The sequence below is a fragment of the Mchenga conophoros genome, linkage group LG6 (genome assembly GCF_057382185.1).
Source record: "Mchenga conophoros isolate Kocher_MC1m ecotype Shallow Benthic linkage group LG6, M_conophoros_male_GT1.1, whole genome shotgun sequence".
Classification (NCBI taxonomy): domain Eukaryota; kingdom Metazoa; phylum Chordata; class Actinopteri; order Cichliformes; family Cichlidae; genus Mchenga; species Mchenga conophoros.
In genome coordinates this window covers 18,828,844-19,317,857 of record NC_140531.1, presented here as the reverse complement: position 1 = coordinate 19,317,857, position 489,014 = coordinate 18,828,844, and the positions used below count along the sequence as shown (strand labels likewise).

General features: G+C 40.9%; 17 protein-coding genes and 1 long non-coding RNA gene across 41 annotated transcripts; 7 read left to right on the top strand and 11 right to left on the bottom strand.

Annotated features, from left to right (window-relative positions):
• Positions 1-7,217: 7,217 nt before the first annotated feature.
• On the top strand, positions 7,218-99,772 carry cntln (centlein, centrosomal protein). Of its 3 annotated transcripts, XM_085276648.1 has the most exons (27): positions 7,218-7,530; positions 7,827-7,915; positions 11,363-11,451; positions 13,394-13,478; positions 17,064-17,195; positions 18,147-18,326; positions 19,975-20,108; positions 21,103-21,265; positions 21,714-21,953; positions 30,199-30,333; positions 35,665-35,784; positions 38,414-38,535; positions 42,614-42,730; positions 51,982-52,082; positions 58,943-59,040; positions 59,946-60,475; positions 64,100-64,181; positions 66,157-66,238; positions 66,584-66,852; positions 70,177-70,398; positions 71,784-71,881; positions 74,624-74,750; positions 75,034-75,171; positions 75,841-76,026; positions 81,762-81,959; positions 87,409-87,483; positions 98,945-99,772. In XM_085276648.1, the coding sequence occupies exons 2-27, from the start codon at positions 7,835-7,837 to the stop codon at positions 99,053-99,055; spliced, it is 3,915 nt and encodes a 1,304-aa protein (XP_085132774.1). In that variant the 5' UTR covers positions 7,218-7,530; positions 7,827-7,834; the 3' UTR covers positions 99,056-99,772. The 3 variants fall into 3 exon arrangements, with proteins under 3 accessions (XP_085132774.1, XP_085132776.1, XP_085132775.1); XM_085276650.1 differs by lacking the exon at positions 11,363-11,451; XM_085276649.1 differs by lacking the exon at positions 30,199-30,333.
• Positions 99,773-111,613: 11,841 nt separating this feature from the next.
• On the top strand, positions 111,614-149,536 carry sh3gl2a (SH3 domain containing GRB2 like 2a, endophilin A1). Of its 3 annotated transcripts, XM_085276646.1 has the most exons (10): positions 111,614-111,812; positions 140,282-140,350; positions 140,803-140,875; positions 141,178-141,321; positions 141,674-141,807; positions 141,903-142,061; positions 142,370-142,473; positions 142,597-142,712; positions 144,341-144,355; positions 145,287-145,923. In XM_085276646.1, exons 1-10 carry the CDS (start codon positions 111,768-111,770, stop codon positions 145,310-145,312), a joined length of 885 nt encoding a protein of 294 aa, XP_085132772.1. In that variant the 5' UTR covers positions 111,614-111,767; the 3' UTR covers positions 145,313-145,923. The 3 variants fall into 3 exon arrangements, with proteins under 3 accessions (XP_085132772.1, XP_085132771.1, XP_085132773.1); XM_085276645.1 differs by lacking the exons at positions 144,341-144,355; positions 145,287-145,923 and adding an exon at positions 146,700-149,536; XM_085276647.1 differs by having other exon boundaries at positions 144,341-145,923.
• A 26,636-nt stretch (positions 149,537-176,172) lies between these two features.
• foxe1 (forkhead box E1) lies at positions 176,173-178,357 on the top strand. Its single transcript, XM_085278635.1, has one exon. It carries the CDS (start codon positions 176,523-176,525, stop codon positions 177,627-177,629), a length of 1,107 nt encoding a protein of 368 aa, XP_085134761.1. The 5' UTR covers positions 176,173-176,522; the 3' UTR covers positions 177,630-178,357.
• A 789-nt stretch (positions 178,358-179,146) lies between these two features.
• Positions 179,147-193,233, bottom strand: spag5 (sperm associated antigen 5). Its single transcript, XM_085276644.1, has 25 exons — positions 193,095-193,233; positions 192,208-192,279; positions 191,990-192,118; positions 189,614-191,898; positions 189,305-189,497; positions 188,984-189,100; positions 188,685-188,777; positions 188,394-188,528; positions 187,515-187,634; positions 187,324-187,416; positions 186,032-186,166; positions 185,841-185,934; positions 185,583-185,730; positions 185,366-185,416; positions 185,066-185,240; positions 184,796-184,929; positions 184,226-184,394; positions 182,519-182,624; positions 180,836-181,082; positions 180,493-180,625; positions 180,273-180,353; positions 180,034-180,183; positions 179,629-179,703; positions 179,417-179,497; positions 179,147-179,319 (listed from the first exon to the last, which is right to left on the bottom strand). The coding sequence occupies exons 2-25, from the start codon at positions 192,244-192,246 to the stop codon at positions 179,248-179,250; spliced, it is 5,055 nt and encodes a 1,684-aa protein (XP_085132770.1). The 5' UTR covers positions 192,247-192,279; positions 193,095-193,233; the 3' UTR covers positions 179,147-179,247.
• Positions 193,234-194,217: 984 nt separating this feature from the next.
• trmo (tRNA methyltransferase O) lies at positions 194,218-200,846 on the bottom strand. 2 transcript variants are annotated; one of them, XM_085276643.1, is made up of 7 exons: positions 200,458-200,846; positions 200,150-200,286; positions 198,274-198,448; positions 197,968-198,125; positions 197,149-197,733; positions 195,756-195,955; positions 194,218-194,436 (listed from the first exon to the last, which is right to left on the bottom strand). In XM_085276643.1, exons 1-7 carry the CDS (start codon positions 200,544-200,546, stop codon positions 194,353-194,355), a joined length of 1,428 nt encoding a protein of 475 aa, XP_085132769.1. In that variant the 5' UTR covers positions 200,547-200,846; the 3' UTR covers positions 194,218-194,352. The 2 variants fall into 2 exon arrangements, with proteins under 2 accessions (XP_085132769.1, XP_085132768.1); XM_085276642.1 differs by having other exon boundaries at positions 194,218-195,955; positions 200,458-200,844.
• A 2,053-nt stretch (positions 200,847-202,899) lies between these two features.
• Positions 202,900-206,906, bottom strand: hemgn (hemogen). Of its 2 annotated transcripts, XM_085276638.1 has the most exons (5): positions 206,612-206,906; positions 204,808-204,882; positions 204,405-204,495; positions 203,487-204,028; positions 202,900-203,378 (listed from the first exon to the last, which is right to left on the bottom strand). In XM_085276638.1, exons 2-5 carry the CDS (start codon positions 204,869-204,871, stop codon positions 203,272-203,274), a joined length of 804 nt encoding a protein of 267 aa, XP_085132764.1. In that variant the 5' UTR covers positions 204,872-204,882; positions 206,612-206,906; the 3' UTR covers positions 202,900-203,271. The 2 variants fall into 2 exon arrangements, with proteins under 2 accessions (XP_085132764.1, XP_085132765.1); XM_085276639.1 differs by having other exon boundaries at positions 204,417-204,495; positions 204,808-206,906.
• Positions 206,907-207,058: 152 nt separating this feature from the next.
• Positions 207,059-212,229, top strand: anp32b (acidic (leucine-rich) nuclear phosphoprotein 32 family, member B). Its single transcript, XM_085276641.1, has 7 exons — positions 207,059-207,198; positions 209,587-209,736; positions 209,855-209,977; positions 210,295-210,487; positions 210,842-210,966; positions 211,059-211,125; positions 211,996-212,229. Exons 1-7 carry the CDS (start codon positions 207,145-207,147, stop codon positions 212,076-212,078), a joined length of 795 nt encoding a protein of 264 aa, XP_085132767.1. The 5' UTR covers positions 207,059-207,144; the 3' UTR covers positions 212,079-212,229.
• Positions 212,230-214,462: 2,233 nt separating this feature from the next.
• coro2aa (coronin 2Aa) lies at positions 214,463-262,973 on the bottom strand. Of its 2 annotated transcripts, none has more exons than XM_085276636.1 (12): positions 262,472-262,973; positions 232,341-232,541; positions 228,051-228,167; positions 227,577-227,726; positions 226,798-226,977; positions 226,067-226,183; positions 224,596-224,700; positions 224,377-224,473; positions 223,705-223,817; positions 223,493-223,583; positions 222,926-223,194; positions 214,463-222,094 (listed from the first exon to the last, which is right to left on the bottom strand). In XM_085276636.1, the coding sequence occupies exons 1-12, from the start codon at positions 262,484-262,486 to the stop codon at positions 221,957-221,959; spliced, it is 1,593 nt and encodes a 530-aa protein (XP_085132762.1). In that variant the 5' UTR covers positions 262,487-262,973; the 3' UTR covers positions 214,463-221,956. The 2 variants fall into 2 exon arrangements, with proteins under 2 accessions (XP_085132762.1, XP_085132763.1); XM_085276637.1 differs by lacking the exon at positions 262,472-262,973 and adding an exon at positions 241,584-241,996.
• A 2,595-nt stretch (positions 262,974-265,568) lies between these two features.
• Positions 265,569-284,952, bottom strand: uso1 (USO1 vesicle transport factor). Of its 6 annotated transcripts, XM_085276635.1 has the most exons (27): positions 284,716-284,952; positions 283,008-283,094; positions 282,369-282,433; positions 282,212-282,288; positions 281,900-281,911; positions 281,589-281,642; positions 280,137-280,237; positions 279,948-280,050; positions 279,798-279,853; positions 279,569-279,689; positions 279,255-279,433; positions 279,011-279,151; positions 277,079-277,167; positions 276,837-276,991; positions 276,525-276,730; positions 276,376-276,396; positions 272,828-272,938; positions 272,532-272,650; positions 272,022-272,203; positions 271,798-271,919; positions 271,563-271,701; positions 270,197-270,363; positions 269,620-269,685; positions 269,061-269,159; positions 268,874-268,978; positions 268,525-268,740; positions 265,569-266,815 (listed from the first exon to the last, which is right to left on the bottom strand). In XM_085276635.1, the coding sequence occupies exons 1-27, from the start codon at positions 284,779-284,781 to the stop codon at positions 266,741-266,743; spliced, it is 2,934 nt and encodes a 977-aa protein (XP_085132761.1). In that variant the 5' UTR covers positions 284,782-284,952; the 3' UTR covers positions 265,569-266,740. The 6 variants fall into 6 exon arrangements, with proteins under 6 accessions (XP_085132761.1, XP_085132760.1, XP_085132755.1 ...); XM_085276634.1 differs by lacking the exon at positions 281,589-281,642 and having other exon boundaries at positions 265,569-266,840; XM_085276629.1 differs by lacking the exon at positions 281,589-281,642.
• Positions 284,953-292,611: 7,659 nt separating this feature from the next.
• g3bp2a (G3BP stress granule assembly factor 2a) lies at positions 292,612-302,492 on the bottom strand. Of its 2 annotated transcripts, none has more exons than XM_085276627.1 (13): positions 302,306-302,492; positions 300,475-300,593; positions 300,312-300,393; positions 299,784-299,957; positions 299,301-299,391; positions 299,076-299,181; positions 298,778-298,958; positions 298,379-298,480; positions 297,749-297,851; positions 297,586-297,645; positions 297,344-297,475; positions 297,084-297,211; positions 292,612-295,924 (listed from the first exon to the last, which is right to left on the bottom strand). In XM_085276627.1, the coding sequence occupies exons 2-13, from the start codon at positions 300,567-300,569 to the stop codon at positions 295,652-295,654; spliced, it is 1,527 nt and encodes a 508-aa protein (XP_085132753.1). In that variant the 5' UTR covers positions 300,570-300,593; positions 302,306-302,492; the 3' UTR covers positions 292,612-295,651. The 2 variants fall into 2 exon arrangements, with proteins under 2 accessions (XP_085132753.1, XP_085132754.1); XM_085276628.1 differs by having other exon boundaries at positions 297,093-297,211.
• A 5,067-nt stretch (positions 302,493-307,559) lies between these two features.
• On the top strand, positions 307,560-318,959 carry pkd2 (polycystic kidney disease 2). 2 transcript variants are annotated; one of them, XM_085276624.1, is made up of 15 exons: positions 307,560-308,480; positions 308,911-309,024; positions 309,708-309,841; positions 310,629-310,879; positions 310,981-311,205; positions 311,965-312,193; positions 312,278-312,448; positions 312,570-312,751; positions 312,851-312,971; positions 313,079-313,177; positions 315,198-315,319; positions 315,431-315,548; positions 315,698-315,858; positions 317,217-317,364; positions 317,758-318,959. In XM_085276624.1, the coding sequence occupies exons 1-15, from the start codon at positions 308,060-308,062 to the stop codon at positions 317,965-317,967; spliced, it is 2,706 nt and encodes a 901-aa protein (XP_085132750.1). In that variant the 5' UTR covers positions 307,560-308,059; the 3' UTR covers positions 317,968-318,959. The 2 variants fall into 2 exon arrangements, with proteins under 2 accessions (XP_085132750.1, XP_085132749.1); XM_085276623.1 differs by having other exon boundaries at positions 315,695-315,858.
• Positions 318,960-319,010: 51 nt separating this feature from the next.
• abcg2d (ATP binding cassette subfamily G member 2 (JR blood group)) lies at positions 319,011-337,457 on the bottom strand. 2 transcript variants are annotated; one of them, XM_085276626.1, is made up of 16 exons: positions 337,445-337,457; positions 336,208-336,428; positions 335,137-335,196; positions 334,001-334,115; positions 332,690-332,842; positions 332,411-332,568; positions 332,007-332,158; positions 331,734-331,835; positions 330,876-331,126; positions 328,661-328,743; positions 325,248-325,337; positions 325,044-325,165; positions 324,791-324,945; positions 323,821-323,910; positions 321,446-321,558; positions 319,011-321,354 (listed from the first exon to the last, which is right to left on the bottom strand). In XM_085276626.1, exons 2-16 carry the CDS (start codon positions 336,420-336,422, stop codon positions 321,207-321,209), a joined length of 2,007 nt encoding a protein of 668 aa, XP_085132752.1. In that variant the 5' UTR covers positions 336,423-336,428; positions 337,445-337,457; the 3' UTR covers positions 319,011-321,206. The 2 variants fall into 2 exon arrangements, with proteins under 2 accessions (XP_085132752.1, XP_085132751.1); XM_085276625.1 differs by lacking the exon at positions 337,445-337,457 and having other exon boundaries at positions 336,208-336,458.
• LOC146572449 (uncharacterized) lies at positions 325,628-327,850 on the top strand. The gene is made up of 3 exons (XR_014892716.1): positions 325,628-325,899; positions 327,142-327,238; positions 327,321-327,850. It is a non-coding gene; the product is annotated as an uncharacterized LOC146572449 (long non-coding RNA).
• A 2,392-nt stretch (positions 337,458-339,849) lies between the features above and the next one.
• ppm1kb (protein phosphatase, Mg2+/Mn2+ dependent 1Kb) lies at positions 339,850-349,045 on the bottom strand. Of its 2 annotated transcripts, XM_085276620.1 has the most exons (8): positions 348,743-349,045; positions 347,044-347,129; positions 345,526-346,052; positions 345,316-345,416; positions 343,314-343,479; positions 343,037-343,181; positions 342,016-342,150; positions 339,850-341,729 (listed from the first exon to the last, which is right to left on the bottom strand). In XM_085276620.1, exons 3-8 carry the CDS (start codon positions 345,990-345,992, stop codon positions 341,598-341,600), a joined length of 1,146 nt encoding a protein of 381 aa, XP_085132746.1. In that variant the 5' UTR covers positions 345,993-346,052; positions 347,044-347,129; positions 348,743-349,045; the 3' UTR covers positions 339,850-341,597. The 2 variants fall into 2 exon arrangements, with proteins under 2 accessions (XP_085132746.1, XP_085132747.1); XM_085276621.1 differs by lacking the exon at positions 347,044-347,129 and having other exon boundaries at positions 348,743-349,044.
• A 292-nt stretch (positions 349,046-349,337) lies between these two features.
• herc3 (HECT and RLD domain containing E3 ubiquitin protein ligase 3) lies at positions 349,338-388,256 on the top strand. 4 transcript variants are annotated; one of them, XM_085276617.1, is made up of 25 exons: positions 349,338-349,463; positions 352,371-352,721; positions 354,298-354,457; positions 357,147-357,223; positions 357,998-358,219; positions 359,394-359,485; positions 359,839-359,969; positions 360,548-360,699; positions 361,506-361,579; positions 362,198-362,322; positions 362,489-362,548; positions 364,998-365,109; positions 366,316-366,505; positions 370,418-370,581; positions 370,744-370,857; positions 371,064-371,087; positions 371,192-371,290; positions 371,399-371,569; positions 371,654-371,797; positions 374,336-374,502; positions 376,919-376,985; positions 378,292-378,374; positions 384,691-384,874; positions 386,575-386,677; positions 387,580-388,256. In XM_085276617.1, the coding sequence occupies exons 2-25, from the start codon at positions 352,499-352,501 to the stop codon at positions 387,786-387,788; spliced, it is 3,147 nt and encodes a 1,048-aa protein (XP_085132743.1). In that variant the 5' UTR covers positions 349,338-349,463; positions 352,371-352,498; the 3' UTR covers positions 387,789-388,256. The 4 variants fall into 4 exon arrangements, with proteins under 4 accessions (XP_085132743.1, XP_085132742.1, XP_085132744.1 ...); XM_085276616.1 differs by lacking the exon at positions 349,338-349,463 and adding an exon at positions 351,097-351,191; XM_085276618.1 differs by lacking the exons at positions 349,338-349,463; positions 354,298-354,457; positions 357,147-357,223 and adding an exon at positions 351,097-351,191.
• A 3,646-nt stretch (positions 388,257-391,902) lies between these two features.
• On the bottom strand, positions 391,903-441,431 carry fam13a (family with sequence similarity 13 member A). 5 transcript variants are annotated; one of them, XM_085276610.1, is made up of 24 exons: positions 441,110-441,431; positions 437,427-437,622; positions 434,325-434,534; positions 432,243-432,423; positions 429,357-429,504; positions 426,850-426,942; positions 426,063-426,149; positions 421,025-421,269; positions 415,381-415,422; positions 410,635-410,676; positions 410,331-410,525; positions 409,284-409,482; positions 400,984-401,143; positions 398,924-398,989; positions 396,918-397,131; positions 396,702-396,843; positions 396,350-396,431; positions 395,990-396,195; positions 395,714-395,797; positions 395,314-395,409; positions 394,603-394,686; positions 393,766-393,962; positions 393,127-393,228; positions 391,903-393,013 (listed from the first exon to the last, which is right to left on the bottom strand). In XM_085276610.1, exons 1-24 carry the CDS (start codon positions 441,134-441,136, stop codon positions 392,890-392,892), a joined length of 3,222 nt encoding a protein of 1,073 aa, XP_085132736.1. In that variant the 5' UTR covers positions 441,137-441,431; the 3' UTR covers positions 391,903-392,889. The 5 variants fall into 5 exon arrangements, with proteins under 5 accessions (XP_085132736.1, XP_085132737.1, XP_085132740.1 ...); XM_085276611.1 differs by having other exon boundaries at positions 426,859-426,942; XM_085276614.1 differs by lacking the exon at positions 394,603-394,686.
• Positions 441,432-441,969: 538 nt separating this feature from the next.
• On the bottom strand, positions 441,970-471,500 carry LOC146572444 (ovochymase-2). Its single transcript, XM_085276609.1, has 25 exons — positions 471,277-471,500; positions 468,150-468,280; positions 467,099-467,192; positions 465,718-465,858; positions 465,391-465,488; positions 463,264-463,390; positions 462,671-462,868; positions 462,352-462,567; positions 458,912-459,052; positions 457,409-457,654; positions 457,069-457,254; positions 455,605-455,714; positions 455,248-455,348; positions 454,446-454,723; positions 454,045-454,208; positions 453,346-453,529; positions 453,024-453,242; positions 452,299-452,433; positions 451,936-452,157; positions 451,655-451,837; positions 450,117-450,229; positions 449,940-450,034; positions 449,251-449,540; positions 443,012-443,172; positions 441,970-442,457 (listed from the first exon to the last, which is right to left on the bottom strand). Exons 1-25 carry the CDS (start codon positions 471,419-471,421, stop codon positions 442,248-442,250), a joined length of 4,188 nt encoding a protein of 1,395 aa, XP_085132735.1. The 5' UTR covers positions 471,422-471,500; the 3' UTR covers positions 441,970-442,247.
• A 9,120-nt stretch (positions 471,501-480,620) lies between these two features.
• Positions 480,621-485,990, bottom strand: gprin3b (GPRIN family member 3b). Its single transcript, XM_085276608.1, has 2 exons — positions 485,578-485,990; positions 480,621-483,577 (listed from the first exon to the last, which is right to left on the bottom strand). Exon 2 carries the CDS (start codon positions 483,483-483,485, stop codon positions 481,353-481,355), a length of 2,133 nt encoding a protein of 710 aa, XP_085132734.1. The 5' UTR covers positions 483,486-483,577; positions 485,578-485,990; the 3' UTR covers positions 480,621-481,352.
• Between the last annotated feature and the right edge of the window lie 3,024 nt (positions 485,991-489,014).

Sequence of the window (489,014 nt, the reverse complement as noted above, 5' to 3'; positions counted from 1 at the left end):
AGCAAATTCATTTTTCAACTCATTAACATGTCCTGGGACGTAAATAGTGTAATCATATTTATTTTTAGAACAAATATAATGCATCTTTTAAAAAAAAAAAAAAAGATACGGACATACAATGTTTGCTGCAGGAGGCTTGATAGGGAGGAAAAGTATATGTTTATCTGTCGCTGTGACAGGATCCCACTGTTCATTAATTACCCAGCGGGACTGCCGATAATGAGCTATTGAACCTGCTGCTGAAGTGTTCCACCTCCTGGGATGGCCATCAGCTGCTGCATCACATTTTGTGGATCCATCAAATCCACAGAGGTGCTCCTGTTCATTAAGTTCCAGTCACTAGTAAAGCACAAAAAGGTCCAGAAAGGTCAATTCAACCATCCCCAAGAAAACCCAAGAGTTTTCAGAGGACTGGCTCTCACTGTAAGTTTTCTTCAACAGTCTGGAGGCAGTTAATGACCTGAAGAGCTTTTTTCTTTTTTAGCTGCTTCTTGTCATATGATGTTTCTGATGCCAGATCGATACCCCATTCAATGAACATTTTATTTGGATGTCATAAGTCCGTTGAATGGCTGTTATCAGTAGCCTCATACATCTGGTTGGTGGGTGCCTTCCTATACCTACTAGTAGGCTCAGATAGCAATTTTTATTTCTACTAATCAATGATAAGCTGCCTGCTGCATAATCTAATGTAGCATAATCAGATTACATAGAAGTCCTCTAGTGGTCATGTGAAGAAATGAAAGTTTAACTCACATTTTGCAGTTCCAAGTCATTTAAATTATGAACATTTGAAATATCTGCCTGCTAGTAGACATACTTTGTCTGATAACAAGTAGTCATTTAAATGTCTAATGGCTGTTATTCTCTACCAGACATTGTGTGTTACAATGAAATGGCATCAAATTTATCTATGAACTTCAATTAACAGATTTGCCTTTGTAGGACTTCACACATGCATGACCTGCTGCCTTTCAAAACTCAATCTGAGTGAACCTGAAGTCTTAAGCTTGAACAGAAAAAGGCGTCAAGACAGTTTCAGGTGCTGGAGGTTGATCAAAAGAGAATTAAAGGATTCGATGAGCATCACTGAAGTAAAATCGTGCCTTTATACTGAGATGACTTGGTATATCAGTCTCTGAGTTTGAGCCCTTCTAATTCACTGAGAGCGAAGCACGGGTGTTGGAAATAAGACAAATACTTTTCTCATCTAAAAGCTGTTTTCCAACTGGACAACATTTACTCAGGGCGATCAATGTCCCATGTCCTAGTCTCTTCTCTCATACTCAAGGGAAATATGAACTTAATTTACCCTTTCACCAAGCAAAGGACAAGCTCTCCGGCAGCAGCCCAAGGGAAATAGTCTGACTCCTTGTTCCCACACATCCTGAGGGGTCTAACTGTGGGTGGAATGGCACTTTAGTTGGGTGAGTTGTTAGTGAGTGTGGCCCTGCAGTTCATGGCACCGTGGACGCACAGAAGCTCACACATACACATATACGACGCTGCCTCTGAGAGGTGTGTCTTGCAGATCAATTCATCCTTTATGAGTGCTCCAGTTTGTTAAGGGTAGGACCAGAAGGTCATCAGATGGGAGTCAAACAGACGTCCGCGTCATCTCTTTGGGGCTGGCGTTAGACATGAACAAGGGGGTTTGTGCATACAGTATGTGGGGAGATGGGTGCTAATGGGGAGGGGAGGGCATCTAAATCACATGCAAACAGGAATGCACATAATAGGAAAAAACAAAGTGTAAGGTTTATGGCGAGGGAAGGTTTTGAGCTTGAGTGGTCTGATTTAGGTGCACAGATATTGTCAGTCTAACGGCTGAAACAGGGGGGAAAGAAATGGTAATCAATGGTTTCTCTGTCCTGGGGTTTTGTAAGGCAGTCCAAGGTCTCACAGGATTCAGCATGAGGATGGCTCATGCTTGGGGTCAAAAGTGGCTGACAATTCTCCCACAGACTCCACTGAGAGAAATAATATCCCTCCTCAGGGCATCACTCGAACAGAAATGCGTACAAACAAGTCTTAAAATGTCAGCAAGTGGACATGAACTTAGTTTGCGATTTAAAAGATTTGTGACTTTGGTTTCAAAAGACACTTGGTGTGATAGCAGCTTATTGTTATCTTACTCAACAAATAGAGTCATCAGCCGTATTGCATAGTGACTGTGTTTCAAAGCCTTTACTGTAAACGCTCACATGTTGGAGCCTGTCTCATTTGTACACAGTGGGAGTGATGTACTAAACACTGCGCAGGTTTGACATCCCAACTGGCATTTGTACGATTGATGTTCCTTTAAAGTGGAGGACTTGTGACTCTTTAGTATCTTTTGTCATCTTCTGCAGTTCTCAGGTTCTTTCTTCCCTCAGCATCAAAGCTAGGCCACATTAATGCAGACAATATCCCACTTACCGGAGGCGGCAGGCGGAGACTGTGCTTTCACAATTCTCCATGGAGTGTCATGTTTTTCCCCGGGATGTGCCTCTCTTCCTTCCTCTGTCAGCGCTGGCACACCAGGGCTTGTCATTTGGTTCTTGAATTTTTCATGCAGGTGCATTTGCATGATCACAATCCTGTGTCACTTCTTCCCCTGGTAGATTAAATGCTGCCTGGCACTTGAACTTCCCCGTGACTCAGCTGAGGCAGAACAGAAGTAAGACAAGCGTGCTTGCTGGGACTGTCAGTGCAAGAGCCATCTTGTTTCAAAGGGTGGCACCTTACGGTTTGGCAATTGGCTCGCAAAGACAACTTCAACAAGAGTCAGTTTACATTTGCTACTGCAGTGCTTACATTTGTTGAGTCATACTCTGTAGTGTTAAGATGGTATTGCGCTTTGGTTTGGTTTGGTACATGATCTCAGGAACCCAACTATTTAATTTTGCTGTATGCGCTGACTGACACATGAATAGCTGCCTTTTCTTCCATCAGAGCACCGAGTTTAATCATTCAATTAACTCTCTACAAACACCCCAGAGATCATGAATAGTAAGAAGTATCCTTTGAGAGACACATCTGCAGGTCAATTTTAGAGTTCTCTGTTAAACTTAGAATTAATATTTTGAGGTGATTCATTTTCATCCATGCTTTATTTGCATTAAACAGCACTGAGGTTATTATGTATGTAATCAAAAGTAGACTTATTTTTGACTTTTTTTTCTGGCTTTATTGGATTGATATAGTGAAGACTGACGGAAAGGTGGAAGGAGAGAGAGAGGGTAGGACATGCAGCAAAGGGCAGGGGGTCGGACTCGAACCCGGGCTGGCCGGCTGCTCATCCCACTGAGCTCAACTAGCGCCCATCAAACATAGTCTATGCTGAACATTCTCTACATGTATTATTCTTGGATGGATCATTGCAATTCTATGAGCAAACTGTGCTTTCAGTATCTACAAGCAATAGTATGTGCTTTTTTTCGGAAAAAAAAAAAAGGATCCCGTTATTCCTACCACCCATGTACGTCCACTGACTTTATGGTAATTTATTATTTATCCACAGTTAGCTTTGAAAAAGTTGAAAGTTACAATGTGAACCCAAAAAGAATACTCACAAAAACATGAATATTACAGTGTTTCATATAAATTTTACCTAAGAAACTCATAAAATTTGCAAGCTTATCTTTGGATCGTGTAGATCCTGATCTGTATGAGGACACACATTTAGATAGTGGAATAGGACTAAACTGCATTTATATATGCTTCACCTCTTGCAGTACACTTTGCATACAGTTTTATGCATAAAGAATACATCTTTTATGTATTTATGCATAGGTTAAGGAAGTAAAATCAAGAAAAGGCTGCAGCGAGTGTGGGATTTTTTTTTATAAATGTAAATGCACAAATCACATAATTGGTTATTGTGAAACTGTGCTTGGCTTAGATCTGCTTTATATACCTGAGACAGTCTCAAACTCTGGATCTGGATTAATCTGTCTTTAGCAGTACAAACACCAAATAAAGGGAGATACTGGCTGCTTCACATACAGGAGAGAGCAGCAAGAGACGCTGCCAAAACATGGTGGAACATGCCTGTGTACGCAACTGTAAGTGTCTCTAGCTAAATAATTTGATGATGAAAGAAGGGATAAGTTAGAAGGTAATCTTCCACTCTTCACTTCTTCTCTTAAATGTTCTTAAAACAGCCTTCTTTTTCATAATTTGACCGTAGAGTAACCAAATCGGTTTCAGGTTTTCTCATAAGAGACGCTTTATCTAACATTTTTCAAGTGCTCGGTTTCGCCTTAAAGATTTTGACCTGCAGAAGAAGAAGTCAGATTCAAACTCTGCTGGTCACATGTCGTCATGATGACAGTGAGAAAGGGGCTTATTCACAGATACCATGTGTCAGTTTGTGTCTCTGAACAAGAAACAGGGGGCAGGCAGATGTTGCACATTATGTACCAGTCTACTGCCTCTAAAATTGTTCTGCAAATGAGGATCTTAATGAGAGGCAGTGTTTGTGGGTCAAGGAACAGCCTAATCATACTAAGTCAATTGCATCTTTTCTCTTTGTGTCTGTGTGTATGCAAGTGTGTGTGGTTGTGCGTGTGCATGCATGCATGGGTGTGAGTGTGGAGCAGTGAGCAGATGAACCAACATTTGTCTGACTCAAGAGGAGAGCCAGTCATCATATTTCTTCATTTCCCTCTCTCACCCTGTGCTCCAAATCTGGCTGGACACTTAAGTACATTAGCCACACAATATGGAGTTGTCTTGTCTCACCAGCAAAAAACAGATGTCAAACACGTGTCTTTGTTCATTTTCCTTTACCCTCCCTTTGCTTATGTTCAGCTCTCAAAACCCAAGCTATAGAGTCGAGAATCATTGGGCACACTGTCTCTAACCTTACAGCGACTCATTAAAACTGAAGACATGGATAAATATCAACAGGAGTAAGTACCTATTTTAAAAGGAAAACAGTAATTCTATCTGCCAAATACACATAAAGATCAATATCAAATTTCCATGTCATTTTTCTTTGCCATCGTGTGTGGTTGCTCAGGTTGTTCAAACTGGGGATTTATAACTGAACAAAGCAGTGATTACAGACACAGAGGAACCTTTATTTTATATAGAATACATGTGTGTGTGTCTGTGTAAGGGTAGTATCAAGAGACACCCATCTGTACTTTAAAACTATGTTTGAAGAGTCCTGTGTGCTTAAAAATAATATTAATATGAACGTCACTACATCATGTCGACATGGTTTTTTACCTTCATTCCTTTCTTTCTAAAAAGTAAACCTAGGACTTAACAAGTGTCCACTTATTTTTAACAAGTGTCCACTTATTTTTATTTGTTCTCTGAATAGTGTTAGCTTTCATACATACACAGCTAACCTTGTTAGCAAATTTGAACTTTTTTCTTTAAATATGCTGTTATATATTGCACATTACCAAACAAGGAGCTGATGCACTTTTTTTTAGTTTGTTAAAGATTTGTGTTCCTATTCTGGTCAAATTTGGCTTTATTGTTTGTTTATAGTACAGCTTCAGTTCCAGCTGACATCAGGTCAAAAGGCTGTTATGTGTCACTGGATAAGCATCAGTTTATGGCTTTTTTTTAGGTTGTAAATTGTGTTTCACTGTTACATTTAAGTTTTTGTTAGCAGCGCAAAGACAGAGAATAAGATAGAGAGGAAGAGAAAGGGAGAGAGCAGGATGAAGGCTTAAAAAGAAACAAGAGTGGACATTTAGTCAAAGTTAACACAAAATTGTGGTGTAGCTCCTGTTTTGACCACATTCATTGATGATGACTTCACATAACTAAGGAGTGATATAACCAGGTGAGTAAATAGGCAGATATTGAAGTAAGATGGAAAAATAATAATTGTGTTTCACAAAATATTTTTACATGCAATTCATAGATGCTTCGTACGCTTTTTCAGTAGCACGCATAAAAATGCCGGTGGACATTCTAGACAGAACTTATTTATGTGAATGATAGCTTTTTAAGGGATTCATTCCACTCTAAACTTGGCTCAACAGAATGAAATTGATGTGACAGACTACAAATCTATTTGTCTGCACAATAAAAGGAGGGTTTTGTATGAATTAAAAAACTATATTGTAAAAGCAGCTCTTACATGTTTGCTTCATATCCATGTGTATGGACAGGGAGGGTGATTTTCTGCCATCTTTATTGAATAAATACAGCGGTTTATGATTCAGATGACTGCACGTGGTTAAGAGACTGAAACAAAGTTGTGCATTTTTATCCTTTCTCTTTGCAAATAGTTACTTCTTACTTTGGAGAATTCTGGTCTAAACCTATGCCCAAAGTTTGATAAGTAAATTGACCACCTTAAAACAAGTGTATAATATTGAAAGGTGTGATTATTCACTTTGAATTACTCTTAAACACTAACCCAGGGGTGTCAAACTCAAATACACAGTGGGCCAAAATTCAAAACTGGAACAGCGTCGCAGGCTAACATTAATATTTATTGAAAAAAAAAATATCTTCCTCTAGATATAAGAATGAATCTTTTCTTATGGACTCAAACAAGTTTTGCTGAAAAACTGAATATGGAACAAGCAAAGCTTAATACTAAACAATATATATATATTAGCTGTACAATACCAGTAGGCCAGCTCTAATAGTAATTTGGTATGGCTTTGTGGGCCAAATGTAATTAGGCTGTGGGCCAAATTTGGCCCGCGGGCCAGAGTTTGACACCTATGCACTAGCCCATTTAACTAATTCAGTTGCTTTTGAAGGTAAGATTGTAACATGCACCCAGTTAAAATTGCATTGAGTGCATTTGCAGGCAGCATATTCTTTTAATATTAATTATGTGGCACTGTGCACATAACATGATGACTGGGGGTTGAGCCCCCCTAGAACTCTGAACCTAGATTCGCCCCTGAATCTCAATGAAAGTGACCTAAATTGAAAACAAAAATTCAAAGTGAAAAAGAAAATATATATATATATCAGAAAATACAAAACTATGAAACTATTCCTTTTCATAAATAGGGGAAAAACTTCTTAAAATCACAGTTCAGGAGGCTATCAGTGTGCAACACTTCATTTTGGAAAACAAAAGAAAAACAGCAACAAACAACTGTTTTAACAAATCCCAAAAAAGCCAATCAAAACTGACCCGCGCGTTCCCCTTGCCGATCCCGATCATACTGCCATCTATGAACTGCTACTGTCGTGAAGTGACGTGACGGCTGTGACGCGGAGGGACAGAAGCGGAAAACAGCGGGCTTGTTTGAAAAGAGGAAACCGTCTCCCTGGTTACTGACAGCCGTGTTATCCACACAGAAGTTTCATCTGGCGTTGTACAAAACAATATAACGGATGTACACGGGTGAACCCTTCAATTTCTCACAGTTCGAAGTATGTCGTGACGTTTTTTTTTCTAGCGCTCTGACTTCAGAAAGCTGTCAACACCAGAAAGAGTGTAACTCTTTATGCTTTACGTGGCTAACGCTAGCTAAGTACCGGTAATCTCAGTGTTGGTCTTCCTGGTGCTGCTGCGGGGTTGATATCTGCCTGGTTAGCAAGCGATCGAAATAGGTAAGAACTTATCAGTCCTCTGGACGCTTGCTTATTTCTTCCTCAGCTCGCGGTAGAAACCTGGAACCCCAATATGCTAACATCACATAAATAAATTCAAAGTCCCTGTCGATATGGTTTCAGTCAGCTAAAATCCTTTCCAAGTAGTTTTGTCAATCCGATGCAAAGCAGTCTAATCACATGTTGTTTAAATAGCTGAGCTGTGCCATGTTTGTTTTGATCCACTGCTGCAAGTTACTGAGATTTTTCTTTTAATATTTCATCACTACAACCCTTTTTCTTTTGCATTCTTGCAGGTCTGAAAATGAGCTCAAAAGACGATGCTCGCACCCTGGTATTGGAGGAGCAGGTGAAGACTTTATCAGATGAGCTTTTGCAATGCCAGGTGTGTGAATGCATTTTGTTTTGGGTTTTTGTTTTAAAGCCATGTGCACACACTTCTGTACTTTATCACTGCTCATTGTACAATGTTGGATTTAGTTAAAAGTAGGAGAAAAAAACCCATTTGATTTCCCTAAAATAGGGATTTGTCCAGATTACTTGAGTATAACATCGTTACAACCCTTATCACTACATCACTGTTACAAACAAAGCGTTCATTTGGCTGTGATTTCTACATAACTCTTGTCAGTGTTAAAAAGTGTAACTCACTATATTTATCTTTACTTTATTTATCACTATGACTATGACTTTTTTTCAGACTACATATGTATCACACAGTTGTCAGCACCTTTTACTCTCCAGGCTGAGCATTCTTTTTTTTTCAATTCTCACTCACTGCTATAAATTGTGGGCCTTCATTAATTTCAAAATTAAGTAATTACTGTTAATTTGATCTCTGTGTGTTGCATACCAGCCATGTCACCAGACTTTATTTAATATAAAATGAGGATTGATGAAAGATAAGCATGAGAATAGAATTTCGAGGTCTGTGAATGACTAGCAGGAAAACCACCCCTTTACATGATGCTACTTGTGATTTTAAAATAAAGCACATTTGACTGACTAGATAAAGCATATTTATCTCCCTCATACATATGTAAATGTCCTGATTATACCCTTAATGAATGTCTAGCACAGACAGGAAAAAGTGTGGAGGGCCCCCGTCAGATAATACACACACAGGCACGACATGCTCATGAGCAGATTTCCAAAGGCTTTCATGTTCACTTTGTGAGTCAGTGATTGAGGGAGTCCTTGCATACTCACCACCAGGTGGTGTCTAATAACATGAGTGAATTGATCCCAGCATTTCTCACTTTGTGTATCCACACCACCTTGCTACACAGGTAGGCAGACAGCTGTGGGGTTCAGCAGATGAGGTGTTACATTTGAGTTTTGTAATAGAAGTAGAAATATAAACCACCTAACATGTTGGGCACAAACATTCGTTGTGCTGCTGTTTGTGTGTAACCACATGTGCGCCTGTTACCTTATTTATCCTCTGCATAAACTTTGGTTTGACTTCGGGAGCCAATTTTCAAGTGTTTATTCAGTGAGAGAACACAAAGGCATCAGAGTGGAGTGAATCCATGTATTGGTGTATGTGATTAAATAAACAAAAGAAACATATTGTGTCTTCTGCAAATGCACCGGTAGTCAGTGTGAGTAAGTGACAGCTGAAATAACTTTGCCGGAGACAAGAGGGGAAAAAATCCCCACGACTGTAATAAAAATGTTTATGTAACTGGTTTTGTTAACCTGGGGTTTATTTACTAGAGCTGTTTGTCGAATGATAGAGATGACAGGAAAGTGGAGAGATTTCTGTCAAAGGAAACAAACTTTTCTTGTTCACTGCATGCAGACTGATTATGGTTGTGGGTAATCATTCTCCAGAGGCCCATTCTTAGTCTTGCCTTGACACACCTTAAAAAAAAGAAAGAAAAAGAATTATGTATGAGTGATGAAACAGTATGAAAGTCATTGAATAAAAAGTGAGACAATTATTTGGCGAGTAAATTTATTTTTAAGACAAAGTCGTGTCATCTGATAATGTTAGTTTTGCAAATTTTCTCCATGAATTTTGCCCCAAGAAAATATTAGCCAAGCAAAACCCTCTCTGACATCTAATTTTTGTAATACCGTGATTAGATTGTTTCTCTCAGGGTATTCCGGCTTCCTCCCACGGTTCAAAGACATGTGCGTTAGGTTAACTGGTGATCCTAAATCGGCCGTAGATGTGTGTCTCTGTGTCATCCCTGAGAAAGACTGGCAACCTGCCCTGGAATAGCCTCCAACCCAACAACCTTGAAATGGATAAGAGTAGGCCTTTTGCCTGCAAACTTTAACATTTGATTGCACCTTTAAACTTAAAAACCATTATAAAAAATGTTATTCTCACTTGTATTTAGGACTACGCGCTGTATATTTTGTTCACTTCAGACTCACTTATATTGAGCTGACACGAAAGCCATCTTTGGTGGTCTTATCTGGAGTAGATCACTGATTCTGCATATCTGAGGACGTTAAGTTCTACCGTGCACAATTTAAATTGTGGCATTTGAATACTACTGATGTCTTAAGTCTCTTGCATGATTACTTCAGGACAGCCATTAACTACAAAGACACTCATCTGTCAGCCAGCAAATGTTCCTGCTAGACCATGCTAATTTTACTAATATGTGCTGAATTCCAGTGGCTCTCGCTCTCTCTCTGGTATGTTTAGCTCGTGGTGTTTCAGTTTCTAGATTCCAAATGAATAATTCAGCCATCATCAAACACATATTCAGTGCATCTTTAAGTACGCATACGGCCGAGGAGAGCTCTTGATGAGGGTCCTGACTGAACATTTGTCCATGGAAGGGCTAATGGCAGCCAAAGGCCAGGCAGAGGGAGACCATGTATTTCAAGTAAACCATGCTGCCTAATTTAATCGTTAGCTGCATTCCAGGGTTGATTTGGTGAGATCTCTATCCCCGCTTCACCCCGCTCCCGATCTGTGTATCCACACACCAAAACACACAGATGCGCATCGAGACAGAGATCTACAGTCCTTCCACTTTATATGTTCAGCTCATGGTCTTATCAAGGTCTGCTTCTGCCACTTCAGTAAATAATTGATTAGACACTTTTGAGAAGGGGGTTAAAATTCATGTGCTAATTGGAGACCAGTAGATTCCAGTGGGAGGGATGACTTTTATCTTATGATGATGTGAACATAATTTATCAGATAATTTTATATTAAGTCGATTTGGTATAATTCTGTCTTTTAATGTCAGAAAATGTAGTTTTTAGATGTCCCTCATTAAATGTAATGTAGCTTAAAAATGTTTGAAAAACCAGCGAGACAATTTGAATTGGAAATGTGTCAGGGGCTGGCTGGGTTTTTCTGCTTGAAGATGACTCTCTCTGTCATCAGTTTTGAGTTTCTTTGGGGCTAGTTACTTTGGAGCTGTAGTGGAAAACATATCCGGAGAGCAATTGATTAATAAAGAAAAATGCAAGCTCGACTGCTGTGTTTTGATTTGGATCCCTGCTCTCCCCAGTCATAAATAGTGCATAATGACAAGTGTCAACGCTCGCTCCCCTTGAGTCGAAGGTCACATCTCAGCGATGGAGATTGCCGCTAGAGAGAGGTTCATGATTAGAGAGGGCAGGACAGATGAAAAAAATGTTATATATTTATATTTTTACAAGTTCTTTAAATTATTGATTGACTTCCCCCAGTTGTCATATGCTAATGTCACTGAGCATCCAAATTTTTTGTTTCTCACTGAAAAAGGGCTGTAATGTGTTGCTGCTTTTCCTTTTAGGGGCTTATCAAATGCAAATTTTATCATCGCATTTCTCAAAAATAATTTCTCTTCACTTGCTGAATCCTTTACTCTCACAGGCAGACAAGGAGTTTGTGTGGTCTCTGTGGAAAAGGCTGCAAGTGGCAAATCCAGACTTGACCCAGGCTGTCAGTTTGGTGGTTGAGCGGTGAGTGGATTCATCTTTCACATTGCTACCTGAGAGGCTCAGCAGATGAACCTTCCCCTTATCTCGCAAGTGAAGAGAAGCAAGTGTGTGTGTGTGTGTGAAAGTCGTTCAAGGGGTGTTTAAAGCACCTTGGCCGTTCTACTGGGGTTATGACGGAATCTGGTGCAGATGCTGATTTAAGCCCTCTTATCCCTGGTCTAGCAGTTCAAACAGTGGAAACCCTTTTAATGAAAACACTCTTCCACTGCTGCTCACATGCTGGACAGTTGAAACAGTCCTGCCAAATACTTGTCTTTACTGGATAAATTGCGAGATTGAATATGACCTCTTTTGCAGGATGGCTAAGCTCCATTGAGAACAGTGGCATGGGAACTTGTAGGAAAAGACACATCTGGAGAAATGAATTGCGTTCCTCTTATGATTAAAAAAAAAAAACACCCAAAAAACATAACGAGACTCTGATTTATCGCTGAAGTTTGAAAGCTGTTTATTCACGCGTTCCAGCTGCCATTAAATTTTGTGTAAAGCTTTATTTAGTACTTAGGTTTTACTGACTTTTTTCTTTAGGGGATACATTAAATCATATTTTCTTCCTCACTGGTGCACATCGCATACTTTGAGGTCTGTCAGTTGTTAGTAGACCCTTAATAGAGGTAAAAACACAGTGCAGCAGCAGAGTGCTCCTCAGTACCTGTGCCTCTCATTTCTACTCCACACCCACTTGAGTTCTTTATAGCCCCTTAGGAAACCCATCAAAGTGGGTTAGTCCGCTGAGACAGGTGGGGCAACATGCACCCAGAGAGTGTATGTGTATTGTATCACCTGATGCGCAAGAGGATATTGACATGGTAATTGTGTCGACTCCAGTCAAGCGCTGTCGTCCACTGGGAGCCGCCATTCATCCCTCCCTCCCCTTCCTGTGTGGATCTTGTAGAGTGATTGGTTGGATGCTCAGGACATGGTGAACATAGTCCAATATATGAGGAGATGCAGCTAGGCCTGCCTGCGTTCCTGCCCCCTCCAGGGACACCAGATACTTATTTCAGTGTGTACCAGGGGAGAGGGCTGATCAGAAGAGGCAAAGAGACGATAGAGAAGGCCTCAAAGACCTGAGGTGTAGAAGAAGCAGCTGATGAGCGGAGGGAACAGATGGTCCCCGGTGGTTCGGAGTAGTTGAAACAAGCAGGTCCCCAATTGCAGACTTGTTTGTGTCTCCGCAAAAGTTCATTATGATAAAAGAGGTAGTAGTGGGCTTGAGAGGTTTAAACTTTGCTGTATTGTTGCTCTGTAATTCTGCTTAAGTAGCCAGTGAGTAAAAAAAGTTTTTCTTTTCATTTTCTTACAGTTTAGCATTATTAAATATTAAAATAATGATGAGAACACTGGCGACATGTTAAGGCAAAATAATCTTTTTTTGATGAGTGCAGCAGGTGATCAATAATTAAACATTTGGAGTTGAAACCGATAAACTTTTGTCCAAGAACTTGCCCTCTGGGGCAAAATTCAGTGTTTTGACCTTTCCAGAGTAGCCAGCAGATATTTGGAAAAGGGATTGTTGATATCTGGGCCAAGAATTTCCTTTTCCGTGTGTTCACAGTCGAACTATGAATGTAGATGAATTTTTGAAAAAAGTGAAATCACTATCAGATGATAGCTCATGGTTTTCACCTGCATGCAGCCAATGCTCACTCATAAACCAGAGAACTTCCTATACTGAAAATCTCATTTGTAATGAAATCAATGAGTTCTTCATGCTTATTTTTATATGTAGCATCTGTTTATAGAGAAAAGTTAGAAATCGATGTGTTTCAAGCCAGTAAGATTGGACAGAATCTTGAGTGTAAGCTAAATAGTTAAAGCTATTCTTCTGTACGCTCTCAAGTCCTTAATCGTTGCTGACTATTTACACATGTATATTCTGTGTATTTACTCTTCCTTCTAGTGAGAAGCACAAAGCTGAGATTAAGGACAGGAAAGTGTTGGAGATCCTTCAGTCGAAAGACTACAAGATTCAAGAGTTGGAACAGGTATCATAATGTTTTCCTTAACCGGCTTTAACTTTCTAATGCAAACAACTTTTCTTTATGAACATCAGCAAGTCAGTTTCTTTTTTCGCTGCTGGCCTGCTGTCAGATCTGATCACAGGAATTCAAATTGTCACGACGCAGTTTAAATATGTTGAAAATGTTCAAAAAGTGCTGATGCACAAAACAAATTTACAGAGTTTTATGCAAAAACAAAAATCATCACACTTCTGCACACTCACAGAAGTGTGTGGCTGCTGTGATTTACATATCAAAGTAGTCTCTTTCTCCATTTTTCTCACACATCATTATGTTTCCTTGCGTCATATGATTATTATAATTAGGAAAAAAATATTCAAAAGGCGCCACTTTAATGAGTAAGGATGTCCTCACACTAAGCACGGTTACTTTGTACCCTGCCTGAGCACAATCACCTTCCCTGCCCACTTCCCACTGGCCTGTGCTGACACTGCCCTTAATGATCCGACCCAAGTTCACATCAGTTTGTCTCGGAGTGTCAACTCGTCTCTCTTTCTTGAAAAAGCGCTCTGGTAGTACACAATGGGCTCATGAGTGCTTGTGAATGAGCTTTTTATGAATATTGTGGCTACAATGGGGTTGTGGTGACACACTGCGCTCTCACGTGTTTATTAATGAGTTGGCAGAATGATTTCTAATGGAGACAGCTGCTACTCCGGAGTGTGCGTACATAGCAATCATGCTACATGCATACTGTGCTCAAGTCCAAATGAACTATGCCTGGGTTCTCCTCTAAGTGGGCCAGGGTACCGGCACATTACACACCACTTACACTAGTCAAGCAAACTTCACCTTAGGGGTCAAACTCGCTTGGCCACAGAAAGGATCAGTTAATGTGAGTGCCCCCTCAATCCTAGCACAAGACTTGAGGAACACATCCAGTACATATAAACCTAAAAATTTAGGTTTGGGTTTTTTTCTACTTTTTCCCCCCAATAAGCATTGCAATAAGCCCATACCCTGTGTACATATTGTACACACACGTACATGTACAGCTTCAGTTTCCACGATTAACAAACTGCTCCCAAGTTCCTGCATCGTGTACTGAGCTAAAAGTTAGCTTACCCGGTGGTTGCAAACCAATTTTCCTTTCGAATGTAGAAGCACCACCAACCCTGACTTCACAACAATGAAACTGTAAAACCTGTAGTACTACCACAGTTATGTATTTGTGACTGACTAAATAAGCCATACACGAAACAGTGACCAGGCTCTGTCCTTGAGCATGCTGCTGGCATCTTTGTTGTTCTGCCAGCGATTGATGAATGGCTTTACCTTGGTAGGGAACAAAATAAAGCTTGTTTTCCCTTGTTTTTCCAACTGCTACTGGAATGCGCTCAACTTGGAAGTGACGTTGCTCCCAGCTCTGACATCCGACTTCTGCTGTAAAAGGAATGCAGCATTTATCTTCAGGCTGAGCTTGTGGTCATATGCCTTCATAGTTGACATTTAAGTTGCAGCCATTTCTAGTGGCTCTTAGTGAGTCTTTCACAGAAAGACAAATCAATCCTTGGGCTTTTTATTTCATTTTCACGGTCATTTTATTACAAACAAGCATTTTTGTCTTGCTTGTTTAACTGTCTGCTGAAACTTTCATTCATAAATGCCATAAAAATACAAATGAATACAAAATTATTATGCAGCTTTAATATTTCCCTTTAGATCTTTATCTTTCTCTCATACCTACTTTTTTTGCTCTAACCCCTGAGTTATAGTTCTTGGTGGTATGATGGCTAATGATAATGACATCACTAATGTAATTTACTCCAAATCATCATCTCTTCACCGAAGCATCTGTCAGTCTCATTCATTAGTGTCCCTCACCCAGAATGGTGCTCATTCTTAATGAGACTGGCTGTAATGGAGTCATCATCTTGCCAGTGCTTTTTGACATTACCCTCCTCAGCAATCATAATAGTTGCTCACTGGACCAAAAAGGTATATGATTATGGTGGACTTTTTTGTGTAACATTTGTACCTTTAAGGTATAAGTCATCATAGGTGACGACTCCATTGCTGTGTTTGCAAGCTTGGCACTTACAAGCAAAAACAAATACTACTTACGGCCTTCTGAATTATCCACGTGACAGTGTGACACAAGTTTCACACTGTTGAAATGCTTTACCCTAATATACAGACATTTGATGGATATCTAGATATCTATCAAATCTGATGGATACTTTTCGGTTATTTTTTAATAGACTGAATTGATGAGGTGGTAGATAGCTGCAAATCCATCCTGTGGGGGTGGGACTTAACTGTGCTCTGTGTCTTTCAACTGCTTTTTAAGAGCTATTTAATGAACTCATTCATTTATTACTCTCATTCAGTGTAACGCCCATGTCTCAGTTTATATGAGTTTTATAGGAGGAATCCCTTTGTTTCTAAAGCCTGTTTTGCTGTACTTCTTCTGAAAAGTTCCTTGATAGCGCCGCACTCTGTGCTGTGTCATCCAGCCCTCTGACAGTCATCGTCTCATCTGCAATCTTAAGCCATACCCTCAGAGTGATTAATAGGTTTTCCTTCTTTTTTCAAGGATGTGATGGTCTGCTGAGTCCACATAGCATCTCAGATTTTTTTTCTTAATGTATCAGTTCTCCCACTTTGATTATGTTTTTTTTTGTTCTTGCTGGTTTTCTTTTTTTTTCTTTCACCTCTTTCTCTCTCTCTGCTTTTGTAACATAATTAGCGTTCATTTTTGAACTGTACTGGGAATTTTCAGACGCTAATCTTTCTGTCCTAGACCTCTTAACTTGGCGCAACCCGCTTCCCCTCCACCCTACTATTCTATCACTTGAGTGCTACTGGGGTTCAAATTGTTCTTCCCTATCTCATTATCAGCGTTTGAATTTATTTTCCGCTCTCCAGTATAAATCTATTAAAGCCCCACTGTTCTTAGCACGGCAAGCTAGGAGTTGCAAGGAACGCTAAATCCACTATCTGGATATATCTGAGCGATTTCCCTCAACATGGCAATTAATTGCATCCCAGAGCACGGTGTTATTTGAGAGAGGGGGGTGTACCCACAGAAGACTGTGGATTACCAGCCAATGCCAAACCCCAGCTGATACAGTGTTAAGAAGCCAGCCTCCTCCCACTAAGGCCATAAAGGCTGCCAAAAAACATGAAGTAAACATATAAAAAGTGGGTGGTCATTACTTTACACTATTGCTTGTTTTAAGAGCTGAAGCATTTAGTCTATTCATTGATTGTCAGGTTAGAAAATTAATGCTGATAATGTTTTTCAGCCTTTCTTTTGTCTGCACACTTAATACTTTGGGGTTTTGGACTGCTGCAAAAATATGACGCTGAATGGCATGACCTTAAGCTCCAGGAAATTCCAACAAGCATTCACTCATGCTTTGTAGATCTCATGAATAGCTCATTAATCAAGGCCAATTGATTATGAAAGCAAATATAAAAGTGATAGTCTTGTTGTTTTGTTACAACATTTTTAAAAAAATGATGGTTAAAAAAATGATATGCCTAATGTAACCTGTAGTTTTTTGGGTTTTTTTTGTTCTTTCTGTGTCACCCTGATTGCCACAGAGAGTAACCGGGCAGCAGCAGGAGATTAACGGCTTGTTACAAAGGAGGACGGCGGAAGAGGAGAGTGATTTAATGAAGAAGGAGCTGACAGCTCTGCGTGAACAACTGGTCAATAAGAGTCAGGAACTTGAGGTTGGTGGAACAAATTTTCTGTGGCAGTCGGGGCTTCTGCTTTCAAAAGTCTCTCTTCTGCGTGGCACGACAAGTCCCCCGTGGCCTTAGCCTCGGGGGTATGAATCATTTAGAAGAGAAAGAGGATTGTTCAGCCCTCTTGAACGCAATCTCAGTGTCTTTGTGTCTTCTTCTCCTGTCTCCACCCTCGCTCTGTCTCACCCTTTCTTGCTTTCAGCTTACTTTCCCGCTACGGACAACAGAGAATACTTAACAGCTGGAAAGTCTGCATGTGAGAAAGAAAGCGCGAGCCAGAGAAAAGCAGGTTGTTAACTTGCAGATAAATACTTAATGCCTCCTTCAGTGGGGGGAAAGTGAATAATGTGCATGCGATGGTGTGGCTTCTGCCTAATTATGCTTAGATGGGACATGGCTATGATTAATTGATAAAGGGATGGTCCTTACACAGTCTTGGTGGGGTCTCGTGGTGAGAAATCGTGGGGGACAGCATCAAAGGAGACCTAGGTTGAGTCTAATGGGTTTTGTAGCTAGCACCATTCTCATTAGGAGCCTGTCATTAAGGCTGGCAGACTGGCCCCTGTACCTACGTGAGCCCAGTTCTTGCAGCACGGCTCGGCCAACACCAACCAAACGCTGGCCGCGTGGGTCCAGTCATACAGCACAGGTGACCTTGGCCAATCAGCGACCCATGCAGTGGGCTCCCGCAGAAAAAGCCGTCCACTGTTTACATATTCATTTCAGCCTCAACCCCGTGGGCTGCTTCTCTTTTTGGATCTTTGCAGTTTTCTTTTTTCATTTTCTCAGTTTGAAATGCTTCTTTTTCTTTTTCTCTTCTTTCGTCGCCATTGTTTATTTGGCCCTATTGACCCCCTCCCCATTCTACTCCTCACACACACACACACACACACACACACACACACACACACACACACACACGCCTTCCTTATTCAGGAAATGAAGACAAAATGTAGGAGGAAAGAGGAGGAGGAGCGGCAGGTGGTGCAGGCTCTAGAGGAGGAGAAAGAAGGATTAGCTTCCCGCTGCGCCGCCCTGCAAGCTGACCTGGAGGAGAATCAGAGGCAGGCCAACAGCCAACGAGACCAGAGGGATACTGCCCAGACCAGAATAAAGGTATGAATGTGGGGACAGGTCCACACAAATACAAAGGCACTCACACACACCTTGAACTTTCTGATCCCTCACACCCTATCCTCTTCAGCTTGTGAATATAAAAAGATCTCTGTAGCAAAGCACAGAATTAAATAAACAGGGACTGCACTCAAAGGAAGGACAAAGTTATGATTTAACGTAGGGCAGACAGATCTTCCTGAGTTGTGGTTTAAAAAAGAAAGAAAGAAAAAGAAAAACAAGAATTAAGCAGACCAAACCGAAAGTAGCTTCCATTAAGTCATTGGCCTGTTGGTTCAAGAGTTTGTGGTCAGGTGTGTTTCATTATCCAAATGCAAGCAAGTAAATTTCAGAATCTGTTGCTCTGATCATCATTATGGATCAGTGCTTCTTCTCTCTGTGAACATGAAAATTCGAGAAGACATCAACTGTGCTATTGTTTAAACATTCAACCAATCAAATTGCAGTTCTTGAAAATTGTATTTATTTATTTATTTTTTTACATTTCAAATTTTATTTCCTAGATTCTCAGGAAGTAAAAGCTACAGAAGAACCTCACATTCCTCCCCTTCCTTATCGACTAATCATATTGAAACATATTGCTCCCCTAGTCAAATGGAATCAGACAGAGAGTCTTGAATAAGTTAGAGCTGCAGAGTAATTACTCTTGGATGGGATGAGCCCAGTGACTAGTGTATGCACATCCATCACAGCCTAAGACACTCCACTTGTTTTATGATTTTTTATTATTTTTTGTGTCATACATTGATTTGAAACTTGGTGATGGAAAATATCAGATGCGCAGGGGATACATCATGCCAATTTGTTTGACATGGCAAAGATTTATTCGGGAATTTATCATTTAATGTAGACCTGTGTGTACTGTTAAGATACACCTGCATAGTTTTAGTATTTTCTTAACTTGAACAGCAGTGGAGGAATATTCTGCAAATACAGAGCCGCAAAGATGTGTTATACGTAAAAAAAATGTGACCGATATAATTATATAATAATTTATAATAATTTCTTATAGCATTCGTCACATAATTTGCTTGATATTAATTAGCGTCGGATGAATTCAGGGTTTGGTGACCTGTACATGTTTGATGTTGTTTAATCTGCTGCAATTAAATGGTTTTTTTAAATTAAAGCAAAGCTAACTAACGCCTTGTCTGCACCTCCTATATACAAAGAAACAGCACAAAAGCACAATAAAAACATTTTCAGATCGACTGTCATGTTAGAACTAAATCTAAATTTTGCTATTCGATTACTTCACAGCAACTAGTATGGCTAGTTGCTGTGAAGTAACAAATTGTGGCCGACTTATTACAAGTGTTAAAGAAGGCATCGTAATTCAGGGCTAAGAAGTGAGACCTAGTTTCCTTGCTTTTCTGTCACTTTTTAAATTTCAGAATCATTTATTTGTTTATTTGTAGACAGACAGTCAAAGTAATGTGACAAGTGAATTATTTTAAATTTCATTGCAGAGTCAGTAAATGAAACGATGCTGGTCTGCGTTGGTTTGAGGATTTTGCCATAGAAAATAAACACTGACAAAGTTGACGTAATAATTCTAATACTTAAAGCATTTCATTTAAGGATAGCCTCTAAATTTGACAAAATCATTGTTATTACTCTTCTACACCAGGATCTAGAGGAGAAACTGCACAACACCTGTCAGGAGCTGACTGCCTTGCAGAGCCACAGTAGCAGCCTAGAAGCTCTGCTTTCCTCCAAAGACACAGAGTTGGCAACTAAACATGAACAACTTGATCACCTTTGGTAAGTTGTACCAGCTGAGATAGTGTCTCTGTTCTTGCAACATCCAAACCCTAATAGGTGATATTTATGGCTAATTTCATTAGTTAAAGTATAATTCTGTCCGCTATAGACGTACTATATGTGTATACCTCGATTTACATGGGTTACTGCATGGAGGAGTGGGTATATTGCTTCCTTCGCTGTGAGGCTTGGGGGTGACACAGATTTCTTCCACTCTGGCCCACCTAAAGCCACTTGATAAGCCCTGCATAGTGGATATGCTTTAAAAGAGAGAGAAGAGGGAACAGGGCAGGCTTTGGCTAAGCTTTAGTCGATATGATAAAAACTGTGAGAACTGTAGGAGCCTTAGTGGTAATCTCAACCTTTTTTAACTACTTTTCTGTTTTAATGCCAGAGGCAGTCTGACATGTCAGTCACACCAGGGCTATAGACTATTCTTGTGGATTTAGCAGGGTGATTAAAGATTTCCTTACAAGTTTGAGAAGCGCTTTGTGGTAATTCCACTGGTGGATACTAAACAAGATGGAAATGACCTTTTGGTGCTGATGAATTTTGGTATGTTGAGAAATGTAGCTGCTGTTGACGAAAGAATGAAATCTGCTGTCATAAATACATTACAATAATGTAATGTGCATACAACTTTATGATTGTTATTGCTCTATAGTTTTGTTGTGCATTTAGGCATTGATGATGATAAAGGCTTATGAATTTGAGTTGCATATTTATCAAAAGTTAGACTTTTACAGCTGTAACACATGTGCTATTATCTTAAAACCCAAAAGGATTAAAACTGAGTTAATTCAGGTTCTCTGGCATACTTGTTTAAATAGTTATTTTAATATCAGTACACGACCTTTATGTTTCTCACCTTGAATACGTAGTTATAGTTATATAAAAAAATATAACTAAATCCACAATATTTAATGTAAGCAGCACATTATTGTTGTGTACTGTATGACTTTGCATAACGTGTAATGCGAGTGCCTGTGTGTAGTCGTGATTTTGCGGAAGTGCAGACGCTGTACAGACGGAGCACAGAGCATGCAGCGGAGCAGAGCCACCTGATTAAGCAACTGGAAGGACTCAACCTCGACACACAGCGAGTTCTGCGGAACCAAGAAGAGGCTCACTCTGCTGACGCTACCTCCTATCAGCAGGTACTCACAAGTACACACACACACCCAACCTCAAACTCAACAGTGTTATAACCTCTTCATCGCGCTTCACTCAGGCCTCACCAACTGTGGTGATTTATTTCCAAGCTAGCTGTAACCTACAATTATTTTTGTGTCTGCCAGAAAATCATTTTTTCTCGAAGTCTCCTGTTACTGTGACTGGGTTTGCAGCATACTACTTTGCCATGCACGTGGAGGAATCATAGAGAAAGACATTTTGCAAACATAAATCATTTGGGACATGTGTTGTTAACAACTTCTTTTCCCTATTTAGATTATTTAGCTTATCCTAATTTTTCTATTACTGAATATAACAGTCTTAATGTCACCTAATGAGTGGTTTTTGTCATTTTTCTCCCATCGATCTGACCCTTCCATTCCCTCTTGCTTGGATTTTAAACCTCTCTGGCTTATATATATTTGTTGACAGCTATACAAAGAGTTGAGTCAGTGCTACCAGGCTCTCGTGTCTAGTGAGGCCAAGCTCCGCCAGAGTCACCAGGAGCTGAGCAGCCAGCTGGCGCAGAAAGACCAACAGATTTTAGAACTCCAAGCTGGCCTACAACAGCAGCAGCAGGAACAAATACAACTTCAACAGGAGCTGCAGCTGCAACAACAGCCTCAGCTAACAGCCATTTACCCCTCTCCTCAAAAACAAACCAACTTTAAGGTAAGGACTATTCTCATTCTTCACTATGTCTTCCAAAAAGGCCTTAATGATCAAATGCATAAAAACATCTTAGTATAGCAAGTATGCCAATCTATGATATGCATTTGTTTCACAACAAACACATTATAGTTTGATAATTCTGTCAATTGCTTGCCTGGACTTAATATCTAATTGTCCCAAGGTACAGAGATGTCAATGTGTAGGTGGACCTGCAGGCACAGTAATAACTGACTGGCCCCAGCATGGCCTGTGGTGGTGGTCTTTAACTCAGAATCATTCGTTTGATATTGCTCTAGTTCACCCTTGATCTATCCATCTCTCTGAGCACCAGTGTCTTTTATGTCCGCTATCTGATCTTCTCTCAGCGCCAGTCCTAGGCATACGCGCACTCTCTGAATAACATACTTTAGATATCGCCTTTCTCCCCTCCTACCCAAGTAACTGGAAGTCCTTTTAACACACGCGGGTCAGACAGCAAAGCCACGTAAGAGGTGGAGAGAGGTGATTTAATTGGACCTCCATAATGTTTTTGAAGATGATGTTAGAGTTACAATTCTACATCTGTCAGTCAGCGGGACTTTGGCTTTAGCGTTGTGCCTTTTGAACCAATCGCCCCCAAGGCAATAGAGGCCTTTAGTAACTGCTAACGATATGACGATAGGTGGTAGACCACACAGTGTCAGACACTTGGTTGGGGAAAAAATTAAAATCTTGAGACACTTTATTCCATCAGCAGTTCTCTGGCACACCACTTGACATTTTAAGGAGCCTCTCGGTCTCTTCTGCTCTACGACTTACCATTCCAGTTTCCTCCTTCAGATAACTCCATTTGATGCAGCACAAGACAATATTTTTGCAGCAGCGAAGAAATGTTTTTCTGCCTCCGCAGCGTTTAATTCGTTAATTTGATTGGCTGATTTTCTGAAAGTGCTGCTCCCAGACTGTGCAAGTTAGAAGATATCAGTTCAAATGTTAAGTGAGTTACAATGAACCTGTCTCACTTAACCCTCTTAATTTAACCAGCGGTAAAATATAAATGGATCATTTAGTCAGTAATTAAATACAGTACTGTAGTGTTCCCACAGTAATTAATACTACATTTAGAGTAGATGCAGTTAGTGCTCTGTGTGTGTAGTGTGGGCACATACACTGACTGGCCACAACATTAAAACCACTGACCGGTGAAGTGAATAACATCGATCATCTCGTTACAATGCAGTGTGCTGCTGGGAAATTCTGGGTATTTATGCAGATGTTTTTGGGGGCTTTTAATTTTTTGTGTGTCATGCACCATTTTAAGGCAGGTAGTTTTATTGTGACTTACTGATATATGTGTGCATGTTTTCTTGTCTCTTACAGTGAAAAGTCAGCTCACACAATTCTCAGGGCTGGGACATAATTAGAAAAAAATCATATATATAACCAAAGCTAAGAATAAATGATAACTTTTGTTTACCGAACACATGTAGCTGCTGTCTGGCTGATTTGTTTTTTGTAACTTTCTTACCCGCCGACATCAAAGTGAACAGATCAGGTATCCCAAGGTATAGCGCTCAGTCAGGAGGGTTTTCTATTTCCCACTCTCTAATTTCACTGACAGGTTATGCGTACGTGTGGGTACGTCTGTCTTCATAGTTGTGTGTTTGACTGAAGGTGTGTGTGTGTGTATCCGAGCACATAATCGCGAATTCTGTAACAACTTCCTCCCGAACACCTGTTAAATTCAAATGCTCGGGTTGTTAAGGCAGATTTGATTTTAATTTTAAATGTTTTGGTGGAAGTTACTATTGGAGGTGATCAAAGTACTGATCGCAACAGGAGCACAGGGGGGGAGACACAGTGCTCATTTGAATATGGACCGGAGCGACGGCTTTGAACACCCCACCTGCAGTGGTTTTTGGTGGGGGCGGGGATAAAGGAGGGGTTGGGGTGAGAGGAATAACACCTATTGTGTGTTACATTTCCATGCCGCACACCAGGATTGTGCGTTCTCGCTTGTCTTATGCAAAGTTAACTCTTTACAGGAAGCTGAACAAGACTTTACAAAGGCTCAAATGTGGGCAGTGTGTGGCGTGACCACACAGCTCAACTCATTTTAATCAGGCTGGTTTCTACTTGAATAATGTAAATCTATTATCTGTTAAATCTATTTTTGTTATTTATCCACAAATTAAAATATAAATACTACATCTATCAGTCTGTCTCTCTAAGATCTATATTTGTATGTAGATAGATTGTCACCATTTTTTAGTACATCAAAAGTCAGCTAATTGCTCCTGTGCTTAGGTAGTTGTCCAGTGTGTGGGTATTTGCCTGTGTTTGAGTTTATAAAGTGGTGCAAACATCTCCATGTCAGGCTGTAGATGGCCCGATGCCCTGATCTTCTAGCTTTAGGGCCTGGCTGATCATCAGGCACCTGGATGACCTCCATGCACAACGAGCTGCTGTGAAATTGCCAGGTTAGGGAGGCTTGGGTTGCCAGGTTGGGTGGTCACCATCGCAATCTAGATGCAAAGCAGGCTCCCTCATTAGCGGACAGAAAACTAGCTAGTCTGAACATTTCATTATTCAGAAGCGTTTAACTGCATCGTTTGTATTTACTGTAGTTTAGTTAGAGTTTGGCTACTATCAGAGCCGAGCTGTGATTAAAGACCAACATTAGAATCCACAGCAGACCTCAGGCTTTCTGGAATCATCACCGCAGTAAATGAGTGGTAAGTTGTTAATTATGTGGGCAGTCATTCAAAGCAGTGGTTACTCTCTCATCAACATTGGAAAGAGAAAATTAGGCATTCACATTCAATCCAGAAAAGTTTGGTCTAAATATAATGGGAAGAAGCACCTGTGTCTTTTGAAATGTTTACTGAAACTTTTTTTAATGGCCTATTTAAAAAAAAAAAAACAAAAAAAAAAACATTTATACAAGGTTTGTGTTTTTTTTTTCTTTTTGTTTGCTTTGGTTTGTCTCATTATCTCAATAGGACAACAATAATGTTAACATAACACCTGTGTTTTTTCTTTAAACTATGTCTATAGACATTTGAATGCCGCTTTAATATAATGATACATGAAATGCAGTAAGGTCTCATACTAAGCCTGAAGCACAGAAATAACATTTAGAGACATGACCGAGCCTTCCCCCCCCTGTTTTTTTTTTAATATACTGAATGAACCCCACACGTTGCATCTCCCTTATCTTGCTGAGATCATTTTTTAACATCTGCTCCTGGGTTTTTATTAATGTTGGCTAATTTAAACGCTTTTAGATGTGTAATTAAAGTGCTAGTGAGACGCTCACACGTGCATAAATTTATACACCCACCGTTTTTGTCAGGTCACCTTTGGCTTTGGTGAGGCATTTCTTTTGATCATCATCATCATTAATGGCAGTCATCGGCTGAAAAGGGTGAAAACATAATGCCACGAAGAAATATGAAATCAGCTTTCAGCTAGAAGTTGAATAGACACTCAAAAAGGCATGAGGATGAGTTTAGTATGTTGTCCAGCTTGTCTCAGTATTGTAATTTTTATTTCTGTATTTTTAAGCACTTTGCAGACCTTGGATTTTTAATTTCTTAGATTTTGTAGTTCTCTGTAAAATAACACAAGGATTAAGGAATGCCAAATGTTAACTATGTTGCACCACATAAGAAGTGTTTTGCAATATATTGTCAATATTTAAGTCAATTAAATATTGACAATATATTGAATTTCCCAAATGAAAGATGGTAAACTGAACTAAAGGTAACTGAATTGTGGTGATGTGAAAAATGGCTGACAGCAGGGTAAAGCAAATCAAAAAGCAGGTTTATAAAGTGGTGCAAACATCTCCATGTCAGGCTGTAGATGGCATGACGTCCTGATCTTCTAGCTTTACATTGCATTTTAAAATTAACGCAATAAAGAAATGTGTAAGTGAGTATCAAAACTACTGTATAATGATAGCATTGCTATTGTGGGGAAGGTATCACGGTAGTACCAAATTGCTACGATATTGCTAACCCTAATAAGCATGAAATTAAGTTCAATTAAAATAAGGAGAGAGGAAATAAGTTCATATATGAATTTAGCTTTGAATGTTCATCATTGTACTTTGTGAAAATGTGATTGAAGGCACAGGCCTTGTTTTCATTCATGCTACAGTCACAATGAGGAAAACGGTGACTGGAGACCATATTGCAACCAAAGTTATTGCAACCAAAGTTATTGCAACCATGTGCAATGAACTTGCAATCTTGTTGCCTTCGAAATGGTTGCTTCGAGGCAGACACTAGGTCTATCACCACTTGCAGTCAGTTGGAGTCTTCAAAGCGATTTTGGTGCAAGAGACAATGAGACAGAATCAGCCTGCTAAACGGAGTCAAGTGGGCAATTATATGCAATCTGTGACAAAATAGTGATTAATTGGGATTAAATCTGTGAATATATGTCTACTTTATTACTTTACTTTAACTACTTAGAACAGCCTCAGCTTATGGGCAACCAGTTGGTCACCGCAACAACTTTCAATCAGTCTAAGACAGCAAAAACAATTCACTGCTTTCACCGAGCAACCACCGATTTTTTCCTAGGCGCAAGGAGTCTCTGTCCTATTTTTGCTCTAGTGTGACTGAGCCATTAAGACGAATGCCCTTCCTTTAACTAAACTCGCAGGACCTACTTTAAAGTATATTAATCTTTATTGTAAACACGTGGCTGTATTCACACGTTTCTTTTTTCATTTGAATTCCATTAATGCTTAAAATGCATTTTTTTGTCAGTGACTAATGTTATGTGTGCTGATTGTATTATCACTAAATAGTATTACCTACATGAGTTTGAGTTTTGGGTGTGTATTAGTAGTAAATATTGTTGTCAACATGTGTGTGTGTGTGCGTGTGAGTGGGTGGGTGAGTGTTTGGAGCTGGCCCACGTCCAGGGCCAGAGACATACTAATGACATAGATGCCAGTGGTGTGTTTTACAAGCTCAACTGCTCTCATTAGATGAGAAACTCTGTGTAGCACAGCTCGCCTCATTAATGAAGCACAGCCATGTGCCGCTGCAGAGACATACACTCACTCGTTCTAGCACATACACCCGGGTCAAACAGACTGTGTGGGAGGACTCAGGGCTGGGTACACACTCCGAAAACATACACGCACCTACTTCCTACTCACTGTGTGCCGTCCTTCTATTAAGTCCCCCTCCACTGCGCTGCCAGTTAAAACACACACTCATCCATCTATGCACAAAGACACATGCTCTTTGAAGACTCACCATCTTGAATACAAAGTGCACCAGGCCTGAGAGTGCACTGCTTAAAGTCCTCACTTCTCAGGCCTATCCAATCACTTTCACATATGCTGTCGTTCCATTCATTCTATTCGAATGCGATTGTGTGAGCATGCGTTTGTGTATCCATGCAGTGAGTGGCTTTGGGTGTGTGCGTGTGGGTGGGGAGCCCCTCCTGATTATAGCTACTCCATAATTAACAGTGATCAGATTTGTTTTGTGGCATAAATGGTGCATGTGTAGAACATTAGGCCTGGCAAGTCTCATTTCACATTCAGCTCAAGGGCTCGGCAGCAGACGGGTCACGAGCTTCAGGGAGCACAATCACAAGCCTCGCTCCATATGGTCCTGCCTGCCGCATCCTCACATGTGAGGGCCGCCAGTGCCAGACAAGTTCCCCCAAGAACCTAATCGTGTTCAGTAATTACCAAGACCGGCTTTTCTCTCTCTTTTTTTCCTCCTCCCCTCCCTCCCTCAGCCTCCTCCCAATCTCTTGCTCTTTTTATTTATTTTTTTCACCACACCTGCATGCTCTCTTCTCCTCTGTCAATCTCATGCTCCCGTGCCGTCTCTTGGTTTACTCTAAGCTACGTGTAATCTGTTTGTCTTTTTTTTTCCGTTTATATATATATTGTTGCTCTTTTAACGGCTTCCCGGCTTTCCTGTTTTCCGCTGGATGAAAATCAGGAGGGCGATGAGAGAGAATTCGCGAGGAAGAAAAGTCAGACGCTCCCGCATCAGTTAATTTCTAAATTGCTTTATGTGGCTGATGCCGAAAAACGCACTCCATCCTCCTGCCTGCCTGGAAATTATAAATAATTGTAACAGATGCGCCAATATGGCCGGCCTCCAATAAACGAGGCCCCAGATAATTTGACCAACCCCCTTTGACAGGCCAATTTAATAAAACATGAACAAAATCTTCCTCACTAATAATTTATCATCCCCTCTCCTCCCCTTTGGTTAAAGTTGATTACCCTGGCAGTTAACAAGGTCACGCCCAGATGCCAGGTTTCTGATAATGCAATCAGGACTTGTTGGAAAAAAGGTGATGACATCCTGTGTGGTTTTCTTCACAACTTGGCCTCCCAGTACAACATGGTGGTGAAGGCCTTTGTTTGTCAAAGAGCTTCAATTTGATGTGTTGAGTCAAAGTGTTGTTGATAGCAGCAGGTGAAGCTTTTCTTTTCTCTTTAGTTTCACACTTTTTCTTATTAGCGATTTAAGAAAAGGCGTGAATATGTGCAGGTGATACAGTCAAGAGGTATGTGGATGAGTTTTTGAACTATAAAAGGGCTTGTCTGACTTGATAAAAACTGCCTATACAGCACGTGGCCTTTTGGCAGTGGATTAAAAGTCATGCTGTCCTTAAAGCTATAATATCTTTGCACAAAAACGCACACTCAGCATAACAACACAACAGTAGCTTAAGCGTAGAGATTAAAGTTTGAGTGACATGGGCAGTTTGAAGGTGACAGTTGTTGCCCTGTACATACAGAAACCCCCTCTGGTTAGTCTTGATTGTGTTAGTATTTTGTCCCAAAGTGTCTCATTATACACTTTTTTCCGAAATAGTGGAGCTGCTGGTTAATTATCTCTTGACTAGATGAGATATCTGGGTGTTGACTGCAGTGAGCTAAAGTTGCCATTCTTTTTAACTACATGGTGGACAAACTGTTATCACATTTGTAACGCAATGCAGTACATGACTGCTGCAAGTACACAAAGAAGATTAAAGATTTAAAACATTATTTTAAAAAAGTATTTTTTACAGTGGAAAGAATTAAAGGCAGACTGTATTCTGCTTTGGTTAAGCTTAAGCAAACTTTAAACTGAATTAAGCAATAAAAAAATACATTAGCCTGATATTGGTTCATTAATAGCTTGCTGTTAATTTAAAGAGAACATATCCATTTTATTAGGTACACCTTGCTAGTATGTGTTAGATCCTCTTTATCCTTCAGAACTGCCTTAATTCTTTATGGCATTAATTGTATAAGGTGCTGATATTTTGATATTTGTCTGAAACTTTGGTCCATATTGACATGGGAGCATCACACAGTTGCTGCACATCTTTGATGTGAATCTCCCGTTCCACCACATCCCACTACTAGCCTGAAACATTGATACAAGGCAGGATGGATCGATGCTTTGATGTTACTTATGCGGAGGTCTGGCCCTACCATCCCAGTGTCACAGTAGAAATCAAGACCCATCAGACCAGACAATGTTTTTCCAATCTTCTATTGACAGTTTTGCGGAGCCCGTGCGAGTGGTAATCTGAGTTTTCTGTTCTCAGCTGACACAAGTTGAGAACAGAAAGTGTGGACCCAGTGTGGTATCCCATTTCCTTCAAGGTTTGTCATGTTGTACATTCAGAGCTGCTCTTCTGTATACCTTGGTTGTAATCCAATCGATAAGGTGGTTAATTAATTTGCCTTCTTATAAACTTGAAGTAGTCTTTCTGTTCTTCTCTAGTGTTTTTGCCCAGATAACTCCTGCGTAGTGGATATGTTCTCATTTTTGGATGGTTTTCTCTAAGACCTAGAGATGGTTGAGCAGCCAAATCCCCATAGATCATCAGATTCTGAAATACTCAAACTAGCATGTCTGCCACCTTGTGACATTCAAAGTCACTTATATCACCTTTCTTCTTCATTCTGATGTTCGGTTAGAACTTCAGCATGTTGTCTTGAGTACGTCTACATGCCTGATTGAATTGAGCTGCTACCATGTAATGGGCTGATTAGATATTTGCATTGACAAGCAAATATGGTTAAGTGGGTGTGTTTGTTACAGCTGAAATACTCAACTTTGAGGAATAACATGGATAATATTTTTAAATTTCCGGACATAAGCATGACAAAATAACAGCTGTCACCAAACCAAGGCTCTGTTTTCCATCAGCCTATCTTAGTCGTCTCTTTTCAGCCTTTCAAGCACCAACATATGCGCCATCTCTTTTCTCACAGGCGTTGGCGTCAGAGCAGGTTGATGCGGTAGCCCAGAAGTCTAGCCCTGACCAGGCCTCTACTCGAGGTTCATGTCCCAGGCCAGAGGGTAGTACTTTCCATCAGAGATCTGCCAGTTCCATTAGAAGACAACAGGTAGGTCAGAACATGCTTCTGGTAATTATGTCAAAGCCAACACGTGGATGAGCAGCTAACATACCCTCACTTATCCATTACTGTTTTGTTCAGATTAGATCAAAGCCACAGAGAAGGGATATAAAGGAAACTGTCTTTCTAGAATCATATGATTTATCAGACCCAGCCCCTGCCAACCTTTGTCCTGAACTTCCCAACACACACACACAGATGCCCCTCCTACTGTGACCAAGCCGGCGTGTGCTGCTGGTTTCACGCATGCCTTGGGCTCAGGCACTGGCTAATTTACCGCTTCAGCAGTACATTATGAACAAGAAAGAAGCTTTTGATCTTCTCAGTATCCAACTCATAAGTTTGGCAGGACATGTTTCTAGATGGCCTCACTCACTCTAAAGCTGGCCTGAAGACACGTTGTTTGATTTAAGCCGCTGTCCTCATTGTATCTTAAATCGAAGCGCTTCTGTTCTGGCAGTCTATTTGTGTAATGTAATTATACCGTGCAAAATAAATAAATAGTATTGACATTTGATGAGCTTCCTTTATGCTTGCCTTAGGGCACACAACTCACAAACACATAATTGGTGTACTATCCACCTATAATTCATTATCAAAAACATGGGCCAATGTTGATCCTGCTGCTGATATCCAAAATCAGTGTGTAAATACTTTTTTTTTGATATTCTATTATACTGACTAATAACGTGAATCATAATGAGATCTACTGAATGGAAATCGGGGCATTTGTCATCAGTTTCAGTAAACGTCAGCTTGGCTTTTCATTTATTATAAATGCAATCCTGCCTGTCACTGCCTCTGACCACACATTTACTGTGTGTTATACATACGTTTACAAATGAGATTTTAATGCAGGCACATGATCATATTAGAGCTGCCGCGCCAACATTTACAGAAACAGATGTCAGATGAAAGATGGAGAGCTTTGAATTGAACTAACTCCTTTAAATGAAATAAAGTTATTATTTAACTGAATGAAATTTAAGATTGATGCGTTTTATTTTCTGAGTGGCGACTACAAAGTGGCATCTTTAAAGTGGCATTCTTTCACATAGCACAGTGGCACGTTCACGTCTCTCAGCTAGTAGCTATAAGAACTCCGGTTATTACTTTAAAACATGTAAACTTCATAAAACATGTCCAGCCTTTCTGTAAATCTTGAATAATTTCTAGAAGCACGATGATGGTCCAAAAAAACTATAAACTTTTTATGCCTCATTACGATTCATACCACTCCATTTAAACTGGAATAACAAACTGGAAGGTCAGCAGCTGATGAGACGAGTCTTCTGTTCAGCATACTGTTTCCCCCTTGGAATCAGATTTCTGCTATTTTACTCAATGCCCACAGTGAAGTGGGATTATTGGCTGCGTCTATAAACAGTGCAGAGTGGTGCATGTCCGACTGTGTTGGGTGCATGCAGTAAGTGTTATAATGATGTTAGCCATTAAAAAACAAACAAACAAAAAAACTATGTCTCAAGGAACTTGAGAGACTTGGTGTGTGTGTGTGTGTGTGTGTGTGTGTGTGTGTGTGTGTGTGTGTGTGTCACATGATTTGAGTGAAGAAAGTTTACTTTGATGTGGAAAATTAGATTTGAAAGACCTCATGAAAAATTGTATTTTCAAGTTCCAGACTGTTTAGAGTTTTTATTAGAAACAACACTGTGAATTGCTAACATTATACAGAGTGGACCATTTTTCAGCATGATTTACTTCAAGTTTGAGCTCAAACTTGAGCATTTGTTTTTAAAGTTTGCTTAGTAACAGTGCTCATTTGTATGTATAGTCATCAGGGAACGTGAACACATTTAATTACTCTCCAGATGCACTCATAACAGGCTAGTGCAATCATAAAGAAACCCATTGATGACAGTGACTCAGTGTCTCTGTCAGATAGAAAGTGGAGGAGAGGTGAAGGGAGGCGGGCACTCAGTGAAATGATTCTTTCCTCTGCTGATTCCTCAGTAAATCCGGTTTTTAAGTTACAGACCTTTTCCCTCATTTCCTTCTTACTATGTGCCCTCTGTCCCTCCTTCTGCATTGCACTCTCATGTTTACAAAGCCATTACAGGGTGTTATACACAGGTCAGGCCATGACCACCAGACAGCTGCCGAGCTGAGGTAAATGTCGAGGACAGCCTTCTGTGTCTCGTGTTCTCTGCTTTTTATCCTTCAGGCCTGTCTTGTGGAACATTAACATCAATGCCGCAACACAGAGCTTCCCACACAAATAAAGGGCATTCATGCGTCTTCGGGTCCAGCAGCAGTCAGGCGTCCAACTGGACCAGAGAGAACATCTGCACCAAAATGTCAGTCATTAGTCAGTGTCACCATTTTATTAATTTACCGTGGACTTTAGACAAGCACGCAGTTTGTCTCACGTGGTTCTCACCTTCATTAATAATTACTGTGATCAGGTTAAGTAGTAAATATCATTCACAATTTATATTTCTACCTGAAACCCAGTTTAGAGTTTGTCTGCAGTATGTCATGCACTTTATAATTGCTCATCTTTACTTTTAGGTTTAGGACTTCGAGTTGGTTTGGATTCCCCTTTTGGAATCTGTGTTTCCCCCTTGTACAGACAAACTAAGCCAGTTGGCCTGCCACTCATCAGGAATATGCAGATCAATCTGCTAATTAGTTGCATAGAGTCATTAAGGCTGAGTTAGAACACATGGTTGGCACCCATGCAGGCATGTTAGCAAAACCTGGCCGCCAGGTCACTGGAGTCAACTGTAGCCTCAGAGCACATTTCCCAGCACACGTACATCGTGTATATATTAATGTCACAAGCAGATGTTCTGTTTTAAATACACATTCTGTGATGTTAAAACTAAAGGAAATGTGTTATACAGTAACTAATTAAGTGACAAATGCGTTTTTTAAGTTACAATAAAAAAAAGTCTTAATGTCTAATCCCTTTCTTTTAAACATGTCAATTAGCATTTTGCAGCAGTTGCTATTCACTGAACAATATCTGCTGTCTGTTAGTGTCCTTCTAAATAGGTGAAGTTCGCCCTCATGTGAATGATTTGAGTTGCAGACCCATACACAAGGGATTCATGAGGAGCAATGCAAAGAAAGCAGAGTCCATTGTTTTCATGTATTCCATGTTGCCATGTAACAACATTAGTATTAGTATTTAGTATTTATTTATTTATTGTCATTGTCAAGAACAATGAAATTGCGTTTGGGGCTTCCATACAACCCAAAAAAAAGAAGAAAATAATAAATACCCCTTAAAACCCAAGTGTACATATTTAACCCAGTGTGACTCCAATGCAATAAGACAATCCTTAGCAATAATGTTCGTAGAAATTCAGACAAAGACCTGAGAAACATGACAAAATACAACAATGCAACCCATTCAATATTATTGTACTGTGAGATATGATATCAGATATGATAGTTATCTATTTAAGAAAGAGGGGGGGGGGAAGAGAATAAAGATATGATGCACCAATGCAGACCAGTTCATTGCTATTAAGAAGTTGGATATGGTTATTGTCCGTGAGAGGGGGGCAGAGAGTTCAGGAGCCTCACAGCCTGTGGATACAGGCTGTTGGCCAGTCTGGATGTTCTGGCCTGTATAGACCTGTACCTTCTCCCTGAGGGCAGCAGATGGAAAAGGTGGCGCGCAGGGTGATGTTGGTCCCGCAGGATACTGTGCACCCTCCTCAGACAGCGAGTGGGGAAGATATTACTGATGTGTTATGAATTATCATGCAAAAATATTTTTTTCACTCACTTTTGAGAGTGGAGAGTTTTCAGGCAATGTTATTTTAAAGTTTGCCAAGCTGCTTTGTGAGCACATGTACAAGTTGCGCTATTTGTTGTGCTGACAGAGTAAGGTGTGATTTGGCTTCTGCAGGGAATCTTTGACATATCCTACGTAAATGACTGACGTTGTTGCCTGCATTTATGTTTGAAACAAATAAAATGTCAGGACTTTTTAAAAACAGCCGTCAGAATGTACCATGTCCCTCCTGGAATTTGCTGACATTTTTGAGTCCTTATATTGATGCTATGTTTATTATTCCTCAGACTGAGACGATTGTTGATCTCTTGCTGATATATTCAAAAACTGCTGCGATAAAGTAGTCAGGAATGCACAGGAGGAATCAATGGTACGGAACAGGCCAATCACAGTAGCTGCGCGCTGCGTCAAGATGACTTGTAGTTACAATTCTAAGGAGGTTACACCAGGAGGGTGTGGGTTTCAGCGGGAGTTTGCAGTTTCCCACTGAAGCATAAATCCCCACCGGTCAAGCACCAAGATGTGTTTGGTTCCCCCAGTGCTTGATTAGTGTATGATTTTGCTTAGGACACTAGGGCATGAGATATTTTCTTGTTTCAGCCGTAACAACAGGTGTTGCAATATCAGAAAAGGCTGAAATCTTAATGACTTTAATAGGCAAGAGAGCTTGTCAACAGCAATCAAAATACATATTTTTTGGATGGTGGGGGGTTAGGCTTAACTGATCTGCTATCCTCTCATTAACCTCACCACTTTAGCACCACCTCCTCCTCCTGTACTGCTCATCTTTCTCTACCCAAGGACTGTTGTGCATTTAGTCGCATTGCATATTTTAGCCTGCCATCTGGTCAGCCCTGCCCGGCGCTACAGGAGGGCCTCCTATCCTTTCATATTCATATTCCACTAGCATATTGTTCCCACCGCTTTTCTACAGCGCAGCCCCAGCAATTCTCCATTTCTTTATTTATTTCTACAGAAGAGGCTGGCAAGCAAACTGCACCCCCCCTCCTAATCGGCGGCTCTTCCAGTTGTCCTATCAAGTGTAACCTGGAGGCCCCTAGCAGAGCAATTAGAGCGGCCTCCCTGACCACCTCTTGTAATGAAGCCCAGCACATTCTGGAATCTATAGCCCCTTTAGTCTCCCCTAATGGGACATCATTATTGTCAAAGAAACAATGTAAATGGAAATGAACATACTCATTAGCCAGTCGCAGGGAGAAACCTTTGCTGCTCTCAGCTTGCAACTCCTGCTTCCAAACACACACACACACAAGAGTGAACCTCCTCCCTTCAGCTTCTGTGGACTGCTGCTTGAGCTTGCTTTATTCCTCTGGCAGCGTGTTTGTTTTTGTCTGCATATGTGTGTACCAAGAAAGACAATGCTCATGTTTTACTCAAGGTGAGAGGGGAGTGGAGTGAACATAGATAATTCCATTATTGGCATTCACTCAGTGTTTCTACAGATGTTAATTGCTGCATGTGTTTGTGCCTGTCTGTGTAAGTGAAGTCTGTTCAAGCTCCCACCCCAGTGCTTCTTTGCTTACCCTTCCCAGGGTGCACCAGTGCAGCGGTCCAGGTCCCTGTCTCCAGCTGGCAGCGTCGGGTTCGGAAGTGAGAGGAGAAAAGAGGCAGAAGAGAGGATTCGAGACCTCGAGGAGCTGCTGCAATTGAAGGTAATTACTTGCCAATGTATACAAATAAATATAATGTCTTAATCGTTTCCACCCCTCTTAGAACAGTTTATTTATCCCCAAGTTTAGAGTACAGTTCTCACTCTGATTCCTTATGGTCGAATTTTATTTTATTAGTCTTTTTTTGCATCTTTTGTCTGTGTATCCCTGCATGACAGTGTTTCTCAAAGTGACATTGAACTACCCGAAGGAGTGGTTTGCTTCAAAAAGCACATTTGTTGTTGCTATATTTTGGTGACATCTGTTAGTATCAGTTTGAAGGAGCTGCTTGTTGCTGTGGCCACTAGCTTAGATATGATTGCTGCTATCAGCTACTGGTTTATATAGAGGTCTGCAAGAGAGTAACAGTGGTTCAATTGCAGTACTGCTGCCACTGCCTCCTCCGTGACCTTCTCTTACGGTGTCTTTCACACATACATACGTACATGGGCGCACACACAAGCAGAGTGTGCGTAGGCAGTGAAGCAGCAGGAGAGAAGCCGCTCTGGTGAAAGCGGATGCAGCCATTTTTCTTTCTTTTTTTTTTTATCCTTAAACGAATCAGCTTTATTGGTCTTTTAACCTTCACGTGCTCTGTGATGTTCTTCTCAGACTATTCTTCGTCCTCGTGTTGTTTTCAGTGTCTCCAACTGGCTGCAAGCAAAAGAAAAAAAGTTAATTTTCACCCCCGTGTTGCACTTTCCCCTAAAACTCACTGCCTTTAAAAAACAAATCTCTCTATCTTCGCAGCTGACCAACGAGTGAGTGATTATCCAAAGGTCATCTCCCTTTGAACACAATCCCAGGAACGCATTAGGCACCATTTCCTTGTCAGATCTGAAGTGTCTGAATTACATCACTGGCAGACACCTCGACAGTAATGCTCAACATAGATTCAGACAACACGCATGACTGTCTTAGTTAATGGTGCCATTTACTTGTCTGCTGTTTGAGGGGCATTTAGCAAAGGTATGCACAGAAAAACGTGACTACATTAATGAGGGCATTTGTTCAAGGCATGATTTAGTGGTTTTTGTCCTTTGCTTGTTTCTGGAAATAAGCAAAATGCCCTCTATCAGTTGCACTTGAGACCTTACCTTCAGCCTCTTACTGTGCAGTACTTTGCTTGGTTCAGTTCGCTGCTGTGCAGTTTTCCAGTCCTTTCCAACAGAATGCTTTTCAAATTGGGTACGGCAGCCATACCATTGACATGTTGACCTTAGCTGCGAACAAACAAACAATTCTTTTAATAACGCCCTCCTTTTTTTCTACTTCACACTTTGAAGTAAAAAGTAGCTGTTGCTGTGTAATTATTTTTCAGCTTGAGAACGTCCACACATGTGTTCACTGACTGAGTGGGGGTGTATTGATCGGTGGGCAAGGGTCTGTGGCCTGATGACCAGAGCTGGTCTGCCCAGGGGGAAGCTCTATAAGGAGCCTGGGAAGCCATGATGTGGCTAATGCCCTGCCACTTGCACCATCCCACCCCCCCGCCGCCCCTCCATCAGTCAGCCACAACTCCTCTGTGTCCCCCCTCAGCCTCTAGTTCCACCAGTTAACACTGCTCTGGTCTGGCCCCTTTCATTAAAGCCCTGTTTTTGAGAGGTCGGGGGCTGCTCGAAAGGGCTGACGATGTCTTGCAGATGTCCTCAGTGAATAATCCACACTAGGGAAAATCCATACTTGTCACATCGGCAGTGTGGATGTGCAGTGCGCGTGTGTGCACACACATTGTGTGTCCAGCGCATATTTGTGTGCGCTCTCTCTCTGTTCTCTTTGTCCTTGTTAATAATAACAGGGCCGAGGGCTCGCATTTCCCTCTCTGCAGGGTAGCCGTGTCATATCAGCAGTAAACAAGCTCCTTCCCTTCAGAAAGCACTCGACAACTCTCCCTAGCCTTGGCCACTCAAGCAGAAACCTGTCCTGCACCCTTCCTTTCACTTTTCCTTTTCCTCCCCTCTCTCTCTCTCTCTCTCTCTCTCTCTCTCGCTCTCTCTCTCTCTCGTACTAATTTCTCAGTTCTCTTTCTCTTTTTCCTTACCCTCTTTCCACCTCTGTTTGTCCTGCCTGTTGAAAGAATTTTTTCCATTGCTCTCCCTGTTAAGGTCAATGTGATGAGGGATGCCCCTGACAAGAAAAATCTATATGTTGTCTTCTCTTAACTCCTTCTTTAAAGCAGGAGCCCAATCTCGTTCTGTTTTAATAGCTGTCAACAGCAACAAACCCACCACTACAACCCCATATCACAACACACGGTTGTCATCAGTTGGTAACTCCAGTGAGTTTGTTTCTTTGCTGGTTAACGTGAGCGTGTGTGAGTGTGCAGGCCTGTTTAGTGTACAGTGGCACCAGCGACTTGTCATGTAAACGCCTCATTTTAATGATGCCTCAGTTGACCAGAAGGAGTGGAAGCATTTGTTTGGGAGAAACAAGGAAAGTGGAATGAATCTTGACCAGCTGCTTTCTGTTAGGCTGAGATGTTTCAGCTGCAAAGCAGCTTAAATATGTTGGTTTCTTATATTTCATGCCCAGTATGGGCTGTATCAGTGCAATTGCGGCAAATTCCCTTCTTCTGTTAACTTTGATTTGAGTTACCCAACTCACGACGGAATGTTGCCATTGTGCTTTACAGATGGAGGAAAATGAAGAGCTGAGGAGAGCTCACGATAAACGTCGTGAACGCCTGCGTTTGATTCAGACCAACTACAAGGCAGTCAGAGATCAGCTGAAAGAGATGGAGAAATCAAATGGCATGTGAGTACACACTTTACTGTCTAACATTTCATAATAAACTCTTATCTCACAGGAAATTATGACTGCAAATGAATGGTGAAAGATCAAAATATACAGAACCCACATCTTCATAAAATAAAACCTGTGCATATACAAAGCAACTGGGATAACCTCCAGTTTCACTACGCAGCAGTGAGTGAGAGACACTTCAAAGCATATAACTCGCCTTGCCTTATGTTAAAAGCCCTGTGAAACACTATAACCCCCTGAAACCACTCACAAATAGTCTTAGGGCCCCATTGCGCTCCACATGTTGTCTGACAAGACCTGAGTTCTGGATTTCCGCTTTTTTCATCTTTGAAAAGCTCAGAGGTTTTAAGCCCAGTCAAATTGGCCCGTTTTGTGCCAAGTGTATGTGCTCTTCGTCTCTTCTCCCTCAGCGTTCATTAAGATGTGAGAGCCAGAGGCTGGAGGTGTCTGGTCCTGGGGGTGCAAGGTGTTTGAGAAGGCCTGTGGAGGAAGGCTGCAAGAGGGAGGAGGGATGAGAGCCATTTCCTGTTTTGAGCTGCTATCTTCAGCAAAAACCACGGGATTTTTTACACAAAGTGGAAAATGTGCTGGAAAATGTCATTAACATACGGGTTTTTTCTTTGTGTTGTCTCCACTAGTCGTTTCCTACTTTGCTGTCTATTTCTTTTCTCCACCAGCGTCATTAAGACCGCTCAGAGAGTAGCTAAAGGTGCGTATATGTGGTGGCCGTGCGGGAGCGAGGTGTTGACCCCGTCAGCTGTTTTCTCTCTGGGTTAATTAAAGAAAACAGCAGTGCAATGTGAGCCCGTGTGAAAGTGGAGTGAGTGCGAGAGCGTGTTCAGCCCTAGGCTCGACTCGGCTCATGTTAGCTCAGCGCGGCTCAGCAGCATGTGTCTGAGACAGTGGGAACAAAGACGGCCATGTAGAGAGAGCCTCGGCAACGTTTCGCTGTTACGAATGAAACGCTCTGAATGGTAACATTGATTTTTGTTAAAAGAAAGCATGCATGTTCCTTTAATAATACAAACAGGGATTTAGTTCAGTATAGAAAGCCTAATGTTAGATTTCAGTCTATCAGTGTCAGTGTATCTGTGTTTCATGAGTGATTTGACATGAAATTGATGCAATAGGCAGCTTTGCCCTTTTCAGTCTTCCTTGGCACCAACCAGTCACTCAATGTTATGATCTTGGCATTCATTTGGCATTAGGCCACATCCTTAAATAGCTGTTAAGCCCACTGGGGTAATGCCCGCCTGAATGAGAGACAATAGAAAATGACTTAAATACTCCCATTAGTGCTAGGAAATCAGGGGCCTAACAAGTCAGCGGGGATAGGCGTTGACTCTCATTGCATTTCGAGCTTGTTAGGGATGTCCCAACAGCTTCCATGCTGCGTTGTTGTAGATGCAGGGGGGTCCGTTTGATCCCCTTTGTGTTCCTGACCAAACGATAAATGGGTAAGTGCGTCTCTCTTCACCTGCCTGTACGAATGCATTTACTTATTTGCCGTGTCTGTCAGGTTTAGAAATGTTTAGACAGTGTCACAATTTTTTTATTATATTTCGTTTTTCAAAATGACCCTCTGGTAAAGGTACTTTCAAAAGTGCTGTGTTGAGTAGTGATCCAGCATGTTTCAGATATTCTTTAGCAAAGTCTATTCCTATTCTAGCATTTTATCCTTGGGGCTGATGAGTGTTTTGCACCTTGTGGTGAACCCTTTGTATTTGCTCTTGTGAAGTTTTCTCTTAATGTTAAATTTTTCAAGAATATGCTCACCTGCTTTAGAGTGTTTCTCATGTGGCTGAATGCTGTGAAGGGTTTTCTTTAGTATAGAAAGGAATCCTGTACTCGTAGTTTTTTTTTAAAGATATACCAAAGTGTCGATGTAGCAACAACTAATGTTTTTGCTATCTCTCCAATGTATATCTAATAAACTTCCAGCCTAATGGCATATTTCATTTACTTCAAGGGCGTCGTCCACATGTTTTATGTCCACCAAAAACGGCATCCTAATACAAATGCCACACATTAAATCAGCTCTAGACTATTTAGCTGCTTTACTGATGAAGCAAGAATAAAGGAATGTCCCATAGCTATCTATGACAAAACTACACAGGCAAGAAAAATTTGTAAACTCACTGGAATTACCAGAATTTTTCAATTTTTCCCTGAAAATGTGGTATGATCTTTATCAAAATTCCAGTTATGTTCAAAAGTTTTTCTTTTGTCAGTCTCCAGCATTGCCCAGCAAATTATTGATTAGATGATTGGTTTGTGTGCAATCAGCTGCCAAAAGATGTCAGCAATGTGTCTGTTAGCCAGTCCCGCCCAGAATAGAACTGCCAACCAATCGCAAATCAGAAGAACAGTCCATCGGCTGATCGGTATGCAGGCAATGTGCAGTTGGCCAGTCCCAGTGAAATCACCCTGCCATTCACCATTACTGCACCACCATATTTTCCCAAAATGGTGTGAAGAAGAGAGAGAGAAAAACCCAACTTCTTATTTATATTAGAGAAGGGAAAACATTTTTTAATCAGACTGGGGATGATGGGGGTGAGCAAATAAAATTAAAGGTTATTAAAGCATCCGTACTCTGATCAAAGTTGCGCCCATAAACAGATTCCCCCTGATTCAGAGCAATTAGCCGCAGCAGCGTGGAAAAGTTCTCTCTGTTTCCTCCTGCTTAATAATGGAAACAAGGATACCATAAGGGAGGATGCACTGAGGCCTGAAGAAGATGGCTCTCTCATGGCTCCATGTTCAACAGCTTTTAGGCCCACTGTAAACAAATTAAAATGTATAAAGCTTTACCATGACTTAATAAAGCTTCTTGCACATTTCTTAAGTAATGCAGATGATACACTGCAAACCGGAAATTGCACAGGGAGAATTGAAACAGCTGTGGGTAAAAGATCTTGTACTTACTCCAGGCACTTTTAATGTAGGTTTGGCTTCATTCATTGTGTGCTTTCAGAGAAATGTCAGTCTCTGTGCCTATAGAGTACAGTAAGGTTATGTATTAAATAGCTTTAGACTCTGGGAAACTAACACACTACTCCCATAGCACGCATGTACGGCCACACAACTACACTCTAAAGAAGTTCAAGGGCTTCAAATTGCTCACGGGGGCATTAGCAGTATTAAATGAAAACATTTGCCATTCCTCAGTAGCTTCTAACTCCCAGTCACCAGGGTTTAACTAGTATTAGCATAGCACGGCGGCATCTAGATAGCCAATAATGACCATGGGAAAAGGACCCCTCCGCAACAGCGACCCTCACAATCCATTTCCACACCCCTGCCACATTGATCGAGTGAAAATGAGAAGTCGGTGTGTCTGTGTGCGTGACAAAAACGGTATTCTCTTCTCATCTGCTTCTTTTGCAATCTGTGGATTTCTCACTAAAACCTGTTTTAGTTTGCAAATGAAAGGCTAATTGGAATTGAATGTGTTGGGCTCTGGCTGATTGATGAGTTGGATGTGTGCAGGGATGCAGTTGGGGGCAGTGGCGATGGTGTGTGTGTGTGTGTGTGTGTGTGTGTGTGTGTGTGTGTGTGTGTGTGTGTGTGTGTGTGTGTGTGTGTGTGTGTGATTTGAAATGGGAAGTTCAATGGAGGCGGCAGCTACTGAGCACAAAGTGTCATTAAGTATTCATAAGTGAGGTGTAGACATTTGAATGACCTCGTTTGCGAGTGTGTTTTTGCCATTATTTACATTTGCATGGCACACAGGGAATGCTCCACTGCCCTGCCACACGGGCAGTGCCCTGGGCTTTAACAAACATGCATACGTCGGTACATGATTTGCCACTGAAATGTCAAAGTCAAGGCTGCTCATTTGAATACTGCTAAAGATGGCTGAATAATAAAAACACAGCAACACTAAGGGGCCTTGTTACCCAGAGTGAATTGGCCAGAGGCAGCAAGTTGATGTATAGTACCAACAATTTTCCCTTGTTAGTAGGTTTACTTTCCTTATGTCCGTATGTGTGCCAAGTGAGCCTGTGTTTTTCAGTTTCGCTTGTCTATGCATCTACACTTTGGTCTTCTTTTGTTGTGTGTCTAGGCCAGGTGGAAGGATACAGCGTGCAGCGCCGTGGCAGCTGCGGCAAGAGGACAGTGATGCTGTATGGAATGAGCTGGCCTACTTGAAAAACCTCACCAGAAAACTCTCTATTGAAAAGTAAGTTGCCTGCATTAAAAATTCCCTGCCTGAAAACTTCCAATCTTTAAGTTGCAGTAGACTTGTTAGCTCACATGTGCACCTAGAGTTTAGCAACAGTGCTGACACTCCCAGCTTGAAGTTACTTGAGAGATGCTTTTCATTTCATGTTACTTCTTTGTTACTTCTTCTCTTTGCTCCTTCTTTTGTCTTTAGTCTGTCTCTGGATGTAGTGTAGCCATTGTCTTGTTTGATCTAGAGAAGCCCCCTGTAACCGTACCACTAACACTGACCCTCTGCAGTGCTACACAAAGCTTGGCCTAAAGCCATGGTCTACCTCTCTCCAGTCTTCCCTAGCCTTCACCTCTGCTCACCTCTTCCCTTCTCTATCTCGTGCCTCTGTAACCTCCCCTTACCCTCTTCCTACTTGTCTTCCCAGTTGTCTCCCTCCGGCCTTCTGTGATGCTGCAGTAGGCTGAGGCCAGAATTCTAGTACTTCCCCACCACCACCCCCTTCATTGCTTTCCCCTCTGCTCACCCCCCTGCCCTGTCCTCCTAATCCCAGCTGAGCTCATTATGATATAGCCCGGCTGGCTCTCTCCAAGCCTGAGCTGTCCGAGCTAATTACAGGCTAGCAGCCCTAGTGCCGCTGATGCTGCCTGTTAAGGGATGTCCGTCCGCCTGCCTGCCTGCCTGGCCACGACTAGAACTGAGCAGACCCGAGCACAATATGATATAGAGGCGGGGCGTGTGGGAGTGAACAGACCGCAGTGAACATGCAGGTTCCTTGGAACTGACCTGCAAGGAAAACCACAAGGGATGGAGAGCTGCTGGCCTCCTTCCTAGCTGTGCAACTGCCTCATCCTTAGGGGTTGGTGTTGATCCCCCTCATGTGCCCCTGACCAGCACTCCACCTCATTTCCTCCTTTCCCGGCCCTCACATGCGACCTCACGACGGTCGCTTGTGGAAAGTAAACTTGGCTGAGATGTTTTTAACTTGCACTTTAGAAACAAAACCTCTCAATTCCAGGGCAAGCATCTTCACACACGTACAGCTCAGCAGGTTCCCTGTCACTTTTCCCATCTTTATTCTGCTCCTCCTTTCATACCTGTTGTGAGAATTAGCAGGAGTGAAAATAGTTTGGGACTGTGAACAAAGCCAGCTTAACCAAAAAGCTTTACTTTCCCGCAACTCACAATGCAAATTTCAGTTGAATGAGTCCATCCTAGTGCAAATAATCAAAGACGGTCCTGTTACCCTAAAGCAAATGCCAGGAAAGACTTGGGGCATGGAGGGAAAAATTTGCTTTTCACTGACTAGTATAATAATAAATGTGTTCATAACAGTTCTGTCAGATAAGTGTAATTGTTGTCTCATAACAGCTAAAATAAAGGCCCTTATTAAGCTTTAAATAGCTAGTGGTTGGTTTAGAGGAGAGTCTCTGTATAAACTCTATTTGTCTTTCATTTGGTTTCCTCATTGTCATGATATCATTCACAGATGCCTTCTTTCACCTTCTCCAAAAACAGCACATTTAAAGCACTGTCTTGAGGCCCAAATGACCATTTCCCACAATGAATATTGCTCTGATAACTTGTGTACAGTGGGTCCCTAAAGCACTAAGAGAGGGTTATCAAAACCAGCCCCCTGTAATCTAAGCACTTGAATAGCAGGGTGAGGAGGAAGGTGAAACAGGTCTGTTCTGTTTGTTCGCTGATTTGTCGGCTCCCTGTGGTTTAATTTAAGGATGAATTAGGCAACAAATTACTTATTATTTGACAACTTTTTACTTGAAAATCATAGCAAACACCTATTGCGTGAACTTGCAGGAAGGATGACTTTTCATGTAACATTAATAAAGGTCTCTTTGGGCAGCACACGCAGCTAATACTAATTTGTTGAGTTTTGAAATGCTTTTGAATGAGTATTATTTTAGGCTCAAGTCTGTATGAATATGAATCAGGTCTGTAAACTGGCAGCACTTTATAATAATGTCACACTATTATGCATTAGTAAGGTCTTAGTTCCTTATTAAGAAGTGCTTAATTAATCATTTATACAGCATTGCTCTTTAGTATGTCATTTATAAATTCAAATATATTTATCCATCGTTTACTGTTATCCCATATACAGCTATCACTACTGTATCGCTATTATTGCTGCTATATTAATGTTAGTAATAATCATAATCATAGACATAGAAATAGAAATAGTAGTATATTTGTATTTATAAATGGCATACTACAGAGAAGTAATGCTATATAAATGATGAATGCACTTGCTAATACCTTTGCTTCTGCACGGACAAAACATTAGTGCTGTTGGTCACTGATGTTAGGTCATAAAGGTGCATTCCAAGCTTTAAAATTTTACAATTCCTACCTCCAACTTGGAAAAAGTCTGTTTCCAAAACAATTGCCTAGAAAACAGGATAAACAGGATGCAATAATTTACAAAATATTAGAACGTATCACCAAGTCAACATATTAAATGCTGACTTACAGTATTTAATGCACGTCTCCACGCTTAAATTTCTCAAAGGTGGCGTGCCAGATTTGGTGACCCCACTTTTAATGTAGCATTAAAAGACTAACAAAAGTTGTGTATTTCCTGTTTCCTGAGAAGTGCAAATTGTTTTATGTGGGACTAAGTTTAGATCATAGGCATATGGTGGGGGAAAAAAGGAGGGAAAGCATATCCCTGGGGGAAATAAAATGTGGTGGTCCATTTTTCTAATTGTAATTTTCTAAAGGCCATTTCCTCTTTAGTGATTTGATATGCCATGTTGCATTTGGCACAGCTCAGCTTATGCAGTTCCTTACAGCTGGCAGTGTTGCCAGCACTGGGAGGACGCAGAGCATCTTGATCTCCTCTTTATTTTGTCTCCCCTAATCACTTATCTCAAAACACGAACAGATTTTTTTAGCTGCTCTTTCTGTTTAATGCCTCTCAGTATTAGGCTATATTCCTGCTGAGCTCTGCTCTATCATGGTTATTTTGCATTTCATCACAACCCATCTCTCCAGTTGTACCATTAGCCTTCCAATATTAGCTGCTAGTTTTTACAGATACTGCTTTAACAGCCACTAGAGTCACACAGTGAATTTCTTTAGTTTTCCACTTTTCTGTAGTGATCGGTGATGCGGGCTCAAAATTATGTCACAATATTTAAAGATAATTTACTGACAATTTAAAAAAAGAAAAGAAAAATAACTGAGTGTTTTGTTGATGCTTGAAAGCAGCATTTATAAATCTTTTCAAATGCACCACAGTCTTCGATAATGCACTTCCTAATTGGAACTCTAAATATATTGAAACAAGATGCCAACAGCAGCATTATAGTAGTGGCCCAGTATCATATCCAGTCCTACAGCATAAGTCAAATATCAACATAAAAGCTTTAAATTTAAAATAAAATTATAGTATAGCCACTGGTCTAAACCTTGGTTTTCCATCCACTGTTTGCTTTCCCTGTCATATGGAGTGCATCTAGCCAGTGCTCCATCAACACCCATTTGAGCCATTTGTTCACATTTGGGTCACACATCACCAGGTAGTTGTTCCTCCTCCTTCATAACCTGATTTTACTCAATGGTCTGTTTTTTTTTTTTTTGCCTCAAGTGGTAAAACACATGTTGTTTCCACCTTTAGTGGGAACAGTTTACTTGCATATTTTGCAGAGTGCTGTGCTTTGCCAGAGGTTGCTAAAGTAGCTTCCTTTTTAGGCACCAAATGGTCATCAGAGGCTGACATCTGACTCTTGCTCTTAGACATGCCTGGGCTTGTGTCCTTGTTGTACACACTAGGGAACATAAAGGCACGCTGTTGCGAGCAATAATAGCATGATAAGATATTTTTATATAACATAAAAACATTTATATTGGTGTTATCACAGCCAGTATGATGTGACATAGCCCTTCTTGCATCTCAATAACATTTCTGAATTGATGCTAGATCACAGCTGTGTTTTTTTTTTTTTTTTTTCTGAAACAGTTGTTTGGGCAGCGTGGTGGTGTAGTGTCACATTACAACAAGAAGATCCTGGGTTCTAGCTCCCCACAATCATGATAAATGGATGAAGAGATGGATAAATTGATTTTTTTTTTAATGGGAAACATTGAGTGTGTGTTAAAAATAGCAGTTTTGGAGGAGACAGTTGACCTAATGTTGTCCTCTTCCCCTCACCCCAAACTGGTCCAGGCAGATGGCCGGGCTCAGGGAGGGCCGTCTGGGGCTCTTGAGGTTTCTTCCTGATAAAAGGGAGTTTTTCCTTCCCACTGTCACAAAAACACTTGCTGATACGGTGTCATGACTATTTTCTCTGTACTAGTGTAAGCACTTTGAAGCAGCTGTTGTTGTGAGTTGTTGCTATATAAATAAAACTGAACTAAAAAAAATGTATATACTGGAAGTTAAAGAACGAGTTTAAATATTTCCATAAGGTTTATGTTAACCCATGCTTTGAACGGTTCATCATTAGGGCCCACTTTGATGGTTTTTGCTGTTCATCGATACAAGGTTTCATACAAAATCCTTTATGTAATAATGTCATCATAACCAGATCAGTATAAAGGGCAATGTAAACATTCAGCATTTAAACCTGTTTAGAGTATCTCTTAGCTTTCTCTATGTTTTTTAAACAAAAATAACATAATAAGACAAAAAATAATAAGACAAATAAACTAACTGACACCAAGGACTATTTCCTACTGGTGTTGGTACGTAGCTGAAAAGCAACTGTGGGCATGGTATGCTAGAAAATTCGCATTGGGATCATTTTATCTGCCTCATTATGCATCTGTCTGCGGCGCTCCATGTCCGTGCTTGTTAATTGTTGTTAAAGGTCTGTTGGTAAAAAGAGGCAGGATTATTTAGGCTCCATAAACAGAATAAACACATGCAGTGCACCCTCAGACTTAAGATGCTATACTCAGACGACATCAAAGCATAAATTAGCTAGCGATTACTGGGGAAAAAGCCTTTGAGATCATTTGCAGTGCTCCTCTGTAGAGAGTGACCATTATGGACGTGAACCTCCCCAATAAGCGACGTTGACTCTAATTAAGTTTAATAAAGTTTACCCTCATATTCCTCTATTTTTTTTTCGTTTCATCTTGATTTGCTAAAAGGTATTAGAAGTAATGAGAGTCTTTTGCCTCCCGGACCAGGGCTTAGTTGGAGGAGGGACACATTTGTTCACACAAACAGACACACAAACAGAATGTTACATGCATTTTCCTAAATCAGACAACTAAGGTTTTCCCTCATTAATTATTTGGAAAGTCAGTTACTATGCTAAAAAAAAGCCATCTTTACACTTAGCTGGTAATTATGTTGCAGGCTTTAGTGGGTCATCTTATCCCAGCGGTCCCCAACCTTTTTTGCGCCACGGACCGGTTTATGCCTGACAATATTTTCACGGACCGGCCTTTAAGGTGTCGCGGATAAATACAACAAAATAAAACTAGTACCGGTACTGAAAAAAAGAAGATTTATTCATAACACACGTGAAAAGACCCAGGAAAACCAAGTTAACGTTAAAAACGATAACAAAATAACGCTGAAAACTGATAAAAACCCTGAAAACCATACATTTCACACCTGAGCCTCAACTCTCGCGGCCCGGTACCAAACGACTCACGGACCGGTACCGAGGCCCGGGGGTTGGGGACCGCTGTCTTATCCGATCTTATCGAGACAACATTACAACTCTCACAAACACTATTCATACTTGCAGTAGAAAACAGTATGTCTTTTTTTTTGGTCAAATTTAAAAAGTTTTTAATGGACAGGCCTTCTCATTCCCATGTTAAAAAAAATACACCATTATGATATTGTTTGATTTCATTTTAGGATACCTAACGGCATCAACAAGCCTCTTTAACCATGAGTAAAGTGGACATCCTAGGTTGTGGTTGTAACACAAATCCCCATTTACTTCTCAGATGATTGGCCTATGGCAGGAGTACCAACCTCTTCGAGATCCACTGCTGCCGCTGCCGCTGCATTGCCCACGGCTAAAAGTAGATCACAGAGGAACGTGAACTCCACCAGTCACTGTTTCTGCTGACAGCAGTGGCTTATCCGCTGAAACTCCCTCCATGAACAAACAGCCTCCTAGTCCGAGTTTAACCATGGGGGAAATCTCCCCACACACCCCAAAAACAGGAATCTTTCCCCAGTGATGAAAATGCCAGTGGTGTTTTCACTTTCTCACCCTGTTCCCCGCTCTGTGCCGAGAGAGAAACCAAGAGGAGGCTGGCGTGTGAAATCACAATGGCTGCGAATGATGCGTTGCGTTGTACACAATTGTGAAGGAAAACACTGGCAGTTTGTGCTCTAAGCTGTTTTCGGCGCAGCACATGTAGAGCTGAGATCAAATGACATGGAGTGGATAGCTTGTGGCTGAAGTACCAGCACAGCATGAGCGCGAAAATGTTTTTTAAAACGGGGCCAAAAGAGCGGCGTGAGACATAGACTTACATTGTAGACCACATCATTAGCAAACATAACACCTGTCTGTTGCCTTTAGTTTAGTTTCTGCCAAGAAACTTCTTTTGCTTTTATGCCTGCTGAGTGTTTTTTTTTTTTCTCTTTTACCTTAGGTGAAGCGGCAAGTTGAGAGGGAATTGAAAATTGTCCAGCTAGCTTCATTTGATTTATCATCCTGATTAAAAAAAAAAGAAAAGAAAAAAAAAGACTCAAAGAACTCTGTAGGAGTTGAAGCTTTAGAGAACATTTTCTCCTTAGCAATATGTAGTATATGACAGGAAATCATGGCTTCATTTCAAATAAATTTCACGTTACTGGAGGTAGTGCAACATAGGGAAAAGATGGGGAAGGTAATTTGTTTCAGGTGCAGGTTGGTGTAGTTTGATGCACATCTAATTTGAAATCACATTTTTGACATTTTTATTTCACTAAGAAAAGAGAGAGGTTGTAAAAACTGGAAAGTAAGAAAACAGAAAACTTGTGGGACTTGTTAAGGTTCAAAAAATATTGGGGATGGACACCAGAGGAAAAACCCACAATAACAACACTGGTCCGGTCGGGTTGAGTCAAACGATGATTTAATGATCACACACATGGGAGATGAAAGATAAAGATAATTTAACATTTAACTTTAAAACTGAAACAAATGGAACAAATAGCATAGCAGTCAATTCTAAAATGCAAATTCACCAGTGAACCAAAGGTGTTTAAATGTTTTGGGTGGGTTGCACGGTTGCCGTACATTTTCTTCTGGAAAATCTCTTATAGATATGAGCAGAGTCTGCCACAACTGTTACTGAGTACAAGTTGCAGTAGTCTTCCATCTACAGGATGTTATGCTGTGAAACTGCAGTCCCCTGGCCAATGAACTCCATTTGCAATCCAATTTCTTCTTCATCTAAGAAACTATGCTTATCCTTCAGCAAAACTGAAAGTTTTACATATGAGCTTTGGTTGAGCATCAATACCATCAGCATCCAAACAGGCATAAAAAAGAAACATGAGATGGAGCAGGCTCCTTTCACACACTGCATATTTCAGCTCATTTGTCCCATTAACAGCCTGGACACATAAGGCAGTGCCTCTGCTTCATCGACTGGAGTTCATTTATGGAGGAAAATCTATAGAAGAGCGACACATATCCATCTGCTTCCTCACTCCCTTTGGGAGAGTCATTTGTGTACTTATTTAGGCTGTGGTCAGCCATTAGACTATGCCTCTCTGCTGGACTGTGTGGACTAAAATGCTAATTACTTCCCATCCCTTTGCTATGCTGATAACTTCTTCCATGTAATTTTCTTGCCATATGTCTGGAAGAATCTCTTGGTTGGTGTAGCAAAATTAGATTGGTTGAAACAGGTGCCGAGTTTGTGTTAATTGGCATTATGCACATCATAATTCACCCTTACCACAAATGCCCTTTTACTACTCAAATGCTTCATAATGGAACATGCTTGCTCAGCTTACCACAAGCTTTAAGAATCAGCCAGGAGGAAGACCTGCCTTTGTAATGAGGTTAACTGAGGGAAGAATGCCACTATAGTAGGAGCTTGTTTCTAGTGTTTCTCTTTGACTCCGTGGAGCAAAGGGGAGGGAAATTAGGTGTGTGTTTCAGGTGTGGTTGTCTCAGTGGGTTTGTGTGTATCCTCAGTAGACTTCAGTTGGGGTCCTAATAATAACTTGAAAGTGCAAAGTCTAGAGCATGGCTCCACATAATTAGCCTTTAGCAGGAATCAAGCTAATTGCAGAGAGGTAATTGGGCACACTTTACAGTCTGTTTGTCTGCCGTGATACACACAAACACCCACAGTTACACACTGTACTTTCCCACCTTGGCGTTTCATGTTGCTTGTCACTTTGATTTCCAGATGAATTAAAAAGCATTTTAATTAGTTGATTTCTTCGCCGTGTCATCTTTTTTTTTTCCTTGGGAACAGAAGCCAGCAGATAAGATTCGAGTTAAAAAGTCCATTAAAAGTTTCTACATTAATGGCTTCCACAGTGGAATTGAGAGTAAAAGATTCTCATCACACAGTTCTTGTGTTGATTGTTTTTTTGCGTTTCTTTGTTACTCCTTTCATATTTTACTGTTCTACAGCCACAAACCTTTGGAAATAAATGTTGTGCAACTTTACTCATTTTGGGAAACTGAAAATGATGTTCAAAATTGTTGGTTGGTTCTAGTTTTTATGATTATGCTACTAAGTAAAGAAGAAATGCAATTGTCAAATTTCAAATTCTATGATATTATCGCTGTGTGACCTTTTGACATGTGCACTGACCTTGAATTTGACCTTCCTAGTAGCAGGAGATCTGTAATACTGCAAAGTGAACTTAGAATTTTTTAAAGCAAATTGAAATATCCCAGCAGTTTTCATTTTCTTTCACAATATGCTGTTGAAAATACGAGTGGGCGATATAGGAAAAAAAATTCTGAATAACGTATCGGTGATTCCAGCTGGCAATTTATTAATGCAAACACAGCATTATACACAATTTAAACTCAACTAAACAATAAACATAGGTGTAATACATATATATATATTTTTTTTTTTATTTTTTTTTTATTTAAAAAAATATTAAATATCTCACAAACAGTAGCCAATCAGCTATTTCATACGTCATATCTGGACTCAGTACATCAAAATCTATCAAAAAGAAATAAAACATTTTATCTCTGAAGCACACGTCTGAAAAATGATTAACCAGTGTTTCAAAAAACATAGATTTGACTTAGCAAACTTTGTTTGAAGGAAATTTGATGTTGTGTTTAATGCAGAGCTGGCTTGGAAGAAGAGCTTGACATGCTGCGAGTCCAGGCTGCTATGGACCGGGCCACAGTAAAGGAACTCCACCTCTGTCTTGCAAACAAACACCAAGGTGAGCATTTTCCTTCACACTAGTTCTTCTTTTTGTCAGGGAGTGCCTTAAAAATTACAAAATAATGTTTTTCTCTTTGGTCTTTATTAATTTGAATGCATGTTTTAATTTGTCTGAAAATAATGAAACTAAACTGAATTCTACGCAGTTATTCTGTTTTTAATTTTAAGCTCATTTTGTTTGCAATGCTACTTCTTCTTCTTCTTCTTCTTTTTTTTTTTTTAATTAAGCACTGGTCTGGTCAGGGCCATGTGCATTACTGCGCGGATTTAATAAGACTACTCCCAGGAGAATTCATAGGACAACTCAATTAAGACTTGATCAACTCCTGGTAAATTGATTAGGACATCAAGTGTGGTGTCCATCTTGTCTGCATGTATTATTCCTGGTGTTAAAAATTACATCCCTTTTAATCCAATCTGCTGCTTTGTCAGATGCTGACCACTGCAACCAGTGACCTTAATTAACTAGTTCAATAACAGATCTGTTCTATATCACTTTAATTTTCTTCACAGCCAATGATGGTGTCTGGTGAAGATGCAAGCATGTGATTTAAAGGATTGCACTAATTAAAATAGTGGCTTGACTTCTGTTGACAGTCTAGTTAGGAATATGAGAAAGCAGCCTCTGTTGAAAGGACATGCTTGGCTTTACATTTTGTCAGGGAAGAATCCCTTAACTTTGAAGGAGTGTGGTCTCAGCAATAGATAGGCATCTGTGTTTTCTGATTTGGTATAGTTTTAATACAGATTATGAACATGTCTGCTGTTTTGCAGTTCAAATAAGGTTACACCATTGTGGCAACATTCAGAATATTTCATATTAAATCTAGACTGAACTGAGTATATTTGGAGTCAGTTGGACATAAAGTCAAGACTCTTAAGAGGAAATTATGGATGGCCATAAGATTTACTCCTGAGGAACCGCTTTGACCCGATCAAAAAGATGCAAGGTTCAGTCGCTCACACCAGGATCACACTAACGAAAGACAGCAGATGAAAGGAACGGAGTCTTTGTGCTGCTTCCTATGAGGAGACACGGGAGGGATGTTAATGTATGCTGCAGTGCCAGAACCTCCTTCAACAGTGGGTGACTAGGGAGCCACCACGTCTTCTTATCAAGGTAGTGCTGAGGTGCCAACTCCCATGCCACCAGTGCTGGAGCTGGATAATTGTCTCCCAACCTGGTTATGTACCCAGCGAACACAGCAGCCCTCCTGTCCTATTTGGTGCTCTGTCTGATTGAATGTGACATGTAGGGAAGACAAAAGGGCAGGCTAATTCAAAGTAACAAACTTCCCTGGGCAAAGCATCAATGCAAAGCAAGGGAGCAGCAGCTCTTTACAACATGACCCTCTCTCTTTTTCCTCTCTGCTTCTGTGGCCGCTTTTTTCCCCTCAACTCGTTCTCCAAAAGATCAAGTGACCTAAAAAGTCAAGGTCCTGAATATTTAATGTTTCCAGCCTCATTGTACAAATTATTTTGGTCATCCCGTCAGGAATGTTTAAATAGGAAAGAAAGAAAAGCAGAATGTTTTGTATTGTTCTCTTTCAAACATTCGTTTCGGTGTCTCACTATGGGGAACACTCTCTCAGCGTTGTCCTCAGAAGCCTCTATATCATTACTCCAGCCAGCATTGGCTGGCAGTCGTGACGCTTGCGTCAGGGAGGGGCCACCCTCCTCCCTATAAAAGGGTGTGACGCAGCATCACCCATCATTCAATTTCCTCTTCTCGCTTCTTAGAAACCTCATCTCTCCTGACTGTGAACGTGAGTCCTAGCTTAACTGTCCATGCGAGCAAGCTAACACCTTGGTCACCGGGCGCTAGCACGGTTCGCGTTTCGAGTCGCTTGCTCATCACCACAGAGCCAGGTCGGAGAGTGTGTTACCTGCCACCACGCACCTAGCACAACAGCTAGCTGACCAAGCTAACAGTTTTTTGCTACACACGGTCACCAAGCCAGGTAGCACAAGCGCTAGCCACCACACTAGCTAGGTCATACTAGCTCACCATAGCTATCCGACCGAGAGAAAAGAAAGAAAAAAAAAAAAAAGATCAGCGTTAGCCGTCCAGCCAATTCCAAGCTAGCTCCACCAAGCTTCCTTAATATGGCAGACTGCAAACCACTGACCAGAATTTGCCCCTGCGGTTGCAAAATCTCAGGTTCAGATACACATGACGCGTGTGTGATGTGCCTCGGGCTGCAACATGCCCAAACGGCTATTTCCACACCGGGTTCATGTGAACACTGCGCTTGCTTCACCCTAAAAAGTCTTCGCCGAAGGCTAGCCCGCCAGGCTAGCCTGTCAAAGAAGGACCCAATGCTGTCTCCAATCGGCCCACCGATGGAGCACACTGAGTCAGCCACACCAGGCACCAGCTGGGGCGACGAGATGGATATCGTCCTCCCACTGGCGGATGATGCCGAGGTCAGCTGCGAAGCTATGTTGTCTGATTCCCTCGAGGCTAATGATGAGCTACTCAGCGAATCCTCTGAGGGAGCGTCGGAACATCTTGTCTCGGACGAGCATGACAACGTTTTCTTTGCCCCCTCTTCTGCGACACAAGGGGCCGATTGTGATAACCCCGGCACACAGTCCCGCGGCATGGAGCTATTTGACGTTGCGAAATGGGCAGCTGAAAAGCTGGCGATCCCATGGCCCGCGGTGACAACGGAGACCTCCACCTCACGATACGAGGGTAAAAGGCTCCCCAAAGTGAAGTGCACTACTAAGCAGATACTGCCGCTTTTCCCCGAATGCGTGGACGAGGTTTCCATGTCATCTGGTCCGTCCCTGCCCTCCAAGGCCAAACGCCTGCAGTCCTCCCTGGCTGACAAGGCGTGTAAATCAGTTGCCACCACCGTGAGGGCATTGAACGCCTCATCGCTCCTGCTAGCCTACTCGGCGGAGCTCCAGGACCAGACTGCTGCGAACCTGGATGCTAGCAAGCTGTGGGAAGAGCTGGGCATTGTTACGGACCAGTGTCTCCACCTCACTAGAGCAGCAGTACAAGCGGCGGGCAGAGCTCTCAGCATCATCGTCCTACAGGAGAGGGCCAGATGGCTGAACTTGTCGGAGCTTTCAGATGGAGAAAAACGTGACATTCTGGATGAAAGCATCGACCCCGCTGGCCTTTTCGGGACCGCCGCTGCCACCATGCAAAGACAGTTCGAGAAGAAAAAGAACAAGGGAGAGGCCCTGCAGCTGTGTCTCCCTCGGAAGACCCCCCTCCTCCCAGTTGCCGAATGTTCGCTCAGGTCACCAGCCGGCGTGCCGATGTTTAGAATCCCTCGCCGCCCAGCCCCACAGGTTGCAGCCCAGGGTCCCCTAGGATCGCAGAACCCTAAGACCCACTGGCCCAGGAAACATGTCCCGCCTGCTGCCGCTCAGGGTGCCCCACCACCAGCCAAGAAGTCGGACCGCAAGAAGAAGCGGACTGCCTAACATCCCCCACGGGGAGATCGGAGCCGGACCAGCCCGGGCTCCAAGTCCATTCGGAGAAGTGTGTTCTGCCTCCACCTTTCAGCGCCTGGGACTCGAGTTGGATCCCACAGAGCGCATTTCAACAAAGAGACGACGAGACACTGTTCAGCTGAATCAAGCATGTCACACAAAAACACACTGTTTATTAAAAATTTACCCATTGCATCCAGGCATGTTGCCAAGGGCACGGGAAAAATGTGTGAAAAACACAGAGTATGTTGAAAAACATAATGCCCCCACGCACCCAGACACCACCGGGGTCGATTCCCTCAGTGGTGTCCGGCCCCACGAGCGCTGGTCAAGCGCAGGCCGCCCGCGCATGCGCAGTCGGGTCTGGCCCACAGGACCAGTTTCCGCCACAAGAGGGAGCCAAAGCTCCGTCTACTGTGGAGTGCCTGTCTTTGGGGCCGCTGTCAGCAAGAATAGAGAGATGGCGAGCTCTCGCTGCGCCAGAATGGGTTGTGAGGACATTAGGGTGAGGCTATCGTTTACAATTCGCAACCACCCCTCCCAGATTTCACAGAGTGATTTTCTCTCTTGCAAAAGGCGAATCAGCCAGGATCCTGCAAGAAGAAATAACTACCTTGCTATCAAAGGGAGCAGTACGAGAAATACCCCAGGAGCAGAGCCAATGCGGCTTTTACTCAAAGTATTTTCCCGTAGGCCCAAGAAGGGAGGGGGACTGCGTCCGATACTGGACCTACGGGCTCTGAATCAGCATCTGAGGTCATACAAATTCAGGATGTTGACGACCACCACTCTGCTGCATGTAGTGCGCCCAGGCGATTGGTTTACATCAATAGACCTGAAGGACGCATATTTTCACATCCCTATTTACCCGCCTCACAGAAAATTCCTGCGCTTTGCGGGCGGGTTACGGTCCCGTCCTTTGCACATGCTGGCTCGCAGACTGATAATGTGGATCAGCATCAATCTGTTGTCACTGAGAGCTACTCACATTCCAGGAGCTCTGAACTTGGGAGCAGACTTAATGTCCAGGGGAAACCCGCAGTACGGGGACTGGACCGTGCACCCACATGTGGTGACCCAAATCTGGACCCGCTTTGGCCACCCACAGGTCGATCTGTTTGCCTCGAGGGAGAACGCTCAGTGTCCACTGTATTTCTCCCAGAGGGACCAGGAGGCTCCACTAGGGGTAGCTCACAACTGGCCACAAGCTCTGCTTTATGCGTTCCCTCCACTGGCCTTAATTTTTCCCACTCTAACCAGAGTGAGAGAGAGAGGGCTAACAATGATATTGATCGCCCCAAGGTGGACGAGGTCCCATTGGTTAGCGGAGATTATGCCCGTCTTGTGGAGCGAACCTTGGGCTCTCCCTCTCCGACGAGAACTAGTCTCCCAAGCCAGGGGGGAGATTTTTCACCCTCACCCCGAGCTCCTCGCCCTGTGGGCTTGGCCCGTGAGAGGTTGAATCTGAGTACAGTAGGACTCCCCAGGGGTGTTATAGCCACTATACAGAGTGTTAGAGCCCTCTCCACAAGATCATAGTATGAGAACAAGTGGAGGGTATTTGAGGAATGGTGTGGAAAGTCTCTCCTTTCTCCAAGAACTGTTAGATAAAGGAAAGGCCTTTTCCACAATTAAAGTATATCTAGCAGCCATTTAAGCCTGCCATGTGGGCTTCGTGGATGGCCCAGTGAGCCATCACCCGCTAGTCTGCCGTTTCATGAAAGGGGCACAACGGCTCCACCCAGTGTCTAAACCTCTCGTTCCCACGTGGGATTTATCCCTGGTGCTGGGGGCAGTTTCACAGCCACCATTTGAACCACTAAACCAGGTGGAAATAAAAATCCTGTCTTTGAAAACTGCATTGCTCCTGGCTCTCGCATCTGCGAAACGTGTCAGTGATATTCATGCGCTGTCAGTACACAAAGAGTGCACCTGATTCACGCGGGATAACTCTAGAGTCACACTCAGGCCAAATCCGGCCTTTGTGCCCAAAAATCCTTATCTCCAATGCATCCCATTGGAGCTGGAAATTTTTTGCCCTCCTCCTTTCTCGTCCCCTGAACAGGAGCGCCTACATGCTCTCTGTCCAGTTAGGGCTTTATGTACCTATAGAGAGAGAACGAAGGCTTTCAGGAGGTCGGATCAGCTGTTTGTTTCCTGGGCTAAACCACATCTTGGCAAGCCCGTTAGCAAACAACGCATTTCCCACTGGATTGTTGAGGCGATCCAATTGGCTTATTCCAGCTTCTTCTCCCCCCCGACTAGAGGGATGGCAACCTCTTGGGCCCTTTTTAGGGGCGTCTCTATAGAAGAGATATGTGCAGTGGCGAGCTGGGCTTCACCTTTGACCTTTGCAAGGTTTTACAGGTTGGATGTCACTGCACCAACTCTAGCCCACACTGTGGGGCCCCACGAGACCTCCTAAGTGGGCAGTCAGTCGTTCAGATGGGCTTATCTGGCAATACGGGAGTCTGCATATCCCATAGTGAGACACCGAAACTAATGTTTGAAAGAGAACTTGAGGTTACTCTACTCCGTAACCCCCGTTCTCTGATAACATGAGTGAGGTGTCTCACCAGATCACCAGTAATGATATAGAGGCTTCTGAGGACAACGCTGAGAGAGCGTTCCCCATAGTGAGACACCTCACTCATGTTATCAGAGAACGGGGGTTACGGAATAGAGTAACCTCAAGTTTTGTGTTGCCCTTCGCATATACGTAGGCAGGGAAGTTGTTTGTACTTCAGCAGGTAGATACTGGGTAGGTAGCAGTGACAGAGGTCTGTTAGATTGTGTTAGATGTGTTCATGAATACACATGCATCAAATGCCTAAGCACTTGCACTCTTGCATGCTTTCTGTTGTTATCATAAAGTCTAAATCATATGTTTGCCAGGGCCACTATTGAATTTCCCAGAATAAAGCTGCATGTTTGTCTGTGGAGATTAGAAGTCCTTTGGGGAAACACAGTGGACTACAAAGCAGTGCAGCCTGGGGCTGTGTATTCACAAGGGATTCAAGCACTTCTCTTCGTTTGTTTTAGGTCCCCAGAGAGAGGTTGCATATAGTATACACCCGCCTGCACTTCTGAGCCCTGTTTTCCTATTTCCCGGTGGACTATTAAATAAAACACCTTTCTATTAATCTGAAGTTAAAGGGCTGTGTAAGATTTTTGAAACCAAAGGTGTTTTTTGCAGTGAAAATTCCAAGTCCACATGAAAACAGCGTTAGGGATTTTTCAGATTTGATTGACAAAAAGGAAAAAAGACACTGAACCTCAGGAAGGAAATTAGACCTTACTAATGCTAATTGATTTAAATGTACCCTTTTTATAATTATTCTATTGATTGAGCAGCTTGAATTTGACACAAAGTGTCACAATAGCGAGCTTTGTTCTTCTTTGCAGAATTACTTCACAAAATGGTTGAGGAGCACCAGGTCAAAAGCAGCACTCCGAAAAAGCCTTCTCTTCTTTCAGGTCGAATGGAGCAGTTATTGAAAAAGGTACAGCACTATGCCGTCATGGGGTGTTCTTTGTCACTGCCTATAAAGGAAATCCAACACAGCCATAAGTTCAGCATGGCAGCTCTCAGAAATTTTTGATTTTGCTCTTTCAAGGATAGTTTAACGGTGTTCGTATGCATTGGAGAAGGGTCATGTAGTAATTTCCAAGCACAGTATCAACTAGACAGTCTATAAATTGCCAAATATAATTTGTGTATCCCAGAAAATACTAGTTGATTTAACGTAGATTTCATAGGTTTGGAGGCATGTTTTACGCTCACACTCACACACACATTTAAAACCCTGCTTGCATGAGCTTATATGTTCCCCCACCCCTTCAGCTTTCATGGCAGTAAATCATCAGGAGTGGGGATAGCCGTCTAATTTTGTTTGAAGGGTACCAGGCTTCACCAGCAGGCAGAGAGAGAACCAAATAAAAGGGAAAAATTGCCTGGAGGCACAAACCCAGCAGGCATCCACTGTTCTCTTAAACAGTCTCCACCAAAGATCTAACAAATAGACTAAGTGCTCATGGTTGCAGCGTAGTTAAAGGTGATCAGGGTAACGGGGTGCAAGTCAGATGTCCATAACCGTGTTTGACTGGGGACGACGGTATTGCTCCCCTCTCCGCCCCCCACCCACACAGCAAACTGTAATTACGCACTTGGGAAAATATCAGTGGAGAGGAAAACTAGTAAATCACGATATGGTCTTTCTCATTGAATCTTACTAATATTAATACTATAGAGCAGGTTGTTATTTTGTCACTAGCAGTCCAAGAATAAGTATTTCTGGGGGGTTTTAAAAACGAAAAAAAAAAAAAAAAAAAAAAAACTACAGATATATAAGCCAAAATTGATTATTTTGTAGCACAGAAGCCCCATGTATGTTTTTTTTCTTTTCAGATTGATCAACTGGAGCAAAGAATGATAAGCATGGAGGAGCAGACAGAAAGGCTGAAAGATGAAAAAGAGCAGCTACTCGAAGTCAACGAAGACTTGGCCCACAACTGCCGCAAACTCCAAGCCTCTTTGGATCATCAAAGAACTCAAGAAGCTGCTCGTGAAAAGGCAGCCCATGCGCAGGCCGTGGCTCAGGAGGAGCAGCACTGTAGTGAGGTCAAGGCTCTAGAAGTACAGCTGGCCTCATCTCAGAAAGAGGCTACAAAGCTTCATCAGCAGTTGCTGAAGCTGAGACAGGAGCTGGGGATTCTCAGAGCAGCTAAGGACTTCTATAGAAATCGTGCTGCAGGACCGATGCGGGCAGGTGGGATCGCTAACAGCATTAGCAGCAAGGTCAAATTCAAAACAACCAGGCACAGAGGTCTGCTACGGCAGCGCAGCCACCAAAGAGTCAGCGCCAATCAAGCCATCAGCTGGCAAGGGCCAAGCTCCAGTGCCGCTAAAGACGAGTGGGAGGACATGAGCGTAGAAAGGTAATGATACACATGCACGCGCACTGACGCACATATTCTCACACACCCCCTCTCATTATTTTTAGGTGTTTGGGCAGAGAGGATGGGCTGGCTGAATAGTTGGGGGGGGGGGGGTAGCAGCGGCAGCATCGAGGGGACAACGTGCATTTGCAAAGCGTAAGCAAATGGGTGATTGAATTTCATTGTCTGTCTAGTTGGTATTCAGGAGCCAAAAGAAGAATGTGAGCAAGAATGATAGAGAGAAGGAGAGAGGAGGGGGGGAAACTACTGTCAGATCCTTTGAAATATCATGGGACGCCTCGCTTGGAGCTTATTGACTGAAATTTGCATGCAAAATTAGCCACCTCTCTACACAAAGTTGAACCGATGCCAGAAAAGCCCAGGGATAAGGGGCCGCCAAAGCCTTGATACCTTCCAGTGATGCCATTTTCATGCACTAGTCACGCTACCCCGAAATTGACAGTTTGGCAGTTTGATTTAATTTACTCGTTCTTTGCATATTTACTACCCCCCATCGACAGCACTAAGGATCCCCCTGCAAGGACCCAGTCCACCCCCTCCTCCCAAACACACACACACAGACACACTCCTATATGAAGCCCACCTTGCGTCTAGTTATGTTAGTTATCTTGTGGCATGTCGGTTCACAAATGTATGTGTGTGTGTGTGCTGCTCTTTTTTTCCTCCAGCCACCCCATTGCCCCCTCCCAACACACACACATAGACATACACACATACGCTTCCTTTCCATCCCACACTCCTCTCCTTAGCTCCTCGCCTTAATTTGGTTAGATGAATTTTGAATGACCCTACTCGGATCAGTACCAGATGTCTACAAGCTGTTTAACACCCTCTAAATTAAGAACCATCGACAGTAATTATTTCATGTATGTTTTATGCAAAAAAGCCACTGAGCCAACATCTATTGAGTGATGGCTGAAATGATTTGATTTCAAACACTCACTGATATTTATTTCCCTTCTCTTTCTCTCCCGGTATGCCTTGCTCTACACGCTCTCTAGCTCAGCCCTCCTAACTCACTACCTCTTCACCGACTAATTCATCAGACTCTAATCCACCCCAGCTCTATCCGCATGAGGCCGTTTAACGGGGACTGGGTGCAGCTATGCCCTGCTTTCCTAATACCACTCCATGTGGCTAATAAGCAGCAGTCTAATAAACGCTTTACCTGAGAGGAGGATCTAAGTGGATTTTTGAAGAAGGGGCCTAAACTGAGATGTTGTCTTATTTAAGGCACCTGTCAACTGATTTGCTACTGTAAAGCCTTCTGTGCCTCGTATCTTCTAGGGGTCCTCTTCACAAATGCTGTCTATGTCTGGTTGACATTCCTGGAAGGTACAGTATTTCTGCCTAAGGAGCTTTGGCCTAAATAGCACCAAATAAAGATGTCAGACTCGTTAAGGCTACTGACAAGTCTTTGTTTTTTTTTCCCCCCACCTTATTTTTCTCGCTGCCTCTGGCACCTGCTCTCAAGTTTTGAACTGCTAGAGGCAGCTGACCAATTTAAGCAGATCAGCAGTTTTGCTGCTAAGCAGGAAAGAAAAAGAGCAAGCAGGTATCAGACTCAATCATTCAGTTATGCTAGAAGGAATAAAGGATATGTATTTTCATGTTATATAAACTCTTGATCAGGGCTGCAGGACAGTACATTTCGGATGATTGGGCCACAAATTATGGATAAGGATAATATCAAAGATGGCAAACATTAATTTTCTCTCAAGGTACCAGAGTTTAAAAACGCTACTGGAGGGATTTGCTGTGATTGAGAACATAAGAGAACATTCCTTTAAATAAAACAGTAGCATAAGAGTAGATCAGGGATGTCAAACATAAGGCTCGGAGGCCAGAATTGGTCCGGCATATAATGTGGCCCACCGGACGGCTTTGAAGAATGTGAAGAGGAGGATCAATTTTGCCTTTTTTTTTTACTGTATTTTCAGACGTTTTACAGCTTTTCATCCTGACAAAGAAATCACCCATAGCCATTCACACAACACCAAAATAATTCATTAATAGTCCCTGTTCTTTCACTACCTGCTAAATAATCATTTTAAAGACAATTTTAAAGAACAGTAGTAATTATTATTAAAAGAGCATTTTCTGTGAATTAACAAAAACTTTGTTTTATAATAACAGGATATTCTGGGCATGGGCTACATATTTATTTAAGCCCAAAGAGTAGTGCTTACAGATTTATTTTAATACTGTTGAGATTGCACTTCTTTTTCTTATATTAAAATATTACCTGGATTAAATGTGTAGTTGAATATGCTTACTGTGACAGAAAGGGGAATTTCACTAGTTTGGCCTACTTAAGATCACAGCCTGTATGTGGCTCACAATGTAAAATGAATTTGACATCCTTGGAGTAGACAAAGCTAATCTTGGGTCTTAAAAACGTACAAGTGCCTTAGAAAATACATTATTCCTAAAGGCCAGCAGGAGGCGACTGCTCTGATTGCAAAAAGAAGTCCAATTGTCTCTCTGGATTCATGAGCACAGTAAATTTTTTATGGTTCACATCCAAAATTAACATGATGGTCATTTTGTAAAATACAGCCCCATGTAGAGTAAGACAGACCAGCAGAGTATGCTTTAGGCTGTGCCTACCTGCCTGTGATTGACAGGTTACTACTGTAGGGGCATGCATACTGTATCTGCTCAGTTCTCGGTGAGATCCACCCCTTACACCCCTTGGATGCTCTCATTTCCTCAGTGTAAGCATCTGCTGTCATTATGTTTCTACATAACAGGTTATCTGTATTTGCTCCACACAGGTTTGGACTCAGCATGTAAAAGCTTAGACATGTCCTCACATATAGAGTGGAAGCACCATGTACTGTAAATATATATATGGTGTGTCTTAAAGAGGAACTAGGGAACAACTAGTTAGACTGCAGACACAATTAAGAACTCCATTAATAATACTAAATTTAAGTTGGATCTATTTGCTGTCATCACCAAGTCGATGCACGCAACCCTGGTGTTAGTGTTGGTGATTCGTAATCTTTAGCAAAGTCCCTGTGCCCCTTCCAGGCTGGTTTTAACCCTAACTAGCCCCCAGGCTTGTCACGTTCCAGTTAGATCCTCTCTCTGTGGTCTTTACCTCCACTGCTTCTCCCAGACCCCACCTTAATAAACCCGCCAGCGTAAATGTCACTGGCTTCCACCTTCACGTCAAAGGTCACTGTCAATAAACCTGTGTGCATGTGTGTGTGTGTCTCTCAGGAAGCCCTTACCGTGCGTCCATCAGATGCAACTTTGCTTGGCTCCGCTCAGCCGTGCCTCTCACACATGTCTGTCACACACAGAGGGCTAATGAAGGCCACAGCCGCTCTCATACATGTTGATGCATTCACAAACAGCACCAGACACTGCAGCTTTTCACTTAATTTACACACACATTTACACTTCCAGCTCAGAAATTGGATGGGACATTGATTTTCTGTTTGAAGGAGGGGGCCGAGATGCACATATTTTTGCTTGATGTCAACTAAATCAACCATAAAAGGTAAATTGGATTTTTGTCCAAGGGTGGTACTTTCAGAACCAGGGTTGTCGGTTCAACTTCTAGTCTGTAATAGACTTCACCTTTCTCTACAGTGACAGTGCAGAGGAGTACTCGGACAGTCTCAACAGCCTGCCCTCGGGGACGGTGCCTCACAGACAGCACACTAATAGACAGGTTGGTCTGCCCTTGTCTTTTAATTGTTTTTGGACTTAAAAAAGGAATAAAGATACAGTTAGAAGTAAGCGTCAGCTGTTTCCTGCTCACTGCTTTTTTGTACAGATTAACATTTTACTTGGGTTTGTGTGAATATTCAGCCTTTAAATGAAACTGCCTACAAGTGAATTCAATTAATGAAGGTCTTAGTATACAATGTCTCCTTGGTCCTAAATATGAGTGTAAATTTCAGCATATTTTTAATAATTCTCTCAGACAAGCTTGTCATTTCTTTACGTAGTCTTCAGGAATAGTTCTCCAGGCCTCTTGAAGGAGCTCTTTTTTGGACGTTTGCTGTTTAATGTGCATTTCCTGGCTCTGAGGACGACAAACCATGAAAGAGCCTCTACCATGTTTTGCACGTCTTTGGACACCCACTGTTGTACCTCTCTCCTGAGCTCCTCTGTAAATACTGATTAGAGTTTGAACCAACATTTTCAAATTTGTATGTTTTTCGATGGAAAAAAGTAATACTTATCAAATAATATGTAGACGGTGTAGGTAACACTATAGGTAATTCAGAAGTGATCGAAAACTGCAATTCTTCAAATGCCCACTCAAGGGATGTTTTACAAAAGGCTTACAGCCTGATACAAAAAAAGAGTTTTAGTCTATTTCCTCTGTCTGTGACAACAAAGATAGGTATCACCAACATTTAGTTGTACTAAAAAAAACAAAAACAAACTGTGTATCAGCTAGCTGTTTTTTGTTCTTTTGTTTTGTTTTTGCTAGCCAAAGTTATCATCACTCTTTATTAAATTATTGTTGCATCCTACTTACAAAACTGGCCCTGCAGTTCTAACATTATGTAATAACTTTGTAACTCCATCCTGAAATAGTAGCCTGCAAAGCAGTGGAGTGACGTCTCAGTGGCTATCCATCCATCTTTTATATACAGTTTAATGTCTGCATAAATAATTCTTAGGGCCTCTGTAACTACTTTTTGTGTTGTTTGAGCCGTGCTGTACTATTCATTTTTAACTGGCTATCGCTTTATGTCTACATTCACAAAGACTTTCCTAGTCTTGTGACTGAGGAAGCCTTTGTGAATGCACACCACGAAATCATTAGGCCTGGACCCTTGCACTTGTCCACATCAAACCTCTTCACAGTGCTACATGGCAGATCCAAACCCTTGAGAGAAAAGTCCGTCAAGAGGAGAGACGAAGAGAGAAAGAGAGGGGCCTTAAAGATGTGCTGCCTCTTCTCTTCTCCTCTTTTTCTCGTTTCAGCAGCACCGAAGCAAAGTAGAAAGTAGAGAAGAGATGGTTGTTGTGAATATAACCTGGGAGCTGTCAGGGCCCTTATCTCAGATCCCCTTTAGTTTCCCCAGTCCTGATCCTCTAAATGTGCCCATCAGCTCCTTCTGGGTTCATCGCTTTGACAGCCCAAGCCCCGCGCAACGTAGTATGTCACAAACCAAAGGGTTCATCTACCCTTTCCTCTCTGCATGCATGATCAAAACTGGCACTGATCAAATCCTACCTGTCCCCCATACAAAGAATGTAGGCAGAGAGCAAGGAGTGAGGTAGGGGGGCCCTTTCTTTGATGTCACTACAAATGATGGTGCAGTTGGGAGTTGTCACGAACACACATGCGTACACACTTTTGCGTACAAACGACTACACTCTCACACACACCCGTCACACCGTAGGAGTGAATCAGGGCTTTCAGTTGGTGATTGAACAAAGGCGGCATTTGCAAGCATCTGTCAGAAGTAATATCTGTGCTGAGAGGTGTTCAAGTTGGAGTCGGTTGAACATGCTCAGGTGAATTATTAAAGCACTGGGTGATTTGTCTCGTTGCGTTAAGCTGCGCACACTCTGTGATCATGGTGTCGTTATGAGCTGCATCTTAGGAAGAGCAGCATGTCAACTGTTGTGTTACATTAAACGGCTGCTTTTCTTCATTGTCACTGGGTTTTCTGTTCTTTCAGTCCTACAGGTGGTCGCCGATCTCAAACACAGAAGCACCAGCGGCAGAATCTCACAGAAAACAACCCGACGTTCTGGCCCGAGGTAGCACAAGTTTTCCTTTTGTGAACCCATGCTGGATTACAGAAATCTAATCAACTTTTAATTGAAGCAGATAGAACACTCAGTGTATTTACATGCTGTCGATAAGAAACAAGTATCCGAGAAGTTAACAAGCTTCGTTTTTTCCCCCCATAACTCGGCACATCTGAATTGGTTAAAAATGGAAAATGTTAATTATTCAGGTTGTTAAATCCATCACAGCTTCCACTTTTGCATACACAAAGATGCACGCCTGTTAAATCTCAGCAGTAGCTTCTAAATTGGGATTTTGAGGTTTTCTGTGCACTTGTCAACTCTGAGGCGGCTGCGTGTACTTCCTCCTGTTAGACGATAAACAGCGTGAGCCGTGGGACCGCGGGACAAGAGGAGAGAAAAGTCGGCAGAGGAGGAAGAGGATGCTTGTGAAGACCCAGCGCTGCTCCTCCTCTTCTCTGCAGCAGCGCATCGAGTCTCTACAGCGTCACGTTGACATACTGCGAAGTGCCAGGAAAGATGCTATGCTTTCAGCCAGAGATCTACAAAGGGCCAATGAGATGATCACAGCACAGCTCAACTCCCTCACTGAGAAGCTGTGCAGCAGCAAGCAGCTCACGCAGGTAACTTGGGAAAAGCTGGGAGACGAGTTAAGGGAGACGAGCCAGTTGTAAGTGTTAGGAAGTTTCTCTTTTTTTCCCCCATCTTTGTCTTTCTTTTGTATTTTCTTGGGGCTGAGAGTGAAGCAGTAGCATGCCCTTATCATGCTTAATAAGTGTGGCTGACAGGCCTACCCTTGTCTGTGGAGGTCAGAACCACAGGGCAGTAGAGAGGAGGAGAATCTCACACGCTCTTTCTCTCTCTGACTCTGCCATTGTCTCCTCCTGCTGAATGTTTCAGCGAGCCAGTTCTCCACAACAATCTTTGTCACCAGCAGTTACTTTTCTCCAAATATGAGCAGTCGTGTTCGCAGACGCACACACACATACACTCAAGGTGACTACATCCAGTGCCACACACCTTTTAGTTATTTAGTACGTGCCTCCAGGTAAAAAACTCTTAGACTTGGTAAAGAGTGTAAATAAAACACCAAGAGCTTTGGCCCCTAAACAGTATCTTTCCTGCCAGGTGCTCCTTGTACACATCAACTTATGTACATACACAGACACACAAACACACAGACAGACACACACAGCAACACCTTGACAGACAGAGTCGTTAATCTGGCAGGCAGAAACTTCTTTTGGTGGATTCAGACACAGCAGCAGCCAGCAAAGGCCCACTGGACTCTTGATTAGGTGTATGTGTTCTTGTCTGTATGTCCGTATATTTACTTTTCACTTACTGTGGAATAGTACCGATGGAGTATATTGCACTTGCACACACGGGCCAGAGTGCAGCCTTCATAGTGTTGCTACCTGGGAAGTGGCCCTTCTGCACCCACCGAGGCATCTGATTGCTGAAGTCCAACGAGACCTTAGACTCAGGCACAGCAGTAAAGGCACACATGTACACACACTGTTGTGTGAATGAGTGGACAGAGAGGGAATTGTTGTCTTCCTGTTTGTTTCCTCTTTCCTCCTGCAGTATTAATGCCACTCCACCTGAGAAAGTTGGAGCCGACTGACTGGCCAAAGCTAGGTCTTGTTGCCCTCTCTGCAAAGGCCAAGAGGTGATGGACTTTGGGCTTGTTCCAACCGGTCCTGGCCAACTCTCTAACTAAAACTCTCTGCTTGTAATTGGCTTAGGACAGCCTCCACAGGGGCCATCATGTGAGAAGTAGCATGGCAGTTTCACAGAAACTTGTTTGTGTTGCTCTGTCTCCTGATCCTTCGCCATTCTGTCCTTCTCTTGTTGCTCCTTTCCTTCCCTCCTTCCATTATTAAGTCATATCTTCTCGTTTTTTTTCCATTCTTGCTTCCCCTCTCCACTTCTGTGTGTTTGGTTGCACCTGAACTCTGGGATGTAAATGTATTCTTAACTGTATTTGTATTTCCTTTCAACAACTACTCAGATTCATGCAATGTATATGATATTTCAGCCTAACTGGAACACGTGGTTTGGTTAAAACTTTTCTTTTTTAGGTTTTCAGTATGATTTCCAGCTGTGAAAATAACATTACATTCAATTGCTGATAATGCATCTGGTTATAATGCAATAATGTGCCCAGAGAAACAGGCAGTCAGCTAGATTACAAGAAAAAATTGACGCAGTGTGTAAAAACCTTAAAGTCGCCCTTCAACGTGGCATAACGTAACTTAAAAACTCACAGTGCATCCTACTACAGGCAAGTCTAACTTTTATTGAAATCCTTGAGTATTGCATAGCATCCAACTACAGAATCATTTTGTTGCTTGGATAAGCCTTCCTTAGTCTGTCATCAATTCCACAGATGCTTTACTTTGTGGCACACTGTGTCATCCCCACTCAAAGTGTGGAGTTGCCTTCCCTCCTTTAATGTTTTTGGGGCAGGGATTATCACAGGATTATCTCTACAAATTTAATGAACTAAGAAAGCAAAGCTCCAAACTTTATTTAAATTAATAATTAATAAAACCTATTGCACAAGAAGTCTGGCCAGAAGAATGATTGCGTAATTAAGAAATTGATGCAGTAAGACAATCTTAGTGTTTCAGTGGTTTATTCATGTTTAAAAATTCCTTTTAGCTACTAAAGGAACAGCATCAGTGAGACCACTGCTCACAGGAAAGAGAGACCGGCGTCCTCTCTCCTGGCCTAATGGAGCTACCAGTATATCACGCCTGCCTCAGTGTCATCTCTCACCAGGGCTGAAAATGGCCTGTGAAATCAAAGCTTGTCTTACTGGAAGCCTCATCAATGCCTCTCTTAATTCCTGCACTATTGCCACTGGGGCCACAGCCCCGCTTTTATTTTGTGCTCGTCCTGCTCTCCTCCCACCCTCCCTGTGGATGTGGCATGTGCATCTTCAACAGAGAGAAGGAAACCTAAAACAGGAGGGATTCTATTAAAAGGTGTCAGCCAGCAACCAGATATCAATAACCTCCGTGTATGCGGAGCAGAGAGCAAACCCATGGGATTCTGTGGTTTCACTTGGGTGTGTGCGCACGCCTCGGTGTGTGCTCCAACATTTACCCTATGTGTGGAGCGCATATCTTCATGTATCACGTCTCCTGTTTGTGCCATTAACCATTCATGTTTGATATGATACCAAATCAGCTAATTGTGACAGCACTGATTCAAACTCACAGCAATAGGTTTGTGGTCCATACTTTCTTATAAGAAACAACCGGATTTTTGCTTTTCTCCGGCACATGCATGTGGTTTAAAGTTTTTAATCTCACATAGCATTCTGAATCACAGAGTCACTGTAAATTGTATGCATTCAGTTAGTTGCGTTATTCTTCATCAATCCAGACTCAACTACTGACTAAATACTTGATCTACCTCTTTTCCAAAGTGTGCTGCATGATGGCTATATTATGCATGCCAATTACAGTGAGAATTAGGCTCTATTGACCAGGCAACAGCATCATTTGTCTCCTAATTAGCATAAAAAAGACGTTTTATCGCAGACAAGATATTAAAGGAGAGCTTGCAGCTCACCCGTGGATAACACATACAGTATTTTAAACAAATTTTGTTTATTCTGTCTTTGCATTTATTATATTTGTGAGGAGTGGATTTAATATAAAGATCTATGTTAGTCAGAGGAACTCTGCCTTCTTACAGCAGTAAATTAGGTTTGCATTATAAGGGAGAAAAAAAAAGGCTTTTGGTTTGATATAAAGCTTATCAGCTCATGTAGCAGTATATCAGTCGCCTGTTACTTTTTCGCCCTCACCATCCAATAACACAAATCTGTGTTTCTTTGTTTTTTTTAATAGCAGTGCACCAAACTTTTGCTTCCAGTTGCGGCATCATCACCAGCCTAGCTAACCAATTCTGTCTGTCGGTCAAACCCGCAGAAGCTGACCTCTGACCTGGCTGGTGTGCAGCAGCAGAAAAAGGTTTTGGAGATGGAGTTGAAGCAGTGGAAGCAGATCAAATTCCCCCCGCAAACTACAATACCACCAACAGCACCAGCGAACGTAGAGTGCTCCTGCCAGTGCAGAACCATACCTGCCCCGGCTAACCCTGCCCTCCAAGCCCTGGAGGCTGAGGTCAAACAACTTCAAGCCAAACTTAAGGTTAGCAGTTCTAGAGTTAATGAATTGCCCTCACGGTTGTGTTTTTTCATTGTGCATGCCTTATGAGGTAAATCTGCTAATAGGAGGATGGTATTAAAGATGTTGTTCTCTTCCAATTTTGTGCACTAAGAAGCTTGAGTGCTCGAGAATACCACGAATAACAAGGAAAACTTTGGGAGTATCAGTGGTAAAGGACTGAAAAAATGTATCTAGAGAAAGACTACTTCCACTTTCTACTGTGCTGTGGTAAATCAGGCAATATGAAAATTTCTTAATTCTTTTGCACTTTTTAGTTGGAATTTTCTGTCTTTCATTCTGTTACTTACCATGTTAACAGTACTGAATTTCACATATATTTACATCACTATTTCTGAGTCACTTTAACATTTCACTGGTTTGAAGCACTTGCCCTCCTCGAGGAGTTTAAAAACTCTCAACAGAAACTCTGTCAAGGTTTTACTTTCAAGTTGTGCTTGATTCTCAAAAAAACAACAAATTCTGGTGCCTTTCAGCTTACACTTAACATCACTTGATATTACGTTTGATTTCAGCGTGAATTAGCATTTCCTGTCATTTGATCTTATTTCGGAGTGCCTGTCAGAAAGATGAGAAATGGGGAATAACAGCAGAGACATGCCCTACATCAGAGGGAATGAGGTGTGAGTGGTACCACAGTATTATCACCCTCTCAGCAGCCTGCTCGTCAGTGTCACCACGCAGATTGCCGCTGTCGTCACACACGCCTGAGAAAGTCATGTCAGGTGACAGCGAAAGGGAGAGGCGAGGGATGCTCCGTGGGGGTGCGTGCGCTGAGCGAGTACGTTGTCAAGTGTTTCTACTGGGAGCAGTTCCCACAAGAGACAAGGGCCCTTTAAACCAAAGTGAACTTGCAGGTTCAGATATCCATCATGCTTATAATCAGAAGCCGACCTGTCACCGTGAGCCTTACATCTTTGTTACTCATAAAGAAAAGAGTAAAACACAAAAGGTTATTATTTACAGTTTAATATTCTAGGTTACAGGATGTTTGATCATTAGCAGGTCAATTTATTTATTTTTATTGTTAGTATTCAGTTCTTTTCCCCTTGTTGTACTTGTCTGTTGGTCTTTTTCTTTATTCACATTCCTGACTGAAATAAATTCACCCCTCCAGGTCTATAAATTGTTATTTTTTACTAATTACTCCCCTTATCCACTTTAAATAACACAGTTTTCCTCTTAACCTCTTTTAGCACCTTCCACCCTCCCACTGTAACTATAATGAGGAGGCATGCTGTGTTTGACCTGTCATCAGCTGTGTCGTGAAAACCTTCCCTACCCCCCAGTCACATGCACATTCAGACACATTAACAAACACACACACACACTGTGTGCCCTTCCCCCAGAGTGCAAGTGCGGAGGTCACGAGGCAGGTGGCGGCTAACAAAGCCCTGCGAGGCCAGCTCCAGGAGAAGGAGGACAAACTCTGCCAGCTGCAGGATAAGTTAGTTTCCCACCTTTTGTCTTCATTAGTGCTACTTCCTCCTTTTTGTGTTTCTTACTGTTGTCTGCAGTCCAGCTCGTATTTTTCCTACTTTTCTTTTTTTTTTTTTTTTTTATACCTGCAGACCTCTCTGTCTGTCTGTCTCTCAATCTCTCCTTGTCTGCATGTTTGCACATCCTCTGCAGCTCTCATCTGTAGTGTTTGATTCCACCATGTGGCAGCTCTGTTGTCTGCCTCACTTCCCTTATACTGTACATGCTCCTGTGTCTGTGAATCATTTGTGAAATTATGCATGTTATATTGAGCGTGTGTGTGTGTGTTGTTTGCGCGTGTGCATGTGAGTGGTTTTTGTGTCATGCGGTGTGGTGTTGCTTACGTGGGTAGCCGATGTGGAATGCTGATCAAAGCAGCGTATTGATTGTTTGCGTGCCGCAGGAGGGACCATTTTGGCCCATGACACTAAAACCCACACAGCATCACTCTGGCCTGTGGGCCACAAGCCCCAGTGAGTTGCATGGTTCACCTACTGTAGCGCCCCGCATGCATTACATAGTCATAATGCATATGGCTATAAACAATTCACTTAGGGAAACAGTCATGGTTTGAACTTACAAGGCACATATCATCACTCTGCATTACGGATCCCATATTTGAACTGAGAAAAACGTACAAAGAACAACTTGGCTTTCCTCCCTCTTGTTCTCTTTGTCTGGTATGCCGTGTCCTCTGCCTGCCATTCTCAATAATGCATCCAGGGCATGTGTACAATCACAGCGGATATGTGTTTGTGTGTGTGACCAAAGCAGCGAGGATCACAGCCAGGCAGAGCAAACATCCCTCAGCTGCGTTTCTGCGACAGCCTCCTCCAGCTCTTGTCACACACTCACTCACGCATACGCACACATAACTTGCCGTATCTTCTAGCCTACCACTCCATTTGCCTCCATGGAGGGACCCCTTCTCAGAATGAAAGACATGTCTAGACGTCTCTGAAATATACATTTCAGCACACACACAGGGAGCAAGGCTGCTTCGCCTAAAAGAAGAGAAGGGGGGGGGTAAAAAAAAGAAATGAATTTCAAAGTACACCGGCATGTCCTCAGTCAATATCCGGCACTATGGCCCTGCCTTATTTATGAAGCTGCTTCTTTCATCTTTAGCCCTGTTGTCTATCAGCCACATGAAACGTCCACCCGCACTTTATTCTTAACAACATACACAGAAATGTGCGCTCGCGCTCACTCTTACGAACACGTACTTCAGACCACTGACTGTTATCATTACAATACACGCATGTTTGATGAACAATATTGCCAACAAGCACAGAACAAAGGGAACAAACGTGTGAGTGATCGGGATATAGTTTGAGGCTCTCTTTCTCTCTTTCCACTAACACTCATAAATAGAGATCACACGCTCCAGCAGAAGCTCTATATATCCTTCATTCTTTTTTATCCTCTATTCTTTTTGGGGTGTAGAAGAAGAACATCTAAAATAAATGTTGTCGATCTAATTGCCATTAGCATTGGGGCAGAGGGAGCTGGTGGGGCTCTTATTGCTGCTCTCACTCTTTAAGTCAACACCAGACAGTCATCTGAAAGGTTCAATATGGGTTTTCTCATTAATGGCCAAATCCATGGGGTAACCAGCTAGCGCTACTCGCCCCCCCCCAACAAAGTCCCCAGGCTAGACTCCTCTCTCATTTAATTTAATGTCACTCCAATAGGACAAGCTCACATTTATTTAACCAGTCTGCCCTCAGGCACTCATCCACCTAGGGAGGCAGGGACATTTACTTACACGAAAGCATTTGCTCTTGCATTGCGTCATCTGTTTATTTAAAACACACAAGCCATGATGCATGTGGGAGCTAAGAGATCTACTACATCTTTGATATAGAAAAATACAGCAAAAACCATTTAATTAACTGCATCCTTATGATCTTTATTCTATTTGTTCCAATTCCCCAAGGTGCAGACAACCATGAAAATAGCTTTTATTTGCCTCTTATGAAAACAGAATAAAACATGCTAACGTACTGAGACCATTTAAACCGGGGTGTCGCTGCAGAATGTGGGAATATTAATCATGTCAGTATTGCAGGTTATTGAAATAGGAAGTGACAAGTCGCGTGTGTTTTGTTACAGTTAAGACGCTAACTGCTTACAGTACGTACACGCTACTTCTCTTTAGGGAAGTATCGCCGGCACAGCACACGAACAAACAACATTTCTTAGAGCGTATTCCCTTCATAATACGTCTTTCTCAAGCCAAGCTCCCCCCGGCCAATGTGTTTTTATATGATTGGTGCAACGCTGAGCTGAAAATAATAAACATTTAAGTGCTTGATTAGGCTTTCAAGTAGTGTCGCTGCTGATTCAAAATGCCGTTTGTCAAAGAGGACTCCCCTGTCACGCTTAGTGCGGCATTCCCTGCCAGAGCACTTGTTCTAATATATGCCAGTTAGAATTATATATGCATCCCTATTTCACCCCCCTCTCCACTTACCCAAGCAGCATGCCAGTGTATTTAGTTGTCATAATGAGCTGTCATGCCTGATGTACTGCACGGGGACACTGTGCCTGCCAGCTTTGCGTGTGTGTTCTTTGTATCTGTCTCCGTGCGTATGTGTGTCTGTGTTTGTCTGCGATGCAGAGGCTGTGCCTGTGTAGCTATCTGTGAAGAGTAATTTAGGCGTTATGCCATATGTTGGTATTTGCCTTCATTTGTGTATGTTTTTAGGCTGAGCCACACAGAGCGAGATGTGAACATGAAAAGGCAGCTGGTGGAGGACCTGAAGACACGACTCAAGTTCCTGCAGGAAATGGAGAAAAGTTACCGGGGACAGGTGGAGGAGCTAGAAAAGAAGGTGCTCATCACGGCTCATCATTGCATTATTTTGAGGCTCTTCAGCAGAGTGACAGGGGAAAAATGGGCATTGTCATACTCAGCATTTCCCATAGTCCAAAGATTTGTCTCCTGGAAGACTAACGGGAAAATATTTCAGTGCCGTTAAGTGTAGTTACAGAAAACATGGTTGCTAAGGTGATTTGAATGGAACTTTAGGTGAATATATGATGTGATTATCTCCTTTAAAAGAGAAATGCAGTTGCACTACGTCCTTGTTCAGCTTCTTTTTTTTTTTTAAACAGGTGAAGACTTTATCAGAGGAGGCCAGCAACAGAAAGGCCCTAATCGAATCCCTGAAGAGAAGGCTGAATGTGGCAACAACAGAGAAAAGCCAGTACGAGGCCTCCTGTGCAAAACTGAAAGAGGACTTGGAAAAAAAGGTTGGAAGCTGACACGCACTCAGTTTTCACAAAAATTGTGTTTTATGTAACATTTGCAAAGTTGGACTACAGTACAGTTCGGATAATCTTTTTTTTCCTAAGCAGCCCTGTAAACAATCACAGATGAATTCTCTTCAAAAGCAGGGTATAGAATATGATATTGGATCATGTTTTTAAGTTATGCAATTGTTAGTCAAAAGAAAAGTTTTAGAATTTGTGAAAATGCCACTTCTATCCACGTACATCATATCCAGCTATAAAGTTTAAGCCCTTTTCTTACATAACATCAAAAAAGGTTAATATTTTATGTTTTTACTTTAACAGCCTATTATCACTGGATTTCTGACAGTGAACGACATCACATTAAACATTAAAATTCAAAAGTGAAAAAACAGAGTTGGAGTTTATTGTCTTAGATGGCATTTATAGTTCTGGTAATATTAGATAGTCTTATTATATATTTAATTGTGGTAATACCAACTTGAAAATCAGTAAGTCACAAGGAGACACCAAAGTCATAAATGTCAAAATCCTACACACAGGGGCTTGAAAGCAATTTCCACAAATGTCTCATAGACCAGTGTGGACTTTCTGCTTTTTTTTCCCCTATAACAAAAAAAGATTGTTTGCTTTCAGCTGACCACTTCTGCATGCTCTTTTTCTTCACAGGAACAGCGCATGCATGCCCTACAGGCTCGTGTGGGAGCTGGTGAACAGGCTTTGGCTGCACTGGAACAGACAGCCACTGAGCAAATGGAGGGGTTGACCCAGCAGAGCTCCCATGCCTTGGAAAGGGTTCAGAGGCAGCTAGGCCAGGCCTACTCCCAACTGGAGCAGCTACATTCTTTTATCAAGGTACTGTGTAAAAGAATAAGGGATTAAAACCCAAAAGTCCAGAGTTTGTATACTCAAAACATCTTTCTCATCTTAAATCAGTAGCCTATGCTTTGGTGTGTTTGCAAGTTCTCTTTCTATAACTTGAATTGGAAAACTGTTGCATTTTTATTTTTCAAAAGTTTAATTTTGAGGATATGGTACAAGGATCCATGTAAATTTTTAAAAGAACTGCATCAGTGTCGCCTCTTTGTTAAAACATAGACCCGCTGGAAGCAGATGACATGAGTGTGTGCCAAATGTTGATTGGTTGACCATTGTTGCCAGTATAGAGCAGGGAGCGGTGGCGGACATCAACGGGAGCAGAATAACTGTTTTAAAAACACAGCATGGAAAGCACAGAACGTGGCTGCAGTGGACACTTTTCATTGTTTTTAACACCTGACTTCACTTCAGCTCTTCTCTGTTATGATTTTGATGTCTCTGTGGCTGGCTGGCGGACCAGCGACAGCACAAACAAGAGTGGCCCACAGACCCATTGTACCACATGTTTTGTACACAGCTTCCATCTGGCAACAGATGGTTTCTGCAGGCAGACATGCCTTCCCCGGGCTGCCAGCTGACAGTGATTGCACTACTGCTGGGCCATAAATTCCAATTCATCACCTGTATGCACAGCACCTGCAAAGGGGTCTCAACTGTGTCGCAATACTTACATTTTCTCAAAAATAAGGACTTAGGCAACAACATGAACAGAGGGGGCGATGTCTATGTCAAAACGACTGACTGAACAATTTCCCTGCATTAGTTAGGCAGAATCTCTATACAGGACAGGTCATCCACTTACTGAGCTTGGCTATTCATGTGACAAGATAACTATTTCGCATGTCTACCCTGGGATCCTATTTGATATTTAACACACTTTTCTAGTCTCTAGCACCTGCAGACTAACAAATGTTTTATGCTAGGCCAGTCATTAGCACTTCTGAGAAACAACAGAGAACAATATATCAACATAAACTGTTGATAACGTACAAATGAGTGTGCTGGATGCACACAAGGAGGAAAATATGATGGGGACCTTTTGCTTAAATATGACTAGCAAATGCATCATAATTACAAGAGAAGATTTGGTTATTAAAATCTCTTGATTATAAGAAAAGAATGAAGATAAATCTGAAGCCTTCCAGTTTTTTGCCCTTGTACATGCGTACAGTGAATAACACTGTATGCGAGTGGATTGAGTCACACTTTTATTTCTTCTGCACTGGCAACAGTCATGGCTGGGGGCATTGTGTTTTCTCAGTGTCTGTCCATCCCGCCCGTTCTCGTGAGCTCGATATATCTCTTCACTTTCACTTGGAATCGAGGATGAACCGATTACATGTTGGACGTCCAAGGTCGAGGTGTATGCAGCTGGAAAAATGTCTGCAATTATTACAGTAAACAGGATGAAGTTTCACACAGATGTTTGAAAGGATGAAAACATGACTTGATGACATTTATTATTCAAAGGTCAACGGTCACCTGCTTTCTGGAGAAACCGTTTTCTGGCCATTATTCAATTCAGTATTAACTCAGGAACAGAGGAGGAGATTGCATCAGTACACAAGTCTCGGTCAGATGCTAAATTGGTGACAATCTATGTATTTAGTTGGATTTTAAAACCTTCAACACACCAACTTAGCTGTTAATAGAACAGAATAGAATAATCCTTTAATTGTCCCACAAAGGGAAATTTGGGTGTAACAGCAGCGAGAAAGACACATATACAAACAAACAGTAAACAAGACACAGAACAGATACATACACAATTTTTACATATTTACATCAAGGACAATGGTTACCAAAAACAGAGTACTGTACCCTTATTAAATTAAATAAAATGAAATTCAGATAAGAGGATGACATGTTAACATTAACAATAGATTAATGGTGTAGGAAGAAAATCCTTCAGCACTTATTTATATAGTAATATTTATTGATCCCAGATTCAAAGATTTCAGGGCAGAGTCTGGGATCTCCATGGACTACCCCTGGTGTAATGCTTTGCTTGTGGGGAAAGATGCTTATTGTTTGTATTCAGAAGAACACCTGTCAAGGATTCAACCCAAGAACTAACTAAAACTGGTGAGCTGATTAGCAGAGCATCGTGGTATAAAACTCATACTTGTTGAAAATAAAACAAGCCACTCGAGATAGTTGAGGTTTCTATTGGACCCCTCTCTGTTCAGTTATTCTGGGCATTTTCAGCTGGAAGAATACCCACAATACCCTGCTGGAATTGGAGACCCCACTTGGCCCACAAAGGCCTCGCAAAGTTCCAAGACCAGAAAGACCGTTAACACTACCTTACTTGGCCTGACATCACCACACCCAGCTCTCCATAAGTGTCAGAAGATGGATGAATAAAACTGGAACATTGCGTCAGTGCAGGCCACCACTCTAAGAATACTGCATGCCCACTGGGAACAGGCGCCATTGTCTTTGTCTAGACCTAATCCATCACCTTGAGGTGTGTTTCAGTGTTTGTGTCAGTCTATGTGTGTGTCTGCCAGAGACTGATAAAGACTACCCATCAGTTCTGTTCAGCTGACGCCTGTCTGTCAAAGGAAGAAAGGGCTTGCCAGAGATTGATAGAGGTGCAGTATTTTTGCACACACATAAATCTCGTGCAAGATTATTGCCACAGTTCAGTTGCAATTTTGTATCGTTTTTGTCCTTACAAGCAAGAAAAACAGAATTTTTAACTTTTTCTTCCCATTTTTGCAAACTGTGATTTCTTTTACGCAGCTAAGCCTTCATCCTTTCCTCTTGTGTAAATTTACTGCCTACACACACATACACATTCGTGTAGTGCAGAAGACCTGCCTGCATGCAAAGAGAAGTTGCATCACATGCAAACGCTTGCACATATAGATGTGCATAAAAACACAGTTCATGCTTGTGTTACTGGTCTCCTCCATTCCCATAACCCTGAGCTGTTGGGGCCATTGTGGTGTTGTTGAGGATTCACATCATTGTTTGTCTCCCCCTGGCTCTTGTGATCCCCTATAAGAACACCAAGCCCTTTGATTGGACTGCCTGACGTCCGGAGGAGATTTACTCTTGTCATGTATTGATCAGGACCGGAGGGCTGCACATGTGTGTGAGAGTGTGTGTGTGTGTGTGTGTATAGATGTGTCTGTTTGTGCCTTTATGAGCTTGTTTTTTTTTTTGTTCTTTGTACCTGTGCGATTTGTGTGTGTCTGCGTGTGCCTGAGAGTGTGTGTGTGTGTGTGTGTGTGTGTGTGTGTGTGTGTGTGTGTGTGTGTGTGTATTTCTTTATTGTGTGCCAGCAAACCCTTTTGGCCCCTGTGCACGCCCCAGGCTGTAAGCACTGCTCTTGAACTGCTAAACAGTGGCCCTGCATGTAGTGACTGCTCCACAATACACAAACACAGAGGAGTTTTTTCTCTTGCAGAGTACAAAAAGTACAATTTTTGGCCAGTCATCCCTACATCCCCTATTTTTTTTTTATATAGATGTGTGTTTTTTAATTACTTTAAAATGCTGTCAGGCTCAGACATGCAGGACATCAAAACTATTCATAACAAGAGATGTGAGAGCCACATATGACTTTCATATTCTGTGAAACAGACTTCCGCAACCTCATTCAGGCTCATAGGGTATGCAATAAACTGCTAAACAGCAGTTGCTATTATCAGTGGGTAGATGATCCAACAAAATTAGAGCATTTCTCCTCTTGCTCTGTTCTTTTTATTTATAAAGGGCCCATTGTGTACTCATGTGTGTAAATGCTAATTCAGTGGTAGTTTATTATCAAAGAGGATATCTTTTAGCTGCTCATTTGATCCACATCTCCATGCCCTGATCCTCGTCCTGTCTAAATTGGCCCTCTGGCCATACTGTTTGTGGTACTCGCCAGGCTAAGACCTCTTAATAAACACACACACACACACATTTTTCCATCTGTGTATTTCAAAAGCTTGTATGTGTGAACGCTTGCATTCGCCAGTCCCAGCCATCTCTCCCAGAGTCAAAATGAGTGATAAAGTCACCCCTTAATCTCCTTCTGGATGATTCCACACACAATATTTACGGCAATTGAATTTAACCCTTGACTAATGAGTGAATGTCTATTGGGCTGTAAATATAAGAATAGGATGTCCAACTGTTAGTTAATGAGCTGCATATTCCCTAAGGCTGAATAGAGCTAAGATGACCTAAATGAACTGAAGCTGGCTTCCTTAATAACTAGTGTTTATGTCTTCTGTTCATCATCTTGAATATTTATATCCATATGAAAGTAGAAGCAATTGTGACGGCACAGAGGTACAGGGGTTAACACGGTGTTGAGACCTGCGATGTACTGGCAGCCTATCCAGTATATCACAGAGCTACTCCGCCTCTCTCCGTGTGACAGCTGGGATAGGCTCCAGCCTCCGAGCGACCCTAAATTGGATAAGCAATTAAGAGGATGGATGGATGCTTGTGAAAATAATTCACTAATGCTGCATTTTGAAGTTTAATCAAGACTTTGTCACACTGTTTTCTAGAAGTGCAACTGGTGAATCTGTACTGACACCTCACACTTTCACTTTTTAACTTTTCCCCGAAACATTTAAACTTAATTTTTTTCATTTGAATGAATTTACTACATTATGATCTTCCTTAAAGACATTCCCTTTGTATTTCTGAATGTTCAGTGTTTTGCTAATAGACCAGAAGCATTATGTCAACTGCAAGCCTTTAACTACTCTCTCAGCAGTCTCCAGCAGGGACCACTTCTAGTTTTGTAAACTGCACCTGGTGCACCTGTGTAAAATGAAAACGGAAAAGTGGAGATTTTTTGCGCAATTCAGCGCTGCTCATGTGTGATTACCAGTGTTACTTTAAAGCCCTTGAGTGCTTTCTGTGTTTGTACTTAGGTTTGTGTCGGTGTACGTGCCCCGCGCTTCTTGTTTGCCTGCTTGTGTTTTCTGCCGTCCAAGAGGAAGTTGTACTTTGTGTTTCTTTTTTATTTTGTTTTGTGTACTGCAAGTTCTCCTGTCTCTAGCTTTCCCTCATCTGACCATCTATTCCAAGGTCAGCTTTTCAGCGGGCTTACAAGGGAATGATACAGAAGATTATTGCCTCGATCAATAAGCTCAAAATGAAGCAAAGGGGAGTTTACTTTATTGACTTTCTCGTGTACAGTGGCAGTTTTAACATTTAATTGTCTCTCTGTATTTAGAGCAAACTCCCATTTAGTGCCCGACAACTGTGCCATCGCAGGCCTTCCTCGTCTCGCTTGCCTTTCACTTGGGCACCATTTGAAACAGCCCTTCGTAGCTTAATTATTAACAGTGTTATGCTGCCCTGTTGTACTGTGAGACATTCAGAAAGCAAATAAATAAATGAATGGCTGTATTTTCAGTAGCTCCCTGTCTTTCTCTCTCTGATGCATGATTCTCTGTCTGTGGAGAATTTAGCAAAACTTGGGGTGCGTTTGATATCAAAGCTCTGTTCCCTCAGCTTTCAATCGACAGGGCAACAAACCCTCAGGTCCACATTCCTACAGGGGAGCGTGAGGCGAAACCGAAGAGAATCTGAGTGTGTCAAACTCAATATTCCTCCATAATGTACTAGGCCTCTCTGGCGCATGCTTGATCAATTTCATTTATTCATCTGCCAGGCAGAGCTATCCTCTTGTTTTTCTACATCCATTTCATCATCCTCTTCTTTTTTTATTCCTTTTTCTCCTCCCCCTTCAGGCCCTGGCCAGTGAAATACTTTTAGACGTTCAAGAGGTCAAGCAGCAGTTGATGAAGAGGAGGAGGTTGAGGCAGGCCAACTCTGTGGCAGCAAAGGGCGGCCTCTCAGCCAAGTCTATGATCAAAGCCAAGTCCATTGCTGCCTCCATCCTCAATATGTCAGAGAATGATCTCGCAGACATAATGGAAACTGATCAGGTAAGCCCAGGAGACTGTGTTCACGATTATATAGAAATTCTAAGTTAAAGAATTATATCAAGTTTAGGATTGATTAAGCCCAGGGCATTCAGCATACCTGTGATAGATTTTTTTTAATGCTGTAAAATTTTGAAACATCCTCAAAGTTTTTTTTGTTTCTGTGCATGTGCACTATGGATTGGCAAGGACAGTATGGCATTAATATTGGCTTTGGCTTTGGGTATCTTCTTTGTCAAGTAAAGCAAAATTAGTGTCAAAGAGCTACTTTGCTCTGTCTGCTGGGAACAGAAACTATAGATTGGCATCAGTCTGGAAAGAAGGAAAGAGGAGAGAAGTAGGTGCCATCTCATTTCATTTCATTGTCCAACAGTGTTTAACCTTCCTGGAAATGTCTGCTTGTGTCTGACCTCCTCTCATTGATGCGTAGATAGAGCAAGTAAGCAATCCTGGAGAACTTTTTAAAAAATGCGCAGAGGCATGTCACTAATAAGTTGGGAAGTAACAGTGCCAAAGCGAAGACTCCATGTTTAAAGTGAGTGTTCAATCCAGGCAAGATCAAAAACCTGTCAACTCCTGCAGCACATATCAACTTGATATAAGATTTAATAATGGCACAAGCTGAGTGCGTACAACTTTTTACCCCTCCTTTCAGGTAAAAGCAGTCATTGAACAGAAAATTCCTTGTTATTGAGTGTTGTCGGTTTTCAGAAGTCTTCCAGACTCTTTTACAACTTGGTGGGCCATCGCTCCACCATAGATCACACCCAGCCATGTCATCAATTAGCAGCCCTATGTTACAATCAGCCTCACATCCCTGGGGACTTCCTCCCATCTATCACAAGATGAGAGAGGGCGCAGCAGACACTTACTCACACTTGAAACCAATTTTAGCCCTTTGCTGCACAGCTCCACCCAAGAGATGAAAGGGAACAGTTTCTCACTTGACAAACAGTCCCTTTCACCAAAGCTTTAACCTCTGTTGGTAAAATCACTCTTTTTCTCTTCACCACCTGTTTTCTTCCACTGCATTTTATTAGTGATGGTTTATTAGAATCTACTTGGTGCCTTAACACTGGTTTGTTTACCCCTTGTGTCTGTGTTTATTAAAGGATGTAAAAGGTTAAAACTTTTTTACTGTTAAAATTCAAAAGAAAGACTACAGTATAATGTAGTCTGTTGTTCACTTGGGATAGCAGGTACGGTTGCTGGAAAAAAGTTTGTGAACCCTTTCTGTTTAAATATGGCCCAAATAACCATCCAGTCTCATTCCCTTTTAACTCATAAAACTAGACAAAGACAGCCCCATTAAAGAGATGAAAAGAAACTATTAGACTCAGGAAAAAGGTGCCCAATATTATATTTGAAAAATTACACAGATCTCAGGAATTTGTAGGCTGTAATGATAATCGGGTGTTTCTATTTAAAGAACAGGGAGTTGTTGTTTATGTTTATCATGCTACAAAATGATCTTTAAATAGGGACATAAGAAATCCATAACCGGGCTGCCTTTGTGCAAATGAATTCAACACCACCAGGAGTGGTTGACCAACAAATCATTCCAAGAGGAAGCCTTGTAACAGTCTAGGAGGTCACAAAGGACCCCAGGGTAACTTCTAAGCAACTAAATGCCTCATTAGTTCAACATTGGTTCATAAAAGAGTTCATGAGTGTACCGCCAAGAGAACTCTAAACAGTAATGATGTGCATGACAGGGCTTCAAGGAAAAGGTAACCATTCTCAGTCTAAATATTTTGTTCGCCTGCCAGAAAGCTGGTTTCCCAATGTTTTCTAGAAAGATGAGGCCAAAATAGAAGTTATTTAAATGCGAATGATGTTCAGAGAGAAGAAAATGCAGAATTCCAATGTAACCTCTGAAATGTGGCGATTGTGGTTTGGACCTGCTTCACTGCATCTGGGCCAGGATGGCAGAACATCATTTATGGAGCGATGAGTTTTGAAATAAATCAGCAAATTTTAAAGGAAAATGTCAGGACATCTAAATCTCAAGAGAAAGTGGGTCATGCAGGAAGACAGCAGCCGCTCGGCACACAAGTCATCCCAGCAAAGAATAGCCAAAAAAGAATAAATATGATTTTTGGATTGAACATGTCAAAGTTCCGTCTTTTATTGAACAGAACCTCATGTAGAAAGTTCATTTGGGCAAACGTGAGCGAGGCAATGAGCAAAAGTTCCTCCAAGCTATTGTTCAAGAATGATCAGGATTTTTGTTTCTGTTTTTCCACTTCTTGGAAAATTGGACTCGGTTATACAGAAAATCAGAAACTAGCAAAGTGTTCACAAACCTTTTCCTTCAGCTGTAAGCAAAATATATGCAGAAGATTCCTAACAGCTTGTGGTTATTAAAAAAAAATCACTCTATCTCATTATCCACAATCTGGACTCACTTATATATGTGACAAAGTACTGACTCATGATTTTTTCTTTAGCATTTTGTACAAGCAAATGTTATTTGTTTCTGAAATATGCCCCTCACTCAGTAAACTCTGAGCAGCGTGTCCACAATCTTTTTCGATTGTGAGTTACTCATTGAGCTTGAGGACTGACACGATGTTACTGTATCAGGATGTCCCAGCAGTGTTCAACAAGTCCAACACATAGCAAGTTTATTCATTTATTCATTTAGTTTTGCGATACCAGTGAGCTGAATGAAAGTTCAGGCTCTGTGGGATTGTTTTTACTTCTCTTTTTTTACTTTTAAATGAGAACGCTGCATTGCCAACAGTTACTTTCTTTTAGTTTGATGTCTCTTGTCAACAATATTTCTAGAAGTTTTCAGCTTTGGAGGGCACTAGTACTTGGTTTTGAAATCGATACATTTTTGAATTTCAAGTGTTTCAAATTGTTTAAGTGAATTATTCCTGGTTCTATTTACAATTTCAGGGGATTTGGGGAATAGATGGCCTTCTTGTAATGACCATCATCTTTTCCTATTCTTAGTCATTTTCTGTTCTCTAGAGAAATAATCTTTGTTCACTTGTTTCTGCCTTAAAATTGTCAGTGAGCGCATTCGTCACTGTATACACAAATGCGAGTTTTAACTCGGCTGTGCAAAGAAGACACATAAATAACGAAGATGGAGAAATGCTCAGTTCAGATGGACTAAGGTGAGCTGAAAAAAACTCTCAAAATCTAAATCTGAGCTAAAAACCGTCTGGCTTGTTATCACTACAAAAGCCAGCACCTTTGATTGTATGGGAGCACATTAGTGCCAATGGAATGGGGGGACTTGCACGTCTGCAAAGAACCCATTATTACTAAACATTATCTACAAGTTTTGGAGTGCATATAACTGCTCTTGAATGAAGACTTTGCATGTTTTCAATGAGAAAATGCCAATCTAGTCAGTGATAAACCTGTCACCCATACAAAGCATTTAGCTCATTATGTATCAAGGAATTCCCTGAGCTTTAAACATCAATTTTAAAATCAGCATATCAGCAAAATGTCTAGGTGTTATTGTACTGATTCTGTTATATAATATGTAGGGCTTGAGTAACGTGCAAATCATACAGTTTATACAGCATCCCATCTTTAGGAATGTTGTTTTTCATTTATTAATTAATATCAATATTCACTGCTTTGCTTCTTTGCTACACATAATTAAATGAAACACACTTATTCCACGCATATTTACACACTGCTGTCATCCTCAACACTCTTACTGTCCACTATCCAGTTCATGTGTGCAACAGAGCCGCAGAAAGGCCCGAGCAGCTCCACGCTCCCTTGGCAACTTGTTGTGGAGTTAATGATCCAGATGTAATAAAGCTATAATTGCCAGGCCAGTTTGTTTTGCACCTGATATTGGATGGAGGGTCAGTGCTTTGTTATGTATTTATCAAGGGCCAGCAAGCGCCCACACATTTACACGCAAACACTTTCACACAGTGCATACATGCGTTTTACACACAGTGTTCACCTATTTTGTGAGATGTTTTAAGACAGCACTCACAAAAGGCTTTCTTTTTTTCTCAGTAATATAAACACACAAACACACACACTTGTTATGACCTTGCTTTCGATGTAGGTCTCTGTTTCCCAAGCATCATTCACTAATTAGGCAAAACAAGCACTATCACCAGAGACCTTATATAGGGTACCAAACAGCTGGGGATCAACAGGAAGAGATACAGACTTGCAGACTGTTGTCATACATCCTGTGGTATGTGAATGCTCCCAGCCATCATGTCAAGGTTAGTGGGATAAAGTGTGCAGTGAAATGAAACATGTCCAGTACTAAAATATATCCTTCCAGTGCTTCCAGTAAGACAAAAACAAGGCAAGCTGCTTTGTTAAAGGAAAGCCTTGATTATCGTGAATACATAATTAAACAAAGGGCCAGCAAATACAACAGTGAAAACATCCTTTAATATACAGATAGATTTTCTGTTATCTTCCATGGTTCAGGATTTTTGTATTTATTTGTCTAAATTTAGAGGATATTTGTAATTTAATTGTCTATAGCAATGATGTCAAATGTAAGACCCAGGGGCCTTAATTGGCCCAGCCTCCTTGATGGCTTTGGAAAATATAGAGGACATACATTTTTTTAGATTTTCCTGTTGATAAAGACCTCTCCCATAGCCCTTCATACTACACCAAAGTAGTTAAGTAATAAATAAAAAAATACATGATTTAAAAAGTATAAATACAGAAAAGCAGCCAGCTAGCAGAACTTCTGTAATTTGACACATTTATCAAGTAGAAAAACTGAAAAACGATTGAAATTGCATGGATTCCCTTTAGTCTTTGTATAATGTAATGTGCTTTATTAGTACACAGTACATAAAGCTGAATTTATGAAAGCTTTATTTAATTAATACTGTAATTACATTGAAAGAAGAAGTAAAAAGTGGACACATAGAATTAAGATAACTCCAACTCACATGAAACGGTTTTGTACCTGTTAGAGCCATTGTGTCACTGCAGGGACGTTTTCAAACCCACACACACACGCACTCAGACTTTTCTCCTCCTGCTCTTCCTCTTGTATCCCTGCGAGCCAACACAAGTCGCGTCACATCTTGTCCAGTGCCACTTTGGATTTGAAGTGAAGAGGAAGCATAGGTAGCTCAGGAGTACGTGCTCATGGCCATGTAGTTCCGTTTCACCATGTTCATTAGCACTGCCACTCTCTTAGGTCTTTACACATGAGTAGTATGCAGAGGCATTCTGGGATACCTTGCAATAGTCTCCACAATGCTTCTTAAAGGTCCTAACTGGTGCAACTGGTGCTACATTTCTGTCCTTTGGCAACAAATGTGTTTCTTTGTAGAAACATTATACCTCAATAATGTCTGACGTGACATTTTATACAAAATGTAAATATTCCTACAATTTAATGAAGGTTGTCGCTCAACACTTTTGATTCCTTGTCCTATGATCTCTAAAAGAAAACACTGCTGAGAATCTCCTTTTGTGTTTACAGGGGACGGCAGATTGCTCAGAGTATCCCAGAGATCAGCAGTGGCTAGCCCATGTAAACCACATTCTCCAGCAGAAGGTCAGTCTCACCTACTTGCAGTAATGATCACATAACTTGTTCCTGCTTAGGCAGTGCAATAGTCACAAAATAATATATTTTTGTTTTAATGTGCAAAAACACAAACGCTTGCTTTAGTCCCACTAAGATTTTAATTACCAGTCACACTTTAATCTGTTTACTTTATATAAGTAATTCGTGGTTACTGCACAGTTACTACTGTGTTCGAATAAGTCATTACCTGCAGTCCAGGTAGGCCTATTTTCAGTATTGGTTGCACAGGGAATTAAAAAGACATTGCAGAAATGTACTTGCTAATATGGTCTAACATAACAAACAAGTGCATGATTTATTTCAACAGAAAGGCAATTATGTATTTTCCCAACCAAAGCAAGTTTGTTTTCCAGCCAGCTATCAATCCATTTCCTTAACCCCTTATCTAATTCATGATCACTAAGGGGCTGTATCCCAGCTGACACTGGGCAACAGGTAGTACTAGTAGTAATTATTTAGTTATTATTTGCAAGAGCTTGTTTTATCAGTGGGGTTAGGTTAACTAGTGATTCAAAATTGTGCATAGGTGTGAATGTGAGTGTGAATGGGTGTGTGTGTGCGTTGGCAGTGTGATAAATTGGTGGCCTGTCCAGATGTACCCTGCCCCTCGTCCTATGGTGGTTCCAGCCCCCCGCCACCCTGAATTGGATGGCTGGCTGGATGGACTGCGTCTCCATGTTCATGAGTTTCATGGATGGATCGGATTGGATGAGATAACAGAGAACCTAAAAAAAAACATGCATTCATGCTGTAAGTTGCTGTTGACCTACAGTAAGTTGAGCTTTCTTTGCCATACTGAAGCAGGAAATTCTATCAAATATATGTAATATCTGGTCCTAGCTTACTTTGTTACTATGTAGTTGTTTGGGATAAATCAGCAGCAGCAGCAGTGAGAGGAAAAGGAAACAACAAATGCTCGTTTAAAGACACCCAAAGAGTGAGCAGGATGATTTCGCTGTAAAAATTCCTCTCTTCCAAACATCACAGATGTTCTGTTTAGAATTTTTGAGTTTTGATAAAAACTTAGGGTATTTTTTTAAACATGTAATATGTTCACTGTGTAAGAGATTCAAAGAGTTTCATTTCATTTGTGCGTCATAGATGTTGCTTCATTTTTGTTTGTTTTTAATAAAAGCTGTGTCAGATAATTAGAGATATCCAGGCCCTCAGGTGTGTCCAAACCTTTGGCTGGCACTGTATATGTTTTTGAACAATGAAGAAATCTATTTATTTATTGACTAAGGCATTTTATTTATTTATCTATGATTAAGTGGATGTTTTGGTGTCTACGTTACAGTTTGGTTTAGCCAAATGTGGCTTTGTTACTTGTCAGTCTTCAATGCTTGAAAAACAAAAATTGGCCACCAAATACAGTAAGTGGAGGATTTTTTTCCCACCCCAACGATCCTGCTCAGCCTCTGAAAAAAAAAGACAATAATGCAAAAGATAAACAAAGAAAAGCAACTAGATTGTGGCTGTGTTGGAGTCTTTGTGTGCACACAGCCAGTCATCTGTGAGTGCTCTGCTGGAGCTTTGCTCGAGTGCTGTCAACGTCTGCTCGCTGTGATATGTGTATGATTGAGAGTGTCGAGTATGTGTGTGTGTCTTGTCTGTGTTCTTGTCAGCGGCTGCCGCAGGCACTCATGCGTCGCCTCCGCACCACGACACACACCAGACACTGTTCTCTTGTTCCCCAGATCTTCTTCTGACCTTTCCACCTTCCTCTCCCCCTCCCACACTAACACACACACAACACTCTACTGAATCCATGTTTTTCCCTTCTAGCTGGACAGCTCTCAGTCCCTGCTCTCTCTCTGCCATCCTCCACTGTCCCGCATTCTTCACTCTCTCTCTCTCTCTCTCTCTCTCTCTGGCTCAGACCCCGAGGCAGCTTGTTAGTGGGGAACTAAATATTGATTTGGCGGGCCTGTCGATGCCGGGAGAATGAGCTAGTGTCCACCAGAGACCTCGGCACCGGCAGCCTGCTATCGACGTTTTCCGTGGGCAGAACAGGGATGGTGGGGGGGGGCTGGAGTTGGTGTGCAGAGTGGAGGAGGAGAAAAGCGGAGTATGACAAGGCTGAGACTCGCCCCCAGGTCCCTGTGGGGACCACTGGGACCACCGCAGTCATCCCCCTTCACTGAAACAGACTTTTTCTATCCCCTTTCAAGTCCATCTTGTTCTGTTTTTTTTTTTTTTTTTGGTTTTTTTGCTGTTTGTTTATTTTATTTTTCTTCTCGGCTCGATCATGCAGTTTCTTCTCGCTGTCTGGTTTTTAAAAGCGTATTGTCATATTAAGTGGACACCAGGCTCTGTCTTTGCCTTTCTCTTTCATATTTCTATATTTTTTGGGGCAGCTGGTGGGACATCTTGCATGCCAAAAGATCAGGTTTTTTCATAAGCTTAATTTATGTGTTTAAGACCGCTGTGATATCGGACCTACACTAAGTGAAAGCTGCTGCAGAGAAGCCAACATTTTCTAGTGAGTGCATACACTTCAAGAACTCCAGTAAAGTACCCGCTTGGTTTTTCGACTCTCTGTCATAGCTTATGAAAGGCTCACCAAGCAGAACATCTGTGAAGTGGAATGGCCTGGGCTGTCACCCTGTCTGTGACACTAATAACACACTCCCCTAATAGCGATATGATCTTACCCGGAGCAGTACTCATACACACTTCCTCGAATAAAAAGACACAGAGACAGAAATAGACCCAGTGAAAGGAAAGATGAGAGAGATCCATGTCCTTAACTGGCTGGCTGTCACCAGAAGAGGATGAGGATATGTCCATCTGTGTGTGTGTGTGTGTGTGTGTGTGTGTGTGTGTGTGTGTGTGTGTGTGTGTGTGTGTGTGTGTGTGTGTGTGTGTGTGCACCACACTCACGACAGCCTCATCTTGTCACTGTCAGTGCTTAATGGAGCTGCCAGTGGGACAGCACTTTATTATCTCAGTGGCCCTGTCAATGGCAAACCCATCACTCATTCTGTGTGTGTGTGTGTGTGTGTGTGTGTGTGGATACGACGATAGGTACCTATGTGTGCGTCTTTGTCTGTGTGTGGGCCATTGTTTACAATCACTGTCATGCACTGCCACATGTCAACATAACAAGAAAGAGAGGTGTTGGCAGTACGCTAACAAACTCTGTGTTGCTGACCTGATGATATGTGATGGTGTATGTGTTGAGGTAACTGCTCCCTTCATGCCATAGAAGTGCCATAGATTTCTGGAGCCCCCTCACCCCTGCCCCACATGTCCACTCAAAACAAAATGAAACATTGCGTTCATTTTCTCGTCTCTCACCTCCACTGGTGAGTTAATGAAATCAAACCCTGCGCCTCTCAGTAGAGAGCCACCGTAAGCGGCGCTCCATAGCCAGAATCAAGGGACGATGCTGTCTAATAATCATGAGCAGGCCAGGGGGTGTGCTATATGGCTCCAGCTCAACCTACCATGAATAAGGCCAGCGGTGAAGATGGAGTGTCCATGTGGGCCATGGGGTCCAGGTACCGACCCGGGGAAGCATTGATTTAATTGCCTTTGGTTTATTTGTGGAGTCCTAATTATTGACTGGAGGTAGAATTTAATGGACCAAGTCTTTATGAAGACAGGGAAATGACTGCCTTCTGCTGCTGGCCAATAATGAACAGGAGCAGCATGTGCATGCAAGCGTGTGCACATGCACGCAAGCACACACGTTCCCTCCAGATCATTTTTCAGACTCATTTTGTATACACACACACCTATCTGAAGCCTCATGACAGCATAATAACATTTAAAAAGTCATTGACTCTGTTGATTTCTTTATGAGAGGACAGTGGTTTGGTTTACTGGTATGGGGTGGCGCTGAGGGCCTGCTAATATTTACCTCACAATCACACCCAAGGGAGACGTACAAGCATCACTTCTTATCAGCCTCCGAGCTATAACAAGCAGGTGAACATTACATTAAGACAGTGGTAGAGACAAGCCAGACCAATCAGGACTGGACTTGTTATAAAACATCAAAGGCGTTTATGGGTGGTCTCTAAGGCTGAAATAATTCCTGTAATTTCAAACCTGTATCAAACTTTCGGGAGGGTTTCCTGTAGCCCATTTCTACAGTGGTAAATAGCATTAAATAGCACTTTTTTCATGTCACTTCTTATAAAGGCTTCACACTATATTGGTATTTCTATGAGGTGTTACATCATTAACCCTTGGTTTTAAAAATATCTATGGCTCTGTTTCCATGCACTCTGAAACTTTTCTGTTGTTGGTGGTGCTGTGAGAGTGAGGAGCAGTGTGTTGTGTTGTGTGGCTCATTATGCCTCTGTAATGACAAGGAACAGCCCTTAGTCCCACACTTCTCTCTGAAGGAAAGTGGCTCTAATTAAGCTCCAATTAATGACTGAGCTAATTAAATCAGACACTCTTTTTGGTCCCTGTAAGTATGTTTGTATGTGTGTGGAGGGGACTTGAGTTGAGACTTTGTACTGTAAATGTGTCACTGAAACAGTGAAGGGTTCCCAGGAGGAGACTAATATTATTGTTGTTAGTATCAGAGTGCTCTGTGAGTTTTCTGGCCTATTCAGCCTGCGTTTCAGATAAAAAGAAACTGCAGATGCAGCTTCTTGCTGATGTTCCTTAGCCATTAATGGGTTGGGTGATTAAAGCTGTTGAATTTGCACTACATGAACAACAAGTATTGGGCCACATCTCTTAATCTTTGAGTTCACGTGTTACCGAGCAAGTAGCCATACAGTCACGAAACATTTGTGGAAAGAATGGGTCATTTTCAATAACATCTCAATCTCATTCAGTAACTGCACAGTTCCATAATTCATCCGGCATTAACATCAGCACAAAACTGCGTGCCGGGAATTTTGTGGCATGGGATTCCATCATCATCATCATCATCATTTATTTATTTATATAGCACTTTAAAAACACAAGTGGTAGACCAAAGTGCTGTACAATACTAATATGCACATAGTAATAAAACCAGACATAGCAATAAAATAAAAATATCAGTTACCCACAGAGTTAAAAGCCAGGGAATAAAAATAGGTTTTTAATAAAGACTTAAAAACTGGCACTGATGTAGCCTGTCTAATATGAAGAGGAAGGTTATTCCAAAGCATCGGCGCAGCAACAGAGAACGCTCGGTCTCCTCTAAGTTTCAGCCGTGACTTTGGGACCGAAAGCAGCAACTGCTCAGCTGACCGAAGGGAACGAGTGGGGACGTGGGGCTTCAACAAGTCAGACAAATAAAGAGGTGCCAGACCATTTAGAGATTTTAAAACCAATAAAAGGGCTTTAAAACTGATCCTGTATTCAATTGGAAGCCAGTGTAAAGAGGGCGTCCTCTAGGTCTAATTTGCAGATGGCTACCACTTTTGTCCAGATAACAGAGCAGGGGTGTTGAACAGAAGGCCAGAATCTGCCTGGGTAAAGACTCCCATCTTGCCCCATGATGACTCAACAAAGAGTACATAGATGTAGAACTTTTAAATGCATTTTCATAACTTTTACAGTGGGTTCGTGGAAAAAATGAACTTTTCTTTGAATTAATAAAAATGTTTTATAATTGTGGGACAGTCTGGGCAATGAAATGCCAGAACGCTTTCTGTAAGTTTGCATGTCTGTCATGTAGTTTCACTGGTCCAGCCCACTTAAGTACTCAATTTTAGTTAAAGTTGAGGGGCAAGGTGAAAAAAGATTTCTTGAAGCCTCTTTGGTGCTTTAAATGTTACTGATTGTATCCAAGGGCGATTTAGTCTGCTGATGGGCACAGTAGACTAACGGGGCAGTTGTTCTGCTCATTTCTAACTGTACCCCAGTAGCTTGCATTATTTACAGTTTATCCTCTGTCTGAAAGAAGGTATTTTAGTTCTTCTCCTATTAGGACAATTCTCCTTTAAGCCGGCTCTGTTTGACTGCCGCTGGTAATCTCAGGTACACACCAGAGCTGTGTACCTGAGATGACCATATTAAAGATATACGCTCTCAGTGACATCACACAAAGCCAATAGTAGAAATAATCTCTTTAGATAAGGATTCACAGCGATTATTCTGTCTCATTATTGAATAATAATGAGTCCACAATCGGTAGTGGTGTATGTATGAAAGAAAATAAGTAAAAGCGTAATCAGGAACTTTTAAGTTAATATAGAAAAATTATCTACACTGAACTGATGGCTTGATGCATTGCCTTCCCTCTGAACCCACACTAGAAGCTGGTAAGTCTTAGCAGCTTTTTATTTTGTGACAGCTTGCTGCCAGCACAGCCACTTTTCCTGACTGCAACTCCTTCCCAGTGCATTACCTTGACCGATGAGCCATAACTGTTACATAGCCATGTTCTGGGTTCCTGAATTCCACCTAAAGGTTGCATCTGTTTTGTATGGATATCACCTTTCTATATTTATACCCCAATCATGCCTGAATCACCTCATTTTCACACCTAATGAGTATGAACCTGAAACAAAGACCGGGTGCTTTCCTATGTTTAATCTAGGGTGTATTTAGGTCAGATCCCTAACAAATGCATGTTGCGCTCTGAAATGATGTTTGCAAACAACGTATCAAGAAAAGGAGAGATTTTTAATTACAGTATTTGTGGCCCCAAGTGTCCAATTCCCTTTCATATCAGTCTCCAGTGGCCTAAAGGGGAGAAAAGCGAGGGATCTGCTATGCTGCTGGGGTAGGTAATTACGAAGGAGAGCAAGAGAATAGGCTCGTCGGTGCTTTAGTGATTTTCTTACCTGAGCCCCTCTTTGCAAATGTGACATATTCATTATTGGAGATAATCAAATGCAAGTACGGTGCCTTTGTGCTTTTTTTAATCTATTTATCATGTTGTTGTTGTTGTTATTCCCCCGTTTGATAAATTTGATTTTCAAACAAAAGTGAGAAGATCAGAGATCAAAGAGCTGTTTCCACCCTCCCTCTGCTATAAAACTACTGTAACTACTTCTCCCTTACCTTGACTAGTGGCCTAGATTGGAGATGACTCACTAGCCAGAGACAAAGATGTACAGCAGGTTTCCCTTCACACCCCAAGAAAGCCTATCATAGCACTCACTTCTTCATTTATTTATTTATTTAACACTCAGCTCATATCAGTAGTGCACACTGGCTTTATTATGTATAAACGTACAAACTGTATGAAAGTTTTGGGTTTTACAGCTGCCGATATGCACACTCCTTGAAGATTTTTCAAGGACCTAAATGTTGTTTGTATAGCAGAGTACTGGAGTTCAGTGGCAACATCTACATTATTAAATATACATGACTATTGCAGTTACATTGACAATAGCTCGTGAATAACTAAGAATCCTCCTTGCTAAGGTCCTCTTGTATTTCTTTTTAGGCTCTGCAAGCCTCTCCTCCCTCCACATTTCTATTCATTTAGATATCCAGCCATCTGACACAATCTCTGAAACCAAATTGGGCCCTTGGAAATAATTGTGTTAACCCATTCCGAGGGAGAAGACAAAAGAGGTGGAATGATTGATCTTTTATTTTTAAAAAAAAGTTGTGTGTAATGCCACTACCAGACCAGCGTCGCTGGAGTGCGGAAACTTTGAGCTGCTTGTTGCCTTGAGGTGTGCCCCAGGCTATAGCATAGCAGTGTCGTTTAATTGGCTCATAAAAACACCTCTTGCTTGCAGCCCCTGTCCTTGTCCACACACACTCACACACGTATACCCACACAAACTTGTCAGTGTCAGTGGCTTTGCACGTCAGTTCACTCCTGAAACATGTTCATGAAATCATACATAGACAAAAGGTCGGCTCTGCAGGGCCTGTTGAATAGTAATGGATGCGAGTTAGCATGGCTTAATGCTACAGTAGCTATTTTAGTGTTGCCAAAGGGGACAGGGCCTCTTGCAAAACAGCCGTTGTGTTGCTGGTGCTTGCTAGCTCCGCCAAAGGGGACAGGGGCCCAGCTAAATCAACTGTAGCATAACATTAGTGCCAGTTCTTAACACCGCCTTAAGCAGCCCAGGGGATCCAGCCAGAGCAGCTGCATCACAGCTTACCTCCAACCATCCTGCAGGGTATCAGTCCCGAGCTAATGTGGCAGTCAGATGAAAGAGAATGATAGTGCTGCTTGTCCCATTTGTGAGCACTTGTGTTTTCTTGTGTCAGAATCTGCTAGTGTAAGAAACAATCAAAATTAAGGCATTTTCATTGAAATTGAATATCAGCCAAGAGACAAATTTGCACAATATACACACACACACACACACACACACACACACACACACACACTTCATTACATCAACACTCAAAAAGCTTTATAATCCTGTTGATGGTTTTTGTATACCTACTCGTGTTTATACAGAATCTGTTCCTTGAATTTCTCATGACTTCAAATGGGTAATGCCTTGTTTTAAGGGATGATACCTGTGATGAGTGGCAGAAAGGTTCATGGTGTCCTTTGTTTTTTCTTTTTGTTCCTGTCTGAGAAAAGGACTGCCAAAAATAAGTTTTTAAAATGAAGGAATTGAAAGCACATTGAGTTTGTTGCATACATTCAGCATCTTTTTTTAGGCCTAAATCTCACTTAATGTTAGGTTTATCTAGATCATGTTTACCTGTTAGTGTTGTTTACTCATATTCCCACATCGGGACTTTTAATGATCCAGTCTCCCACTTTGCTATCCCACAGAGCCCCGTGTTGTGGCTGTGTCTCTATTTTAGTGCGTTTGTTTGCATAGTTAGTGGCTCTAAGTGCAATTAGCTTATTAAGAAATGTGAGTGTGTGTGTGTGAAACAGAGAGAGTGAGCTCTCTCTGGAGGACAGAGGCAGAGGGAGATGTCTCAGCAGTTACTTCAGTGTAGTGGTTCTCTGAGGAGTTATGCTGTGTGTTTGAAGCATCCAGTGCTGCTGGAACTGACTCCCCAGTGCACGCGTGCACAAGTGCACACTCACACACACTTTCTCACATACTTCCTGGCACATACGGCCTTGTGTTCCCTGATTCTTTTACCTTTAATGAAGAAGAGAAGGTGTCAAGGGGCAGGAGAACTGCGTGTGTGTGTATATTTGAGTTTCTAATGCGCACTCTCCAGCTGTATTTGAAACTGAGTACTAAAAGTTTTAAACTAGGTTTTAGTACCATTTTGGATCCAAGCATTATCTACAAACTGTCACCATCTTGGTGACAGTTTGGATCAGTGGGTGGGAGCTATCAGCTAATACTGACAGGCTTGGCTAGCAAATTCTATCCTTATACTGTATACTTGCAACACAGACACCTGAACATTAGTCCAAAGTAACATACAAATAAAGTACTAGACTTTAACTCAAAACTGAAGCACAGATATTGCTATTAAATTTGTTGTATAATTACTTTAAAATGCTCCAAAAAGCACAACACTGCAAGCACAGTGGCATGGCACAACATAGAGCCACCTTGACAGGACAAGACTCAGCTGTACATCTGCACATAATGGATAAAGGTCGCTGTTAGGATGCCTGTATTCACATTTTGGACAGAGAAGACAGAGTTTGAAAGCAAAAGAGGCCATCGATGTCGGTGATGTAATGATGTAATCGATGTAATGAACATCATTCAACAGAGGTGGTGACTTACAACACCAGCTGTCAGCCACCTACAATGCAGTCTTGACATCCCTAACCAGACAGCTAGCAACTACAACTACCTATGTCAACACTCACACACATTATAAGGAGTCTGAGTGCTGACATACCATCCATAGGGTTGTAACCAAGAGAAAAAATAAACAAATAAGGGTTTAACATGGAAATCAATGGAGCTGCACTTTGGCACCAGCCTCAAGTGGTGCTCAGAACAACCTCAACTTCATTTTTCAAACCTGGAGGTTTCTCTGTTACTGTTTGCTTAATCAAGATCATATTTTACAATTTTTTCTTCTTTCTGCTTCTGTGTGTAGTTCGAGGGCTCTTGTTTTCACACTCTCTTTTATGAAATAATCACATCTGTCCTGTCCCCTTCTCACTTCATGCTATGGGACTTGGTAAATTGGTCAGGGAAATATCATGCTTCCCTTGCTTACAAAATGTGCCTATAAAAAGCATTGCATAACTTAAGGGGAATATGTATGGGTGAGTCGGTGCACATTCAAATCAAATCCTCCTGTCGATGAGGAAGAAAAACAAAATTACCCAGTACTCTGAGGAGGAACCTGCCAATTCTTTGTTTTCACATTTATGAATTAATCAGTATCAGCTCTCATCCTTTCCTCTTCCTGGTATAGATTCAATCCAGTGACGCACACAAAAAGCAATACTTTAAGTTTTTACCATTGGTGCTAATTATGCCTAGAGGCACAATAAGGAAAAAATGGATAAAGCTTCTGGGAAAATGTATTGTCTCTTTAGACTCATGAAAACAAGATTGTGGGTGGCGTTTTTTTTTGTGTTTTTTTTTTTACAGTTACAGGATAAAATTACTCTTTTAGAGCTGTTTCACAGCACTACTCACAAGAAACATTAATTCAGTTCATTTTTTTATGTAGCACCAAATCACAACAACAGTCACCTCCAGGGGCTTTATATTGTTAGGTAACGATCCTACTGTAATACAGAGAGAACCTCAACAATCATACAATCAGACCCCCTTTGAGCAAGCGATTGGCAACAGTGGGTTGGAAAAACTCTTTTAACAGAAAGAAACCTCCGGCAGAACCAGGCTCAGGGAGGAGCGGCCATCTGCCCTGACTGTTCGAGGAAAAATGACATTCCAAAAATCAAACCAATACCGGTTCGTCTCACAATTAGGGACTTTCTGTCACTCAGACGTGTAGATATACTGATTTTTAACGTGTGGTTTTATTGTTTGTTTATTGTTTATTGTAGTATTATGTTAAAAAAAATTATATTTCCATAGAGTTTTTCCTGTCCACAGTGGACAGGCATGTATTGGGGAAAATGTTCAGGATCAATGTTGGGATACCATACCTCTGCTGGTGTGGACGGGAAAAAACAGCAGACCTGTTTAAGTTAACATGTGAATGTTTTTTACAGCTGGCTTGAAAAAAAAAACATGAACTGCATTCTCACTGGTCAAAAATGGAAGTTTAATAAAAGTGAGCTGTGGAGTTGGGCTACTGCTGTGTAGGCTGCTTTGTGATTTACTTTATCTCAAAGTGGCTGTTCCCTGAGAAATTTCACAAATCCTGAGGCCCTGCTTGGGCTTCTCTTATTTCATAAAACAGCAAACAGGCTGCCAGGTGTAAAAAAAAAAATATATATATATATATATATATATATATATATAAGTGTGTGTGTGTGTGTGTGTGTGTGTGTGTATATATATATATAGCTGGATAGATATATAAAAAAATCTGATTTTATTTTTTAATACTTGTGCTTTTGTGCGTGTTTTCCTCATTTTCTCTTCCCCTTCTACCGCCACCCCCACACCCTTTTTTCTGTGCTTCCCCTCCCCTGCAGATCCCCTCTGCCGGCCAGCTAATGGAGGCTGTGCGCGTGAAGATGAAGGAGAGGAAAGTGCTGACAGAAGAGCTGGCCACGCTCGCAACACCAGTCAGCGAAAAAGCCTGACTCCCTGGGCTGAGGCTGGGAAAACTGTCATCCTCTTCTTTTCCTCCCTCCCTTCTTCTCTCCCTCCCCAGCTCCTACTCGGTGGGAGCCGGGCTGAGCCAAGCTGGGCCGGGGCAGCAGAACCAATATTTGTGAGAAAAGCGCTGTCGACTCACTCTGGGCCACTGGCTCAACGCAGCACCCCAGCTTTTGTAAATGAGCCCTCGACATCTGTGTTAGCACTCACTGCACTATGTCTATCAGACAGGGCCCTTTAGTGCCAAGCTAATTTACAGTGCAGCCACTCTCCTCCGCTCTCAACGCAGACCTGGGGTGATAAGGCAAATGCTTACTCTAATGTTTAAATTACACTTTTTGAAACTTTCTTTTACCCCTTTCCCTCTAATTTATTTGGCACCTCAAGAACTTTTAGGTTGCAGGGACTTGACCTACGCATGCCTAGTCGACACTTTAGGAAAGTCCAAAGCAAGAGAGAGCAGAATATTCACTGCAAGGAGCTCCAGAGTGTATTACCCTCAGATCCAGTTCAGTGATTGAAGCCTCATCTGTTCCATTTATGAAATGCACTGCAAGTATTTATTTCTGAAGGAGATTGTTAAAGCTTCTAATCTTTTATTTTGTTATGTAATTATATTAAGTATTGCTTGATTTTTTTTACCATTTTGTTTAATAAACATTTACTTAATTTCCAAAATAAAAGCCCTTTTAACTTCTAAAGACTGCCTTTTTGTGATGGTCGCTGTCGTTTGCTTTGCTGTGCTCTCGTACTTTGCTTGTTCTGGCAGTTCAAAGGAGTGTCAGTCAGAGTGGGATGGTGACTGAGGATGCTCTGCTGGACTGCGGGGTTCTCGCACCTCTCTTATGATTGACAGCTGCCTGTTGGCATGGTTCCTGTCTGTAACAAGTGGCCCCTGCTGCTGACATCATTAGTAAGGGTCAGGATGAGCACACACACACACACACACACACACACACACAGAGCCGTGGTGCACAAGAGGAGTGGTTCCATCCTTGACACAGCTACCTCCACTTCCTTTTATCTGTTTCCCTTGTCCTCCCTCTCTTATTATTCATTTTGAATATTAAACCACAATCCAGGTCTCTGTCCTTGAGTTTGCATCCCACTCAGGAGACCCACACGCCTCCTTTGAAATTGCTTCTTCTTTTCCCTTTTTTTTGAATAACCACTTTCCTCCTTTCTTTTTATTATGTGTAATAAACAGTGGCACGAAGGATCCTCCGTTCAAGAATTAAAAAATAATTCCACTTTTTAATCCCCCCCACCAACCCCCCACCTCCTTCTCAAATATATGCTAATGATGTCGTTTTCCTTTATCTTTTTATAATAAAGGATTAGGCCAGGACTGTCTCTAGCTGCAACTCGGGGACCAATTTAGCTGGGATCCAGGAGAGACAAACCCTAGTGGTTAATTACCATTCATTAACATAGTTTGCATCTTTTCTTCTTCTCCAATACCCATGGGCGAGCTATTGTCAATATTTGTCCCATATAAATTTCTTCACTCTCTTTTCCTGTCACTGTCCTCCAGCGTAATGGAGCTAATGACAAACATTAATAACTCAGAGAAATACGGTGGCACCGTGGGTAAAGAAAAGCAAAACATCACAGAGACCCTCCTGCATGGCCCCGCCCTACCCCTCCGCTGTCTGTCTCTATTTCTCCCTCTTCCTCGTAGCGTGTAATGCACAGTCAACATATTTGCTCACCGAAACCCGCCATCCGGCCTCGGCTGACGCGCTCGCTCTATTTCTGTGACATATTCAAATGCGGGGCCCCTCAGCTGGTACTCCCTTGGGTTTAATTAACCTGGCCTTGCCTCTGACGCTCCCTCAGTGAAGATGTTAAAATGATCTTGAAAACACCCTTCAAATAACCACCACCACCCCCATCCAATGCGCACACACACGCTCATTTCTTCCACTAGGCGCTGTGTATGATTCATCTCCCCTTTTCTTTCTCCCTCCTCTGTGTAGGAATGGCATGCCATACTCTTCTTCTCTTTCACTCCTTGTCTTCCACCCTTCTTTTCTTGTACAGCTCTCATTAAGAGAGGTTTCCTGTGGGAATTACTTTGATCAGTAGTTCCAAATGCAAAGTTTTTCTCCCTTCCCCTTTTATTCATTCCAACACAATCGCGGTGTCATTTTCACTCTATCTTTATCTCTTTCCCTCCCTGCTCTTTTTAAATCCAACTTTCATGTATATTTTCTTTCCACTGATTTCCTACAGGAGATTGTTCCTGGAGGGATAGAAGAGGGTTAGGGTTACAGGTTGGCTTTGGGGTTCATCGAGGATTTCTGTGCATGTGTGTTGTTTGTCCCAGGGCTGTCTTTCTGGTACTTTTAAGTTCCCTTTGTCTGGTGAGTCTGTGCCACTTGGGTGGGAAGGCGGGTAGACCTAAGTACAAAGAAAAGTAACGCGCAAACTGAGAATTTCTTCTGCCTCCATCTGATACACAATTAGTCCTTGCCGATCTCGTCAGCCAGCTGTGGAGCGAACAGAAAATAGCCTCTGGTGATTTCCTTTACTTCGCTGACACAGTTTCACACCCCAGCTATTGCTGCCAATACATCAGACTGCTTTGATTTTTGCCGGCACAGGCACTTGGCACAGTCTAAAATAACAAGGTGCTTGTGACATACAGCCAAATGTGTTTTCAACAAATGTATAATGCAGCATGTTTACAGTTGTTCATTGTGTTAGTCCTCCGTGTTTGATCCACAGAGAGATGGTTCAGTAATAAAAAGGTAGATGGGGTTTACAGGGCGTATGACACAAATCGCGCCACATCTCAGCCTAATAGTAATTTCTGTTAAAACTCTCATACTCGTCTTGTCAGTGTATCCATATATAATGTTCTTTTAATGTTGCATCATATGGCACTTTACAAAGAAGAAGAAGGAAAACATTCTCAGTGTGTCCTGATGCACGTGTGCTGTGTGTACAGCCTCATTGATCTTCACTTGAACAAGTCCCTTATCCTTCTCTTCTGTGCTCCAGACATGAAACAGCAGCAGATTATGGGTGGATGCGGCCCGCCGTGGGAAGCTAGGGAGCAGATAAAAAGGCAAGCCACTCCTGGGAATAAAGCTATGTTTTGATGCTGTGTGATGAAGCAGAGCCACAGGGTGAGAGGAAGGGGAAAGTTACAGAATCCATCTATCTAATATGTAGTGTATATACTGTATATCCTGTATTTTCTGTGGTTTTTCTCCCTCCCCGTCGTTTGGCTGCTCCACCGTAGCCGAGCTCTTCCAGCACTTTTATTGTTCTTTGACACTCGCACTTTCTCTGTCCCCAGTGGACTGTCCTGAGCTTTGTTCACGGCAGCTGTCTCTCTAAAGCCATGGCCAAAGCTTCTGCCGTGAAAAAAGAGAGAGGAAAAAGGGGGGGAATGAGACAGGGGTTGATCCCATCTCTAATCCACCTACTCTTACAGCACAGGACCGAAGCCGCTGTCCTCGACAATACCTCAGAGAGAAGTGGCTCTTCAGTGAGATTCCCTGAACCCTCTGGTGTCCTTTTGATTAGTGTGGGATGTTGCCTCAAATGACGTTGAAAATATTCTTGATATTTCACATCAAAGTGTACACTTTGATCAAAATTTCACACTTTGATGTGAAATTTGTCAGACATTTCAACCTTTAAACGTGCCAGTGTTTTGTCCTGAGGTTTCAACCTCATCAGTCGGCCCACTGTTTTCCACATGTATCAAAACATTACCAGTCTTCATTTATCCTCTGTTACAAAATAGGCATCCATTCTTTGTTTTCTGCTCCGGCATATATAATAACACCTTAGTCTAAGGTGCACAGCCCCTCAAAGCACCTCTCCACCTTGACTAACTTTTCCAAGCGCTCATTAGCGGACTGGCTGAAGTTTGGAGGGTATGAAGCAGGCAGGCAGATTACCCCCTGTAAAGTAGCACACCTCAGGTAATCACACTAATGAATTCTAGCACCACCACCACCCCTACTCATACACCCCTTGTTCCTTTCTCTATTTCCCTTTACTTACTTTCTCCCTTTCTTCCACAGTGGCGGGTCGGTGCACGAAGTGCCAAACAACAAAGTGTTTGTTTGCATAATATTAGCTCTGCGCACTCGCATGCAGTGGCGGGGGCCTGACTGCAGGACTGACTGGAGGCTTCCCATGAACACAGGTGGAGCAGGGCGAGCATCACTGGGACCAATTAGAGCAGAGCACAGGTACATTAGCATGTTTGAGTGGAGCGAGATGACGTGGGGATTGGTGGACCTTATGAGACCCACAAACACATGACTACAGCCTGGCTTATGTTAGCTGTTTGTCTCTGGTGGCATGACTGGCATATGTGTGACAAATGACCCCTGGTCTGCTGTAGAAGTCAGTCCATTTTTTGTTTTTCTTATTAACACCTGCACACACACACAAACACATACAGGTTCATAAAGGATACATTGAATCTTTCTTAAGGGCTTTATTTATGATGAAATATAAACACAACCATTTGCTAATGTTTTAACGATTAATATAAAAAAAAAGTTTCTTGTGGTTCATTGCCTCAGAGGTAAAAAGAAACAATCTGGGGAATGTGATTCACAGTCTGCTTAGTTTTACAGATGCAGACAATGAATATAAAGCAGCACATTCCTGAGCACTAAAATGCATTTTTCTTAGTAAAAGACCGTGGTAAGTAAATATTAAGTAAATTTTAAAGATCCCAAGGAAGTCAGTTCAGATGGTCTTGGATATTACCACAGAAAGGTTTCCTGATCAGATGGTAGAGGCACCCTTCTCTTGATCAAAGCAAAGGAACAAATCTTCCTCTCCAAGATTTTGATGATCTTCATCTACTTCATAGACTATCTGGTCTGTGAGCACAGGCGCTGAGCAAAAGCCCCTTGTGCCTGTGATTTCACTTTTCAGTCACCACACAGAGGCGATAGGTGGTGATAAGTGAGGCCTGCTATTTGGCTTTAAAGAGGTTCTGACAAACCATCTGGTGAGGGAAGTAGGACTTTGCTCAGAGGAGAACTGATAGTCTCAGCCAGGTATGTTATGATGATGGAATACTATCCACACTGAGTCTTTTAAAACTAGAACTAAAACTTATTTTTACACATTGGCACCTGAGTCTGTCTGGTTTGCTTACTTTGTCTCCTGTGCCTTTTGATGATTGTATATGTTTAGCACCTACTAGCATGTGTCTATTTATTTTGTACCTATATATGTGTGTTTTTTCCTATTCTGCCTTTAAATATGCTTCGAGAACTCTTCTGTGGAGTTTAAAGACTTTTATTAACCCATTCCCATTTCTAACCCAGAACTCACAAAGATCGTTACACGTTATGGCAGATAGGATTAGCCCTATTTTTAAAACGCTGGTGCTACGTTGGATCAACTCTACTGCATTAACTAAACTACCCTAAACACCAATCACGACATAGCTCTGTCAGTTCTCCCTCTGATTGAGCCAACATAGCGTCAGCCCTCCTGAAAAGTCAAACTGCGGCGCTTGTTCTGCTTGGTTTATTGCTCAAGCATTTCAAGGCGTGTTATAGCACAGTGCGCTGGACGATAGCCAACTATATGCAAATTCTTTCCAAGTCATGGAAAGGTGAATCAGTTCTTCAGCTCATGCAAAGTGACGCTCGTGGAAGTTTAATCATCCAGGGTGCAGGCTGTATGTTATGAGCATATACCTGGTTTATGAGCTACAGCGATCATTGTAAAAAACACATTCTTCTTGGTTTTCCCCTAAACTATTTGGTTTTCTTAATAAAGTCATTAATAAGGAAACTAGAATCTCCTCGAAATGCTGTATTTACATTCATAAGCTTGTCATATATGCTAAAGAACACACGTCGTTTTTTAAGCAGAGCAGCTGATTTTCAATGCAATGAAGCAAAGTTGTTTCCTTTTACAGACTGCTTATCACAAATGACTTTTCATTTAAATCAAATCTGTCTTTGACTCACATGAGGAATGAAGAGTATCCAGTTGGTGAGCTTGGGATTGCATCTCTGCCTGTGATGAAAGACATGGCCTGTTGATTTCATTATACTTGGACCTTTAGGTTTAAGTTTTAGGCTGTTTTAGAGTGGAAGGTTTTCGCTTTAATTTCATAAGTTAGCATCATAACTGAAAGAACTGTGTTGCACATTTAACACATAATGTGCTGATCGCAAAGTTATCAAGAGTCTGACGCTACTGTATGTTTTTGGGCAGCTGTTTATTTTTTTTATAAGCTTTCTCAGCGTTTCTCCAAAACATCCAAAAAGAAGCCCACAGACTTCTGGTACACAGTTCTAAGGACAGATGAAACAAAAGTCAAAGCAGGTAGCTCCATGCCCTCCTGGGTTTTAAAGGCACCTTAGAACACACATGCATCAACACTACATATGAGCGGGCGGAGGGAGGTTTGGAGTCATCACACACCCCCGTTCTCTGCGGCCTGCTGGAGCAGGGGGGACTAGGAGGAGAAGTTGGCCGTCCGACTGGGGTCTGGAGTGTGAGGCTGCTGCCTGCTGCTGCGGAGTCGGGGCGGTCTGCTTCTCCCCGCACCAGGGAAAAGGGTAACACTACCTGGGTCTGGGTGCAGTTTCCCCCTCCAGGGGCAAGGATATCTAGACCTGGGGCTTAGAGTACGCTTGGGGAGTGTGATTGTGTGTACAGTGTCCCTCTATGTCTGTCTCCCCGTTGGGTGAGTGTTGAGTAATTGCACATGAGAGCATGAGGGTGGGAATGGATGTTTGTATATGTGTGTGCCTGTATTTCTGTGTCTATATGTCAGGCTGGGTATCAGGCGCCACCTCTCTGGGGACATCTCAGGCCCTCCAAGGTTTGGAGGCCTATCTCCCCCTACCACCACTTCCCCTTTCAGTGGCGGACTCCCTCAGACATCGGTGCGTTAATGGTTCTTTGTGTCCGGGGATGGGCGTCCAGGTACACACCGGCTCACTCCTTGGTGGCTGCTTGTCGAGGCCTGGAGCCTGGGGCTCACTCGGGCCACTTCGGGGGTGGGGTGCCCCCGGCCTCTCGGCCTGGGGCTTGGTCACTCAGGCACGGCTGACTGCCGGCGGAGCTCACAGGCGCGTCACTGCAACCCCCCCTGGCTTCTGCTCCGCGGCTGCTGAGTGACCCCTCATCTGGGGCTCTCGCCAGCTCTTTCTGGGACAGTGGCGCGGCTGCCCCTCTGTTGGTCTTCCTTGGTCTCTTGTGTTCTGAGGGCCTCTGGATGTCTGGAGTTTTGATCTCCTCCATACCTGCTTCATGCCCTGGTGGACGGGGCTGTGGCCCCCCCACACCCTCTAACAGATCATTACATGAAGGAACCTTTTAAAAACAAGCGCGTTCATGCTCACAGGTGTACACACGGGTGATCACATACACAAACTACACCCTTTTTGGCTCCTACCTCAAAGCACACTGTGCGCTGTCGATCTTACGTGCTGCACAATAATGTTTAATATTTAGTATTTACTGTTATATTCCCATAGATCATCGTGATGTTGTTTATTCTATTGCTCTCGTTTTCTTCTGCTTGTTTTCTTTTTTCTTTCTCAACAGGTGACCCAGGTGATTGATATATGTTTTTTTTGTCTGCTTATTTAGTTGGTTTTTGTTTTTTGCCCTTTATCCCCGTGCCTCTTCCCCGCTGTTTTTCTTTCCCTCTTCCTTTCTCCCTTTTCTTTTCCCCAGTCAAATCTGTCCCGTATCTAGCAAGTGAAAATAAAAAATAAAATAAACAATAAAAGGTGAATCAAATGGACCATTATGGCAAGGCTGGGATGGTCCATTTGGTAAAGTAAATCCGTTGGGCATCTTTCTTCGCCTTTAGACAATAATTCTGATGGCAAAAGAGCCAAACGGGACAGGCAAAAAGAAAGAAAAAGAAAAGAAAAGAAACAAAAGTCAAACTCTACAAATTGATGGAGAAATGTGGAGAGAAAAAGCTCATGGCCCAGAGCACCACCCCATCTATCAAACAGGTTGCTTCAGTTATGGCTGCCAGTGAAACTGGCACGCTGGCATTTATTGATGATTTCACTGTAGATGGAAGCAACAGGCTTTATGCAGTACTGTAGAGGAGCTTACTGTGTGCTCAGATTCAGCCAAATGTGTCAAAACTCACTGGATTCATTATTTAGGAGGACAACAATCCCAAACAGAACCTTAAAAAATAATTTTTAAGGGTAAAGAGGTAGAATATCCTTGACTGCCCGAGTCAAACGCCAGCACAGTCAACGTAGTTATAACTGAGCTGCATCCCATTTGTTGTAGAACAAACTAAAAGCTGCGAGACTCTACAAGCAACGATTGAAGCCAGCTGCAGAGGTGGCCTGAGTGAGCACTGCTTATGGTGTAAAAAAGCCTAGAGCAAACCAAATATGTGATTTGTATTATATTTTCTACAGAACATGTGTCATTTTTATTCTTTTTACAGTATCACTCATTGTTACACTAAGCGTGATGGGTTAAAGTTGGGGTAGTATCAGCATGTGGAGCTGTTTTGCAGCTTCTGGGCATATCCTGCTCACCATCAGTGACAAGGTAATAACTGGGTTAGTGTTCGCTAGCTGAAGCTCAGAAGAGGTTGAATGATGTAGCATGAAAAGGATCCCAAACACTGAAGAAAATCTCATATAATGTGGCTGAGCTGAAGTTGAAAGTAAAAACTGTCAAAAATTCTTCCTGAATCAGTGAATGTGCGGATCTGATACCAGCTACAGCTCATTTAAGGCTTTCTCTGCCAAAACTCATTCTCGTGTGTGTGTGTGTTTATGTGATCACAGGTTATGATCACTTGATGTAGAAATTTCTAAAGAGTCCGTATACTCTTGCCCACCACTGTATATTAATTTTTTTACTAGTGTGCAGTCATTGTAAAGAAGAAACTACACCATCTTTCAAATCAAAGTTTTTTGTGCATCAAGACATTAAAAAAATCATCTGCAAAATACATGACGTAATATATCGTTTCAATATTTATTCAACAATAACCAAGCCAAAATTAGAAGCAATAAATAGATAAATAAGTACGCGCTTATTGCTTCAATAGGAATTGAAATGGTAAGTTGCAGCCAGCTACTGTTAACCATATGCATCTGATTAACTGATCATAAGCAAGTGTGAGCACCTCTATAAGATGTGTTGACAGGTGTTTGGTCTGGAGCAATCTGATGTGTGTTAAAATCTTCCCAGGATGTGGACGTCTAAGCAAATTCACTTCTAGATCAGACCGAGCAGTGCTCAGAGAAACTGCGAAAAATTCCAAGAGTGACATCTCAGACGCTTCAGGCCCCAGTAAGCATGTTAAATATTAAAGTTCATGACAGTGCAATCAGGAGAAGACCAAACAAGTATGGCACAAGCACATACTTGCACCTGAACAAATCGCAACACTTGTGGAACGATGTCCTTTGGATAGATGAGACCAAAGTGGAGATGCCATTAAGTACACCGCCACATTTAATGAAAAGCAAACACAGCTTATTTAAACCAAAAGAAATGCGGTGATGGGACCTTAAGACAGACGTGCATAAACAAATGCCCGCAAACCTCAATTGATGCAACGCTGTAAAGAAAAGGGAAAACAATTACTCAAAGTTATTGCTACTAAAGGTGATTCTGCAAACTTTTGAATAATGTGGTGTACTTAGTTTTTCCACACACCTGCTTCTGCAGTTTGGATTAGTTTTGGTTAAATAACTATAGATACGGTGTAATGGGCCATGTGTAGTTGTTCGTGTGAGGTATTTAAATAAATCCAGAGGCTGTTTTATTACGTTTTCATTTGTAAAATCTTAGAATTGAAAGGGTGTGTGATTTATTTTTATGACGGCTGTAGATGAGACAAACATCTGAGTTCAGCTCAGCATCTGTGTGAAAAGTACAGCTGAGACTTAATGTCTCATGAGGTAAGACAGACGGTCACCTGAAGCAGCTGAGGAACCAAGCATTTCATAAGAGCTGCCTGCAGAAGGCCAGCGAGCAGGAAAACTGAGGATAGCACAACATTCACATCATTTATTCTACTGCAGCAGACAGACGGCACAAATCTCTGAGGCCACAATCATTTATTGTAATAATATGTGGCCTATTGCAAGGTCTGTGTTTCTCATGCGGTTCAGCGGTGCTGCATCATCTCTTACCGCTAGGTGGAAGCAGAGCAGTTTTATAATCTGGACTGTGGACAAACAAAACCGACTCCCCCCCCCCCCCCCCCCCCCCAACCACAAAAAAAAAGTTAGTATCAACTTTTAAATTATAACATTCAAGAAATTCTCGTGACAGGCCCATTGTCACTGTTCTTTTGTGAGCTTGGCCTTGGCCTTCCATTTCAGTGGCTGTTCACAGTGACACCCTTTCAAGATTAAGTTATGTCACTAAATTAAAATCACTACTTTTTTGGGCTTTTGTTTCTTTGCTATTTTAGTAACAGAAACAGAAATAATAAACATAAATGAATAAACCCGCTTCTAAACCCGTGTTCGGGGATTCACCACATGGTGGCGCCACTAACACAGCAAATGCTCCTCATTTAACCAGTTCTGATGTTCTGTGGTGTAATGCCTGGTTATTACTAGAGTATACACAAAGAAAAAATAATAATAAAGAAACTGGTGAAGATTACAGTTTGTAATTTAGCCAGAATACTTAAAAGTCCTCTCCGTTTACTACATTCGCATTAAAGCGCAAATGCGTCCACTGTGTGAGGTGTTCGTATTTTACATAAGAAAATAGAAATATTGCTCTTTACTCTAAAATGTAAAGCGGCCTATGAACATATTGCGTGGTCTCCCTGCACATACTGTGGTCTGATCGTAGAGACCTTCGGTTGTTACTTTGGTGCTGCCAGCGCTTCTGCACTTCTTACACCCACTATGCGCCCTGCTGCTGAGAAGCACTCCTCCCACCACAGACAAATGGACACAGTATAACTTTTACCACCTGTCGTTTACATTTCGCCGGTTGTGCTTTGTTTTCCGAAACAAGTTATACATTTGAATGCTTGCGTTTATCTAGTTTGTAAGATGATTGCGCCTTTTAGAGTTAATTTTCTCGACTGCGCGCTTAGGATTCGTTTCATTTAAGTATGTCACGGCCGCAGATATGGCCACATTTACGATTTCATGGCCAATTTTGTGATCGTCGCTCCGAGCCTAATTCAAATACTCTAACCTCGGCCATGTGGGATGCGTCTCTGACTGTCTGCACAAGTGGCCAGCAGACAGTAGACTAGCCATCTGGCGCCGTAGGGGGTGCCGCTGCTGACAAATGTGTGCAGGTGACTTGTTTGTTTGAATTCAGACCCGCTGCTCGCATTGGTCCTGCATTTTTGAGCAGACTTTTCATTGTTTTAATGGATGCAATGATTAATGGATCTGAGAGGTGATGGACTCACGCGTAAGCGCGCGCGCGCGCGCGCGCGCGCGCGCGCGTGTGTGTGTGTGTGTGTGTGTGTGTGTGTGTGTGAAAACTTCTGATATTTTTTTTTACACCATAACACTGAGTGTGCGCAAGTTACTAGCTAAGTCTTATAGGTGTGATGGAACGTGACAGTGAATTTCTGCACTTCATTTAATTTTCTGTGTGAGTCGATGCCAAAACAGTTTTTGCACCATGACGCACGAGTAGGCTGCATTTAATACACTGAGTAAGAAGTACAGAAGTGATATGATTTGGATAGTCGGGAACTGACATTTTTTCTGAGTTCTGGGTTTTTTCCCCAGAATTTATGTTATAAAATACCTTAAAAATAAAAACAAGACAAATATAAACACACAAAATGACTTTAAAAGTCTAACATTGTCTGTTCTACGAGTGGTTAATAAAATAGAGTTCTGCTAAATGTTGTATAGGTAAGATGGTTTTAATGTTGCTTTTTTAATTTCTTTCTCATGTTTGCCTCACTGCTATAGTCTCCTCTGCGCTCTGAAAGCTTGTGTAGGTACACGCATATTTAGTATGGTACATTGCTTTTTTTCAATTAATAGTCAGTATTGCAGCCGAACCTGCAGTGTAACCATTCATTATGGCTCTGTGACACTTAGAGACTTTCTTAAGGGAGATAATAGTAATTATTGGTTTGCTGTAGTCTGGTTGTCCGGGGTGGCACGGCTCTCTCCCTTGAGAGATGGGCGCTGTCCAGGGTGCTGGAGATGCTGAAACGCAGAGGTGTAAAGGTCATATTTCTTTCTTTCTTTCTTTCTTTCTTTCTTTCTTTCCTGTCTCCCACGGGAACCGTTCACACATCACATTTGGGCACAGTGCCCCTCACCAACACATGTAGCTCTACCACCTAGATCCTCTCCAATCACTGAGACATGAAGAGCAATGTCATCCTTTTTCTTGGTATCGCATCACGTTAGTCTCGCGTCCTTTCTGCTAAACGAGCTTAGATTAGAAATACCTCAGCCCCCTTTTTAGAGTTCAGCTGTAGTGAGGTGGCGGCCGCTTTAAACTGAGCAGGCTTCGACGTCAGAGCCGTTTAAGACATGTGGTTTTGACATCCAATAGCCTGATAAGGGCTTTAGCACCCCCCCCCCTCCCCCCCTTTCTCGCAGGAGATCCCTCTGGTGAAGACCAGTGTAGACGGGAGTTAGCCACGGCTGCAAGATCACCAGATTCAATTAGGAGCGAGATTCCCTGCTCACACCTGCAGCAGCACTTCGTATTCCCAGCTAGAACCTCGATTTAGCGAACATGTCTGTAGCGGGGCTGAAAAAGCAATTCCACAAAGCCACTCAGGTAAGAAGATGCGGCGTACGGTGCTCCGGCTCTCACTAGATCTTCCACTTACAGTGTCACGTTGTCTGGGGGAGGAGGAGTGGCGTAAGGTTTGGAAAAGCAGAGATTCATCCCCAACACAGTGATGATTAATTCACGCTAAATGTCGCTGCATTAACACGCAGTGTTGTTGCGAGTCGTGCTCCATTTATCACCTACAACCTCTGGTGTTTTTGTGGTTCTGGGGTGCACTCCGCTGAAAACACTGGCGTGCTGCAGCACTGCACCAACGGGAGAATGCATCAGTCGTGTTTGACTCCGGTGGTTATTCAGTGCGTGACGGGGAAAACACGATAATTATTCAGTGCCACGCTTTTTGCGTGTCCATCTGGGAGCCAGATGGCACAACACTGTGATGACAGTGATGTCGGGAACGTCGGTTCTTCTCCGTACCCTTCAGATGACATTCCGCGCTGACAAGCATCGGAGCTGCAGCTCATGCTTGTCGCTCACTCTTGCAATGCGCAAGTTGTGGCCCTGAAATGAAGGACGAGTTAAGTACAGGAGACACTCCGAGGCGCACCTCGTTATGCAATCGTTAAGTGCGCCTTGGCGGAAATCCGCTCCTACCAGCATCGGCACGCCATGACCTCTGCGCCCTCTAAATGCACTTATCGCCTTTTGCGGGACACCAGGTGATAAATTGAATTAAGCATTCCCCATCCATCACTGAATCATCGGTTATTATTATTATTATTATTATTATTATTGTAAGGCGCAAGCCCACCGCAAAGGTATTCTGTTCAAGGTTACCCAAAGCGCTTTCTCAACCCTCTCATTTTAGGCTAGTCGTGTATTATTATGTTATTTCAGGTCAAAGTGCACAACCTGAAGGTTTAATCACCTTTAACTCGGGAGCCAATCAGAGTGCTCTTAAGTGAGACCTTGAATGTATGGGCTCATCAGCAGCTCAAAGGCCTTGAGTGAGTTTTATTTCCTCTAGCTTGGAAACTTCGGGAGGTTTTCCATTTATAGGGCTGAGTCACAATGACACTGTCCATTAGCTTCAGGGCCCTCACTGCAAGACACACAGAGCCTGTGTGAGTCACACACACACACATGTGTGCCCTCCCCCTCATTGTTCAGCAGTTTATTCAATCTCAGAATGGCCTTAGTGACAAGTCTCACTTTGCATTGTTCTTCAACTTTATGAGCAGCTGTCTCTGAGATGGAGGGGAATAGTGCGTTGAATGTGACAGTAATAATCACATGTCTATTCAAGGTCTCTGCCTGGAGATACTGAACACTCTTAATTGCAGGTTGAAACTGACTAACTGAGAATTAAGTAGCAGCTCGTGAGGAGAGGAGTTTACTGAAACAATTGGCAGCTCGAGATCCAATATCGACATGCAGTAGACTCTGTTATTGTTTTTTCATTTGTTTTTCACATCTCCCAACATGAGTCATTTATATTAGTGCTAATGTCACACTGACATTTGTAAGGCCTGTGTTGATAATGAATCATACATTCTGACTGCATGTTCCCAAAGAGCAGTGCTTGCAGATCACCGCTAGGTGCGTTATGTTTGGAAGACTGGATCGGGTTCGAGTGTTAAATAAAAGACAAAGTGAAGTAATTGGGAACAATCTCAAATTGCTGTTAACACATTTCTCAGTTTTAATCAAGAGCTCATTTTATCTGATTTGAAATAGACAGCAGCCCACACAGGGCATTGGATGGCTGCACTGATTGTGTTAATTCTGTGTGATGAGTCTATTGTCACCCATTAGCACGCCCTCCCTCTCCTTGCAGATGTTCCTTTCTCGTCATCAGATGAATCTGTGTGTGTGTGTGTGCGTGTGTGTGTGTGTGGGTGTGTGTGTGTGTGTGCGTGCAGGCGCAAGAGAGTAAAAGAGAGGTGGGGATACACATAAGCATTTGTAAATATGCATAGATTTATGTGGATCTGTGCATGCATAAAGAGGTGTTGTTGACTGTCTAAATATGCAGTAACTGTATCTGAACTTGAAGATTTTTACTTGGTGCTGTCTTCAATAATCTGTTTTATTCCCAGTGTGATTTAATCAGCTTTAGGCTCACAGTGTGTCGTCTCTGTGGTCTCCTGCTGTCTGTTCCTCAACATTACACACACACACACACACACACACACACACACACACACACACACAGTCCTCTTCCACAGAATCCCAGTGGCAGAAGGTTCCCCTCAACCCCTCTGTTCCTGTGCCACAGCCTTGTAATCCAAGCCCAGACTTATGTGGGAAGCAACCCAGCAAGCTGGCTAGTTGTACACAGATGACAAATGTTGCTCAACCATACTTTAAGAAGACAGTCACACAACATGAGAAGACGTCGTCAATGCATGAAGTGTTAGAATCGGAGATTCATAATGGTCAGAAAGCAGTAATAAACAATCTATATCCATACCTGCTTTGTTTTTTTACTTCAATTGTTTTATCATTGCCACGTCTCAGTGCAGGCTAGAGGCAATAAGCCACAGCATTAAAATCATATGCCTGATATTGTGTAAGTCCCCGTAGTGCCACTAAAACACCTCTGACCTATCAGGACACGGATGCAGAACCTGTAGTGTTGTCCTGTGGCGTCTGGCACGGGGCTGCAGGAGGAGATGATTTGAGTCCTGTGAGTTGCAGGTCAGTGCTTGGTCCGTGATGCATGTTAAAGTGAAGTCAGGAAGCCTGAACTGATTACCTGTGTTATTCACAATTGATTGATTTTCCATACTCTGGCTAATCAGTGAATAAAAGTTCCCAGATCAACTTTAGACCATTTTTAAGCAAATATGCCCCCAAAAATTCTCTGGTTGGGGTGTCCCAGTAACATTTACTGGTTCTTGTGGTGTTATATGACTGGAAAATAAATTTGGGGATTTGATGGATGTTCCCTCCACTGTGGTCAAGTGCTCGTTTACAGGGGGTCGTTTGATTGTTGGGGTTTTCTCTCTATGATTTGAGGGTCTGTAACTAACAACGTAAAGCACCTTGAGGCCTCGAGCACCTTATTATTCAGTTTATTGAAAAATAAGATCAAAATGACAGATTAACAATTCATATCAAATAGTTGATTTTTTTCAGCAATGATATACTATAACAGATGTTACTGCATATTAAGTTATATAAAAATTAAGTTCAGGAACATCAAATAGATGATATACCCACACAAGCAGGCCTGTATACATCACTTATGGAGTGATTGTTTGAAAATCCAAAACCACACTAACATCAAAATGTTTTAGATGTGAACTGGAATTTTTTTTTTATCCTAAAATGCTGCATCGACCTTTTAGCCCAATGTGTCTCTAATTGCTAATTATCTGTGCAGCTTCAGTCTGGAGTTGAGGACTATGGCGCCTGCTGTATGAGCAACAGCAAATCCTCGTTTTAGTGGAGGAGGAAGATGCATTTCTTTATTGTAGACACTGCTGAGAAAAACGGCTCATGAAAGGCAGAATACCCTGAAGTTAACTGCGACTTCAGTGCGAAGTACACACACGCAAACTCAGTTTCACCTTTTCACATGCATCACAGAGTAATTTATTTCACACAAGCATAATCACACTTTTCTCTGACAGAATACATCTCTCTCCCTCGCTCAAGGACATCGATGCCCTGTGTGCTGCATTAATAATGGGGGCCATTTTAAAAAGAAGTGAAGCACGGGGGCATGAAGGGTAAAACCCAGCAGGGTCCCTAGGAATAGCTTTTTTTAAAAACTTTCTTCATTTAATCTGCAATCCATTAGTCATTCTCACTATGTGATGTAACTCAGCACATGCTATAATAGGTTATAATACCTCGAAAGTGTTTGTATTTCATTTAAACCTGCTATAACGACAGCACAGTGTATTCTTCCCCTTTTGTGTTTAAGCTCACAAGCAGCGTTTCCAACCATCTTATTTTTAAAGGTGATGATCTCTGGCTTAATACGTCACAAGTCAACTCCACCTCGGAGTCAAATGAGTCACGCTTAGAGCAGATTCTACTCTCACGATGCCACCGTCGCTTTCAGGTGAGCACATTTTTATCTCGGTCCTGCAAGCAGGAAGACGAAAATCTGTTCATCAAATAGAAGCTGCAAGAGAGAGGAGGGAGGGAGGATGAGCAGGAAAGCTTGAGAACGTGTGGCAGAACCAGTGAGAGATGAAAAAATAAAGCGAGTCTTTGGGGGGTTTCACTCTTGCAGGCTTTTCAGATAAAATGGTTTCTTTGCTTCTCGTCAGTGTCAGAAAGAAGCTGACGAGTTTCCAAGTTTGGCTCCCTTCGTATGAGTCACGCTTGCATCTAAAACATAGTGAGTCTAAAGAGGTTTAATCCAGTTTGTTTCATGCCATGTTGGAATATTTAGCTTCTTGTTGCATAAAATGTATTCTGAAAATGACTGAAATTACGCATGTGTGTAGAGCTCGCTCCTGTCTGCATTACATGTGCATCTCAACCGTACCTCACACACTGCAGAGACCGTTATCTCGATCCAGACTCGTGGCTGTTCTGCATATGCACTACCCACGTTTTCAGCCTGTTCTTGGGTAATGATCAACACAATGTTGCAATACAGTTTATTAACTATAGTATAGCACACATCAATGTGAGTAAAAATGTGCGCATTGACATGATAACAGTATAATTTGGAATCAACCTGCACTACTTTTTAAATCTATGCACTGGTATATTTGGGTAATAACGCCACCTTTTATGTTTCCGTGGATGCCAAAAGATGGAAATCAGTGGTGAGGATGCAGTTGAGGAACAGAAATACAAGCAGCCTTGATCTGTTTGCAAATGAAATTGTCTGTGAAGATAGTTTAGCTACATGTCGATGAGTGATTGTTGGATTCTATGGCTGTCTGCGAGCCGTTACGAGTTGTAAAATCAAGAGGCAGTTATTAGATTTGAACGTCGTATATTTCTTGCAGTGGGTAATGGGAGTCGTGATCCTTTATTTAGCAGTCAGGCCTGGTTCTACTGGAGATTTCCCAGCGTGTGTGCTGAATGCTAATATAACAGCTACACACGTGCCACTCTGATTTATGCTTCTTGAAAAACTGGGCGGTTCATTGTAGTTTGTGGGTGAAAGGCAAATTCTTTAGCATGTAACACTGTGTGTGTATATCTTTCCAGTATCATCTCTTGGTTCTGGAAAAGTATGCAGTGACAAAATGTGAACGCCCGTGGACGGACACCCATGCGAGCCTGGGGATAGCAGCAGGGTCTGTGGATGTGATTGACGCCTGCAGGGCTTTAGGGCAGCAGATTGCAAGTGGGTGACTCATTCAGCCTGGATCCTCGCTATAGGCCTACTGCAGTGCAGCGTAAAACAGATCCAGCTGGGAGATAACAGATGGGGCGGGAGGAACAACAAGAGTGAAGCAAGGATAAGAGATAAGAAAAGCAATGAAGAGGAGGATAGCAAGCATCCTTGTGCTGATAGGGAGTGGCACAGAGGCAGAGGGAGAATTCAGCCAAGAGATGCTGAAGGCTGCAGCAGAAGGACAAACTCTCCGAAGTCAAGAGAGAGTGTGGAGGACAGAAAAGCTCTGCAGGGATTTACTCACATGCAGGCTGTAGGGAAAAAATGCAGCTCAATGCTGAATTTTGACAATTGACAGGATCCTTTTTTTACTTCTAAATTCTGGGTGAGGCTGCAGCTTACATTTTCTCAGTTATTTGATGGATTATTTCTATTAAGTGGCCAAAATATTTTTTTCTAAATATCAGAAATTTCTCACAGTGTAAAACAGAGATGGCATGGGAAACAGCCTGTTCTTGCTTTTGAAAGGGTTAGAAAAACAGCACCACTTTGATGGCAGAGCTTAAATTGTAGTCAAATGGTGCCTCTCATGCTGTAATCACATATAAGTCACATGCAGCACACTTCTAAAGTGGGCCGGACCAGTAAAACTTCCCCTTCTTTCAGTGAAAAGATGTTTAACCACACATTTAATCCACGAGAAGATATCTTAATATAAGAACTGCAAATCCAACATTGCTGTTTTTCTCAGTTTTTCCATACGATAAAGAGACACTGCTCCAGTTAATGAAAGAAATCTTTAACCTAAGGAATAAAGGTGTCGTTCATTGCCTAGACTGGACTGTAATTATACAATTAAAAGTTTCTGTAAAAAATTTTTGACCCATTGTTTAAAAACATCCTATAGTCAGGAGTGAAAAACAGGAACGTTGACACTGCTCTAGGCTCTGTATGATGTCATTGAGAGCATAAATCCTCAACATGCTCTCACACAGCTCTGGCTGTGAGCCCAGAAGTCCCTCTCACTTGACAGGTTCAACCTGAAAACCATCTGTTTGCGAAGAGCAGCCAATCATAAGACACTGTGAGGAGGAGGGAGGGGAGGGGCTTAACATGAGATGATGAGATCAATAAGAGCTGTAATTGAACTGAATCATTCCAGGCTAATAGAGTCCAAAATAGCAAGATTGAGCTGCAGTACCATGTTGCATAAAATATCCCATTTAAGGTTATAGAACAAACCCAAGGTGGCACTTATGGGAATCTTTACTGTTAATAAATACTTGATTTCTGGTCTGTGACAGAAAAGACATGCAGGAGACTACAAACAGGTGCTGTACTCTTCCCACCTTCCTGCTTCGTGTCATATGTGGCACGCTTCTTCCTGCACGTACATCATGAGGTGAAATGTCCTCCAAAGGCCTGGAAGCTCTCTCTTTAAGTCAACACAGTGAATCCAGGTTTGGCCGGCAGTGGATCAGCAATGCAGTAAAAGCAGTGCTGCACTGGATCCAGTCCAGCAGCAGTACCTGCATTAATATCCCTCTCATCTTTTTATCTCCTTTATTTCTCCCCTTCATTGGTGCTTCTAATTATCTGCACTTGCTTGTCATTTTCCTCCCAGCTAAATATCAAACTTTTCTGCAGTGCCCTTCTACCTTTTGTGTAAAGTTCCAAGATATATAATGTTTGATTTTTGTCTTCAAACTGGAAGATTTTTCACTGGTTCTAACACAGTTTTGCCGTATATTGCACAGCACACGTGCAAACTCTTGTTTTCTTATTAGGCGTGCTTCAGAAAGAAATTTAGACCTTCACATAGATATATCAAAGTAACCGTGACAGGTTTTCGTCCAGTGTGAAAGTCAAACGCCACCTCCATCACCACACCTCAAACAAATCATTAATTTCCCTGACACTGCATTAATCCTAAAGATAGTATTACGACAAGTTTTTATTGACCTTTGAGCGTGTGACCAGCTTTCTCCAGAGCTGCTGCCACACATTTCAGGGAAAGGGTGTCTCCAAAAACAACACAGTAACAGATCTGACACGCTGTATATCTAACTAAATCCTGTATGTTTACTTAAATTATTTAATCAGGTTTAAGCCGCTGAAAACCACCAGCAGCAGCCCACGGAGAGCTTGTGGACTGAGCACTGGCCTTTGGAGTTGCCATTGTTCTGACGTCAGGTTTTTGTTCTGTGGGTTAAAGACAGTCACGACCTGCAGCGTTCCCCATATTCCCTATTATTAGCTCGTCCAGTGACTGGGTGCTGTCGGCACATTGGACATTTTAAATATGCAGAGCAAACGTGAATGAACATTGTTTAGCCAGCTAGATATCTGTCAGAGAAGAAGGTGTGCGGAGTGAAAACATTGGTGCCCGGTGTTCTGCTATTTCAGTCATTCTTATTTTGACAGCAGCAGTCGCTAGAGGTTCCTTTTTTCTTTTTTCTTTCTTCCTGCAGTTTCTTTACCGTCCGTGGTTTCTCCTTTCACTCCTTCCTCATCCTCTTTCTCTCGCTCAGCATCAGTATTCAGGCCATGGTGGATGTTTTATTCATATTATGTATTCCTGGCATCAGCCACTGCAAGAGACACTAGCTTAGACTTGGGGCCGGTAAAAAGGAACTCTCAGTACCTGTTACTAAGAATTAGGAGAAGGTTATCCTCACCACACTTAATTAATAAGAAAAATGAGCATTTTCCCATTTTAAATATGTTTTTATAAGATTTTCCTGTGTGAGGATTGTGAAGCAAAGTGTTTTATTCTTGCAGACAGAGATAGGACTGACGTCTACTTCAGGAGCATTCAGGTCACATCATTATTACCTGCATTTTTAACCCTGAAGAATGCAGAAGATTTCCCTGTAAACCTGCTTATCCCACTGATTGTTGAGCTGCCTACATGCTTGGACATGTTGAAGAGGCACTGCAACATAATTTAGGGACACGTATGCTTTTATTGTGCATTCACTTGGAATTAGAGGTCATGTTTAAGTCACATAAAAGCACCTTGTTTTAGATTTAAGCAGAAAAAAAGGTGTTAATTATACTTTTACAGCATTACTGAGAACACATCTGACAGGCAGTGATAGTTCGTAGCCAAGTACTCCACTTATATTAAATTATTAGATCCATTTCCAGTTTTTATTCCTACTTTTTCATTTATTTATTTTCATTTTATTTATCTTTATTTTATATTATTTTATATTTTCCGATAGGCTGAACAGCGTTACAGATTAAAGCTGTTACCCCCGATCACTGTGACCACTTCCTCTGGGGCATCAACTAAGCAGCGAGCAGTTCTTCTAAACAGATTTTTCTCTATTCAGATGTTTCATTATGTCAAATATTTAATAAAGAAAGAAAAATTACAAAAAATATCAGATAATACAGTTATTGTTGCACAAATTTGTTTTTCATGTGTAATATTGGTAAAGGAATTTTCTGTGGTTGATTTTTATTTTTCAGTTGTTGTATTTCTGTTTGAATGAAGAAGCTCTTCTTGTCCATTATACCGGATGGGTTTCATTCCCTGACTGCAGATGGTGTGTGTGTGTGTGTGTGTGTGTGTGTGTGTGTGTGTGTGTGTGTGTGTGTGTGTGTGTGTGTGTGTGTGTGTGTGTGTGTGTGTGTGTGTGAAAGCAATTGAAAAATAAAGAAAATCTAGGAAAAGTGGGTTATTTTGTGAAGAGAGAGCAGGAAGAGATGAGAGGAGGAAGTAATGGAGTTAAATGGAGAGAAGTGGAGGATGCTGGGAACAGAGCTGATGAGGAGGCAGCGCTTTGTGTCCCCAGTTTAATGCCTAATTTGGCTCATGAAGGGGCAGTAATGAGGATCGGGAACAGAACACGCTTTATTGTACTTACATGTCTGATAAAGCAGCTCTCCGGGTGTTTTGAGAGGGGGGTATGTCAGGACGTGACAAGGTGGGGTCCTTCTGTTTTTTATTTGTTTGTTTCTTTAAAACAACACCAACAACCTCAGCATCCCCCACCCCCTCCCCCAAACAGAAAATGCATGTTTCCATCCTAGACGTGGACACACAAAAAACACTCACTCGCCTCGTGCCCAGACAACAGCCTCGCACCAGCTGTGGGGGTAAGACCGAATGGCTTGTCAGGGATTATGCTCAGATTAATCGGAGCACAGTGACTTTGCATCATATTTGAGCTGTGTGCGAGCCAAAATCAGGGCGCTGCATGGTAATCTGCGAAACGTGCAGCATGTGCCGGACAAGACCGCAAAATAGACCATGTGACAGAGGTTCACGACTCTGCCATCAGGCTGTTTTGGGGGTTTATTTTTTGTGGATTCATTTAGCAATTTAAGTGCTGATGCCCTACATGATTAACAACCTTTTTTTTTTTTTTTATCAAGCTATATGTTAAGATTATTACAAATGATGTGAGAATAGAGATAAAACATCTGTTTTACTATAATCCTATTATAAATATGGCCTCAAAATGTTCATTTTATTAGTAATAAATCATTCTAATTAAACATTCACTATAATGTCCTATAATTGCCTTCATGTTATTCTTTGCTGTGCGGTGGGGTAATTATTTATTTGGCTCAATGCGCTGTATAAACAATCCTCTTCATCACCTTCCAGATTTATAAAAATGTGCCACAGGCTTGGCGGTAAATTGTTATTTTTCTGATGCTCAGACTCAATATGGCAAACACCACCCACAGACAAAGCTGTAGATGAGGCACCTTGAATTAAAAGCCAATATAAGATGGCTTTTTAATCAGAAAGAGGCTGTAGACTTGTGTGTCTCTGCAGTCATGAAACAAGGTGTTTGCCGAAGACATTTAAATAAATTATTACAGGATGATGATCATGTGCATTTTGCAGGAAGCGAGTCAAGAAGGTATGGCAGTTCTAGAAGAATCGTAATGTGGGGAACACTTCAGTTTTAATCAATCCTAAGTGCATTTAATAGTTTACAACACAATATGATGTAGTACTGAACATTCAGCCTCCCACCAGGTGACCAGTGCAATCGCCTTGTGACCTGATGTCGTCACCCAGAAGTTGAAGGTGCAAGTACTTTCAGTCAGTCACCAAATGCAAAAAAAAGTAGCAAAATTAAGTTGCAGCTTATTTTTTTTTTTTTTTAGGTATCTTTTGCTGCAGTGGAACACAAATAGAAAAATTAGCCTCAACACTCAAAACCTCAAAGGATGTGCAGTTCTGAGCATCACCTCATAAATTATTGATTTAACCTGCTGAGTTTGCATGAGCACAAACAGGAACTGCAGACCACCTCCTGCCTTTTAAGCTTGAACAAAAACTAAACCTTCAAAATTGTTCTGAAAGGCTGCAGTTTTACTGAAGCGAGCTTAATAAACTGGCGACTGAGTGCGTAATGACCTTCAACGAGGAGTTTTTAGCATGTCATTGCATGCTGTTTATGTCAGTATCCATTTTTAAATCTTTGAATTTACGTGCCTGCAGCATCCTTCCTGTTTATTTTCTCAATGCTGATTTTAATCAGCTGTCACTAACAAAACAGTCTCAAATTCCCACTTGGCAGAAATCTGAAATAAAAATAACTAATTATGTTAAAATAGGACGACGACCAGAAAATTATTCTATACTTATCCTTTCATCTTGAGATGTTTTTATATGTTTTGCTATATTTTATGGTCGTCAGAATTCAGTTGCTTTTACATAAATGTGAAGGTGAAGCAGAAGTCCTCGTTGTTCTGTTGCATTTCTGTTTTTCTCTTCTCTCCTGTCATGACCTCCTTTTTGGGCAGGAAATCTAATCAAACCAGACCGGCCTTGAAAGGCAGACAGTCAATATCAAATATACAAAACGCCGGACTGGCGAGGCTTTTCAATTTCCTCAGCTTTTATTAGGTACGGATTGATGACATCGTGTAATTTGTGAGTTATTTCTGCAGTGAGATTGAAAATTTGTGTCTCGGAGAAGGAATCGGGTTTGTTTGTTTCTTTATTTATTTGTTTATTTTGAGGGTTTTTTGGATATTGGCATAAATGCATCACTGCTTGTTTTTACCCAACGCTGCTCCTAAATCATGGTTTAGCTTGATGGTAGCCTCATCAGCAATGTTAATCAACTGGGTTTAAAACAAAACAAAACAACAACATCATATTGGAGTCATGAAAGAAGAAGAAGAAGCAGAAGTAGAAAAAACATGGCAGGAAGTTCTTTTCATTAATAGCGTTTTTCAGTGGACACTGTCACAGCACACACACTCAGACACACTTGTTTCCACCTATTTGTTCTCCTGCTTTTCTTATCATCGTCATCACCATCACATGTCCTCACCTGTCACACTGTCACACACAGAGCTCTGCTTGATTCTGTTGCAGCTTTCTGTTATGCTGCATTACAATGCAATGCATTCAGATGGTAATTATTGTAGATTTTTAACAGAACTCAAACTCTGTGTATAGTTCATCTATAGTGCTGCCAGGAAGTATTTTCTTTTATATTAATCAGAAAATACAGAAGTCCCAAACACCATGTAGCTACAGCAATCTATGGCATCACTTCCTTTTGTCTTATGTAAACAGATAAGACCTGGAGTCATATCATCGAGCTAATTAATTATACTGACACACTATTAAAATTGAAGAGTAATGATAATACACTCTGTGACACCACAAGGCCGATTAATAAGCCAATATTTCTGCTTTTTTCTTTTTCCTGCAATATTTCATCTTTACTTAAAAAGTGGCAATGTCTCCGGTGTTGTGTGATATCATCGTTTATTCATAATCATTAATCACTCTGTGTTTCAGACTTGATGATCTTTTAATTACTTGTTTATTCCAACCAGCAGCCAAAACCCTGAACATGCTTTATTCTCTTCATCATCACATACATGAATCCTTATATTTGAGAGGCTGTGATTGTGTGAAACCTTTGATATTTTTTTTAAATAAATATCCGCCTTTTATCAAAGCTGTTCTCTCGAGATTGTCTGCTTAATTGATTAATCCTTACAGAAACGGTACAAACAGTACTGTTGTTTTGCACTGAGCCTCATTGTTAATGGTCATGTTTTCTGTGGGAGGACTGCTCTCTGTCAGTGACTGATAGCGTGGAGGGCAGTGAGGAGTTTTGCTTAGTTTTTAAATGAAGAATAAAGATCCAGGCCATTGAGTGCATGACTGCGTATATATGTGTGAGGCTGATTTTTGGTACAAGGTCAAACATTTTCTCAGCAGACGAGCCAGATTCATCGTTCCTGACGCGGAACTGTTTCCTCTGAGACGAACGATAACACACACACAACACAAAGAAATCAGAAGACACACAAAATGGCTGCTGTGTCTCTTTCACTGGTTTTAACAACTCCGACCGCCAAAATCTACAAGTCAGCTGGATCACATGTTCTCATAGGGAATGATGGGTTCTTAATATACCTGGATGACACTACTCACCAGCCACTTTATTAGGCACACCTTCCTTGTACCACTTTGAACTCCTTTTGCCTCAACTGCCTTAATAATTAATGACACAGATTCAAGAAGGTGCTGGAAACACTCCTCACTCCTCAGGTTTTCTGCTCTTAGCTCTGACAGGAGTGCCACCTGGTGTGGTCTTCTGCTTGCTTGACATTTTGTTCCTTCAGAGATATTCTAAATAACGTGGTTATTTGAGTTTGTGTTGCTGGATATTTTCTTTTTGTCAGACCATTCTCTGCAAACACTGGAGATGGTTGTTCAGGGAAGTGTCAGTACAGATGAGCAGTTTCTGAAATACTCAGACCAGCCCGTCTGACACCAACAACCACGGCAGATTCAGAGTCACTTGCTGCAGTGTGATTGGTGAGTAGATATTTGCATTAACAAGCAGGTGTATCTAACAAAGTGGCCTGTGAGTGTCTAATATTCTGTTTCATATTCCGACACTTGCTATCTTCTCGGATGTTATGTTATGTTATTCAAACTGACATCACAACTTTAGCAGCAGTCGTAGTTACTATAGTTCATACATGGCACTGATAAGTCTAGTTGTTGAGACGACTTCTTCTTCTTTGTGTTTAGTAAACTGACAGTCAAGCGGAACTTTATACTCACAAGCAGGATAATTGATGTGGTCACAGAAGTGTGGATTACAGATGCGTGCCCACGCACACGGCACACTGCACACAGCACACAGCAGGTTGCAACTGAGCGCTTTAATAACGATCATTAATACGGATATTCAGCGTCCACTTCCTAGACAGCACCATCATTACACCCACACAGATATAACTCGCAGCACTGCTGTGTAAACAGAAAAATTATATCACTGTGAATCTATTGCACACACAGAAGGTGCCTTTCTGTTTGCTTATGTTTTAGAAAAAGTCAAGTCCTCAAAGCTTTGTCATTATCTCTACTGACAGACAAGCGAACGTGAAATGGAAATTGCGGTCTGGCAATCAAGTACAGCAAAACAGAACACCGACATGCTGCGATGTGCCATTAAACTTGTATTTGCATATTATGCAGGGCGTGTGTCTAAATAAAGGGTGAGTCGCTCTATCTGAAGATGTAAAATATTTTTTTAGGGTCATGTTCCTCAGTGTCTGTTGGTGATAAATAAAAAGGAATGCCTCTACAATCTTACCTGTTTGCTGATTAAGGCCCCAGTTACACAGGCTTAGAGACCACTCAGTGACACCCCCACCCCACTGGCAACCGCTGGTTGCTAGGGAACAGTGTGTAATCCCTGACCATTTGGCAAGTGGTTGCTGGGGGTTGCTAGAGGTATCTTGGTGAAACTGGTTGCAAAGAGGTATATAGTGTCACATCAAAAACCTTCTTGGAATTGCTTTGGTCACTAGCAGATTGCCACAGTCTTGTCTGCAAACACTCGCCAACTACTCGCTGAGCAGTAGTGACAGAGACCGCCTGCCCTCAAAATAAAGCTAGCTCCTTTCGAAATGTGTTAGCTGCAGCAAATGGGTACGACCTTTACTTTGAAGGAGGACATTCTTAGTTTACTGTTTGTGTTGCACGTTTTACTAGCATTCAGCTAGCAGTTAACACATTTGTAGATAGTATGACGTCTCCCATACAATCTGTTAGCGACCAAAGCAATCACAAGGAGGTTTTTTTGTGCCACAGCCTCAGTTTTATCCTAGCAACTGCAAGCAATCTTGAGGAACCATTCATATATTAAGCATGCTAATGGTTTGTTTTCTAAATAACAAGCTAATGACATATTAAAACAGACCTTTAAGGATGCTCCAAAAGCCATAAACCACAACCCCAGTGAAGAGCCCCCTCAGTAATCTTCTCCTATACGTCTTTGCTAAATCGATTGCTCTTTGCTTTTTTGTTGTTGTTGTGAAACCAACTTGGCCATCTCAGCCGCCACAGAAGCCTTTGTGTCGACTAGATTACCTTAATACTGAATGATAAGGACAGAAAAAGGGTCCATTTACGCTCATTCAGAATTATTCTGTAAGACATGCTGTTCAGCTATATAGTTAGTCAAAAGGTGTTTATTGTTGTTCAGTAAAAACTGCCCATCAAACACAATGAGTGATTTAAAAACAGGATAATTGTAAATGTTTTCTTACAAAGAAGCTAATCGACCATCTGACAAGCACTTTAGTAGAACTGACCTCTCAAAACACTCTTCCTGCAAGAAATCTTTAAACATTAACAGGCTGAATGAATCAAGTGAAACAAATGGACAATTGAATGATTCAGTTTAATCATTGATTGATTGATTGGTTGGTAATTTTATTTCAACATGTGAACAATATACAAGTACATTTAGAAAAGAAATAAGAGAGAAAAAAAATACTATACAAATTACATACAAAAAAACATTCTGATTAATTTACATGTTGAAAGGGAGTAGGAAGAAGTATACACTTATTTAATCCCACCCCTGTCCCATAAATTATCAGTGAATATTTAGTCAGCTTCCTTACTGATATAATTTGTAATAAAAATAGTGAACAGATTTCTGATATACTATATACTATAATATCACATCATGAATTTTTTGTTTGTTTGTTTTTAAATAGAGACATTCACTTAATTTAAATATTTTCCTTTTCTTTATAGATCGAGAAGATCATATTTTTATAACTCTTTTTGAACAGTTTTATGTTTGGACATTGCTTTAATTCCATATTCAGTTTGTTCCATAGTTTCACTCCATGAACAGAAACACAAAAGCCTTTTCTTGTAGTACGTACCTTCATTGTTTTGAAGTTACAAAAACCCCTTAAATTATAACTTCCTTCTTTCAAAAAAAACATACTCTGAATATTACCTGGCAGTTCTTTATTTTTTGCTTTGAATAGAATTTGTGCTGTTTGGAATTTCACTAGATCAGCAATTTTCAATATTTCAGACTGCAAAAATAGTGAGTTTGTATGTTCCCTATAACCTGCATTGTGGATGATTCGAATTGCTTTCTTTTGAAGAGTAAAAAGTGAATGTAATGTGGTTTTATAGTTATTGCCCCAGACCTCTGCACAATAGCTTAAGTATGGTGAAACCAGTGAACAGTATAGAATATGAAGTGATGTTCTGTCGAATACCTGTTTTGCCTTGTTTAGTACTGCAATGCTTTGTGATACTTTGGAATGGATATATCTTACGTGAGCTCTCCAGTTAAGTTTTTCATCTATTATTACCCCCAGAAATTTATTTTCACTGACTCTTTCAATATCAACACCATTTATTTGAATCTTTGCATTTGTATTTAAACTACTATTTCCAAATAACATCAGTTTAGATTTATTCAAATTTAATGATAATTTGTTTTTATCAAGCCAGAACTTCACTTTACTTATTTCATTAGTCATATCCTCCAATAAATTCTGCAGATCATCACCAGAGCAAAAAATGTTTGTATCGTCAGCAAAGAGAACCATTTTTAATACTTTGGACACTTTACAGATGTCGTTAATGTACAAGTTGAAGAATTTTGGACCCAAACCTGACCCTTGGGGTACACCACAAGCAATGTCCATACATAAGGAGCAACCACCATTTATTTTCACAAACTGCTTTCTGTCACTTAAATAACTCCGGACCCAATCTAAAACTACCCCTCTGACACCATAACGTTCCAGTTTTCTTATTAATATATCATGATCTATAGTGTCAAATGCCTTTGTCAAGTCTATGAATAACCCAGCCACATATTGCTTTTTGTCTATGGAATTTGTGATGTATTCTATTGAATCTAATTGAGCTTATCTATCAGTTGAGGTTCTCAGTCGTCAGCGTTTGAAATAACGACAGATGCACTTTTTCTTTTTGGTTCATGAAGACGTTTCAGCTTTCATCCAGGAGGTTTCGTCACTTCTAAAAGCCAATGGACCCCAGTGGGATTGTCCAGTTTGGGGGGGGTCCTGAGAGTTGTTGATCCACCCTGAAATCATGTGAGTAAAGGTGGGTTGAGAGAGGAGTGAAGGAGGGCCTACAGCACCAATTATCAGCCATCTGTATCTCAGCCTTGAGAGCTCCTCCCAGGCATTTCAACCCTCACACACACCTTGACTCATGTGACCTTATAACGCATATGATGGCAGGCAATGTTTCTCAGAGGAGTCACAACTTCGCCTCAGGAATGACATATGCCTTAATTGACACCTTGCCTCAACTGACTATTAACAACTTAAATGATTACAGCTGGGCTTTCAAGACCCCCTCCAAGGGGACAACTCCACCAGAGGTGGGGACTCTCCATCAGCTTAACTGAAGAAGCCTCTTGGATGAGAGATGAAACGTCTTAACCAACTAGAACGAACAGAAGTCCTGTTTCCTTTATTTTGGGGTCTGTTGTGCCAACTAACACTGGCAAATTGACACGTAAACGAGAATGATCAGCTTGCAGAACTGAGGGAACCTATATAGATGACAGCTGGAAGGAGCGTGTTTGGAGGCGTGGTCCTGCTCCTGAAATTCTGATACATAATCTCCAATTAAATATGTAAAAGTGCAGTGGGCAGTTTTCAGGGCCCTTTCTGTACATTTAGTAAATATTTTTCTTTTAGGTTTAAACAGTGAGTGACTGACAAAAAGACTTCATTAAACAGGTGAAATTAACAACTGAGTCAAAAGTGCACTGAGTGGATGGAAGAGGAACATGGTGAGTTTTTCACACGTTCATCTGCATCCAAGGCAGACCTACTGAGAATTTCATACTTTATGACCGAATCAGTCATATTTTTAACAGATGAAGGATTACTCTCCTGCATCACTGGGCCTGCCTTGCCTGAAATATGCTCATCAGCATAACTGCCGTAATTTGCAAAAATAAAACGGCACATTTTTAATATAATAGCCCGAGAATAACTCGTTACTATAAATAACTTTCAGTATGACAAATTTTGTCGCGTGTGCAGTTGCTCATCCTCCGCCGTTGTCATGTCGTCATCATCACGAGTCCCACTGCTTGCAAACTCTGGCACGTTTTCACCACACAGACACACAGAGCCAGCTGGTTCTCACCCACCATCACTACCCCCCACCGCCACCCATCCCTCTTCTCTTTCCTCCCTCTCTTCCCCCAGTTACTGAGCAATACATGGAAGGATGTGTGCACAGCTATCTCCCCAGCTACAGACTCATCCCTGCTGTTACATAAGTGCCACGCAGAGGCTTACAAATCAGATTATAATAGCCATGGGCCACACTCTTAGAAAGGATGGAGGTTAGTGAAGCAACATGGCGGACCTATGGACTGCTGCTGGCAGTTTTGGAGAGAGATATGGCTGGCACCCTGTCGTGTCTGGGTGTTAGTCTACACTTGGTGTCTTACAGCTATTAAAAAAGGCCTCATGAGCCCTGCTTTTGTGTCCCGGTAGGTTGAGTGAGATTGTAGTCATCATTAGAACCAACAGTATTGCTGAATTTTGTCCCCACTAATACCTCACAAGGTCCTTGATGTTTAGCAGGATTACTATCATCCTAAAACGGCTGTGTCTGGAACAGCTAGCCCACCCACACGTCGTTTCTGAGTACTGCGATTTAAGAATAACGGAGGGATTTTCCTTGATTCCACGACAGCACAGGTCTACTAAATTGGGCGACATTACGCACTCACAGCTTCCTGGTGTTATGTCCTTAGAGATCCTGGTCAGCTGAGGTCAAAGTTTAGCAGCGTACTGCAGATTTCAGTTAAGGTGAATTCAGACAAATTGGTGAGTCAGAGCCCAAACTCGGAGCGTGGTGTTGCACGAGTTGCAAGACGATGAGAACATTGAGGCCTTGAGGGTATTTAGAGGTGAGAGAAAAAGCAGAACACGAGAGAGAAAAGGACGTGAGAGAAAAAAAGAAAAACCTCCTGGGCATTTTTATGTAGTTTTTTAAAAACATTTTTCTTTTTAATATTTTGTGAAGATTTGACAGTTCACTGTCGTATTCTCAGCTGACCTGAACATAGCCTTACCTCAGTGCTGTTTTTCACAACATAAAAGGAGGTAACGGACGAGGGAAAAAAGGTGATAAATGTACCAATTTAACCTTTGTACACACAAAATAAGAGTCGTGTGATGACTGTGTTGTTTTTACTCTGTAAAAATGTCTCCCACTATGGTGGGAAAAGGACAGCTCGGCGGCAGGTAACTGGATCAGGAGGGGAGGGATGTTTTAATTCTGACAGGAAGTGTATTGTCCAGCAGCAGGGGCTGTCCTGCTAATGGCTTCACTAATCACTCTTGTCATTTTTAATCTCCCTCTTCCACCCTGGGTGTATTTAAAGCAGGGGCCTCCGTGTGCCCAGCCTGGATTAGAATAGTGAGCAGGAAAGGAGGGGGGGAGGCATGGGAGGCAGCGGGGAGGAGAGTGGCATCAGCAGCACGCTCCTTGTGTGCCTCACATTATGTGCCATGTGACTAATGCTAATGCTAACAGCACTGTTTTAATACTGAATATACAAGTATGAAGAGGACAGGAGGATGGATGCACTTGGATTTACATTCATTTAGTCTAACAAGCAGGTACAAATGTAGATCTGCATCATAGACAAAGAGAACCTATAGGTCATTTAAATCAAATCTAAATTTATATCTTTTTATGTTAAACCATGATCTCTGCAAGGCTTGTGGGATGTCAGCATTAAAAACCTCCGTCTATCCCATGGGTTTCTGTGTAATCGTATCCATACATGAAATCATTTGAAAAAAACAAACCTTTTTTGTAACAAAATATCGATTTCTGCTGTCCCTGTATCGATACATTATTAGCAAACAAAATATCACGATACTACACAGTATCGATTTTTTCCCCCACCCCTATTACATGCAGTCATATAGCTGTGTAAGCCATGTTAAATCTATTTATTGGTTTGTTTAATTTAGACCTGATATCAGGTAACATTCATTCGTGCCTCAGCGGCGCTTTCGGTTCAGTGGCACTTTGTAAATATTAGCATGCTGACAAACATAACTGAAATATGAAACATAGCATCAGTAACAGTGAATTTAGCTCTGTAGGTTTTTTTATAAAAGCAGAATTAAAATACCTTTAAAACATAAATGAAGCAAAATAAGTCTTAATAGGATTGTCCTTGCCCATAAAGTGCTTTGAATTGTGATGTTGTTTTTCAGGACTTCCATAAGATCTCTTCAGTTTTGCTTTGGTGGTGGTGGTAGTGGTGGTGGTGTTTGGGGGGGGGGTCTTTACTTTACTAATATAAAACTTTGTATTTAGCATGCAGACAACAAAAAAAAGCCATGTTTATTTCCACCCACTCTTTCTATTTATAGCATTTACAGTGAAAGGTAGAAGATAAAATAAATATAAAAGACTACTGACTTGTTTTTAAATGTCTTCTGTATTAAACTGCACTTTTCTTAATGGTAATATTTTGATATAATAAGCTGAACCACCTCAGAAGCAGATTTCCAAACTGTGAATCATAAAAACACAAATGCATGTGTAGAAATATGAAAATAACAGCCTGACTGTTTGCGCCGGTGCAGCTATGATGATATAGAATTGATCACAGTGTGCTCTGCAGTTAGCGAAGTAATCTAATCCTGGACTTCCTTTTAAAAGCAACAGCAGACACTTTCTGTGTCAGCGTCAGCTCAGTTTCATTGCAGCCTTTTAAGAGTATTAACTGAGCCTGTCCTACACAGGTGTGAAAGCCTGCTCTTTAAAGTCTCCTGTTGTATTTGCCTACTGGGTTTTTAGTAATCCCTGTGGGCAGGTCTCTTAATCAAAAAGCAAGCAGTGATGGCCTGCTGGTGAATCATTGTTGGCAAATAAATATATAAATGTGAGATTCAGCACCTGGTAAAGGTTTTATTCTGGCAACGGTGTTGAATAAATCCTTTTAAAGTCAGGAGAAAGGCGCTGTGGTTCTTGCTGCAAGCTTGACTGCAGGATCAATACAACTCTCATATCCTTCACTAAAAGCCAAGCTGAAGCCACCGGCCAGGTAGCCAAGCCCAGCGAGAGCCTGTGTGGGAGAAACACTTGTGCTTGTTTAGCTGAAAAGATAGAAAACATACATCCTACTAGCACTCGTCTTACAAGTCAGAGTTTGCATAAAGTAATGTGATATAATTTGTCATTAAAAGTAGCTGCTTTCCAGATTGTGTTACAGTAGAGGACGTTAACCTGCCAGGAGAGAAGGCGGACGGTGCTAGCACTGCTAAAATTGGTGACATACTGGGTATCTGCTACACCCCAACCTTCTTCCATACTGGAGGAGCCGATGATACCTGCAACAGGGGAATATCAGCACATTTGTATAGTTATTTCTAAAACTAGTGTTTTGAAACGGATGCAAGACATTTTTATTTTTTACTAGTTTACTGTTTTTTGGGTGGGGGGGTTGCTGTCATCACAGCAACATGGCAGTGCAGCCATTGGCATTGTTGCCCAATAGCGCAAACATGTGAATCTCCGGGTTTTGTTTTGACATTTCTCTGTGGAGCTGGCATGTCCTTTCCTCCAGCTACTCTGGCTTCCTCCCACAGTCCAGACGTGCAAGTTAGGTTAATTAAGGATTTTAAAGTTGGCAAACTCCTGGCAACCACCGATCGCTGGCAAGACCTCCTTGTGACTGAATATAACAAACGCTCACCAGCTAATCCTCGCGCTGTAGTGGAAAGAGTGCGACGTAAAGTAGAAATAGAACGTTCACCTTATAAGAAAAACTGCATCTTTGCTGCAAGCAAAACATTTCAACTGCATCTTTGCTGCAAGCAAAACATTTCAAAATGGCCTCTGTGAGTAAGGCCTAAATTGGCCTTACTCACAGAGTAAGTTAGATAAAGTGCGTGCGGGCATAGAATAACGTGGGAAACAGAGAATGTTTATAATCAGAATACCAGTTTGTTCCATTCAGTTGCCGTATTTCACAGCTCACTGAGCTTATCTACCAATTTCTTCAGTACATGCTTTCCTCTGGTGGCAAATGCTCTGCAGTATAGGCTACTGCAATACATTCAATGCAAAATCTCCATAATAACAAATCTCATAAGCTACCACTTGCAAATACCACAGAATAGTGACCCCGGGCACCTTATAACAGCTGCAGGAGAAAACTTAAGATATAAGATAGCAACTGAAGAACCAATATGTTACTTATTACTTATTACTTGTTACTTATTTTTTTATTTATTTGGTAGTGTCCCCACAAGAAAGAAAAGGCATAAATAATTGTGAGTGTTAGTGCATTGCATGGCTAATGTGGCTAACATAATCATTAGCTTGATTGTAGATCAAAGCAGCCGATCAGAGGAGCTGCCTCTTATGATCTGTAAGCTAACAGCGGTTTTTCCATGATGAATCCATTCTCATCTCTGGAAATACTCTAGTTAGGTGAAAGGTGACACATGGGTAGAGTGTGCAGGTGGAAAGACATATGATCACTCGCTGTGACTGCTAGAAGGCCGTTAGTTTGAACTTTAGAAGCTGGGAGGGTAAAGTCCACTTTACGCCCAATCAAACTGGCATTTGTATCCTCACATACAGCTCTGTCTGGTAATGTCTTAAAAAGTTCAGGGGGTGGTGCATCTGTGAAATTGGCTCCTGAAAAGGGCAGAAACTCACTTGGATTTGAGCCTAAAGGAACTGAAACAATCGGTTTGAAACACAGACGTTGTAGAATGTAAGATTTTGAGCTGAAGCTTTTAAGATTTCATATTTCAGTGACTGGAATAAATTCCGTTTAAACCTGAGCAGGGTTTTAAATATGTTTTTACTGCTGATGTGAAGTGAAGTCATTGCCCCTGTCTGTCTAGAAAATCCTCCTCATCTGACAATATCACTCGTATCCCTGCCTTTTCTTTTAAAATCTGTACCTTCAATTTAAATTACACCTTAACTGACAGGGCAGGTTAGCTTGTGCAAAAAGACTTGTCACAATCTTAGCTGCGGATCTTATTCGCCTTGCACCGGTAATTTGTCTTGCAGCATGAAAAACAGACATCACACTTTAAAAAGAAAGTAATTTGGTAAAAATGATGATTAGCATGAACATAATTTAAAACACATAAATGCAAAAGCAAAAGAAAGAGCATGAGACGGTGGGTCCCGATGATTGGATTTACTTAATTACTTTTCATCAGAGTAAAATCTAGAACCTGAGAACTGAATCGATCTTATGAGTAAGGTGACCCGTTACATCATCATGCTCGGTTTTACTTTACTAAATCCTGTTATTTCCGCCAAAGTCTCTAAGAACGTAGACGCACTGTTAAAACATCCATATGGGAGCGTGTCAGGACATGCTGTCTGACCGTAGCGGTGACGTAACGGATCTTGAGACAGGGGAAGAAGAGCCTTTGGCAAGACCTCTGGGCTACTTTTCTCTCCCTATTTAGCATATTTAATCTAGTCTGATTTGCATTGTGTGGATGGCAGCCAGAGGAGAAAGAAATGGAGGGGGAGCATCTTTTTTTCTGGTTGGAGTCGGTGTTTTTTATTTTACCTCTTGTTCTGTGTGGTCTGCTGCTTTTGTGATGTCACTCCACCAATTTTAAATAATCCAACTATTATGGAGCGGATAACATTTTGTACAGACAGACAGTCCCTAGAAGATTAATCCTAGTAACTTTGATCCGTTGATCTTTGCTCTACACCACCATGAGAAAGAAATCTTCTGTTCAAAGTGAAAGGTCGTAAGGTTCAAATGACCTTTGGAGCATCATCAGGTCATAATTTTAATCTCTCAAAAAGAAATTATTGGAGTGATTACTGCAAGGTTGTGTCAGTTCTGCCCTGAAAAACCAAAACAGGCTTTTTACTGCTTGTTAGCGAATTTATGTAGCATATTCATGCTAGCATAGTAATTATAATTTTGTTAATGTGTTGAGACTGTGCCAGACACGACTGGACAGTCTTCATAAATTTTACCTCCTTTCCATTTGTTTGATCATTCTGATGTTTATTTTACTGCTTAACCATACTGCCATTTTTTAAGTAACAGGAAGAAATTTATTGATAATTGTGGTAGATCTATTTCTTTGTTTTTACCATCACCTGTTAAAAATACGTAGGGCCTTAGTCATAAAGGCCCGGAGACCAATCATGGGGGGGAAATGAGTATTCCTCAGCTGGGTGCGAGTGGTTCCTGGAGGTTGCTGGCTAAAGCTCCTGGTCAGTGCCCCTGTTAACCACCAGTTGCTAAGGAGAAGTGTTTATTCTGTGACCAGTTGGTGAGTGGTTACTGGCAGCTGCTAGTGTGAAGTTGACTGGATACAGTGCTGCCCAGAAAAACCTCCTTATGATTGGCACTAGCAGGTTGCCACAGTCTCCAGTAGTTGGCATGGAAAAAAGACTCACAGAAAGTTGTTTATTACTGCTGCAACCAGCGCATTTCTAAAAGTACAACATTTATTTTTTAATTAAACTCCCCCCGTTTCCAGATTGTGTCACACTTTATCAAGTTTCACTGCAGTTCGGAGAGTAAAAAGCGAGTCGGCATCTTCCATGCAAACTACTGGCAAGTGTAGAAATTTGCTGGAAACCAAAGCAAACACAAGGAGGTTTCTGGTGCGGCAGCCTCTTTGCAATCTCACCAACTGATTAGGTAATACCCATTTTTCCCTAGCAACCAGGCACGCTAGGGGGTCACCAATAGGTCTCTAGGTCTAATCACAAGGTCTTTGGGTCTCATCTTGTATCTTGAAGTTGAATGAGTGTATATATGAGCAGGATCTCAGGTCATGTTTTAAAACATGTTTATGGTCCTATGTGAAGCTTAATCACGTGCTATGTAGACAGTAAACGCAGACTGAGAAATGACTTTTCATTGAAGCTGGAGGCGGCTTGTGTCTCATATTGTTGAAAAAGAAACATTGTTTGCATATTAATAGATTATTTTCAATCAGGGTCAAGGCAAAAATTATCACACAGTACAGTATATTTATTTATTTATTTAAATTTGAAGTAGTCTATAGAATAAGGCTCTGCAGTGTGGTAAAACAAAAAAAAACCTGGCAAAAGATATGCAGTGGAAACTGTATCTGTGCTTTGCTTCTCCATCTGTTGGGACCACAAAGCAGCCTCGTGTCCGTGTGCTTGCGTAAATCAGCACTGCGTCTCTCTGACGTCACAGGTTGCGTGTCACCTACTACGACACTACTGTTATTACCCAGCAGCCAACCGTGCATTTTACAGTTCTGTGAATGGGTCACGTCACACTGCCACCACTGCTGCTCAGTTCCCCTTGGTGTCTCCTTTCCCTGCAGGGAGGGTGGAAGAGAAGAGTAGGAGGGCTGAGAGACAGTGATGGGTGGAGGAAAAGCGTAGGGTTAGTTGTTGGATGAGTGACTGATTGGAGGGATAAAAAGAAAGTGACATCGCCGTTTACCCCGGGGAGGTTTTAGATTGTCGGTTTCCTGACCATTAGGTGAGGTCGTTGGCATGCGACACATTTACTTAATGTGTAGTAAGTCACTGGGAGTAGCTGGATCAATCTTCACTCCCTGTCTCGTGACTGGCTGTGACTTTCTATATATAGTCTCTAACATGAGGGAAAGCTTGCGCACATCTTCCCTCCATCAATGCACTTAAGTGCCGTCTCCTCGTCTTGCAGCCATCAAAGCACAATAGTGACTGACTTTGCTCTCCACTTTCAAAGTGTCTGGGGGGGATTCATCGTACACTGACAGCAGCCAATGCTGTACTGGGCAGCAGCAAGCACAGCAACGCTGCTCCACTTACTCAAAACAGCCACCAAGAGCTCATTCTTATTCCGTCAGTTTCTCATGCAGATCCCCAGACGCTGCTTCACTTTGTTGTTATTCATCCATTTCTGTTGGCTCTTACTTTCTAGCCTCCCTTAATCTTTAAGTCAAATAAGTCAATAGTTATTGGATACATGCAGGTTCATAGGGAGAAAATTACATAGGGCTGAAATTACATCTAGTTTGCCCAACCCAAAGTCACAAGGCTTGTTCTGTCCTGATGGGCAAATAGTGTTTAAATTCTCACGTAATTTTACAGGTGATGATCTGGTTAAAGGGATTTTTAAAGGACACTGCACATTTCTTTCTTTAACACCAACACAAATAACAGTTTTCATGTTGAATTGATGGGAACAAATTGAAGTGAATGAATTATATAGGTTTTATATTTAATGTGACAAGGCTCTTCTACATTGCAAGTCATTCCTTGTAGTTGTGTACATTATTAAGCTTTATGGGTCACATCCGCATCCAGAAAAGCAGTTGTGTAAGAGAGCATGTATACTTTGCTGTATAGTGTAAAGCTGTTTATTATATTCACTGTCTTTACTTGTGTATGAATCCTGAGTGTTAAACAGAATACTGCTTTCTGCTTAATCTCCCACAATTTGCAGTGTTTTGCTACAGTTCATAATAACACCCTCCGCATTGTAGTGAAAAATCGAGCGTCAGTTCTGTAGACAGCAGGTGAGAAACGCGAAAGAGACATTTCAGCCTGTAAATGCAAGATTATGGAAAACCCAGCAAAACTTTCCTCGCTCATGCCAAACCTGGGGCGGATGGGAAGAGTAATAATCATCTAATTCTCTCTGTGGTGAAAGAATAATGGGCAAAATCCTGTAGAGGCACCAAACCTGTGACTGGACCATTATGCACAGCTGTTATTCTGTGCTAATTATTTTTGAGCTGACACACCAACTAGATCTTGATTAAAAATGAAAAAGAAAACTCTTTGATTTTGTCCCAATCTTTGTCAGTTTTATCAGCTGAGACACGTCAGCATGTGCTCAGAGTCAAGCACATGTAGATGTGGGCTCGTATTTTTTTAAATAATTCTACATAAAACACGGCCTGTCTTTGTTTTCCTTTTGTAATCGGTCAGCTCGCTGCATTCGTGCGTCTGGGAACGCGCAGCAATCACATGCACTTGCCTATATATAACACCCCAGGTGTAAAGTAGTTCCGGATGTAATTAGCCGGCCTGTTTGATCGGCAGCAGTGCCACTACAGCTGTGACTCATGAGCGAATGCACGAACCACATATAAATTACTCCAGCTTCTTTTTTTCCCCACATTTGAAAAACACACTCATCCATTTTATTGGATTGTTTTGTTCCTGATCCCTTTCAGTCTTTGATCCTGAGGTCTGGCAGGAGAAAGAATTTGTTGCGTGATTAAGAACAGGAAGTTACACACACCTGATAAGCCAGGCATGGGCAGGTACCTGTCACCAGCTGAAGGAGAATTTCATGCTGAGGGAAAATTAATGACAGGAAATGTATCTGGCTGCTGGATTTCATATGCGTCTGTGTGTGTATGTAGCTGTCAGAATATTGAGCTCTTTCACTAGTGAGATCATAAAAGACTTTGCTACGATGACTCATAAAGCACCAATCTTCAGAAAGTCTTACACTGCATAAACTGCTGCCACAGGCTTAGCCTTATAAACCTGCCGGCTCTGTCTGTCACAGATCATCCCTCTGCATCACTCCCCACCACCAGCAGGGAAAAACAGGTCTCACTTTTGCTCGCATAATAAGAGATAATTCAGCTCCTCGCAGTCCACATCACTAAAGATGTGATCAGCACAGGATACGCAAGCGTGGTGGGGTACAGCGTTGTTCCCGCTCAAGGAAAGATTTCATCGACTGACCTTAGCTTTCATGACATTCCCTGAAAGCATTTTTCCTCCCTCAGTCCATCCTCTGAGGGCTGTGTCTGGCCTCGTTGTGTCAGACTGCTGCCCCCTCAAGGCGCCCGGACGCATCACAGATCGGTCCCGATGGTGGCAGAGCTGGAAATGTTAGAGCGAGGGGACGGGAGTTATTTCTGTATTTATAGCTCGTGCCATGTCTGAGGCTATAAATGCAAACGCTTGCAGCTTGTTGGGCACCCGTACTTATTTTATCTCTATCAGCAGACATAATGAGACATGATGGTGAATTTCGTCAACACTAAACCTGAACTTTAAAAGCAGGAGCTAACCAGAAGCCTTTTTATTCTAATCAGACTTGAAGGCTTTTACATGCTCTAAACTATCCACGGGTATGAGTTTACCTGGGGGACTCCGATATAACCCAAAAGATGTTTTCCCTCAAATTTAGCTAATTTGCTTCTTCTTTTTTTTCATGAAGAACACTTTGCGTCTTGAAATATCAGGAATAAATGCATTGTATCTTGCTGCAAGTTATATTGCTGTTTGGCAGCAGTCTCTGGAATACCAGATTCATTTCACTGATGATCACTGAGACTGATATTGCACTCATCGTTGACACCCTGTTTTATGTCTTCAGGGTGACAACTTGTGTTTAGATTTCGTGTCATTTCCACCTGAGGAGGGTCAGAGGGCTGGATCTGTTTAGCATGGGCTAGCAAAGAAATCAAAATGTTTGAAGAGCTTATATCCACATACAGGATGCTCCAGCTGCTGAGAGTGGCAGAACGAAGTCATCTACTGAAACAGATGCAGAACAAGATGAAAAAGGGACGACCGTGTCACCCACTGCGGACAAATTTTCCTCTTTTGTCATTGTCTCATATTAGCAATAAGAGTGCAATCTCAATTATTAATCAGAGTCAAAATAAAAACAAAATAAAATGATGAATCTTCATTTTAAGCTTGCACTTATGAGAAACCTTTTATTATCTGTGCCTGTACTTTGCTCAGGGCTTTTTTCATATTGTTCAGATTCAGTTATTTAACGTCATCACTGAGAATCACAGAAATTTCTTCGACCTCTTGCACTTGCAGCATTTCACCTTTTCATGATTTGCCGGCCTGATAATTCTTTTTTTTTTTTTTGGTTTGTTTGTTTTGCAGAGAGTGAGCGAGAAGGTCGGAGGAGCAGAAGGAACAAAGCTTGATGATGACTTCACTGAAATGGAAAAGGCACGACTGCACTCACACGTTCACATTATCACCTTGTTGTTCAATAATTTCCAGAAATTATTGCACTTATTATCAAAACTTTGTTGGACTAACATGGACCATTTAAAGAGAACGTTGGTCAAGAATCCACTGATTTCGTTTTCGTACGCTGACGTTACTGTAAAAACTCTAAAGTTGTGGAGACATGTTTCACACATATTTGCACCAACGCTGAATTTAAACTAAAAAGCTGCAAGAGAAGTGTGCTTGAAAAGGTCTAATACCTTTGGGATGTTGCACCCACTTTACAGCTCCATGTTACACCTATGAGCAGAGCATGGATGTGTGTTAGTACTTGTTTGCGATGTGAGCTATCTGATATCCTCGTGTAATAATGTTGTTGCAGCTTGTCATTTCTTACCTGTAATTTCTTTCTTTGCCTTGTGTATCTCCTTCCACGTTGTGGTGTGCAGAGGGTGGACACCACAGCTCGAGCGGTGATGGACATCATCACAAAGACCACTGAGTATCTGCAGCCTAACCCAGGTAACATGATGGTTATCCCACAAACTTCAGGATTGGTTTTTGGTGTTGCTGGCTGACCTTTACCTGTGTTACCACTTTTCCAGTGTTATTTCATTCACTAATGGTTAATCCAAAATGCTTATTAGCCTTAATTTCTTCTTGTATTTTGCAACATTAATCTGCAAATTAAACTTCCTGTAAACAATAAACTCATTTTAGCCATTTTAATTACATTTTAGGCTTGTGGATCATGACTGCAGATTTAATTCCTTCAAACGTGAATCCCAGAAGCATTGGATTTCATTAGTTTTCTGTCTCTTTAGCCACAAGAGCAAAGATGAGCATGATGAACTCCATGTCACGCATCCGAGGCCAAGAGAAGGGGCCGGGCTATACCCAGACTGAGGTCATCCTGGGGGAGGCCATGCAGAAGTTTGGCAGGGAGCTCGGAGAGGAGTCAAACTTTGGTGAGCTGCAGCACATTAAAAGCTGGTCACAGAAAGTCTGACAAACACTTTTCTTACAGACTCTGCAAGAACAAAGCAGAACGATTTTATTCCTTCAAGTACGCAGGAAAGAAATATCATGAAAAATGTATGAGTCTGTTTTCCAGCCAAGATCCACAGCAGAGTGCCTTTTTCATGACTGAACATTAAGATGTTTTTCAAAGAGAAGCACCTGTTTTGAAAATCTGCTGTAGGCTCTAACGAGAGAGTTACACTTAAAATCCCCACATTTTTCTGCATCATACACTGAAATCAAAACACGTGTTCACATGTTATGTGGCGACTAAATACAAAATGTGTGTTGTTTTTGTAGGTCTTGCGCTGATTGATGTTGGAGAAGCCATGCGTGAGCTTGGAGAGGTTAAGGATGCTCTGGACATGGAGGTGAAGCAGAACTTTGTGGATCCTCTGCAGAACCTTCACGACAAAGATCTCAGGGAGATCCAGGTACTCTGACACTGCGGCATGGTGGGGGTGGGGACTAATGAAAATCATCTCTGGGTCGGGAATTCATATCACCTGTCTGGTTTTTCTCGTTTCAGCACCACCTGAAGAAACTGGAAGGTCGACGTCTAGACTTTGATTATAAAAAGAAACGTCAGGGCAAATTGACGGATGACGAACTCAAACAAGCGCTTGAGAAATTCGATGATTCCAAGGAGGTCGCTGAGCAGAGCATGTTCCACCTGTTGGAGAGTGATGTAAGCACTATGCACTTCCCCAAATTCATCAGCACACATGACATATGTGAACCTCTGAACATGTCTGAGAGTGAATCCCGGTTAGATTTTAGATTTTACCTGGTGGGCTTCACATTAAGTCCTCAATCGTTTTGGCCTAAAGAAAAAATATAAAAAGATTCCTGAAAGATGAGTTTTACAGTCAAAAATACAAAATAAGTTCATTGGATTTGTATGAAACTTTGGTGATAAAGGTTTAAAGTAGAAACACATCAGCCTGTTGTATGGATGTGTAGCAGATCTTGTGCTTCTTCTCTGTGCATCAACAGATTGAACAGGTGAGCCAGCTGGCTGCATTGGTTCACGCTCAGGTGGAGTATCACACCCGAGCTGCCGAGATCCTCACACAGCTGACCAGTAAGATCGATGAACGGTCAGTACTGACATTTCACTTTCCCGCTGGGTCTTCTCATGATTTACATGTTTGAAGTGTTATTTAGTGATGCAGCAAAGCCAGAGAAACAGAATCTCTGAGGGATTATTTGGCTTTTTCTAGGATAAAGGATACTTCCACCAAACCAAGGAAAGAGTTTGTCCCAAAACCGCGCACATCTATGGACTTCTCCATCAATTTGAGCCAAAATGGAGGTGTCCACAGTGCTCGCTCTCCAGGTGAGAACTAGAATACAAACTTACTGTTCAGGAAGATGCCCAGAAACTAGTCCTTGTACTATATGTATACTTTCATCTCAATTTTGAGAATCTCGTGAGTCTAATTTTGTTTTCAAGGATAGTTTCTGGGCTACTTTCAAAACTTATTTTTTTCCCTTCATTTAACCTTTCTCCGTTTTTCATTTTCACTATAAATTCTCAAATAAAAAACAACACTAACACAGATGTAACAGATTAACTGATAAAACCTTACTCATACCTTTCGCTGATGAATATTTGACTTTGTTCAAATTTTAGGCCACTTACAATCATGTGGAAAACAGAGTTTCACAGGACTGCAGCATCATAAGCAAAAAACTATATACATCATCAACCCACCTTTATTCACAGCTCTCTGAAAGTCCCACAACAGCATTTCAGTCAGGTTCAGGTCTGGACTGGGCCATTGCAACACTATGCCGCTATTTTTTTTCCTTTCTTCTGGAAACCCTTACAAGCAAGCCAGACTTTAGTCCAGTCTTCAGTTGTTCAGTTTTGGGGCCTGCAGAGTCTGAGATGTAGCTCTTGGGGTTTTTGCAGTTTCTCTGAGCATCGGCATGAATTCTCTGGGATGTCCACTCCTGGAAAGATTGTGGCATTGTGTTAACAAACACCCAAATGCTCCAGATCAGCAAACTGCCAGAACTTCTGCTTTTATAGTGGTGGTGGTCCCACTTGGTGACGATCGGTTAAGGAAGTACATTTGATTAGCGTCTGACTGCTACTTATCCTCCTAATTCCTATGGAAGCAGTATGTCTGCACTGTATCTCTGCACAGAGTCCTGTGCAAACGTTCTTTTTGCTGCAGTCAGGTCTGATTGTAGACCCTTAAATGTACTTGGCAGCATCGCTCTATATTGGCACCCACCTGCCCTTTCACATGCATGTGTGTAAAAAAGCCTGGGGTGTGTGGAGAGCAAATGTCTCTGCCCTTTCGTGCGCATACATGGAAATTCAAAGGAGGGAGAGCAACAGCAGGCCTTCATCCCCAGGGTACAGATCAAACCAGACATCAGTGTCAAGAATTATGAAATTGATAAGTCAGACAGGAACTGTTCTTGGATTGTGGGCAGAGCTTGACTTTATGACCTGCTTGCAGTAACGCTCTGCTCGATATATTTCACAATAAAAGGCTCCCGGAAAAGAATACATCTTCATCGCTCCCATTTAAGCTATTTACTATGAAATATAATATACGCAGGATTCTGCTTTTAACAGCAAAGAGGCACAGTAACAACATCAAAGAACGCATGAAAAATGGAGTAGATCTGCTATCAAGATAAAAGAAAATATGCACAATACACAAACAGTTCCATATTTTGTAACTATTTAAACCAGCAGTTCAAACAGCAGAAGAACTATATGATATTTTTTTTGCTTTTAAATGGCAGCAGCCAATAAAGGAAGTGAAATATATTTGAGAATTTACAGTGCATCTTTTGGTTTCCTAATTTTATCTTTTCCCCTACTGTTTATTTACAGTTTTTAACATGAACTGATCAGAATATTCATCAACAAATGAGAACCAATGAATCCAACTCTGCACTCTTCTCTTTCCCATTATGATTTTTTTTTTTAAATTCTTGTAGGTTCGAGGTCTCCAGGTGAGCCAGGTTAAACTTGTGCTTTTTTTTCTACCTTTGTGTGATCATCAGTTCATCATCACCCGTCTTCATTTACACTGGAAACTCAGAACTACTACTTCTTATTTCCTGCACCCCTTCCTTATGTTGTTTCCCTTTTCCATCTCTGCAGCAAGGTCTCCAGGTGAGACAACAGTGAATCCAGGAGAGATACCACAGTATCTCTTCTTCTTTTTTTGCTTTGTTATACATCTTTTGTTTTTAATTAATATTTTTTTGTGTGGGAGAAACTTGTCAGTTTTAAGTGGATGAAACAAACAGCAGAAAATCACGTGCCGTCCACTTGCCTAACAAAGATTTCTCAACAATGACTTAAAGAACCGCATCGACAGACGAGCATTTGCTGTGTCTGTTTCGTTCTTTTGTGAATTTTCTGACTTATTTTATTTCCCCCACTCTTTCTTTGTCTGTCTGCTTCTCTCATAGCCTGTAGATAAAAGATGGACACAGTTTTAGGGTTTCATACTTGCATTTCTTTCCCTCTAATGGCCAGCAGGGGGCAACTCTTCGGTTTGCTAAAAGGAGCCCAGTTTTGTAAAATGTATTTCTCACTTCAACCATTTTTCTAATGGCTTTATAGTCAAAGCCTTTAGTTTAAAGTCACTAGCAGGGTATACTGGGATCGCGTCCTGGTTCTCTTGCTTGTTATGTTTTTCAAAACACAGATGTTGCACAGAGGTTGATGTTGTAAGGGGTTATGTCCATCTTTTGTCTACAGTCTATGGCCTTTCCACCTCTTTTCAAATTGTTGTTTTTCTTCCTGCTCTCTTGTCTACTGACTCGTCATCGCTGTGATCACTGTAATTCCATCAGTTCATCATTTCTCCATCTGAAGATTTGAGTGATAAAATTCTCATCGCACACCCTTCTTCTTTTTCTTTCTCCTTTGCAGCAAGATCTCCAGGTGAGCAAGAGTGACTTGGGAAGAGATGCCACATCTCGCTATCACTCTTATTTTTATCCTTCCATAAATGGACTTTTGAATAAGTGTATTCTTGTTTTTTCATTAATTTTTTTGTTTTTGTTTGTTTGATTGCAGTGCTAACCCCCGTTTGTTCTCTTTTTTTGAGCTCTTTTTTTCTTTAAAGAGTAATCTGACATTTTTGGAAATGTTCTTGATTGAGTATTTGCTTAGCCTTACATAAGAACATCCCTGTCTGGACACTAAATATAAAGCTATAGCCAACCAACTGACAGACCTGGGTAGCAGCTCATCTTAACAAATTTCACCTGCTGGCACCTGTAAACCTCACTAATATTCTTTTACGAGAGTTAATATTAACTTTTTGGAGGTCCTTGTAAACTGCTCAGAGCCAGATAAAACAGATTAAATAATAACACCTTCAACAAATGATGTATTCAGATTCAGAAGACTTTATTTATCCCCAAGGGGCAATCTAGAGACTGACCTTGCCGACCATACATACAATACACAAACATCACATTGGGGAGACAGGTCAGGCTAGGTAGCTGGTCGGTCAGGCGCACGACCAGCGACCCGGAACCGAACAACAATGGAAAATGCACAACATGGGAAAGACGAGGAGAAAAAAAGAACTCCCCCCAGACTGAGCTCCAACAGGGAGATCAGTTTGAGAACAGCACATAACACATGAATCATCACATCTCGCAACACAGAAGACATAAGCTTCAAAGGCGTTTAGAGGGGGTGGGGGGGGTGAGTGTAAATATATCAGGAAAGTGTTTACAGAGGTCAAGCCAGAAACCTGTTTTCCCATAAACCTCAATAGGGCTTTTCGCAACCACAGCTATCGCCATCTGGTGGCCTTGCAATAGAATGCAGATAAAAAGGACTTCCTGGCTTCGTTCTTCCAACCCTCTGTGGGCCAACTCTTCTTTTAATGTGCTGTTGTCAGATTTTAGTGAGCTCATTACTGTCCCCCTGAGGTTGGAGGCTCAAGGCTGTATAACACTCACTTGTATGTTGCACCTGCACAGGGAAACGATGAGCCAGTTACACGGTCAAAAACAGATGTTAAGAAATGCCACACAGGCTATAACACAACAACTCTGAACGCTACGCCATAAGGACATTTCCTAAAATATTAAACTGCTCTTTGAAACGCTAATTATATTCGCGGCTACTGATGCTTTGTGTCTCTTTTGCTTTGTCTCCTGCTCTCTTTCCCTCTTTTAGCCAGGTCTCCAGGTGAGCCTTTCACAAGCTTTTCTTGTGGTTATTCTGCTTGTAATCAATGTGTGGAGTCTCATCTCCTTCGCCTGCCTCTCCTAACTCTACTTTTATTTGTTTATCTCTCCGAACCGCTCTCTTCCTCTTCTCCAGCCCCCATGGACCAGCCCTGCTGTCGTGCGCTGTACGATTTTGACCCTGAGAACGAAGGTGAGCTAGGCTTCAAGGAGGGCGATATCATCACCCTTACCAATAAGATTGATGACAACTGGTACGAGGGGATGCTGCAGGGCAACTCGGGCTTCTTTCCCATCAACTACGTGGATATCCTGGTGCCGCTGCCCCACTAGGATGTCTCGGCAGTGTCCGAAGCTGCGACACGATAAATCCTGGCCTCCAGTTCCTCCTCCAAGTATTCCCAGTAACCTTTTCCTAAACATTCCTACTTATCCACCTGCACTCCACTTTAAAGGAGTCAAAACGGCAACGAAACAATAACCAATGAAGATGTGAGTGAGAGTGATGATAACTTAAAGGAAGCACTCTTAAAGAAAGCGAGGGGAGGGGAAAAAAAGAAAACAGCATTTATAGTCTTGTTTCCCCCTTATCCCACGAGTCACCTTCAGGCTTCCGTAGTCATTTTATCCGTTTCCATCCCAGCTTTTGTCTCGCTTTAGGTTGGCTGTCAGTCCGTCACAAGCTTCTCAGCGCAGGCTTGCAAAATCACACTCTGTATCTCTGTGTTTCGTGAAAACCTTTGCAGTAGATAGAAACTCTTTTTTTCCTCAAACTACCACTACAAAATAATCTGTAGTTCCAGCATGTTTTCAACTGGTTTCATGTTTTTTAAAAAAAATGTTTAACTAACTGAATATTTTTGTTTTCAATTTTCCTTTTTTCGACAGTCGTTGCCTCTTTTGACAGTTCTGGGTGAAACTATGTTCCTGTCATGTCCTAAAAAGAATCAGTTTAAATGAGTTTAGACAAAACTAAAGAGATTCATCAAGTAACACAGTATTTTAATGGGTTTTTTTTGTGCATGTGTTGTAACATATTGGTCATATGTTATACCAAAGTTACTTGTAAAACCTGAATGAAAATGAAACTCCAGCAGGAAGGTATCAGAAAGTCTGTTTGATGGGAACAGGTTTAAGCTTGCAACCTGGAGTTCTTTGGTATTCTATTAGGAGGTGACGCTTTATTAAGTATGTGACACATACCCGAGCCAGTGATTAGTGAAGTGATGACATGATTTTCTAAAAACAGTGAAGTTTAAATTGTTTTGAAGTGATGTAAAGAAAAACTCCGGTGCGCAGGTCTCAGTCCACCGACATGTATTTTATCAGCAGTGTGAAACATGGTTGATGTGTTGTGATATAATGATGTATAAATCTTAACACTTGAGGAAACCATATAATTGTGCAGCTGAAGAAGGCGTAGCTCTTCTTCCTGCATCCCTTACTAGTCCAAGTAGTGTTCTGTAGTTTAGCTTCTGTAAGCCACTGATGATACTAGGCAGGAGTGTTTTAAGGAAAGAGTCCAATGATAGCTTGTTCCTCTTTTTTTTTGTCTTGGTGGAAATTTTATATATCGGTTAAAATTATGCAAACACAAATAGCTTTTTCTTCACGGTTATACAACCGTATAAACCATACCCCTCTCCCCCCTTTTCCACGTCATGCCCGAGCTTAGAAAAACTAGATGTTGTTGTAGATGTCCAATTTTTTCCAACCTGCGATATGCTCGTATGCAGTATTATGTGAGATCGTTTCCCCATCTTTTGGTGATCTACCGATAACCAAGAACTCATATCGACCCAGTCGGGAGCTGTAGTGCACGTTTTATCACTGAGGTTTTCTTTTCTGCAGAACAGCCTGTGCAGCAGCACTGACTGTTTTTATTCAATTATTTATTTATTTTCACCCATCTTGTAGAAATGTTGCGCGTGTATTTTGGGGGCGGGCGGTTTATTTGGGTTTGCATACTCTTCAAGTAATGCACAGGGATGGGGCTGCAGAGAACCTCTGATGCTGAGGTTTTAACATCTACTGTCTCTGACAGTGTTCAACGTTAAAACAAACATGGACCAATTCACTATGTTCAGCAGATCTATATGGAAAAGAAAACCTATAAGAATGTTTAACGTATTCGTCTTATAAGACATACTATGCTTATGACAGTGGACCTTTCACACGTTTCTCATACAAAATGTTTGCTTGAATTATATTTATTTATTTCAGTTAATCTATGCTTGTATGAGAAACATGCACTGGGGGCGGGGGGGACTAAGAGTAAGAAACAGCGTAAGACATCTTTATGAGACACAGGATAAATGTAAAACATAAACATTTACTATTTTTTTCTTTGTGTGGAAAATTACAATAAATGATGCAAAATCAGCCGATAACCCATATTTAGTGTATTCTTTTCTTCCAAAGGGAAGCACAATGTTAACAGATGGTATATTTTGTTGGCTGGAGTCTAGCGATACAGTTTTAAAGAGGTATTTATTCTTTTTTTTTTTTAAGACGTAACAAATTCTTCCTTCTTTTTGTCGTTCACGTTTTTAACAATCGTGTGTATCTTTGCCCTCAATGAGGACTGTACAGCTTTTTGTGTTTTGTTTTCACCTCGTGTGTGCGTGTGTGTGTGTGTGTAGTCGTGCATCTACAGTAACGTATCTTATTTTTGTAATTGTGACAGAAGTATACACATACTCTATAGATGTATATATAGTATCTAACCCAGAAGCAATGTGACAGGAGGGATTATGTGCTGCACATGATTGTCTTTGGATTGTTTTTTTGTTTTTTGTTGTTTTGGGTTTTTTTTTTGGGGGGGGGGGGGTCTGTTTTTTTTTTTCTTCTTCTGTTCTTGTTTTGTTTTTTTCCTGCACTGGATTCTAAAACTGTACGCTTGATGTAAAGAAAAAAAATGTGTAATTCAGTTCAAATCAGTGTAATTTATTCAAATAAATGCCAAGAAATGGTTATTGGCCTGATGATTTTCCCTTCACAAAACAATCTTTTTGTCCACATCTACACTAAGCCTAAGCTCAGTGTGGGCTCATGTAACACGAGCTATTTTACCTCGCTACACCTCTCTGTTATTGTCAGTACACAAGGAAGCGGGGTGGCAACTTAGCTCTGCAAATACAAGAAGGTTGATGCATTATTCATTTTCCTGCTGGATTCTTTCATGATGCGCTGTGAGAAGCGGGGGGTGAAATGGGTCAGGTATGAGAATCTTCTTTTGTGTTTTCAAGACGGCTGAAATATTTAAATAACCCTGTTGGTGTAAGGTCATCAAAAGCATGACTGCAGCTTCAAGCATCTTAAAGGCTCCAAAAGATATTAAACACACTGCAAGCATGTGTAAGCTGGGATATACAAAGCAAACTTTTTTAACCCATACAAACAAGGAATTATGTTGTAGAGCAGCCGCTATCAGCAGTACTGGAAAGTAAGTAAATTTGTTCAAGCTTTCAACTTAACTAAATACTTCAACATCGCACTCTCGTAATAATGCTTTTCTCCTGTAATTTAAGTGGATATAAATAAATTTATTTAATTTATTTCAGTTTTTTACCTATTAAAAACACATAACTGGAGTGTAAATTATACAATATTACACATTAAAAAGCCAGCAGTATATTAAGTGGTTAGAAATAGCACTTAGTCCATTTACCATTTCAAATGCTTACATACACAGTAATGTAAGCATTACTGGAGCACACACTAGAACTACAACTGTTTATTCATTAAAGCAAATACCTAATCAGCCAATCACAAGCAAGCAATCCAATGCATGTAAACATGGTCAAGATGACCTGCTGAAATTCAAACTGAGGATCAAGAAAGGGGATTTAAGTGACTTCAGCTGCTGCAGTGTTCTGGGTTAAAAATCTTTGTTGATGAAGAAAGGCCAGACTGCTTCGAGTTGACAGGAACTCAAGCCAGGTATGCAGAAGAGCATCTCTGAATGCATACCAAGCTGATTCTTGAAGCAGATGGGCTACAGCAGCAGAGGATCACACAGGTTGCTACTCCTGTCAACTAAGAAGAGGAAACTGAGGGTACAGTTCACGTGGGATCCCCCAAAACTGACAACAGAAGATTGGGTAAAAAAAACTCTCTGGTCTGATGCAAACAACATGACAGCATGGATCAGTGCTTCGGGCTGCTGGTGATGTGATGATGGGGGGCATTTTCTCAGCACACTTTGAGCCCGTTTGTACCAACTGAACATCCTCCAAAGGCCAACCTGGCTGTTTTTGCTGACCATGCCAGTCTTCTAATGGGTGTCATTATCATTAAATCGAGCAAGATAGCAGACCATATCACAAAGCCCAATCATTTCAAACTGGTGTCCTGAACATGACAGTGAACTCAAAGATGGCTGCCCTTCCTTGAGCCGGTTTCTTCCTGTTAAAAAGAGGTTTTCTTTCCCATAGTCAGTAGCGGTTTTAGATACGGGCGACACGTATCTAAAACCGCTGTGATCCATCACAGCTGATTTAAATGGATAAATTACCTTCTCAACATGTCTTCAGTTCTCCAGAGGCCTGGTAATGAACTAATCATGTGATTCAGGTGTGTTGACCCAGGCTGAGATCTAAACCCTGCAGGGACACCGGCCCTCGTGGACTGGGATTGGGGACCCCTGATATAGAGAGACGAGACGACAAGGCTCCAGTTACAGCAGTGCAAGCAAACAAAAAATATATATAAGAAGAGTAAGAAAATAAATATACACTTTAGGACCAGGGGTAAAGGGATCAATAACAATTTAAAATTTACAGTTTGATGATTTAAAGTCTCACACACAAGCCGTCGAAAGGGGAGGGGGGGCTTGCTGCTTCCTAATAGAGCACATTTCATTTATAATGTTGTAAATCCAAGCCCATTATGTATTCATGATTTGAATCCTGGGTTGTTTGAAATCTCAGAAATGCACCCTAGACAAAGTGAATCTGTGAACTAAGGTGTAGGTGTGTTAGATCATGTTGTGGTGATCCTTGGGTTGAGATGGGTGTTCATACTGGAGTGCAAAATTAAAACCAATGGAAGATGGACAAGGAAAGTTCAAAGCCATCAGGTCCTCAGTTTAGAAAAAGAGAAAAAAAGAGGAGGAGAAACGAGAAAAAGATGCAGGTAAGCAGATGTGTCATTGGATAATGGCAGGTCATCCTGAAACAATCAGAATCAGAATACTTTATTAATCCCTAAGGAAATAATGTGAGTTACAGAATAAATGGTAAAAATAGCAACAGGAACAGACTAAACTCCAAACAATACATTATGTTACATATTTTAACATTAATTAGTCATTGTCAGTTGTTGATTCGTACTGTTCTCATTGTATGACGAATTATGATGGCTGTTTGGTAGCCGTTTGCATACTATGCATACTCTCTCTTCATGTGTGTGTGTACAACAATTTTATGTTAATGTACAATCCTTAATATGTTTTGTGTGTGTGTGTGTGGGGGGGGGCAGAGGGAGTGTTCGCCCAGGGCGCCAAACTGGCTAGGACCGCCACTGCCCATAGTCACCGAAGTTCTTGCTCATATAGGCAATCATGTGATTGTTGGGGTTTACTCTGTTGTTGAGTTTTTGCCATGAAGAATTAAGTTAATTCAGCTCTGCAGGCAAAAGGGGGTCCGACCCAGTACTAGCAAAGGTGCACCTAATAAAGCGTCTGGTGTAAAGATTTCTTCGACGGAGACCACCGAGTACTTGTTTAAGCACATTTTGCACAGGCTTTTAGGTTTGTAAGGCCTCAATCTATCATGTATTATGACACTGAACAAATAAAAATTGTAGAAAATTGAGTAACAGAAACACAAATGAGATACCAGATGTGCAACTCCATAAAAAAACACCAGCAGATCAACTACAAAGAAAGGAGCTGTTACCATTTTATTAGTATTATTGTCATGCTGATATATTGTAAGTGCTGATGTTAGTGCTGAATGTTCCTTTATAGCATTCACGTGATTTTTGCTGCAGAGCTTCAAAGACAGAACGTGATTTGTCAAAACTGGAGGAAAAAGCAGATTTTCTTCACAGGAAACAAATATTTTATCTTCTTCAATCTCATCAGTGCCACAACAAAAAACATTTTCTCTGCATTAACATGAGCCAAAATAATCACATCAAACAAAATATGCAATTTGTGGGATTTTTTAATCACCATCAATGTGTGTTGTGGTTTAGTGTTCTGTCTGCTTTGAAGCTGTTTCTACAGAATAAACTTTGATGTGCTGCATAAAAGCAAACTTTGTGGTAGATGGAGGGCAATTTAGTTACCCTCTGATGACTGATATCTTTGTAAGAATGAACGACACATATAACCAGTACCTGTCTCCACTTCAACATGTGCTTATTTGTGTTTATTTTTTGAGAAATTACCAAAAGTTTTCAAACTTTAAAGTTCTTTCTATGTTCAGATTCACTGTTTGTATAATGTTTCAGGAAATTACCACTGCACAGTGACTGAAACCATATCCTTCATTAACTGCTTGTCAGACTATTATCTTCATTTCCTCAGACTGTATTAGATGTCTGTCTGTACTTGCTAAAGCTGAAGGCACTGTCCTCTGGTTTATTTATTCTTTATTCAGTTTTCGTTAACAATCCAAAACCTTCATTTTACTTACACATGAAAACAGATACCAGATATAGAAAGCTGGCGCTGTTACCTGAAAAATGACCCTCAATGGTGATTTAGGGTCATCTGCTGGGAGAAAGCATTTTTTCTGTTTATTTCTGTGAACAGGGAAGCAAGTTACAGCATATTTTTTATTTATTGGGACGATCTGGTTCTGCTGCCTGCTCCACGTGTGAAAGAAGGAAGCTGAATATGCAAAACAATCAGATAGGTTGTCTCAGGTTATAACTACACACCAGATAACTCCAGTAAAAACTTTAGGTATTCAACTGTTGTCTCTTACCATGAGTCACTTTGGCTACACCCTCTTTTCAAGCACACAACTTTACCTCTACACCTCGACATGCATGCATATATTAACACACACTGGTCTGCTGGACTCGCTTCAGGGACACCTACAGTACAGTACTGTTTCCTGTCAGCTGTCTTTTGAGCAGCATTAGTGCATGTCGTTTTCAGTGTCACACACCCTGTGGCCTGTCGCTCTGCTGATCACAGCAAATATAGACACAGCCTTTTCTTTGTTTGACATTGTGCAGGACAGATAATTCCACAATACACAAACCAAAACATACAGTAATGAGCATTGTCGTATGAGTACAGTTGGATATTGTGGATACAGGGCGTATCCTCTTAAATATTGAACCTTGCCAGTTATCTGTCTGACTCCCACTGACTCCGCTGGACTGTCAGACTCACTAGAAGCAAAGCATCCTCTAGTGGTGATAAACCTAAGGTGCTCTGTGAGGAAAGTTTCTTAGAGGGGAACTGAAGCTTGCTATCTGGTTCAGTTGTATTTGTTATTTTATATCTGAAGTTTAAAACCAAAAAAAAGAAAGGGACAGAGTGGTATGATGTTTATTTGTACTACCTTATAATTTAGGTTTATGGCATGCTTGTGACATTTATGCAACAGCATGAGTTCCTTTCCATGAAACATATTCAGCATATCATACATTTAAAGCAACTCTTCAATCCATTCAACTTTCTGAAAGTATTCTTATTAGCTCCATTTCATATGTATGATAACAATGTGGCAAAGAAGCGAATATAACCTGCCAACCAGGATTATTATAATTTATAATCATTATTATAATCTGTAGTTTAATAAGCACCAGATCCCAGCATTCAAAACTAAAAAGCACCAAATTTCCAACTAGGCCTGGAAGGACAGACCAGCCATTTCCCATGAACTGAAGAAAGTAAAATACCAAGATCTAGTTGATGAGGCCCTTGATTTAGGATGGCACGCAGTGTCACTGGAAGCTTTCTGTAGGTGAAGACTAAACTTTGCTGTAAGCGCCAAAATACTGGTGACCCTGAGATATCTGCAGAAGATAAGATCAAAGTGACTAACACTAGCGGGCCACTACATCCAGATGCTTCAGCAATTTCACCTTGTACCAAAACAATGCTACTGTTTACTTTACCTTAGTTACAGTTAGGTGTATAAATATTTGGACAGGGACAACTATCCAAATTTTGGTTCTGTACATTACCACAATGAACTTGAAATGCATCAACATGCAGCTGAAGTGCAGCTTTAATTCACCGGGTTGAAGAAAAAACAAAAAACAAAACAAGGAACAAAAGCATTTTTTAACACAATCCCTTCAGGGACTCAAAAGTAATTAGACAATACCTAATACCTGAAGTCTTGAACTCATGGACATCACCAGATGCTGGCTTTCCTCCTTTGTAATCCTCTGCCAGGCCTTAACTGCAGCGGCTTCCAGTTGCGGTTTGTTTGTGGGCTTTCTGTCCAAAGTTTAGTCTTCAAACAATGAAATGCATGCTTAAATGCTCTAAGATCAGGTGACTGACTTGGCTGTTCAAGAATATTCCACTTCTTTGCTTTATATATATATAATAAACTCCTGGGGTGCCTGGGCTGTATGTTTTGGGTCCATCTGAATTATGAAACAATTAAGTTGACTGCATTCTGCTGATGAGACTGAACACAGGGGTCACATAATAAAATAGTTCTTTATACTGCAGATGTTGCTGGAGCTTGGGCCTCTTCAGATGGTGTATGGAGAAGAACGGTAGAAGAAGAAGTTGCGCCAGAAACGTCCACTCTATCTTTAATCAGTTTAACATCAAAAACACAGCTCTCTTTAATACTGAAGTGGACGTCTGGACAGGATGTACTTTGTAAGACAGCTGAGCGAGGTTTGCTTAATAACTGTTTTTCATTATTGATTGATCTAACAAATTTCCTTCTTTTTTCTTTCTCTCTCTCTGTATTTATTTATTTATTTATTTTCTTAAGTCACGGAATCTGTTATTATAACATATTTAGTTTGCAATTTGAGAAGATGGCAAACATTCCCACGTGAGAAGCTGAAAGCCAAGGGCAGTCGATTGATTTCAGAAATAGGAGGAGGTCAAAAGGTCAAAGGGTTAAAAAAAAGAAAGAAACCCAACTGCCTGGAGACCAACTGCTGAACCTACAGCTGAAAAACATATTCTACCAGCACCAGTGCAAAAAGATTAAACACACATTCTGATTTGACATGTCCTCAAAAGTAGACTGTATATAAAAGATGGATGTGATACGATGTGCTGGTTTTGGACTCAGTGCTGTGTTGGGATTTTTTTTGCTTATTTTTGTTTTTTGTTGCAATATTGAGTTTGTGTTTTTTTACAATATTACATTGTTGAATAGAGTATGAAGTGATCAGCTAAACGGAGCTAAACCACAATTCATAAAGATAAACCGCATAAAAGATTCTAAAAGCTTTCTGCATCTGAAAAATGAAGCCAGCGTAGAGGTGCTGTAAATCTGCATTTTTTAGTAGCCACTTGAGGTCATGTGTAGGTCTCTCACCTGACTTCATGCGCACACTGCTCAAGAGCTGTCCACCACTGCCACAACAATTGGTTGCTAGAGAATCGCATATTTCCTAATAGGCTGGCAGAGGTTCCCGGAGATTGTTGGATTTTTAACTGCAACAAAGGTGCTGCACCAAGTTTAAAAAGAATGATGCAAACTGGAAATGAAGGTTTGCCTGTGCTCCAGTGCCGGAGCCAACACGTTTCAAAATGCAAAACTTTTACTTAAAGGCATGGGAGTGTGGCGTTCTGACACAACTTCTTTAAACATTTTCCTGAAGAGTTTATGGGCTCATTTGCTCATTTTGGGTCATATTTGGATAAATATTAATGTAAGACCAGTTTCTTAATCTTGGTCATGCTACATTTCAGAAAGGAGGAATAAATGGGCTGATAACCATAAGTTGTTAGCCAGTGAGCATGTGGTTTCACAGTCAGACCTGGGCCACTAATCACATCCAATAACAAAGCATCAAGATTGCAATGGTAGAAACTCTCATATCAAAGCTTCAGAATGGGACTTTCTAAACCATTGCTGATGGTGTTTGGGTCTGTGTTTTATACTGTCTGTCATCATAATCTGTGCAGGTGCAATCTGCTAATTAGTGCTACTAAAACTACTAAAATACTAGAATTAAACTCACAAGAAACTAAAGCACAAAGTTCTTGAATGAGCTCTATCACTGAGTAAGCTATAGTAGTCGTCAGACCGCTCCATAAAAATACGCTTAAAATGCTCCAACAACACAAACATGGCTGAGAAATCCATTTCAGTTACTTTATTTACTGAGGCCTTCAAGACAGCTGTCTGTGTCAAAACATAGCAAAGTCAAAGGCAACCATGTACCTAACTCTGATGACTTATAAAATAAGTCATTATTAAAGAAAATCAGTGCCAGGCTGCAAACATGCTTTTTAATGCTGTAAAAGAGGGCATTTAAATACTGGGATCTATAGGGATTAACTTACTTTTAGAGCAATCCTCAAATGCCCACTAAGGAAATTAGTTCTTGTGCAGTGGTTCTCTTTATCCTCTGTGGAGTTTCCCCATAAACAAAGGTAAAGATTATCAAAATTGTTGCCACATAATTTCCGGTCTAAATTGCTCATGTGTAAAAAAACATTTTTTTAAAAATTAAAAAAAAAACAACTTCCCATCCTTTTCTCTACCATTTCCCTGAATAATCTGTCAATAAATTAAAACAAAGCCACTCTGAAGCCACAACACTGGTGGTCACAGTACGCATGGAAAATCCACCTCCAGACAAACAAAAACACAGAGAGTACGCGAGCACGCACTCGTCTTGTCCGGGTAATATATGTGATGACGCTTCTGTCTCACGCCCACACACACACACACACACACACACACTCAAGGTCTGAGGAAAGTGAGTAAGGGGGTGGGGGGGGCCGGGGGCAAGCAATCCAGTAAAAAGCATTCCTTTAGACCCTCGCTCATGGTGGGTGGCCTGCTTGGATGCTGTACCACCAAAACGACAGCTTCATTTTGAAAAAAAAAGAATAGAAATAATCCTTCACAGCCATCGTGTCTCCAGATGTCGTCCTGTGTTACAGACCCTGACACACTTAAGAGGCTCCTGAAAATTTCTAACAACTGATCAAGCTGCTTAAATCCAAATGATCCTTGACCACAGCTGCTTTTAGACCTTTCCCAGCTGTTTCTTCTACTACTACAATACATTTATCTGCCTTGATTTGTTGTTTTTAATCAAAGAAGCTATTTTGATCAAAGTTCACAAAGTTATTCTTTTAAAATCAAGCTGAACAGGCCCGTCTGCACGAGTCAGAATCAATGATTCATTTAGTGTGCGTGTAAAGAGAAGGGTTGCTGCGCACTCTGTCAGTCGCTCGCTTAGCCAGCCATGGCAAGCTTAAACTGGCAGGACAGCCAACCACTCCATCATTTTTGACACCTGAATCCGCCGCAGCTCTTAATGCATGAATGGCAGGCTGCATCTCTGTTCTGGCCAACCCCAAACCGCAGCAGACCACAAAGAACCCACACCAATCACAGACGTGTTCCTCACATTCAGTGAAGGTGAGGGAACAACAAGTATCAAATCCTGCTACCACCCACAGGCTGTGGGGCATTAACGCCGGTTCTGCTGTCTACGCTCATCTGTAACAAGTCTTACTGTGCAGAGACACCAGCAACACCACGCAGGACGAAGCAGTCTGCTCCCACGGCTAAATCAACATCTCGAGGTTTCCACACACGGCAAACAAAACGAGCGACCAATTTATCAAGTACACGTAGATAAAACTGATGCGGTCTAACACAACTGTGCACTGAAAACAAATTTAATATTTTATACTGTCATGCTGTCGTGCTGTGTGACTGATTTGGATGTCTCTAATAGTTAGTCTGTTTTAATTCATATCATTTACTTCACCCTTTACTTAATTTAATCATATTAATCATCGTTTGTTTTTCAAACATATACATTTAATAAATGTCACTGCTTTCTTTAAAAAAAACCCGATACCATAGAGATGACTTTAGCCGTTTAAGAGTAAATACACTGAAATTAAAGTGCATCATCTGCACTACATACGTGTTTGTAATAAAGCCATTTAAAAAAGCTAAATTTTAGTCATGTGTAGCTAAAAACAACTAAGAATCATGTTAAAGAAATTATATTTGCTTCCTAAAATTAAGGCCCTCTACTGTGTGACTATCAAAGAAATTTGATCATATAAACCTATAAATTCAACTGAATATCGACATAAACAAACAAAACAAACAAAGAAGTATTCTCATTACTACGCACTGATTCAACAGCGATTTACTCCGATAGCAGTTTTATTGTATTATAGGCACATGAAAAGGTGCTGTAAAATTCAGCAATCTGATCTTAAGTGGGTCAGCCAAGTGAAAGTCCTCTTTCTAGCAGTGTAAATGTAATCCCTGACATATCTTAATATAAGCAAATAATAACAATAAATTTGTGTTAAGTGTTCGCTTAGGTATTAATGTCTCAGTGTACCTTAGTGTTTTCTATCACTGCTTCCACTACATTGTTAAATATAATGAAAAACATGCTTTCTTTACTTTGAAACTAATGAAGGTAACAGTAGTTCAGGATTAGTATTTCTGTGCCATGCAAACACAAAGGCATTGTCCTCCTCGCTCTGTGTTTACCTGTGGTCAAAAATAATACAGTAATCGTTGTGTTTGAGTATATATTGACTCCTGTGCAGTTTTCCACTACAGTTTGAGGAGAAATTTTGTACTTTTTAAACCACAGCACGATAAGCTTTTAAAATACCAGCACAATAGTGTGTTAAACACAGTAACGCACAGTAAATGCATTTAAGGAATGAATTGACTTGTGTTAATAATCTGATTAAAAGTCAGATATCAGATGATCTGATTGCTCTTTTCTAATTTTCTGTCCCTCATCACGCACTTAAATAACACTAACAAGAGACAAACACTTAACAAAAATAAAGGAGTTTTTACATAAAAAGCCAAAAACTAATAAAAGAGTTAAATCTGCAGAGCAGTAACACACACACATACACTGTGAGAAGCAGCTGTTACTGGGAGTGTGCCATTGTGTGTCGCTACATGTTTTCCTGTGGTGTTCATACATAGTTTCTCTATTCAGCAGGGAAGCCCAGCTCTCAACACTAGACTGAGGTAGCTAATACCCCTGTCTGTCATAGCCGCTCAAAGAGCAAGTGATTGCAGATGACAAACAAGGTAGTAAGACAGGTCAGGTAGCTATGGCAGGAGCAGAGAAAGAAGAGAAGAGGCAGGGACTAAAAGAAGTATGTAGGTACTACCAAGCAACAGTATTTTACGCAGGTGCGTGGGTGTGTTATTGAAAATTTGTTAGTCACACCATGAGGGTCTCTGAGGGTCTGACGCCACAGTCGGCTGTCAGGTCTGAGATTGTTTCCGGCCCTGGAGTGACTTCCAGAGGCGAGTAGGTCTGTCACCCGGGACTCCTCGTTGAAATTTAGAGTGAAAAACGTGAGAAAATGAAGCCGTAAAATACCACATCTTTCCTAAAGAGTTTCAGACTTCCAGCTTTAAGGGGGCAATCTTGGGGTGGATTTTGAATCAAACAGGAGGAGAGACAGTGGCACTGCTAACAACATTATGTACCATTTTGGGAGACTTAATTCAAAGTTAAATAAAGCTAATAAGGATCAGTTGGAGAAAAGTAGTGTTGCCAAAGCATATCCCACAGTGTCATCACTTTATTTACTGAGTGCTAGTTTTCTCAAGGTGAATCACAGAGTCGCTTCAGTCAGCTCTTTGTGTTCTGCTGCTGATGTGAGTAGTTTGAAATTAGTTAGTACAAATGAGCAAATCAGTCAAATACACAAATATAACTACAGTAATACAGGATCACTGCAGCTGCCAAACAATGGTTCTCAAGGCACAATCAAAACTGTAGAAAGCAACATTTTTCTACTTTTTTTTCTCCACATTTTTCTATTAAACCCAAGAAAACCTTCTATGTGCCTTTTATTTCGTTTCAGATTTACAGTGAAATTTGTGATTACAGGACTGATGTGTGTATAAACCGAATCCTGTAGCTGCCCTGCCAGCCAATCCTGTGTATCCAGTCCCCCGTACACGGCTTCTCAGGTACAATTACTCTTAGATTAGATTAGATTAATTCAGCAGTGATGTTGCTCTAACAGAAATATTGTGTAACCACAGAAAAGAAAGCAACATCACCCTTCATGGATGATGAGTACAACTCAACTTGATTTCCTCACCCACACACATCCCGTTTTGTAATAAAAGAAATGTCTTCCTTGCCTTTCTTTGGAGCACTTTGCAGACTTTCACAAAGAAAAATGCAAAAGGAAACCACTTTCATGAGTAGAAACAAAGTAGTTTCTTACATAAAGGCTTGTTACTGGAAAAATTTGGAAACTAGTCACTAAAGTTTGCAGCGTCAGAGCAGAAATCGAAATATGTGCAAATATGAACAAATGTCCCAAAAAAAAGAAAAAAAATGACACACTCCAATAAAACATATGGAAAGTAGCCAAAAAGAGATCAATTGCGAGATAAAAATTAAAAGAGTGACTCCAAAAGAAATATTTATATAAGCGTGTATCAAAGCAGTTGATGTTTGAGTCTCTTACTACTGTAAAACTATAATAAATGGGGTCATTAAGTTGTATTTACAGTGCGGGGTGTAAAATCATTATTCAGAAAGGTTTTGTTCCGACACCTGTACACAGAATGAATCTGTGAATCAGGTAAGGAGTCAATGGAAACTTCCTTCATATTTAACACAGAACAATAAGCTTGCTGCATCTGGCTTTTTACGAAGAATAGGGTTGTTTGGCAGTGCTGAGCACATTAAATTCCATGTAGCTTATTCCTGTTCTCCACAGTGGTTTAGCCTATAAAGGCTTTGTAAGTGTGAGCCAACAGTAGAGCAGGGAGAAGGGCTCTCATGACAAGTGGTGCCAGGTTAAGGGCCAGCCGCGCAGCATGCAAAACAGTGCAATGGGACAACATTTGGTGTGCAAATCCGTCAGTCCATTCAAATGGTCTGCCAAACAAAAAGTTGATACACAAACAAATCAATTAACCTGGGAGGGCGAGGGGGGGGTCGGAATAGGTAGGGGAATAAAAGTGTTTCATTAGTTCACATTTACAAAAGGGGCTCAAGGCTGACAACCTCAAAAGAAAGGCTTGACATTTAAGATCAGATCACACACAATAAGATTACTTGTAATGCTCCAGATACCGTGACATTAAAGAGCGTCAGGATTTCCCCCGCTCAGCGTTAAGGAGGAGTCTCGGCGAGCAGGCGGTAGAACCTGTCTGTTTCTGGATCTATTCTCCTACTTTAATCCCAGAGACAGTCACACCCATCACACTGCTATTGTGCAGCTGAAACTTCTCTATGCATGACAGCGCGTGGGTGCTCAAGATTATTTGCGTGTAAGCACGGCGTGAATCTCACACACACACACACACACAACTCAACAGCATGCACGCACACGATTTACAGTGGTTTGTTCTTTTTAATTTCTTCCTTTTTTTTCTTACTCCTGCAGATGCAGGGTCTCAGTCAGGATTCAGGCGTGGAGTGATCGAACGATTTCTTTGTTAGTAGGGGAATAGTAGGGGAAAAGGCTTAACACAAAAAGAAAACAAAAAACAAAAACAAAATGCATGAGCTAAACCAGCTAAACCAACCAATGACATTAAACACTATTAATTTAAGATGTGATGGAATTATTTTCAATCAAATGCTGCAAAGGAATAAGACTTGATCTTCACTGGGCAGTTAAGTGCCTAAGATGTAAAAATAAAGTCTGTCATTTGCTAGAAGAATCCAGAATAACTCGTCAGGCAACAAAACTTAATCCTATTGGGTAAAACTGATTCAGAATAGCCTTACGCACTCTCAGAATATAGAGTCGCAGAGTTATTTTAACCGAGTCTTTAACCTTTTGTGTTATCTCCTATGCGCACTTTCTGTCTCATCCCGAGGTTCAGGAAAGAGGCAGCTCTTTATCTCCAAATGGTTGACTTCATTTTATCAAAACTTTAGCTTCACTGTCCCTTTCTTTAGTTTTCACTGTCTGTCATCTGACATTTTAATCACCTGGGTAACTTCTGAGATCTGTGGCGAGAAAGGGGAGCACTCAGATGAACGCACAGATGATAATTTAGCCAGATTACACAGCATAAACCCTTTTATTATGATAGCTTTCCACCATGGATGAAAATTTACAAAGACAAAAAGCAAACCGCTCCCCATAAATTACATCTGTTTTTCGGTTGTATCAGCTTTATGTATTAGGACTGTTGATATTTGGATTATAATGGAGGCCTTTAATCTATGAACCTCTGATGACCTCCTTCTCCGTGTTTTTTTATGGATTAGAGCAGACACACAGTACATTATGCAAGTTCGTATAAACCCCCTGATGGCACAAACGGTGAATAGAGCAGGACAAGAACCTGTGGAAGCTAAACAAAGAAAATGAAAGTTACTTTGCTTCAAGGCAAACTTCCACCTGCACCGACACAGACAGAAATCCAGGTTTTTGATGAGAGAGATTATCCTTATTGTTCAATAGTATTTTCTCATCCTTTTGTCTCACTCAGTAGCTTGTAATGTCTCCTCAGCAGCTGACCCAGCATTAACCTGTATTTGTATCCATGTTTGACATTATTTGCCAGGCACAAGTCCAGAGCACCTCATGACAAAAACCACAAACATCACCAATCATCCTGCCAGCCGAGTGCCAGGAGGATAAATCTGCAGTTATGTCACACACGCTGTTTGAAAGCTTTTAAACAGTCCTGCCCCAGGGTGGCTCAGTCTGATTTCATAAATGTAATAAATTTACAAATGCAAAAAGTTACACTGAAATAACATTGTTGTCCAAGTAATTACAGCAATTATACTGGTAGCAGCTCTTCAGAAGATTCAGTCCACAAAGGGAAAGATATGTTGTGTTTGAGTGCCTGATTGCTTGCACACAAGATGTGGCTTGCATTGGCTTTTTGCCTTAAGTACAGATAATCCACATGTGTCAGTGATTGAGGAGATACAAATCCCACAGTAACAGACACACAGGTGGCACTTGAAATAAACAGCATACCAGTCTAGATTTCTCCCTCTGTCTTACTTGGCAGTTACCATGCAAGGCTGAGTCAGAAGGCCAGCCTCCTTCTGCACAGCCCAGCTACAGGTATGCGTGAGACTTGCAACACCCAACATACTAGTGGCTCTCTCCTTTTAACACACACACATGCGCGAGGACTGTTCTGAACCACATCCTGTTTGAGTGGCCATGCTCAAGTTGGTGAATGCATGCACGGAGATCATCTCACATCGCAAATACCAAGTAACGGGATGGTGTAATCTAAAACCCACAGAGCAGAAAATGTTGTGCCTGGTCTACACACTTTCACTTCAACTCAGAATAAAACTGAACAATCACTTAGCAAAGTGATGAAGGGATGAATGTACAGACGCTTTGGTCGCTGACCTCTTTGAAAAGACTCAAGGAGTCGTAGGATGAATAGAAGAAGCATTTTGTGTCATGATTTCATTGGATGAGTAACATTCACTTGTCTGGAAAGTAAACGCATTCATATTATGATGACCGGTAGTGAAATAGATATCCTGACTCTGTCTAACGATAGCAAAAGCCAGTTTTAGCAATTTCAACAGATCTCATCTGCACCACATTTAGCAACACTGAAATCAGTTCCAGTGAGTCATAAATTGTTTGGATACAATATTATAATGATCTCTTGAGGTAGTGGATGGATTTTAAACGTCATAGCCGCAAGGATAAGTTGGTTTTTGTATCAAATCGGTAACATTTTAATGGTTCATGGTGACTGAAGGTAAGTCAGGTTTTATTTAAATGCCACTTGAAGTGCATTGTTTCTTAGCTTCTATGGAGATTTAAGCATTTCTTCTGCATAATGTTTCTGTTGTGTTTTAGTCTATATTATTGTTTTATCAACAGGAAGAGAACACATGTGAACTCTTTGAACATGTTTTTATTTCCAGAAAAATAGGACCTGGAATTTATACTTATCTAAAAGAATAACAACAGAATCAGTTGTGGGAAATTAGTTGATATTAAACGTACTATGTGGACAAAAGTAAGTCACCTACAAGAGCTGCTCAGTCAAGGAAACCTGTGAACAGTGTTGTGAGGTTTAAAACTCTGCAGCTTTTATGCACTCAGCACTCAGCGACCCCACTCTGTAACTTTACATGGCCCCCACTATGTGGTCAGCCACGAAGTAGCAGACTCATTGCAGTAATCCTTAATGGCTTATTCACATCAGAGTAAAAGTAGGATGGCAATCTCTTTGTGACTAAGACAAACTGTCAATTGTGGTTGACACCCACAACCTGTGGATAACCACTTTTGATAACAGGCTGTCTCCAAACAATGGCAGTCCAACTCAGACTGACTGCAGTGATGCTCAGACAGACTGAGGAGTGTTTTTACTGTATGCCAGTGTGAGAAACTCATCTTATCCTTTAAACATGGTGTTTGGGCTGCAGTTTTGGCATGTTATGCTGCAATGGTTTGAAATAATTGATGAAACAAGGTTTACAGGATAATAAGAGCTCTCCATAAATTAAATGTGATTAAATTGGGTCATATAGAGCATGGTATTTTTACTTTTAGGGTTTGTGGGAAGATCTGATAATCTTTGAAAGTATATTTACACAGAAATAGAATAACTTCCAAATGATTAATAAACTTTTCTTACACTTATACCTTATGTTTATGTGTGCACTGTGTGGTCCAATTAGATGTGGGACAAGCTAAAAGGTATTTTCCTTTATATAAAAATCTATCATCTCTTCACATATAAAAAAAAAAATCAACTGGTCTAACATCATATAATGACAAACATGCATTTTCGGAGCCAAGGCCCTGTCCACAAGTGCTTTATCTGCCGAGCTTAAAAGATATGTCAGGTGTTTGACAGCTGGGAAAACACAACTCTGTGCTCAGGGATATCAGTGGAAGCAGGATGAATACCTGTACCTTCCTGCTTAGGAATCAGAGGATTTAGGCGGTGGTGAAAAGTTGTCAGCAATGCCACACAAAAGCCTTGTTGTGCACCACTGAATGAGCAACGTTAAGATATGAGATGTAAAAAGTGAACTGCCCATTATTGTTGCAGTAACAGAGATAAGGTTGAGGCGTGGCGCTCTCACAGACAAAAGGGACAGTTGAGGCCAAGTCAAGTCATAAATTAAGTTAAATGTTAGGCCTTTCTGGAACCTGATTCCACTTATCACAATATTTACTGTATCCTCATGTTCACGTATCTGCTTTCATGCTGCAAGTAAAATTAATAGGTTGATACCTAAAAAGTTTTTATATTAAGTTTAATTCTACAGTGAACTTACATAAAATAAATTAATTAAAATGTTCCCATATTAACTGTACGGAGAGTCATTTTTATAATCAGTATAAACTAATGCCGACACAAGCGGCTGTAAGTGCTATTGAGGCTTTTGCAGATTTTGGTAGTTTTGCCAACTTGTCCATGATTGTGTGTATGTTCTGCAACAATCTGGCAACCAATAGCAACTATGGGGGAAAAAAGTGTACTTCTCGACAGTTTGATGACAACTACTTGTGATGCTAGCAGACACGATAGTTAGCATGGCGGTACTGAAACGTGATAAAGTGGGTCGCACACCAGAAACAGAGACGGTTCACCTTCAAAGTTAAAGTTGAATCTTTTGAAAAGTAGCTTTTACTTTGAAGGTGAACGGTCTTGGGCTCTATCAAACTTTACGATTGCTCGGCTACTACTTTGTGTGTTTGCACAAGTCGCTATCTACTATGCAAAATATCCGGTTGTTCAGTGATGACGCGACGAATCCTACTTCCGGGTCTAAAGTAGTCTGCGTTTAATATGGCTTTTGTGTTGTTAACATGTTTAATGTTATGTATTTTCTTCTATTTGATCTCAAAAAGCTCCTAAAACAGTCAGTGATCACTGTTGACCTCCCTCGGCTTTTATTACCGCTAATCATTTATTTAAGCTCAGTTTTTAAAACCTTAGGATGTAACTACAGCCCAGCCCATGCAGCAGTATAGGAATGACTAACCTCGTATTGTGGATGGATTATCTCAGTTGTTCTCCTGGCTGAAGTTTGGTCCTTTTACAGCATCCTGCCATGCGATTACATTTGTTCCTGACCACCGAGAACACTCACGGTAACTTTTATCGAGTGGAAAAAAAGTTAGCTTGTTTATATTATGCTAACATAGCTGTGTCGCTAGCGGTCACGTAGCACATCATTATATACCAGGTAGCTCAACTTCAGTAACCCTACAAACGTCACTGCTGTTTAGTTTTCTGTCTTCATTTATGCTGGAAGTGATAACAGAGCTGTACGTTTTAATTTGTTTCCAAAACCCCGCAGTCAGGACATGCTATATTGTATTTAGATAGAAGCTAGCGAGCTAACTCCCTGCTACTTCTAACTCCGTTAAATGTCATAAATTCCGTTTTCATGGATGCCTGAATGTTAAACTCAATTGTTACACCTGGTAGAGCAGATCGCTGATCATTTTATTAAAGATGAAAGACTTTAGACAGTTTTTCAACTCTCAGTAATGCCATAGTGATCGTTTGATATATGGACCTGCAGCGGAGTTTAGACCCAGACACGGCTAGTGACGTCAGACTGAACAACCGGATAGGTGACTCTCTGTAGCAGCAACCAGCAACCACTCACCAACAAGTTGGGGAATACACATTCTTCCCTAGTGATCAGAGATCGCATTCAATATGGTGGACAACTCTTGAGCAACGCGTGCACGACATCGTTTGAGAAACTTCTATACATCTGTTAGGGTTAGACGTCACCTTAGCTAGTTTAGGTAGCATAGCTGGGACGGTATATACTATGGATGGCTTTTGTTGCTTTCGGTGCCATTATCTGACAAATTATACAGCCTGTTGTGCAATTAACTGTATTGGCACCATATCCAAGAAGTCTGTGTAAAATTCTAGTAATTCTTTTGTATTTTACTGAGCACTAATTAGCAGGTGGCTGTGTCAGTACGTCACACTGACGCGGTAAGGGTATGCCTTCATCTCTAGGTAGTATGTTTTCTGGCTTAAGTTAACTCTGCACGCCATCCCATGATGAGTCACTTCCAGCTAAAATACAAAAAAGAAAGAAAAAGATGTAGATGGCTCTGAGGCTTCAAAGGGTGATATCACAGTTGTTAGGCTAATCCAACCAATACTAGTGGCAGTAGTTCTGTATGTACCCTAATGATGTGAGCATTATCCTTTTCAAACTCTCAGCAAAATATCATATTTTATTACAAAAACCGGTCCTTTTAAATGAAGCTTAAAATAAGCTGATTTTCATGTGGCATTTCTTTGTAGGTTGCATTGCGTGCCATTCTTTGCAAACACACAGAGTGAGATGTACCGCATAACTCAAGAGACAAGACAGCAAAAGCCTTACTTCATGGGAAATACTTTAGCAAAGCCACAAAACTGTTGTGGCAACAACAGAGCTCTCGATCGCTCTTTTTTTGCGCTTCTTCTCTGCCTCGGTGTCAGGCAGCAGACACACACGCAGAAAAATGAATCCACGTTAATGAAGTAGAACAAAATAAGGACGGCGCTCAACTTCTATAACCAGCCTAACGTGCAATCCTATTGTGCAATGGAGGTTTCTTTCAGGTGCAGGCATGGGTAAAAATGCTCATGTGCGGCTGCCTGGGCTGTGTGCAGGCTGAGACATCTATGAGGTGTTGACACACAGATCCTAACAGAGCCCAACTGACATAGATGCACTGACATTTGCAACCAGGCATGACTTTAATTGTGCACACTGTTATAGTGAAGGAGTGAGATACTGTATCAGGTAAGAGGTGAGTCAGAGAGTCTGAGTCATATAAACGAAAAACCTGATCCATAACTGACTGATGAAGAGTGGAAAAAAAAAAGGTGATTCTAATACAACAAACATATAAATAAACAGTTAGCAAATTAGTGGCTTATTCTTAATTTTGTGTTGGAAGTGTTTATCTGTCAGAACCTTTTCTCTGAGTGAGGTCACTCCAGTCATCTTGCAGCAGTAATGAGCATTGCTTTACACTGAAGGGAATGCGTTTGCATGGCTTTTGAGGCTGAAATGATTACAACTTGTTCTTTTGTGTATGAAGATTGATTGGATTTTTTTTTTCAACTATAATCGAAGATCTAACACTTCTTAGTGTTAGTAATCTAACACTTCTGTGAAAGAGAGATGTGAAACACCAATGTGAGTTTTGTTTGAAGGATGAGGTTCGTATTCCTTAACATTTCTTATTTTTCCAAAGAAAAAGAGCAAAACGTGCAACCTTTTCTTCCTAAAATCTGTCCAAACATTTATCTTTTTCCTGTGTGTTGCAGACATTATTTACTGAACTAACAGTTAAACTGATCAATGAACTGTATTTGAACAACTCTGTTTAAGGGAATTATTTTGCCATATGTGTGGCCTTTTTTTAGAGGACCATCTTGATGAGGCTTGGGTCTGAGCATTACAGGCAGGGTTAGGAAGGTGAAAACTTAAGAAAGATGAACAAACACTCTAATAACCCCATATTTATATAGCACTTACTGACCGCCCAAAGCACTTTGCACTAAAGCCATATTCACAGAGCACTGTTTATTCTTATCAGATATATACATACACGCATGATATATGTGGTGCAGTTTGGATTTCAGCATTTTAAACCAAGGACACTTTACATGTGGAATGGCGTAGCCAGGGTCAAATAACCTTTCTGATTTGTGGATGATCTGGTCTATCAATCTACTGGCAAGCCATTGCCAATATCTGGTAACACAGATAAACACAGCGTCGTTTAATGTCATGTAGAAATTAATTTTGCCCCTGAACTCTAGGTTTGCAAGCTGTAATATGTTCAAATGAGGCAGAATTAAAGTCAGAGAATTTACATGACATTTATCACTTTATCAAGCAGGTAAGTTTTAAGCCTAATCTAAAAAGTAGAGAGAGCGTCTGTCTCCTGAGTCCAAACTGAAGCAGAAGTAAACCAGCAGTCTGAGAGTGAAGTTCTCTATTGGAGTAAGATGGTACTATGAGGTCTTTAAGATAAGATGGGGCCTGATTATTCAAGACGTTGCATGTGATGAGAAGGATTTTAAATTCAATTCTGGATTTAACAGGGAGCCAGTGAAGGGAAGCCAAAATAGGAGAAATATGCTCTCTCTAGAAAGTCCCTATCAGTACTCTTGCTACAGCATTTTGGATCAACTGAAGATGTATGTTATTTTGTGTATGTTATGGTGTATGTTATCTCGCTTCATGGATAGATGAAGTTGATTAGTATCTGTATATCAGTGAAAATGTTTGCTATGCCTAAGGGAAGCATGTATAATATAAACAGAACTGGTCCTAGCACAGAACCCTGTGGAACTCCCAATTTATATGAATAAACTGGAGTCAATTAGATAGATATGGATCAAGCCACTGCAGGGAGTACATTTAATTTGTCTCTGTAATAAAATACTATGATCAGTGATATCAAATGTTGCACTGAGGTCTACCAGGGAAGCACAGAGAGGACTCCACTGTCAGAGCCCATAAGAAGATCCTTTGTAACCTTCGCTAATGCTGCTTCTGTACTGTGATGAACTCTGAAAGCTGACTGAAACAAATCATTCTGCATATGATCAGGTAGCTGTTTTACAAATAATTGTTGAAATAAAAGATATAAAGACAGAGTTTTACAAAAAGGAGACAATCAGAACATTTAGATAAGGACAACAGAGCACATTTTAAATGGTCCTGGAAGCTTTTCGAAGTGTTACAGGTGAGAGGGGCAGAAGAAGGCAAGGCCTGACAGCACAGATGTTACAGGAATTTATCACTGCCGCACATTTAATCAGCAACAACCTGAAATAAGCTGATTATCAGGATTTCTGCAATTAGATCTTCAAATCATTTTTAAATGTAAACTAAATACATTATTGTTACTCTATTTTGTTTTGCTCTCTTATGTGCTGTCATGCATTGGGATTCATTTTCAGGAGTAGTGTGTGCAACTCTACTCCTCGCTACAATTCATAGCATAAATGTTTTGGGATGGTTAGCGCCTCCCATCCTGGCACCATTTACCAAGCAGTTTCTGTGAGTTACAGAAGATACTTTAACTTTGAGGACTTGAAATTGTAGTCATGTGACAACCAAAAGATAAAATATCATGTATTTGCCACAGGTCTGTGAAACTGATGAAGCGTCTTACATCTTTATTTATATAGCACCAAAACACTCACCCCAAGGCACTTGACATTGTAAAGTAAGGACCCTACAATGATACAAAGAAAACCCCAACAATCAGACCATCCCCCAATATGAGTAAGCACTTGGCAACAGTGGGAAGGAAAAACTCCCTTTTAACAGGAAGGAACCTTCAGCTGAAGATTGAACCCCCGTACTAGGGGTGAGGGGAGGGAGAAAGGACCAAAAAAAAGAAAAAGAGCAATCAAAGATCTTCTCTTCTACAACAAAAGTCCACAGTTTCATTTATGAGTAACAATGCACCTTTTCTTACAATGTTGAGTGTCTATGAATGCTTGAGTATGTTTTTGAGTATGTTTTTGACAGCCACGCACAAACATACTTACACTCTCACACAGTGATTTAACGGCAGGTACCCCTGCCAGTGCAATGCTTCAGTTATGTAAACTGGCCCGAGTTTGGAGCAAGTCAACCGTCAGGACTTTGCATCCCCACCAAGCCCCTGCTGCTGCTAATGCAAACAAGTTGCTTTCAATTTCTCAACAGTGACCTGAATAATTCAGAACACGCACGCCACACACACACCGCACACACACAGCTGTAAAAGACAAATAAAAAGCTTAATCTGACAAGAAACATTTTAAATAACTTATATAATCTTTCTCAACGAGTCTTATGGGGATGTGTTTAGTATATTTTAATATACTTAATATATTCTTAAATATTTTTAAATTATTTAACGACCACAATATTATTATGTTTCCCAAGAAGACTTAAATGGTGCACAACTCACGAAGAATGCAGGTCACTTCCCATTAGTGCCTAAAAGATAGTCTCACAATACGCCTGAGGTCAAAGTCATCGTATGTGCTAAACCCTAATCCTACCACACACTTTTAGGAGAGCATCACCAACCGGTGCTGTCAAATAGAGCCTTGCAATATCAAACCAAAACAAATACATGGATCACAAATATCTCCTGAGATGAGCTAAAATAAGAAACTAAATGTGATTCAGAACATTTTTGTTTTTGTACGTATTTATTTTATCATTAAACATCATAAAATATCTAAAAAGCTTCTGTGTTATTTACAATAAGATTTTTCCACAACATAGACCACATAAGCATGATTATATTGTTGTTGCCCATAATCTAGTTTTGTGGTGTAGGACTTATATACATCAAACTGTCAATAGCATTCACATAACTGCACTGTTAGAATTAAAAACTGGTATATATTTTATCTGCACTTTTGGCACAAGTTGAAACGGAGACTCGGCGAGGTTGCATCGTGCTCCTAGGTCATCCTAAATCAGTCATGTGATTTGGATGTGCCGGCATGTCTGTTGACTTTAGAGGATTAAAGGAAGCGATCTTTTAAAAAGGATCTGCAAATTCGGTAGTTTCACACATACTAATACTAAATATCATACATTTTAATACAAAAAATTAAATAAGGTAACAAACCAGAACATTTTTTTAAACCTAAAAGTAGCTTTATTTGCGTTTTTAATGAAAACAATTATCTTTTTAATTAAAAATATATATATACTATATTCACCTCCTACCACATCACCTGTTAAAGTTTTCCATTATTCCTTATCCTGTTCTCTGTTCCTGTATGAATGTAGAAAGCCACCTGTATACAGCCACTCAATGGTTAAAGTCAAGTGTTCAAATTCAAATGTCTAATTTGTTTGTCTTTGTTTGGATAGAGCCGTTTCTCACAGGCACAGCGAGAAGTATAGGGGAGACACAAATTGAAGAGATGTTCATTTGCCTTGGCTGCAGCTCTGCTCTCGCGTGCAGCTGTCGCAGCCACCAGCTGCCATTTGCGTCTTTACTCTGCGCTGTGATGGACAGGTCGAGGCCTCTCACAGCAGCATTGGCGCATGGCTCCAGGGCCCTTAGCTGTGGACAAGAGGCTCTAAGGGTTACTCAGTGATGCCAACCCTAAGTACACTTCACAGGGGATTAGGGGCTCTGTTTGCAGCAGAAGCTGCAGGAGACTGTTGCAAAATGCCCTGCAGAGCTCAGGGGAAGTGCAGAGTGAGGGGATAATTGGACAGTTTTGCAGTTTTAAAGTGAAATAAACTATAAAAATATTTTCTTAAAGATTGGAATATATTTTTAACCAAAGTACTGTTTTTGAAAAAAGCGAAACCTTGTTGCGTTGGCAAAGTAATTTAAGACACTGAAGCGCATAAATATGTCAGAAACGTTCTTGAACACAAATGTTGACAGTGGTGTAAGTTTTCAGCAGTATATTAATCCACCAGCACAAACACCGAGATAAAAGGCTCATGAACAAATATTGAACAGTAAATGCTGTATGAGAGCCAAATCAAGATGCATCGGCAAACTATGGGAACTATGATCCTGAGCTCCAGCAACAACGGATACCTGAGAACTTACTCACCTCTAATTGTTCATGACCGTCAAGCATAAATACGTGTCTTAGGTAAAGGGTGAGGTCTTCTGCACATTACATTGCACCTCCATCAAATCTGTCAGATGGAAAAACCATCAATCAAACACAGCATGCTGGTTCTTTGGATAGGAATGCATGACTTATTTCATTGTTCCCTGCAGTTACAGTGTCGTTTAAAAAAAAGTTATTTATCATTGGTACGGAAATCATTGCAACACCTTTTTTTTTTTACTTTTACTCGTCATCATAATCATCATATTAGGCCATTGTGACTAAGATGATCTGAGCTTTCTGGCATCTTAAAAATACCCCAGGATAGCTGAAGTGTTTAAATGATGCTCACTTGGTATTAAGGGGTCTAAAGTGTGCCACGAAGATATACCCCACACCAGTGCATCACCAGCAGCAGCCTGAACCTTTTATATAAGGCAGGATGGATCCATGCTTTCATGATTGTTATGCCAAATTCTGACCGCACCATGCATACGTTGCAGCAGGAATAAGACTCATCAGACCAGGAAACCTTTTTTTAATCTGCTTTTATATTTATTGAGCTCATTTGGTAAAATTATAGCCTCGGTTTCCTGTTCTCAGCTTACAGGAGTGGTCTTCTGCTGCTGTAGCACAGAGAGATGCTCTTCTTGACTGCCTTGATTGTAACTAGTGGTTACTTAAGTTACTGTTGGCTTTGTTACCCAGAAAACTGTTCCTCATTGGATATTTTCTCCGTTTTCAGACCATTCTCTGTAAACCGCTGATGTGTGGGAAAATCCCAGCAGACCACCAGTTTCTGAAATACTCAGGCCAGACCATCTGGCACTAACAACCATCCCTCAAAGTTACCTAAATCATCTTTTTTGTCATTCTGATTTTCAGAATGTGTTAGCAGACAGCTGAACCACTGTACCTAACAAAGCAGCCGGTGCATATCTAAATCCATTTGTATTTACATGAACATAGTAAATGAACAATGATAAAGACCAGATAAAAAGTATATTGTACTATACTGAACAAGATGTTTTTCGGCAAATGTGAGACGACTTATCGTGTTGCTTTCGGCCAGCAGTGGTTTTCTTCTTGGAACTCCAATGAAAGCCATTTTTGCCCAGTCTCAATGCACTCTTAGAGTAAATTTTGTAGGCCGACTCCTAGGAAGGTTCACCACTGTGTCTATCACCGTGGTTCTTTGGAGTCCAAAGCCTTAGAAATGGCTTGTTTAACCCTTTCCAGACCGATAGATTAAGTGACTCAATGGTTCAATTCTCATATGTATTTGAGTTTCTTTTGATTGTGGGCTGATTGTTTTCAAGATCTTTCCCTTTGTGAGGCAGGTTCCATTTAAGTGATTGCTTGACTCAACAGGACCGGCAGTAATCAGGCCCGAGTGCGGCTGCTGAAACTGAACTCTACTTTCCAAAATAAAAATGTGGCTAATCACAGTTAATTCATGATTTAACAATTGGGGCAAAAACACAGGGCTAAGTAGGTTTGCATAGTTTTTTCCCCTCAAATAAAATCATCATTTAAAAACTGCATTTTGCAGTGACTGGTTTTCTTTGTCTAATAACACAATTTGTTTGATGGCCTGAAATATCTAAGTGTGACAAATCTGCATTTAAAACAGGAAAGAAAGAAATCAGAAACGGGGCAAATGCTTTTTCAAGGCGCTACACATAGAGTAGATTCTCATGTTAATCTAAAAAACTTTAAAAAGTACCTCATATCATGACATGCCACACCCACCTCCTCATATAACAGGGTGCTGCAGCTGCAGACCAGGACAGCACATCTGCGGCCCTCCCCACAGGCCTAAACTTTTCATCGGGCTGTTTGCGCTCTCTCTCTCCTTGCTCAGACTGACACATGTTAACCCTGCCTAGCTTTATGCAAGGGAGTGTGCTGTGTTTTCCTTTCAGTTTGTTTAAGAGATTAAGCTGGTGAACCCTAACCCAGGGAGTCCCCAGAGTTCATACCAGCAGTAGCAGAATACTCTCCACCCTTTGATGACAATGAAATTTATTTTTCACAATATTCATGTAAATCAACACATGACAGTTTGTGCACCACAGAAACGTAGGGAAACAAACGCCTTTATAAAGGTGGCTTTAAAACTATTCCAAGTATTGCTACCAATTTCAGTGAACGATCTCTATGTAAAGAGTTGGTTATTCCCGTCTCTCGGGTTGTGCCCAGGCTTTATGATGATAGCTTATATTTTGCATGCTGAAATCACAGGAGGGCCTTTGTCTGGACAACATTTACATCTCTTAACACAGCTGGCACGGCCAACCACTGGCACAAAACAAACAAGGAAGCAAGATAGAAAAACAACTCATAGGTTAAGTTACCACTAAAGAGGTCTTTTAGTGTTAAACATCAAAACAACATGGACCATTTTGGACTTTTTAAAATAAACTGAGGTCGGCTTTAAAGTAAACTTTGAATATAAAGAGGAAAAAATATCTGTTTTGACAGTTTTGGTTACTGAAAATAAATACAGGCCAATTATAGAACAACAACAAGATAACTGTGAGTAATGTATATTGATACACTCATGTTACTGTTTTTTAATAGTTGTAATGATATTAGTTAAAATATTTGAAACAATGTCATTTAAAAGTATAAATATTTTGTGCAGCAGATTTTTTTTCCTGCCATTTCAGGATAGCTCACCAAATTTAAAATAATATGTATTTGAAAACAAAAATAATAAAATGAAATCAGAATTCACTCCACAAAGTATGCAGACTTTGACAGAGGGGAACAATAGAGCAGTAGAGAAGTTAGGTATGTTAGAGCATGTGATGTTTAAGGGGGCGTGGCCCTTCAGGTTGTCTCTGCAGGTAATACACTCTTCAGGTAAAGCTAAGTGACTCATTCGCACACACACCTTAAGCACAACAATTGGCACTTCAACTCTTCACCTTAAACCGACTACACTTTACGGGAATAAACTGAGTAAAGACCCGCATTTAACGAAAGAGGACTTCACAGAAGAGCCGTTACTTCCACTGCTTTTGAAGAACTGCTGAACTGTTTGGACCCAGGACCCTGAGCATTTACAATCGAATGCAAACTTGGAGCAGGACTGCATATCAGACAGATCTCCTGTTTTGATTTGCACTGTCAGGGTACTGCCTACTAATTTGCTTTCTCTGACAGAGGGAACAACGTCAAAGCTGTGCCACTACTTCTGCCGTGCAGCTTTTCCAGTAAGTAATCTATCTCTTTCTTTTGAACTGTCCATGACAATGCCAGTGGTCAAAGTAGAGAAAGACTCTCCAGCAGATACCACCTTGCTTGCCTCCAATCCTCCACCGCAGACAGAGGAGCAGCCGCGGGGTCGGAGGAGGAAGAGACCTCTCCAGCGCGGGAAACCACCATACAGCTATATTGCCCTCATCTCCATGGCTATTGCCAACTCCCCTGACCGCAAACTAACACTGGGGGGTATCTACAAATTCATCACAGAGCGCTTCCCCTTCTACAGAGACAATTCAAAGAAATGGCAAAACTCCATCCGCCATAATCTGACTCTGAATGATTGTTTTATCAAGATCCCTCGAGAGCCAGGACGACCTGGGAAAGGCAACTACTGGGCACTGGACCCAAACGCTGAGGACATGTTTGAGAGTGGCAGCTTTCTGAGACGCAGGAAGAGGTTTAAGCGCTGCGACCTGAGCACATACACTTCATATGTGCATGAAACACCAGTTTTTCCCCCCGTTCAGATTACCAGACCAGCTGCGTACACCAACTCAGTCTATCCCAACATGACACTCAGTCCCACATATGGACAGCAGCTGCCCTCTGCCTACTATCCCTCTTCGTCGCCTCCGGGGTTTGGGCACAGTCAGACCCGCATGTTCAGCATCAACAACATCATAGGACACCCGACTCCAGCCAGCATGCTGGCAGGTCAAGGACCAGAGGTGATGCAGCAGCAAAGCCGGAGCTTCAGTCCCGAAGGGCTTCCGAATGGATCCAGTCCCTGCAGCTTGGGAGCTCCGGGTTTCCAGAGTCAACCGTGCGGGGGATCTGTGCCACCCCGCTCCTCTACACATCCGGCGTTCACCTACTCTGGACAAAACAGCCATTCGCACCAACATGCACACCAGGGCTCGTACGGACAGGGTCACACCCAGGGCATGGGGTACGCTGCAGGAGGACGGATCCACCCCTCAGCTCACGGCCCTGCAGAAACAGTGGATCATTACGGCAGGGTCTCCCCAGTGCAGCTGGGGTCTTTCTCCCAGTATAACAGCGCTGCAGGTCCTATTGGAAACACTGGGGGATACCTCAGACACCCCACCTACCCGGGGAATATGGACCGTTTTGTTTCTGCTATCTAAGCTACTGAGAATGTAAAGCCCAGCTTCTCACTACCTTTTATTTTTTGTTAGGTTTTTTTTTTTTAAACAGAGACTCGTGACGGCACCAAATGAGCCAGACATTTCTGTGCACAAAATCCAACTGCTTTATCTTTGTTTGTGATGTTTATCAAGGACAAAACTGAGCAGACTGACCTCTCTTAACACCACTGTGATTTTCTGAATAATTGTAGAAACCAGTTTCACTGCTGATAACTTACTTTAGATATCCATTAAGCTGTTTTGTTTTAATGTCTAGGCCTTTTTAACAGCAAGTATGTGACTGTAACATACATATAATTTTGTGTGCTGATATTTTTTTTTTTTTTGTTAAAACTGGAATGTGCCAGTTGAATATTTTACACTTCCGTTGAGTTTAAATGAATTGTTTGTATAAATTATTGTGCTTCGTGGTCATAGGCTTTGCAGCAAAGTGGCTTGTGTGAAAAATAAATATCAGCTTGTATTTTGTTGCCAAGTAAATATGCATTTTTAGTTTACTGTTCTTGGAAATAAACAATGATAAAGCACCTTTGTTCTATAAGAATAAAAGATTTTAAATTTGTGATGAGTGATTGCAGTTGAAGTAGTTGTGAAAGAAGAAATTTACACCATATGAGTTATATTTGTATCAGCTATAAGTGAATTCTAATTTTAAGTCTTATAAAGTAACGAGGGCCAAAAGGTCCAGACAAAATTAAAGCAGGAACACACACACACAAAAATAAGTCCAACCCTCTTTCTTTTGTGCTTCTAATGCTTTCTGGGTCAGCTCAGCTGGTTTGAAGTGCCGTCTGGAGCCACACCAGTAACCGTGACCGGTCTCAGCCGCATGTCGAGACACCAGTGCAGCACTGGGCCACATGCAAATCCACTAATCAAGAAAATGAATAGACTTGCCACTCGATGCTTCATGCCTTTGCGTTAAGACCACATAATACCAGAAACCTCTTCCACACAAACCCTGCAAATCGGACGAGATGAGACACAAAGAAAACAATTAGAGCTAAGACAATTGATTTTTTTTTAAATAAGAAAACAAAAGGAAACCTTTGGTGATTGATGCAGCTTGCTTTTATCTCCAGTTTAAAAAGTTTTCTTTTACCGCTTCATGCTGTGAAAACCCTTGGAATAAATAGAAAAGTTTTTTTCATGGCCTTGTAAAAACAACAAAAAATGGAATACCACTTTATTTCAACTCTGCCGCTTACTTTGTTGCACCTGGGATGATGGCACACACCTCCTTAAAAAGCAGAAGACGTGGCAGTAACGTGGCATTTACACCCACTCGCACTGTAGTTTAATATGAATGAGACATGGGGCTCCATCTTTTTCAACTTTTGATGTTAAGTGAAAAAGCAAGATTCTCTCTTTTAAAACTGCAAATCTTTGTACACCAAAGAACTATCACTAGACCCAAGATGCTATAAGAGAAAAAAAACATTTACATGTTCAGCATGTGTGTTCAGTGTCCATAAAAGATATGGTTAATATCAGCATTATTTTATTCTCAAATAATTATTTTATTCTCAAAAATACAAACATTTAGAAGGCAGACAAGCTAAAACATGAATAAACACACACGAGGGAAATAAACACATCAGCCAATGTATTCAACGAGCTGCCGGAGCTGTTCACAGTTCTTCACAACTGCCGGCAACGACAGCAAGGTCTGTGAGGCAAAAAGGAAAAAGCAGCACATTATGGCAAACATCCAAACAGACGCTGCGGTTTACAGAATATGTTCCATGGTATGAAACATTTCTCACCTCCCGAACTCTGTTGATCATGTTGTTTAATATCTGAAGCTCGTTCTCACTTTTCTGCTGGTTGCTCTGATAGATGATTTGCTGTAAGAGATGAACATCCTCATGAACGCTCACAAGAAGACCATCTAATGTTCCTCTAAGTCAATAAATACTGTGTGAATGCTGATATGTAGTCAGGAACGTGATTGATACCGGGTACGGTCAGGACTTACATGTCTCTTTGCCCTTTCAAGAATTTTTACTTTGGCCTGCTCGGCTTCCTGAAGACTGGCCTTCAGTCTCTCCACCTGGGGATCAAATGGAAGTTTATGAGAAAAGAGGAGGAGGGGGGGGGGGGGGGGGGGGGGGGAGTCCCTTTAAGCTGCAGTGTTTCCTCAACAACAGGCTGAAAAGTCAAGTTTACTTATAAGCACATTTAAAAACAGCTGCTGTTGACCAAAGTGCTGTACAACTTAAGTAACATAATAAAACCATAAAACTGATCTAACAAGAAAACATGAGTTTAAAATACATAAATAAATAAATAAATAAATAAATAAATAAATCCAAACTCGGTCAATTTTAAAACTTGAAAACTATGGAAATACGTAATAAATAATGCTTCTGATAAATCATACCTCTTTCAATGACTTGATGTTCTCTTCCATGAAATGTTCCGGCTTAGTCGACTGGCCGCCAGCTTTCCTCAATTCATCCCGAAGGAATTCAGACTCCACCTTCGACTGCTGGAGAGCGCGACGAAGCTCAGTGATTTCCCTTCTCAATTCCTGGAGAAAACGTTCATTTGCATTTAAACAATAACTACAAGAATACGTAGTAGCTTAGAAACACCGGCAGTATTATTTTGGTGCCTTACATTATTGTCAGTCTTCTGTTTATTTAGGATTTCCTGTGTGTCTTGCACTTCAACTATCAACTTAGCCAGCATTTTCTCATCCTGAAAAGAAAAAAAAACAAAAAAAAAGAAACTTCAGAGTTTTTCTCTTTCATCGGTCAGCCGTCCTCCGCACCCATCCTGATCTTTCTTATCACAGATGAATAGAGGACAAAAGATGTCCAGCAAAAGTCATCCTTACCTGAGTTTTCTGCTGCAGAGCCTGATTTGCCTTCTCGACCAGCAGACTCAGACGGCTGAGTTGATGCTTGAGCTCAAAAACCTCAGCTTCATGTCCGTTCTTTGCAGCACGCTGCTCCACCTGCAGGCCACAGCTGGAATAACACATCAGATAACAGTTGGGGGGGGGGGGGGGGGGGGTTTAAAAAGAAAAAAGCAACAAGATAATTGGATTACATTTGATGTTAATGTACAAAACAACAACTTTCGAAAAAATCATTTATTTCACTTTGTTTTTAAAAATAAATAAATAAAATGAAATAAAATAATAATTAAAAAAATAATAATTTTACATTACAGCTTACATTTGGCCATGCAGCTCCTCCAGCTGAGCGTCTCTGCGCTGCTGCACCAGCTTCAGAGTGCTGACGAGCTCGGTGACGGTGCTGCCCAGGCCAGTAAGCAGCTCCGCCAGGTGGCTTTGCTCCTCTTCCTCTGGTTGAATCTCGACTGTGCTCATATTCTTTTTAGGAGTGATGGCTGCGATGCGGGTGAAGGCGCTCATCTCGCTGAACAAAGCTTCACGCTGTGGCTCGAGAGTGTCTGAAGGGACTGAAGAGAAAGTAAAACTTAGTTGTTTCTTATTATTATAATTACATTTTAGACTTTTATTATCTGTTCCATTTTTTATTACAGTCCCTGGTGGCTGTGCAGATATATTCCCACCTGAAAATGATTCCTATAAGAAAAACGTTGCCCACTACCTCCTTTATCCAAGGGAAAAACAGGATGAATTGAAGTGCATGTGTAGCTCATATAGAAAAGTTGGTAAGAAAAGGACCATTGAAGAAAGAATTTTTATATTATGCAATCATATTATTGATGCCTCCTTGAGAAAAAAAGAAGAAAAAAAAAGACCCAGTTCTTTTGTTTTTTGGTAACGCACCACTAAGCCTTCAAACAATGAAATTAATACCTCCTTTTCATAAAGGAGACACATACGTCATGCTGAGCACGTATTCAAATCATGTTTGAGACATTCAAATCACACTGCTCTCTGAGGGAATCTCAGCGTGACTATTTAAAGAGACTTGCTTGCAGCTGGCTTAACAACATAATTACGCTGGACCACATTACAAGTGAACTAAAAACTTTTTGAATTTGAAATTTGAATAGTTTGATCTTCATCAAACTACAGACAGCGTAATCTGTATAAACAAACAGCTGTACTTTCCATGTGAAAACACTATTCATAGGCCTAAAAAAGAAAGTGAACCTCCGTGCTAACAACTTTCATAGAAGTCAAGTGTTTGTGCATTGTGATTTGCAGGAGGTGACTCACTAACACGACTATGTAAAGTCTGGTTACTGAGAAAGCCTGTTCTTCTTAATGAGGAGTCGCAGCACCGTAGATGAAGCGTTACAAGCTAGAAAAGGTGCTCATCACTCCACAAGTGGATGCAAAGATCCCCATGGCAACTTGTAAGGCTAAAGAAAACCCCAAAAGTAGGAGCATATGCATGAAATCTCATGTGTCGACTTTAAGGAAGATACAGCAAAGGAATGTGCTGTTATCCAAAAAGACAGGTCACTATGGGACGATGTTATGTGGACAAATGAAATGACAAGTCTGGAGGAAACATGCCATCACACACCACCAGGAGGGATCAGCCCGGGTGCAACACCGGGGTCTGACAGTTCAGGTATTGGCTCAGAGTCCTGACCTTAACCCAGGTGAGATGTAGTAACCTGATCAACTGAAAGAGTGGAAGCTTCATTAGCAGTTACAATAACATCTGATGGAGCTTGTTGCTACTAAAATGAGATTCTATAAGTGACTAAATTCAACCAGCTCGACCATGTTTTCCAGCTTCAACTCTGTGTTTGAGTGAGTGATGTGATCAGAATCACAGTGCCTCCTGTTGTGTTTAGGATGAAAAACAAATGCTGACACGTTATATTTTTTTAATAATCAATTTAAAAGAGAAAAAGAAAAACTAGCATCTTACTTATGAGTGAACTGACACACATGGGGTGAACAACAGTACCTGTTTCAGCAGGAGTGTCTGTTTTGACCTCTTCCTCTCTCTCAGCAGTTGAGGCACAACGCTCCACGCTGTGGACTGACTGAGACTCTTCACACATCTGTGGTTTCTGAAAAGTAAGACATTTAAATCCAAGTGGGAAAAGACATGCAGTACTGCATCTATAGCATAAGTTCAATAGTAAATGATGTTACAACATGATTTATAAATGCTGTAAACAGTTGCTTCTGATGTCCAAATTACAACTGCAAATGTCAAGAGCTCACAGCCACAACGACGCATTCTTTTAATTTAATTTCAAAATTAAGCTTTGCATACTCTATGCATTTGCATTACTTGTCGCAGATCATCTGCACATACAGTGGAGTCCATATCAGGGCCCAATTAAACTAACATCTGTGAAATTGAGCTTCCAGCTGCATCATTTCACCATTATCAAAACTAGTAAGTTTAGACAGGCAGTCACAAAGCACTGTACACGAAGGTTAAAATAAAACAGAACATTAAAATAAAACATAGAACATTAAGTAATAAAATAGACAATATAAAAAATACAAAGGATAAATTGTAACTATGCTTTTAATGGGCTGTACAAAGCAAACAGAAAGGGGAAAGAAGCCTGTAACAAATACTGATATTCAATGAGCTCCATCCACATCCAAACAACTAAAACAGCAAAAGATTAAAGACCAAGAAAAACAGGCTCCGCAAAAGGATATAAAAGCTAAAAGCCGGCAACTCAGATTCTGAAACTGACCAAAATTCACTGAACCAGCACCTAAAGATCAAAACTACACTTCACGTACAACTGTTTTGCTTCCACCACGATTTAAAAAAAATAAAATTAATAAAATTTAAAAAAAAAAAAAAGAAAAAAAAAAGAAAAATCTCTCTCTCTCTCTCTGTGCTCGAGACCAGTTTCCAATCAAAAGTGTTTATTTTCTACTTTATTCCCTTGCATATTACGCACCGGTCTCCTGTTGTGGACAGTGTTGTCTGCCTCTCATTTTTTTTGTTGTTTGTTTTTCCCCTCCAAATAAATAACTGACAAGAAACTCTCATTTCTGCTGTTCAATACTGAAGAAATTTCAACTTTTACAAATTATGCCAAATTTCAAACGCTTAACTATGCCTCTAATAAAGCGTCTGAAACTTTGCTCTGCAGCATCAGGTAATGTTGATATGCTGTTTCATGGTTTTCTTCAGTTCTCGATCTACTGCAGAATATTTTCAAGGGATTTATCTGCTATAACAGACCAGGCTTAGAAAAACTCCTTCATATTTTCTGTTTTATCCTCAGTAACTTTGACACGATGGCATCTGCTGTGGTGCTTACACCTCTGATTAAGTGTCAGCTTTATTTTTATACCTAGAAAGTTTACACTGAGTTTATAATTCCAGAGAATCAGTCAAGTCGCTTTGGGCGTGTCATTTTCAAGCAGAAACCTCAGAAAAGCTCCTGGGGCTCAACAGGTTAAATAAAAAGTGCAATATTGTAACTGCTTTAGATTCTGTTCTTAACTTCCAAAAAGTATGTATCGAATTTAGAGGGTTCTTTCGACAGTACATACCCAAGATAAATGATCTTAGATGATAATATTTCTGACCAAGTCAAAATCTAACTGAATGGAATCAAACCTTGTGAATCAGAATTGAATCGGTTGTAGGAATCAGTGACAAAACCCGGGCCTAGTTCTGATATTGTTTTACCTTTTCATCAAGTTCTTCATGGAGCTTGTTGGTCAGTCCCCTCAGTGTGTGATGCAGCAAAGTGATTTCTGTGACCGCCTGAGCCATCTTCTCTTCAAGCTCCAGGTTTGCTGTCCTGGCTCTGGACCTTGTGGCTTTAAGTTCTTCCTGCAAATTCCCGTTCTCAAGCCTCCATCACACAAACACACAGAGGCAAGTTATCATTCAGTGTGCCAACAAAATGTTAAACATCATGAGAACAATTTGCACTAAGATTTATTATTACAAACATAAGGCCATAAGGCAAAAGACTCCAGTCCAGAAAATATGTATGTGAGTATTAATCCTTGAACATTTTACAGTTTTTCCTGTTGATATAGACCTGCCCCCACAGCCATTCATACTACCCCATCATAGTTAAGAACTAGAAAAGTGGGCTGTATGTAGCCCTCGATGTAAAATGAGTTTGACATCCCTGATCTAAGAAACTGAGCACAGACAGACAATTTTGTTCTATTTAATCCGAAAGTTTTTTCAGGCTCAGTTTGGGCTTTTCAAGCACATCACCCTCAATGGCTTATTTATACTTACTTAAGTTGACAAACTTCTTTCTTCAGGTCCTCACACTGGATGTTCCTCTCCCGAAGGCTCTGCAGGTTTTCCCTTAGCATACGCTCACTTTCTGCCATCTGCTCCCTCGCCAACTCGTTCTCCATCTGTAGGAACTGATGCACACAGACAGCAGGAAAATTAAACCTAACATCCTCCCCTCAAGGTTAAGTCGCATATTATTCCTGTAATAACCAAACGCCTCATGCTTCTCTGGTGTTAAATGAGACAGATACCCTCTCTAATGCTCACCTCGTTCATTTCCCGCACACCACTGAGCTGTGTACAGACATCCTGGAGCTGCTGGATCTGCCGACTCTGAGACTGTGAGAGGGACTGCAGCTGACTGAGCTGCTCCTCACTCTGAGCCAGAGCCCGACTCAACTCGCACACCCGCTGCTCCGACTGACCCAGTGATGCCTCCAAGCTGGACAAGGTCAAAAAGAAAAAAAAACACAGCAGTATTCGGATATATACTGCAACATTTATGTTGCAATTTTTTTTTTCTTCAATTTTTTTTTTTTTTATCCTTTACTATTAACCAACACTTACTCATTTGCTCGATCTTTAGCCTCTTGTTTGTCTTTCCACGACTCCTGCAACCTTGAATAAAAACAAAATAAGGCCTATTTTAAAGCACATGCTGCAATTCAGGGCTTTTTTTTGCCTTTCAAAGTTTACCCTGTTAACAAGTAACCACCAACCCAGTGTTCACTTCCATTTTTAAATTTCTATGCTTGATTTCTTTCATCAATAAGGAGCATCATACTTTGTAGTCTCAGCAGCCAGGGCCTGCTCCAAGAAAGTGTAGGATGCCAGCGTGGAGGAAACTGTAGCAGACAGCTCCGTCACCTTCCTCTCTAGCTGACCCGTCTCTTCTTCTTTTTCAGTCAACTTCTCTCGCAGTACACACATCTCTGGATTTATTTATTTTAAAAAAAAAAAGTTTAAGTCCATAGGTTGTCAAGAAAGAAAGCATTTTGAAAAAGAGGGAGCGAAATAGCCAGAGAGTTATTTCAGTTTTTACCTGATGTCAGAATTGTCACCTGCAGATTTAAATCTCCAATCTGCTCCCTGGCAGCTTGGAAATTCGAATGAGTTTCATTCAGTTCTGCTTCAATCTGATGAGGTTTTTTTTAAGCATATGAATAATTTTAATCAGACATGTTGACTACAGGTACAAGGCTGTAAATATCCTGAATATAACAGATGCCTTACCTGCTCTCGCTCTTCAACAGCTTGGTCTCTTACAGACATGTGCTCATCTCTCTCTCTCAAAGCAGCGGCAGCTTTCTCGTTCAGCTTCAGGAGCATGGGAGCAGTTTTGTGCAGAAGGCTCCTGACCATGAAGAGCTATAAACAGATGGCATTAGCATCAACGCATTATCACATTTTAACAGAGCAGTAAATGCTCTAATAGTGAAGGCTGTATTAAAGCACCTAAAGTTTCAACTAAACAACATTAGAACACATTAAATGGAATTTCAAACCGAATTTTAGAAAAAGGTACACTGCAAGAAGATGATAATATTATTATTAATAATAATAATAATAATAATAATAATAATAATAATAATAATAATAATCTCACCACTAGATGGCAGTAGATTACAGCCAACTGAATTCTGTTTTCTTACACCACCTAATTCAAGTGCATAATCGTAGCTACAGTGGCCACTATAGGATATACATGTTTATAAAATAAACATAAAAAGACAAAATATTGAGCAGAACCCCAGTGACTTCTGTGTCACCTTCATAATCTCCCTTTCTGCAATTCCTTTAATCTACTCTTGTTTTATCCAGAGGCCGGTCACAGTCTCTTTCGTTCACATTTTCACTCCTTTAGTGAAGGAAACCACTTCTCAGATGATAAAACATAGGTGTGATCTTTTATATCTTGAGTCTGAGGGTGCAGACAGAAAATGCAACTTGCCTCCATGGCACAAGACACGAACGGCAACAAACCGATATGGAGCTTGTCTGAGTCTTTGGCGTGCTACGTATGCAGCCGGTCTGCAGCCGCATACATAAAACATGATTAGCTGATGTCCATCTCGGCCACTGTATTCAACATGGCCAGGCAACACAGGGGCTTCCACAAACCAGCACATGCTCCTATGTATTTTATTTCCAGTTTTACGAGAGCGTATCAATTTGTAGGAAGACATAATTATACACTTCAATGTATACTTATGAGTACTGAGAATATCCTCAACCAAAAAATGACTGACTGTACCTTTAAACAGCACTATTATGTACAGGATGCTCATGTGGTGGATTTTACACCAAAGCCTCGTGTTTTTAGAAACCCACAAACTACAACAGCAGTAAACACCATTCAAACGGAGCCACTGTGCTGCTATCAATGTCACTCAGATTAAACTAAAAATGAAAACATAAGAACTGGAACCAAAACACTGGTTCTTTGTTTCTTTGCCATCATATAGAAACTGCTGTGATACATGTTCATTGACTGTCATAGTTCAAGGTTTTTAGTATGAGCGTACCTCTTTCATCAAAGCGGACTGTTCATCCATGGTTTCAGACAAAAGATCTGAAGCAGAGTCCAGGGTTGCATTATAAGCCTTGTTTAACACAACCTGCATTAGTAAAGACAAAAAGAAACAAAGAAATGACACTCACATATTACTTTAAATACAATTATTGAGCTGTTTATTTTTTGGCTTGTAATCTGTACCAGTTCTGGATAGCTCTGGTTTAGGGTGGCCAGCAGCTCTTGCTGAGACCCCACACTCTTCTCCAGAAGTGAAATTTCTGTGGCACAGTGTGTCCTCAGCTGTTCCATCGCACTGAAAGCCTGACAACACACAACCACACACACATTTAATACCCCTGGAACAAATAATCCTCTTAAACACACAGCCAGCATAACTTCTGCAGATATTTTTATATGCTCCAGAAAAACTGTTGGTCAGCTAAAGCAGAGGTGTTTACACAGTGAGCTATGTTTAACAGACAGAGAGGTTTTTTGTGTCACAAAGGTGGCTCTCTTTTTAACCTGGCTAGATCACCACAGTAACTTATGCTAAACACATTACCTGGAAACGCAACCTTTGAACTGATTCTAGTATGCTTTAACTGCTACTTTTTGCTTAAATTGAAATAAACAGCAGCACTGAGCAGTAACATAAACACAATTTAACAAATTTATCACATTAATGATTCTCGGCAGCATTACTCTGTTATCTTATTTTTCACACTAATGTCCATTTTACTGATATATTTTTCAATAACGTTTATAGATCTCCATTACCCAATGCTCTGAGCACAACCTGCTCCAATCAGACATTCTCAATAGACTTATGCAGAAGAAGAAAGGCAGATAAATGCTCCCTTTAATGTGATTGTGAACAGAGCCTGAAGCAGGAAGCCTGGATTAACAAAGAAAGCTGAGAACCAGCTTCATCTCTCACTGGGGTTTTAGGTTTTGTCAAGCCAGCTAACGCAAAGAACGGCTGGCTGTATTGAACGTGCTTCATAGTACACCCTTCTCCTCAGGAGGTTGCCGTTCCTCTACATTTAGACTAAACAACTAAAACACCCCAAAAGGACTTACTGCCTCCTTTGCTGTGAAGGCTTCTTCCATTTGAGTCCTCATGTCATTTCTCTGATGAAGAGCTTCTTTGACCTTCTGCATCATTCTGCTCTGTATGTCCTTTGATTTCTCAAGTAGAGACTTCATGTGCCCATACTAAAAACAACATGAGAAAAATATACCTCAACTCAGTTGTAGCACATAATCATGTTACACTAACACCTTAAGCCATAAATAACTGATGAATAATTACAAAAACAAGCATACTGTTTAACTTGTATGAGACAGAATGAGGTAACATGCTGTACGTACATGTGAAATGAGGCTTTGATGGTCCTCTCTGACTATGTCACCAATTTCATTCATGTTAGAGAGAGCAGCGTCTGTGTCACTTCTGACAGAAGTCTGTTGGGACAAATACACACACTTTACTCTTAGTAAAGAAAATATTGACTGTCTCAATACACACACACACACACACACACACACACACACACACACACACACACACACACACACACACACACACACACAAAAAAAGCCAGTGAGACGTGTTTGAGCATTATATCCCAGTTTAAACAACATGAGCTGTGTGGTTGTTTGTGACTTACCATGGTGATCTTCATGTCTTGCAGACTCTGGATAACGTTTTGTAGAGAACTCCCATCAAGCTCCAACTCCCCAATCCGACTCAAAGCTTCCACATACAGGTCTCTATACATTGTGGTCTAGATATAAAATATAAACAACTGACTACTTAAGCAGTAATCCTTTGTTATATAATGAGATCAGAGTTGAAAGCTTCCGTTTGAGGAATATTTTAAGCTGTGACATATGCGAAACTACTCTAATAGAGTCCAAAAATCTAAATATAGAGTAGAAAATGAGCATAACAGGTCCCCTTTAAACAAAATGTAGATGTCAACAGATACCTGACTGAGTTCGGTGTGGTCTGTCTGCACGAGTTTCTCCCGGAGGTCTGAAGGAGCAGGGCCTGCAAGCGGACGTCCTTGTGCCCTCGCTGCAGTCAGCTGTTGCACCAGGGCCTCAACCATCGTCATGCTAGACATTAACCTCTGTTCCAGCTCCTGTCTTGGGAGGGACTCCAAGCTGCCTGGAGGTAAACTGGAAAACCAATGAAAGAATACTGAGAGGCAAACAAAGAAAATACTAAAAGCAGATTTAGCTTCATCTATACTCACAACTGTTGAATAAATGGCCAATTTACAATGGGCACTTACTTCCAGAGGAGCGGGTCAGTCATAGTGCAGGAATCAGCCACAGAGAATTCCCTCTTCCTCTCAAACAGGCCAGAAGTATTGAGGCTGTGGTCAACCAGTTTCACAGGACTACTGCCCACACAGACACTGTGAGACTTTACAGGAGCAGCTTTGGCTGGAGGGGCAGGAGGTGGAGCAGGAGCAGAGACAGCAGCAGGGCCCATCTTTCCAGACGCCATCATGAGGAACTCTGCCATTTGTCGAAGCTGCTGCTGAAACGGACCATCGGAAATCAGTGGGAAATTCAGCAGTGGTTTCTCAGCTTCAGTCTGAGGCTCTGCAGAGACTTTCTGTCCCAAATCCTTAACTGGCTCCCATAGTGGGCTCAGACCAGGATTCTGACCCAGGGCGGTGGAGTTTAACAGAGGATGAGGCATTGGGCTTTCCAGTTGCTCCGCCCACAACCCAGCACGGTCAGCATTAAGAAGAGCAAACAAGGTTTTCTCACCCTCAATAGCAGAGTCATCAGCTGCAAACTTGCCTTGAGCAGGATCCCCAAAAGTCTTTAAAAAAGACAGAGAAGCTCTCCTAACGGGACTAAACATTCCCAACCCCAAAGCTGAGGTAACCGAGGGACACTCCGACAGCGCTTTCAGTACATCAGTAAGGTTCTCTGCATGAGATTTTTCTGCAGAGTTACAAAGAGCAGGTGCATTTCCAGATGAGCCAATGGCACTGTCTTTTTCCCCACTGGATTCAGCGGGTCCTCTGGTGGAGTTCACTTCAGAGACATGCTCCTCTTGGTCTTGCTGTTGCACTTCCACAGCTGAAGGGCTCTCTGCTGAACCTGCAAGTTGACTGCAGTCAGAAATCTGAGTAGTCTGAACCACGAGAGACAATGCACTGTCAGCAGGATTCACGGTACAGTTAAGCATTTCTTGCCCTTTGCATTTTACAGTTTCAGTATCCAAAGCTTTTAAAGATCCATTAGCCACCAGAGATCTGCTAACAGCTGATGGGTCAGTAGCTACCACAGCTTCACCATTGTTCTGTTGGCTGTTAGCATCTTCAAAGGCATCTTGACAATAATCATGTGTGATGGAAGTGAACAGATAGTTTTCACTGAGGGGACAGATTACAATCTGGTCCTCATGCAGAAGGGATGTCTTCTTCTTGGGAAATTGGGCCTCATCTAATTTTTCATCTTCAGCTGGAATACAACAATCAGCTGTGACACCACCTTGGCTCCCAGCCTGGCTATCAGATACCACTGGGCTACCACTGTAGTGTCTGACCATTACATCCTCAGTGCTGTCTGCCAATGCTTCCTGGGTAGTCAAAAGGCTGTCACATGGAGCTGATGAATGAGTCTGAACATTACAGTATGGATGATCAAAGTGACCAACTGTATTATCATTTTGTAAATCACAGTCACCAGCTATTTCAGTTGAATCTATGGCATAGCCATGTGTCTCACTGCTGCTAACAGTATGGTCGGCTGGTAGAACAACGGACTCTTCTCTTGGAATTTCAATCTCTCCTCCAGTGCAGTCCAGTGATTTAAAGGACAGTCCATTAGCACGTTTTTCTGAACCACGTGTTGTCTCAGATAAAGCCTTAATGACAGGATCAACACCACCATCATGGCTACAGTATGGATGATCAGCATGTTCCTCTTGACACTGCTGGTCAAAGTCACCGAAGCAGTTGGTCAAATTTATACTGTCATACTCTAGAGGAGCACCAAGCTCTTCCTTGGGCAGAGGAATGGTTTCGTTGTGTAATCTGGTGGCATCTGAAACTTCCACCTCACCTCCATCACGAAGGAAGGATTTCCAAGTGAGATCTGCCTTTCCACTGCAGTCACTCTGAAAAGCTGTTGATTCTTCTGTGGCTTGTTTGTTATCCAGATCACAAGAAGCCGGTGTAGTGCTGTCAGTTTCACAGGGAAGTGCTGCGCTGATGTTAACAGAGTAAGTGTCACTCTTCTCAAGAACATGATAGGGATGTTCGATGTGATCAGAGCATGACTCCATTACCACACTGTCAGAGATGATGCCATCTTCAGATTCAGTGTTAGATGTACCCTGGTCCGTAGATAAAATAATACTCTCCTCTGCATGCAGTAAAGAGCCTAATATCTCAACTTCACCACCAGCACAAGTGAAGGATTTAAATGTTATATCTGAAAGTCCACAAGCAATCTGAGTAGTTGTTGTATCAGTTTTTGGAAGATTTGTTTGTATCATTTTGGTGGATGGAGAAGAGTACAGCTGGGGTTCTTGTTCACTCAGTGGAAGATCACCCTATTAATGAAAATAAGTAGCGGTTAAAAAACAGCACCACAAAAAGAGAAAAAAAGACAAATTATATTTGTAAGTATTAGTGTATACCCACCATTGTCATTTTGCCAGCATCACTACTGATCTGTGATTTTGATCTGAACTTTGATGAGGGAGTCGACAAGTGCAGAATCTCATTGTCCAGACTTCTCAGAGGGGTACGCTCGCTGGATCGGCTGGAGAGCTACCATCAACAAAGGTTGAATTATCCATTAACTAATATGCTCAGAGATAACACTGTACAGTATGCACAACAGAATACAAAAGTCTTACCAAGCCTTCCCCTGTGGAACTTGAACTCCTGGAAGCCATTACTCTGAAGTTCTCAGAAAACTACGTTTACAACTGGAGGACAAAATCAGGAAGACAAAAGATTTCATATTTTACCAGTTTGATTTAAATGCGGATTAATCTATTTGGCTGTAAAACCAATAGCTCCGAATTAAAATAGTTGGTTTTCCATGCGAGTGCTAAAACAGGGTCTTGCTCCTCATACTAAAGAATTATGTGATTTCAAGGCAAGTTACGAAAGACAAACCCCAGTTCTCCTTGACTGCAAAAACTTTCCGGAATTTAATCACGATCACGAGTCTTCAACAGTTTGTATAAGACAAGTTAGTCGGAACTTTTTAAACATTTCGTTTGTGCAGAGAGAGTCTGTTAAGTTCAAATTAGCCCCATCATGACCCCTTGTGTGGATGTTGTCTTCTTGTTATGAAGGTTTCTTCCGGGGCAGAAACAAAAGGAAAGACGATTACAGCAAACAACCATGTTGCAGAGTTTAACTGTTGTTTTACGATAGACAATGTGAGAATGTTCTTTAAAATCCTGCACAGAGATCTGCTTGTCGTGTCAAACTAGCTGAGAAGCTCACATACTGACATGGCGTTACGTATTGGCCTAGTTGACAAGAATAGGCCATTTCAAGCATTAATTTAATAACTTCGAAAATCAATGTGAGAATTCACAGAATTCTAAAATTCACAGAAAGTGTTGCAAAGAGTGAATATTGCAAGGGCGTAAACTACAGTTTAAGAGACCGGTACCAGTCGATAGCTAACCGTAAATTGCACTCACTCTAGTTACTTCTAACAAAGGCACTTAATTAATAGCTTAGCTGTCCGAGGCAAACGCCCTTAAATCATGTAAAAGTATTTTACCTTTTAAATTTTACCAGCTAACGTCAACCAGCGTTTTAACAGAGACGAGGACAGGGTAAACAAATCTTGTATTGAACTACCATCCACCGCGTTTGATTCAAAAACACGAATAGCAGCGCTGTTATTGGTCCATTTCTCTTCTTCGTTGGTTGAGAGAAGCACTAGATGGTTGAGATCTGTACCTTTACTCACTGCTGCCTCCTTCGGGAAAATAATGTAATTGCTACAGCATGTTCCTGTTACTGACAGAAAATTTACACTTTTATGTTGGCTCTTAAGTATATTTGTTTTTTGTATTGTTTTGTTTTATGTCAGCGTTTTATTAAAACTTCGTGTCTGCATAAAAAAATAATATCTGACTCTTCAGTTATTTCCACTGCCTTCTTATATATTGCTTTACAAGCTGGAAGCCATGTAGTTACATGGAAAAATGACCCATAAATCACTCTTTTTTGGGAAACAAGTGTAGGAGCAGAGAGTGATACGTATGCTCCATGAGTCTGGACAATGACGCAGTTTTGTTTAGCTTTGGTGTCTACCAAACCAGCCATCCACCCAAACAATATTTCAGTTCTTCTTTTAGCTGCATCCCACCATCTGCCTAGCATCGTCTTCTGTGTCATCAACAATGACCGCTCTGCAGTCAGAGTCAAAATAAGCTTTATTGTCAAAGACCATATGTACAGTCATACAAAGGAATCTGAAACTGCAATGTTCCCATGGCCCTCAGTGTACACTAAAACAATATAAAGATAAAAATAAAATAGCAGTCTTATGTACAACACAATGCAATACAATACAATCTTATATAAACAGCAGTGTGCAACACAATCATAGTGATTGTGGGTAAGTTTCGGGGGGCTGGGGGGCGCAGTCAGTGAAAAGGCAATGACGGTGGTTTGGGGGTGGAGGGTTCAGAGGGAAGAGGTGAATGCAGGTCTGGAGTTCGTGTATGTGAGAGCATGGAGTGAATTCAGCATCCTGACAGCCCGATGGACGAAGCTGTGTCGCAGCCCGGAGGCTCTTCAGTCTCCTTCCTGATGGCAGCAAGCTGAAGAAGTTATTGGAGGGATGAGTGGAGTCACCTGTAATGCAGTGAAAATGACGGCCCCAACACCAACAGCGTTTTATAGGTTTTTTTATTTGCGCTGGTTTTTCACTTGGCAACTTTCCAGCTGCCCTGCTTGTAGCACACACAACCATACACCTCAGGTCCTGGCACATCTTTTACAGGGGAGACGTGATCAGTTGATGGAGCTCAGGTGTGTGTCAGCCTCCTCTGACACGGCACCCTGAACCCCCTTCTCCACCCCTCCCCTGCAGCTGAGCCACAAACCACACCCTGCCACAATAACATTTTTGCTTTAAATACAGTTAATAACATGCATCAAGCAGACAAATGTTTTTAAAGCCTTATTTTGGGATAAAGTCACATTTTAAGTGTCTTTCTCATATTTGATTGGTGATGTTATACATGCAACTTTTATGATGTGGTGACTGCAGAAAATAAATATGATAATTGTTCCAGTAGTGTTTGAATGCACCACATGGCCTGGGCATTTCTGTGTGGAGTTTGCATCTTCTCCCTACAACTGCCTGATGGATGGCCTAGATTTTCAGTGTTTCACATTTTTCGGCTGAAGTCATTCCACCATGAACTCAAGTGCCCTCACACAGCTCTGCATAAAACACCACAAATCACTTTCATGCAGTGTGTTTTTTTCCTCTCTTATATCTGTATTATACAATATTGGAAAAGTCTGTCAAAATGGCACTGAAAGATCAGAAGTGTCTTGAGATTATTGTGTGAATCTACAATGTAAAATACACACTTTTATAAATACTTAGCAAGAAGCTAAGGGGATAATAAAGTACAGAGAAGCAGGAACAGATCAATTAGGGGGGAGGTAATAGAAGCCTGATGAAAGGGAGGAACAAATAAATCATGACATTACAAGATGTCAGTGGTCAGACTAAAGTGGGGTCCCTCCACATCATCTAAAGAGCCATGGACCCTTTTTCCTACTGTGCTTCTACTGTCCTTGCTCACTGATTAAGTCATGAATCTTTCTGTTGAATCATTTGTTGACTCTTCCTGTCCCACGAGGGCCTTCTTGAGAGTGTTTATGAATCTTATGAGGCTCTGTGGCCCGTTTCATTGCCCAAAGACAATTATAAAACAACACAGCCTCCTTTCCACTGATGTATCCTAATAACACATAAATTAAAGGACTGTCTCTCGAGAAAACAAGAAGAGCTAGCAGCTAACCCACTCCAAGGCTAACCGTTTGCAAAAAGAAGAAAGAAAAGAAATTAAACTCTGTTTGTGCAACTACTTACATTTTTTTCCAAATTTGTAAATACTTTTTAAAGACAAACAGAAAAAAAGGGGCATTTGTTTTTTAAATAAATACCTTATTTAATTATCCAATACAACTTTGAATATACAATGCCTCATTATTCTTCTGTCTGATTTTAAGTAAGCCAATATGATTTACAAATAAAAGTTTGCCAGCAAAGAATTTAGATTGTTCCTTTCTTTTTGGTATTTCAAACAAGAGGGTGTTTTTGTGTCACATGAAAGGCTCCTCTCTTCAGCTCAAAATCCATCAATGAAAAAGTTTCTCATACTGAAGCAATGTGCGGCTCTACAGGTTTTACCTGCAGCACCTCTGCAAAGCCTTGTCCAAACCAGCAGGTAATGTCAGCCGTGTCAAGGGTGAAGAAAAAGAGTCTGTCCTTGCAGCGAGTCCTCCTGTAGACGGATCGGGGGTCTGCTGACAGGACCCCTCTGATGGCAGCGACTGCCTCCTCTGTACTGCGCAGAAACTTAAACTGGGGTCTGTGGCTTTCAGACAGTCCTGTGTGTTACACAAGTTTGTTTTTCAGTCTCTCTGCTCACATATGAATGAAGGCTTTCACATTAATTACTGATACAACAGTGCCCCCTTATGGAGACAAACATACAGTGCATCTGGAAAGTATTCACAGCGCTTCACTTGTTCCACATTGTGTCATCTTACAGGCTTATTCCAAAATGGATTAAATTCATTTCCAACTCAAAATTCTACACACAAACCACCATGATGACCAAGTGAAACAAAATGCTTGAAAAGTAAAAAACAAATATATAGCATGTACATAAGTTATCACAGCCTTTGCCATGAAACTCAAAATTAACCTCAGATTCCACTGATCATCTGTCAGATGTTTCTACAGCTTGACTGGATATGATTTAGAAAGGCACACACCTGTCCACATGCCGTAAGGTACTATAGTTGTTGGTGGATGTCAGAGCACAAACCAAGCCACAGAAAGATTTCTGCAGCATTAAAAGGTTCCAGTGAGCACAGTGAGCTCATTATGCGTAAATGGAAGAAGTGTGGAACCACCCTTCCTACAGCTGACCGCACGGCCTTCCTGGGTAATCAGAGCAGAAGGGCCTTAGTCAGGGAGGTGTCCAAGAACCTGACTGTCACTCCTACAGAGCTCCAGTGTTGCTCTGTGGAGAGAGGAGAACTTTCCAAAAGGACAGACATTTCTGCAGCATGAGACTTATATGGTGGAGTGTCCAAAGGGAAGCCAGTCTTCAAAGGCTGATGACAGCCCACATGGAGTTGCCCAAAGATGCCTAAAAGACTCTCAGACCTTGTGCACCGTCACTCTCCATTCAACCTGACAGAGCTTGTGGGGCACTGCAAAGAAGAACTGGAAGAAACTGTCCCCAAATAGTTGTACCAATCATGTAGCATCATACTCAAAAAGACCCGAAGCTGCCAAAGGTGCTTCGACAAAGTATTGAGTAAAGGCTATGAATACTTATGAACACTTTTGTTTTTTATTTTTAATAAATGTAGTTAATTTCTGAATTAATTTAATGAATTGCAAGCCAACGTTTATCCCTTTGTCATCACAGGGTATTGTGTGTACAATTTTCAGGTGAAAACTGAATTGAATCAATTTTATAATAAGTCTGTAACAAAATATGAAAACAGTGAAGCGCTGCGAATACTTTCCAGGTGCGCTGCATCTCCCATGATCTCAGTCATCTTACCTGACAGGTGTGCAGGGATGAATTCTGCCAGCTCCCTCTCCGCGTGAAGGCTGAATCGCACATCCAGACTTGCGACAGGAGGCTCTCTGATCCAGCCTGCGATCGTAGTGTAGGCTTCCTCTCCGTAGCAGGGATGGTCTACTTCCAACAAAGGTGGTTTAGTTTTAGGAGAGTCTGAACCTCGGTTCTTACTCTCAGAACTTAAGAAAACGTCTTGGTTCACAAAAGCCTTGACCTCCTCCAGCACATTACTGAGGTCTTTGGACAGAGAAAACTGAGCACTGATATGAGATGAACCTGTTGCGTTAGTATTCGTTTTTTCTTCTGGGAGGAGATTCCCCACATAATCACTCGCTGCTCCTCGATCTTCTGTGTTTAACTGCACATCTATGTCTGATCCTTCAGGGAGGTTAGTGCGGTTTCTCTTGTCGTCATTCATTTGGTCAGTGTTTGAATTACAGGGCTCTGAGTCCTCCTCATAGCTCCTCCGGGTGTCGGGGGAGTCATACTCTGGGATATAGGGTTTGATGTCCAGGACTGGGGTGCCTGCAATCATATCAATGTCTGACAGGTGTAGAGTATCACCTAGAAAATAAAGAAATGCATTCATATTTATATACAGCTAAAACATCAACAAAACTAGGTCAGAGTTTAACCAGAGTCTGCTTAAAATAGTGAGATTTAACAAGTGTAACTATTAGTACAAGTGGAAAATTACCCTGTGCTTCAGACAGGGTTCAAGCAACAAATCAGTGCAGCTCCCTCAGAGAAATAACTCAGCTCAGATCAGTACACACACACGTGTTTAGTGACACTGACCGTGTATTTTGTCGAGCTTTGCCAGTGTTAGGCCCAACGCATTCGGTCGATGAGGACTGCGTGTCGAGTACACACCGACTCTCTGCCCGTTCAGCCTGGGCGGCCTCACTTTGGCTTTGTAGCTCAGGTGGCCGTTTTTGTGGAAGAGAAAAATTATCCTGCAGAGGCCAGATGACAAAGAAAGGCAGATGATGGGAAATAGTGTTTACGTGTACATGCTTAGTTAAAATGAGTAAAAAAATATCTTGCGAGTTGGGTAACAATATTTGGTAACGTGTTGTACACAAACACACACACGAAACCTACCAAACATGGGAGTATTGCTCCAGGCCCACCAGAGCGTGCTCCGGGTTGTTGAAGACACTCGGCTGAATTCGAAGTTCTGCCCTTGAAGGGCCACAAATAGTGGGCTGCCGGGGAGTCCCGTTCTTCACAGAAAAACAGGAACTAATGTAACCAATTGGGACCGTTTGGATGTCCCCTGCAAATGATAAGAATATTAGGGTCAGGTTTTGTAACACAGACACTGTGTCTAACTTGGCCTCCAATTTATCCTTTGCACTCACTTTTATTCCACAAGTGTGTTTTGTTATTTATTTAAAAAAAAAAAAAATAATATATATATATATATATATATGATTAAATTAGTTACGGACTTGATGACAGACAATTCAAGTCTTTGGCTTTAGAGCAAAACAAATACTCTGAAGATGTCAACATGGTTTCCTTCTTTCTATTTTGGTCACATTTTAGAGGATACATGACCAACCCTGTTAGCAAAACGACACTGAAACAATGCTGACTTTTCATCTGAGTCATCATCACGGTTAAAACTTAAATTTTAAGGCTAAATTAATGTTGGAGCAAATTTAAATTCCTGATGAAACCTGACAGTGTGGTGATAATCAGTCACAGTGAAAATCAGTGCCCCCGTCTCCAAACCATTCACTCTTGCTGGTATTATTCTGCCTTTGTTCACGATTTCAGCTTTATTACAATATTAACCAATGGTGCAAAACCGATCAAGAATCACTATTCAATGCAGGGTCAGTGAAATTTAAGTTTACAGCACAGGCTTAATCACATAGTTTCAAGTATTGGTTGCTGTGTGGGAAATGATTACCCAAATACATAAGCCAATAAAAAGAAAAAGTGCCATGAGTTTCACTCATTAGCTGACTCTGCACGCTGAACATCTCTGAGCCAAAAGTGTTATTTTGGTAGGTATAATTGACGTATTGTTATAAACAGAAATTTAAAGCAAAATAAAGCCTTCCTGAGTAGTGCTCTTTGTTTTAGGGTTTATTTTTTTCTTCCTCTTTTGGTCACACTTTATAGCACAGCACATCACTAAAGGCGTAATTCTTCTGTGGTTAAATGAAACTTTTAGGTATTTTATTTGACATTACAGTGTAATTATATTTACCTACAAATACTTAAAGGTAAGCACACAAAAACAAGTGGGTAACAAGTCAGTGGTTTGGGGGGGTTTAATAGAAAACAAAGAAATATTTATAATGTAAGTAAATGTTAGAAATGCGTAAGTACAGGCTGTACAATGGAGTGGCTTAACCTTACCCAGCAAGAGTATTTTATAGCAAAGGAGACACATATTATATTGCAAGTTTGTACAGCACAAAGTAAAAAAGGACAATTAAATAATAGAAAAACCATCATGCACATCAACATGATGAATATTAAATAACAACATAAACAATAAAGATGTAAAAATTACAATGTAAAGTGGAAAAATATCGGCTAGCTACAAAATTAAAAGGTAATGACACACTAAAAATAGTTATGTCATAATTATAACTGATTACAGTATAACTTGCATCTTCTTTCCTGTAAAATACCTGGAAGTTAAGCAAGTTTTAATCACTCCACAATACAGCCTGCAACACAAAAGGTACAGCATACATATATATATATATTAAATATTTATTTATAATATAAATCACTGTTTTCCTGTAAAAACATCTCAGTCTCTTATTCTAGTGTACTACCTTTAAGTATTTGTAGGTAAATATATTTAGATTGTAATTTCAAGTAAAATACACTGAAATTCCATTTAATTGCAGGGAAATTGCGCCCTTAGTTGCGGGCTGTGTTACTTTTTTTTTGGTGGAGGGAGGGCTTAGTTTTTGTAATTACAAATGTTTGTGACGCTGGTGGTAGCTACCTCGCTCTAATCCTGCTGGCGACGGTGGTGTAGGTGCTGGAGCTTTAACTTCTTCGCTGAGTCCAATCTTCGACACAGCAGCCTGAACCGCCAGCAGCTGTTTGCGATGAGCTCTAATTGCACTGTCTAGCGTCTGCCTGTTAGACAAGATGTTGAGAATGAGCGTGTAATAATAATGGGAACCCTGAAAAATACTAAAAATAAAAAAGGCCAATGCAAAACAGCACACGGCGTTTAATTTGTTTAGTTCTTGAAATAGCAAGAAGTCTCTCGTGAGAAAAACACGTGGCGGTGCAAAACCTACATACCTCAGGTTCTTGATTTCTTTTCGCATCACAGAAACCTGCTGGTTCAGTTTATCCATGTGCTCGGAGCAGCACTCACACAGCGGACTCATCTTACTAACACAAAGACAAAAGACAGCTCTGAAACGGTGAGCTTTTAGCGGCTGTTGTTGCTCCTGAGACCGGAGAGACTTTGTCAACGCGGAAGTGCATGCTAGACTTTATTGTTGGCCAACCAAGAGTGCTGCACGCGTTAAACTGAAACAGGTCGGCTCCTCTGAATCCCCTCTGTAAGTCTGTCATTGCTGTGGGTTCGTTGGTTTGGGATTATTTTTGCTGCCGTTTCGCTTAAATTACCCGTCCATCATTTAAAAATAATGTGTAGTTACATGTGCTGCACAAAACACGCCATGATGAAGGAATGTTTTCTACCAACAGGGGGCAGCAAAGACACGTTTACAGCCTGCTTTTTAAATAAATAAATATTGGCAAACCATAGCACAAACGAAATCAATGTAATGTCGTATATACTCAGTTGTGTTGTCTTTATTGGTACATGTGCATATCCTGCATTTGTCTAGCCCTGAATGGACTAGTTGTTCAACAGGTTTGGCTGTACACAATAAAAAAAAACAACATAATGTATTGTAATTTTAGGTATTTGAAGTTAACCTCCCCTCAACACCTACAGGGGATCATTGCAGCTTAAGCACTAATGAATCTTTCGAAATCACTAACTAAAGGCTTGTACATTAATATTACACTAACATATGTACAGTCACTGATCACTTTCTTAGATATACTTGTTCAACTTGGCAGCAACTCAGTCCATTGGGCATGCAGATGTGAATAAGATGACCTGCTGAAGTTCAAACTAAGCATAAGAATTAGAAAGAAAGTTGATCTAAGAGTGACTTTTGGTGCCAGACGATTTGGTGTTTTAAAGAGAATGGTCCAAATGAGTGGTAGTTTAAACAAAACTAGCTTTATTGGTCGCATACACAATCATACAGAGTACAGGGAAATGTGTCGTGTCCGAGCTGTGGACAGGCTGGAGACATAGCCGCGCCATTCCAGGGCTTGGTGTTTGACATGGGGGGCCTAGCAAGGACCCTTACTAGACACTGGGAGGGAATCAAACTTGCGACCTCAGCTCCAAAGATGTGTGGTCTTACCACCACACTATCCAGTGTAGGATATGCCTTATTGATGGCAGAATGTCCAGAGGAGCATATAGGAAGTCAACAAGGCAACAAATAACCACTGGTTACAAACAAGATATGCAGAAAAGCATTTCTTGAACCTTGAACTATAGGCTACAGCAGCGGAAGACCACATGTAAGTTAAGAACAAATGGCTGAGGCTACAATTTGCAACAAATAAGGCGATAGTTAATCATTAGTGAAAATGTCTTGATGCATGCTCAATCATCCAGGAAGAGAAATCCCAACAAGTTGATTCTGTTCATCTGGACGTCGTGTTTTCAGTGGGAGAAGTTTTCAGAGACTGAAGAAGTCACTTGGATGAGAGACAAAACATTTCTCCAACTGAAAACACGACGTCCAGATGAACAGAATCAACCTGTCAATTTTTTTATTTTTTTTGTTGCATCCTTAAATCAGCTGATTTACAAAAGTAAATCATACCAGGTCACAAAGCTCAGATCATCTCAACCTGGATTGTTGAACACTGTTGTCGAATATTAAAACTCTTCACTACATACACTCATTCAGCACTATGAAAAATTGGGGAAAATGTTGCCTGATCTGATGAGTCTCAATTACTTCTGCAACATTTAGATGTTAGGGCCAGAATTTGGATCCATCCTACCTTGTATCAGTGATTCAGGATGTTTGTGGTTTAATGGTGTGGAGGATATTTTTCATACAATTTGGTCAACTGAGCATCATCTATACAGCCTACCCAACTACTGCTGCTGACCATGTCGACCCCTTTATGACTACACTGTACCCATCTTCTGTTGGCTACCTCCAGTAGGATATCATAATCTCACAAAGCTCAGATCATCTCAACCTGGTTTATTGAACAACACAGTGAGTTCCATTTACTCAAATGGCCTCCATAGTCATTCAATCCAGTAGCGCATCTTTCGACCTTTTCTGTCATTTTTCTAATTAATCAATTATTACAGCTTTTACGAGTACCTTTTCCATCTCTTTATGTAGTACAAATGAGTAAATTATAAGCACTACCAGTAGCCACTTGCAGATAGGGCTAAATGTTTCACTACACGTGTCTCAACAGATAAGCCACAGATTAAATCTACAGATATGCTGTTCAAACTGTAGACCAAACATCATTTAATTTCACTCACCAGAGAGGAGAGATGTCATATGTGAACAAAATGGTACATAATTATTTCATTTAATGAAAATCGAGTTAATTCTAACTGCATGTGGATGTCTTTCTCAGTCGATGACTCCTATAATAACGACTACTGTTAAATGATGCAGAAATGACTTTTATTAGATGAATAGTAACTTTTACAAAATTCTGTAAAAATAAATCCACAATTAAGAATACATAATTACCAGCGATTTATACCATTAACTTTTAAATAAAGGCCAGTGAAACTGGTTGCATACTAAATTGAAAGTATATAAAAAAAAAGATCATAAGCTTTGCAGTGAAGCACAACCAAAATAAATAAGCATACAGCTTTGGTTTGAATTCATACATCTTTCAAATAAGCAATGACTTGCCTCATCCTGTGTGTGCACACTACACAGAAAAAGAAGAAAACAGAAACCAACTGTGACGAGGCTTTGTATATATAAAGCAATATCTTAACAGTGCATTTCAGAAAAAAAGTTGCAGTTAATTTCCTGGAAAATATTCCTGAGCCATAGGCTGAGCAGAGACAGTTGGAACTGAGTACACGTTATTTTGTTCAGGCACGTTGATCGAAAGTGTTTCACTCAAATCTAAAAAAAAAAAAAAAAAAAAAGACAGATAATTTAATAATTATTAAACCTTTCGAACCAGACAATGTTTCAAAGTATTGTTTTAGTGTATTTTTACAACATACAAACCTTCATTAGCGCGTTTGTTGCCTTGTGATGGAGAGACGTCCTCCTCCTCATCTGGGTCCTCAATCAGGACCTGGCCTGGGGCCTCCTTGCCTTGTGACTCTGTATAGAGGGTCTCCACTTGGGGAGGAGCTGAGGGAGGAGCAGGAGTTACAGCTGGAACAGAGTCTAGGGACTGAGCTGGGACTAAGACGGCATCTGGAGCAGGAGCTGAATCTTGGACGGGAACTGGAGCAGCAAAAGCCAGAGTCGAAGCAGGAGCAGAATTCTGCACAAACTCGAACACTGCTGCAGGAGCAGGAGCAGCAAGGATTGAAGCTGGTTGTGATTCCAGCCCAAACAGCGGAGGCAGAGAGCCGGTTATTTGGTCCTGAATGACCACAGCGGGTTCAGGTACCACCACGACTGCAGGAGTTTCCTGAAGTGCTTCAACTTCTTCCTGAACAGCAGACAGCTGCGGTGTGGGTTCAGTCTTCCTGGGCCTCCCTCTCTTCTTTGCACCACTCTTGTCCTCAGCTCTTGATCTTTTCCGTTGGCTCTCCACCCTGAGAGAGCACCGCAATTAACTTAAACAACAGTGGACATTGAAACAGGTCTTTGTGACAGTTTTGCAAAGCTAATAGTACAAAGTCCTTGACCCAGATCTGTGGCGTCAATAGAAAAAGCAGAGCAACCTTTGCTTTCCTCTTGCTCCATATTCAATATAAACCAGAGGAGTGATAAGCAGCCGGAGTGCTGATAGTGTTTTCAGCATGTACTGTACTGTACAGTGTTTCAACGCGGGCTACTAAACTTTTCTGGCTAGGACCACCACTTTCTTCTACTGCACTTAAGTGCTGAAATTTGTAGATTTCTCCAAGAGCATAGAGGTAAACATAGGCAGCAGCGCTAACACTGTCTGTGCTTTTACTACAAATTTACCCAAAAACCCACTGGTTAGTTTCCTTCTCTTCTGCTTCGGCCTTTCTCTTCCTGAGAAGGTCCCTGTCTCGCAATCGGCGACGGATCCCACCTTTGAAACAAAGAGCCGTGCACAGAAATCATTTTCATATGGTGCATTAGAAATTCAAAGACAAACTGCATGACTGGGTAATGTGCTTGACTCGTGACAATGTAGACTTTCTTCTCCTAGCTACACACTGGCAAACTTTGAAAACAGACAGATTTGTGATATTACCTAAATGTTGATCAAAGGTCTGTATCTGAGTTAACCAATAGGATTGCAGTGTATGCAAAGACATAACCAGCTCCTTCAGCATTTTGGTGTGGAAATGCTCGAGCAGCCAATTTCCAAAGTAGAGATTAATCTTTAAAGAAATCCTACCTTCCTCCTCATTTGGATTTTTATATTCCAACTCTTGTTTCTCTTGTTGCGACGTGTCCTCCATTCTGAGTCCTGCTATGAATGAATTCAACTCATTGAAGGCGGGCAAGCGCAAAAAAGACGACAGAATAACTTCTGACAGTTTTCTATTCCCACCCCTAGACGAATTATCTGGTTAACCATTACCACAGTGCAGGGAGAGTTCTTGCAACTTTGGTCTTATCATATTTGTAAAGCTGGAGGAGTTGGCACAAAACTGACAGACAGAGCGGGGAAGACAACAGCAGGTTGTGTGTGTGTGTGTGTGTGTGTGTGTGTGTGTGTGTGTGTGTGTGTGTGTGTGTGTGTGTGTGTGTGATAGGGTAACAAATATATATGTTGTACTAGAGCTCTTCAGCAGCTGATCTAAAGGCACTGCTGTAGCTTAACAAGAGCAAGACTTTTTTGGACAGTTTCTCAATTAGGGGTCCAATACATGTGAAGTTATTAAGTTTTGAATATGATATCAAGAAAAAACACAAAAGCTCAAAATATTTCTGTAGAAAATTCATAATATTAATCCACAAATCATAAGAAATATGCCTTTTTGGTAGGTAAACCACACTACGGACCAAACAAAATTCCTGTCTTCGTCCACAGTTGGGGCATATACCCATCTTATCGCTCAGATGGCAAGTTGCTCGGTTGGGTTGCGTTCGTAATCTTCTAACAACACATTGAGCCCTGATGTATGTGTGTGTGTGTGTGTGTGTGTTTGAGACACTCAGAGAGAGAGAGAGGGAGAAAAGAGCTATCCAGTAGAGTAAATAACACTCAACTGCCAATTGCTCCCAGCACTGTGGAGGGAAATGTTGAAAGCTCTCTTTCTAAATGTACTGATTTCTGCATGAAGGTGCTCGTAATGCACTCACTTTTCAACGTCATATGAAGAGAATCTATACAGACATTCTGCACTGGTGGAAGCTATGAGTGCTAAGAAGTGAGTGAAAACATATATGTTTAAGTATTGGTTTTCACACACTCGAATTAAAATCACAAAACACAATCATCCAAACCTTCCAGCATAGTTCCAGCAGTTCAAAAGATCCCAAACTGCACATAGTTAGCTCCTCAGCTAATAAAACTCCAACTGACACATTAATAAACCCCCTCCAGCATTACTGTTACAGCCAAAAGCAGACAGGGCTGTCATTCACACACAGCCCCACTGTTGCACAATGAAATGTGAGGAATGTCAGTGTAGATATTACAGTGCCATCTTCTGGCATTGCTTCTCAACTACCAAACACTGATTTAAAAACAGTGTCTGTGTGTATATATACACTGTGCCTTTAACAAGCATGTGGCCAGAGTTAGGGTATTTGCATTGGTTCCCCTCAGCACACTATGCAAACACATCTTGCTAACATTTATACATTTGTTATATTTACTAGACTTAAAACAGGCTATAATTTGATATGCATTTATAGTATTAAAGCTTATTCACTGATTAATTTAGAATAAAACAGAAAAAACTACAACCATAGTAGATTTTCTACTTCAACGCTGGAGAGTGTCAGGAAGTAAAGAGGAGGGGTTGTGTGGGGTACCCTACCCGTCCATATGTGTATATACAATGCTCTCTTTAAGGCAAACCACATATAGCCCTACTTTTTAGCGGTTGGGGGTAGGAATGAGCCATTTAGTAGCCAAGAAACAACACAATTATTTTTTGTTTTATTACAATGTAAAAAAGTATCGAACATTCACAAGACCCAACACACACATATACATTTTTTAAACAGGCATACGTTATGATAGTTACCTCATAATTACACTGCTTGTCTGTTGACTATAAAGCAGTAATGCATTCGAGATTTCCTGTGACACTTTTAAATGAAGAATAACAAAGTTCACCATGTGACCTACTTTATCGCCGTTTAATTGCTTATTTGTTTTGCATACGCTACACGCGTCTGTTCGTGCACATCCTTCGCTGAATAAAACCGACTTCTCAAAGAAAAACCCCGCCGTCTTCACTGAACGACACAGTACAGTAATTTCCTTGCACAAAATAAATTGCACCATAGCACCGTTTCGGGGCAGCGTCATGTTTTGTGACTGCAATGCCTTTTTTTTTAGAGGCGATGGGCGTTTCTGGACGCAGATGGCGCTGTTGAGCATATATTTTGTTTCAGTCCCGTTTCCCTCCATGGTTTCCCCTCTCTCCGACTAACTTAGCGTTTGGCTCAGTTCATTATACAGTCCTATATTCTCCCTCCATTAGGGCATCTCTGCCTTTGGACTGAAGATCCCAGCAAAACCCCGAGGAGAAAAGTTTAACTTTCATAGGGCAAAATGGACATGAAAAAGAGGATCCACTTGGAGCTAAGAAACAGGACACCGTCTGATGTGAGTCGTGCTTTTTTTTAAAACCAACCCTTAGTTTTCAGGCTAGCCCCTGCTAGCCTAGCTTGCTACTTTTTTTGCTTTGCGAGTGACCCTGTGTGGCTAACGTAATGGTGACCACATGGGCTTTAGATTGTGTTTCTCATTTATAACGGGGCGGAAAACAGTCGCATAACAAGCCAGAGCCTTTATGCTGGTTAGGATTGGGCGTATAGGGGCAACGAGACGAGAAAAGCTATATTCAGTCGTTACTTTGAAACGGCGATTCCCCCCAGCTTGCTGGCATTATTGCAGTGCTTTAACCGTTTCGCAGCCTCCCTGGTCAATGGTGCACACACACGATTCAGCTCCACTCCACCGTTGTAGCACAATTAGTAAACTTCTTTTTGCGCCTATATGAGGAGAAAGCAGTTTACTGTGCTGCGTTCGGCATTCACAGAGCGGTATATTTTATACAGACCTTGGAAGCCATGTTTGCTGCTAGCATAACTGCTTAAAAAAACGAGGAGCTTTTTTGTGTAATAATTGCAAAATTACTTTAAACTCTGGTGCTGAACAACAAACGAGTTTTGTAAACGTTAAACGGGCCGTCGCAGATCACGAGTCGTATGTTCACATTTCTGTGGAGTATACGTCTACATCAAACGGCCACAAAGATTCAGGCAGCGACAACAAAAAACACTTGGTTCACGAGTCATCCGTACCTTAAACCGCTAATGGTGAAAATACACCGCAACTCCAAAACCTTAGAGCCGGGAGACACTCAACAAACAGCCAACCGCTGCTGTTGGTGCTGATTTGTTTAAAGACACGTTGCAATCTGTAAGTTTTTAAAGGGAGTGTACATCCATTAATTCCCTCATTAATTCTTCTCTAGTTGTGCACCAAGCTATAGTATCACTTATCATCCGTGCATCGTCTTAAAGACGACGACGATGAAGATTCGCATGCTTATTGAATGAAGCCTGATGGTCCGGGGTTTCAGAACCATTCAGACTACCAGCCAGCTAACTTGGTATTAGGTTCCCGCCATATTACCCCCTTCTCGCTACCGGTCAAAGACAACAAAATCTATCCAGTTGTAAAGTAAAAACACCAAACACGACTACAATGTGCTCCAGTAATCGTTACTATTGTTAAACTTGGCGCTTGCTACCACACAGATGCATGTGTTGGCCAGCGGCTTCATTGACCGAGCCAGGCTGCTCGAATGACACGGAGATCCGGCGCACCGCGCTTCATGCGTGGGCAGCCAAAAGCTCCCCGCTCGGCGTTCCCCCTCGTATCATGCACGAAATAAAATCAATTTAACACCGAAAAACCACTTTCGGTTATATGTAAATAACGCTTATTGCTCATTCTTAATAGCACTTTCCGCCATTGAAGCGTTCGGAGGACTGCATACTGTAGCTCAGGAATCGCCATGTTGTCATTCTGTCGTCTTTGAAGCTCTGGGAGAAAGGAACTGTCTCCATCTTTGTTTTTTACTAAATTTCCGTTCTCAATATATTTCCTTCGCCACTTCGACCTGAAAGCGATGCTGTACCCTCTAACAAACTGCCAATATCGGTCGTTTGCTCGACGACAAGGAATATTCCACTTCCCCCATGAAAGCTGGTTTAACGAAAGAAAAAAAGAATCTCTTTACTAAGGGTGTATTCGCAATCCTTTCCGTTGCTGTTGGGTTGGCTAATGGCGGGCAGACAGACCTCTCTAGCTGCTCCTCTACGGCACGGCAGCGTTTAAAAGGGGCAATGGCTAGCCTGTAGCGAGCTAGCTCACAAAATCATTGCATTTGTCATTAGTGACTGCATCAGCAGGCCATGGGAAGCCGCTGCTTTGCTCTTCCTCGTTTCAAAGAAATCAATAGACGACCTGTAGCGGTCGGTTAAACGAAGCACACAGTGATAGCAAAGTGTTTTTAGATAGAGACTGAGTATCCATTTTGGTGTTTTTAATCGAGAAACGTCTGTCTTTGACGCTTGACAAGAACTTTTTTGGTAACGTTTAACAATGACTTGCGCAACCAGTGTGAGCTTTAACGGAGTCAAAGTAACTCCGCCTTCAGAGTTGTTTTTTTCTAATATTTTAAGCAACTATAAAACGCCTGTAATCATTTTACACAAAGTGAAGGGCCATTTTACAAACACCACCACCCACTGATTATTAATACGTTAGGGTTGCTCTGTTCCCCGAACGCCTTTCTTAATGATTTTGTTTGGAAAAAATTAATAATATTTGCAAAATGTATTTTGGAATATTTAACATTTGGTCTGTTTTAAAATACACTTAAGTTCTAAAAGTTTTGCAAGTAGTTGTAGTACTTGCAAATGCATTAAAAAGTACAGGTAATTTTAAAAGAATACTATTTGTTTGTTTTTTCAATCTCAGGTACGAGAACTTGTCCTGGACAATTGTCGATCAGTTGAAGGAAAAATCGAAGGTCTCACAGCTGAATTTGTCAACCTGGAGTTCCTCAGTTTGATAAACGTCGGCTTAATCTCAGTCTCTAATCTGCCCAAACTAGGAAAACTGAAAAAGGTAAGCGGGAGTGATTATTCATTCTCATATATTCATGACAAAAAAGAAAGGAGGGGGGGAAATAAAATGTGCAAAGAACCATCTGGACTAATCTCTCTTTTTACTGTCATTCATTCAGCTGGAGTTCAGCGACAACAGGATCAGCGGCGGGCTTGATGTTTTAGCAGAAAAACTACCCAACCTCACACATCTAAACCTGAGTGGCAACAAATTGAAAGACATCAGCACATTGGAACCATTGGTATGTGTTCACATGTGTTTTGGGGGTCATTTACATGCTACACACTTCACAAATAGTAAACCAGCTAATGCAGTGTTCATCATAATCATTTTGGGAAGTGAGGTTTCAGCAGCTTTGTTTTGATTACTCCACTCATAGCCAAAGGTATTTTAAGGGATAACCCATTCAGTAATTAATGGTCTCGCAAACTTCAGACAGACGGATCTCTGTCGTCTCACATTATCTCATTGTCACATGTAAACTGGAGCCTAGTACCATTACTACCACATTTCAGCGACAGTCTCATCACAGCATTTCTCTTCTCTTCTTGCCAACAGAAAAAGCTGGACAACCTGAAGAGTTTGGACCTGTTCAACTGTGAAGTGACAAACCTGAACGACTACAGAGAGAGCGTGTTCAAGCTGCTGCCCCAGCTCACCTACCTGGATGGTTATGACATGGAGGACAGGGAAGCCTCAGACTCTGATGGAGAGGTGGACGGAGACGGTGTAGACGATGATGAAGATGAAGGTATGAAGTTGTGCTTTGCTGTAGTAAAAATAAGAGCAGGTATTTTTTTTGGTTGTCAAATCCAACGAACAGACCGTAAATGAGGTTTTACCTCTGTGTTGGAACGTCCCATTGTTGTTCAAGAACAATTAAAGACTCCTCGATCATTCATGCCATTGCTCTGGTGACATGTTCGCTCATTATGAAAAATGCGTGCACCGCAGTAGCTTATTTAGAAACGGCTCCACGGCTGAGTAACGGCAATCGCTCTCTCATTTCTGTAAAGTGAAAATGTGAAAGCGATCGTCGCGATTAGCCTCCGCGCGCTCTCACTTTGCGGTCGACTGATTGTTCCTTTTCACTTTTGTGTCGCAGAAGGAGAGGAGGAAGAAGACGAGGACGGAGAGGAGGAGGACTTCGATGAGGAAGAGGACGATGAGGAGGACGAAGAGGAGGTAGAAGGAGAGGAGGATGACGAGGAAGGCAGTGGTGAAGATGAGGTGAAAAGTGAAACGAGCTTGGTGGAGCTGTCGTTAAAGCGGGTTGATGCACGGTCTCATTTTTTTTAACGTGTAAAATGTTGTTCACATAGGAGGAAGACTTTGGTCAGGATGGAGAAGTAGATGAAGAGGATGAAGACGAGGATGAAGATGAAGATGGTATGTAACTTCTTAAAGTAAATTTACTCACAATTTTGGCTCAAACATCACTACAAGAGTCAGTCGAAGTCTCTCGATATGTCTGCACAACTCAAGACTGAGACTTAATTCAGGGGTGAGACAACTTGTTGTTTTTCTTTGTTCTGTAAGATGGAAATAAAATAGACTTATGTCTTGGAAAAGTGCATAAAACAATGGAAAATTATTAACTTATAGATCATACCCAACTGTTAGAAAGCATTAAAAAGCAAAAAAAAAAATAAAAATCAGAAATGTTCCAAAAATGTCAATCAATTTTGAAACAAAGAATTGAAAAACACTTGAAACATATTTACATGCATGACTTGACTTGAGTTGTCAAGTGATACAACACCAGCTGTTACACCATGTAGGGCAGTCCCCAAAGTTCTTCACGACTCCGTCAGCAATGTGGGAACCCTTCACCTGGTACACAGAAAATAGATCTATCTTGTCTTCTTGATGTTGCATCTGTTTAGAGATTACTGCTTTAGTGATCACCTGTTACTGACATTTATCTTTATAACTAAAATAACAGTAGTGCTCAGTCAATCCCAAATAACATGTGATGTGAGAATGTTAGTCACTTAACTAAGAACAAAATCTTGCACGAGGGCGTGACTGAAGATGCATTTCTTCCGCTTTATTTTGTGCTCGTAATCACGCATCGTTATAACATGTAGGGACAGCAATGTGATAGCGACCATTATTAAGCGACTCCCACAGAGTGTGATAAATGCAGAGATTGAATCTGTTTAAAATGGGTGGAGGATTACTGTATTCATGCTTGCAGATGCAAGAATTTGTGTAGTTTTGGCTCCTTGTCACAACAGTTTTCTTCTTTACCTTCAGAAGCAGAAACCGGCAAAGGCGAGAAGAGAAAGCGAGACCCAGAGGATGAGGACGACGAGGACGATGACGAGGACGACGACTAAGAGCTAAAGTTGAAAACGAGAGCCTACCGAGTTACCCCTCCTCTCCCCCACAAACCCGAACGTCCACCCTCCTACAACTCACACCGCCTTTGTAATCCACGTCAACCCCCCTCCCCAGCGCTGAGCTCTTTTTATGGGGCTAGACTGTACCGAATGGGTGGGCCGAGTGGAGCTGCCCCCCACCCCCTCTTTTTTTTTTTTTTTTCTCCCCCTGCCCCCCATGGAACTGAGAGCCACCCAACACCCTCCACCTCACCCCACTCACGGCCCCCGAGGTTCTCAGGCAGCCCACCACTCAGCATTCCACAATTTCACTGTCGATCCCTCTTTATGTATTCCCGTGTGAGGACTTTGGGACTGGTATCTAGTTTTGGGTCTGTGCTTTTAATATTTTGTTGGATGAATAATTTTTGTTGTTGGGTTTATTATTTCTCTTTTGTCTTTTAATTTTTTTTTTCTCCGTTCCTTATTTTTCCCAATAAAATTATTGCTATAGCAGCTGTGCAACCAGCGAGCCATGATTTTTAGTGTGGCTGCCTGTTGCACAAATCAAGGTTGTAGCTACATTTTTACTTTCTGTATGACAAAAAAACAACTTTGTAAATAAAATGTTAACATTTTGTGCTTTTCTTTCTTCATGCTCCTCTGTCCCCAAATTATTTCAAGAGGATGGAAGGATAACTCTTCTCAGCACTGGGTAGTACTGGGTTTGACCCCATTTTGCCATCAGAACTGCATTAATTTTTTGCAACACAGATTCAACAAGATGCTAGAAACATTCCTCAAAGATTTTGGTCAATATTGACATGATGGCATACAGTTGCTGTACCAAAATAACTCTGGCACTATTGTTTCACTGAATCACTGAAACAATACAGGATAAATTTATGCTTTCATCGTTGTTTATGACAAATCCTGACCCTACTTCTTCTATCCAATTTTGGTGAGGCTGTGGGAACTGCAGCCTCTGTTTCCTGTTTTTAGCTGACAGGAATGGTCTTCTGCTGTTGAAGCCCAAAGAGATGCTCTTCTGCATACCTTAGTTATAACAAGTGGCCAATAAAGTTATGGTTGCCTTTGTTACCCAGAGACCTCAGTTTCCTGTTAGCTGACAGGAGTGGGGCAGAATGTGGTCTTCTGCAGATATAGCCCATCTGCTTTAAGGTTCAAGAGACGTTCTTCTGCATATCTTGATTGTAACGAGTTTGTATTTGCCTTCCTTTCAGCTCATAACATTTCCTGACCGCTGTGTAATTCCTAGAGATGGTTGTGTGGGGAAAACCCAGTAGATCAACATTATCTGAAATACTCAGCCTAGCCTGTCTGACACCAACAACCTTGATGCATTCAGTGTCACTTAAATCACCTCTCTTCGTTGTTCTGATCCTCCATTTGATTTTCAGCAGATCATCTTGATCACATCTAAATGCGCTGGGTTGCTGCCATGTAATTGGTTCATTAGATATTTATGTTGCTGAGCAGCTGAACAGTTGTACCTAACAATGTGGCCAGTGAGTTTAAAACATTATAATGACCAGTAGTGACGTAAGTGGACAAAATGCACCCAAAGTCTTTCACATAAAATTCCTTTTGCCCAGACACAACAGGAAATACCAAATGCAGCAGATTTAAAAGCCAAATCTAAAAAAAAAATTTGCCACCTGTTAATTTTGTTTTTCCTTTCTTTTCTTTATGTAATCTGCTATGCAGCAATATCATGGGGGAAAAAAATCAACTGGCAAATTCAGAATGCTGAAGCCTCACTTTGGCTTTGGCTGAACTTAAGAATACATTCCTACACAGAACAATTGCTTCTTTTTGTCACAGGACAAAGGCACTGTTTCACAGCCGATACGAACAGGAGAAACACTTACTGTATAACAATGCATATATACAATTTGGTGTCTGTAAAATAAGGACAGAAAAAAGCCTTTCAGCCAAAGTTAATTTTGGGGGCTCAGAAATCTGAGTTCGACTATTGAAATGGGGACCAAAGTTGGTTTGTGTTTTTTGTCTTTTCCAGCATAAAATTGACTCTTGGTGTATCTGTCTGTGCACTGCAGCTCACTGGGAAATGAAACAGAGAAAATTCAGTTCTAAAACACTGACTTTAGAAAATACCCATTTTGACTTATTCAGCATCATATTTGGTTCAACTGCACTTTGCCAGATGAGGTCTGTGAATTTTGTCTCCGATCATTCACACTGGAATCATGTTGAGAGGGGGCATTTAGCAGCGCCTTTAAATGCACACATGGGTGCTTAAGTATTGTATTAATATAGATAAGAAAAAAAGGTTCCTGCCCCTCACAAGCTTGTAGTTTATAGTTCGTTCTGTAACTAAGTGCAGTCATTTTTCACTTTACAGAAACAGCAAAGCAACCTCAGGACAGAGCCCACTGCTCTGTAACACCTTTATTCTTAATAATAAGACCAGAAATGACAACAAAACTGCATTACTGAATTGTGGAGAGACGATAATCTCTTTTAAAGAGTTTATGGCTGCTGATCTACTCCAGGCTGCCCTTATAAAAAAAAAAAAAAACACTACCCAGACAATCGTGTACAGATGGAAAATGTTTGTTTCCATGTGCTGCACTCTCAGACTCTCAAGTAATTTGTAGTCAACCGAGGAAGCGGTGCTGTTTTTGTACAAAAAAAAGAAGAAATATTCACATTTTTGTTCATGTTTGATTGACATGTTTTATATTTCACTTATGTTCTGCTCTAATAGAGAATGTCAACAGTCAGAGATAATTTGATTACCCTGGAAATTTTAAGAATTTTAAAAAATACATAAAATTTTTACTAAATACATTTTAAAGACACAAAATAACTGCATTAAAATCTGTGGAAGTCTGACGCAGTGAGGCTCGTACAAAGTCGGCAACAACCAATAAATGACATAGTTTATTAAATCAGACAGCAAATGCTACAAGTGAGCTACATTATTGCTCCGGCGTAATGTAAGAGACTGTCAGTGTGCATGCTTTAATGCCGAGAGGTCTCGGGCAGGGATTGATATTGCTTCATTTCAGCTTGTCGAGTTGTTTCTCTCCCCTCTGAGGACTCAGTGTACGCCACATTCATAACAGAGCAACAGAACGATCATCATCTGCAGAGTTTTACTATCACAATTTTCAGCAAGAGCAATAATAGTCATCACGGTACCACAACAATGTGATGATAACTTGGAGGAAATGGCAAGAAAAAACACTTATGGAGAAACAACAGTCCCTTTCCCCTCCCTCCTTATTGTTAATTATTCATACTAATGTATGATGTGCGTATATTGAAATTATATTCTACGCGAGTGAGCCATTGAGGGTAAGACAAAGGCAAAGGGTATCAGAGCTGGCAGCGAGTTTCCGATTTTGATGGCCCAGTGACTTCACACGGTATGAAATCAGATTAAACTAGATGCCATTTCTCCACCAATTAAAGCATTGGATTGTTAGTTTTGTAATTAGAAGCTGGAGAGAAATTTTAAATGTAAGGAGTGGGACTTTTGTTCTACTACTACTACACTACTGTCTTTTTGGTAAACCTCTACAGATTAAGATAAACACAGCCCTGTGTGAAAAGTTATTTGTACACTTGTCAGATACTTTATTGGGTACACCTTGCTAGTACCAAGTAGTACTTATGTAAAACATTAATTCTTTGTGGCATAGACTCAGCAAGAGCCTGGAAACATTCCTCACAGATTTTGGTTCATTTCTACATGACAGCCTTACATAGTTGGAGGCTTGTTATCCCTCAGAGCTGGAAGAGCCATCAGATGACAGCTACTATGTAGTTATAAATGAGGATGATATGGTCAGTAGCAATACTTGGTGTTTTAACTAGTGCTCAGTTGGCACAAGAGGGAGCCAAGTTTGGCAAGAAGATATCCCGCACACCACTGCACACTACCAGCAGCACGTACTGCCGATAGGCTACAAAGGTAAGATAGAACTGTGCTTTGTTTATATTCTGTTTATGCCAAATTCTGACCCTACCATCCAAATGTTGCAGCAGAAATTGAGGCTCATCAAACCGGGCAACATTTTCCAAATTTCTGTGGTCAAATTTAGATGAGCCTGTGTGAACTGTAGCCTAAGTTTTCCCATTCTCTGATGGCACCTGGTGTGGTCTTCTGCTGCTGTAGACCAGATAGGTGCTCTTCTGCAGATTTTGGTTATAACGTAACATAAAGTGATTATTTGAGTTTGAGTTCTCTTCTGACCTCTGCCATTAACAAGGCATTTTCTCCCAGAGGACTACTGCTCACTGGGTATTTTCTCCTTTTCAGACCAATCTCTGTAAAACTTAGAGATGGTTTTTGGGGAAAATCCCAGCAGATCGCCAGTTTCTGAAATACTCAGCCCAGCACGTCTGGCACCAACAACAATGACATGTTCAGCATTACTTAAATGACCTCATTCTGATTCTGTTTGAACTTGTCTATGTGATTAACCAATTAGATATTGGTGTTAATATACAGTTAGAAGGATGTAATTAAAGTCCTGGTAAGTATCTAATCCAATATCTAATTGGTAATTAAACAACCATAACAATATAACCACTTGAGTTTGCCTTGAATGAGGCCTATTATGTTCTTTTCTACCTCCCTATTTTCAGTTTTGGACTTTACTACAGTAGCTTTGCATGATTCACAGTTCTAAATAATTGTTATACTCAGCTTTGGTGCAGTTCCTTCGCTCCCCTCAAGCCAACTTTCTTCTGGCTGCCCCTCAAAACCAAAAGGCTTTGAACAGCAGACGGGTGGAGTTGCTGTGTCCCTGAGATCACCATGTTAAGGACATCGTGCAGATCAAAGAGTAGAAATAAATTCAAACTTAGCATTTACAGATCTTTTGGCTCGCAGGGATCACATGGACACACACTGATCTCAATATTGGATCCTTTGGTTGTTTATTAGGAGTATCCACCACAGTGTGTATATATATATATGATGGATTACCAGGTTCCAGTAAATGCAACATTACATTTTAGGTCCTCTTCTGCTTTTATTATACATCTTAATATATTCACTACCGCTCTTATGTGGATGAAACATATAAAGAGCTTCTTTGATAGTCTGGATGATTGAAATCCTGAACGGCGAAACATTTCCTTAGACTAAATGATACCACAGCTGGCGAAGCTCTATTAACATCCCAACTAAGGCACTTGGTCCTTTATCCACATATGTCCAAACAGTTGTTTAAAAATCTGGTGCAATTGCATTTAATCATTAGTTATTATTAATTTCTGGCTCTCTTCAACAGCGTCTTCTGTCCTGTCTTCCTCCCCTCGCTCCCTGAGCCTGGTTCTGCCAGAGGTTTCCTGATAAAATGGAGTTTTTCCTTCACACTGTTGCCAGGTGCTTGTTCATCCAGGGATCACCTGATTGTTGAGGTGTTCCTCTGTGTTATTGTAGGGTCTTTAACCTACCTTTTTTTTTTTTTTAGTTTGTTTAGCTCAACAGTATATTACAGATTTTTTAACTCTGTATTTTGCCTCACTACCAGTGTCATCCTCCCAAAAGCTTGCAACCCCCCAACGATGGACACTTTTAAATTAGCTCTAAAGATCTACCTCCTCTTCACTTGCTGTTATGTGTCTTGCCATGTGAGTTTAGTGTTTTTGAAACTGGGTTTTTGGAGCTCTTGAATGTAAATGCATTTGCCCAGAAAGCACTTTAGGTCAGTTGCAGTTGTTTTAAATATGCTATATAAATTAAATGAACATGCTGTGACTAGACAATAAGAAAATGGACAACTTTAGAGGTATTTTATCAGGGAAGAAAAAACATTTTCAACTGCAATTACATTAACCTAAAAAGAATAAATTTGCAATGTATTTGTATCAAAGTACTGGAAGAGCCTGTTGTGTTAATGAAAGGGTCCACCAGATTCAGCAGTAGGCAGGCAGTTTGCTGTTGAAGGTTCAGCAGCTATAAAAGGACTGCTAAAGAAACAGGCTGACTCAAAATGCCAGCTGCTGTTGCTATTTAACTGGTGATATTCAGCATTTCAGGCTGAGAATTTATTCAGACGGCATCGCAACTCAGCCGCTGAACGATGGGAATGTGTTGAGACTGGTCCTCTAGTGGAAGTTAAACATCGGTCAGGCATTGCTGCTACTGGACAAAAGTCAGCATGAGATGCAGCTTTGCTAGAACTGTCTGGCCAAAGGTCAAAGGGGTCGCGCACGCATTACAATTGCATTGATCTGTATGTGTGTACGTGTGTGTGTGTGGTTTCTATGCTGCACCTGAAATGTGCCAAATCTAGAAGATCACTGTTGTGCTTGTGCCCGTGAGTGCGTCAGTACAGGCATGTGTGATCACTGGTGCTACATCTGACCATTTATCTTAGTATTTACCTTTAGACTGGCATTTATAGTGTTTTTCTAATCCCACAAACCACTCAAACCAGCTTCTCAAAGCAAACTAACATGCTTTGCTGCTGTGCTAATATCTGCAAGTGGCATCTACATCTATGTGTCCGTCAGGGTTTTTTTTATTTTATTATTATTATTTAGGAATGTATCTCTTTAATTAGCTGGGAAAAATACGAGTTAAAACCAGCTGCCTGAAATCTGAAAACAAATGTTCTGGTCTGACTGTACCATGGTGGTGGCAGAAGCCATGAGAAACACTTCTACAGTTTAGATTTTTATCAGCTGTTCAGCTAAAACAGTATATGCACACTGTGCAGTCACAAGCCTGCTGTTTTAAGGTTAAGCTTTTAAAAATAGATAGAAAATAAATTACAGAGTGCGTAAATCGGATGTGGACCAGGTTGTCTTTTTTCCCCTCATTTTCGTTTCAGAAGTGTTTTGTTTTTTAGCTGAAACAGTGTACTGGTATTTTATACCTATTCTAAAACGATAAGGCATTTTACGTTTTTAAACATTAAAACATGGTTAGTTTTGATAAACAGTCTTGGACTGCTGTGGACTTTAAACCATAACAAGAACCTCCGTGAGCAGCAGATGCAGGCTGCTTAGGCATCACAGCTCCGTAGATATTCAAAGTGAGCCCAAGAATTCACGCTTGTAAACAGCGGCGCACAAATCAATCCCCACTCATGGTCCACTTTAGGGACGCACAGATTGTGAAATTGTTGCTCAGAACAATAATTTGGCTGATGACAGGGTTCTTTGTTTGTTTGTTTGCTTTTTTGTTCGGATTTTATTTATACCAGCTTCTGAGGCAGGATAGCAGAGAAATCTTGTGCTGAGTGAACGCTCTCTGAACATTCGCCCAGCACAAAATGAATGTGACACAACACTGGTAAATGTCATCCTATTTGTCTTTAGGCCCACTGCAGTCTAGACAGCTTAGTTACAAACCTCACCTGCTGGAAATGTACAGACCTCTTATATCATATAACTTAACTCTGTGATACTGACACATTAATGTACATTTACTGGAAAAAAAAAGAATCTGCAGGCGTCTTTTTTGTATGTTTATAACATAGTGGGGCTTAACGACACAAAAAAGTTGGGATGCTGTGTAAAGTAAAGACAGAATGTAATGATTTATAAATCTAATAACCATTTTAAGGAGAAAATAAAATTAGGGCCATTCTGTATTTAATGGCAGCAATGTGTCTTAAAAGGAGAGCAACAAAAGGAAAAAAGCTAAAAAGCACCAGCTGGAGGAAGACTGCAGCTAATCAGGTTAATTGGCAACAGGTGAGTGACGTGGCTGGGCGCAAAAAGAGGAAGACTTTGAAGATCTCATCATCGACAGCGATTGCACGAATCTGGAGAAATCTCTGTGCGCAAGGCCCAAAAATCAATATTCAGACAGCACTGCATTAAAAACAGATGAGCTCAGGAACACTTCACAGTGATTTCCATCCATAAATGCAGGTTAAAGCTCTACCACGCAGAAAAGAAGCTATATGTATTTAAATGTGAACATCAATGTTGAAAGGTATATTCAGGTTCTAGATTAACACGTGCTCTCCTCAAGATGAGGCTTTTCTTTCAGCTAATCCCTTGTACACTTCAACACGAAAATGCAAAATTGCACATTCCATTTATAACAAAAGCATGGCTTCATAACAGAAGAGTGTGGGAATGGCTGAACTGCAGTCCAGACCTTTGACCAGTATGTGTCTCATCATGAAACAAAAACAACACAGCAGATCCAGGAGTGTTGAGCAGCTGGAAGCCTCGATCGGACCTTCAGTCGCACAAAACTCCAGCAGCTGGTCTCGTCTGTTCCCAGATGTTTACAGGCTGCTGTTAAAAGAATCAGGGATGCTACACAGTAGTAAACAGGACCATTTCCCAACTTTATGAGTCATGCTGCTGCCATCAAATTCAAAATGACCATTTGATTTTCTCAAAGTCTGAGATCTGCAAACCATTGCATTCTGTTCTTACTTATATTTTACACAGCATCACTGCTTTTCTGGAATTGGGTTTCATCCATCCATCCATCCATCCATGGATGGAATCATGTTTGTTCATATTGAAATCAATAGATTACAAACATACACATAAAGACATCTGTAGCTTCTCAGTTTTTTTCAGTGTATATGCGTTCTCCACATTTCAAGCAGATAAGGTTTCTAAACTAAAATCAAGACACTTCATACAGGGGAAACATGCCTGGGGTTTTCCCTCTGTAGAGTCTTTACACTAAAAAATATAGAAAAATAAAGTCTTGAGATGACTGCTGTTGCGAATCATCTTTAAAAATTCAATTGAGTCAGAATTGAGTTTTGCAATAAAAGAGTCCTGCTTGTTGATTTAATATACCCAGAGAAGAGGATAAATGACCTGGTTAAAACATCTGACTGTTGTCATATTAATGTTATTACAGCTTTATCAGAGCTGTGAGGTACATTTGTGTCCTTTTCAACAGTAGATACCATTTTGCCCTAAAACTGATCAGGTAAATGAAGTATGATCAGAAAGCAGTAGGAAAAAGCAAACAGGGTTTTGTCCTTTTTTTTTTTTTTTTTTAACATTTTGCATGCTGTATTTGCCAAAATTACAACAGCAAGTTCAAGTATTTGATTAAATGGCATTTTCTCTGTCCTTATTTTAAAATAAATATAAAAGTCAAGATCCAAACTGCTACATGGCATCAGTTACTGAATTGGCTTACACGTTAACCGCAGCAAAACGGATCATTTCCACCAACTTTCCAGTCATTAAAAGAAATGATAGAAGAATTAAAAACAAATGCAGCTTAATGAGATGGCAGAACACAGCTGGGATCACGAAACAGTCATTCATTCATTTCGCTCTCATTCATGCACACATATCACATCTGTCTGCTGAACTTAAACACAGTCATTTCACTTACAGTAGTTTGAATGTTGGATGAAAAAGAAAACAAAAACAATCAACAGGCATAGAAAATAAACGCAGCGTTATCTCACAATCACACGGGATGTCTGGTGTCCGCCACAACTTTCAAGCAACGCACGCACAGCCACGTCATTCGGTCGACGCGGCACAAACATCCTTTTATCCGTCAACTTAAAAAAAAAAAAAAAGCGAAAAAATTTCAATGAGCTTGCATAGGGAAGCGTACAAAAGAAATGAGGCAAGGGGGCGGGGATGGTCAAAAGGTGCAGAGAGTTTTAAAAGTATGTACACGAGCAAAGAGATGTGCACCCTGTGTAGAGTCGACAAAACGACAAACTGAAGATAACAACCAAAAAAAAAAAGGAAAACAACATAAAATCGAGGCTTGACGGGCCCCTGTGCAGTGAGCGCGTGGGGCTCATTAGAGGAAAACCGGTGAGCCGGGGCCTTACGAAGACTGCGGCAGTTTTAAAAACGGGGTTAAGTAGGTTGGTACACCTGTGCGCGTCTACCCCCGTGAGGAGGTGAGGGTGACTCAGCAATTGGAGAAAGTCTTAAAGTGAGCTCTGACTCTGGGAGTTCTTGATGTTCTTAATCTCCAGCTCCAGCTGTTTGATGCGTACGTCCCTCTGGTTGAGGAGCTCCCTCAGCCGCCTGATTTCCTCCTGCTGCTTGTGGAACTTCAACCGCAGCTGTGGACAAACACACGCACGGGATAAGGAGTTAAACCACGGCTCTTGTGCCCACTGGAGACTCGGGGAACACGTCTGCCTCACTTTTAGGCTACAGGCTCAGTTAAACGTCTCTACTACAAACTGCTGCCGTCAAGGTAAAACAAGCCTCGAGTGGAGAAAAACAATAACTAGTGACACATTCACAGTAAGTGGGATTTTAACGCTGCGGGCGTGCAGTTTTCCACCTGTTTTTACCCCAGCTTTATAATCAAAGATGTAACAGAAACCTGCTGAATCTAAATTTTATCAGTGCATCGTATTTCAAGATGGTACTTCAGTAAAAGCTTCTTTTAAATTTCACACCCGATGCCCTTCCTGATGCAAACTCCAAACGGATTTGTGCCTCCTCTTGTGATCTTGTGATAAGTAAATGTACTTAATATTTTCCACCACTCATTACTCATGATGGATTTAGTTTGTTGTGCCTCTTTGGCCTCACGTTAAAGCAGTCTGAACCTTCTGAGTGCCACGGCTTCTTCAGGTTTCCTAAAAGTAACTACACAGGACCTAAAAACAGCTCAGTGTCTTTAGCGTACTTTCAGAATTTCTCCTCATTTGTGTATATATCTGTTTACTTGTAACAGTTTATCTTTTTCCAATGACACAACCTTAACTGAAGAATATCCTGGGACATGTACTCGACTTTCAGCGGATAAGTAACAAGTAGGACGCATTTCTATATTTCAAGTCCATTGCAAAGAATAACTGACTAGGATGCAACTAAATATAGCTCATATTGCTTTTACGTCTGCCTTTGTGTGTCTGTGAAAAAGCAAAACCATCCAGCACCTCATTCTCTGTTCTGGGAGGAGAGCAAAGCGTGGCATCTTCTCCGTTGGTGACGGGTGTCTGAATCCTGTCATCCACTGTGTGGCTGCTGTCCTCTTTGCTTTCTTTGGCTTCCAGTTGGTCCTGAATGTAAGCGAGCTGTAGCATGCACGGTCTGCCCTGAGACCTGCGAGTGTCTAGCGAGTTTTCCAGTGAGTTGCCCACTGCCTTCATGTCTGAGAAGGACTCTGCTATTTGACTTCCTGGCTTCAAAGACATTAGCAATGGACCTAGGAAACAAAGGATGCTGATCAGGGATTTAAAAATGGTAAATGGCCTGTATTTATATAGCACTTTACTAGTCCCTAAGGACCCCAAAGCGCTTTACATATCCAGTCATCCACCCATTCAAACACACATTCACACACATTTAAACACTCATTAGACAAGCTAAAAGACTATTGAAAGGATATTTCATTTACCCACATACAAGTGAAGCACCGGAATATCAAAGGTAACAAATAAATGCAATTTCAGAGGCTACTGGACACAAACAGATCTCACGCACAATCTTTCTTTACTTCTAACCTTTGTCCATGCCACCGAGCCACTCCTCTGCAGTCAGAGCAGGCCTGTTTCCAGCCGTCATTGGATAGAGGTCCTCTTGGTACGACTCCGACTGGAGACACGTGCACGGCAGATTCAGAAAAATATTCAACATTAGGTCTGTGAAATGTGTTCAATTTGGATGTTTGTTTTTCTTTGTGCAGTGGTGTCTGCCATTTTTGTGCAACACTTACCCTGCGGGGTACAATCATAGAAAGAGGCTCGATGAGACTCTTGATTGTCACCAGTTTGTAGAACCTGAAGACTTCACAGGAGCTCACATCGAGGCCTCGCTTCGGCATCACACCTGCAGGTTAACACACAGACGCACACAGATTGTATTCATTCTATTTTCAGCATCAATATTAGTCAAGGTAAGACGTACTGTATTTATATGGGGACTCAAATCTTATTTTTTAAAAACACACTTTCCTCTGTCACCAGGAAATTCACCTGCAGGCAGAGCAGCAGGCAGTTAAAGGTTAACCTGTATCAGAGTAACTTTATAAAGCAGAGCCACTACAAGTCCACTACACTAAGTGCTTTGGGAATTTATAATATACATTTTAACCACAACAAACAGGTGAAATAACAAATCTATCAAGTGCACATGTGACTTTTTTGCTGCCTGTACACCTGACCTGAGCCACAACCCCTTCGATCAGCTGTTTTGGCTATGCAAATATTGGAGGCTTATTTGCACAGCAAATTTGCTTAAAGGTGCACAGTGTCATCACAGTAGGCGGAGTTTCCAAACAGGGTTCAACTGTCACGTCTTTTATTAACACTCACTTTAGGAAATAATGTGTCGGTGACATTAATAAAGTTTAAAATTGAGCGCGTGTTTATGTGCGTGTGTTCCTTACCCAGTCCTTTCTGAGGTAGTTGTGAGCGGTACTCTGTTAAGAAGTGAATGTATGGTTTTTCTGTGCTGATCTCATAGTACCTGATATTTCCATCACCCTAAAAAGATAAAAAGCGTAAGTCTCTGTAACAGTAATAAAGAATATTTTCTGTATGAAGCTTTTAATATGATTGTTATGATTTGTTTGGGGTTTTTTTTTTAACATGTTTCAGAGTCCCACCTTCCCAGCAAGGTAGAGCATGTGTGTGTCGGGGTCGTAGAAAGGAAAAATGACCCCCGACGAACCGTCCAGGTTGTCTTCCAGTAAAGGCGCGGACAGATCATCCTACAAACACACACGAGGATCAAAAACGTGTTAAAACACAAGACCTACGCGGCGCTGATGTAAACAACATACAGAAAATATCAAAACACTGACTGAAATCCAATGCTCCCTAAGAAGCACTCTGCAGCGGCGAATTAAAAACACTGAGCGCTCAATCCCTAATCCGAGCTTTGCCTTAATCCTCCACCCACGATACGCTCTAAATCATCACAACACGCCGGCCTGGCACACCAACTATTACTACTACTAGACTACTATGTGTGATGAGACTGGGTGATGACATAATCGCGATGTGACAAATAACTTTGGCTCCACTTGAACACGGGAATCAGTGAGCTGCTCAGGTAAACGTGCAGGGTTGCTGAACTGGTGCATTTCATCCACTAGGTGGCAGAGTTGCACTTGTGACAGGCTCGAGAGGTGTTTGGTAGTGAAGGAAGTATTCTGAGATATCATTAATACAACAACTTCTGACTTTACAAGAAAAAGAAATCCTCAAATGTTGTCAGAAAAACGCTACAAAAAATGTTTCCTTGTGCAAAAAAGGTCAGAACATGAACCTGGCTGCACATCAGATAATTTCACAGGTAAGAAAACTTTATCTCAAAGCTCAGGGGTTTAAATGATGTAGGCCAGGAAATGAAGCTGCCAAAAGTCATGACCTCTCCAATGGTGACGTAATATGCTGACCATTACTTCACTCGTGTTACTATTAATACTCTGTAAGCTTAGATTTCACTTATTTGTGGCCCTTCTGTTGTTGCCAATTTCCCGATTTCTCCTCCTCCTGCAGTCCTGCTAAATTCCCTGGATATAAGTGTTCAATATATTAAACTTAGTACAAATTATTCACACCAGCCTGACTATTTTTAGCCAAGACTGCCCCCAAGGAACAGGGTGCTCTCATTATTCCAGCATCCAGACCAGCAGGTAAGCGCTGAGCTCACAATTACAATTGTTTACACGAATGCTTGTGCTGCGATATTTATTATCCAGAGTCTGTCCTGTCTTTGCAAATCCTTGTCAGAATGATCCTAATTTGATCAGAAATATCTACAAGTTTAACAAGTAATCGATGTGAGGAGTGTCGACTGACAAAAAAAAACAAAACAAACACCCCCACCAGACATTTGCTGACATTAATGCTTTTCTTCATCAATTAGCTATTTCAATTAATATTCTATTAGTAAACATGTGTTCAATGTAAATAAACACGTGTGTGAGATCTCAAAAATGCCATTTTTACTATGAACATTTCTCTTTTTTCTCAACCTTTTGCTTTGCTACAAAAAACACAAAAGCTTTTTGTAAAATTGTGATATTTTGTTGCAAATGTCTTGTTGCATTGCTCTGTAACGTCTCTCACCTGATCCCACAGTGCTATCTGCCGATCATTGTAGCGCGACGTTCCCGACGTGAGAAGCATCTTGGTGTTTCCCAGGATCAGCACTTTACTGGCTCTGTGCGTCTTGCAGCTGCTTTCCTGCAAACGTGACACAGTACACATGACGTGCAGCATTAATCAATGAACCCCGATGAACATTTATGCCACTTATAAGTCATATAAAGAGGTTTGTGTTACACCACTGGGATGTAATATGTGTAGGAGTTCCCTGACTGGGCAAAGGAAGCAAGAAAAGACTGATGAACAGTGTGTGAATCACTGGCTGGTGACCCGGTGGGCTGTGGGGCTACTCTGTTATCCAGGCCAGGCCAGAGGTATCAATTCTGGCTGTGTGGTGCTGGATGAGTGCCTGGGTGCCCACGCAGGGAGCGGAGGGGGCAGTAACAAGTAGGGAACTCCCACTTATGTAATATTTGCTGTGATGCTACTGTGGACCAAACGCAGGCTTACAGTTCAATAATTCTCTTTTACAAATGAGAGCCAGTTTAGACAGATTGTCACATGGACTTTACGCTGGTCTGAACTTCCTACTGTTAAACGATACCATTTGCAGCTTCTGACTGAGGTAATTAAGCTTAAGTCTGAGTCTTCCACCTAAAATCAAAGTGTTTAAATTCAGATCACTTGCTGTTTTTCCCCCATTACAAAAAAAAGGGAAGATAAGAGAAGTGCACACGTGCACACAGCAGTACCCGCAGCAGCGTTCCAGAGCGCGACTCCATCAGGCGGACTTTCCTGTCCTTGCAGGCGGTAGCAAGAAGACTTCCATCTGTATTGAAAGACATGGACAAGACAACATCTGGGTGGTGACTGATGGTCCGCACGGGGTTCTTTATCACCGGCTCCGGACAGTCCAGGTTCCAGATCATTATCTGGAGGCGGAGAAACACACAGAGATCAACGCAGGTGGTTAGGCCAAGAAGTCAGACACATTAAAGGGTGGAAAGTAACTGGTGGTGTGCTACAAGTAAACCACTTTGTATCAAAAAACAACGATGCACTGACATCACCAACATACGATTAAGCCGCTCAGAGGGCCGAGTAATTACAGAGAGTGGTACATAACGGTTGTGCGAATGGACATAACAGTGCATACTTTGCTTATCTCAAAGGAATTTGTGCTATTGCACTCAGCTGTGTGGATGAAAAGAGGCAGAATTGTTTAAACATGGGAGGCCAGCATGTGTGCAAATACAGGCAGTAACTGGAGCACGTATCTCTGGAGTTAAGACATCGCACCTACGGCCCAAAACGATCTGAATACTTAGGCTAACAAACAAAGTGCTCGTGATGCTGTGTAATGTAATATCAGAAATCTTTACAGGTCAGTTCAGTGTGAACTGCAGGGCTGCACTGTGACAGATAAGTGCTCTCGGTTTAGGTCACAGTGCTTTCGGAGTTCATGCCTCGTTATCTTATTGTCTATAAATGACTCCGGGCTTGTGTAAGAGGTGGTGTGTGTGTGTGTTACCTGGTAGTCATAGGCAGTACTGAAGAGGATGTTGTTAGCAGTTGGGTGCCACTCGATGAGGCCCACTCTGCGACTGTGACCCTGGAGCTCCTTCCACGGTACTGTAATATTTTTATACACACCGTGAGGAGGGATTTCCCACACTTTAACCTACAAACACACACAAAGAGGACCAAATTGATGAAGATCCGTGCCAGAAACAAACCATCTCTTTCTCAATCCACAAAGAACAGCCAACAGAGAAAGACATTTAAAACAAATAGCCTGAAACTAGGTTTTTTCCTCTCTCTCTACAGTGATTTGTTCTGAGCATCTGCCAGGTCAGAGCTGAGGAATGTGAGGAATGACTTCTAGCTCCTTTCTGAAGGCTATAAAATGATCTCCCTGCTGCAACATGCTCAAATCCCATGAAAATGACAACACGTCAGTAAACCTCACTGAAAATTGACTCTGTGTGCGTTCCGGTGTACAAACCGTGGCGTCCTCGGAGCAGGAGGCGATGCAGCAGTCGTTGAAGGGATTCCATTTGATGTCTAACACGTTGCCCCTGTGGCCCGACACTCGAGGTTGCTGAGGGTCCACTTTACCCGTCTGGCAAAATTTAAAACACAAAACATGGACATTAGGGAAAATCACAATATTTTTCCTCTTGGAAACAAAAGCGAAACCACTAATCAGCTGCTCGCTACACTGTGGAATGAGAAATCCTTCTCCTCACATATCCTGTTATGAATAATCGGGCCCCATCTTATCTCACAGACGGACGGACGCCCTCTCTACTTTTAAAGCTTACAGTTAGGGCTGATTCAGGTGACCTTGAACTTTAGTTATGCTAAAATAGGCCTGGGCTGCTGAGGCCTCCCATGATGCCCTGTGTGTTCCTTGTTCACTCACCTTTTTTTCCACATTTATTTGTTTATACACCACTTTGCATTTAATCATTAGTTATCATTAATCTCCGTCTCTCTGCGTGTCTTTTGTCCCATCTTTCTCTCCACACCCCCAACTGCTCATGACAGATGGCTGCAACTCCCTGAGCCAGGTTCTGCTGGAGGTTTCTTCCTGTTAAAGGGGAGTTTTTCTTTCCCATGGTCACCAACTGCTTGCTCATAGGGAGATGTCTGATAGTTGGGGTTTCCTTTCTACTTTTGTAGGTTCTTTACTTTATAATATACAGCATCTTACACACACACACACACACACACAGACACACACACACACACCCTGAGAAATAATATAGGTCGGGTTGACCCAGCCCACAGTGACTTGAATGGCATGGAAAGTCGTAGTGTAGGGTTAAGAGGAGTTCCCGGTTAAGTTAGGATGCAGATTTCCCACAGAAGTCTAAATCAAGCTTTATCCTTTATCTACAGTAACTGGCATGTAGTGACCATAACCCGAGCTGCACAGAACCAACATATAGAGGAAGGAAAGAGACGAAAAACAAAAAAGACAGCCTATTTAAAAACATGCAAAATAACAATTTTGCACTATACTGTACATTAAAACAAACTGTGCCAGCAGTCCCCTGAAGTGCCCTTGAAGGTTATGTTCGTAAAAATCACAGAACTGGTGTCTGTAATTTCAGAGTTTTTTTGTAGCTCAATCCAAGAAGTCGAGCTGCCCACATAAAAAGCAGTTTCCTTGACCTCTGTGCAGCCTTGTTACAGAGTTTGGAGAGCTCAGGCTGCCTCTATATACTTCTAACAGCTGAACTTTTTCTTTTGGCCAATTGTGGGCAGCGATATAACCTATCGACGTTAAACTGAGTGAATGTATGATAGAATAACATTAGCATTCACCTGGAGTTGCATTTGTCGTCAGCCAATGAATTCAACTGTTTTTGTTTTTGGGGGGGGGGGGGGGGGGGGGGGGGGGGGGGGGGGGTTTCTCTACCAACTCCTCTGGGAAAATATCGGGATTTAGCTGCTAAGTGATGCTAAATAGGCAGTCAGCTATGTTAAAACCTAAAACTGATGAGAAATGAGAACAAAACACGAACAACAAAAGCCCAGACAGGCACTAAAAGACGTAGACTTTTGCTTTAATCTGAGTGAAACTGCAGATTTGGCGTTAATATCTGCAGGTCTGCCTGTATAAACATCTTCTTACGCACTGAGTGAATTTGGTGCTTATAAGTATTCCATCTATTTAGTCACAGCTCATCATAAACAGACTCATAATGGACAATTTAAAAAAAAAAGAAATCAAACCAGGAGAGCCAACATTTCAGTCTGAGATGATACTGCTGCATTATGCAGCTAAGTAATCTGTAATGTAGCAACTCCACACCAGATTTTTCTTTTCCCCTTTACTTTGAGACTTGTACCTTGTGGCTACAACCACACTCGAGTGACATCCCTTGAGGACGTTTATGAGAGCTGCCTCTGGAACCACCAAAGGTAAGTGAAAATTCCATGTATCTAAACACGACGTGCTGACATGTGCAGGTTAGGGCGGGTATTTTCATTCAAGAAAAAAAAAAAGCCAACTCTACATGACAACATGACAACTAACTACTCAGACTGAAGGTGGAATTACACTAACTGTTTTTAACAGACACACAATGATACTCGTACAACGCGGAAGATTTTCCGCCTCAACAAGCCGGCTAATTGTTCCATTCGTATAAGCCGAAGCTCCTTTAAACTGACATTCCTGCTCAATAATCTAGCCTGTAGGTGCGTAAGGTGTGTTTGAAACAAGAAAATGACGTAACCATTATTTAAACTTCCAGCGATCCCAATGCATGCACGCAAAAAAGTATTACATCTGCTCCTGTTTTTATATGCATTAACTACTTTCGTCACAGAACAACAGCTCATCTGTAACAGGCAGAGGTGGGATGTGGAGGCGATTGAGGGGAGGGAGTGCTGAAATTTCACATCCTTTGAATAGTGAAACGGAGGGGAAGAGAGGGGTCAGAACGTGAGTTATGTCATTCCTAAGCTCCTATGCAACTCTTACACATGCCAGGAGGATGGTGATAACTCAAACAGAGAGGCAAAGTAAAGAGAGGTGTGGAGCTTGATGCATCCCTCTGGACTGGAGATGTACAGAGAGACAGAGGATCTGTTTAGAACGTGAGGGCCGACTTTTATTTGTTCTGCTGTTGTGGCTGACATCAGCAGTGGATGTCATAACACGCATAAATCATGTGTGAAAGAGTGAAGGGGGAATGAGACAGACTAATGATGTGATATTTAGGTTGTAGCACATGAGCAGCCAGGGTTGTACTTTATTTAGAGATTCTTCAGGCTGTGTTAATGCTGAGCTATTTATAATCAGACCCAGGTGTGTATATCCATGCAGGGAGAACAAAAAAGAAGAAAGAGATGGTGAACAATTAGCAGAGACAATTCTGCCCTCCAAAACGTTCACTTTATCTGAGGTTAGAAGAAAAATGCTGAGAAGCAAGAGCTTTTTGGCTGATCTTTGCTCAAACATGTGCGAAATCTTTAGCGTGGTGAAAGTTCAGAAGGGCCATTTTGTTTTTGAATATATCTGTGAAACCAGAAAAGGAACAATCACGCGAATCCATTTTGAATATCACTACAGTCTATAGTGCTCTCAGAACAGTTTTTTCAATAAATTTGGATAATGCAACCCTTGTGCTCTCTTGGGAAACAAGTTAAAGTTTGAAGAAATTGATTTTTTAAAAAAATGCAGACATCTGGGAAACCTTTTTAAAACAGCCTAAAAAAATGAAGAAAAAGAAAGCGATGGAAAAATTGTTTGATTTTTTTTGTGTGGAAATCCTAATTTGTTTGATAAGGCCTCAATCACGCTTTCCTCAACTGGCTGCTGAGTGGTTGCTGAAGGTCACGTGCTGTTGCTAGGTGGCATTGGTCACAAAGAAAGTGCTGCACGAATTCCTTTAGTTACTAGCGTATTCCCACAGTCGCCTGTAGTTTGTATAGAAGACGCAGACTCGTCTGCAAACACTCTTCAACTACTCACCAAGCTGTAGTGAAACTGTGAAAATGTAACACAAACAGGAAATGCAGACCATGTCAAGTACCCTCTTTGTGACTGATCTCACCCAGCAACCACTTGCAAACCAGTTGGGGAATACACATTTTTCCCTAGCATTTGTTGCTTGCCAGGAGGGCCCTGACCTGTCTGTAGATCTGCATGTCTGAGGCCTTAGATATTAACAGCAATGTGACATGATGCTAAGGAAACAACTAATGCTCATACAGTTAATCCAGTGTTTTCTTTATTCTAATAACTGAGATCATGTTTGTTTGCTTTTGCCTTCAATTTATCAACAGTAAGAGATGAAGCTGTCTATGCCATTGCTAGTCAAAAGAAGCAATTTTTAAGAACTACATTAAAGTGAACTTTTTCACTTTATCTTCTGAGAAATGTGACAAGTTAAGAGACAGCATTTCTGCAGACCAACTACCTGTACACCTAAAATCTCTTCCATAATGTCACAACTTTTTGCTCACCGTTTTTTGTTTAATATATGGACTTCATCTGTAACCCAGCCAAAAAAAATCCTCAGATTTGCTGAGATGTTGTTTCATTGGGACAACAGCTGCCACTTAGAAATAAAGCAGACACACAGTATTTGAGTCATTCCTAACTTTGAGGAGTCAGAGGTGCTCAGTTTAGGTCTTTTGTCTGACTGGAACAACACAAGTGGGGAAAAAATGGCACCTTATTCTTGTGTCTTCTCTGCATTATGAGGTAAATGCTGACATACTGCTCATGTCGTGGCTCATGCCTGTGAACCTGATGCGAGGTACAGATACTCACATGATGGACAGACAGGACCAAGAAGGCCCCTCCTCCAGCACACTCAGTGATGACAGCCAGGAAACGTGGGTTGATCGCACAGAAGCTGTTGTCCTGCACACTGCGTGTGATTGGCACGCCATCAAAGCAGTTCTCCTTGGTGGCGGCCTTACCAAACACGTGGCGGAACTTGGAGCTGCGGTACTGAGGACGCCATGTCATCTGAGGGAAGGGCGAGGAGAAGAGAGGTCAGCCAAGGAGAGCCATCCATCGCACAGTTATGAAGACAGAGGATTTTATAGGCACTAAGCCTCCTGGTCCACGAGCACAGGAGGGTATTATTTAATGGTAGATGTAATAAAACAGGGAACTGATAACAAAACTAACACTCGCTGCTCCATAAGAAGTACAAAATTAAAAAAAACTCTTAGAGCATTCGCCTTATCTCATACTTTGTGACACAGACCTTTCAGATCAAAGCAGCGATGGCTTCACTGGCAAACAATAAAACAATAAAAGCAGCACAGATTTTATTTCAGTATCAGAGGTGGTCAGCCACGTCTCAGATAAAAAGCATGACACAAAAACCAGCGTGTTAAAGTATAAACAATAAAATAAAAACATGTTCTGCAGGGTTACTGCAGCATCTATGGACCATCAAACAAACAGTAAAAGGGGGGTTAACTTAATTAAGGAATGACACCATATGCATCATGGCAGACGGATGTATGAAGGGTTGCTCTTTAACCAAAATGTAGTTCTCAAACTCACTGACAGAAAGTGTACACTCAACATCATTCAAAGGAATTAAAAACCGCTTTGAAGGTAGAAAAAATTATTTTCTGTTGTAAACAACAAAAAGTTTTTACCTTAAATATCTGCTAATGACTTTTTTCTAACTTATGTGGGCCATTTTGCCCCTATTTAATATGAACTAGGTGCACATAGGTAGGAAAAGTGGGGTTAAAGATCAATAACATGAGCAAAGAGACAAGTCCACCAGGGAAGTCTGCTGTCTACAGTCCATGTAAGTATGCACCATCAGCTCTATCTATTCCAAAATATGTGCACTGACTTTATCACGTCCCAGGTCCCAGTCACGCAAGCCTACAGACTCGTTAACAACCAGTCGCTAGTGTAAAATGTGTATTCCCCGAATGGTTACAGTGGTTGGTGGCAATCATTGTTAAATCCATTGCTAAAACACTAAAACTCAAATAAGCCTATAGACCAGTCAGTGACCCCTTCACTCAACCACCAGTCGCTATGGAAAAGTGTATACTCCTGGATCTGTTGGGGAGTGGTGGCTCGAATTTGCTTGTGTGAAAATCGCTGCACCAAAAACCTCCTTTTGGTCACTACCAGGTTACCAAGGTTGCTAGTAGTTTGCATGGAAAAGAACTTGCAAATTACTCAGAGTGGTAGTGAAATGGACACAGTTTCCCTTCAAAGAAAAAGCTGCACCTTTACCACTACAGCAGTAATGCACAACTTTTACTCTGAGGTCAAACCATCTCTTTTTCCGGTTAGTATCACATTTTTTCAACTTTTACTGCCGCTTGCAGAGTAATGAGAGTATCTATTGGTGACCGTGGTATCCTGCCAGCAACTAAAACGATCACATGGTGGGTTTTGGATCAGAACCCTCTATGCAACGAGGTAGCATGTTACTGTACTAAATTTAGTAATTATATTAATTACTATTACATTGTTACTTTCAAGGAATACCCATGTTTCCCTAGCGACCAGTGGTTACCGGGTAGATCACTGATTGGACTTGTGGCCTGTGCGACTGAGGCATTAACGTAAAATGTCAAGTAGGACAAAGAGGGAAAATACTCAGGTCAACCTCAGGACACAAGCTGTCTCAAGCCAAAAAGTGCATAACTCGTGGCGTTCCACAGGGTAGTATTTTAGTCCCATTTTTATTACCATTACGTGTTAATGGATGTAGGTTTTGCTTGTTTTTATATGCCAATTATTTAGCGTTTCTTTTCCAAGGAGACTGTGGTTAAACAATTTCTGAGCAAACCGCCCGGCAGTAACTGGTAGATAACTTCTCACTTCATTTGGAAATAGGCTACAGTGCTTGGGTTCCATGTAATAAGTCAGCACAACATATTAAATAATGATGTAATGAAACAAGTCCACAAACAGACACATCATCATTTTATTGTTTTTTGGCCATTTAAGGTCGGCGTACTTCTAGCGAGCATCCAAACTACAATATAAAAACAGTATGTAGTGCATTGACAGTGAGTTGCTCTCCATGTTAGTACTTCAAAGCATCCAAGAAAGAGTTACATCTAAAAATAGATAAAGACACCACTGAGCTACTGAACATGAACGAAATGTATCAAGGTAGAAAATGTGAGCAGCTCAGAGCTTCATTTTTAACAACCATCTTTGATCTATTTTAAGCACATCTGGTTTTATTTTTAGGCTTATAAAGCTAGTTATGAAAGGCTAACTAGAAGTGTAACAATCTACCTACTGGAAATGGTTGGGAGAACATTTTCACTTTCGCTTTTGTTCCATATGAGCTCATCTGTGTATATGTTGTGAATGACAATATCCGCAGTAAAGATTTTAATTGTATTTGTATCACATACACATGCTTTTTCCTAACCAGTGTCATCAAAATGTATTACAGCTCTCAATAAAGTCTACTACATTTAATGTATAAGGAGTGAAAAACCTGCAATACTTTCCCAATCCGGACTCTCTTTTTAGCCGCTTCCCCTTAAGCCAGTCGATGCATATGTCATTATTGTGAGAGATAAGTGGCTCTGCTCCACTGGGACGAGGTCTGGCCAGCCAGCATGTCTGCTCTGCTGCTCTGGCTGGCTTTCCGCCTGCCTGCTGCATGGTCATTACTTATGAATTAGGGGTGGAGGCGGCTGATGGACAAGAACGCAAAAATGGATTCAACCAACAAAGTATAGTAAATGGAGAGAGCGATTAGAGAGCTACAGGAACATCGAAGAACAAGAACAACAGCAGTAGGAGGTGGAGGTATAAACCCATTACAGGTTTGTGTTTTCCTACAAATCGCACCTACAGCAAATCTTGTCACTGAAAACAGTGACATCATGCTCCTGTTTTATGTGGACTGCCCTCTGGTTTTTCACATGATGGCTAAATAAATACATGGTGAGCATGATGCAGGTGTGGCTGGAAAGAGGCCGAGGAAGGATTTAGACCAACAGAAGGAAAAAAATCAGGTTTAGAGAAAGCAAAAAGAAAGGAAAGAAGAATGCTACAGAGGTGTGGAGCATGACTTCATGGCTCAGTTTACCCTTCCACCTCTCACCTCCTAGCCCGAGGCCGTCACAGAGAGCCTCGTACTGCCACACGGGAACCTGAGAAGGATTTAAACTACTCAGGTGTTTAAGACTCTAATTGCCACTCAGGCGTTCATCAGTCACATCCATGACTGCGATTACCACAGTTACCTTGTCAGCAATTGCTGCAATAACAAAAAGACATTTCGCTCATCCTCAACCTAAATGCTTAAAATAGAGTAACTTGAAAAATGGTGTCTCTTTTCTTTTGCTAAAGCTTCTCCTAAAATTGATCACAGATAAACTGATTCATCTAAAATATCCAGATTTTTCACAGGGCCACGTGATGCATCTTCAAATCTTATCCAGTCCAGTTTAATTTTTATTTTTTTATTATAGCAGATGCAAAAAAAAAAAAAAAAGCAGCAAATCTGGAAGATACTTGAACAAGCAAGTTTGAAGTCTGAGTCTGCAGCTGTGAGGGCAGCTCTGTGAGCCGTTACTTTAATAATAAAAATAATAATGGATTGCATTTATATAGCACTTTTCAAGGAACCCAAAGCGCTTTTTACAATTCCACTATTCATTCACTCTCACATTCACACTCTGGTGGAGGCAAGCTACGGTTGTAGCCACAGCTGCCCTGGGGCAGACTGCCATATCGCGCCATCGGCCCCTCTGGCCAACACCAGTAGGCAGTAGGTGAAGTGTCTTGCCCAAGGACACAACGACCAGGACAGAGAGCCCAGGGACAGATCCCCTGAGCCACAGTCGCCCTCACTTTAAGAGTTCATATGCTAAAATGCAAGAGCAGATGCTATATGGCTTACACACACAGGGAGTATAAAAATGCTGAAATAATTTAAAGCAAAATAAAGCAAGAGGCTCTTCATAAAATTGTGACCATGTGAGATATACATTTGGACCAAATTTAATCCAGAAACACCTCCTGGTTTTGATAGAAAAGCCGTGAACACCCACAAAAAGTTGATGCCAGTCCACTCACTGGAATAATGGTTAATATACAGTACATGTCTAAATTAACTGTAATACAAAAAAATGAATGGAAACCATCTTACAAGGGCTTTAATTAAACCAGTAGGATTATTTTACTATTACCGTTCCCTGCTGTGCACTCCCCTCACTCAATCTGACCGCTGTCTCTGAAGACGAGCCCGCGTAATGCATCCGTCAGCCAGCCTGAACCACACACTCGACCTGTTCGTAAAGCGTGTGCAAAAGTGCGATTGTCGCTCAGTTCATCATGGAAAAATGACTCAGCCCCACCATACCAACGCATGATGCTCAACTAGCCCCTCTGATAAAACCCACATTTTTCATTTCGAGCAGTGACTGTATTAAAAGAACTCCGAAACATAATTTTTGGTGGAGCTATAATTTCAGATCACGTGTATTCGTTTATGGCTGTGCTACAGTATTGTTTGATCCATTTGTGTTGTTGGTAAAATGACACATCATGAGACTGAGAAAAGAGAAGGAAAAAAAAAACAAAACAGGGCTGGTGGACTGACGGTTTAAAAATTAGCCCATGTTTGGGGGCTAATGCTCAGGTCCTGCTCTACTATACAAATGTCATTCTAGCCCATTGTTAGGTGGGTGCCAAGAAAATCATGGTGTCATAATACATTAAATATAATCATATTATTCAAATTTTGTGGATATAAATTAGAGGTGACTGTTGTAAGATGTGTGTTAACTCCTGATCACGTAGTAGGTTCACAGACAGAGATTTAGTGTATTAATATCAGATACTGTAATCAAATCACTTAAAAAAATACATATTTTCCAAGTTATTTTTGCTGTAGGTCGTGCACACTGTGCTACAGTGCGAGTTACGCAACTTCTAAAACTGCTAGTTGAAAGTTGTTCCCCACACACTGTAATAACTTTAAAAAACAACGTTTGTATAGTTATAGTTCCATGTTAAAGTATGGACTGCTTAAAGTAGTTTAAATATTAAATTAAGTTGAAACACTGAAAACATGACAGATGGCGCCGCTAAAGCTTATCTCACAGATTCGTTGATGTCTGAAGGTGGAAGCTTAGTTTTGAAAACAAATTCATGGTGATTATCAGGTTTTTATGACATCTATTCTGCTCTATCTGCTCCGTAACAAAAAACCTGTTAACTTCCTTACTGGAAGTTAAATAAACCGAACTGTAAATATGCCAGACAGCCATAAAGGTGTGAGGGGAATTCAGTCATAGAACTGTTATTAAAATAGTTTAAAATATATATATATCTTTATTTTAACAAGACGTATCCAAAAAAACTTTACAAAAAAATATTGGAGTTTGCTTTTTCCAGTGCAAAAGATTTTTGCACGGTTTGCAATAATCAATTAACCAGATTGTTCACAAAGGGTCTCCAAACCTCTTCAAATGTTGAAGTCTGTCTTTCATCAAACCATTTCTTCTTTCTAGTGGATGGTTTGGCATCATTCGCCCTTCTAACTGAGGTTTCTGATGCACATTTTTAGCAAAAGACTGAATGCATCAGTTGGCGAGCGAGCTACACGCAATTACAACCCGGACCACATCTGGACTGCTGTAATCAGCGTTCATGTATTGCTGAGGCTTACAAGACCAGAGGGAGAAGCTTCCAGGGCCGACAGCTAGGACATCTTGTCGCGTCTAAAGCGGGTTGTAATCAGGCCGGTGGCAGCTTTCTTTCAGCTGCGTCTTGGAGCAGGTACGCAGCAGGCTGCCGGGTGGTGGGCGGCCTGTCTTTTGCTCTTCACAGAACTGATGACGGAAACACTATTCTGGCTATTTTTACTGTGGCTTCTTACTGATCAAAAGGCAACCAGGCATGCTCACTGACAGCGGGAAAATGATTTTATTCATCAGGACTTCTGTGACAGGCTTTATGTCTGGCAAAATAAAATAAAATTTAATTTAAAAAAAGAGGAGATGCAGTCTTTTTTGTCAGAGGGAAATTTATTTTAGTCTGTGAGCAGGGAGTCACAGCGGTAACCGCATTAAGGGGGCTGTAAAAACAGTCATGAAACTAAACTGAAAACACAGATATGACTCTTTAAAAAAAAAAAAAGATATATTGTACATCTGGTTTGTTCTGCCTGAGTTCTTTGTAGGTCTGTAGTTGTGTATACATCCTCTCCTAGAGACTGCCTTTTAAGCACCTCGTAAGTCATAACCACGTAGACTAGCAGCCACTCCTTTCTTTGACTAGCTTGGCACTGAGGGAGGGGTTTCACAGTTCAAAGTTCACTTATTGGTGCCCAGCCTCTAGCCTCCAAAATTCCTATGAGTATGAAATCAATTCCTCCCCTCTGCTGTCAGCAGTAATTCTCATCGAAACACGGTGAATCTTAAGAAAAAGAAGAAAAACAAGCGGGCACGAGCGCTGGCTTCTCAAACTGCAGATGTCGTGTTTTGTAAACGCTCAGAGTGAAATTCAAGACGAGGTATGTACAGGTGTGAGCACATGGCACACACAGACACGCGCGCACACACACTGAATCACTGTGTGCGCACGACTGAGCGACACACACCTCCCTTTGTTTAGACTAGGTGATATCATACACAGATGACAGCTTACAACCTCTCTCCTGTAATAGGATAACAGCCACAGTGATAATCCTGGAGCCGCTTCAATGCAATGGAGCGCACATGTGAGCAAGTATGAAAAGATGGGCCAGGATATGTCCACCTGCCTCGCTGCGTTTACCTGGAGATATCCTCACAATCACACACACACACACACACACACACACACACACACACACCACTATCTCCAAACCATCTCAGTTTCTCTTTCATCAAAACTGTGTCTGACCTCCCAGCACGATTTATGGATACTTTGGACGCCATGTACGTTCAGAGTCCTTTTCTCCTGGCGAGCAGTTTTACAGGTGTATGAACTCACGTAGAGACAAGAGTGAACTAATGATTAACGTATACGGTATTCGGATGAACAGGGCGTGGATGGTCCGACTGAGAGCTCAAAAAACAGGGCAAAAATACAGATTAATGGGAGTTTCGTTGTAGGGTTTCCATTATTTTAATTCAAAATATTGACAGAAATGGAGCTGATGTGGCAATGAGATCCACTTTTCCCATTTTTCTTTTACACCTCACCCATTTTTGTGAAAGTATCCCCCCTCTTCCCCTCTCTTACCCCCACCCCCAGCCTTGTTCTTCTGGAGGTTTCTTCCTGTTAAAAAGGACTTCTTCCTTCCCGGTGTTGCCAAATGCTTGCTCATAAGGGGTCATTTGATTGTTGGTGTTTTCTCCATTTTATTGTGTCTTTACCTTACAATAAAAAGCACCTTGAAGTGAGCGTTTATGTGATTTGGTGTAAGATTTAATCGAACATGGAGAGCTTGTGTGTTGTTCTGCAGTTTTCTGGTAATCTTTTTGCAGTTACGATAACCCTGCACTTTGAGAAAACAGCCGCTGTGCTAAAATGAAGGTCAAGAGACAAACTTGATTATCAGACAGATCTGGTTATCTGTTCTTTAGGTTATAAAAGCTTAAATGCAACCAAACACCTCCCACTGATCCTGGACTGCCGGTAAAATTGCAAGTGCGTGTATTTTGTGTTTGTGTGCGTGTCAAAGAAGAAAGCCTCCGTAAATAAATGGTGCTTTTTCAGTCCTGTCGACCACTCAAAGCACTTTGCACTCCAATCTGCATACACAGCACTTCTCTATCACTAATCCATACTGATGAAGGAAGTCTTTAGGGTCAGTAACTCACCCAGGGATACTTTGGAAGGTTGGTGGGTCGATCCCAGGCTCCCGTAGTCCTGATACAACTTCTCCCGAAGTAATCAGTTTGAAATCCATGTTTACACTTTCAGGACTTTTTTTCTTTTTATCCTACCTTCAGAGTTCAGGGTTTGTTTAAAACATGGAAAGAAGATATGAGATGCTATCACTGATAGGAAATAAGACCAAAACTGTAACTCTCTAAAGTGACAGTGCAAAGATGAAGCAAAACAAACTCCACCCAGCCACGTACCAGACATCATAGTGAGCAGGTACTGCATTAACACAAGTCTGCCCTTAAGAGTTTTCCATTAGTTCCCGGCTGGAGAGAGAGTGCACAGCTCACGCGGTGAACATCCATTAGCTCCTGAAGGACATCCATATGTAACGTAATTTGCAAGACAATAAGATACAAATCACGGCGCACTTATTTCCTAAGAAGACTCACTATAAGCTGAAACAAGACATGAGATGATGACACAATCAGCCGGTCAGGGTTTCACCACAAATCAACAAGCAAAGTTTCCTAAGAACTCCCCGAAATGTTTGATCGTATCCCAGCCGAGTCTTACAGTTTCCCCACTCGGGACACTCGTGTGAATAAATCAGGACTGCCGGCTTAATGAAAAGACCTCAAAAAGACTGAAATCCAAACCAGAAGACGCATATTTCAGTGAATGGGAGTGTTTTGAATCTGTGAGCTGAAATAACTTTACTGGGATGTTAGCTGATGATGATGTCATTTTTACAACAACTCTGGGACAGCTTCCGACTTTTTTTTTTTTTAAAATCCTCAGCAAAAAACTGAAAATATCTCCACACTTACGGTAGCAAATGAGAGCTTACATGTCCGATCTCGGGGCTGTAGGATAATTTACTAAAAGAGCACAAGTGCAGTCACATTAAATGTGAGCTGCTGTGGAAATTCAGATTCAGAGTCAGTCTGCAGAACGGTTTTTGTTTCATCTTGTTCAAGTCTGTCTTATTGATGTGCACTCAACAGTCCTGAGTTTAAAGCTTCGGGGGGGAAATGGCGAGCACGCACACACACACACACACACGCATGGAGGTCTAAAGAATAAAACGGAGATCAATAAGCGAATGTCAAACTGCAGAGACCGATCAGAGGGAGCAACACCCACATGGAGGGACAACACGGATGAAAAAGGCTCACTTGAGTCAGGGGGAGAGCGAAGGAGGTGAGGTGGGAGTTCAGCAGTACTCACCCTGTCGAGTAAGTTGTCACTGGTGGAAGAAGCAGCACCAGCAGCAGGGAAGAGGGAAACAGTTGATCTCTGTCTTCAGTGACAAGCCAAATCAGAAAAAGACAAAAACAAACAAAAAAAAACAAAAACAAACTACAATCACTTCTTTTTCTTTATCCTAGCTTCATGGACCAGTGCTGCTGCTGTTGTGATTACTTTCCCCACACGCGTGTGAACATAAACACACCACGAAACCCAGTCCAAAAAGATCTTACAGTCCCTCCTGCACTCAAGCTCTTCTTCTTTGATGTGCACAATCAACACAAGCAGTCTAGTCAGCGACGACAGACAGTATGTGTGTGTGCACCATGAAGCCCAGAGCGTGTGTGAACAAGCAAGGAGCGAGCGCAGGAGTGTGTACACTCCCCGAGAGGGAGGTGACTGCACAGAGAGAGAGAGAGCGAGGGGGAGTGAGAGACAGCAGGTAATCTCACTCCCTCTCCTTCCTCGAGTGCCACTCCCTCCAGTCACTCCTCCGCAGCGTTTGCTCAATCAGGATTTCTCACTCTCGTAACTGCAAACGCTCATCTTTAACCCTGTTGCTCAAAATAAAAAAAGAAACGATCTACTCGCCAGATTTGTTTTGTTTACATGTAAAGGTAGTGAAATAACACGTATATGTGGATTCCTAGAAACTCTGACCGGAGTATCTCTGAGACGAGGCTCGGTTCACACACAAGTGATTCAAAGTTCTTCAGAAAAAACGCGCTTGGCAGGCTTTTCAAACTCCGTAAAGGAAATACAATGAAAGCAGGTGGTGAAAACGTCCATACGGCTGAGGGGTTTAAAATAAGCATGAATGTAGGAATACTTTCACCAAATGTCTTTGCAAAGGGAGCCTAAAAAGAACAGATAATATTTTTAGGAAGTGGTTTGCTCAAGCATGAGGAACTGAGCCATACTTGCTGACAGCAGTTATTTTTAAACTGTGACCAAATTTCCCTGCAATGTTTTCTCCAGGTTCGGGTTTACTTGTGATTGTTTTCAGTCTTGCTGCAATTTACAGATGTTCCCTAAAAGCCTCACAGGCAGGTAGTCGGTGCTCTAGACTGAACAACCTTTAGCCAAAATATGAGAACCGCTAATCCAAACTATGACAAACTGGATGCTCCACCTATTCGGATCACGAGTACTACTCCGAGTTAGTTGGAAGCAGATCAGTGGAACAGTTGCTGAGAAAACTGAAGCACCGACTGGAAAATCCGAATTTAGGGTAGGAGTAGTTTCTGCCGTTACATTTTACTGCCAAATATTGTTGACATCTTCATGAAAAAATATTTTTAAAAATGATTTTATTGTCCTGTATACGGCAAACAGGAGCTGGAAAGCTTCACATTTCAGAAGATGGAAGAAGTAAATATGTGGAATTTGATCATAATATACTAATTAGCTTTTAATCAGCTGGTCGATTGATCCAAGTCACATTTTTAGTGGTGATTCCCAAAGACATATTAGCTGAAAGCCTGGAATATTTGGGCATGGTGTGCAGTACATCCTTAAAAACAATAAAACACCAACAGTATCTGGAAGTCATATCTTTTAAGGAATAGGACATAATCTGGCAAAGATCTGACACAGGACCTAAGAGATGCTTCTGTACCTTCAGTTCATCAATCTACTGTATGGGATCATCTTGACAGAGAACAGAACAAAAGGCAGCCAGCTTCCAAAGATGAGCTTTAAGTGTCCTTCAAGAAGCCCAGAGAACTATTCCTGAAGACTATTTAAATACTTCTGAGAAAGCTTACCTACAAAAGTTCCAGCTGTGTTCAAGAATAAAAGTGACTTTCAGGTTGGTTAGGCTTGTCCCCACTCTGTATGTTTTCACACGTTTCATCAAATCAGTGCACCCATTTCCTATTTTCCTAACAAAACAAAAAAATAAAGGGTGGGTTAAAACTTAAGCAAGGTACAGTGCATAAAACGTATGCTTCGTATCGTCTCTTTGTCTCTTCCTCTACGATTTCTGATCTGACAAAGAGAAAAATGTAAAACTATATACTAAAAAGTGATGTAAACTATTTTAAGTGAAGATTTAAAATGTGGGTCCATCTTCAGGAACAAACACAGCACCAGCTCGGCTCCTCACCATTAGCCGACTCATATATTCACACCGATTAAGCCAGATGTTCTCCGCTACAAAAGCGCCAAACTAATATTTCCTGTTAGCGTAATAATCTGTGACAGCCCCTCTCAAACCTTCTGTTCTCTGTGATCTTCAGCCTGCATCAGATCGGCTGCATTTTGGGCAGAATGCCAAGCTGCTACAAAAGTCCTTTCAACCGTTCACATGGCTTCAGCTGGACCGTCGAGTCAAAGTGAACCATTATGTAATGGCACATTAGCAGCACACGCTAGGATAACAGGTCGATATGAGGATGGGGTGAGAGAAAGGGGGCGAAAAAAAAAAAAAAAAAAAAAAAAGAGTTGTCCACTGGCAGCTGGCCTTCACAGAGGGGCTGGTCAGTCATTGTTACCACAGAAACCTGAGCTCCTGCACGTTAGCTGTAATGGGAGGAAGTGTTCAGAATACGACTGTTTACTTTACCTGCAGTAAGGTAGGATTTGGCCATGTGTACACATATTTAATGCTTCAATCTTGCCTTTCTGATTGAAGATAGCAGATGGTTTTTAATCTTCTCCATTCATCTTCTCTCTTCTTTATTATCAGCAACTGTTTACATAAATGTCTGTCCTATGTACAGTTTTCTCCATCCACTGCTGTCCTACCTGCATAAATGACTGAATGACAGTAACAATACTATTATGTAGCAGAGGTGGGAATCCCCACATAGCCCAAGCATCACAATACTTCCCTCACGACACACATTTTGCGATATGCTGAGTACTGCATATTGAGATTTATCACCTTTTTTCAAAATGCAAATTAGGTCCTCAGAGCTAAACTTTGTGAATATCTGATTTATCCAGTACTAGAGTGCCAAGCATACTAGTATGCCACTAAATCCTGCCACAAATGTTGCTATAAGTAGTCTGCTATCCGTCTGCTATTGAATGAGGTCAAGCTAGGGATTTACATACATTCAGTTTTTGATAGTACAGCAATCAACTCTGATAACTTGATGCAAATCACACGTTTCTAGAAATTTATATTTAAACAGACATTCTTACATCTCATAACCCTCCTGTTCTAAAGAAATATAAGTAGAATACAACCAGCAGGAACATGACAGCAACATGTTGACCATTAGTCTGCATTTATGAATTAGACACAATTATTTGCAAACCTTCGACAATCTCTCCAGAGTGATTGCAGTCAGTCACAGTATTTTAATTCATTTAAAAATACTGATATAGGCGTTTCTGTTATCAATACAATATCCCCACACAAAATGTGATACCGTGCGGTTTCGATTGCTATCATCCGGTAGTGCAATTTAAATGTTACTAAAGGCAAATAATTTTTCCTATATTTATTATTTTAATGAATAAAGTGAATCCAGTCTGCCTCAAGCCAAAAAAAGAACAAGTGAAAATATTAAAAGCATTTTTTTGTGCGTGTTATGATTTTTAAACCAAAACTGAATCTACAACAGAAAAATCAAGAATCTCGTGTTGTCAGCATTGTGTAGCAGCTTGTGCATGATTGTACGTGACAGGACAGATTGCAACAGAAACAAGATTACCTCATTACTTTAACTGACAGATGGAAAAGTGTAGGTATGTAAAGGTAGCTTTGTTATTCTAAGCACTTGCATTGGCACAACTCCATTTCCACACAGCTAGCTGACAGTTACACATGACTGATAGTAAAAAAAAAATGCTTCAGGTAACGATCAGCATGACATAGACTCAGCGAGACTTCTAAGCTTATATGTGCCCAGAGGTGCAGTAGGTCCCACGGTAGTCCTAAGACTGGACAACAAGTAGAATTTTTTGACTAATTAGCATGATGCTAATTAGCCATTGGATTCATGTTGCTAATGCTAGTAAGCAACTAGCTAGCCAATTAAACACATTTTGCTAGAGTTTCCAAGTTTAAAGATACCATTCCTTGAAATGGGGGAAAACAGAATGATAAATGTATACAAACCCTGCTATATTAAGAAGGTAGTGCACACAATGAATGAGCTGCCATAAGTGCAACACTTGGCTAGCATTATGCTACAGTCAAGCCATGGAAAACAGTGGTGAGAGACGGAAATGATCAAAATTATTATGACCATGTGCAATAACCTTTTTATTTTGCAAAGTAACCCATCAGCGCACACCAACTCGCACTGATTGCAACAGTCTGTCCGCATTTATAAATTAGATGTCAATTATTATTTGCAAATCTTCAACAATCTTTAAGCATGAACTGATTGAAGCAAGACTGAATTAGTCAAGTTGGACCGAGTTCGTTTGAAGTTGCCTTCCACCAGGTGACTCGTGCAATCACCTTGTGATCAAAAGTTATTACCTAGAGATTGAGCTGACTGGAGAGTCATTACGTTCCTAATGTAATGACTGGCATGTGTAAGCATCAGATTAATGTAGGTTAAAGGTGGAGGTAATTTTTGAACCATTTCAGACAAAGTTTAAGTCATGGCAATATATTTCACAAGCCAATCAAACGTTTTGCACCTAAACCATTTATCTTCATAGCAGAAGATACCTTGTACTTAACTTCATCTGTAACATAGAAGAGAGAAGAGAAGTATGCACTTGTTGGACACACACATGCCGCGACACTACTGATAAAGCTCTAAAACGCTGCAAACACATGTCCCCCAAATACACAACAAAGTCCAACGGTCACAGTGTCTCTGAGATAAGACTCAGAACACAAACTGGTGAAAGCATGAGAAGCTGCTGGCTCATCAGGGGCTGCTGTTTGATCACAGAGAGAAAGCGGGAAAACTAACCCTAACATTAGCAGTGATTCTCACATTGACCTCTTAAAAACTAAAACCTACAGCGGAAGAACAGAATTATTACACAAATAGTGAATAAATTTAATAACAAGTCTACTAATTACTGGGCGACTGGAAGATATGTCTAAAACTTTTCAAGCCAGTTTCACTTTGCCAAAAGGTGTGTCAAGGATATCAACCAGACAGACAGAGCTCGAGAGATTTGCCAGTATCACCGTGTACCCTGTCACCTCCTTATCACTACAGACAACTGTGATTTACAACACATACTGGAAGCCCTGGATCCATTTGTTGTTACCTTCTGTATTTCCTTTCATTAAGCTCTTGGCTATGATTAAAGCTTGTCATTTTGACTCTGTGTGTGTGTGTGGCAATTATCAATAAGCACAGGGCAAGAGTCCTAAAAGCTTGTGGCTCCTTCCAAAGAGCTTAAACCAGAAGCTTTCCCTCTAATCTCAACTCACACAGTGGCAGGTTAATAACTAGCTGCTGTGAGAAAATAGGCCAGACCCTTTGACACCGCAGACACACAGTGACCTTCCCTTCTTTACTTTGTCATTGCTGATTAGCTGTCTGACTGTGTTTTGGCTGTAAAACATCTGGTTTCAGTGCCAGTCCTGTGTTTCGCCTCAGTGTCTTCACTCCTAGAGTACGTTTGGGGTTGCCTTTTTTTTTTTTTTTTTTTTTTTTTAAATACAGAAATTGTATGCCAACTGAGCAAACACTGCATTCCAGCTCAAATACAGGTGCAGTCAGTAATTCAATTGTATTGGAGCTATTGAAGCCCAGTGTACACAGAAGCCTACATTGCAGACAGATTCATTTACACGGGTCCACCTGAAAACAAATAAATGAGAGGCTGGTCATTTTGGATGTCACCAATGTATTGGTGAGGACTCAGCACCGCATCAGAGAAAAGCAGTCTTCCTTTCCTTATTTTCCCCTGATCCTCGTAGATTTGCATGTCACCTTGTGCTCTGGTTTTTCTGCTTCACTTTGCAAATGAGAAGCCACACCTGCCTGGATAAAAATAAAATACTGATTGAATAAAGTAGCCACATGGTCCGTGCAGTGAAAACGCTGAAAGAGTGAAATCATAACGAGGCAAGCGTACGACCAGCAAGTGAAGTTAAATATATCTGATTCCCAACAATCAGGGGCACACTGGTATGATTCAGGCGATGAGAAGATAACGAAAATACCTTTCTAGCTGTCTGGTTCAGTGTCAGTACATGTAACGAGTCAAGCATTCAGGTGTTTGTGCAACAGAAACTATTTAGAGTTTCAGTAATTCCCCTTTTTTGGGGGAAATAGCAAAAATGTTGTTATTTTAAGAGTTTTTTTTAGTTTTGAAGTTTGCTGAATAGTCAGGTATGACATCAGGTTTTAAATCCGTCGTCAACAATCCAGTTTTTAAAAACGCACAAGACGCAGCACGAGTATCAAGTTTAAGATCAGAATCTGTTCCTGTCTCAACAAACTAAGGTGTGACTAACTATGCTGATGAAAATCATGGGGGTATGAATTGTCAGCACAAGTCTAAACCTGGGAAACATGTCCAAATTTTTGAGTCTATTTCCAGCCGCTCAATCAAGAAGCAAATCTGTCTTTCTAGAGCAGGGGTAGGCAACTCCAGGCCTCGAGTGCCGGTGTCTTGCAGGTTTTAGATATCGCCCTGGGTCAACACACCTGAATCAAATGATTAGTTCATTACCAGGCCTCTGGAGACGAACAGCATCTGAAAGCATGTCCGTAAGAAAAATCAAGCAAACGTTTGACACACTGACACAAGACCTGAGAGGTGCATGTTGCCCATCAGCCGATTTATTGTTTGCTGAAGCCTCGTTAGAAATGGTTTCAACATCTCAGGCTCTCCAAGATATGGAGGCCTATCTGCCCTCACCACACTCCCTGCCGGTGGCTGATGCCCTCAGACGTTGGTGCGTTGGTGGTTCTTGGTGTCTGGGCGCTCATGTATGTACCGGCTCACTCCTGGTGGCCGCTTGGCGGGGCCTGGTGCCTGTGGCCTGGCTGTGCCCCTTCTGGGAGGTGTGGCGCCCTCAGGCCTCTGGCCCCTGAGGGTCGGTCCCCTCTGGCACAGCTGGCTGCCGGTAGAGCCCGCGGGCACATCACTTGGGTCCCCGTACTCTGGGTCCTCTGGATTTTCTTTTTTTTTTGTTTGTTTGTTATATTTTGTCTTTCTTTCTTTCTCCCTGTCCTATCCCCCAGTCATGTCAGTCCCGTCTGTAACAACTGGAAATAAAATAAAATAAATACATAATTATAAAAAAGGTCAATCAAATGGACCAATATGGCAAGGCCATGATGATCCACTTGGTAAAGTAAATCCGCTTGGCATCTTTTTTGGCCTTCAGACAACAATTCTGATGGCTAAAGATCCAAACGGGACAAGCAAAAAAAACAAAAAAGAAATGGTTTCAGTGGAAGTGTGGCTGTCATGACATCATTCTTAAGGATGGGAGACACGGAGAAAAGGCTGAGGTACGATAATTAACACAGGAACTACAGTGAAATCAGTTGCAACAGGTCTGATGGAGTGACGATTACTGAAGAAATTTGTAAAGTACTGTCATGCAATATCGTATAGAAAGCAGCTGACTGGCGACTGTTTCATTTTTCAGCACGGCAATGATCCCAAACAGTGCGGTAAAAGCATGAAGAGATAGAAAAAACACACAATGATGCACTAACAGTCATGGATTGGCCTCCCCAGAGCCTGGACCTACATCATTGAATGATGTAGGATCCGTCATTGGATCCTACATCATTGAAGCAGTGTAGGATCATCTTGACAGAGAACAGAAGAAGAAGAAGAAGAGCTTTGAATGTTCTTCAAGAAACCTGATGAACTATTCCTGAAGACCATTTAAAGAAATGACAAGAAATCTGCCAAAGAGAGTTCAGGCTGTGTTGAAGAATTTCATTGTATGTTTCAATAAATCACTGCACTGATTTCCTGTTACCTTAGCAGAATCTAAAGAAATGACAGATATACCCTTGCATAAGACTTGTGTATATTAAGTGATTCAGGTATTTAATCACCAGCTGGAAACTTGCTCTCTGTAGTTTGAGTAACACCTTTAATCCCATACCATCAGATGGCTGCTTTAAGAACATTGTGTGATAGTGATCTCACCTCCAGTTGGCCGAAATCTAACGTGAATAATTTGTTTGCATGCCTGTGCAGAACGCCTCATTCTTTCACGTCTGATTCACTCCAAAATCTCCATTAACACATCTGTTTGAAACAATTCCCATTCAGTGATATCACAGCTACACTACCTGCTTACATCAACTTTGGCACGAAGCAGGGTTTGTAAAAACCAATGGACCACGAAGTTGTTGGAAAAGCATTCAAACCATGTACTGTTACTCATTTTATAGATCACGAAGCATGTTGAAATCCGTTATTCATCCCGATTCATCTACAGGCACCTCTCTCAGTTGTCGCACATGTAAGCCAACTGTGAGGATCATAGAAACGGTATATAAAGCGAGATTCTGGATTTGACAACCAGGAAAGAAAATCGCTTTTTTTCCCTTAACTTTCATTAAGAGATTTAGCTGGAAATGGTCATACTGCATGCAACGCATGACGATCACGTCACAGACAGGCAGTCAGAGCAGTTACAGTTGAACTTCTTTCCATCTGTTGATTTCCCAGAAAGGCATCTGTAATTTCTTAGGAAGGCTCCTGAAAACATCCGTGTAATCTGATACTATCTAAGTGTTCAAGTCATCTCTGTGTCTCAAACCCCAGCCTGGTTCAGTCACCACTCCCATTGTCAATAGTTACCTAAAGAGTCGACCTGTTGTATTGTAGTGACTAATAATAAGCTTTAGCTCCATCACATTTAGTTATTGGGTATTATAACTCTCCTAAAACGAGAGTGAGTGTTAGTATTGGCCCAGTCTGTGCCTACACTAAGCAGCTGTCCTGTGCCTGAGACATTTTACTGTGACCCTTCCTCCGTCTGCTCTGATTGGTCAGTTTGTGCAGAAAAATGAGGCATTGGTTACATATGGTTGCGTTTCGTGAGTAAAGCCTCTGCCCTCTAATAGTTGGCAGCTTTGTCCCACCCCAATGGGTGACGTCATGGCGAACAAGCCATTTTTTCTATATACATGGTCCCTGTTGCTCATGTCTACTTAATAATGAAAGTGAAGTGAGGAGTGAGTAGTGGCTTTACTTTAAGGTGTGCCACATTAGCTGCACAGCAGACATGATGCACATGCTTTACATAATAGCACAGATACTAAGTTACTACTTAAGTTACTTGTCTTTTCAAACCTTTTACAGACATAAAAATAATATAGAACAAAAAACAACACAGGAGTTTACAATCCAGAATCATACTGGCTTAATTTGTGGTCTGGTAGCCGTTTCTTAAACAAACTGCAGGGATGAAGTGTTTTTGGCTTTTTTCAGGACAGAAACAGCACTATTTGCTGTAAATGGTTGTATTTATATGAATACATCGATGCCTTTTACCTCTTATTTTCAGATGGGACACATTAAGTGTTTCCATGTCTGTTTACAATAAATAAAATAAAGTACATAAAACGTCGCCAAGTGACCTAGATCTCAGCTGTGCGAGGAGCCGTTTCATTGAGAAACTGCAGGCCTATTAAAATATTAATCACATTATATGGCTGGTTATAAGCACACATCGTGTCACATCACAGAATAGAGACAAGTGTGTGTGTGTATCCTTGAGGGAGTGTCTTTTTATCTTATATCAATTATAACTAAGTAAAGCTGTTTTGCAGCCAGCTGGTGATGTTTGCAGTGAAAACTCCTGACAGAGTTAAAAATATTCTACATCAAAGGGAGAAAAGTGGGAAAAAATGTGCACCAAATTAGGTTGGATGTTCTAAAATGAGTCTAAGAGGACCTTTTTATGAGAATTAATAATTTATTTTATACACATAAGGAATATTAAATGACAAGATGGCTAAAGCATGATTCATTATTCAACAAAGGCAATGAGCTGGTCTGATTAGAGCACACCAAGGAAGTTACAAGGATCCTCATCATGTAGATTAATACAGTGTTGAGGAGCTTAGCAGCAGCTAGAGGCCATCCATCCACTTTATCCATAGTAACTGTAGTCAAGGTGAGCTTCACTTTCTGAGACTCCAGGGGATTGGCTTGCTATTATATAGGCTCACCCTCTCTGTATAAACAATACACAGACAGCGTACAGCCACAGTGTACATCCTGCTGTCGAGCAAAACGAGGCCACAGCAAATCACATCACGCCCATTAGCTAACTGCATTAATGCACTGTGGCATGCAACATGACATGCTAGACTCAAATTGTCTGTGAAGCCTCAAACCAAACATTAGCTAAAGAAATGCACTTATACATGGTTTTGTGAGTAGTCTTCAGCTAAAAGCTAATGCTTAACCCAACTATAACATGCTCACTAAGTCATTATATTAGCAGGCTAACATAGTCATACTAGCGCTAATGAAGTAAACTGGCAACAGATCGGATATACCTCTGCAGGCCATAAACTAAAGTAGGCCACTTCACACAATTAACTTAGAGTTTATACAGTCATGTGGAAAAAAATGTTCACAGGACTCTCTGCAGTTTGGTGATAAATTAAGTATACCCAATGATTTAACCTTTAACAGCAAGAACTGGCTTCACACGTGACTCTATAACACTTCGGTATACAGAGAGGTTCATGGTCCACTCAGGGACTGCAAGGTCCTGTGGCTGGAAAACAACCCCAAATCATCACCCCTCCACCACCGTGCTTGATGTTTGGTACGAGGCATTTATGATTACGTCGAGGGGGGGGGGGGGGGGGGGGGTTTGGTTGTTTTCCCCAAACATGCCACTGTGCAACATCTCCACTTTTGTCTCATCTGTCCAAAGTACATTAATCCAGAAATCTTGTGGTTTGTTCAGATGCTGTTTTATAAACCTAAGCTGCCGTGTTCTTTCTAGACAGAAGAGTCTGTCTCCTAGCGAATCTTAAATAAAACGCACTGCAGCGTGTTCACATGTAAAAAGACAATTATTTTTACCCAAATTGGAGAGGCCAGTTCATACCTTACAGGCTGTGTCATCTTCATCATAAGGATAAAAAAAAAAAAAAAAAAATGGTTTTCCCCCAAATACAAATGTCTTTGGCAAAAACTGATCAATCTTGGCTCTTTTGACCTCTTTTGACAGGAACAGATGCCAAACCCTGCCCTGAGACATCATAAAGAGAAAAGTACTGCTCCCAGTTGGCAAAGAGTGCTGGCTCAGTGCAGACAGAACCAGGCTAAAACATGGTTTATTCAGGCACGGTAGAATAAATGATCTGGCTGTAACATGAGACCTTTAAGAAAAGACAAAAGCGATCAGAATTTAAATGCCTGTGCCAAGTTTTATGGCAATCCATGTGTTAGCAGACTTTTCACTGCCAAACCACATGTAAATCAGGCAACAAATGCACGGCCAGTTTGTTTATCCATTAACACAGAAAGTCATCCAGCAGTTGCTGAAATATTTTTGTCTGCACACAAAAATGTCAGTCTCGTGCCTCGCTGCAAGTATAAATAACAGTATGTATTCATACACACAATATACCGTATTTTCACAACCATAAGGCGCACTTAAAAGTCTTAGATTTTCTTCAAAAAGTGCGGCGCGCCCTATAGCGCAGTGCGCCCTGTGTGTTGTAAGGAGGACGTAGTAGAGAACACCATGAGAACGCTAAAGGGTGAAGTGTGTGCGTTGACTTTATTGTACATACCTGTATAAAAGAACAGGTATGTGCGTTATGCAGGACATCGTTGTTTTAACAACCCTGAAAATGGCAAAGAGACACGCTTACGAAGCACAGTTTAAACTGAAGGCCATCAGCTACGCGGAGGAACATGGAAATCGAGCAGCGGCGAGAGAATTTAAGATTAATGAATCGATGGTTCGCAAGTGGAGGAAGCTGGAAAACAAGCTCCGGCAGGTCAAGAAGACGCAGCTGAGTTTCCGCGGACATAAGGCGATCATCGAGCAAAGAACGAGCGGGAGAAGCGTTTCGACGGTCACCATTCGGCTAAAAGCAGTTTCACTTTCACTTTTTATGAAACGGTGCCATTTTTCCATCCGGACCAGGACTACGGTAGCGCAGCAACTTCCAGCGGATTATAAGGAAAAGCTGGCCATCTTCCGCTCCTACTGCAGCAAACACATCGGCGACAAACACATCCAGCGATGGATGACCGATGGAGACCACAGTTTAACCAAGAGTGGAAACCAGCGCCGGGCGAGTTACGCCACAATTTGCCAATGGATTGTAGATGCTTGGGCTAACATGTCTGCTGGCACTGTTGTTCGAGCTTTCGCGAAAGCCGGCATCATTTCCGAGGAGCCGCACGGCACGGAAAGTGACTCTGACAGTGAAGAAAGTGAACTTGGCATGTTTGATGGAGATTTAGCACAGCTGTTCAATTCAGACACAGAGGATGAGGACTTCGATGGGTTTGATTGATGATAAAAATGTGAGTACCAAACTTTGTTTTGCTCCTGCTTTATTTTTAAATACGCACACTTGTATGCTTGTGTGTTGTTGATGATGACGATTACTGGTAATAAAAATGTGAGTAAGGTACCGAACTCAGGTTTGCTCCCGCTTTATTTTTAAATACGCATACGGTACTTGTATGCGCCCTATAATCCAGTGCGCCTTATGTGTGTGTTAAATACAGTAATGGCACACATAACTGAGACTGCGCCTTTTAGCACAGTGCGTCTTATGGTCGTGAAAATACGGTATATTTTTGAGTACACAGAGCCACTTATTCTAATCACCCTGTAAACTTATCTGTGGAAAGCAGTTGTCGGGTTTAATAAGCAAACATGGCATCAGAGACCAAGTCTGCAACTGTTCTAACAGTAATTTTCATGATGTGCAACTTTAAATCTCATGAACCAACAGGCTGAAACACACACACACACACACACACACACACACGTGTGTGTGGCCAACCACTCGTTATCATGAATAATAAATAAGACTCTGCTGACCCATCTGCTTCATGACTAAGAGCTGCCAACTTCAAAAACAACCGGAGCGCACGCTGCCTGAAGCAGCGGGGTTTTTATAAGTCCGACCAGAAGCTTCTGATCTTTATATGGGAATTCTTAAAAATGAAAAAAAAAAAGCACCAAACTAAACAAACGTGACCTTTAATCAAAACTTACTGATATTATACAGAGTTTCAGTAAATGCTTCAATGGGATGATCTTGAAAATCCTATGTTGCCTCATTCCTGAGTTATTGCATTCACAAACTTGGACAGCTGGCCACCTGTCCAGCGGGGTGACAGCGACACCCTATCAGCCTTTTACGGCTGAGGGGGAAAAAAAAAAAAAAACTACAGACAACTGTGGCAATCTGCTGGCAACCAAAGCAACACAAGGAAGTTTTTGGTGCAACCTCATCCAGCAAGAGCCAGTAACCTTCAGGAACCACTGCCAACTGGTCAGGAGATTCATGTTTTTTCCCGCCAACCAGTGGCTGTGTCACAGCCAACATGGCAAACAATTCTCAAGCAATGTGCGCATGATGTCATCAGACGCCTCAATAGAACAACTACCAAAGAAACCGCATATAAACCCTTCAGGTGCTAACCAGCTGTTCATTCTGAAGCTTGGCCTGCAGTATTTTACTTGTACTGTGCACACATTTACTGACTCCGTCTATATTTTCTAAAATAATCCCCTCTCTGTTTGACCCACGTGGTGCCGGATAATCCCCAAACAGCTGTCATGTCAGAAACGTGCACGGCAACCTGCCACGACTGATCTGAGTGTCAGTGACGTAACAGTAAAAGAAAAAGAAGGTCAGGGTGGAAAGACAAACAAGACTTTCGAAGCCATTGTTGGAGGAGTCATTATGCCTGGCACTGTAAATGCCCTGCAGTGACAAACAGCAGACGACAGCTTGTTTAAGGGAAGTTTGTAGTCTTTGGGACAAAGACAGAGAGCTTCTGTGGTCACATGCACCCTCTCGATTTATATAAGAGCATTTTCGGGATTTTTAAACCATTGTCAGGACAAGTACAGTAATCTTCCCCAATATCCACCAGCAGATTGTTTACTAATGCCCAATACTCTGCAGATTTTATTCAGTTTGACCGCCAGGCTGAAGCATCAAATGATGATCCACGAATACCAGACGACAACTCCCCGGTGATGAATCAACACAACAACTCAAAAATCTGGCTTCTGCTCACACTTCTCAAAAAAGACACCAAGAGAGAAGAGCGTTAAAATAAGGATTAACGTGCTTATCTCAGGTCCTGTGTTCGGTCGTTGCTGGATTTTTTCCCCCCTATTTCTTAAAGACATGTCTTTCAGATACTGTTAATCTGCTATCGATGGATTCTTAGGCCTGCCCCTTCTTTTTTGTCTTCCATTTGTCCAGTTTCCTCAATTTTTTCTAAGGACACACTGCACACTGTTACAGAGAGTGACAGGTTTTTGGCTAATACCTCTTCGGGAATCACCTTAGTGCAAAAATACTACTTTGGGTCGGCCAGACTGTGACATCTATTTTCATGGATTCAACTAAAGAAATGGGAGTGAATTCTCTGACAGGCTGCTGGTAACAAAGCGCATAAAGATGCAATTTTAAATTGTTTTTTGCCATGTTGTCTGGTATGTGTAGACACAACACTGGTTCACCTGTGGAGTTACGTACTTTCTATGTTTGAATGAGTCACAGATCAGAATTAAGCGACTGAAAAAAGCTAATAAAGACTTCCTCTGAAAATGGTGAGATACAAGGACTGAACTGAACATGAGTGAAAAAGCAGCCAATGCCCAATGAAGAACTTTAGAAAACTATTGCTTAGGTGCACTTAAGAAAAATAAATCACCAGAAATTTGTGTTACTCTGAGTTTTTGAGGGCACACAATCTCCGAAGAAAGAACACTCAAAAGATTTCCACCTGTTAGAAAATCCTGGCAAAGACAGAATAAGTGCATACCAGATGTTTTATTGACAGTGTGAGAACAGCAGGATTAACTGAAAGAGGCCACAAGTACCGTGAAATCACTCTGACCCTGCCGGGCAGTGAAGCAGGCCTTCATTAGTTTTAGTGAAAACTGAACCACAGGAGGTGTGGCGGGGGCAGAGAGTAAGAGTCTTAAGGCCACGGGGGGCTTTGTTCTGGAGGTACAGTCATGTATGAGGCACCATTTATTGAGGACACAGGGTTCTCCAACATCACCTCAGGGCACAAAGTCGGGTCTGTAATGGCAACAGAGGACATGTGACATGAGCTGCTTCAGTTTCAGGGTTTTCCTCTTAATAAATCAGGGATGTAACCCTCAACAAAGAAAGTAAAAATGCATGATTGACACACACACACACACACACACACACACACACACACACACACACACACACACACACACACACACACACACACACACACACACAATGCTGCAAAGACAAAACCATGCACAGCTACAATCCTGAACATTTAATGACTACAGTGACCATTGTTGAAGTTGTTTTTGCAGATTTATTACTTTTAAATGCTTAAAATCACTGAATCCCCAAAGAGCAACGTCCAGCCACTGAAGAACTGCAGCTGCTCCACGGGCCCCTGGAGGCTGGCTCCAAAAAGCTGAGTCCTGGTGGACTCCAAATGCCCAAATTTAGATCAAAAATAAACATGTTACATAAGCAAAACATTTTACCCTCAATTGGTACAATTTTAAGCTTTTTTAAAACAAGATAGGTCATCGATGAAAATCAGAGATCAGTGAATTTAACACTACTAAAAATTAATTACATGATTCTCGCAACACATTTCTGATTAATTAATCTGTTTGTTCTTCCAGCTCTGTTACAACACAACATTTTTATATAATTTTTTTTTCTCTTTTAAAAACAGCTCATACTGGCTGCTAGATTTGCTTATCGATCTATCCAGCTTCTGCTGCTTGCCTGGGTCTGGGTTGCTAGGGCGCCCAGGCCCCCCTCTACACCTCTTCCAGCTTTTCCAGTGTGATACTGAGGTCTTTCCAAGCCAGCTGGGAGATACATGCCTTGCCTCACCCTGAGGCCTCCCACAGGTTACAGGTTACTGCTGGAAATGCAAACCAAGCTCTGGCTGCAGTCATACAGGGGACTAAATGGCCCGCAACAACAGGTTTGTCTTCACTTTATTGCACAACAGCAGCTTAACAGCCGCATATATCCAGCACAGATTTTCTAGCGCTCAGGTCATCGGGTTGATTCAAGGGCATGTTTGCTCAAAAGCACACCTTCAGTTCATTGCAGGTGTTACAGAAGGAAAGACTGACTCCTAACAGCAGCAGCAGCAAGCGCCTCATCACTGCTCCGGATGTGAGTGACATTAAGTTATACTACAAGATAAACAGCCAAGTATTTCCACAGCAGGAAAAAAAAACAAAACAAAAAAACAAAAGAGGCTCTGCTCAGAGATTCTGAAGAAACGAGGACCTACATAGCAAACAGCACACGTCACAGGCTGGACAAAGCAAGGGAATCTCAGGTATGTGTTTAACAGTCTGTGTGATGACATGCCAGGTTAGCATTTTATGGCCCTAACATGAAAGTGCACAGCAGATTTTTTACTCTCTCTACAGTGGATTTAAACAGAAGAGCCTGTGGTGCCTTCAAATCCCACAAACACCTCGTTAAAAATGAGACTGTCAAGAATTTTCACCGAGTTCAAAGCCGGCTACAGCAGGGAGGGTTCATTTGTGGTCGGGAGATTTTTGTTTCACACAAGTGCAGACGTGTGGCAAACTCATTAGTCTAATGCTCTTTTTGGCAGCGGGTTGGCCATTAGGTGGATGAGGCCTAATTAGACAACTCGAGAGCTGGTATGACACCTCTCCACACAGCACGGCACCAAAAGTCGTGCCTCAAGCTGACACGCATTAGTCTTAAACTCTGCGCAACCCCAAAACATGTTCGCTGTTCATTAGCTACAGACTTTTCTTTGTCAGGGGCGCAGAGAAAAATTTGCATCAAGCCTCCGCCAAGCTGAAGAGCGGTAACTGACCTCGCCGTTTATCTCATGCGCTCTGATAAAATTCCCAAAGAGGGGGAGCAGCGAACTGTTAGTATATCATTAGGAAATATTTAAAAAAGGAGCCAAAGGTCAATTCTTAAACTAAACACTATTATTTTACACCTTTAAACGGAGCAGCTCGACATTTTTGGAGCTTCTTTTTGAGTGTTAAATGCTTGGAAAGTGTTTAGGAGCTACTTAGCTTAGCATTAAGATGGGCAGAAAGGCCAGACTGGTGTCTGAGGTCAGCCCCGAAAGGAGCCTTGAACTTGGATCTTATTAAGTTTAATCAGTACAGAGTGAAAATATGTCATAGTCATGGGGGAGCTAAATGTTTCCACCTAACAGTCAGGGCTGCCACTTTCGAGCTAACAGGTGGGGTTGACAGTTTCAGCTTGATAAATTTAATGATCACCAACCCAGCGTTGCCGCCGGGGTTGATGACCAAACTTTTTTATTAGTTCATTTATGATTTCCTAACCTGTTGAACAGTGGAAAGTATGTCCATGGGTGACGATGTTTTATCTAGCCATATCAGCAACCTTAAAGTCTGTTTTCAAGGTTGCTAGGATACCCATTGATATATTTTGTTTGTTGTTTTATTGCTTTGAGAAGTCACAAATATACCTGTAACCTATTAATCCGTAATTTCTTTTTTCTTTTTTTTTTTTTTAAAAGAAGCAGATTTCAAAGTCAAGTCCCGAAAAGCTGCAAAAGGGGCTTTAATAGAAATGATCACCAAAAAAAACACCCTGATGGCGTCACTCGTGACTCAACCTGAAGAAAGCTGCTGTGTAATGCATGATTCAGTTGTGACTTTATAACAGCTCATCTGTCAAATGGATACTCATGTAGCTAACCCTGTAAAGCTGCATGAATCTCACAGGAAAGACTCCTACCAATAGCTGGAAGCAGTAAGTTGGGCTGGCCTAAGTTGGGTTTATTATTGATGAGGCTCATTAATAAATGTAAACTGTTCTTTGAGCTAATTTTGAAGGTGTTAGTGATAAAAGTGTAGAAAAGGATTAAAAACATTGCATGCGCACCAAACCAAAACACTGTACGGCTCTGTCACAGTAGAATAAAAATAGAGTAAAAATCCCTTGTTTTGACTTGGGAAGAGAGGAAGGGAAAAAAATGGCTGCCCACTGATTAAATCGATTTTTTCCACTTTCAGCAACAGTTTGTGATTAGCTGCGACGACCAACTGGTTCCACAGAGCCAACGCCTCATTATGTGGGCCAGGAATTGAACAGGTCACCTGGTGGGAGGCAACCTGTCTCCAAACACTGCGCTGTGACTCGGAGTGACTCCCAAACAGACTGGATAAGGTTTACAAAAATCTGCAGTCTCATCCCCCCCAAATATTCACCTTGGATACAAACCTCTGTTTTTATCTAATGCTACAGGAAAATTGAGAATATCAATATCAAACTGCGACAATAAATGCAGTGAAATGGGACTTTCGCTGAACCAACTAACCACAACTTCTGGAAAAATACAACAGAAGGAAGAATTTGATAAAAAACATCTGAAAATTATACAAATATTCGTTTGGTCCAATCACGGCGCACGCTCTGGACCGGCCTTCAGTGAAACTGATGTGCACTGCCACACTTGAAGAGCCAACTGGCACTGAAGTCCTAAATTTGTCCCACAGCTCCACATGTGGTGAGCATTAGACTCGGTTCATTAAACACAGCTCTCAAGCTGTTATTTTTCTTTGTCTTAAGTTTATTTACACCCGTCCAGACAGAAGTGAATAAAAATAAAAAAAAAAACCCACAATGGATCCAAACAATCTGGTGAACTGGTGGCCTGAAAGAGTCCAGCCACCCACAGAGCAGAAATAACAGGCTTCACTTAGAAGCAGGGAGGTGTTTACACTGAACGGGCACACCAAATCTATTCACAATATACTGGCTGATGGGACCTGCAGCATTTTGATTACAGCTTTATCAGGGTAACACTGTTTGGATTTTGTGTTTGCTCCCAAGAAAAAATACAAACGTGCAACTCGCAGGTCCTGAATAATGAAACAACTTTAAAGTGCTTTTCCAAAACAAAAGTATTATTTAAAATGCTAACGTGTTCACAAGGTTGTTTGAAAATTAACCAGATAACTAATTAGCCATCTGTAGGGATTACTTTTTTCCTTTAATGCTAAGATGAAAAGTAAACTAAAACTTCAGTTATCGATTTTAAAGAATTATTTAAAAATATGCATAAACTGTTTTCTGCTGAGCTAATATTTTTTAAACAACCAGAAACAATAAGATTTTTTTTAAAAAGGCTGCTTTGTCCAACAACCTAAATACTGGATTATGTTTCATATAAAAGAAAAGGAAGAAGCATTTTATTTTAATATCAATCTTTTTCAGTACTTGTTTGGTGAAAGTGCTCATTTTTAGCTGTTGCCTTGATTTGACAGCTATCTTGATTAAAAAGAGAGAATGTTCAGGACGGTGTGCTTTTCTCCGTCATACGTGACAGCTAAGCATGTGTGTGCTCTGGAATGATAGCTGGAATAAAAAAAAAAAAGACAAATGTGGATTTCACAGCTAAAATTTTCTAAACTTCCAATACTAGAGATCATTAGATGTGAAAATCTAAATACTTTTTAAAACAAACCTAATTATGGATTCAATTCTATTTTCAATTCCTTTCAATTTTATTCATTAAACTGCTTTCATTAACCCCCATATCTAATCAGCCAATCACACGTAGATGTGCTCAAGACGACCTGCTGAAGTTAAACCTGAGCATCAGAATGAGGAAGAAAGGGGATTTGAGTGACTCTGAATGTGGCAGACAAGCTGGTGATCTATACTGGGATTTTCATACACCATCATCAGACTGTCTCAAGCATACAGAAAGGCAACAGTGACGCTTTACAGCCGAGGTACGCAGAAGAGCATGAAGCAGAAGACCACATTGAGGCTACAGTTCATACACGCTCGCCAGAATTGGACAACAGATCTGACGAGTCTCGCTGAAATGGCTGGGTCAGGTTTTGGTGCAAACAACATGAAAGCAGGGATCCATCCTGCCTCGTATTGACAGTTCATGTTGGTGATGTAATGGTGTGAAGGATGTTTTCTCAGCACACTTTGGCATCCTTAGATCCAACTGAGCATCTTTGCCACAGATAATGGCTTATCTAAGCATTATGACCATGTCCATCCTTTTATGATGACATGTTCCACTGGTTGCTGTAGTTAACACACCATGTCACAAAGTTCAAATCATCTCAGACTGGTTTCTTGAACACAGGTGACTTCACTGTAATGACACCCACAGTCCAAACCTCAGTCTAACAGAGCACATCTAATGTGCCATCCTGTCAGTATGGACCAAAATCTCTCAGAGATGTTTCCAGCACCTGTGCCATGAAGAAGGCAAAAAGCAGATCCAACCCAGGACTAGTAAGATGTATCTAATAAAGTGTCCACTTAACGTATAATCAATTAGATCAACTACTGTACTCACTCCGTTTAAACATGGTGAAGTTGACAGTGCAGGTTTTCGGTTTCCACCCATGCAAACAGAGAAACAGCAGAGAGCTATGCAGTCGTGCTATACTGTGTGTGCGGGGGGGGGGGGGGGAATCAGGTGTAACAGAAACCGCTGCACACTTCTGCGTCACATTGTCAAATACCAAGCAAGACGTTGGAGCGGTGTGTGTGTGTGTGGATGAAACGCGTGCAAACAAACCTCGTGGCTGCCGCAAAGTCGTCCGCTGAAATCCAACCTGCTGTGGAGCCGCATGGCACAGCTCCAACTCCGGCTGCAGCTCAGACCCCCCCAAAGTGTCCCACCCGCACACGCAGCGAGTGCGTGATGGCAAGTAAGCAACACAAAGCGAGAAGTTGGAGCTGAAGGGAACTCACCTTTGAGACGGTCATAAGGGGCGAGATGTGGCGGCAGGTGGTAGTGTTTCCCCCGAGGGAAGAAGGCTCGAGCGGTGGAGCTGCTCCTGCTGGATGTGCTGGCTTTGCTGGTGGTGGAGGGGACTAGCCGGGAAGCAGGAACCAGTCGTGTTACATCACCGATTGCTGTGGCAGAGTGGTCACTTAAAAGTCATGACGCCCGCGTCAACCTTGAGAGTCCCCCGGAATTTAAAAAAAAAAGAAAGAAGAAGAAGACAACAGCAACAACAATAACATAAATAAAATCTCACAGTCAAAACATTTTCTTTGCCCTTCAAACTGCAGCCACCATGAAAAAAAAAAGAAAAGAGGATGAGGAGAGATCACAGGGAGAGATGCGAGCACAGGACGCGACGAGAGAGGAGGAAGAGGAGGGAGGAGGCTGGGAGGGGCGAGGAAATCCAGGTCGATCAGTGCAAAGATATATAAATATTATCATGAACACCGAGTAGACTGAAGGCCAAACAAGCGATGTTAACAGATTCACACACAACATGGCAGTTTCACGATCAATCACACAAGAGCAGAGGAAGCATTAACCATTTACATTAACCTGCTGCTCTCTATTCACCCACTGTAAAATCAAATAAAATCTTAATTATAGCAGGGGTGTCAAACATAGGGCCCGGGGAACAGAGTCGGCCCCTCGGAAACTCTAATCCGGCCCACTGCACGGCTTTGGAAAATGTGGAGGACATACATTTTTATCTTTTACTGTAGTTTCACAGGTTTTACACCTTACTACAGCATTCCTTTATCATGTAGGAAAACTGAGGCGTACTGTTGAAATTGCTCTTCTTTGTCTTATATTAATTTTAATATACATTTATTTAATTTTAATTTTTTATTGCATTTTTAACCGGCTCCAGCACACATAAGATCAAAATAAGTTTAACATCCCTGATTTATAATCTGTCTGCTCTTGGTTGCAACAGCACCCTGTGTGTTCATCCCTAACTGCAGTTTACAGTTTGATTCATCAGAAAAAGTAGAAAAGCATATCGATAATGCACATTTATTTTAAGAGTCCATCACCATCAGTGTCACCTTTTAGCAGCCAGGTTATCATATGAATGAAGCTCAGTTCAGTATATTTGAGAGCATAAAAATAAACATGTGGTTTCTGTAAAATCAGTTTAAGTTTACGTTATGCTTAGTACTATTTTAATTATGTTTCTTATTGTTTGACAACCAAATCAAAACAATATGCTTTGGCCCTTGTTTACTCTTGTGTTTGGCTGCTGCTGAGTATCGCTGTATTTGCATAGATCCTTTATTTGTATGTGTGTGTGTGTGGTTTGTGTGTTTTCTGCCACGTTTTGTAATTTTACACAGATCATTTTGCTGATGTGATGTGTGTAAAAGTCATTGACATGCACACCTGAAGCAGAGCGCCTGGTTTCTGTGTAGGCAAACCGTGCTGAGCGTGTCATGTACAGTGTTGTGTGCTACAGCTGGCAGGCAGCAGGGATCACACAGAGGAGCTGTCAATAAAAACTCACACATCAGTTTAGCCCCAGGGTCTGGAAGCGAGAGCAGCTGCAGAAATGTGGTCAGCACAGTGTGGTGATGTGTTGTTCTACTCTCAGTGAAGCACGATCCATATCACGGTGTTTGCATAGATCATTTATGCTTTATGTTAAGTGTGTGTGTATGTGGACATTATATAAACTCTGCTTACTAACAGTTACACTGCACAGATGTTGATTAATGTAAGTTAAGGTAAAAGCTAAACAATCTCTAAAGCCTAGTGGTGAGAGAAATTGAAAGCCAGATCAGTTATAATTGCTTATATGGAAAATTTAAAGAAACAGAAAGAAAGAAAAAAGGGATGGATGCCATGTTGTGAACAGGTCTGCCACACATTTTCATTTCAGGGTTTTTATTGCCCCCCAGCGGTGAAACTGCGCTATTACAGAAGCCGTATCAATCATAACCTTTACACATGTTAATGTTTTAAAATGATTATATTATACAGAAAAAGATAATCGGTAAGTAAAATATTAAATACACAGAAAAAATAATTTTGATACATGTCATTAACAGTCAGCTAGTAATAAATAAAAGTCATGAGTAATTCATGCTGCTTTCACTATGGCACCTCAGTCATGGCTTCGTCTGCCTTAATTGGCTTACTTTTAACCAGCATGTGCTTCAAGCAAGTTTTAAATTTCCTGTTTTATAGTTTGTTGTTCTTTGTTTCAGGAAAATCAGCCCTGACATGTGACTCTCCAAATACTTCTCTTCTTGCACCAATTTCTAATATTTCAAGCAACTGTTGTAGAGGCAGGACTTTTAACATTTTAATAATCCTTGTGTATTGCTGTGAAAAAGCATTTTCCTCCTTCCTTCCTAAACTATGATTTAATGTATTGAAGGCAGAAAAATCCTAATCTAAGTGATTTCTTGATTCAGCAAGACTGACAGTAATCAGGCCCGAGTGTGGTTAGTGAAACTGAACTCAGCTTTCAAAGGTGTGAAAACAGGTGTGGGTCACTATCAGCCAAGGTTGTTGGCTGATAGTGTGCTAACTGAGCAGGGCTGTGTGAAAACATGGGACTGTAGCTAAGGTCCCATTCTGTTTTCAACAGTTTAATAACATCAAGTGTGAACTTCTCCCACAAACGTCATCATAAACATGCGTCATGGTGGATTTATGTCAACAGGAGTGTGCCATTAAAGTGAAGCTTGTTTATTAACGTTTCCAAGGTAACTGGAAATCCAAAATATTTTCCTCAACCTAATTAAATGCAGTTATGACAAAGCATTATGTATCATTAAGAGTTTGGTGCTTTGTATGTATGGCATTAAACAAGAAGCGACTCCCTGATTCACTAACAGTACATGCAAACATATCTGTGAGTAATTCAACTGAGTCATGGGGTGTACTCAGTCACAGCACTGTATAATTGTGGATACTTTTTTTCACAACTATGTTTATTAATAGTGTGCTTTATTATAATTTAGTTTGCAGTTTCACCAAGCTTTCATTATCAATTTTACTCCAGTCACACAAAGCCAGGCAGGATTTCAACTAAGCAACTAAACTCAGAAAGCATTTCATTTCAAAATATTATATTTGTATTTATTTTTATTCAACAAACATGGTGGTTCCTTCTTTCATGAATCAGGAGAACATGTTTGAAGCATCCAAGATGCAGATTTTATAGTCCACCTGTAGTTTCAGCACGGCGCCCCCACATCATCCCATTGTTAAGCTGTTTCCATATCAGAAATCCTTCTGAACTCTCTTTCACATCTTTTATCGATTCACAAGTTTTTCACCAAGGGAAATGAAAAGTGTTTAGCAGAAGACGCGTGAGGGTACAATAGTTTATTCTCAGTAAATGTACGATGTCCCGCCATGCCTCCTTTTCAGGTTTTAGTGACAGACACTAATCATTTAGTGTTATTAATTTGGCATGAAAACATTCAGCGTGAACTTTTTTTTTTTTTAAACACTTGAATTTAAAAAAAAAAAATCCTAACAGCCAGGTCTTATTGTGGATTTAGTAAAATTTAATTTATCTACAATTATTCCTCCATATAGATAGATTCTTTATTCATTTCAATGTCGCTCTTAAAGTGATAAGTTACACAATATCATACAGAAGCTGGATGCCAGTATTGGACAAAAAGTTGCAAAAATATTTGTCTTTTTTGTCTCTTTACATCTTTTCCATCAGTGTTTTGCAGCATATTGCAGAGCAGTCGGTGAAATGGAACAACTGTGACGCTGAACTCGAACTGATCGGGGGGCGAAGTGCAGGTGACGCCAATGCTGCAGGTGCTTGTACTGGTGAGGGCAGCAGTGCAGGATGGGGAAAATGAGAATGCATTGTGACACATTTTAAATCCACTTCTGCAAATCCTCCAGATGTGTTAAATTTAACTTAAGGGTTTTTCTGTGATTAGGAACTATGTGACAGTACATTAGAAAAACAAAACAACTAATAAAATCCATCACAAACTGATGGTGAATGCAGCAGAGATGAATACACTGACATATTTAAACCTCTCAGCTGTCGCTGAAAATTGAGTTTTTGGAAAGAACATCGTCATCTTGAACTAAAAATGTCCAAAAACTAACGCATACATGTGTTGGAGTAAAGAAGAAGACAGCATGGCAGCCCGGACGAGAAACTGCTTCCATATTTTAGTCCTACTCAGTTTCTCAGGTGCGTTTCTGCAGAGTCTTTTCTCTCCTTTTTCTCCTTTCACTGATTTTCTCTAGTCCTCATCTTCATCCTCCTCATCATCGTCGTCTGTCTGGTCCCTGGTGTCGAGGTCATCTTCATCTTCCACCTGCAAGGAAAGGGTCACAGTCTAACTAAAGCAGACAGACGAAACAGAACTGAGTGGTTCGCACTTACGTGTTTGCATCTATTCCTCTGTAACTATTAAATAATTACTCACTGCTAAAGCTACCACGACAGCAAACAAGCTTTAATGATACTTAGTCCAAGACTAGACACTAAAATCTTGCTGGGTTTTTTTTTTGTTTGTTTGGCAATGAAAAATAAGATGAATGACTAAAAAGAGTCAATTCCAACCCCTATAGGCCACAATCACACAGGCTTTGAGACCACAAAGCAGACACAGGTCACTGGAGACAACCTGTAGTCTCCAACCAGTTGGTGAGTGGTTGCTGTAGGTTGCTCACAGTTGATAGTGGGGGGGGGAAAAAAAACAAGAAAACAACAACAGGTGCATAAAGTTAACCAGTGCTGCACCACAGATTGCGGTGGTCACCCGTAGTTTGTGTGTAACCTACAAACACTCATGAATTCCTTGCATGCAAACTGTGGGCTACTGCAACCTGCTTGCAACGAAAATCAATCATAAGAAGACTGCAGCACCCTCTTTGCAGCCATTTTCACTTGGTGACAGCCAGAAACCACTAGCCAACCAGTCGGTGAATAGACATTTTAGTTACCGCTGTCTCGGCATGTGTGACTGAGGCTGCAGTGTGGTCGTTTTTATTTTGAATCCTCGCTAATCAGAATCAACTCACTGTTCATTTATTTAGATCAGACTGAATAATCTGGGGAAAGTTTAGATCAGACTACATACATACTACACTGGGGTAAAAAAAAACAAAACAAAAAAAACAAGGGACAGTTTGAAATTTTATACTTAATCCAACTTTTTCTTCTCCAGCACTTTCAAATCCTCCATAACTGGCTATCTAATCAAAACTCTCACAACTGAAAAACATATTTAAGCTATTTTAAAAACTGCAATCAAATCAATTTTACACCAACTGTCATAGAGCCACATCAATATCATGAGATATGTCATAGTTTCAATAACAACACTGTGCTAATTTAATGTCTGTGATACAGGATGTTAGAAACAAGCAGTGTTACCCTGATGTTTGTTCTGTTTTAAGATCGTCCTCTGGAGAATATTCATCAAAGTGCAAACTTGCAAAAGTCTCGTGGCTCATTGTCAGTTCAATTCAAATTGTCAGACAATTTTCTTTTGGCATAAGAAGGCGTAGGCATAAAGACTTCCAAGAGCCTACGGCTACCTGAGGGGACCTGGTGAACCAAACTGACCTGGGATCTCTGCTGGATGTTACTGGTCATCTTTCTCTCCTCTCACTCAAAACTTTTAAAGAAAATTCTCAACCTTACTGCTGGAGGTTGTTGGGGCTGCGTGTTTTACTAGCCTGAGAACAAAACTAGAGGTAAAAGGCTGAAACAGCAGCTCCACCTCATGTGGATGTTCATTTTCTCTGTGACACCCATTTTCCTGTATGACAATACTAATGCAGGGAAGTAATCAGTCCCAAAATCTGCTGGGTGTCCCGTTAACAAAATATTCCTAAAATTAACAAAAATATTCATATTATTTAAATGTGAGGCTATTAGATATTTCATAATTTCTACTGTTGAATTTTAGTGGGCTGAACTAATTTGTTCCTTATGTTTGGATAAACGAGGCAGATTGGCAGTGAAAACTATACATTTTATACTGGTGATTTTAGAAAATGCTAATAGCTTTCCTACCGTCTCTCCCAGCTCTTTCAGTCTCTTCTTCAGGTTGGTGATCTTCTGGTCTTGGTCTGCCAACAACATCAGCAGGTCATCCTGCTCCTTCTTGGACTCCTGGACGTCAGTTTGCAGCTTCTCCTTCTCCGTCTGCAGGATGGCCACCGTGCTCGTAGTTGAATCCAGCCGCTTCTCCAGCTCCGCCCGGCTCTCCGACAGGTTCTTTACCTCTGCCTGAGCCGCAGAGGGAGAGGAAGGAGACGGGAGAGAGGGAGTTAATATATGAGAAGTCCAAGCTGAATGCAGTATAAAAACATTACGGTAAATGAGGGTCAAGTGATTTAGAGGATCACATATTCTCACGCACCTTTAGTCTCTCCATCTCAGACGTCTGCGCTCCCAGCCTGCTCTCCAGTTCAGCCATCTTTGCAGCATCTAATGAGCTGTCACTAGAGGGGAGTGTGTCAGAGCACTGAGAGAAGCCAGAGAAAGGTTCATTAGTTTTAAACAACTTCAGCAAATCTATGTCAAATTGATCTTCTCATGATTTTTACCCCGACTTCAGCTCTTCTGAGCAGGTCTTGTCTCTCCATCTTCAGCTGGCCGATTTCTGTTGACTGGGACTGAACTTGACTTCTTAAAGCCTCCAGTTCCTGCAACACAGCACACATTCAGCACATGTACAAAATACTAACACCCGATCTGATTAATGCCTCCAGGTTAACTCTGGTGACATATATAATTCTTATTGTGAGAGAAAATAAGGTAATCCGAGTACAAAGTCTGTGTCCCAGAAGTCCATCCCGTCCTAAAACCACTAATACTCTACAGCAAGCTGTAGCGCTGCACTTCCTGAGAGGTTCTTCAGGCTTGAGTCACACCCTCTTGCATACATGTAAACATCATAAATCATCTTGAATATTTATGTCAATAAAAGTGAAAATAAAACGGTACACTTAAAGATTTACCTCTCTGTTAGTCACAAGAGTAATTCGAACACTTATTTAGTGACAAAACAAGCATTTGCCTCATGCGCTTAACCTTTTGAAACATTTTTAGCAAACAGGGGGTTCAAAGGAAAAGCAGGGACAGGTGTGAAGTGATGAATCCCACCTGGAGCAGCTCTGTGTCGTCTGATCCTCCTGCTGGACCCTCTGCTGTCTGTGCAGCTCCTGATTTCTACAGTTACACAGAGTTAAAACATTATGCAGTCACTTTCACTCCAGATACAATATGTAACTATGTGATTAACCCAAATACAGACATGAAGCAGTTTTTAGAAGCTCCCATATCCAGATATGTCAAAGTTTAAACGTAAAGGTTTCTTTGTGTCTTTGGATTTGGATTGCATGTTTATAGTTGCAGTAGTGTTTTCTGGTTGATCTTCGTCGTCTAATTTATTCTACAGGTGTGGTTTAAACATTATAATGATATAATAAGTGTTAATTCTAAAATAAGACATAGAAAGCAATGTATCAGTCCAAATCAATTGATTAATCTCTGGTGGTTGTATAGAGTCCACATTGCTCCCCGTGTGTCAGTCAGCTGTTTGGAGGACTATTTTGCCTACAGTTGTTTTACACCAACAAACGCATCAAAACAGCTTTAAAACATCTCTCTGGAATCAGCCCCCAGAACAACAATGCCAGTACACACAGACTTAAAAAGAAAAGAAAAAAAAGATACTAACCAGGCTGCTGATGAGAGCATCTTTGTCACCAAGTTGTGTTTGAAGTAGCGAGTGCTGTTTGCGGAGCTCCTCCACCTCCTCTCTGAGCTGGGTCAGCTCTTCTGTCTGCAGCCCGTTCACCTGAGAGCCGTCTCCCTGGCTGTTGGACTGACCCTGGTTCTCTTTAGCTGAAGTTAGAGCACAAACACTCAGTTTAAGTGTTAACAACAGCAATACTGATGCTGATGTTATCCCTAAATCTACAATCCTGAGCTGATTTAAGGCTCAATCACGCTGGAGTAAAAATGGGATAGCAACCTTCTCGTGAGTAGAAGGAGGGGGAAGCTTGGTGGTTTACTGGTGACTGCATTGAAATCTTTGCATTTAGCAACCAACTGCTAGTAGTTGCAGCAACTATCTGGCCATTGTGACCACTGTTAATCCAAAGGTTAAAGCAGCCTGTCTCCAAACAATCATGGCCTAATTTGGACTGACTGTAAACATTCTTAGACAGATTGACAAAGGTTTGGAAATAACTGTCATCTAATTTATCAACAGACCACTTACTAACACTTTGCAATCAATTTGACTCTGTGCTCAAGTCAGTCTCTCTGCAATATGGGACAAGTCAGCTACATCAGAGCAGGGTAGGTGAGCCTATGTCATCCATCCACCCTCTTCAGCTTATCTAAGTAAGGGTCACAGGGGGAGTCTTTCCCAGGTACCTTAGGGCGACAGGAAGGGTACACTCTGTACGAGTCACCAGTCTGTCGCAGGGCTAACACAGAGAGACTCGCACACTCACATTCACACCTATGGGAAATTTATAATCACCAGTTAACCTAACCCCACTAACTGCATGTCTTTGGACCACTGGAGAAATCCAGAGTACCCAGAACCCAGCATGGGCATAATTTTGCAGTTAAATCGCCGTCCTGCAGCAGCTACATCACCATTTGTGAATAAACCTCTGAATTTCAGTCTCCTATCTAAGAGGTTCTGGCTGAACTCTGATTCTAAGTAACAGGCTAGAGATACTCAGCTTTTACATGTCTGTGAGCTACAAAATTTCATTTTAACATTTTGTTTATGAAACAAAGTAAATTGCTCCTATGAAACGTGGCTGTGTGCGTGACGGTCTCGCACAATTTGATATAAAACAGTATCTGGGGATGTTGCTGCACATCCCTGTCGCTCTATTATCTGAGCAAGGGGGCAGTAAAAGCTTAATGTGCCCGCCGGAATGAGGTTGATAGGATTAAAATCCTGCATGTCAGTCCCTCATTTCTCATTCATTATGAGAAAATGTATTTTAAATGAACTAAATCTCTATATTTTATGTATCTAAATTCACACCACACACACACAGCCGATGAGGTGCACCCACCTAATTTCAGCTTGAGGATGTTGTACTGGTCTTTGTGCTGCAGGATCTGTGACTGCTGCTGGGTGATTGTAGCCTGCAGCTGTTCATTCTGGGAGGTCATGCATGCCACCTGCTCCTTCAGCTCCTGAAGCTGAGCGTCCTGAGGATCATGTGATCAAAAATCAATCTGTCAGCAGGAGAGTATATCAAACTGAACAAACACAACATGTAACAAAATGAAAATTGTGTTATTTACCTGCTCTCTGATCAGCTCTTTATACTGAGTCACAATGTTGTCGTGCTGCTCTAATGTCTTCTTCACCTCCTCTTCCTTCTTCTCCTCCTCGCTAGACTTGTGAACTGCTTTGGTTATCACTCCTGTGGAAAAGTAGGGAGAAGAACATAACTCGTTAGGCCAACTGAAACTCTGCAATAGTTCTCTTAAACTGTTCTTGTTAGGATGAATGTGACGGGACTGACCTTCCAGTTCTTTGACCAGCTTGGTAAACTCATGATCGAACAACATCTGCTCTGGAGACGGGAAGACGGGCTGCGGCTTCTGAGCCGCCCGCGAATACAGTTCATGTTTGGTGATGAAGCACAGCTTCTCTACAAAGTTTTCCTTTCCGATCCGCTTCTCGATGAGCTGCTTTAGCTTCTCTCTGAAGAGGAGAGAGCACAGTAGCTTTGTCACAATATTAAACAGATTTTTATTTGTTTTAAATTTGTCAAATCAGGGGACAAAGACACCACATTTAAACAATGTACCTCTCATTTAAACACTTTAGATACACAAATGATGGATATATATCAGCTGAAATGATGAAAATCTGATTTGTGAAATGCATGTAATCTATATTTTTTTAACTTATCACCATAATAATGTGTTTACTTGTGTGTATACTGAGTATTGTTGTCGTTCTGTCACCAAAAATGTTAGGTAAACCTAATTATAGCATGCACATGTTTGAGTGAGTGAAAGAGATTTACTTGGTATAGTTTTCCAGCGAGTTGTCGTTATAATAGATGCAGATGCCGAGAAGCAGCGCACACAGGCCCTGCACCAGCCTCTCGTCCTCCCCCAGGTTCTCTGAGATCTGAGCGGTCAGCTACAAGAGTCAGTGTCAAGGACTCATCCAAGTAAAGCTGCACATTTTAAGTAAGACTGAATGAGAGGTTTTAACCTAAACACAAAATCAAACTGAATAAAAGAAAAAAGCATAATAAATAACTTGTTTACGAGGCATTAAGAACCCTATGAAGTAGTAAAACTGACAAAAGGATACAAAAGGAACATTTTCTTGATTGTGCAGAAAGTGCGTAACGGCAATCGGACAGTTGCTGATCCATGTACACAGCAGCATGAGGAGGCCCACCCTGGTCTGCACTTTACTGCCCTGCAGAGAAAAACAACAAGACAGAAGGAGAGTCAACGTGTTTCTGTAGAACTACAGTGACACTTAGAAACACAAAAACACGATGCTACACGACAAAAAACACAGAAAAGAGAGTCAGACTGAATCCTCATCACATTTAAACGTGACTGGGAATAGTTTAGAGGTTGGATCCAGATTACTTAACCAATTAACGTATCTAGTAAGCAGCCATTTCATCAGAGCATGAGCGGAGTATAGATGTTAGCTCTAAAATGGTAAATTACATTAAAAAAGAAGCATTGGATTTGCTGGTACAGCAACAATTAAGCATCCCTATCAGTGGAAATGGCGAAGTTAAAACAATGCATGTCCTTTTCTGGTCAATAAAAATAAGGAAATGGTTAAAGTAATCCTTCAACACATGTCATACATTAGTGGTTAATGAGGTTATCATAAGGACAGTCAAAACAAAAACATTAACATATTTAGATTGAGGTTAGATTTATCAGAGCAAGCAATCCTGTGATAATTACTAAAAAAATGTAAATAAATAAAATAACTACATGATCAACAATAAAATCAGTTTGCTTTGAAAATAATTGATTGCAAAGTGTTATGAAACTGCAACGGAAACTTTCTCATTTCCAGCTGTCAGCACATGCAAAGCAAACCCCGCTAAATGTGCTTTTCAGGATTTTTTTTTTAATGACATAAATTATTTCATTATTATTAAAAGAGCTTAAAGATCTTTAAAAGAGCTCAATGTGGATTTCTTTTTTCCTTCTTTATAAAAAACGTCCCTCAAATGCGCACATTTATGGGAAACTGATGCCAGCGAGTGGATATGTCATCTCTATCACTGAAAGGAAGACAGGATGATTTTCATGGAGTTGGAACATGAGATGATGAAAAACAACAGTGTGACGCGGTACGGAGATGAGCAAAAACCTGTTAAGTTTAAATTGTGGCTTAAGACTGCCAATCAACAGGTGCATTAACACTTAACGCGCGACATGCTTTTAAGAAAGGAGCTCTCTGAGTAAGCAGTGAAGGTGTGGATAAAAACTAATCAGCATTCAAAACTATAAAAACTTACAAAAATCACCTTTTCAGCTTTTGTCTCCAAATGTGACGCAATGCAAAATAAATAAAATGAAGAGGAAAACAAAAGAAAAGACAATGACCACCACAGGCGTCAACTGAGCACACATTGGCCTGGTCTCTACAAAGACGTCATATGTGTGTGGGGGGCACTGATGACCATTAACACTTGAGACATTGCTGAAATTGACTTATGTAAAGCAAATGCTGTGTGACACAGCTTCATAATACAAAATAATCTTAGAGGAAACATTTCCACTTCTGTATCTCTTCCAGGAAACCACCAACACAACACATCACATCAAGGCACAGCTATCCAGTTACAACTGTCTAATGGGCTGCACTGCTGCCAGCCTGAGACTGGAAGTCAGAAGAGGTGTGGCTCGTATGAATGTGTGTTTTTAACACAAAGCTGCACACTGCATATGCCTGACACAAAGACGACATCTTCACAAGTATGAGCCACTGTCAGAGATCTTAATTCTGTTCTAGACAATCGGTGACAAAAATCTGTTCGCTACCTAGAATCCAAATCACATTTGCAGATTTTAGTAGACAATGGTCGCCCCACGCAAGCAGTCGGCAACCACTGGCTGCCAGGGAAAAAGGTCTATTTGTCAATTGGATGGCAAGTTGTTGCTGGGTGTTTCTGTGAAATTGTTTACTAAAGCATCATTACCATAATCCTAGAAAATAATCAGTTACCCCCCCAGCCAGGACAACAACCCCCCCCCCCCCCAAAAAAAAATAAAAAAATAAAAATAAAAATACTTATTCCACAATAGGTTGGTGAGTAGCAGCTGACAGGCACATTAGGGCAAACTAGTCATGAAGAGACTGATTTAGACTCCTGCACAAAATCTATGTTGTAACCAGAAAACCCTCTTAACCCTTTGCTGCACTCTTCCACATCACTGAGTAGTTTGGGTACATCAGCTGCCTTGATCCGATGTGTAGTTACATTTATCGGGAGGTACACGTCAGCTGTCATGGAAGGTTACAGTGTAGGTTTACAACGGGGTTTCCGGTTCGTAAGTTATGACATAGATTTTCTGCAGAAGTCTACATGATGAAGCATAACAGTCCTGTACTGATAACCTCCTTTGGTCACTAGCATGCCACTATAACTTGTCAGCAAGCAATTAGGTTAGTCGATGATGGCCTTCAAGCCTGAGTGACTGAAGCCTTAGCCACTTTACACTTGAGCACAATCCTGGATTTGTGGTTCCATCTCACCCACACTTATGAACAAGATCCTGAGATACTTGAATAACACTAAAATGGGAAAGCAAACCTGCAGGAGTGCCCTCTACAGTTTTTAAACGGAGCACCAGGGCCCACCAGACAGCACATGCTCATACCAGCTGCCTTAGTTGAACAGTTTTCACATGTTCGTCAGGTAATGGAGGTTGGATGCAAATGTCCGTCGCAGACACATAACAATGTGGCTCTTGCACAAACTACCTAACCACGCTGAGGGTTTTCATTAGTGATAATAATTCTGAAACATGAAATGATTTCACTTCCTCTTTTACAGGAGGTGACCGTCAAGCTCTTGGTAGGAAACTTGAGCACACCATCAAGGCTTAGAGGTTGTGAGTATCCAAAGACCAACCTCAGGCCTCAAGCAATAGGAGCTCAAAGTACGTTTATCTTTATCAAGTTGTTTCACAACAGATAAGTACCAGCAGTAATTTGGAGCCTTTCAGCAGCATGAAGTTAGTTTTTAAATCTGTTTTGGTACCAAGGTTATGTTTTACAAGGCCTCTTTGATCCCATTATTTGGGATTTCCAGTTCAGAAATATCTGAACCCAAAGGAAGACATAAAAATCATACACACTCCTATAAATCATCTGCCAGTTTTGCTGTGCGCCATGCAGGACAAAAAGCAGTGACAGTCACTCACTTGAACAGGAGAAGGCCCAAAAGTTGCTGCAGTACTCACTTCCTGAACAAACAGATAAGGGCTTGCAGCACAGCAAACAAAGTTCAAAGTTTAAAGTAGGTGTCAGGATGATAGCACCAGAGATAAACAATTAAAAACAGCCAATGTGTCCCTTTTCTCTGAACCTCTCGGGTGTCCACTTGTGTACTTCCCCACAAGCCCCTGGTGAAAACACTGACAGCAACCACATCTTACAGGTGTGTGAGGAGGAGTTCACTTGTGTGTCACCCTAATGAGGAAGCGCTGGGTCAAAGCTTTCAGTTAGGGACAAAGATCGGGTAGTAAAGAGTTATAAGGAAGCAAGATCCCCCAACAAGTGGGCCAACAAGACCCCTACTACAACTGCCAAGCCAAAAACATAACACAGACAGGTGCCACCCAAACACTCACACACAGGTACACTTTACTCACCCGCCGGACGATCTTATCACCCTGCAAAACCACAATAATGTGACACTGTTCTCTTCACTGTGATCGACAATAGTGCTGTTTTAAGAAACCTATGGCAAACGGAGACACACAGCCTATCAGCACGCTCCTCTGTATCATCATTGCCCTACCTGGGAAAGGATGTTGGTGCACTGCTGCAGCAGAGACACAGGGGGCTTGCCCAGGCTGGTGGCAAGCTGAACCCTCAGCAGCTGCTCTTTCTGGGTGAGGTTGTCCTGCAGGGCATGAGCTAAGGCCACAGCAGCACACCAGTTTGAAAGAGAGTCTACTGAGAACAGGCCTCCACACAGCAGCTGTCCTGCAGAGATGGAATTGGCTAAAAGGCAGAAAAAAGTGAGCTATTAAGCACTTAAAACAGTGTGAACCATCTAAAAGCACAGACCACATGTTATTTATTTATAGGACCTGAAACTGTTACTGACCATCAATGGTGGAGGGCAGCAGTGTAGCAACTATCTCCCCCTGGCCTTTCTGGTTTTTATAGAGGAAACACTGAAAACAGTAAAGGACTGCACAGCGAAGCACAAATGGTTGTCTCTCGTTCACCATGGACATGAGCAGCACCACAATGGCTGGTCTGTGGGGACATGAAGAAGAGAGGTCACCATAGGATTTAGATGGATAAAGGCGATTTAACAGGTCAGTCCACTGGTTGTGTTTTTACCTTGGTGGGTTTGATGGAGCGTTGACAGAAGCAAAATAGTCCTGGTTGACCTGAGAGCCTCTGATAACCTCTGAAACTGTGTTGATGGTCTGAAAGAAAGCATCCAAATCAAAGTCACGATCATTAATCTGCATAAGCTCACTGCTGAGCAACAAAAATTCTCTTTTTTCAGCTTTGTTACTCTAAGTATCATGACATATCAAACCAGTTTCCATGTCGAAGTGTCTCCTGCAATGCACAAAGCTCCCATCTTTTTAATTTGATGCATTTTTTTTCCCCAAATGTCAATCTGGACCTTTCTAGATTTTAATTAGCCCCATACAGAGGCATGTCTTTAAGCTTTAGAAACTCCCAGTGTACCCTAAAGTCTCTGGTCTCACAGTATCCCAGACACAAAATATAAATCACTGTCTGGCCGACCAAGATTTCAGTGTGGACATTGATCTTAGGATAATAACTATTTGTCAGCAAACAATTCAAGCCACACCACTGCTATCCTCATTGTGGATGGGATCCTCCCAGCGCTCTTGTTCGAAGTCATTTTAATTTTTGGTTTTCTTCCTCCAATATGATTACATTTGTCTATCAATGAGTCACCCGCAGCCGCTTTACTTTACTGACCGACCCAAAACATAACATGTTTTTCAGGAGAATTTAAACCCTTGTCCTAAATGCAGCTGTGCTGATGCATGACATGAAGGAAAGTATTGGACCACACCTCTTACTGTCTGAGGTTGTAGTCTGTAGCACGGGGTCCCCACAAGGAACAGTACTCGGCCCTTTCCTCTTAACCCTGTACACTGCGGACTTCAGTTATAACACGGACACTTGCTATCTCCAGAAGTTCTCAGACGACACCGCCATTGTGGGTCAGGTGTCGGAGGGAAATGAACTGGAATACAGGGGGTCATCAAATACCTCTTTGCATCAATGCCAGCAAGACGAAGGAGCTGGTGATTGACTTCAGCAAAAAGCCAGCCCCTATTACACCAGTGAACATCCAGGGTTTGGACATTGAAACAGTGGAGGAGTATAAATACCTGGGTGTTCACCTCAACAACAAACTGGACTGGCCCACAAACACAAATGCACTTTACAAAAGGATCTAGAGTCGTCTCCACCTGCTATGGCGGCTGAGATCCTTCGGGGTGAACAGGCCACTCCTAAGGAAATTTTACGACACTGTGGTGGCGTCTGCTATTTTCTATGCTGTGGTCTGCTGGAGTGGTGGAATGGCAGAGAGGGACAGGAGGAACCGCAACAAACTGGTCAGGAGGGCCAGCTCTGTCCTGGATTCTCCGCTGAAGTCCATCGAGCAAGTTGGGGAGGGGAGGATGTTGTCTAAGGTAACATCCATCACGGACAGTCCCTGCATGAGACTGCACTCGTTCAGCAGTAGACTTTTACACCCAGAGTGTAGGAAGGAGCGCTACCGCAGGTACATTCTTACCAGCAGCTGTCAGACTCTATAATGCAGCTTAACATTCTTTTGGTCATCTTACTCACCAGCTTGTTTGTTTACTGTACATTTTATACATGTCTCCGTACAATTTTTCTATACATATTCTGTACATTGTTACCTGTACATACCTGTATATACGAACTTCGGTTGCTTATGTTTATAGGACCACCTTGTGTCTTCCTTTTATATTTTATTTTCCCTTGCTGTAAGAGTTCTGTAACACCGAAATTTCTCATCCGTGGGATAATAAAGGTTTATTCTATTCTATTTGAATTGATGTGTTTAGGTTCCACTGCCATTGCTGTATAAACCATACAAACATAAATGTTAGGACCTCTCTGAATTCGAATGTGATACGTTTTAACCTCTCAGACATGCCTCAGCACTTGTTTGCTGTGAGAACTAAAGAATCTTTTGAATGCTTCAATGGCTAATGGTCCCAGACTTAACGAGCGGGTTGTTGTGATTACCTCAGTGAGGATGTCTGCAGGGACACCAGTGGCCATGAGGATGGTGCACAGCTGCTGCAGTAGGCCACACTGGAACATGGACTTCTGACAGCTGGCTGTAGCTCCAGGAGAGTTCACTGGAGACACCATGACTCGCACCAGCTGGGATTACAACATTATTTAACAGTTATTTAAGAGTTTTAACAAATAATATTCAGCTGTTTTTAATTAGTACTTAGATCAAGATAACAATTAGATATATTACCTGCAGCATGAGATGAAGGTTTGTGACCTTTTGTGCAGACCAACCAGAGTTATCATCACCAACCTCGAACCAGGGCTTCATTCTCTGGATGTAGGAGCCTTCTTTAAAGAAGTTCTGGTTGGAGCTGTTGTTCTTTAGCAGGTTGAGGAGAAGAAGCAGACAATCCTCTACCACAATACCTGCACACAAGAAAGAGGACAGATGTCAGGACATATCACAAGCCAAAAAAACCACCAAAAAACCCCCACTGTGTTTAGAGAAAAGAGGTAGGATCGTATTGTTCAGTAACAATTCTGTGTAAAAACTCTATTTACCTCCATCGCTGCTACCTTCTTCTGTGATGATATCTAGGAGGCGTTCAAACGCATTCTCAAATGCCACAATTTTCTGAATGGCAGCGTTGCTTTTAGTCAGCTGTTGAAGTAGCAACAAGCCCTGATGGTGGCAGAAAACAAAATGTCACAGACTCAAACAGACCTCTACTCAACACTCTGTTTCAAAGGGGTTCAAATACAGTGTAATACAAAACGTAAGTGTGCTTACATCATTGCGAATTACTTCTCTGGAGTCTGCCAGCAGGTCCATCAATCTGGAAACACCTGTGAGAGTAAACAGAAACAAAAAATGTTGCTGTTAAAGCAATAAATTCCCGACGTGACAAAGTTCAATATAATGCAGAGATAAGAAACTCACCCATGGGGCTGACCAGAATAATACCCTGGATCTGTGGACCCTGGTTCTTCAGCAGAGCAGTTAGCAGCTTCACTCCGGGCCACCGTACATGAAAGTCAAACTCCTAAAAATGCAGAAAAGCATCAGATGGGGGTCAGGAAAAATTTAACAATACAGAGTTTCTGCTGCTGGATCAAAACCACTCTGTACCTCCAGCAGAGTGAGGAGCAGGGTTACGTGCTCAGGATCCTGGACGAACGTGTCTGTAAACTGGAGGCCGAGGTCGTCTGCCTGCTTCTGTGCGTTCTCATCTGTGAAGCGAGATTGAAAATGAGTCACCGTCTCAGGAGTCATCCATGAAAGTGTGTGGACCCAGCTGGTTTGTTCATATAAATCAGCCTGAGCAACACAGCAGTGAAGCTCACATGTATAACTTCAATTACCAATGACGAGCGACTTTACAGGTACCATGACAATGAGAGACGCGCTCAGGGTGACAAATGTGAACAAACCAGGAAGACAAGAGAGGCTACACACAGGAGAGGACAGCAGGGTTACCGCCAAAGGAAGTGTATTCTAAGCCCGCAGTGATAAACAGTTAATTAGGGATGAGTGCAGCACTTTAAAGCAAAGAACTGAAAATAAATGGATGCTTTTCCCAGCTAAGGATCCATTACCGAGATTACAAAAAGAGTGTTCTTGTCTACTTTTAGTGGTATGACTTTATGCAAACAGCTATTGCCACAAACAGACTCAATAAAAGCTTCTACCCACAGGTCCTCATATATGCCTCCTGACTGAAAAACTGATGATTCACTCCCACTTTTAACTGTAGTAGAGCAGGTCGCTATATGCTGCTCTGACTTCATTTTGCACTATACTGTGTGTGTGTGTGTGTGTGTGTGTGTGTGTGTGTGTGTGTGTGTGTGTGTGTGTGTGTGTATGTATACACACACACACACACACACACATTTATTTATTTTTTCCTCCATGTTATACATTTTAGCTGCTAAACTATTTTTCATTCTTCCTGCAACACTAACAATGGAGATCATTGATTAACATTAGTTAACTGAGATAAACTTATCTTAGTTAATTAATTAGTTAGTTAATATACATTAAATTTCAAGGTGGAGCACCTGCAGACAATAGCTTAACACTTTAGCTTCTTGCAGCTTATTGTTTTGGTTCCCTTGGTCCATCTTTACTGGTTTATTTTGCTCTAAACAAAGTTTTCAGCACCAGTTGGCTGTTGTGTTTAATGAAAATGCTCTGAAAAACCACAACGCATACTACCTGACAGCAGAAAGACACAGAGACAGGCTGCTGATGGCAATTGAAACCAAATCAGAGCTAAAAAGTAAATCACTACTGCCAGGTAGATAGAAATCTCTCTAGTTTTGCCCCCATGTACAATAATTAGTATTGGTATAACAACAACAACAACAACAGTGCAAAATTACTGAGGTATTAAAATGTGATGTGAGGGGGGAAAAAAAAAAAACAGCCAGAAGATGGGGCGTAATGAAACATTAGTGAAGCATTCTTGTCAACACCAAAGTGCCTTCCTGTTTATTTTCTGGTGCCCTCTAATTTTAGTGAAGTTAGTTATAACTAGTTAGCACTAAAGCTACTGCACAAAGGCACAGTTTGAGTACTGACCAGGCACAGACACATTCTTATGCTTCCCTGAGACAGGGAGAGGGGCTACTGCGTCTGCGAGTGCAGGGAGGAAGACAAGTTCAACGCCTTACCCAAAAGCTAGCATTCATTCCAAGTCCAGCATCAGCTGACAGAGACTTGTTAACCCATGCCATGACAACACCATTTTCATTTATCAGCTTATTTTAATCTTTGCAGGGAATACATTTAAAATGCGCTCTTTTTCAATAACCAAACAAAGGGGACTGTGTGATTCGTAAGTGCCGTTGGTGTTAGAGGGGTTGGCATCATGCACAGTCAAAGAATTTTACCTTCTGATTCATCTGTAGGTTAAAACATGGAAGAGAAGAGAGAGACGAGAGTCTTTAAATAAAGCAGTCATCATCAGTGTACAGAAGAAGGGAATGCAAACTGACAGCTTTCCATGTTTAACATGAACTGAACTCGTTTACACATGCAAAACAAACATGGGTTTTAAGTCAGTTCAAACCATTTACAGAAGTCTCACAATGAGGAGGAATTCATTTCAATATAGTTAGAAATGTCTTTAGATCAGAGGTTTTATCTTCCAGTTATGAATTCAAGTTAAATTACACATTTTTTAAGGATGTGGGGTGTAATACCTTGTTCTTCCTCCTCATCATTGCAGATGACATTGTAAAGCGTATCCAAAGCATAGCCGAGGATTTCAGAGTCAGATCTGTTGCATTTGGGAGACAAACATTAGCATGTTTACTGAGCTGTAATCCACAAGCATTACAAGTATGAGTATTAACATACCTGTCAGTCTGTAGTATGTTAATCAAGTGATCCATTGCCTGTGTTCCAACTTCCATTCGATATTTCTAGAAAACATTTAAAAAAAAATGCTCATAGGATCGGTAATGCAACCAGAACCTAAAATAAAGGAATTTTAGTTAGAAACATTCTGGATTTCTGTGGCATTTCTTGTGAAATACAGGAAACCTGCACATCTATCTGTGTAGCAGACCAGGACTAACACCCATGTGTGTTAACGTGAAACCCTGTGCCTCTTAAATCCCTTATTCAAGCTCGATAAACTCATTACTCATGGTTGACAGTGCAGCTAATGGCAAAACTGTCAGTGAACAGAAGTGACTTGGTGGAGGTCAGAGAGGAGTTCATTTTAATCAGTAGAACGTGACAAACAAGACTTTTAACCAAGGCTACGGATGGCACGTTTATTGCAGTGAGACACAGCAGAAGACATGTGCAGACTGCTTTATGTACATGATGTTAGTGCAGTGATTTCAACTCAAAGTTTCACAGCTCTTCTCTTAAATAGTTTCACTAAAACCTTCAAGAAATTACAATTTTCCAAGGCAAGTTCGGATCCATTTAACTAGCAACTGACTGCATACAGCTTCAGGCCCTTTTAGTTCTCTACTTATACTTTACCTTGGAGAGGGACTTAAGAGCACGGACAGCATCTCTCCGATCTTCTAGAAGTGTGGAGGAGGCAACTCGATCGCACAGCTTCTGGATCTGTTAACGGACATATTATTTTTTAACTATTATTGCCATGCTTGCTGATAATTTCTGTAATTTTATGTCTCTGAAATTGACAGAATTTTTGGAATGTTTTAAAGAGCTGTGGTTTCCAAGTCCCAAGGGTTCTGTGGTGGAGTTGTGAGGAGAAGAAGCAAAAAAAAAAACAAAAAAAAACAATACAAAAAAAACAAAATACTGTATATAATTACATTTAGCACACACAGACAGCTGACAACTTAAAGGAAAAAACACTAGTATTTCTGAACCCTTTCAAGTTTTGAAATCTTTTGTTTTAATCCAACACCATCTGACAGCTTGTGTCTTAATGTGCACCTTGGTCACTTCAGTAAGATTTACGTATCACTTATGAAAAGGCGCATGTGTGAATGCACGATGTTTCCTGCATCTCAAGTTGCTTAGCTCTTATTACTAAGATGATGAGTCAACACATGTTTAATGCAAACTGCCATGAAAGTCAACTGTGACAGTGTGATAAAGTGTCTAAGTTGTCTGTCTAAAATGAGATCTGGCTGATTGCAAAGGCCACAGAAAATGACTTGCATCGCTCTAATACTCAAACCATTCAGCAATCCTTCATGTCACCCTGGAAGACACCACTCCCATCATGGGATGAAGGTGACAACTTTGTATTGATTTGACGAGACAAAGGGGACAAGTGGACCCAACCCACCCCCCAAAAAAGGCCCACCAGATGCACTTATTGTAGGGAGGTTTACTGCTTTCATTTTCATACAGGTCCTATTCCAAAAGCAAAAGGCGGTCTAAAAATGCACATTTTCTTGGAAAACCGATAAGTTTTACTGCAGCATGGGATGTCGACAAGTCAACAGTAAATTAATTTAACACCTCTAAACACAGAAAGAGCAGTAACAAGGTGGAGAAACAAAACAGAATTTGAGAAGGTTTCTGTTCAAGTGTTTTGTGCATTCTCAGGAGTGACAGCTTTCTCCCTGAGCAGTCACTATACAAAGATCTGATTATATGTGGCTGTCTGCTGCAATTTCAGCAATGTGTCAGGAGATTCCTGCATGGAACACTATGCATGGCTGTCATCAGCTAAAGTACAAAATATTCAGTTATTTTTTTTGGTGCTTTTAAACCAATTGATTAGCAGGCAATCAATACTAAATAGTTCGCTGCCGCCCTACGTACACGACGAGGTCCATTTTTATGTTATACACTAGCTCATTTTACAAGATCGCACTAATATGTTTAGTAGATTTACAGATTAAAGTTAATCAAAACAAAACGCTGACGTGTAAACAGCTGACAGTCCTAACGGGCTGGTCCTTGGTGTCCGTGTCTTTCATGGATTTCTCCATTCATTGTGGCTTCACAGCAGGTTACACACACTCCCACTGCTGCCTGACAGATTAGCCACCTTAGCTCATTAGCCCTCTAACTAGCTCGCTGTCAGTTATTCGCCAAGTGAAAGGTATCTTAGGTATCATCACACATTCTCTTAGGTGTTTGTTATGTGACGGAGCAAAAAATAACTAGTTTAAAAACACAACTCTATCCCCCTGTTCTCAGTTTGTACGGCGCACAGCGGAGAAACGTAAGCTAGCCGCTGCTAGCCCAGCTGCTTTCCTACCGTCTCCGCTCCGGACGGCTGCGGCCCGGCTGCCTGCCCACTTATCACTCCTCTGAAGAAGTTCATCTCGGTGCCGTATTCAGAGCCTCTCTTTCTTCACAAAACACCCCTCTGCCGCCTCTCACTGTGCTCAGTATAATAGACACGTAAGAGAGTACACAATGATATATTTTTTACACTGTGTACACTGACCTATCCCGGAACACTAACGTTTGGGCACTGCGCATGCTCGCAAACGTGGCGATACGTGGCTCAGCAGCAGACCACCAGCCGGTTATTTAAAGGGCAAGAAAACTAATGATTATGCTCTGTGATAGGCAATGCAGCGATAAAATAAACAATTATCAATTAAATCTATCATTAGAGGGTTAAAGTTTTTAACTCTCACACAATGTTCAAGTAAAATTGACTGGAGTAAAATGTGTCATTTAGTGCTAAAAAACACAAAGAATACAAATGTCTCTAAATTTTATACTGTTGTACAGGAGCTACAATCCTTTAAACACTGAGTTTGTTCTGAATTAAATTGATCTGTAACTATCCAGGTGGATTTCAGATCATTGTGCCAGTGGGCATCAAATCAAGAGAAATTGTTGATTTCTCAACAATTGTAACAATACAAATGTAAACTTGAAACTGTAAACTCTCGTTTCTGTGTATATGTAGTAGCGATTATGTATGATGCACATAAGGAAAAGAGGTCATACAGAGGTCAGAGGCTGCCTGGCAGATACAAGACGTGTATTAGGGCAGCATGGTGGCAGAGTGGTTAGCACTACTTCCTCACAGCAAGTTCCTGCTTCAAATCCTGGCTGGGGTCTGTCTTTACGGAGTTTACATGTTTGACCTTCTCCAAAGTACAACGGTCCAAAAACAAACACATGTTAGGTTAACTGGTGATCAAAGAAGTATTAATTAATACTGAATTAATATATACAATTATAGGGAGTGCAGAATTATTAGGCAAGTTGTATTTTTGAGGAATAATGTTATTATTGAACAACAACCATATTCTCAATGAATCCAAAAAAAACTCATTAATATCAAAGCTGAATGTTTGTGGAAGTAGTTTTTAGTTTTAGCTATTTTAGGGGGATATCTATGTGTGCAGGTGACTATTACTGTGCATAATTATTAGGCAACTTAACAAAAAACAAATATATACCCATTTCAATTATTTCTTTTCACCAGTGAAACCAATATAACATCTCCACATTCACAAATATACATTTCTGACATTCAAAAACAAAACAAAAACAAATCAGCGACCAATATAGCCACCTTTCTTTGCAAGGACCCTCAAAAGCCTGCCATCCATGGATTCTGTCAGTGTTTTGATCTGTTCACCATCAACATTGTGTGCAGCAGCAACCACAGCCTCCCAGACACTGTTCAGAGAGGTGTACTGTTTTCCCTCCTTGTAAATCTCACATTTGATGATGGACCACAGGTTCTCAATGGGGTTCAGATCAGGTGAACAAGGTGGCCATGTCATTAGTTTTTCTTCTTTTATACCCTTTCTTGCCAGCCACGCTGTGGAGTACTTGGACGCGTGTGATGGAGCATTGTCCTGCATGAAAATCATGTTTTTCTTGAAGGATGCAGACTTCTTCCTGTACTTGAAGAAGGTGTCTTCCAGAAACTGGCAGTAGGACTGGGAGTTGAGCTTGACTATCCTCAACCCGAAAAGGCCCCACAAGCTCATCTTTGACGATACCAGCCCAAACCAGTACTCCACCTCCACCTTGCTGGCGTCTGAGTCAGACTGGAGTTCTCTGCCCTTTACCAATCCAGCCACGGGCCCATCCATCTGGCCCATCAAGACTCACTCTCATTTCATCAGTCCATAAAACCTTAGAAAAATCAGTCTTGAGATATTTCTTGGCCCAGTCTTGACGTTTCAGCTTGTGTGTCTTGTTCAGTGGTGGTCGTCTTTCAGACTTTCTTACCTTGGCCATGTCTCTGAGTATTGCACACCTTGTGCTTTTGGGCACTCCAGTGATGTTGCAGCTCTGAAATATGGCCAAACTGGTGGCAAGTGGCATCTTGGCAGCTGCACACTTGACTTTTCTCAGTTCATGGGCAGTTATTTTGCGCCTTGGTTTTTCCACACGCTTCTTGCGACCCTGTTGACTATTTTGAATGAAACGCTTGATTGTTCGATGATCACGCTTCAGAAGCTTTGCAATTTTGAGACTGCTGCATCCCTCTGCAAGATATCTCACTATTTTTGACTTTTCTGAGCCTGTCAAGTCCTTCTTTTGACCCATTTTGCCAAAGGAAAGGACGTTGCCTAATAATTATGCACACCTGATATAGGGTGTTGATGTCATTAGACCACACCCCTTCTCATTACAGAGATGCACATCACCTAATATGCTTAATTGGTAGTAGGCTTTCGAGCCTATACAGCTTGGAGTAAGACAACATGCATGAAGAGGATGATGTGGACAAAATACTCATTTGCCTAATAATTCTGCACTCCCTGTATAAATGGCAGTTAGGAGGATTTTTTTTAATTACACAGAAGTAGGTGTAATAAATACCAACTGTTTCAGTGTCAGTAACATTTCCACTTTCAGTTTATTATACTTGAATGATTATGACTGGACAGGATATGATATTTTAAAAAACAAATGTTGTAAAATCTTTTTTTCTTTTTCTTTTTTTTTTTAAAAACCCACTCTCCCTGCTCTCCAAAACATTGTGTGAGGATTGATCATACATCTATTAATGTCAAATAGGCTATTTATGTTTTTGTTGTAGACAGTTATTATGAGGGACCATAGTATGCCATAATATGAAGGCATTTGGTTTTTATAGAGTCAACACAACCAGTACACATAATAAAACAAATAAAAAAACATAAACACATTTCATATACACGATGTTGCAATAACTATACAAGCACGAGGTGAAAGCTGTCCATTCTTAAAACCTTATAATATACAAAAATATATATATACAAAAACTGGCAACCTCTTATGCATTTTTATGTATTAATTCTTAATTAGTTTACAAGAATCCATAAATCAATTTTTAATTATGAATACAATATTCTGTTACCTCACAAACATCACTTACTGTACCTTTACAGTTTTTTCTGATTGCTTAAGCACATTTTATGTAACTATTGGCTAATTTAGCAAAACTCTTCACACAAATAAGAAAACCTGTCACCCAATTATCCAAACATTGTAGTTCTCTTGCAAAAGCAAACCCAGCTAGATTAACTCTTCACACCTTCGTAAAAATGGTGTTTCCGTATCAAACAGTACACACAAGCCATCATCTACTAAGCACACAATGCGCCAACTGCACACTGATGGTATGAATACAAAACACATCTGGCTTTTGCCTTCCCTGTGCACAAGGTAGGCTATGTCAGTTTGAGCTCATACTTCTGTCATAGATCCATAAGCATAGAGGGATCCAAACTTCAAGTACTGGTGTTTAGTCAAACACATCAAAACAAACACAAGTGTTTATTTCCAAGTATAGGATTATTTGCAATCGCCATAATGACTATATGGGTTACGTGGTCTGCAGTGAACATGCTTCCTCTGCCCCCTCCTCGTCTTCCTCTTGCTCCTCCTTGTCCTTGTCGTCCTCTTCATCCTACTCCTTCACCTCCACGTCCTCTTCCTCGGCCTCCTCTACTTCTCACTCTTTCTGCTCCCTCCATTGTACTCCGCACACACAGCTTCCCTGTATTATAGTGCTTAGGCTGATTGCAAAGTGAACTAATTATCTAAAAAAGTTTTCACATGTGAAAGTGTGCCAGACAGTTGGCAAATTAGTGTTAATGATAGCCATACATGTGTATACTTTTGCTAGGAGTGTGTTGGAAATTTGGTAATTGAGTGTTGTGCAGTGAATTGTGCCTACAGTTTTGCAAAGTGTGTGTTACAAAATTGCAAACTGAGTGCAAAGCAGTTTTTGTGCTTTTAGTTTTGCAAACTCAGTGAGTGGTTTTGCTATACGTCTGACTAGTTTTAGAAATTGTGCTACAGGATTCACAGTTAGCCTGCAGACAGACATAAGCACACAGGAACCTTTTTCATTGTGTAGGTGGTCATTCTAATAGTGTAATTCAGGGTTGGATCAGCGCATACAAACAACCCAAACTTCCTAGTCAGCGTGCAGGGATTTAACAAAGTGAAAACAGTTTTGGTGTGTGCACTTTATGACTGATTCATAACTTTGTTACCTACTTTGGAGAATTTTACTATTTCAGCTTATAATTGCTGTCATATGTCTAGCTCAATCCGAGGGAAATCAAATTGTCACACATAAATAGGACACAGTGCAAACCTCAGGAAAGGCATTCAGGAAAGGACTGTTGGGCACTTGAACCTGTACAGTCTAATGCATTTTATTGACTTTTTTTTTTTGCTTTTAATTTTGAAATATAACTAATAGGTATGGTATAACTGTCAAATACACACCTAAATAATCCTTAAGCAGAGTGACTAAGTTTATATGTGTAGGTACTTACAGAAAACAGCAGGTAAACAGTAAAGTTTACAGAAACACACTCAGAGCAAGCACAAATCAAAGAAAAATAAAGTGAAACCAGAAACCAGATCTACTTGATTCTAACCTGCGTGTAACGCCAGGGCTGGATTAACCTGCCAGGGGACTATGGGCCCAAAGAAAGAATTGTATTTCATGGAACATTATATAGATCCAGGTCTGCTGAGTGGTGTGTGATCTGGATGAGAATAAAGAGGGGGAAAGATCTACAGGAACGCTGAGATAAGCATGACAATGTTCATTCAATTAGCTGTAAACATCTACACATGGATGTCTAGCTGCTTCCGGCTCACAATGAAGAGCCGGAGAGACAGCATTCAGCCAGAAGAGAACAAGTAAACCTTCACGCCACCAAATATCATTTCCCAACAAACACAACAGCACATGTTTGGCTGTTTAAATAAAGAATTACCTTTTAATTTTCCTACAGCAATGAAAACTGTTTCTGTAACTGTGTCTTCAGTGCCCTTAACCCCCATCTACCATCTGCTCTGATGGCCGGGTTCATTGTTACTGATCGTGCCCTTTATTATGTGTGAATCTTGATTTGCATAAATCTTGTTTCTAAAGCCCTGCGCACAGCTGCTTCCACACAGCACAGGCACCACAAACCGATTCAAATGCACCCAGTAATTCAGTGTCTTTAATAAACTTATGTTGAAATTAGTGAAGCAATCCAGTACAATAATATAAAAGCAGTGGAGTTTCATCATTGCACATCAGAGCCATGACACAAATGACAAAGCAAAAGCAACATGTGGTCCTCTAGTGTCTTTTAAAAGCTTCACACAGAGAAGCCTGGACACATTTTCTGTCAGCTATGGGAACGACAACACCTGCATCTTCAGAGGTTTACTAATCTACCAAAAATGAACTTATACATTTTAAATATGGATCTTTAAATTGTGGAACAATCACAGAATGATGTTCCTTAATGTAAAACTGCAAAGACCTGGAATATCTCATCGTCTAGAGTACACAATATCATAAAAAGATTTTAAGAATCTGGAGAAATCTCTGTACACAAGGGACACGGCTGAAAATCAGTCAGTCGGGATCAAAATAGGGAATCATTGCATGGGCTCAGGAACACTTCCAGACATTAACTGAGGTAAAAAAACAAAAAAAACAAAAAACAAAAACATGGATGCCACATTCTCCAGACTCGGTTGAAAATCATACATCTCTGACTGTATTGAGGTGCTTTAGGTCCCATGAGATTAGCAGCACCATCAATGCTGAAACGTATATACAGGATTTCAACATAACCTCCTATCCAGATGACCTGTCTGTCAGGGAATGCCTTGAGTATTTCAGTAAGATGATACTAAACCTCATACTGCAGCATCTAATATAACAGCATGGTGTTGTCCACAAGTTTCATTGTACAATGACAATAACCGGTTGTTATTTTATTTTTTAAAGTAACCGAAGACATTTCTATACAAACAAGCTTTTAATTCATTTTTTTAATTGTTTCATATTATTATTTTATGTATCTTTCTGGTTTTATTGTGAAGCACTTTGTGATTTTTATCGGTGAAAAGTCCTATATAAATACATTTTACTTACTTACTATTCTATTCTATACCAGTAGAGGAGTCTGGGTGGCGAAGAGGCCTGGCAGCAGTCCAGATCTTTCACCAACTGAAAACAATTGGAGCATACCTTAATCCTTAAAAATTAAATTCCTTGAAAAAAATAAAGGAGCCTTGTACTGCTCTCCTACTGCCTGGATGTTTGGTACGCATGGTCCACCTCTGACAACAGGAAGGCTGTGCACAATGTAATTAACAATTCCCAAGAAATCACTGGCTCCTGTCTCAGGAAAACCAGGGTCATTACAGGTGACCCCTTGCACCCTGCACACCACCAGTTTGACCCACTACCCTCTGGTGAGCGTCCAGGGTCACTAACAGCTTCTTCCGATGGGCCACCACACCTTACCAATCTGAGCCACGGTCTCATCACTCAGGCCACTCACAAACAGACTCTTGCCTTTCTCTTGTTTTGTATATATTCCTCTAGATTATATATACACATTATTTCATTTCATAGTTACTTTTGTATTTCAGCTGCTCAAAGCACTGCCCGTCAAATAGGCCCAAGGTGCTTAAAACATTCCTCAGAAATTCTGGTCCATGTTGGCGTGATGGCATCAAACAACTGTTGCAGAGATGATCTGAGATTTTCATGGCATCAGAAGATGGGTACAATGTGGTCTTAAAAAGATGGACTCGGGTAGGCTGTGGCATTTAAACAATGCTCAGTTGGTAGTAAGGGGCTCAAAGTGTGCCAAAAAAGAACCTGAACACTCTTACACCACCAGCAGCAGCGTGGACCATTGATACAAGGCAGGATGGATCCATACTTTATGTTGTTAACGCCAAACCCTGAACTCACCACCTAAATATCAGGGTACAAATTGAAACCCGTCACGTCAGGCAATATTTTTTTAACACCTTCTGTTGTCCAATTTTAGTTCCTGTTCTTAGGTAACAGGACTGGCACTTGGTCTGGTCTTCTGCTGCTGTAGCCCGTCTGCCTCAAGGTTCGACATGTGTTCACAGATGCCTTTTGCACACCTTTGTTTTAATGAGTGGTTATTTGACTCACTGTTGTTCCTATCAGCTCAAAGTAGTCTGACCCTTCTACTCTGACGTCTGGTATCAACAAAGAATTTTCACCCAGAGAACTGCTGCTCACTGGATATTTTTCTCTTTATTGGCCCATTGTCTGTAAACCCTGGAGGTGGTTGTGTGGGAAAGTTGTAGATTAACTGTTTCTGTAATACTCAAACCAAACCGTCCGGCACCAACAACCAAGCCACGTTCAAAGTCACCTTTCTTCCTCATTCTGATGCTCGGTTTGGGCTTCAGCAGGTCGTGTCTACATGCCAAAATGCACTCAGTTGCTGCCTTGCGACTGGCCGAGTAAATATCAGCACCAAGAATAACGTAGCCAGGGACTGTAATATAATTTAGCAATCCTAATAATAGAACTAATCAGTTTTAGTATTAGGATTAAGCAGCAGGAAACTGATGCATGGGTGGAGTTAACAATTCCATCTATCGCTCCAGTGTTACAGATACTAAAAATGTTAGCTGACAGCCATCAACCACTTACAGAAACTAACAGGAAAAAACTGGAAGAGAGAAAAATGAGTTTGTATGAGCGAGCTTAAGACTTTCTGACACCTTTTAAGGCTATTTTGAGAAGCAATTTTGCAAGAAACTTTACAGGGAGTCTCTCTTTTCCTCCACAACCCTATGTTTAATATAGTTTGTGTTTGGAGGCTTAAACTTTACACGGCCAATGAGGGGAGTCTCCTGTAAACATGACAAACGGTATGAGCGGTGATGTTATCAGTAGTTTATTGTATGTTAAATCCAACACATTCAAAATGGAAAGGAAGAAAGAAAAATAAAATAAGGACCTAAACGTTAAAAAAAAAAGGGGGAAAAAAAGTCTCCACCTACAACAGTTTTGTAATAGCAACAAGGGTAAACACAGTAAAATGAAGATGGCAGCCAAATGTTTACCACACTTGCTAAAGCCAAGAAGATACTTCTATTTCCATTTAAAAAAAAAAGGGTTGGAATGATTTACAATGAGGATCCATTAACTGCACTTTTAAATCACAGAAAAATAAATTAACACTTTTTCTTCCTTTTTCCTTTCGAGGATCCTTTAAAGTTTCGAGAGGGATGAGTCGTTAAAGACCTCAGCGAGAAAAGAATTACCCATCTATAAATTTCTACCTTCGAACGTTTTACCACCACTGACATGGAGAAAGCACGAGATCGGTTTGAAAGCATGATGGCTCTTCTTCACCACTCTCTTCATTGACCGTTGCTGTAAAAAGTATGATTGCAGTCAAGTGCCCGCGTTAAGCAATTACCTGACAAATAGACATTTGGTGGGGAGGGGGTGGGTGGGCTGAGGCACTCGAGGACCAAAGAGCTGTCATTTTTCTGCAATGTTAGGTCAAAAGCTGTTACCAAGTTTAAAGTTTAAAAGCCATTTCCACATCTGAAAACATACCACAAAATTACCAAGCATGACTGTGAAAATCTACCTTGACGATACCATACTTATTTACCACGTCTTGTTTCAACTGCGAGTGAGAAGGAGAGATTTCACACTAATTACGAAGAGCAATTTCTTTTTTGCAGCCAGATGAGAAATTTGGAGAGGTTGTTGTGTTGAGACTGACGAGATTGTCCCAGAAATGTTGGAAATAGTGCAAAACCACCAGACAAGGAAGACCTCATTAGTATATTTGTCAAGAAAAATGCTACATCATCATTTTACTTCCCGTTTCAGTGCAAGATAACAAAAGAAAAAAAAAAAGAAAAACACGTTTTCCTTTCCAGCCGAAACCAAAAGGTCTTCCCTCCCTTAGAGTGGTAACAAAAAAAAAAAAGAAAGAAAAATGCTAATGGACAAGGAGGAGCTGACATGTATGGCATTCAGATAACTCAAAATATGCACAGTGAATAATCAGCATATGAAAATACAAATGTTTTAACGCTAGAAAAGTGAGTGCAGTTATTTGCTTGTCTGTAGGCTGGAGGGGACCGACGAGCCCCACGCATACAGATCTTTACAAAAATTGTTGCTGAGGAAAAAAAAAAAAAAAAAAAAAACAACAGTCTGACAACTTGTGAGTCCAGGGGTCAACCCGATTGCTGCCATGAGTCGATCAAAACTACGGCCAGTGTCTGAATTTTATTCTGAGACATCGCCGAAGCGTCAGTTCAATGAAATCGTGGTCGTGCGGAGCTATGACCTGTTAAACCAAAAGACCAAGAATTCACTGCCACCATTTTTAATGTACCTTGTTTTTTTTTGGAGGGTGAAGTTCTTAAGATGTGGGGCTGCACCTCTTTGCTGTTTTAACAAAACAGAGCATGAGGCCCCTATTGTCTCTACAAAACCCACGACACACAATTACAACAAATGTACAAAACTCACAGCAGATTATCTGTAGTAATAAAACAGTATGGAAAATGAAATATGCACCTGAAAAACAAATCTTATGAATACTGCAAGTATTTTTTTTCCCCCCCCCAAAATCTGCTCTCAGCAGATACCAGTTCAAAAAAAAGAAAGAAAAGAGCAGCTGTGTAGCAGCCCCAAACCACTTTTAGCTTTAGTAAGACTGGAAAAGGTGAAAGAGAAGGCACCATCATGCTTTTATCAAGTCGAGAGAGAAATGGATATACACAGAAAAGCGAAACATACAGTAAACTATGATTTTTGCTGTACATTTATTCAATTACTCCGCACTTAAGACAGGAAGGGAGGGAAGAGGGAGAGAGGTGTTGACCATCGTAGTTTCGCAGTCTAGCTGGCAGGACTTAAAAAAAAAAAAAAAAAAAGAAGAAAAAAAAAACTAAACACTCAAGAGGGGAAAAAAAACAAACAAAAAAAAAACCAAAGAAAGAAAACAGAACAAGAGCAAGCCGCCATCATTATTACTCTTCTATTGTTCAGCTTTGTTTCTCATTTATCCTTTGTTTCCTCACTCATCGGGTGTAAGTCCAGGATTAGAGGATTTTTTTTGATTCATAAATGAGAGAAAAGTGTCATGTAGATTTGTTTATCTTGTCCATCCAGCAGTAATCGAAAGGTTGTTTTGGGTCAAAAATGTGAAAAGTACATTGGTCACAGCCGACAGGCTGCGAGTGAGGCCTGCCCCGGTTAAGTCGTATCGCTTTGAGACAAAACAGGTCTCTCCAGCTGCGTCCCGAGCATGGATGTCAACGTAACATGACAAAAGTACCCATTAGTGCATATTGATGAGAGCATTATGCAATTTTGAAGCAGTGGTCTCTCAAAAAAGAAAAAGTAAAAGGCAAGCTTTCCCCCCAGGAACTGCACAGAACTTTGCATCTCACTCTTCTCGACCTGTGACGGGCAGAAAACCATACCATATAAAATGTGCAATAGAGGGGAATTCTTGAAGCAGCGCCCCAGTTAAGTCAAGGCATATATAATCTCTTTTGATGGGCTGTATTATTGTGGTTAAGTCTCATCAGTCCCTCCTAATGTGGCAGATTACTCCTGGTTGGTTTGCCTTTTTTTCCTTCTTCTTCTCGCAAATTTACAAATTAAAGTCTGCGAATTCTTGAGAAACCTGAAAAGGATGCTCAGCTCACAACTAATAAGCGACATTTTTTTGTTTGCTTATTTTGTTTTGTCTATTTCACAAACAAATGGTTGACAGGCTGTGTCACATTCCAAAGCATAGAGGGAACAAAAAAAATAAAATAAAAAACCAAACAAAAACAAATATATACTTTTATACATGAAGATTTCTTTTCGTTAACGAGAACGGTTGAAGATGAAGAACACGATACTACTTCCACACTTGAAGTGAGGAGGGGCGCTCTTTTCAGCGACGAGGGGTCGTGAAGCGGCCCTCTCCCTGGCCACTGGAGCCCCTTCCAGAGCCCATGCCGGGTTTGGGGGCCATGCTACCACGAGGCGGCGGTCCCCTTCCATCACGCATCATCCCGCTTCCCACGACGCCTCGTGAACCTCCGGCACCCCGATCGTTGCGCCTCATGTCCCGACGTTCGTCTCCCCCACGGGTCTCTCGTTCACGCACTGCTCTCGTCTTCTTCTCCTCCACGTTCAGACGCACCTCGCCTCGAAACATGATGGGCTGCAGGGAAAATTAAGAAGGGCACGGTCAGTTTCACTTTGCTCCTCTCCCAGACTATTTAAGCATTACTCTCCAGGTCTGTTTCATTCAGGTGGCAGCGACCCAGAGTGAAAGGACACTGGTGAGATTGACATTGCTGCCAACTTGAAAAGCATGTTTTTAAGGTTTATCCTTACCACCTCACTGACCAATAAAACCCCACTATTACCTGCTACTGTGTAATGGCATCAATTTCGATATCAAATGCAATTTCCTGGATTTTTCTTGTCTCGTGGGCATCACTGATAACCCCAGCCTCAAACAGCAAAATCTTTCCCCACCCCATAAAAAGGACTCTTGAGCATGTCTGCAGGACTGGTTGAGGCAGAGCTGCCATTTTTGTTCACTCCCTGAAAATATGATTCTTTACACCTGCACTTATGCGTCTGTGTGCTGGATCTTCTCCACTGTGTCAAAATGGCCACTCTTTAACTTGAACTCCAATTTTGTTAAAGAAGAGGCAAAACCTTTTGACTGGGTTTGGTGGTGTGCAGACATTTTGTTACTGTAGTCCCCCAATTTTTAGTGGGCAGGCATAAGGTAGTGCAGAGACTTCAGGGAATTGCAGTAACACATCTGCTTATCGTCTCATCATGGATTCACAGAGAAAACAAAACAAACATGTGCTAGGCTGGATGTCACAGATTCAGGATTGGACACTGATAAAGACCCATGATGATGCTTGGCATGAAAGTTGGGCCAGTTTGACAGCAGAGTTGTGTTTTGTCTGTCAGTGGCTAATTTGCAGATGCACTAGTGCAAGCAGTCAGAACAAGATTTTTCACAGAGCCATCAGGAAGAGAACAAAGTCTGAAACCAGTCTAGACACGCTCAAGGAAAAGACCCTTGAAATTTTTTCCTTTCTCTGGGTGGAGACACGATAGCAATTTGACTTCGTCATCTTGCTTTCCTCTTTGCATATTTAAAATCTCAATATGTGACTGACAGGACAAGGGATGCAAACAAATATATCACAGAAAACAATGACTTATGTTTCAATCAGTATGTATTCAATCTGAGCACGTAGGTGAACCCTAGCATCAAATGAAATGTAGCAATGCGTGTCACCAAAATCCACCACCAAATGAAACAAAGTGGGTAATGAAATGTTGATACATGCCCCTTCTACCTTGGCCCCCAGGATTCTCTGCACAGGCTCCGAATCGTCAAAGACAACAAATCCAAAGTTAGGCAACTTCCCACCAACGCCCTTGGTGTTGATTCGCAGTTCCACCACAGTTCCATATGCTGAAAGATCAGGGGATAAATTAAAAAAATAAATAAAATAAAAAATTCATCAATTTTGAATATTTTTTTTTAAATGTGGAAGAAAATAAATATATTAAAAAAATAATTATATATATATATTTAAAAGCATACTCATAAAAAACTCTTTGAGCTCGTTTTCGTCAATGTCATGTGGAAGATTGCCAACAAAAAGCTGGTGGCTGTCAGGGTACCGAACAATTCGCCTGCTATCCATGTCACCAGACTCTGAATCGCCCCTGCTACCTGCAAATCAGAACAACAGGCAATGAAAATGTAGAATCACACATCGGATCAACAACTGAAAAATGTTCTCAGTAAGAAATAAAACAAGTGCTTTAAACAGTAATATTTACCTTTGTTCACAAAACTCAAGTGCTGTTTTCCTGTTTGAGAGTCTGAAGAAGCAACGCCATCTAAAAAGCAACACAGACGTACAGATAGTATAAATAAACCAGATTTAAACAAAAAACCAAAACAGAGGAATCTTCAATCTGAGGAGGTCGGTGTTAGCATTACCAGATCTGGGACCCCGTGGAGTGAAGGGTGGTCTGTCACGAGTGCGCTGGTCTCTGGGGCGAAGAGGTGCCGTCTGTGTCTCCGGCTTTGCATCGGCTCTGGGCTAAACAAGGCAAATGAGAAATTAATATCATCTCAGCTTTATCTAGGATCAGACAGAAATCTGTCCTTTTGTGCTGGGGCTGTATGTCATTCTGATCTTTTCCTGACAAAACTTTTCCTTTTTACTGGTTGTTCAACATATTGGTTGTTAGCATTCAAGCGGTTGCTTCAGGTTTTAAAGAATTGCTGAATTTCCTCCATATTTTCCTTGAGGAGACTGCATATGCTGAATATGCCTGGTTCCAAATGAAAATTTTTATTTTGTTTGCCGCATGAAATCGGAAAAGTCCAAACACGTGTTAGTGTCCTTTTCAATGAGCAGAGGTCATTCACACATGTGTACCAAAGTTATTGCTCTTCTTCATCACAAACATTCAATGTGATGCACGTTTGAAATGAGCACTGCAAGAGACTTCTAAGAAGGGCCTACACCTATCAGAGGGGCACCTACAGTATCTCATTATTAAGGTTTAATTTACAACAAGCTCTCTTGGTTTTTAAGTTAATAAACTCATGGTAGTTATTTACCTGTGAGCTTGGAGCCTTAACAACATGGGGTGAGATTCCAGAAGAGGTGACTGTGCCAGAAGGAGGCAGGTTTTTACTGGTCACCAAGGCCCAGGAGAAAGGCTGTTAGGAGTACAGTAACGCATCATTAGGGCTACACTGATAATGCTCAACAGCCACACTGTCATATCAATGTTTGTAACTTTGATTAGAGCGCATTAGTGCCATGTGGATTCTGTATCGTCCTGCTCTGTGCATCTTAACATTACAAAATGCATTGTTTTTCCTTCTGGCTTTAAAACTGGATCACAGTAAAGTTGTTATTCTCTAAAATGTTAAATGCATCACTTTAGATTCAATGAACTTGTATTGCCCCTTGTAATATGAGATGGAAACCACTAAGAAGTAATTTCTCCTCACCTTGGGAGGCTCCAGGGTGTTTGGTGGAGACTCCACAGGGACTGGTGAGGGTGCCTTCTCCTCCATCTCTTCAAGAACCTTCTCCTCGACCTCGGGCTTCGTCTCCTCTACCTTGGGCTCTGGTTCGGGTTCCGGCTCTGGCTCTGGAGCTGGTTCTTCCATGGGCTCTTCAACTCCGTTGCTGCAGACCACAAATAAGGAAACATGAAACAAATGTGTCACCTCTGCAGACGGATCATATTTGAGAGACTTTCATCTTACATTTGATTGCACCGAGTTCTAATCAAGTTCTGCGTACCTGACGGGGTGAGGTTCATAATAGGTGCTGCTGTTTGGGCTTTCCTGAAGTGGTTCAGGGGAAGTCGGCCTCTCCTCTGGCTCCTCTTCAACCTCCTCCTCCGATTCTGCAGAAGCAAAATAGTTAAAAAAAACAAACAAAAAAAACAAGAGCACTTTAAAATATGAACATCTACTTAAACTCACTAGTTTTAAGAAAAAGAAAAGTCACTCATGAAAATCTCACCCTCATCAAGCTCAGCTTCGGAGTCTCCAAAAACCTCATCCTCATAACAGAAGATGTCATTGTGGACGTAGAACTTGTTCGCCACTGAACCCTGAGAACATGAAAAAAAAGAAGAAAAGAAAAACTGTTTAATATTTATACACAAACGGCACATGTTACAGTACTTCATGTATATCTTTTCAATTAGGCTGGTCTTGTGTAGCCCTGATAAGAATTTATTAGTCTTTGTAGGTTTTCAGTCATCCAGGTCATGGTGGTTTAAGGATCTTGGAAAGAAAGCAACTGTACTTTTCATAAGTAGCGAGTTTCATAAAGATATTCATCAATTATTCAGAACTGAAGATGCCTCTTGGATGAGAGGTGAAATGTCATCACAAAACTTCTAGTCGCTTTCTTTCCAAGATCCTAACACTATTTACTTATTCCCTTTATTGTGAGGCCACTTTGAGACAAGTGGGAGCACCAAGAGGTAGAAGCACTCACCTCTGGAGCAAGCACAAACGTTTGCATGAACTTCCTCATGGGTTGACCATTGTTCGACAGTTCTCCGAGGACTTGTACCACCACTCCATCGCTCAGTGTGGCATGAGCATCCACGTGCCTGATCTTTGTGTGGCATTCACTAAACTGCAGTGACATGACCTTCTTGTGGATTTCCTAAAATATGCAGGGAGGGGAGAAAAAAAAAAAAAAAAAAAAAAAAAGAGAAAATGAAGGAACTAGGAAAATAGGAATCTTATTTCTAGACTCTCAAACTTTTAATTACTAATTTGGCAGGTTAAAAATCAGCAGAATTTACCCAGTGTGTTTTAATTTTATAAGTATACATCAGCTCAGGATGCAAGATGGTATTTTTACCTCTGGTAGTTTAATAATACCATTTTTTTTTACTTCCCCGTACATATATTCTTTGCAGACAGCGACTTATTTAAAACGTTTAAATTCCATTAAAATGACATTTCACTAAAATTAAGTATTACCCCATTAATGAACTGGGGCTACAGTACCTACCGCTTGCCCATACACTGCTTCTGCCAACTTTCCACTTGGGTCGAGTCCTCCATGAACGTAGGAAGAATTCCTCCCGTAAAACCTAATCGCAAGTTAAAAAGCATCATTACCCATGCACAAATTTCCCATCAAATAGACTGTCATGTAAACATTTTGCAATTACCTGTGCAGAAAATCTGGTGCTTTGTTTAAGAGTGTATAATACTGCCTCACAAACTCCCGCCCTACAAGCAGGGGACTTGGCTTCTCCATCACCATTTCTTTGGTAAACAATATTAAGTGCTGAAATGAAAAAAAACAAAAACAACAACAAACAAAAACAAAACAAAAAACGACCAGGATTTAGTTATTATACCGTGAAGAGCATGCATTTAAACATTCAGTTGGTGATTACACATACCCTAAACCACATTAGAAAAAGTGAAAATATTTAGTTTGTGGAAAAACATCGTGGAAAGCCTACCACATAATACTTAAGATAACTCAATACTATTAAACAACACCGTGCATAACTAAAAAAACAAACAAAAAAACAAAACAAAAACGGCCATATATTTTTAGCAACACTCAAAATTCCTCCACTAGGATTACATCTGCATTTTACAGCACTGGCTTAAGCTAGGCAGTCATAATAGAGTGGCAACCGAGTGACGGACACAGAAAATGAAGTTCAGAATCAGTTAAAGCGCATCGTGCATTGTTTGCGGTCAGGCCATTTTAAGGAAGTCCATGTTGAGCACACGCAGTTGCAGTGCCTGAGGTAAACATGGATGTATCTGAGCAGCAAGTACAGGAAGTACAGAAAGGTCTCCTCTTTGCTAGAAAAGCGCTTCGTTTTCGTCGTCTAGGCCCACGTTTCATCAAACCAACATTAACTCCATACCAAAAGCAAGACAGTTGACTGTTTAGCTGGCTGGCTAATACACTAGCCGACATTCAACTGCGCCATCACGTCTATCCAATGAGACAAAGAGGGAAACCAGCTGATGATTAAAAAGGGAAGCTAGTAGTGCAGGTGCTCTGGTTAACGAGTGGAGAAAGCCAGCGAAACTACCGCTAAATTGAGTTGCAACTATACATCACGTTCATGTGTTATATCTGCGTAACCATATGTAGATGAGTGGCCTGCTATAAAGGGCCTTTTCGTCTAACCACATTTTGTCATCATTCACGTTTATCACGTTAACAGACGGATCCAAAAACAGCACCGTATGTGCGCCAGTTCTAGAAGATTAATGAGCACTGAAACGTCGTTAAGCTGACACACGTTATATAGTGGACTGAATGAATATGAATGCCACTACCGGCCTCTTTGCTGTCACCGTAAACTGCTAACACGAGCCCAGCAAACTGAATCGAAACTCAGAGCCTGCGACACTGCTAACTGGCTAACACTAGCGTTAGCTGACTTGTGGCGTCGTCGTTTTTTCTTTCGACAGGGACCACTTGTTCAGACAGCGGGCATATTTCATTTACACGCAACCCTGGAAAACAGACAACATCCACACATACATACAACTAGCAGGCTGTTTGAAGGCAGAGCTCGGGTAAATCAAGCCGACCTGATGTTAAGCCCGGCGTTAGCAATGGCTAAGGCATTTGCCATTGTAGTTAACCAACAGAGAGGTTCCACAACTGATACTATTCACTCACTCTTTTAAAATTTGTTACAAAGCCCAAGTAAGATAAAGCTCCCTCACACTTCTATTAGCCAACGCCTGAGTGTCCAGCTATTATCAATGAAACAAGTTAAGAGCTAATGCTAGCTCTCAGAGACAACAAAGGAAGACGATTTAACTAACTTGATTCAGAGTTAAAACGTCTAACCACACAGCTAATGTGGAATATTTGCACAATAATGACACATTTTAGTCGCCAACTCTGAATTATTACTGGCTGTAATCGATTGGAATAGTTGCGGTGTAACTACACAATGCAGCTAACATTAGGCTAGCTGATGCTGTAACCATTAGCTTAGAGGAATGCTAACTTACCTTGTGAAAGACCTATCTATGTAGACAGAATGGTGTGTAATAAATAATTATGAGCAACCGACTGTAAAGGGTTCTGAATTACAGAAAATCCCAAATGAGATACTGTGCGATTTCCCACGCTGCTCTCACTGACAGTTTATGATCTCTGCTCTACCAGAGATTGAAGATTTAAAGCGATAGCTTCGATTTATTGTTGTACCCCTGCAATCCGGGGCTGGGAACCCCCATTACACAAATTCAGCCAATGGACTGATTACACTGGGCAACAAAGAGAGTGACGTCAGATAAATAACCACGCCCCTACAAAACTATCCGCAAACGTGTGGAGCGTAATTGAAACGGTACTCATGGACAGGAGTGTTTTTAAACTCTTTAGTTGCCCTGCATTGAGGTTTTTGCGGTGTTTTGATATCGTCTATGTTGATATATACGTAATTGTCTGTAGCATGCATACTGCATGCATAATAACATGCATACTGTATACTGTTTAAACGTGCATATCAAATCCATAATTCTGTGATTACAACGCATTCTTTTGGTAAAAATCTCATTACAAACCAGTTCTAACTGTGAACAACTTCTTCTCCTTATTCTCAGCTGTTCCATTTAGGGGGTCCACCTCTAATTCTCCTTATCACTAGTATCCTCTTCTGTCACACCTACCCTCTGCATGCAGTGGCGTGTCTAGAAAATTTTTGTTGGGGGGGCCAGGTAGGGGCACAGATTTGGAGAAGGGTGGCAGATTTAATTGGCAGATAATGTTTAAAAAAAAAATTCTACCAACCGTTAACCATAATTCAATAATCCTATAAACCTAATAACCAAATGCACTTTTAACTCTTATTAGAATGAGATTTTAACCACTACGGTGCAAAGTTTTTAGATACTGCGTTGATAAAGTACAAGAGATACAATCAGTGCTTTGTCAGTGTTTACGCAGCATTCAAGGACAGCAATATTTGCATAGTATTTTTACTGACATATACTGCACATATGTTTTGGGCAAAAACATTTTTGAAAATTAAAATACGAACATTTGTAACAAACAATTGACAAATTAGCCAATGCCAATGTAAAATTTTATCTGCCTGTTTAAAAAAAGAAGATAATCTTCTCACAAACTGGTGTTTGATTTTGAAACAGGAAAAAAGTGGGGAAACAAATGAAAAGACTAACATTTGAATAAAACCTGAAAGCAAGTAAATACTTTCTATGCTGCCTTATCGTAAACTTTGGTAATATTGATAAAGAACAACACTGGCTGATGATGAAATACAGTCAGCTGGCATGGTGACACTGCCAGTATTAACCTGCAGGGCTGGACTGGGACAAAAAAATTGGGCATTTTTACTACAGACCGACCCACCAGGTAGTAAAGCCATAAAGACTTTGAATGAAAACAAATGCTGTTGTGACAGTGATGTACAGTCTTGTTGGTATATGTATGATTTCTATACATTTTACGTCAGATAAAAACTTTGGTTGTAAGATTTAGATAATTATTTAATAAAAACTAGGTATTTTAAATGAGAATAAGAAAGAAAAGTATTTCTTTGTGCCCACCTTTCCCTGTTAATTCCCTACCTGGCCCCCTGGCAAAACTTTGCTAGACCCGCCCCTGCACAGTTACCAGCTGTCAGCTACATAAAAAAGGATCCTGGTGTTATTGTCTCTCAGAAACAGTTGATAACTTCAACTCATTCATGTCACCTAAAAGGTAAACCTGTTTCTCCATCACCTGTTCAGCTCTGATGATTCAGTAAGGACATCTCCTGGTTTCATCTTCATGTTTCCCTCTCACCACATATCTAAACAGACATCATGACCAGCAGCTTTACAGCTGTGGCTCCAGCAAACATCAGTTGATACTAGAAATTAATATTAAATACATTCTAACAACAGCTGATCAAGCTTAAACGTGCTGCTGTTGTTTAGCGCAATATCTGCTGGTTTCCTCTTTCTGGCGCAAAGTGGGCGATAAACAAACAAGAGAGAAAAGCCGATCAGCTGATCATTGATCAGTTTCATGATTGAAGTAGCAACAGGAGAGGGAGGGGGGAGAATGAGAGAAGAGGCAGCTGTGCAGCATAAAGACAGAATAAATCCAGCTTTGTGTCTTTTTTCCATTCTAGCTAAAGTCCGGGACAAACTGCGTCTCTTCTCAGCTCAATACGAAACGCGTAATATTTTCTCTGAATGAGGGACCATTCCATTTTTTTAAGGAGCCGTTGGCAACTCTACTAACTAACCTTATGAATAAAATAAAGTTCACTATCAGTAACATCATAGCACCCACCCAGCTGTATAGAAACTCCGTCAAGCTGGCTAGAACGCAGTATGAGTTATTGCAACTGACAGTAAAAAGTCAGCAACATGAAAATAAACTCCACCTAAACTTGGTTTATATCTGACCCAGATAGACTGCAGGTCATAACTTCTTACATGAAGTTCAGTTCACCTGACACTCGGACTGGTGGCTGCTTCGGGTCTCTCCTCCTGCCTCCCCTTCCCTCATCCACCTGTTGCCTCTGTGGAAGCCCCGTCATAGCCACCACCAAACACCTGAGTTATTTCTACACATCGACCTGCATCTGGCCAATCCACCACCTCTCATTGTTCATGCCATTACAAAAAAAATAAAAAATAAGTCACTGGGGATATGCCCGGTATGCCCGATGGCCAGTCCAGCTATGTTAACCTGCAACCAAATTTGCAGCTCCATACAGCAATGTTACGACTTAGATTATATCTTATAACTCTTATGTTAGCTGCCCTCAGTAGCCTACTGTCTGAAATATTCCACGGCTGCAATAATTCTTTAAGTGTTATTTTTTTCCTTCGTATTCTAATTTCACCGAAGTTTACTAAACTCAACAAACTTGATATTACTTACCGGGACATTTATTCTGTCCTCATTTTCTTTCACCGAAAAATTGTGTTCCTGCAGTGCCGTCTTTCGCGCCTGGCTCTCCTACCTTTGCTAACGTGATGCGCATAGCGCAGAAGCGATGCTGCATTCACTTACACTCGGATATCTGAGCGTCACCGTGAAAACATAATCGGACATTTGATATTTGATTGAATTTTATTGTTTTGCCTTTGGGGTGGCACCTGGGGTGGCCAGTCTGGTTTGGGGGGTGGCCTGTGCCCCCCCAGGCCACCCCGCTGGACACGCCATTGTCTGCATGTCCTCCGTTACATCCATGAATCTTTGCATATTCAACAGTACTCTGTCCAACATATACACTATCCATCTTCTTCATATATCCGAATCATCTCAGCCTTGCCCATTTATCCTCGTCTCCAAACTGCTCAACCCGAGTTGTCCCTCTGATGTTTCTATCTGGTCGCTCTCAAGAAAATCTCAGCATCTTTAGCTCTCCCACCTGTACGTTGGTTACCTGTCGTTTTCTTAGTCCCACCATCTCCAAACCACATATCATAGAAGGTCTCACTACCATGCTGTAAACCTTTCCTTTCACTTGCCACCACCCTCTGTTCTCTGTTCTAGGTATTTAAACTCATCCACCTGCTCCCTATTCTCACTATTGATTACAGTGTTGTCTGCAGGCATCATAGTCCATGAAAACCCACCTGACAACTATAGAAGAAACTCATCTCTATCAGTCGAAAGATGACATAATATTTTTCCAGTACACCAGGGCAGGACCGTTTCTCAGTCAAAGTTGTTAGTTTATTTTGATTTGTGTGCACTGACTGTTCTGCTCTAAGATGTTTACTGTATGTTTCTCTGTCTTCGGATTAATTACCTGTGGAGACAGAGCAAAAGAAAGCTTTGTGAAACTTAACTGAGACTTGACACCAAAAGTGAGGTTATTTAAACCGATGAAACAACAGTGAAGCATGATTTCTGACATTTAACTCTATCTTTGATTTTGGGTTTCCCAAAAGTGGATATTAAGCACCACCATGTGGTCAAACAGGCTTAATGCCTGTTACTGTGGGACATTTTTTTCTTTGCTGGTAAAAAAAATAAATAAATAAAGAATAAAAACCTGCACAAAATGTAGGGAAAGGTTAAAAATAATCAATCTTGGTTGCTTGGTGGTTGATATATGTGTTTTGTCACTGACGTAAATAGAAACAAAAGCTTGATTTAATACTTTTACAATGTTTCTTAAAACAGTTTGGTTTACTAAATTTAGGTGAATAGGCAAAGTTTTGCTGATTTGATGTTTTAAAAAATATATAAAGTTAAAGTCGAAATAATTATTTTGTAAGATGGGTGACTTGTACATTTTTAATATCTACAATCTGGAAATCAGACAAGCTTGTTTTTTTAATATCATACATCTTTGTTTTTAATTTAGGATGTATAGTGCAGAGAAAGTCAGAGCCTGATCATCGGTGCATTATACATGTAACACCTCCATTATCATGGCTTACTAGAGTGCTGGAAAGACACAAAATAAAAAATCTGAAGTTGCATTTTTTTAACCTCCAAAAGTATTGAGAAAATTTTTTTCCATAATGTTTGGACACATGAAAACACATAATACAAATTAAATTATATAATAACTAACAAAATGGAGAGCAGACCGTAGGTTAACATCATTACCTAACTAAACAAAATTACTGAAACCATGTTTGTTTGTGGAGTTTGTTTTTAAATATGTGCTTGAGATTTTAGAGTTGTTGTTACACCCATGTATAACTACAGAAGCCCAGTGTGAAAGCACGTTATTACCAAAGGGTCAGCTTGACCAATTTACGGCCATGATCATGCATTTTATTTAGAAGCTAAAATGCAGCAGATCAAATATAGTTCCCGCTGATTTTGACGGGGTTTTTTGTTTGGTTTGGTTTGTTTTTTGCATGTGGAGCACTGAAATTTCCGACCTCCTGTCAGTACGCTCCTCTTAGCCCAGTGCCTTGTTGCCATAGCAACCACAGACCCAAACACGCAGCGCTTGTGTAACTTTATAAATAAAACCTGTGTTACATTTTCAGTAAGTGCAAAGCTTACTGGTTGTTAAAAGAAAGCTAAAAAAAAAAGTTTTCAAATAAAATTACAACTTTTTTTCAAATTCTGAATTCTGGGTTTTACTAATTAAATACAACCCTACACCTTTTACACGCTGTAAATCCAAACAGTGAAATCTTGTTAAGTTTTATTAAGACATTGGGGTTAAAAAAATTATATCAATTTCATTAAAAAAAAAAGTTCCCCCTGTGGTATTTTCCATCCTTTACTGCGACGCCATGACTTCTACTGTAACCCGAGTCCAACCCAAGGAGTTTTTTGGGGAAGAGTAACAAGAACAAGATGGCTGTCCCGGGATGAGAAAACTATATTCTTTTTTTCACGTAAACACGGCATTTTAATGCAGCGGACAGTTCAGTCCAAATACCTGTTTATCTAACAACTTTAACCACTTTAAAGGCATCACTTTGAAACGGACGTCGTTTTTCACGGGACTTTTCGGGAAGTTTCTAACGGTTTGTTGAGGGTGGAAACTACTGCATTAGCTATGAGGAGCAGGACATCGTTACTGAGATCTCTTTACCGTGAATTTTACGCACACGGCAAGGTTTTGTGATCTCATTCAATTGGCCATTTGACTAATTTTCTGCTTTATTTGTTTGGTTGTTTTTTAAGGCGTTTAACAGTTTAGTTTGTCACCTCTGAAAGCTTCAGTCACTGCTGTTTATGGGTAACATTTAGCTTTTTCGCATGCCCGCACCATATTATAATAATAAAATACATAAATAAATAATAATAATAGCTGGACCATGAGTTCATCTCGAGTCAGACCCCAGCAGCTGCCTCAGAGCCAGGCTGCTAGGTCGGCAAACAAACTCGACTCAAGTGAAGGGATAGAGATGGAGAACATCCAGCATCAAGACCTGGGTCTCGGTGGAGTCGTAGGCACCCCGTCCCCACCTTCGCGACAGGCGTGGAGCCGGGATAACCCGGGTTTTGAACCAGAGGACGAGATCATGGAAGCAGACTGGCCTCAAGCGAGTCCCGGGAGAAGGTCGGCGTCCACGACCTCCGGCAGCAGCTGCAGCAGCAGCGGTCTGGGTAGCTACAACCGTGGGGGCAGCAGCACCAACATCCCCCGAGGAGGACTCTATCCAACCCCGACTTTGGAGCAGCAAGACAGGCATGGGCACCCCAGCTGTCTGAAGCAGATACTCCAGAAAATCAGAAGTAGGTGACGATTTTTTATTCTTATTGTAAAGAATAACGCCAAAAAAACTTGTACGGTTCACTGACAGTCATGCTATTTTTTTTTTACTAAGTGTTATTTGTGTTTTTACTTTGTAACTGTTAATAAAGACGATGCACGCATGATAAAAAACAATACTTTATTTTCGTCCATTAAAGTAAGGAATCACATATATGTTTGAATTCTGTATGACCACCGCTTTCTTCTCTATTGTTATCAGTAAATCTGAGTTCAATAATTGCACTAATATTGTCCTGATGTGTCATAGCCTTTATTTATCTCATGTATATAAGGTTTTATGCAAAGATGGAAGCCTCGAGTGTTGTCACTCTTCTAAACTTTCCTGAGATAGTTGCACATTTTGTCTCTGTGTAAATGTTGCACGTTAATAGTTAACTGTTTCCTTTGTAGTTCTGTGGGGCACAGAGCTGATGGAGGAGAGTGACAGCAGTCGAGAAAGATACCTCAGGAATGTACTGAGGGAGATGCTCACATATATCGCATTCCTGATCACCATCTGTATCTGTAAGTAAACATGCGAGTCTTGTTGTGTCCTTTAGGAGTAGTTCCTCAGAAGTGACTTATTACTTTGATCATTATTAAGAAATACTTAGGAGATCCCCCTGATAGATAGCATAAATTAAGCTCCAGATAACAGTTGTGGACTGAACTGAGAGTGACTCATGGACAGCTGTTTAAAATGTGGCATCTGTCCTGTTGCTGAAAATTTACTTTCCATACTCACAGCTTAATGAGTCTGGCAGAAAATCTAAATTTCAGCATTTGTCAACGGGCATAAATTCAAAAAACAGCACAAATTTCAAATGGCAAAAAGAAGTGGCATGTTTGGGAAGAAAGTTAAAATAAAATAAAAAGAACTCATAGTAAAGTTTTCCCTTCTCTCTTCTTGCTGCAATAAAAAATGCCAAAGTGTGGTTTAGGGTGGATCAGGAAATGATTTCCTGGCAGACACCATTAAGGCTTATTTTGCCAGCCTGAGCCCGACTGTTAAAGGCATTTTCCAGAACTACTGAAAAACTGCAGAGAATAATAATGCATTACAAAATTAAAAGTAGATTCAGCCTAATTTTGAATTTAAATGTTCATAGGGTCCTTACACAGTCAGAGTGCATGTAAACTGTGTCATTGATGCTGGTGCTAATAGAAATTTCCTTCTCTTTCCTGTCATATCCTGATTTGTTCTGCAGTGACCTATGGGATGGTGAGTGTAAATATGTACCATTACACCAAAGTCATGTCTCAGCTTTTCCTGGACACGCGGCTGTCTGCCGGGGACCCCTCTACTTTTAGGAGCCTGTCAACCATGGAGGATTTCTGGAAGGTAAAGTGTAACATTCATCCTGTCGTTGATGTCTTTTACTTTTCTGCAGTTTTGTTATCATTTCACAACATCTCAAGAAAGGAAGGTCATGTTTAAAGGAGTACTTTAAAGTCAACTTTTTCAACTAATGCTTATTTGCTCCCTACTGATGAGATGCATTTGAAGTTTCTGATTTTGGTGATTTGGTGATAGTGGTGATTTTAATATTCATGTCTGCTGTGATGCTAAATCCCTGGTCAAGGACTTTCTAAATGTTAATGACTCTTTTAACCTGACACAATGGGTCACTGTCCCCACTCATGAAAAAGGACACATACTGGACTTGGTCCTATCCCAGGGGTTGTATTTGTGCGTTACAGAAATATATTATTTGTTTAACAGCTTCAGTCATCGTTGTTGTTTTTATTCGTTGTTGTTGTTGTTGTTGTTGTTTTTATTGCATCATTGTCGTGCATTTTCCTTGTTTAGTTGCTCTTTAGTTTGTATAGTACTTTGTATATGTAGTATGAGCTGTTGGAAATGTGCTATATAAATAAGTTTGACCTTGATCTTTAGTTTGTGTTAAGCTAAGAAACTTTAACTTTCGGTTCATATTTATCAAATACATGTGAGTGTGGTGTTGATCTCATCTGTGAACTATTTCTTTATTTTAAAAGTGCATGGCAGTTTTAGTCTTGTGAAGTTGGTGTCCATCAGTTCAATCAGTGCAAACTTAGTAATAAACCACACTTTTGATTACAAGAATTAAAGATCTTTCTTCATGCCTTTGTCTGCCCTATACTCTCAGTTCACAGAGGGACCTTTCCTCAATGGCATGTACTGGGAGGTGTGGTACAATAATAAGAGCCTGCCAGAGAATCAGAGTCTTATCTACTACGAGAACCTCCTTCTTGGGGTGCCGCGCCTCCGACAGGTCAAGGTCCACAATGAGACCTGCTCTGTCCATGAAGATCTGAGGGATGAGGTCCAGGACTGCTACAACCTATACACCCTGACCAATGAGGATACTGCCCCCTTTGGTCCCAAGAATGGAACCGCGTAAGTTCATGAGTTTAAATTGGTTACATAAATATGTATCATATGGGATGCAGATATATTACTATCTACATCCTGTATGTTTCTCTCTTGGCCTCTGTCAGGTGGTTGTACACCCCAGAAAGCGAGATGAATAGCAGCAGTTACTCAGGTCAGGTGTCTAAATATGGAGGTGGAGGATATTACCAAGACTTGTCTCGTACCAAAGAGGAGTCAGCCATCCAGCTGCAGGTTCTGAAAGATCACTTGTGGCTGGACAGAGGCACTAGGGCAGTCTTCCTCGACTTCTCTGTCTACAACAGCAACATAAATCTTTTCTGCATCGCCAGGTAAGAATCAATAGCCTTGTCATAAATTATAATGTTGGGTTGTAACAGATTTATTGAGCTGAAACTAAAATAACAAAACTACAGATAACATACTTTGAAATCATTATTATAGTTAAACGTAGGTACAAATATCTTCAAGAAAATGCCTAATTTTAATGTTTCCTGAGTTTGCTACTGAAAATTCACAATTTGAAAATAAAACAAAGTAAATCTAAAAATAAATTTGCAGTTTTAATTGCAGCACAGAATAAATTTACTATAGACCCCTCTTTTCAATATATCATTTTTTAGATTTTCCTCTTGTATGACTGGACTATTAGTTTTAAGGTCTTTATAAGCAGAAATGGTGAAAAATGCCCTTAGGTCAAATTGCCTATTTTTGGATTCGATTCTTGAATTTAAACTGAATTTAACAAAAAGTAAAAAGCTTTTAGTATTCTGTTAACTAAAATGTGTGTGGTAGCATATGGTTATCACCCGGTGCCTATCCACATTACTTTGCTGAACCTCAATGGTGGTGACTAGTATGGATGTATACACATGGCTAAATCCAAGAAGGAAGTTGCTGAGGAAAATACTCACCAACTTAAATCTACTTTGCCTTCCATTGTTAATGAGGATTAGAAAACCTAATCATGCTCCTTCCTGACTTATCATCAGCCAGATTCTTGATTTACACACTTTAGTTTGATTTGTTTCCACAACATAACAATGCCAGCTACCGTTGCAATAGCTGACTAAATGTGGTGCATTTGTCAGGTTGCTGGCAGAGTTCCCTGCTACTGGTGGCGTAGTGACCTCTTGGCAGTTCCAGACGGTGCGACTGATACGATACGTGTCCAGCTGGGACTATTTTGTTGGGATGTGTGAAGTGGCTTTCTGCCTATTCATTCTCTATTATGTGGTGGAGGAAGTGTTGGAGATCCGCATCCACCGCCTACATTACTTCAAGAGCCTGTGGAACTGTCTCGATGTTCTTATTGTCACGGTGGGCATCAAGGTTAATTTTAGGATGATTACAAATTTGATTTGATTTGATATTCACAGACTTTCACTTGTTTGTTTCTTTCAGTTGAGCATTGTTGCTATTATTATGAACATAACGAGAACAGCCATGGTTGGAAACCTGCTGAGAGGCCTGTTGGAGAACCACACTGCTCACCCCAGCTTTGAGCCTTTAGCCAACCTGCAGGTTCAGTTTAACAACATGGCTGCGGTTATTGTCTTCTTTTCCTGGGTCAAGGTAAAAAAAAATCTTCTTCCTTTACTTCATTATTCATCCAAGAGACCTTCAAGGAACACTTAGTGGAATTCACCAATGCAGCAGAGTCGACTAATGCGAACACTGTCTCACTTCCTCTCAGCTTTTTAAGTTCATCAACTTCAATAAGACCATGAGTCAGCTGTCCAGCACCATGTCTCGCTGTGCCAAGGACCTCATGGGTTTTGCCATCATGTTCTTCATCATTTTCTTGGCTTACGCTCAGCTGGCCTACTTGGTGTTTGGAACTCAAGTCAACGATTTCAGCACTTTCCAAGCCAGCATGTAAGAGCCTTGAAAATTTAGCTAATGAATGTAGGAACACCTCAAACCAGTGTTATTTCCTATTGTTGTTTAAAATGTTTTATTTGTTTGTTTGCATAGATTTACCCAGTTTCGTATCATTTTGGGAGACTTTAACTTCTCAGAAATTGAAAAAGCTCATCCAGTTGTTGGACCTATATACTTTACAACCTTTGTCTTCTTCATTTTCTTTATTCTCATGGTAAGTAGAGAATCCACGTGATTTGTTAAATAAGTAACCTTTGTTCTGGGTTTTAAAATTAATGCTCAGTTATCCTACAATATTTTCTCTCTTTATTTTTTACATAGAACATGTTCTTGGCTATTATCAATGACACATACTCTGAGGTGAAGGCTGACATGTCCCAACAGAGGTCTGAGATGGAAATGACAGACCTTATTAAGAAGGTATTGAACAACATTTCTATTTCATTGTTATTTGTTATTAAGGCAGATTTCTTTTAAATTGGTTTTGGCTTTGATAATAATAATAATAATAAGTATAAGCATGTACACCTGAAAGTGTGATTTCTTGGGTGTGACTGAATCTTAACAGGGGAAGTATTATGACACACTTTGTCGTCTGTTGTATATTTACTGTGATGTTGTTTGATGCTCATATTAAAGATCAGTTAGGCCATGTCCTCTCACCTGAGCAGGCACCTTGGAACGAATCTGGGCTGTTATGTCGAAGCTTGTATCTAAATAAATAGGGAGAACCATGACTTTCATTTCATCAGTTAGTGGGAAGTAAAAACTCCAGACATCAGAGCTGTGAATTTGGATGTGGCTGAGATGGGGGCGGGGCTTTAAAGCACAACTTCTGTCTTCAAAGAAATGCAAAGAGCAGCCAGTCACAAGAAATTAAGTTTCATAATGATGATGTTATGCGGAAAATGGGCAGACATCAGGTCTTGCTGTGGTGCATTCAAGTGTAAAAACTCTGCTTTGTAGTTTTAACAAAAAGACTGATGCTTTTCTCTTGAATCTATCTGAACCATGTGTGGAGTGTTGGGTGGGCAGTATTTTCTGCTTTTTGTGAGGTTTTTCAGGCTTTCCTTGCTGAGAAAAAGTGGTAGGACTGCAGTTATGTGTTTCTATTGCTGTCCAGAGGTGGCAGAAGTACAGACATTCTGTACTTAAGTATAACTAAAGGGTATTAAAAAATATTCCAGTAAAAGTTGAAGCATTGAGTCAACTTCTTTATTCAAGTAAAAGTAAAAAAGTACAGGCTCTAAAATGTACTCAAAGTAGCTCTTTGAAGGACCTTTCTACCAGTTATTTTTGTGCTAAGCTAACTGAACCTTGTATTATACTAATGGTAAATGGCCTGTATTTGTATAGCGCTTTTACTAGTCCCCTCTAGGGACCCCAAAGCGCTTTACACACCCAGTCATCCACCCATTCACACACTGGTGGAGGCAAGCTACAGTTGTAGCCGAGGATGCCATATTGCGCCATCAGCCCTTCTGGCCAACACCAATAGGTGAAGTGTCTTGCCCAAGGACACAACGACAGACTGTCCGAGCCGGGGCTCGAACCGGCAACCTTCCGATTACAAGGCGAACTCCCAACTCTTGAGCCACGATCGCCCTATGTATAATGTAATTATAAAATAATATTAGTACATAGAAATACAAACTTTATTTCATTCTACATTGTATTTCTAATAAAGGTACTCAGAGTATAAAAAAATAGCACTATTTTCTGTTTCCTCCATTGTAGAGACTTTGCCTCTAAACTAGAAAATTAGTAGGGAAGAGGCTAAAATGGGATTCAGCAGGTGGGAGAACCTTTAAATCCACCACAGTACAGCAAAGTAACCTGTTTATCCCGCACTAAACTGCAGAGTCTTTTCATTCAATCTTTAAACAACACATTTAGTCTCCCTCTGTTTTTTGCAGCATGTATAACAATGTGAAAACACATGTCACATGGACAGACACGATATTTGATTTTAAAACAAGAGGACTTACATGTAAGCTTTAAAGTTCCAGTTTATGATATCCCACTGAGCAGTCCTTACATTTAAATCCAACCTCGTCTTCCTCTCCTGTCTTTCTTATCTTTCTCCATCTTTGAGTGAAGTTAGCGCTTTCTTTTCTCTCCCTGCTGGACGTTTAATCAGAATCAGAATAACTTTATTATCATTGTCACAGGTACAACAAAATTAAAAGTGGTCCCCGATCAGTGCATCTAGCAACACACTGTGTTTGTTTCAAAATGTAGGGAGTGAAAGTAAAAAGTTGTCAGAAAAAAGACCTACTCAAGTAAAGTACAGGTACCTGAAAATTCTACTTAAGTACAGTAACGAAGTATTTGTACTTTGTTTCTTCCCCCCTATGTCGCTGTCAGTATATTATGGAAGAGACTCATTTATATTACTGTAAATGTAATTTGAAATATTTCTCTGGTTTCCTTCCCCCAGAGTTGTAACAAAGCTTTGATGAAGCTGAGACTAAAGAAGACAGCGGTAGATGACATCTCAGACGGTTTGCGTCAAGCTGGGGGGAAACTGAACTTTGATGAACTCCGTCAGGATCTAAAAGGGTGAGGAAACTCTAATTCTGCTAAAATCCCTCAGAGTTGTTGTGCTCAGTTTGTTGAATATAACACTCATGCAGCCTGTCTTCAGTGTGTACTGTCTCTTAATTTCATCAGAAAGGGTCACACAGATGCAGAGATTCAGGCCATCTTTGCCAAATACGATCAGGATGGTGATCAGGAGCTGACAGAGCATGAACACCAGCAAATGAGAGATGACCTGGAGAAAGAGAGAGTGAGTGAAGTCCCAAGCTTTTATTTTTACCATTTGGTAAAACAAGAAAAGAGTGTTATTTCAGTAACTGATCAGACAATCTGCACATAAGTGCAACAATGCAGCCACAACAGCAGATGTTCAGTGTGTCTCTGCTCATACGCTAGGAGGACTTGGATCTGGAACGCAGTTCGCTGACTCGACCCAGCAGTGGGCGGAGCTTCCCTCGTACCCAGGATGACTCAGAGGAGGACGACGATGAGGACAGTGGTCACAGCTCTCGACGTCGTGGCAGCAGCTCTGGGGGTGTCTCGTATGAGGAGTTTCAAGTGTATGAAGTTTTTTTTTTTCCTTCCTCAGATTTATCAGTAAATGATATTTAAAGAAATAATAATAATAAATAAACTGCTGGGCAGACTCAGTTAGTAGAGAAAGGACCATGGTGATAACTGGATGTAAGCATGGAATGAAGTCTAATTGATGACAGTTTTTGGTGATTGTGAAACATTGGAACATCCTGAAGTATAGGTTAAACTTGCGCAGCATGAAAACATTTTGCCAGGAACAAATAATTATTTTTTAAATATATTTTTATTATATTAATGAACACATAGTCATGACAGATTTCCTAAGAGTGTTGGACAGACTAAAGGCGAAGTTTATTGTCAATTCCAGAAACTAAAACAACAACAACAAGAAGCTGCAAGTTCAAGTTTAGATCTAAGGTCCAGATTTATTACAGATTTGTTAACTGTCAGTATTTATTATAGTAAGTTAAATATTTATTCGTAACAGTAGCTGTGTCTGTCAGTGAACTACAACTCTACTGTATTAAATTTATGTGGTTGATGACAATAAATAGATATCAATCAGGCATAACATAATAACCAGATGCCTAATATTGTTCCCCCCTATTGAGACATGGACTCCAATAGACCCCTAAAGGTGTGGTATCTGCAGATTCGTTATGTTCTGTTAGTCACGAGGTGCAGCCTCCATGAATCGGAGTACTTTGTCTAGCACATCCCACAAATGCTTGATTAGACTGAGATCTGGGGAATTAACTTATTCAGTAATTTGAGCTATAGTAGCTCATCTGCTGGATCAGATCACACCACATGCATCGGGCCAGCCTTCACTCCCCACATGCATCATTTTGGCCTTACCATCTATCATCCTGTCACTGGTTCACATTGGGCCACTTTTGATAGTTACTGACCACTGCAGACCAGGAACACATCACAAGAGCTGCAGTTTTTGTCCAGCTTGTCCCTTGTCAGACTCACTCATATCTTTATGCTTGCCTATTTTTTGTGCTTCTAACACGTCAATTCTGAGGACAAAATGTTCACTTCCTCCCTAATATATCCCACCCACTAACAGGGGCCATGATAAAGAAATGCCCGATCGGTGTATATGCAGCACTGGACATTAGCGAAACTGCATCTGTATTACTGCAGATGTGTTAGCATCGTCCCTTTGCATATCTGCCAACACGTGCTGTACACAAAGACTGATAATGTAATAATGATTTAATTTTGTCATCAGCTAAACTCATCAGCTAATGTTGGCAGGCAAAAATGGGTATTGTGTGTCACGTCGTAGTATTTCATGCTGTTCTGAGTGATAGCAGCTGCAGCGCTATATGACATTTAACAACAAGAGAGAAAATCATTCTTTGTTGTGCAGGCTGGTGAGACGCGTGGACAGGATGGAGCACTCTATCGGCAGCATAGTGTCGAAGATCGATTCAGTGATTGTCAAGCTGGAAGTCATGGAGAGAGCTAATCTTAAAAGAAGAGACGTGGTGAGCAGGCTGCTGGATGGAGTCATGGAGGTGAGGTGTTAATATGTTATTATGTTAATAATGTTATCACATGACTGAATGCGTCATTTGTAGTGTTGACTTATGGCTGAATTGCACCCTGCAGCTCCCCTCAGTTGAGTTTTAAAACAGTATTCTAGTTTTTGAGGTTTTTAGGTATTTTTTATTGTTTGGTTCATCACTCTCAGTCACTCCCTCGAACAGTGATGAACACTGTGGTGAACACTATCGAACATTTAGGATTTAAGCAAGAGTCTTTTTTTTTTTTTTAAATACTTGCCTTACATTCAGGAAGAAGCTCAGAATGAGTTATTATAAGTTAACTGGATAAACTCACGAGATGAATACGTGTGGGTTGAGCTGACGTTAACATAGTTTGACATTTAATCTGTTTCCGTTTGTCAGGATGAACATCTGGGGCGGGACACAGACACACACAGAGAGCAGATGGAAAGGCTCGTCAGGGAGGAACTGGAGCGCTGGGAGTCCGATGATATGGTCTCACAGGTCAGCCACCCACAGCCGGCCACTCCTGTTGGCCCGCGGCCTCGCCCTTCCTCGTCCTTGTCCACCGACGGCCTCGACACAGGCGTGAATGGGAGCAGCCATGTGTGAAGACTTGGCATGCTGAACTCTGCAAAGAAACTTTATTGGATCCTAACTTAATATGTGGGTCTTTGTTTTGCAGCAGAATGTGCTAAAGCTCATGGAAGGTGTTTAACTTACTCGACATATTAGAGAGGAAGTCAAATGCACCTCACCTGGTATACACAAATGCACTGAAAGAGAGAGGCTGTCACATGCAAAGGGTCTTTACTCAGTCTCACGTATTATTTTGACAGATGACGAAAGGTAAACAAAACAGACAAGGTGCTGAGGAACAGTGAAGGATTTAATCATTACACCACAGTATTACACACGCATGTACCAGCGAGCAAGTATATTCAGAATTCAGTGTATGATTTTAATATTACATGCTTTTGATCGCTGTATGCACAATTATTAGCATTTACACAAAAGCCCTTTCTATGAATAATAATGTTGCTGATTACTTTTTTCATCATTTTAATATGCAGTAGGTACAAGCGTGGCACTTCCTGTCACATTTACTCATCCTTCCAATGAATTAGCTTATCGTTTTATGATACATATTGTAACTTTAAACAAACTTCGATTTGGAGTGCATCCAGTGTTCATGGGAAACCCATGCATTATTTTTCCTTTTTTTTAAAAAAAAAAATCTGTTGTGCCAAATAAAGTGTTATCAAAATACATCAGGGGGACTTTACTTGGTTTTATCTCACTTTACAAGAAAACATATATATAAAAAGAGAGAGAAATCACATATTATATACAGTATTACAGATGAGTCATTATTTCAAAGCAGAATCAAATAATAGTCATACTGTCTACTGATCTGAACAGAAAATAAACTGCACCCACAAACTTCCCTGAGACTGGTTCTGTTGGAGGTTTCTTCCTGTTAAAAGGGAGTTTTTCTTTTCCACTGTCTCCAAGTGTTTGCTCATAGACGGTAATGTGATTATTGGCTTTTCCTTGTATTATTTGTAGGTCTTTACCATACAAATTAAAGCGCTTTGAGAAAACTGTTGTTGTGATTTGGTGCTATATAAATAAAATTGGAGTGAACTGAAAAGTAGGCCAAAAGTCATTTTGGATTTGTCTAAGAACGAGAAAGTTTAGATGCAGCAGTTTTAGTACATTGACATTTATTTGCAAATGATGTTAAATTAAAAGATATTTTACACATTTTAAGGTTTTCAGTAACCAAAATTTGGTTTGTACTTCAAATTCTTCCATATACACTGATTTAAAGTTACGCAAAAAAAAAAAAAAAGTTTCTTATTTCAGGAGAATTTATATCATGGTTTTGGTGTGTGGTAACTACACTAAGGTTTATAACTGTATTAATAATAATTAATGCATTAATAATAATAAAAAAACACAAGACCAAAAGTTACATGAAGATCTTTATACATGGTATGAAAAAACTAACAGAGTATAAATGTATTACAGAGTTTTGCTTTGGAAAACAGATAAAGCCACTTGATGTAATGCTTTAATGTCTACAATTACAAATGATCAGCTTTTAATTATATTATGAAAAATTAATAGCACAATTAAATAAGTATAATTTGGAAACTTTAATCAAAACAACTGGGTTACAAAGGTATTGGGAAAAAGTCACAAACTGACAAATGCTGCAGAAGTAAATATTAATAAACAGCTTTGAAAGTTTACTTTGAGGCCAGTATACTTTTTAATTTCTACACTTTTTCACTTTGGAAAATTCACAATTTTATCCTATAATTTGAAAATATTCTGTCTAGTTTGTTTTGGACTCACAATTTTTTATACCCACAAAGATTTTATCCAGACTAAACTTATATAACAGTAAACAAAGGAACCAACAACTAGGTTTTGATATTTTGGGAAACAGCCATACTTGCTCACTTGGTATACTGGTACTTTTATATCTGCACAATAAATACACACACTGGCATCTCCACTAGGTTGCTAGTACTGGGTTGGACCCCTTTTGCCTTCAGAGCTGCTTTAATTCTTTGTTGGGGAGATTTAAAAAGGAGCTGGAAATTTTCCTCACAGACTTTGGTCTATACTGACATGATAGCATCACACAGCTGCTGCATATTTGTCAGCTCACATCAATCTCCCATTCCACCACGTCCCAAATATAGTGTACTGGATTCAGATCTGCTGACTGTAGAGGTCATTCGAGCACAGCGAACTCACTGTCATGTTAAAGAAACCAGTTTGAGATGATTTGAGTTTTGTGATATGGTGTGTTATCCTGCATGAAGCAGCCATCAGAAGATGGGTACACTGCGATCCAAAAGGGACAGGGTGAGCAACACAGGTAGGCTGTGATGTGGTCTTCTGCTGCTGTAGTCCACCTGCTTCAAGGTTTGTCATGTATTTACAGATGCTCTTCTGTACACTTTGATTTTAACAAGTTGGATATTGTTGAATGTCTGACCTCTGCGATCAAGAAGGCATTTTCACCCAGAGACCTGCTGCTCAATAGATATTTTCTATTTTTTCTGACTTTTTTCTGTAAACCCTAGAGATAGTTGTGTGGGGAAAATCCCAGTAGATCAGTAGCTTCAGAAACACTCAGACCAATCCATTTAGTACCAAAAACCATTTCATGTTCAAGTTAAATCACCTTTCCTCTATATTCTGATGCTCTGTTTGAACTTTAGCAGGTCATCTTGTTCATGTCTGCATGCATCAATGCATTGAGTTGCTACCATGTGATTGATTAGGACAACCTTAATCAGTATTTTTATTCATCTTTAGGCATGAAAAAAAGATTTTTGAACTTCATTTTTTAAACGTGTATTTTTCAAATAGTTTTTTACATGACAACATCACCTTTAGAGTGAGCGGCAGGGTATGGAGTGACACATCAGTGTCCAATGTAGTGGTTTATGTGCAAGTGTACCATCAACACTGATATGAATACAAGAAAACAGTGTTTGAATAGCTGTCCACTGTAGTGACCACTATGCGTAAAAGGGTTAATGAGCAGCTGAACACAACACAATAAGATTTTATGAGCTTTATAGGGAGACTAATGGTAAAAACGTGAACTCTAGAAAAGTTTAGCTAGCTGTTTTCGGCTGCTTTCAGCTTTTTATTTCAGTATTTGCACTTGTACTCTAACTTTCTCGCTTCATTATATGCTAAAGATATGAGGGCAGTGTAAAATAAAACTAAACCCCCAATATATAAATGTAGCTTTAATTGTGCTATTTCTGAGCACAAGATCTATCAGTGCTGGTACATTAAAGTAAAAAACAGATAACGCATTAAGTAAATTTCTTGATGAAGCGAAGCTTCAGATAGGCAATGATGAGAAATATGATCATCATAACAGTCAAAGCTACATGATTCTCCCACAGACCCCAGCAGGTGTAGTCTATGCCCAGGTACTCCAGATACTGCTCTCCTGTGCATCTGAAATGAGGCATGTTCAAACTGGTCAGATATTAGAGCCACAATACAACATGTTGTTAACCAGTAAGACAGAACTGGACCAATTACTCACGTCTGGCCAGCTGTTTTCACAGTGCAGTTGGCTGTCATAGCTGACATGTTGCTGTTTCGGATTACAACCTCTTCGCAGAACCTCAGACCCACAAATTCGTTTATCTTCAAGGCCTGAACAAAGACAGCAGGTGAGGCAGAGCAGTAAATCCTTAGCAGAACAATTTAAATACAATATGGTGCGTTTGGCAGATCATTTGTTCCATTTTAAAACAATAAATGTAATGTAGCTATTCTCTTTTGGGTCTCAACTCCCTTTTCACGTATATGTTGCCATATAAAGTAATTTCCTGTTTCATTTTTAAAGTCTCTTGTCTCTTGCACGCTGTCTTTAGCTGTGCTTGTGGTCAGTTGGTCCCTAGTTTGTTGGCCTTAATCCTCTCCTTTGAGTTTGGCTCCATCTTCAAACATGACAGTTACTATACATGGGGTTTTTAAAGCGCATTATCAGTAGGCTATCCACTTGGTCATGTATGTTTGGTATAATGTGCAACACCCAACAGTTAAAATCAGAGAAGTCTGTTTAAGTCTATGCATTCAGCCATCTAACATCAAGTTTAGAGCCCAGTTCAGGTCCAACCCCAGTTCAATAAAAACACACTTACAGACAATTAAAACTAAAACTGCTAAAACATATATGTGAAGGAGGTTGTCTGTGATGTGTATTTACAGTGGGGCAAAAAAGTATTTAGTCAGCCACCGATTGTGCAAGTTCCCCCACTTAAAATGATGACAGAGGTCAGTAATTTGCACCAGAGGTACACTTCAACTGTGAGAGACAGAATGTGAAAAAAAAATCCATGAATCCACATGGTAGGATTTGTAAAGAATTTATTCGTAAATCAGGGTGGAAAATAAGTATTTGGTCACCTCAAACAAGGAAAATCTCTGGCTCTCACAGACCTGTAACGTCTTCTGTAAGACGCTTTTCTGTCCCCCACTCGTTACCTGTATGAATGGCACCTGTTTGAACTCATCATCTGTATAAAAGACACCTGTCCACAGCTTCAAACAGTCAGACTCCAAACTCCGCCATGGCCAAGACCAAAGAGCTTTCGAAGGACACCAGGAAAAGTCTTGTAGACCTGCACCAGACTGGGAAGAGTGAATCTACAATAGGCAAGCAGCTTGGTGTGAAAAAATCAACTGTGGGAGCAATCATCAGAAAATGGAAGACATACAAGACCACTGATAATCTCCCTCGATCTGGGGCTCCACGCAAGATCTCATCCCGTGGGGTCAAAATGATCATGAGAACGGTGAGCAAAGATCCCAGAACCACACGGGGGGACCTGGTGAATGACCTGCAGAGAGCTGGGACCAAAGTAACAAAGGTCACCATCAGTAACACACTACAACGGCAGGGAATCAAATCCCGCAGTGCCAGACGTGTTCCGCTGCTGAAGCCAGTGCATGTCCAGGCCCGTCTGAAGTTTGCCAGAGAGCACATGGATGATACAGCAGAGGATTGGGAGAATGTCATGTGGTCAGATGAAACCAAAGTAGAACTTTTTGGTATAAACTCAACTCGTCGTGTTTGGAGGAAGAAGAATACTGAGTTGCATCCCAAGAACACCATACCTACTGTGAAGCATGGGGGTGGAAACATCATGCTATGGGGCTGTTTTTCTGCCAAGGGGACAGGACGACTGATCCGTGTTAAGGACAGAATGAATGGGGCCATGTATCGTGAGATTTTGAGCCAAAACCTCCTTCCATCAGTGAGAACTTTGAAGATGAAACGAGGCTGGGTCTTCCAACATGACAATGATCCAAAACACACCGCCCGGGCAACAAAGGAGTGGCTCCGTAAGAAGCATTTGAAAGTCCTGGAGTGGCCTAGCCAGTCTCCAGACCTCAACCCCATAGAAAATCTGTGGCGGGAGTTGAAAGTCCGTGTTGCTCGGCGACAGCCCCAAAACATCACTGCTCTCGAGAAGATCTGCATGGAGGAATGGGCCAAAATACCAGCTACTGTGTGTGCAAACCTGGTAAAGACCTATAGTAAACGTTTGACCTCTGTTATTGCCAACAAAGGTTATGTTACAAAGTATTGAGTTGTATTTTTGTTGTTGACCAAATACTTATTTTCCACCCTGATTTACGAATAAATTCTTTACAAATCCTACCATGTGGATTCATGGATTTTTTTTTCACATTCTGTCTCTCACAGTTGAAGTGTACCTCTGGTGCAAATTACTGACCTATGTCATCATTTTAGGTGGGGGAACTTGCACAATCGGTGGCTGACTAAATACTTTTTTGCCCCACTGTATTTCATTGAGGTGATAACCTCTGTCTGAATTTTGAATTGTTTCTGCTACTTTCTCTATATATCTGCATCGTCTGCTGTCAAAACCTTTAATGCTGACTTACTGCAAGACCATAACGAGGAATACTAAAGTACTTCAGCCAAGCCAACCAGTCTTTGGTGCTGGGTAGATTCACCAGGAGTCCTGAAAAAATCTAGCAGACACAAAGTCAGTTTAGATGTCTTTTTTCTGGAGGGTAGAGCTGACATAACACGACTTACAAACACATCTAAATGTTTCAAAGTCCAGATGCAGGATGTTAATAGTCTCACGGGAGCTTTTACTATCAGACAGTAAAACGTAGATGAATAACTGTCTATTGTTCATTATAATATACGGATAATATAATATATCTGTGTTGCTTATAGAGACTTAGTCAGATATAGATTCAATAGTCAATGTTTTCTGGAAAATTTTGCTATTGATTAAGAAATCAATCAACAATCATTTAAAATGCACTTACTGGCCACTTCATTAGGCATTGCCGTTCTTATACTTAATTTGTCAACCCCGTAGTAGCAACTTGGTGCATTTAAGCAAGTACACAAGGTCAAGAAGACCTGCTGAAGTTCAAACTGAGCATCAGAATGGGAAAGAAAGGTGATTGAAGTGAATTTTTGCCCACACAGCAATCTCAAAAAATGAGAAAATATCCAGTGAATGGCAGGTCTGGGTGAAAATGCTTTGTTGATGCCAAAAGTAAAAGGAGAATGGTCAGACTGCTCTGAGCAGGCAACAGCAACCAACTCGTGACAGTCCAAGTGTGCAGAAGAGCATCTCTGAATGCACGACACATCAAACCTTGAATAAGACCACACCCCAGCATAGCCGACCATCTCCATCCCTTTATAACCACATCTGATGTTAAAGTGACCAGTGAGTTTATGTCATCAGTGAGTCTTCTGTTTAAAATGTCTCATTTCTTTTTTTTAAAAAACCCTAAAGTTGCCTAAAACAAAAAACGGAGATGTCATCTTTACTCCTTCTCCCTTCCAACTTATTTATGTGGGTCATGGGGTTGCTGTATCTCTTACCATCATGAAGACAAAGGTGATGGTCATGAGGATGTTGGCAAGAGCCACGACACTCTGGTCAGCTGAGATGGCCATGGTCATGGCTGTGGCTGTGTAAGCCACCAGAGTCACCGTCAGCATGAAGACAAAAAAGGCTTCTGCTGTGGATTTGAGCCCTGGTTGGACACACAGTTTTGTGCGCTTTTACACACTGATGCCATTTATTTAAATTTAAATGCAAAAATTAAAATAGATAAATAGATAAAAGTCTCACCAATCAAAAAATAGACAACACAGCTGAAGATAACAGAGGTGACGGTGCGCAGAGCGATATCAGACAGGATCTTAGAAAGGAAGTAGACAGACACTCTGTAGTAGCCGCTGATGTACTCGTGCCTGTCACGAGAGAAACACATAAAGCAACAGTTCAATCTAGAGTCACACACACACGTATACGGCGTCCTGATGGAGAACTTACACAAAGAGTTTCCTCTCAGTGATGAAGAGCTCGGCAGCAGACACAGTACTGAAACACTGGTTGGTAGTGATGAAGAAGAGGGCGCCCATCCTGGAGCAATCAGAAAAGCAAAAGTCTGGTCACTGGGGGTCATGTGATTGTTGGGTTTTTCTCTGTAGGTATTATTGTAGGGTCTACCTTGGAATAGAAAGCGCTTTGAGGCGACTGTTTTTGTAATTTGGTGCTGTATAAATAAAGTTGGAATTGGAACCTCTCAGACAGCACAACACTTAAAGTGCACGCTATCCGGTTGTTCAGTGATGACGCGACAAATCCTACTTCCGGGTCTAAAGTAGTCTGCGTTTAATATGGCTTTTGTGTTGTTAACATGTTTAATGTTATGTATTTTCTTATATTTGATCTCAAAAAGCTCCTAAAACAGTCAGTGATCACTGTTGACCTCCCTCGGCTTTTATTACTGCTAATCATTTATTTAAGCTCAGTTTTTAAAACCTTAGGATGTAACTACAGCCCAGCCCATGCAGCAGTATATGACTGACTAACCTCGTATTGTGGATGGATTATCTCAGTTGTTCTCCTGGCTGAAGTTTGGTCCTTTTACAGCATCCTGCCATGCGATTACATTTGTTCCTGACCACCGAGAACACTCACGGTAACTTTTATCGAGTGGAAAAAAAGTTAACTTGTTTATATTATGCTAACATAGCTGTGTCGCTAGCGGTCACGTAGCACATCATTATATACCAGCTAGCCCAACTTCAGTAACCCTACAAACGTCACTGCTGTTTAGTTTCCTGTCTTCATTTATGCTGGAAGTGATAACAGAGCTGTACGTTTTAATTTGTTTCCAAAACCCCGCAGTCAGGACATGCTATATTGTATTTAGATAGAAGCTAGCGAGCTAACTCCCTGCTAACTTCTAACTCCGTTAAATGTCATAAATTCCGTTTTCATGGATGCCTGGATGTTAAACGCAATTGTTACACCTGGTAGAGCAGAACGCTGATCATTTTATTAAAGATGAAAGACTTTAGACAGTTTTTCAACTCTCAGTAATGCCATAGTGATCGTTTGATATATGGACCTGCAGCGGAGTTTAGGTCCAGACACTGCTAGTGACGTCAGACTGAACAACCGGATACTCAAAAAGAGACTGCACAGATAAGACCTGTATAGGATGCTTGCCAGGAAAAGTCTTAGAAAAAAAATAACATGAGACTCCAACCTGTCAATCAACACAGAAGCAAAGACACAGCTTTGTGCAAAAGTCTTGAGCCACTCCTCATTTCCTTATATTTTGCCTTCAAAGAGCCAGAGTTTCTTGAGCAATAGTTCTCCAGATCTTCTGAAGGTCTTTCAGAAAGCCTGGGGAACTATTGGAGCCCAGACTTCGTCATTATAATGTTGACAGAGAACAGAACAAAAGCCAGCCAACATCCAAAGACCTTTGAATGTCCGTCAAGAAGCCCGGAAAACTATCCCCAAAGATAACTTAAAGAAATGGTAAGAAAGCTTGCCTAAAGGAGTTCAGGCTGTGTAGAAGAATAATGGTAGTCAGACCAAATATTGACTTTTCAGTATGGGGAATTGTACAAACTCTGTACAGGAATATACTGTATGGAGTTTGCACAAATCACTGTACTTATTTCACATTTTCTTAGCAAAACATAAAGAAGTGAGTGGCGGCTCAAGAATTTCAGCACAGTACTGAACTGTTAAGAAAACAGTCATGTTCAGAGCAGAATAAAGACTAAAGATCTTACATACTGTAACGTGACCTTTGAAAACTTGAAAATGTTTGCAGTAGTTTGTCACCGATGTCCTGAGCACAGACTCCCAATCTGAGCAATATTTCACACGACTCCTCACAAATTTCTTTTGCGTTTGTTTCTAGGTTTTTTCCCTCATTGCTGATTTTCCTACGCTGACTGTTGATGCTGATTGTTGTTGCCCCAATATTAGCCCCTACACCAAGCAAAGATGAAGGAGGGGTGAGAAACTTGAGACATTTAAGCCACGTACGGGCTGTCTGCCATTCTGCATGTGCACTGACCTTGAATATAATCACATTAGGTCCCTGTACACTACTGAACGGAAAAAGGGAGACCACTGAGGTCTCTGATGGGCTTCGCTGGACTTGCGAGTACCAGGTTGTGCCCAATAAAAAACGGTAAGAAGATTAACCGAGCGGGAATTACCTTTCACACTTTTTCACCAGAAGCGGTCACTGACCTGAACATTTATGGGGAAACATGTTGCCTTTAGCGTGTAAACGCATAGTATTAAAAAATAAAAACAAAACAACCTAAAACGAAACAATAAAAGAAGTCCAGTTTAAAACAATGGCTTACTAATAAAAATAAATGCTACTAAAGCTACTAATTTAAACATTTGCCCATCGATATAGATTTTTTGTAGTTGCAGCGCATTAAAAAAGAGTTTTGGGGTTTACATATTGTGGAAAACATCATCTATAAAATATGTAGAGTCCAAACAATTAATAAATTGCTTATTAGTAATTTTCCTCACGAATGCTGCTGGATTCGCTTAGTTTGCTGACATGAGGCACACACAAGAAATCTGGAAAGAGGGAAGCAAAGACACACTGTGTCTTCAAGTGAAGTACCATGCTAAAGAAAGACACTCTACAAACTGGCAACCCAAATGTTATTTTACAGGCTTAAGCGATCAACGAAGCATTACTAAACCAAGCCATGAATATAGCTTAAACATTTTAGCGTCAAATCTTAGGTTGACATTTTTCATGTTAGCTGACTGGTTTGTAGTCTTAAATGAACCTTTTACAAGTGTATTAAACCCATATCTGAACCACATCGCTGCGTCTCACACCCCGACTATGGAGGCGAAGGACTTTCTCGAGCATTTTTTAAGCTGCATTGTTCACTCACACGTGCCAACATTTCCTCTAAATCAGATGGTTTACTGCGATAACTGCAAGACCCGATGGGGAAGTAACAGTCATACTGCAGTAACAGGCCGAGGGCTGTGTTAATGTGACAGTTAATAAAAACATCGATTTTATAAGAGTATGTTGAGGTATTTATTGGCCTGCAGACGATGAGAGACAAAAGGAATTTTGCTGTGTGAGCTTTACATTATTACATGCATTTCATGGAGTGCCATATGTATTAAACCAGCTAAATTACACCGATGTAATAAGTATTATAAGTGAGAGCGATTAGCTGATTAGCTGCTGTGGCATTTAGACAATAGGAATGCTTTAAATAAACAAATAACACACAACATTAAAATGATCAAAGTACAAATTATTTAGCCATGAAGATGTTTTTTTTTTTTGGAGATGACAGCAGGACAGTCACATTACATACTCAGAACATTTTGTAAAATATTATTATGTGACTCCAGCTCACTGTTGAGAGCAGTTCTCTCACCTGTTCTGAATACCACTCTGATCATCTTTGACCCCAAAGAAAATGGCTCCCACGATGAGAGCGAGGAAAACGTTGACTCCCAGCTGCGTAAGAGATTTAGACAACGTGATGACTTCTGTGCCTACAACATACACATTCAATATGTTGTTATATAAAAAACCTTAAAACCTCCTGAAGTCCAGTTTAATCCAAACTGGTAAGTTTGGATTAAACTGGTAAGTTTAATCCAAACTTGAATTTAGTTTATGGAAAAACTAAATTAAACTTTTGGGGGTAAAAAACAAAACAAAAACATGGGTACAAAGGACTGAAGTGAGCAGAAAATGCTAAGGTTATGTCCTCCTGAACTGATCCTGGGGTGAGATGACTGAATGGAGGGGGAAAAAGGTGAAAGCAAGACATGTTTTAAGCTGAAACTATTTACAGGTTATGACAGGACTAAGCGGTTCCCAGGGTGAAGGGATAAGCCAGTAAGGTTGAGCCTTTTTCACCTCATTCCCCTCAGTCCCTCATGTGGAAGCTGGGCAGCGGCGGGATAGGTCATGATGCCATCATGTGATGACTCCCACACCGGGGCCAAGGGGCTTTGGCTAGATATGATATCAGTTCAGGTTCAGGCCCAAAGAGGCAGGAGTGGGGTCACAACAGTCACCAAAGCTGATTACAGCACCCACGCCACCAAGGAACCTTCTCGAAGGATTATTTTTGACTTATTTAGGACCAATTAGCTGTTAATAATTCTTAAAGTGAGGAGACTTCTGACAGCATTTTGCCGCCATGGGGCGACTAATGGGGGCATAAAGGTGACCCCTCTAACACGCTGCGTATCCTGCTCACGATGATGGGGCCAATACAATGTACACTGTTAAAAAAAAACATTAAAAAACGGTAATATTCTGGCAGCTGGGGCGCCAAAATACTACCGTAAAATAACAAAAAATAACTTCCTCATAAAAATACGGTTATTTCCAGTAATGACAATACAGTTTGTTGCGCTAATTTTACATGGGATCTTGCCTTTTCAAGTGATCTTAAACATTAAATTAGGAACATGTTAATGTGATTAAACAATGAAATTATCTATAAATAGGGAAAAAAAACAAATCCTAAAAAACGGTAATATTCCGGCAATCATGAATATTATGTTGTATTACATTACAGTGATTTAACGTTAATTTACATTCAAAATGTGAATTCACAGTCTATTTACGTAACGTTAATGATATTCTAGAAGAACAGAACAAAACTGTAAAATGCACAGTAAAATACTTTCATATTAGGATTTTTTCCTACAGTGCTCCATACCCGCGACCTTGTAGTTGTTAGTTCACATTCATTGGCCGATGCTTAGCGTCATGTTATTATGTGTCCCAACATCCAATGGCATGTCACATTGTTTTCATGGCCACACCCTCACCCAGGTGCAGAGGCCTATTTCTGTTCAGGAATGTTGTGAATACTTTGAGATTTATATTAATTGCAATTCCTACCTCTACATTTATTTTTTTAAATATATAATGAGCACAGCGTGGCCGGGCAATGTTTTATATGTTTTTTTTGTTTGTTTTTATTTCTATTAATTATATTTTCACTTGTTACCTCTGAATTATTGAATCAGACCTAGATGACATGAAATTTTCAGCAAAATTATAATTCAAATACTCCTTTAATTATTGATTATTCTCATTAATTTTCTATCATTTTATATATTTTTCCATAGTATTACATTTGAATTTAACAGATCATTCTCTCACATAACAGACAAATATTTGTGAAATTATGATACATTTCTGAATGTATTTTTACAATCTAAATATACATATGTACAAAAAATATATATTTAAAAAACAAGTAAATTGTGTTTTACTATATTTACAGTGATGTTATGTTATTTTACCTTTGACATGTAAAATCACAGTCTACCTATGTAAATTTCATGATATTCTAGAAAGACAGTACAAAACTGTAAAATATACAGTAAGATACTTTGACATTACTATTTTTTGGAACAGTGTATGCTTTTATTTTTAAACATACTTAAGTTTAAACCTGTCACTAATTAACTATTTAAAGTTACCCATATAGCTACAAAAAAGTTGGTAAAAGTCTTCACCAGCTAATGAGCTTTATGTTCAGCTGACAGACACGAGAGTGGCACTGACCGACGTCTGAAAGTCGAACGCGTGCCCTAAAAGACGATGGTGTACGTGCTTACCTGGGCCACAGATGTTTGGGGGTTCAACATGAGGTTCTGAAATGTTCTGTGAAGGACCCATCGTAGCTGGTGAAAGAACGAGCTGTTGTAGGTGATGGTGCGGGACTTTGGGAGGGACCCACAGCGCTTATCTTTAACAATGCGTTCCAGTTCGGCTCGTGTGTTGCTGGAGTAACCGCTGTTCCTGTACTCATCCACCAGGCGCTCCTCGATGCTCTGCCTGGAGCTACTGAGCTCCTTGAAGTCCAAATCTGTTCACAAATACAAAAAAACCCACTCAGTTATATTTTATGTTCATAGCACCAATTCACTCTGGCACTTTATATACAGATTTGACTCTAGAATAGAGTTAATGGTCGACTATGTACACCCCACGATTCAACAGCTTGTAGAACCCCCTTTAGCAGCCACGACTTCAGCTGTTTTCTACATGACTTTATCAAAATCTCCCATGGATGTGAAGGAATCCCTGATTTTTTCTGCTTAAGTTTTCACGTGAAATTTTTTCACTTGCAGAAAATGTTAACAAAAATTAAGGCGTTATGAGGTCCAGTAAAAACCATCTGTGTTCCTGTTTTACTCTGTCAACTCTAATTTGTGCGTTTGACATGTTGTTCTAATCACTATAAATGTCAAATTTAAAACACTTTAAATAACTTGTTAATAAAAAGTTCCAGGTAAAAATACTGTATCTTCTTTATTGTATCGTGCCTTTTTGTGGATGTTGCAAAATCAAAGAAAAATGCAAAGAAATGGGCACATTTGCACAGGATATGTTTGTTTGTTGTTATTCTATTAAACCAGGAGATGTGATACAAACTTGACTGAATATTCATAGTTGGTTAATTATGCCGCTACCTTCAGAGCCGTGCACTTTGGTCATTGCTGTGGCGGTGAAGTCTCCGTTAATCACATCCAAAAAGAAGTCAGCTGGGTTGTTGTGGGCCTCGCAGGCATAGCCTTGAACACAAATCACAATGTTGCAGCTCAATATCAAAGCAAATCCTATACATATAGTGACCCTGCAGCTTTTTTAGAAGCTGCACATCCATCTACATTTATTTACTTCATAAATTTAAGAAAACTGTAAAGAAGTGTCTTGTGATGTTACTGTTTAGTCAGTGTAATCACCGATGTTGGCAAAGTAGTCCAAAGCGTTTGGTGCTGGTCCATGGTACACCATTTTACCACCGACCAACAGTGTGAGAGTGTCAAACAGTCTGTAGATGGAGTAGCGAGGTTGGTGGATGGACATAATTATGGTTCTACCATGACTCGCCATTCTGAAAAGACACATAACACAGTAAAAAATCAATAGGCACCACAATAAATTGATCTAAATAAAGTAGAAGCAAACAGCAGCAGTTTTCCTGCTGTAATTCTTCTATGTAAAGTGATAAGCTTCTGTTTAAAGTTAACCAAACTCCAGAATTTAGCTTGAAACACTTTTAAAAATTCTTTAAAGGCCAGAAGCTCAAGATTTTACTTTACTTTAAAGAAATCTGAGAAATTAGAGAGAGTCCGGGCTTTCTCACCTTTTCAGCAGGAGCAGGACAGAGTTAGCAGTGCTTGCGTCTAGCCCGGTGGTTGGTTCATCCAGAAATAGGACAGCAGGATCGATGATCAGCTCCATGCCGATGTTTGTCCTCTTTCTCTCTCCTCCTGAGATTCCTCGGGTCATCTGCGTGCCCACCTGAGGAACAAAAAAAACACCAACAAAACACAACGGGAATCGCTGAAAACGAGCTTCATCTGCCGGGGCAGGCTGCTTGTTAGAGGACAGGTGAGTGACAGGCTGTGATTATCTGCAGCACCTTGGAGTCAGCCACTTCGGTGAGACCCAGTTCTTTAATGAGGTGATTGACTCGAGCCTCCTTCTCGACCTGAGGCACGGAGACGTGCAGTCGCAGAGCGGCAGAAAAACGCAGATTCTCCCTCACGGTCAGGGTGCCCATGACCACATCTTCCTAGCAGGGAGACCAAAGCTTGATCAAAGGTCACAAACTGAAAAGCTATTTTGTAGTTATCATTTCCACAAATCCTTAAGGGAAACAACCAGAAACAAGACGGAGTTCACTGCCTCACTGCAAGAAGGAGTGAACCTCGGCAGGGTTTGCAGGTTTTTCTGGGAGGTCTAAGCCTGCCTGCCTGTCTTCTCTAAGGACACTTGCACAAAATATTTCTCATCTCAAGAGTTTCTTCTTAAAAGAGGTCTAACACAAACACAAACAATCTCAGCACTATGTTTAATGTTTAAAGGCCAACCTCTGTGTGTTAAGTTGGTTTTACAGCCTACAACATTTGCTTTGCTCTCAGACGCAGCGTCTAAGAGAAAGTCAAAGCTCTCAGCTTTTTCTGCATGAAAGCTTAAAGAAACCAGTCGAGGCCGGCCAATGCGTCACTGAAAAAGACCCCAAAACAAAAAATAAGTAGTGAAAAGCCAGTTTACACGTTGCTTAACTTAACACCTAAAGAGAGCTGCATTAAGTACGTAGAAAATAAACCAGAGAATGACTCCGACTTACAGTGCTTAACAAGTTTATTAGACCAAAACACAATTTAAGTTTTATCCCACAGCTGTTCTAAATTAAAAGCACTGCTAATTATCAAAAGCAATTCTTATGTTTCTGTAATGATTAACCCACCAGCATCCATACACTGTTTAATTGAAAGGATTTATTTTAATGTTAACATATATTTATCTGTCCTATCCACAATTTTTCCAATTTAACATTTTACAAAAAAGCTGATTTTTTTATTTTTATTTTTTAGAATTACAGGTTTTTTTTTACTAGTGCTCCTAAACAGAAAAAAAAAAATTTCGCGATTGACGCTCAATTAATTCCTGACTTCTCAGAGACGACTAGAGTGCCGGCTCAAATTTGGGTATAAAAATGTAAATTCAGCTGTTATTTACCTGATAAATAGTAACATAATGTGTAGTTTTGAACAAATTTTTGATAGATTTCTAAAATATTTGTGGCAGGTGGTATCAAGCATTTGTTAAGCACTGTACATTTATCAAATAAATATATTTCAAAACATAATATCACTATATCCATATCAGTGCATCTGAGTGGATATAAAATGGTTAATATGAGCTATTTAAAGAAATACAAATTTACCTGGACGACATAGCCAGAGAGGCACTTAAAGTTTGGAGGCTGTGGGGCTCCATCAATGAGAACTTCACCCGAGAGACCTGCGGGATCCTTCCTCGCAGCCAGAATATCCAAGAATCTCAAAGAAAAAGAGCAAAGAAAAATTCTACAGATATCCAAAACAAAAATTAAGGTAATTATTTCAAGATTATATACAATTACGTCCATAAGTATTCAGACAATGTCATTTGAATTCAACGGGCCTAAAAATATCACATTAACTGTTTAGGAATTGCAGGCCTTTTATGCATAAATACCCCATTTTTAAAGGTTCAAAAATAATTAACAAGACGTTTCGTGGCTAGGTGAGGCTCTTTCCCTCATAATTTCAACTGACAAATGAAGCAGACGTAATATCTGAAGTCAGCTCAAAGTATTATGAGCTGACAGAAGGTTTAATAAACAGTCCAGTTTAACTCTCTCAAGGCAGGCGTTGCAGATTTGCAACAGTTAAAAGCTAACAACCTGATTACCCCACATACATATTTTATGAGGTTTTTTTTTACTCAGAAGTACCACTGCAGGTATTCTTTTGTGCATTAGCAACAAAAACTTAATTTGAGCCTGAGAGGGTTAAAAAAATCATGGTTCAAGCTTTACAGGGTTAAGAGCGGCCAAATGAAACACTTGGTTGGTTCCTAAAAACAATGAATCCACTGCCCAGTATTACGACGACTAAAGTGCTGAATTAGTTCTATGGGTCACCGCATCTAACCAAGTGAAGAGCACTATGATCAAGAGACGCTTTCATGAATACAGAGCGTTTACTACAAGGTGCAAACCTCTGGTTACACATCTACAAGAGCTCGCACAGTTCAGGAAAAAAAACCTTGGAAAAATGAAACCAAGATGAACGCGTACCAGTATGAACAGAAGAGAAAACAATGGTGAAGGAGAGAAAATGCTCATGATCCAAAGCACAACCCACCCTCTGTCAAACATGTCAGATGGCTGTTCACAGCAAATGCGATACTTACTTGTACTGCTTGTATTACTGTTTGTTCAATCACATATTGATTAATTGATTTATACTGTAATAAGATAATAATACAATGATTTATAGACCTAACTGTATTTTTGAAAACTGAAGTAGTACTCACGAAGATTTTCCACTTCCAGTAGGTCCAAGAATAGCATTCAGACCAGGTCTCATAATCCCACTGCGAGACAGTGACACAGGCAAAAAGAGTGTAATGATTTAATAATGAAAAAAGAAACTCAAATACTGGGACACATATTTGCTTATGTTTCCAATTATAAATGTTTTTTCTTAGATTTTTACTGTATCAGTTTTATGCCACAGACACAAAGCATGTGAATCAAAGTAGTTAATATGGTCCTTAGACACATGCTGAAATGAACTACTTTTATTAAATGAATCAGCCCTCCCAATCCCATTTAAAGTAATATTCATGAATGGATTTTACAGCAAATACAGATATCATATCATTTTTTTTTAAAAAGTAACAATTTAAAGAACTTCAGAGACTTCAGAAAGCACGGAGTGAGTCAGTGATTTAAAACAGAGTTGAAGACTGAATTAAGGTCTGGCGGTGGATCACGTGACGCTGTTTAATTCGTTTCCCTGGCAGACTGCTCTTTAGTGCATTTGAGAGATTATATGCAAGAAACCATGCTTAATATCATATAATTAACACTGTGGCAGGAAAAAGGTTCCCCCCCCAAAAAAACTTGTGTGAAATGATTCATTCTTCCATGGGAAACGTCAGCTGTATTTAATACCATCAGAAAGGAACTGCAAGGGTCTATTCACTATTGTCCCACTTTGTACTGGACTGACATGGAAAACAAAAGAAAAAAAGCAAGACGACACCCCCCAAAATTAAAAGAAATCTAAAACAGTCAGTGCAATAAAATTCAAAAGGATTCATTTGGCATTTTTTCTGAAATTCAACAAAGTAAAAATCATAAGATTTCTACTGTTTAATGGGGTTCTGTGCATGTTCAGCTAGCTTAAGCAGAGGGGAAATAATTTTAAAAAAACAGGTATTAAATGTTTTACAGGTTTTCTGCTGCACTTATCAAGTGAGCAAATCATAGCTCTGCAGGTTAATATCTGTAAATTCATGTGCGCGTAGTGTGTGAGTGATGAGAAAACGGAGGAAAGCGAGGGAGAAGGTGACAGAGCGGAGAAAGACAAAGAGACTGACTTGAGGTCCACCAGTATTTCCTTGGAGAGGATCTTTCTTTTGCAGAGGAAGCCGCTCTGCTGCTGCACTTTGTACTGGATGTTGTGGAAGCTCACGGTGGAACCGCACCGCTGTTTCGTCCCGTCCACGCCCGTGCCGACCTTTGACACGGCCATCCCGTTAGTACCGATGTCTTCTATCATTGCAATGTTGATGTGACTGGTTTTCTCCATCATCCTCTGCTGCAACCAAAAACACAGAATTTTATACATGAAAGAGAAACGCTGTTACTTTACTAAAGGCACAGACTGATCAGTATGGTGATAAGGATCGCTTTGAAGTGGTGTTAAGGTTTCCACCTCTTGAATACCTGCTGGATGCAAATCACTTTTTGAAGCAATAATCCTAAAATCAGCATAGTTATCAGCTGTTTTAACCATCCTGAGAGTCTCACTTAAATAATAAACACCTGCAAAAGTGGTAAACAACAAGATAGTAACTAAATGTTCATTGCCAAAGGAGGCATTAGCTCTAAATTTTATAAAGCAAAAAAGATCAACATGTGGACACACATTTCTTCTAATCTACTCTAATCTAATTTAATTTTGAAGTTGTAAGTTTAAATGCAGGCTAAGGCTGGTATTCTACGGCTTCGAAGGGATAAACTGATAAGGATAAATAAATACAACAAATAAAAATCCTGGAATTTAAGGAACAGTGGACTTTTCACTGCATTACTCGGGGATGACATGCTGGACAACACTGTAAGCTTAATATTTCTAAACACATTTATGAGGGTGCTCGACTCAAAGGACATGTCCACTATTTATTTTAACTTGTATTAATTTAGAGGACTAAAGATGTACTGAAACGTATTGATGTGCTTTACTATTATTATTATTATTATTGGGAACAAAGTACAGTTTTTAAATCCACACGTTGTTTCTGTGGCACGCGCTGCTCTTTATAGCAGTGTTTTGTGTTTGAGCTCACGTGTTAAAGAAAGAAAAAAAAACACAGCAGGTATATGAGTGGACAAGAATATTATAGCTATGTAAAACACGTGACCTCGGTGATTTACACTCCATGGGTCAAACCTGCCTGAGATAAAATTAAGGGAGTATTTCTTCTTGCGCCAATGCTAAATCAAGGCAGCAGCTGCACGTGATTTCTTGCAGACGTTAATAAATAAAATATGATTGAGGAGCTGCTGAAATCAACAGAGTGAGGAGAGAAAATATTTGTAGCTGGGACTTACCGGGCGGTGAGGATGTGAGAGGGCTGCTGCTGCAGACTGATGGCCAGCGGCAGCTCACACAAGGGTCAACCCCACTCAGGCTGGGGGAGGGAGGTGAGGCCCATCACATTTTTCACAGCTGCTCATTTTTCTTTTTTTCCGTTTTATTCATACAAAAGTTAGCCAGATAACTTCATTATAGCATTTTCTATAGTTATGCCACTTATAATAAATCAGCTTATCCCCCTTTTCCACCAGAGTTACTGGTTTCTTCCAGGAGTTGGAATATAATGAAATCTGCATCTGGCAATCTGTTGTTTAGCTACCCACTACTGTATGGGGTTACACATGAGTGCTGAGGGTCAGAACTTAATAGATTGTAGCTGAAGTAGTTAGTAGAGCATCTATCCCCTTTTAAAATGTCTAGAAATGCAGTTTAATAGTTCTGGACACTTAATTCAAGGGGTGACTGACAGATACACAGCTTACAGATTTTTAGGGGGTGGGAATTTAAATGTTAATGTATCATTGCATTGAAGTTTGCATACCTGGCTCATCTTACACAAACTTTTATCGTCAGTCAAATTAATTAAATATGTGTGGCTAACTTTAGTTTGTCACAAGAGAGAATATCTACCTGTGGCATCCTGGTAAAGTAGATGTACTGCAGTAACTTTGTGTTTGTGATACTAAAGCCCAGAGTGTGACTGTGAATGCTGGATTTCAATGCCTGCGTGTAAAAGAAAATTTATATCTGTGTCTTCATGCAACTCTTGACTAAACAGGATCAGGTTTCACAGGAGAGCATAATGGATTTATTGCACAAGATATAGTCTCTGTTAGGTTGCCAACAATCCTGTGAAGACTGTAGAGAACTATGATCCTAATTTTAGCAGCATTAGATTGCAACGGTGTGATGCTGCGTCCAGAGTTTGAAAGAGTCTGCATGTGTGCATTAGTGTGCCTATCAATTTTCAACATAAGTGCGTTAGGAAAGCGGTCTTATGTAACTTCTTTGGTGTCACGGAGTAACTCTACTCTGTGGAAGCTTCCACCTAAAGACGTCTACTGCATTCATGTTCAGAAGGCAGGGATGGAAAACGACTCTGGAACCCACGACAAGGAAAGATGTGAAGCAATGGCTGACACCTGCAATCCCACTCAGTGCTTCTTGCCGTGGATTCTGTGGTGGATCCATTGGATCAGTGTCAGAACAAACATTAACTTTGAGTTCTGTCTCCCCTTGGTGGCCTTGGAAGAAATCTCACAGTGGCTCAGAATATTCTCTCAGAGTATCTCCATGCTGTGGTCATGTATCCTTGTGGCACATGGCACTTTTCACATAGATCTGAGATGGCTGCTTTCTGACTTACTTTTAAAGTCTTAAACAATATGTCATTCATCTATTTAGTCAAGCCGCTCAACCTATATAACTCCAAAACATGTAGCCAGATGCTCTCAGTGCAACCGAAGTCTCGATTCAGTCTCAGCTGCAGACCCTAGACTAATGCAATAACCTGCCACTTGATATTTGTACTGTAGTTTATGCAGTCTTTTAAATCCAGCCTTTTAATTGAAGTTCAAAGTCAAATTCAAGTCCCATCAGGCTTTTTATGTTGTGTTCCCCTTTATTATTATTATTATTATCATCTTGTTTTATTCAAATATGTTCGTTTGATTTTGTTTTATTAATGTGTAGTTTCATGTGGTTTTAAACCAACCCGTAAAGTACTTTAAAAAGCAACATGGCTGACCAAAGTGCTGTAGAAATCAAACTGACATTGACCACAACTGAGTGAATGTCTAGTTGTCTAGTTCTCCATTTACATTTGGAAATTTCTTGAATTTGTTCTGAGGATAAACAGGAAGTTTTTTTATTATTCGTTTGTCAGGTTGTTTCCCCAACAACTTAAAGCAGTTTGAATCTACACAATCAATCCAGATAAAAATGAGATTTTTTTTTGTTAACTGAAAAAAAATAAAAAAAATTGTGTTCTTGTCTAACTGACAACAATTAAGATTTCATTATTTATTACGTATACCTGTTATTTAATTAGTCAAGTAGGTGGAGCAGAGCTTCCTAACTCTGGACTCAATTAAGGTGTCCAAGATTTATTTTTCAGACACCTGCCTTCTTTAATTTATCAAATTCTTCCATACAATTTGTAATTTTCTAAATAAAGATGACCAAGTTTGAGCTCGTTGGCAATGTTAAAAAAATAAATAAAAAAAAAAAAAAGTAAAGAAAAATCTGGAATATATGTAGACATAATGCAAAAATAAATATTTTAAAAAATATCAATGTTTTCTTATCTGTTTGAAGTGGCATGTAAACTGCTCTGTTGATGTAAATCTTTCACTGTATGGACAAAAGCATTCGATCACCTACACGAGGATAACAACACGTCCATGTTACAAAGAAAACGGCTTCTAAATGTATCGTTTTTTATTGAAAGTGTCACAAGCCGTTTAGACCAAGAGTACAGTACTAACAGTGTCGTTCAAACGGTCACATTTGGGTCCCAGGTGCAGATCCAACACCACAATGATTATATTTCAGAGGCAGTGCAACAAAGTACAGTAAAATACTGAACACAAGGTTAGAGAGTAACTCTGACAGAAGGCTTGTTAACTATTTTGAAAATCATACACACAAGCGCCTTTATAATATCCAAAGTCCCGTTAGATACAAGAATAAGGGAGAGAAAATATATTTACATGAACATTTACAAGATGACAGTTTATACAACATTAGGAACTCACAGATAAAATAATGCTGATAAATATGACGTGCTGTATTTCTTTAGCCTTAACAAGGACAAAATAAAAGATCACACCACCAGCTCAACGGATTAAGTCTGAAAACACATCCACTCACATAAGGTCAGCCAACACGACTTGAGCAGCTTAGTCACACCTATAGCCTACAGAGACTGGTTACATTGTTTCAGTTTAAGCAAACATTCACATTGTCATACATGGCTCTTAGCTAAACAATTCTCTAGTGTTGCATTAGGTGTGCTTTGTTGTGTCTGACTGACACACAACGGTGGAAAACCAAAAATAACGCCAGGTTACTCACACCACAGGTCCGTGTCTAAAGACCTGCATGTGTAGAATATTCTGATGTGCCAAACGTAGCTGAGATATGAAGAAAATATAGGTGAGACCAGTTTTCCAGGTGTACATATCACACAGATGATTATTTACAGAACAGAAACAGTATGATTCAGTACCTCAAACACTTAAGTCCCCTTTAAAGGACCTGTTGCAAATCAAGCAAGCCTGGCAAAGAAACATAAAATTTCATTTTTATTCCTATATAAATACCAAGTTCAGTCACCAAAATGCTGTCCAGGCAGCTCTGTTCAAAACCTTTACATCTTTTAAGATTGTCCAAGTCTTCCAATAACTTCTGCGGCTCTTTAAGAAATTTTGTTTTTCTTTAAATATAAAGGAAATTTTAAAGTGTTGGTTTGCAACTAAATGTACAAGAACAATTCTTATAGGAAAGCTATATAATTTAGATATTTTAAATTTGCCATAAAGTTTTTAAGGCCCAGTCAGTGACTTTATCAGTGACACCAGTTCTTCAACCAAGGTGTGGGTTTCACAGCAGCTGATGACCAATCACTGTAGTTCAATTGCCCAACCCTGACTCCTTTTGTTGCACTTGCTCCCAAAATTAAAATGGAGAAAAGGTCCAAACTTAAAACCTGTGCTCTTAAAACTGGTGGGATACATTTTCTTTAAAAATGTAGGTTAACAATAAAAATGAAATTGTGAGTGAGATTGTGGTGTGATGAATCTAAACTGAGAAAACAACGTGTGAATGGCAGAAGAAGGTGAGGAATTAAATCTGTAGAGCAGGCTACAGATTTAGCCAACACACATTCCCGTCTGCTGCTCACACACTTTTAGCACCTATGAGGTCATTGGCTTGCTAGTAGATACAACCTTGTATAAAGGGAGATTTACCCCCATGAATTCACTGCCTCTTTGTTCACACAGGCAATAAACATCATGCAACTGTAATTAATGTTGTAGCCATTAGGTGTCATTATTTCGGCAAACCACACACTTTTTACAATGTTTCTTTACAGGAAGCCAAATGTATTGCACATGTTAACAAAGTCTTAAACAGACCTCGTCCTTTCATCCTATGTCCCGCAGCCTATGCCCAGCGACCACTGGACACGAAGCTTCTGCTGAAAGAGAAACTCGTGTCTGAACTCTTGTGCTTTCCCCAGGCACCAAACGGCACCACGATGATTGTGCTGTTGTCCTCTGAACCATACTGAATAGCCTTAAAAAAACAAAACAAAACAGAGCACCGCAATGTGAAGCACAACAAGGTTAGAGAAAGTCATCGGATGAATGATAAATTCAAGCAAAAATTAATCTTCTGTAGGAAATTCCAGACTTGAGGAAACATGGACACGGTTTTGGGAAGCTTTTTTGTGTCTAACAGATCATTTCAGTACATGAGTCAACCAAAACTTAATGAAACCCAGCAACAAACAACTTTGTAGGAGAACAGGTAACACATTGACCCATGGGCTAATATTCAACAAAAGCATCAAATGTTTTACCTGCTCAGATATTCTCTGTGCTGCCTCTTTGGGTTCGTGACACTGGTTGATGACATTGCAGATCTCCTGGCTGTTCATAATAAAGTTAATGCCATCTGTGGTCAGCGCCAGGAATGAGTCATGGACATTGTGCAACTGAAAGGGAATAAATAAATAATACTTTATAACAGACATTAAAAAGACAAATCTACTGAACTATTACAAGAAGATGGTAAGACTGGCTTTACTGTCTTCTTCAGCGAACAACAGATGTGAAAATGTGCTGTTGCAGAGATCTGCATTAAAACAGTCCATGGTTCTGCCCAATACACCAGCAATGTGGATTTTAAATCAAACAATCGTGACGTACAAAATACAAACAAAATATTTTGCAGTCATTTTTATAAAACAGTCCCCATTTTCAGTGCCTCAGAAATAATCGGACAAACATTTTAAATATAAGGATTGTTTTTAAACACCTGGGTGAACTTTGCAGTCAGTGGCTAAGGTCTCACCTAATGCTTTCCTCCCTCGAGCTGCTCGGTTAGGGCTTTCCTGCAGCCACCTTCAGTTGTTGCTTGTTTGTGTCTCTCTGTGACTTCAGTTTGGTTTTTAGTAACTGAAGACATGCTTTGTTTGGTTACGATCATGTGACTGACTTGGCCATTGAATAATATCAAATTTCTTTCCCTCAAGAAGCTCTTGGGTTGTTTTTCCAGTTTGCTTTAGGTCATTATCATTTGCACTGTCAAATTTTTTTTGCAGCATGACATGCACACTTCAGAATTCATCCTGCTACTTCTGTCAGCAGTCACATTACCAATAACCCCAGTGCCTTGCTTCCATTGGCAGCCATATGTGCCTATACACTAACATTTTTGTAAAAACCCTCAAAAGTTTGAAAGTCAGTTGCATCTTTATTGTCTGATTTAAGACCCACTGTGGTGGTGCACAGAGGAAAAATGACAAAAACTGCATCTTCTGAAGATAACATGTATCAAAAAATATATATTTCAGTGACAAACTAAATTTACAAACCTACCGTTACTCTTTTGGTCTCAGGTTCAGCAATGACTCCCGTCTTCTTCAGGTCAAAGTCTCCAATGCTACGCGTCATTGCCAACCTGCCATTGACATTTGGCTGCCCCAGGCTATTCCAGGTGATAAACCCCCCACTCTTCTTTATCCTTTAAACAGGTGCAGATCGGTATATTAGTACATGTATGCTACGAAGGCAGGATTCTTTTCAGGGCACTTACAATTAATAAAAAAGAAAGAAAAAATGAAGTTTAAAACCTGCTTTTAAAAGCATCATGTACCTGTCTTTTTCATCCTTTCTCTCAGGGGTGTGGTCAACAGTGAGTTTAAGGGCCTTGCCCTTGCGGCACAACATGACACGACTGTCACCCACGCTGCCGACCACCAGCTCGATGCCGTCCCTCAGCAGGGCCACGGTGGCGGTGGTTCCTGCGTTCATCCCGGGTGCTACAGAGACATACGAGAAAATCTCAAGCTCCACAAAGCCACTGCCCATAGTGTTAACAACAACATGGTGTATCTCACGCACTCGCAGTCACACGCTACAACATGAACACATGGGTGGGAAGCCATGTAGTAGACTTAGAAAAAACTACAGATATTCACACAGTAAACAACAGAGGAGGCAGTCACACATGCAGGTTGAACTGTTGCAGAATAGAGCTGAGGTCCAGAGCAAATGTTACAGCAGGTAAGTCTAAAGCTGAATCCAAAAAGATAATAAATAACAACAACATTTATCAGTGCCCGATACTGGGCCTGATACTCGTAAAGCAACACAGAAACATCAGAGAATGTCATAATAGTGAGTTCAGCATTTTATCTTTCCTCTTATGTTCACCATGGATGCCTCTAGGGTTGAGAAAATATAATAAGTCAGTCACAAGAAATATTATGTTCAACTGACTCAGTAAAGTAAACGACTTGCGTTTTAAATAAATAAGAAAAAAATGTTTTATTTATGCCAAATGTTGAGAAATTACTGGAACAAAGAAGATTAACAAGTTTTACTGTCAAATATTTGACATTGGCAAACAATGTTCTGGTGGTAGATAAATAACGGTAAAATTTTATGCAATTAAAAAGTTTATCCTTTCCTCTCCTCAGAATTAAATGAGCTGATAGAGACTTAACGTTCTTTAAAGCTTAATCTGAATATTAAACATGGACTGGATCTGTCGCTGACAACATAAATCTCACACAACTTTCAAACTGAAGCACTGTCTCACAAGAAGCGTTGCATACACTTGGTGAGAAGAGAAAAATCAAAAAGAGAGATAGAGATAGGTAGAGGCAGAGAGAGAGAGAGAGAAGTGAGAGAAAGATAGGGAACCTTCCAGTAGTCCAGGATTTAGGACCCGCTGGACTCTCCTTCAATATCTAGCCTCTCGTCATCCACACTGGTGCCAAGGGCTTCCAGCTCTTAGCTGGCTCCGCAGCTGCCGTAGATAACATGCACACACACATACAGGCATATTGGGACATTTCACAGAGTGAGGCCAAAGTGAGGCCATGTAACAAGTACACTAGCGTTCATATATCATTAAACTTAAGACATAAAAGGTGGTTGAGAAATTTCAAGCTAAGCTGATGAATTTTACAGAAATAGGGCAAACATGTAAATTAGATTTATTGAGGGAAATGTTTTGCATTAATTTTTTTGAGTTATACTCAAACATTCCTTAATAAAAATGCCTGCTTTAAACATAACACTTTGCAGACAAAGAAAAGTAAACAGATTGGTGACAAATTAAAGGAAAACTCACTATTAACTAATTATGCAAAGTCTTTAAACCTCTACTGACAGATCTGATTCTGTCCAAATGATATTCTCTCACTAGGAGGTACCTCGGGGTAGTGACGTTCTTAAATGGTCGAGATCTGATAACAGCAGTCAAGAATTCCTACAATTTTCTCATTAATCGACCCACTGGGTAAACCCTGTGTGGCGTCACGCATGTAAGGTAAAGCTGTTCCGTTTATCCAAATGTGTACTCTGATTTTTCCTTTAATTTGTTACCTTTCTGTTTCTGGCAATGTCGTGCTGGAAGCAAGAAAAACACTAACATATCTTCTACGCGTAGCTAATTTATTCATGAATTATTTAAGGAACTTGGGGGGAAAATGACAGACCTCTAACCAAAAGTGCTCAGTGGGGAAATCCAAAGCTTCAACGCCTAAGTAGGATAAGTAAATTATGTTTGAAGAGAGAAGAAACAAGTGTCATCACATAAAAACAGAGTACACAGCATATCCAAGAACATATAATGTGAAAGCACCTACCATTTGGAGAGAAGTGCAAATGCCTTGCTAGAGCTTTGTCTACTTCAAGGAAGGCTTTTGTTAAAACTAATTCCAGATTTTCCTCGTCTGCAAGAAGGTTCCTTGAGGAAATCAGAAAGAAAAATCACTTACAGAGCTGTGACATCTGACATTCACATTATTCAGAAATGAATAAGCTACTTGTGACAGCGACTCATACGAACTCCTTACGTGATATATTTTTCCATGTATTTTTCACAGAAGTCAGCTGCCTCCGATCCACCGTGCCCATCAAACACAGCAAAGTAGAGCACCCTGTCGGTCAGCTCGGAGACGCGGTAGCGGTCTTCATTGTCCTTGCGTTGACCAATGAGCGAGGCGCAGCCTACCTTGGATAGGCTAACTTTGGGAATGGGCTTGCCGTAACGAATGCTGGGGGGCAGCAGGATGGGCTCATCGATACGATTGTCCCAGATTCCAAATGAATCCCAGGTAGTGGGGCGGCCGCTGCTGTCTGGATCAAAGCGTGTATTACTGTGCCGAGTTTCTGACGGGGTGTGGAACGGTTTGCGGAAAATGAACTGGAAGTGGCTGTCATGCTGGACTGGAAGGGGGACTACGCTCATCTGTACAAGACCGGCTCGACCCACGTGAAGACCACTGCATCTTGCCAAGCGTGCGAGACAGGCTGTTGACATCACCCTGACAGCACGAACACCTCGGAAGCCACTGGATGGAGAGGCAGAACAGTGTACTGTCTGGACAAAGCAGGAAAATAAGAGAAAAGGAAAAAAAAATTAAAATCCATCATTTAGACTGGGAACACAGCATGACAAAAATCTTTTATTTGTTTAGGAGGAGGCTCCATTATGAGGACTAAAGGTCTCTTCAAACTAGAAATCATTACACAAACACAAATCAGATAGAAAAAAACTGAGATTACACAAATTCCTTCATATTTTTGAAACATTTGAAATGTAATCCATCTAGTAATAAGTGACAAATACCTCCTAACTATTACTAGCATCTGATACTAATCTTGATCATTTGCTTAAAAATAATCAAGTGGTTACTTTTAAATATACTTAATCGATGTTGCATTAAGACTATTAGATGACGTCATCTCCTTGAACCCCCTGTGAACTTCCTGAACCTTTTATTATTTGACAGAAAATAATGACAGGCAGTAACTGGAGCCCAACAGGTCTTGTGTTCAAGACCCCATGTTCACACATTCACCACGTTCAAATAAAAATTTAGTCAACTAACAATAAGAATCATCCTCAATTCTAAATTCAAAGTGTTGCGCATTTACTACTGTGAAGTTCCATTTAAGGATACCACAGGGATTCTGTGTTTGCCGACTAACTACTAAAAGCTTTACCCAGTTTTATTTAATTTTATTGCTGATCTTCCAAGAGCTGCTAAACAAATAGAACGTAACATAAAATGACATAAAATTATGTCTAATACTGTGCAAAAGCCTTGAATCATTCCACTTTTCTTTACATTTTGATTGAAGGTCTTTCAAAGTTTCTTTTGGACACTGGCTGCTTTTTCGTTCATTTTCAGTTCAGCCCTTATACTTGACCATTTTTGTTGTTTTTTTAAGTTACTCAACATCGACCCATGAATCATTTAAGTATTTACACAATGCGATTCAAGAGATGAGCCAGTGTTGTGTCTACACACAACAGACAACTGGTTGTCTTTTTGTGTGTGCAATCTTTGCACACTTTTCTTGCTCACCTTATGTAGTCCTGTGTTGATTGTCTGTTAAATATAGCACCGTGGTCTTGGAGGAACGTTGTCTTGCTTCACTGTGTACTGTACCACTGCACATGGTTGAAATGAAAATAAAGCCACTTGATTTGACTTGAAATAACCAATCTTATCCTTTTTATCTTTAGGCACTTGGTTAGTAGCGGCCTGTCACATAAAGACATTTCTTTAGTTTAATCCACAAAAAACTCCAAAGATAAGTTTGACAGAACAGAAGTATTTTTACACCAACAAAGTTTTCAAAAAGCTGTTGTTTGAAAACTCTGCAATATGTGCTAAAATAGAAAACTGAACAAGTACACAGCAAAAAATATAAGTAGCCTAAAAATTAGCTTAAGAGTCATTAGTCATAGATTTGCCTCTCCGGATCCCGAACCCTAACATTATTGAAGCATTGTGGGATCACCGTCAAGGAAAATGGAACAAAGAGCACCAAGCATCCAAAGAAGAGCTTCGAATGTCCTTCAAAAAGTCTGGAGAACTAGTCCTGAAGACTGTTTAAAGAATAAAGGTAGTCATTCCAAATATTGACTTTTAAGCTTGTTAGAATTATAAAAACTCTGTATTTACCCCAAATACTTGATTTCCAACTATTTCCTATTTTCCCAGGAAAACGTAAAGAAATGAGAGGTCGCTCAAAACATAAACAACACATAAGCATATATTCTTAACAATCTCAACTAAATGTAGCATATGCAAACTTTTTTTGAAGTTCATTAAGATTATACAGATTCCTAGCATACTAAAGAATGAAGAGGCATAAAATAATTGAAGGTTATAGCTCAACACTAGCGGAGATAAAGGTCATTATAAAATTTAACAAACTTTACAATTTACTCTTTGCCACCAACAAACCATAGTCTTGCCTGTTACTTGGCATTTACGAAATCCGTGTCTGGCTATTGAACAACAAGGTTTGTCGAGTTGAAAGGACATTTAAAAAAAAACAAACAAACCTTCCTTTCAGTAACAACAACACGCACAGCCTTTTTCGGACATCTACTATAGCAACCTCAATTCACACTATTGTACACTTAAAATTTAACATATATGAGCCCAGACTCTTTTTACTGTTAGTAAAACCTATAGGAGAGTGTTAAAGCCTTAACAGGAACTTTCCTCACTGTGTACAGGGCTTCTTATGGGTTAATAAGCAACATTTACTCGGACAGCATTAATGAATGACCTTTATTGTATTTGGTTTAATTAGTGAATAAACACTGATTAGGGAGAATTTCCGACGTGCTATATCGTCCATATGTTGTAAATCATCTCAGGGTAAACCGTGTATTCATGTGCGTCAACATGTCTGTGAAGGTTCTCAGAATGTGCGTCAAAGGCAAAGCTAAAGAATGATGCAATAGCCATTAAGCTAACTGCTCCACTATCGATCCCAATATCATAAATGTGTGAGGCACTTAGAAGTGCTATCCTAAGAGAATCTGAATAAGAAGCAGTCCTTAATAAAATGCAGTTTCAATACACTTACGAAAAGAAGCAGTATATAAACGGTAACGTCATCCATTTTTCATATTAGCATTAACTAGCTAGCTGCAAACGATAGCTCTGTAGCACGCAAGCTAACAAGGTAGATAGCATCAGGTAAAAGTTACCATTTCGTCTAACATTACCGAGATTTCAGTTGCATGTTGACTAAAAGCCATACCTCGCGAGTTTCAGATGTATTCGTCAACTTTAAAGATCCTTTGCTTGCTTCTTGTGGCGTGATAACAAATTGAATGAAAACGGTTGCCCCCTCGTCTTGCCTTGTTATCAAACAGCAAGGCCTATGATGTGACCGCACCAATCAAAATCTTGTAAGAGTATCCGCCCACATTGACGCCCCGTCTACAGCGCATAAAATTAGCCGAAAAAAGTCTTAATGGCAGCTATGGGTACCAATAATAAAGCTGCACCTCTAAGCGCCAACTGTCGCGAAACACCGAAAGGGCAATGTAGGAATAGAAAATACAATTTGTGACACAATGTCGTCATCCAAGCATTGATTTTGTTCACTAAGCTTCTGGTTTCTTTATGGCCAGGGCACTAATTTAGACCCGGAGCCTCCAGTAGGTAATTTAGGCCTGGGTGTTTACGTCAGTCCAATCTTTGCCTGCTGGAATCTAGGTTACTGGGTGGAGAACGAAACAGGGGCTGTATCCCAATTCAGGGTCTGCAGCCTTAATGGCCCACAAGGGCCGCGTACTCAAAGGCCGGAAGTGAGAGGCTTGTGAAATGGGACAGTCTAGCCTCCGTCTCGCTGCCCAGGATGCCTAGCAACCATGACACTAACAGCTGGAAACGTTTCATACAGCTTTGTTTGACAGAAATGAAGGAGAAAATCTTTTGTTCATTTGTTTGTTTGTTTCTACATGAGCTTTGATTTGGTAAGTATCTGAGGCTGACTGTGAAATCATGATTATTGGGCTTCACTTCTGTACTGAACAGTCATTTAAGATTAGCTAGTAAATAACAATTAGCTAATGTTGTTCATGAGACTAAAGTCATCTCACTTTGGTAATGTAAATATAATATGGCCAATATTAAAGTTATAATTTCAATCATTATTAGTTATTACAGCAGTGAATGAACTCTGTTTCAAATACTGAGCTTCAGTAAAGATTCAAGCTGCATTTGTTTATATTATTTATATTTCCTGTCACCTTAAATCTTCACTCAAAGACAGGTTTCTTTGACACTGTATATATAACTGTGTTATATATATGAGAGACAAATATTGTTCTTTTAATATATTGGCATTACTAAAATTGTCTCAGTGCTTAATTTAAATATCCATAAAATCATCACATTCTCTGTAAGATTAACGTCAACAATTGAACGGTGTATATTTTAAAGTTACGGCTTTAAAACCAAGTTAGTACAAACATCGCTAATGTCACATAACTTTGCCGACATGTGGCCAACAGTAATGTTTTAATGTTCTTCGTTATTAAACATTCGCACATAAATAAGTAACATAATATTCAGTACTTACTTTTAAAAGTTTACTCTTCGGCCTCCCCTCTTCCGCCGTATTTTTTCCGGCAAAATTATCCACACCCACTGCCGCGCTATGCATTCTGGGATATGTTGGGCCACGGAGTCCACCGCCACATCCTTAAAATTCAATGAAATGAAGGACGCATTTGAGGGCCGCATTTTCGAGCAGCCTTTGAATTGGGACAGCCTTCGTCGTGTCGCTGTGACGTAATTGGCCTTAAAATGCGGCCTTTAAGGCTGCAGACCCTGAATTGGGATACAGCCAGTGTGTCAAACTCTTTCCATACCTGGGGGTAAAAGTGGAAGATAAGTCGTTAACTAGGATGAGTTGGATAAAAAAAAAAAAAGTCAAACCTCAAAATTTGACATATGTCAAGGTTCTGATATGTGCATAACGCTGTTATTAGATACATTTAGTGAAATAAACAAAATGTTTTCCTGCAATGAAAAAGTAGAAATAAATACATAAAACTGCAGAAAATGTATACACAAGTACTCAGACAGTACATCAGAATTAGAATAATATTACTTTATTGATCCCTAGGGGAAATTATCTTTCCTTACAATGCTCCATTATAAACAAATAGTAGAAAAGACAGTCCCTTGTGGTGCCCCTGTGTTGCTGATTACCTTGTCAGACACACACTGTGGGAGACGTACATATTGTGGACCACTTTTGTTGGATTTGAAGAAGGTGGGGGGGGGGGGGGGGGGGCAACTTCACTCACATAAAAAACATCACAGGACCTTCCAATACCTAACACAAACGTGAAACATAACACCTAAAAGACTTAGTTTGACGGGATGCTGACATGATTCAGATATTAAAATTAAGAGCCTCCGCCATTTTAAACAAAGCTTGTAAAAAAGTATTAAATATTGGGAAAATAAAATAGCCACACCAATAGATTTAATGTTCACGGACTTTGTTGTTACGCTAGTAGGCATTCACCAATTCGGACACAGCCATTGGTAGAGCCCCATGCTCGGCGGACCAATCACATTGTCTCCTGCCCATAACGTCTAGTGACGTAAGCAGCTGTGGCACTTCCTCGTTTGTTTTCTGGGCTGATGAACCGAAACCAGTCGCCCAAATTCAGAATGCATCTGTCAAGGTAAACACACTGTTTTAATTTTGCACCACCCAGCTGTAAAACAGCGCCGCTGTGCTTAGGTTGTGTTCATCGGCTAGCCAGCGGGTCTCTGTTTTTTAGCTATAAGACTGACAGCCAGCGCTGTTTTAGCCTGCGAACGTTAGTTAGCTATTAACTATAACGGCTTGTGTGGTTTGTCAGGCTCGCTAACAAACTTACTCAGGTAATGTCAGTGGGGACATTTAGCCACTGCTGCAGGATGTGTTTGTAATGTACACACAGCACGGGTCAGGAAGCTAACCTGACTTAACGTGCTGGTCCTCACAAACGATAAAGCAGCCGCTGACACTTAAAATACAGCTAAATATACAGCTAAGCGTATCTCACATCGAGCTACCAGTGTTTAGATAATAATAATAATGATAGCGCACTGGTAATACACGGGAGCAACTCACAGCCAAGACTGGTGTGCTATAGCATGCTAAACAAAGCTATAATGTATAGCTAATATTTATTTAATGTAACATTTAGTTAATGTTTACTAACTGCGATAAGGATGGTCACCCTGGGCTTTTGGTCCATTCCCTATATTTTCCTCCACCCTCCCAGGTAAATTAGTGCTTTCTAATACATGTGCCCGCATCCTCTCATCACAACTGTTTTCAGAGGTGTTTTTTGAATCACCTCTGAATCACCTTTTTCAGAGGTGATTCAGTTTAGTTTTTGCAGGGTTGTAATATAGGTTATACTTGTAATGATATAACTCATAGTATTAATAAAAAATATTTATATGGCGTTTATCCCAGTTACGATTTACACCTTAAACAGTGAAAATGTATAATATTTAAAAGTCACGTTTTTGGGACATTGTGAGGTAAAGCATACTCTCTATTGGCCCGTTTCTCTTTTGTGTATTTTCTGGCTTACTCAGTTGGTAATATTATTGTGCTAGAAGAGGCTGGACATTAAGGCGGGACTGCTTGGAGCTGCTTAAGCCAGGATTACACTGACAGGGTTTATTTAAATACACTGCCTGTTCCTCTGTCATCATGCTTACATCACTGTCACACACACCCACAGCAACCTCCGAGCCCGTCCTTGTTCCCTAATTGAAAAACTGTCAAGAGTTCACATATGGAGCAAAGTAATCAGCTCCTTACGAAGAAATATGCATAATCACGCTGTTTCTTTTGCTTCTAGGGTTGGAATTTACATGAAGAGGCGAAAGCGGGCCTGCTCTCGAGCTTGATCATTATAGTCTTCCTCCATCTGGCTGTCACTCTCTTTGCCTCTTCACATCGGTGCTCATTTCCTCTCCCTTCACCAACATGCTGTGCTGGGGGAATGCCAAGGATGGGCAGTTGGGTATTGGTGTGGAGAAGAACCCTGTGTTTGAGCCGAGGAACTGTCATGTGTTCAGTGGCAGGGGAATGAAAGAGGTCGCCTGTGGAAGCCAACACTCTGTGTTTCTTATGTATGATGGCAGTGTGTACACATGTGGCTCTAACAGCTGGGGACAGCTGGGTCATGACAAAGCAGGGACTTCCCCAGGTAAGCTCTAAATTGGAAACACCAGATTGGACCACCCTGGTGAACAACATAGCAAGTATGTTTGAGCATGTGCCTGAATTTGGACTGATTTGGCATGATTTGTCTTTGTCTGTGTTTGGCTGCACAAGCAGGAGGTGAATTGATGGTCTAATAAAAAAGTCAAATTGTATTCTGTTCTTCAACTATAGTGGAGTTATGTATTAAAAACCTAGCTCGTTATTTTGCATCTTTTACATTTAAATAAAAGTGTTAATCAATTAAAGTAGTTATACAAATGGGCATGGGCTGATGGTGAAATTCTGGGCCGTTAGTGATGTTTGGCTGACTTAGTTGCACATAACCAAGGTTAAAACTTATCTATGATGAGTGATTAGGCACACGAGCAAGATTGGTCTGCACATAGTTGTTTGAGTTAAAGAGTCTGTTTTATGTTTTGCCTCAAATAATAGAAAGTTTTATATAAAGTTTTTTTTCCTCAGCCATTTGATAAATAATAATTAATTTTAAACTGGAATAAATTAAACTCCACTTTCAAAAAACTTAAAGAAATCACAGACCTGGTTATTTTCCTTTAGTATAAGCCGAAAGCTCTTTAGTGGACACCAATAATATTTTATATGGGAGAAGAAAAATACCCTGATGCTTAGTTACAAAGACTGAGCATGCAGTGAAATGTCTTTTGCAAGTCTTAGCAGGTTCAGTGGCTGTTGTGTTTTTATCTGATGTGGAAGCAGGATGACTGAGGATTTAAAAAAAGCACAGACACTCATGTAACAGCAGCATGACTGTATGCTGGAATTGGGCATCATTAGGTGAGTTTGACATGAAACAGAAAGGATTCGTGTACCCACATTTTGGGCATTTTTCCTAAAATGGTAGTGACTGCAGACATGATGGGTCTGTGTTGGTATTATGTGGGTGGAAATGTGTTCTACATGTTCTTTGTTATGGCATGTGGGTGAACTTGTAACAGCCCTGAACAAATACAAGAATTGCTGGACCTTAAAAATCATACACAGATTTATTTGAAGTATGTCCATCCACATCTTTAGTTAGATACACTGCATAGATTCTGGGATGTTATCTCACAGGTTGTATAACATGCTGGGCCAACTTGGCATAATTATATTTTTGTTATAAGGCCTTTATCATTTTATGTTTATGTTATTGAATCTTTTTAACAAGCTTAAAAATGTTGATTGTTGATTAAATGCTATAGTCTTACCTCACTTAAAACCACATTATCAACTATTTTGAGTTTTCAATTTGTCTAAAGCAGCTAACCCTTAGTTGGTCCTTAGCAGAATACCACCAACACCAACTGCAAAGTCTCACCCACACATCCTTTTTGCACGTGCTTCAACACAGCATTTCTCAGTGCAGTTAATAATATACTATTTTCAGAAGAAATGTGTATATTATGTTTCTTGGATCTGTTGTATTATTGTGTACAATAAATACTTGTATAATAAATAGCATGTAGTTTAAAATATTTAGACTTATAACTGAAAAACAAATGGGTAAAGAGTAAAAGTAATGAAAAGACCTCTACTGTAGACCTGTCATCTCTTCACAGAGGTTGTTGGGGCTCTGGATACCCAAAAGATTGCGATGGTGTCATGCGGTCGGGGGCATTCGATGGCAGTGAATGAACAGGGTCAACTGTTTGCCTGGGGAGCTGGTGATGGGGGACAGCTGGGACTGGGGACCACAGAGACGACTGTTCGAATTCCCAGGTGCCCGTGTAGTTTATAGGAAGAAGGGTTTAGCCTGGCCACACAGAATTACACATGCCAGTAGGAAAACTTACAGTACTTACCAGCAGCCTAGCACCTACTTGTACAGCGTACATCTGGCCACTGCCACAGCTAAGTGTGTCCATAGAGCGTGCAGACGTAGACAGGTTTATCAGAGCCTATTTGAAAACTGTTAGTCACAGACTTCCTGTAAGTCTTTCACATGCAAATACTGGGAAAATGGGATTTTACTGTAATAAGTGGTTTGCAAAACGTTTTCTAGAATAAGCAATTAGTGCCCTGACAAACAATTTTATTTTTAATAGACAATTTACTGAAAGTTTATGAGGGGAAGAAAGCAGACAAAAGAGACTAAGACTAAATAGATATATCAGAAATATATTTATATCTATATGCTCACAAAATCATTATTAAAAAGAAAGAAAAACTACAGTGACATCTTCATTGTTAATCCATTGGTTACTCAGACTAACCTCAGTGTTATAGTGGAGGAGAAGAAGCCCCATGTAAACATATACTCAGCGAGATAGTTTAATAGTCAGTATTTTGTATGCAGCAGCCTTTCATAATTCAGTTCAACTTAGTTTTATTTATATAGCACCCAGTCACAACAATAGATGCCTCAAGACACTTTGTATTGTAAGAGAAAGACCCTACAGTAATACAGTGAAAATCCCAATAATCAGATCACCCCCTATGAGCAAGCGCTTTTGTGACAGTGGGAAGGAAAAACTCCCTTTTAACAGGAAGAAACCTCAGGCAGAGGCAGGTTCAGGGAGGGGCGGCCATCTGGCTCGACCAGTTGGGGGTAAGGGAAGGATGACATGAGAAAGACACATTGTGGAAGAGCGCAAGAAATTATTAATAACTAATGATTTAATGAAGATTAGTGTAAAAACACATGGTAAGAGAAAAAAAACACTCAGTACATCACGGAAGCCTCCAGCCGACTAGGCCTATTGCAGCATGACTAAGGGAGGATTCAGGATCACTGGATCAAGCCCTAACTATAAGTTTGATTAAAAAGCAAAGTTTTAAGCCTAATCTGAAAAGGAAAGTGGGTGTCTGTCTCCAAAATCCAAACTAGAAGCTGGTTCCACAAAAGAGGGGCCTGAAAGCTGAAGGCTCTTCCTCCCATTCTACTTTTAACTACTCTAGGAATTAAAAGTAAGCCTGCAGTCTGAGAGCAAAGTGCTCTATTGTGGTGATGCGGTACTATGAGGTCTTTAACATAAAATGGGACCCGATTATTATGGATTTAAAAGGGAGCCAGTGAAGAGAAGCCAGTATGGGTGAAATATGCTCTTTCTAGTCCCTGTCAGTACTCATGACAAAAACTCACTGAAAAGCTGGAAGCTTTTCAGTGAGTTTTTAGGAGATCAATAATTACCATACTGCATCGTAGAAGTAATAAATACTAGTTTTTCAGTATCAATCTGAGAAAGAGATTGCACGAAAGGAAGAAAGCAGTTCTTATATATTTGCTTAGTGTGTGCATTGAAAAACATCCTGGTCAAAATGACTCCAAGGTTCCTCACAGTGTTACTGGAGGCCAAGGTAATCCCATTTAGAGTAAGCATATAGTAACATATTTCTAAGATTTTTTTTTTTAGGGCCACGTATGCTAACCTTAGTTTGTAGCGGAATTTAGGAATTATAGGTCATCCAGGTCTTTGTCTTTCAGAGATTCCTGCAGTTTCACTAAGTTGTGTGTGTTTTCTGGCTTCATGGATAGATAAAGTTGGGCATCATCTGCATAGGAGTGAAAATATATGTTTTGCCTAAGGCAGGGGTGTCCAACTCCAGTCCTGCGGCTTTTAGATCCATCCCTACTCCAACACAGCTGAATCAAATGATTGGATTACCCCTTCAGCATGCCATCAAGTTTGGCAAAGGCCTGGTAACAAGTCATTCATTTGGTTCAGGTGTGTCGGAAGAAGGAGCGCGACAGTAGCTCTCGAGGACTGGATTTCAACACCCCTCGCCTAAGGGAAGCATGTATAATATAAACAGAACTGGTTCTAGTGTGGAACCTTGTAGAACTCCATAATTCACCTTTGTGTGTAAAGAGGACTCCCAATTAACATGAACAAATTGAAGTGTTATAATTTTACGAAGTTTGTCTGAATTAGATCTCTCTTGTAAATGAGATGTTGAGTCTCAATGGGGCTACCTGTATAAATAAAAGTTAAATAGCAAGTAAAAAGTCTATTAGATAGATGTGAGTCGAACCACCTTGAATAGCTACAGCATGCTCTAATCGCTGTAATTAAATTATGGTCATCGAACCTCATTGCACCGAAGTTTAGAAGAAGCACAGACAGGAATCTACCATCAGTGGCCATAAGAAAACCATCTGTAACCTACACTAAAGCTGTCTCTGCAATCTGATGCATTCTAAAACCTGACTGAAACTTTTAAAATAAACAATTTCTTTGCAGATGATTAGTTAGCTGTTTTACAACTACTCTTTCAAGACTTTTTGAAAAAGGCAGGTTAGGAAGGTTGTGATTGGCCTATAATCAGCTAAGACAATAGACATCAGGTTTGACATTATTTGGAATTCCCAGCCTTTTCATGCATCATCTACTTAAACAAGAAATGTTTTAAATGTGTATTTTTTAGCTTGATAAACAAATGTTTTTGTTTCTTTTTAAATTTATCCTAGGTTGGTCAAAAGACTGTGTGACCATCGCATCTCTCAAGTAATGTGTGGGAATCAGCACTGCATCGCACTTTCTAGAGGTGTGAAAGACAATTTCTTTATAACACCTCATCACTGTTCACGATCTGAATGTTGGATCCCAACTGTGTCCAATCGAGCTGAAATGTATGGCATCAGAAAACCCTCATAAATTCTTAAATTTTAGCTCATCTATCCGCTCGTCCACAGTTCACTAGAAGCGTTAAGCCTTAACAGTATTGGTCAGATCTGAGTGAAACTTGCACATGGTCAAGGCTGTTTTACGAGCAATCACCAGGCAGTAATGATGGAGAACAAGTGTGTGTGTTTATCAATGTAACAACAAAGTGTCAACCATCAGCATCAAGGTTAGCATGACTAGGACTCAAGACATAATATTTTCATTAAAATATGTGATTGCAAAGGGAGGAGAGCATAGTTTGAGAAAATGCAATGGTTTTGCATTATGGGAGATTTTAAATTGACTGTTTTTTGTCCAAAGAAATGTGATCAGATGTTGAACCACAGCTTCTTGGGGCTAAACACACATAGCTTCATGTATTAATACTAACAGGATAATGGGGTCTGTGATTTATCTGTCAGCCTGAAAAGTTGTGTATTTATTTATGTTTGGTGTAAGCTTTGACTTGATTTAAGTTTGGCTATAAATGAAAACATTTGGTGTTGTTGATGTTTTGGCAATATGTAGGTCTGAGCCACACCCTGTAACAGCTCTAAATATAGCCACTCTATAAAACAGACATCTGCCCTGTATTTTGTGTTCATTATTGGTGTTGATGTGAGGTAAAGTTCATGATGTGCGTTTTTCCTCTCAGATGGCCAGCTGTTCACATGGGGCCAGAACACCAGCGGGCAGCTCGGGTTGGGGAAAGGAGAGCCCAGCAAGCTGTTCCCTCATCCTCTAAAGTCTCTGGCAGGAATTCCTTTGGCACAAATAACGGCAGGAGGAGACCACAGTTTTGCCCTCTCATTGTCTGGAGCTGTATTTGGCTGGGGCAAAAACAGAGCTGGACAACTGGGCCTTAATGATAAACAAGGTAATAATCACCTGGTTAGAAAGAACAGCGACTGTTATATGATATAATGCAGAGTGTAGAGCTTCATGCAAATTATATAAATCTTTACGTAATATTGTGTCTCACATTTTTATCAATTTATTCGCGCTTGGAAAAAAAAAAAGGTTTTCACAGTACTCCACATGGTGTTGTGAAAAACTAAGTACACCTGTACTCTTTTGATAATATTTTAGAGGTTAAGTAACAGCTAGGTACTATTAATAATTAATAATGACTGTCAAGTGTGAGTACCGCTATCAAAGCAGACGTTTTGGCACTTTCTGATCTGAAGCATTCACGTCTTAACACAATGCCACAATCTTCCCTGGAAAGGACGTCTCAGCAAATTCAAACTGAGCAATACATAGAGAAACTGCAAAAAACCCAGCAGCTACATTTCAGACTCTAGAGGCCTCTATTAGCAGGTAATTGTAAAGTTCATGATGGTACAAATAGAAAAAATCTGAACAAGTGTGGCTTATTTGTAGGGGTGGGGGGGGGAAAATCGATACTGTGTAGTATTGTGATATTTTGTTTGCTAATAATGTATCGATACAGGGACAGCAGAAATCGATATTTTGTTACAAAAAAAGTTTTTGTGGACTGGAACATGCTCTGACTTCAGAGCATGTTGATCCTTTTTCTGAGCAAGAATCCTGACATTCCTTCACTGTCCAAATGTGTGTAACTTTTTTTTTTGGCCGCAATAAACATGACAGTTTACTTATTTTAATTTAAGACATGTTTTATTTTAATTAAGTTTAAAACTTTTTTATTTAATGTAAAATTATATTTTGTTTTAATTTACTTTCAAATTCTTCAGTTGCTGAAGGGGCTGCATAGTTTTCATAAATTTCAAAGTTCAGAATAGCTATAATTGTACCAGATGGTTGCATTCAGTTAAGTTGGACTAGACTGTAATACAAACCGTTCAGTTTGTCAACAATAAAACTGACTGAAATGAGAGACTGAGTGTGAGACTTTGATATTAGATAAAATAAATATTGATAAAGTTTACCTTTATGTACAGAATCTGAATATCGCAAAATATTTTTAAAAAATTGCAATAATATCGTATCGTGCGTTAAGTATTGTGATAATATCGTATCGTGTGTTTAACAGTGTGGACTTGCTCGTGTGTTGTCGCCTTCCACAGATCGTGCCGTCCCATGCCACATCAAATTTTTGAGATCTCAGAAAGTTGTTTACATCAGCTGTGGAGATGAACATACAGCAGCCTTGACAAAGGTATGATTTATGTTTAACTGTGTTGTACATGCTTTACATATGGATGTTTAATTTTGGCCATTTCTAGTAACAGATATTATGCAACCAGATATTATAAAGTCTTGTTTTGTTAGGTCGTTCTTGTTTAGCTGCCATAAAAATTGGTGCAAGAGATTTATATTATTTTACACAACACTCTGTTAATACAGAGTTAAAAACTGAGTCTTATTCCAACCACACGGTCTAACCCCATCTTATCTTAATCTACCACCTAACGTGTGCCATAAGTGTTTTAGTGCAAGACTATGCATAAAGTTTCCCTCTTAAATGGAAAAAAGCACGGAAAAGGTCAGTGTGTTTACTCTTCCTGGCAGGATGGCGGCTTGTTTACGTTTGGTGATGGCTCGTGGGGTCAGCTGGGTCACGGCTCCACCAATAGTGAGCTTTTACCTAGACGAGTGCTGGAGCTCATGGGCACCGAGGTGTCCCAAATCACCTGTGGCAGGTACTGTCTCTGATAAACCTACAGAGGGCTTTTGTTGGTTATACCCATACGATCTCATGGAACCAAGTAAAACAACACTGGAGTAAAGTCTATGTTTATGAAGCTTAAACTTTTTTTTGACTCTCAAAAAGCCGCAGTTTTAACTCTCTTGTATGGTGTGTGTTTTTTTTGTTTATTTTGTTTTAGTATTTTCTCCACACCTGATGGGAAAGGAATACTGAAAAGACTTATAGAAAGTTACCTTGTCCCTTAAATGTTAATAGCTTTGATTGTTTTGCTTCCAGCCACAGACATTTGTTGCATCTTTTTTTTTTGCTCAGTTATTTCTTTTATCCTCTTGACCGTTAGAACAAAACTTCTCTTTGAGAATCCAAATTAAAAAAAAATATAAACATTAGTAATAATTAAAAAATATCTGCTGCAAAAACAACTGATCTAAACTGAACATGTTAGATCAGAGAGCTGTAAGGTACCTTTGATAATGTTAACTGCATATCTAATGCTGTAAATGTGTAACTATCAAAGTGGTAAATTTACTTTTTTGAGTTTCTTCATTTCGTGGTTTTTCCTTTTGCCAGGCACCACACGTTGGCGTTCGTGCCTTCCTCTGGCGTGGTATATGCGTTTGGTTGTAACAGCCATGGCCAGCTGGGAACAGGAATACTGGGGGATGCCAGAAGCCCATTTCCTGTCAAGGCCAGTTTCCTGACTGGAAAATTCCATAGAAGAGGTAAGCAGAGGACTTGCCGATCAGTCCCTATATGCTTGTGACCGAATGCCTTTTTAAAAGTGCCTCATTCCCACTTCTCACGTTTGTTAGACATGTTTCCTGTTTGTGCCTTTACTGGTAACTGCAGTGGAAATCCAGGCAGGCAGCTGTGAATGTTACAGTTTTATTTGGCCTAACCATTATGGTCCTGGGAACCTTGTTTCCGATTTTTTCCTTGAAGACAATGGAGAACTTTGAGAGAATTTACAATTTACGAAGTCTTAAAACAGAAAGAACAGACTGATAACGATACAGTGGGCTTTGTTAGTGTCCAGCTAGACTCTGCTGCTTCACTGTCTTGCGGAGGTATTTCTGATTTGGCTCCAGTTGCTGTTGCCAAAACAACCAAGAGGATAGTTGGTATTCAGCCAAAACAGCTTGTATTTGCACAGCAGTGTCTTCTGTTGGATTTACCAGAAATCATCCTGCAATCTGCTTGTAATGTAGGCTAGGGGGTGTGAGTCACAGCAGAGATTTAAAATATATATATATATTGTAAGGAGACTGCAAGAACACAATTTATTCTGCCATGTATATCAAATTGAAATAGCACAAAGAAGAGCTTTTGAGCCAAATGCTTTATGATTGCTTTATGCTTCCACAGTGTATTATTCTTTATCCTTCATTACTGTGTATCATCTTTTTTCTCAAGGTGAGGAATCTTTACAGACACATGCAGTTTAAAGTGATTTAAAGTGTGAAATATATATATTTTATTCCCTGTTATTATGTTCAGTGTCTATCTCTTTTTTATGTTTCTTAATTAGAATCAAAACAGTATACCGTGACCAAAATCATCTGTGGAGGAGACCATAGCTTCTTATTGTACTCTAGTGAGCAGGTATGTGATTTCATAAAGATTAATACTAAAATATCACATTTTTTAAAATTAAAAATATATACTTACTTCCAGTTTTACCATTGTTATTGTTTGTTTGAATTTTCATGAATTACATAAATGCTTTGTTATTTATTTTCATGTTAAAAATATAGAGAAATGTGAAACTGAAAATCAAAGATGTACTCTAAAAACCATCAGGAATTAAAAAATGATTAACCGTATGTGACACACATATGCTTCTTAGTTTCCTGCAGCACGCTGTATAATTCTAAGCAATCACATCCAAAAACTCCAAGCAATCATGTCTGTGTTACTTAGGTTTAGTGTTTCACCACAGGGTGGCGTTAATGTCTCAGCTTTAACCAGTTCAGTTGATGGAACTCTGTATTTGGAGCCTTTATCTGGTTAAAAAAATGTAACTTTCAAGCAAACTGTCAGGAACGTAGGCTGATAAAGATGTAAAGCGCTTAGCCAAAACATTTCCATCTCAGGCGTGGCCTCTTTATTTTGTCGACGCAACCCAGATCAAACTTTCCCACACAGACTGCAAAGGACCAAAGCAAAGTCTTCCGTGTTTGTAACAGTGGTGTTATGTGTTCTCTGTCTTCCCCTCTACAGACCTCTGTCCCCTCGGAAGACTTCAGAGTGATTAATATTGGCAAAAGTCTCTCACCAATCAATTATGAAAGTTTGAATTCGTTGAGGCTGAAACTGATGTACAACACAGACTCTAGCATCACAAAGTAAGCCAACGATAAAAGGGTATTGTGTCAGATATTTTAGATTATAAGATAGAATGTAGACTCATATATAATTGGTTTACACAAATACACACAGAGCTTAATTCACTTTAATCACTGGAAAGTCTCCCCCGTTACATTTTCATTGTAATGTGTGTTTCGTTTACAGTGACGTCATAGTTCAGCTGTCGTCGACGGCGTGCTGGAATGCCAGCTTCTTGGACCAAAGGTGCATAGACCTCACCTGCATCAATATGAGAAATACACAAATAGTGCAGTCAGGACTTGTTTTATATTGGAGCACGGTTGCATGTATTAATGCAAAAACCTTCAGTGGAAGACAAAACACCACTGAGCTTACATTTTTCTAAGAGCTTTTCTAAAAGCTTACAGTGCTAAGAGTATTAGTGAATCTACATAGACAAGATATTTTTTCTTTAGAAAAGGTACTTCATATAAATTAGATTTTGCTACTTTTACTTAAGTCAGACTTTTAATTTTATTTTCACCTTTAAGAAAAAGAAGACAGTGTTGACCTTGAGGAGGAAACATTTAACAGTTAATAAGATATAGCACCAAAATGCGAAGTGTAAAGAAGAGCTGAAATAATTAATTAAGAGGTGATAAAAATGTTTAAGTTCCCACCTTAATAGTGCAGGATTTAGTCAGTATTTGCCAAACAAAACTTGGATGCATGCATACCATCTGGATGACAAGTTATGACCAGATATTTTATTCTTCGTTCTCCGTCACTGTCTGTGTTATTATTAGAAGAAGTGTTTGATTTCTGCAGGTTGAAAATGTGACAATGATTTATGTTAGACAGGCACGACATATTTAAAATAGTTAGTACAATTATGTGCTGCACGTGTGCTACGTCTGTATCGCTACTGTGCTGAGCCAAAAATAGCACATGCTCAGGATATTTGGCCTTGGTTCAGGCAGGTGACAGATGGCACAAACTGCAGTCGCGCTCGACATCAAAATTGCAGTTTTTCCACTGAATGCTGCCACAGAAACTCTCCCAGTATTTTAGGACAAAAAAGGGCACCACAGTCCCCAACAAAGGTTTAAAAAAAAAAAAGGAAACAAGAAGGATCTGTTAGCGTTTTATTAGTACAGATTCATCACAGAGTAACTTCTTAAGCCCTTCAGGTGTGTGCCATAAATGAAGGAAACGCATGCCGTGTGATCAACTCACAAAGATGTACTTTCTCTGTCAAATACCCTCAAATCAATGCATATCATCTTATCCAGCTGATTGTCAGGCCTGGGAAAGATGCTATCTGTTTGGTTAGCGAGATCTGTGCGAGTCCATCAACCTGTGTGTTGACATCATGATGTATGTAGGACAAACTAATCAGCAGATACTTATCGCGTCCTGGGAATGAGTTGTAGAGGTCACCGGGTTGGAAAAAAAGGCCTCACAGACACATGCGTGAAAAATGAATCTTTCAAAAACTGAAATGCCACAGGAGGTAAAACAAATAGTAACATCCATCATAAAGTAAGTAAGTAGTGCATATGAAATACAGGAGGACAGACTTGTACTAATTGTCTGACTAAATGGAAATAAATGTTAGTTTCTGCCTTAGTTAATAACATGAAAACCTTCCCAAAAATGTAGCCATAAAAACTGTATTTGTATCTCCTTTTATTAGGTACAGCTGTGGGATTTGCTGCAGTTGTTCAGAGCACATCCATGCACAGGAAGTATTAGCATCACAGTTGGGACCCAAAACTGCTCAGATGGTGCTTTAAGCTCAGAGAGTTCTCTGAATTTAATGGGTCATTGCTGTGACTCAGTAGTTTTGTAGCACAAACCGCTGCACCATCTGCAGCACTGTTTGCTCTTTGACAAACAGTCTCCACAGGATCACGTCTAATCTGACTGAGTGGTAAATGGTAAATGGCCTGCATTTGTATAGCGCTTTACTCAGTCCCTAAGGACCCCAAAGCGCTTTACACTACAGTCATTCACCCATTCACACAATTGCAATGGCAAGCTACGTTGTAGCCACAGCTGCCCTGGGGCGCACTGACAGAGGCGAGGCTGCTGGACACTGGCGCCACCAGGCCCTCTGACCACCACCAGTAGGCAAACACGGGGTTAGTATCTTGCCCAAGGATATTTGGCATGCAGCCAGGAGGCAGCCTGGGATCGAACCACCGACCTTCTGATTAGTGGCTGACCTGCTCTGCCACCTGAGCTACAGTGCTGTAAATAGTTGCCATTAGGGATCAGTCCACTGTGTCAGTCAGTATTTGTCTTGTTGTGCTTATAGGGAAGGAAGATGGCATTTACAGATAGCTAAATCTTTAATGCTCAGTGTCAGTGATATGTTGAGGGTTGTTTAAGGCGAAGCAGCGAGTGTGTTTATCAACTGGTTCTCACTCTCGTCATCTCCCAGGCAGAAGAAGAGATCTGCTTAGGGATAGACGTAAATACATTTAGGCTGCATGTATACTTAACCATTGCTTATATTGCAGTGAGTATTATCACACCTACCTAAAGGTGACTCACAGCTGACTTGCTGGATGACAGCTTGGAGTAGACCTGTGTTTAATCCAAAGCAACTTTCCATCAAAGCTTTATCACGAATTCCCTGAATATGAGCTCTGTTTTTTATCCTTTGCTGAGATCTCACTTATATCTTTCTTTATCTGCTTTCTCTCAGTGATGATACCCATTTCAAAACCAACCCAAAGATCCCAGGCATCGATCTCAACTCTGTCAGAATGCTGTTTGAGACTCTGAGCAAACCAGCTTTCTCTGAACTCATGGAGCAGGTACTGCTTCTAACCTCCAAACCCAGTTTACTGTATGTCTCTAAGGACACATGGTGCATGTGTTTGATAATGGCTCCTGTTGTTGTCTGACTTTCTTTATCTGACCAGAAGCATGAATAATAATGTGTATGTGTTAGTCCCCATAGGGAAATAGTTCCTCTGCATTTAACCCATTCACCCAGTGAAGCAGTGGGCAGCCACCAATGCAGCGCCCGGGGAGCAGTGTGTAGGGACGGTACCTTGCTCAGGGGTACCTCAGGGTAGCCGTTCAGTGGAGTTGAACCCCCGACCTTCCGATCATGGGGCCACCACTCTACCTACTGAGCTATCCCTTGTATACTAAAGAAAATAGCATACATGTTTTGGTTTACTCTAATCACCTAATCAATTACCTTTTAAGCTATTACACATAAAGTGGATTCATAAGCAATGAATGTAATGTAACTGTCACCAGACAAAGCTGGTGAGAGCTGTGAAAGATTTAGTGTCAAACAGTTAATCTCAGGAATTGAAGGAGTTCTGCGTGAATCCTAATGAACCCCTGTGCCTCTGGCTGTAGATGTTGCTGCTGAAAATCAGCTGCTCACTCCAAATTAAAACCTCATTGTTTGTATGTAGGTCACCAACGTCTAAATCCATAGTGATTTTCATAGAAATTGGTATCAATGAATGTGATAGAAAGTGATTTTTGTCTGAAACGCTTTGTGTTTTGGCTCCTTAATGATGCAGGTTTAATACATGCAGGGTTTGCTTTGTAACCATTCATTTGGTGGAATAAAAAAAGAAAAAAAAAAGAAAATCCATGTTTTGAAAGTACATCAAGTTCTGCCACAGATCCATGGCACAAAATGGAGAACTGGTTGACGACTCCTAACATTGGCGCACTAATGTTATGTTTGGGACTGAAGTGGCCTCAGTCTGATTGATGCAGGCTGAGGCCTCTTTCCCCAACCACTAAATAACCTCTTGCAAAATTTAGCAACTGACGTTTTATCGCTGCTGCCTCATTCATCCAGCTTGTTTGGAAATATAAAAATATCCCATCACATTCAGCTTTTTTTTTTTTTTTTTTTTTTTTTTTTTTTTTAAAACAGTAAAACCCTAATAATTCTCTGACTGCATTTTGTCTCTAACATGAATCTTCTTTCTCTGAGCAGTGTAACTAAACAGAGGGTGTAATGTCTGCATCCTCTCTCTCTTGTTTAGGCCACCAAGAGTTTTGAGAGCCTGCTGATCCCTCAGCTGCCACGCTCCCCTCCTGATGTCGAGGCCATGAGGATCTACCTCATATTGTCAGAGTACCCGGCCCTGCAGGACTCCAAAAACTACATCCGCCTCACTATACCCCTAGCAATGGCTATTCTGCGGCTAGATGCCAACCCCAGCAAAGTATTGGGTATTACATTTGCACGACCACACTGAATACAGTTTTTCATTCAGATTTGACTTTGGGAGATAACTGAGAACTGTGAAGCTCAGCAACTCTGTGCTATGTCCCACCATGTTAAGCTTACGCTGATGTTTAGAATATATCGGTATCCTCGTCCATATCTGTGCTACGTGTGCTTCGTCAGCAACAGATAAAAAAACACCACCCGGACAACAATATTTTCACAGCATCTTCAAACATTAGAGCCTGGCTCATATGGGCTAGCAGGAGGGACTATGCGCTTACCTGCTGCTCTCTGGCAGGTAGCTCCATGCCCTCTTGGGTTTTAATTGCACCTTAGAACACATATGCATCAACACTACAATGAGCGGGTGGAGGGAGGTGTGGAGTCTTCTCTCACCCCCGTTCTCTGCGGCCTGCTGGAGCGGGGGGGCTAGGAGGAGTTGGCCGTCCGACTGCGGTCTGGAGTGTGGGGCCTCCCTGCTGCTGCGGAGTCGGGGCGGTCTGCCTCTCCCCACCGCAGGGGAAAGGGTAACACCACCTGGGTCTGGGTGCAGTTCCCCCCTCCAGGGGCAAGGGTACCTAGACCCGGTTCGTAGAGTACGCTTGGGGAGTGTGATCGTGTGTACAGCGTCTCTTTATGTCTGTCTCCACGTTGGTTGAGTGTGGAGTAAGTGCATATGAGAGCATGAGGGTGGGAATGGATGTTTGTGTCTGTGTGTGCCTGTATGTCTGTGTCTATATGTCAGGTTGGGTGTCAGGCGCCACCTCTCTGGGGACATCTCAGGCCCTCCAAGGTTTGGAGGCCTATCTCCACCCACCACCACTTCCCCTGCCAGTGGCGGACTCCCTCAGGTGTCGGTGTGTTGGTGGTTCTTTGTGTCTGGGGGTGGGCGTCCGGGTACACACCGGCTCACTCCTTGGCGGCCGCTTATCGGGGCCTGGAGCCTGGGGCTCGCTCGGGCCACTTCGGAGGTGGGGTGCCCCCGGCCTCTCGGCCTGGGGCTCAGTCACTCAGGCACAGCTGGCTGCCGGCGGAGCTCAGGGCGCGTCACTGCAACTCCCCCTGGCTTCTGCTCCGCGGCTGCTGAGTGAGCCCTCATCTGGGACTCTCCTCAGCTCTTACTGGGACAGTGGCGCGGCTGCCTCTCTGTTGGTCTTCCATGGTCTCTTGTGTTCTGGGGGCCTCTGGATGTCTGGAGTTTTGATCTCCTCCATACCTGCTTCATACCCTGGAGGACGGGGCTGTGGCCCCCCCACACTCCCTAGCAGATCATTACATGGAGAAACCTTTGGAATACAAGCATGCTGATCCACACAGGTATGCACACAGGTGTACACACGGGTATTCACAGACGCGGACTACAGCTTTCTTGGCTGCTGCCTCAAAGCACATTGTGCGCTGTCTATCTTGCGTGCTGCACAATATCGTTTATTATTTAGTATCTACTGATATTTACTGCTAGCTAGTTTATTGTGATGGTGCTGTTTTTTTTATTATGTTGCTCTTTGTTGTCTGCTTTCTCTTCTGTTTTTTTTCTCCATACAGGTGACCCAGGTGTTTTGCTTTTTATTTTTTTTTTATTTTTTTCTTTCTTCCCCCCCTTCTCACCGTCTCTTCTCCCCTTTGGTTTTCTTTCTCTCCCTCTCTTTCTTTCATTCTTTCTCCCTGTCCTATCCCCCAGTCATGTCTGTCCCGTTTGTAACAACTGAAAATAAAATAAATTCATAATTATAATAAAGGTCAATCAAATGGACCAATATGGCAAGGCCATGATGATCCACTTGGTAAAATAAATCCGCTTGGCATCTTTCTTGGCCTTAAGACAACAATTCTGATGGCTAAAGATCCAAACGGGACACAAAAAAAGAAAAAAAAAAAAGAGCCTGGCTCATATGGATTTTTGAACTCACTACTGATATTTGAGGAAAACTAGGGGTTTTAACAGAGGTAAAGGTCAGTTACTAGCCCGTCTGCTAGTTTAGTCTTCACTCTGTGGCCACATGAATCAGTTTAATAATAATAATGTTTGTTTTTTTTCTTGGTGGGTCCTGAAAATTACTTTCGTGCATTTATTTTAAATATTTGGATGATATTTCATAAAATGTTGTTGACACTTTCAAAGATATTCATAGTGCTGCTGCAATAATACAGACGAGTGACAAAAGCGCTCTGGAGAAAGGTTTGTTCACCTCTGCACATGTGACCGACTGCTGCGTAAAACTGTTCATGCATGTCTGGTCTACGCCACACAAACATACATTCACTGGCCATTTTATTAGTTACACCTTAGACCCCTTTTTGCTATCAGAACTGCTTTAATACTTCATGGCATCGATTTAACAAGGTGCTGGAAACATTCCTCAGATTTTGGTTCTCATTGACACGGTAATGTCACACAGTTTCAGCAGATTTGTCCATGATGAAAATCTCTCATTCCATCACATCGCAAATGTGCTCTGAGATTTGGACTGTGGAGTCCATTTGAGTGCAGCGAACTCACTGCTATGATCAAAAACGATGAGATGATTTGACATTTGTGACGTGGTGCGTTATCCTGCTGCTTCCTCAGAAGGGACAGTACACTGTTTCATAAAGGGATGGACATTATCAGCAACAGTATTCAGGTATGCTGTGGGCTTTAAACTATGCTCAAATGGTGCTAACTGTCCCACAGTGTGCCAAGAAAATGTGCCCCACACCACCAGCCTGAACTGTCATTACAAGGCAGGATGGAGCCACGATTTCATGTTGTTCATGCCAAATTTGAACCCTGCCATCTGAATGTCACAGCAGAAATGGAGATTCATCAGGCCAGGCAAGATGTTTACAGTCTTCTGTCTGAGCCTGTGTGAACTGTGGTCTCAAATTCCTGTTCTTAACTCTCATGAGTAGCAACTGGTGTGTTCTTCTGTTGTTGTAGCCCATTTTCTTCCAGGTCTGACATATTGTGAGTTCAAAGATGCTTTTTTTGCATACCTTGGTTGTAACGAGTGGTTATTTGAGTTCCTGTGCCCTTATTGTCAGCTCGAAGCAGTCTTGCCATTCTGCTCTTTGGTCTTTGGCAGCAAAACATTTTGAACTACTGCTCAGTGGATGGTTTCTCCTTCTCAGGCTATTTTGTGTAAACCCTGAAGATATTTATATGGGAAATTCAAATTATATCAGCAGGTTCCGAAATACTCACACCAGCCTATCTAGCACAACAACCACGCCACGTCCAGAGTCACTTAAATCATCTTTCTTCCCCATTCAGTGCTCAGTTTGAACTTGCGTACATCCCTAATTAGTTACTGCCCTGTGGTTGGCTAATAAGATATTTGTGTTAACAAGTTGTTGAACAGGTGTATCTAATGAAGTGGCTTTAAATTATTTAAGTGCTAAAACAGAATGTCTGTGAAGGTTCTCAGTCATCCAGGTCATCGTAGTCAAAGGAGCTTGCAAAGAAAAGCGTCTGGACTTCTTTAAGTTACTTGAAGACGTTTCACCTCTCATCCGAGAAGCCAGAGTTTCGGGTGAGTAACTCATCCGAAACTCTGGCTGATTGGGACCCACACCCAGTTTCACACCTTGGCTCAGGCGATTAGAGGATCATCAGGGGGTTCCTTTTGTCCCTCTGTGGGGGGGATACTCCCACTAGGTTTATATCTGGGACTCTCCACCATTTGACCTTAGAACTGAAGAAGCGTCTCGGATGAGAGGTGAAACATCTTCAAGTAACTTAAAGAAGTCCAGACGCTTTTCTTTGCAAGCTCATTTGACTGCTAAAACAGAAGCATTGCTATTGTGTAATTCCTGAAATTCCAATACATCATAGAAGAAACTGACAACCTCAGTGCTACTTGAGTCCACCATAAAATATCATGGTGTATTTGGTTGAGGTCATTTATTTTCCTCTCCTTTTTATGTCTCTGCAGACAACTGGTGGTGTATCGTGGATGGCAGCGTGTTCACCCGAATGGTCGACATGTACAAGAGCATTGTTGTCTTTATGCTAACAGGAGGCAAGACGGTGCTCGTGCCCATGTTCTATGAGAACTATTTTCTTGCAACTCTTCGGCTGCTGGAAAAGCTCCACAAGGTATTCACAAACGACACTCGCCGTTCTCAGCTGTGCTTGTTCGGCAATACAATCCAAGAAGGAAGTGTTTGTGTCACGGTCAGATGGTTCTCGGTAATCTGTAGTCTGCCGTGTACTGTGACATTTCCTGGAGATCAGCAGGTTTTTGTTCCATGTTACCAGGTAAACTTGAAGGCACAACACGTGGAGTACAACCGCTTTTACATCCCAGACATCACCAGCCTCGTGGACATCCAGGAAGACTACCTCAAATGGTTTCTGAGTAAAGCTGAGATTGTGAGTACTGAGTTTGGGATAGGTTTTTGGGAAGGCATCTGTGTTTGTCAGGTCTGTTTGTCTCTTCTTGCTGCCCACTTGTTTCATAAACAACACTCGGGCATTGGAAGGAATTTAAAAATCTCTTCGTTTCTACTTTTAAATGTCTTTTTATTTTTCAAGTGTCAGGTTTGATCAGATGACTTTTCTTTCATTCTCATTTTTAGAAAGTGGGATCATCCCCTTCACAGGTAGTTGAATTAAAGACTCAGTTATTAAGATAAATGATAATAGATAAATGTGATTCATTTAAATGGTGATGGTTTATTAAGCATTCATTCTGTTTTCCCTGCAGAGTGACTTTCCCGCAGTAAACCTGTGTGCCTACCCGTTCATACTGAACGCAAAAGCCAAGACAACCATGCTGCAAACTGATGCTGAACTGCAAATGCAGGTATCCGCTGCTGACAGACTTTATGTGTCAGCAAATGTTTCTTAATTGTTCTCGTTCTCATGTGAACATTGTTTCATCCATTTCTCTCCACCTGTGTCCGTTACCAAGATGGCAGTAAGCGGTGCAAACCTACACAATGTCTTTATGCTGCTCACACTGGAACCCCACCTCGCTAGGAACCCTTACCTGGTGCTCCATGTGCGCAGGAGCCATTTAGTAAGCGACACACTACGTGAGCTCACCATGTACTCTGACGTGGACCTCAAGAAACCACTCAAGGTGAGAGGCGGCACTCACCGGAGGCGTAACTTGGACAAAGCGAAGATTTGTTTTTGTTTTTCATCTGCTTCTTCCTCCCTCCAGGTGATCTTTGATGGAGAGGAGGCCGTAGACGCAGGCGGCGTAACTAAAGAGTTCTTCCTGCTGCTGTTGAAGGAGCTGATGGATCCCGTGTACGGGATGTTCACTCATTACAAAGAGTCCAACCTGCTCTGGTTCTCAGATAAAGTGAGTTTCCCTGGTTGACAGTTAACAGGCAGTGGAATTAGTATGTTAAAGTATTTATCGAGTATATTTAAATATAATTAAGTCTAATTTTAGCATATTACCTTCAACTTGAAGCATTACGGTGAGCCGCACTGCTGCAGACAGTTAAACACGAAGCTCTTTTCCAACTGCTGCACCTGCTGTGAACAGGTTTTAATGAATGAGTAGTTGCAATGTCTTCAAATAGGAAACTTCATCTTTTGAGATGGTTATCCAGAAGAAAAATGATACTTAATCTGGAGACTGTGTTTTAAAACATCAGAGACAGATCAGAGACAGCTTATTTATTTATTTAGTTTATGGATAATTTAGAAACACACAACTGTTTAAGTAACTTTGGATATGAACTAAAATCATCGGTTAATTCCTAATGCACAACAGTGTAGCACAGCTAATCCATGCTTTACAGGGGTTATTGCATTTCAGTCACAAAGCTGAAAGCTGCATACAGTGGTCCACTTCTTTTTTCCTACCTCTGAAAGAAAAAGAAAAATACTGTGACTCTGCAGACTGAAACATATTTGGACTTGCTGACAATAAGCAGCCTGTGCTGTTGGCTTTTAGCTCAGCTGTTTTCTGGGAAGTAAAGCGTTTAGGTTAATAATGATATTATGAGATCTCAGTGACGTCAGAAAAGAAAGAAGATTTAAGTAATTAGTAAGCATACTGCTCCTGTGCTGTGTGTGTAAATTGCACTCAGCCTTGTTTTAGGTTTGAAGCATCTTGTCTGGGCTGTGTGGGGTCCAGCCTAATTTGCCCCTTGGAGATAATGTCTCTTTGACATGCGCAGGATGGACGAGTCATATCTGTTGCTCAAAAAGAGAAGTCAGTGTTTCAATAAATCCACTGACCTTTTCCTTTTAGTTTGAAGCCTTTCAGCTTTCTTTTGTCTGGGTTTGTTTTTTTGTTTTGTTTTTTTTTTGGACTAAAGAGCAGTCGGCCTATAATTGATTACCCGAATGTGGACTGGCAGTTGTTTGACTGCTGCTGTTTTTTCCAAGAAGAAGAGCTGCTGTTTCTGCAGTTATACACAGAGATGCTGTATGTCAGTGGGAACACTAAGGTTTACAAAACACTCACCTCTATAAGGGAGCTCGTCCCTCAGCCTTGACCGTCATGCTGACTGAGATTGGAAACAACATAATATTAGCTCTGTTCAGTCAGTCACCTCTCTGTCATTCAAATTAAGGTCAAAATCACCCCCCCCCCCCCCCCCTTTTAAACTAACTCTTTGTAAAATTATTAAGTAAAAAAGTAAGAGGTATTTGCATGAGAGTAGCATTTATTTTATATAGTCCAAGATTCCTTTTCTGGCACATAATTATAACACACAGTTGCAGCCATAGTGATAATCTAAAAGATGTCAAGATTTTCTTTTGGAGTGAGACAGAAGGACATGATTAGAAATGAGTACACCAAAGGGACATCTCAGGTTGAGTGGAGACAAGAGATGGTTTGGACATGTGCAGAGGAGGGACAGTGAATATTGGAAAAAGGATGTTAAAGATTGAGCTGCCAGAGACGAGGAAAAGAGGAAGACCACAGAGAAGATTCATGGATGTAGTGAAGGAGGACATGCAGAGGGTTGGAGTGACAGAGGAGGATGTCAGGGATAGAGTGAGATGGAGGAAGATGATCTGGTGTGGCGAGTTGCGCTCGAGGGGTGGTGTTGTTGGTTTCAGGGTCCACTATGTTGTTCCAGAATATCTCAACTATTCGGTAGGTTAATGGTTGGTGTATTTTTAGGCACATACTTAGCGATCATTGGATGAAGCCCACTGGTGATCTACTGACCAGCTGTTTGTTTCAATTCAAACAACTGTCATGGCTGCCATAGCCTCTACAGACTGCTTTGTGTAGATGAGTTAGTGAAACAGCTTCATCAGCTTTCTTGTGTTTTTGTGCCTTGTGATACAACATACAGTCTCTTTCTTGCACGAGGGTGTAACCATTGACATCCTCACATCTGTCCATTGCCAGTTTTTTTCATTTTGTACAAATCTGGCTAACTCTTCCAAGTTTTATCTTTTTTTCCCCTTCTCTTCAGCGTCCTTATACTCATCATAAAAATTCCCTTTTAGCACACAAACACAAACAATTTTCCTTGTTACTAAAGCTGATTCTTAAGTGTGATTTCACTAACTCGTCTACACAATTTTGTAGAGGTAATAGAAGCTTTGGCAGTTGTTTACTTTAAATGACAACTTTAATCTCCATATTTTGGCTTTATTCTATCCTTATGATAGCATATTTACCTCGAAGCTCTGATATCTTAGAGTTAAGAAGAAAGGTACCTTTTTCATATTTGTATAGTTCTGTGAGTGTGAATTTACTGCTGGTGTACCGTATAACATTTTTCAGCTCGTGGGATGTGAGAAATTGTCGAGTTATGTTGAGCCAGCTGACATGATGCCACCAAAGACTCTGCTCAGATTTCAGCCACAGAGAAGTGGTAAAAGAAAGGCAACAGGAAAATAATGTTTCTGCGTGCATCTCCAGTGTTTTGTAGAGCAGAACTGGTTCCACCTGATCGGGATCATCTGCGGTCTGGCCATCTATAACGCCACAGTGGTGGACCTCCACTTCCCCCTGGCTCTCTACAAGAAGCTGCTCGAGGTGTCACCCACGCTGGAGGACTTCAAAGAGCTCTCACCCACCGAAGCCCGGTAAACATGGCACATTGCAACTCACCATTTATTTTTAATTCATTTTTTAATCTATATATTTATTTATATATAAGGGTTAATCTGTACTCCGAGTTGGTAAAGACTTAAAATAATGAATGAAAGAATTCAATTTTTGATCAAACTTAGCAGAACAGTCTTTAAGTTTTAAGAAATGACATGACATCCTTAAAGCATAAAGAGAGATAACTGTGGGATTAGTGGACTTCCAGGGGAATAGGATGCAACTGAAGAGACCTCTTAGGTGAGAGGTCTTCAAAACTTAAGTCAAGTTCTTTTTCAAGATCCTTCAACTACCACGACCTGAATGACTGAGGACCTACACAAACAATAGGAAGAAAGATCTCACCAAAAGCGATGTTTGCATGCAAGCAAGGTATGTTTGGGGAACAAGTGGAACCCCCAAATATAGCAATGGAAGTGGTCAGTTTGTTATTGGGTTCCTAAAACCTTCCATAAAAAATTATGCAGTCTGAAGCAAAAGACAAACAAGGTGAGGCATGACATCTGGCACATTGGTCCATAATGTTGGGGTAAGTTCTTGATAAATAAGACCTTGAAAAGTGGATTCTATATCTTAAATAGTGTAAGTTGAAACCTGGCACAGAATCTAATCTGGAAATAAAGAAATAAATGGGACAATAAAATAACTTGAATGCCTCGATTATGTCACAGAAGATAGGAGGCATAAGTAAGAGCACAGGGTTTTTTTCAATAACGGCATCGCAGACTTAAAATGACTTAAAATGAGACTTCAAACTGAGACTGAATCCTAAGATTGCGCGTAAGAGGAGGGAACTCACAGATTTTTGCGACCTACTGTGTAGCATTTGTATTTCTGGGAGTTAAGGTGCAAAATATAAGGAGGAGAATATTTAAATCAAGCACGAAGTTTACAGTTTTGGGTTTTTGTGTATTTTTCTTAATCACCTGTAAAACTAAACACACCTGTTAGGTTCAAGCTTCAAGCTTCTTTATTTGTCACATGCATAGTTATACAAGTATAACACACAGTGAAATGTAGTGAATGTTAGCACTATTTGGTGAATGCACTCAGATGCTGTTTTGCTCTGTTTAATAAATCTTGCCCTAATAGGTGATGGAGAGTAGATTAGAGAGGCAGATGAAGAAAAGGATGAGCGAGATTGAATCTCAAGTCTACACTCGGCGAGTGAAGCCGGTCGATAAATGTATGAATATGTGAAGACCGATATATAAAACGTGTAAATTGTTCTAATAAAGAAAGTCCCAATCTGGGGGCTTTACTGTCCCACAGAAACAAAGAAATAAATTGGTGCAATGATTTTAAAAAATGCCTGGAATAAAAAAAGATTATGACTCCATTAATTTTAACCTATTAGCAAGAAGAGAAGAAAGTCTGGACACGCAGGGCTGTCAGAGTAAAGTGATGATAATATCTCAGCCTTGGGCCAGCGACTTGAAATAGTCCTCCTTTAGAAGGATGTTTACCTTCATCGGGGTTAGGATCAAATCTGCACCCGGATGCCAAATCCGTGTGCCACTTGTTTACATAAGCAGTGTTTTTGCTTTTCAGAGTAGCAGTGAGATTGTTTGCCACTTCATTGAATTTAGAGCAGGAACGGTCAGCATTTCCGTTCAGCCTAATTGTCTCCAGTCAACTATTGATTTTGCGATTATCCATTGAATGTGATTACCGATACGTACGGGCTGCAGCAGCCTGTTGCTCTCGAGACAACACCATCTTAAAGGACACTACATCTTAAAATGTTTGTTCTTATTATTTTGTCTGTCTTTTTGAGCCGTTCAGCTTCAACAGGCTAAAGGCAGCACAGTGGAGACAACACACAGATAAGAAGCAGACACCAGCTCTGCTTTCTGATAAAACATTGTTTGATATTTTCTTTGTACTGTGACCTCAGCCGAGTAACTTGGGTCAAATTGCAAAACAATAATAATATATCCCCTTTGGCTAATTAGCATTTCCGTTGGCAGCCCATTTGTCCTTCCTGTTATTGGTGGTTATAACATCTAGCATTTTCTTTTCAGGAAAACTAACACAACACTCCCTGTGAGTCATTTCCTATTATTAATAATTCACCTCTAATCTGACAGAGCCTGTGTTCACGATTTGTTTCATCTACGGAGCTGTTGGAGCAGCACGGCTGATCCCTGGGTTTTCAATGTAAAGGTCAAACGTGGATAGAGTTGAGAGTTAAATACAAGTATAACACCAAAGAGCTGCAAAGAGTGTTACCGACAAGTTCTGTATTACTACAGCTCCAAGCAGTGACTATAACACTGTGTGTAACACCATAATACAGTTTTAACTTTCCTTGTTTTGCTTCTGTCTGCTGAGCAAATGACAGTTTGAGTTTTCTGTGTTGGTTTTTATGAGTTGATTTCTTTGTTTCTCCAGGAGTTTACAACAGCTTTTAGACTATGAAGGAAGTGACGTGGAGGAGACGTTTCTTCTCAACTTTGCTGTAAGTGTAACTTTTTATTTGTTGATTTTTATGCCACGTGTGTGAAAAAGGCTGGTGTTATTCTTTATTTTGTTTATTGTTAATATGTTCCTTGAAGTTCTACGTTACAGAATGACTCACGACTGTTCGTTCTTTGTCGCCTTGGTGGTATATTTTGGGTCATTGTTGTGCTGGAAGACACATCCATGACCCATCTTCGTTGTTCTGGCTGAGGGACAGAGGCTATATTTTACATTACATGGCCACAGTGGCCCCTCATTGTGTTGAAGTCGTCCTGTCCTTAGCAGAAAAACGGCCCCAAAGCACAATGGCTTTACCTCCCTGCTTGACTATGTGGATGGTGTTCATACTCAAAGAATCTCGTGTTTCAAGTCAAGTTGATGTTAAAGAGTCTGATCTTTGGTTTCGTCTAACCGCGGCATTTTCTCCCAAGCCTTCTCTTGCTCATTGGCAAACTTAAGACTGGCCGTTACAAGTGCCATCTTGAACACTTCATAGGTGGTGAAAGATTTTCAGTTCATTACAACGTAGCATATTGCCAATGGTGTTCTTAGTCCTGTCTGCCAGTTTTGGGGTGATGCATCACCCTCATCCCATAGGGCAGGCTTTTCATGGTGATCAGTTTATATTTCTTGCATTTCCAAATAATCACACCAGCATTGTCACCTTCTCTCCACGCTTCTTGCTAATGGTCTTGTGGCCCATTCCAGCCTTGTGCAGGTCTACAATCTTGTCCCTGATGTCCTTTGATGGCTCGTTGGTCTCCCTCATGGTGGTGATGGAGAGGTTAGAATGGAAGAAATTGATATTGTGGACACGTGTGCTTTATATACATAACAAGTTTGGATCAGGAGTCTCTGTAATTGATTGACATACATTTTAATCTGTGTACCACACAGGCACTAGGGTGTTTACCTTACAATATGAAGAGCCTTGAGACGATTGATTTGGCGCTATATAAATAAGACAATTGAATTGAATTGATCCTCTGGCTTCTACAATGTGGGGTTAACTGAAAATGAAGTACAGCACATGTTAAGGGATCCTTGGTTGTAAAGATCTGTGATACAGAAGAAGGGCCTAAAACAGTCTTTGACTGCAGAGGAAAATATGTGTGTGTGTGAGGTTTAGCTGACAGACGGTTTTGGTGTTTGGAAAAAACCAAAAAACAAAACTGGAGCATCACAGGACTTCTTTAACTTTAAAATGTTAAAAAAATAAAGCTGCAATTATCTTGTGCGGCTTGTGCACTTTTGCAACGTAAAAAAACTCCACAGTGAGTCTGTTTGTTGTGCTCATGTCTTAGATCACCAGGGAGAACTACGGGATGACAGAAGTCAAGGAGCTGATTCCCGGAGGAGAGAGCGTCGCTGTGGACAAAAACAACAGGTTTGGTGACTCGACAAATCAAAAAAACGCACACTGAAAATTTAAGCTGACTTTTCAGCACGTTTCAGTCGGTATTTCAGGAGGCAGAGCAGGTCACCTACTAATCGGAAGGTTGGTGGTTCAATCCCCGTCTGCTCCGGTCAAATATACTTGGGCAAGATACTAACCCCAAGTTGCTCTCCCATGCATCCATGGGAATGTGAATGTGTGTCAATGCTGGATAGAAAGCACCTGCAGGGCTCTCAAAATTTCAAAATCCCTGGTAGCCCTTCGGGCAGGGACTCTTCAGTTTTTGGTAGCCAGAAATAAATGTAAGTAGCCCGAATAAAAAAGAGAGCAATTTTTTTGATTGATGTTTTGTTTCCTGTTTTGTTTCCTTTACAATATTATACATTAAAGTATAATATTGTAAAGGAAACAAAACATTAATCAAAAAATTGTTGAAAAACAAATTACAACATTGTATAAAAATTACAATCATCAACTCAAATACTTGGTTCTAATTGAACAGAAATTTCTATGAACTTGTAAGAACTGTGTAGGACATGAATCAGTCTGTGTCAGATCCTGAATTTGAAATTTCCGCTGAAGTCACGGGTAAGAGACAGTGGAACCAAGATCTAGGCCATTTGCTTTTTGAAGTTTGCAAAGACTGCTAAATTTTGCCAGTGGTAGTTCACTCTTTGCAACATAGTACGCTGTTCTAAACAGATTTTTCAGGTTTATTTTTAGTATGTTATTTGCAATTGGTGTTTGTTCTGGGAAAGATATTGCAGACTGAGCAATAATGCATTTCTTGCATTTCTCATGGGTTCTAATGGGGGCATTTCTTAAAATGACTGGTCCCAGTAACAAAGGCGCTTGTCGACTCAGAAATCGAGAGAAAACCAACAACACACCCGGCAGAACATTATGTTATTTACACGGGTGCACATAAGTGGTCCGCATGTGCGCATTCGCTGTCAAAATAAAAGACTCGCACCAGATAAGAAGTTGCAACGCGCGTTTGCGTATCTGATTGAGGAATCACTCATCTTTGGAAAAGAGAGTTTATTACAGAGAAATGGCTCTTTCCAAAATAAAAGCTATACTATACGCTTCTTCTGGGCTATATTCTCAGCAGCATATTGTAGCGGGTCAGGGCTGTTCGGGGTTCTGTTTGTACAGTTATGTTTTGTTTATGTTGCCATAGTGACGGGTGACGCCCTCTCGCTGCGACGGTGTGTCCTTCCGGGGTCAGAGGGCGCCCTGTGTGTTGTTGTTGTTGTTGTTGCTGTGCGGTTGCCGCGCCGAGCAGTTAGCTAGCGGCAGTGTTCTTCTGCAGATGTCAATAAACGGCTGTGCTCCCTGGCTAGCTCACGGGAAGCAAGACCAAACGACACCTCCGTCTCCTCGTTGTCTGAGCTCGCCACATTGGTGTCAGAAGTGGGATGATGGTGGCACCCCATGTTCTGACCCGAGTGACTTGGTGCGCCAAAAGAAGGCACCTGGACATTTGCAAAGTGAAAGCAAAAAACAAGCGCAAATTCAAACGCGATTTCAATATGTCACATATTGACAGTGGCTCACCGATGCCAATGACATAATTACCCAGCTACATTTCCGAAAGAATGCAAAAGCATTGACATATATTTTTTCCATCCTATGATAGCCCGACGGGCAGGGCTGAGATAGATTTTGGTAGCCCGACTGGAAAAATCGCTAGCCCCGGGACGTCGGGCTAGCGATTTTGCGAGCCCTGTGTTACAGGTATGGCCCTTTAAGGATGAAGCCTGATGGGAAATGTATTCGGGATGTGTGTAGCGGGACTGCCTGGTGTATGTGTGAAGAGAGAGAGCGGAGAAGGGGAAAAAGTAACGGTTAGCTACAGAAGAGACGAAAAGAAAATAAATAAAAGGAATATAATAACTCCCTCGACAGCCAGAGTTGTGTCGGCGATGCTCGCTGTGAGTAAACTGTTTCAGCCACTGTACGCGGTGTTCGTGCCTTAGAGAAGAAATAAAGTTCGGTGAAGCAGTTTCCTATGCCTCCTTCTATCTTTTTGCTAGCGGAGTTGACCTGTATAGTAAGCTGTTGCCGGCTACGAGTCAGTTACGGAACCTTCAAGTAACTGCCAGAGGTTTCCTTACTACGGTTCGGGGCCGCGGATCTGGCGCGGTAACACCTGTATCTGATTGAGGAAACACTCATCTTTGGAAAAGAGAGTTTATTACAGAGAAATGGCTCTTTCCAAAAGAAAAGCTATACTATACGCTTCTTCTGGGCTATATTCTCAGCAGCATATTGTAGCGGGCCAGGGCTGTTCGGGGTTCTGTTTGTACAGTTATGTTTTGTTTATGTTGCCATAGTGACGGGTGACGCCCTCTCGCTGCGACGGTGTGTCCTTCCGGGGTCAGAGGGCGCCCTGTGTGTTGTTGTTGTTGTTGTTGCTGTTGCTGTGCGGTTGCCGCGCTGAGCAGTTAGCTAGCGGCAGTGTTCTTCTGCAGATGTCAATAAACGGCTGTGCTCCCTGGCTAGCTCACGGGAAGCAAGACCAAACGACACCTCCGTCTCCTCGTTGTCTGAGCTCGCCACATTGGTGTCAGAAGTGGGATGATGGTGGCACCCCATGTTCTGACCCGAGTGACTTGGTGCGCCAAAAGAAGGCACCTGGACATTTGCAAAGTGAAAGCAAAAAACAAGCGCAAATTCAAACGCGATTTCAATATGTCACATATTGACAGTGGCTCACCGATGCCAATGACATAATTACCCAGCTACATTTCCGAAAGAATGCAAAAGCATTGACATATATTTTTTCCTTCCTATGATAGCCCGACGGGCAGGGCTGAGATAGATTTTGGTAGCCCGACTGGAAAAATCGCTAGCCCCGGGACGTCGGGCTAGCGATTTTGCGAGCCCTGTGTTACAGGTATGGCCCTTTAAGGATGAAGCCTGATGGGAAATGTATTCGGGATGTGTGTAGCGGGACTGCCTGGTGTATGTGTGAAGAGAGAGAGCGGAGAAGGGGAAAAAGTAACGGTTAGCTACAGAAGAGACGAAAAGAAAATAAATAAAAGGAATATAATAACTCCCTCGACAGCCAGAGTTGTGTCGGCGATGCTCGCTGTGAGTAAACTGTTTCAGCCACTGTACGCGGTGTTCGTGCCTTAGAGAAGAAATAAAGTTCGGTGAAGCAGTTTCCTATGCCTCCTTCTATCTTTTTGCTAGCGGAGTTGACCTGTATAGTAAGCTGTTGCCGGCTACGAGTCAGTTACGGAACCTTCAAGTAACTGCCAGAGGTTTCCTTACTACGGTTCGGGGCCGCGGATCTGGCGCGGTAACACCTGTATCTGATTGAGGAAACACTCATCTTTGGAAAAGAGAGTTTATTACAGAGAAATGGCTCTTTCCAAAAGAAAAGCTATACTATACGCTTCTTCTGGGCTATATTCTCAGCAGCATATTGTAGCGGGCCAGGGCTGTTCGGGGTTCTGTTTGTACAGTTATGTTTTGTTTATGTTGCCATAGTGACGGGTGACGCCCTCTCGCTGCGACGGTGTGTCCTTCCGGGGTCAGAGGGCGCCCTGTGTGTTGTTGTTGTTGTTGTTGCTGTGCGGTTGCCGCGCTGAGCAGTTAGCTAGCGGCAGTGTTCTTCTGCAGATGTCAATAAACGGCTGTGCTCCCTGGCTAGCTCACGGGAAGCAAGACCAAACGACACCTCCGTCTCCTCGTTGTCTGAGCTCGCCACATTGGTGTCAGAAGTGGGATGATGGTGGCACCCCATGTTCTGACCCGAGTGACTTGGTGCGCCAAAAGAAGGCACCTGGACATTTGCAAAGTGAAAGCAAAAAACAAGCGCAAATTCAAACGCGATTTCAATATGTCACATATTGACAGTGGCTCACCGATGCCAATGACATAATTACCCAGCTACATTTCCGAAAGAATGCAAAAGCATTGACATATATTTTTTCCTTCCTATGATAGCCCGACGGGCAGGGCTGAGATAGATTTTGGTAGCCCGACTGGAAAAATCGCTAGCCCCGGGACGTCGGGCTAGCGATTTTGCGAGCCCTGACCTGGATAGGAAAAGCATAGAAAAAAGTGCTGGTGTGAATGAGTGAAGCTTTATAAAAAGCTCTTTGAGTTCTCAGAGTAGAAAAGCTCTATATAAGAACCAGCCCGTTTACCAGATTAGATTTAATTTCATGAACGTTTCCATTTTTTCAGTGCTACACGCTCTGTCCTCTCTGAAGGAAGAAGCAAAGACTGTGAGATTTAATTTTTTTTTTCCCCGCACAGAGATTATAATGCGCTCATGGAGCCAGCAGCTTGTGTCCCATTGTTGGAGCTGAAGGCCACGATCTGTGCTGCACACACAGACACAGTTTTTTAGATTCACTCACACCGTGCTATTGCGCCTCATTTCTAGCTGCTGTCCTTGTGCCAGTGGCACTGATTACAGCGTTATGTGAAGGAGTCCTCAGAGAGAGAGCGTTTGGGGGCGGGCGGTGTCAACATGTCTGGCTGCTGGTGCTGAACAGATGGCGAGAGCAGCAGTAACACAAATTGTTTCTCCAAAATCCCTTTGACACTCAGATATGGAACTAGAACAAGAGGAATATTAGATTGTGGTGTTAAAGCAGCATCTCATACCGCACGTTTTATTTTGATACTGAAGGTTACTTTATCAGACTGATGAATCCTGCCTTTGTTTTTGTTTCGTTTTGTGTTGTGTAAGACAAGTTTGGTGTTTGCAGGGCTTTGTGACCCCTGTGGGTGTGACTTGCTTGGCTGGGAAGACTGTAGCATTGGTCTGAAGCCTGTATTTATTAGCTTGTTGACGTGAAGCAGTTGTGTGCGTGTCTGTGCGCTGGTTTCCTATATGAGAAGACCTGCTTGTGTATTTCTCTCAAATTTCAGGAGAATCAGAATCAATCAGAATCAGAATACTTTATTAATCCCGAGGGAAATTAGGGTTACAGCAGGCAGTACGCTAATGGCGCATGCGCACTTACAAAGGAACCTTCTGACCAACTGTTGGAGCATGTTGGTCCTTCTGTTGGTACCTTCCCTGTTTGAACGGGGGTTTGTGGCAGCAGCTGCTACACAGAGTCCTCGCTTTCTAAATGAAACGACATCATTACTTTCTGTGTGTGTGATCAGGGAAAAGGTTTTAAAAATCTGGTTTCTCTCTTTTTCTTCTTTCTTGGAGTGATTGCTCGAGGATTGCGCGTTCCTGAACATTTGAGTTAAAGTAACTGGTTTCTTCTGAATCCCCGACATCTGATTCACTTTGGGATTTTTAACCTGTTATTTTGAATCTATTAAGATGCTGTTATGCACTGTGTGTGGTTGGCTTGGGGTTTCCTGTTGTTGTAGCTGAGTACATGTCTTAGACAGAGATAGCCTGAGTGAATATAAAATGTATTTATTACGGGGAAAGAAAAGTTCTTAAAACCTAATTGCTCCCTAAAACCAATAACTAGTTGTGTTACCAGTTAATAGTTATTAATGCTTGTGCAATCAAGTGTTTGTAATTACTGGCAGTGAGTGTTTCACATCACTGTGGAGGGATTTTGTCCCACTCCTCTTTGCAGAACTGTTTTAATTCAGCCACACTGGAGGGTTTCTGAACGGCCTGTTCAAAGGACACGACAAAGCATCTCAATCAGACTGAAGTCTGACTTTGACTAGTGATGGAAAGTGACAAATATGTTCTGCTTTCTTCTCCCTTTTGTCTTTGACATGTTTGATAAATGCATGGATCTCTGTCACTGACTTTAGTGCAGTAGTTGCTCAGCCCAAACTAAAGCTTTCCATTGGTTTCCCAAATTTAAAAATAATGTTGAAGCTGCACATTCCTCTCCTTCAGTACAGTAATTTTACTTTTAAGCATTCATTTCAGAGGTCTTAAAATAGATTAATGTTAGGAACTCTGTTTAAATATAAGTCTGTAGTTTAGCTTGGCACAGTGAAAACAAATCTGTTTTAGTATTTACACATATATTGACGCACTCACAGGTGGCTCCAGCACAGATGAAGAGATTAGAGGTTTAATCTACCTAAGCAACTTCTGCGCTAAGACCTCACAGAGGTGTAAACAAAATTAGAGCGGGCTGGATGAAGAGGACGTTGATGAGTTCCAAGCAGGTTTCAAGAAACAAACCAAAAAAAAGCTTTGAACAGACGGCTCAGACAATGTGAACACACTCGGATTCAGACACAATGAGAGAGGAAGAGAGTGTTTATAGTCCCACTTTGACATCTGAATAAATAAATTTACTGAACCTATTTGTGTGTGTGTGTGTGTGTGTGTGTGTGTGTGTTTCAGGAAGGAGTTTGTGGAGGCCTACCTGCGCTACGTGTTCTCAGACTCGGTGGGGGAGCAGTACTCTGCCTTCTCCGCTGGTTTCCTGAAGGTGTGTGGTGGTGAGATCCTGTCTCTGTTCCAGCCCTCCGAGCTGATGGCCATGGTGGTCGGCAATAATAACTACAACTGGGAGGAGATGGAGAAGGTCAGTGTGTGGTTTAATCATCTGCACATGTACTCCGACTGCTCTGATCAACTTTCCAGCTCAGGGTCAGCAAAGCCTCTCCTCACTGTGTGTGTTTTTCTTTTTTTGTTGTTGTCATTGTTGGATTAAAATCTTGAATCCCCTGCAGCACAAGTGTTTGCAGACCAATAGTTTATATGTGAAAGATTTGTTCAGATGCTGCATTTAAAAAAAAAACAAACCCTAAAATCCTTGTCATCGACCACAGGAAAGAATGATGTAGTTTTTAGCTTTGTGTTTATATAACCAGGGAACTGCCTCGCTCAGAATAACCACTGCAGCCATGCCTGCGGCTCTACATACCAGCCTCAGTGAATGATAGATGTTTAGCTTTAGCATCGTAGATTAGAACGGTAGTGCGAAACACCCTCAAACATTACCTCAAACCATCACCTCAGGCGGTGCTACATTGTACCTGAAAGATTAATTATAGGTGTTTACGTCTTTAGTAAGAAGCAGGAAAGAAAAGGCTCTTTCACTGGTGTAAGACACAGATACCGGCGAACCACGTTTGGTTGTTGCGATTGTCTTTTTACTGGATGCAAAAGAAAAAATGGAACAATAAGTATAAATTCTGCAGTGCTAAAGCGACAAAAAAAATTGAGTTTGACGCAGTATTAGCAAGTTAGAAATCAAACTTCAGGAGATATTTCTGTAGTGTGCTATTCCAGTGTCATACGGTCATTTGAGAGTGTCCTGAAACATCCATCCCCCCTGCACCACTTTCTGTTTGAATGTCAGCGCAAGGGCAGATGTTTCAGGACATTAAAAACATGAACCAAAGAATTTTTTTTTATCCAAAACTCATAAATACACTTGTAGTAATGTGCAGTTTTTAAGAGAATCAACTGCAATGAATGCCCATAAAGTGTGAAGGATTGTTTGGGATGATGGGTTTTTACTTGTGTACATATATTTACTTTATATACATATTATTTTCAAATGTTTGCACTGATAAGACTGCATCAAAATTCATTGCACATGTGTAATGATAATAAATAATTTATAGATTTAGTTTACTTTTTAATGTTTCAGCTGTTTGTGGTTTACCAATCTTGTACCTTTAGTTGCAAAATACTAAAACGTGTATTATGTTGTCAGAAATATTCTAAATATATATTCACAAATCATCATATTAGGTAAGTTAAAATTTAGATTGGATGGTGAAGAAAACTGTAGATAAATCTGATCTTTTCTGAAAGGCTCGTTCTCGTGTGTTTCGTGTTATTCCTGCCAGATGTTGAAAAGGCACACCTCTGGATCATTTAATATGGAGGCGAATAAATGATTTAGAAACTCCGCTCTTGTGGGTTGTTGTGACATTTGGCTTACTTTGCAGCTCTGGATGTGATCATAAACGGTATGAGCCAAAACAGTTCTTCACATATTTTACCCGTGACTTTATCTCCTGTGTCCAGAGGTCCTTTTTGTGCAGATTACAACATCTGCACAGCAGATTGTTTTGTCAGATGTCAAAAAACTGGGAAACTGATTTGTTTTGTTTTTTAGGCCAGTAGTTGCAAAAATCACCCAGATTGTTGCACGTCTCTGAGGACTTTATTTCCTGACTGATAAGGAACTAACATGTTTTCCACAAATCAAATTGTTTACTGATGGTAAAACAGGCTTTTAATCTCCAAATCTCTCCTCTCTTTCTACAGAACGCCGTTTATAAGGGGGAGTACACCGCCACTCATCCAACAGTCAGATTGTTCTGGGAGGTTTTCCACGAGTTCCCTCTGGAAAAGAAGAAGCAGTTCTTGTGTAAGCCTTTAATTGCCTCCTTAAATGATCTGCGTGGCAGTTTAATTCTCTTACCCGCAGTCGCTTTGCAGTGTAATAATTTGCAGGTCATGAGAGCAGATCGTGAAGACAGCAGAGCTGCTTCGTGCTGCTTTAACGAAAGCGAGAACTTTTCAGTGTTAATGAAAATAATCACACATTTCAGGAGTTTTGAATAAAGTGTTTCATTCAGATTCAACTGTTTACTTTACAAGACCTCAATTATGCTGAATTCTTTAGTAATAGTAAATGATATGATTAAATAATGTCGAGCATAGTGATACCGCTGCTGTTGTGGGAAGTGTGGCATGACGATGTCCTGTTAAAATCACCCTGTGATTCTTGCTCCTAGATCAGAGGTGTCAAACATTTGGCCCAGGGGGCAGAACTGGCACTCTGAAGGGTCCATTCAGGCCAGCTAACCACAAACCTAACATTTGAACTTATGGGTCGTTCGCTGCAGCCACTTTTAATGAGTCTCTGAATGCAGAATTTCAGGTTTTTCAATCTTAATAATGAGAATAATGCAATTTTTTTCTTTTTCTTTCTTTTTTTCTGTTCTGTAATTTTACACATTTATTTAAAGTGTATTTAAAGCCCAAAGAGTTCTGTGGGCAGGTTTCTCTGTTAAACAAGCATTTCTTTGCAGTGTAAAAAAACATGCATGTTGCTTTCATTGCAACCAAGAATGACTTTTAGCCAAAATATGAAAATCGGAGCAATATTCTCTGCGAGTCAAAAATTGTCTAGACAGGCAAAGACCAGATTTATTAATAACATCCAGAAACATCAAGCTTGTGTCTGCACAAGAGCACAAACATGTTTCAGAGAGCTTCCCTAATTTTGTTTTACCTCTGTTCTGTATGTCCCCTTTCTGCCTGCAGTGTTCCTGACCGGTAGTGACCGCATTCCCATCCACGGCATGGAGAGCCTGCGCATCATCATCCAGTCTACCACAGCAGAGGAGCACTACCTGCCCGTGGCCCACACATGCTACAACCTGCTGGACATGCCCCGCTACCAGACCAAAGAGATCCTGCGCCGCCGCCTCACTCAAGCCGTGGAGCAGTACGAGGGCTTCAGCCTGGTCTGAGGGGAGTCCCAGGGGAGACTTAACGCACTTTAACAGCAATACACCCCCACGTGAGTGTCAAGAGTGTGAGTGGGCAATTGTTGGACACGGGAGGGTCACTCTGTTTATATATGGTCTAACAAGATCGTTAAGCATCTTGAATCTTAAAGGTCTATGTATGTAAATGCAGAGTGTTATTGCTTTTTTGCTTTGGGCAAAGTTCCTCAGCCTTCCAGGACCATTTAGAGGAGAATCAAATGACTGATAGATAACAGCCAACATGGAAATTAACCAAAAAAGCACTAAATGGACTAAAATGTGCAGAACGACCCTGGATTATGAAAACTTCGGGACCTAAAAACCAGGACCAGAGAAGGTTGAGAAACTCTTAATTTCTTTTTGCTTTGTTTTGTTTGCAAAGCTGTGTATTTTATATTCCTTAAATTCTATTTTTAATCATTAAAGAATCATGTTATTACCTTGAGACAATATATTGCTTTTTGTTACTTTTAATTTATTAAATAGAGTGGTTATTTTTTGACAAAATTAACACACACACACACACACATACACACACACATACATATATACGTGTATGTAAATAGCACTTTGAATATAATCTTCACTGTGAGGTTGGGAGGAGTGTTAGTCCCGCTGATCCTTTTAAATCTGCCACCAGCATGTCCTCTATGCCTGATTCTGAAAGAGGACAAGCGAGTCAGGCAGGGAGCGAAGCATGCTGAACATCGTTTGCAATCCCTCGTTCTGTTTTAGCTGTGGCTCACAGAGCAGCTGACTTTGTTCTTGAACCTGCATTCAACAGTGTTGCCTTTCTACAGCAAAACCTTCTGTACGGAAACAAAACTTTATTTATTTATTTTTATTTTTATTTTTTGTGGATGTGTGTGCATGTTACAGAGTGAAAACAAAGACCAGATTGTCATTTAGCAGTGACGTTTTTGGAAATGTGATTATTCGCTTTCTTGCAAGAAAAGCATGTCAGCTGAATATGAAGCATCAGTTAGCATCGCTCAGACTGGAAGTGGTAGCAAATACATGTTTGGCTCCTTCAGATGGACACAAAAAGATCGCACTTCCTGTTGTTACAAGCATGTGGATGTCGCGCTTACTGGCTGTTTAGTTAGATTTTCTAGCTGAAAGGGGCCGCATCATCTGCGAGGTCGCAATCAAACAAGACCCCATGAGATGACTGTATTTGGACTAATACGCTAAGATGTTGAGTTTGGCATTAGCCGTGATGAGTTATAGAACAAGTCTGTGCCCCTATGTGGTTTTTATGAATGAGGAACTGTAGATACCAGGCTTTAAATACACTTTGTAATTGTATTAAGTTGGGTGTCTTACCATGGCAGTCAGTGGGGATTAACTTAGCCTCAGCCTCCAGTGGCCACTACAGGAATTGCAGTTTTTGTTGTTGTTTTTTTTTTAGTGCTTCCAGGTTTGCTTATAATATCTAAAATGTGACCTTGCCATCATACCTTTGCCCTCGATGACAGTGCCTAGCAACAACATAACCACAGTATGAAAGGTGGAGCTAGTCAAGATAACACCACCCATGGACAGTGAAGACCCTAGCTAATCATTTTTGCCTGAAACTGGACGTGATGAGCGAGGAAACCGAGGGACAGTCAGCTTATCTTGGCTAATCCTCCTTTGTGACTATAAAATCATTTACAAAATGAACTTCCTGTTTCATTCAGTGTGAGCTAAAACTAACGACTGAGCCCATAAACTCTTCAGAAAAATGTCTACTGAGGTTACAGATACATGGAGCCCAGGGCGTGTTCTCCACGAGAGTCGCCCCCTAATGGCCATTCTAAAGAATCCATATTTTACTACAGTCTGTGCGAGCAACAGGTGAAAGACCCAGAAAAAGAGAGCACCTCTTGTTTAACCACTCTGGTTTCCAGCGATACACACTCCATGTTTGCCGTGGCGTGGATGCAGAACAGTCTCCTTGATTAGTGCTAATTTTAATCGCTTTCGTGAAGTATTTTGAAACAGATTTTTAGATACGCATTCTGATAGTGTGGTCCCTGACACAGACGAGTATCTGAATACAGTCAAAGTCCTTCTTGGCCAACGCAGCGGTATCTCAACAAACCAGGAGTTCGTCCTGTTTCTCTCTTCAATTCCATATAGTCTCTTTCAGTAGACACAGTAGATTTAAATATTCAGGAGGACACGACAATCCCAAACTGTCCAATCACAGCCATCGCAGACTGTGTCCATGTGGTGTGTAGTTACGGTGTAGGCTGCAGGGTTGCAGATTTACAAATATAAATCCCCTGTAAGTGTGGATGACAAAAACTGTCATTTTTGTGTTTATGAAACTTTTCTCCCAGCCTTATTCACGCTTCTTTTCCCCCCCTAACAAACACTCTCATGGCTTCTATAAAATGATGACTTAGACCTCAGAGGGTTAAACAAACTTTGGTCATTTTTAATCATCAGAGCGGCTCTCAGTTGGATTTATTCACCGTGTGACGGAGCCAAACTAGCCGTGTTTTTGCTAGGCCAAGCAAACCGATTCCTCTGTAATGACATTTGAACCGATCTGCTAAGAAGCAAATAAAAACATGTCCCAAAATGTCACATAAACCTAAATATACAAACATTAGAGTTAATAATTGTTATTTGTCTGGTCTCCAAGTGGAGATGAATATTTTAAGAGTGTGGGCAGATGACTTAGTAAAAAGTCTGCATATAATAGCCATTTGATGATAAACTGTACCCATCATATTATTCCAAAAGTTGCCCTGATGATGTATAAATATTCCTGCAGTGACACCTCGCAGTACAAGATAACATTTAATTAGGTTGTGTATTAGCGTGACGTGCGTGGAATCGTCTCGCATATATATAATATATATTTTATATACATTTCATACACGACAGTGGTGTTAATGTGACTTTGGGCAGTAAAATGACTCGATGTGTTCTGACTAACACGTCCTCTCAGCAATAACAACCTGAAGCAGCCCACTTCTGTACTCACAGCTCTGGGCCAAACATATAAAGGTCTCAAATGCTGGCAGTTCATCTTATTGCTTAGTTCTATACTGCATGTGTACACACACACACACACACACACACACACACACACACACACACACACACGCATATTCAATCAATATTTGTCTGATTAAGGCTCCTGCAGAGTTTAGTCCTATGCAAAGGTTTGTGAAGCCCTTGACTTTTTTGCACCTTTAAATGTGCTAGAGAATACGTTTTTTTTTTTGTTTTTGTTTTTTTTTTAATCATTATTTGACTGAAATTTACTCAAAGCTCTCTGTTCCAGCCAAGGTTTTCAATAAAATACGGTATAAAAGCAAGACTTCTGTGTGGCCTGTGATTGCATTTGAGCTTCCTCATTAAATTGCTTGAATTCATGAACCTATGACCAGATGGACCAGATGTGATGCCTCTGATTCATAGAGTTGTTTTTTAGTGTTTATCTGAGCACCTGCTGTTAAGGTTAGGGTTCTTGTTTCAGTATAGTTTATTTTTAATTGATATTTTATGAGGGGCATATGTCAGAGGTGAGATTTTAGGTGTTACAAGAAAAAAAAAAAAAAAAGTTTTTGAAAGCAGTTCACTCCCATTCTTCCAAACGTTCAGTGAACATGCTTCATCAGCCGAGATGTTTGAGATCAACATTTGAGATCAACTGACTGACCTTGAAGGAGAGGTCAAAGGTCACATGACATTTTAAATCCTTACATGGTATAAAGCTTTTTGTCAATTTTAAACCAATAAATCATTAAGTTAAACTGAAGACCTTGATGGGTGAAAGACAAATTTTATTATACCACATATAATCTTTTATATGTACATTCATATTTAAACAATTTTATTTAATTTGGTGCTGTAGTTTTTTTTATACACGCTTTTAATCCCTGTTTTATTTCCTTTTATTACTTTCCTTCCCGCCATCGCACAGTGCTCTAGGGAGGTCCTTACCTTCCTGTATAAAGCGCCTTGAGGCAGCTGATGTTGTGATTTGCTGCTATATAAATAAACCGACTGATCTCAGATCTGTCTGTAAAGTCCTTCGACTGGATGAGTGAACATTCGCAACTTCACAAAGAAAAAACACAGAGCCCAAAAAACCTTCAGTAAAAATATGATTTCATTCACATTATATACAAAATACAATTTATGTACTAAAATGTACACACTCAGTTCATTAAGCCCGGCCAGTGTTTACATTCAGTGAAAACAAATTCACACTGATTACCATCCAGAAAATTGGAGAGAAAAAAAAGGGATAAAGTACTCGCTCACAGAAATGTAAACATATACGATAATCCATATTTACAAACAAACAAACTACAGCGAGGACCAGAGGACGAGGCTTCGTCGACCACGCCCGCGCTCGCCTCAGAACTGGCCTTGTCAGTGTTAATCGGTGTGAGCAAACACAGCAGTGATTTAAAGGGGACGATAGCTTATTTAACATCAAGTAAATGAGGGGAAAGCAGGTTAAGGCGTACAAAAACGCAGCAAGTGTCAGTGGTCATCTTGAAACTGGGTGATTTCCAGGAGATGAAAGATTTTGGCTCACTGTGTGCGCTCTGAGCTGCTGTCTTTGGGCCCCAGTGAAAGAGGAAACCACTTCTTTCAAACGATAAAACTTTTACAGAAGAGGATTTAATGCTGTGGAAAGTGAAACTTCGGTACTGTCAGCATGATCGAGTAACATCTCCTTTAGAAAAATACACGCGATCCTTAAAAAGCAGCGACAATTTTATAGCTAATGACCGAATTATCAAGTGTTTTGGGTTCTTTTTGGTTTTTTTAAGACTTCTACGGCTGTGCATGAGACAAACATTCAAAATAAATTATCAGCAATACAAGTGTGATTCAGTTTAGTTTGTGCGTATGTTGCTTCGTCCGGAGTGATGTCCCCTCCTCGAGGTGAGGTGACGACAACGTTTTTCCAGGCGCAGCATTTGACGGAGGGAAACCCTCGAGCTCGACGGAGCGCGTCAACAGCATCCAACAGCGAGGAAAACATGACTGTTTCTAGCAAGGTGAGATGTGTTGACTGTGACACTGGAGACACAGCACCAGTCCTCTTATTGAGTCTTTGCTTTATTCAGATGAATTTAGTGGAGTCTCTTTTGCTGATGAGCACTTCGAGCAGCCGCAGTTTGGCTTTGACGTGCTTGTATTCGTTGTACTCCACAGCCAGTGGGGAGCGGTCCTCCTTCTGAACGTTCCTGCAGGAACAAGGCGGCAATCGTTACGACGCTGCGAGAAAAAAACCTTCGTGTCGAGGTTTCTCATTATGCAGTTCCAAATATTTGACATTGACAAACTCTTTTTTTCTTACCTTCCGTTTTGTCTAAAAAACTGGTCCTCAAACTCTTTCAAGTTCTTGCGAATCCTCTTCTTCTCCTCTCTCGTCTCTTGGAGCTGCTCTACAAGTTCCTGCCTGTGGGGTGAGGAGAAATGTTTTTTAAATGTCTCACATTAAAATATACACAGACTTCCAGCATTTACAAAAAAAACCCCCCAAAAATCAACAACTTTGGCTCGGTTTTTGTTTTTTTTGTATTACACAGGTCACACAGGTGGGAGGCAACTTGTCTCCAAACAAATTAAGTCTGTCTTGGACTGACTGCAACTGCTCTGCAACACAATGGCGAAAGTTTGTAAACAACCGCTGGCTGATAAACACTTTGCTATTAATTTGAATGGGTGTGCGCTGAGTGTAATGTTTCTTTGCAACATGGGACTTGATTTAATTCGTTGTCAGATGGTTGTATCCTGGTTATATTCCTATATAAAAGGCAAGGTTACTGGGCAACTCTGTTTAGAGGAATTTCTAAATTTGTGCTCTGGTTGGATTTCTGTGTATGTAGACAGTGATAGATCTGCAATTTTTGCTGAGTTATCAGGATTAATCCTCTCAAACAGACCCAAATCTGTCACAAACTGACAGTAAAACGAGCGTTTTGCGAGTACTTACATAGTAGCTGAGTGCAGGTTGGACAGCCTCGTGTCCATCGTGTTCTTGGACGGGGAAAGTTCGTCCACGGGTGAAATGAAACCATCCACTTCCTCATCCGCGTGCTCCAGGAAGCTGAACACGCCGATGTCGGGTCGCACGGTCACGGTGAACTGGGTCTTGGAGTCTCCGTCATCCTCCGAGCCGTCCTCTTCCTCCTACAAAGAGAGTGAGGGAGGCTTTAGTCTCAACGGGCTGCAAGGGAGGGGGCAGAGGGTCTCATCGTGCGGTGAGCGCTGCTGCAGCAGGCGGCCTCCTGGGCTCAAATACTGCAGGGCGTGAGGATCGTGCAGTGTTAGTGGACAGAGGTTAGAAATCACCGCGATGGTCGTCATTTGGAATCATTTGTTTTTATGAATGGAGTTAATCAGGCCACCTTTATTCAACTAAAACTGTTCAATTAATACAAAAAAAAAAAAAAAAAAGGTGTCCACAGAGTGCCTGCAAACAGTGCTGGAAAAATAATGATAACAATGATACATTTTTAATATACTGTATGCACATATTTGCTGTTTAGGAAAAATAAACCAGTATTCCAGCCTTGTTTTAGGCACTTAAATCACAACAAGCTTTAACCCATTTTATATCCACTTACATCATTACATCAATCACAGAGTGATTCATAGATCAGCAACTACTGATTCAACACTTCTACAGTTGCCCAATCAACAGGCAGCAATCAGGCTCATTAGAGGGCAAATGGTAGTAAATATAAAGGGGGAGGAGGGGTGGGAGTTTAGCAGGTGAGGAAGAGGGAGCCGGTTCACTGATTATTAAGCAGCAGCAATGGCTCTTCACCTTGATATCATCGAAGAAGAGTGCGGTTTCACCCTCGATAATGGGCTGTAGGAGGGGACCTCTGCGCTTGCTGGAGGGAGAGCCCTGTGGTGACGGTCGAGAAGGAGGAGTTAACCACGCTGAGACGCTAACTCTGACCTTTTTTCTTTCTTTTACAGTACTTCACACTTTTCTGTCAGGTTTAAGCACATTTAACGGCTTTTGTTTGAGCTCCTCTGTCTGCTCCTCTGCGTCTCCATGTCAGGAACAATATGGCAGCAGGCTCAGCCTGCGTGGTGCGGATTAGATGCAGTGCATTATATAATGCACATAATGCAGATCATGTCTTACATCATAAAGATGTTCAGTAAATAACTTTACTGAGAGCTTTACACTTAGTCCATAAGCAGATTTATTTTCCTACATTTCTGAAATATAAATATGTAAAAATACATTTTAAGAACTTGCTGTGTTTATTTTCCGTTTATTTAACTTGGCTGTGTTGTTTTGCACTTCCTGAGCCTCTTCAACACTCTGCTGTCACTTCCTGTGACCTCAGCCTGTAACCTCTGACCTTGCTTTACGAGTGCACTGAAAGCTGCTTCATGGCTGCTGTCCGTTCCCAGCAGCAGGTGCTAAAGCCGGCACGAGCTGGGATTAAGTGTCTGTGTATGTTTTGAGAGTGTGGCTTTAAACCCGGCAGCTAAAGGGAGGCTGGGATGTGATACTTACTATGACAGGAATGGTGGAGGCTCTACACAGGATCTGCTTCACCAGGCGATATCTGTCGTACACTGGCTTCATGATTTGCCTCTCGCTCTTCGTCATCTGCTCCAGGTGGGGAGAACAAAGATACACTGTTAGCACAGTTTTAGCAAATTTCTGTCATCCTCTCTACCTGCACGCTAACTAGCTACTTTGCTAACATAAAACAAAATTACAGCAAAACCATTTTTCTTCACTATAAGATCTCTGCAGGGCGTGATATGTAACTGTACTGACAGGAATAAAAATTACGGCATCTGGATTTGGTCCAGACAAACTGATATGGGTTCAGCTTTATTTGCAAAACTGGGCAAATTTTTGCATTTAAAATGTCTAAAATAAAACAAACACATGGAGGGAGGCTTACCGGTCGGCCGTGGATACTCTCGTAGTAGAGAAGAGCTTTCTGCAGGGCGACTTTCTCTGCGGCGATCTGCTCCCGTGTCATATCCTGTTAGCAGGAGACAGGAAGTGAGTCACTCGCCTTTTAAAAGTGACAAGAGTTCAGTCCGTGTTGCTCGCAGCAAAACTTATTTGTCTCTGTGTGATAATAAATTCAGAGTGTGCAGTCTGCTTTAAACATGTAAAGTCTTTTGGCTTTTAATGTCGTCTGTGTGAGCGTGCGACATAGCCGCGGATTTACCTTGATGTCCTCGGGGCGGTTCACCTCGTCCCTCTTCTCCTGCAGCTTCTTCTGAATTCCTTCCAGGGTGCTTTCCACCGGTGGCTTCGACGCCTTCTCCTGCTGAGGTTTCTTCTCCAGCTGCGAGCCGAAGCTTTTGGGCAGCGTGTTGCTGCGCTGGCGGGGCTGAGGCGTCAGGTCCTCCTCAGACTTCATCAGCTTGTGTTCTGGTGAAGAAGACGGGAACCAGAGCTTTTCAGTAAGTTGTGTAGAAAGGCGGGACGAGTTCGGAAGTGATCCAATCAGGAGCAAGTTAGATGCCTGAATCATGACTAAAACTAGATCAAATTAACTGTCAGAATGTGTGCGCCTGTGTGTTACCTTTTAGCTCTTTGCGAAGCCTAGCCAGTTCATTCATCCACCGCAGCACTTCTGGGTTTGCAGCTTTGTCACTGTGGGAGGGCTGCGTGGAGGAAAAGAAGAAAAAAAAACAGATGATCAGCTGCTCTTTCAAAATAAAATACCTACAATTACTGTTCACATGAGGATAACAGTGTAAATCTGAAGTAGGGCTCTGCCTTGCTAAACAACAAGGCAGAGCCCTACTTGGTGTAATGATGCACCTCTGACAGTCAATATTCTTGTTTATGTTTCACAGAAACATCATTACAGTCTGACTTTAAGGCGCGGGGCTTTATTAACAATGACGAATGAACCGGTCGTTACTACCTACCCTGTATTTTCGCTCCTCTTCATACTTCTCCTCAAACCTGTGGATCTTTTTCTTCAGTACATGAATCCTCTTTGTGAGCTGGGCGGAGGTCAGCTCCTCTCTTTCATCATCACAGGAGCCAAGCGATGAACTCCGCCTGCGACTGTTGAGATAAATGATGCTGTTACAGCTCCCAGTTCCTTCCTTCCAGCTCTGCAAAAGCACACGTCAGCTTACCTGATGAACGAGTGAGCGTTAGGTGGCGATGGAGGCACTTCCGTGTCATCCAGGTACTGCTGGGAGTGTCCGTAGGCGTAAAACCGAGGGGAGACCATTGGGTCGCTGGACTCCTCCAGGAGCTGGCGGATCAGACGCCCCCCACAGTGAGGGGACAGCCTGGCCTCCTCGCGGTCCATGCTCTCCCTCTGCAGCGAGTACGCCGGGGTTGGTTCTGAGTGACACAAAAACAAAAATGTCAAGATTTTCATCGCACTTTCATAATTCTGCACACGCAAGACATAAGAGAATGTGAAAAAACAGCAGATTAGTCAGCACATCGGCACATTTATGCATGGAAAGTCCTTAATGTTGGGACAATATGATGCTGGAAAACCAGCCGCATTGAGAAAAGCCTTCTTAAATCCGTTAGCTCTGCCAACCAAAACAGGCACCGCCATCAACTTATCTCTACTTTAAAAATCAAGAAGACATTTAACTGGAGAAATATACTGCCAAAAAAAGACTTTACAGGTGTGATGTTGTGCAAGATAATATATAAAAGCACTAAAACATCCGATGTGAGTTCATGGGCACTGTTATCAGAACACATTCAGCTGCTCTTTGGTGGCTAGCACGCTACCGAATGTCACATTTCACATATTTTCCTGTTGGGTTATATATGTATATTTTGTGAAGTCAGAGCAAATATAGGAGGTCAAAATGTGAAAGTGTCCTGGGAAAGCCAAACAGCATGCACGGCTCGTTTTCTAAAATCAGCCCCGGTTCTCATCCTGAAGACGCCAGACAGCGACTTCTCTCCCTGCTAACATCATCTCGGAGCCTCTCTGGCTCGGTGGAAGGTTCTGGATGTGCTGTGGGAAAAAAATAAATAAAAAGAATTTCCTCTGGGGCTCAGCAGTCACAGATGTTGCTCTGAAACTGTGGGTAAGACACACCCACTCTGCCTCTCTCTCTCTTTATTCATCCCTTGGTTACAGAGTCTCCACTCTGGCAATAATTATGCTTGGTGAAAATAGCCGTGCAGATACCCCTGACAATCGCCGGGCTATTAATAAAGCCCGGCACTCTGTGGGATAATGTCAGGGCGTGACCCCTGATGAGAGGTACAGTGATGAGCTTGTGTTTTAGTTTCCACTCGGCACGTCGACAGGGGAACGGCGCATCTGTCCGAGCACGTGTGCGTTAGAGAGAGCGACAGAGCAGACCGAGGATGATCTGATTGTTTAAAAGTTAAACTAGGAGCTCTCTACGAAATGTCTCAAAACATAAAAGTCAGCAGGAACTCTGATGTAGATTTCATGGAACAGGAGACACCCATAAAATCAGGTGTCGGGTGATGAAAAACATGCGGGGGAGACGTTACACCGAGAAAACAGATAAAAGGGAGTAAAAACAAGCGCTGAAGGAAACCAACTGTCAGTGTAAACATTCAAGGTGTCAGTATGCAACCAGGAAAATATGCACGCCCTGTCCAACACCGCACACGCATATTTTTCTTAGCTGGGGTGGGTTAAGGTGTATGAGAAATGATTTAGCTCAAATTCCAGCTCGGGAGTCCCGGGGGGTCCTCCTTCACTTCCAGGTACGTGCAGTTCATCGAGTAGCAGGGCTCTCGCTTGTTAGAGCTCTCTCACAGCAAACAAACCCTCAGTCAGACTGAAGGTCTTCCTTTGAGGCCTATTATCAAGCTTAGTGCAGTGTAGCCGGCCAGTAAGGCTTCACGGCATTTGAAATTAATCCTTTAAATCAACTGCTCGCTGATGGCTGAGGATTAACTGGACTAATGAAACAAAAAAATACGCCGGTGTGCCATTTCACTAAAGGTCGTGTGTGCGTGCGTGTGCGCAGGCGTGCCACCCTTTGCCACAATGTTCCCGATCACTCAAGCATGTTGCCATGCAGCGGTAAAAGTCAGACAGACAGACTTTCCTTTCTTTCACTCTGGCATCTCACTCGCAGAAAAGGCCAGTCAGCACTGACAGTGATGTTAGTGGGAGACTTACCATCGCAACAACTTGGATAGAAAATGCTTTTGAAATCAAGGAAAGGGGAGTTACAAAACGGAGAATCTAGAGGAACAAAAGAGGGAAATGGGGGGGATGGAGAAGGAGAAGAGGACAAGATGAAGGAAGAAAAACAAAGAAAGAGAAGTAAGAAATAAGCCAAAGAACTAGCAGGCATCCTTCCTGCTGAATTAGTTACTGGAAATTAAACTAACACACAGACACATAAACTTTAATGAACTCGTGGGACATGTGAGATCCATAACTCTGTCTCCCGCTGTCTGAAAAAAAATCGGCCACTGTTGTTTCCACCACCGCTGGCACACAGGCGGGGGACACCAAATATCAGGTCATGCTAGAACTTTACTGGGACAAAGGTCTCCAACTCCTGCCTGAAGCCCTCATTCACCCACATGGCCATTTGGCCCGCAGTATGCCTTCTGTACAGTATGCAGCAATTCCTCACTGGGACTCTGTGCTGATGAATAATCTTGCCAACTACACGGAAATACAGTTCAGCTTTGCACAATACTTGCACACACCATGACCATCGCTGCTTGTTCTCATGTGAAGCAGCCTGTCACAGCCAATCATGCAGGCGCCCTGTTTCCACGAGCTTAGTTATGTATTCAGGACACAATGTACAGAACACAGGGGAGGTGGGGGGAGTTTAAGGAAGGGGAAGAAATTGGCAAGATTCAAAGGATGGTATACAAATGAGTAAAACCGCCACGTGGACTGAATAAAGAACTGTAACTCACTGCGGTGTGCCTCACTAGAACACAAATTACATTTTAACTACAAGCATGTAAACACACCGTCTACCAGGCTGGGCAAAATCGCTCAAACCATGACTTCAAACAACCTAAACAGCATAATATCTCAGACACAACACTTCACTATGAGACAACAACAAATCTAAAGCTTGCTGGTGTTTTCCCTCTATGAGGTCCGGCCGCTAGAGAGCTCCACCAAACACGCAATTGCCCACTAATGCTCCAAACACGCGGCTGCTGAAACTGACAGGCTGCTTGCATGGAACAGTTTTGATTCTTGCTTCAAACAGGAAGCAGCAGCGGTGGCGGAGGCAGTGAGAGTCAAAGCCAATCGCCGCAGCGGAAAGATGTCAACACAACATGCAGAAACATGTCCTTCCAGTGTGCGAATGAACACGTTGGCCATCATTCCAGAGTACAGTTCAGCAAAAGCCTTGGCTTTCACCAATCAACACAGAAACCTCCACCCTTGCAATACTCTGACAACACAATCGAAAGTGCGCACAGCGCAGTCACGGCACAAACAAACACATTAATAACAAGCTCGAGAGAGGTCTGACGGCTGAAGGAAGGCTCTTTTTGCAAATTCTCTTAACAGTAATGCCACTTGATAAGCCAGGATCAATAAATTAGGATCCCGCGTACAGCTGACATCTCAGGCACGTGCAGAGACGTCAACATTTAAATGGAGCACGAACTTTAACAGTTCAGCCATGATCAATAAACTCTCCAAACCTAACCTAAATTTGTGCAGCCAGCTGATTGGTATGCTGTTATCGCCATCCATGCCGACCCTTTAATGATTGATTTGTGAGTGAAAACAACAGCAGTGGTCATCTGTTGCTAAGCCTGCACACAGGCTTTCCACATAGGTGATAGATTCTGCTAGAACCTCACTGTTTACTCTTTAAATAAAACCACAGATCGAGTATTTGCTGCACTTTCATATTTTCCTCATGGGAGATGAAGGCAGTACTGCAATCCTTCTAACCAAGCAAACAAACACATCTCTGGTGTCTCTCCTGCAGAAATAGTTAGCCTAGGGAACCTAGAGGATCTTTAACAATTAAATTCTGCAGGGAAAGCAGAAGCAGCATGCTTCAGGAGGAGGAGCAGATGAGGCAGCAGAAGGTGTGCAGCTGCGACCCAAACACCCAACCTGGGGTGGAGGATCCTGAACCTGCTGTCTGGACATGTGTGTCCTTTTGTCCAGACAAACTGTAAATGGGCTAAAAGCAAAGGAAAGAAACATCTAAGCAACAGCCAGGTGGTCTCCAGGCTCACCTCCCCAGTTGTTGTCCTCAGTCAGTGCTGTCAGATCCAACCGGGGCACGTCCTCACAGCTTGTCTTCTCGCAGTCTGAGTCCGGGCCGCGCACCTCTCCGCCGACCCTACCCGCGTCACAAGTGACCGGCGACTCCTGGATCTTCATCGTCTTCAACGTCTGCACAACCATGAGAGAAAAGAAACGAGCGCTCAACAACAACAGGCTGCCTGTGAACACACTCTTTAAGTTGAGTCACACACTCCCTCAGACTAGCCCTGCCCTAATGTAGGGGGCTGCTCCCTGGCTGCGATTGGCTCCCCTAGTTGGTCAAAACATCCTCCCATCTGTCTTTAGCCGACTGCTAGAGAGCAGGAGCGGCTTCGCTCCGCCTTCTCCTTCATCCACAGGATTCTCCTCACCCCTCCCGCTCTTCTTTCCCCCCTCTCTCTTCTCTCCACGGTAGATTTCCCTGCTTTTTCTCTGGCTTGACATGCATATATTCCCCACCCGCCCAGCTCTGGACTTGTTTGTTTAACAGCAGCAAGAGCAGAAGGGAGGGGTGTGCTGGAGACACACAGAGAGACAGAGGAACAGAGAGCGAGGGAGGAGGGGCGTGAAGCAAGAACAAGAATAAGCACAAATCGTGAGCCAGCACACGTAGACTGACTGAGTGAATTTTTTTGCCCCCCCTCCCTGCATCTCTCTCTCTCTCTGCAGACAAAAAATCAGATGAAGCAAAAGAACTTCATGTAATCCACTTCCTGCTTTTTTTTAGTCCACATTTTTACCCATCAGCCTCTCCCTCTTTTTCCTATTTTTAGATTTGAGACTATCCAAAAATTCCACTTTGCTTATCCGAGATCAGAGCTGTTCCGTCAACCTTGGGCCATACTGTAAATAATTTAGTTGAAAAGACTCGCACTTGGCAGCTCATGCATTTTCATCAACATATCAGTTAAATCTGTCCAGGCGTGGGACCAAACTATTTTTAGGGAAAACAAATCAGGACTCACAGCTACTAGACGGCTTAGAGGAAAGAGCTGCACTGTAAAGTAGCTTTGTTTTGTTTTTTGGTTAATGATAGTTGTTGTTGATGATAATGACAGATTACTGTAGGAAAGAATAATCGGTCTCAGGTATGTGCATATGTATCCTCGTGGCTTTAGCGGAGGGCGCAGGGCCCAAAACAGCTCTGATGTCATGTGAACCACAGAGGATATGACCAGGATCTAATGGTGCCTAGAGAGAACGTGCAGACTGTGACGGACAAACAGAAGAAACTTCCCCCTCGACGCGCTTACCGTCACTGCTCTCAAATCAATGTACTCACAAAGTACACACACACTCACAAACCACGCAGCATCAGTTTATCTAAGAATGAATGCCTCACATACACCCCCACTCATACACACAAGCCTTTAAAGCGCAGTGCACCATACTACAGCACATCATCCGACATGTTCTCAGTATTTCTTTACATTGTCGGACAAAGGCACTTTTGTTTGCCCCTTTGCAGCATCTGGCACATGCGTGACATGCCCAAGTATTTGTGAATATTTATTGGCTCCAGTCTTATCAGACGCTTTCACAGAGTCCCACAAACGGTCAGATCCACTGTGGTCTTTGAGTAAAACAACCTTCTCCTTGAATTGATGTTTGTTTAGCTTGTATGAAGCCAGTCCTGTCTACTCTTGTTTCTTTAGTGGGCGAGTCTTCTTCATAGCTGAATAACAGGTAAACTGTTCACATTCAGAAGGAACAATTAATAACTCTGAAACTTGACCGTCATTATTTCATTTACAAAAGGCATTTTTTGAAGCAGGACTTGTATTCTAGGAAAAACATTAATACGGAATAGCCACACCCACCCTATGAGCTCTGCAAATTAGTCCCAGTGGATGTGTTTACAACAATCCCTGTGGTCATAAAAACAACAACATGAGAGTGGTTACATCTAATCCGACGATCTCCTTTTTTGCAACTCTTAAATTAAGGTGAGACCTAAATAAGACCTTTTATACATTTAATTAAATCCAACTGGGACACAAAATTGTGAAAATACAAACAATGACTGTGTAGTTTTTCTTATCTGACCCCAAAGGAGCCAGAACGCCTTCAGCACGTCACCCTTTTTCTCCTCACACCCTTTTATATGTAAATGACGTTTCAGAGTCATAAACCTTCTGCTCGCTTTCAATGCCTGATTAGCTCATCCTACTTGTTCTGGTACATTTGATTAGCTGACAGTAAAAGTACTCACAGAAATTCTGCTGTAAGGAAAACAAGTTGCGACATGTTCATTCAAACTAATTTATTACAATCACGAATTAATTTTAACCGGCTTGACTTAAAAGACTAGTCAGCTGTTTGGCAGGCAGCCAGTGCTCTAAGAAAGCTCTGTTCAAGCTTACTGTATGTATCATTTATAGTTGGCAGCAAATTGAGCATTACATGCTACCATTATCACTTTCCCCATACAAGTGTACTGTTTCGTGATAACAGAAACATCTTTCTTTAAGTACCCTCAAACACTTATTTTGAAAAGAAACTTTAACTAGACTAAAAAACAAAAACAAAAAACAAATAAAACTTGTTAGGGAAATAAGGGTTTGCTTCAGCTAGTTACCATGAGTAGCTAGTTTTCTTAACAGATGAAATGACTCGTGACTGTGACTGTTGAGAAACTGGCTTGAACCAGCCGGCACCAGGCGGGTCAACTTGTTTTCCTTACTGGTTCGTGATAAGCCTGATTACCCATGATCAACACTTCCAAGTGCATCAAGAACAATTCACTGAATGGTTGATAAGCAAATTAAATTACATCCGTGGATTGCTGGCTTGTTTAGAGAACAAAGAACCCTCCTCAAAAGTAATTTAACCAAGACAATCCTTTTTTTGTAGTTTTTAGTAGCAGTGAGTATTGATTACTTCTATACTTGTCCCTTGTTAGTTACTGTGCTTTATGTTCTTTTTCTAAAGTGTTACCAGTGTGGCAGATGGCCATCAGACAAATGAAGTGTGCACTTATCATGTAATGTGATGAGAAGCAGAAACAGCGCCGGTTCTGTTTTCTCAGAACAACTAATCAAACTGATAAAAGAGAGATGCTGTCATTTACTTCACATTTACTTGACACCTATTTAGCACAGTGATTATTATTATTAATATTTATTACTATATTATTTATTGTTTTATTGCTTTATTATTTTGATTACACACACACACACACACACACACACACACACACACACACACACACACACACACACACACACTAACACAGTATATTGTTGCCCAGAACAGCCACTCTCATGATTAAAGCATGATGAGAGGTGCAGCTGGTGCTAAGGAGGGGTGAAACTGACAGTGCTATGGCGTGGGCTGTGGGTGTGTTAGTGGGGTTTAATGGATGAGAAGGATATTTTCAATAAAGATTAAACTGTGTTTCAATGGCTAACACACACACACACACACACACACACACACACACACACACACACACACACACACTTAATGCAGCGGTTCTCAGATATTTTGGCATGCCACACATTGGAAGGCAAAAATTCGAGGCCCCCACACTCGACAGGTTTATTTTTTCTAACTGTCATCTGACTGTTACATGTCCGCGGTCACTCTGCATCCCACCAGCAGAACTATTGATTCCGCTGGTTTGATGCTATTGGAATATTCACAAATACCATGCACTCCTCTGTGTTTGTATCCTCTGCGTCTGCAAGTGATGTCGAGAGAAACTCGCTGACAACTAAAAGGCTAAATCCTTTCAGTATGTATAGGCCAACATGTACAACGTGCAGAACAGTATGCACTACTGTGTTTGGCACACAGTTACTGTAATGGCATTGTCACAATCATCTTATAAGCGAATCCGGCTTCACCTGTGCACATGAGCTGGTGAAAAACACTGCGACTTTCACTTCCCACTATCAGTTTTCTTTTGCTGCTGGCACAAAATGTTTTGAAGAACTGCCAGCTAACAGGGACTCGAGCTGCATCGACACACAAACTTATGGGGACAAACAAAACACCAGCACACTAAGCTTAACAGTGCAGTGGTTAGGAATTTAAAAAATGATTGACCAGCAGTTGTGAAACAGAGGAAGTGAAATTCTTTTACTATAGCGCCTAACATCTGCCTCAGTTACTGGAATAATATAATGATTATACTGAAAGTTATACATTTATATCAGTGGAATAAATACAAATTGTTGGATTTTAGAAGATGGTGACTGGCTCCCTAATATTTCTCCCAGGTAAGCACGACAAGCTGAGCTATACTGCACAACTTTTAGAAACTTTTGAGGTCAGCATGTAGATGGGGTCAACCGTGTTTGTGTGGTGCTCAAGTGGCAACCCGGGCATTAACCACCAGCTGAGAGGATGCCGCACCAGCCTCCAGGGTTCAGCGCCATGCCGGCTCCAGATGGCCGCTCTGTGGCACAAGTGCGTTGGTGATGGCAGAGCCGGGGCCCGAGCTGCGACGAAGATCCATCTGTGCTGCTCAGAAAAATAGCCACGATATTGGTTCAGCACTCCTGACGACATGAGTCATGCTAATCATGTCATGAGTGTGCTAGTCTAGATTAGAATCGGAGACGAGCAGATGGAGAAGGTGGCTTGTTTCCTTATGCTCACACCCACGGCGCCACTAAACTTAAAATCTGTACTCGGTGTTTCAAAGAGCAGAAAGAATAAGGATTTGTTTGTGTCAGAATATTGATTGGGGGGGAATCCCCTTTCACGGAAAGGCTAAAAATCTCCTTTTGTTTAAGGTGACATTTTCTGTGGAACGGTTCAGGAGTTTCAGTTCAGCAAAAGCCCGTGAGTGCTGCAGCCAAAAAAAACACTGATGAGAAATCACACTGGTCAAAACAAAAGCCAGTGGTTTTCACGATTTTTGTGTTGTTGTTGTTTTTTTTAAGTGATTTTTAAATTTCAGACACAGGCCACAGTCGTGTAGTTGTGTATCGCTCTGTATCGGTCTATTGATGGGCTGGGAACCTGTTTAAGGTGTACCCTGCCGCCTCGTGACCCTAAGCTGGATAAGCAGTTAAAAAAAATAATGAATGGATGAAGCTTTGCTAAGCCCCTCCTTAGGACGCCCACAGCTTGCAGAACAAGAGGAAATATTGTTACACTGTGCCTATGGAGACGACAGATAACAGTAGATATCCTCGTAAAATAGAGGAGGGTGTCTTATTTTCTTTTTTAAGTTAAAAATACAAATGTAGTCATGTTAGATATTTATTAAACAAAGCTGAATCTACTGATTCAGGTCAAATCAGAGTGTGTGGTGACCTTCCAAAGTGTTGCCAGATCAACTCGGGACCTTTGGGGGTGTCCTTTAGTGTTTGTGGTGTTTCAGGTCATGCGGGTTGTGGGGTGAGTTTAGAGATCAGGTCAATGCCTTGGGCTTTGTGTTTGAGGGATTTTCCTGTTGGGGGAGGTTGCAGTTAACATGAGGAGTGCGCATGGTCTGCAGGAATGTTTGGGAGGGGTGGTATGTGTGAAAGCAGCATCTACATCAATGCTAGGCCTCAGGGCTTCCCAGCAGAACACCGAATTATCACTGTTATTCCCCTGGTTTTAATCCAGAGGCATATATCGCTCCTCTTGTACATGACCTTTCTCAGACGTTTCATCGTTTGGTAACTTTCCTCTCTTTTGTTTGACCTTCTCTGTTTTTTGGACTCTGCCTTTGGTTTGCTCACTTTTTTTTGCCAGCCTGCTTACTCTTGTCCCTTGTATAACAACAACCTGCTCAACAACATTGCTTTCAGATGAACTAGTAGAGCCTCTGTGTGCCTGAGCATCTGCGTTTCTGGTTATCATCAGATCTTTTATCAGCAAACTCCTTGAACTATTAAAACCACACACATTCAAACTGTAATTAGCTAAGTGGCATAATTTTGCAACTGTTTATTTATTTATTTTTTAATGGGTTTTGCTCTGATGAGCTCATCTTGTTTTTGCTTTTAATTTCATTGGACTGCTTATATCATGCTCGACAAACCTAAATATGTGATAAAGGCCACTTGATCACTGAATGTGATACCTGACGTGGGCTTACTGTTGTCAGTCTGTGTCAGGGGGAGTGTGCAAAGCTACTTTTCATGCTGGTCACCTACACTTGTCAGTAAAGATGCACAAAGATTAGCAGCTCCTGCATGCTGATGCTTTAGCAGTGCAGTGTGTATCAGCTAATCATCTTAGCTTAGCACGCTATCCCGTTTAGCACTTAACCACACAATATGCAAAGGCCATGAAGATTCTTGGGTACGCATCAATTTTGGCCTGATGATGTTCACTGCAAGAAACAAAGTCTATACTGAATTAAAACGTAACTGAGAAATTTCACTTAAAACCACAAATCTGAACTTCCCAGCAACTGCAGAAGTCAAATAGTCCAGAACATGCTGCTTTATAACACCTTACAGACATCTGGGAGCTGGCGCCTGGCATGCAGTTCAGTGACTCTTGACCTAAAGAGCTGGCAGTCACAGAGACAGCTGTGCCCACCAACGGAGACAGATACTTACAGTCATCTAACCGTCCAATCACAGTGGTGCCAGTTATCATGCATTCACCGTATGTGTGTCAAGGGACTCTGTGTCATCTGTGCTGTTGCGCAAGGAGGATTCATGGAGGCTCAAAAAATAAAAACAGTCTGCACTTATCGAATTCTGCTCACTGAGTGCGAGTGTGTAAACGCAACAAAGCTATTTTAAATGAGACGAAACGGTGCGGCTCAACTTTACATCAGCAAAAGTCACTTAAGAGCCAACTGTGAAGTCGTACTCAAGAGTCTGCAGAGATCAGGTTACTACAAGTCTGAGCCACAAGCACCACACACCGTGACCTTGCTGTGACTTTCAGGGCTTTCACACACTACCTGAATGCTGAGTATACTAAATTAATTTTTTTACAATCAGACCATTAAATAAACTATTAAAATAATTAATTACTTATTTAACATATAAAATGTCACAGTTGAAAAGCTCCAATTTGAATATATTTACTTGTTTAAAAACTGAACTGACAATAAATAAGTTGCCAAAGTTGTAAAGCTCATTAATCAAAGGCCCATTAACTAACTGAAGTAGCCTTCTCTCTTATCTTTCTCTCTCAATGTGAGTTTTGAGACAAAAATACTTTTTCCTCCTCACATAAAAAAAAAGACAAACAAATGTCAGAAAACAAAAAGTGCTGGACTAACTTCACCTCATTAAAATACTGTAAAAATCAAGTAATTCCACAATTTATTACCCAATCCTGAAAACCCACCCTTAGATATTCTATGATGTAGTTAATATATGTAGCAGTAAACTCCAAAACTCAATAAATAAATTCTTTTTTTTATTCACAGTTACTGAAACGCCTGCTGCCCTCAGCTACTACAAAGCAAACCTGCTGCTTAATTTAGAATCAAGCAATGATCTCATACAATCAATATTTTTATATTGTTAAAACTGAGTGTGAGCTAATTGTGTTTATAAAAAAAAAAACATAGAATATAAACACACAAATGATCAGAATACATTTTTTTAAACTGCCGTATTTAAAATGTTTATAAATAAAGTGGCCAACAAACATAGAACTGGTGTATGACTATCATCAAAACATTTCTGTTTTGAGGTTTTTTCTTTATTTTCAACTTAATATTTTCTCTTTGTTTGTTGAAACACAGCTGTTGCTATAATCAGCCAAAGCTTCCGCCCTTTTAAATCAATAATTTTCTTTCCACTGAATTTAATTCCCTGCTGCCGATCACTTTTTGCGTTGTTGTTAATGATCCGAATAAGAATCTCTGTCAGTAAGTATTTTACTACATTTTTAAAAAGTACTCAGTACTAAAGAAACCTCTGGACTCATGTATCCACATGACATCTAAAACAGATAAAAGCAGCGGCTAACTGCACTCTCATAATTGGCCTTTACGTTTGAAGGAGTGGGCAACAATTAGCATTATGTTGCACATTACAAGCTGGTGTCTAATGGCAGAGCACCATTAGGATGCTGCACAGCCTCCACTTAGTGAGTCTTGTCAACTGCAATAGGCAATTATCTGCGGTGACTCAGAAACAAGGAGGGCAGGGAGTTGAGATGAATGCTTCATTCATCATTGGTACATTAGTTTGAGAAGTTGTTGCATGTGGTGACGCCATGTGCACAAGGGGAAAAGAGGAATGAATTCACGATGATAATATTATTAATAATAATAATTATAATAGTAAAGAAGGAGGGAAAATGTCACACTCATAAAGATGAAAAGAGACGGGGAGTACAAGGTGTGACTCACTGCGTGGGCAGCCGTGTTCTCGCTTAGCTGCATGAGAGTTGGGCTCTTTTTTGGCTTCCTGGGTTTGGGGGTTCGCTCAGCGTGACTTCTCTGGCCTTCCTGTGAGTCCACACGGCTGCTCATGTCTTCCCCCACGCTGCCTGAACTGCTGCTCGACGGGACGTTCTCCTTGTTGGTGTCTCCTGTGACGGAAGGCGCTCTGTTGTCAGACGAAAAGGAAAAGGGTGAGGAAATAAGACATCTGCCTTCCATCGGACTCTCTCTCTGCTCGCCTTGCTCGGTTTTAAATCAGATTAAAAACGGATGAAATGCTTCTGGAAACCAAATGCCCAAGGTCATCCCGATGCGTTTTTTATATGTTCTCAAGCAGCTAATGTGCTGTTTAGTGTTTGTGCTAAGTCTATTTACTGTCCTGTCTTATTAACATTTTCTGCTGTTGAGACACTCCCCAAAATCCACGTGCCGCTGATCTCTCAGACTCCACCAGGTCTTCATCAACAAGGATTAGCTCCTTACTGGAATGATACCAGTTATTATGACTGCACACTAAAGCTCTCCCCACAGAACAAAACTTCACCACTGTTTACTGAAACTGAAACATCAACTGAAAGTATCATTGTAGTATCACTGCAGGAAGCCTCTGAGGTCAGACCTCCATAATGAAAGTGGGCGCCACAATGGTGGAGTGGTTAGCATTGTTGCCTCACAGCAGGGAGCTCCCTGGTCTCGACCCTGGCCGGGGCCTTTCTGCGTGGAGTTTGCTTGTTCTCCCTGTGCCTGCGTGGGTTGCCTCCGGGCACTCCGGCTTCCTCCCACAGTCCAAAGACATGCAGGCTGAGTAACCTAGTGAGTTTAAATTGACCATGTATGCGAGGCAGAGGCTGTATGAACGTGTGGTTAAAGTGCTTTGAGTGGTCAGTACGACAAGTAAATTACAATTATTTTGCTTTAAGATGATAAATGAGGAGAAACACGATGTAGTGCTTCCACTATGAAGGCCACTTTCTGCAAGTAACATCGATTATGATTATGCCACGCCCACGGTACCTGTTTTTTTCCCTGTGTTTCTGGCCCTCCTCCTGATGCTGCTGCTCTCTTTGGTGCCTACGTCTCTGCCTCGCTGTTAGTGTCACCCGTGAAGGGCACGGGGTCGATTCGTGGGCGTCTGAATGCTGATCCTCTAAGGGGTTCACATCAAAGAGGTGCTGCTCCACTGCTGAGCGTATGGTCCTGTCCAGAAAACTTCAGGGAGCAACACAATGAGTAGATAAGGAAATCCACCATTTTATGCTCTTCACTGTTTCATAAGAGCTTTGCTTTTTATTTTTATTTTAAGCAGAAATATACCTACTTTACCACACCAGGTCTGCAGTGGACGGGCGAGAGGTGGTTACTGAAAGAAAAACAAGAAGGGAAGCTTAATGCGCAGAAACAAGTGTTCACATAGGTCACTGAGCAACACTGAAAATCCCCCGAGGCTCACGTTGCGGCCTTTGGTGATCAAGTGCATGGGTGAGAGGTAAACTCAGCTGCGTTCAGAGCTTAAATGGATCCTTGGGGAGCAAAGTGGCTGGCTTCCATGGCTACCAGTAAGTCCAGCAGCAGAGTACACGGTCATGGACCTTTATACTGATCTCTGACTTCATTTTGGTTTTATTTTTAATGCCCTCTGTTTGTTAAATACTTGTAGGGTAAAGCAATAGGATTGTAAACTATATGCAGCATGAAATGTGTCTGTAACCTGTGTAAGTACCTGGATTCAACTGAATGCTTGTAGAAAAAAACATAACACCGCTGTTACATCACCACTGCTTAAACATCTTTAAAAGGTTTTATTCAGACGTCTGAAAATATTTCGATGTTTCAGTATTTTCCCTCCTACAAAGTCTAACTGAGAAAAAACAAGTAAATAAAAAATCTTAAACATTATCTTTTGTGACCGTAGGGTTAGGATGTAAAGGGTCATTTTCTCACATTTTATAGGTTACAGGGTGAATGAGTTTTAAGTGGTTTCTTTTTGGTCTTTTTTTTTTTTATTACATATTTAGCTAAGTGTTAGATCATAATTACATTAACACATTACTCTTGTGACTAAGTTGGCACAGCAAAAGAAAAATCCGCTCTCCTCAGGAAGTTGCTTTGGCCTCGACCAACTGATCGACATCATGTCTGCTTTTCCTGGACTACAGCTTCCTCAACATCTTCGAGGGTGACCTCAAACGAAATCTTCCATAAACAGTGGTGCTGACAGTAATAACAACTGGAAATGGGATCGCTGATGAAAGACCAGATAATAACGGCATGATGGTGTACTGTGAAGGTGACTGTGGTGGAGCTGTGTAACATGCCACAGGCATGTACTGATATTACCAAATCTATAACAAATCTATAAGGCAGGATGCCGGGCCGAGTTAAAAGCAAGCCTGCTGCACTGTGTAATAGTAACAAAGTTGTAAAGTACTCACAAGTATAAGGAATTCAAATAATCCACATGGGATTTTTTTAAATCTTCTGTTTCTCTACTCACAAATACAAATTCCTGAAAACAAAATCACATTTCTCTTCAGTGCAGTTTCATTTTTAACGGAGGGAAAAACAGAAAGGGGAAGTTGTGACAGAAGCAGAAACTGAACGCCTTGGTTATATCATGTTAAGAAAATTGCTACCGTGTAACAAATCTGCGACAAGTTAAAGGGATGGTTGATTCAGTGGCTGTCACAAATGTCACATTTTGAACATTCGATCTATACTAAAGCCTAAAATACGACAGACGTTTCTAGAGCTGTCTACAACTTTCTAGGGCTGTGGCCCATGCGAAAGGCAGGCGAGGGTAAAAGGTGATAAGACAGTCAATTACATATTTGGTCTATGACTTGATGACTGTCATAATTCAAGAAACATTTATGGCACTCTGACTAACAAACCAAGGCCATGCTCTAAGTTGCAAATATAGCACCATGACAGTAGATCATGGCTTTTTTTTAGCTTGCGGCTGCTTACAACAAAAAAGTTGTGTACTACTGTCTGTTCATCCTGGACCATGACTTCAGCTTGAACTGTTTCCCATACGAAAAAGATCCAGATTTAGATGTACAGGAAGCTAGGAAAAATGTATTTATATCTAAATGATCCCGTGACTCTCAGATTCATCTCGGGATACGATAGAGCCAACCAAAGGAGTAACACATGATTATTTGTCTTCTTTTAACCTAAAAAAAAAACTAAATATGGATCAGAAATTAAAACCATACACAGTGGGCTGTACTCTAGTTAAAAATTCAGCAAAAAACATTCCATCCATATTGGTTTTTAGACATTAGTCTAAACATTTAGACATTTAAGCTTAGCATCACTACCTACAAAAGATTTTGGTTCCTGAAGATTTAGCAGCTATAGTCGAGCCAAATAGTCTTTTGGTTGGCACATGATATAAGAAGTGTTGCAGTTTTCTGAGGAAGATGGCATCACTTCCCAGAGAGCGTAGTGCCCCACTGACTTGGTTTCAGCTGAAGAGGTAACTGTAAAACCACTGTGGTATGTGACGGGATGGCTGTCTGGTGAGTAATAAAGACATTCTTAGCTATGAACTCTGGGAAAAATAGACCTGAGGGGCAACAGGGACGACTCATTACATCACAAGCGCAACAGGAACATCACTGCCAGGATATGAACGGGCAAAGTTACCAATCCTTTCTAGAAAGTACTCTAACATATAAAACTACGCCAAAAAGCCCAGGTAAACGGCAGATTAACAAAGTGAGTGTGAAATTTCACTGCCTAGCTGTAAAAACGTACACCGAGAGTCATTTCTGTTGTTACTCCATAACCACGGCATGAGTGTTTTGTCTTTAAACAAACTTGATACCATTTGTTTTAGTTCTACTATTTTTAGCTTTACACCTGAAGAGTCATGGAGAACAAGTTGCATGTCAGCTAACAGTTGTCTTGCTCAGGTTTGTTCCAGTTACTTTTGACTGAGACAACATGATCTTAAAGGTTTATGCAGCACCAAGGTGTGTTACACTTCAACATGCGTTCAAGTGGTAACCAGTTTTTCAGCCTAAAATTAGACTGGCATTTTGTGACTGAGGGTGGGAATTACAGGGAAACTCAATACAGTGCTCATGACTGTGTTTAAAGTGCCTGTGTATCGATAACTGATACACAAGAGGAAGTGATAATGACGCATTAATGAAGATGTCCGTGTAGATTCTCATTCATCCAGATCATGGTCGTCTTGAGAGCTTGAAAAAGAAGGAAACTGGACTTCGTTTGAGTTTCACCTCTCATCCAAGGTTTCTTCACCGTGGTTCCACCCTTAACCCCCGCTGATGGTAATGATCCTCGCCTTTGTTCACACCTTGGCTCATGGGATGACTCACATGATCAACAGTGATCCATTGACCTGTTCCAAAGGGATTAAATACCTGGGACTCGTCCACCTTTAGAAGCCTCTTGGATGAGAGGTGAAACGCCTTCACAAACTTAAAATATTAATACTAATAAATTCTTAAGAATAAATAAATGTGTTTATGAAATGTCCTTCTTTTCTGGCTGGTGATACTGACTGACTGGCCATTCTCATGTCTGTGCAATAAATATGAAGCCACACCCTATAAAGATAGGGTCAAAAGGGCAAATATCTATGCTGGCTCTGGTAACACAATACAAAGCTGTGGTTTCATCATGCATTATGGGCTCACTGTTTCTTGTCCAAACGCTGTAATCCCCGAGGTCTTATCATCCAAGAAAAATTCTTTAGCTTTCTACTTTATAAACAGGCATGAGAACAGTATAAGTCTTCTTTATCTTGATAAAAACAAACATTATTTTATAAAATCCTAAAGAAATATAGTTCCAGGCAGACTCAAAACATTAATTTGGACTTCCAATTTTATAGCGTCTGTAAGATTTGCTGAACTTTTAAGTCTGCTCTGTGACGATATGACAGGTCTTCTCATTTTAATTCCCCTATTGTGCATTTTTTTGTGTTTAAAAAGCCAACAGGGCAACTCTTTGTTGTAGAAAAGCTTAAGGACTGCTGAATTTAATTGCTTCACTCTGGACCCCCTAACTAAGAAAACTACTTTGCAAATAACAGTAAGACCAAAATAATGTGTTTCTCTAGTCAGTGGTTGTTTTGGTGTTTTAAAGTCAACAGGTCTTTAAGGCGTAAAAAGTGGGAACGGAACAACTCCAAAGCTTTCCCAGCTGAAGCTTATGCCAGCTAAATCCCGGCACTGTGTAACCGGGAACGTTCGCTCAGGTAATCCAGTATTACACCACAGTCAGATGTTAGCCAGGACCTTCAGAGGCTCTTGGCAAATCAAAACAGAAAATGAAATAAAATGAAATAAAATACATCAATCTGTGATCCAGTTTGACCGGGCTGAGGTTAACCAACTAAGTGGCAGTCTGAGAGCCTTTGTATGTGACAGATGCATGTAGACCTTAGCAGACAGCTCAGCTGTGCTTCCAACTAGATGTGTGCATGTGACAGTGGACAAGTAGGAAATGGAGTTACTCACAATGAACGTGAGCATGACAAGTGAGTGGGGATGGGAAGAGTTTATAGGTGATCACTTAGAGATACACAGAGAGAAACAACACTGCCTCAACTAAAGATTACTGTCACCATCAGTTATCTCTAAATTGTTATCCTGACTTTTAAAAGAAACATTGCTGAGAAAGGAAAATCCTCACATTTAGGAGGATAAAACTATTCAAGATTTTTTACTGGCATGAATTCATACGAGGAAGCTGGTGCAAAATATTTGCCAGCATTAAATATACTTTAAAAAAAGAGTCCACGTATGTATCTGTAATCAGCACATCATCTGTGAACACTGTCTTTTGCTGCGTCCTCTACTTGGCCGGTGTTTCTGACAACGTGCTGTCTCTGCGACAATAACCAAACAGTGTTGAGCAAACTGTTGCATGTGCATGCTGCCCTGCTGCCCCTCTCACTGGCAGCTTCATTGTTTCTGATGATAATGCACTGAGGCAGCATGCAGCCACTTCCCCCACACCTCCGATCAAAAACAACACAGTCTGTTCCCGTCCTGCCTGCTTTCTAACACATATACAGGAGGCCTACCTCATGTAGAAAGGAGATACTGGTCTGTCTTCATCTTGGGAGCTGAAATATGAAAACAAACAGACTCAATTAGCGTGCAGGATGCGCAAAGTCCTGTGAGATCAAAACATTACATTTCCCCACACAACAGTAGATTTCCCTGCAGCTAAAAAAAGGACATGCACAAGACTGGCTTTTGTCTGCAGAATAATGGCCATGCAGTGCTACAGATCAGTGCCTTTGTGGAGCTTGTCTCGGGTAATTATTATGAACCAAGAGAACTATGTGCTGCTCTGGAATATAGGCTGAGGTGCTACTGCTGCTGCTGCATGTATGCCAGAAGCACAGAATGAAATTATGCAACAATAAGAGGAACTCAACCTTGGCACTAATTTTGAGGTTGCCTAACTTTTTCATATCCTAGTTAAAAAATTTCACAATCGCCTGGTTTTGTTTGCCTAAGCAGAGCTCAGTTCTTTATTATCTGAGACAAGGAAAGAAAAAAAAGATTGGTACAAATACGTGAACTGTTGTAATGTTAAACCTTTAAAAAATCAAAAAGTGCTGACAGATCTCAGTAAAGTTTCTGTATGTTCATTAAATTTAGTATGAGACCTTTTAAATAAATAAAACCGATTCATCCACTTTACAAATTAATCAACAATTTTCAAGAAATTAGGGAAACAAAGAGGCATGTTTTCAGTTTAAAACACTGTGACTTATTACTACATTTTATAAAACTGTTAGGACTTTATTTGGATGTTTCTGTAAGAAGATAGTAGCTGTGTAAGCAACTCTTACAGTGCTTTATATTTAGATCTAAATAACATTGGGACAAAAGGTTTGGTTTACCAAATGCTGACCAAAAACGGAACAGCAGATAGTTTTGTAACTGCAATCCAGTGCAGGCTTTTACTTTGATTTCAAAACAATCAGCTAATTAACTACACAGAGAGTCAGGGAGAAAAATATTACTTTTACCATCTGATCATCTAATTTTATAAGTTTGAACAAATATGGTTGTTAAAAGCAGGCCACTTGACCTCAGCAGTGTTTCCTATGTTTACTCTTTGGGCTTCGATTTCAACATCTTGCTCAAGGGCATTTGGAAATTTGCAGGACAACTGCTAACCTGCTCTGCCAATTTACTCACAGCTGCTCTAAACATACAATTTGACCATAAAATATGGTATTTGTATTATACTCAGCTCTATAAAAGGAGTATATTGTATGCACATTACACTATTTATAGTATACTTACACTTTAATTACCCAAACCTGTAATAACTAAAGCACTTTTGTACTTTTGCTGCTAGTTAGAAGTCAAGCTGTCTCTCTAAGTCTTAACAATCATTATTAGATACAACATTGCAATAATTTAATCTAATATGGTAATCTGACATTTAATAGGAAAACTAATTGTTGAACTAATTAGTATTACAATATTGGTATAAACATAACCCTTCAACTTGCTGAGTGGTTTTTATAAAAAACAAAAATTCATGCGCATGCACGTTTCTCCAAAAAAACAGAAAACTAAACAAAACAAAAAATCTCAGTTTGTGTGGGAAGGAAAACAAAGATGGCAGTCTACACACCTGACAGGTTTAATATGAACATTATTTTGAATTTACAGTGCAAAGAAACAATAACGTGATAGTAAAATAAAAGATAAAGATTAAAGATGTGTCCATGCTCTCCTTGTGCATGAATATGTTAAGTTCAACGTTATATTTTTAGAGCTGCGTCCACACAGGAAACAATTTGCAGTGATGTGGTGACCACAGACAGAAGAAAGTGAATGATATTTGGCAACTCCAAGCCACGACGGGCAAAATAACTGCTAGCGATGTAAAGCAGGTCCCGAGATAAATGTTTCTCAACTTCAAGCCGGTACAGGGTTACCTAGGCAACCAGATCCTGAAATGCCAGCTAATTACCTCCTGTCAGCGTCACAGTCATGTGTAACAAGCGCATTGCTTCAATGTGCGGACGTAGCTGTAGCTGCCTGACAGCACATCTCAGGTGATGTTACACAGTAGCATGGATGTCATGAAGTAAATGGTATTATAATGTTACTTTACATAGGAAGTAACTCAATACTATAAAAAGAGAGAAGTAATGTGTGTGGTGAACCCAACACTAATCTCTCCAGCAATAGTTCCCTCTCCTTAGATTGAAGCAAACTGATCAAACATACTCGTTTGAATGTTTATATATCTCAGTATGAGTGTCAGATACATAAGAACATAAACCCTATGACATCAAACAAGCACAGTTAGTCAGCAGCTTGCACATGTTATTGTGGATCAGATTCACTCAATATTTAGTACTCTACTGCTTTGCTACGTGCTGTTCCTGCAATTGGCTTACTGTAAGCAGCGGGCATGTTGACGCGAGGGCGGACCACTTTGGCCATCCGGGCAGCACATCAACAAGTTCAAAACAAAGGATTTCGGTTTCAAGTCAGGCACGATCAAATTGGGCCAAAGTTTACTGAGCTTCAAAAGTCTTCTTAAATTGGCCAATGTACGGAAAATGTGCATACACTCCTTGTTTTAGTGAAGGGGTACTTCAACTACATAACTCTTCCAAATTCTTTTGCAGCTTTACGGGTGAGTTTTTTTCTCCCCCACATCCGCATGTTCTTACCGGGTGTTACACAGTCTGGCAAGCGTATTAAAATAGTGCGTGCCGTCACTGCCGCTGTGAATTGCAAAAGAAAAAAGCGGAAATCCTGCTTACCCACTACCTTACTGAGGGGATAACAAGAAGCTTTTGTAGGCATACTCCGACAATGCCTGATCCCTTTGAGTTAAGCGGAAAGCTACTAATGGCAAGTTGGTCAATCTGGACACGCTCTGCTTCTTCAACATTTTTAAAAATGTGTAAAACCCCCACAAAAAACGTAGTCCCGATGTTCACCTAAAAAATCTAGCTGTAAGTTTTTTTGCTTTCACCGAGTCCTTGTTTACCTTGCCCCCCACCCTAAATTTCTCCATTACACACGACAACGACAACAACAGGAGACGTACGATTAAAAATCTCGACGTGAACATTTTCCATGACATTACTTTGTAGGTGCTGTCACTGTGTTTTGCATTGCTAATCTTAAAATTAAGCTACGTAAACCCATTATCTGAGCGGGTGCTGCAAACATAAAGTGGAATTTAGCATGACTTCACTGAATGCACAAACTTTTTGCTTTTGCTTGTACTGTATATCCTTTATATTCACTACATATTTATTACATTGTTAAGGTAACACAGAAGCTCAGTCTAGATGGTTTACAAATGAAATATGACAGTCATTAGTTATTAGTTTGATAAGCACAAATCTGATCAGAGCGCCAAGCAAAATATTTACCTTACTTACAGTGTGAGTGACAGCTGACGGCCACCGTCTCATATGAGTGTTGGAAAAAAAAATACACCAGTATGCAATTTGTTAGAAAACCAGTTTGATCTAGCCAGCAGCTTCTTTCTACAAATACAGTGTGTGCTGTCTGATGTTCAGGCTGATGGACGGGACCTCCTGACAGGCGGCCAACAATACTGCTAACCCACAGGGAACCTGCATTCACAGCACACTGCAATGTTCCTCACTCACACCTTTTTCCAACGGGCTTCTAAGAATCTCAGCGGTTACATCATGATATTCACTGAACCATGGCAACTCAACAGAAAAGCCAGTATGCATTCCCAGTGTGCAACAATGCAATGCTAAGAGAATAACAGCTTGTCATGACTCTGCTATGCTGGCTAGAGTGGCCTGTACGATGAATCAGATTAATGTGATATATTTCAGGTACAGGTGACGGCCGGAGGCAAACAAACTTAGTGTATGGAGGATTCTGATACATACAGAAGAGAACTTTTCTTTTCATTTTAGCTAAACTGGATCTAAAACAGTTCAGGTCCAGCTGTGGTATAAGCAGCACTATGCTGGTACAGACTTCTTTGACACATACCTACAGAAAGCGAGAGCAAGCTGCCAGCCCGGCATGAGTTACAGCTACAGACATGAAAACACAGATTTATATTTGTGGAAAATTATCATTTTGACTTATATGGTAAAGCATTTTTTCACATGATAACAGAAAATTAAATTTCTATAAACACCACAAAAAATACCACAGTGCAGTTTGTTAGACACGACTATAGAGCATCTGCTGCTTTCTTGCATTAGACATGGTGAAGTAATTCAAGTCTTTTGGCACATCGCATGTGCCTAATACTAAATACCAGTGAGTTCAGATTGCTGACGCACATTATGGAGGTACTCGGTAAACAGCCACCAGATACAAGTGGACCAGGAGAATTTTAGGGTGTGGGGAAAATCCACCTGAAGATTTATTCTCACTCTGACATGGTGACAAAAGCATTTGCCACCTTGGAAGCACAGAATGGTTTTAATGTATTCCAGGCATTTCTGACTCCAGCACCTGGGTTAATATAGTGCATGATCTTGGCTATATGTATATAAACCCTTGCAGCACAGTGCTGTGAAAGACATATCGCCCTTTTCCTGATTTCGTATCACTGAACTCACCGTTCCGAAAAAACCAAAACAAATGTGATTATTCACAGTTAATGAATATATTTCACATAGGGCAAGGCTTGGATAGCTTTTTTCAATTAATAAATGAAATTATCATCATTTACAAACGCGATTTTCTTATAATAAAATCTGTTTGATGATCTGAAACATGTAAGAATAACAAATATCCCCCCAAAAGAATCAGGAAGGGGGCAAATACTTTTTCTGCTCATTCATAGGACGCATGGCTGTCTCTGTTTCTATGTTTGCATGTCAAACTAAACTTTTATGTAACGCGTAAAAGGATCTTGTGATGACAGGAGTCAGACACTGATTAATGTTATACTAAAGGTCACAGAAGCCAAAAACGTCGTCACCTTTTTTTTATCCAAATACTTGGAAGCATCACATGCGACATGCTCATATCTTATAATTTGCAGTTTTTCCACTTCCCGCATCCAATTCTACGCACTTTTGATTTATCACTATGTAAAGAGAAAAACTGGGATAAATAGTAGCATGTTTAAAAAAAGGCTAATGTTAAATAGTATAGTAGTGATTTTTGGCCAACGAGTGAAGTTCAATTGAACGCAGTTCTACTCTAAACTCCGAGTTAAAGCAAAACCTCAACAACAGACACAGCTGCAGTCTTGCTATTCCAGGACGGCACTTAACACCAAGAGGTTTCCAGTTTCAGCTTCTTGTGACAGGCTGCTCTGCACGCCAAACAAACGCTGCCACCGGGCTCAGGCTACAGGTTCTTTGGTTAACACCACATTGCATATGTATACAGGAGTCATGAACTATTTACCACTAAAAGAGCCCCTCCTTCATATTTCACTCCATAAGGTATCTTTTAATGTCATGCAGGCATCTAGCAGTGAAGTGTGTGGCTGTGTGTGTTACATGATTTTACACCAGTCATAAGCATCATGCAGACAATACTGTGATGCTAATAAAGTCATAAAACTGAAAGAGTGGCTGGCCACATTTTTCAGAGTAAATGAGCCTGGTTTTTAAACTCTTTTGAAAAACAAGATTCACAAATAACACTTTAAACATAAATCACACATAGCCATCGATAATGGTTTTTTTTTTTTTTATAATTTACACCAGACACACTCACCTGCTGAGGCCCTTCATGCTTTCAGAGAGGCTGACGTCGTGAGGGTCGACGTGGGAGGCAGTGTCTGAGGTGGCTTGGTGAGACATGGGTGTAGTTTCCATTGCTTCTGCGCTGGGGGTCCTTAGCTCTGAGGTCAGGGGCAAAACTATTGGTATGGAGAAAGGTTTTGCGTGGTAGGGCGCCCTGGAAGAGAGGCTGGGTTGGGGGACCACTTGAGTCATGCTGTCAATTTTCCCTTTCCTCACCTGTGTCACAGAGAAAGGTGAGAGGTCTCGTGAGGGGAAATTTGAGATAGCACGGGAGGCAACTGATACACTGCCGATAACATTTCTGTACAATCAAACACACAGAAATGCACACGTGAGTTAGGGAAAAAAGGAGCTATCTTATAAACCTTACCGTGCTGACTCTGAGAGGGTACAAACAGCGTGAGCCGTCAACTGTTGTATAGGAAAAGAATCTTAACCTAATTACAGCCACATTCTGAGAACTACCCTTTTTCATTTCCGAGTCACGACCAGCTAAACCAAGGAGAAACGTGCCGAAGAGCTTTCTTCTCGCTCATGTGGAGAGCACTCGCTGCTCACGCACACTGAAGCTGAATAGCTGGCTGTGGGGAGCATCAAATGGGTCTGACACTAGCTTAACTATCGATAATGGCCAGAAATATCCAACACTAAAATGGGCTTGTCTTTAGATGAGCATGTGCAGGCTGAATTAAAAGGCTTTTTCGTCTTTGTACCAATTATCAGAGGAACATTTCCATTTTGGGGTTTAACTTAATGGGCTGTACAATAATCTATGGATGCAGCAACCCATTTAGACATTTAGTCACTGATGCACTTAATGGGCAGATCATTGGGAACATTATTAGTCGAACAAACTTCTTTAGCTAGACCTGGTATGGATTTTGCCCCTCAGAGCTTTGTGATTGATTCAGCTAAATCGGTCGTTCACAGGAAAACTGCAGGGGAGGAAAAGGGGGAAAATAAATGTGGACATCAGCTTATTTTTAGCAAAGGATTGAAGCATGTTGCATCACACTCTGGGGGGACGTCATGGTGAGAGATGGTAGAAATGGGTGTTGTGTTAATGGACTTCAGTGTTTGGTAAAGGTAAGATGTTACCATAGCCTGGTTTCTCTATATTACTGTATTTCCTTACGTTCTGTGTTTTGATGTTCTACTTTTGTATTTTCCTTTTTTTGAATAAAAAGATATCTTTAGTGTTTATTTTTAATGTTTCTTTTACTACTAAACAACATCCAATTGGATAAATGAACACATAAATACATTTCTCCAGTCTCTAATAAAACAACTTTGTGTTCAAAAACAAAAAGTCATCCTGCTCACAGTCCATCACAATTCACAAGTTACTGCCCATAAAATCATAAACGTGACTCGACCTTGAGCACAATTTTGATGAAGACAGGTAACCATTGTGTGATAATTTCACTAAAATCTGACCAGCAGCCAATGATTCGTGTGAATTGAGGATGGACAAACAACTTACTGCCATGGCATGAGTTCATCAATTCTTCAGTTTTGGATTAGCTAAAAATTTAAACTGAATCGTGCTAGAAGCTTGTTGGTGACTAAATAGCAGCCACTAGTTATTAGGGGAAAATGCATATTCCACTACTGCTTAGAGAGCAGTTGTGGAAGTTGGCTGTTGCTGTAAAATTGACTCCTTGTGAATGCTTTGGCTGCTACAGGATTGCAGCGGCAGACTGTGGTTTGCACGGAAGCGACTGACTCTTCTGCAAACAGTTGTGCCATTAGAAACGTGTTGTTTATGGTACAACTTTTACTGTGAAAAGTGAGCAATCTCTGTTTGTTTTTTAGATTTTTTCTATTGCTCAATAAGTAGTTTGTGAGTGTTCCTTCCATGCAAACTCCAGTCAACAGCTACACTTTGCTTGTGTTGTAGAGAGGATTTTGGTGCAGCACCCTTTTTGAAATCAGTTTCACCTGGCGACAGCCTAGCAACTTCCAACTAGTCAGAGAATGTCCATTTGTGGCCAGGGGTTGCAGACTGGCCTGTAGGCCTGTGTGACTGCGGTTTTAGCCAGAAGATAACATGAAATCATGTTATATCTCTCAATAAAGGCACAGCCATACAAATCAAACAGAGGGCTAAACACCCGGTTTTGGTTTTGGCCTACGCATTTAGAACAAAAATCAGGAGCGAAAGAGACCAAAAATTCCTGACAAACCTAAATGAGGATATGACCTGGTTTCTAAATCATGGATTAACTTATAATTTGTGAGTAAAATCTCAAAAGACTTCAAACAAAGCCAAATGAAATATTTAGAACTCTGTGTTTTCTCTCTCTGAACCTGCTACAATAAAAAAGGAAGCTGTGGCTGGCCACAAAACAAGTACTCACTGAACTCTGTTTACTTGATGGTGCAACGTGATCCATACCTGTTCTTGCTTGCACAATTGCCACAGTCTTTTCTTATGAATGTTTTAAATGGTGGGTCTTGATATAAACATTTGAGCTTTAAAAGAAGAAAAGCGGGCATCTGCCAATTAAAAAAAAAAGCACTCAAGCGTTTCTGTGATTTTCCACGGTGACAGTTTTGTTTTTTCAGCAAGAGGGAATAACTAATACTCTGCCAGTAACAGCTGTTTGTTTTACAGTCCAAAGATCATGTGTGAGTATAAATGTGTTGGTCAAACAAAACACAAGTTTCAAGTTTAAAAGAGGTGTATGATAAATCTAGAAGATACAACAAACAGATTAAAGGCTCTCCAATTTAAGTAAGTGGGTGTGTTTTTCTTTTACTGTTAGACATAACCTGAGGCTAATAAAAAGTATTTTATAGACTGACAAGACTTTGTCCTTAGAGGACTTCAGAAACCTGGTGTAGCTCTGGTAGAAATGTGTGAGTGGAGATCATTTAAAAAACAAACACTTAATATGTTTTCTTAAGCAGTAAAGAAGCCAAACCCCTCCTAAGCTTAGCTTTATGGGGAAAGTGAGTTTTTACTGGAGGCTCTGGGAAACAATAGCAATAAAAGTTAATATTTAAAGTGACCATGAATCGCTTGATAAATTCTTAAGGTCAGTCTTTTATCTGTGAACACCATTTTAATTTTGAGAGGAAGTTAAGACTTCCAGGAATGGGATATTGTGAGCTTTTGTAATGAGACTCAGCAGCTGGACGTTCAGGTTGATGGGTTTAGTGGTTCATTGGCTCCTAAGCAAAAGACGTCACTAGTTTGCTGCTGATGGTCGAACATTTAAGTCGAACATGCTGTTGCTCTTAGCAACCATCAATGGGAAAGCTATACAGCTTTTTTTAGTTGTGTAAAGTATCTAAGTGCATTTATTTGAGTGCAAATTTGAGGCCCGTATTCTACTGGAGAATTGTCTTTATGAAACTCTACTTCTACTGCACTAGACTTCAGAGAAAATATTTGACTTTTTTCTTCCATTATCTATTACTTTGTATTTTAAAACTTCATAGAAACATAAAAAGTAGATGAAAAAAATAAATAAAACAAGCCAACAGTACAAACAAGTGCAGCTGATTGCTTTGTTTACACAAAACTGTATTTTGAGATTACTTCATTTGTCTTTTGGGCAACTGTATGAACATTTCATCATTATACCCTCTTGAATGTGAGGGCTTCCCTGTTGACCTTCCTTTTTAGTAATAAGCACTAGTTGCATTCTTATACAGAGTACTCAGATATTACTTCAGACAAAAACAGTAAAATGATTACCTGAATACTTTGAGTTAAGCACAAATTAAAACAGTTAATCTTGTGGACGCCATGCATCTGTAAATTATTACTGTGCTGCATTTTACAACAGAACCAATTGTTGATCTTTATTAATGATAATCAGGGTTGCCAAGCCTGCGTGCAAAAATCAGGCCAAATGCCATTCAAAACAAGACCAAGCGAGCCCAGTGTTCAGACGCGGAGAATGCCAGAGACTGCTTTAGCACGTACGCATGTGTGCTCGGGTTGATTACTGGCATGTGATTATTTGACTTGATGTAATTTTTCACACAATAACACGTCTTAATAAAAGTCACATACAGATGTAAACTGGATGAAGCCAATTTTGAACAAAGTTTTTATAAAAACTTTATCTAAACACTAGCTAAATTCTTTTGTCACATTTGTTATAATAAAACTTTAAAGCAGCAGAAACCTGAAAAGCAATGAGCGAACGTTAACCTTCACTGGAAGTGTATTTCATTTGTCGCTTAGCTGTACACTGACACGCACAGACTGTGAAGCCAGAGACGAAGGTTGAAGTGAAACGTTTAAAAATACTCTTCAGTTTTCTACACAACCTCTGCTAGAAAGCAAAAAATTCTTTGCAGGGCACAAATGAAAGCAAAACGTCCTTCATCGGCAGATGTTTTTACCCTTCTGAGCTTAACTTGCTATCAGTCAGCATTTCTTTTATCTCACAGTGACACAAGCTTGGATATGATAAACACATTTATGGCTTCAGAGCTTTGTTTAAACTACGCTCAAAACAAACAGCAAGATCATTTTAATGCGTCTCAAAGCTGAAACCAACCTTAAGAAAATTACTCTCATTGAACTGCATATGTGATAAAATACTAAATAATAATAATTTATCATTCAATTCAACTGACTAAAGGAGAAATTTATACTTTACAAATACATCTTTCCAATAAATGATTCCTGAGCAGTTTGTAAAACATGTGCACAGACAGGAATTCTCCTGTCTGTGCCTATTTCAGTGTCGGGCCTCATCTGTAGTAAGACAGCATACCAAAGCCACTGTTTTTCTCTCTCTGCAAATAACTATGCCGTTGTTTCCTGTAGCAAATTGTCTTTATCAAATCATGTCACGTGACCAAGCAGAGGGGTTTAGGCATCGCAGGCAGTCTGAGAGATAACTTCAGGGTAATCAGCACTAAGGCAATACAGCAGATAAGAAGCCCTATAAATGTATATATGAAATATGAAATAAAATGTAATAAACTAGGAGGCCAAAACAACAGTGCAATTATTCATGCTGACACGTGGTTGTCTCTTGTACCTTCTTTTTTCTTGTTTTTGCATTTGGAGCGTTGGTGCAGGATTTCTTCGGAAGATCTGCATTTCCTGTTTGGTTTAGGTGGCCAATCTTGAAAAGGTGTACACACAGATAACAGCAGACAATGAGATTTATAGTACATAGTAAAATTATCTGAATAACTTTAGAAGGTATGTATGAATGTAAACCACAGAAATAGCATTGCATTCATCAAGAAAGGTGTAAACACTTCAAAAAGCTGTTTTGAAACAACAGAATTTAAACAAAAAAAAGACAACTGAGTCACTAAAATAATTTTACGCTGCATCATAAAACTCCAGTGGGTGGTACTGTGAGCAGTGAAGATCTACAGCTGTTAATGTTTTAGAAGAATAAATGTTAATGCTTTTTAAATTTAGGTTGAACTTGGTCACCTGATAAGTTATCAGCAACAAAACGCAAACTACTAAAAAGGTCATCGTCTGCTTCACTGAGTGACAGGAAAAAACAATACATGTGGTATTGCATGTGGTATACGCTAGTCACTACACAATAACCCACACAGACGCACACAAATATAGCATTACAAAACAGCTTTTCCAAAACATGCTCATGTTGTGTTAATTGCGTCACACAGATTATAGTGCTGTTGTAAAAGCGACTATGTAAGGGAATTTAAAAGGTTCTTGGAAGGCAGATCTGGGAATGCCAGGCATAAACGAGAACACACACAAACACACACTTCACACTGGACAGATTTCTTCTTTCATAACAGGTATGAATACATGCATAAACAAAGACACAAACACACAGGCTTTACTTTCATCCTAGTAAGTGGGGTTATTGTCTTTGCATCGAGATGGCTGGATGAATTCTTTGTGTCTGCATCTGCCACTTGAGTCTCCTGGTACAAGAAAGAGGACAAAGGAGAGTCACATCTGTAATACACATCTTACATACAGCCAATTAACAAAAGAGGTAACGTCTCATCTTTAATAAAGGCCAGGAAGCTTTTTCTCCAGTCCTTATGCATGGAATAAGAATCTCATATATATAGTAGATGTGAAATATGTCAGGGTAGGTGGGTTCTGCTGTTGTGTTTTATTCTAATAGCTCCTATCAACACAGCTGAGCACAGATTTAAACAGCATGACAGTCTGCCTCCTCAAACACACACGATCACTAAAAACTGCCGTGCACACGTGCTGGCGGTCTGCATTTTACAACTGGAAGTAAAGGCAAACCACCGATCATGTGTGCTATGTTCACAGGCATTGCAAGGAAGGTCAGGAGGTATGATGCCTCTGCAGGTCACGTGTGTGTGTGTGTGTGTGTGTGTGTGTGTGTGTGTGTGTGTGTGTGTGTGTGTGTGTGTGTGTTAGTGTGTTAGTGTTTTTGTGTATATGTGCATGTTTGTATGTTAGACAATCTTTTCTGGGTGAGGGATTTCCTACTGCTCATCAGTGTCTCAAGTGTCAATGCCCTTACAGGAATTCACAACACAGCACAGGTGCTTGTGATCGGATGATGATATCACAAAAAAAGGACACGTCTTTAAAGTCTTTGCAGATTTAATTTTAGTGTTACAAGTAATCTGGACCTTTGGAATTTATTAAGTTGAATTTGATCAGGTCATTTGTAATGTTTGCTTTTTCATGACGTCACATAGGTCACAGAAGAAGAGGCTAAAGGTCAAAACAAGAGAGAGATCCCACCATCAGTAGCTGCTCATCAGATGGCCAGTGTCACGTTTCACACGCCCGACACAGGCATTAATCAACAATCGAGACACTGTTGATGTCTGCACACTGAGATAAAAAAAAAAAGGCTGGTCTCTAAATTCTGCTAATCATGAGATAGTGGTAAATGAAGCTGTTCTCAGTAAATATTCGGTAGGCTTCTCTACGCCACTCAAATATTAATTGGATCTTTAAACAATTAAATAATTAATAAAACATGTTAATGTTTTTATTAATTTGTTTGTTTACTGTTTTCATATGCAGTCTCTTTGGGTGAAAATTGATTCATTCTATACTGAGTTACAGTTTATAGTGACTTTTATGGTGACAGACATATGATTAAGATAATACTGTTACACAACATAAATGCTGGGCAATGCTTTGACACGTAGCTAAAAATACAGCTTTTTTCCCCTTTAGCTCACGAAATTTATACACAATGACACTTAATTTTGGACACCTGGAATATCTAAATTATTATACATTAATAATTTATAAATATGTCAACAACATGTTTAAAGGAAGGAGGAGGTAGAGATTTGATAGGGTGCTCTTGTCCAATATTTTCATGTGTGTGAGGGTGCACGGGCATGTTGGTATGGGTATGTATATCTGTAGGTTGTGTTTCCTTTGAGGTGTTACTGGGGTTATTGAAAAGGTGTATATGTGTGTATGTGTATGTATGTATGGATAGATAGAAAGATAGATATACATATAATTAATAAAAAAAAAATACATGTAAAATATAATGTAATTGTAAGGAGGTATTTCTGTAGTCTATTGATTACTTGATAGTGGAAAGGGGGTGGGGTTAAATAAGCTGATGCTTCTTCCTGCTCCTTTTTGAACATGAAAGTTATTTGTGGTTGTGGTTGCTCGTTTTCCTTTCGTTTTGCTTTGTTTGTTTGTCTCTTTTGAATTCTATGTTGTTGTACTTTTTCAACATGTTCAAAAGAAAGATTCAATCAATCAATTAAAAAAAGCTAAAAATTACATTGTTGTTTATTAGGCAAATACCAAACTGAATTCATGTTTTTATACTCAAAGTTAGGGCCAGCCAACAGTACGGTAATTACATTTTAGCTTTAAAAATATAATTTCGACTAAACAGCTTGCATATGCTGGCGGATTAACCATTACAGGAACATAAAAATTATGTGGTAATTATGTGTATCTCATAAAAGAAATGAAATGGTGATGAAAATAAACCTGAATATAAACTGGCAAACCAAACCAGCTGATCAATAGACATCAGTCATCAAAGCAGACAACAGACAAAAACAACCAAGGACTGAAAACAGCCACCTGTTGATATAAGATCAATAATTCAATCATTTTTACCTTGACATTACACAAGGCTGCTTGTGTAAGCCATCAATCATCCAGGTGACTGGGCAGAAGATGATGTCATAGATGAAGTCACACTGTTTAAAGTGCATGGGCACGACATGTGAATCATTAAGTTGTCTTACCAAACTGCAAAGCATTGCCCCGACCATCAACACTCATTTATTTCATGTAAACAGTGATCTGTTTCACATAAACACTACTTTCCGGTGCTTCTGTGAGTATACCGCACCTCGGCAATGATAGGCGATGCCTCTTCTTTTGCGTAGTCTTCTCTGTCTGTGTTGGTCTCAAAGATATTGTTGTAGTTCTGGATAAGTTTGGCCATGATCTTGTTACAGATGTTCTGGTCCTTAAGTGCTTCAAATCCAGGAGCCACGCTAAAATAAAATAAAATAAAGTAAAAGCAAAAAGATGACATTTAATTGAAATTCTTTAAAGGGAAAGGTCATTCAAATGAGCACCAAATAAATATCCATAAACACTAATGTGAGCACTTTAATAGGAACTACATTCAATGGCCAGTATGTTAGGTACACCTGTTCAACTCCTTATTAACACAAATATGTAATTAGCCAATTGCATGGCAGCAACTAAATGGTCAAGATGAAGTACTAAAGTTCAAATCACAAGGGCAAGAAAGCTGATTTAAGTGACTGATTGTTGGTGTCAGATGGACTTGTCTGAGTATTTCAGAAACTGCAGGGATTTTCAAGCACAACGGGTGAAAATGTTGTGTTGAATGCCTCAAGCTAACTCAAATAAACACTCATTACAACCAAGGTATGCTGAAGAGCATCCCCTGAACCCTGCATATTAGCTAAGAATGGGAAATGTAGGCTACAGTTGAGGTTAATCAAAATTCAAGCAGAAGACTCTTTAAACATTTCCTGGTCTGATGAAATTTGATTTCTGCTGCAACACTCTGATGCCAGGGTCAGAATTAAGCATAAACAAAATAAGAACGTGGATCCATCCTGGTGTTGGTGTTACGATATGGTCTTTGCACACATAACATCCCGTTATGACCCAAGTGTACCTGTCTTCTGATTGCTGTTTCCAGCAGGACAGGATGCCATGTCACAAAGTTCACCTCATCTCAAACTGGTTTCTTGAAGCAGCGGTTTCAGTGAGTTCACTGTACTCAAAAAGCCTCCACAGTCACCAGATCTCATTCTATTGAGCACCTTTGCTCATATAGCAAAAAGGTGGTCCGACCCAGGATTAATGGGAAGCATTAATGTTTATATTATGCCCTGTTCATGGATTTCTGTAAAGTAATAAGGAATTATGTGTAGTTTGGTAGAAAAAAAGTGTCACTTTCATTAAATTTAAGAAGAAATCAGACATCTGTAGATCTAAAGCTAACACCAAAACAACATAACTTGAATTCATGGGTGGACTAGCCCTTTGAAACTGACTATAGCAGCAGCAATAAAAGCAACAATCTGTATGGAACAAATGCAACTAAGCTGTAATCTTGATACTGAAATAGAAAGTAAGTCCCCAAGTTGTCAGACTGAATCCAGCTTCTATAACAAGTTTGTATGATACTGCCGAACAGCTGTGTGAGATGTACACCGGGCTGTGGGCCTATCTGTAGGTCTAATTATATAACCTTTACACAGTCTGAAGAGAACAGACTGTACAGTATGAAATAGTATCCATTACAGTGTCTCTTATATCAGTTTCCACAGGAATCCCGGCCTTAATTAACCAATTTATCGCTGGAGATTCCCACTGGCTATCAGTCTAGACAACACTACAGTTACATGGTATGGTCTTGTCTTGGTCTTGGTATGGTATGGTCTTTGCACACATTGAGTGAGTTATTATCAACCATCCCATTATGACCCGAGTGTATCGGTCTTCTGTTTGCTTTTTTCAGCAGGACAGGATGCCATGTCACAAAGACTGGTTTCTTGAATCAGCGGGTTCAATGAGTCATTATACTCAAAAGGCCTGCACAGTCACCAGGTCTCAATCTATACAGCACCTTCGGGATGTGAAGACTGGGAGATTCACAACATGGATATGCAGCTCATATAGCACAAAGGGGGTCCAGCCTACTACTAGCAAATACTATTTATTACTAACTAGTATAGCTTACTAACATTAAAACTGGCCACCGAGTAAGCCTATCAGAAAATTTAAAACTTGAGCTCAGAAGCCTGAGACACGGCCACATACTGTATAATTTATTTCTGAACATTTTCACATCTGCAAACAGGGTACCAAGCTGAACTTGTGCTTTGTATTTTAAATGCACAGGTAAATCAAACTGATTAGCTTTCTGAGTGACCTTTGTTAAGTCAGTTAATTGAAAAAAAACAAAACAAAAAAAACTACTGACTGCCTTTAAAATTTGTGGTAACTTATATTTAATTTCTAATCATTCACTCTTCTGCTACCTCTGCTACTTCCTCACCCTTTATTTTTAGCACTTTATTCTTCAAAACATGAAATTTTTATGCTCTCCTGACAATCTGCTTCTCTACTCACTCAGTAAACTACAGCATCACCTTCTGGCCAAACACTGGATTTTACACTGGATGCCTTTTCTGACGCAACCTTTCCATTTATCCAGGATTGAGGGCGGCACTAGGAGTCTATGTCTTGAATCAGGGATTTTTCACGTGTAATGCAATGTGACAGAGGCAGAGCCCTTGTTTATTAATCAGACTACAAAACTGGGGAATCAACACTGATTTATTTCATGTAAACAGTGAAATTACATGAAAACTCTGTATGAAAAGGCATTTATACAAAAATACACAACAGAAAACATAGAATCAGCTTAAAAAAGCATTTTTTTAATGGAAATTCAAAGTATAAATTTGAATGTAAAATTCTCACATTTTTATAAATGAGGCACCAGGTACAGTGGGTGTAGTGGTTAGCACTGTGCTGGCTAACAGGAGGAGGTTGTGAGTTCAAATCCACAAGGCAAGCGAGGCCTTTGTGGATTGAATAAGCGGAAGAAAACTGATGGATGGCCAGAAGGCTGTGACTATAGCTTTCAGCAAGAAGAAATGCCCTCTTACATGGAGTGATATGGTGCACAGGTGTGTATTTGGACTGTTTAACCACATCTAATCTAAAGAAATGTTTCACTCACTGGAACACGCTGGGTCCAAACACAGTAGCGAGGTTGAGGGCAGTCATGCGGTTGTCCTTGTGGCTGCTCTCCACAAGGGTGAGGAAATGGCAGAGGTAGTGCAGGAGACTGTAGTGGACATCTGGAAGCTGCAGGAGAAGGTGTCTCACGTCTGCCCAGGTGTCATCATCACCACCACGCTCTACAGATACAAAAGGGGTTTTTTTAATTCAATGTGTGTAGTTTATGAAATCCCTGGCAAACAACCTTTAGTGGAAAGATTAGTAATGCACTTGTGCTTCAAGTTTTTCATTAACAAGGACATTCTGCTTTGGTCTGTTTACACAGAATTAATTAACAAAAATTCAAGTAAAATTCCAAGTATAATGAATACTATTACAGCCTATCTCCAGAAGGGAGTAACAGCTCAATCCATCATCCCTCTATAATATCTAATCTTGGGTTATGGTGACTTCTAATACCTGAGCATTACTGCCTCAAAATATGTTGATGCTATTACTGGGGGTACATAATTGGGTCAGAGGTGGATAAACGGATACGACTGCTGATCCCAAATGACTTAGTGACGCAAACGTTGTGAGTGTGCACTGTAGGTCTATGTGAATGTGCATGCATGCGTACGAATGTGGGTATGTGGGTACATCTGTCTCAGTTTGGAGACGGGCAGTAATCACCCAGAGCTTTCACGGCTGCTCTTGTGACAGCTGAGTAAAGTTCAGATTCTGTGTGTGTGTGTCCACCTGTATGTTTATTATGGATGTATTTTAGGGCAAAAAAAAGGTTGTGCTTTAACAGATGTGTACACTGCACATAAACAGAGGAAACAGGACACAGGTGCACAATACAAGAGAAAGTAACACCATGCATGAAGGTATACTAGAAATTAAAGATACTAATTTAAATGAGAATAAAAATGTATTAGTTGTTGTTATTTATGTAGTGTTTAAGATCTTGACTTAACCAAAATAGGGTCTGGTGTTTCTACAGAAAGAGCTGATTAGAGTATACATCTCGTGTTGCATGCATATGTACATACAAAATGTAACCATATACACTAGGTTATCATATACTTTTCTGTGAGGTCTGAATTTCTCCTTCAGCAGAATTAGAAAAACTTTCAGTTGTTGCAAAAACATTATAATATAATATTTTTAGCAGCTCTGGGAAAATATAGTAGAGACATAGCAAAAGTATTATAGACAAATATGTGATGAAATATAGCTCAATGGTACAAAGTTATTTAACTTAACTATACACAAAGAAGAGACAACAAAAGCGTTGACGACTGCCATTAAACACTGATAATCAAAATCATTTATTTTTCTTTTAATTTGAAATAAAAAAGATTAATACCAGTCTTAAGTTCTTTGATTTAAATCTGATAGCAATAGCAACTTTTTTTAATACTTCTAAAAGTTTTGTCATGTTAAAATGTGTAATGCAGAAAATCCTGGCATTCAGAAAGATTTAATAACCAACTGCTTGGGATTTTCTCTGGATAAAATAATGAAACACGCCTGGTAGAAACAAAACAGTTGAACAAAAACCAGCAAAATAATCTTATTCTCCAGTTATCGTCAGGAGCAGCGTCACTACTCAGGCTGACATTCATGGGGTCTATGAAAGCAAAGGGAATGCAGCAGATAAAGTATACACCACTCCCATCAAACGGATTAAACCTAGCACTGAAGCTGGGAGCGATCGCAGATGCTTTTCTTGCTAAATGACTCACTTTACCTTTTATGACCTCAAAGGTTTATTACCAGAAAAATCTGGCCCATCACCCTTCATATTACCACCCTCTCTCACAACCAAACGCAGTATATAAATGCTCCGCCTGCTGTAGACGACTGCGCGGCTAATCGTAAAATTCACCAGCTAAAGATAGTCTTGCTGATCATCCAGTCAGTCATGACCCAGATCTACATTACACTGGAGAGGTGTATCCAATAATATCGACATGATCACATTTTGCCAGTCAAAAAAACAAAAACACTGACCCACACATGTTGCAGGATAATTTTTATACACTGCCTATAAAAAAAATAGCACAAAAGGTAGGACTACATGTTGGTGATTTACCTTGGTAGTGCTGTATTAGTGCCTGCTGGACTGTCATGACTACCAGACCCCCGGGGAGATCTCTCAGGTACTGTTTGAGCAAGCTGGCAACAGTACAGGAATCAGATTCAGAGAGCAGGTTCACATCACCACCACCCTCCAAATGCTGCTTCAGGGTCTCCACAGCACGGACGTTTCCATTTACCCTGAACAGACCTTCCTGATGCAGTGCTGGAGGAGTTAAGAGACAAAAAATATTACAAATAAAGAAATCCTCACTTACAAGGTCTTGAATGATCAGTCCCCATCTTATCTTATGACCTCAAAGTATCATATCACCCTAATTGAGCACTGTGCTTCCTGAGCCTGATTCTGCCAGAGGTTTTTTCCTGTTAAAAGGGAGTTTTTCCTTCCCACTGTTGCCAAGTGCTTGCTTAAAAGGGGCAGTCTGATTGTTGGGGTTTTCTCTCGTAATATTATAGGATTTTTACCTTAAAATATAAGGGGGCTTGAGGTGACTGATGTTGTGATTTGGTGCTATCCAAATAAAACTAAACTAAATCATTATTAAAAATATTTTATTTTTCTTAAATAGTAAATGTAAGTTTAATTTAATTTTTCCTTGGTAGCAGACTTTACATTCTCAGAGAATATAGAGCAATTTGCAGATTTGCACTGTAACCATGACTTGCAAGGATCTTTTCTGACCCACTGTTACATCCTGGCACTGCTATCAAGTCTGAATTTCCTTCATGTAAAGGCACTTTTGTGACCAAGAAGTGAAATTGTGAAAAATATAAAATCTAAAGGTTTATCTGTTAACCATCTTTTTATTTTTTAATTCTTTATATTGAGCAGATCAACAACACACTGAGAAAAAAATAGCAAGTGACATTCTTATATATGAAAATTTTAATTTAGTGTAACTTAACAGATACTAGTCAGGAATATTTTCCTTTTACTTTATTGCCAAACTCACAATTAGCTGGGTTTTTTTTGCATGCCATTTTAGTATTAAATAACTACACTTTTGTATTTGCTGTTAGCATTATCACTATTTTTAATTAGTCTAAACGCACTAAGGCCATAGTAATGCTTTCTTTGTGAGTATTTATTACACAGTGTGCTGCGGGGAAAAGCCTGTTCTAACGTTTGAGTCTAAGGTTTATTTTTTAGCACCTGGCGGCTTTTTTACTTCTCATCCGTAAATAATCTGCTCTTTCACGTGATTCAGTTTATTTTGAAAAATCTCAACAGGATCTTGAGCTTTATTGTGAAAGGTTTATGTGGAACATAAACAAGCGGACACGCAATGGTTTTACCATCGTTGTTGCTAACGACAACGCATAAAAACAGGCGCTTGTCCATCCCTAGTGTGGTTATATTAAATATAAGAGAAAGAGAGAACTTTAAGAAATTAATATAGCCACTACAGTGACCATCAAAACCATGACAAAATATTGCCGTAAACAGTTTATTTTGCGACACCACGAAACAAAGGATAGCATAAAATGAAACGATAAAAGTTTTTATATCGTCATCATATCATATGAACAGCCCTAGTCTGTGAACATGAAATTAGCAGCTTAGATTTGTGTTAATAGCTGTCAGTGTTTTGTTTTTGGTATCTGTTTTGATTATGTTGCTAGTTAGCGTTGCTAAGTGCTTGCTAAAACCTTAACAACTGCCTTTTGCCTTATCAACACCTGTTGCTAACCTTACTTTGTCACACTTAGTATTTTATAACAAAATAATAATAATAATAATACTATGATAAAATATTTTTTTAAAAAAATCTTACTAAAAGATTTCAACTCATGTTGTAGACCCTTGAAGTTTTGTTTTTAACAGCTAATAAAATGGCACACTAATACCCATAATAATAGGAGTAGTTATTTGAAACTATTTTCTGGCCAAATAATACTATTCAGAAATAAGTGACAGCGTTATTCACTGGATTATACATTTATTTCTTAAAAATAAATAAACAAAACAAAACAAGAACCAATTAAAAAAATTAATTGCTTTAAGCACTACTTGCAAAAATGAAATTTGTCCTTCAGGGTGACTTAATGGAGGAAGAAATCTCAAGGCCACATCCACAGCTCTAACATGTAGGCTATCTATGTTTGTTGGCCCATAAGGAATTATATTATTTCCCTCCACGCTTACCTTACCTGGTTATGAGACAGCCTTTAAATACATAGGCCAGTGAAATGATTGCACAGCGAGTCAAATTAAACACACTCCAATAATTGCTTTAAAAGAGGCCTATGTTTTCAGTTGACCTGAGTAGGATATCGTTTTCTTGTAGGGACATCTAGTGTTCAAACAGAAGAACTACAGAAAATAATGTAGGTTAATATAGAAAATTTACAAGTTCTGTTTTGTTTTTTTTAACTATGCGTTATGGTTGATCATTTTATATATTAATATCTATATACATTTTTTCTGGAGAAATCTGTTGGCTGATCGTTTGTCAAAGCAAGAGCTGTGGATTTGTGTGATTATATTTATTTATTTAGCAACAAATTTGCTTTTTAAATTGTTCGTCTCATTGAAAACTATTACATGTTTAGTCTCTTTTGTTTTCTGTATATCTGGTTTTAGATGATGATGATGGAAACTTGTGCTTGTGAAAGTGATTCAACTGTGCATTGTTTTTGTCTGCAGCAAATTAAATGATGAAGTATTAAAATGATTGTGGCTGATTATCAAGAGTAACTAATTGAAGAGTGAGATGGCAAGTCTGTGAGAAATATTAATAATGCATGCAATGACAAAAAAACCATTTAACTCTATTTCAGTAGTCTAGTAAAGTTGCTCTGGTCTAATTCTTATCCGGCTCATATTAACAAGACTCAGAGGATTGACATAATGAGGTTTCTGATTATTGTATAACTGTATGATTTATTTAGAACAAATTATGTAATACAAGAAAACCTAGGTGGCACTATAAAGCTGTATTTATGTAGTGACACCAGTAGGATTGGATATTCAAAAATGTATGTGCACCATCTTCTCAGCATGCAAGACCAATTGTATTCAGCAAAAACTCAAAGAAATAAAAGATAGCCAAAGGTTGCACTTCTCCTCCAGTGCTCTCATGCATTTTTGCCTCACCATGCTTGCGGAGATGCTCCACCATCCTCCGCACCACCAGAGGCACCCCATCCTCCAGCAGCCCCTGGTTTCGCAACTCAAACAGAGACGCTCCAAACACCTTGGTGTGCTTGGGTGCGACTATCCTGGGTCTCGGGATGGGCATCTGGACCATCTTCTTCATGTCTTCTTTAACCTGCACCGCCGCCTTGTTGTGCTGCAGGGAGAGCAGACAGCAGCAGTCAGACACTGACACTATGGAAGCAGAGACAGACATCTTTGTAGACACCTGTTACACAGGAAAGCGCACTTCATCCCAAAGAGTAGAATGTGTGTGCTGCTGCTCATGAAGTGGCTGACTACACGCAGAGCTCTTTCAGTCACTCTGCCATGCTCTTACAGGACACCGTGTGCTGAGGGCAGCAGGAAGATAAAGAGGAGAGCTGGCTGTGCATGAGTTGCTACGACAAATATCAGGTTACCTCGCAACACATCTTTGGTTAAAGACACTGCCAGAGTGACACATATACACACACATGCACAAATAGGCATATGAGCACATATTTAGAGAAGCACATGTGGTATATGCTCAGCTGCCAGGAATCTGAACGATAGTAAGGATATCAGATCAGACTGATATAATACCTTAAGAGGAGAGGCTCATTGTACTACAAGTAAAATTAAATTTTCCATTGCTAATCTCATTGAGAAATAAATACAAAATATAATATGGTAAAACATATTATTACATTTTCTGATTTGCTACTTATATATAATTGTTTACTTCACATAGGCTATTCAATACATATAGATATAGACCCATATGTCTCATTTTATATATGATTATCAAATTAAAGAGAGCAGCATTTTTCTTTTAGGTGTACCAAAAAATACTAACAGTACTGAGGTAACTAAGAATTGAAGTTAAGTACAGCAGGTGTTTTGATACACTTAGTTAGGTTTTACACTTTATGTGCTCTTAGCCAAGCTGAGCCAATTCAAAACCTGAATATGATGTTTACCTGGTAAGATACCGAGGCAAACAGCATCCCCATGGTCTCTGTATCTGCATACAGAGACTTTAAGATACACTTGCTTGTTGTCTGTCTCTGAGAGCAAACCATAACTTTCCAGCAAATTACTCATTCATTTAGCATATTTACAGTCCTGAGCAAAAGTCTTGAGTCACTCCATATTTCTTTAATATTTTGCTTCCAAGGAGCCAAACTTTCTTTTACATTTTTAACATAATCTTAATCTTTGCACATCGGCTGCTTTTTCACTCATTTTCAGTCCTTGTACCTGAGCATTTTCAGAGGAATTTATTTATTTATTTTTTGTTAAACTACTCATCTGATGATGAAACAGGAAAATTCCAGCAGCAACCTGACAAAGGACCTGAGCGATGTGTCTGGTCGTTCAGTTGAGCCATCTACCATTCACTGAAGCCTCATCAGAAATAGTCTCAGTGGAAAGACGACTGTCAGGAAGCCATTCTTAAGGAAGGGGAGCAGGGCAAAAACGATGATGATGTATGCCAAATTACACAAAATCTGGACTGAAAAATGAGGGGCAACAGATGTGATAGACTGTCGTGAACATGCACTGTTATTGTTTGGGGCTGCATTTCAGGGATCTTGTCAAAACTGATGGAATTCTGAACAAAGAAAGTACCATCAGATTTTCATCCACCATGCAATAACACGTGGAAATCATCTGACTGGCAACGGCTTTATTTTTCAGCATGTCAACGATCAGAAGAGACCTGGGTTAAAATGTGGCTACAATAAGGTCCATAGTGGCACGGTGGTTGTAATATGATTTTTTTCCCCTTTACTCACCACTTGCTAAGACACAGAAGCTAGAGTCATCTGCTGATTAAAACCCACCTCACAGATGGTGCTAAGATGGGTAAGGAGACAAAATCTTTAGCGTGGCAGATGCTCCGACTGTGTTAATACAACATACATTATCACTTAAATCAGCATTTATAAAGGCTGTACACGTCTTAATAGTTGCCAGACACGCTAAACACAAACTATCTTCATTAATCTTTAGATTTTCCGCTTGCACAAATGATTGTTTATGTATATAATTGAGTTTATGTGGCCATAGTTGGACCTCTCAGAGTTACAGTCTGGGCTCCTGTGCTACTACTACTGCAGGTGTTAAGGAGTTAAGCTGGTCTGAGCTAAGTCTGACTGTGAGACTGACTGTAAGGGGCCCAACGGAGCAGATGTCCCACTAAATCTTCCTTTACTATCATCATCATGGCAGATAGAAATGAATCGCAGTCTTACTTCTGAATTCACACAGTAGGCAAACACTGAGATGAAAAGTTTTATAGCAGGTTTTGGGGTTGTTTGTTAAGTTTCCCCTCAGCAATTTGAATGCAAACACAATCGCCTCCATTGTTGCTGGGATTCAGCCAAAGATGCTCGTCCCCTCCTTTGTTTTTAAGATATTTTCACACTTCAACATCTGACAGTGAAAAGGAAACTTATTAAGGAAACTTATTGACAAGGACCTGGGGGAAGGAATTGTTTCCCCTTGCTTCAGAAGTGTCTCAAACATTTTCTGTGGGAATCCTTTGGTTTCGACACTTTGGGTGAGTGAAATCTTTTAGAAGTATTGTCCTGTAAATAGACTGCTAACGGTCGGTACAACCCATCTAGCATAGGGGTGTCAAACTTAAGGTCTGGGTCCAGAATCGGCCTAGCAGACTCCAATCCGGCCCACTGGAAGGCTTCAGAAAATGTGAAGGAGGTCAAAAATTTTGCACTTTTAACTTAAGTTTCATAAATTTTATAGCCTGTCCTGCTGACAAAGACTCCCTCACAGTCATTCATACTACACCAATGTAATGAAGTAATACATAAATAATTTAAATGTGGAAAAAAATGTGATGTACTGTTGGAACTGCAATTAATTTTCTTATACTGAGGGGATTAAATGTGCAGTTAAACTACTTTACAATGACTTTACACTCATCCTGCTAATTTAAGATGTGGCCCACAATGCGAAATGACTTTTCAAACCCTGTCTTGTCTTCTACTTGCTCATGAAGGGGATAGCAAGCCCAAGCATGTGCCCTTCTTTTCCTCCACTCCCCACCTCCCTTGTCCCTCCCTCCTTCCCTGTCTGGGTGGCCATTGAAGCAACTGGCAGCAAAAGCACCACAGGAACCCTGAAGCAACAGCTGCAGAGCTCACAGTTACTACTGCAAGAAGAAAAACATTAAATAAAATAGAATATCCCGGTGCAGTGCTGGTGACAACTCTTATTTTCATTTCTGGAAGTGATCAACATGCTTGGAAAAAATTACTGGTGTTGACTGAAAACAAAACATACAGTGTTTCTGTTTTTTGTTTTTTTTTGTTTTTTACAGTTGTTGTTTTTTAAAGATGCTAGAATAAATTTACTGTTGCCCTACAGTAAGAGGAAGTACTTTCAAGCAAGTAGATTGGTCATTACAGCCCTATGAGTCATGGATTTTTGGTAATAAGTTAGCTGAGGAAGGGAAAGTTAAGATTTACTTTAGGAAAGGAATATTTGTCCCTCCAGGACATTTTAAAGAGACAACACACCCCATCACAAATGAGTTTGTAGACAGACACTGAGCAGAACAGTCCCGTTATATGTTCTTCAGCTCTTAATTACAGGTCGATTAGGAAGTCAACTCAAGCTTTGTAGTTTCTACTCACACAGATGGTCATAGCTCCTGCCCCCATTCTCCCACAGAAAAAAACGCCGGCACTCCGGGGAAAGATGAGGAGAAAAAGTACAGCTGGCTCCCCTCCTCCGCTCCTCACTCTTTTCCAGGACACACTAGACTTTTCCCAGGGCTGGGAATCTTTTGCGCCTCACACTGAGCCATTCAGATACTCTAAAAAACACATATAATCCAACCAGGGGGAAAAAAAAAAATCTGAGGAAGTCCTGTCACTACCGGCAGACCATGAGCACAGATTAGAGCTTGTCTCTTTCTCTCTTCCTCCCTCTTCATTCCCCCCCTCCTCTCCTTCTCCTAGGCTGAAATCTGAGCCGAGTTTTTTCATTGGCTCAGAGGCCTGGTCATGTGATCAAGGGGGTTAAACCCCCAAAACTTTAAATATGTGCTGCAACATTCATCTACCAGAGAACAGAGCTAATCAGTGACTGGAAGAGCAATGAAGTAATGTTTTACTCAACGCTGTATTAAAGTGCACGCAAAAACAGGAAACGGCTTCAGAGCCTCATGTAGTTTTATCAGACCAATGGTGATTTTTGTATTCTATTATTTGCAGCATCTAAAATTTAAACCAACCTTTTATTTTTTTGTTCTTTGATGTCCTTCTTCTTTTTTTTTTTTTTACGTATGGTTGTGGACTGAATATAACAGATAAACAGCTGGTCAGAGAGACATTAAAACACAACAAGACAGTGGCTGGCAAATTAAGTTATATAAAATGACCATTAATTGTTATTAACCTTGATTTTTTTTTAACACTACACTTTTTATTACAGTTAAAATATTCATTTTGAACACAGCACTATAAAGTAAAAGGAAACAGTAACTGCAAGCTTTATAGATATGTATTTTTTATTTATACATGATATATTTATTCATTATTTTACAAATTATTTTACAAATATTTGCTTAAATATAATTTGCTTAAAATGTTCAGCAGTGTTTAATATATAGAAACGTACAAGCAATATGTTATTTACTAAATTATTTTACGGGGCGCAATGCAACCTTGTAGGTTGGTGCTGCTGGTCAGCATTTGTTACATTCAGGGGGTTTTAAAGAGAAAAAAATAAATCTAAACATGGAATAATCTCTACCTAAAGATGTCAGCTTTACAAAGCTTTTCTGCTTTCATAAATATACTTCTTGATGTTGCTGTCGATCCAGTCACTGAAGGCGGAAACGCGGGTAAACACTGATGGTTTCTTGTCTCTGATGCAGCCCTGAGCTCCAAAGCTGACGATGCCGTGCACCTCCCAGGTTGTATTTGTTCCTCCAGCAGCAGTGGCAGCTGTGCAGGCGAGGGGACCGCCGGAGTCACCCTACCAGGAGACAGCGGGACAAAGAAATCAGCAAAGATCTACTTATGATGCACTGCAGAACATTAGATTTTGGCAGCTGCTGTAAATCGTCTCTGTGACCTTGAATTTGTAGAAGTCAGTCTTTATTAACAGCCTGACAAAGTATTCATTAGGCAAATGTCAGAATCGTGCTTTATGAAGCTCCTAAAATGTAAAACGTCCCATTTTTCACATTGCTGCATTTCTAGCAGCTGCTCATTAATGCTGGCGAATAATGTTTCTGTGTTCTTCTGTCTAATTACGCCTGCAAACTGGGCAGCAGCCATTGAGATCAAGGCTGAATGACCGCAAACAAAAACGTTTTCAGGGAGCTGCATAAAAGACGAAGAGAGGCGGGCACACTTACGTAATGTTTTTAAATAACTCGGAAGGAATTTAAACAATGAACAACAGTCTCATCGTCTCCTAACAACTTTCAGTCTGTCCATTTAGATGATGGATGCATTGATATATTGTCCAAACGTCAGTGCATCCTTAATTCAAGCAAATACTCTTTTCTAAATGTGTCGTCAAACCTGACAGGCTGACTTGAGCTCATCTGGGGACTCGTAGCCGGCACAGATCATGGAGGGCCTGAGGGTGTCCCACCAGTAAGCAGGCTTACTGCAGGTTTCGAAGTCGATAACAGGCAGCGCTGCCTGATTAAGCTTCTCGGCCACTTTAGGGAACAGGTTACCTAAATATAAGAAGAACAAATTAAAATCTTTACATCATAGAAATTTCAGAAAATAACACAAACATGTTTACACTAATAATTTTGTTTTACATATTGTATCACTAAATCTAAAGTCATCACTACTGCTGGATGCCAAAAAGTGGGGTTTTTATGTGTGTACCCCCTTGTTTTAACAACAGGGGACCTCCAGCTGAACCAGGCTCAGGGAGGCAGCAATGAGGAAGATAGAATGAGGAAACAGGATCCTACAGAGACTAGGAACAACAAACATCATAAAAAATGAATACAAAAGAAAGTAGACAACAGTTAATCACATAGTGGGGATTGGAAATTAAATAGCCTGAGCCTATAGCAGCATAAGTAAGAATAGCTCAGGGTCACTGATCCAGCCTGACGTTTCTGGGCAGAGACTCAATTTAGTGTAGTATTGGCTTTTTTAGACTATCAGAGTGCATTTAAAATCAAACACTCAAGATGTAATTGAACTGTAAACGTTCAGCTTTAATTCCAGGGGTTTAACAAAAGTATTGCATTAACTGTTTATGAACTACAGCCACTTTTATAAATTGCCCTGTATTTTCAGAGGCTCAAAAGTAATTGGACAATTGAAAGTTGTTATTTCTTTCTTTTCTTTCTGTTGTGTTTTTTATGACTAGTTTCTAGGGGTGCAACGATATTCGTATCGATATTGAACCGTTCGATACAGTGCTTTCGGTTCGGTACGCATATGTATCGAACAATACAACATTTGTAATTTATTTTATCAATTTTCCTTCTGACGATGCTGTCTGTGTTGAGCGCTCAGTGAATCTGCGTTCGACTACTCCGCCTAGGCTGCACTGTCGAGCGCAGATCCACTGAGCGTTCAACACAGACAGCATCGTCAGAAGGAAGAGCGCAGGGCAAGCTAGCGAGACAGAAGTTAAGCTCTCCTTGCAACATGGCAAATTGAACCTCCCCCACCCTCATTCAGATCTGGCGTTTGGAATTATTTTGGTTTTCATGTGACGTATGACCTTGAAGGTAAGCGCGTCATGGACTAAAGTAAAACAGTATGTTGGATGTGCCACGCAATGCTCAATTACATGGGTGGGAACTAGTGTGTTAGCGCAGTTAGCTCGTTAACGTGTTGGCCGTCTAGCCCCACGCAGGGGTAGCTCGTTAACGGAGATTTGCCGTGTTGTGGCGTTAACGTCATTTCAACGAGAACACAACGAATATGACTGCACATTTACGCCGACATCATCCTAGTGCAAAGACAAGTGGAAGCAGACAAAAACAACAAGCATGCATGCTACAAACTTTACCCGAGTCATTTAGACAGCCGTTAGCACATAGAATAGAATAGAATAGAATATTCTTTATTGTCATTGTCACAAGTACAATGAAATTGAAAGATGTCTCCGGTCAGTGCAACATCACGAAAGATAAATACTTATAAACTATAATAGATATGATATAAAAGATAGAAATACATATAAAATACAGTGTTCTCATACAGTAAATACACCCAAGCAATCCAGGCCTAAGGCCCCATACAGACACTCAACATACGACCTAGTTGATATATCACTCAAACAATCAATCACTCAGTCAATTTGTTAGCGCATCCAACAAAACATGTCTGAAAGCATTCCAACATCAAGGGCACAAATGACAACAGGGGCAATGAAAGTCATCTACTTTTAGTAGCATTGAGACATGATATTGCAATTGGGTAGAAACTGTGTTTGAGTCTGTTAGTCCTTGTGTATGTTGTTCTATACCGTTTACCTGAAGGCAGCAGTTCGAACATGGAGTGTCCAGGGTGTGAGGTGTCCTTTATGATGTTATGGGCTCTTTTGAGGCAGCGGGAACTGTGTAGGTCTTTCAGTTTGAGGAGAGGGCAGCCGATTGTCCTTTGGGCAGCGTTGATTACTCCCTGGAGTGCTTTCCTCTGAGCCACTGTGCAGCTAGCGTACCATATGCCTATGCAGTACGTTAGTATGCTTTCGATGGAGGCTCTGTAGAAAGACACCAGCAGTCTCTGTGTGATGTTGTTCTTCCTAAGCACTCTCAGAAAGTACAGTCTCTGTTGTGTCTTTTTCAGTAGCTCAGAGGTATTCACACTCCAGGATAGGTTTCCCTCTATGCTGACTCCCAAGAAGCGGAAGTCTGCCACCCTCTCCACATAGTCGTCGCTGATGATTAGTGGTTGGATTTCTGTCTTGTGTCTTCTGTAGTCAATTATGAGTTCTTTGGTCTTTTTCGTGTTTAGGAGAAGGTTGTTATCCTTGCACCATGAAGACAGCCGCTCCACCTCATCTCTGTAGGCAGACTCATCTCCCCCAGATATGAGCCCCACCACAGTAGTGTCATCTGCGAACTTTACAATGGTGTTGCTCTGGTGGGCGGGGGTGCAGTCGTGTGTATAAAGCGAGTAGAGCAGTGGACTAAGCACGCAGCCCTGTGGCGACCCAGTGCTTAGATTTAGGGCTGGAGATGTGTAACGTCCCACTCTCACTCTCTGTCTGCGGTCGGTGAGGAAGCTATTGATCCACTTACAGGTGCTGTGAGGAAGCCCTAGGTCTTTTAGCTTGGCGTCCAGTTTGTATGGAAGAATGGTATTAAATGCCGAGCTATAATCCACAAAGAGCATACGCACATAGCTTCCTTGCCTCTCCAGATGTGTTAATGCTACATTGAGTGCTGTTGCTATGGCGTCCTCTGTCGATCGGTTTGCTCTGTAGGCAAACTGGTGTGGGTCAAGGCTGCTGGGTAGGGCTGCTGTGATGTGGTAACGCACCAGTTTCTCAAAGCACTTCATCACTACCGGGGTTAGCGCCACTGGTCTATAGTCATTTAGGCTAGAGATATGAGGTTTCTTGGGCAAGGGTATTATGGTGGAGGTCTTGAGGCAGGGTGGGACGTTTGACTGTTCAAGGGATTGGTTAAAAATCCTGGTGAAAATATAGGCAAGCTGGTCTGCGCAGTCTCTCAGCACACGTCCTGGTACACCATCTGGGCCGGCTGCCTTCCTCGGGTTAACAGCCCGCAGGGTGCGCCTCACTTCATGCTCCTCCAGAATGATGATGGTACTGCTGCTGTGGGCTGTATGGTGTAGCTGTTCCTCTGAGGCATAGGGTGCAGTGACCTCAAAGCGTGTGAAGAAGATGTTCAGCTCCTCTGCCAATGCTATGTCACCTTCAGCCATACCTGATTTGGACTTGTAGTTTGTCAGCTGCTGGACACCCTGCCACACCAGCCGGCTGTTCTTACTCTCCAGGTGGTTCTCGATCTTCTTCCTATAGTCCGCCTTGGCCTTCATAATGCCTTTTTTCAGGTTGGCTCTAGCCCTGCTGTAGCTCTCCCTGCTTCCGGACCTGAAGGCGCTGTTCCTCTCTTTTAACAGCTGCTGTTGCTAACATGATTCTCCTTATGGGGACTTGATATGTTTAATATTGTGGCGAGCTCAGACAAGGAGGAGACGGAGGTATCGTTTGGTCTTGCTTCCCGTGAGCTAGCCAGGGAGCACAGCCGTTTATTGACATCTGCAGAAGAACACTGCAGCTAGCTAACTGCTCAGCGCGGCAACCGCACAGCAACAGCAACAACAACAACAACAACACACAGGGCGCCCTCTGACCCCGGAAGGACACACCGTCGCAGCGAGAGGGCGTCACCCGTCACTATGGCAACATAAACAAAACATAACTGTACAAACAGAACCCCGAACAGCCCTGACCCGCTACAATATGCTGCTGAGAATATAGCCCAGAAGAAGCGTATAGTATAGCTTTTATTTTGGAAAGAGCCATTTCTCTGTAATAAACTCTCTTTTCCAAAGATGAGTGTTTCCTCAATCAGATACAGGTGTTACCGCGCCAGATCCGCGGCCCCGAACCGTAGTAAGGAAACCTCTGGCAGTTACTTGAAGGTTCCGTAACTGACTCGTAGCCGGCAACAGCTTACTATACAGGTCAACTCCGCTAGCAAAAAGATAGAAGGAGGCATAGGAAACTGCTTCACCGAACTTTATTTCTTCTCTAAGGCACGAACACCGCGTACAGTGGCTGAAACAGTTTACTCACAGCGAGCATCGCCGACACAACTCTGGCTGTCGAGGGAGTTATTATATTCCTTTTATTTATTTTCTTTTCGTCTCTTCTGTAGCTAACCGTTACTTTTTCCCCTTCTCCGCTCTCTCTCTTCACACATACACCAGGCAGTCCCGCTACACACATCCCGAATACATTTCCCATCAGGCTTCATCCTTAAAGGGCCATACCTGTAACACAGGGCTCGCAAAATCGCTAGCCCGACGTCCCGGGGCTAGCGATTTTTCCAGTCGGGCTACCAAAATCTATCTCAGCCCTGCCCGTCGGGCTATCATAGGAAGGAAAAAATATATGTCAATGCTTTTGCATTCTTTCGGAAATGTAGCTGGGTAATTATGTCATTGGCATCGGTGAGCCACTGTCAATATGTGACATATTGAAATCGCGTTTGAATTTGCGCTTGTTTTTTGCTTTCACTTTGCAAATGTCCAGGTGCCTTCTTTTGGCGCACCAAGTCACTCGGGTCAGAACATGGGGTGCCACCATCATCCCACTTCTGACACCAATGTGGCGAGCTCAGACAACGAGGAGACGGAGGTGTCGTTTGGTCTTGCTTCCCGTGAGCTAGCCAGGGAGCACAGCCGTTTATTGACATCTGCAGAAGAACACTGCCGCTAGCTAACTGCTCAGCGCGGCAACCGCACAGCAACAACAACAACAACAACACACAGGGCGCCCTCTGACCCCGGAAGGACACACCGTCGCAGCGAGAGGGCGTCACCCGTCACTATGGCAACATAAACAAAACATAACTGTACAAACAGAACCCCGAACAGCCCTGACCCACTACAATATGCTGCTGAGAATATAGCCCAGAAGAAGCGTATAGTATAGCTTTTATTTTGGAAAGAGCCATTTCTCTGTAATAAACTCTCTTTTCCAAAGATGAGTGATTCCTCAATCAGATACGCAAACGCGCGTTGCAACTTCTTATCTGGTGCGAGTCTTTTATTTTGACAGCGAATGCGCACATGCGGACCACTTATGTGCACCCGTGTAAATAACATAATGTTCTGCCGGGTGTGTTGTTGGTTTTCTCTCGATTTCTGAGTCGACAAGCGCCTTTGTTACTGGGACCAGTCATTTTAAGAAAGGCCCCCATTAGAACCCATGAGAAATGCAAGAAATGCATTATTGCTCAGTCTGCAATATCTTTCCCAGAACAAACACCAATTGCAAATAACATACTAAAAATAAACCTGAAAAATCTGTTTAGAACAGCGTACTATGTTGCAAAGAGTGAACTACCACTGGCAAAATTTAGCAGTCTTTGCAAACTTCAAAAAGCAAATGGCCTAGATCTTGGTTCCACTGTCTCTTACCCGTGACTTCAGCGGAAATTTCAAATTCAGGATCTGACACAGACTGATTCATGTCCTACACAGTTCTTACAAGTTCATAGAAATTTCTGTTCAATTAGAACCAAGTATTTGAGTTGATTGTAATTTTTATACAATGTTGTAATTTGTTTTTCAACAATTTTTTGATTAATGTTTTGTTTCCTTTACAATATTATACTTTAATGTATAATATTGTAAAGGAAACAAAACAGGAAACAAAACATCAATCAAAAAAATTGCTCTCTTTTTTATTCGGGCTACTTACATTTATTTTTGGCTACCAAAAACTGAAGAGTCCCTGCCCGAAGGGCTACCAGGGATTTTGAAATTTTGAGAGCCCTGAGATATATTTATTTTTTTAATTATTTTTGTTTCAGCAACATTAAATTTAAAAACTGTACTTTTGAGTTAAAATATATATTTATAATTTTAATAAATGACAAATTAAAAAGGCATGAACATTTTTTTTGTATCGAAAAACTATCGAACCGTGACACCAAAGTATCGAACCGAACCGAACTGTGAATTTTGTGTATCGTTGCACCCCTACTAGTTTCTTAGCATCACTGAGACAGGATGTTCCTAATTTTATAGTACAAGTACAGACCGAAGGAAGGTTGGAAATGCATGACTGTTTTTACCCTTCTCGTCTCCCCAGCCGGTGACAAAGCACGCCGTCCCAGCAGGCATCACGACCCCAGGTTTCGGCAAGCAGATGGGGCTGATCTCTTTTGTCATATTGACAGGTTTGGCCAAGTGAACCAGGGCTATGTCGTTGGTGATGTCATTGGGATCCTGCTCGTAGACAAATCCTTTGTGGCGAATGATGGTATCCACCTTGTAGCATTCCTCAGCTGAGGGAATGTCCATGGAGGAGTTCATGTGGTGCTTCCCCAGGCACATGCGCCAGAAGGAGGGTACATTCAGTGGGCTGGAAATCAAGTGAAAGATAAATGTGAAGGAGACAGAACAGGTTTTTATTTTTTCTTCAGCTTCTCTTTTAGCTTTGGCTGACTTTACTAATGATTGAATCTAAAAGGTCTCTACAGTTTCGTCTGATTTCTACAGTCATTGATCCGCACTGATTACTCCAGCTAGTTCCTAACTTTAGCTTTTGTATGAACAAAGCACACATAACTGTATGTAAGGGTTAAACTCATTATAACGAGAGCTATAAAGCTGAGGGAAGATACAGATTCAGGTGATATCTCCCATTTCTTTACACTTTCATTTGATGAATTGTAACTTCAGATTTATCAGGTATAATCACTTTCAAAAACTGTGCTATTTAAATTCCTATAATTTAGATAGTTTTGTAGTTATATCTTACAACATGAAACAGTGAGCAGCAGTCAGGATCCATTCTTCATGAATCAAAGAGCCTCCACAGCCATGCATATAAGGTATAGGAGAGAACGGTGAAGCCTAAAAAGAGAGACATGAATATTTATAGAAGAAAAGATCTGCTCTGTCACTGACTGTCATGCAGAACAGGAGCTGACAGTACCTGCATAGAGACTTGCCAGGGCCAGGAGTGGGGGATCGCTTCTACACCATTTACAACTCTCACAGTGGCTGTGCTAGGTTTCACCTCTGGGTTTCCACAATTTTCTGGCCAGACTGGGAAAAGAAAGTGCACCATTTATTATAACATCTATACCAGTCATACAGTAAATATATTTTAAGTAAAGAATAAATGAGAAAAAAACCCAGTAGCATAGCTTCTTTAAACTACAACATCAGTTTTTCTTACAGTAAAAGATAGATACAGTAAATTTAAGCATTACAGTGTAATACTGTCAGCTTGGTTACCATTATACTGTTTTTACCTGTGAAATATAACTGCATACCCCAACACCCAGAGGTTTGTGTCAGTCTCTGTATTTTGGTGAACTATGAAAGGATATCAGCTGTGTCACAATTCTCCTACTCCTTGTGCCAGACAGGCATAAAACTGCTGCTGTTTTCAACATTGGACCAACAACCACTCTGAAGGTGAACTAGGCAGATGTGATTGACAGCGGCAGGAGTCTCATTCAGTGATGCCAAACCTTGCAGGTCTAAACCTTAACACCACAATGTTTAGTCTGTAAACTGAAATTACAACTTGTAAATTAGTGATTGAAACATTTGTGTTCATTTATATTTGCATCAAATACACAAATAAATTAGGAAGAAATTTTCAGTGGGTTCAGATTGTTATTTGTATCAGTATTTACAGAATTTACCTGTATTTGCAAAGAACATCACAAATGTAACATTACAGTTTGCAAAAACTCAGGTTGCAGTTAACTCTCAATTCAAGTGCATAATCCTAGCTACAGTGGCTGCCATTCAATCCATATTTGTTTACGCTGGATGAGGCTGTCAAACTTTGTGAAAAGAGTCTGATATAAATAAATAAGAAAGTGAAACTCAATTCTGTTAATGACAGCGATACTGAAGAACTTTTCTGTCAGTAAGCACTGCTGTTTGTCTTTGTTAGCTACTAACAAAGCCAAAAACAGCTTAGCTTAGCTGCTGTTAGCCCTTGTTAGCTAATGCTACATACTGTTGGTAAAACTTTCTTTGAAGTGGATCTTATATTTCTTGGACTATATATATGTATATATATTTATATATTTATATATATATATAAATTCTCGGATCCTTCATATCTTAAGATATAAATAAAATTTGCCTCCATTTCACATAAAGGGCTACAAGTTCCTTTCTTCTCTGACTGTGGTGTATTACTATGTGGCTAGTATCTAACCCTATACATATACCTCATTAGCTTTAATGACGATCTGTCTCAGCCCTTATATTCAAGATGGCGGGCAACATGGTAGCTTCCACAAACCAATTAACACTCGATGTATTTTTAATGATAATTTCAGAATTTATGACCATGCATTAATTGTTGCAAAATGCAATTACACACTAATAAATGTAAATCTATGAGTAAAGTATTTTTTTTTTTATTAAATAACCTAAAAAACTATGGCTGACTGTACCTTTAAAGTATCTTTATAGCAGTTTTTTACAGTGTATGTCTACACTCACTGATGGTGATGTTGTCCCATGGATTACTAGGGAGAGGTGGTAGAGTTGGGAAGATACTGGTGTCAGTAGTCCAGTAACCACGGAAACCCTTCTCTTGGCTGGCTCCATTACTAAGGAAGCGGATGACGACTGTGTTACTAGGGATGTTGATGAGGGGTGGAGGGGCAAATCCGCAGAATCGACCTGCAGAATAGAGGAGAATAAATTACAGTTTTCCACCATTGTGTGTTATGTGACCTGAGACATAAATTGTGGACGGTATTTAAAGTTCGGAGACCCACCGAGTGATGCCATCGTTTCACCATTGATGACCTCCACATAGTCCACACAATTTCCTAACAGGTTTACAGCTTGCAGCTCAAAGTGAGTGAAGGCTACATGAATACTTCTTGATGAAGGAACGTTGATGCGCCACGTGCAGACAGTCTGGGCTTGGTAGTCATTAGGCCAGTTAGGAGAAGTAATTTCACCCTGATCACTGCTGAAAGTCCCTCCACATGGAACTGAAGTACAACAAGAAGAAACAGGAGGGAAGGGAATAGAGTTTGAAAAGAGGAAAGGAGAAGATTTAAAAATATTATGAAAATTAGATATTTAAAGCTTTACATTTTTTAATTTTCCCTCGCAGTCTTATGTTATCTTACCTTCTGTAGCGTCCACTGCCCTCCAGGTGGCAGTGAAGCCTGAGTCAACCACTTTGTCGTTGGAGGAGAAACTGATGTGAAGCGTATTCCCATCACTGACCATGTCTGCAGGAGGCACGTGACTGCAGTGGGTACCTGAGGTAATATGAAAATGTGTTAGAAGCTCTGTCCTAGGAGTTCATTTCATAATAAAAATTCCCCCCAAAAACTGCAGATATGTGTTTGAGACATTTAGGGCTGATCACATGTGACACCACTATCTGTTCAGTGCTATGCCTGGCAAACTGATTAATGGCACTTTACTACACAGTAAAAAAGGGTTATTTGAGTATATATTCTATCTCAATAAGGTGCTTGTACCAGTCTGTTTAATGCCATGGTTCTTTAGCACATGGTGGTTATATAACTGAGTGCCATTCTGGAAGTGAAAGCTCCTTGTGGGGGTCAAAGGTTTTTCTTTTATTTGTTACCGGTCTGTAGGTATTTTTACTTGGGTAGAGATTTATTTGTCTACTTTGGGCTTCTGGTTGCCATGCATGCTATGCAGATGTTCAATTTTTTTTAGCCTGACAAATTTTAGGTTTTATCCTGACATCACAAATGATCAAACTTTAGACATTATAATGATTGGTTACATCACTGTCACAACAACAAGAGGCTGCACTGACTGTGCTGAAATGTCTGCGCTGGTGTCTAACATGGAAAGAAGGCAGATCCTCACATACCCAGACTTCCTGTTTTGTCTGAGAGTCTGACTTTGTCATTTAGGCACAAATCACTCTCCTCCAGAGAGAAATTGTGGAAATGGAGGTGAACCAATTTGCCTTCAGGCACTTGAATGTTCCACTGGCACTGGGCTGTGTTGCTGTAGGTGCCAGGGTAACCCATAGAGGACAGAGTGCCACCAGTACCAGTCAGGTCCTTTGGTCCCCCACAGCCTGATGCTACATAGAGAAGACAGAGAGAGAAAACTGGCGTTACACTTTGACTTTGTCACATATTGTCACAGTGGGGAAACGAAGTATGTTTAAAGAGCTGGATTCATACTGTGCTCATTGTAGAGGTGTCGGCGGATGACATTTGTTATCCACGGGATGTAGGCAGAAGAGCGGGTGAACACAGAAGGCTTCTTATCCATAATGCATCCAATAGGGCCAAAGCTAGTTATGCCATGAACTTCCCATGGATCGCCAATTTTATCCTGGCAAACCAGGGGTCCCCCTGAATCCCCCTGTCAAGAGCAGAACATTAAAACACTAAAGTGGTTTTGTTGTTCTTTTAAAAGATTAGATAAGATAACTTTATTTAGTCCCACACTGGGGAAATTCACCTGTTAGAACCTGACAAGAGTCGAAAGGGAAAGTGAAATCAAAGCCACACTACCAAGAGTAGTTAAATCCAAAGTTATTTATCCTGAGTGAGAGGATGTTGAGAGGTGAGAGGTGTTGTCTGTAATGGACATTAGCTTGGCTATCATCCTCCTCTCACCCACCTCATCTATGGAGTCTAGGGGACTGAACTGGAAAGAGCTGGCCCTCTTCCCCAGTCCATTAAGTAGTTTCCAGTTTCTCTCTGTGCTACCATCTCACCAGCAATGCTGACCAAAAGACATCAGCCTGCCCAACAGATGGAGTCTTTAGCCCTTCTTGTACAGAAATTAAGCGTTATCCGACCAGACCAGTTTACTGTTAAGATAAACCTCAATTTATGGCCGCAATATAGCTCCTCTTATAGTTCTTCTTTTACCTGACAAACAGACTTGAGCTCATCAGGCAGTGTATAACCACAGCAGATCATGGAGGTCTTGACCTGGAACCACCAGTAATCCATCCTGTTACAGGTGTCATAAGGCACCACAGGCAAGGCGACCTGGTTGAGCGCTTCTGCAGCTTTAGGGTTAATTGAATTACCTGATAAACACACAGAGTCATTTCAGTTGTTACAGAAGCCTCGAGATTGACGCAGGAACATTAAAAAAGAGGCATTTACACATTAAATCCAGCAGAGGGCATGCTAAATATACAATTCTGAGGTGATGCAGTTCTAGTTCTTTGTAAATAAATATCACTTTAACACAGCTCTGAAACATCAGGCTACAATTATTTTATCAGAGGCTGCTAATGAACATGACAAGACAAAAACAGCACCAGTTTCATCTCCCCAGCCGGTGGCGTAGCACTTCTTTCCCTCAGGTAGGGCTTCCTCTTCAGATGGAAGGCAAGCAAATGATATCTCATCAGTGGGTGTCACCTCTCCATCCAGTCTGACCAAGGCAATGTCAAACTCCACCGAGGGCACTGTGGGGTACTTGAAGCCCTCGTGGCGATAGATACCAGATATGTTGAAGCATCGCTCACTCGGCTCCGTGTAGGTCAAGTTGTGTTTGCCGAGGCACATGCGCCAACGCTCCAGCTCATCAGCGTATCTAGGTGGGAAATGAGCAGATGAACTAATGCTAATGCTTTACACTGTACCTGTCACTGTCAGTGCACTGTGTGACATAAAGCTGTATCTGTTTGGATTGTGGGATTTCTAGTTCCACAAAAATGTATCTATCATATATATGTATACTCGAAAGGCTCCATGGTGCACCAGCGCCTCTATTTCTAAAGAACACTGTAGCCTATTAGCCAAAGCGTTGAGGCATTTCTAACAAGGCATTGTTCCCACACTGTAATAAGCCCGAGGTAACAGTGCACACACACACACACACACACACACACACACACACACACACACACACACACACACACACACACACAGAGATAACTGCCTCCTGAGATTACACAAATGGGCTTCTAAGAAGTTTAGGAAAACTTTTGCAGAAATAAAAGCCAATAAAAGCCAGACTTAAATGTCATTTCTTTGTAACTGACTTGAAAAACTTTTTTTGGAACACATTACTAGAAATAGTACATGTATTTATTGATGAGGGAACTGAACATGTACCTTATAAAGCAGTGGGCTGCTGTAAGTACCCAGTTCTTATGAATAAGAGTACCACCGCAGGTATGGGAGAATGTGGGTTCTGGCTGACTGGTCGGCCAGACCTGAAACAAGCAAAGAAACTCACTAAACAGGATGATGATGATGATGATGATGATGATGATGATTAAATGTGATGAACAGCATTGGGTTCAGATCTGTACAGTCAATCAGAAAATTAATATAGGATACAGAAAAGGACACTGATATCATATTGTGAGGAAACTGTAACTGCACAGGTTATGTACTCGTGAGGCTTTTCGATGCCGTTTGTTTTCATCTTTCTGTGAATTTTCCTCATTGGCACATGGAGATTCTCACCTGCATGGACACTTGCCAGGGCCAGGAGTGCGGTGTGGCTGGCTCTCCATTCACAATACGTGACACAACAGCAGGAGGAATGGCTGGTTTCCCACATGTGCTTGGCCAGTCTGGAAAGGCAAACACCCACATGTACAGAGTCTCTCGAGAAATGATTTGTTTGTGCACTGTACAGGCTACACAAACAAATCTGTGCCTGTGTAAATAAAGCCTGAATAGACGACACGTATCAGCAGCTAACAGACTTGTGTTTTTTTTTAAATAATTTTCCAGTTGTATCAGGTTTAAACTGTGTGGTGTGTCCTAATGATTCTGGCTTTTAGTAATATGCACACATACTGCAATGTCTTTATCTTCATTCAAAAATAATACGATGCTCCTGCGGCAAAATTCAGCTAATTGATGTCACAACATGGACATGCGTGAAGATATAAATTTATTAATCTACAGACTTCCCACTAAACTGTCCCAGTCACTCTTATCACACATTTTCTTCCTTTGTACTCATTTTACTTGCGTCATTCTATTCACAGGGCGACCCTGCATGAGCCTGAATGAGTAAAATCTCCTAGGCAGTGGAGCCCATCTATAAAACTATTTTCAGCTATCGGTTTGGCAGGGCCCTGCGCCACCTGGGGCTCATTGGCAATTTGAGAATGGAAATCAGGTGACAACCGGCAAGTTAGTAGGAAAAGTCGGCACATCAAATCACCTTGCTGTACTGCACATCTGGGAGACAGTAAAGAGGGTGTGAAGAAAGAGTAAGCAGAAATCATGAATCAGATGAATGTGTGAAATGTGTCTGTGCAACAGCTGTGCTAAACTCTTATCTGGGGGTCAGTTTAATTGGCTAGTGGGAACTACTGCCCAGCTGAAAGTGTGTTAGTTAAGATTAAGAAATACTAAACAGAGTGATCGATTTTATAAAATAGCTGCAGGTATTGAAGCCGTGCTGTGACAAATTGCAGGTCCTTTATTTCAATCCGTGCAGAGCTCCACTGTCCCTAATTATGGCAAATGCTGCCTGACTGTTTCAGTACTTGCAGCAGTGTTTAACAGCGATGTTAAATGCAGCGCACTAATTTATTGTTTTGCCACTCGGATTCAGTGTGACACGCTGACAACGTGACATCTGATATATTACTGCCTTTTAAGGTTGTCATTGCTAATTTATTAGCAAAGAAATGCTTCTTTGCGCACACAGTCGACACTGTATTCTATTGAAAGACCTTTGAGCTGTCTAATGCTACAGGGAACAAATGTGAACCTGAACCTAGCGAACTGGAAATCTAAAACAGTGCACCACAACAGGCCTTGTATAACTGATGGGAATAAACATATTGTTTATGAGTTCAACACAGATCAGTTGATTTATTTTCGTAGAAAAGTGTGGATCGATGCAGCTTCACCTATGCAGTCTAGGTGCTTGTAATAAACTGTGTGGGGCTGGAGCAGATACTCCACCTATGATGATGTTGTCCCAGGGATTGGGCTGAACAGGTGGCTCAGTTGGAGCAGGCAGGCTGGGGTTTGTTGTCCAATAGGCCCTGAAACCTTTAGCTTCAGTAAGCAAGTCTGTATGGAAACGAATCAGCAGCCTGTTGCCGTTTGTCTGGATGGGATCAGGCAGCGTAGTTCCACAAAACTGACCTGAAAGGATTGATGACAAAAAAGTTTGTCCACAGTTCCAAAGTGACACAAAAAAGCTTCTTCAATTAACCAAAGCAGGACTTTCAGTTACTTTCGCTCTGCAGGTACAAATTATTTGGGGAACAGACATTGGCAGCTGTAAAAACCTGCTTACCATAGCTTTGAATCAGTGCAGAAGTCAGACCATTGATGTCATAGACCATTATGTTATCATAGCATGTGGACGTTAGGGCATCTTTTGCTTCGAGGTCAAAATGGGTGAATGTCAGCGTGATTTTTTTCCCCGAAGGCACCTTGATGTTCCACATGCACTCGGTGTTGGCCTTGTAATTCATGGGCCAGTCCTGGGACTTGATAACTCCGGTTTCCTCCTTTGAAGAAAAGCCACAACCCAGGATTTCTGAAACAGACAGGGGAAATGATAGAAAACTGCACGAGAGCCTACTATGAAGCATAGTATTGAATGTAACTGGCTATTTACTCCGTTGCATTAAGTATAACTTTGAAGCATTTTTAACTTCTTTGATTATTTTGAATTTATTTTAAACTTTTCATTTTTTCATTTTTCATAAACAATTTAATATGATGGACAGTTTAAAACATTCACCTTCACTGCACAGCTTACATGATGATGGCTAAAACATCCATTAAAACATATTAATAATTCAGTATATTTACCAAACTCATTTTTGACACAGCACCGAAGCCTGCTGATAACCTTTATGTGTTTTATTCAAGTAGACAGCAGGAGTTTTAGCGTTATATTTTTACACTGTGTGATTGGTGCTTTAACTTTTTCTTCACCAGATGTGCAGCTGCAAATTCTTCTCTAGCTTCATAACTGTGATTAAAATAAAGAAAGGAGTTTTATCATTTTCTTTGGATGCTTGTCACTATGCACTCCTGCGCTTTGATAGAGCTCTCCCTATTTATGCAACAACTATATTTCTCCGCTAATTCCAAAAGGCACAAAAACAGCACTGCACGTGAGTAAAGCATGGCAGTGGTAGCATCATGCTTTGGAGCTGTTTTTTCTTCAGCCGGAGCTTTATGCAAGGTGAAGGGAATTACAACCCATTTCAGACATTTGTCAGAACATTAAAGTTTTGTAACAGCAAAGCCAGAACCCAGACCTGAACTCAGGTGAAAATCTGTGGGACGAGTTGAGGAGGACCGTGCACAAGAGATACTCTCGTACTTGGACAGATTTGGAGTGGGGGCAAATATTGCCAAGTTGCGATGTATCATGGTGATAGACGCCTACCCAAAAAGCAAGAGGTGCTTCAAGCAAGCATTAATTAACTTTGTGAATGTTTATGCAACCAGGCTATTGTAAGTTTAAACAGATTAAAAGGTATAAATGTGTTTTTGAATGGAATTTTATGGGTTATAGATCACACTGAAGGTGTAAAAAATCCTTGACACGATTTATTTTTAATAACAAAAGCCTGGCATTTTTACAGGGGAGTGTAGACTTTTTATATCCACTGTAAATATGTGACAGAGGAGGAAGAATTTTATGTTCTGTCTAAATGAGATGCTGTACTGCTACAGCATTATGTGCCTCAGGTGTGGAGGTGCTCCTGTGTGTTTGCGTGTGTGTGTATTCGCGTGTGTGTTTTGCACTCCTGCGAGTGTGTTCATCAGCGCTCAGTACCTGTGATATCCTCAGGGTACACAGCCTCCCACTTGGCAGAGAATCCGCGGTCTGTGAGGCGACTGTCAGACTGGAAGGTCACAGATATCGTGTCACTGGCGCTGACCACCACTGGGGGAAGGATGTAGCCACAGTGTGTACCTGGATCAGCGAGAGGAAGGACAGAGGAAAAAGGGAAGGTATGAGAGAATGAAACAAAGCAGAGGAGAGAGAGAGACAGTAACATCAACTTCTAATGAGTAAAACATGTTGCAAATTAAGACGAACCCTTCACTAAGTTCAAAAAATCAGCATACATATTGGCAGATACACATGCCACATTATTAGGAACATCTGACTTGGATTACAGGACAAATTCAAATTCAAATTTTATTTGTCACGCACACAACCATACACAGTATCACATGAGGTGAAATGCTTGTGGCTGTGCAATGCAATGCCCAACCATTAAATGACAGTGGTTTTACGGTATTTACAAATTTACAGGTTATACAAAATTTACAGATTTAACTTAGAAATTTACAGTAAAATATGTGCAAATAGCAGAAAGAGATTATAAATTATAGGAAGTATGCATGAAGAAAAACCAGAGTGCGTGTGATGTGTGTGGGAGAGTCCAGTCCTACACCTGGTTCAGGGCCCGAATAGCCTGGTGGAAGAAGCTCCTCCTCATTCTCTCTGTTTTGGCCTTAAGGGAGCGGAAGCGCTTCCCAGACCTCAACAGTGAGAAGAGTCCATTGTTGGGATGGGAGAGGTCCATCATAATCTTCCTAGCTTTGGACTTGCACCGCTTGGTGTAGATGGACAGCAGGTCAGGGAGCTCTGATTGAATGATGCGTTCGGCTGAGCGCACCACTCTTTGCAGATCTCGTCTGTCCTGCTTGGTGCTGTTCCCGAACCAGGTGCAGATGTTTGTCGTCAGGACGCTCTCGATGGTGCAGGAGTAAAAGTTCTTGAGCACCTTCAGTGGCAGATGGAAGTCTCTCAGTCTTCTGAGGAAGAAGAGACGCTGACGGGCTTTCTTAACCAGGGAGTTGATGTGGCAGGACCATGACAGGTCCTGAGTGATGTGGACACCCAGGTATCGGAAACTGTCCACTCTCTCCACTGGCGTGCCACTGATAATGAGGGGCTTGTAATTCCTCGCCTGCTTTGTAGTGAAGTCCACGATCAGCTCCTTAGCTGACGTTTAGGAGGAGGTTATTCTCCTGGCACCAGGTCTCCAGGTTCCTAATCTCCTCCAGGTAGGCCGTCTCGGTGTTGTCGGAGATCAGGCCCACAACAGCAGTGTCGTCAGCAAACTTGACAATGGAGGTGGTGTCTGATGTGGCTACACAGTCATAAGTGTACAGTGATTACAGCAGGGGGCCTAAAACAGAGCCCTGAGGCGCTCCAGTGCTGAGTGAGATGGAGGGGGAGACTTGTTTTCTCAAGCTCACTAAATATAATATGGACTGCCATATTGACATGACAGAACCATGCGCTTGCTGTTGTTCAGCTAGTAACTGCGGAGGCCATCTGAGTCAAGTGAATCGCATGCAAGAATCCAGTCCAAGATGGTATGTGCTTTGTGACACGGCGTGTTATTAAGAGATCCATATACAGTGGTCACACAGAGGCATGGTCAATGAGGGACGAAGTGTGCCAAGAGTATATCACCACGAGCCTGAACTCATGACATAATTCAGAATGAAAATCTGACACCACCAGCTGAATATCACAGCAGAAATTAACTAATCAGGCCTGGCAATGTTTTTCTCACCTTCCGCTGTCGTATGCTTCTGTAGTCCACTGATGAGCTTTCAGAGTCTTTTTATTACCTGAAACCTGTCGTGTTGTTCTTCTCTGACCTTTGCAATCAACAAGGCATCTGTTTGAGATCATTCTCTAACAACCCTACTGATGGCTGTGAATGAAAATCTCAGGACCGCATGATGTGCCGCTAACATGATGCATGGTGTGGAGGACGTTGTGTTAATTACTCTGCAACTCCATAGATACATATTGTGAGCACGATGACTTATGAACAATGCACACTAGACACTTTATCCTTAAACCAAAGGTACTTCATATGGACTACATGAGCTAATCAGAATTTGGAGAACTTTACAGAGAGAAAAATAATTATTTGATCCCCTGCTGAATTAGTGACATTACTCACTTATAAACAAACGAAAAGGCTCTACTTTTGATTGTAATTTCATTTTTATGAAGGGAGACAGAATAACCAAAAGTTATTAATTGATTTGCGTGTCATTGAGTGGAATTATTTGAATCCCAAGCACAACATGACTCACTACTGTGAGGTTTAATAATCCTTGTTGAAAAGCACAGTGGTAAGGCATTTATTGTAATCTTTCACCAGGTTTGCAAACATCTCTGTTCTAAATCCTTTAGCTTTCTTGACTGCCACTTGTTAAGACAAGAATTTCTATAGGACTGAGCTCTGGGTAGACCACTCCATGTCCTTAATGTGCTTCTTCTTTAGCCACTCCTTTGTTGCCTTTGCGATCTGATTTGGGTCATTGTCATGCTGGAAAACCCATCCACAACCCATCTTCAGTGATGAGGGAAGGAGGCTGTTCTCCTCTATCACCCGGGGTCAACACACCTGAATCACATGATTAGTTTGTTACCAGGCCTCTGGGGAACTTCAGGACATGACGAGGAGGTCATTTAGCCATTTGAATCAGCTGTGTTGGATCAAGGACACATCTAAAACCTGCAGGACACCAGCCCTCGAGGCCTGGAGTTGGCCACCCCTGGTGTAATCATTTGAAAGTGAGTTTATTCCCAGTGGGATCTAGGATACGGAGTCATTTTTTTTAACACTTAAACATAAATATACTAATATACAAATTATACTAATTTGTGACCATTAGAAAATAGCAAGAAAGTGAAATGCTGAAGAGCAGTCAAAAAAACAGTATTTTGATACAGTCCTCCTTGAAATTATCTTAGAAGTTAATGAATCTTTCACAACATCCTGCTTTTGGGCGTAAAGAACACAAGGACTTTTGTCATATTTCTTATTGTTACTTTTCCTTTGTGTTTTGTGCACAGAAACATATGCCCTAATCTAAAAGTATGCCCCACTAAAACACCATTTGCTTATCTGTGAGTGTTTCACGGAAAGAGTGCATCTCAGTGCTTTAGTCCTTGAGTACTGAGCAATAGATAAAGCTGTATCAGCCTCACTGCAGCCCCTGAAGTGAATAATGAGAGGTAATTTATAGTTTGCTGTGCTCTGTGCGACCCAACTCCTAATCAACAGATTTACAGACGCAGCAGAGCGGCTGCAATAAACACAAGCCAACGGCCTCACATTCATGTGCTTCTCTCACAGGTCAACCGAGCTAAATTGCAAAAAAAAAAAAAAAAAGCATGCAGCATGTAGTCAACCAAGACAATGCAAGAACAAAATAGAAGTAATGGCTCACCTAGAGTGCTGTATTTGTCTGAGATGATCAGTTTGTCCTCCTTGCACATTCCAGTCTCTCCTGTGATGGCCAAGTCAGTGATCTGTAGCTTAACCAGGAATCCTTTGGACACAGATATCTCCCAGGAATTATTTAAATGGGCAGGATATGGATTTGGGAAACCTGATGACTGAAGAACTCCTTTACGTCCATCAAGGATTTCTGGGCCACCAGGTCCTGTAGCGAAACCAGCACTTGGTAATACTTCCTTCTTGTTTTGCTAATGTTAAAATCTTTTAACATGGGGGGGGGGGGTTCAGGCTTTGGAGAAGGTGCTTACCTGAAGTTGTGGCAGGTGGAGGGGTTTGTGTGGTGGGTGCGGTCATGGTGGTGGTGACAACAACAGGAGGAAGGCTGGACTTTGTGTACGTTGCACTGAATCCTTTTGAAGTCAGACTGTTGTCAGATTTGAAGCGGACCACCATCGTGTTGCTGCTGATTTCCAGCGGCTTCGGCATGGTTCCGCCACATAATTTACCTGTGATGGATTACACGTCTGTGACAAGGCGATAGACACTTACGCAGCCTTGTGTAAGAACAACAGCTTTGACATTAGTAGCTGCTACGTGTTGCTTGAGAAGTGAAGTCAGATGGAGACAGATTTAAATTCATTAAGATTAAAATAGACTCGAGAAACTTGGCCCATTGTACAGCTTCTCAAACTTTTAATTGAGCTCATCTTTTATTCATGGCCCTACAAAGTTGACATTGTTAATGTTGAACAAAGCCCACAGTCTATTCTGACATTTTAACACATCCCGTTTTCCTCTTAGTCACATATCCAGCTTTGATGTAAACTCTACTGATGAGTGAAAACATTTTGGTATGTAAAGAAGAACTGTGGATTTTGTTTGTAATTTGTGCCATGCTTACCTGCTAACTGAGGGCTGGCCTGGTTGTAATCATAGACCTGAACAAAGTCTCCACAGGCTTCAGGGACCAGGTCAAAAGAGGTGAATGTCAGTTGGACCGTTTCACCTTCAGGCACTGTGATTCTCCACTGATTCAAAGAGCAAACGCACAGAAAGAGTGTGAAAGGCTGTGTCTGCTATGGATTTAAAGAGAGACTATTATGTTAATTTCCAACTCCACATTTATAATTCTTGGACTATAGGGCAGTAGCTTTTCACTATTTACTCTGTTGCAAACAAGACACTTTAACTACTCCCCATTTAAGCCAACTGCATTCTGATTGGCTGCCCCTTGCAAACAGGTTTAGGTGGACCCTGAAAGGACCATATTAAGGAAACCCCCTCTTATTGACATCAGCAGGCCCAAGAGTAGAAATAACTGTGTGAAGTAGTGTGTTCAGAGCAGTCTGAAACACTAGCTTTACTAGCAAATACACTGACATTATTCTTTTAAACACTGACCATATTTAATATGAGCATCCATCATTTTAACTGATGGAAAATGACAAAAGGCTTAATATTTGCCCTTTAAAATCATTTTGATGTCGTTTCAGTAATGCACAGCGCAGCCATCTGCATCACTCCTCATGTTCTCCTTCTACTAGTCTCGTGGTTTCGACATAGGCTACTGTAACTCATAAATAATTCTCTCACCGACTCTGCTCTTGTTTGGACAGACGGTGATCTGTCGAGCTCAAGCTCAGCCAGATGAAATCATGATGACAGCCAAATAATGCCATATGACTCCACATCCAAACCCAGCATGCAAAGCCGCACATCCGAATACACTCTGATTCATTTAGATGCGTTAATGAATGATCAGAACCACAAACGCCATCTGGGTGAGAATCGGAAACGTCTAGGCTCGTCTATGCTAATACATCACTGTCGTCAATGTTATGTGAGATATTTAGGAGTATATATCTTTACCAATCCACTTTTGGCAATTAGATTTATTTTTGATTAGATTTTAAACAAAAAGCCCATAAATGATGTTCAGAATTAGGCGTAACCTATATCCTATATCTACATCTATTCAAACAGACAACAGTTTCAGACATTAGTGGCATTTATAGGAAGCAGTAAGAACACATTTTTACTATTTGCAATTACTTACATACTATTCTTATTGCAAGAGACAATTAGCTCAGCTTTACACTGAAACCAAGTGGAACCACTTGCCTTGTTTAAATGTTAAACTCAAAGCCTCCTATTAGTCTGACTTTAAAGTTTTAAAGATGTTTACCTCTGTTGCTTATCTGGTCACATCAGTTTAATATCCTAAATGAGATATTTTTAATTTTCCTGAATTAGCTGTGTTTAAGCTGCCACTGGATCTGAACACTGTAACTGCATTTGAAAGTCAGATACAGTGCTTTAGGAAATCGCTGGAGCTTGGGTAAGTGCTCCAGCAGCTCTCTAATGATGTTAACTTTTATTTTTCAGATTACTTTTTGTGTGCGGATCAAACAAAACCGACAAACACGTTAATTACTGAATTTTAGACGTGTGTTTTTGAGCCTTGGAGACGGGCAGGGTGGTTTGTTTGTTATTTCTTTATGCTAATCAGGCTAATTATCTAAGTGGGTTTATTACGACCAACCTCCTTCAGCTCTGCGTGGAAAATGAAATCTGATATAAAAATGTCAGTTATAGCCGCTGTATCATACTGCAGTATGATACAGTCATGTAAGAGTCATTGGTGCTTCCTCAGATGATTCATATATGTTGATGATTGTTATATTTGCTTTTAATTTACCTGTTTTCTCATTTCTAATTGCTCTTATTTCCCAGTTTTATATCCTTCTGCTGTCAGTATTACGTCACCTTATATAGTTTCATTTTTATCTCTTCATACAGTTTTTTTATGGGTTGCTTGTTTCCTGTCTTGTCCTGTGACGATGCATTAGATTTTAAACTTTTTTTAATGGTACAATATAAATTACATTATTATTATTATTATTATTATTATTATTAGTAGTAGTAGTAGTAGTAGTAGTAGTATTTAGATGCATAGTTCCAGTCTTAATGAAATGCTGTTGGATCTGAGCTGGTGTTTGTGTGTTTTAGTTCATGTGTGTGGCTCTACCTGGTATAGCGCTCCGTTTGGGTAGTTTTGTTCTGGGAAGCCGGGCGTCATCAGATTCCCCTGATCACCTTGGAGAAAGCCTCCGGCTCCGGCTATTTCTGGCAGCAGGGATGAAGGGCACTTCATTTCCACAGATAGCGCAAGGATACCCACAGCACACCCCTCCACCTACCCACCCCAGTTTTGATTGACCATCTATTACCCCTCGTCTCACCTTGCACCCATCCCTACAACATTCGCCTTCCAGGTCAATCGTGTAACGTAAGACAGAGATCCAACGTTATGTCAGGCTTATTTCCTCGATGAAGTCATTTCTTATAGTCTTACCTGATGTGAGCTGTGGAGCCACAGCTTTGTAATGAGCCTTGAATCCTCGGTCTGTTTTTCTGTCATTGGTGTCAAAGTAGACCGTCAGCTGGTTTGTCAGCGACACCACTGGGTTCGGTTTATTGTAGCCACAGTATTTACCTACAAATATCACAGATAAGAAGCTGGTTTATTATAGGGGTTGTCCAACTGGTAATAGACAGCTCTAAAGTTACAATGATCACAAACAAGCACAACAAGACCACACAGTGAACAAAAAAGGGGAAAAAAACTGAATGACCACAAAAAGGGTAAGTCATTGCTTTCAGTCCGAGTGTCTCTTTTATGTGCCGTGCTGGAGTGATCAAAAGTCTTTTACATGCATGTGTCAGAGGGAGGTACAAATAGCACTTATTAACAATTATGATGTCAGATTAGAATGACTTGAGGGGGTAGGGACAAATAAGTATATACTGCCTACTCCTTTTTAAACAAATAATAAAAATGATATTTTGTAATGATTGTGAAGGCACATGTTTGAAATAAACTGAACTGAACTGAACTTAAAGCTGTTTATTTCGCATCAGTTTATCACAACAAATGACATTGAGTTATGTAATATGTATGTAATAAATGAGGGCTTTATTGTAGTGTTAAAGACTTACAGTAGAACAATGGACACTGATTTGAATAAGCTTTGCATTTTATTTCTATATTTTTTCATATTTTTTCTTGACAAATTGTAGTTTGCAAATTAATCATATTTTGGAATATTTTCAGTGTTGCATTTAGCAAGTTTAGAAGCGCCAGAGTTTGATTATCAGATCAAATTATCCGTGGCACTTATCTCTGAGTGCTTTCACTTGATATGTTTATCTCCTTTTTTCACAGAGGTGGCATTTACAGACCTCTTTGAACTCTTTGTATGATGAAATGGTTTTACAATTTGCAGCCTCATCAGGTTTGATCTTTTTTCATGTATTTTACTTTTTTTTAAAGTCAATATATATATATGAAATACAGAATTTCCCCTAAGGCCAAATATATTTGACTTTACTCTTTTACTTCACTTCTTCTTCTTTGTCTTTCAGCTGCTCCCTTTAGGGAGGCCTCCATCTCTCCCGAGACACACCTAGCATCCTCCTCTGTCTCACAACTTCTCATTCCTTCCCCATAAACTCTGCTGTGTGGTTAAAAACAGTGTTGGAGTTAGTGCTGAGTAATGTGCACTGAACCAGCGTGACCGTGTGTAGCTCACTAGCTGAGTCTGCCCGTGGAGAGATGAAACCCTTAGCCTTGAAAGGGCAGATGCCCATCTGTCCAGAAACTGAACACCATCTTTTAAAAATAATTTCCTATCCCCCACCCTGCCGGAAGGCTGGAATTTATGTGTGATATTTACCAATGATTCCCACTGAGTCTTGCAGTGTGATAAAGTCTGCTGTGCAGAGCTGGGTGTCCTCCAAGGCAAACTCCTCAAACCACAAATGGATCACCTGCAACACAAACACGCAGAGGTGTTTCATCTTTCTATTTTGAATCTGAGAAGGCGCTGCTGAAGAGATAGGCGAGCGTGAGAGCTCGGTGTGAATTCTGAATGTGCACGTGTGCACGCGTGCGAGAGCAGGTTTTATGTTCGCTTATGTGTTCAAATACAGAGAAATAGAGATGCGTATAGATAACAGCCACTGTGTCGGGCATGCAGGAGGGCAGCCGTGCTGCCAGAGAAAGAAGGATCAAAGATTTGTTTTGTCCTCTGGGTCTGAGAAGGAAAGCTGAGGAGAATGAAGGAGACAAGGCAGCCATCTGTCCACACCGCTGCCACCGCACTCATCCCAGCTGTCCTCTACTGCTTGGCCTCACATAAGACAGTTTCCATAACAGTAATGTGACAAACTCTGCTGATCAGACAGCAGACAGAAGCACCGTTAAAGACTGTGAAATAGAGACACGAGTAAATGGTTTTGATCTGAACTAAAAAGAGAGATAATGTGACTGTGCTGAAACTGGTGTTCACAGGAAAATCATTTCAGACACTTAGAAGCCTGGAAATTTTTTCCCTTTAAACTATAATAATTTATTTATTTTTTTTAAAAAAACTTCTGATAAAGCCTTTTTATGGATGGAGTTACAAAACCAAGACCAACCGTGAAATCATCTCAAGAGAAGCGTTGTGGAGTTTTCTGAGCCACTATTACAGAGAAAACTCACCTCTGCTTTGCTTGAACCTGATCATAATAAGCCACTGTAATTTCTTGAATATGTAAATTAAAAGGATTACAGATGTTAAGATAAAACTGATTAAAATTTTTAGATAAAAACTCTTGTTGGAGTTTGTTCTTTGTTTTTCAACTTTTCTTAGTGCATAATTAAATTTTCTTTCTAATTTTACTGGTGATATAATTTAAAGAGAGGCTGAAGATCGGAAGCGCTCTAATGATGATTCTTGTCACCTTCTCAGGGTCCACGGTGATGTGCCAAGCGCAGCTTTGGCCACTGTCGTAGCTGCTGGGGTAGTTTGAGCTGGTGAAGGTGCCCGACTCTCCAGACAGCTCTTGAGGAGCCCCACACCCTAAGGTCAGCCCTGGAAATACATCAGATGGTTAAGCTCAGCCATCTTTTTTTTTTCTTCTTTTTTTTTTTTAAATCATGGCAACATGATCTCCATTTGAAATACAGCCACCCTTCATCAATTAACAAAACACCGTTCAATTCTATTCACTTCATTTTTATTCATATGGAGGCAAATCACAACAACAGTCACTGTACAATAACAAAAAAACGCTCTTCCTGTGCACTCTGTAGCTCCTGGATTCATTTGTAGATTGCAGCATTAGGAGCCTTTGAGCTGACTGCGACAGCTGATTGCTGTGCTCTTATACCCAGTGCAAACCAGGAACCTGCTAAAGCAATTATCCTTCCTTAAAGACTGTGGGGTTTATACCCAGGGATTTGGGGTTTTCACTTCTTGACTCTGAATCCCGTTTCTTTATTCAATCCTCCTTTAGATTAAACAGGTTTCAGTTAATTTGTTGCTCAGCTTAATAGTTTGTAAGTGTCATCGTCTCTGTGTTTTGATGACTGAGGTGGACTGGAATAAGTTATTTTTCAGGTATTTGGTTATAAATAAAATGATATGACAGTCATTTTTACAACACGCTGACTGAAGTGTGTTGTCAGTAAAGGCATGACCATTTATGATCGCGCAAACACTTAAACACTTGAATTTCTTTTTATTAAAAAACACTATAAAGGCATGTGATTTTAAAGTCGAAGCCTTGGTGACAGCATTGATGACACTGTGTGGCATCCACAGTGTTGTGTGTTGTGCCTGTTGCCAGAGAAGCTTCGGTCACGGCGTCTTTTTTTCTGTGGTGCAAAAGAAACACTCATCTGTAACAGAGTTTTTTCATGAGATTTACGTATTTGTTAAAGTGATGAAGACCAGGGGAAAATAATAATAATCATACAGTAATTCCTGATCAAAGAGTCAAATGTGCAGCACTCTTATTTGACAGCTGTTTTTCAGGAGCGAAGCACCAACTGATGAGTAACGTAAGAATCAATTTGTTTCTGCTGATAATCACCACTTTACGCATCTCAACAAACAATTCAGGGTTCATTCTCCAAAGACAAAACAAGTCAGCTTAAATGTGTCTGCTTTCACAAAGCAGCCATTTTCATCTATTGAATTTCTTTTTTCACGCTTAAGGCCAGAATGAGTGATTGTTTTGCTAAACTGGAGCTCTGGAAAAATAGAGGAGATGGTGTCTGTGGATGGTATTATAGTAAGGACCGCTGCAGTGGTGATGATGCATGCAATAAAATTAAACACAGTCATTTTACGATACAGAGAGCTCCTGTTTGTGCACCTTTTCTTGTGTGTGGCTTAATTTCTTAGGGATCAGAAAGTAAAAGCCCCTGTAAAAACCATTGCATGACTTGTTTACTTTTTCACATCAGCAAAAACTCATGTAGGCTTTTCTTACCTTTATTTCCATAACAGCAATTTATTAGCACTGGTCTTACATTTTCTGTTGCCTTGAGTCTGTTTCCTGCTCCGGTATTTGCTACAGAAAAGGCCGTGGAAGTCTTACAGCCAGCCCTTCTGCACTGTGAGACTGTACTTTGCCCTAAATGCTGATCTCAGCATGTTAACTTGGTCACAACTGAAGGTTTTACTCTGTTTGCATGTTTACGTTTCAGTACAGTTAAGCGTGAGATTAGTTCTTAAGGTATTTGTAAAAAACAAATAATTTAATGGCTTTAAAAATGTTTTATACGCATGTTTATATAAAAAAAAGGGGAAAAAAACTTTATTAATAATATTTTTACAGTTTATAATATAATAGCTGCTGAGATACTTTTCAGTCTGGGCCAAGGTGCAACTTCCAGAGTTGAAAAATTAAGCCAACACCAAAGTGTTTGGAGCTCCACTTCCTCTCTGTGCTTCTTGAGTTAGTCCATCATTTTAAAATGTCTGACTTTTTAGAATTAAGAATATATATTTACAGCCTGGTATAAAAAACAGTTTTGGTCTCTATGGATACTTATAACAACTCTGAGTAGGGTGAATTTTTTTTCTTGTAAGTCATCTACTTATATACTGGAGTTAGAGGCCTGGCTGTGTTGATTCACAGGTTTGTGTGTGTGTGTGTGTGTGTGTGTGGGGGGGGGGGTTAAAGTATTTTGGAGCATCTTAATGGATTTTCTGACTAACATCATGGTTTGTTGTATGGTACAGTCTGTTGTGTTTAGATGATATGAGCATCTCTTACATTGTGCCCATGCAATTTATGAATGCAGCTAGCTAACCAATTATTATTGGCTAAAAATTGAATGTAGCTGTACCCTAAAAGGAAATTCCAAAAACAGCATTAGTCCAAACCCAATGGGTGACGTCATGACAGTTACTGCCTGTGAAGTAGCTGAAGTATCTTTAGGCAAATACAGAACCTTGAGTTGCTCTCAGTGTGTTCGTTAGAGAAGCAATGTTGGGTAGAAAGCACGTAGGTGCAGAATGCCCAAGCAGGAAAGTGCTATATTAGAATCAGTCCATTTAACACACAGCAGATGCAATCAAATCATTATTATGATGATGCATGTTGGTTATTTTTGTACTTTGCAATAATTACTTCAGATATTTTAGATGCTTTGAGAATTTTAGCTCAGTACATTCACTTTGGCATGTCTCTGTATACTGGCTTTGTTCAAATCAACAACTGAACAATCATTGACCAGTTATTTACCAGCAATAAAGATATGTTATTATGTATCAGCAATCTCTGCAAAATCTCCACGAGGAGCTACGAGATGCAACATGTTCACACACATGTTCATGGTCAGCACACCAAACTTGTGAATATCAAAATTTGCCTAAAAAATGTTGGAATTTACATCATAAATAAGGACTAAGTTAAAAAAAATGATTTATGATTTTTATTTTAGAAGAACATAATCAAGTATATAAGAGGTTTGAGAAAATCCTCAGCACAATATTGCTTCTCGTTTTGAAGTACCTCAGGGAAATGCTGATATTAAAAGGGAGCACGGTGTGTTTCAGCAGGTGTAAACACTCACCTTCTGTTTCAGAGTCAGCTTTGTCAACGAAGTAGATGACCACAAGGCCGATGCAGGCGCCGGTCATTGCTACGAAGATAAATATCAGACATATTTCCAGGGTGCTCATACCCCGGGAACGTCTGTGACCCTTCTCCACATCCATTTTCCTCGCAGTGCAGGAGACGGTGCCTCATCCAACAATTCACCCCTTTATTGGCCACACATTGAGGACCATAACTAAACTTTAACACCACAGATGGACCTTGAGCTCAGTCAGATGTGGTATTGCAGCACACCAGCCCTATAGATATGTTAGAGCCATAAATTTGTATCACATAATACAGTAACAGAAAGTTAATGAGTACTGAGGTGGCTGCTTCCCCAATCAACAGGTCATTAGGACTCCATCTTTAAAAAACACTGATATAGTTGATAAAAGGCAAAACCTCTGACAAAAAGAAGGAAATTTACATGCATGCAAGGATTGTTTTATTTTAGTTGGTCATCACAATCAAAAAGCTGGAGTTCTCATGAGGAAAATTCATTATCTTGCATGTTTAATTTATAGCTCTTCCACACACTACACTCAGCATGTAATTCCCTGCTTGTCAACAGATTTTAATCAGCAATAAACCTTGAAGCAGAGGCTATCAGAGCTGTACAGCTACCACGTTGGACACTGGTAAGGCTTTGCTGGACTCCTTTTGCTGTGCATCTGCTAAATGCTCACATTAGCACGATAACACATTTTGCAGTAATATGTACCATGTTCACGCTCTTGGTTTGGTGTTAGCATGCATGTGCTAATAAGCACTAAACAAAGGACAACCAAGGGTGATGGAAATCTCCTCTGTTCTGAATGTTAGTTTTCTTTTTAAGGAACTTGAAAAACGTTTTTTCTTAATAGTTTTGATTATAAAACCAGATGAAAAGTCAACACATCAAAGTTTTCCAAAAAAAGTGCCATCTGACCAGGTTTTAGATCCACAGGTGTCTCTCATGATCGGTGAGACATTTCAGGAACGAAAGAGAGTCGTAGTCGATGTGTTGTTAGTGACAGAAGATCTGCAAAGTTATTAAAATGGATCGTGAGGGGACATTTAGTTTTTATTATAAACTTCCATTGTAATGCGCCTAGTTGTTAAGATATTTCACTCTTGGTGACACTAAAAAAGGCCATCAAAATCTATAAAATTTGTCCCTGGGAAACACAGATGTTCAGACTATTGTCTGTTAAATTGAACGGATATTCCTACGCCACAATCCTGGTAGAAATAATGGCACAGCTAGAGGCCCAATAAATGCATTTGATAAATTGGCCTTGATCCAGACATAAACTGAAACTCTTCCAAATGGTGACTGTTTTGTCCATCCAAAACTTTGCTTTCACAGACCTAAAAGAGTTAATTTCTCCACTGCTTGAGGTAAAGCAGACAATGGGATTAACTTCCTTTGCGGAGGTGCAGAGAGCGCAGAGTGACAGGGGCCGTGCTGTAACAAAAGCACCGAGGTTAGAGGTAATAAGTTTCACAATGGGGATCTTCATTTTGGCCTGAATCTCCATGCATACAAAGACGCTCGATTGGGTTTTTATCGAAATCATCTCCTAAATTCAGTCTGACCGTATTTGAATCTGAATCAATCTGTCCGCTGGTCCCCTTTAACACTTCATTTTCTCTCGAGATAAGGACTTTCCTTCTATTTTACAAAAGGCAACGGTGTGACAAAAGCTGCTTATCTCTCCCTGGGGATGCAGAAGAAAATGGGGGTAAAAAAAATATCATTCTTTAGGCAGAATGATGATTTTGCTGCAGTGTCAGAAACCTATTGCTGATGAAACTATCAGTAATTAATGACACTGTGCATGCATGATTCCGGCACCGGTGCCGCTCTCTGTGCTTCATCTTTATCAGTATTTGTTTTGGATCTTCTGGTTCCACCAGGAGACTGATTATTTATGGGCACATCTGTCAGCCATAATGAAGCCAGGAAAGGTGACCTTTGTGTGCATGTATTTTCTTTTTTTTTTTCCTCTTCCCCTTTCTGCACATACAGTATATGCACTGTTGAAAGGTTACCAGTGCATGAGCTTGTGAGCTGAATAGTAAGCAATCAATGATGAGGTCTGAAATGCATCCAAACATATGCAGAGAAGACAGGCGAAGGACGGGGTGCAGATACAGAACAGCGAAGTTTAAAGAAAGAGGCACAGGAAACATGGATTGTTCGATCACACGTGCAGGCCAACACTGTACCGCAGATAAATGTAGGCCACGTATTCCACTGGGATCCGATCAGCCATCGGGAGGACAAGCCTCACTTCCAGCTATCTGGATAATACAATACGAGGATAAATAAGGGCGGGGGCGACCATTTTCATGGGAAATATTCTGAGCAGAGGAAGCCAGCAGAAGCTTTAATTACTGCACTGTTACTGGCTTATATGCTTCATTATGATATCATCGTTGCAGCGAGAAAGGGAGAGAGGGGAAATGGGGAGCTGGAGTTGAAAGGGGGTGGGCACAGTGACAAAGAGAGACACGGAGATGAAAGTTGGCGGCGAAAAACTGAATGGAAACGGCTGAAAATGGAGATAGTCAGGCAAACTTTCCAGGAAGAATGGAAGCAAAATAAGGTCATAAGTACTGTAGCTGTTTATCATCAAACCGGCATGTGTAAAAAAAAAAACAAACAAACGATGAATATACTGAAAAGTGTAAGTGTACAAATATGTTTGAGTAAGTGTTTGAATATTTTTGAAAAAAAGGAAGCAAATAGATGCTTTTTTGGCTCTGACTAGATCTGTAACTGTATATGATATTTGGTGAACAAGTGAAAAAGATTTGCATGAATAATTTTCAATATGTGAGTGCATAAAGAAGATTTGCACAAAGGTTAGTAGTTTCACAGCAAAGCTTTGCAGTTAAGTTACTGGAAACACAGCAGCAGTGTTAGTGGAGAGTGATGGCAATCGTTGCACTGCAAACTATCATTTAAGTTAGATACAGGATCTAAGTTAGATACACATCTTCTCTGTGTTCTCAGATATGATCAATTACTTCTGCAAATCTTTTCCATATAAGTTTTTGTGCACAGCTACAGATCTCCTGTTTTCTACGTATTCAAACGCCTGAATTCACCTGATCAAAACATTTCAATGCATTCACACGTCTGAATATATATATACACGAGCTGTTTTCACACACTCGCTAATGGTGCGTCACAGCTCTGGTGTTTCTGACGTTATTTTAAGGATATTGTCTCAATAATAAAGGAAAGGAGATGAATTTGTCACAAATTCTCTGTGATCAGCAGCCACCACTAATTACTCACTCCACAATCTCTAAATATGATCTGTAAATATTATTAGCGCTCATCCCCAAGATAAGAGCACATCTAATGTCCCACAAATGATGACGAGGACATATTTTATCCCTGTGATGGTCTGGATAATAGTAATGGCTTCTTTCACGGGGCTCCTGTAAGAGTTTCTATATGAACAGGAGACTCTTGTGTGTTTATGAAGCTAACTGGGTCACCGTGAGCAGATCTCAAATCCCAATACCACTGCAACTTATCTTGGACTTCAATTATAGCTCCAAAATGATGCTGCTGCTGCCGCTGCCCTCAATTTCTTCCAGAATCCAAGGATGCTGTTGCGTATGGCGGTGTTTACACTTTGAAGTGATTAAAAAACACACACGTTCAGTGGCATCCAAATAGGACTAAGTCAGGCAAGATCTCCACTCAAGAACATCTCATTTGGTATTTCAAAGTGCCTTCAAACACTGAGACTTCTAGACTGCTATTAATTATCCAAGTGCAGCAAAAACAGAGCAGCTGAAGGTTAATTACTTTATGCACAACTCATTTCCATAAATGTGTGCATTCTCTTCAGCATAGACTAGTGTGAATGATTTGCCTTTTTATAAGTAACAAACTGGTAAATGTTTCACTGCACACTGAAATGCCACTTTTTTTCTCCTCCTTGAAACATTGTGTCACGGTTTCAGCTCGTCAACTCAGCCACACTAGTTTCAGAGTCTCAGCAGGAATCAGGTTAGACCCTAGGGCTGTAACAGAGGGACTCCTTCTTCTCATGGACTACCAGTCTTTAATTTTAGCTTATGACACAGCCTGGGAGTTTCCTCGTTAAGTGGTAACACTTGAGAGATTATTATTTCGCTACCAAGCTGTGCGTTAGGGCTGTGCTGTCGCCTTAATCACCAGTGTTTCTACCAGCACTTTGTTAGATGTTATGCAGTCTGTGAAAATGTGGTCCGACTTTGCACTTCATGACACACATGACGACAGAATGGCAGATACACATCACCAGACTCCTCTTACAAATACTCATTAATGCCAATACCTAATCAGCTAATCACACAGCAGAAGCATTTAGGCATGTAGACATGGTCAAGACCTGTTGAACTTCAAACTGACCACCATAGTTGTCATAGTTGTTGATGCCACATGAACTGGTCCGAGTATTTCATAAACTGCTTATGTCATCTCTGGGTTGTAAACAGAGCGTTCTTTATTCTCTATACACTGACTGAAAATGCCTTGTTGGTGCCACAGGTCAGAGGAAAATGGTAAACTGCTTTGAGCTTACAGGAAGGCAACAGTAACTCAAATAACTACTCATTACAACCGATGTTTACAGAAGAGCATCTCTGCATACATCCAACTACGGCAGCAGAAGACCACAACAGGATTCACTCACGTCAGCTAAGGAAACTAAGGCTACAGTTCACGTGGACCAAAACTAGACAATAGATGATTTGGAAAAAAGCATGAAATCCATCCTGCCTCATTTCATCGGTCCAAGCTAGCTGCTGGTGGTGTAAGGGTGTGGAGGATATTTTCTTTGCACACTTTGGAGTAAATGAGCATCATTTATGCACCTTTGTCATATCCACAGGTTTAGGTGTGTGACAGGCAGAGCTGTGGACCCAAAAACGCAGGACTGAATTAATAATCAGCGTTAATGCTGTTAGTGCAGACATGGGTACATGACTGGGAAGGCTGAAAGACGCAGAGATGAGAATAGAGAAGACTGAGCTCAAGAGACACCAATATAGATCTTAGAACATAAACACAAAAACTGAGTTGAAGGCCCAGGACCATGAGACCACAGCCTTTGAGTTTTTGCTGACCATGTCCATCCCTTTATGACCAGCAGGATACCAGATCCCAAACAAAGCTCAAATAATCTCAGACTGGTTTCTTGAACATCACAGTGAGTCCACAGTCATGAGATCTCAGTCCAACAGAGCACCTTTGGGATGTGGTGGAACAGGAGGTTCACATCATTAATGTGCAGCCAACAAATCTGCAACAGCTGTGTGATGCCATCATGTCAACATGGACCGAAATCTGAGGAATATTTCCAACACTTTGTTGAATCCTTGTCACAAATGATTAAAGGAGCTCTGAAGGCAACAGTGGGTCCAGCCCAGTACTAACAAGATGTGCCTAGTAAAGTGACTGGTGAGCAGAGATGGGCAGTAACGCGTTACTTGTAACCCGTTACTGTAATCTGATTACTTTTTTCTGGTAACGAGTAAAGTAAGGGATTACTATTGCAAAAACGGTAATTAGATTGTCGTTACTTTCCCGTAGGAACGCTGCGTTACTGCGTTACTAAAACCGTGATTTTTTTGCAAGAATGTCTCATGACAGTGAGGTAAGCGAGTGCGACGTTCATGACAACAGCTGTGTACAGATCAACAATGGATCATATATCGAGTGCGGGAGAGAGTATGAGCGTGCAGCGTTTAAAACGTGGAAGTACTGACCTTACTTTGAGTTTGATTCCATAAAAAGTGACAAAAACATTAGTGTCCGTTGTGCGTGGGAAGAAAACTTCTTTTTACAGCGAAAAAACCCCCTAAACTTCCAAGCAAGCACCGAGAGCGCTACGACGTAATGGGAAACTCACAGAGAAACTCGCGGATTCTTCCACTGACCGCTGCGGCACACCTGCACCAGGGTAAACCTCCGCCTACCCCGCTCCTGCTTTACAGGTGAAAATAGAGCAACAGGACCGCTGAGTCTTTGATGTTATTTATTTTCTGCTGTGTTCTACTTGCATCTATTTGAAAGAGTGAGTTTAAACACACAAAAAATATATATTTTATGTGCTGAAATGTGCAGAAAATAAGTTTAAATGTTAAACAAATTTCTTCCAGTCAGAGAATGTTGCATATAATTAAATTTTTGCTTGATGCATAAAGTTAAAAGGTTAAAACTAATAAAACAAGTTTTAAAAAGAGACTTTTCCATTTGATTACATTTTGTATGATGGATTATGCAGAAAAAGTAGAATTGGGCTGAAAGATCTATCGCTTTATCACCTATTCAGGTTGTAAATCGTGTTTTTAAAAAGTAACTAAGTAACTAAGTAATTAATTACTTTTGAAAATAAGTAATCAGTAAAGTAACGGGATTACTTTTTTGGGGGAGTAATCGTAATTAGTTACTGATTACTTTTTTCAAGTAACTTGACCAACACTGCTGGTGAGAGTATATATTTCTCTAGAAAAGATCTAGAACACCAATGAATGTAACTAACAGATATTATGAGCTTAAGCATCCTTTGATGTAGCTTAATCTTTTGTGATGAGTCATCAGTTGTTGATGAAAAAAAATATTTTCTGAGGATTTTCGTTGTGTTTAGTCAGAACTGTTGAGAGTCCTACTTTCTGTAGTAAACAGAGCTTCAGTGTTCATCATGTTTATTATTTGGTATTTAAAAGAGAATTATTAACATGTTTAAAACCAGGAAAAAGGCCACATTTCATTAAAACACCCACGGAGGTCACAACAAGTGCAGCCAAACAGGTGAACACTGAAGGCATGCTAAACTCTGTCCTCTTTTAGTTGCAGCAGCGGGTGGTATCACTTTGAAATCTCTCCCCGTGCTCCTTGTCATTGTAAATCTTTCCCAGTGTTACCCACCGCCTGTGGCCAAATCTAATCTGCACTTCCAAATAGGAACCGGTCATAATGACACAGTGAGTAGGGGGTTATTAAAAATTGAAACGTGGCTAATTAAAGCCGGGGTGAAAGAATACGAATTAAGGCTGGTGACCAGGCCTACAGAAATGTAAGAGTGTGAAACTGAACTTGATGGAAAGGAGAGAGAAAGCATCAACTGCCTGAGACTGAACTTGGAATCTGAAACGATGTTACAGTTTGGTTTGACACCTTTCAGTCAGCGCTGTAGCAGAAGACGAAAACAGATTTCCTGTTTTTGTTTTTTGTGGAAAGAGCTTTGGTTTCACAAAATCCAGTCAGGTATTGGGTGGGACAGATATACACTGCGCTGTTCTTTACAGGTTGTGACATTTCACAGCACAACGGGCATAGAGGACTTTTTCGTTCTTGTTATCACGCCCTGACGTTAATATGTAGAGACGTGCTTGTTAAGAAAGTAAGAGCAGTCGCCTGAAATCAGTGTTACGCCACTCAAGACAGTAAATTCACTCTGAAGTGTTTTAGAAAGGGCCTTGGAAAGAAAAGGCTGGAGAACACACAAAGGACAGAGCTGGTTCAGTTAGGTGTGCAGGCAAATCATACACAGAGATCTCTGCAATTATGCGCATTCGGCACTCCATCATCCAATGTGCAATATTAGCAAATAAAGAAAAAATAAAAATTCTTGGAACCTGAAGCAGATGAATCGTTTTGTCCAAACATTAGCCCAAGTTTTAGGAAAACACGTCTTGCCCCGTGACAGCTTGTTGGTGTTCAACCCCCATGTGACCCTGAACTGAATTCTTACATTTCAGAAGCTGAAAATAGCCAATGTTTGCCATGTTTTCTGGGACCTAAATGATTAATCTGCTACCAAAGCGTGAGTTTTTTGTTTTTTTTAACTGAGTCAAAACAGCTGCAAAACCTTTAGATGAAAGTACAAACTGGTTCAAGGCCCTGCAGCCCTAAAATGATCAGATTTTAGGAGTTAAAAGCAACAAAGCGACTTCCCTTGACCCCAAAGCCTGCCCTTGGGCAATTTAAACTATTCAAATATTTTACTTTCCAGAAATGACTCCCTTTGAGTCGCTATACGTTTTAAAAATCAGCCGATAACAGTCAGATCTGTTTGTGTCCCGCGGGTCTGTTTTCTCTCTGTTTCTTCAAAAACGGTAAAATTATCCTGCCACTGACCTGACGTTTCAGCTGCTCGTAATAAAGCGGTTTCTTTTTCAGGTAAATGCAGATAAAAATCAGTTTTCACATTAAGAGTTCTTCTCAAAACAATCTCTTTTAAATCTGTGCTTTGACTCAGACTTCAGGCCGCAACAAGCCGAGGCCCTGAAGTGGCGAGCGTATATTTTCCGCAGCATCAAAGGTGGACACTTCACTGCTGCGGATGTATTACTGCATGTTTATATCCATTCAAAGATTAAAAAAAATTGAGATAGCTAGGCAAAGGAAATTTGTCATTTCCCGCGAGTACACTTTTAATACCTTCTGATTTCAACCTCTTTATTTTAAAACTTCAACATCAGGTCCCTCTTTGAAAAAAAAGGAAACAGTTAGTCACTGCTGCGTCTTCTTACGCCGGCTGGCTTTGTGTCTCTGACTTTAGCAGGTTTTTATGCAGCATCCGAAGTCGTCCTCAGATTAAAATAGTATATATCACTCTATGCTCATTTATTTATTTTACTCTGAGTCATGCTGTAGTTGTTGTTTCTTTAAAACCTTCTTTCACACAAAAAGTGTAGAATTTATGCTACAGCAAGTACTGGTTTTAAAATTTGCCTGTCTGAACCCACAACATTTTATTTTTGAATATTCAAGCATTAAATACCTTGTCAGTGAAAGAGATAAGCTTATTGATCAATACAGGGAAGCTAAAGGGAAACTAATACTCAATACATTCAGCCACCGAGGACCAACTCCACATGTAAACTTGGTAAAAGCACAGTGACAGAAGACATGCATGTTTCTGAAGATTACAGCTGGCATGCACAGAGAAAACCTGCAGTCTCCATACATAAGGACCCCAACTCTACCCAAGACTCCCAGGAGGAAACATAGTGGCTTAGTTTCCTCCTGGGAAGCATAGCTGTAGATTTCAGGACATGGACATGGGGAGACGTTCCCCCTAAAATGTACTGAGGGGTGGATACAAGCCCTTTAATATTCCTCCTCTGCAAGTGCTCAACTAAAACCTGTGCCTATAGTTTGGAGCAAATCTTTCACTCTGAACGTACTTCATGCTCTCTTTAAGGACTGCATCTTTACTCTGATTTATCATTTAGTCTTTTAAATATTTATTTTCAAAACCGTTTATTCTTGTGTGTGAGTCCTGACGAAATAAATGTTTTTGCATTCGATTTACACGTGGAATCTCCTTTAGAAACAAAACAAAAGAATCACCAGGACAGAAACACTACACCCACGAAAAGTGAGAAATGACGTTGTAAAAGTCAACGCATTTTTTTGCTTACTTTAATAGAAAACCAAAGAAGAACAGAGATCGAACAGCGTACATGTATGCATACAGTGCCCCCTTTAAGTACTCACTAAAAAGAAAAGAAAACACAGCAACCTGATAAATATAGGGCCCCGGAAACAAACGAAAACACCTCATGAACATATATCAAATGCACCAGATGCGATGAGACGTCGGTTGAATATATTTGCACAGATATCCTGACAGTGAGTTAGTATGTCTATCCCATGATCAGTGCCTCTTGCTGTGAAGGTTTGGACTTCATATTAGGTCATACAACTGTCACTGTAACTGAAATACATGCGTTTCACTGTTATTTCCTTTGTTTTGTTTTCTTTATTTTTATTAAAAAACTGTGTTCTCTCTCATATTGATTTCTAAAAAATAAGTTTTTTATTTTATTTAATTCTTGTTTGTTTCATTTGATATTTCTATTTCCTACCTTGTTGGATCACAAACATCATCACAAGTATTGACTCTTTTATGCTACGACATTCCAGTATACTTACTTACAGGGATCGGCGTCAATGTTTCACTTGGCATTGAAAATCTTGATGAGGGGAGGGAAAACGTTTTGACCTCTAGGAAATGGGAGGAGTCTGACAATGGCTACCTCTGTCCTGTGCTACTCGAGGACGGAGGAGGGAGGGGGGCGCACGCAGCAGTTGGGCCGTCTGACATTTTGCAGCATTGACCTGAAAATGTTCTGCTGCCTCCTTTTGTTCTTGCTGCCATGTCGCGGCGAATCAGCACCAGAGATTGACTTTCGCAGCGAGGTCTGGACCATCAGTTTCCTCTCTTGCTCCTTTATTTTGCTCTGTAAGTGGCTCTGAATTGCAAAGCCGAGTGATTCGGGGTCCACGGAAGCCCCGTAGACCTCCCACGTCATGCCCTGTTCGTCCCAGACGACGTCGTGGATGCTCTTTCCTTTCTGCTTCCGTGACTGATCGTCCTCTTTGTCGCTTCTCTCCGGTTCCGCCTTCTTTTTGCCAGAATTTGTCTCCTTACTCTGGGCTTTACTTCCTGCTTCTTTGCTTTTTTCTTTTGCACTCACATCTCTATTTTTAGTGAGCTCTGACTTGGATGTGGTGTTTGCTGCTGGTGCTGGTGCTGCTGTTGTTGTCGGTGCTGTTGTCGTTGGTGCTGTTGTCGTTGTTGTCGTTGTTTTTGGCAGGGCCTGCGCAGCAGTGTTGCTGTCAGCACATCCAGGCACAGGAACAACGGCTGTCTCTGGGGGCATCCCTGATCTGAGAGAAGGAGTTTCAGCCGTGGCTGTTTTTGCGGCTTGCTTCTTGGGTTCGCTGTGTTCAATGTTGATTTGATAAACCGGCTGGATGTTGCACAGAGCTGCGCCCGCTTCTTTAGGCTTGGCTCCTAGCCTGGAGTCATGCTGCTGTGACAAAGTTTCTGATTGGAAAACCATGCCGGTGTTTTGGTTGGGGCACATTTGTGCCTCTACAGTGAGTCTCTCTGACTTCGGATCAGTCGCGGTGCCGCTTTTCACCTGGTAGACTACAGCCAGGCTCTCCTCTCCTGGGACTGCACCACTGCTTGGCCTGTGGGTCACAGGGAAAGGCAGCAGACTAGGACTCGTGGCCACAGCCTTACTGCACATTTTAGCTACTGCCTGAACCTCCATATCATGACACTTTTTGACCGGGGCTGGCGATAGCGATGAGGTCATTGTCGAAGCCTCCGTGTAGAGCTTGGAGTCCCGCTGCCCTTCAAAGACAGCTGTGTCAGTCTGGCTGCTTCCTTCAGCCACCTGCTCGGATGCCTGCATGCTTTTTGTCGCCTGGGGCAGAGAGGATGAGTCTTTCTGTGAGGACACTGGCTGGTGTTTATCTGAGGAGACATGCGGTCTCGATACTGTTGCAAATTCCTTCTCTGGGCGCGTTGACCGTGAGTTTTCGTTTGTTGGTTCAGCTCCTGCATCTTTACTCTCAGATGGGGCTTTGGCTGAGCTTAGCGGAGTTTCCATGCTTTGCTTGGGTTTTGATGGATCTTGTAAAGAAACAGACGTTGATGAGCAACCTTGCATATGACCAGTCTCTTTAGATTTCTGTGGGATAGCCATGTCCCTGCTTTGGGGATTGGAAATGGTTTCTTTATTATCTTGTACTTCAGATGCTGTACTCCTTACATCACTGTCGTTACGTTTTTTGTCATTCGGAGAAAGGCGTTCATTACTTTTCTCTCGTGCTGTAGTTTCTACTGAGGGTGTCAGCCGTACCTGCTTCTCTTCTGGTGCAACTGGGTTTTTTACTTTGTACTCACTGCTGTTCGTGTCGGCGCCCGATGCTGCAACAGGAGACAGCGAACTGGCCTTATACGTGCCCGTTTCACTGGTTGGGCTCAGAGTTTTCATGTTAGCATTAGAATCCCGCTGGTCAGCTCCTGCCTCACCCACCTCTCGGCCTGTTACAGACAGGTTTGGTGTTTGGTGGTCTCCACCTGACACTTGCTCAGATTTTATCTGGTTTCCATTGCCTGCAGCTGATTTGTCTGACACAGTGGTAACTGGTTCCCCTCCCTTACAACCTGTTTTTTCTGTGCGGGGGGCGGCGTTAGCAGTCGTCAGAGACAGGTTATCCTGCTTGTCGGGAGATCTGAGGGTGGGTTTTGGACAAACCTGAGAGACTTTGAGGTTGGGCTCTTTAGCCCAGTTGGCATTAGACTCCTTGTTGCCCAGTGTGTCCACCCCAGCCAGCTGAGGCACCATCTGGACTGTTACTGTCCTTTTTGGGTTAGTTCCCATGGCGGAGTCACTGCTTCAGTCTTCAAATATTGCCGTATATCCAAAGATGGAAACGGATGCACGCTGTGCTATCATTAACTTTTTGCAATTTCCTAAAGGAGGAAAACAGAAGTAGACTCAGTTGAAGTTTTTAATCATTAAGCTTATCACAACAATTACACCTTTATTCAGATGATTATAATCAGACCAGACTCCAGACCAAGGTGATTTCTGCAAGACAATTTTACTCAACAGTTATCAACCAGCCAGGACAGAGAACAGCGAGAGACCTGCACCTGACTAAGAATATAATATGTGATTCCAACTTTAATAATCGAATGAACTTATAACTTTTAACATATAACATAATAATATTTATGGCGGTAGTTTTTGGTTCATTGATCTCCACATTCTCCTTTAAACTCAACATCATCTTTGTGCTGCAACTGATGCATGATTTATTTTTCCAGAACATGGAAATAAATGAAACTCCAGAGATTTTATAAGCATCCATCACATTTTGCATATTAAACCTCTTGACTGATTGCACTGAATGTAGAAAATGTAAAAGTATGATAAGAAAATGCTGCGTAAACAAAGTAGTAGTAAGACACAATGCGACATTTAGACTCAAAGTGCTTACAGATAAAACAGATCTTTGATTAAAACTGTGGATGCCACACATCTGGTGGCGTTTGATCTAACCGCTGTTTTTCTCATTTTACAAATCCTACCGTAAATAAAACTACGCCCAACAGCGTGTCATTCATAAATCAGCTGAAGTTATCGCAATTGAATATTACAGCATACAAAGAGATGTGAATAATGAATGAAATGAACTGAGTCTCCCCATGCTAGCCCGTTGACTCGGTTTAATTAAATGTTGTGATGCTGTGAGATATTGCCAATGGCAAGCTAGCCACTTAGTAACAATATCATATGTCAATTATCCTTTAATCTTTGTGTTGAATATAATTGGGTAGATTTAAAATACATACCTGAGGGACTGAAAATCACTCATAATCACTCATTTAAAGTTTCATTTTTTTTTTGACAACCACAAGTAAATTTATAACCAGCATCACCCTCGTTTTTCCTTTATCTGTTTTAAATTCTACGCAGTGATCAACAGTTTCTTTGTCCAAGGCCTGATGAATGGCTTCATCTCAGTCTGTGTCCTGAATGTGTAAAAGTATCCAGCCAATTCTGCAAGTAATGACCCAGCACTCGGCAGACAGCTGAAATATGTGACCCTTTGGAGTTGGACAGATGAGCTGTGCTGTGGTCAAGGATGTAATCATGGAAAACTATCTCTAAAGCAAATGAAGAACACACTGAATGATAATTCGATGGGTGGCATTAATGGGCCTTTTCCATTTCGGTGACATCCACTGATGATCAGTGTAGTTCATCTCAGTAAAGGTAACAACATCAATCTGATCTAGAGGCATTCTCCTTCATCACACCAGCATCCTCTTCTTTAGGAGTAGCAGTGGGAAACCGAACAGCTTTCCAGGTTATACTTGTATCTGATAAGGCGAGACTAAAGAATAAATATTCCCGTCACACTCTTTTAACCATGATAATCTGACGCACTCGGTAGCCCTATAGAGCACCCCCCCCCAAACGTGTGACTCGAACAGCACAGAATAGTAGGTTACTGGTGTGGGTCATGGACAGGTGTAGCCGGGTTGTTTGTGCTATGCCACTATGCATCTGCCTGTCTGTTGTCAAAGCGCAAATATTTATGGAAAGCATATCCTGGGTGTTATTAAATATATGACAAATAAACGCCTCGGTGTCTGGGCTTTTTTGTGTTCCCTTTTCTTCTACTTCTTCTTCTTCTTTTGCCAGCAGCAGTTAAGAAATAACCTAAAGTGTGGACAGACTACGTACAGACTGTATTCATGCAAAACGGCGCACATGAAAGATCCCGCATGCAAGCGGTGCACACGATCTATTCAGGCCAATTAAGATCCATGTCGTGCACTGTAGCCTCTTGCCCCAATTCAGCGCCTCAGAAGCCACCGATGCTTGCTGGTTTGATTTGACCTTGCGGGCGAATTTAACATCTCACAGTATAAGAGAGCTTGAAAAGATGAAGGCGGCTTACCTTGCGAGACGATTTATGCCCCGTGCCGTTGGGTGCCGATTGCGCGTCAGTGAGACGAGGGGGGAAAAAAAGAAAGAAAAAACAAACAAACCTAGGGATGAATATGGAAAAGTCAGCCTGTGTAGATGACACCAAGCCACGCCTTCCACGTAGAATATGGGTCTTAGAGGTATCGATCCACCACAGTCAGGCACAAAATTTAAGCACCTTGACTGACTGACCGTGCGCAATCAGTCACCGCTGACTCCGAGGTCTTCATCACTGCTGGCTCGTGCTTACAAAAACAAAAAGAAAAAAAAATGTGACGAGCCGATCATGGTTTGTGCGCTATCCCAGACTGAACTGGTCTTGGCAGGGCAATCCAGAGTTAACCAGATGAATGGATGAATGGGGAGGGGTGGAGAAGATGCGAATGGAAGCAGCATTGTAACAGCCGCAGGCTTTCACAGGAGGGTCACTTGGTCCTGAAATTAATTAGTTTTAGTTCCCTGCGCTTTCTGCCTCCTAACGTAGACCATAATATTCCAAGAGGAGAGGTTTTTGGTTTTTCTGCTCCCATTTGTGTTATTGAGAAATGGGTCGACTTTCATGCGGTTCTTTTTTGGAGCATGCTTTAGCGAGATCGCGTTCATTTATTTTACATCTACATTATTTTCAAAATGAAGAAATATTTCTCTGTGCTTTCGGCAGATGTGGTGAATAAAGAGCCTCTACAATAAGAGCCTGTCGGTTACAATTGGTGTCATTAACTATTACTACAGAAAAAATCGCATTAAAGATTTTCTGTGGTTTGCAACGTGCTTATGCAAATGAGTCGGAGACAGCTTAAGACTTTGCACTTTGCTGATAACACGGAGAGAAATGTGGCTCATGTAGTTAAAAAATACATAAGTGATTCTGTCCAAATAACTGTTCATTATGAATGAGCCTGTTTTACACTGCTTTATATTTTTATACATAGACATCAGTAATTATATTTAGGCTTTAATATATCTTATATAATTCATATCTATACTTTGATATCACGTATTTACTTTCGTCTGCATCTCATATTCTTAACTATTCTTTGATTCGTTCTAGTAACACACAGTGGGTCAAGGGTTACAAAATTTCGATCCTGTGTGTGTGTTGTACATACTGCAGAATTGACAATAAAGCTAACTCTGACTTTACACAAGAGTGTGCATTTTTTCCACAGTAGTTACAAATCCCACACACACGGGTCCCTGCCCCTGAACATTAACATGAATGTAATGATAAAGAAGACGACGATCCAGTAACAGGTGTCTCAATGTGCTTTATACTGTCGTTTAAGGTGATTTTGGAATATTAGAGAGAATCTGCGAGCAAGCATTTTGGCGAAAGTGGGGAAATACACTCAACAAAAATATAAACGCAACACCTTTGTTACTGCTCCCATTCCCCATGGGATGGACGTAGAGACCTAAAATTCATTCCAGATACACAATATAACCATCCCTCCCAAACAGTGGTCACAAATCAGTCCAAATGTGTGGTAGTGGGCACATCTGCTATATTGAGATAATCCATCCCACCTCACAGGTGTGCCACATCAGGATGCTGATCTGACATCATGAGTAGTGCACAGGTGTACCTCAGACTGCCCACAACAAAAGGCCACCCTGGAATGTGCAGTTTTTTGCGCTATTGGGGGTCTGGGGACCCAGAACCGGTCAGTATCTGGTGTGACCACCATTTGCCTCATGCAGTGCAACACATCGTCGCATGGAGTCTATCAGATTGTCAATTGTGGCCTGTGGAATGTTGGTCCGCTCCACTTCAATGGCTGTGCGAGGTTGTTGGATATTCGTGGGAACTGGTACACGCTGTCGTATACGCCGGTCAAGCACATCCCGAACATGCTCAATGGGTGACATGTCCGGTGAGTATGCTGGCCATGCAAGAACGGGGACATTCTCAGCTGCCATCTGCCCTGAACAATGTGAACCATGATTCATCCGTGAAGCGCACACCTCTCCAACGTGCCAGACGCCATCGAATGTGAGCATTTGCCCACACAAGTCTGTTACGGCGACGAGCTGGAGTCAGGTCAAGACCCCGATGAGGACGACGGGCATGCAGTTGAGCGTCCCTGAGACGGTTTCTGACAGTTTGTGCAGAAATTGTTTGGTTGTGCAAACCAATTGTTCCAGCAGCTGTCTGGGTGGCTGGTCTCAGACGATCTTGGAGGTGAACCTGCTGGATGTGGAGGTCCTGGGCTGGTGTGGTTACACGAGGTCTGCGGTTGTGAGGCCGGTTGGATGTGCTGCCATATTCTCTGAAACGCCTGTGGAGACGGCTTATGGTTGAGAAATGAACATTCAATGCACGGGCGACAGATCTGGTTGACATTCCTGCTGTCAGCATGCCAATTGCACGCTCCCTCATTGCTTGTGGCATCTGTGGCATTTTGCTGTGAGACAAAACTGCACATTCCAGGGTGGCCTTTTGTTGTGGGCAGTCTGAGGTACACCTGTGCACTACTCATGATGTCAGATCAGCATCCTGATGTGGCACACCTGTGAGGTGGGATGGATTATCTCAATATAGCAGATGTGCCCACTACCACACATTTGGACTGATTTGTGACCACTGTTTGGGAGGGATGGTTATATTGTGTATCTGGAATGAATTTTAGGTCTCTACGTCCATCCCATGGGGAATGGGAGCAAAAACAAAAGTGTTGCGTTTATATTTTTGTTGAGTGTAGAATTCGCTTTTAGGCAGAGCCAGACTCAGGTAGGGGCATCTGGATAAATGGATGGATGGTTGGTGAAATGTATGATAAGACATACGAAAGAGCAGCAATGCTGATCAGGACAGAAACATTAATAACTTTATGCAAGCTCACAGCTCACTGGAATGTTATGAATCTCAAAGAGGAATTTAAAGGATCATGAATTTTAAAATGTGGAAACTACTGCACTGGAGGTGTACAGATTTAAACAAGGATGTCTCGATTACTCTCCTTGGGCTGTGGAAACTATAACAAGTATTTTCCCATGTTTTAAATGACTTTCACAGCGAATTCTTGTAATCACCGGCAGATTAAAATGTAGATCAGAATGAGTAAACCAAGAAATACAGAAACCAGCCTGGTTTTAATTTTGATGTCGAAGACAGTATAAAGTTGTGGAAGCAGTTACACAGTGCCATCCTTCTCACGGAGACAGCGATCCATACAAACGCGTTCGTATGGCTCCCTTTAGGTGATATTATTGACTTGATTTGTCTTTTAGGAGTTGTTGTACTTGCTGACATCATTGGATCTTTGCTTTAGTTTTGTGACACCCCTTCTGCATCTCATCCTCGTGGATAACAGCACTGACAGAGAGCGCTAACATTTAGTAGCCTACCACTTTCTAAAGCACTTCATCGAATCTGAAGGGCTTTTGAAAGATTTTGTGCAAAGTCTG

Coding starts and splice junctions, on each gene's coding strand:
- cntln (XM_085276648.1), top strand. CDS start 7,835: ATGAGCTCAAAAGACGATGCTCGCACCCTGGTATTGGAGGAGCAGGTG. Junction 21,266..21,713: donor ACGCTACCTCCTATCAGCAG/GTACTCACAAGT, acceptor ATTTGTTGACAG/CTATACAAAGAGTTGAGTCA. Junction 21,954..30,198: donor AAAAACAAACCAACTTTAAG/GTAAGGACTATT, acceptor CTTTTCTCACAG/GCGTTGGCGTCAGAGCAGGT.
- sh3gl2a (XM_085276645.1), top strand. CDS start 111,768: ATGTCTGTAGCGGGGCTGAAAAAGCAATTCCACAAAGCCACTCAG. Junction 140,351..140,802: donor ACTTCACTGAAATGGAAAAG/GCACGACTGCAC, acceptor TGTGGTGTGCAG/AGGGTGGACACCACAGCTCG. Junction 142,713..146,699: donor CCACAGTGCTCGCTCTCCAG/GTGAGAACTAGA, acceptor CCTCTTCTCCAG/CCCCCATGGACCAGCCCTGC.
- foxe1 (XM_085278635.1), top strand. CDS start 176,523: ATGACAATGCCAGTGGTCAAAGTAGAGAAAGACTCTCCAGCAGATACC.
- spag5 (XM_085276644.1), bottom strand. CDS start 192,246: ATGGCTTCCAGGAGTTCAAGTTCCACAGGGGAAGGCTTG. Junction 187,635..188,393: donor CCTTCACAGCAAAGGAGGCA/GTAAGTCCTTTT, acceptor GTGTGTTGTCAG/GCTTTCAGTGCGATGGAACA. Junction 180,626..180,835: donor GAGGAGCTGCATGGCCAAAT/GTAAGCTGTAAT, acceptor GTGTTATTCCAG/CTGTGGCCTGCAGGTGGAGC.
- trmo (XM_085276643.1), bottom strand. CDS start 200,546: ATGAGTCCGCTGTGTGAGTGCTGCTCCGAGCACATGGATAAACTGAAC. Junction 198,126..198,273: donor GAGCAATACTCCCATGTTTG/GTAGGTTTCGTG, acceptor TGGCCTCTGCAG/GATAATTTTTCTCTTCCACA. Junction 195,956..197,148: donor CATCCCTGCACACCTGTCAG/GTAAGATGACTG, acceptor TGTAACACACAG/GACTGTCTGAAAGCCACAGA.
- hemgn (XM_085276638.1), bottom strand. CDS start 204,871: ATGGAGGACACGTCGCAACAAGAGAAACAAGAGTTGGAATATAAAAAT. Junction 204,496..204,807: donor AAATCCAAATGAGGAGGAAG/GTAGGATTTCTT, acceptor TTTGTTTCAAAG/GTGGGATCCGTCGCCGATTG. Junction 203,379..203,486: donor CAACAAACGCGCTAATGAAG/GTTTGTATGTTG, acceptor TTTTTTTTTTAG/ATTTGAGTGAAACACTTTCG.
- anp32b (XM_085276641.1), top strand. CDS start 207,145: ATGGACATGAAAAAGAGGATCCACTTGGAGCTAAGAAACAGGACACCG. Junction 207,199..209,586: donor GAAACAGGACACCGTCTGAT/GTGAGTCGTGCT, acceptor TTTCAATCTCAG/GTACGAGAACTTGTCCTGGA. Junction 209,737..209,854: donor AACTAGGAAAACTGAAAAAG/GTAAGCGGGAGT, acceptor TCATTCATTCAG/CTGGAGTTCAGCGACAACAG.
- coro2aa (XM_085276636.1), bottom strand. Junction 223,584..223,704: donor CTATGATTGTACCCCGCAGG/GTAAGTGTTGCA, acceptor ACGTGTCTCCAG/TCGGAGTCGTACCAAGAGGA. Junction 222,095..222,925: donor CTCCCAGAACAGAGAATGAG/GTGCTGGATGGT, acceptor GTTTGTCCACAG/CTGCGGTTGAAGTTCCACAA.
- uso1 (XM_085276635.1), bottom strand. CDS start 284,781: ATGAACTTCTTCAGAGGAGTGATAAGTGGGCAGGCAGCCGGGCCGCAG. Junction 283,095..284,715: donor AGCCGTCCGGAGCGGAGACG/GTAGGAAAGCAG, acceptor GTCCGTTAACAG/ATCCAGAAGCTGTGCGATCG. Junction 282,434..283,007: donor CTCTTAAGTCCCTCTCCAAG/GTAAAGTATAAG, acceptor AATGTTTTCTAG/AAATATCGAATGGAAGTTGG.
- g3bp2a (XM_085276627.1), bottom strand. CDS start 300,569: ATGGTGATGGAGAAGCCAAGTCCCCTGCTTGTAGGGCGGGAGTTTGTG. Junction 298,959..299,075: donor TATGAACCTCACCCCGTCAG/GTACGCAGAACT, acceptor TGTGGTCTGCAG/CAACGGAGTTGAAGAGCCCA. Junction 297,476..297,585: donor CTTGAGTTTTGTGAACAAAG/GTAAATATTACT, acceptor TCTGATTTGCAG/GTAGCAGGGGCGATTCAGAG.
- pkd2 (XM_085276623.1), top strand. CDS start 308,060: ATGAGTTCATCTCGAGTCAGACCCCAGCAGCTGCCTCAGAGCCAGGCT. Junction 309,025..309,707: donor CCTGATCACCATCTGTATCT/GTAAGTAAACAT, acceptor TTTGTTCTGCAG/TGACCTATGGGATGGTGAGT. Junction 312,752..312,850: donor AGCACTTTCCAAGCCAGCAT/GTAAGAGCCTTG, acceptor TTGTTTGCATAG/ATTTACCCAGTTTCGTATCA.
- abcg2d (XM_085276625.1), bottom strand. CDS start 336,458: ATGTATAAAATTCTGTGTTTTTGGTTGCAGCAGAGGATGATGGAGAAA. Junction 332,843..334,000: donor TCTCTGGCTATGTCGTCCAG/GTAAATTTGTAT, acceptor TCTCCCTGCTAG/GAAGATGTGGTCATGGGCAC. Junction 331,127..331,733: donor CAAAGTGCACGGCTCTGAAG/GTAGCGGCATAA, acceptor ATTTGTGAACAG/ATTTGGACTTCAAGGAGCTC.
- ppm1kb (XM_085276620.1), bottom strand. CDS start 345,992: ATGTCAACAGCCTGTCTCGCACGCTTGGCAAGATGCAGTGGTCTTCAC. Junction 343,480..345,315: donor TTTGCACTTCTCTCCAAATG/GTAGGTGCTTTC, acceptor ATGTCTCTGTAG/CACCCGGGATGAACGCAGGA. Junction 342,151..343,036: donor CTGAGACCAAAAGAGTAACG/GTAGGTTTGTAA, acceptor ATTCCCTTTCAG/TTGCACAATGTCCATGACTC.
- herc3 (XM_085276617.1), top strand. CDS start 352,499: ATGCTGTGCTGGGGGAATGCCAAGGATGGGCAGTTGGGTATTGGTGTG. Junction 354,458..357,146: donor ACGACTGTTCGAATTCCCAG/GTGCCCGTGTAG, acceptor AATTTATCCTAG/GTTGGTCAAAAGACTGTGTG. Junction 358,220..359,393: donor GGGCCTTAATGATAAACAAG/GTAATAATCACC, acceptor CGCCTTCCACAG/ATCGTGCCGTCCCATGCCAC.
- fam13a (XM_085276610.1), bottom strand. CDS start 441,136: ATGGGGGCAGGAGCTATGACCATCTGT. Junction 426,150..426,849: donor CTAGGATGAAAGTAAAGCCT/GTGTGTTTGTGT, acceptor CACCTTTTCAAG/ATTGGCCACCTAAACCAAAC. Junction 393,963..394,602: donor TCTTCTTCGATGATATCAAG/GTGAAGAGCCAT, acceptor CTCTCTTTGTAG/GAGGAAGAGGACGGCTCGGA.
- LOC146572444 (XM_085276609.1), bottom strand. CDS start 471,421: ATGGATGTGGAGAAGGGTCACAGACGTTCCCGGGGTATGAGCACCCTG. Junction 462,869..463,263: donor GGCCAGCCCTCAGTTAGCAG/GTAAGCATGGCA, acceptor AATCCATCACAG/GTAAATTATGTGGCGGAACC. Junction 455,715..457,068: donor CTGGGACAACATCATCATAG/GTGGAGTATCTG, acceptor TTGCCTTTCCAG/ACTGGCCAAGCACATGTGGG.
- gprin3b (XM_085276608.1), bottom strand. CDS start 483,485: ATGGGAACTAACCCAAAAAGGACAGTAACAGTCCAGATGGTGCCTCAG.